General features: G+C 40.5%; 8 protein-coding genes, 1 long non-coding RNA gene, 1 other non-coding gene and 1 pseudogene across 22 annotated transcripts; 6 read left to right on the top strand and 5 right to left on the bottom strand.

The window, feature by feature from the left end:
• Positions 1–523: 523 nt before the first annotated feature.
• On the top strand, positions 524–42,706 carry SMCO2 (single-pass membrane protein with coiled-coil domains 2). The gene is made up of 9 exons (XM_025282429.3): positions 524–705; positions 10,618–10,732; positions 17,890–18,026; positions 18,696–18,845; positions 27,876–27,966; positions 33,717–33,773; positions 35,420–35,476; positions 36,421–36,593; positions 42,444–42,706. Exons 2-9 carry the CDS (start codon positions 10,640–10,642, stop codon positions 42,640–42,642), a joined length of 957 nt encoding a protein of 318 aa, XP_025138214.3. The 5' UTR covers positions 524–705; positions 10,618–10,639; the 3' UTR covers positions 42,643–42,706.
• LOC112584769 lies at positions 12,822–12,925 on the bottom strand. Its single transcript, XR_003109175.1, has one exon. It is a non-coding gene; the product is annotated as a U6 spliceosomal RNA (small nuclear RNA).
• Positions 42,707–45,707: 3,001 nt separating the features above from the next.
• LOC123333368 lies at positions 45,708–52,536 on the top strand. The gene is made up of 2 exons (XR_006640926.1): positions 45,708–46,046; positions 51,513–52,536. It is a non-coding gene; the product is annotated as an uncharacterized LOC123333368 (long non-coding RNA).
• A 21,010-nt stretch (positions 52,537–73,546) lies between these two features.
• On the top strand, positions 73,547–279,323 carry PPFIBP1 (PPFIA binding protein 1). Of its 10 annotated transcripts, none has more exons than XM_025283426.3 (32): positions 73,547–73,739; positions 79,729–79,792; positions 148,609–148,705; positions 211,024–211,122; positions 216,572–216,777; positions 230,743–230,829; positions 232,965–233,078; positions 234,918–235,049; positions 239,528–239,620; positions 240,418–240,510; positions 241,858–241,972; positions 243,571–243,603; positions 245,251–245,312; positions 248,538–248,622; positions 251,538–251,692; positions 257,550–257,665; positions 258,235–258,282; positions 259,663–259,723; positions 260,046–260,075; positions 262,600–262,771; positions 263,245–263,277; positions 265,400–265,550; positions 265,803–265,931; positions 267,967–268,117; positions 269,041–269,152; positions 269,299–269,387; positions 272,953–273,075; positions 274,128–274,253; positions 274,979–275,167; positions 276,369–276,548; positions 277,259–277,324; positions 277,451–279,323. In XM_025283426.3, the coding sequence occupies exons 4-32, from the start codon at positions 211,059–211,061 to the stop codon at positions 277,535–277,537; spliced, it is 3,102 nt and encodes a 1,033-aa protein (XP_025139211.2). In that variant the 5' UTR covers positions 73,547–73,739; positions 79,729–79,792; positions 148,609–148,705; positions 211,024–211,058; the 3' UTR covers positions 277,538–279,323. The 10 variants fall into 10 exon arrangements, with proteins under 10 accessions (XP_025139211.2, XP_044797215.2, XP_025139210.2 ...); XM_044941280.2 differs by having other exon boundaries at positions 79,757–79,792; XM_025283425.3 differs by lacking the exon at positions 79,729–79,792.
• Positions 146,895–151,359, bottom strand: LOC102397525 (GTP-binding nuclear protein Ran). The gene is given in 3 exon segments (XM_006079542.4): positions 146,895–147,102; positions 147,105–147,545; positions 151,224–151,359. Coding segments are annotated over 3 exon segments (771 nt in total). The 3' UTR covers positions 146,895–146,908.
• Positions 166,456–170,818, bottom strand: C4H12orf71 (chromosome 4 C12orf71 homolog). Its single transcript, XM_006079549.4, has 3 exons — positions 170,704–170,818; positions 167,426–167,970; positions 166,456–166,761 (listed from the first exon to the last, which is right to left on the bottom strand). Exons 1-3 carry the CDS (start codon positions 170,816–170,818, stop codon positions 166,456–166,458), a joined length of 966 nt encoding a protein of 321 aa, XP_006079611.4.
• A 138-nt stretch (positions 279,324–279,461) lies between the features above and the next one.
• REP15 (RAB15 effector protein) lies at positions 279,462–281,678 on the top strand. Its single transcript, XM_006079541.4, has one exon. It carries the CDS (start codon positions 280,038–280,040, stop codon positions 280,929–280,931), a length of 894 nt encoding a protein of 297 aa, XP_006079603.1. The 5' UTR covers positions 279,462–280,037; the 3' UTR covers positions 280,932–281,678.
• A 7,809-nt stretch (positions 281,679–289,487) lies between these two features.
• On the top strand, positions 289,488–334,450 carry MRPS35 (mitochondrial ribosomal protein S35). Of its 2 annotated transcripts, XM_006079538.4 has the most exons (8): positions 289,488–289,673; positions 293,789–293,835; positions 296,317–296,484; positions 298,605–298,665; positions 307,776–307,915; positions 315,336–315,445; positions 317,178–317,247; positions 332,851–334,450. In XM_006079538.4, exons 1-8 carry the CDS (start codon positions 289,562–289,564, stop codon positions 333,118–333,120), a joined length of 978 nt encoding a protein of 325 aa, XP_006079600.1. In that variant the 5' UTR covers positions 289,488–289,561; the 3' UTR covers positions 333,121–334,450. The 2 variants fall into 2 exon arrangements, with proteins under 2 accessions (XP_006079600.1, XP_006079602.1); XM_006079540.4 differs by lacking the exon at positions 293,789–293,835 and having other exon boundaries at positions 289,537–289,673.
• LOC102396165 lies at positions 306,751–307,273 on the bottom strand (annotated as a pseudogene).
• On the bottom strand, positions 331,829–346,414 carry MANSC4 (MANSC domain containing 4). Of its 3 annotated transcripts, XM_044941287.2 has the most exons (6): positions 346,010–346,414; positions 344,497–344,609; positions 344,060–344,196; positions 341,070–341,204; positions 337,421–338,106; positions 331,829–331,965 (listed from the first exon to the last, which is right to left on the bottom strand). In XM_044941287.2, exons 1-5 carry the CDS (start codon positions 346,202–346,204, stop codon positions 337,427–337,429), a joined length of 1,260 nt encoding a protein of 419 aa, XP_044797222.2. In that variant the 5' UTR covers positions 346,205–346,414; the 3' UTR covers positions 331,829–331,965; positions 337,421–337,426. The 3 variants fall into 3 exon arrangements, with proteins under 3 accessions (XP_044797222.2, XP_045021263.1, XP_045021264.1); XM_045165328.1 differs by lacking the exon at positions 331,829–331,965 and having other exon boundaries at positions 336,651–338,106; positions 346,010–346,413; XM_045165329.1 differs by lacking the exons at positions 331,829–331,965; positions 344,497–344,609; positions 346,010–346,414 and having other exon boundaries at positions 336,651–338,106; positions 344,060–344,288.
• Positions 346,415–351,268: 4,854 nt separating this feature from the next.
• On the top strand, positions 351,269–372,899 carry KLHL42 (kelch like family member 42). Its single transcript, XM_006079536.4, has 3 exons — positions 351,269–352,230; positions 362,109–362,302; positions 367,446–372,899. The coding sequence occupies exons 1-3, from the start codon at positions 351,356–351,358 to the stop codon at positions 367,895–367,897; spliced, it is 1,521 nt and encodes a 506-aa protein (XP_006079598.4). The 5' UTR covers positions 351,269–351,355; the 3' UTR covers positions 367,898–372,899.
• Positions 372,900–546,521: the final 173,622 nt, after the last annotated feature.

Genomic DNA, 546,521 nt, shown 5'->3' on the forward strand with positions numbered 1-546,521 from the left:
GGAAGAAGATGAGATGTGGGAGGAAATGTGAACCTGGCATCAAATTCCTAGAGGAAGTGAAAGTGGGTTGTGGAGGGCAGTAAGAGGAAATGTGGACCTCAAAGGCAAATAGGTGACCGAGCCATAGAGTAGGGGCAGCCCTGGTTTGCAAGTTGATAAACTGCTTCCTCATTTCTGCTGAAGTGGGGAAGGAGTAGGTGAAGTTCTGTCCTCCATCATAGAAGGTCTTGGATGCCTTGTTTAGGCAAGGAGATGAAAGGGCAGACGTGGGAGAAGCTGTGGTTGGAAGATCCTCCCAGAGCCTCCTGTTGGACCCCAGTGGATGGATGGACAGAGGGTTGAGGCCAGGGCAGGATTTCATTTCCAAAGAGTTGGCAAGAGAAGCAAGGAAGCTTGGAGACAGGCTGGAGACACAAGTAAAAGAAAAGCAGGAGAGCACTATGTCCCTGGAACCTTGTGAGAGGGGGTTGAAGGGTCACATGTGCTGCATTCTAAGCGGAATGTCAAAGAGGGCAAGTCCAACTGCAAACTCACCTGCCTGGGTGTGCACCCTCATCAATGGCCTCCTCTCTGCCTTTGCTGTTGGGGAAAGGAGGACCCAGCATCACCAGAACTCTCCAGGGAAACTTGACTGTTTCTAGCCTATCCCACTGAACTTAGAGGTATCTGTGATCATCAGATTGGAAGGAGCAAGGATATTACCAGGTATATACAATTTCACAGCCATACCGGCTCATTATAACCGTGCCAGGGCCAAGATGACACCAAATCCCTGATTCTTAATATCATGCTATAAATTTTTTGAGATCCCAAACTGACCAGCTAGCAGGTAGGTGGTCTGGCCTGGAGAAAATGTCCAAAAAATGTAAATTATAGATTTCATCAGCTGTTTTTTGAAACAGTTGTTCTGTTCCTTTTGACTAACACTTCTCCAAATTTGTAACTTTAAAGGTTTTGATGAAGTGTAGAGGGGGAAGGAGGAGGGATTCACTCAGTTGTACCCAAAATTCCTAGAGGCCCATAGTGTAAACATATAGGAATGAAGAGCCAAGGTGGAGGAGGGAGAAGACAGATTCTAGCTGATGAGGCCTAGAGTGCAGACACTTCCAAACTTTAACAGGATTAGGAATCCCCTGGGATCTTGTGAAAATGCAGAAGCTGATTCAGTGAATCTAGGGTGAGATCTGAGATTCAAGCTCCCATTTGATACTGCTGCTGCTGATCTGCAGACCATACTTTGAGTAGCAAGGACCCACACTACATAACTATAAGGTGCTTCAAAAGATGGTTTTATTTTGAGGTAAGAAGGCTGCTGACTGACCCATGAAAATATTATTTTGCTGTTTAGTCACTAAGTCGTGTTTGACTCTTTTGCAACCCCATGGATTGTAGCCCACTAGACTCCTCTCTCCATGGGATTTTCCAGGTAAGGATACAGGAATGGGTTACCATTTCCTTCTCCAGGGGATCTTCCAGATGCAGGGATTGAACCCTGTCTCCTGCATGCAGGTGAATTCTTTAGCCTGAAAACATAGTGGGCATCAAATTTACATTTAATAGTAAGATGATTGCAAAACTTGTAGCCAAAATTTACAGGTTAAAATCCTGTTTCTACCATTTTCTAGCAATAAAGTTTTGGATAGATCATGGATCATTTCTCTCAGTTTCTACATCTAAAAAAGTAATAAAATCTGCTTTGGTTGACTGACTATATAGGGTGGAGATGAGGATTAGAGAAATGCCTTAGTGAAAGCGCCTTATAAACTGAAGGTGCCGCACATGTGTAAGCATATTATTATTGTTGTTATAATTATTGTAATATTTGAGGCCAAAGATACCTTACAATAGCTCCCATTTCTATTTTAATTATAAATAGATAGAAATCATCGCCAAGTGTTTGCATCTATCTGACACTGTTAAGCCCCATTCCACAGATGAGGAAAGTAAGACCTAGAACCTAAAGATTATGTCCAGCTGCTATGTATTGATGCTGTGATATGAACTCAGCCTGACTCTCTAAAATCCAAAATCTTTTCTTTTTATTTATTTAGTTTATTTTATTTTTGGCTGTGCTGAGTCTTGTTGCTCCACACAGGCTTTCTGTAGTTGTGGCAAGCAGGGGATACTCTCTAGTGGCAGCGTGTGGGCTTCTCACTGCAGTGACTTCACTTGTTGCAGAGCATGGGCTCTAAAACACAAGCTCAGTAGTTATGGTTCATGGCATGTGGAATGTTCCTGGGCTAGTGATCAGACTTGTCCCCTGCATTGGCAGGCGGATTCTTAACCACTGATCACCAGGGAAGTCGTGAAGTTGTAATTTACTGCAATCACTTGATTCATTGTAGGAAACACCCACTATCATAGAAAAAGATGGTCTGGAACAGGGGTTGGCAATTTTTTTTTTCCTATAGGGCCAGAAAGTGAATATTTGGCTCTACATGCCAAATTTAGGTCCCTCTTGCAACCATTCCACTCTGTCATAGCAGCACCAAAGCACTCACAGACAATATGTGAAGGAATGGGTGTGGCTGTGTTTTAAAAAAAAAAATGTTATTTACAGAAACAGAAAGCAGGATAGATTTGCCCTGCAAAAGATAGCTTGTGGATCCCTGGTCCAGAAAATTCTGGACCATGTTGTCCAATATGGTAGCCCCTTGCTCCATCCCTGTTCCTCGTGTCGTTGCCCAGTCGTGTCTGACTCTTTGTGAACCATGGACTGTAGCCTACGAGGCTCCTACATCCATGGGATTTTCGAGGCAAGAGTACTGGAGTGGGTTGCCATTTCCTTCTCCAGGGGATCTTCCTGACCCAGGTATCGAACCCAGGTCTCCTGCATTGCAGGCAGATGCTTTACCCTATAAGCTACCAGGGAAGCCCATATGACTGTTTAAATTTAAGTGTATTTCAGTTAAATCAAAAATTCATTCCTCGGTTGCATTAGTCACATCTCAGTTGCTCATAGGTAGACATAGATGGCTGGTACTATTGAACTGAACAGTGTAGAGAACATTTCTACCCTCACAGAAAGTTTTATTGGAGAGCACGGTCTAGATTATCTTTAGTGTGTGGGAGAAATCTCTTACAAGTAGCTGTGAGGACATGGACGTTCTGGGTCCTGGCTTTGCTATACAATTCTAAATACATTACACCATCTCCCAGAGTCACAGAAAATGGGGCTAATACCTTTGAATCCTCCTGCCAATGCAGGAGCTGAAGGAGACATGAGTTTGATTCTTGGGTTGTGAAAGATCCCCTGGAGGATGAAATGGCAACCCACTCCAATATTCTTGCCTGGGAAATCCCACAGACAAAGGTGCTCAGTGGGCTACAGCCCATGGGGTCACAAAAGAGTCAGACACAACTTAGCAACCAGACAACAGCAACAAAAACTTTTTCACTGTGCTGTTGTGGGAACTGGATAAGAAGGGCTTCCCTGGAGGCTCAGACAGTAAAGAATCTGCCTGCAATGCAGGAGACCCAGGTTCAATCCCTGGGTCGGAAAGATCCCTTGGAGAAAGGAATGGCTACCCACTCTAAAATTTTTGCCTGGAGAATCCCATGAACAGAGGAGGCTGGTGGGCTACAGTCCATGGGATGACAAAAGGTCAAACACGACTAAGTGACTAAGCGTGCACACAGATAAAGAAATGTGTGAGAGGTACTTCGTAATTTATTAGGAGCTGCACAAACATAAGCCATCATTAGGACTCTGACTGTTGTTGTTTGAAATGTGAGAAAATGTTTGGGGACAGAATTTGTGAAGCTACTTGATTTTAGAGGAAGAGATTTTCCTTTAAATCAACCAATGGAAGCCATTAGGATGCCAAAGAGTTACCAAAATAAGGAAATCTTATTATTTGTAGCATATTTTAGTTTTGGACAGGAAAGAGGCACAAAACTCAGCAGAACTAAGTGATCATTCATCTTTCAGAGTTTGGAGTTGCCTTGGTAATGTTTACCATCTTCAGGACACAAGACAAACTGTCCAGATGGGAGCTATATGAGATGGGGCAGGTCACAGAGTCCTTCCTGAAAGAGATGAAAGATTTATTCTTCTTTGTCACACTCTAGGTTCTGGCATCTTCCTGTAGCTTCTCCTTCACAGGAGTCCCCTTTGCCCCACATCCACTGTGGGTCCCCACATAGGTCAAAGATGAAGCTCAGGACTTCCCTGGTGGTCCGGTGGTTAAGAATTTGTCTGCCAATGCAGGGAACATGGGCTTGATCTCTGGTCCAGTAAGATCCCACATGGCGCGGGGCAACTAAGCCCATGCACCGCAACTACGGGAGCCTATGTGCCTAGAGCCTGTGCTCTGCAATGAGAGAAACCACTGCAATGGGAAGCCTACACAACAACAGTAGCCCTTGTTTCCTGCAACTAGAGAAAATCTGTGTGCAGCAAGGAAGACTCAGTACAACAAAAAAAATTTTTTTAAAGATAAAGCTTAGTTTTGCCACAGACTGATTGGCCAGCCCTTGGTTGCCCAGATGATTCCAGTATCTCTATGGTTCCCAGTGTTTTTCCCTCCATCTGTTCCTAATCATAGCCATAAATCACTCTTCCAGAAAAATGCTTGCCAATCACTTCCTGTTTTGTCAGTCTACAGTCCCGTCTGTCCCTTAGGAATTCTGTCTCTCAAGGTCCTGAGGTCCAGACCACCCTCTGTGACAATTTATTACAGTCACCCATTTGAGTGCCCAGAGGAGAAGATTTCTTGCTGTTTAGGGCTGGGTACAGTCCTCTGATCTCTGCTTGTTCTGGCGGCTCAGATGGTAAAGAATATGCCTGAAATGCAGGAGACCCAGATTTGATCCCTGGGTTGGGAAGAACAGAATGGCAGAAGAAAAGAGAATTGTAACCCAACTCCACTCCAGAATTCTTGCCTGGAGAATCACCATGAACAGAGGAGGCTGGCTGGCTACAGTCCATGGGGTCACAAAGAGCCAGATACAACTGAGGGCTAACACACAACCCTCTGATCTCTGCTCATTACTACCAGTTGCTGCTGCTGCTGCTGCTAAGTCACTTCAGTCATGTCCGACTCTGTGTGACCCCAGAGACGACAGCGCTCCCCCGTCCCTGGGATTCTCCAGGCAAGAACACTGGAGTGGGTTGCCATTTCCTTCTCCAATGCATGAAAGTGAAAAGTGAAAGTGAAGTCGCTCAGTCGTGTCCGACTCCTAGAGACCCCATGGACTGCAGCCAACCAGGCTCCTCAGTCCATGGGATTTTCCAGGCAAGAGTACTGGGGTGGGTTGCCATTGCCTTCTCCGATTACTACCAGTTACATTTCACTTAAATACTTTCTTGTGGCTTTTCATATGAGCTTTCCAGAATCTGTCTCACCCTTTCTACCTTCTTTCCTATTTCCTTTCACTATGATTTTTCTCACTACGTACATAGTCTTAACAATTCAGTTCTCTGCTCTCCAGCTAACACTTGCCTGTCAGGCAGGCAGGAAGTTTCTTGTTCTCATACACAGCTACCGGACATATATTGTATAATGGTTGAACCTTTAAGAAAGAAATTTGGGAATATTTTTCTAAATCCTTAAAAAAATCAGTATATAATATTACCAGGAGTTCCAATTCTAAGGAAGTATTCTAAGTAACTAATAGAGATGCACTGAAAATTCCCAAACAGGGATATTCATTACTATATTGATTGTGTGTTAGTTGCTCAGTCATGTCTGACTCTTTGCAACCCCATGAACTGGAGCCTGCCAGGCTCCTCTGTCCATGGGATTTTCCAGGCAAAATACTGGAGTGGGTTGCCATTTCCTTCTCCAGGGGATTTTTCCAACCCAGGGACTGAACCTGGGTCTCCTGCATTGCAGGTAGATGCTTTACTGTCTAAGCCACCAGAGAAGCCCACTATATTGTTTATAGTAGTGAAAAATGAGAAATAACTGACTTGTCCACAATATGAAAAGAATAAAACAAACATCAGCTTTACAGTACAAAGAAATATACCATCACCCCTGCTGTGCTGAAGAGATGGCTCTCACGAAGCTAAATGATGAGATGCCTCTGCAGATGAAGCTGGTTGGGAAGGAGCAAGAGTTGACAGAGAAAAACAATGGCTTTCTTCAAAACATCGATGTGGCTGAAGGCACAGTGCAGAAGCAAGTCAGGGCTGAGCTCCTGGAGTCCTTTGTCTTGGTCTTTGGTCCTTGGTCCTTCGTCTTGTCTGGAGACTTCCTCAGGCTGGTAGGACCAAAGGATGAGATTTCCAAGTTCAGGGTTTGGGTTAACATCCTTCTCTACAATTCTTCTAGTTTTGACCTAATGAATATCTAGTGTGGTAGTTCCAATGAGACAGTAAAGGGACACACAGTCAGAAACTAGGCAGATATGTCAATCAGATCAGATCAGATCAGTCGCTTAGTCATGTCCGACTCTTTGCGACCCCATTAATCGCAGCATGCCAGGCCTCCCTGTCCATCACCAACTCCCGGAGTTCACTCAGACTCACGTCCATTGAGTCAGTGATGCCATCCAGCCATCTCATCCTCTGTCGTCCTCTGTTGTCCCCTTCTCCTTCTGCCCCCAATCACTCCCAGCATCAGAGCCTTTTCCAATGAGTCAACTCTTCACATGAGGTGGCCAAAGTACTGGAGTTTCAGCTTTAGCATCATTCCTTCCAAAGAAATCCCAGGGCTGATCTCCTTCAGAATGGACTGGTTGCATCTCCTTGCAGTCCAAGGGACTCTCAAGAGTCTTCTCCAACACCACACTTCAAAAGCATCAATTCTTCGGCACTCAGCCTTCTTCACAGTCCAACTCTCATATCCATACATGACCACAGGAAAAACCATAGCCTTGACTAGACGAACCTTTGTTGGCAAAGTAATGTCTCTGCTTTTTAATATGCTATCTAGGGTGGTCATAACTTTCCTTCCAAGGAGTAAGCGTCTTTTAATTTCATGGCTGCAGTCACCATCTGTAGTGATTTTGGAGCCCAGAAAAATAAATTCAGTCACTGTTTCCACTGTTTCCCCATCTATTTCCCATGAAGTGGTGGGACCGGATGCCATGATCTTCGTTTTCTGAATGTTGAGCTTTAAGCCAACTTTTTCACTCTCCACTTTCACTTTCATCAAGAGGCTTTTGAGTTCCTCTTCACTTTCTGCCATAAGGGTGGTGTCATCTGCATATCTGAGGTTATTGATATTTCTCCCAGCAATCTTGATTCCAGCTTGTGTTTCTTCCAGTCCACCGTTTCTCATGATGTACTCTGCATCTAAGTTAAATAAACAGGGTGACAATATACAGCCTTGACGAACTCCTTTTCCTATTTGGAACCAGTCTGTTGTTCCATGTCCAGTTCTAACTGTTGCTTCCTGACCTGCATACAAATTTCTCAAGAGGCAGGTCAGGCGGTCTGGTATTCCCATCTCTTTCAGAATTCTCCACAGTTGATTGTGATCCACACAGTCAAAGGCTTTGGCATAGTCAATAAAGCAGAAATAGATGTTTTTCTGGAACTCTCTTGCTTTTTCCATGATCCAGCGGATGTTGGCAATTTGATCTCTGGTTCCTCTGCCTTTTCTAAAACCAGCTTGAACATCAGGAAGTTCATGGTTTACATATTGCTAAAGCCTGGCTTGGAGAATTTTGAGCATTACTTTACTAGCATGTGAGATGAGTGCAATTGTGTGGTAGTTTGAGCATTCTTTGGCATTGCCTTTCTTTGGGATTGGAATGAATACTGACCTTTTCCAGTCCTGTGGCCACTGCTGAGTTTTCCAAATTTGCTGGCATATTGAGTGCAGCACTTTCACAGCATCATCTTTCAGGATTTGGAATAGCTCAACTGGAATTCCATCACCTCCACTAGCTTTGTTCGTAGTGATGCTTTCTAAGGCCCATTTGACTTCACATTCCAGGATGGCTGGCTCTAGGTCAGTGATCACACCATCATGATTATCTAGGTCATGAAGATCTTTTTTGTACAGTTCTTCTGTGTATTCTTGCCATCTCTTCTTAATATCTTTTGCTTCTGTTAGGTCCATACCATTTCTGTCCTTTATCGAGCTCATCTTTGCATGAAATGTTCCTTTGGTATCTCTGATTTTCTTGAAGAGATCCCTAGTCTTTCCCATTCTGTTGTTTTCCTCTATTTCTTTGCATTGGTCGATGAAGAAGGCTTTCTTATCTCTTCTTGCTATTCTTTGGAACTCTGCATTCAGATGTTTATATCTTTCCTTTTCTCCTTTGCTTTTCGCTTCTCTTCTTTTCACAGCTATTAGTAAGGCCTCCACAGATAGCCATTTTGCTTTTTTGCATTTCTTTTCTATGGGATAGGAATGGTCAAAATTCTAGTCTCAGTTTGTGGAAAAATGTTGATGTATTGTACTTTCATTATCTTCACCTGCTAAAGATATCAACCATTTAAAATGGTTTCTAGAGTAGAGGAAGTACAAATATTCATATAAATACATACATGCATTTGTCAATATATGATAAAATTGTTTACAACCTTTTATACTATAAAAATGGTTTACAACCTTTTTAAATCAAAAGCAATTTTTTAAAGGAAAAGATTTCTCAGAACCTCTCATATGTCAAAAAAGCTACTACATCAAAGATGTTTTAAAATTCATTTATAACTTATTAATAACAGTAGCATATACATTTGGAGACAGTATATGTTTCTGTTATGTTATGTTTATATGTCAGCAGTATTTTTTGATTCTATAGAAATGTCTATTGATTCCAGGACCACTTTCTCTGAAGGATAGGTAGAGAAGGCCCCGCACCTCAAGGTTCAAGACCCATATATAAGAAACTACTGCCATAGGCCTTTATCACTTGTATATTGTGATCATTCAAAAGTATATGTGAGTACGTGTGTGTGTGTGTGTGTACACATCTACACACATATATGCAGTCCAGCAAAATAACAATAGTCCAATAGATAATAGGCAAGGGATTATCAACACAATTACCACAACAAAGGAAACACAAATGAGTTTTATACACACAGGTAAAGATGTTCAAACTCTCATAAAAAGAGATTAAAACTACAGTGATAAACCAGTTTAAATTTACCAGATTGACAAAGATCAAAAACGTTTCTAATACATGATTTTAGAAAAGAATGGGAAAACAGGAACTTTCATCATTTTTTTTTCTGGAATTTTAAATGGATTTAGCCTCTTTAAAACATAATTTGGTAAACTCTATCAAAATTTTGGGCTTCCCAGGTAGCATAGTAGTAAAGAATCTACCTGCCAATGCAGGAGACGCCAGAGATTCGGGTTTGATCCCTGGGTTGGGAAAATCCCCTAGAGGAGGAAATGGCAACCCACTCCAGTATTCTTGCCTGGAAAAATCCCTGGACAGAGGAGCCTGGCAGACTACAGTCCATGAGGTAGCAAAGAGTCAGACATGACTGAGCTACTGAGTGTACACACACACACACATTTTTAAAGTATATGTGTCTACTGACCCAGAAATTCTATTGTAGAGCTTATTCAATAGATATTCTTGCACATATACACATAGATGTGTAGGGATATTCATTGCAGCATTGTTTCTAGTGGTAATTGATTAGAAACAATGCATATAAACATAAATAGAGAATTGATTAGCAAATTATGATATAGCCTCAGGAGGGAATACCATATAACAATGTTTAAAATGAGGCAGCTCTATAAGTACTAATATGAAATGGACTCCAAAAGAAGTCATTAAAAAAGAAATATAAAGTACAGCATATGTGTATTAGTCACTTAGTTATGTCCAACTCTTTGCCACTCTGTGGACTGTAGCCCTCCAGGCTCCTCTGTCCATAGAATTCTCCAGGCAAGAATACTGGAGTGGGTGGCCATCTCCTTCTCCAGGGGATTTTTCTGACCCAGGGATTGAACCCTGGTCTCCTGCATTGCAGGTGGGTGCTTTACTGTCTGAACTTCTACAGAAGCCCTATAAAGTACAGTCAGTGTATGTAATATCCTCTAATTTGTATTTTTAAAAGCATATATATATTTACATAAACATAGCTGCTTATTTATGCATAGAATCTCTGTGGAAGAATAAATAAACTAGTGAATGTTGGGAGGAGGACATCTCTGGGTCTAGAGATCATGACGGTAGCACAGACTTACTCCTTTCCTATGAACCATAGGACACTCTTCTTTGGGGGTGGGGGAGGTGCCATGCTGCATGGCCTATAGGGTCTTAGTTCCCCAAGCAGGGGTCAATCCCAGGCCTTCAGCAGTGAAATCGTGGATTCCTAACTGCTGAACTACCAGGGTTTTACCATATGATACTTTTTAATTATACTTTTAAAAGAAGAACATTTATTATTTGTTTATTTTACACATACATTTGCACACACACAGTATGTTTGTGCAGTGGCTTTAGAATTCAGAATCTCACTGTTAAATCGTTTATTAAGTCAGTCAACAAATATTTATCCAGCCTCTCTATTTCTGTCTCGAGTAATACACTGTACTAGACATTACTCACACAGAATAAAATCAGTACAAGAGTAGCAGGTGCTTTTTGGGGCCAGAAAGATCCAGGTGTTCTTCCTCTAGAAATGTTTGGGGAAGGCCTAAACTGTAGACTGAAGATGTAATAACAACCTCTCCATCGTGTGACCTACAGTTTGCTAAGGGAATTTACCAAAATGGACCACAACTTGGACAGAACAGATGATGAAGACATTTTCTCTGAAAACCTTCAAACTGATTTCCTTCAAGATTTGGAGACTAAAACATGGGTAAGAGACAGATTTAAACATCACAGTGGGTGAAGAAAGAAACTTCACATTTCATATCCTAAAATGGTAAGGATGTATCTTAAGGTTTCCTCCTAACAGGTACAAGATGTTCAGAGCTTGAAAAAGAGGGAGGTACTCTTTCTTCTGAAGGCAGCTGTTATTACACAACGGACTTCCTAGTGTTCCCATACAGAGAATTGTGCTACATTATTTTTGTTCTTGTAATTTACAAAATAACTGTGACATGTTTCACCTCAGAGAAAATTACTCTATGTAGGTTTGTTCTTGAATTGTAAATTGTCTCCCAATAGGATGCATTACAGAGATCCATTACTCATCTTTTAATTTCATGGCTGCAGTCACCATTCACAGTGATTTTGGAACCCAAGAAAATAAATAAATGTATTAGATTCCACGTATAAGTGATATCATCTGATATTTGTCTTTCTCTGCCCTGCTTACTTCACTTAGAATGATAATCTCTAGGTTCATCCATATTGCTACAAATGGGATTATTTCATTCTTCTTTGTGGATGAGTAATATTCTATTATCTATTCCTTTATCTAAATTCATCTGTCACTGGACATCTAGGCTGCTTCCATGTCTTGGCTATTGGAAATAGTGCTACCGTAGGTGCATGTATCCTTTTGACTTATGATTTTCTCCAGATATTCTTTGAAAGTCTGCATTCAGATGGATATATCTTTCCTTTTCTCCTTTGCCTTTCATTTCTCTTCTTTTCTCAGCTATTTGTAAGACCTCCTCAGACAACCATTTTGCCTTTTAGCATTTCTTTTTCTGGGAGATGGTTTTGATCACCGCTTCCTGTACAATGTCACAAACCTCTGTCCATAGTTCTTCAGGCACTCTGTCTATCAGATTGAATCCCTTGAATGTATTTGTCACTTCCACAGTATAATCACAAGGGATTTGATTTAGGTCATCATAAAGGATTCGATTTCTCCAGGTATGTGCCCGGAAGTGGGATTGCAGGCTCATATGGTAACTTCATTTTTAGTTTTTTAAGGAATATCCGTGGACTTTCCGAGTAGCTCAAACAATAAAGAATCTGTCTGCGTTTCAGGAGACCTGGGTTTGATCCCTGGGTCAGGAAGATCCCCTGGAAAAGCGCATGGCAACCCACTCCAGTATTCTTACCTGGAGAATTCCATGGATAGAGGAGCCTGGGAGGCTATGGTCCATGGGGTCTCAAACAATTTACAGTGCCACCAACACTGTAAGGAGGGGTCCGTTTTCCCCACACCCTCTCCAGTGTTTGTTACTTGCAGACTTTTTGATGATGGCCATTCTGATTGGTGTGAGGTGATACCACTTTTCTGTTTATGTCCCATTTGTTTATTTTTGCTTTTATTTTATTTTTTGCCTTAGGCAGATCACAAAAAAATATTGCTGCAATTTATGTCAAAGTGTGTTCTGCCTATGTTCTCTTCTAACAATTTACCATTTTGAGTTTATTTTTGTTACGGTGTAAGGAAATGTTCTAATCTCATTGTTTTATATGTGATTGTCCAGATTTTCCAGCACCACTTATTGAAGGGACTGTCTTTTCTCCATTGTATATTCTTGTCTTCTTTGTTAAAGACTAATTAACCATAGATGTGTGGGTTTATTTCTGGGCTCTCTATTCTGTTCCATTGATCTATGTGCTAGTACCATGCTGTTTCAATTACTGTAGTCTTGTTGTATAGTTTAAAGTCTGGAAGGGTGATACCTTCAGCTTTTTTCTTTTTTCTCAGGATTGTTCTGGTAATTTAGGGTCTTTTTGTGGTTCCATATAAATTTTATTATTATTTGTTTTAGTTCTATGAAAAATGTCCTGGGTATTTTAATAGAGATTGCATTAAATCTGTAGACTGTTTTGGGTAGTATGATCATTTTAATAATATTAATTCTTCCAATCCAAGAGCACAGAATATCATTCCATTTCTTGTATCATCTTCAATTTCCTTCATTAATTTTTTTATACTTTTCAGAGTATAGGTCTTTATTCTCTTTGGTTATTTATTCCTAGGTGTTTTATTCCTTTTGAAGCAATTTTAAATGAGTTTTTTTTTTTTAACTTTCTCAAAAAATATGGAACACTTCATGAATTTGCATGTCATCCTTGTTCAGGGGCCATGTTAATCTCTGTGTCATTCAAATATTAGTATATATGCTATTGAAATGAGCACTAATTTACTCTTAATTCAGTCTGAACCTCTCTCAGTCTTTGAAATTCAGTCATGTAGCTGACATGAATGGAGAAACTTGATGCTGGAGTTTGTCATGGAAAGAGTTTATGCTTTCATTTAGTTCAAAGCAAATGCATGGCTAAGATTCCTTTTATTACTGATTTGCAAATCTCCCCCATAGATTTCCCAGGTTACTGGCTATAGAGGAAGGTGCTTTCCAATCTGTGGAGTGGGTATTTCCTATTCTGAGGCTTATTCAACCCTCAAAGGAAGTCCAGGATTCATCTTTTTGTCTACTTCTCTTTTGAATACTTTTTGGGCTTGGGGATAGCCAGCCAACTCTACAATCCTTAGAAGGAAGAGTCCTCAAAGAACATCCTAATCTGGACTTTACTTTCAAGGACTCTGCAGTAAGGGAAAAAAGAAAAAGAAACAAAAGAAATAGAAGTGGGACTTCCCTGGTGGTCCAGTGGCTAAGACTCTGAGCTCCCAGTGCAGGACGATCGGGTTTGATCCCTGGTCAGGGAACTAGATCCCACATGCTACAGCTAAGAGTCCACATGCTGCAACTGAAAGATGTCACAGGCTGCAACAACAGAAGATCGTGAGTGCTGTAACTAGACCTGGTACAGCAAAACAAATACATAAAAATAAATATACAGAAAAAAGAAAGAGAAGGGGATAGAAGGCGTGAAGGGATAGAGTTAGATGTGTGGAGTATAGATAATAATGAGACAGTCAAAAAGTGGAAAGAGACAGATACCCATTTGCTTGGGGCTGGTGCACTGGGACGACCCAGAGGGATGGAATGGGGAGGGAGGAGGGAGGAGGGTTCAGGATGGGGAACACATGTATACCTGTGGTGGATTCATTTTGATATTTGGCAAATCTAATACAGTTATGTAAAGTTTAAAAATAAAATAAAATTAAAAAAAAAAGAAAAAAAAAGAAAATAAAATACGGTAGTATATTCCAACTTTAAAAAAAAAAAAAAAGTGGAAAGAGACAGATACCCATTACAAAAAAAAAAAAAAAAACCAACAAACAAACAAAACAAAAAACTCCTCTTCTAAATTAGAAGAGGAGTCTTAAAGAGGGGAAAGAAAAGGGAAAACGAGATGTGGGAGCCATGAACTTAGTGAACACATAAATTGAAGGTAAAACTCTATAAAGACTGTTATCTGCTTCTTTGTGGGGTCCTTGTCAGTGGACTCCAGGAAAATGTTCCTACCATTAGTCAGTGAACAATTATGCTACCACTTGTTGGCCTGGAATAGAACAAGTCTAGTTAGATAATAAAATTATTCACTCCATAAGATTTATCACATAGTCTACACTCGCAGGCTATATGAAGGGTATAATGCCTTCATTATTATAGACTGTTTCTTACAAACTTCAAGTCAGGGCATAAAGGTTTAAGAAAATATTTTTTAAAATTTATGATTGTATTTCTTTATGTTCATTTATTTATATGGAAAAACCTTTAATTACAGAAAAATAAATCACATGCAGTCACATAATTAACAAATAATTATTGATAAATTTAGCTCTGTGCTGAAAAAAGGACAAACATATGACTTCTTGAGGAAGAAATCTTTTCCTTTTATTCTCTGAAAGCAAACCAGAAGGTCTCTACTTTGCATAATCTTACATTTGTCTTTTATAAGACAAAGATTTAAAGGACAATTTCAGGAAATGGACAAAGAGTTAAGAGGAGCAAAATAAGGTCAACTGTTTTTTTAATTAACAAAATAGGCTTTTTAGCTAGACTGCCAAAGCTGCCATGTCTAACCATCAAAGCCCCCTAAAACACTTGGAAATGAAGATTTTGCACTGGTTTCCCATTTTCAGTCCCTGGCACTGCTATATATAGTGCCGATTTCAGATGCTAGGTCAGTGAACAGGCTTTCCTATTTCCTGCTTTTGTTTGCATCTCTCACAAACAGAATGTATTTCTATAACCACTTAGCATCCACTATGTGCTAGGAGACAGGGACAACAGAGGATGAGATGGTTGGATGGCATCATCGATTCACTGGACATGAGTTTGAGCAAGCTCCAGAAGATGGTGAAGGACAGGGAAGCCTGGCATGCTGCAGTCCATGGGCTCGCAAAGAGTTGGACAGGACTGAGTGACTGAACAACAACAAATGTGCTAGGATATTATATATATAATTCTTTCCCTTCAGTGAGCTCACACACTAGGAGGGACTCAGGCAAAAACAAGGGTGTGTACAAAAAATCCACCCTAGAAGGAGCAGATGTACTAATGAAGTATACAGGAGGGAGAGCTTAAGACTGGGGATATGACAACTGAGTTTTGAAAGATGGTCTAGATAGAAGAAAAGCATTTCAGAAAGAAGGCATAGCACATGCAAAGATAAAGGAGTCAAAGAGAAACAGTGTTGTGAGAGAGGAAGGGTGCAGGAAAAGGCATGACCGGCAAGCAGGCAGGCAGGATGCTGAGGCCAGGATAGAGCAGGATGCAGGCAGGAAGCCAGGACACCAGTAGGAGGCAGGAACTGATGAGGACTTGAGATAGGGCCCCGACTGGGATGCCATGAGCAGAGATGGACACTGACTGAAAAGATAAGCAGTATTAGTGGATACTATACTAAGCGGATATGAAATGGATAACGAGGAGGGAAAAGAATGTCTCCCATGACAATTCAAGGACTTCTTCCAGTCTTCAGACGGAGACATTTGGATGAATGGGGGGCCATATACAAGAGTGGGAACTAGACTAGTTGAGGGAAAATATGAGTTCCATTTTTCACTTTCTGAGGAATATGAGCTCTTCCAAAAGCTGCACATAAATGGAAAGTAATGTTTTTAGCTTCCCTTGTGGCTCAGATGGTAAAGAATCAGCCTGCAAAGCAGGAGACCTGGGTTTGATCCCTGTATTGGGAAGATCCCCTGCAGAAGGGAAAGGCTACCCACTCCAGTATTCTGGCCTGGAGAATTCAATGGACCATATAGTCTTCAGAGTCACAAAGAGTCAAACACGACTGAGCAACTTTCACTTTCAATGCCCTTGGTTTGGTCGCTAAGTCGTGTCCAACTCCTGTGACCCCATGAATTGTAGCCAACCAGGTTCCTCTCTCCATGGGATTTTCCAAACAAGAATACTGGAGTGGATTGCCGTTTCCTTCTCCAGGGCATCTTCACAACCCAGGGATCAAACCTGGGTTTCCTGCATTGCAGGCAGATTCTTTACCGACTGAGCTATGAGGGAAACCCTTAGGCTGTGTATTTTATGCAACATTTAGTCTGCTATTTTAAAAACACACACATTTCTTTATGCGTTTAGTCCTGTAGGTTTTATTTAGTCCTATAGGTTTTATTAACTTATTTTTAAAGTCCTTACTGAATGTGTTACAATATTGCCCCTGTTTTATGCTTTGGGCTTTTTTTGGCCATGAGGCCTGTGGGATCCTAACTCCCTCACCAGGGACTGAACTCATACTCTCTGCATTAGAAGGGAAAGTCCTAACCACAGGACCATCAGGGAAGTCCTAGTCCTGTAGATTTTTTTTAAAAAACTCTTTTTATTTCTATTTCTTGCCTTTTGACTCTTCTGTGATATATTAACCACTACAGTACAATGACTGATGAAGATATGAAATGTCATCAGAGATTATTGGACATAGAACTCTAGAGATGGTCTGGCTCAATTTTCTTACTAGCCTAGGAAGCTGAGCTTTATGGTGGTTAAGTGACTTGTTCAACACTCACAGCAGTAGAACAAGCCTTAGACCTCTGGTTCTCTGCTTCCCAATGTGGTTGTCTTTCTCTACATCACAGTGTTTCTGCTGCTTTTAAATATCCTGGCCAAAGATTTAGTGGAAAGAAATTGAAATTGTGGAAGCCTTTTATTTACAAAGCGGTAGCTAAGAGATAGTGGAGTCACATCATACTTCGAAAATCTAGCCTTGGTTTCTTCATCTGTAAATGTAATAAACCTTCATCTCTGGTGAGACGCCACTGGGTTGTGAAAGCACTAGAGGTAGGAACTAGGTATTCCTTAATCTGAACCCAAGTCCTAGGTACAATGAAAAGAGTCATGGTTTGGGAATCAGAAAACCTAGTTCAAATTCTAGTCCATATATTTACCAGCCATATGGGTTGATTTCTTGTGGTAGCTATAACAAATTAGACTTTGTGGTTTAAAGCCACAAAAAAAAAATGTATTCTGTCATAGTTCTGGAGGCCAACAATCCAAAATCAAGGGGTCAGCGAGACCACACTTCCTCTGAAGGCTTTTGGGGAGAATTTTTCCATTCCTTTTCCAGATTTTGGTGACTCTGGGCATTCCTTAGTTTGTGGCTGCAAAAACTACAATGTGCCTCCATCTCCACATGAGTTTCTCTGTCTATGTCTTCTCCTCTTCTGTTTCTAATTAGGACACTCATCATAGGATTTAGGATCCACCCAGGTCATCCAAGGTAATCTCATCTCAAGATCATTATTAACTTCATTACATCTGCAAAGACCCTTTTTTCCAAACAAGGTCACATTCTCAGGGGGCCTAGTATTAGGACATGGACATATCTTTTGGGGGGTCATCACTGAACTCACTGCATCATGTGACCTTGGCCAAATCACTAAATATGAATGAATGGCCTAGGGAATTTCAGTACCTACATTTATCCATGTCAGGGCTGTCATTTAAAGGATGATGTGCTCGAAAGCAATTTGTAGAGATAGGTGAATGCTGTTCCTATTGACTTGGCCAATGATCTGTAGAGGTATATCAATAAGAGGCTGATCTGTTCTCCCTACTCTCCACATTCCTGCCCCAGCCTTCCTCTGTCACAGAGCAGAGGAGATGTCAGCCTACCTCACAAATGCATCAGACGACTCCAGCCTCGGAAAGGGTAATGAGGGCAGGGGTACCATAGAGGGGTCACCATCTCTTGTGATAAACCTTCTGTTCTGCTTTTGTCCTTCATGATCTTTATCAGGATAAGTTGGAGCTGAAGGCTGGGCATGGCCAGGACCTGCAGAGTGAACAGGATGAGCAAGAAAGAGATCACATTCAACATGAAGATCCCCAAGGATCCACATCTTTGCAGTTTTCAGAGGAGAACATCCTTGAACAGTAAGCCTTGGTGAATGCAAGAGGGAACACTGAGTAGTGTTTTGTGGAGGGGAGAATGAAACTTAGCAGAGTGCTTATAGAAAGCTTAGAAGATTTTAAATCAGTACATGTCTTGAACCACAAAGCAATCACATGCACAAGTAACTACCTACCCATTCCAGCAAGAAAGATGAAGCGGGACATAGGGAGACCGTGGAGTTCTCTTTCCATGCTTTTCTTTGGATCCTGGACTTATTACACATCTCATCACTCTTAGGTAATTTTCTAGAGATGAAAAATATTTTAATTATAATTAAAAATGTATGGTTGAATCCTTATGGACCCTTTCCCTATGTATTAATATAATTTCTTCTCCTTCACCAAGATGCAACCACCTTCCTGAAATCAACACTTAACATTCATTCCATGCAGGAAAATTAAAAATATATCTACATTGTTTACTGAATATAAAACATACTTTATTTTCTCCAGCCTTAAAAAAGTCTGTTAAAATGGGTATTAAATAAGTGTTCAAACTCATTTCTTAAAGCCTAAGTTCCTATCTGGCCTATTTTGGTGACAGAAAATGAATAAGCAGACCTATTTGCCACCCATAGAAAGGGGGTTTTAGGATTTGTGAAATGTTTCCCATTTTCTACCTTAAAACTGATCATAATCATATCTCTGTAGGAGTCAGGAGAACATGTTCTTTCAGCTTAACCACTGGAATACACGGATGGGTCTACAAGTGAAAGAACTTGGAGCTGATCACATAGGCTGGATGGAGAAAATTAAAAATATTATACAAAAAATAAGCCTAACAGAAAACACAGTGAAGAGGTAATTGTGGGGTGTTGGGGTGGGTCAGAAAATAATGAAAAGTTTCATAGCTTCAGAAATTTATGAAACTACAGGTTTAAGGTGGGTAAAATCTTTAGGATAAGAAGTTTATGTGCTAAGTCACTTCAGTCGTGTCCGACTCTTTGCAACCCTATGGACTGTAGCCCACCAGGCTCCTCTGTCCATGGGATTCTCCAGGCAAGAATCCTGGAGTGGGTTGCCATTTCCTTCTCCAGGGCATCTTCCCAGCCCAGGGACTGAACCTGCACCTCTTATGTCTCCTGAATTGACAGGTGTATTCTTTACCACTAGTGCCACCTGGGAAGACCTGGGAAGCATAAAGCCTTAGATTTAAAAGTCATGCCACAGAATCTTGAAGCCTACATCAAAGTTATCTGCATCTTTGCTCTCTCTTCTCTCAAGGGAAGACTGCCCTCAGAGATTCTCTCCTTGAAGCCACATTAAGAGTTATCAAAAGGACATACTGAGGTTTCCAGTGATCCCTGAGTTTTATCCAGTTTTGTCCAAAGGAATCCAACCAGTATGACATGAAAAAACTGTCAAAGTGTGCTTGAAAATGCATATCTGAATTCAGGTTAAAAGTTTCAAGATGAAACAGAAATGACAAAGTTGTTATTTATGCAGTCACTGGCATAGAGACTGGGCTTTGGAGTCAGAGGAACCCGGGTTTGAATCTTGATATTGACCTTTCTTGGACAGGTTAATAAACTGTTTTTTTAAGCCTTGACTTTCCTCATCTATAAAGAAATAATGATAGCCACCTCATTGGTTTATTGTGGGTATTAAACAAAATGCCATATGTAAAGCATTTAGTACAGTGCCTGATATATAATAGCAATTGATAAATGGAAGCTATTTAAAAAAATAAATCACTCTGGCCTTCTGAATCTTCCTACCACATTCCAAACTCTTTCCTACTGCAAGGCTACTTTTCTACATGTTTATTTGCCTTTCAGTTAAACATCTTCTTTATATTCAGTTAAACATCACCATACCTTTAGCTAAATATCTCTGTATCAGTTTTCTGACTATCCTATTCAAGGTACCCCCCTTTTTCTTCCAGAGCATGAATAATATTTGGATTTTAAAAGATTCTGTGTTTTTATTAATTTATTTTATTTTTAAACTTTACATAATTGTATTAGTTTTGCCAAACTCAGTACATTAAAGTTTCTTTCCATGGGAATTCCCTGCTGGTCCAGTGGTTAGGACTCCACGCTTTCACTGCAGAGGACATGGGTTCAATCCCTAGTTGGAAAACGAAGATCTCACAAACTGTGTGGTATGGCCCAAAACTTTTTTTTTCCATTTTTAAAACTAAGTTATAATTTACGTACTGTAAAATTATATCTTTTATTGTACAGTTCTGCAAGTTGTGAAAAATGCATACTATTGCTTAGCCAGCACAGTGAAGATAAAGAACACTTTGATCACTCCCCACATCCCTCATACTCTTTTATAGTTAACATCTCTCCCCAGGCTGCTAGTGACCACTCATCTACGCTCTGTCTGTACAGCTCTGCCTATTCTAGAATGTCACAGAAGTGGAATTACATAGCATGCAGCCTTTTGAGTCAACCATCTTTCCTTAGTATAAAGAATGTAATTTGAGATTCATCCATGTTGTACACATCAATAATTTGTTTCTTTTTGTTGCTGAACAGTATTCCCTTATATAAATATGCTACAATTGATTCTTTCACTAACTGAGACATATTTAGATTTTTTTAACAATCATTCATAAAGACACTGTAAACATTCACTTGGGTCTACCGTGGTGGCTCCGTAGTGAAGAATCTGCCTGCCAGTGCAGGAGATGTGGTTTCAATCTCTGGGTAGGGAGATCCCCTTTAGATGGAACTGGCAACCCACTCCAGAAGCTTGCCTGGGTAATCCCAAGGACAGAGGAGCCTGTCCTCTAGTGGGCTATGGTTTATGGGCTCTCAAAAGAGTTGGACGTGACTTAGCAACTAAAACAGCAACAATACCACAGTACCATGATAACTGTAGCTTTATATTAAGTCTTTAAATTAGGTAAGGAGTGTTATTCGGTTTTGTTCTAATTTTTTTCTAAGTCAAATATAATTTTTATTAGACTTTATTCCTTTTCTTTTTTTTTCAGCAGATACATGCTTGACTTTATCTTGTAATCTATAGACAATACATTAGAATATGTAATGAATCCATATACCTTTTCCAAAGGAATACCCAAAACAGAAGTAGCAATAAAGTTACAAATGATAATCATCAGATGAAATAATTTAGATGAAGCTTTTCTCTCTCGAAGAGATGGGGAAACTAAAATTTTATTTTATGTTGGAGTAGAGTTGATTAACAACATTGTCTTAGTTTCAGTTCAATTCACTTCAGTCACTCAATCGTGTCCAACTCCTTATGACCGCATGGACTGCAGCACGCCAGGCTTCCCTGTCCATCACCAACTCCCACAGCTTGCTCAAATTCATGTCCATCGAGTCACTGATGCCATCCAACAATCTTATCCTCTGTTGTCCCCTTCTCCTCCTGCCTTCAGTCTTCCTCAGCATTGGGGTCTTTACCAGGAGTCAGTTCTTCCCATCAGGTGGCCAAAGTATTGGACATTCAGCTTCAGCATCAGTCCTACCAATAACTATCTAGGACTGATTTCCTTTAGGATTGACTGGTTGGATCTCCTTGCAGTCCAAGGGACTCTCAAGAGTCTTTTCCAACACTACAGTTCAAAAGCATCAATTCTTCGGGGCTCAGCTTTCTTTAGAGTCCAACTCTCACATCCATACATGACTACAGGAAAAACCATAGCTTTGACTAGACAGACCTTTGTCAGCAAAGTAATGTCTCTGCTTTTTAATATGCTGTCTAGTTTGGTCATACATTTTCTTCCAAGGAGCAAGCTTCTTTTAATGTCATGCCTACAGTCACCACCTGCAGTGATTTTGTCACTATTTCCATTGTTTCCTCATGTATTTGCCAGGAAATGATGGGACCAGATGCCATGATCTTCATTTTTTGAATGTTGAGTTTTAAGCCATTTTTTTCACTCTCCTCTTTCACTTTCATCAAGAAGCTCTTTAGTTCCTCTTCACTTTCTGCCATAAGGGTGGTATCAACTGCATATCTGAGGGTACTGATATTTCTCCTGGCAATCTTGATTCCAGTTTGTGCTTCATCCAGCCTGGCATTTTGCATGATGTACTCTGCATTTAAGTTAAATAAGCAAGGTGGCAATATACAGCCTTGACGTACTCCTTTCCCAATTTGGAACCAGTTCATTGCTCTGGGTCCAGTTCTAACTCTTGCTTCTTGACCTGTATACAGATTTCTCAAGAGGCAGGTAAGGTGGTCTGGTATTCCCATCTCTTGAAGAAATTTCCACAGTTCGTTATGATCCACACAGTCAAAGGCTTTGGCACAATCAGTAAAGCAGAAGTACATGATTTTCTGGAACTCTCTTGCTTTTTTGATGATCCAACGGATGTTGGCAATTTGATCTCTGGCTGCTCTGCCTTTTCTAAATCCAGCTTGAACATCTGAAAGGTTACAATTCACATACTGTTGAAGCCTGGCTTGGCAACTTTTAAGTACAACTTTGCTAGCATGTGAGAGGAGTGCAATTGTGCAGTAGTTTGAACATTCTTTGACATTGCCCTTCTTTGGGATTGGAATGAAAACTGACCTTTTCCAGTCCTGTGGCCACTGCTGACTTTTCCAAATTTTCTGGCATATTGAGTGCAGCACTTTCACAGCATCATCTTTTAGGATTTGAACTAGCTCAACTAGAATTCTATCACCTCCACTAGCTTTGTTTGTAGTGATGCTTCCTAAGGCCCACTTGACTTCACATTTCAGGATGTCTGGCTCTAGGTGAATGATCACACCATTGTGGTTATCTGGGTCATGAAGATCTTTTTTGTGTTGTTCTTCTGTGTATTCTTGCTGCTTGTTAATATCTTCTGCTTCTGTTAGGTCTATACCATTTATTGTACCCATCTTTGTATGAAATGTCCCCTTGGTATCTCTAGTTGTCTTGAAGAGATCTTTAGTCTTTCGCATTCAATTTTTTCCTCTATCTTTTGCATTGATCACTGAGGAAGGCTTTCATATCTCTCCTTGCCTTTATTTGGAACTATGCATTCAGATGAGCATTATCTTTCCTTTTCTCCTTTGCCTTTTGTTTCTCTTCTTTTCTCTGCTATTTGGAAGGCCTCGACAGACAACCATTTTTCCTTTTTGCATTTCCTTTTCTTGGGTAGGGTCTTGATCACTGCCTCCTGTACAATGTCACGAACCTCTATCCATAGTTCTTCAGGCACTCTATCAGACCTAATCCCTTGAATCTATTTGTCACTTCCACTGTATAATCATCAGGAATTTGATTTAGGTCATACCTTAATGGTGTACTGGTTTTCCCTACTTTCTTCAATATAAGTCTAAATTTGGCAATAAGGAGTTCAAGATCTGATCCATAGATCTTGTTTGCTGACTGTATAGAGCTTTTCCATCTTTGGCTGCAAAGAATATAATCAATCTTATTTCAGTATTGACCATCTGGTGATGTCCATGTGTAGAGTCTTCTCTTGTGTTGTTGCTATGACCAGTGCATTTTCTTGGCAAAACTCTGTTAGCCTTTGCCCTGCTTCATTTTGGACTCCAAGGCCAAACTTGCCTGTTACTCCAAATATTTCTTGACTTCCTACATTTCCATTCCTATGATGAACAGGATATCTTTTTTGAGTGGTAGTTGTAGGTCTTGTAGGTCTTCATAGAACTGTTCAACTTCAGCTTCTTCAGCATTAGTGGTTGGGGCATAGACTTGGATTATTGTGATATTGAATGGTTGGCCTTGGAAACAAACAGATCATTCTGTCATTTTTGAGATTGCTCCCAAGTACTACATTTTGGACTCTTTTGTCAACTATGGGGGCTACTCCATTTCTTCTAAGGAAATGGAGTATTAGTTGGCTATTAACTATTTGTTCTTAGTTAATAACTAACTATTGGCTAATTATTATTAGTTAGGAGTATTAGTGTGTGTCATGAGAAACGCTGGACTGGAAGAAACACAAGCTGGAATCAAGATTGCCGGGAGAAATATCAATAACCTCAGATATGCAGATGACATCACCCCTATGGCAGAAAGTGAAGAAGAACTAAAAAGCCTCTTGATGAAAATGAAAGTGGAGAGTGAAAAAGTTGGCTTAAAGCTCAACATTCAGAAAACGAAGATCATGGCATCCGGTCCCAACACTTCATGGGAAATAGATGGGGAAACAGTGGAAACAGTGTCAGACTTTATTTTTCTGGGCTCCAAAATCACTACAGATGGTGACTGCAGCCATGAAATTAAAAGATGCTTACTCCTTGGAAGGAAAGTTATGACTAACCTAGATAGCACATTCAAAAGCAGAGACATTACTTTGCCAACAAAGGTTCGTCTAGTCAAGGCTACGGTTTTCCTGTGGTCATGTATGGATGTGAGAGTTGGACTGTGAAGAAGGCTGAGCACTGAAGAATAGATGCTTTTGAACTGTGGTGTTGGAGAAGACTCTTGAGAGTCCCTTGGACTGCAAGGAGATGCAACCAGTCCATTCTGAAGGAGATCAGCCCTGGGATTCCTTTGGAAGGAATGATGCTAAAGCTGAAACTCCAGTACTTTGGCCACCTCATGCGAAGAGTTGACTCATCGGAAAAGACTCTGATGCTGGGAGGGTTTGGGGGCAGGAGGAGAAGGGGATGACAGAGGATAAGATGGCTGGATGGCATCACTGACTCGATGGACGTGAGTCTCAGTGAACTCCGGGAGTTGGTGATGGACAGGGAGGCCTGGCGTGCTGCGATTCATGAGGTTGCAAAGAGTCGGACAACGACTGAGCGACTGATTTGATCTGATCTTATTAGTGTGTGTTAGTTTCAGGTGTGCAGCAAAGTGATTTAGTTATACATATACATGTAACTAGGGGGCTACCTCAGTGGCTCAGTGGTAAAGAATCCACCTGCAATGCAGGAGGCGTGGATTTGATCCCCGGGTTGGGAAGATCCCCTGGAGGCAGAAATGGCAACCCATTCCAGTGCTCTTGCCAGGAGAATCCCATGGACAGAGGAAACTAGCCAGCTACAGCCCATAGGGTCACAAAGAGTCGGACAGGACTAAAACAACTTGGCATGCAGGCACACATACATGTATCTATTCTTTTTCAAATTCTTTCCCCATTTAGGTTATTACAGAATACTGAGCAGAGTTCCCTGTTATAGTAGGTCATTAATTTTTCTTTTAATTTTTCAAAATTGTTTTAGCTCTTCTATTTTTCTTGTCTGCTTTTCCATGTAGATTTTACAATCAACCTGTCAATCTTTCTGTGATTTTGATTGGAACTACCATTAATTCATAGATACATTTGGGAATAATTAATATTTTAGCAATAGCAACTCTTCTGATTCATGGATACAGTATTTCTCTCTATTTAGGTCTTTGATTTCTTCCATCAGGGTTGTGTAGTGTTCAGTGTACAGATAGTTCACATATTTTTAGGTTTATATCTATTTCATGCTTTTGGTTCTGTTATAAATGGTACTTTAAAATTTTCAGCTTCTTATTGTTCAGTTTAGTTCAGTTCAGGTGCTCAGTTGTGTCCGACTCTTTGTGACCCCATGAATTGCAGCACACCAGCCCTCCCTGTCTATCACCAACTCCCGGAGGTTACCCAAATATCATGTCCATCGAGTTGGTGATGACATCAGCCATCTTATCCTCTGTTGTCCCCTTCTCCTCCTGCACCCATTCTCTCCCAGCATCAGGGTCTTTTCCAGTGAGTCGACTCTTTGCATGAGGTGGCCAAAGTATTGGAGTTTCAGCTTCAGCATCAGTCCTTCCAATGAACACCCAGGACTGATCTCCTTTAGGATGGACTGGTTGCATCTCCTTGCAGTTCAAGGGACTCTCAAGAGTCTTATCCAACACCACAGTTCAAAAGCATCAATTCTTCAGTGCTCAGCTTTCTTCACAGTCCAACTCCCACCTCCATACATGACCATTGGAAAAACCATAGCCTTGACTAGATGGACCTTTGTTGGCAAAGTAATGTCTCTGCTTTTTAATATGCTATCTAGGTTGGTCATAACTTTCTTTTCAAGGAGTAAGTGTCTTTTAATTTCATGGCTGCAATCACCATCTGCAGTGATTTTGGAGCCCCCCAAAATTATTGTTAATAGCTAGTATATAGAAATACAGCTAACATTTTGTATATGACTTTCCACTGTGACCTTGCTAAGCTCATTTATTAATTTTAATAGTCTTTACATATTTTTTGAAATTTTTCACATAGATAATTATGTCATCAGCCAAATAGAGACAGCTTTCTATCTTCCTTTCCAATCTGTGTTCCTTTCACTTTCTTTTGTTGCCTTATTATATTGGCTAGAACTTCTAGTGTGATGTTGAATAGGAGGAGTGACAGCAGATAGCAGACATACTTACTTAGTTCTCAGTCTTACAGGAAGAGCAAGAGCATTAAGTGTGATATTATCTGGGCTTTTGTTTGTTTTTAAATTGCTCTTTCTCAGATTGAGAAGATTTCTTCTATTCCTAGTTTACTGAGTTGTTTTTAAAATCAGAAATGATACTGAATTTTTAAAATAGCTTTTGCTGCAGCTGTGAATGATCATGTTTTTTGTTCGTTTATAAATATCTTGATATGGTGAATTATAATGATTGATTTTTGAATGCTGAACCAGCCTTGAATTTCCAGAATAAATACCACCTGGTCATATTATCCTTTTTATTTGTTGTTAGATTCAGCTTACTAAAATGGATCTTTAACGTTTATGCTAATGAGAGGCTTTTTAGTTCCTCTTCACTTTCTGCCATAAGAGTGGTGTCATCTGCATATCTGAGGTTATTGATATTTCTCCCCGCAATCTTGATTCCAGCTTGTGCTTCTTCCAGCCCAACATTTCCCATGATGTACTCTGCATAGAAGTTAAATAAGCAGGGTGACAATATACAGCCTTGATGTACTCCTTTTCCTATTTGGAACCAGTCTGTTGTTCCATGTCCAGTTCTAACTGTTGCATCCTGACCTGCATATAGGTTTCTCAAGAGGCAGATCAGGTGGTCTGGTATTCCCATCTCTTTCAGAATTTTCCACAGTTTATTGTGATCCACACAGACAAAGGCTTTGGCATAGTCAATGTAAAAAAAAAACATATTTAGTATCAAGGAAAAAATTGGGATGTTTTTGTACAGTTCTCTATTTTCTGGATGAGTTTGTGTAAAACTGGCATAACTTCTTTCTTAACTGTTTGGTTGAATTCACCAGTGAAGCCATATTGCCTGGAGATTTCACTATGGCAAGATTTTAACTACAAATTTAATTTTTTTAAATGATATATTATAGGATCAAAGGGCTGCACAGCCTACCTAGCTCTTGAGTATATTTCAGTAGTAGAATGTATCTTTTAAGGAACTTTCCCTTTTCATCTAAATTAATTTATTGGCTTAAAATTATTAATAATATTTTCTTATTATATTTTTTATTTTGAAATAATTGCAAATTCACAGGAATTTTCAAAGAAATATATAGCATAACCCCATGCACCCTTCCCTCAACCTTCCAAATGGTAGTATCCTGTCCAACTCAAAACCAATGAGTTGGTACTTTATCAATGATACTAATGGTATCCTTAAAACCAAGAAATGGATATTGGTATTAATATTAATGACAGAGCTCATTCAGACCTTACCAGTTATAAGTGCATTTTACATTTCTGCTTCTATATCCAGTTAGGACTACACTTCTTTACAATTATCTAGATAACTTAGAATGTTTTTTACTTTCTTGAATTGCATTTATGACTTCCCATGCCAACACAATTACCACCCAAGAGTCCCCCTTATATAGGAATAGGATTTCATTTTTGAAAAGTCAGAAACAATCTTTCAAGATCAAAAAAGATTATCCATTGGAGATTTTTCTTAAGCCACAGGACTAAGTCCCTCTCTTGGTCTGTTTGCAGCTTATTAAGTGAGGTTATATCCCTGGAGGGCCAAATTGAAAAGCTGGAATCACACCAGGACCTTGATTCTGATCAGGGGATAAACATGGAGGTAAGCAGAAGGCTTGGGAAAAAAACGGGGAGGTTGTGGGGACTCTGTAACCTCTTCCCACCCCATCTGTTGTTTAACATGTCATAATAAGAATTATTTCAAATCCTGAAAGATGATGCTGTGAAAGTGCTTCACTCAATATGCCAGCAAATTTGGAAAACTCAGCAGTGGCCACAGGACTGGAAAAGGTCAGTTTTCATTCCAATCCCAAAGAAAGGCAATGCCAAAGAATGCTCAAACTACTGCACAACTGCACTCATCTCACATGCTAATAAAGTAATGCTCAAAATTTTCCAAGTCAGGCTTCAGCAATATGTGAACCGTGAACTTCCAGATGTTCAAGCTGGTTTTAGAAAAGGCAGAGGAACCAGAGATCAAATTGCCAACATCCGCTGGATCATCAAAAGAGCAAGAGAGTCCCAGAAAAACATCTATTTTTGCTTTATTGACTATGCCAAAGCCTTTGACTGTGTGGATCACAATAAACTGTGGGAAATTCTGAAAGAGATGGGAATACCAGACCACCTGACCTGCCTCTTGAGAAACCTATATGCATGTCAGGAAGCAACAGTTAGAACTGGACATGGAACAATAGACTGGTTCCAAATAGGAAAAGGAGTACATCAAGGCTGTATATTGTCACCCTGCTTATTTAACTTCTATGCAGAGTACATCATGGGAAATGTTGGGCTGGAAGAAGCACAAGCTGGAATCAAGATTGCGGGGAGAAATATCAATAACCTCAGATATGCAGATGACACCACCCTTATGGCAGAAAGTGAAGAGGAACTCAAAAGCCTCTTGAGGAAAGTACAAGAGGAGAGTGAAAAAGTTGGCTTAAAGCTCAACATTCAGAAAACTTAGATCATGGCATCCGGTCCCATCACTTCATGGCAAATAGATGGGGAAACAGTGGAAACAGTGGCTGACTTTATTTTTGGGAGCTCCAAAATCACTGCAGATGGTGATTGCAGCCATGAAATTAAAAGACGCTTACTCCTTGAAAGGAAAGTCATGACCAACCTAGATAGCATATTGAAAAGCAGAGACATTACTTTGCCAACAAAGGTCCATCTAGTCAAGGCTATGGTTTTTCCAGTGGTCATGTATGGATGTGAGTTGGACTGTGAAGAAAGCTGAGCACCGAAGAATTGATGCTTTTGAACTGTGGTGTTGGAGAAGACTCTTGAGAGTCCCTTGGACTGCAAGGAGATGCAACCAGTCCATCCTAAAGGAGATCAGTCCTGGGTGTTCATTGGAAGGACTGATGCTGAAGCTGAAACTCCAATACTTTGGCAACCTCATGCGAAGAGTCGACTCTGGAAAAGACCCTGATGCTGGGAGAGATTGGGGGCAGGAGGAGAAGGGGACGACAGAGGATGAGATGGCTGATGTCATCACCAACTCGATGGACATGAGTTTGGGTAACCTCTGGGAGTTGGTGATGGACAGGGAGGCCTGGCGTGCTGCGATTCATAGGGTCGCAAAGAGTCAGACATGACTGAGCAACTGAAATGAACTGAACTGAACAAGAATTAAAGGGATTTCCCTGTCAGTCCAGTGATTAAGACTCCAAGCCTCTACTGTAGAGGACACAGGTTTGATCCCTGGTATGCTGGATCTGGTGGTCAGTTCTGAGAGCATTTTGCCTGGGTACCACCACTTCTATTCTGTAACAACACGTAAAAAAGCTAGACTTTTCTGTTCTACCTAGAAACTCAGTCAAATTTGGCAGGTTTTCATCAATGCCACTTAAAATAATGAAGAGTTCTTTAAGAGAAAAGTTCTCATCTTAATATCTGTATCCTGACACCTACCAGTACAGAAAAAAACGTGCAGGAAATATATATTTGTGAAGAACTGCATTCCTAGAACATAAGAGAGAGATTTGTGTTTGTCTTTGATGTCTTCATGAAGAGTTCTTATGTTGGTTTTCACAGTATCCAAAGCTTTCTTATTGTTTTTGTCTCCTTGTATTTCTTAGAGATTCTTTTCTTAGAAAGATTTACTTTTCCCTTTTTAAGAGTCGTAGAATATTAGAAAAGTAGTGACCAACTTTGGATAATAATTAACTTTCAGAGCCCTGGCTGGTAGTTTTTCTTCTCTAATAAACTTCAGTCATTTGAAGAACAGTCTATAAAAATGGAAAAAATCTGTGTCTAACTACATTTTTTTTTTACTGAAATTGCCAGCTTCTGCTTTAGTTCAAGCCAAATTTAAATTAAGTAGGATTTCGAAAGAAAGAGAAAAATGCCTCTTTTATAGTAGAAAGTAATATTTGTTTAGACCTCTCACATATTAAAAGCCATGCACAGATTTTTCAACAAGGAAAAAACTGCTTAAACTATGGCTTAGTGCAACATTTTGATGTAGCAACTTCATTTTGTGCTAGTTGGAAAGTCAGCTTTTTTTTTTTTTTTTCAGTATCTAGGGCTTTGGAAATTGAAAACTATGAAGAAAGGGAAGAGGACAAAGGCCAAGAAACATTTTTCCCCTTAAAAAAATTTCCTCCAAAAGTCAGAAAATACAGAAATGTGGGTTCACCGGAGGAAAGGACAGGGAGGGATGGATATCAAAAGAATGAAGAGAGAAAAAAAGCACAGAGACAAATGATAGTGAGATTAAAAAAACAAATCAACATGGGCTTGGGATAATGTGAAAAGGAAAAAGAATCCAAAAAGGAATAGATATGTGAATCATTTTGCTGTATACCTGAAACTAACACAACATTGTAAATCAACTATACTCTAGTATAAATTTTTTTAAATAACTTAGAAATATAAATAAATGAATAAAATTAAACAGACATATTTTGCAAATGTAAAAAAAATATGAAAAAGGAAGGCATCATGAATATGTTAAGGGGATTCTCTATCCTGGAAATATATAGCTTTGTATACACTCTAAAAAAATGGGCACAGACTTGAAAACTAGAAACAGCCCAAATATGCACCAACTGGTGAGTGGATAAACTGTGGTATGTACTAAATGATGGAATGTTATTCAGAGATTAAAAAGAGATTTCTTAATCATTCAACAACATATCTAAATCTCAAGTGCATGGTGCTAAGTGAAATAAGCCAGACTTGGAAGATTACGTACTTCATGATCCCTTTTCTGAAAAAGGCAAAACCATAGGAATGAAAAATAGACTAGTGGTCACTGGCTGCAGTGGGGAAAGGCTGGAGAAAGGAACACAGAGAAGTTTCCGGTGTGATGGAAATATTCCATATCTTGCTGTAGTGGTGATTGCATACCAGTGACATACAGTGCATACATGACGCTTTTAAAAGATCAGTTTTACGCTATGTAAATTATACCTCAATAAACGTGACTTTAAAAATTGACACAACTCTGTCCTAAGACTAAAGACTGACAGAAAAGGCTGTGTAAAAACAAATACAGTAATACAATAAGTAAGGGACTTTAAATACAGTTGTTACAGAAGCAAAGTCCTAAGAATGGCTTTAGGTTTACTCTGGTGGAGGAAAAAGTGAAAGTGAAGTGCAAGTCGCTCAGTTGTGTCCAACTGTTTGGGACCCATGGGATTCTCCAGGCCAGAATACTGGAATGGGTAGCCTTTCCATTCTCCAGGGGATCTGGCCAACCCAGGGATCGAACCCAGGTCTCCCACATTGCAGGCAGATTCTTTACCAGCTAAGCCACAAGGGAAGCCCAAGCATACTGGAGTGGGTAGCCTATCCCTTCTCCAGGGGATCTTCATGACCCAGGAATTGGACTGGGGTCTCCTGCATTGCAGGCGGATTCTCTACCAAGTGAGCTATTGTTAGAAAAAACTATAGGAAAAGCAATGTGTGGGAAAGTTCAAGGAGAAGTAAATTAATAAGTAATATCATCTGTATGCAGGTCAGGAAGCAACAGTTAGAACTGGACATGGAACAACAGACTGGTTCAAAATAGGAAAAGGAGTTCGTCAAGGCTGTATATTGTCACCCTGTTTATTTAACTTCTATGCAGAGTACATCATGAGAAATGCTGGACTGGAAGAAACACAAGCTGGAATCAAGATTGCCAGGAGAAATATCAATAACCTCAGATATGCAGATGACACCACCCTTAAGGCAGAAGTAAAGAGGAACTAAAAAGCCTCTTGATGAAAGTGAAAGAGGAGAGTGAAAAAGTTGGCTTAAAGCTCAACATTCAGAAAACGAAGATCATGGCATCCAGCCCCACCACTTCATGGGAAATAGATGGGGAAACAGTGTCAGACTTTATTTTTCTGGGCTCCAAAATCACTGCACATGGTGACTGCAGCCATGAAATTAAAAGACACTTACTCCTTGGAAGGGAAGTTATGACCAACCTAGATAGTATATTCAAAAGCAGAGAGATTACTTTGCCAACAACGTTCGTCTAGTCAAGGCTATGGTTTTTCCTGTGGTCATGTATGGATGTGAGAGTTGGACTGTGAAGAAGGCTGAGCGCCGAAGAATTGATGCTTTTGAAGTGTGGTGTTGGAGAAGACTCTTGAGAGTCCCTTGGACTGCAAGGAGATCCAACCAGTCCCTTCTGAAGGAGATCAGCCCTGGGATTTCTTTGGAAGGAATGATGCTAAAGCTGAAACTCCAGTACTTTGGCCACCTCATGCGAAGAGTTGACTCATTGGAAAAGACTCTGATGCTGGGAGGGATTGAGGGCAGGAGGAGAAGGGGACGACAGAGGATGAGATGGCTGGATGGCATCACTGACTCGATGGACGTGAGTCTCAGTGAACTCCGGGAGTTGGTGATGGACTGGGAGGCCTGGCATGCTGCGATTCATGGGGTGGCAAAGAGTCGGACACGACTGAGCAACTGATCTGATCTGATCTGATCACATGTATTGAACTTGCCTGTTGCTCAAGTGGTAAAGAATCTGCCTGTGATGCAGGAGACCAAGGTTCAATCCTGGGTTGGGAAGATCCTCTGGAGAAGGGAATGGCAATTCACTCCAGTATTCTTGCCTGGAGAATTCCACGGACAGAGAAACCTGGTGGGCTACAGTTCACAGGATCGCAAAGAGTCGGACACAATTGAGTGACTAACACACACACATCACACATATTGGCTCATTTACTTCTCATGAGTAAATAAAATGACTCAAAGCATGAAAGGGGGAGGAGGGGGAAATTGGTGAAAGTATTTAAACACACACCCATCAGAAACAAATTTATGAGAGCTTTAAGCTGAAGAAAGGACTTTGAAGTAGCCTGATATTGAGTCCACAAAGCTTTCTGAAATATCTGTATGAAAATAACTTTCATCCTGAAACTGACTCCTATCTCAGTTACCTTTGGTGCAATAATCTTTGATAATTACCATGTAAAGATATTTACTAGGGCACTGCGTAAACTGTGATTATTATCTCACAGCTCCTTTTTAAATAATTAAATCACACAACTCAGGGGTTGGTGATGAATGAACTTGGAAAAAAAAAAAAAGAGGGTGTAGATTATCCATTTTCTATAGGCAGTTTGAGGGTAAACACTGTTATTGCTTGTATCCAACAAGCACAATGCCTAACTCCATGGCCACTTACATAGGATGTGGCTAATGACATATTTTTGATTTGACTTAATGTTGATTTTGCAGATCAGCATCCAGAACAGGATGCAAGAAAACCCAGCTTCTATTAAATCTCAGACTATTTGATCATGAATGAGCATTCTTCTAAAAAAATTGTCATTTGTTCTTTTTCAGTTTCACACATCATTCATTACAACTTTTGTTCTATACTCTTTTGTTTTAAAGGAGAAGATCATGGAGATTAAAAAGCAAATAGGAGAAATGGATAACAATTTTGTCAAGGTAATGATAAAATGTCTTTAAGGAAGAAAAATAGTTCTGCAAATAAATCTCAAATTTTAGTGAATGGAATCCAAAATTCAACAAAAGAGACTCAGAATTTTAGACCTAGAAGGGAACTTATTATTATTTATGCCCATATTTCTACATGAAAAGAATCTTGTGCTTGCTGTTTAATTAAAAAAATATTACAGTACTGATGAACTTATTTTCAGGGCAGGAATAGAGACACAGCCATAGAGAACAACAGACTTTTGGACACAGCAGGGGAAGAAGGAGTGAAGAATTGAGAGAGTAACACTGAAACATACACATTACCATGTGTATAACAGATGCTAGTGGGAAGTTGCTGTGTAATAAGGGAGCTCAACTCCTTGGTGCTCTGTGACAGATTGGGGGTGGAATGATGGGGTGGGAGGGAAGTTCAAGAGGGAGGGGACATATGTATACTTATGTCTGATTCACATTGTTGTACTACAGAAACCAATACAACATTGTAAAGTAATTATCCTCTAATTAAATGTAAATCTAAAAGAGAATATAAAAAATATTTTTTCTTCTAACAAAAGTAATGCATGCTTATTTTAATAATTAAAAAATTATAAAAATATTGCATATAAAAAGAAAAATAAAACTGCTCTCAAAAATAAACACAGTGAACATTTTAGTGTATTTATATTCTTCTAAATGTTTTAATACATATAGTATTATTATTTTAATGAGTTACCATTATATATATTATTTTCAAACTTGCTTTTTCATTTAGCATTTTTCTTTAACAACCTTCTATGCCACTAGATGTCCTTTTACTTTTTCACTGTTTATATGAGGCAGAGTTTGATTTGGGGATTTATTAAACTTATTTTGTTAGATATTTGTGGTTTTATAATCAATTATAAACTACACCTCAAAAATCCATATCTTTCCTTGCTTTTGCAAGTAATTTTTAAGGATTAGTTTCCAGAAATGGCACCTCCTTGAATCACAGGACACTCTTTTTTAAGTTAAGGCTCTGCTTTTCAACATATCCTGCAAGTCTATTATGGGATGATTAATTAAAAACCTTTCTAAGCATTATTTACTTAGGACATATGTGCAATTGACATTTGCATCTTAGAAGAGGATGATTTGCTTTCAGCCCGTGTCTTGATCTTTCTGAGATACATGGAAAGAAAAGAGGAATAAGACACTTTTTGTGGATAGCACTTTTACTAAACTCAAAGGCCCAAGTATCCAAACATAATGAAGACTTACATTTATATATTGTAAATTTTAAAATATTTAGAAAAAATATAGTTTTATTATTTTCTCAGAAACATATTATGTTTTTCCAACTAGTGTCCTGGTAAAAGTTTAAGAAGCAAGGAGAGGGTAGTGGATAGAGAAGAAAATTATTTGTAATATGCTGCTATTGTGCAAATTTATATCTTTGAAGTATTGAAAATAATTTATTGATCTTGTGGTGATACCTTCTGCAATTTATTGTGATTGCATGATGAACTTTTTCTAAGAGGAAGGGTTTTACTGAATAAAAGTAAGTTTCAGTGAAGCCTCCCTACAACTTAGTGATATCAGAATGAGTATGGTTTTATTGTATAAACCAGAAAATGCAGTTTCTATTTTACCCAAAATTGTGGGTGTCTTTTCAGGAAGATGCTTGTGATGAAGCTCATAAATTAAAGGAAAAACTTGCTGCAAGAATAGAGGTAAGATTTCACAGTTACACAAGTTCAAATAATGATCAAATGAAATTATTTAAATCTACACACAGAGGTCATTCTTTCCCTGGAAGTTGAGTGTATACCACACACTGGTCTCTTTCTACCCCTTTCTCCCCTCCTGAACTGCTTTGGGGTGCCAGAATGTCTCACAGGTGTGGTGTACTTCCAAGCTCTCATACCCTGGGGCTGCTCCTACAGCTCCTCCATCTGCAGCTTATCCTCCATGTCTACATATTACCCACTCTTCAAAGCTCAATTCAAATGTCCTCTCATCTCCCAGACCTCCCCTAATCTCCCCTAGCCAGAAAAATGACTCCATCTGAACTTCTCGCGCAAGAGTTTATATACTGAGGTAAATGTGAATGCGTGAGTCAAACAGTGAATTAATGAATGAATGAACCTGTCACCAGTTCAGAGGTGCTTAATCATCCCACCTATCCTAGAGGAGAAGTCCCAAAACCAAGCCTCAGCTACTGTGTCCTCACATTTTTTACTTTCTCTTTAGCATGTCTATAGTATCTAATGAATATATGCATTTAGTTGTTTATTGCTTACCACCCAACCCTTATAGACACACATAAAATTCTTTGTCCCTTTTGTTAAAAAACACATGCATAATGGAATGCCCATGTCTTGTCTATTTTGTTACCTGCCACATCCTAGAATAGTGCCTGGTGGAGTCAGTCAAATAAATATGTTTTGCATAGATGAAAAAATTGAATAGTTGAATTCAATAAAAGAAGAACTATATTTCTATCTGAATACTCTGTGAATGTGTAAGTTTCTTTCCTTAGGTGAGTACACACAACTCACGTGTGATTTGCAACACTCTTTACGTGTTCTGGAGGAAAGATACTTGGCATCATCTCCAATAAGAAGGGCAGACAATGAGAATCTTTTTTTAAAATGATTGCTCTTTTTGTTCCCAGAACTTTTGCAAGGACATGGCTCTGCTGGATACAAAGTTGGGGATGTATCAAATGCAAGGGAATCCAGACTCTCAGAGTCCTGAAGAAATGGGCATGGATGAAAAGGAGCCCCTGCTTCTTCAGGCTTCATCACCATCCTTGGAGGAGAGCTCCCCTCCCCACATTACAATGTGGTGAGTTAGAGACAGGGACCTCTGGAGGCTGACAGAGTCCCCAAAATGAATGGACTATAGTAAGATTGAATTTCGTCAAGGAATTTATTTTATTTTTTTAATAAATGATTTATTATTCTTCTTTAAAACTTTAAGTTGTAATTTCTTTTTCATATTTTTAAAATTTTCAATCAGTATTTTCTTTCATTTACTGGCCACGTTGCATGGCTGGTGGGATCTTAGTTCCCCTACCGGGGATGGAACCCAGGCTATAGTCGTAAAAGCACCAAATCCTAACCACTGGACCACCAGGGAATTCCCAAGACATATACCTATTGCAATAGATATAGATATAGACATAGATACAGATATTTCTTTCTTAGCATTTTAGATAACTACATATATATGTATTCTTGCTTAGTCACCAAGTCATGTCTGACTCCTGACAACTCAGTGGAGTGTAGCCTGCCAGTCTCCTCTGCCCATGGAATTTTCCAGGCAAGAATACTGGAGTGGGTTGCCATTTCCTTCTCCAGGGGATCTTCCCAATCCCGGGAATGAAACTGCATCTCAAGCATTGGCAGGTGGATTCTTTACCAATGAGAAACATGGGAGGCCCCAGAAAACTATATATACATAAATTTTAAAGGATGGTGTCTGCAAGCTATGATGCAGCCACCTCTACTGAAAGAACATACCTGCTAAGCAGATTTGAAAACCTTTGTTTGCTAGACAGGGTGGCTCTCCCTTGTATGATATTGAAGACACACATACTGGCAAATTCTGACTCTGGATCTCTTTTTCTGGAGATGCCATACCATCATATATGCCTTGAGTAGTACTTTCCTCTAAGAAAGCTATTTTTTTAATCTTTTTATTTTGTTTTATTATTTTGTTAGAGAAAATGTGAAAATTAAGTAAACTCTGGCTATGTTTTCACACACAAACACATACATGCACAAATACTGTTAACTCAATTTTATAAAAATATAATGAAAATGGCATAAAACCATTTTATCTCTTTTGCTTAAGAAAGCTCTTTTGATTCTTTATCCCCAAGCACTAACCCAAGTAGAATCTTCAGCTCTCTCTTTTGTGTATGCACATTGTACTTAGCTCATAATCCTGACATAGTGTCCACAGCATACTATTGCAGTTAAATTATTTCCAATCTGTCTTATCATAATAATCCATAGGCTACTTGAAGGCAGGAGTCTTGATCATTTGCAGATATTAAATATAAAATATGTTCATCATGCTCAACAAATATTTAACTTATTTATTAATTAAAGTAACAGGTGAAGAGTGATGTTGATGGTGAAGTAAGGACCATCAAAGAAAACTTCCTCCTCCATAAAACTCAATGAGAGAGCTGGAAAAAATTGTCAGAATCAACTTTTTCACAATTCTGCAAAGTAAATATTTAGTATTCAGAAAAGATAAAGAACTCTTGAAACTCAACAGCAAAAGACAAACAGCCTAATTTTCAATATAAGCAAAAAACTTGAATAGACATTTCTTCAAAGAAAATATACAAGTGGCCAAAAATCACTTGAAAATATTTTCAGTGAAAAAGCACAATGAAAGCATTATTGATCTTTGGGGAAATGCAAATCAAAATCATGAGATATTGGGAATTCCCTGGCGATCCAGTGATTAGGACTTGGTGTTTTCATGGCCAGGGCCCAGTTCTGATCCCTGGTCAGGAAACTAAGATCCCATAAGCCAAAATAAATAAAAAAAGAAATAATGAGGTATCACTTTACATCTCTAGATCAGTTCAGTTCAGTTCAGTTGCTCAGTCATGTCCAACTCTTTGTGACCCCATGGACTACAGCATACCAGGCCTCCCTGTCCACCACCAACTCCTGGAGTTTACTTTATACCACTAAGATAACTATAATTAAAAAGACAGATGATGACAAGCATTGGAGAGGATGTGGAGAAATTAGGATCCTCAGACAGTGTTAGTGGGATTGTAAAATGGTGCAAACACTTTGGAAAACAGTTTGACAGTTTCTGAAAATGTCAAGCTATCATATGATCCACTTGTAAGTATGCACCCAAAGAACTGAACATATATGTCCACATAAAAACCTGTATATGAGTATTCACAGTAGCTAAAAAGTGGAAACAATACAAATACTCATCAACGGATTAAATAGGTGAACAAAATGTGGTATATCCACATGATAGAATATTATTCAGCCATGAAAAACAATAAAGTACCTATACATGCCATAACATGAATGACCCTTGAAAACATTATGCTAAGTGAAAGAAGTCAGACCCAAAAGGCTACATATTATATCATTTTGTTCATATAAAGTATTAAAAATGGGAAAATCCAGGTATGCAGAAACTAGATTAGTGGCTGCCAGGCCTAGGGATAGTGGAAAATAGGGAATGACTGTTTTGGGGAGGAATTTTGATGAAAATTTTCTGGAATTAGTGGTGATGGTTGTACAATCTTGTGAAGAAACTAAAAGCCACTGAATTGTACAATTTAAAGAGTAAGTTTTATGGCATGTGAATTATATCTCAACAACAGACAAATAAGTGAGTAAGTGAATGCCATTTGGTGATCACTTAATTGTGTTATGGGCTTCCCGGATAGCTCAGTTGGTAAAGAATCTGCCTGCAAGGCAGGAAACCCCAGTTCGATTCCTGGTTGGGAAGATCTCCTGGACAAGGGATAGGCTGCCCACTCCAGTATTCTTGGGTTTCCCTTGTGGATTAGCTGGTAAAGAATCCGCCTGCAATGAGGAGACCTAGATTCGATCCCTGGGTTGGGAAGATCCCCTGGAGAATGGAAAGGCTACCCACTCCAGTATTCTGGCCTAGAGAAGTCCATGGATAGTCCATGGGGTTGCAAGGTGTTGGACATAACTGAGTGACTTTCACTGTCACTTAATTGTGTTATACAGGCAGATAATCCAGGTTAGTTGGTCATCTTTCATCACATAATTGGCTTCAGAGATGGCTCAAGTGGTAAAGAATCTGCCTGCCAATGCATGAGGCCCAGGAGACATGGATTCAATCCCTGGGTCAGAAAGATCCTCTGGAAGAGGAAATGGCAACCCATTCCACTATTCTTGCCTGGAGAATCCAATAGACAGATTTGCCTGGTGGGTTACAGTCCGTGGGGTCACAAAGCATCAGACACAACTGAGCACACACACACATCACAGAATTACATCCTAGTTAAGACTGTCTAAGACTTTTACCAGTCTCCTGTCAGAGAACTGGAAACATTCTGATTCCATTTAAACATAGTTATACATTATCTCTTTTCAGGAAGTTTATCTTACAATGTCAATTATTCTGTACCAATTTTGCTGTTTTTAGCTTCAGAGGGTGGCCTCTTCCTGGTATTATCCCCAATCCCTCAGTTCTCTTATAGTTTTCTTCTATGTATTGACCACATATAATGTGAACATTTGGAAAAGATTAAAGATTTTATGCAAGGAAAGTTCTTTTTTTTTTTTAAATTGATGCTAGGGCTTCCTTGGTGGCTCAGACAGTGAAGATATCTGCCTGCAATGCAGGAGAAACTGGTTCAATCCCTGGGTCAGGAAGATCCCCTGGAGGAGAAACCTCACTCCAGTATTCTTGCCTAGAGAATTCCGTGGACAGAGGAGCCTGGTGGTGATGTGAAAAGTCATATATGACTTAGAAACTAGGCAGCAATAGCTGATTATATTGAAGTTATAGGATTATAGTTTTTAATTTCTCTGTTTTCCAAGTTATCTGTAATTTAGAAAAAAAAACTATTTTCTCTTTAAATATTAATGTTAAAATGTGGTGTTTTTGTGGGAAATGTCCCAGCTTAGTATTTCCAAATATGATTAATTTTGGAATTTAGGAAGATAGTGCTTATTTACTAGGTATGTTTTGGTAGTGAGTCATTTTTCTTTGCATAAGAAGGAACAAATCTAGATTTAGTGCTCCTGGAGGACAGGACATTTCTGCTTCACCTTGCTAGCCATCAAAGCCTCTTTCAAATAGAGTATTTTAAGATCATTGGCTCTTTAATAACTATGTGAAGTAGAAGCAATTATTTGTGTACCTGCCAATAGATAGCCAGTGGCAGTAATGCCAAGAAACTTGGCTCAGTTTCATGGAATCCAAACAGTTGGGTCACAAAATATATGCATAACTAGCTTTAACTGTGCCCTAGACTTTCTCTTCTGAAATGTATTATAGAAGGTAATTATCTCCAGGTAACTGGATTATCTGTGACATTTCTTTTGTTCTTTCTGTCTTTCTGGATTTTCCAGATCTTCTACCCTAATCGTGTATTGCATTTATAAGTAGATAATAATGCAAGAACTTCAAAGCAAATAAATACAATGCAAAAAGGGCATGTCTGGTAGTGGGATAAAACTGCTGATGAAGAGAGCTGAATTCACTTGTCGCATGGTATTTTGTACCCTGAGGAAAATCTAGCTAGCTGGCTGTGCCCTTATTTCTCCCCAGATAGACTTCCCGTACCTCATAAGTGAAGTAAGGGTGGCAATAACCACGAAAATGTGAGACTAGCATTTCAAAAAAAGAGCTCCACAGTAATCAGGGTTTCACTGTCTCATGGCTATAGAATATTAGAACTCCAGTGCCAACTCTAGGATGGACTTATGTCTATCTACTCCAAGTTCCTTCTTTTGCAGACGTCAACAGCAGTTAGGAGAAGTTCAATTACTTACTTGAAGTTGTAAAGCTATACAGATGGAGGAACCAAGAGTCACATCAGTGTGTTTTTCTTCAGAATGTTCTTTTGTTTGTTTATTTACTTATTTATCTATTGATTAATTGGTTGATGTGTAGCTGATTTATAATATCATATTGGTTTCAGGTAAAGGGGCTTACAAGGTGACTCAGTGGTAAAGAATCCACCTGTGATTGCAGGAGATGCAGGTTCAATCCCTGGGTCGGGAAGATTCCCTGGAGGAGGAAATGGCAACCCACTCCAGTATTCTTGCCTAGGAAATCCCATAAACAGAGGTGCCTGATAGACTGCAGTCTGTGGGGTTGCAAAAGAGTCAGACACAATTGAACGCTCTTGGACAGACTTATACAACATAGTGATTTAATATTTTTATAGATTATACTGCATTTACATTTATTATGAAATAATACTTAAAAGATGCTTATTCCTTGGAAGAAAAGTTATGACCAACCTAGATAGCATATTGAAAAGCAGAGACATTACTTTGCCAACAAATGTCCATTCAGTCAAGGCTATGGTTTTTCCAGTGGTCATGTATGGATGCAAGAGTTGGACTGTGAAGAAAGCTGACCGCCGAAGAATTGATGCTTTTGAACTGTGGTGTTGGAGAAGACTCTTGAGAGTCCCTTGGACTGCAAGGAGATCCAACCAGTCCATTCTGAAGGAGATCAGCCCTGGGTGTTCTTTGGAAGGAATGATGCTAAAGCTGAAACTCCAATACTCTGGCCACCTCATGCGAAAAGTTGACTCATTGGAAAAGACTCTGATGCTGGGAGGGATTGGGGGCAGGAGAAAAAGGGGATGACAGAGGATGAGATGGCCAGATGGCATCACTGACTCGATGGACATGAGTTTGAGTGAACTCCAGGAGATGGTGATGGACAGGGAGGCCTGGCGTGCTGCGATTCATGGGGTCGCAAAGAGTCGGACATGACTGAGAGACTTAACTGAACTGAATAGCTATACTTCCCTGTACTATACAATATATCCTTGTTGCTTATTCATTTTGTACATAATAGCTTGTGTCTCTTAATTTCTAGCCCTATCTTGCCCCTCCCCTCTGCCCTCTCCCCACTGGTAGCCACCAGTTTGTTCTCTACATCCTTCAGATGTTCTTAACCACAAATGTGTTTCTTTCCTTCTAGGAAACGTGCACTGAGGATTTTCATCATGTTTTATGTCCTCACCTTGACTGGACTTTCATGTTACATACTGTTTTTTGATGCTACATTTATCTTCGAAAAGGTGCTCCCTACAATTCTTGGGCGCCGCAGGATGTGGGAACTGCGGGAGATTCTTGCACCTTTCTTGAATTTGGAAGTGGAAGACTTACTACCCTCTTAAAGATACAGAAGTTACTGTTACCCTACTGAATTTCTTCTCAATAAAATTCTGGCTGTTCTTGTATTATGATGGTTAACTTACTTTTTTTTTTAATTTTATTTTATTTTTAAAATTTACATAATTGTATTAGTTTTGCCAAATATCAAAATGAATCCACCACAGGTATACATGTGTTCCCCATCCTGAACCCTCCTCCCTCCTCCCTCCCCATTCCATCCCTCTGGGTCGTCCCAGTGCACCAGCCCCAAGCATCCAGTATCGTGCATCGAACCTGGACTGACTTTTTAAAAAACACTATAGAGTGGAATATTACCCAGCTATGAAAAAAGAATGCATCTGAGTCAGTTCTACTAAGGCGGATGAACCTAGAGCCTATTATACAAAGTGAAGTAAATCAGAAAGAGAAAGATATAGTATACTGACATATACATGGAGTCTAAAAAGATGGTACTGATGATCTGTTTTCGAGGCAGTTTCAAAGGAGATGCAGATGTAAGCAACAGACTTACAGTCACAGTGGAGGAGGGAGAAAGTAGGATGACTTGAGAGAGTAGTATTGAAACATATACATTACCATATGTAAAGTAGATAGTGGGAATTTGCTCTTTAATGCAGGGAACCCAAAGCTGGTGCTGTATGATAACCTAGAGGAGTGGAACAGGGAGGAGATAGGACGGAGGTTTAAGAGAGAGGGGACATATGTATACCCATGGCTGATTCATGCTGATATATGGCAGAAACCATCACAATGTTGTAGAGTAATTGTCTTCCAATTAAAAATAAAATTAAGAAACAAAACACTAGGGTGTGTTTTGTGAAGGACATTATAGTTATGCAGAGAGTGGCTGATAAGATAGAAAAAAATGAAAGCAGTTATCTTTACCCTCATGACTCACAATGAATCTTCGCACACATTTTTAAAAACATTTCTTTCAAACTACTAGCCTCTCTTCTCCCCCAACTGTGTGGACATTGAGACTACTAAGTATTACTTTCATGGGTGGTTGTTCCCCCCATTTTGACCTCTGATATCTCAGAAAGGAAAGAACAGAATTCTCTCCAGTTTTACTTCAGTTGAATTGGGGCCTTACAATGGTTGTCTAGGGAGGCCTTATAAATAGCTGAGAAAAGAATAGAAGCTAAAAGCAAAGGAGAAAAGGAAAGATATACCATTTGAATGCAGAGTGCCAAAGGAGAGATAAGAAAGCCTTCCTCAGTGATCAATGCAAAGAAATAGAGGAAAACAATAGAATGGGAAAGGCTAAAGATATCTTCAAGAAAATTAGAGATACCACGGGAAAATTTCATGCAAAGATGGGCTCAATAAAGGACAAATGGTATGCACCTAATAGAAGCAGAAGGTACTAAGAAGAGGTGGCAAGAATACACAGAACTATACAAAAAAGATCTTCATGACCCAGATAATCACAATGGTGTGGTCACTCACCTAGAACCAGACATCCTGAAATGCAAAGTCAAGTGGGCCTTAGGAAGCATCACTACAAACAAAGCTAGGGGAGGTGATAGAATTCCAGTTGAGTTAGTTCAAATCCTAAAAGATGATGCTTTAAAAATGCTGCACTCAATATGCCAGCAAATTTGGAAAACTCAGCAGTGGCCACAGGACTGGAAAAGATCAGTTTCATTCCAATCCCAAATAAAGGCAATGCCAAAGAATGTCCAAATTACCACACAATTGTATTCGTCTCAAACACTAGCAAAGTTATGCTCAAGTTTCCAAGCTAGGCTTCAATAGTACATGAACCTAGAACTTCCAGATGTTTCAAGCTGGATTTAGAAAAGGCAGAGGAACCAGAGATTAAATTGCCAACATCCGTTGGATCATCGAGAAAGCAAGGGAGTTCCAGAAAAACATCTACCTACTTCTGCTTTACTGACTACGTCAAAGCTTTTGACTGTGTGGATCGTAACGAACTGTGGAAATTTCTTAAAGAAATGAGAATACCAGACCACCTTACCTGCCTCCTGAAAAATCTGTATTCAGATCAAGAAGCAGCAATTATAATAGACATGGAACAACGGACTGCTTCTAAATTGGGAAAGGAGTACAACAACGGACTGGTTCCAAATTGGGAAAGGAGTACATTGTCACCCTGCTTATCTAACTTTTTTGCAGAGTGAAAGTGAAAAGTGAAAGTGAAAGTCACTCATTTGTGTCCAACTCTTTGCTACCGCATGGACTATAGTCCATGGAATTCTCTAGGCCAGAATACTGAAGTGGGTAGCCTTTTCCTTCTCCAGGGGATCTTCCCAAACCAGGAATCGAACCCAGGTCTCCTGCATTGCAGGCAGATTCTTTACCAACTGAGCCACAATTATGTGAAATGTCGGGCTGGATGAAGCACAAATTGAAATCAAGATAGCCAGGAGAAATATCAATAACCTAAGATATGAAGATGACACCACCCTTATGGCAGAAAGTGAAGAACTAAAGAGCCTCTTGATGAAAGTGAAAAAGGAGATTGAAAAAGCCGGCTTAAAACTGAACATTCAAAAAACGAAGATCAGGCATCTGGTCCCATCATTTCATGGCAAGTAGATGGGGAGAAGTAGAAGCAGTAAAATAAAAGCAGATTTTATTTTCTTGGGCTCCAAAATCACTGCAGATGGTGACTGCAGCCAGGAAATTAAAAGACGCTTGCTCCTTAGAAGGAAAGCTATGACAAGCCTAGACAGCATAGTCAAAAACAGAGATAACACTTTACCAACAAAGGTCTGTCTAGTCAAAGCTATGATTTTTCCATTAGTCATGTACGGCATGTGAAGTTGGACCATACAGAAGGCTGAGCGCTGAAGAATTGGTGTTTTTGAATTGTGGTGCTAGACAGGACTCACTCTTGAGAGTCCCTTGGACTGCAATGATATCAAACCAGTCAATCTTAAAGGAAATCAATTCTGAATATGCATTGGAAGGATTGATGCTGAAGCTGAAGCTCTAATACTTTGGTCACCCGATGTGAAGAGACGACTCACTGGAAAAGACCCTGATGCTGGGAAAGATTGAGGATGAAAGGGGAAATGGGCAGCAGAGGATGGTTGGTTGGATGGTATCACCGACTCAATGGATCAAACTCTGGGAGAGAGTGGAGGACAGAAAAGCCTGGCATGCCGCAGTCCATGGGATCACAAAGAATCGGACACAACTTAGTGACTGAACAGCAACAACAATTTGATAGAACAGTTTTGAAAGCCAGACTGGGACATTTTTATCCCAAGTTTTGTAGGTAATGTTGAAAAAGTGAACATTATTTGCAATATGAAAAATAGCTATAATGAATTGTGCAAGATTAATAGAACCATGAAGAATAAATTGGAGTGTGTGGGCAGATGGAGTGTGAGAGATTTGTTAAAAGGTCATTCAGTGGTTCAGCTGAGCTAAAGAGGTGAGAATGGGGGTGAAAAGGAGATGGTGGGTGAGGTAGATATATAAGGGTGGGTTTTATGATATTTGTTTGGGTAACAGATGCGGGGTTGGAAGAGTGGTGACAGGGAGGTATGGAATGCAGCCCAGTTCTCTTCACATTTGAATTGGTCTTGAAGGATGGTTAGTATTTTCATGACAAAGATGATGAAAAGATATTTCAGAGAAAAAAAACATTATGAGTAAAACTTAGGAGCCATAAATGGAAGGCAGAGTCAGGAACAGACTTTGTATGCTTGTATGTTCTTTTTTTATTTAAAGAATTTAAAGAATTTTTTTAAATGTAATTTTTGAAAGTTACTTTCCATTAATTGCATTCCCTGTGCTATATAATACATCCTTGAGACTATCTTATACCCTATAGTTTGTGCCTCACATTTTCCTACCATATTACTCCCGTCTTGCCATTGGTAACCACTAGTTTATTCTCTATATTTGTGAGTCTGCTTCTTTTTTGTTGTATTTTTAAGATTCTACATACACATGATATCATACAGTATATTGTCTTTCTCTGTCTGACTTACTTCACTTAGCATAATGCCCTCGCAGTCCATCCATGTTGTTGCAAATGGCAAATTTTCATTCTTTTTTATGGCTGAGTAATTCCACTCTGTATGTGTGTGCGTGTGTGTGTGTGTGTGTGTGTGTGTGTATCACATCTTCTTTATCTTTTCATCTGTTGATGGACAGTTTAGGTTGCTTCCATATCATATCCAGTGTAAATAATGCTGCTATGTACATTGTGATGCATATATCAGTAGCTTGAAATGTGAAGTTCGCTTGTGAGTAGTTCTCAAGCTGTGATGTTTAATAGGATTCTACAAAGAGACTTTTAATTGCACATTTGTCTGGGGCTTCCCAGGTAGCTCAGCTAGTAAAGAATCTGCCTGCAATGCAGGAGGCCCCCATATGATTCCTGGGTAGAGAAGATCCCCTGGAGAAGGGAAAGGCTACCCACTCCAGTGTTCTTGGGCTTCCCTGTTTGCTGAGACAGTGAAGAATCTGCCTGCAATGTGGGAAACGGGTTCGATCCCTGAGTTGGGAAGATCCCCTGGAGGAGGGCATGGCAACCAACTCCAGTATTCTTGCCTGGAGAATCCCATGGAAAGAGCAGCCTAGCAGGCTGCAGTTGTGTTGCAAAGAGTAGGACATGAATGAGCAACTAAGTACACACAGAGCAGCACTTCCAGAAATTCTGAATCTTTAGGTCTAGTGTGACTCTTTAATATTTTCCATGTTAATCATTTCCCCTAGTAATTCTTGGGGCTCAGAGTTTAAGAACTACCATGCTATGCCACGGGCAATAGTTACCTGGAATTTTAATTTGACTGAGATCTCATATGAGGTTAAACAAGAGGTGAATAAATTTACGGGGCAGGCTAGGAGTCAGGGGGATGAATGAGGGAATTTCCAGGACATACAGAAAGGGAAAGAGCTAAAAGCTCTGGGAACAATGAGTAATGTATTCAAAAGGTCTTGTGATAGTGAGAATATGCTGACAGAATAAAAAAACAGTCACAGACTTGTTTATAGATAAAAAGACTGTTCAGACCAATTTGTAGACAGAACTTGAAGTGTGTGTTTTATAAGCTCCAGGTTAACTCTCACTGCCGGGAACAGTATCAGCTGATTTATTTGTAATACCAAAATAGAAGCATTGAGTTTAGCTCAAATAAAGCTACTTATTGAAATAAGTATATAACACAAATAAAGAAGAAGGTAGAGAAACTAGATTCTTTTAAAGAATAAATTAATATTTTACTAACTTCCAAGATATTTTTTATTAGGATTTTCACTAAGATGGAATCATTTTCTCTGTAGGATGAAGATCCTGAAAGTAAAAATGGTGCTATTTCACATCAATTTATTTCCCATTTGTCAGCATCTCAAGCTGAAAAGTTGGATATCACAGTGTTCTCTACTGAGAGAGGGAAACATTTTGTAGAGCAATGTAATATTAAGGTGATATAAATGTCTCTGTGTGGTAATTCCTTTTGCTGCTTTGGTTGGTGTTTTATTTCAGATCTTTAAAATGCCATATTCAATTGAGTCAACTGCTATGCTCAAGGTCACTTATAAAAAATGTTGGAATCACCTTACAAATATGGCCTTGGTTTTGGATTAGGAGAAAAGAAAATGAGTGGTCTCAGACTCTCCATTTGTCATGTTTTTTTGGAGTGAACAGAGCTATGCTGCAGCGAAAGGAGCTTTAAACTTGGATTCCAAGTGGAGTTCAAGTCACAATCTGCTGCCAACTGTATGCCAATCTCCACCTGTCCCCCCACCCCCACATCCTCACTCAAATAGAACCCAAGGACATTCCCCAGCTGCTCAGAGTGTTGGCTGCTAAGAGCTCACAGCAAGCATCTTCCCTGGGATTTGCCTTTCGTCAGAGAGACCTGTTTCACACCTAAGTTTCCTCTACCTTTCTTATATCCAATGACTGATCCAGGCCAGGGTACATTTCTGAAGGGCCATTCCAGACTCAGAGTTCCCATGGGATCGCTGAAGGTCTCTAATGCAAATGTATTGCAGTCCAACTTCTCCCTCTTTTCAGTCCTGTTCCCACCACTCTCTTTAAATGTGATGATCTTGAGAATATTCTCTTATAAACATAAACTGGGTCTTCCGTTGTGGCTCAGCTGGTAAAGAATCTGCCTGCAATGTGGGAAACCTGGGTTTTATCTCTGGGTTGGGAAGATACCCTGGAGAAGGAAAAGGCTACCCATTCCAGTATTCTGGCCTGGAGAATTCCAAAAACTGTATAGTCCATGGGACTTCAAAGAGTCGGACACGACTAAATGACTTTCACTTTCATTTTCAAATCTAAACTGAGGCCTTCATTTCAAGCTCCACTTCAGGAAACTTGACTCAAGACACCTGTGGAAAAGAATACTAACCAAATGAGAGCAAACAAAGGCTTGTTTATTTGCAGCTTGCTACTTGGACTGCAAGGAGATCCAACCAGTCCATTCTGAACAAGATCAGCCCTGGGTGTTCTTTGGAAGGAATGATGCTAAAGCTGAAACTCCAGTACTTTGGCCACCTCATGCAAAGAGTTGACTCACTGGAAAAGACTCTGATGCTGGGAGGGATTGGGGGCAGGAGGAGAAGGGGACGACAGAGGATGAGATGGCTGGATGGCATCGCCGACTCGATGGACGTGAGTCTGAGTGAACTCCGGGAGTTGGTGATGAACAGGGAGGCCTGGCGTGCTGCGATTCATGGGTTAGCAAAGAGTCGGACACGACTGAGCGACTGAACTGAACTGAACTGAAGGCAAGGAAGTCAATCACCATTACATGTGTTTTAGTAGAGACTCTTCATGAAAGTGAAAGAGGAGAGTGAAAAAGTTGGCTTAAAGCTCAACATTCAGAAAATGAAGATCATGGCTTCTGGTCCCATCACTTCATGGCAAATAGATGGGGAAACAGTGGAAACAGTGTCAGACTTTATTTTTTTGGGCTCCAAAATCACTGAAGATGGTGACTGCAGCCATGAAATTAAAAGACACTTACTCCTTGGAAGGAAAGTTATGACCAACCTAGATAGCATATTGAAAAGCAGAGACATTACTTTGCCAACAAAGGTCCATCTAGTCAAGGCTATGGTTTTTCCAGTGGTCATGTATGGATGTGAGAGTTGGACTGTGAAGAAAGCTGAGCGCTGAAGAATTGATGCTTTTGAACTGTGGTGTTGGAGAAGACTCTTGAGAGTCTCTTGAACTGCAAGGAGATCCAACCAGTCCATTCTGAAGGAGATCAGCCCTGGGTGTTCTTTGAAGGAATGATGCTAAAGCTGAAACTCCAGTACTTAGGCCACCTCATGGGAAGAGTTGACTCATTGGAAAAGACTCTGTTGCTGGGAGGGATTGGGGGCAGGAGGAGAAGGGGACAACAGAGGATGAGATGGCTGGATGGCATCACTGACTTGATGGACGTGAGTCTGGGTGAACTCTGGGAGTTGGTGATGGACAGGGAGGCCTGGCGTGCTGCAATTCATGGGGTTGCCAAGAGTCGGACACGACTGAGCGACTGAACTGAACTGAAAACAAGGGTGTCAATCACCATTACATGTGTTTCAGCAGGGACTCAAGAAGGCAGAGGAGTGGGAAAGCTTTATAGGGGAAAAAGAAGAAGGCTTTGATTATGCCCTAATTGAAGATTATTGGCCTGGGGAAGATGTTGGTGGACTAACCAGAAGCAGGGCATCCTATGTAGTGGTTGGCGGGTACATGTTTGACTTTTTCTGGTTGGTCCGAAGTTTAAAAGGGGAACAAAAATTAGGGAAGATGTTAACCATATCTTTGTTTACACATTAATTAATCGAGGAAAATATTATCTGCCTCATGAGATAGTTGGATTAAAAGATCTAATGTTTAATAGGTTGTAGGGTGTTATTGTTATTATTGTTATTATCATGGACAATATTTTTAAACATGTTATATTATCTAATTAAGAATTTGGGGTCTGAAGTAAAAGAGAAGAAATGATTTTGACATACTATTTCCTGCAGTAAGAATGAATGAACCACAAATTTTGACTTTTGTTTTATATTTTGCTCACAGTCTGGCAGAAAATCTTGTTTATTGTATCTTAAAGACATATGCAGAGTTCAGCCACTTCTTGCCACCTCCCTGATACCAACTACCTTGCAAGCTGCCATTACTGCAAATATCCACCAATTCTCTCTTTGATTCTCTGTGATTCCACCCTTGCCCACATATAATTTAGCAGTCAGAGTGATATGGTAGGTCAAATCACATCACCCCTCTGCTCCAAAGACCTTCAGTGGCTTCCCATTTCAGTTCAGGTCAGTTGTTCAGATGTGTCCAACTCTTTGCATCCCCATTGACTGCAGCAAACAAGGCTTCCCTGCCCATCACCAACTCCCAGAGCTTGCTCAAACTCATGTCCATCAAGTCGGTTATGCAATCCAACCATCTCATCCTCTGTAGTCCCCTTCTCCTCCTGTGTTCAGTCTTTCCCTGCATCAGGTCTTTTTCAAACCACTTCATTATTCTTGCCTTGAGAACCGCATGAACAGTATGCAAAGGCTTCCCACTTCTTTCAGAATAAAAGCCCAAATCTTTACAGTGGCCTTCAATGACCTATAACCCAAAAGAAAAGAATTGAAAATTTACATACACACAAAAACCTGTATGCGAATGTTCATAGCAGCATTTAAGAACAACTGAAAAACAGAAACAATTCAACCATCCATCAACTGATGAACAGGTAAGCAAAATGTGATATTTAGGTTGGTGCAAAAGTAATTGCAGTTTTACGTAGTTGAAATTTGACATTTGATAATAGAATACATTCTTAAATAAACATGGTTATATTATACACCATTTTTAAATGCATATTTCTCACTTTATTTTTTTTGCTAATGACATTACTTACTCTTTATTTTATATTTATTTTAGACTAGGGAAATGATGTTAGACAAAAAAGCAAATTCAAGCAATTTTCTTATTTAAGTTCAAAATGGATGGTAAAGCAGCAGAGACGACTCGAAACATCAACAACACATTTGGCCCAGAAACTGCTAACAAATGTACAAGGCTGTGGTGGTTCAAGGAGTTTTGCAAAGGAGATGAGAGCCTTGAAGGTGAGGAGCACAGTGACCGGCCATTGGACGGTGACAACGACTAACTGAGAGCCGTCATCACAGCTGATTATGTGAAAAGTTGCCCCAGGACTCACCGTCGACCATCCTATGGTTGTTCAGCATTTGAAGCAAATTGTAAAGGTGAGAAAGCTCAATAAGTGGGTGCCTCATGGGCTGACCCAAAATTGAAAAAGTTGTCGTTCTGAAGTGTCTTCTCTTATTCTACACAACAATGAGCCATTTCTCAATCGGATTATGAGGTGTGACAAAAAGTGGATTGTATACAACAACCAGTGATGACCAGTTCAGAGGTTGGACCGAGAAGTTCCAAAGCACTTTCCAAAGCCACACTTGCACCAAAAAATGTAACTTGGTGGTCTTCTGCCAGTCTGATCCGCTACAGTTTTCTGAATCCCGGTGAAACCATGACATCTGGGAAGTATGCTCAGCAAATTGATGAGATGCACCAAAAACTGCAGCCCCTGCAGCCGGCATTGGTCAACAGAAGGGGCCAAAATATTCTCCACGACAACACCTGACCACGTGCGGTACAGCCAACGCTTCAAAAGTTGAATGAACTGGGCTGTGAAGGTTTGCCTCATCTGCCATATTCACCTGATCTCACCCACCGACTGCCACTTGTTCAACCACCTTGACAACTTTTTGCAGGGAAAATGCTTCCACAGCCAGCAGAATGCAGAAAATGCTGTCCAAGAGTTCACTGAATCCTGAAATATGGATTTTTAAGTTAAAAGAATAAACAAACTTATTTCTCATTGGCAAAAATGTGTTGATTGTAATAGTTCTTATGCTAATTAATAAACATGTGTTTGAACCTAGTTATAATGATTTAAAATTTACAGTCTGAAACCGCAATTACTTTTTAACCAACTTTTAATGTATCTGTACAATGGAGTACTATTCAACTACAAAAATATTGAAGTAGGGATACACATTATAACATGGATGACTCTAAAAATTATGAGAAGCAAAAGAAGTCAGACACAAAAGGTCACCTATTGCACAATTCTGTTGATGTGAAATGTCCTGAACAGGCAGATTCATAGACAAGGTAGATGAATGGCTGAGGTTGAGGAGTGACTGCTAATGAGCACAGGATTTCTTCTAAAGAAATGCTTTGGAATTCGATAATGATGATAGTTGCACAATCTTATGAATCTATTAAATAATCACTGAATTTTACACTTTAACATGGTGGATTTTATGTTATATGAATTATATCTCATTTTTTAAAAATGTCATTTTCTTAATGAGACCTCTTAGGACTGTCATGTTTAAAATTGCAGTCCTCTCATCCCCTCCTTGTCCCTCCCAATTGTTCTCCTCTATTCTATTTTTTGCCATGACTTCTAACATAATATATAAATTAAAAAAACAAAAACAAAAACAAAATATATATATATATATATAAATTACTCATGTATCAGGTTTATTGTTTATCTGTCTCTTCCCACAGAAATGTAACTTCCACAAAAGCAAGAATCTAAACTGGGACTATATAGACACCACATTATCTATATGTATAATAACAGAAATTATTTGCCCATAAGACCATGGCAATACTAGCAGAGTAATCACTAAGAAATATTTCCTCAGAATGATTCAGTTCAGTTCAGTTCAGTTGCTCAGTGCTGTTCAACTGTTTGCGACCCCATGGACTGCAGCACGCCAGGCTTCCCCGTCGGTCAACTCCCGGAGCTTGCTCAAACTCATGTCCATTGAGTTGGTGATGCCATCCAACTATCTCATCCTCTGTCATCCCCTTCTCTTCCTGCCTTCAATCTTTCCCAGCATCAGGGTTTTTTCTAATAAGTTGGCTGTTTGCATCAGGTGGCCAGAGTGTTGGAGCTTCATTTTCAGTACCAGTCCTTCCAATGCATATTCAGGTCTGATTTCCTTTAGGATTGACTGGTTTGATCTCCTTGCAGTCCAATGATCTTTAGCACCACAGTTCAAAAGCATCAATTCTTCGGTTCTCAGCTTTCTTTATGGTCCAACTCTCACATCCATACATGACTACTGGAAAAACCATAGCTTTGACTAGATGGACCTTTGTTGGCAAAGTAATATCTCTGTTTTTTAATATGCTATCTAGGTTGATCATAGCTTTTCTTCCAAGGAGCAAGCATCTTTGAATTTCATGGCTTTAGTCATGATCTGCAGTGATTTTGAAGCCCAAGAAAATAAAGTCTGTCATTGTTTCATTGTTTCCCTATCTATTTGCCATGAAGGGATGGGACCGGACGCCATGATCTTAGTTTTCTGAATGTTGAGCTTTAAGCCAGCTTTTTCACTCTCGTCTTTCACTTTCATCAAGAGGCTCTTTGGTTCTTCTTCACTTTTTGCCATAAGGGTGGTGTCATCTGCGTCTCTGAGGTTATTGATATTTCTCCTGGCAATCTTGATTCCAGCTTGTGCTTCATCCAGCCCAGCATTTTGCATGATGTACTCAGCATATAAGTTAAATAGGCAGGGTAACAATATACAGCCTTAACATACTCCTTTCCCAATTTGCAATCAGTCTCTTCCATGTTTGGTTCTAACTGTTGCTTCAGAATATTTTAAAGCTGAAGGGTAATAAGCTGTGGATATCTGTGTGAGAAATCTGTGCTGGAGAAGACTCTTGAGAGTTCCTTGGACAGCAAGGAGATCAAACCAGTCAATCATAAAGGAAATCAACCCTGGAAATTCACTGGAAGGACTAATGCTGAAGCTCCAATACTTTGGCCACCTGATGCAAAGAGCTGACTCATTGGAAATGACCCTGATACTGAGAAAGACTGAGGCCAAGAAAGGGGTGACAGAGGAAGAGATGGTTGGATGGCATCACCAACTCAACAGACATGAGTTTAAGCAAGCTCCAGGAGTTGATGAAGGACAGGGAAACTTGACGTGCTGCAGTCCATGGGGTCGCAAAGAGCCGGACAGGATTAAGTAACTGAACAACAGCAACAACAAGGGAGAGATGGTCAAAGTTTAAAATAAGGTGTAGGGCATCATGAGGGAGGGAAAAGATCTGTGAGAGGTTTGCACCTGAATAAAAGATTAAAGGGAAAAGAGGAAAACATGTTCTGTGTATGGCAGGTGAGTTTCCCAGTTATGCTAGCTAAAGTCATTCTTACAGACCCTGAAACCATCCTAGGCTAGAGAGGAGAGAACAGATTGAGCCAACAAATGTAGTAAGATGTCCAGTTCTTACTGGGTCCCAAGGAAGCAAAATTAAATCAATTGGCCAGCGAAATTTCACCTAACATTGTACTACTCACCTTGGTTTAGGGCTGAATGAGACAGTATCTTCAAATCAAGGGTTCCCAGGTTTATGGCCAAGCAGAACTGGAGAAAGTTAGAAATTGCCCACAAGACGCTTAGTTTGAAATGGGGGATGGTGTGTGTGAAGGTGGACCTGTTAGTTACCTAGGAGGTTAGTTTCAATTTTCATATAACTTCATGAAGTGTAAATCAATTAAGTTTTTGGTTTTATGTGTTTTATTTTTTAATTTCAGTTTTTGGATCTCTTTTTCTATCAATCATGGTTTTTAGGAGACTGGTTAATATTCAGTGTCACAGAACAGTTACTAACCATGTGTTACATGGTTTTTGTCTCAATTTGACTGCTTAGGATGATGGTTTTTCTTTATTTCTTTTAATTTGTAACTGATATTTTATTTTTGGCCATGTCACACAGCTTGTGGGATCTTAGTTCCCTGAACAAGGACTGAACCCAGCCCTTGGCAGTGAGACCATGGAGTCCTAACTACTGGGCCGCCAAGGAATTCCTGACTGCTTTTATTGATACAGACTAATTTCTGAGTGATGTTGCTTAACAAACAGGGCAAAGCACAAAATACTCTAGCAGAACCTCTCTAGTCACCATTTCCCACTTCCTCCTCTTATTGCTCAGGTATCTACCCTCGTTTGATGTGACTCTGGATTAGATCCTGATTGACCAAGGCAATCATAGTGGCCCCAATCCCCTTGCCAGTGATTGCTTTAGATGTAAATATGTGATTCAATTCTTACCAATGAGATTTGAGGGTTTATTTACTGAGGGAGATAGCACAGGTGGCTGCGATGGGCGTGCCTTAGCGCGGCCGAGAGGAGCCACCCCACGTCCGAGGTCAGGGGCAGAAGCCGGAAGGACCCCATGCCCAAAGGCCGGCAGCCAAGAGGAGTGCTGCAATTCATGGGGTTGCAAAGAGTCGGACACGACTGAGCGACTGATCAGATCTGATCTGATTACTGAGGGAAGGAATGTTTCTGAGCAAAAGTTTTCTTTACCTTAGAAAAAGGTGCTAAGTCACTTCAGTCATGTCAGATTCTTTGTGACCCTATGAAATGTAGCCCACCAAGCTCCTCTGTCCATGGGATTCTCCAGGCAAGAATACTGAAGTGGGCTGCTGTGCCCTTCTCCAGGGGATCTTCCCTGGAGGGACGAACCCACTGTCTTACATCTCCTGCATTGGTAGGTGGGTTCTTTACAACTAGCACCACCTGGGAAGCCTGAAGGAAGAAAAGTGTGGTTTCTTTTGTCGATATTGTTTTAGGTGTCACTGTGTGTAAGTGAAATTTGGGTCTAGGTAAAGGATGAGACTAAGGGTACTTGAGTTAAGGGAGTTCTTGTAGTGATTGAACTACTGCTTTACCAAATGCCTGTGTTGTCTCTGTGGTTGTTTTGTTTTCCAGAATAAGAATAAGCAGTAGTGTCTATGGTGACATTTGAGTTTACTAAATGAAGAGCATTTGACTAATAAGCAGTCCCATACAAGGCCAAATGCCCTACTGATGTCACTTGATGAGATCCAGGCATTTTCAAAACAATGCCAAATGTGATATTCTGACCACACTACACAGTTAAAGTTCCTTTGTGTGGATACAGAAAGAATTTGTTTCTTATTTTCATGATTTCTTCCTTGAGATATAGTCTGTGAGGCACTAAGGGGAAAGTGAAAAGTCTTTTCTGAAAGACCTCTGTCTTGGGGGTACTTTTAATGATACAAATTGCTTCCAAAGTGAGTGATGTTTTCTGTGCATTTGGAAAAGTGCATTGTTACTTCTCAGGCTGAGGTAATCTTTCCAGGAGAGATTATGGCTGATTGCAGAGAGAATACTCATGTGACTCCTGAGACCTTCACAGCCTGTGACACTCAAGCTTTCAGGGGCTTATGTGAAAGGTGTTGAGGAAGAGAGCAATGAATGCTTTCTGACTCCAGTATTAGGAGCACATGAACTCAACCCAACCTCCTTTGGTGGTCTTGCAGAAATGGCTACATTCAGTTTTAGGGTAGATTGTTACTGCTAAGTCACTTCAGTTGTGTCCGACTCTGTGCAACCCCATAGATGGCAGCCCACCAGGCTCCCCCGTCCCTGGGATTCTCCAGGCAAGAACACTGGAGTGGGTTGCCAGTTCCTTCTCCAATGCATGAAAGTGAAAAGTGAAAGTGAAGTCGCTCAGTCATGTCCGACTCTCCGCAACCCCATGGACTGCAACCTACCAGGCTCTTCTGCCCATGGGGTTTTCCAGGCAAGAGTACTGGAGTGGGGTGCCATTGCCTTCTCCCTAGGGTAGATTAATTTCAGCAAAATTCTATCCTCTGTAGTGGTGGTGGTGGTGATGGTTTAGTTGCTAAGTGTGTCCAACTCTTTCAATCACATGGACTGTAGCCCACCAGGTTCCTCTGTCCATGGGGTTTCCCAGGCAAGAATATTGGAGTGGGTTGCCATTTCCTTCTCCAGGGGATCTTCCCAACCCAGGGATCAAACTTGCGTCTCTTGCAATGGCAGGCAGATTCTTTACCACTGAGCCACCAGGGAAGCACATCCTCTTTAATACAAGAGCACAAATGTGGATAATTATAATATGAATAACAACAGTAACAATTATTGTTATTAATTAATAATATAGCATGAAATGCTTAGACAGCATCACTGACTCCTTGGACATAAATTTGGGCAAACTCCAGGAGATAGTAAAGGACAGGGAAGCCTGGCGTGCTGCAACCTTGGGGTCACAGAGTCGGACACGACTTAGCAACTGAACAACAACAACAATATAACAACACATTAAAAAGATGACAGTAAGAACAAGAGCCATGTTGTTTGGGAAATGGTTGCTATGATCAATGTACTGTGTTAAACACTTCACATACATTTTATTATTTAATCCTTACAAGTATTTTGTGGCCAGGTATTGTTATCATTCTCATTTTTATACAGGAGGTAACTGAGGCACAGAGAGGATAAGTAGTGTGATCACAGTCCCATGATAAAGGGTAGAGTCAGGATTTGAATCTAGATCTGTCTGGCTACAATAATCCTTTTCATGTGACACACAGCCCCTCAAAACTAGATTGTAAGCTCTGTGAGAGCTTAATGAATCAATGAATTAACATTTGTTGTGTCAAGCACAGTTTCCACCAGTACTAAAGCTTCCATATACCACCTGCCGTGTTTCAGCCTCTCCAGCATCATCTCCACCATTGATCACTACTCCCAGGAGTCATGTCAATGCAAAGATCATTGACATAGTCTTGGAATGGCCAGTGGTCCACTCTTCACCCAGCCTGTCTGTTGGCCAAAGATACTGAGCCACTCCAGGGACTACAAACTTTTCTGCTTCCTTCGCTGTCTACTGCCCACCCTGAATCTTCTTCAGGAAGCCAAAGCAAGTCCAGTGACTTTGTCTAGTACTTAGGGCCTCTCTGCACCAGAGAGTAAGATTGGACCTTCCTTTCTCACTTTCTGGGCATGAAGCTACTCAGTTTCTGTCTTAATCTGGAAACTTGTGTTCTCTAGGTGAACTGGCCACATGCTCAAAATTCAGATTTGGTCTCACGACTTCTTTTCCTTTGGAAGAGCTTTTGCTACATGTGATTGATAGATGAGCAAAGCAAATGGTTGACTGTCTTTTTTAATAGTAGAGGTTTAACAGGTGGAGGCAATAGTATACCTAGATAATATTGGCTTAAAGAATAAAGATTTTTTTTTATAATTTTATTTATTGGCTATCATCAAGGTCTTTGTTGTTGTGCAGGCTTTTCTCTAGTTGTGGTGGGAAGGCTTCTCATTTTGGTGGCTTCTCTTATTGTGTAGCACAGGTTCTAGGGCATTTGGGCTTCAGTAGTTGCAGCTCCTGGGCTCCAGAGCACAGGCTCAGTAGTTGTGGTGCACTGGTTTAGTTGCTCTGCAGCATGTGGAATCTGCCTCGACCAGGGATTGAACCCGTTTCTCCTGCACTGGCAGATGGATTCTTCACCACTGAGCCACTAGGGAAGTCCAGTCAGGGCATTTATTACCTCGTGTGATGAGTTATCTGCAGCTAGGGTGATTAATTAAGCAGCTCAATAATGTCCGTGTTTCCAATCACCTTATCTTACATTTTCTTGACTTTCCCCTTTTGGTCTCAAGGTGGCTACTTCAAACATGTCCCCATGATACAATGCGGAACAGAAGAAAACAACAGAGGGAGAAAACATCTTTCCCAGAAATTCCCAGCAGACTTCGTCTTGGGAACCCTTGGCCAGACTAGATCACAGGCTCCAACAAACCAGTTACTGGTCCTGATCTGCCACCATCCACACTCCCCTGTACTTGTGACAACAACAAATACTCATCCCGTGCAGCTCTCACCAGGGAGTTTCCTCCAAAGAAACACCAGATACACAAAAGGTTGATGTTTATCTCTGGCTAGAGGGATTGCAAGTGATTTTCCTTCTTCAGAAACTTTTATGCAGTGAACATGCACTACTTTTAAAAAAGATTTCATCTTAAAATAATTTTAAACTTATTGAAAATTTGCTAAATGAGTAATCCTACATATCATTTACCCAATTCACCAATATTTAACATTTTGCCACTATTTGCTTTATTCATTTCTTTCTCAATAAATTTTCCGAACCATTTGAAAGCCTGTCCATATCATTCTTTTTACTCTATAATAATTGAATCAGATCAGATCAGATCAGTTGCTCAGTCGTGTCCGACTCTTTGCGACCCCGTGAATTGCAGCACGCCAGGCCTCCCTGTCCATCACCAACTCGCAGCGTTCACTCAGAATCATGTCCATCGAGTCAGTGATGCCATCTAGTCATCTCATCCTCTGTCGTCCCCTTCTCCTCTTGCCCCCAATCCCTCCCAGCATCAGAGTCTTTTCCAATGAGTCAACTCTTCGCATGAGGTGGCCAAAGTACTGGAGTTTCAGCTTTAGCATCATTCCTTCCAAAGAAATCCCAGGGCTGATCTCCTTCAGAATGGACTGGTTGGATCTCCTTGCAGTCCAAGGGACTCTCAAGAGTCTTCTCCAACACCACAGTTCAAAAGCATCAATTCTTCAGCGCTCAGCCTTCTTCACAGTCCAACTCTCACATTCATACATGACCACAGGAAAAACCATAGCCTTGACTAGATGGACCTTTGTTGGCAAAGTAATGTCTCTGCTATTGAATATGCTATGGTCATAACTTTCCTTCCAAGGAGTAAGCGTCTTTTAATTTCATGGCTGCAGTCACCATCTGCAGTGATTTTGGAGCCCAGAAAAATAAAGTCTGACACTGTTTCCACTGTTTCCCCATCTATTTCCCATGAAGTGAATACATATATCCTAAAAACAAAAATGCTCTGTTCCAGAGCAACAGTATGGTTATAAAATTTAGGAAATCTAACATCGATGCGTTACTTTAATCTACTATCCATATTCTAATCCTGTCAGCTGTCCTTTATAGAAATTCTTCTCTAGCAGGATCTAGTTCAGGCTCATATATAACTTGTCTTATTTGTTCATCTGGATGGCTTTCTCAGGTTTCTTTGTTTTCCACGCCATGGACATTTTTTAAGAGTAGGCAAATTATTTTGCATTATGTCCTCAGTTTAGGTTTGTTTAATGCTTCCTCGTGATTAGATTCAGATTTATGCATTGGAGGCCAGGATATTACCTAACTGATACTGTGTGCATCTTATCTTTAAGCAAAACAAGTCCACTGGTCCTCATTGGTGATGCTAATTTTAATCAGTTGGTTAAGATGTTGTCTGGTTTACCCATAGATATAAGGATTTCTTCATATTTTCATAATTTAATAAAAATAATATATCATGCTCTTGGTTGTACAAAGAACATTCAGTATACCCTATCAACGATTGCAGAGTTTGAGAAATAGAATGGGGCTTTAAAGCATCAAGTTGCAGAAAAGAGATTAAGGTGTGAGGGGGTAAAATAACTTGCCCAATGTTAGTCTCTAAGACCAGAGAATACGCTTGTCTGAGGTCTGCCACCCTTCCCATCCCACTATACCTGGAAGCAAAGCACAACAAAAGCTTTCCTGGCCCACCTGTCACCAAAGAACCTTTCCTTGGAAAGAAGAAATCTGGTGGCTCCCCTCCTTGCCACTCTGTACTATAATACTCCCAGGTCTTCTGCCCAGACTCCAGATCTGTTCACATTAAAACACTATCCATGTCCAAACTAGAAATGGATTTCCTGTTCTATCATTTAAATGAGTTACCTTACTCGCTGGTTATCTCAGCAAACTTCTCACTGCTTACTGCTTACAGCTTGGAGCTGGTAAAAGAATGAGATAAAGAGGCCACACTCTGGTATGCTGGTTGCGCTCCAAAGAGGTGCCTTTGTGTGAGTAGAAGAGTAATGATTTTTTTTTTTTTCCTGGCTAGAATCAGAGTTAACTGTGCTATTTTGAAACCTACCAACGGCAGAGACCGTCCAAGAACCTATAATTGTAGAGAGGGACTGTCTTTTCTGGCAGTGGTGTCTGGGTGTGCAGGTTGTAAAAGGCAGGAGGGGCCAGCAGTAGATTCAGTGCCAGGAGAGCTGAGGTTTGGACCCAGTGCTGTCATTATACTAATATAGCTCCTGTGTAGCCATGTTGTTCAACCAGAGCAAGTACTGACCTTTCAATACGTCTGATTTTCCTCCTGGTGGTAAGAAGAATCAATCTTACAGATTTATATGGGTGTAAATATTCATATGGGGCCTTCTGGTGGCTCAGGCAGTAAAGAATCTGCCTTCAATGTAGGAGAACCTGGTTCAACCCCTGAACTGGAAGATCCCCTGGAGAAAGTCATGGCAATCCACTCTAGTATTATTGCCTGGAAAATCCCATGGACAGAAGAACCTGATGGGTTACAGTCCATGAGGTCTCAAAGAGTCGGGCATGACTGAGTGATTGAGCGCAGGCGTGCACGTATACACCACACACACACACACACACACACTTATACAGGTATTTGTGAAGACAAGTAGAGCAGAGTGAATGAAACGAATTGTATGCCCTTCTGCAGTTTAGATGCAGCAGTCCTAGTCATACCTCAGAATATGAGGAAATTTGCAGATAGAGTATTTAGAGAGATAATTAAGTTAAAATGAGGTCATTGTGTGTGTGTGTGTGTGACTCAGTTGTATCTGACTCTTTGTGACCCCATGGACCGTAGTCCACCAGGCTCCTCTGTCCATGGGATACTCCAGGCAAAAATACTGGAGTGGATTGTCATTCCCTTCTCCAGGGGATCTTCCCCACTCATGAATAGAACCTGGGTCTTCTGCATTGTAGAAAGATTCTTTACTATCTGAGCCACCAAGGAAGCCCAAAATGAGATCATTAGGGTGGGCCTTAATCCCAAGACCAAGTGATGATACAGAAGGCAGCCATCTACAAAACAAAAAGAAACGCTTCAGAAGAAACCAGCGCTGTCGATACCTTGATCTTAGACGTCTAGCCTCCAGAATTGTGAGAATTCTAGGACTAAAGCTCTCAGTGAACATGAACGGTGATCAATAAAGGTGTTCAAAGTTTAACATTAAATGTCTTGCCTGAAAAAAAAAAATGTCTTGCCTGAGATGAGCTCCAGGATCAAAAGAATGGTTTGTTTTCTTTATTTATGGCCAAGGAACCATCAGTCGGGGGAGCGGAGAGTGTGTATGTGTGTTTTGGGGTGGGGACAGTGGGAGGGGAAAGGGACAGGGATTCAGAGCTGAGAGACTCTGCTAGGGTGAACAGTGCAGACTGTCTGATAATTTGCTTATTTATGGTCTTAGGATCTCTGCTGCAGGGCATGAAATTTCTTTCTCCTCCCCTCTCTCTCTTCCTGCTCCCGAGGAAGTATGCTCCACTGAGAGTGGCATTTGGATCCCCAGAGCTTCTGTATTGCTGCCTGACTTTCTGACAAAAGTGTTATTATTTCCACACATATGACTCTTTTACTCTATAAATAAATAAAGCTTTAGAAGGCAACTGAACACAACCCTGATGCCTAAAATAGGGCAAGACAAATAAAGCTGATCCTTATAAATTTAATCCTCATTAGGAGGTAAAGAAAGTCACAGGATTCTGAGTGGCACTTTGGAAAGGGGCAGATAATTTCTTTGACATATTTATTACCTTTTGAAAGCCAGCCAGTTTGAATGGATTAGAATAAAATGCTCAACACTAATATTTTTTCAAGCAATAATATCATATAGAAATAATTTCTGGTGCAAGACATAAAATTCTTAATCTTCTGAAGTATTTCAGTGGATTTCAATTTTTGGTAAAATAACCTTTCTTAAAGCAGGGTCAAATCTAGGTTCCAATACTTTTTCTTCTTAACATGATGCTGGAATCACTGATTCATAATACGCATTGATTGCCTTTTGGTAGCAAACCTTAGACCCTTTCAGAGGAATCCTACTAGAAAACTGAGTCTGTTCTTGGACCAGTGGTCACTCTCACAAAGATACTCAATGAAAGTAAATTGGGGTTGATTGAGAGAGGCTTTATTTTTAAGGAAACCAGAAGATGGTAGTAAGATATGTCCTGACTTTGTTCTCATTGTAATTAGGATACATCTAAAACTCCTTTAAGGCCCTAAGTGAGCTGGCCGCTGCTATGAGAGGTGGTAGAAAGATAAAGCAATATTTAAGCTCCTTTTCCTTTGGCCTTTTTTCATTGCCCCTGTAATCACAGGCTCTTCATTCTAGTTGCTTAGAGAAGGAATGAGGTAGAACAGGGTCATGTAATTAATATAATCATATTTAATTAATATGTAATGATAATTACACGTTGAAAACAAATACGTTCTGAAATTCCCACAGCATGTGGCAAAATATACCTCCAAGACAGACAGAGGTTGGCCCACCATGGTATCAAAAAGGAACAGGATTTAGAGACAAACAGTGATCAGTCTTGATCACTAGACCACTTCTTCAGAACTTTTATCTCATTTCAGAATAAAAACACTTCACTTGTCCCATTTATTTCAGGGAAGGTAAATGCTCTCATTTATTCTCTCATTTGAAGTCATGGTATTAGTTAGCCTCTTTCAAGTGGGAAGGCATTAGAGCATGTTCAGTTTACCTCGGGTGACAGAGATTTAGCGTGAGTTCCTGGGGAATGAAGGAAAAGCCAGGGAATCATTGGACCACCAAGGCTGCCCATGGTTAAGGATTCAAAAGGATCTCTATGTGTCTATCATCCTTGTAACTCTGCTTTTCTCTCAGCATAGACTCTAATGCCAAACTGGGTTGAGTCATACTACTTCCTACTATGTGACCTCTGGTGTGCATGCATGTTAGGTCACTTCAGTCATGTCCAAGTCTTTGCGACCCTGTGGACTGTAGCCCAACGGGCTCCCTTGTCCATGGGATTATCCGGGCAAGAATAACAGAGGGGGGTGCCATGCCCTTCTCCAGGGATTTTCACAACCCAGGAGGTTGAACTCGAGTGTCCCGCATCTCTTGCATTGGCAGGCAGGTTCTTCACCACCAATGCCACTGGGGAAGCCTGTGACCTTGGGGAAGCTATTTAAACTCGCTGGCTTAGTTTCCACACCTGTGAAATGGAAACAGACTTCACAGGGTTGAAGTTAATATATTTAAAGCATTAAAAATAGTACCAGGCACACAGAAATTGGAATTTCCTATTATCATTATCATTTTTTAAAATTTTATTTTATTTTTAAACTTTACAATATTGTATTGGTTTTGCCAAATATCGAAATGAATCCGCCACAGGTATACACGTGTTCCCCATCCTGAACCCTCCTCCCTCCTCCCATTATCATTTTTATTATTGTTATATTTTTTATTACTTCTGCAACTACTGTCCACTGCCCTCACGGTGTCTACCACTTCATCTGATTGCTACCTTTTCTGTGTGAGACTCTTTTACCAACTTTTTTGTGTGACTCTCAGCATCCATCCCTTTCTGCTTTATGTTTTACTTGAGTGATTTTCTTCTGACCTCATTTTCTTTACATCATGTTTCTAGTTATTCATGCTTCTGTTTATTGCCTTCATTCTGCAGGCCCCTTTGCTCTTTCTCTGCTCTACTCTATCATCTGGTTTTGTTTTCTTTTTAAAGATTTATTTACTTATTTTATTTTTGGCTGCATTGGATCTTTGTTGTTGCATGTGGGCTTTCTCTAGTTGCCAGGGTGAGTGGGAACTACTCTTTGTTGGGTGGAGTGGGCTTCTCATTGCGGTGGCTTCTCTTGCTGCGGAGCATGGGCTCTAGGGTGCGCTGGCTCAGTAGTTGTGGCACACAGCTTAGTTGCCCTGGAGCATGTGAGATCTTCCCAGAAGTGAAGTGAAGTGAAGTGAAAGTCGCTCAGTCATCTCTGACTCTTTGTGACCCCATGGACTGTAGCCTGCTAGGCTCCTCTATCCATGGAATTCTCCAGGCAATAATATTGGAGTGGACTGATATTCCTTTGATCAAACCCGTGTCCCCTGCACTGGCAGGCAGATTCCTAACCACTGGACGACCAGGAAGGCCCCTATCATCTGGTTTTCTATGTGTCTCACATGCAATGTCTTGAGAGAGGATTTGATAGGGCCCCCCTAGGAAATATTCAGTACAGAGCTCTGCAGAAGAGTCCTATGCTTGTTTGTCCCAGGCTGCTGCCAAGTTTATACTGGATTGTTTTGATTTGAGTGGGCGTCTATGGTCCAACCTGTACTGTTCAAGGTGGCGAGGGTCTCAGGATATTCACTGAGAATCCCGTGTGTAGGGAAACATTTTAGACTCCTCCAGAAGAAGGGTAGTCTCATTCAGAGTGTCATGGCACCACCCTGAATGCATTTTTTCTTTAGAATTATTGCTATCCCATTTATAGATGAAAAACTGAAACTCAAAAATGTCAAGTGGTCCTAGGTCTTATAACTCAGTGTACATGAAGTGCTTTATTTAATTTTGCCAAATAAGAGGTGCTATTTTTTACACTTCCTTTTATCCAAGAATGGGTGATGATCTTTTTCAGAGATGGCATCTTGTAATGTAAAAGGTAGTTTTTCTATGGCTATTCTGTTATATCTAATTCGGAATTTAAACAATGTAGGGTCACATGGAGATTATATAAGGTAAAATAAGAGGGAAGAGATTTAAAGTATTTTAAAGACAGACACACAGAAGTGATAGCTGTCATAATTCCTCTTTGGTTCATTCATACCTTAACTAGTTTAACAAACCACAGTACTAATCATCTGGCAATTCAGATGTTACACAATCAGCATTCATCAGTGGAAAGGCTCTTCTGGAGATAGAATCTGGAAGAGCAAGGGAAAGTAGCAGAGAAACATATTTTTTTATAGGATTTGAGCAATAAGATGCTCCAGCCTGAAGATTAGTTTATCAGCAACTTGTTTCAACTTGCAAGAAAGTTCCTTTAATGAAAACATTTGTCTAAACCAGTTGTCCCATCCTCATCTTATATCTGTTTTAGCTAAAACTCATTCCTCTTAATCCTTGTAGACAGAGGCTTCTGGATTGAAGTCTGACATACCATTTTAAAATATAAATTCTAGTTATGTAGAAGAATTCTAGTTAAAGATTAGGAGAGACTGAATAAAGCAACAGTAACTTAATGATGATCCAGGTGAAAAGGTGAGTGAGGAGGAATTAATGGGTCAGTTGGAGGCCTGGGCTTCCCTTGTGGCTCAGCTAGTAAAAAATCCTCCTGCACTGCAGGAGACCTGGGATCGATCCTTGGGTTGGGAAGATCCCCTGGAGGAGGGAAAGGCTACCCACTCCAGTATTCCGGCCTAGAGAATTCCACGGACTGCATAGTCCCTGGGGTCGCAAAGAGTCGGACACAACTGAGCAACTTTCACTTTCGCTTGCAGGCACGGTCCAGAGAATGGGGCACACCACTATGTCACACTAGATACATTTTGATTAGTAGTGAGCTATGATGTATTATTTGAAAAATGAGCCTTAGTTATGTTGTAGCAGGTGAAAAATCTAGGTGGGCGTTACTGGTTATGAGTAACGCCCTACTGTTGATCGAGCATGTTCCCAGGACCTCTAAAGAGGTCTGTGCACAGTGCCTGTTGGTAGGAAGAAATGGCAGTGACCTGTCACCCCAGGAAAGTCCTGACAGCCTGCAAAAAGGCTTGACTTGCTTGGGAAGAATGCTATGCAGACCATCTGCCTGGAATGGAAAATAAGAATTACTATTATATACTGAACGGTCCAACTCTCCATCCTGTTGACCTCTCTTTGAGTAGAGGAATCAGACACACTTTTATGAAACTGAATTAACTGTATTTATAAATGGGATGGATTGTTTAAAGGAGTTTTAATTTGTTCAACTGAACCATTAATTGAACATTAATCAAATACCATGAGAACAAATAGTTTCTATTTTTAGTTTAAAATTTTCCTTTTATAAATAGAATAATACAATGGAAACGTTGAATGTAACTAGGTATTTGGATTTCTCTGGTGGGTAGCCAAAGAAAAGCCACCAGAACCTGGGTTGCAAGGAAAGAGTGATTAAAATAAGACTGCTGGGACTTCCTGGCCAGCCAGTGGTTAAGACTTGGCCTTCCAATGCAGAGGCTGTGGCTTCAATCTCTTGTCAGGGAGCTAAGCTCCCACATGACTCATGGCCAAAAAGCAAAACATAAAATAGAAACAATATTGTAACAAAGTCAATAAAGACTTAAACAATGGTCCACACAAAAATGTTTAAAATAAAATAAGACTCTGCTTGGAATGAGATGTTGGGCCTATTTCTAACCTGTCCTCCATGGGCAGGCAGGGAATGGGAAGGAGAACTGGGTTCACAAACAATGCCAGTGTTGACAGCTGAGCAGTAACTCAGTATTCAGCTGAAGAATATTAAAATGGTATCTAGGTTATCACCAACACCGTGCATAGAATCAGACAGAATAAGCGGCAATTTCCTCTAAGAAGGAATTCTAAAGCTAAGCTTGTTTCATCTGAATTTGGGTTCATGATTTATACCCTGTGTTCAACCCCCTCTGTGTTTGGCAATGTGACTAGGATGAGAGCAATTTGAGGTACCCAGGTCCTCTAGGATCGTGCTAGTGGGGGTTTTTCTTGAACTTCTAAAGACACAGCCTACAGTAGGTTAGAAGTCTTAATCAAAAGGCAGCCTCTTTCACTCATTTGGTGAATTTTTGTTGAATGTCCATAGGATGATGAGTGGTTCTAAATTCTGTAAAGAACATAAAGATGAAGCAAATTGGCATCTTGCCCTTAAGAACTGTAAGGAACTTACAGTCAATGAGAGCCATAAGCCATATATAAAAATAATAGTACAATTGTTTTCTGTCCTAAGATAAAGGAAGATGTTTACTAATGACTCATTATGTGTCAGGCGACGTGTTCTGTTATCTTGCATATGACATCAGATCATCACAACCACCCTGGGAGGTGGACTTTAGCAGAAATGGGCAAGGATCTTTCTTAACTGAGGAAAGATTCTTAGAGAATATGGGTGCAAAGTCAATCATTTGCATTGTGTGTGAGTATAAAGCAGAGAAGACGATACACTCAGAAAGGCAGGTTGGCGGACACAATGTAAGGATCTCTGGATGCCAGAGAGGGGTTTGGGCGATGTTCACTTGTTCTGAAAGTACCAAGAGTGGTCATGACTGTGTTTTGGAGAGCCGAAGATGGAAGCCTATAAAGACCAGTCAGCGAAGGACACAACTTTTATGAGTGGGGTCAGCCTCTACTGGTGTCTGTTTCTAAATAAACTTTGGGCCTGTACAGGCTTGGGGGTGGGAGGAACAGAAAAAGCCAGGCTGCTCTCTGCTACTCCAGAGCACAGAGCTGAAAGAGAGCAGATTGTGGACAATCAGTGCTTTGGAGAGATAAAGAAAAGATGGCTTGCAGTCAAGGAGACCTTGGTTTTCATCTCAGTTCTGGATGTCCTAGAGCAATTTACTTATGTAACCATGTTGAACCTTTGATTCCTTATGTTAAAATGGGGCTAATGACACTCACCTTACAGGATGGTTGTGAGGATTAAAAGAGACACAAGACAGAGGGTTTTGGGAAAATAGTCAGAAAAGCAGGATATGGGTTTCCAGGAGAAGAATTTCAGTGGAGGTATGTTCTCTCAGCTCGTGTGCCCTTGTTGCCAGATAAATTCAGAAGGCCACTTGTCAGGACCACAGTAGAAAGGGATCTGGCATCCAATAGGTGGTTTTATCAGATGACCTTTAGGGTCCATTTTAAGTTCTAGTGTTGTTATTCTCTGCAGGTTTCCCCCCCTGCTTTCACAGTGTCCCCTTCCCGACCCCAGAGTCATTATTATCTGACAAAACTCATAGGTACTATAGGTCAGGCTGATCATAGGAATAATTTGACAGAAAATACATATCTAGACCCTCAGAGTTAATTGGTGTTGAAGCCACAGGAGCTGTAAATGGACTTTTTCATTAAATAAGTTAAGATCCAGGATAATGGGTAGACACTGGGTATCCTATTTTGCTCCCCTCAATATCCTGATTCTTTGGGGCTTCCCCAGTACTCTTGCCTGGCAAATCCCATGGACAGAGAAGCCTGGTAGGCTGCAGTCCATAGGGTCACTAGAAGTCGGATACAACTGAGCGACTTCACTTTCACTTTTCACTTTCAGGCATTGGAGAAGGAAATGGCAACCCACTCAAGTGTTCTTGCCTGGAGAATCCCAGGGACGGGGGAGCCTGGTGGGCTTCCGTCTATAGGGTCGCACAGAGTTGGACACAACTGAAGCGACTTAGCAGCAGCAGCAGCAGCAAGATACCCAGGGGCCATTGGTTTCAATCTATTTATTGAAGAATTAGATCTCTTTGCAAAATGAAGCGCTAGAGTGAAGCCTAAATGAATGGATGGGCTTCCCAGGTGATGCTAGTGGGAAAAAACCTTCCTGTAAGTGACATAGGTTCCACCCCTGGGTCGGGAAGATTCCCTGGAGGAGGGCATGGCAATCCACTCCAGTATTCTTGCCTGGAGAATCCCATCCCATGGACAGAGGAGCCTGGTGGGTTACAATCCATATAGGGTCTCAAAGAGTCAGAGAAGACTGAAGTGACTTTGCATGCTTGCAAATGTATTGATACAATAGCTAAGAGCTCTAACTCTAATTAAGGGGGAGGGGAGGGAGAGGTGGGGAGAAGGAAGCTGAATCTCACCCACTGGGTTCCTTTCTCACCCACTCTGGAACCCCTGGTCGGACACTACTGCTCCAGCCCGGGCCTGTTTGCTGTTTTCCTCTTGAGTCTTCTGTTTTCTGGACACAGATGACAGCTGTTATCACTCCAGCTGCAGAGGGGATGGGAGGCAACTTCCTGTTATTCTATCCTGCCATCCCTGTGGGGGTGGGACAGTCCCTCCCCCCATCTCCTGCTGCTGGAATGTGAGCCAGGCAGGCTTCCTATGACTGGGACTGGAAGAATGACTGGTAGCCATCCAGCCGCTGTTGGAGAGCATCTGGGAGAGCAAGGCAGAGCAGGCTCCGGACAAGTGTGTCCCTGACTGAGGGACAAGGAGGAATGGGTGGCTAAGAGGCAGGTTAAGTGGTTGGTGCAGAAAATGCCTGAGGCCGTGAAGGGTTGCTGCATGAATAGTGGGAGAGTAAGAAGAGGGGATTGTTGCCAGGGCATTAAGATTGAGAGAGGGAAATGGGGAGAGATAGTTAAGGTAGCTCAGCTGGTAAAGAATCCACCTGGAATGCAGGAGAGTCCTGTTTGATTCCTGACTCAGGAAGATCCCCTGGAGAAGAGATAGGCTACCCACTCCAGTATTCTTGGGCTTCCCTGGTGGCTCAGACGGTAAAGAATTGCCCTGCAATGCAGGAGACCTGGGTTCAGCTCCTGGGTTGGGAAGATCCCCTGGAGGAGGGCATGGCAACCCACTCAAGTATTCTTTCCTGGAGAATCCCCGTGGACAGAGGAGCCTGGCAGGCTACTGTCCATAGGGTTGCAAAGTCGGACATGACTAAGTACAGCACAGTTAAGTAGTTATGGTTTCTAGCTATGAGATTGTTTGGGGTTGGGTGCATTTAAGGAAGGGAGCAGGGTTAGAGGTGATCTGCTAATCCATTTTCCATCCTATATTTTTATTGAATGTTTTTCTTGAATTGGGGGTAAGGAATACAGAGGTATTAGGCATGGGCAGCCTCCTCAGAGTCTGGGAAGATAGGAAATGAATATAACTAGACATAGATAACCATATGTTAACACATCTATACAATTTCAGTAAGGATTGTAATAACCTTTGAAGTGAGTATATTAGTCCCATTTTATAAAAGAGGTGATTAGGTTTCTGATGGATATTTTAATGACTAGGTCTTCCCAGGTGGCGCTAGTGTTAAAGAACTTGCCTGCCCATGCAGGAGATGTGAAAGATGCAGTTTCCATTTCTGGGTCAGGAAGATCTCCTAGAGTAGGAAATCACAACCCAGTCCAATATTCTTGCCTGGAGAATCCCAAGGACAGAGGAGCCTGGAGAGCTCCAGTCCATGGGGTTGCAAAGAGTTGAACATGACTGAAGCAACCTAGCACAGCACAGCACAAAATTACACAGCAAGCAAGTGCAGAACTAGACAATGGACCCCTTTTTCTGTCTACTGTAGGGCACAGCAAGGACAAGGACTTAAGGCTTTGAGAGAAGGGTAGGACTTAGCACACAGAAGGGGATTAAAAGGTAAAAATTTCCACTTACAAAATAAGTAAGCCATAGGGATGTAATGTACAACATGGTGACTATAGTTAATGATACAGTATTACATTCTTTGAAAGTTACTAGGAGAACGTATCTTAAAAACTCTCAAAAACAAAACAAAACACCCCACAAAGCTCTCCCAAACAGAAGAGTAGGTAGGATTGGATTCCAGGTAGGCCAGTAGGTGAGATGCAATCAAGAATCTGGGAGTAGACCAGTTTGCAGTGAAATGTTTCCCAGGAGTGAAGGGGGAGACAAGGTGGGAAAGGTGCATAGAGCCCAGATCAGAGAGTTTTAAATGGCCAGCAAAGAATTGCATGGCAAGAGGGACCTGATTTAGAAGGGGAAGATGCTGACAGCAAAACCAAACAGTGTTTTAGCAAACTCATTTGGAAGTAGTGCATAGAAGGGCTTAGAGCTGGGGGAAAATGGATTCAGTAAAGTTAGGAGCTTGGAACAGTGTAGGTTTGACAAACAGCATAATGTTGATAATATAGAAATTGGTCTGTGAGAGCAGTTGCTGGGGTCGGTGGATTTTTTTTTTCTGCATTGTAATATGTGTGTAGATTGTGGGCAATCACTGCTCTAGAGAGAAGAAATAGCTTCAGAATCCAATAAACCTTGGTTTCAACTGCAGTTCTGGAGCAATTTACTTATGTAACCTTGCTGAGCCTTTGTTTCCTTTATGTTGAAACGGGGCTAATGACACTCACTTTACAGGATGGTTGTGGGAATTAATTCAGACACACTGGTGGACTCTGTGCATCCCTTCTACAATTTGTGGCAGAATGGCAAAATAAGCACGTCCTCATTCATCAGAAAACAAACAATAAAAATGAAGAGAAAGTCAGTAGTCAATTCATTGTAATTCCAGAAGATGACGGATAATCTATCTTTATCTCATATAAAGAGGGCCACGTTTCACAATTCAGTCCTGCCTTGGGGCAGTTATTAGTCAAACCGAAAGACCCATTTCCTGAGAATCTCTGTGTTCTGTTAGCCAGGGTATAGCCTGATAGCTGCCAGGGTAAATGTTAGTTACTTCTTAATTGATAGCTCAGCCACTGCAATTGATTCCATTCAACAATAATTATTCTCCTGTGGCTTGCTGAACTCAATTGTGAGATTTCCACCCCTTTTCAGTTGTGTATAAAAACAGCAGCCCTGCGGTCTTTAAAAAAAGGTAAAACAGTAATTTTTCTTACTTCAGAGGTTCAATTTTATTTGCCTGGAAGCTCGCGTGCTGTGCTTTTCGTCACTAAAAGCAAAAGCAAACCGCATGGTCGATAACGCCCCAGGGTTAACAATCTAGAGCTGGGTCGCAGTTTCTAGGATTGTCCTCCCTATCTTCTCTAAGAGCTTTTGAAGTTCTAAATTTCCCGTTCTAAGGGAACGCCCAGCAACCCCAAGATAAAAGGGGAGCTGAGCGAGCTGGCGGTTTCCTTTATTTGTCTGACTTCAAGCTAGCCATTTTCTGCTGCACGCGCCGCCGGACTCGGACTTGCCCGTGACACACAGGCGACTGTTTTTCCTTCAAAGCGGGGCTTGGATAGGTTAGTTTCGTTTCTGACCTGGGGGATTGGGAAATGCGCCAAGAAAAGTTTAAAACACCACCTGCAAGGATGTTCTTCGTACCATGATTCTCCTTCCCTTACAGATAGCAGGAAAGGCAGCATTTTTTTCCATCAACACCCACTTCCAGCCCAGAGCCGGGCTCAGAGAGGAATGTGTAAAATTAGTGGGCTCCTCTGAGTGACAGTCCGAGAGTCCAATCAGCGTGAACCGCGGCGCGCCGACACCCCTCCCACGCGCTCTCTTTGGCTCTTTCCCTCGGGGAGGGAGGTGGGAGGGCACGAGGGAGGGGAGGTACCTGGGACTGGGAGTGATGTCAGCTCCCAGCTCGGTGCCTGCCCGGATTCCTGACATGGTGTAGGGCCGAGAGGGTGGGGAAGGCGGGAGTGGGGCGAGAGAGGACTCGGGGCAGCCAGCCTGCGGCGGGGCCGGAATGCCGGCGCTTTGAACTCCGGGCGAAGGTGAAGCACAACTTTTGCAACTCGTGCTGGCGGCTCTCCTCCCCCCAGGTAAGGGCGTTAGGCTCCTCTCGGGGACCGGAGTGTAGTGGCACCGTTGTGCGGTTGCAGCTGCTCCTCCTTTTCACCGCTCGATTTCCTTTTCCAGCTCACTCCAGTTTCCCAGTGGGAGCGGGCACTTTTTGGTGGGTGGGGTAGGGCTTAACTCCTGGGGCTCCCAACTAGCTTTTAGGTGAAAAATACCTCCAGGACTGGACGTGTGAGATCTTGTCTGTGTCCTTAAACACCGCCCCCTCCCCAGTCTGCTAATAATACTTGAGAACCCCCAATCAGAGAAGTGTGGTGTGTGTGTGTGTGTGTGTGTGTGTGTGTGTGTGTGTGTGTGTGTAGAGGGGGGGTGTTATTTTAAAATGTCACAAAAAGTTTATGAAATATCGACTCAAAAATTATGATGAGAGAGAACAAAAGTTTTTGTTTTATTGGCTTCCCTGTGGTCTATTACATTTAAATGAAAGTCTGTCATTGTTATTCATATTTTTTATATCATAATATAAGAAATCCTTTTTTATAGTTCCGTCAGAACGTGAGAAATTCACTTGGAGTGTATTAATTATGAGCTTGTGGGAAAACCGGTCTCTTGGGGGCATGCTTCAACGCTGGTTCTTTTTCTCTCTCATCTTAACGGAGGATCCCTTTGGTTGCCTACGTTGTGATCTGGAAAGATTAGAAAGGCTGTTGAGAACCTTCATATCCGTTTTCTATGGCTGTTTCAGAGAAGGATGAGGGCTGGTAGTTGTTTTCATGGATCCTTTTTAGAGAAGGGAGTTTTAACTGGGAAATGTGGCTGAAGGCGTGGCAAACAAACTCTTAATTATAGGAACATGAATTTTTCAACATGTGGGGCCAAAACAAATCCTGCCTTTCAATAAGAATTGCAGGGAGCAATAGAAGAAGAACTTGATCTCATGTCCCAATTCGGTATGTAGGGAAAGGAACTGCAAAAGGATATTTAGATAAGCAGAAACACAAAATTCTGTTTTTTTGCTTATTTCCGGTTTCAAACCCTTTAGCTGTTTCTTGCTTCGTGATTTTGTGTGCCCAGGTCACTAACTGGGTATGATTGACTTTCTGGGGAAAAAATTGACCCCATACACTGATTGAGAACCCTCACTTATCAGTGCTGAAGGCTCTTTCTTTTGGGGAAGCAAAGAAAGTATTTGGGCTGGGACTCCTGAGTCAAGTTTCCCTTTTCTTTCACCAGAGTGCCTCAGCAGTGAGGATCCTTCTGTTGCCAGGTCGGGAGGAGACGGGCGTGGGCTTCTTTGTGAGTCAAAAGCTGCATCCCAGGTGCCTGTACGTCAGGGCATTTCCGGGAGAGGAGGAAAGAAAGAAGCCACAAATATTGCATCTAATAAACCCAGGTCGGGAAGTGTGGAGACATGGGACTTTGTTGATGGGGTTCTCTGTCTTTCTAGCCAGATACCAGTTAGGTTGCAGGGCAAAAAAGAGGTGTTTTGTTTTGCTGTTGTTTATAAAACACCTAAGGGCTTCCCTGGTGGTTCAGTGGTAAAGAATCCACCTGCAGGGCAGGAACCACCAGAGACATGGGTTCAGTCCCTGGATGGGGAAGATCACCTTGAGGAGGAAATGGCAAATTGATCCCAGTATTCTTGCCCGGGAAGTCCCATGGACAGAGGAGCTTGGCGGGTTACAGTCCAAAGGGTCGCAAAAGAGTTGGACACGACTGAAGTGATTGAGCACACACTCATGCATGCATGCATAAGACACCTGGATCTGTATTGTTCTTAAAATTTTTAATTTGCACAGGATGGATTAAGAGTAGATTTTTTTGCAAAGAGGAGGTGTGCTTCACTGAAAAAGCCTATATATTTTAATTTTCGTCTGTGTTTTGGACTGAGAAACAGAAATTGGCTAATGTCACTGAAATAATGGTGACCGAGTCTTTGCTATTTATGTTCTGTGAAAGTGAAAGAGTTATTTGTTCAGTCCAGTCTGACCCTTTGCGACCCCATGGACTGTAGCCTGCCAGACTCCTCTGTCCATGGGATTCTCCAGGCAAGAATACTGGAGTGGATAGCCATTCCCTTCTTCAGGGGATCTTCCCAACCCAGGGATCAAACCCAGGTCTCCTGCATTACAGACAGATTCTTTACCATCTGAGTAGAAGTACAAAAAACACATTGTATTTTCCAATGCACTTTTTCAGCAGGAAAGTCCAGGAGGTGAGGTGGAATTCCTGTGGGCTGGTGAGAGCTCTCTGAAGCCTTGACTGATGGAGTATTCAGACTGCTGTTTGTAATACCGAAAGAAAGCTGCAAAAACCAGTCAAGTAGTATCTTTAGGATGTTATCTTGTTTTCCAAATTCAGATTTATAATTCTTTCCAAGAAATGAGTCCTTGCTTACTGACTTGAATATAACAAAGCTTTAAATTGCATTCGCAGTTTGAGTAGCAACTTTAAATTTACATACTTATTTTTAACCAACATTTCTCTTTCTCCATCTGTGTAGGAGGCAGATGTGGTATACTAAAACACAGTATGTTCAAAGGACAAAACTTGAAAGATGTTTGAGTTGTTGAGAAAGGTAGAATCAGGTTTTGGTTAAATTCTTTGACCAGCTAGGATAGCTCCTTTAAAAAATGGGATAATCTGGCCTTTGTGGACAGATGTTGACTTGAAATTCAGGGCACACTGTTGTTACATATCAATAGTGCCTAATTTCAGGGGCATTCTAGTCATTTTTTGAAAACAAGTTCAGTAAAAGAGCGTTCATTAACTGCTTAGGTAGTCTTTTTGTTGCTCACTGTGCTTGCAGGAGATAAATCAGAACAAGGTCAATTCCCTCCCCACCCCCTCCTCAGTTACTGACTGCTGCAGCTGCTAAGTCGCTTCAGTCGTGTCCGACTCTGTGCGACCCCATAGACGGAAGCCCACCAGGCTCCCCCGTCCCTGGGATTCTCCAGGCAAGAAGAACACTGGAATGGGTTGCCATTTCCTTCTCCAATGCATGAAAGTGAAAAGTGAAAGGGAAGTCGCTCAGTCGTGTCGGACTCTTAGCGACCCCATGGACTACAGCCTACCAGGCTCCTTCATCCATGGGATTTTCCAGGCAAGAGTACTGGAGTGGGGTGCCATTGCCTTCTCTGAGTTACTGACTAGCTGACTTCTTTTTAAAACCTTTCATATTCATGAACTACTTGTACTTTTGTAGTTAATTTAGATTATGTTGGTAATTTGTCACATTAAAAGTAACTTTTTGAGGTTCTCATCTCCCATTTTAAAAAATACCTATATCCTCAAAAGCACATCTTTCAAACTGTTAACTAAGAGACCTCATTCATTACTCTTGTCTTTTCAGAGATATTACTACATGTTTCTGATCTGATTTGAATTACCTTTTCAAAACAGTGAATGAATGAGTGAATGAATGTATGAATATCCATTCACATTTGGGTCTGTGTCTTGATTCTTTACTAAAGAAATGTTCCTTTAAGGTGCACACATAGGCAAGAGATAGTATTAGGTTGGCCAAAAAGTTTGAGTTTTTATGTAACATGGAAAAAACCTAAACATACTGTTTGGCCAACCCAATACATAATTATGACATTTTTTTATTCCCAAAGATTTCCTTAGAAAGTCATATTAGTTTTGAAAGTAAGAGAAAAATCCCAGTTGAGCATCCGATTGTGAAATCTTTTAGGAAACCATGATTTTATTGTTGTTTTTTAACCATGGTGGAACAGATGTGTTTAAGTATGGGATCCAAAGCTGTTAAGGTTACTGACACTGGGTGTTGTTTTAGGACAAATGAAACAAAGTGTCTGTCCTCTGGCCAGCATTTCCCTTCAACTAAAAGTTGATAATTTCACAATTAAATCAGTCATCCAGCTGCCCCCATGTTGACACTATCCAATAACTGCTCTGGGCTTATGTAGTTCCTTGAATCTGTAGTGTATTATGTCATCACTTTCTCAAATTCATCTCTGTGCATGTCAGAATGATTTTCCTAGCCAAAAGCCTATAGCTTTGTCACATGTATCACCACCATAAAGACTGATGCTTCATTAAATGGAGCTAATGGATTAAAAAAGAAAGCTGAACTAACCCACCCTAGAAAATACAAAGACTTTTCTATTTTTTACACTCTTTATTTAAACAGTAATTATTGATGCCCGTTTGGCACTGATTGCTGTTTCAAAAAGCCAAGTGGTGAGGGTTTCTTTTACATCAATACTTTGCCCCATGTTTAAGGATTTAAGACACCAAACAACTGGATTTTAGATGAAACAGTGGGCCCTTCCAGGAGTTTTAAGTTTACACACTCATTAGGCAGCTTTTGAAGAAGAAGAGGGTTTGAGTGAAACCTCTACCACTTCTCTTTGGAGAGCTTCTATTTCTGAAATGTGGGTTTGGACTCTGAGGGATCCAGGTGGGTGTGTTGTCTTAGTTTGTGACTGAACTTTGGTTGCGTGTCTCCCTGGAACTTGGTGTGACTCACAGTTTGACTGGCCCACATTCACATCCTTGTTTTTCTTGGCAAACGTAAGGAGTTCAGAATAGAAACATCAGGTGGCGGTTTCCGTGTGGTGGTGCACCTAAAAATGCCCATGACCGAAGGAATTGTGCGAACTCGGATTGCACTGAATATCAGTCATTCTGGTTAAGACTCGTTTCACTGACATGGACCATGAAGGAAGAAGATCAAATACCATAACTTTGGGGACTGGCTGTAGATTTTGTGGACATCCTTTGAACTCCAGAGTAAGGCAAGGTCTTTTCACCTCTCCTTTAACTTAGAGAAATTAAGCATTTGACAGAAAAACAAATGCAAGTTTGAGAGCCGATACGCTGATTCCTAGTGTTGCGTGTGGGGTAGCAAAGGAAAACTTAATTTTACCTATGAGAGAGAGAGACTAAAAATGGTGTTTTCAGTGACAAGTCCATTCATAAGTAAGTGGCCAAATTCTTTAGGCACACAAGGTAGTTCTTGGGAAGAAGTAGGTAGGCCCATTGGGAACTCTTACCATTTCCTTTGCATGCATGTTACTCTGAACTGTATTATTGAATATGGTTTCATGTCATCTTGTATTTCCTGTGAGCCTAGGATATAGCTCACAGAAGTCCTTTTGCTGGCTTTCTGTCACCCTCTGTCCATATATATCTTTTCACAAATATAATCTTCTCATCATAGAATTGTATGAGGTTTTTATGAGAAAAGTTTGAACTTAGAAAATGTAAAGCTCTATGGCCTACTTTCTTAATACAATAACTTGAGAGTGTGGCTGTGGTTGCATAAATAATATCCCTGGAACCCATATCTTTTTGTAAAGATAATGCTTCTCATAACAACACATGGTCGAGGATTTTATTTTGCTTGAACTGAAATTTGAACACACTCTACGTTTTATTATGAATGATGGAAGAGTCAGAGGAGCCTGTAAGCTCTCATCTAAAGTAACTGGACAGCGAGTGAGTGGGAGGAAGGAAAACAGTGAGGACTCACAGGAAACACTGATTGAACCTGTGAGTCGGCCAGGACAGTTTGTGTGAAGTCACCTGGGTCTCAGTGTTTTTCCTCTGGATCAGCTGCTTGGATGCGTCTGTAAAACTTTTTTCCGACCTCCACCCCCATCAGTGGGTGACTTTGCCCAACCAAGAGGGCTTTTAAACATAGACTTCAAGTTCTTTTATTGCTTTCTTCTCAAGGTACCTTGATTCTCTAGGATGGCTTGCACTCTACATTACCCTCTGGAGCAGACACAGCTAGGTGTGCAATCGTTTCCATCCTTCCCACTTTTTACTGGTGGTCAGTTAAAAACAAAACAACACACACATACATACACACACACACCCCCCCCCCCCCCCCACCAACTTGATTTCCCAGAATCCCTTGCAGCTGGGCGGTGAGTAAGTGACATCGTCCTGGCCAATAAGATGCAGGTAGCTGGGAGGGGCTCTCCCACAGACTCTCTTGCCTGTTAGGCTATTGGCCTTTGTGCTTCTCGTTCTCTCTTCCAGGATAATGGATGCTGTTTTCTAATCGCAGAAGCTGTCTTGTGACCAAATTCAAGAAGCTTGAGGGGTAAGTGGGCTGGGAAGCTGATGGCCTTCTGGAACGCTGTACCAGACTTGGTCTGCCCACCTCTTGATTTATTTTGAGAAAAATAAATCTTCATTTGATTCAACCACAGAAGTTGGATCTGTTACTTGAAGCCAGATGGGATCCTGACTGAGTACATTTTAAAGAAGTCATAGTTCTTTTCGCTCAGAATTAAAAGGCATCATCCTGGATGATTAAAAAATGGGTTGGACTTTGGAACCCTGCATACTCTCAATTTGAATCTTGGCTTTGCTATTCATTACAGACTAATCTTGACAAAAAATTTAATGGTTTTGGGTCTCCATTTTCCTATGTGTGAATGGTGGTACTGGTGTTTGTCTTATGGAATTTTTGTCAGTATTGAAGTGAAGTCGCTCAGTTGTGTCTGACTCTTTGCAACCCCATGGACAGGCTCCTCCGTCCATGGGATTTTCCAGGCAAGAGTACTGGAGTGGGTTGCCATTTCCTTCTCCAGAGGATCTTCCCGACCCAGGGATCAAACCTGGGTCTCCTGCATTGTAGGCAGACGCTTTACTGTCTAAGCCACCAGGGAAGTTTGTCAGTATTAGAAAATGTTAATAGAAATAAGAATGATACATTTGGTCCATAAATTTTTAATAAATGATGGCAGCTATTACTAAAGAATACCACAGTGAGTAGCCTGAAGAAGGGGAGGTAAGTAATTTACCTTTTAGTAGGTTCTCAGTAAACATGGTTTGAACAACTGAATGGTGGGTTAGCTTTATGGCTGCAGCCACTTGCCTCCATCTACTTACCATTCATTCCAAGGCCCATCTATTTATCTTCAGCCCCATCTGCCTACACTGGAATACTCGGAACTCTTATGTTCTCCCAACTTTGGTTGAAAAAGCAAAAGATGTTCTTATGACAGTTTTATTACCTATAACCAAAGAGATGAAGTGGATGTGCTCCAGAGTCAGAGAAATGTAAATTAGACTCTTCTGTCCTTAACTATGTGATTTTTGTCTTCTGTGAAATGGGAATAATTGGGTGGGTTATGAGAATTACATATGATAATATATGTGAAACATTAACAGTGGTTTTCCTGGCATACAGTGAACACTGGATTAATGACATATTATTACTATTTTGTTAAACAGTTCTTGGCCTTGGTACAAGATCATCTTGGAGATATAAGGGCAAATAAAACATGGTCTTTACCCTTAAGGATATTCATATAGAGAAGATAGGGGAAGAAATGGAATGATCTTCCTTACACATAATCATAATGAAAAACAGATTTAGAAAGCTACTTAGCTGTTAGAAAGTTGGAGGAAAATATACGGATTTAAACGTTTATTATATGTATTTTAAGGAAAAAAGTCACCAAACATGCATATAAAAGTTATATTTGTCAGTGCAGGAAAAAGTTGCTAAATGGAGTGATTTGTGGGGGATAGGATGAAGATGATGGGAAAGATGAGGGGCCTTTAATTTTTTTATGTCTATTTTACAGCCTCATGGATTACTCTTGAAATATAAAGAGTATTAAAGTTTAAAGAATCAGTTTGTGGGGCTTCTTGGAGGTAAGTGGTAGAAAATGGTGCTATGAATTAGTAAAGGATTGGGTTTAGAGGGGTCCTACTAGAGAAGGTGGGATTTGAATGGGATGAGTAGGAAATGTTGAGACATTGGGGGGGACACGAACATCCTTGGGTTTGGAACAAAGCATAGAATATGGTTTTAGAGAAAGATAGGAAGATCAGTATTGTTAATAGAGGTAAGATATTCTAAAGCCAGATCTTAGACGGATTTAAAAAGTGACAAGACTATGCTTTAAAATGAGTTGTGGGTTTTTTGTAAGGTAGGGAGGGATCTAAGAACTATTACTATTTTATAAAAATGACTCTTGAAATAATATGTTGAATGTTAGGAGGGGTATATGTGGTGAACAGAGTGAGGACAGATAGAACAAGAAGGGCACACAGCAAAAGTTGAATTTAAATAGGAAATATGATGAATTAAGATTTAAGCATCTGAAAAAGAAGATTTAAACATCTAGAGTTTGCAATTCATCTGGACCCATGATAACTTACCTTCATTTTCTCATTGTCTAAATGGGTTAAATCATAGAACCTGTTTCATTAGGTTTTTAGGAGAATAACAACAACAGTATTAATAATAGCTAATGCCTACTCAGTGTGTACTAAGCACTATTCTAACTGTCTGACATATTTCAACTTAGATTTAATCCCTACATCATCCCTAAGAAAAGGTAATGTTCTTATTCTTACAAATGAGAAATCCGAGGCACAGAGAGGCTAATTGAGTTTCCCAAGGTCACACAGAATGTGTGTCGGACAGGGATTTAAATGCAGGTAGATACAGTCTCCAGGGTCAGTAGCCTCAACCACTTCATATTACTGCCTCTGGCTTAGTTCTATACTTGACATGTTAAAAGCTGCTAAGAATTGTTAGTTATTCATGCTATTCACATCATGATGTTAAGCACCAATTAAGACATTTAGGTTTGGAGTGTAGGCAAAACCCTTGAGTGATAGACCATCTCTGTAGGGTTGCTACCTAAAGAGCAAGAGTAGGTGAACTTGCTGAAGAAGAGAATGTAGAATAAAAAGAGAAGAAAGTACACAACCCACAGGGAACTCTTGACATGTAGACATAGTCAGGCCAAAGAAAAGAAGTTATTAAAGGTGATAGAGCAAGAATAACCAGGGAGGTTGGAAGGGAAGAGGTTGCCGGTGGCAAGGGAATGAAGCACGCCCAACACAAGTGGACCATCCCCACCATCCAGTGCTGCAGACCTCTTACAGGACGAGCCTGAGAAATGGCCCCGAGTCCAGCTGCCAGGTCATCTGTGGGCTAGGAGAGCAGTTTCAGCACAGTAGCCATGGAATCCAGAGGACAGAAGATTGAGGAAGACATGGGAGGTAATGAACCCGAGGCTGTCCTGTTAGCCCAGCCTTTCAAGGAATTGAACAGGGAGAGATGTGCTCTGACAGTATGGGTTTGATGATGGTCCAGGCAGAAAGGGTAATATGAAAGCAGCAAACAAGAAGGGGGAAGGAAAGGGATAGACTGAAATTAGGTGGAGAATGTGGGTTAGCTTTGAAATCCGTAAGAATGCTTCTTCAGATAGAATGAAAGAAAGGATGCGGGAAATTGAGGAAAGAAATGTGATTGGAAGAGATAAGAGCTGAGTGAGTTCACCCCAGGCAGTCTGCCTTTTTTTTCCCCCACAGTCTAATAGGAGGCAGTGAGAGGAAATTCATAGACAAGTAACTCAGGCTCCCCAGAGCTCTCAGGATTATTGAGACAGAGGAAACATTTGAAAGAATGACAGAAGTCTCTCATCTAAACAATGCAAGCTGACACATTTGCCAGGATGTATCTCCAGGCAGGAGATTAATTTATTGAAGTGGAAAATAGTGGTACAAAAAAAGAAGAGGGGAATGAAATGAGACAAAGGGATACCTGACTGTATGTGAAGGAGGAATTTTTAGACACCAGACTGAATGGTTTGCAGAACAACTTCCCAGGGGAAATCCGAGAGCTCTGAGTGACAGGGAAACAGCCTGGGTCTGGAACCACAGGCTGGGTTTGGTTAACACTGAACCACAGAGCACCAGGGAGTACTCTGAAAGAGGGAGGTGTCCAGCAGAGAGACTTCCGCATCATTACATGCTCTGGTTTAACTGGCTCTGTGCATCCTCGAAGAGGGAGAGAGGGGTCTGCCTAGCCCGCCCATCCCGGGACTCTTCCCCAGAGTGTTGAAGTTAGAGATGACATAGGAAAGATGAGGATGCCAATGTTGGTTGCCTTTAGAATGTAACTAACGTGTAAACCGAACACAAGAGGTCATGAGAGGAACTCAGAAAGATCTTTGGCTGAAAGACATTGGGTTGCATTGTTTCAGCAGATTTGTTGTTGCAATGATGTGAGTGGTATAAGAAAAGGACTGAAGCAATCTGATAGTTAAGAGTGTGGGACTAAAACTCAGCACCACTCCCATCAGCCCATAGGTGGGTCCTTTGCGGGGTTGCTTTGACTGATGTCAGTATAAATGTATCCAAGTGTGGGCAGCATACTTAGATCTGGGCATAATGTCCTTGAGTTCAGTGATTCTCAGTGGGGCCAGCTACATACTTGTGGAGCCTCTTGGTCAAATGTGTGACCCTCTTGGTCAAAAAGCAGGAAAAAGTGCTGTAAAAGGTACTAACAGGAAAAGCTTTTCTTTTTCTTCCGTCGTCTCTCTTTACTTGTCATGGTGTTTATTTGCTTTAATGTTATTCTGAGTGAAGTGAAAATAAAAATCATCAGCGTGAATTTCATTGTTCATCTTTCTATTATGCAATGCCAGTGTGAAATGCAAATATAAGAGCATTTAACAACTACGCAGAATTACTGATATCACGTTTCTTAGTGTTTCGTGGTTTGTAAATGCATTTGTATATTCTTTTTATCAGAACAGAGGAAACCCTGCACAAACCTGGCTACCGTTATTTCACATCTCAATTTGCACAGTCTATTAGTCTTGGCTTATGGAAGGAAAGACTGAAAGGAAAAAGAACCATGGAGTTGCTCTGTCTTTCCTTCTCCTGTGCTGTCATCATCAGCTCAAGTGGTTGGTTGATACAGGGGAGTGACAGGAGTAAGAGAGGATATGAAAGGAGTGTTTGGTTGTTTTTGTTTCTTGGAAACACGCTGCCTTGTTTCTGCATGTACAGCGGATTCTGGATGGAAAGGAAAGCATGGCCTCTTGTGGCTGTCAGCACCCACCCACCTGCTCGCTCAGTTGTTTGTAGCACATTTACCTTGAACTCGCTTTGAGTCCTGCTGAACTCGATGCATCGTGAGCCTGCCCAAGTTCTGTGCATATGGGGCATTGCAAACACTGTATGAATAGGGCGGCAAGGAATGGTGGCCACTCTTATTAAACAGATCTCCTCTGCTTACGTGCACGCTCCATTGTGCCATCTGACCTTGTTTATAGAACACAAGTTTAAATTATGAGGAATTTCGACCTCATTTATGAAAAAAAATTCAAAGTAAATTATTAGGAATCTTGATGATGACAGCAGAGTGTTAAGCCAGATATGGGGTCTTTCTGAGCATGGGGTTCTGTATGTGACTACAGGTTACAAGTTCATGAAGACTGCCCTGGTTCTGGGAAGTTAAAGAACTCACTTTTAAACTCGAGCTACCCTCTGATCTTGAGGTCTCAGCTTCATTATCACAGTTTACAATGGGTCAGGTTTGTGTGGAGTGACCTAGAGACCCTTCTCCTGGCCATCAGCCCTGTCATTTTTGCCTTTCAAGTGTTTTCTGAATGACTTTTCCTTCTGCCAATCCTTTAGTTTACATCCTCATCATCTCTGATACAGACCGTGCAGTTAGTCTCTTCCCTATATTCTGCACCTTGTGGCTAGACAGATCTTCCAAATAAACCTTTGGTACAAGGCCTGCCTGGTCCTTTTTCTGATCTCCTGTGGGCTCAGCCTTACAGCAGAATTCTCAGACTCGTGGATCTGGGATGGAGACTGCCTGCAGACAGGTATGGTTTGAAATACACAGTATTTTAAGAAATTTGCGCCAGTACTTAATTTTTTTGGTGACTTCACCAATGGAAATTTACATTTAACAAAGAGAAGATCTGGCTGCTCTGGGCTCCAGTTTTCAAACAGGAGGACCACCTGTGGACTTGAGGAGGGAGATTGACTTTTTAAAAAAATATTTATTTATTTGGCCATGTTGGGTCTCAGTTGAGGCACGTGGGACCTTCATTGTGGCTCATGGACTCTCTAGTCGTGGAGCGTGGGTTCCAGAGGGCGCAGACTCTGTAGTTATGCTGCACAGGCTTAGTTACCCCAAGAACTGAACCCACATCCTGCATTGCAAGGAGGATTCTTAACCACCGGGCCACCAGAGAAGTCCCAAGACTGACTCTTTATTCTGGCAAAGCCTTCACTTTCATGGATCTAGAGCATGCATTTGCCTGCTGTCCTGAAGGAATGCTGTGAAGGAATTAGAATGCTGATACTTTAACTTGAGAAATTAAGTTCTCCAACCTCATAGTGTAAGTTGGGTGTATGCTTTGTAGCAGCCCTTATTTTCTTTTTTGCTTTGTATTTTAGCTCTTGATTGCTTTTTTTAGGAGAAATACTTCCCAGGTCTCACCTGATCAGTGTCACCACTGTGTCACTTGTGACCTCATCTGATCTCGATTCTTTCTCTAAGCTTCTCTCCTGTGCTCACACCCAGGCTCTGCCCCCCTGGCAATGCCTTAAGGCTGCTCAGCTCTTCTACTTTTCCTACTGTTTGTCCCTGCTTAAACCCTCATCTTTCCTCTAGCGCCCCTTAAAGCAGTTCATCAGGAGACCCTTGCTGAGAGCCTCAGTCTGAGCTCAGCCTCCAAACTCTTGCTGGAAGCAGGTAATAAAATCTGTAGAATTTTAAATGCTAAAGGTAATGGCAACCCACTCCAGTATTCTTGCCTGGAGAAACCCATGGACAGAGGAGCTGGTGGACTACAGTCCATAGGGTCACAAAGAGTCAGACACAACTGAAGTGACTCAGCACTAAGTGGACAGGGAGTTGAAGTTGTTTGTGAAGGTTCCTCCCAGCCCAGTGATTTTGAGAAGCCGTGATTCTTGCAGTGCTTGTGCCTATATGTTACTATGTGTTTGGTTATCTAGTTGTTTTTTGAACTTGTGCTTTGTGATAGGAACTTTGCTTATGTCATCTCAGTTAATTATAGAGTGTGGCATTAGCATTATCTTCCTCTTACTGATGAGGAAACAGAGTTTCCTCCAAAACTGGTGCTGCAAATGGCTGAGCTCTAGTTATATCTTATTTCTTCAAATAGATTATATACTTGTTGAAGGCCATGACTCTGCCTTTGTTGCCAGGCCCTACTACCCAATCAGGAATCAGTAAATGTTTTAGTGATGAGAGTAATGATTTTTTTGGCTAGTGCGCATTGAGGCCTAGACAAGCCTCCATGGGAATGCCGAGGAGACTTGAGTAGTATCTTATACTCTAAGATAGACCTCCTACTGTGCACAAAGACAGGATAGGGTTTTGATCTTGGGCTGTGGATTTAGATGGACCTATGGCTGTGTCTCAAGATGGACCTATGGCTGTGTCTCAGTTTCTTCATTTGTAAAATGGGGTCAATAATAGTATTTTGTAGCAGTGGTTTTAAACTGGGGTGATTTGGGCCTGTAGGACTCATTTGGCAATGTCAGAAAACACTTCTTGTGTTACAGCTGCGGGTGGAGGCAAGATTGGCTTTTAGTAAGTAAAATCCAGAGATGATGCTGAACATCCCTGCAATTCACGGGCGCTTCTCCCCACATCAGCAACAGAGAAATACCCGGCCCCAAATGTCAGTAGGGCCGAGGATGAGAGACCCTTCCTTGCAGGTTCCTGAAGATGAAACAAGATAATGAATGCGATGAGTTTGGCATAGTTAACTGTCACTCTAAGAAAACCATCTCAAAGACTGAGAAACCAGTGTTTGTGGGTGGGGGGCAAACCCTAAAACGCCTCACTTCAGAACAGCTGTGATTCTTGCGTTATGCTAAGGATTTCACGCTTTCCTGTTTAGAAGTGACAGATTCACTGGAGATTGTGTCTGCTACACTGTGTACTAACATGAGCTGGCATGGATTTATCAAAGCTGTAAAAACAATTATTAATTTTTAGGGGGTTCCTGGTAAACTTCCTGCTTGCTTAACTAGAGATAATTTTGGTGTGTGAGTTTAAATCCTCTGATGGAAAATGTTTTGATTAGTGAATTTCCAAACTATGTTTTGATAAGTGGGACATGAGAAGTTTTTGTTTTCACATCAAGAAGCCTATTGTTTTCATAACCCTAAGTTTAAAATGAAGCCGCTTTCTCCGTTTACTGCCTTACCTGCTTGCTGCACAGTTTTGGCATTTGTAGGAGTAGCTTGAAGAACTGTTGGATTTCTATCTATTGTTTTTTTTTTTTAACTTGAAGTTGAGACTATTATTTAATATTTTTATAGTTACAAAAATAATATATGCACCTTCTAGAAGATTTGGATGATATGGAAAAAAACATAAAGATGATACAGTTAAAAAAAATAGTCCTCAGTATTCTGGCGCACGAAAATACAACTACTGTTGCTGTGTTTCCTTCCTTTTTTTCCATTCATATATATTTTTTCATATTTGAAGTATTCTGAATGTGTATTTTTGTGTCCTGTTTTTACTTACATTGTTTTATTTGTTTGCTGCTGCTGCTGCTAAGTCGCTTCAGTCGTGTCCGACTCTATGCGACCCCATAGATGGCAGCCCACCAGGCTCCCCCGTCCCTGGGATTCTCCAGGCAAGAACACTGGAGTGGGTTGCCATTGCCTTCTCCAATGCATGAAAGTGAAAAGTGAAAGTGAAGCCGCTAAGTCATGTCCGACTCTTCGTGACCCCATGGACTGCAGCCTACCAGGCTCCTCCGTCCATGGGATTTTCCAGGCAAGAGTACTGGAGTGGGGTGCCATCGCCTTGTTTATTTAATTTTATTAAAAAATTTTTTTCCATTGTACTGCTCAGCTTATGGGTTCTTAGTTCCCCGACCAGGAAATGAACCCTGAGCCCACGGCAGTGAAAGCACCGAGTTCTAATCACTGGACCGCCAAGGAATTCCTCTTAATGTTGTTTTATTTACGTGTCCTCACTCAACTACAGCACCTCTAAATATTATTTCTAAGGACTCTAATGTCTTCCATCTTGGTGTTTCATGGTTTATTTAACCCTATCACAGCACACACAGCCTGTTTTCAGTGTTTGCTGAGCATCTTTCGGCAGTCAGCATTTTCTCCCTTTCAGACTCGTCCCATCTTTACAAGAGATGACAAGAAGCAGCATCAAAGGGTGTGGGTCACCATGCATGGATGTCTTGGTCCGTGTTGATATCAGTTACCAAAAAATAGCAGAGTGATATTCTCATTTTAATAATGTTTGTTAACTTTCTAGGAGAAAAGACATTTTGTTTTTCTTTTTTATTTATTTGATATTTATGAGGTCAACCATGTATATAACTGTTGGCTCTATTTCTGGTTTAACTGTTCATATACTTTCCCCATTTTATCTATTGGGAATTAGTAGTATTCTCATTTGTCATGAACTCTATGTATTTCACTTATTAACCCTTTCTGGTAGTTATTGCAAATATTTTCACCTAGTTTTCTACCCTAATTTTTCTGATAAAAATTTTTTTGTTTTTAGTGATGTAAAAGTTTAAAAATTTTGTGTAGTCAAATCTGTTGATTATTGTTTTCTGCCTGGGGTCTTCAACCTTCCTTCACCTCTACTCAGATGAACCCTTTCTGCTCTTAAAGTCACCGTGCTGAGTTATCAGTGTTTAAAATTCTATCCCAAAGTAGATTGCTATCAAGTTTCCTAATGAGGATAAAAGTGCTTAATCTAATATGGACACCCATTGTGTACCATGGAAAACCCTTCACACCAGCATGTGTGTGCATGTGTGTGGGTGAGAGAGGTGGGTGGAGAGGGAGAGAATAAGGAAAATTGATGAGAAAGGATGAGGCTCTTGTTAGGCCCCTGATCATTTGGTTTTGTTTTAAATTTGCTTTCCCTCAGGATGGGAGTGATCTTGTTGCAGGCAGCGGGGCTCCTAGAGGTTCCCAAATGGCTGAGTGCCAGGGACCAGCAGCTGGCTGAGCAAACGGTGTTTGTACCTGGGCACAGAATTGGCCCACAACAATTTGTTTATTTAGTGCAGGAGAAGGTGGACTGAGCAGAGACAGGCCCCTCCACACCTCACCATCACGTTCCACTCTCTCAGGCTCCAAGCTGTGTGCCGCTCGGCCTTGTGGAAGTGATTCCCTGCCCTGCAGATGGACTCATATGAGCCCACAGCCCTGCTCATCTGCGGGTCACCGGCTGTATTAGCCGAAGCCTGAAGAGGGAGGTAGCGATAACAACCAGTGCTCACTCGGTTGTTCTTTCTGCAAAGCCCTTTTACTCAGGCTTTTTAATGTGCTTCTCACCTCAACTTTATGAGGTTAAACACTATTTTCCTCTCCATTAACTTGGAGGAAACCACCAATCAATGGAAGCATAATTAAAATCTGGAGCTCCTGACTGCAGAGCCGATCCTCTGCTTATGAAACAATTCCTTCGTTGTAATTTCTGGGTGTAATTTCTCGGTGATGCCATTGCACAGAGGGTAGCAGCAACTGTTTTAGATCTTCGAGTCAGACATGTGTTGGATGGAATACCAAGAGTCATGTCATAACACTGTGACTTGGTTGTCTCATCTCTAAAATGGAAACAGCAGTGTCTGCCTTGTAGGAATGTTAGATTAAGTGGAGATAGGACATGCAAGCCACCCAGCACAGCACCTGGCCCTTTTATTGTGGGAGCTCAGATGTAATGATTGTTTCCTAGTCTCAAAGCTGAAAATGCTCTTTTTTTGTTTAAAAATTTCAGAATAGCTGGTAAATCTGCTCAGACTTGTGAAATTTTAGTAAATGTTATTTATATTTAAATGCAAGAAACATTTCTTTATCTGCCCTACTTACTTTCCTGTTCAGTAGATTTTTCTCTTCTGGTGTGGCTAAGTCACTTCTCTGAAATCCCTTTGCTTGGAGAATTTTGTGATGAACCCCCAGTTTAAGAACTATACTCGCAGCCAAAATAAAACCTACTTTGTCTATGTGTTTATGTAAAAAGCACAGACAGTTCTTTAGAGGAGCAATAACCCAGGCATTTCTTTACACATAGTTGAGAATTTTGGCATTATTCATGGAGTTGTTACTTGTCCATGAATCGTTAAACATTCAGGTAACAGAGCAGCCTTAAAAAAAGTTACAGAAAATCATAAGAAAAGACAAAGTTATTAAATAACTCAGAAAAGTTGTTAAATAAATCTTTATTTTTTTCATACCATATAAAAGTTGGGTTAGATCTCGTCCTTAGGCTAGACCTTGTGAACCACTTAAAAAAAGAAAAAAAACTTTGCTAATATTATTGTTACTTCTGCCTAAAGAATTTCAACATGAGAGTTGTCTTGCCATTTGACTTCTATCGTATGTTTATTCTGACTTTTCCATTTTAATAAATTGAGTCAAGTAATTACAAGAGTTATTATTGTAGAATTATATTATAACTCAACACAGTTTTGTCTCTGTGGAGTTAAAGATAACACTCTTCAGGAATCTTCTTTAGGATATGTGTTGGGTCTTCTTGTTTTTTTCTGTTCCTGAAGCCATGGTTGCATTTTCAACAATACATCAACCTAGTATTGGAATACGGAAAAGTGAATGAGAATGGGGCTTTATTGGATTAATAGCTGATACTCTTATTCCTTCTCTGAGAAATTTACATCTGCAGCCATGTGATTTTCCCATTCCCTGCCCTTGCTTTGGTAGCAATGGAGAGACAAGGATGGGAAAGTGTTTTTAAAATTTAATTTATATAAATTCATAAATTAGAATTGTACTTTTGTATAATTAATACCATATGTATATGCTTTACAGGAAACATGGTTAAAGTTAAGTATCAGTGATTAAGTGAAATTTTCATGATTTCTCAGTTCCCTTTTATGTCTCAAGTTAAGGATCAAAGTGAGGCCAAATCTTTTGACTGTTGCAAACTGAGTGCAGTACATTGTAGAACGCCACACCCCATTTTAATGATCAGTAGGCGTTTGTTTTCCTAAAATTCCAGGTCCATTGTTTGATTTCTTAATAATCAGAGAAAGTGGACATTTGGGGGCAGAGGGGTTAGCGGTATTACTGGTAAAGAGAGTAGGTTAAGTCTGGAAGAATAAAATTGGTGCTGATCTGAGGACTGATTTACAGGATACAGAGAACTTAAGACGAGGCTTTGTGATCTTGAGATAACAATCCAGTTCAGCCTTGTGTCAATCACTTCAGCCAAATCACTGTGGCACCAGCCCTTTGATCAAAGCCTGAGAACCCAGCAAGTTTTACCAGGCAATTCTTGTTGCTGCTGCTTGGCTTGTGGAGTAGGAAGAGTAATAAGTGCTCATTAGCATGCTCACCTCTGTAATGCATCCACCTGCAGCACAGAGATGCTTGCCTCTGGTCCTGAAACCGTAGCATCCCCACCTGATCTCTTCAGCCCCGGCATTTTTGTACTGCAGAAACAGAATGTCGACTTGGCAAGAGTAGAATCCACCAAGTGCCTCAAATAACAGTTGCAAAACCTATTGACCAGGATAGGAAGGGTTTCCTAGAAAGAATTACTGTGTCCAAGAAATTAGTGAACTGTTTAAAGCTTTTTCTTCTCTTCCCTCCTCTTGTATATGTGACTGACATGAACCTGGATAGTCAGAGACACTGAATACTGGTCATCTTATAACTTGATCCCTTATCCTCTTGTTAGCCATACTCCAGAGGCTGTGGTCTGTATCAACAAAGAGTTTGGAGTGTTTGGAGTCACTGAGAGAGAAAGCTTTGATGGTGATTTGTGACCCTGTTCAGGACTCATGTCATCGGTAGCCTTTGTTCCCATGAAATAGAGATGTGTATATGAGGGTGGAGGCTGTAAAGGCAGGAGAAGGGAGACAAGGTTTGGGGGCTTTGTACACAAGCCTGGAGAAATATGTAGACATGCTGCAAATTGGCAGAGTTTTATATGAAAGGACCCTGGGACCAAGAATCTGCCAGTCTGATCCCAACATTGATCAACAGTGTCATCCTGGGCAAGTCATCTGTGGTGATGGTGGTTTAGTCACTGAGTCGTGTCCGACTCTTTTGCGATCCCATGGACGGTAGCCTGCCATGCTCCTCTGTCAGTGGGATTTTTCAGGCAAGAATACTGGGGTGGTTTGCCCTCCCCTCACCACAGAATCTTCCTGACCCAGAGATTGAACCCAGGTCTCATGCATTGCAGGCAGATTCTTTACTAACTTCCCTGAGCCACCAGGGAAGCCACACGTAAATCACTTAACCCGACATAAAGTTGAGATTATAACAGCCCAGGCCTCATAGGAAGAGTTGTGAGGGTCAGATGAGACAGTGCATGAACAGGAAACAGTTCATATAAATGTAACAGAAATATAAAACATGAAGCAGTAGTATGGTTTAATTTTTTTTTTTTTTTTGGCTGAACTGTGTGGCATGCCAGATCTTAGTTTCCCGACCAGGGATCAAACCCCTATCCCCTGCACTGGGAGCGTGGAGTCTTAACTACCGGACCACCAGGGAAGTTCCTGCAGTAGTTTTAAGCTGAGTGTTTCATAGGGAGTACATTATCTACATTTTTAACATTCTGAACCCACCCCTCGGGTGATGAAATACACTGTGTAGGCACCTGCTTCTCCTCTGACTTCTACTCCTGAGACATCTCTAACCTCATCCCCGGACCCTGAGCTGCACTAGAGCCTGGATGACGACAAGGTAGTTCCTTGAGGTTTTCTGGGAGATGGTGCTATGCCCCCTCGGCAACATGGTAGCAGTAGCTCTTGCTGCCTGCCCGGGCCTGTCTGCCATCTGTTTTCTTGGGGATACAGTAAAGCGTACAAAGTCATCAGTAATCAGTCAGCTCTAGGAATTGTTTCTTGTTCCTAAAAGTTTGGAGTTTTGGGGATAAAGTGTTCAGATCTCACTGTCATACTTACATGTAGGCCCTTTCAGGTAGCTTTAAAGATTTCCTCAGATGTGAAGTTATCAGACAAGCATGTCAGATGTGGGGAGGGGTACACTCCAATGGTCAAGGGTGACGACTGCAGCCCGGCACCCCGTGCTTTGGTGTCAGCGTCCAGGGTCATGTGATGTTGTGATACACAGATCATTCACCTGGCGATGTTTCACCTCCTTGACTTTTGAAGCTGTGATGTTCCTGGGCTATTTAAACTCCTGTCCCTGTTGACTGCATTGGGCTGGTATTCAGAAAGCGGCCTGAGCTGGTTATGAAAAATGTATAATTTTTAAACAGAATCACAGGTATTTTTCAGCAACTGTTCAGCCTTCACAGGACCTCTGATAGAAAATGTCTTTCTGGGACCTGTAACTTCCTTGACATGATTTAAGAAATAACTTTCTACACTTAGAAAGCAGCTTGTTTTGGCTGGGTTGGCTGGAAGCACACCAGAAGGTGGGTGCTGAAGGAATTTAGGGGCCAGGAAAAGCAGGTGGCAGGACTGGGCAGAGGACAAGCTGACTGGCAGTACGGGAATGACTGAAGCCCTGAGCGCCCTTATGGGGAGCTCTGGAGCCGGGGGGCCTGCCCAGTTGTTTTTAGTTGAGGCAGAGGGCTGGACCTGTGTATTCTTGAATCAGCCAGTGGTTGGCAGCTGGCTGCCCCTTCCAGGGGCATTACCTGAGGACCTTCCCTGTGAGCCAGCAGCAGCCAGGGATGGATACACTTGCCCTAAAAGTGAAATCTGGCTGGAGCACAGTAGTGACCACTACCCTGTCCCAAAGAATCTAACCAACCCCTTAAAAGAGAAACAAAGTACATAGCACCAAATTCCCAGTAGTATGGCAAGTCCTTTTATCTGCAAAGTTAGAAAGTTTGATCCCTTAGCAAAACTGAAGGAAGAGGTCATACCCCTTTGTTACTGATAAATCAAACAGATCTCTAGCCTCTCCGAAGTTTGAGACACTTGGATAATATTTATACCTGGTTACGGTGCCAGGGCCAGCTTCTGTACTTGTGAAATGGCTGACCCGTAATTGAGTAATTTTTCCCAAGTGTGAATTATTTTGCATATTTGGAATATTAATCGTATATGTACATGAATGCAGTTGTTTCTGGGATCTTTAATTCATGGTAAATTTATAGGATCGTTGGGTCACCACCACAAAAAGCAGGTAAGGCACACAGACAGTGAAACTCAGAACATTCCAGGGGACCCTTGGGATGGAGGGTAGACATGGGAGAGCTTCTGTTGAAATCACCTGATACAGCACTTTAGTCATGGCTGAGGATAATGATTTAGGAGTCATGTTGCCAAAGGATAAGTTAATGTGAAAAAATGAATCAGTTTTCTGGCATTTCCAAAAGCCAGTTGTGCTCAGCAAGCGTCTGAGACTGTCTGGCATGGCTTGTGGTGTGAGTGGGATGAGTAAACAAGGCCAGAGTCAGTCAGTCATAATATCTTTCCAACTGCAGATCAAGTCATCTGCAAAACTGAACACTGCATTTTCTTTAAGCAAGTGAAGGTGGTGGTGGTTTCTGCCCATTCATCATCTCAGTAGTTTGAGTGTGTGGGGATGATCTGGGCCTGGCACCAGCAGAAGTGGTAGAGTTTATGTATCTTGACCCATGGACCTTACTTCCAGTGAATCCCTCTCAGTTCTGGAGTGACCCTTGTATTCTTTACTTCAATCTGCATTATCACCTGTGCTGTGCTAAGTCATTTCAGTCATGTCTGACTCTGTGCAACCTTGTGGACTGTAGCCTGCCACACTTCTTTGTCTGTGGGATTCTCCAGGCAAGAATACTGGAGTGGGTTGCTACGCTCTCCTCCAGGGGAATCTTCCCAACCCGAGGATTGAACCCATGTCTCTTAAGTCTCCTGCATTGGCAGGCAGGTTCTTTACCACTGTTGCCATCTGGGAGGCTCAGTATTATCACCTGGGAACTCTGTAATGCCTAGTCATGGGAAATGTTACCAACCTGTTTCCATTATGGATGGAGTGGAGAGAGAAATAGGTCAGTGTCCCTTATTCAGAAACTGAGCAGTTCAGCTGCCTTGGCCTTAGCGTCTGTATTAAAAACACACATCTCTGAACCTCTTGGAGGAATGCAATGATTTGATGGCTGTGTGATTTACCATCTGGCTAACTTTATTGCATAGAAATGGTAGATGACATGAAATAAAAAGCTCTCTGGGTTTCCTCAGCTGAGAAGGAAATTAATGCAACATAGCTGGATTCCAGGTAGCTCACGTGGTAAAAGAATCCACTTGCCAATGAAGGAGATGCAGGCAGGAGATGCAGGTTTGATCCCTGGGTTGGAAAGAGCCCCTGGAGGGGGAAATGGCAACCCGCTCCAGGATTCTTGCCTGGAGAATTTCACGGACAGAGGAACCTGGTGCACTACGGTCCATGGCGTCACACAGAGTTGGACGCGACTTAGTGACTGAGCACACACACAGGGATCGCTGTAGAGGAAGGGCTGAAGGAGAGATTGTGGAACACGGGCACTCGAGGTGTATCTTCCTGAAACCTCCACTGGGAATGATCTTTTACCCTGTGGTCCTTGGTGTGGAGATTTGATAGTGCAGACATCCTACCTGGGGCCAAGGAAAGTTATATGTCTTCCTCTGGCTTCTCCATTTTTCTAAACATGCCTGCACATGTGCATTTATCATCGACTTTCTGGAAAGTTCAGAAAAGGAATCTCCAGCTGTGGCTTTTCATTGTGACTCACATCTGCAAAGGATGAATAAAGAAGAATTTCTTGACCAAGAAGTGCAGTCTTGCTGAGAGAGAAATAATTGCTGTTTGGAGAGAAACTCTCAAAGAACCAGAAGTTTAAAAAAAACCAGAAAAGAGGACTTCCCTGGTGGCACAGTGGATAAGAATCTGCCTGTCAGTGCAGGGACACAGGTTCGATCCCTGGTCCGGGAGAATTCCACTTACCGAGGAGCAACTAAGCCTGTGTGCCAACTGCTAAGCCCAAACTCTGGGGCCCACGTGCCACAAATACTGAAGCCCATGTACCTAGAGCCTGTGCTCTGCAACAAGAGAAGACACCGCAGTGAGAAGCCTGCACACCACAATGAAGAGTAGCCCCTGCTCACCACAACTGGAGAAAGCCCACATGTAGAAACAAAGACCCAGTGCAACCAAAAGTAATAATAAATAAAACTTAGAGAGAGAAAAGAAAAAGATAGAGGAAACCTATTGAAGAAAGGAAGGACCAGAGGTGAGCTACAGGGTGCTGCTTGGAGCTATGGGAAATAAATCTCGAACAAGTGAAATGGAAAAAGTCAAATGTAAAACATTGCCTGTTAGGGCTGGCTAGAGTCCAGGGCAGAGGCAGCACCACTGGGCTTGGAAACCCACTGAAACTCATTCCACACAGAACTGCCCCACCCACATCTACCCCATCTGCCTCCATCCACCTGGAGCAGGAGGTCTGACATGTTCCTGGGAAGAATACTCTTGGGTTGTTTGGAAAGTGAGACCTTTAGGAGAGTCTTGCCTCCTTCTGCAGCCAGTGTTCATAATCTCCTCCAGAGAAGGCGTGGTGGTTAAGGACACAGGCTTGGGGACCAGGCGGATTTCTGCCCCTTATTAAGTTGTGACTTAAACACTGGGCCTCAGAAAGCAGGAATGCTGATGAAGTCAGTTATGTTTCATAGAGTTATTGTGAAGAGTTTAGTGGAGCTTAATGAAGTAAGTGCTCCAACCTGTGTAACTGTTACTACTGAAAGAATTATAACTGGATTTGGAAAAAGCACCTTCCTGAACTCTGTCCCTACCATACGAACTTTGAACCTGACCTTGGCATCTGCAGGAATTTAAACACTAGCAGAGGCCCTGTGTGGAGCTGAACAGTAATCCGAGGCCCTGGGTGGGTTGTTGAAAGCACCTGCATGTCCTTGCACAGGGCTCTGGGTGTCCATCCATGGCCCCTCCTGAGGGCTCTTGTTCTTAAAGCCCCTGACCTTTTCTGTAGGCAGTTCCAGCAGGGACATCCAAACACATTAGTTTGGAATGGGTCTGGGTCCTATTTTTAAATTTTCATGGATAATGGGTTGTTCCACTAAATATATGTGAATATTGATTCACCTCCTAAGCATTTCCTTTGTACAGGTCACTGAACCCATAAAGGTGCAGAGCAAAATGTATGTCAGGGCTGCCTGTTGTATGTTAGGAGGTTGCATGATTATGTTATTTGTGCCTTACTGCAACTCTAAGAGAGGAAGGTAATATCAATAGTTTTACAGAGATTAAATAGCTTGCTTAAGATTGGAGATAATGCCCGCTTTCACTGCATGTAAGGCACATTTCAGTTTCAGTGAGGTTAAAATGAGGAAAAGTATATCTGTTTAATTAATGAAATGTAGTAAATAGCAGAGTCTGGATGCTACCCCATTCCTGTCTGATTTCAAATCTTGTGGATTTTTTTTTCCCCATCACAGGTAAGAGCTTATCTTATTTGACTGGTAAAGATTTAAAGAAGCACAGAGAAGACAACTAATGTGTTAGTTAGGACTTACAGGGGCAGCAGTACCATAAGAGTTGGTGTTTATTGACTACTTATGATGTTGCAATGCTTTTCTGTGCTATAATTCACAAGAGCATTTTAATCTTTACAGTCACTTTGAGGTGGATACTGTTATATTCTTTTTTATAAACAAGGAAACTGAGATAAGTACTCTTATCCCCATTTTCACATGAGAAAACTGACACAGAAAACTTCCCGAGGTCACATACCTCACACTAAAGGTGAATTCTGTAACGTGGTAGTTAAAAGTTCAAATTTACTTACAATCATGACAGATCTGACTAAGTTTCCAGAAGAGTGTGATCTAATGGAGGAGTGCTCATTGTCCTCTGGGAACACCTACCCCAGCCCTGGGTCAGGAAGAATTCTCAAGGGTGTGGCACCACAGCCAGGATGGGAATGTCCATCTCTCCATTCGTTGCCACTGTGTTGCCAAAAATAACTGTGGTTCCCCTAGGTTACAGACCTCAGCTAGTCCCATCTTTCCAAACCTGGCATCGACCAGAAGGAACTGACTTTATTTATAATTTATATCCTCTCCATGTCCAAAGAGCAAGTGACGTAGTTTAAAAGGAACACTGTAAATTAGGAAGTTGTTTGAGAACTAGAAGACTGGCTGCATGGAAGTTCTTGGAGTTCCCCAAACAGGAAAATAAAACCAAAACATTTGATGACATTGTGTAATTTAAGTTACCTGCAGATGACCGGCCAAGTCATCATTTGACAGCTTACATGTTGAGTCCTGCCTTTTCATGCCCCGGGAGAACCCTGTCTGTGCTTACCCACCACCAACTGGCCAAAGTCTCTGTAGCAACTCAACTAGTACTTGGCTTTTCATTTTTCTCCTATTCCTTTTATGGAATTAGTGATTTTTATCTCAAGTTGATGTGTTGCTAAAGAATGTGAAGATTGTGTGCCAAGCTGCCATCTAGAAATAAAGCAGAATATATTTAAATGGATAGATTTTTCTGTCATTTAAAAATACATTTTGACAGATTCCAGTGCATAAGTAGACAGATATTTAAAGACATTGAAAGTGCCTGTAGAACATGGAGTCCTGAATTCTGGTTAGCAAACTGTATTCCAGGTTTGTTTTTTCTCCTCAGGAACCCCGGACCTCAGTTTCCTTATCTTTAAAACAAGGGAGGTACGTTAGACATCCCCAAACTTCTCAGGCTCTAAAACCTTTTGGTTCAAACATTTCTAATAAGTTCTAATGTGGCTTTTGTTTTGATTGACCAGCGTGCCTGCCTAAAGCCAATGTTGAATTTGTTCCTTTGTGAATTGTATTGTCAGTGAATTGAAACAGGTACTATGTTTTAAATTCTTTTTTTTTTAATTTTATTTTATTTTTAAACTTTACATAATTGTATTAGTTTTGCCAAATATCAAAATGAATTCTGATCACCTGTAGACTGCCTTTCAAAGGGAAAGTTTTGTGGACATTTTTCTTCCACATCTTTTGAATAGAGCGACTCATTGTTAATGAAGATGATTGAGCTGCAGTAGGTTTGGGGGGGTCAAGATGCTCCTTTGCTTCAGTAATCCCTGACAGTTGACCCCAGAGCCAGTGTCTCGCTGGGCTGCCTTGAACTGTGGTCAGGAACACTGATGCTGTGGATCGGCTTCAGGGAGGGGCAGGAACGGAGAACAACTGTTTGGGTAGCTTTGCCTGAGGTCCAGCTGGACAATACTACCTTTAAGTTGGGATGAAGGGATAGATGGTGCTGAGGATGGGAGAGGAAAATGCATTCATATTCAGCTCACTGGACCAGAGTGTGATTCCAAGTCCATGTCTCACCGGGGAAAGGTTCTCCTTTCCTCCGGTTCAAGGCTGTTGGGTGACACTGAGCTAACATACTGCGGCATGACCCTGGTCACTGCCCTGGGTGGGGGCAGGGCAGGGGGGGCGATTGAAAATAGAGATGAACTCAGGCGATGCTTCTTCACATTGGTGACTGACAAGTGTGATGGCTCCTGCGGGCCCTCAACAATGCTGCCTCTATCGTGGCTTGGCCCAGCTGGGTTGGGGATTGTGCTCACCAGGGCGCTGTTTGAATGCTGTTTTGTGCCCTGCTATGTTGCGTTTTCCTGTGCCCTTCCTGGCTTACAGATAGCACGCCCCTACTGTTCTCTTAGCTGTCTGGAGGCTGGAGGCCTTTGGCTGCCCTGCTGGATAACCAGCCCATCTGCCATGTTTGAGCAGACTTCATAAATTGCCCTGCAGAAGCCAAAGCACCCAGCATATTATGGGACATGTTGCATGATGTGTGATGGGAAAGTCCCCGTGGTTGGTGAATTCTCAGTCAGCAGCCTTTGTATTATATGGCTAACTCTCTAGGGGTCATGATTACCTATCGATTGGTGATCTGTGAATTGAATAGAAAACAATTGTTGTCTGTAGAGTTTATCTGCAATGATATGATAAAGAAAAGATCCTTAAGAATGCTCCTTGATCACTTTGGGCCTTATGCTCAGGGACTCAGCATGCACTGGGGGAGCCATTCACATCACTTATATCACTCATCTGATTTCCCTAGTAATTCTGCATACCTTTGAGACCGTTTTTGAGTGTCCTCTGTTAGAACAGGGAGATGGAACTGGCTGTGCGTGCTCAGTCACTCAGTCATGTCCGACTCTTTGCAACCCCATAAACTGTAGCCCGCCAGGCTCTTCTGTCCGTGGAATTTTTCAGGCAAGAATACTGGAGCGGGTTCCCATGCCCTCCTCCAGGGGATCTTCCGGACCCAGGGATCAAACCTGCATCTCTTGCATCTCCTGCATTGGCAGGCGGATTCTTTCCCACTGCACTACCTGGGAAGCCAACATCAAATGGTTCTGATCTCTGGTGGCCTCGGCCTGCAGCTGTTTGAAGCAGGGTTTCAGTTCCCACCCAGAGACTGAGGTCAGGCTGAGGCAGGGAGAGGGCTGAATCGTAACCACTAGACCACCAGGGACCAGCGGTCAGTGACAAGGCCCTGGCCCGTCACTGTGTAGAAATGAATTTCCACCTAGAGACAGATTGTAGTGAAACAAGTAAAGTGTTTATTAGGAGGAAAATGAGCACAGTAGGTGTGGATAGACCTCAGAGAGTCGTGCCCTCGTGGTGGTTTGAATCACTTTTAGGGGACATTTCTTCTGGGTTTCCTTTGGCCAGTCATCTCACTTCGCCTGGTTCTGAGTCCGTATTTGGTATATCTCAGGGTGCTCCCATGTGTGCACGTATCTCTCAGCCAAGATGGATTCCAGCCAAGAGATCTATGGGTAGGTTGACATCACTTACTATGAGGTAACGCCCCCTCCCTTTTGACCTCCAGGGAGCCTTTCTGTGCATGTGTAGTCAGAAAGATCTCTATAACTTCAAGAATGAGAAGTACGTGGCCTCTATCTCTTCTTTGGGCAGTCCCCAGCCTCCTCCATCATCCTACTTCTATGGAGTTTCTGATGTTACGGGGTTTCTGTCCACAGGAAACAGTTTAGCCTGGGGCCCTTCTATCTCCTGCCTCAGTTCCTACTGTTTTTCTCTTCTCCAGGTCTCCCAAACTGAATAGTTAGGATGCTTTCTGAATTATATGCATTATTTAAATAACTGGAAAGGCAGTTTATAAGTGCCTTGCTAGGTGCGCTGGATAAACCTGCTGTCTTACAAATGAAGGAGGACACAAAAAGGCCACTGTGGGGAATGCCAGTGTTTCAACAAAGTTTAACTTGATACCAGGGCTGCTGAACAATCCCCATCTGGTTAACACTGAGTGCTTAGATGCGTGTTATGGTAAATGCATTAAAACTGGCAACTTGTAGACATTAGCTGGCCGTCCTGTTGAGACTCCGGTTAAGTTCTGGAGATAATGCTTAGCCAAGGGAAGACATTGCCTGGGACTTCCCTGGTGGTCCAGTGGTTAGGAATCTGTCTGCTAATGCGGGGGACTCAGGTTTAATCCCTGTTCAGGGAAACTAAGATCCCATGTGCCTTGGAGCCACAAAGCCCTTACGCCTCAACTACTGAACCCCTGTGCCACAACTAGAGAGTCCTTGTGCCGCAACAAACATGATGCAACAGAGATCCCGAGTTCCACAACTAAGACACAATGCAACTTTTTTTTAAAAAAAGTCAGAGCTGGTGCTGGTGAGAGAGCTCCACACTGGGACCAACAAAATTGTTTTTAATCAACTATTCCTTACATGTTGCCATTCACCAGTTCTCTCAGCCTTGTGAAGCTGATTGTTGTATTTAAAATGATTGCTTAATGAAAATTTGTATTTTCTTCGGTTGAAAAAAAAAAGATGTGCATTAGGAGGAAATGACTTGGAGGTTAGCTCACCACAGTGTTCTTATTCAGCATTTTCATCAGTGTTGGGAATTGTGGTTGAAACATAGCTGGGAGAGACAACTGATGACAGAATCCAGAAGATAATCTGTACATGACACAGTAAAGTGAAGCTGGTAATATTTTATTTTTTGAGCTGGTAATATTTTAATTAGCAGGGTTATATGTCATGTTGTGATTTTACATTTTAAAAAGTTAAAAGTGGTTTAACTTGGTTTGACAAGCTTCCTGGGGGTTGTTTTCAAGTGCAAAGATGGTGATGCTATGCTAACAGAAAGTTAAAGGAAGGGGACCTCACCACGTTCAGCAGGTTTCATGTCCAGTTTCTTGGAGACAATGGTCCGTTTGTGCTCCAGGTCAGAGATCCTAGTGGTGGACTCCATACATCCCATTGTAAGAGGAATGTTGCCAGATCGGAAGGTTTGCCATGGTGGGATATAGAGACAGTGTGACCAGGGGTCTGGAAATCATGCTCTGTTAGGAGTGGTTTGGAGAACTGGGACTTAATGTCCTAGGAAGTTAAGGGAGACAGGGCTGTTATTATAAAACTTGTCTGCTTGCCAAACAGGAGAGGGAATAGGCTTGTATTGTTTGATCCCCAAGGACAGTCCTAAACTGTCAATGAGGCTGGGTGGGGCAGGCAGGCTGACTCAGGGAAGGCAGGCCCTTCCAGTAACTGAGTAAATCTAGCCCTTTAGAGGAGGTGGTAGGATTCATCCAGATGTAATAGAAAACATTCAGGCTTTGAGTGGGAGCCTGAATGTAGATGTTGGCTCAGGTCCCCTCAACAATAAGGTTCTATGATTTTTGTAAAATGGCCAGCTCCTCCTGGTTCTTTTCCAAAATTATTTTATTTGGAGAGCTAGCATGGTGGAAGAAAGGCATGGTGGAAGAAAGGCATCGCTTTCCTGTGGCACCGGTTATGGAAAGTACAACTGCTTGTTTCTGATGAGAGCTGAAAAAGCTCTGGAAATTTCTCTAAACATGACTTTTCTTGTTTCTTATTTTCTGAAGATCCTGTTAAGACTATATGTTCCTTATTCCTTTCTTTGGTTTTATGTTTCACTTGGGCGGGCTAAATAATAGTGATTATTATATGCAAAAAGCTACCGGTTTGTTTGTTTGTTTTCCTTCCTGATGTAAAAGCTAAGCCTTGTTTTCCTCTTCTTGGCAGAAAATTGTGCTTTTCTTTAGAGGAAATCATAAATCAGGGTTGAAGGCAAAAAAAAATTTTAACCCAACTTTCCCCCTTTCTCTAAGGAGTGACAGTCACTTGGCTATGATACAGCAGTACAAAACAGAATTAAAGCTTTAAAGCCTTTTACCTCTTAGCAAGCTTGTATTTTCATTGGCTCAAATCCTTTTAAGGAATATTGTTTTGGGGGGAAAAAGCCCCTGTTTTATGTTAATGGTCATGATTCTTTTATCAAATATATTTACTTTTTTAAGCATGCTGGGAACCATTTTACATAATATTATGAATAGCTTAAATCATGGTCTTATGGTTGAAAGAGGCTATGCATTGGAAAGAAATTCCAATTATTCATTTGTCAATGTTACTCTTTCATTCACTGTTTAAAACTTAAATTGTGAGACATACTGAATTATGAGAAATGAATATAGGATATTTTGAAATTAACAACTATCCTACTGAAATAAAACTACTTCCTGAGTACATCTGTTGCTTTTGGAGTATATTTTGGTATAATAACATACCAGTTTTGAGTCATCTTCTTGTGGTTGATATGCTGGTTCCAAGATCTGCTTGGAGAAATTAAAAGTTTGATGTAAGATTGTGGTTTTCTACATGCCTAAATGTAAGAATTCTGACATACAGGTGACTTCACTTTCACTTTTCACTTGCATGCATTGGAGAAGGAAATGGCAACCCACTCCGGTGTTCTTGCCTGGAGAATCCCAGGGACGGGGAAGCCTGGTGGGCTGCCGTCTGTGGGGTTGCACAGAGTCGGACACGACTGAAGCGACTTAGCAGCAGCAGCAGCATGGCCATTAACATTCATTTCTGTATTTAGATGAAAAAGATATTGAAAGAAAGAGACTTGAGTCTTTATGAAGGTTTCCATTCTTTGCCGGTGATAACATTATCACAGAATGAAAAACCTGTTTGGGGATATCCTCGCACAGCAGCTATCACAGTAATACCCCTAACTGATAAAAGGCTAGGTGCTGTGGGCTTAGCTTACATTACTAGTTACACAGATTTGTGAAAGCTTTGATTTCAGGTTAAGTTTACAGGAGGTAGGAATTCAAAATGGAATCTAATGTTTATTGTTTCTTTCTCCTGCGAATCTGGAATGTTGTCCGCATTAGGACTGTTGTCCTTTACTGAAGGAACAGGAAATGTCTGTTGTGCTTTGCTGTTGGCAGTCTGGATTTGTCTTGATTCAGAAGAGTGCACTGACCAGGAGAGGGCACATTGCAAGAATGGCTCGCAGAATTGCTCACAAATTATCTAACTTGGAATTGTTGGAGGCTAATAAATTAATCTACTTAGGCCTGCAGTTCTAAGATTATTTTACATTTGCTCAGGCATAATATTTGGAGGAAGGGGGGAAAGGGATTAAGAATCTCGAAATTTCAAAGACCTCCCTTTTACGAGTCCCCCTGAACAACAACAACCAAAAAAACCACTTTGAGACAAGGCTTACTGACTTGTCCAGGTGACCTTAGATTTTAATTTCAAAATCTGAATTTGCATTAAGTTCTCTCATTTGATAACCCCCCACTTTGGGCTGCATATATATTTTGGGGGGAAAAAAGAGGGAGTCTGCTTTATAATCGCTTAATAGCTTGAGTTATTTTTAAATTAATGAAGGAAAAAAATATTCTCCTCCTGCTGAACTTTTTGTATCAAACTAAAGTTTTTAGAAGTAACATCATGGTGATAATACTTACTTTTCCATAAGGAGAGGGAATAATCTGAAAAAACTGAAATGTGTACGTGTTTATCAAGTACCTAAAAAGTCTGTAGAATGATAGTCCATATCGACATTTACATGGCTACATTTACCACCTACAAGAGCTCTGTCTTTTCCATATCAGTTTCTATACTCATGTTATTTTTACAGATTGGTCAGTTCATAAAAAATTTTTGAAACTGTAGATATATTTTGTCTAAGTGCTAAATACCCCCATAATAGTTTTGTATGCGAAATGAGTGATGTAGATTTATTGGGGACAAACCTGAAACTACTAGAATGTGACCTGCTTTCTTATATTTTCAAGTATTCAGAGAAGTTACAGATTTCTTATAGATTTCTAAATAGTTTCTCTAAATTAGTTTGTTTTCTGATAATTCTGGATGCTAAGAATCACTCAGTTGTTTAAAGGATCTCATCTTACTTGAAGTTCTATTTCTTTATTTCTTGGAGTCACTTTGTTGCTTCAACAAAGCCCCACCATTCTTCACGTGACTTTGAGCAGTTGTGTACACTTCATACAGTAGTAATGAGTGAGTATGTTTGAGTGGAAGTTGGCTCTCAACTTATTTGGGGATAAAATTATTAGGCATTTTATATTTTACAAATGCTTTATTAGCATGTTCACATATGCTGTTTCTCATACTTTTACCCTTTCCCTAAAGAATTTCCCAGTCTTTCCAAGGTTATTTGGTGTTTAGAGTCTATAATTGATTTTAAATGAAAAGGGCTACTTCCAGTAATAAGATCATCCACCCAAGAATTGAGAGTGCTTATTTTTGTTTTATCTTTCTCCTTCTAGAATGGAAGCAGTACAGAAAAGTAGGAATATGTGTAATTATATAAGATATTTTATATTGTATATCACACACACTATCCTATGTGAGTCAAGAAATGTTAGGTTGGTGCAAAAGTAATTGTAGTTTTGCATTGTTGAACTTTGCTATTTGATATTGGAATACATTCTTAAATGTGGTTATGTTATGCATCATTTTAATGCACATTTCTTGCTTTATATTTTTTTTGGTAATGAATTTATTTTAGACTATAGAAATTCTGATGTTAGACAAAAAGCAAATTCGAGTGATTTTTTTTACCTGAGTTCAAATGGGTTGTAAAGCAGCAGAGACAACTCGCAACATCAACAACACATTTGGCCCAGGAACTGCTAATGAATGTACAGTGCAGTGGTGGGTCAAGTTTTGCAAAGGAGACAAGAGCCTTAAAGATGAGGACCCGGTGGCTGACCATTGGAGGTTGACAGTGACCAATGGAGAGCCATCACTGAAGCTGATCTTAAAACTGATGAGAAGTTGCCTAAGAGCTCAGTGGTGACCGTTCTGTGGTCATTCAGCATTTGAAGCCGGTTGGAAAGGTGAAAAATCTCCATAAGTAGGTGCCTCATGAGCTGACCGAAAATAAAAAAAATAATTGTCATTTTGAAGTGTCGTCTTTTATGCTATGCAACCACAAACCATTTCTCAATTGTGTTGTGACCCGAGATGAAACATGGATTTTATACAACAGTGACAATCAGCAACAACCAGCTCAGTCATTGGACCAAGAAGAAGCTCCAAAGCACTTCCCAAACCCAAACTTGCACTAAAAAAAAAAGTCATGTCATTGTTTGGTGTCTGATCCACTGTGGGTTTCTGAATCCCAGTGAAACCATTACATCTGAGAAGTATGCTCAGCAAATCAATGAGATGCACTGAAAACTGCATCTCCAGCAGCTGGCATTGATCAACAGAAAAGACCCAATTCTTCTCCACAACGCCTGACCACATGTCACACAACCAATGCTTCAAAAGTTGAATGAATTGGGCTACGAAGTTTTGCCTCATTGGCCACATTCACCTAATCTCTCCACAACCGACTACCACTTCTTCAAGCATATTGACAACTTTTTGTGGGGAAAATGCTTCTACAACCAGCAGGAGACAGAAAATGCTTTCCAAGAGTTCATCGAATCCTAAAGCATGGATTTTTACACTACAGGAATAAACAAACATTTCTCATTGGCAAAAATGTGTTGATTGTAATGGTCCCTATTTTGACTAATAAAGATGTGTTTGAGCCAACCAGTCCATCCTAAAGGAAATCAGTCTTGAATATTCATTGAAAGGACTGATGCTGAAGCTGAAACTCCAATACTTTTTGGCCACCTGATGCGAAGAACTGACTCCTTGGAAAAGACCCTGATGCTGGGAATGCTTGAAGGCAGGAGGAAAAGGGGACGACAGAGGATGAGATGGTTGGATGGCATCACTGACTCAATGGACGTGAGTTTGAGTAGGCTCCGGGAGTTGGTGATGGACAGAGAGGCCTGGTGTGCTGCAGTCCATGGGGTCACAGAGTCAGACACGACTGAGCGATTGAACTGAACTGAGCCTAGTTATAATGATTTAAAATTCATGACATGAAACTACAATTACTTTTCCATCAACCTAATATCTTATTCATTTCTTGAGGGCATTTGGGGAAAATAGTTTCAGTATATACTGTTCCTCCTGCGTCTCACTTCCACACACAAAAACCACCTACACATAAACACAAACGTGGTGCTTAAGCTTGAGTATGACCTTTAAATTGTATGTGTGTCTCTTCTCAAAATAATCATAAAGGACCATGTGTAGAGGGCACTGTACTATCTCAACTAGGAAGTTACGTTATTGCCAAGTCTTATTAGCATCACTGGAGGTAACAAGGTTAAATGTACTTACCTTACATAAACTTGCCATTGACCTGTTTTGCAGAATATAACTCATAGCCACCATAATGATTTTTTAAGCACCACAAGTATATATGAAAGTCTCATCAGTGCTGAGTAATAGTAATGGCATTGTATTAGCTTATTATTATTATTTTTTTAATCTTTAAAGAAAAAAAAAAACCTTTTCAACCATAAGATTTTCTCCTTCTTCCTGAGGTTAGAGGAATGTGATGGTTCAAGGGGGAAAAAAAGCCAAGCCAGTAACACAGTACCAGAACTCTCTGTTATTTCACAATTGGATCATAGGGATACCTATGGTATTTGAGAACCTAATTATAGTTATACCTCATGGTGTAATTATAAGCTCCTTTCCTTCCAGACATGAAAATTAAATGGTGAAATTTCTGTGCACATACCCAGCACCCATGTGGAACAAACCCTGCTATTTCCCTACATGAAAAATGAATGTAATTGGGCCAAGTTGACATTTAGAGAAGACACACAGACTACGAGATGGTAAAGTTGTTTATTCCTCCCCCTCAGAAAACAAAACACTATAATTGTCATTTAAACTAGAATGTTGAATGCAAGTAGCTGAGACTTTTCTTAATGATAAAGTCTTTGTAATAATGTTCATCTGTGGAGAGAATTTGTGTTGACAGCTAAAAATTACACATGGGAAACTTGACACATCTGAATGTTTTCAAAATTTGCACCCAGAAATTTGTCCTCTTGTAAAAATATATTACTGCATTTTATTATTTGAAAATTAAAGCTTTTTCTTTTCTTCTCAAGCTGCCTCAGTAATCCTGCATTTTAAATATAAATTTTAAATGTAAATATGAATTATTGGCTGTCTCAGATCTTGACAGAAAAATAAAGACTAAAGGAATAAAGGATTACAGATTTGCCTGAGAGCTGAGTTTACCAAACCTCAGGGACGAATTAAATGTGAAATAAGTTCATTTGTTTCTGTGGTTTAGATTTGGCCTCCTTTGCCACAGAGCCTCATGGATTCTCTCAGTTTGGGTTTTGGAAATTTAAGTTGAGCTGGACTTGTGTTATCTCTTGGATTGCACTGGTGTTCAGAGGGAGACGCAGGGAGGAAGCCCAAGTTAGGTTGACACATTGCCTGCATCCCACGCACGCTACAGATGACAGGCGCATTTTAGCTGTTCCATACATAAAACAGACCTGGCTGAATCTGTGCTGGGCGGTGATACTAACAGATATAGGGCCCCAGGGACTCTAACTATGTGCTCAGTACTGTGCAAGTGCTTTGTTTCCATCAGAACAGCCAGAAGAGGTGGGTATTATTACTTAAATTTTAAGCTAAGTGGACTAAGGTTTAATGTACATTGAGTAAATCTGCTGCTGCTGCTGCTGCTGCTGAGTCACTTCAGTCGTGTCCGACTCTGTGTGACCCCATAGACAGTAGCCCACCAGTCTCCCCCGTCCCTGGGATTCTCCAGCCAAGAACACTGGAGTGGGTTGCCATTTCCTTCTCCAATGCATGAAAGGGAAAAGTGAAAGTGAAGTCGCTCAGTCGTGTCCGACTCTTAGCGACCCCATGGACTGCAGCCCACCAGGCTCCTCCATCCATGGGATTTTCCAGGCAAGAGTACTGGAGTGGGGTGCCATTGCCTTCTCCGGGAGTAAATCTAATGGACTCCAAAGTGAGGAAACCAAATTCAGCTCTCCTGATCCAGAACCCGGGAGCCTAACCACTGTCCCCAGAGCACCGCTGGTCATTCACTTCTGTCCACTTGAAAACTAATTTGACATTCTACATACCAAACCTTTTCTTTTGAATAATAAGTAAAACGGGAAAACAAAAGTTCCTAAGTTGTCATCCCATTATGAAGAGGTAATTATTTCTATATTGAGGCTTCCCTGGTGGCTTGGATGGTAAAGAAAAAATCTACCTGTAATGCAGAAGACCTGGATTTGATCCCTGGGTCTGCAAGATCCCCTGGACAGGGAATGGCTGCCCACACCAGTATTCTTGCCTAGGAAATCCTATGGACAGAGGAGCCTGGTGAGCTATATTATATAGTCCATGGTGTCACAAAGAGTAGGAGATGCCTGAGTGACTAACACTTTCACACCTAGTATTTTTGAATTTCAGCTCTTTTAAAATGGTATTTATATATTTTATTTATTTGGCTGTACCAAGTCTTAGTTGTGGCATGCTGGATCTTTAGTTTCAGCTTGGAACCTCTTAGTTGCTACATGTGGGATCTAGTTCCCTGATCAGGGATTGAACCTGGGCCCACTGCATTGGGAACAGGGAGTCTTGCCACTGAACCACCAGGGGAGTCCCTTCAGTTCTGGATAAACTATATCTTTTTTCTTGTATGCAGAATCCTCTGATGCCTTCTCATTTCCAAAGTATTTAAAATGGCACAGAAGTCCTGACCTTCTCTGACCTCTTCCCCTTCTCCTTCCCTCCTGGTTTACTTGGTTGCAGCCACAATTGCTTCCTCTCTGTGTCTCTAGTTCTCCTGCCCCAGGACACTTGGACTTGCTGTTCCCTCAGCTTACTGCAAGCTTGCCCCCAGAGAACCACATGGCTCACTCATTTCCTTCAGAGCTGTGTTCTGATGTCACCATATCAGAGTCACCTTCCCTGACCAGCTCACACAGAATAACATCCCTCCTCTGTTAGTTCCCAGTTTCCTTACGCTGCTTTCCTCTCTCCATGGTATTATCACTATCTCTTATATTTTCACTTGTTTATTTGTATATTTGCTGTTTCTAGGCAGGGACTTTGTTTTGTTTATTGCTATATCCATAGCAACTAGACACATGTTTAGCACACAAGTGATGCTGCATAAATATTTATTGAGTAAGATAAATGGAAAGTGTGTGAGTATGCTCACATGTGTGTGCACACACGTATGTGCAGAGTCTTATACATGGTGTTTTGTACCCTCCTTAGTATGTTAGGGCTCGTATTCATTGTATGACTATTTTGTAATTTTCAAAATTATTAGGACTTTTGGTAATGTAAATGTCTTACTCATCCTCTGGGTAGAAATTACTCAAGTTTCTTTGGACTTACATGATTTGTTAACCTCAGTTTGTCCTTCAGATAGTAGTTGGCTTTGATTTTATTTTTTCTTTCACTTTTAATTCACAGAACTGATTAGTTGCTGCTAACTCCTATTGGATTTCCTCCCTCTCCATTTTACACATCATTATTCCTTATTCTCTTTACTATTAAACTAGCCATTCTTTTGTTTGAAGTCATAATTGTGCCATGTTTTCAGAAATATTAGAGGAAGTGGGCTCTTTAGATGCTAGCGTTGGGCTTAATTCTGATTTGTCTAACTTGCAGTTCTCACTGAGGCATCAGTTCAGTTCAGTTCAGTCACTCAGTCGTGTCCGACTCTTTGTGACCCCGTGAACCTCAGCACTCGAGGCCTCCCTGTCCATCACCAACTCCCGGAGTCACACAAACCCATGTCCATGGAGTCGGTGATGCCATCCAACCATCTCATCCTCTGTCGTCCCCTTCTCCCCCTGCCCTCAATCTTTCCCAGCATCCGGGTCTTTTCAAATGAGTCAGCTCTTCGCATCAGGTGGCCAAAGTATTGGAGTTTCAGTATTTCTTAACGTCAGTCCTACCACTGAACATCCAGGACTGATCTCCTTTAGGATGGACTGGTTGGACCTCCTTGCAGTCCAAGGGACTCTCAGGAGTCTTCTCCAACACCACAGTTCAAAAGCATCAATTCTTTGGCACTCAGCTTTCTTTATAGTCCAAACTGTCACATCCATACATGACCATTGGAAAAACCATAGCCTTGACTAGATAGACCTTTGTTGACAAAGTAATGTCTCTGCTTTTTACTATGCTGTCTAGGTTGGTCATAACTTTCCTTCCAAGGAGTAAGCATCTTTTAATTTCATGGCTGCAGTCACCATCTGCAGTGATTTGGGAGCCCAGAAAAATAAAGTCAGCCACTGTTTCCCCATCTATTTGCCATGAAGTGATGGGACCAGATGCCATGATCCTCATTTTCTGAATGTTGAGCTTTAAGCCAACTTTTTCACTCTCCTCTTTCACTTTCATCAATAGGCTCTTTAGTTCCTCTTCATTTTCTGCCATAAGGGTGGTGTCATCTGCATATCTGAGGTTATTGATATTTCTCCTGGCAGTCTTGATTCTGGCTTGCATAGTTTTGTTGATTATAAAGATGGTTATGATAATAATTTATTTAGCAGAGTTATTTTCAGGTTTAATTGAAATAACTCAAGAGCAGTGCCAGTTTATTTTTATACACTGATAAATCCAGGTAGATTGGATTACTTGTGTCATCATCTTTTTTTTTTAACCTCAGAATATAAATGAGTATGGTAGGCATAATCCTAAAGATGTCCTCCCAGGATTCCTGTCATTTGGTTGTTCAGTCGGCACTAATCCAAGTACAACTGTGAAGGAATAGCATGCTTTAAGGTACAGAGAGTAGCCTCAATTGTCCAGGTGTCAGAATTCAGCATTTAATAATTTTTTGTTCAAGTATATTTATTTTACAATGTTGTGTTAGTTTCAGATGTATAGCAAAGTGATGCAGTTATACATATGTTAAGATATATTCTTCTTCAGATTCTTTTCCATAATAGGTTATTATAAGATATTGAATTTCTTTCTCTGCTATTTCTTTTTGTAAAGAAGTTCTTTTGTTTCATTTTTTTTTAAAGATTCCACTTACAACTGCTATTAAATGATAGTTTACCTTTCTCTGACTTACTTCACTTAGTGTCCATCTCTAGGTGTTCATCTCTAGGTCCATACATGTTGCAAATAACATTATGTCATTCTTTTCTATGGCTCAGTAGTATTCCATTTGTATATGTCCCATGTCTTCTTTATCCATCATATGTCAGTGGACATTTATGTTGCTTCCATGTCTTGACTGTTGTAACTAGTGCAGCTGTGAACATGGGGTGTATGTATCTTTTTGAATTAGAGTTTTTGTCTTTTCTGAATATATACTCAGGAGTGGGATTGCTGGATCACATGGTAGCTCTGTTTTTAGTTTTTTATGAAATCTTCATACTGTTTTACATAGTAGCGACAGCAGTTTACATTCCAGGTGGGCAAACTTTAAGTAATTACTTAAGCCTTTAAAAACGCAAGACTCAGAGAGATGGGGCAGAAGGGAGGGAGGCAGGAGGAGAGGCGAGGCAGGAGGGTAGCTGAGAGGGACTTGACCCGCCATTGCTGACTTTGTATGAGGCACTGAGCCAAGTGGTCTCTAGAAGTTGAGAACAATCCCTGGCCCATAGCCAGGAAGGAAATGGGGATCTCACTCCTACAACCACAGAATGAATTCTACCCACAATCTGAATGAGCTCATCCACAGAGATTCCAGAGAGGAGCACAGCCCTGCCGCTATCATGATTTCTGCCTGTGAATCCTGGGGTAGACACCCAGCTGAGCCACGCTGTGCCCCGACTTCTGATCCACAGAAACTGTGAGATGACAGATAGGTGGTGTTTCAGGCTGCTGAATTTGTGGTCATTTGTTGTGGCAGCAATAGAAAACTAGCATTGTGAGTTTGAGAAATAAGGCCAGTATTGGAAGGAGGTTTGGCCACAGCTGCTATAATCTTTAGCTGTAGCATTTCTGAATGAACATTGCCTCAGCGTTTTCTCCTTCCAGAGGTTTTCCTGCTGGAAAGGCTGGGAAACTTCCATGGAATCAGTGAGTGCATCCTTTCTCATGATCAGTGCTGGAGATAGAAGGACACGCCATGCGTTCTGATCATCTGTGCTTTTTTATCCGCTTTTTCATCATATTACTTTCTCATGACCAGTGTACTGGGTGTTCTTGGATTAAAGTTTAAATTCTACAGTTGATGCCCAACTTTTCAGAAAGAAACTTTTGGCTTCTGGCTGAAATTTAGAAAGTGGACCTTAGGATTATTCCTGAAGATCATCTGAAATTCCTGGATTTTGTATTATCTTTATTTACTTAGCTCTCCTTCTTTCCATGTCCATTACCTTTCTCTGTCCACCCTCAATATTTTCAGTCACTTTTTGAAAGTTACTGAGTTTGGGTCTAAAAGAAGAGGAAAGAACTTGCATTTTGTGGATGACTGGGCCCTTCTGACTTCACTCCGCAGCTTTGGGACTCTGTGTCTGGCAGCCCTTAGAAAGCATGATTCTTATTCATCCTGCAGTATAATCATGTGTTATGTTAGTTCATGCCTGGGCCTTAGGGGCGGCTCTTGGCAGTTAAATCCTTACCTGTCATATCTTAGTCTTTTTAATAACATGCGTGCAAAAATATTTTTACGGATGATTATTTTCATCCATGTAATACTGATTTCTGTCAGCTTTATTTTTTTACCTTAATTCTTAAAACTCTTAAGTTACAAAAGTGTTATGCGCTCATTGTAACGCAAATATCATAGTATTAAAAAATGGAAACCATTCCCTATTCTTTTTTGTACTCTTTTCCTCTTCCCACGGAGAAGGCAATGGCACCCCACTCCAGTACTCTTGCCTGGAAAATCCCATGGACGGAGGAGCCTGGTGGGCTGCAATCCATGGGGTCGCTAAGATTTGGGCACGACTGAGCGACTTCACTTTCACTTTTCCCTTTCATGCATTGGAGAAGGAAATGGCAACCCACTCCAGTGTTCTTGGCTAGAGAATCCCAGGGATGGGGGAGCCTGGTGGGCTGCCGTCTCTGGGGTCGGACAGAGTCGGACACGACTGAAGTGACTCAGCAACAGCAGCAGCCCCTTCCAAATCCTCTGTAATTAACACAATTAAAGATTGTCTGAATATCCTCCTAGACATATGCAACATTCATACACACAGATAATGCAAATCCAGAATTTTTTATTATAGAAACACTGTCATACTGTCGGTTTTCTTGGAAGCTCCCTTTTTTTCCTTCTCCACTGTGTCATGAAACATCTTTCCATGTTTGTATACAGTTGACTGTTGAACAACATGGGTTTGAACTGCACAGTGTCCACGTACACAGGAACCACAGGAACTTTTTTCACTAAACATGTACCACACTGTTTACATGACCCCCTGTTGACTGAATCCTTGGATGCAGAACCACAGATCCCAAGGGCTGAATGTGAGTTATATGCAGATTTTTAAATGTACAGGGAATTGGTGCCCCTAACCTTCCCACCTCCATGTTGCTCAAGAGTCAGCTGTATATAGAGCTCTCTCAGGTCTGATAATGACTGTACAGTGTCCTGTTGGAGAAGGAAATGGCATCCCACTCCAGTATTCTTCCCTGGGGAATCCCAGGGACAGAGGAGCCTTGTGGGCTACAGTCTGTGGGGTCACAGAGTCAGACATAATTGAGTGCGCACGTGTGTGTGTGTACACGCACACACACACACACACAGTGTTCTATTGGACATGTGTGTGTGAGTCGCTCAGTCACGTCCGACTCTTTGCTACCCCATGGACTGTAGCCCGCCAGGCTCCTCTGTCCATGGGATTCTTCTCCAGCTATTGGACATATATGCTGTATTTTTTATATTTATGTGGTTTCTAATTATTCATTACCTCTGAAATGTTGCCATGGACGTTTAGGTACATAGATCATTTTTTTGTAGAGTCTTATGGGTAGAGTTGAAAGCTAGTAAGGTATGTGTATTTAAAGAGTTGATAGATACTGCTAAGCTCTCTTTCAGTAAGGTGTATTGATTTACACTCCTACCCATGATTTAGTAGACTCTTTGAAGGATACCTAAGAAACTTGGTAATAGTAGATTTTAAGAGGAGGAACTTGTGTCAAGGGTCTAGGAGAAGGATGAAAACTTAATTTTTTTAAAAAGTTTTATTTATTTATTTTTGGGTGTGTTGGGTCTTAGTTGCAGCACACAGGCTTAGTTGCTCCACAGCATGTGGGATCTTAGTTCACCAACCAGGAACTGAACTCACGTCCTCTACATTGGAAGGTAGATTCTTAACCATTGGTCACCAGGGAAGTCCTGAGACTTAATTTTTAGAACAGGTTTTTTTGTACCTTTTAAATGTTGTGCTTTGGGCATGCATTATCTCTTCAGAGAAAAACAGCAGTGGCCACACCATTGCATTTCCTCTGGTCCCACACCTTACAGGTATTCTGCCTCACCAGTCTCTTTAGTAATATTTGAAATAAAAGATCTCATTTAAATGTATATTTCTTGGATGATTAGAAAGGTAGATTTAGTTTCATTTTATTGAATTTTAATGAAAATTGTTTTAAGTAAGGAATGCATTCTCACCATAAGAGCAAATAACCCAAACATTGAAGATAAAGCCTTAATCGCCCATCCCTGCTCCTTGGTGGTGCTGCCATGCTTGCTGTTCCCGGCAGAGCTGCTAGGCTGCCGGTTGGCGTGTAACTTTGTAGGATTAGTCTCTGCATTTAATATGTCATTTTGTTTTGTGTGTGTTTCTTTTCAACATGAAGGTACTTAGGGAATATGTAGACTCCACAGGCTGAGGCACTGGGCCAGCAGGCGTGAGCACTGGGTCCCTCCCCTCTATACGTGCATGTGCTGTGGGAGACACCGAGAACTTACTGAACTTCAAACTTTTGATCTTTCTTCTCTAAAACTTGAGATAATGTATACAGTCTTTTGCATATAAGAACAAAGAATGAGTGTATTTTTATCTCCAAAATCATATTTGAAAGGAAGTTAAGTGTGTAGTTGAAAAGCCTTTGACATTCACATGGCTCATTTCACAAACATGTAATTCTTTGAACTTAATTTATCACTGGTTACCAAGCTTGGTTATATTTTCACTTTTTCTAGGAGTTGAATAGCTGGGAGAAGATGTACTAATAAGTTTTTGCAGAACTAACTTTTCCCTTTTGTACTAATCATACTAGCTTTACTTTCCTCCCAAAGTCTCCCAGTTCTTCCACTTAACCTTTGATGTATGGTCTGTCCTCTAATATTTTTATACAGATGATACTTTCAAGTTCCTGCCAGAAAAGTTCCAGGAAGTCTCTTTTTATCTTACCTTCCAGGTCTCCTCCATCCCACCTCCCTCCTCCTAATCCACTCTTTGTTCCCACAATGTCTCCTCTTCACTCTCCCAGGACACCAACCCCTTTGGACTCTCCATCAAGGGCAGGTCTTCTCACTGAGGTCCCCCATCACCCCAGGACCCTTTGTCCTCCTGTCTTCTGCCACAACTGTCCTGAGGTCTCTGCTTTCAGGCTGTAGGGCACTGCCAGGCAACATGATTGAATCCCTGCTCTCTTTGGTGGACCAATAGACAACAACTCTTTGGTTATTCATCTCCTGTTTGACTTCCTAAGCCATTTCCTTCCATGACTATTACAATGGCTTTTCACAGTTTTCAAGTCTCAGTCTAGCGTCCTCACGCTCTAAGGGTGACATCATCTCCTTTTTTTAATTGAAAGGATATAGGTCAGGGATCACAGACTCAACTGCCCAGAGAGGCCTTCTGAATTACTGAAATGAAAGAGGAGATGGGCAGGCGACAGCCACATTAGTTGTCCTGTGGAAGCCTGGCCTGGTGTTGCCCATCTTTCTCTTTTCTCTAGAAAAGTCAAGAGTCTGGTTTTCTAGGTGAAATCTCTACAATTTAAATCATATTTTTTTGAAGCTCTTTGGAGGCTGACAAAGCACATCTGACAGCTGGTCGTCTTTACTTTCAAGCTTCATTTTCTTTTTCTGCCTTAGCATATTTCTGTCTTTTCATTTGCCTCTCTCTCTCTTTTTTTTTTTTGTCTCCAGGGTCACTTGTTTTCTTTCTTGAGTATTCAGTTGTTTCCTCACCATTACTTTTTTTTTTTTTCAATAAAAGCTTTTAATATTATATTAGAATATAGCCTATTAACAATGTTGTGATAGTTTCAGGTGGACATCCAAAGGGACTCAGCCATATATATACATGTATCTATTCTCCCCCGAGCTCCCCTCCCATCCAGGCTGGCACATAACATTGAGCAGAATTCCATGTGCTATACAGTCTGTCTTTGTTGGTTATCTCTTTTAAATATAGCCGTGTGCACATGATCATCCCAAACTCCCTAACTATCCCTTTCCCCCATCCTTCCCCCGGCAGCTGTAAGTTCATTCTCCAAGTCTGAGTCTGTTTCTGTTTTGTCTGTAAGTTCATTTGTGTCATTTCTTATTTGATTCCACGTATAACTCCGTATCACCTCTGATCTGCATTAGGACCTTCAGAAGGCCCCCCTTCCGGAAGAACAAATAATTCTTCAGTGCTCTTGTCTATATCCCATCTTTTCTTTCTTCTTTTTGAGTTTGTTGAACAAGTGGTGACATTCATTGCTTTTACCTCCTCACTCACTCCTTTAACCTCTCCTATCTGTCTGTTGTCTTCACGACTCCTCTGGAGCTCTTTCATTCTTTGAGTTCAACCATCTGTACTAACCTGAGTATTCTCTAAACAATACTTCTTCATCTGTTTTCACTAGCCCACCTTGCTGCTGCTGCTGCTAAGTCACTTCAGTCGTATCTGATTCTGTGTGACCCCATAGACGGCAGCCCACCAGGCTCCCCCGTCTCTGAGATTCTCAAGGCAAGAACACTGGAGTGGGTTGCCATTTCCTTCTCCAATGCATAAGAGTGAGAAGTGAAAGTGAAGTCGCTCAGTCGTGTCTGACTCCCAGAGACCCCATGGACTGCAGCCCACCAGGCTCCTCCATCTGTGGGATTTTCCAGGCAAGAGTACTAGAGTGGGGTGCCACTGCCTTCTCCAGCCCACCTTGCTATACCTAAACATATTACCTCTCTCAGGTTTTCTCACTGGCCCACTCTCGACAGTTCTCCTGTTGGTTCTGGTAGCCCACAGTTTGTAATGAGCCAGTCCATCAGACTCAACACATTCCAATAGGATTTATTATATCACTTCTCTCCCACCCCCAGCTCTTTGAACTGATTTCTATCAGTATTAATGGCACCACTGTTTTTCCCAGACATCTGGGTTCAAAACTTTGCTGCTATGTTTGAGTTCTCCTCCATCTCTTCTCTCATGTTATATTAATATTTTCTCCATACAGAATATAACTGATATTTGTGTCTTCTTTCCTTTTACTTGACTAAATTAGGATAGAGGTATTCTCCTCCTGCCTTGGCACATCCATGTTAATTTATATAAAATGAAACTCTGACCATGCCACTCCCTGGCTCAGAAAACCTGTTTTTTGCCAAATCTTGTCCAGGCTTTTGACTACCACTTGTCAAAGGCTTTTAGAATCTAGCCACCTCTCTCACTGTCCTTTCACTCCATCCACTCCATCCAAACACTGCCATTCTCTAACCACCCCCATGCTCTTGTTTTCTCTGAAATTCTGTCTCTGTTTCTTCTACTCCTTTCTGGGGTCTATTAAACTTCTACACATTGTGTAAACTTTCATCCTACCGATCATCTCTTTTTTTAAAAGTGCCCCCATAACTACCCTTAACTCTAAGTTACTTGCCCCACCTAATTTTTTCCCTACCATTTTATCTGCCCCTCTCATGTTATATTACATTACGGATAACTAGTATACTTCTCTTCCCTCCTGCTGCTGCTGCTGCTGCTGCGTCGCTTCAGTTGTGTCCGACTCTTGGCGACCCCATGGACTGCAGCCTACTGCTCCTCCATCCATGGGATTTTCTAGGCAACAGTACTGGAGTGGGGTGCCATTGCCTTCTCTGCTTCCCTCCTAATGGAATATAAACTTCTTTTAAAGACTGTGCTTTACTGCTAAGTTTTGACTCCCTGCAGCACGTAGCCCAGTGGTAGGTACTGAATATATATTTTAAATGAGAACTTTGAGGTTATTACTAATTAAAACATAGACCATTGAATGCCCCCCTCCCCACTGAAATTCAGCAGATAATTCGTAAAGTGTCTGTGCTAAATAAACATCATGCTTGACACATGATAGGCTCTTTGTGAAAGTAAACAGAAGTTTCTGCGCCTCACCTGAATGCTTCCTAGATGGGCAAGTAGATTAGTTCTGTGGCTGTTCAAGGAGAGCTGATTCTGCATACTGTTTGCAAAATATGGAAGATACGTTATCACACAGCAGGGGTAGTTTTTGTTCAGAAGTGCTGTTTAAACAAATTGGCAAGAACTCAACAATTTAGAGTAGTCACTTAGTTGGCGAAGAAAAGAGGGGGCACTTTAAGGTTGAGCTTTAATTTTGAGGAGGAGACATTCACTTTAATTAGAGGTAATCATGATTTAAAAAGGATAATAATGACAGCTTTGTTTGTTTGTTTGAGAGCTTACTATGTGCTGGCTTCTTTTTCTCAATGAACTCAAAGAATCTCCCACAGTAGTTGTGAAGTTGTGCATACGTGCGTGCTCAGTCGTGTTTGACTCTTTAGTGACCCCATGGCCTGCAGCCCACTAGCCTCCTCTGTCCATGGGATTTTTCCAGGCAAGGATACTGGAGTGCCTTGCCATTTCCTCCTCCAGGGAATCTTTCCCTCGCAGGGATCAAACCCGCATGTCCCACGTCGGCAGGCAGATTCTTTACTACTGAGTCACCTGGGAAGCCCAGTTGTAAAGCATTATCTCCATTTCACAGATAGGACCCTGAAGCACAGAGAAGTAAGCTGGTTAAAGGCCATATAGCTGGAGAGGGGTGGAGCTGGGATTCGGCCCCACCGCCTGTTCTAGAGCCCTGCAATCCCAGCCCCCTCCCACTTCATGCTGGTTTTCTTCATTGTACCATGTGATACCTGTATCTACCTAATTATCAACAAAGGGCAGGAAAAAATTAACCAGCTTGAATATTTAAAGTGAACTGGATCGTGTTAAAATTGAACTTGGGACTGCACTGAGACTGTGGGACACTCTACAGGATGAATAACCCAGTTTCTTCAATAAATAACTTATCAGGAGAAAGAACAGAGATGAAGGAGGAAACCTATAGATTAAAAATTCTTAGGATAGCTTCATAGGAAATGTCTGTACGTACCTTCCCTCAGTTTTGTTATAAAACCTACAATGGCTCTTAAAGAGTAGTCTTTAAAAAAATGCACGCCTCCCCAAGTTCTTAACAAACCTATCAACTAACCACCATGGTGGACTCGGAGGAGTTCCTAATGCAAATAAACAAATCGTCTTTTAAAATATGACTTCTTTGAGACAGTTGGAAATATGATTAACTGGAAATGTGGTGGTATTGAAATAGAAATTCCTCTTCCTAACAATAAAAATATCACTAATTTTGGGGGATATGATAATAGTTTTATAGTTATATTATCTATAATATATAGATATAATCTATAATATATATATGCAATAATACCCATGGATGAAATGTTAGAATTTCCAGGATTTGAAAACCACTAGACCATTCAGGTATGACCTAAATCAAATCCCTTAATGATTATACAGTGGAAGTGAGAAATAGATTTAAGGGCCTATATCTGATAGATAGAGTGCCTGATGAACCATGGAATGAGGTTCGTGACATTGTACAGGAGACAGGGATCAAGACCATCCGCATGGAAAAGAAATGAAAAAAAGCAAAATGGCTGTCAAATAGCTGTGCAAATAGCTGTGAAAAGAAGAGAAGTGAAAAGCAAAGGAGAAAAGGAAAGATATGAGTGCAGAGTTCCAAAGAATAGCAAGAAGAGATGAGAAAGCCTTCCTCAGCGATCAATGCAAAGAAATAGAGGAAAACAACAGAATGGGAAAGACTAGAGATCTCTTCAAGAAGATTAAAGATACCAAGGGAACATTTCATGCAGAGATGGGCTCGATAAAGGACAGAAATGGTATGGACCTAACAGAAGCAGAAGATATTAAGAAGAGGTGGCAAGAATACACAGAACTGTACAAAAAGATCTCCACGACCCAGATAATCACGATGATGTGATCACTGACCTGGAGCCAGACATCCTGGAATGTGAAGTCAAGTGGGCCTTAGAAAGCATTACTATGAACAAAGCTAGTGGAGGTGATAGAATTCCAGTTGAGCTATTTCAAATCCTGAATGATAATGCTGTGAAAGTGCTACACTCAATATGCCAGCACATTTGGAAAACTCAGCAGTGGCCACAGGACTGGAAAAGGTCCGTTTTCATTCCAATCCCAAAGAAAGGCAATGCCAAAGAATGCTCAAACTACCACACAATTGCACTCATTTCACATGCTAGTAAAGTAATGCTCAAAATTCTCCAAGCCAGGCTTCAGCAATACGTGAACCATGAACTTCCAGATGTTCAAGCTGGTTTTAGAAAAGGCAGAGGAACCAGAGATCAAATTGCCAACATCCACTGGATCATGGAAAAAAGCAAGAGTGTTCCAGAAAAACATCTATTTCTGCTTTATTGACTATGCCAAAGCCTTTGACTGTGTGGATCACAATAAACTGTGGAAAATTCTGAAAGAGATGAGAATACCAGACCGCCTGACCTGCCTCTTGAAAAATCTGTATGCAGGTCAGGAAGCAACAATTAGAACTGGACATGGAACAACAGACTAGTTCCAAATAGGAAAAGGAGTACGTCAAGGCTGTATATTGTCACCCTGCTTATTCAACTTCTGTGCAGAGTACATCATGAGAAACACTGGACTGGAAGAAGCACAAGCTGGAATCAAGATTGCCGGGAGAAATATCAATCACTTCAGATATGCAGAGGACACCACCCTAATGGCAGAAAGTGAAGAGGAACTATAAAGCCTCTTGAGGAAAGTGAAAGAGGAGAGTGAAAAAGTTGGCTTAAAGCTCAACATTCAGAAAACGAAGATCATGGCATCCGGGTCCCATCACTTCATGGGAAATAGATGGGGAAACAGTGGAAACGGTGTCAGACTTTATTTTATTGGGCTCCAAAATCACTGCAGATGGTGACTGCAGCCATGAAATTAAAAGACGCTTGCTCCATGGAAGGAAAGTTATGACCAACCTAGATAGCATATTGAAAAGCAGAGACATTACTTTGCCAACAAAGGTCTGTCTAGTCAAGGCTATGGTTTTTCCTGTGGTCATGTATGGATGTGAGAGTTGGACTGTGAAGAAAACTGAGTGCCGAAGAATTGATGCTTTTGAACTGTGGTGTTGGAGAAGACTCTTGAGAGTCCTTGGACTGCAAGGAGATCCAACCAGTCCCTTCTGAAGGAGATCAGCCCTGGGATTTCTTTGGAAGGAATGATGCTAAAGCTGAAACTCCAGTATTTTGGCCACCTCTTGCGAAGAGTGACTCATTGGAAAAGACTCTGATGGTGGGAGGGATTGGGGGCAGGAGGAGAAGGGGACAACAGAGGATGAGGTGGCTAGATGGCATCACCAACTCGATGGACGTGAATCTGAGTGAACTCTGGGAGTTGGTGATGGACAGGGAGGCCTGGCGTGCTGCAATTCATGGGGTCACAAAGAGTCGGACATGACTGAGCGACTGAACTGAATATGGGATTACATTGGCACTCAATATGCTAGCTAATTTGGAAAACTCAGCAGTGGCCACAGGACTGGAAAAGGTCTGTTTCATTCCAATCCCAAAGAAAGACAATGCCAAAGAATGCTCAAACTGCTACACAATTGCACTCATTTCACACGCTAGTAAAGTAATGCTCAAAATTCTCTGAGCCAGGCTTCAGCAAATAAGTGAACCATGAACTTCCTGATGTTCAAGCTGATTTTAGAAAAGGCAGAGCAACCAGAGATCAAACTGCCAACATCCGCTGAATCATGGAAAAAGCAAGAGTGTTCCAGAAAAACATCTATTTCTGCTTTATTGACTATGCCAAAGCCTTTGACTGTGTGGATCACAATGAACTGTGGAAAATTCTGAAAGAGATGGGAATACCAGACCGCCTGACCTGCCTCTTGAGAAATTTGTATGCAGGTCAGGAAGCAACAGTTAGAACTGGACATGGAACAACAGACTGGTTCCAAATAGGAAAAGGAGTACGCCAAGGCTGTATATTGACACCCTGCTTATTTAACTTCTGTGCAGAGTACATCATGAGAAACGCTGGACTGGAAGAAACACAAGCTGGAATCAAGATTGCCAGGAGAAATATCAATCACCTCAGATATGCAGAGGACACCACCCTAATGTCAAAAAGTGAAGAGAAACTCAAAAGCCCCTTGATGAAAGTGAAAGTGGAGAGTGAAAAAGTTGGCTTAAAGCTCAACATTCAGAAAACGAATATCATGGCATCTGGTCCCATCACTTCATGGGAAATAGATGGGGAAACAGTGGAAACAGTTTCAGACTTTATTTTTTTGGGCTGCAAAATCACTGCAGATGGTGACTGCAGCCATGAAATTAAAAGACGCTTGCTCCATGGAAGGAAAGTTATGACCAACCTAGATAGCATATTCAAAAGCAGAGACATTACTTTGCCAACAAAGGTCTGTCTAGTCAAGGCTATGGTTTTTCCTGTGGTCATGTATGGATGTGAGAGTTGGACTCTGAAGAAAACTGAGCACCGAAGAATTGATGCTTTTGAACTGTGGTGTTGGAGAAGACTCTTGAGAGTCCCTTGGACTGCAAGGAGATGCAACCAGTCCATCCTACAGGAGATCAGTCCTGGGTGTTCATTGGAAGGACTGATGCTAAAGCTGAAACTCCAGTACTTTGGCCACCTCATGCGAAGAGTTGACTCATTGGAAAAGGCCCTGATGCTGGGAGGGATTGAGGGCAGGAGGAGAAGGGGACAACAAAGGATTAGATGGCTGGATGGTATCACCGACTCAATGGACATGAGTTTGAGTGAACTCCGGGCATTGGTGATGGACAGGGAGGCCTGGTATGCTGCGATTCATGGGGTCGCAAAGAGTCGGACACGGCTGAGTGACTGAACTGAACTGAATATGGGTTTATGGGTGGAAGAGAGTGTAGATAGAATGGGATTGGCTGTGGGTTGTGATTGTTGAAGCTGATAATAGGCACCTGTCACTCATTGGATTAATCTGCTTGTTTTTATATCTTTGAAAATTTCCATAATAAAAGCTCGGGGGGAAGTGAGCAGGTAAATTCAACTTATGGTACTGTTTCTAAGTCCAAGGAGTTCTTTAGCCTTCTTCTGGTTTTATCCTGACTCAGTATTCAGACCAAGTAGAATCAGACACTGATTCAAACCCAAGATAAAGTTTATATCTCTTGATCATTATGGAGAAACTCCAAATTAAAAAAAAAAATTAAGGGCATTGGGAAAACAGTAAAATTTGCCTTTAATTTGACTTCTGTTTCTTCTTGAGAGAGGACACTGAACGGACTCACAGTTGTTTGAAAAGCTGAAGCCTATCCTCACATCATGAAGTAGAGTTGTTAGGGTCTGATGGGAAAGAGGAATCAGTTATGGCTGGTCAGGCAGCTGAGCATATGTAACAACAGTAGGATCAGAAGTTTTTTTTTTTTTTCCCTTCATGTTTCTGGGTCTTTGGGCTTGCCTCATAGCTCAGTTGGTAAAGAATCCGCCTGCAATGCAGGAGAAAGAAAGAAAAGAAAGTGCAGTTACTCAGTCGTGTCTGACTGTTTGTGACCCCGTGGACTGTAGCCCACCAGGCTCCTCCATCCATGGAATTTTCCAGGCAAGAGTGCTGGAGTGGATTGCCATTTCGTTATCCAGGGGATCTTCCTGACCCAGGGATCGAACCCCGGTCTCCTGCATTGCAGGCAGACGCTTTACCATCTGAGCCACCCTTTTCTCCACAGGAGACCTTGGTTCAATTCCTGGATTGGGACGCTCTGCTGGAGAAGGGATAGGCTACCCACTCTAGTATTCTTGGGCTTCCTTCATAGCTCAGTTCGGAGAAGCCAATGGCACCCCACTCCAGTACTCTTGCCTGGAAAATCCCATGGACTGTGGAGCCTGGTGGGCTGCAGTCCATGGGGTCGCTAGAGTCGGACACGACTGAGCGACTTCACTTTCACTTTCATGCATTGGAGAAGGAAAGGCAACCCACTCCAGTGTTCTTGCCTGGAGAATCCCAGGGACAGGGGAGCCTGATGGGCTGCCATCTATGGGGTCACACAGAGTCGGACATGACTGAAGTGACGCAGCAGCAGCAGCAGCAGCAGCATAGCTTAGTTGGTAAAGAATCAGCCTGCAGTGCAGGAGACCCTGGTTCGATTCCTGGATTGGGAAGATCCGCTAAAGAAGGGATAGGCTTCCCACTTTAGTATTCTTCCCTTGTGGCTCAGCTGGTAAAGAATCCGCCTGCAATGTGGGAGACCTGGGTGACCTGGATTTGATCCTGGGGTTGGGAAGATCCCCTGGAGAAGGGAAAGGCTACCCACTCCAGTATTCTGGCCTGCAGAATTCCATGGACTATACAGTCCATGGGGTCGCAAAGAGTTGAACACCACTGAGCTACTTTCACTTTCTGGGTCTTGGGCAAGTTTCATTCTTTCTCTCAGAAAGCATTTCTGTATTTTTTATCACTGACTGTTGAAAATCAAGTTTTTTAAGGAAAATGATCTTTTTCTAATAATGACATATTGCTCAAAGTGGTTTCTGACAGCTTGATTCTGACTGTGAATTATGCTTCCTCATGCATTTCTGTAGAATATCAAGCTGCCAGGATCATGCCTTTCTTCACTGAGCTCCTCTCGTTCAGCTTTCTAAAGATGTTAAGGGTGAGGAGTGGTGGCTGAGGGGCCTTAGTTTGCTCTGGAAGCAGGTGTGATGCCAGGATGTTCTCTGCTCACTGATGGTGTGTGAGTGTGGTGGGTCACACAGCCACACAGCCTTTTCCCAGCAGCCTTCAGCATCCTTTGGTTCCTAGCCTCTCATTCTCATGCCTCCCTCTCCAGGACCCCTTCCTTCTCCCAGGCCCTTCCTTCCTTCCTACGGTCTTTTTTAAAGTGTTTATTGGAGTATAGTTGCTTTACAGTGTTGTGTTTCTGTTGTACAGCAAAGTAAATCAGCTGTATGTTTGCATATGGTGGTGGTGGTTTAGCTGCTAAGTCATGTCTGACTCTTTGAGACCTCATGGACTGTGGCCTGCCAGGCTCCTCTGTCCATGGGATTATCTCATGCAAGAATACTCGAGTCGGTTGCCATGCCCTCCTCCAGGGGATCTTCTTAACCCAGGGATCAAACCAAGGTCTCCTGCTTTCAGGCAGATTCTTTACCAACTGACCCATACCCCCATTTTTTTGAATTTCCTTCCCATTTAATCCTCACAGAGCACTGAGTAGGGTTCCCTGAGCTATGAAGTTGGTTCTCTTTAGTTATCTATTTTATGCATAGTATTAATAGTGTATATATGTTAATCCCAATCTCCCAATTTATTCTGTCCCTCCTTTCCACCTTGGTATCCATACATATTGTTCTCTACTGTCTGTGTCTATATTTTTGTTTGCAAATAAAATTCTTCAGTGGCTTTGTTATCGCAACTGGTTTTTTCAGTGCTGGCACCCTTTTGTCTTTAGATATTCTCCCTGGCACTTTGCAAAAGCTATCTTGTCAGTGACCACTTACAAACTGATGGAGCCCAATCAGAAATGAACCCAGGCTTCTTTCTTGAACTCCACACCTGTTCTCCCAACTCCATTGTATGTGTTTACCCTGTGGCTCGATGGGCATTGCAGTTGCAGTATGATCAGCATTTAATCGTCACCCCCCATATGATACACACACATGCACGCACTTTGTTTTCCATTCTCTTCTGCGTTCTGCCTCCGTACATCACAAACCATAGAGCCATCGTTGACCCCTGCTCCTTCATCCCTTGTTAACTCTCCTAAAGCTTTTCTCAGCCTCCTTCTCCCCTCCATTTTCTCCGATAGTTCACACCTTTGGAAGCCAGTTGTTGCATCCTTGCTTCCAAATTTGATATTGTTTCCAGAATGATCTTTTAAAAATGAAATTTGATTATGTTTTTCTCCTGCTTTAATGCCTTCTGCTGTTGCTGCTGCTGCTAAGTTGCTTCAGTTGTGTCTGACTCTGTGTGACCCTATAGACAGCAGCCCACCAGGCTCCCCAGTACCTGAGATTCTCCAGGCAAGAATGCTGGAGTGGGTTGCCATTTCGTTCTCCAATGCATGAAAGTGAAAAGTGAAAGTGAAGTCTCTCAGTCGTGTCCGACTCCTAGTGACCTCCTGGACTGCAGCCTACCAGGCTCCTCCATCCATGGGATTTTCCAAGCAAGAGTACTGGGGTGGCCTTCTGCAGTTGTCTCTAAAACTTTGTTAGGAAACTGCTGTCACTAAATTTGTGAGCATCTCTTCCAGTCTGTGTATATTTATTATAATTAATATATACATTATTGCATGAATATATTAGATATTATAAACACATAGCAGTAGGAATTAATAGGATATAATGTTTTAAAATAAACACTTTTTAAAGTTGTTGGCTATTTTTTCTCCCTCTCAATCAATAATAATTGTTTCTTTTTAAAAAAAAATCTATTTCTACTTTGTTGTACAGTAATTTTAATGTCTGTTTCAAAGATCAGTTTATTTATATAATTATAAATTTTTAAGTTGTCATTATTGAAAAAGTTAATTTAGAAGATAAATATAGATCCAAATGGGCGACATGCACTGACTACTTCTTGTTCATTTTTAATCCATCAGCTCCAGAAAAGTTTGGTTGAAATCAGCCAGTCAGTTGCAGTCTAGTGTAGTATTCTGAGGGATTAAGACTAGCATCCTGACTTGGCTGGTTACTAAATTAGGTACTTTGCTTAATCTGTGTCTTAGTTTTTGTATCTGTGAAATGAGGAAATAACATTCTCTCCATCAGGGATCGATTGAGTGATTAACACACATGAAGCACTGATGCGTGCTCCATAAACAGTAAGCCATCAGTAAGTGGTAGCCATTATTTTCTTCTTTAATGTTAATGAATTATTTTAAAAAAGAATGGGAATATGCCACAGTTTCCTACTTTTAATAGGGCTTTAAAAAGTAAAACTCTTAATTTTGTACTTTAAGACAAGATTAGACAGATTGTTTCTTTTGATATGTGTAAAATGGTAACTCAAGGCTGCTTAATATACATTTTTGGTTACCATTTTGGATGAAAATTTCCCCATGTTTTAATTTATATTTTTCTCGTATGAGATTGGGGCTTAAAATTTTTTTCCTTAGAAGTATAAACACTTAAAGTTGTATTTTATATCATCTATAATAGTCATTTCTTTTATCCGATATGGCATTTCTATTAGCATCTGTGATAAGAGGATGCCTGTAATGTTATCCTTCCCATTTGATGGATGAGGAAACTTGAGGCTTACTTAGGTTAAGTAACTTGACCAAAATCATATAGATAAAAAGTCATGGATATGAAATATTAAAACCCAGGCTGATCTATTCCAAAGTCTACACTTTCAGTCATCATGCTCTGCTCCCTTTGACAGAAATCATATATGATCTTCATTGTAAAATTATACAGATAACCAAGAAGGAAAATGAAATTATGTGCATCCGATACTCCACCACTGTCAGCACATTAGGCTGTGATGGCGGATCACAGAGGAAGAGAGAAGACCTACCACAGGCAGACTCTGGGAGTAGGAGAGGGTTTTTTTGAAAAAGTATTTATTAGTTTTTTATTCAACTGTGGCAGGTCTTAGTTGTGGCATGTGGGATCTTCAGTCTCCGTTGCAGCATGCGGGCTCTTTAGTTGTGGCACACAAACTCCTAGTTGCGGCATGTGGGATCTAGTTTCCTGACCAGGGATCGAACCCGGGTTTCCTGCATTGGAAGCTTGAAGTCTTAGCCACTGAACCACTAACGAGGTCCCATAAAAAACCATGTGGACACCTGTCCCTTCATTTGCCATTGTGTGTGTATGTGTGTGCATGCGCACATGCGTGCGTGAGCTCAGTCACGTCTGACTCTTGACAAGCCCAAGTATTGTAGCCTGCCAGGCTCCTCTGTCCATGGAATTTCCCAGGCAAGAATACTGGAGTGAGTTGCAATTTTCCTCCTCCAGGCAATCTTTCCTACCCAGGGGTCAAACTTGCGTCTCCTACATTGGCAGGTGGATTCTTTACCACTGTACTACCTGGGAAGCCCTTGCCGCTATACCCCCTTCCCATTTCTCTCCGGTGAAAGATAGGTGACTGGTAGTAGACTTTTGCAGGGTCAGTGATGAAGAGGAAGAGCAAAGTGTTGAAAACCATAGATGATTATCCTTCCTGATTGTTTACCCTGTGTACCTGTATATTTACAAAAATCAGTTAATGTATCATGAAGGTCCTTGGTGTCATTAACCCTTGGTAACCATAGCCCTCTAACCTTGGCTTGCTTAGTGTTCTGTCTAATGGATGTACTTCAGTGAAGCTATTGCTAGACACAGTTAAATTGTTGCTATTTTTCTTATTAAGATTATAAATAATATTGTGAAAGTTAGATACAAACATTTTTGCTCACTTGTTGAAACATTTAGTTTAGCTTAGTTAGTATGGAGTGCTGGATCAAAAACTTTTATTACATTTTTAAGGCTTATGATAACCATTGCCAGTTGCCAATGTTCCCTAGAAAAAACCATCTTCCAATTTGGCTCCCATTAAAATGAGACAGAGGAAAGGAGAGGAAAAGAAAGGGAACAATATTTTAATGGCATGAAGAAGATGGAAAAGTCAGGGTGTCAGCCTTGGATGTTGTGATTTGAAAGAAGTGGGGTTGCCTTTTTGTGGACTGAAACCTCTCATGCTAGAGGTGACCTGCATATTGTCCCTTGTATTTGTTTTCTTTTTTATTGAATGTTAGGGGTACATGAGGACTGGAGCACTAAATGTTTCTCCTATGTCCTTTTTTAGAATTGCTCTGGATTCTCTTTTGAGATTTAGAAAATTTATGGGTTATTGTGTCTTTCTGATTATGGAAGCTGAAAATCAACTAGGTATTTTAACTCGTGTTTTTCTAAAATAATACTAAGCTCCAAGGTGTTATCTTGGTTGACAGGAGTTTTAACAGGAGGTAGCAGAGTTGGACTTATCTTAGGTAAAAAACCCTTGGCTTTGGATATACATGGACAGTTTTAATTGAAGGGTAATTGCTTTACAGAATTTTGTTGTTTTCTATCAAACCTCAATATGAATCAGCCATAGGTATACATATATCCCCTCCCTCTTGAACCTCCTTCCTATCCCCCTCCCCATCCCATCTCTCTAGGTTGATACAGAGCCCCTGTTTCAGTTGCCTAAGCCATACAGCAAATTCCTGTTGACTGTCTATTTTACATATGATAATGTAAGTTTCCATGTTAAGCTTTCCATACATCTCACCATCTCCTCCCCTTGCCCCATGTCCATAAGTCTATTCTCTATGTCTGTTTCTCCACTGCTGCCCTGCAAGTAAGTTCTTCAGTACTATCTTTCTAGATTCCATATATATATGTGTTATTATATGATATTTATCTTTCTCTTTCTGACTTACTTTACTCTGTATAATAGGCTGTAGGTTCATCTACCTCATTAGAACTGACTCAGATGCTTTCCTTTTTATGGCTGAGTAATATTCCATTGTGTGTGTGTGTATATATATATATATATATATATATATATATATATATGTACCACAACTTCTTTATCCATTCATCTGTGAATGGACATCTAGGTTGCTTCCACGTTCAAGCTGTTGTAAATAGTGCTGCAGTGAACAATGGGATACATATGTCTTTTTCAATTTTGGTTTCCTGAGGGTATATGCCTAAGAGTGGGATTGCTGGGTCATATGGTGGTTTTATTCCTAGTTTTTTAAGGAATCTCCATACTGTCTTCCATAGTGGCTGAATCAACTTACATTCCCACCAACAGTGCAAGAGCATTCCCTTTTGCTCCACACCCTCTCCAGCATTAATTGTTTGTAGACTTTTTGATGATGGCCATTCTGACCCGTGTGAGGTGATATCTCATTGTAGTTTTGATTTGCATTTCTCTAATAATGAGCGATGTTGAGCATCTTTCATGTGTTTGTTAGCCGTCTGTATGTCTTCTTTGGAGAAATGTCTGTTTAGGTCTTTTTTCCACTTTTTGATTGGGTTGTTTGTTTTTCTGGTATTGAGTTGTATGAGCTGCCTTGTATATTTTGGAAATTAATCCTTTGTCAGTTGTTTCATTTGCTATTTTCTCCCATTCTGAGGGTTGTCTTTTCACCTTGCTTATAGTTTTCTTTGCTGTGAAAAAGCTTTTAAGTTTAATCAGGTCCCTCTTGTTTACTTTTGTTTTTATTTCCATTACTCTAGGAGATGGATCATAGAGGATCTTGCTTTGATTTATGTCATTGAGTGTTCTGCCTATGTTTTCCTCTAAGAGTTTTATAGTTTCTGGTCTTACATTTAGATCTTTAATCCATTTTGAGTTTATCTTTGTGTATAGTGTTAGGAAGTGTTCTAATTTCATTTTTTTTTTACATGTAGCTGTTCAGTTTTCCCAGTACCACTTATTGAAGAGGCTGTCTTTGCCTCATTGTATATTCTTGCCTCCTTTGTCAAAAATAAGGTACCCATAGGTGCATGGGTTTATTTCTGGACTTTCTATCTTGTTCCATTGGCCTATATTTCTGTTTTTGTGCCAGTACCATGCTATCTTGATGACTGTAGCTTTGTAGTGTAATCTGAAGTCAGGAAGGTTGATTCCTCCAGCTCCATTCATCTTTCTCAATACTGCTTTGACTATTCAGGGTTTTATGTCTTTCCATATGAATTATGAAATTTTTTGTTCTAGTTCTGTAAAAAAAATGCCATTGGTAATTTGATAGGGATTGCATTGAATCTGTAAATTGCATCTGGTATCATAGTCATTTTCACAATATTGATTTTTCCTAACCAGGAACATGGAATATCTCTCCATCTGTTTATGTCATCTTTGATTTCTTTCATCAGTGTCTTATAATTTTCTGTATAGAGTTCTTTTGTCTCTTTAGGTAAGTTTATTCCTAGATATTTAATTCTTTTTGTTACAGTGGTGAATGGGATTGATTGCTTAATTTCTCTTTCTGATTTTCATTGCTAGTATATAGGAATGCAAGTGATTTCTGTGTATTGATTAGTATCCTGCAACTTTGCTAAAGTGATTAGCTCTAGTAATTTTCTGATACTATCTTTAGGGTTTTCTGTGTACAATTTCATGTCATCTATGAACCACACTGAGAGCTTTACATCTTCTTTTCTGATCTGGATTCCTTTTTTTTTTTTTTTTTTCTCTTGATTGCTGTAACCAGGGCTTCCAGAACTATGGTGAATAATACTGGTGAAAATGGACAGCCTTGTCTTGTTCCTGATCTTAGGGGGAATTGTAAAAAAAAAACTAAAAGTTTTTCACCATTGAGAATAATGTTTTTGTGGGCTGATCATATATGGCCTTTACTATGTTGAGGTAGGTTCCTTCTATGCCCATTTTTTGAAGAGTTTTAATCATAAATGGGTGCTGAATTTTGTCAAAGGCTTTTTTGCATCTATTATCCTATGATTTTTACACTTTGCTTTGTTAATATGGTGTATCACAGTGGTTGATTTGCATATATTGAAGAATCCTTGCTTCCCTGGAATAAACCCAACTTGGTCATGGTGTATGAGCTTTTTGATGTGTTGTTGAATTCTGTTTGCTCAAATTTTGTTGAGGATTTTTGCATCTATGTTCATCAGTGATATTGGCCTGTAGTTTTCTTTTTTTGTTTTGTCTTTGTCTGGTTTTGGTATCAGGGTGGTGGTGGCCTCATAGAATGAGTTTGGAAGTGTTCCTTCCTCTGCAATTTTTTGAAAGAGTTTTGGAAGGATAGGCATTAGCTCTTTAAATGTTTGATAGAATTCTCCTGTGAAGCCTCCTGGTCCTGAGCTTTTGTTTTTTTGGGAGATTTTTGATCACAGCTTTGATTTCAGTGCTTGTAATTGGGATGTTCATTAATTTCTGTTTCTTCCTGGTTCAGTCTTAGAAGGTTGAACTTTTTCTAAGAATCTATCCTTTTCTTCCAGGTTATCTGTTTTATTGCCATATAGTTGTTCATAATAGTCTCTTATAATCCTTGGTATTTCTGCATTGTCTGTTGTAACCTCTCCTCTTTCATTTCTAATTTTGTTGATTTGATTCTTCTCTTTTTCTTGATGTGTCTGGCTAAAGGTCTGTCAATTTTGTCTATCTTCTCAAAGAACCAGCTTTTAGTTTTATTAATCTTTATTGTTGTTTCTTTCATTTCTTTTTCATTTATTTCTGCTCAGATCTTTATGATTTCCTTCCTTCTGCTAATTTTGGGGTTTTTTTGGTTCTTTTTCCAGTTGTTTTAGGTGTAAAGTTAGGTTGTCTATTTGATATTTTTTGTTGTTGTTCCTTGAGATAGGATTGTTATCGCTATAAACTTCCCTCTTAGAACTGCTTTTGCTGCATCTCATAGGTTTTGAGTTGTCATTTTTTCATTGTCATTTGTTTCTAGGAATTTTTTTATTTCCCTTTTGATTTCTGCAATAACCTGTTCATTATTTAGAAATGTATAATGTAATCTCCATGTGTTTGTGTTTTTTTTTTAATTTTATTTTATTTTTAAACTTTACATAATTGTATTAGTTTTGCCAAATATCAAAATGAATCCGCCACGGGTATACATGTGTTCCCCATCCTGAACCCTCCACCCTCCTCCCTCCCCATTCCATCCCTCTGGGTCGTCCCAGTGCACCAGCCCCAGTTTTTTTCTTGTAATTGATATCTAGTCTCATAGTGCTGTGGTCAGAAAGATGCTTGATACAATTTCAGTGTTCTTAATATACTGAGGTTTGATTTGTGACCCAAAATGTGGTCTATCCTGGAGAATGTTCCATGTACACTTGAGAAGAAGGTGTATTCTTCTGCATTTGGATAGAATGTCCTGAAGATATCAATGAGATACATCTTGTCTAATGTATCATTTAAGGCTTGTGTTTCCTTATTAATTTACTGTCTTGATAATCTGTCCATTGGTGTGAGTGGGGTGTTAACGTCTCCTACTATTATTGTGTTACTGTCAATTTCTCCTTTTATGTCTGTTAGTGTTTATCTTATGTATTGAGGTGCTCCTATGTTGGGTGCATAGATATTTACAATTGTTGTCTTCCTCTTGGATTGATCCCTTGATCATTACGTAGTGTCCTTCCTTATCTCTTGTAATCTTCTTTATTTTAAGGTCTACTTTGTCTGATATGAGGATTACTACTCCAGCTTTCTATTGCTTCCCATTTGCATGGAATATATTTTTCCATCCTGTCACTTTCAGTTTTTAGGTCTGAGTGGGTTTCTTGTAGACAGCATATATATGGGTTTTGTTTTTGTATCCATTCAGCCAGTCTGTGTCTTTTGGTTGGAGCATTTAATCCACTTACATTTATAGTAACTATTGATATATATGTTCCTATTGCCATTTTCTTAATTGTTTGGGGTTGGTTTTTGTAGATCTTTTTCTTCTCTTGTATTTCCTGACTATGTAAGCTCCTTTAACATTTGTTGTAAAGCTGATTTAGTGATACTGAATGCTCCAAACTTCTGTGTGTCTGAAAAGCTTTTGATTTCTCTATCAATTTTGAATTTTTAAATTATATATATATTTAATATATATATTTTATAGAAGTAGAGTTGATTTACAGTGTTTCAGGTGCACAGCAAGGTGATTTAGTTATACAAATATACATATATTATTTTTGAAATTATTTTCCATCATAGGTTATTATGAAATATTGACTATATTTCCCTGTGCTATACAGTAAATTTTTATTGCTTGTTGCATATCTGTTTTTAATTTGAAATCTAGCATTCTATTCATACTAAATCAAACAAATGGAATCAAAATGTCATAATTTTTTTAGGCAAAAATTAATAAGATTTCTAAAATATATGTTATACATATTTATATATATATATATATATATATACACAAAGCTTTTCTCAACTTGATAAAGGCTTGAGAAAGAACAAGCAAAAAAAAGAGATGGCGAAATTGGAGAATATATATATATATATATATTCCGTAACTTATATTTCAGGAGCGTAATTCTCAGGGAGTAGGTCAGTGAAGTCACCAATCCATTTCTTTCTAAACACAGATGATGCAGAGATCATGGTCCTAGTCTGGTAAAGCAAACACATCTATTCCTTGTGGGGCAGTTTAATGGGAAGAGCCCCTACTGCTGGGTCAGCAATGATAGAGTTCATAATGGGCCAACCCACTTTTTAGAGCTATAATTACCTCACTGTGGTATGTTGGTTCACAGAGTTCTACTGGTGTGATAAAGTGTTATATACCACTGAGCTGCTTATTGTTTTTATTCAAACAATCACTATACACATTTAACACTAGTTCAGAATATTCTTTCAGAATGTGATGGGATCGAAGTGGTTTGACTTTATATTTTTTTAGTGATATTTGCAGTAGTACATTAAATAAAGATAGAAGTGGAAGGACTTGATTCTACAGGATTTCTTGGGTATGGAGGCTAGCCTTGTAGAGGTAGTATAGTTGTTTTTCCTTCATTTTTATAAAAGATAGAACATATTTCAGAATATTTATAAAATCTTTTCCCTCTGAAGACATGGCTGACTACAGTCAGCAGTCTGATTTCTACCAGACTACCACTCAAGAAGTGTGCAAATACAACGAAACAAACTAAAAGCAAGGTGAAAAGACAGCCTTCAGAATGGGAGAAAATAATAGCAAATGAAACAACTGACAAAGAATTAATCTCTAAAATATACAAGAAGCTCATGTAGTTCAATGCCAGAAAAATAAACAACCCAATCAAAAAGTGGGCCAAAGAACTAAACAGACGTTTCTCCAAAGAAGCTATCAGATGGCTAACAAACACAGGAAAAGATGCTCAACATCACTCATTATCAGAGAAATGCATGTCAGAATCACGAGGTACCATCTCACACCGGTCAGAATGGCTGCCATCAAAAAGTCTACAAACAATAAATGCTGGAAAGGGTGTAGAGCAAAGGGAACCCTCTTATACTGTTGGTGGGAATGCAAACTAGCATAGCCACAGAACAGTGTGGAGATTTTTTAAAAAAAACTGGAAATAGAACTGCCATATGATCCAGCAGTCCCACTGCTGGGCATACACACCAAGGAAATCAGAATTGAAAGAGACACATGTACCCCAATGTTCATTATAGCACTGTTTACATTACCTAGGACATGGAAGCATCCTAGATGTCCATCAGCAGACAAATGGATAAGGAAATTGTGGTACATATACTGGGCTTCCCTGGTGGATCAGAGGTTAAAGCATCTGCCTGCAATGTGGGAGACCTGGGTTCAATCCCTCGGTTGGGAAGATCCCCTGAAGAAGGAAATGGCAACCCACTCCAGTATTCTTGCCTGTAGAATCCCATGGACGGAGGACCTTGGTGGGCTACAGTCTATGGGTCGCAAAGAGTTGGACACGACTGAAAAAGAATGCTTTTGAATCAGCTCTAATGAGGTGGATGAAACTGGAGCGTATTATACAGAGTGAAGTAGGTCAGAAAGAGAAACGCCAATACAGTATATTAATGCATATATATGGAATTTAGAAAGATGGTAACAATGACCCTATATGCAAGACAGAAAAAGAGACACAGATGTAAAGCACAGACTTTTGGACTATGTGGAGAAGGCAAGGGTGGGATGATTTGAGAGCATAGCATTGAAACATGTATATCACCATATGTAAAATAGATGACCAGTAGAAGTTCGATGCATGAAGCAGGGTGCTCAAAGCTGGTGCTCTGGGACAACCCAGGGGAATGGGGTGAGGAGGAAGGTAGGAGGGGGCTTCAGGATGGAGGGACATATGTACACCCTTGGCTGATTCATGTTGACATATGGCAAAGAGCAACACAATATTGTCAATAATTAGCCTCCAATTAGAATAAATTAATTTAAAAATAAAAGAATTGTGCAAATAATCAGAACATCTACTCTAAAATTTTTGCCCCCAATTGAATTGGAACCCACTGTTTAAATATATTAGGTACATTTTACATTATAGTTCATAATGTTTTTCACATGGAATTTTAATATATAAGATTTTCACTGTGGTCCATGATATTTGTTACTAAAAAAATGAAATTTAAATATTTGTCACAAAGGAAAATTGGTGTGTTTGGAAGCTGAGCTGTGTTCATTCTCTCATCCCCACCCTCTGCCTCATAACACATGCAATTGTACATAGATTTATTTTTATATAAAACTTCATGGTGGACTTCCATCACTTCAATCAGTTCAGTAAAAGTGTTCAAAGAATAACAACTTTTGAATTCCAAAATTGCTTAGAATCTTAGAATTAGAATCTTTCTGTGGGAAGTAAAAAAATTTTGCCAATATTGGAAAAGCTGGGCATAAAACTTTAGAATGAGATAAACAGCAAGCCATTACTAAACACTGCAAATATGATTGTGAAGCAACATGTTAATTTAAAAACGTGGCCCTTATTTGCTGTAACATGTCAGTAGACATTGTCTCTACTACAGTTTTCAAGCCTCAAGGGAAATTTGAGTGTATTAAATTTGATTTTGGCATGGAAAGTGAGTTCATTGAGGACTTTGGGACATCAGAGATTATCAGATTATTCATTCACCTGGTATTTACAGCATAATGCTTAGTACTGTGAGAAGGCACAAAAAATTGTACACTTAATCTTTGTAACACTGAAAAGATTAGTTTGAAGCTTTTTGTCCAACTTCAGATTTGTGAATCAACTGTAACATATAATTTCTTCAACTCTTTAATATCTGTTTATTTTTTGGCCAACAGTCATCACTTTGTTGTACTGTTTCACTTGATCTTGACTTCTACTAGTAGCCCTAAGCCATGAGCTTTTTGACCATCCCACAAAGAAATGTTTTCAGTCTGTTCATCTGAGTTACTGGATAGACTGGAAACAAAACCATGTTGGAATACAGATGTTTATGGTTGGCTGGGCCCCATGTAACTAGCCAAACAGCCCGAGCTTGTAATTTACATTTGCTTCTCAGCTCAACTAGCCTTACTCATCAGGGACCTTGCACCTAAAATTTGAAAATGCCAAGGGTCTCTTTGAAAGAGTCTATTCTTTGACAACAAAGTCTTACTGAGGAGGCAAAACATACTTCAGGGATATTTAAACAGTGGAAATCAATGTATCATTAGATGCCCAAATGAATGCATGGGTTGAAACATGAAATGCTATTGGCAGTGAGAGATGGGAAGATGATGTGGGGGCATAACATGAAAGCCTTTATTATTTGAACAAGACATGAGGAATGGGTACAAATATGATTTTGAGCATGGTTAGGCATCCACCTGATTTATTTGATTGTAATCCCTGCACACCCTATTTCTGGTCAAAGGAAGCCAGGATTTTAGACCCAGGGCTCTCTGACTTTAAAGTTTATGATGTAAGTTCAGTTCAGTTCAGTCACTCAGTCATGTCTGACTCTTTGCCATCCCATGAATTGCAGCACGCCAGGCCTCCCTGTCCATCACCAACGCCCGGAGTTCACTCAAACTCAAGTCCATTGAGTCGGTGATGCCATCTAGTCATCTCATCCTCAGTCGTCCCCTTTTCCTCCTGCCCCCAATACCTCCCAGCATCAGAGTCTTTTCCAATGAGTCAACTCTTCACATGAGGTGGCCAAAGTACTGGAGTTTCAGCTTTAGCATCATTCCTTCCAAAGGAATCCCAGGGCTGATCTCCTTCAGAATGGACTGGTTGGATCTCCTTGCAGTCCAAGGGACTCCCAAGAGTCTTCTCCAACACCACAGTTCAAAAGCATCAATTCTTCGGCACTCAGCTTTCTTCACAGTCCAACTCTCACATCCATACATGACCACTGGAAAAACCATAGCCTTGACTAGATGGACCTTTGTTGGCAAAGTAATGTCTCTGCTTTTGAATATGCTATCTAGGTTGGTCATAACTTTCCTTCCAAGGAGTAAGTGTCTTTTAATTTCATGGCTGCAATCACCATCTGCAGTGATTTTGGAGCCCAGAAAAATAAAGTCTGACACTGTTTCCACTGTTTGCCCATCTATTTCCCATGAAGTGATGGTACCAGATGCCATGATCTTAGTTTTCTGAACGTTGAGCTTTAAGCCAACTTTTTCACTCGCCTCTTTCACTTTCATCAAGAGGCTTTTGAGTTCCTCGTCACTTTCTGCCATAAGGGTGGTATCATCTGCATATCTGAAGTGATTGATATTTCTCCCGGCAATCTTGATTCCAGCTTGTGCTTCTTCCAGCCCAGCGTTTCTCATGATGTACTCTGCATAGAAGTTAAATAAGCAGGGTGACAATATACAGCCTTGATGTACTCCTTTTCCTATTTGGAACCAGTCTGTTGTTCCATGTCCACTTCTAACTGTTGCTTCCTGACCTGCATATAGGTTTCTCAAGAGGCAGGTCAGGTGGTCTGGTATTCCCATCTCTTTCAGAATTTTCCGCAGTTGATTGTGATCCACACAGTCAAAGGCTTTGGCATAGTCAATAAAGCAAAAATAGATGTTTTTCTGGAACTCTCTTGCTTTTTTGATGATCCTGCAGATGTTGGCAATTTGATCTCTGGTTCCTCTGCCTTTTCTAAAACCAGCTTGAACATATGGAAGTTCATGGTTTACGTATTGCTGAAGCCTGGCTCAGAGAATTTTGAGCATTACTTTACTAGCGTGTGAAATGAGTGCAATTGTGTGGTAGTTTGAGCATTCTTTGGCATTGCCTTTCTTTGGGATTGGAATGAAAACGGACCTTTTCCAGTCCTGTGGCCACTGCTGAGTTTTCCAAATTTGCTGGCATATTGAGTGCAGCACTTCCACACTATCAACATTTATCCTATATGGTGACTCCTACAACTTTATATACTTAACCAGTCTATGATGAAGGACTGAAGCTGAAGCTCCGATACTTAGGCCACTGATGGAAAGAGCCTACTTTTCGTATATCAGGAAAAGACCCTGATGCTGGGAAAGATTGAAGGCAGGAGGAGAAGGGGGAGACAGAGGATGAAGATGGTTGGATGGAATCATCAACCCAATGGACATGAGTTTGAGCAAACTCCAGGAGATACTGAAGGACAGAGAAAACTGACATGCTGCAGTCCATGAGGTTGTAGAGTTGGACACAAGTGAGCGACTGAACAGCAGAGCTTCCTTCAAGGTCCACACAGTGATGGCCTCTCCCTAAAGTGTTCTTAGATCGCCTGATCTGGGTCCTGTACCACTTTGAACCTTTAATATACAGCTTTAGTTTAGTCTTTTATGTGCTTGTTTCCCCTCCTGGATTGTGAAGATCCAACCTTCATGGGAAATACAAATTATATCCCATAATATTTAGTACAGAGATTTGGCCTGTACCCTGGTTGTGAGAATTGGCAGTAGAAGAGAAAAAAAGGTAGTATGAAGTGAGTATTGCCTCAGAAGCAGGAGTAGGTAGGATGAAGCAGGAGTTGACATGAAAGAGAGAAAAGACCGTCCAGTTTACACAAAAGACCAAAAACAGAGTGAGATTGGAAAAGTAGGTAAGGCATAAAATGAAGATTTGGACTTTACTCTGCAGATGTGGGAACCAATCAAAAACTAGCTTAAGAAGATGACTAAGACCATCTCTAAGTGTGAAATTGATGATGAGTGATTTAGTAGTATATTTTCCCCTTATTTTATTTGGATCATGTCAACCTATCATTCAGTACAAAAGAGCACTGGGTCACATTTTAGGTGACACATTTCCCCTAGATTTCCTAGGGATTTTCCGAAAGTGGTAGGTAACTCATGAAGGGAACATCTTCCTGAGTCATGTGATGGTGGATATCTGGATAGCGCTGTCTTGCTGCCAGTGTGAAAAGTAGTCATACCAAAGTTCCTGCTAATGCTCCCTCAGCCTTTTCCCAAATGGAAAAGAGGTGGAGGATAAGATGGTATGGGAACAAATTTGGAAGATTTAGGATCCCCTCTGAAAGTGAAAGTGTTAGTCGCTTAGTCCTATCAACTCTCTGCAACCCCATGGACTGTAACCCACCATGCTCCTCTGTCCTTGGAATTTTCCAGGCAAGAATACTGGAGTGGGTTGCCATTTCCTTTGCCAGGGCATCTTCTGGACCCAGGGGTTCAAACCCGGCCTCCTGCATTGGCAGGCAGATTCTTTACAATTTGAGCCACCAGGGAAGCCCTAGGATCCCCCTGGTAAGTCTATCCTGAAGGCTTTCTAAAGGGCCTGACCTACCTGGAGAGGCCTTGTTTACCAGGGGAAAGATAAGACGTTTGTCAGTTCATTTGATTCCTTCATTACTCATGGTATAAAATAAAGAGTATTGTAACTTTTGTATTCCCAATATGCCAAGGTTAGCAAATCAGAAAGGTCTTTAAGTGTCTATGGCTGTGCATTTATATTGTTTTAGGTATCTTATCCTAAACCATACGGGGTATACTTCATTGTACTTGCCTAATATTTCTAACTAACAAACAATTTGAGATTTCTTTTTATTATCTGTGACTTTGATGAAATTAAATTATTATCAGTAGAGCACAGAGATTAATTATACCAGCTCAGGACCCATGTTGCCTGAGTTGTGATCCCAGTTTCTCCACTTAACCACAATGTGATCTTTTGTAAGTTATTTAACCCCTCTCCCTCAGTTTCCTCATCTGTTTGATGGGGATAATAATTTACTTCTGGCTTTCCCAGAATTAAATGAATGAATTTATTGTTCATTTACTAAAAGTAAAATTGTTAGAATAGTATCTGGTACACAAGTTATCAGTACATATGACTTCTTATTGTGTTGTAAATGAGGGAAAGCAGCTAAAGGTGAAGTGACTCAGGTAGTTACCCAATAAGATTACTACACTAGATTGTTGTTGTTTAGTCACTCAGTTGTGTCCAACTCTTTGCAACCCCATGGGCTGTAGCCTGCCAGGCTCCTCTGTGATGGAGTTTGACCCAGTGATTGAACTGATAGAACTGATCCTCTGTAATATGTTTGACCCAGTGATTGAACCCCAGTCTCCTACATTGCAGGCAGACTCTTTACTATCTGAACCAGCTGGGAAGCCCCACTCTAGGATTAGTGTTTCTCATTTCAGGATTTAGTCCACAGAAATAGCTGTTTCCTAGACCAAAGGTCTGGAAACTTTTCTTCAAAGGGCCAGATCAGATAGCAAATGTTTTATACTCTGTAGACCTTCTGTCTCTGTTGCATCTTCTCAACACTGTCATTGTGTTCTGCAAAAGCAGCCATAGACAATATGTAAATTAATGGGCTTGACTGTGTTCCAATAAAATTTTATAAAAACAGGTGGCAGACCACATTGCCCTGCATACAGACTCCTGCTTTAGATGCTTGTCTAACATGAATAGAGCTTCAAATTCCATTTAAAGTATGAAATATGGCATTATTGTAATAAGCAGTAACTTTCCTTCCTAACTCCTGGAGAATTCCATGGACCGTACAGTCCGTGGGGTCACAAAGAGTTGGACGCGACTGAGTGACTTTTCACACTTTCACTTCCCTTCCTAACAATTATTAGTCTGACGTGTTACTTTCCGTTATGATGGTCATGCTTTACAACATCAAAGGGGTCTAGAAGATAAGCAGTAGTGATAAATGTGTTTTCCATCTCAAAGGGATATACTGAAGTCATTTATTTAGTGGTGTGGAGAATTTTCTTGGTATTTGAAATCTGAGATTTGGGTAGATGTTAAGGGTTCGTGTTATTAAATGGATGCAAGTATACTGGGTTTTGCTTTTTTTTTTGTAATCTCTGAAAAGGAAAGGTTTGTGAGTCATATAAAAAGTTGTTTGTAATTATCCTTGTCATTACACTAAGGGTTTTTCTGCTAGGAATGTAGTTTGCATGGGTTTCGATTTTTTGATGGCTTAACTTTTCAGTTTAATAATGTGTTCTTGTTTTTAAATTAAACTTGTCAGTCAGCCTCTTTGTGAGCGGCTGACTGTGTTGGTTAGTTTGTATTTATAGTTATGTCTGTTTCTGAGGAAATGACTAAAGTCTCTTGAATTTGATCAAAACTGCATCACAAAGGGTACCTTTGACTTACTTAAACAAGGCTCATGATGGAAACTCAAAAAATCTCATAGTTCATGTTTATAAATGTTATTATGTATTCAGTCCTGGTTGGGCCAATAATCAGAGTTCTGTGCTGAGGGCAGGCTTGAATGTTCCCAGTGCTTCTTATTAATAGTTAACATGAATTCCTCTGGAGCAGGTTCAGGCAGCACTTTCTTATATAATACTCTTGTAAAAAATAGTTTTCTAATTTTACATGTGACTTTAAGGTAAGTCTTATAGAACATAGCTATGTCTTCTTCTCCTTAAATTGTTTCACTACTTTTTCTTCTTTATTCCTGTTCAGGTAGTCCCGACATGGAAAGCATCTAGACCTTGTACACGTAATTTCTAACAAGGACCACCCCCCCACCGCCGGTCTCCCCACCTCTGCAATATCCACGAGTCCTCCCCAGCCTAGCTTCGTTCCCTCACTGTGAATCAGTCCTCATAGTAGTGGAGGGGGCCCTCATTCTGCTCTTTGTTCAGGGCACCGGGTGGGAAGGAAGGGCAGGCCTGGCTTCGGTCGGCTCAGACACAGGCTGACCTGTGCTCTGGGACCCAGGCTGGAACCCACATTTTCCCATAAGGGGCTCTGTTAGAGATGGTGGTTGGGATTTGGTGTGATTATGCTTCTAGACCAGCAGTGTTATGAGCTCATTGGGATTTCTGCCCTAGCTTTTAATGCAATCCCTGTTTAGTTTGAACCCTTCTGTAAGCAGCTTAAGGAACCAATTCTCCAACTTAAATCTTGGATCAAAGTATAAAACAGTTAAAAGTGCAATTACTCTGCCTGCTACCACACATCTATTCATCTCTGCCTCTGTTCTTAGAAACACCTATTGGGTAGGGTTCCCAGACACTCACTTTAAAAACTGCTGATGAAGATTCCTGTTTACTTTTGGAGCACACAGTTGTCTTAAAATCAGGTTTGCTTATGTATGCATCATTAATTTCTTAAAATTTACCTGGATTGGTGTGTATGTGTGGGTCATATATGAAGTCAGCTTTTGGGGAGGTTGAATGGACAGAAGCTGACCTAAGCTGAGAAATTCCTTCAAGACAGCCTCTGTCCACCATTCATGCCTAAATTCCATTGCATTTTATTTCAGTGTGAAGCACCTGCCTCTTCTGAAGCTCTTTGTTTGTTTAATGAAAATGTTCTCAAGATCCATATCCATTAAGTTGTTGGAATCTTTGAGCTGATCCTATTGCTTCTGTGTTTAATTAAGTATGTGAGGTCACTGGCTCTTTAAAAGGACAGAGCAAAGGACACAGCTAAACTCCTACTTCATAATTTTGTCTAGAACTTGTCCTGATCATATGTACATTTTTTTTTTCCAGGCAAAGTATAAGCAATATATTTTGTAATTTTCTTCCAAGAATGACTCAAATTCTCTCCCACCTCCAAGTAGCTCTCAAAATTTTACTGTTACATTTAGGCTTCAGAGTATTAGTCATACTGGCATTCTACATAAGGTTACAAATACATATCCCTCATGTATCTCAATGAAAGATTTCATCTGATCATGGGAAACTTCATTATCTGTTGAAGTCTGGTTCTGAACTGAATATAGCATAGCGTATACATCAATTCAAATCTGTAAGTGAATCTATTAATATTTATTCAATACTTTAACAAATTAAAATGTACCCAATTTTACCCTTTATAGTCCATTTTTCCATATACTTAAAAGGGATCCTTCCCTACTTTTAGGTAGGAAAGTAATCATTTAAGGATAATTGGACATCTGAAGAACTTTGGTAAACTGACCTATAGTACAGTAGTACTTACAAGAGGAAAATAGCTCATCTTGATTTCTGATTGCTACAGTATGGTGTCAGTGAGATCAAACTCAGGCAAGACAGACCCAATTCATGTTTACATGTGGAAACCATACAACGTTAAGTGGTTAATCTACTGAAAGTTTGGCAGTCTGTTCACATCACTGAGAGGCTTACCTAAGACCTACTTTTATGCTGCAGCATCCTGAGGTGTTCTTGCACCACCCAGAAAAATTCTTTGGGGAGAGAAAAATCATCAAAGCTGTGATATATCCATTGAAATCCTTAATCTTTGATAACCTTTAGAGCTTGGGAGTACTTAACAGCAGGTAAACATGGAACATCTTCCTAGAATGCCAACTTTACATTAAACATGTAACATCAAAAAACAAAAAAGTAAATGCACAATTATATTCATATTTAACAGATGAGATGTCCCTCAAGTTCCTGCAACCGTTTGTATGATTTCACTGGACTTTGACAAGCTCTACATTAGAAAATGGTTACTTCTGCCATAAAATGCAAATATAATTAAGGTATCTGTTTGAAACATCTGAAACAGGTACCACCTTTCACAGGTCACATAAATCTCATCTCTAGGTGACACTACCTAAGCCCAAAGGCAGGTGGGGTAGATGTTATTTTAGCCTAACTATTGATAGTATTTACACCTCTTATCAAATACAATACTGTTGACTTCTCATTACGTTTGTGTGAAATGATTCAAGTATACAGAAAATTAGAAGCTTTTAACCTAACTGACTTCAAGTTAAGTGGTAATAGCAAAGGCAATTCAAATAGTAACATGGTGCAACTTTCCCTGTTAGCAGTTTTAAATGCTCATTTAAACAAGGGCTGAGTTCACTTGCTTAGATATTTGAAATACAACTTTATTCTGATTCTAAACGTAAAGGAATGGGAATGACAGTAACAAACAAGATTCCACCTCTCAATATTGTCATGTGACTATAGCAGTCTTATATTTGAAACTCAAGGAGGAAACAACTGTGTTCCAAAACACCTAAATATGCAGGTCCAAAAAAATGAAGGTTTTTTTTTTTAAACTGCCACATTCACTCCAAAGCCCATCCATCTCCTTCAGCATCCAAAGATTAAGCACATGTTCTGCTTAGCTATATAATAAAGTGGCAAACACGCCACACCACTGACATCACAGGACAGTTGCCTATAAAACTCGACTTCCGACCTTGGGCCCCAGCTTCACTTTCTCACAGGTCATCATCTTCATCCGGGAGAGCAGTTGTCTGAGCAACCTATAAGTCGTGCTCATACTGTGCTGCCAAGGCTGGGTCCATGACCACCTCTGGTGGGGCCAGAGCAGGCATGGCGACAAACTCCAAGTTAGGGTCTCCAATCAGTTTTCTAGCAAGCCAGAGGAAGGGCTTTTCAAAGTTGTAGTTATTTTGGCAGAAATGTCATAGTACTGAAGTTTCTTCTTTCGGTGGAAGACAATTGACTTTGCCTTAACCTTTCTGTCCTTAATATCCACTTTGTTGCCACACAACACAATTGGGATGTTCTCACACACTCGTACCAGATCTCTATGCCAGTTAGGCACATTCTTGTAAGTAACTCTTGATGTTACATCAAACATTATAATGGCACGCTGAGCTTGTATATAATAGCCATCTCTCAGTCCACCAAATTTCTCCTGACCAGCTGTATCCCATACATTGAACTTAATAGGTCCTCTGTTGGTATGGAACACAAGAGGATGGACCTCAACACCCAAGGTAGCTACATACTTCTTCTCAAATTCACCAGTCAGATGACGCTTCACGAATGTCGTTTTTCCAGTACCACCATCACCAACCAAAACAAGTTTGAACTGAACTTGGGGTTCTCCTTGGCAGCCATCGCGATGTTACTTCCAGAAGCGTCTCCGCGCCCGTCTGACTGAGCCATATGTACATTTGAAAAGCACATGTGAGATCACGCCTCTAGCATTTGACATGGAGACGCTCAACTTTCTCATTTGGATGGAAGTAGTTATGAGATATTGGGACATTTACTATTCGTCAGTATTCCTTCACGAACAATATATGATACTATAGTAATGGTGAGGGTATTCATGCCCAAGTATATAGTACTGGGAATTTTTTTCTAAGTATATGCTATTTAAAAGAATTATGGGAATCAGAATCACAAGTCTAAAAAACAGTGTATATGTTTCTACATACTGTTTATGTATTATTCTTGTTGGATAAGAAAATAATAAGTTTCTTCCTTTTTTTAAACCTTAGCAACTAAGCATTGGTAAACTATGATTAATTCATTTACTCTGGAAACATAAAGCACCTACCCTATTCCGGGTACTTTGTGATAAAAAAATTAATGATGGTTGTTTTCTGCTGAAATTCAGGTTTCAAGGAATATATGAAGTTGTGGCCAGTAACTGAGGAAGTAAGGAAGAAGGAATGCTGGAAGGGGGGAAAGACGAACAGGAAGGGAGAGGAAGGAACAGTGGAAGGATAGGTGGAAGGAAATTCGTTAAATCTGTTGGTCCTTAACACATTTTATTGTTTTTATTCATTTTTAATTTTTATTTAATTAAAAATGTATCGATTTGACTGCACTGGGTCTTAGTTGTAGCACACGGATTCTTTGATCCCCATAGTGGGATGCAGGATCTTCAGTTGCAGCATGAGAACTCTTGTTTGCAGCGTGTGGAATCTAGTTCTCTGATCAGGGATCAAGCCCAGATCCCCTGCATTGGGAACACAGAGTCTTAGCCACTGGACCACCAGGGAAGTCCCACATTTTATTGTTTTTTTTTAATTGCACACATGTTATCTAGTTTGATGTTCTTTGCTTATATAATAATTCACCATCTATAGGGTCTTTTTTATGGTGTGTCATAGTTTGAAGTTGGTTTTAATTTATCTCCTTTGTATTTGTTTCTTTTCAGTATAAAAAGAACTTCATGGATCAGACTGCTAACAAGTACATGGAAGATTTGAAGAGCTGAAGAAAAAAAACTCACTGTTAAACTTGTTTTTTAAAATGTAAGTGAACTCTCTCCTCACTATTGTTCATTTGTGTATCTTCATAGCCTGCAATTACCTTTCTATACACTCAGTGTGTAAATTTTTTCCCCAGTAGTAAAGCTGCTTGTCTGCATAGTCTGCTCATAAAGTCTATGATAATTTATGACCCATTCTTCTCCTTAAAATTTTTTAAATTCTAAAAGTAATATGACTAACATAGGTGGTTGTAGAACTTAGACATGTTGTGACAGTCAGTGAGTAAATCTTTCTTTGGCATCAAGAGAGAAAATAGACCTGGTAGCATGTAAAAAGCAGCACCCTTTTCGCTAATCCTTTGTTGCTCCTTACCCTACAGGTTCTTTTAGTGCACCATGTGAGTCAGTGAGAATTGTTGGTCAACCTGTTAATGACTCCATAGACTTAGAGAACTGAGGTGTTTTCAGTGTAAACTTATTTATCTTTTCCTCCTTGTTTCTTTTGCTCTGTAATAGTAGTGATACTTAGCTATGTATTGAACTTCTATTAAAAGACAAGCACTCGACTGATTGAATTCAATCAATATTCATTCAGCAAATGCTTTTTCTGAGTGCTTGTCATGTGCCAGGCACGGCTCTGACACCGTCATCTTGTGCTGCACGTGCGGCAGCCTTGCAAAGTAGGAGCCCATATTTTAGTGATGGTGATCCAGGTGAGTATACTGAGGTTCAGAGAGAGATAAAGAGGCTGCAGACGATCACACAGCTAGGAAGGGGAGGAACCTAGAGTGAACACCATGCTGTCTGACTTTTCTCATTTGCCATTTTCTAAATAATGTTGAAATCCTCATCCTGGCTCAGTTGTTGTTGAGTTGAGTTCCAGGTTCAGACTGCAACCTTCTGGGTTGTGTTCTTAATAGGAATGTGGTCCTGATTCTTCTAAACCTTGGCTGTAGTCACAACAGGAAAGGGAGTTAGAGAAACATCTTCCCAAGTTTGAGAGGTACTTTTGGTATCTGGAGGGGGAGTTAAGAGATCTAATGTCTAGACTGACCTTTCCACGAATCTCTGTGTGTCTCTGGGATACTTAACATCTACAGGAAACAGTTACTATTATGCCTGTTAAGGAGAGCAGACCAGATGTTCTCCAGGGGCTCTTTCAGTAGGCTTTTTATTGAAGTATCTTATACACAGAACAAAGTACACAGATTGTAAGTGGATGGCTTGATGGAATGATTGTTACAAAGTGCACACATGTGTGTAACCAGTGCAAGAAAACAGAAAATTGCCAGCCCCTCCAACTCTCCTCCCCTAATGCTCCCATGAGTAACCAATTTCCTGATTTCTAATGCCATTGATACAATTTTGCCTATTTTTATCATTTATATAAATGGAATCATATAGTTTATATTCTTTTGTGTCTGGCTTATTTTGCTTATTATGTTTGTGAAATTCCTGTAGGATATTGTATACAGTTAATTTATTTCATTCTCCTTAACTATCATGCTATTCAGTTGTACATGTATTTTATAGTTGCTGGCCATTTCGGTAGTTTCCAGTTTGGATGTATTACAAATAGTGCTCCAGGGAATGTTTTTGTGCACATCTTTTGGTGATGATTTTATTTTGGTCAGGGACTAAGTTCAAGTAATTTGAATTCAGCAGCCCTGTGGAGTGATGTTGAGGTAAGTGTCTTTGAAAGCAGACAAGTGGATTTTAGGAAGGCAGGTGATGTGTCTGCTTCAGCATGATGTTCTGAATGTTGCTGGTCAGGAATGTGAAATCCTCTTGATGTGGCTGGGCAGAAGCCCTGTATGATAAGCGTGTGATGTGGTAAGGTTTGCTCTCCTGGCAGAGGAGGGCTTTGATTCGTTTCAGGAAGGGGCAATAGAAGAGAGAAGTCAGATCCAGAAGACAAATGTGTATGGGCTACCCTAGAAATGGTTAGGATATGTCACCCGCCAGATCAAGAATCTGGAAAAGTGATAACCCAGGGGAAGAACCAGCTTACAAGACCTGAAGAGTCTAGGAAATGAACAGAGGAATAAAAATTGATTTCAGCAGGCAGGCGGGAGCTCTCAAAGCATTTTTAGACAAATTTATTAAGTCTGATGAAACTGTTGGTCTCTCAGTTGTGTCCGACTCTTTGCAACCCCATGGACTGTAGTCCACCAGGCTCCTCTGTTCATAGGATTCTCCAGGCAAGAATACTGAAGTGAGTAGCCACCCCTTTCTCCAGGGAATCTTCCTGACCCAGGGATTGAACCTGAGTCTCCTGCATTGCAGGCAGATTCTTTACTATCTGAGCCACCAGGGAAGCCCTTGTTAAGTCTAACTCCTATTTTAAGGAAACTTTGAAAAACCAGTCCCTAAAGTATGAGTCAAGAATGAACTTAATGAAATTACCAAACTAAGAACAAATGTATATTTCAAGTAAATACAGGATGTGAGTATGTGGGCTTTGCCAGGAGACTGTTCTGTGTCAGATCACAGCTTCACTTTCCCTGGAATCTTTGCCACCAGCTTCCCGATCTGTAAAATGGGGATATTGACACACCTACCTTGTAGACTTCCTGTGACAGGGTACTTCCATAGCGCCAGGAGTGTGCTGGGTGCGTTGCACTGGCACCAAAAGTGATAGCCATTATTCTTACTATTTTTCTGATTTTTACTGTGACTGATATTATGTGTTTGCATCGGATACTTGGTAGAAGTTTTCAGATTATTTTTTTAAAGTATGAGATTAACATAGTTTTGTTTAAAGTGTGGAGAACACTAACAAATGTATTTTCCGACTTGCCTCGCCTTAAACTGAAACTCAGAGGAAAGCTGAAAGGAAACATTTGCCTGTGTGTCCTTGGCAGGTCCCTCCCCAGCGTGAGTCAGTAAAGACACTTCTGGTTGTTGCAACTGCTTTACTTGGTTGTTTCAAGAAGGGCCCAGACAAGCTAAGAGTCACAAGAGAGCTGGGTCATTTTGCATAAAGGAAAATCATGATTTTATTTATTTCACTCTCAACTCATATCAGGCATTTTGCAAATAAGTGTGTGTATGTAACAGGGAGCTTTAGCGAGAGGCTCTGTGGGTGATTCACTACAGACCGCAGCTGGTATAGGGTGTCCATTCCAACTGACTGTGGCTAGTGACATCTTTCCACCTGTTGGTAAATTCTGGACTAACTTTTGGGGCGTCTGTTGTAGATTAATTTTGCCCTTGGTGAGATTATGATCTCTCAAATGAATATTTGTTCTACGAAGGAAACTTTTAGAGTGAGTTGAGTCTAAGACAACATTTGACCCAAGACTCTGAAATTCGAGTTCTGACTTCTCTGCAAATGATCTGTGGGACTTAAGGTATAGCATTAATCCTGAGTCTCAGTTTTCTCATCTGTAAAATTAGAAAGTTAGACTTTGAGGCAAAGGAAGATTCTGTGAATCTCTAAATTTAATAGTGTCTAGTTTGGGGTGTAGTTTTATTTTTCTAAAAGCTGTATTCTTTCATGGGTTTCCCCAAGTCAGAAGGTCTTATGACAGCAGATTTCAGCACTTAACGATAGTAAGTTTTTATATATAAATCTACTTTCACACTGGCATTTACTTTAAGCAGCTTTCATACACTTGCTTTATTCATTAAAGGATGTTTATGTTAAACAACATAAATAAATATTCAAGGCATTGTATATGGCATAACTGGATTATGGAAACTGCGTTGGCTTTATCTCACGTACATATGTAAATTCTCAGTTCTCACATTACATTCCCACAGTTGGGTGTGTCACTAATTTGAGTTTGTTTTGTTGTTCCACATGTTGAAGAAATTATATGGTAAAAATGATATTTGAAAATGAAATACTGGATTCAGTTGAATTAATAATCCTAAATAGTGATACCACTATTACTTTTAAGTAATACTCAAAATAACTGCTTTTAGGTTTTGAGCTCTATGTTCTTATACCCCGGGGTTCTTGTTGTTCAGTCCCTAAGTCGTGTCTGACTCTCTGTGACCCCAGGGACTGCAGCATGTGAGGCTTCCCTATCCTTCACTATCTCCTGGTGTTTACTCAAACTCATATCCATTGAGTTGGTGATGCCATCCAACCATCTCATCCTCTGTCACCACCTTCTCTTCCTGCCTTCAGTCTTGCCAGCATCAGGGTCTTTTCCAATGAGTCAGCTCTTTGCATCAGGTGGCCAAGTATTGGAGCTTCAGCTTCAGCATCTGTCCTTCCAGTGAATATTCAGGGTTGATTTCCTATAGGATTAACTGGTTTGATCTCCTTGTAGCCCAAGCGACTCTCAAGAGTTCTCCAGCACCACAATTTGAAAGCATCAATTTTAGGGAACTCAACCGTCTTTATGGTCCAACTCTCACATCCGTACCCAGGCATATGCTAATAGCTGATGCAGGAGGGCATATAGGAAATATTTAAAGTAAACTGAGAACTTTGGAATATTTATGCTTTGACCCATTTAGTTATTCTGGCAACGGGCAAACAGAATTTGCCTAGTGTGCAGGCAACACCCTGGTCTCTCTGATGTAATCATGGGTGATGGTGGTGAAAGCTCTCTGGTTATACTAGCCTTGAGGCTGAATGGACCAAGTACAGGAATGAGGTGGGGGCTCATCAAAGTCTCTTTATCAAGCGGAGGAAGCCTGTGGGAATGTGCAGGTCATTCCTCAGGCTTCCCATGGGATCATTCTACCTGCTCGTGCAGTGGTTTTGAAGAGGCAATTTGTAGCCACTGAGACAGTGTCCTTTCCCAGAGAACTTCCCCTTTTGTGCTGTCTGTCTGTACCCTTCTTCCAGTCTCTTTCATTTTATCTATTTATTTTTCTTTTGCCTGTGCTGGGTCTTTGTGGCTTGTGGCAAGTGGGGGCTACTCTACACTGCGGTGCACAGGCTTCTCATTGTAGTGGCTTATCTTGTGGAACACAGACTCGAGGCGTGCAGGCTTCAGGAGTTGTGGTACATGGGCTTAGTTGCCCCAAGGCATGTCGAATCCTCCCGGACCAGGGATCAAATCTGTGTTCCCTGCTTTGGCAAGTGAACTCTTAACCTCTGGACCACCAGGGAAGGTCCCTATCACTTTAATTATTACGTGGGATTTGAAGTTTTTTAACTCCTGACTACGTATTTTGGACCAAATAGTCCTTATTCTAGACAACTTGTACTAAACATTCTGAAAATACTACTTGGAGATGGCTATCTTGTTTGGAGTCATGTGTCACATATGTGGTTTTGTCTTGCGCTTCTTTGATTCATCATACCCTGAGATAATACATAAATAAATTTATTCATTAAATTTACAGAAGCTTTTCCTTTCCATTTTTCTTCCCTCTAGTAATCTCTCCCTGTCTCATGAAGTATCTAAGATCACCTTTGCAATCAAATGGAAATTTAGCTGGGCTGTTAGAATCCCTTAAGCATCCCTGAGTGTGAGCATGAGTAGATGGAGTTCAAGGGCTGCTTGAAGTTCTTGTCTCAACTGGCTGAAGTCATAGTCATCTATTTATTCTTGGTTGTTCCTTTTCCCCTCACCTCTTGGGAAACTGGTGGTCAGTGCCTTTGACTTTTTCTCTCCTTAATCCAGATATGCAAGAGGGTAACTGTTGACAGAGAGAAGGAAATGTTTACATATTTAAATAACCAATATGTAGGGGGCGTGTGTGTGCAGGCTTGTGCATGCACAGGCTCTGTAACTGCAAGGTGGTTTCTCTTAAGTCTCCATGCATATCCATAGTTAACGAGGAGGCCCTAGCATCTGTGATGGCACTCAGGTATGTATTTTCATCAGTGTTTTAAGGAGGAAGTAGGTTGGTGGGAGTTCTGACTCCTATTTTAGTGGATCTATGGTTTAAAATGATGATATTTTCACTGATATATTTAAAATGGATAACCAACAAGGACCATGGAACTCTGCTCAATTTTATGTGGCAGTCTGGATGGAAGTGGAATTTGGGGGAAATAGATACAAGTTTATGTATTGGCTGAGTCCCTTTGCTGTTCACCTGAAACTACCACAACATTGCTAGTGGGCTATACCCCAGTACAAAATAAAAATAAATAAAATTGTGATGTTTTGGGGAAACCTGGGTTCTGGCACCAGAATTTCAGTTAGCCAGGATCTCCATAGCTTTGAGAGTGAAGAAGTGAGGTAAGTATTTTCAGTCATTCTTAAATCCATTACTTAGTAGTAGCTCAGGGCTTTGTGCTGAAGTTAAAGCTCCAATACTTTGGCTACCTGATGTGATGAGCCGACTCATTGGAAAAGACCCTGATTCTGGGAAAGACTGAAGGAAAAGGAGAAGAGTGCGGCAGAGAATGAGATGGTTGGACAGCATCACTGACTCAATGGATGAGTTTGAGCAAGCTCCAGGAGATAGTGAAGGACTGGGAAGCCTGGCATGCTGCAGTCCCTGGGCTTGCAAAGAGTCAGGTATGACTTAGGGACTAAACAACAACAAACACAGGACTTTGTGCATCAGAATCACAGAACTGAAGTTGGGTCCTCAGGATGTGTTCAGTGTTCCTTACACACTGTAATGCTGGCCTCTCCCAGAGATGCCCCAACCAAGAGGCGACTTAAATTAGGGGTGTGGCAGTTCACAGCCACTGTAGCAGGATCCATCTAGTCTTCAGGCAAAAAGAAAGTGTTCTATCTCCTTTTAAATATTACATTGCATTCAGAGTTTGAAATAGCCTTGACAGTTTCCTGTGGCCATTACCTTGAACTGAGGTGTAATGCCTTGCCGAGAACTGACTCCTGTGTTCGGTACAATAATTGTGTTTGTTGTCTGTGTTTTAAGTTTGTATTTCAAAATACATGTTGTTGTTGTACCGTCATCTTTTCTTGTTTGTTTGTTCATCTTTATTTTATTCTCTTACCTTTGTAGTAGTAATTATGCTTGGCTTTGGGTACTTGTGCCATTTGATACTGAGATTAAGAGATTTTAAAAGAAAAGGTCATCAGCTGTCTTTCTGGGCTATTCTGGGCATTTTGTACTATATTTATTTTGGGCCCAGCTTTTCTTGCCCTTGGTTTCTGATTAGCTGTTCCTCTTCCTTGCCTTGGCCTCTCATCTTGCCTGGAAGCATTTCAAGAGATCTGTTTGGATGACTGTTTTGTTTAACAGATAAACACTACCTCAACCTTGGGAGAGAGTCAAGATGACAGGATGGAACTCTCCATTAATGCTTCTGGATCTAAGGCATGAAATCCCTGGAGCAGAGAGTCTGGCCTCTTAGTATAGTATACTCATGTCGGGAAATTGTTTCATGCTTTGAGATTAGCTTTTATAAGGGAAATGTGGGATTCTGGGGCATTCTCAAAAGTTTTGCATAATTTGGTGGGACTTAAATAGTCTTACTGTTCATAAATTTTTATAAATTAAAGAATGATTATTTGACTAAAAAAGTGGGCTTTTTGGTTCTTCAGGGTCTAAATTGATCTTAGCTGAGGTCTGGCACAGACTACTCCTTTCAGGGAGCTTTCACTCAGATTATTGGGGTTCTCAAAAAACCCAAGTATTGTATAAAGCAGAAAATAAGTGGTCTTCAAGGAGTATCAGGCCTTGAAGCATAAGACATCTCCCAAGAGAAAACGGTAATGCCCCCAGTACCCATTTACTTCGACCTTCTTTAAGAGACTGTGTCTGAGTGACTCTTCAGGGACAGAAAAAACCAACCAATTCTACTGAAGTGTTACAATACCCAGAAGGTGTTTTCTTTTTTCTTTTTTGTCATTTCTTTTAAAAAAATTGAAATACAGTTGACATACAATAATGTTAGTTTTGGATATACTTACAAGATGGTTTGACATGTGCATACATTGTGAAATGATCAATGGACATGAACTTGGGCAAACTCTGGGAGATAGTGAAGGATGGGGAAGCCTGGTGTGCTGCAGTCCATGGGGTTGCAAAGAATCAGACACAACTGAGCAGATGAACAACAGCAGCAACAGTGAAATGCTCACCATGATGAGTCTGGGAACCATCTGTCCCCACGGTTCTTATAACACCATTGACCATATTTCCTTATGCTGTGTGTCACATCCCCATGACTTGTTGTATAACTGGAGGTTTGTACCTCTCAATCCCCTTCACCTATTCCACCCACCTCCACATCCTCCTTGCTCTGACAGCCAGCCATTCATTCTCTTTATCTCTGAGTCTGTTTTCATTTTGTTTGTTTGTTTGTTTTTTAGGTTCAACATATAAGTGAGATTATGTGATATTTGACTTTTTTCACTCGGCAGAAAGTGAGTTCTGCGTCCTCGCTTTGTGGTCTTACTGAATCCTCAGGAGGTAGAGCTGGAAAAAAAAAAAAAATCAGTGTGTTATGGCTGGCTCTTTGCACTGAAAATCCAGTGGATTCTTGTTATTTGTAGTAGTTACTGTCTGTAAAGTTGCCAGAACTCTGAATTAGAGCTTACTGAGCCATTGCTCCTAGGGGATACACAGGCTTAGGTTCATGTGAGCGTCTGTCACAGTGTTTTCCCAACTGACCAACGCATAACCTTCTTTCTGTTAAAAGGGACCTTATTTCATGTTGTTGATACATTAACATTGAACTCATGATGAACAGCACTGTAACTCATGCTTGAACTAGGCTTATCTGACACATGGATTTTCTCTACCAGGCTCATCACAGCTTTTCTTGCACTTAGAAATGCTGAAGTGCTTGGGAACCATCTTAAACACTGAAATCGCCAACCAAAAAAACATGTGAGTGTGAAACATGACACAGGATAGATCATGGAAAGGACACTTAGTTAATTTTTTTTGGCCGCACCATGTGGTATGTGGGATCCTAGTGCCCTGACCAGGGGTCAAACCTGTGTCCCCATCAGTGGAAGCCTGGAGTCTTAACCACTGAACTGCCAGGGAAGTCCCTGGGACACTTGTTTGTAGTAGGAGAGCTGAGCTGAAACAAGAAGGCAGAGCATTGCCTTGTTCAGCCTCAGCTGGGACTGTGCACGCGGGCACTCAGATTTTTTGCTGCTCTGTATATGGCCATGAACAACAGCAGAAGCACCATTGATAATGGTTTGGGGGTTACAAATAAATTTTAGCTAGTGGGAAAATTCATAAACATCTACTGTATAATATAAGCAAAATAATCCCAGATATTGTAGCAGGAATCTCCCTCAGCTCAGCTTTATAACTCATGTAGAAAGCCAGTCATTCAAGGTAAAAATGTATTTCAAGTTGGTACTCTAACCAATATCCAGAACACATTTTTTAAATAGCTTCATATAAAAGTGAAAAAGTGAAAGTGTTAGTTGCTCAGCCGTGTCCAGCTCTGCTTACCCCATGGACAGTAGCTCACCTGGCGCCTCTGTCCATGGAAATCTCCAGGCAAGAATACTGGAGTGGGTTGCCATTTCCTTTTCCAGGGGATATTCCTGACTCAAGGGTCAAACCTAGGTCTCTTGCATTGCCGGCAGATTCTTTACCATCTGAGCCACCAGGTAATCCCAACTTCAAGTAAAATGAAGGCTAATTAATGACTCCTTTTGTTGAATATAAACGACAGTTAATGCCTCTGATGCGCTTTGAACATCCTGTAGAATAGGAACAACGTCTTGTGTATCCTCCTGTCCCTGGCATGAAGGGTAATAATGACCAGCACATAGTGGGACCTCAGTAAGTGAATGAATACTAAATAAATGAATACTAAATAAACTCAGTAAGTGAATGAATACTAAATAAAAGAAAGAGCCGGGAGAAATCTGTTCCATGGTGCCTGAGGGCACAATAGGAATCTAGTGCATTATTTCAACTTAGATAATTTCCTGTCCATTGTGTTCATTAACTCATGTAAATGCTTATTAACCATCAGAGAGAGTAGTGTCTTGGATCTGGTGTAGCATGGAGGGCATCATAGCTGGGCCTGAGGATGGAACAGGAATACCACCAACCATTTTGAGAAAACTACTAAAAAGAGCTGGAACTGCATTGGACTTCTTCCATCGCACCATGGAGCTAGGCTGGCAGCATTTTTTTCTCTAATATTCCTGATACCGACTTCTCTCCACCTTAACCTCACTCCCACACTGCTGTTATTAAAAACCTCTCTCTAGGACATGGATTTGATCATGTCAGTCTGTTGCTTCAAGAACTCCATTCTCCCCTAAGAACCAATTCAAAGCTCCTTAGTGACCTGGCTCCATCCCTCTACCTCAGACTTCAGTCTCTTACCATTGCACCCATGCTCAAGCTAAACTGGACCCATCACTGGAACTCAGCCATGCCTTTAGGAGTTACAGTCGTTGCATAGTGTTGCCTGCTCCTTCACCCAGCTCTTCCTTTCAGCCCTAGCTCAAACACAGCCCCTGTGCTATGTCTGGCAAGATACCAATCTCTCCCTAAGTAGACTCACATGTTAATGTTCAGTAAACATATTTGAATGAGTCAGTGTATCTAAATATTATGTAGAACAGTGCTCTTGTTCTACAGGACTTTCTCGAACCAGGGACTGATTTGGTGAAAGAGAACTTTTCCAGGGAGCAGGGGGTGGGGTAAGGGTTGGTTTGGGGATGATTCAAGTGTATAACTTTTATTGTGTACTTGATTTCTAATCTAATGCTTCTGCTGATCTGAAGAGAGATACCGGTCCTCAGGCTAGAGGTTGAGAACCCCTGATCTAGAGTAAATAGGAAGCTTTGGAATGTCTTTAAAATAAAAAGGAGAGGCTAGACCTCAGTTTCTACTAAGGCAAGTAAAAAGCTGTGGCTGCCTTTTTATTAAGTAGCTTTGTCTGTTGTACAGAACTTAGCTTTTCCACTCAGGAAACACCTACACTCCGCCACACTCCACCGCCCCCAGTATAAACATCCAGGGACTAGGCTTGATTAAAGTAGAAGCAAGTGAAATTTTATGTGTGTGGAAATTACATTCAATTTCAGATATTATCTGTTTCAATTATTTCCTGCAGATTAACCATTTCAAATATTCCAAATATTTATCGTGGAGCTACTATGTATTAGAAACTGGGCCAGGGGCTTTGACGCATGAACAAGATAAGCAGAACGCAGGGACTTTGTCTAGTGGGATGAAAAACATGGAAGCACATTTCTGTAAAACAGGATAAATGATACACTTACTTTACTGCAGGTTGTGATGGTCGCACAAAAGAAGGTGAGACTTATTTTCAACCTGCTCAGTTCCATAGAAGAGCTTGGATTTAATGTGAGCCTTAAAGGGTGCATTTGGGAGTAGGTAGGTGGCAGGGTAGACTGAAGGAAGAGCATGGTTAGAGCGGTTCCAAGGGGAGGGAACCTTGTGAACAAAGGCACTGAGGCAGGAAAGTACAGGGAGCAACAGCAGGGATAAGTACAGGGACAAGTAGTGCGGGAACGCAGGGCTGAGGGAGGAGCATTGTTAACTAAGACTGGGAAAGCCCAGCATAATCTGCTGGAAAGAAACGTAATGGCATGGACTTCATGCTGTAGTCATTAGGAGCCATGCACAGTTTTAAAACAAAGGAAATACAAGACAGCAAGAGCAGCTGCTAAAATTTGTCAGCATTTATTAGGTGTCAGGCACTTTTACTTAATCCTTACTGCAGCACTTTGAGATGAGTACTATTAGTATCTCATTTTATAGATCAAATGGAAAGCCCAGAGATTTAAGTAACTTTCCCAGGATCTACCACAAATAAGTGGGGGACCTGGGACTTGAAGCCAGCAAGTTTTATTTAACAACTTGGTTGTGAACCTGAATGTGTAGGGTTTAGGGAGTCTCTGAACTTTCTCAGTTGTTTGCAAAGTGTTTATATATGAATATGTGCATTTGTTTAAGAGACCATCTAAAGCTTTAATCATATGAAAAGTATGTTCCATAAAAGGTTAATTAAGAAAGCAAAAGAGACACTGATGTATAGAACAGTCTTATGGACTCTGAGAGAGAGGGAGAGGGTGGGAAGATTTGGGAGAATGGCATTGAAACATGTAAAATATCATGTATGAAACGAGTTGCCGGTCCAGGTTCGATGCACGATACTGGATGCTTGGGGCTGGTGCACTGGGACGACCCAGAGGGATGGAATGGGGAGGGAGGAGGGAGGAGGGTTCAGGATGGGGAACACATGTATACCTGTGGCGGATTCATTTTGATATTTGGCAAAACTAATACAATTATGTAAAGTTTAAAAAATAAAATAAAATTAAAAAAAAAAAAAAAAAAAGAAAGACTATGGTAGCCCTCTCTTTTGCTCTCTAAAGTCCCTCAGGATGTTCAATGCATTATACAGTGACTTTAGGCTTATGTTGCTTCTTAACGTTGGAAGCAGAAGAATATAGCACCACTCAAAATGAAATGTCACAGCGGTTTGTAGGAATTGTTATTATAGTATTATAAGTGGCAAGCTCTTCTTGATCTGTGAGAAACATGGAAAATGCTCAAGAAGTTCTTTGGAGAGTAAACATGAGCTATCCAGACCTTAAAATTTAAGATAATTTTTAAAAGATTTTTTTGATGTGGACCATTTCTTAAAATCTTTATTGAATTTGTTACAGTATTGCTTCTGCTTTATGTTGGTCTTTTTGCCATGAGGCATGTGGGATCTTAGCTCGCCAACCAGAGATAGAACACACACCCCCAGCTTTGGAAGGTGAAGTCTTAACCACTGGACTGCCAGGGAAGCCCCCAAATTTGTGATAATTTGAAGGCAGAAAGCCTGGGTCTACACTGGACAGACATCATTCTTACAAAAGCTAAATAAACTCCTGAAATTTGCAATGTTTTTGAAAAATGCCTAGATGCTAATCTTCTTTAACTGTTCCAGTTTGTCTTTTTACAGTTAGAGGGACTAAGGGGATGAATATTTATTAGCCTATGAGACTGTAAATTCCTTGTGGCCAGTAGTGAATTCAAAGGCAGGTGTCCAGATGAATGAATCCACATTAAAGAATTGCCCAGTTTATATCACTAGAGAAATTAGACTAATACCTAAGTTTTGCTTAGAATGAAAAATATTAATGACTTAAATATGTACATCTTTAAGATGTTACTATCACTGATAACTCAGATGATAAAGAATCTGCCTGTAATGCAGGAGACCTGGGGTTCGATCCCTGGGTTAGGAAGATTGTCTGGAGAAGGAAATGGAAACCCACTCCAGTATTCTTGCCTGGAGAATCCCATGGACAGAGGAGCCTGGTGGTCTACAGTCCATGGGGTTGCAAAGAGTCGGACATGATGAGCAATTAACACATCACACAGGCCCAGCAAATATGATAGTTTAATAACAGAGATCTGGATTCCCTACTTACTGGAGTTTTTTTTTTTAACTCCATCTTTGTTTTCACATTCTCTATTTTATATATTTTTTTCCTGAACTGCTTGAAAGCAGTTCATAATATATAGCTCCCATTCAGATTTCTCCAATGATTAAAAATATATTTTATCATGGTTTTATAGCTTTGGAGGATTCAATAAGGACGGTAAATAGCAATTGGTTGTCAGACCTCTTTTTGTCTTTTTTGAATTATCTTGTCTCCCTCCCTTTTTTGTTTGTTCTTGTTTTGTATTTCATGACATTAACATGTTTGAAAAGTCTAAAACATTTGTCTCAAAGTGTGTCTTTCAATCCGGGTTCATCTGAGTGTTGGTTTCCTAATGACTAGATTCAGATTCAACAGTGCTAGGAAGAATACACCGCTTTTCTTTAGAAAGTATGTGAGAGTTAATCACTGGATTAATTTGGTGTTCACTGGACCTCTCATTGTACAGGTACCCAATCCCCTTAATAAGTGACCTGTGGGGTAGTTCTTCAGGAGCATGTGCATATCTTGTTCCCTGACACTCAGTCATTCATCCAGTGTTTTTAACATTCATCTTGGATCGTTATGTGAATCAGTGACCAGGTTGGTGGTTGCAATATGGTAGTAACTGAATTTTTGAAAGTTACTTTACTAAAGAAAATTTCTCCTTTTTACCCCCATCCCTGTTTGGAAAAAATCTAGACCCCAAAGACAGGTGGTGGAGGAGCTGACAAAAGTGAAATTCAAAAAAAACCATCCAAACACGTTTTATTACTTTCAGTGTCAGAAGTGGTTTATTTTGTGAGTAGATGTATAGGAAGAAAGTTCTAGGAAAGAGAGAGAGGTGTGTCTTTTAGTTTGGGGGATTTGCCCTTAAAATAATAAATCTTTGTTGGTACAGATGAAGAACAGCAAAACAAATCACCTTTCTGATTTCCTTCTAGACTGAGAGCATTCAATTAATAATGAGATGAATTTTCATTCAACGGCCACAATCTGAAAAGATAGTTCATCTCTGCCCTCCTATCTGAAAATATTCTTTATAAATAGTTCTTTAAAGGCACGTTAGTTGAAATCAAATGGGCATCTCAACCATGAAATTCCTGTGAAAGGTAGATAGTAAACAGAAATTGTTTAGGAGGGGGGATTCCTTTATCTAGACTTAGAATTCTTTCAAGAATTATCCTAAAACTTTTATACCTACCCTGCTCATGACCAGCTCACTCAGTGACTTGGTGTTATCTGATGAGGATCTCATTTCACTTCTGAAAGCAAAGTGTTGTTCTCTTTGTTGAGGTAGTAAGAGGAGGCAGGAAAAGATTGACTCTGGACATTGCAATTGAAACCCCCCCTCCGTCCATCTTGAGATTAGCGAGTACCCTGAATGCAGCATCAGTTCTCTTGTTTGCAGTTCATGATGAAAAGACCTATTTTTGAAGCTTGTTAACTATCCCTCCTGCCTAAACAAAACTATTCTTGAATACTGGGGTCATTACCAAGAACTCTATGAATTCATTTATAATTTGCTTTGTTTTTCTTTTCATTGTCTTGTAAGAGGATTTTGTATATTATTTTTGTGATCAGGTAGACCTTGGACCCCTTGCTCCTTTTGAACATTTTCATGTTATGTTCTTGAAGTTTGGAAAAGTGATTTGCCCCTATTTTGCTGGTATGGTATGATCACATACTTTTTTCTCTTGTTGAGATCTTGCTAAGTGAGAAATTGGTGTGGCATGAGGTGGTCTGTGAAATTTACTTTAACCAATCCTAATTCTGTGTTTGGAGACAGCTGAATACTCCTTACATTTGTTTGATAATTTCTTACCCTGCATGCTGGATTGTGTTACAGAGTCTAGAATATGAATAAGGCAAAACCTTGCTAATTCAAGCATCTGAGCTTTATCACAAGACTGAGAAGTTTACTTGAAGAAAGTAGATTAGCACATTGCCTGGCAAGCACAGTCATTCTCCTAGAGTCTTGAGGTTTCTGCATGGAGTCTCTCCATGACTATAGGAGTCTCTCCATGACCATGCCAGATTTGCTAGCCTTGTAGTAGTCTCCTCCAGCCCCAGTCCCTTGGATACAACACAGAGCAGAGAACCTGGTCCTGGTTTGGCATGCAACTAAGAGCTTCATAGCATATTTGACACTATAATAAATGAGGAGGTACTGAAATATTTCCTGTTTTTAAACACTTTGACTCACTTTCTAAGATGTAGCAGAAAAATCTCAAAGAATATTTGGAATTGCAATTTTTTATAAAGAATATTTATTATAAAGGCTTGTAAAGTACATTGAGTCATAGAGGTGGGTTCATACTTGTCAAACAGGTTTATACAACACTAATTATTGGAATAAACACTAATATATTGAGAATAAACACTAATATGTTGGAAATCTTACGAATGAACAGGGCTTCTTATTAATGTGGGCAATCTTACAGTAGTTCACTTGGGGTGAGTTTTTCTTAGAGGTTGACTTATTTAATAAAGAATTGAGCAGACAGTAAGACTGGTTACAAGTTCCATGATGGTAGGAGTTGTCATCTTTCTTTTAGGTGTATTCTAGTGTCTCATCTAAAGCAACAATGAGGCTCCATGTATATTTGTTGAATTAAATTTTGAAATTAATGTTGCTAAGTCACTTCAGTCATGTCCAACTCTGTGTGATCCCATAAACGGCAGCCCACCAGGCTCCCCCATCCTTGGGATCCTCCAGGCAAGAACACTGGAGTGGGTTGCCATTTCCTTCTCCAATGCATGAAAGCGAAAAGTGAAAGTGAAGTTGCTCAATTATGTCCGACTTAGCGACCCTATGGACTGCAGCGCACCAGGCTCCTCCGTCCATAGGATTTTCCAGGCAAGAGTACTGGAGTGGGGTGCCATTGCCTTCTCCATCAAATTAATAATAGTTGCTAAATTCTTCTGGCTTTAGTTTTTTCAGTCTGTAGGTCACCACCTCCCCTGACCTTCTGCAGATGGCTATTTTCTCTTCTTCCTATCTCCCTGAACCCTCTTTTTCTACTCTTAACCCTGCTGACCAGTAACTTTTTTAACTTAAGGAATAGCAAGTCTAAGCTATTGTGTTTCATTTTTAAAAAACATTATGATTGTATAGGAAAAAAGAGAAATAGAATATATTCAGATCTTAAAATGATTATATAGAGATACAGCACTCTATAGCAGACTCTGTTAAGATCTTGCAGAAGAATCAAAACCTGGTGCTTGTCTTCAAGAGGTCAGTCTATAGGTAAAATAATCATATCAAGAGAGCTGAAACATACAAGTCATGGTGTGAAGGTGGAAACTGGGGGACAGTTTAAGTAAAGTTGACCATGTCAACTGGAAGAATCACTTTTGGCCTCTTAGCAACCCTGGAGCAGCGTCTCTAAGGATGAGTGCCTCAGGCAATGGGGGACTTGAGAAGGCATTGTGGGAATCCTCCAGAAAGTGGAGAAGGTAATTCTGTGTTTGTGTGTTGGCTCTTGTGAGAGAAGGAAGACTGCTGTTCTATTGGGGAATTTGGAGAGTGTAGATTAAAAGATCTGGGAAAAGAAAAGGGCAGTCATTGTCAGTGCCCGTGGATGTGGTGGATGTGCCATGGCTTGAGAAGGAGGGGCAAAGTCTGCTCCTGGAAGGAAGTGAATGAAATTCATGGGGTAATGAGCTCAAAGTCTTGGTGAAGTCAGGGAGCAGCTGAAGGTGAAGGAGGGCATTCAGGTGAGCTAGTTGAATGGGAAATTTTCTCAGAGGTAGATAAAGTGAGGAGTCGGCTGTGCAGAGACTCAAGGTGTAACCATGGGCATAGATTGCTAAAAATGCACTATTTTTTGATTTCTTCGTTCCCATGGTACTCTCTTTCCTGGGACAACATCCTAGCCAGTGTCTGTCATGTATAACCTGACAGGATTGCACACTTTAACTCCATGCCAATTTGTAAAGTCCTCCATTTTAGACTAACCGTATCTGTGACTCAACGAACCTCATATATGAAACCTTTTAAAATCAACCTACTCTTGTTGAATTGGTTATTTAGTATTCAATATGGACCATGTGCATACTCTTACTTGCCATAACCCTTTATATTCATGTGTTTACATGGCTTTATCTCTTAAATAATAAGTCAGCTGGAGGGCTTCCCTGGTACCCTAGTGGTTAAGAATCCACTTTGCAATACAAGGGACATTGGTTTGATTCCTGGCCTGGGAAAACCCCACATGCTGCTGGGCAACTAAACCTGTGTGCCACAGCTACTGAGACTGTGCCCTTAGACTCCATGAAGCACAACTACTGAGCCTACACGCAGCAATTACTGAAGCCTGTGTTCCCTAGAGCCCATGCTCTGAAACAAGAGAAGCCACCGCAGTGAAAAGCCCCCACTCACCACAACTATAGAAAGCCCTTGTAAAGCAATGAAGACTCAGGGCAGCCAAAAATACATAAATAAATTCTTTAAAAGAATATATATTTTGTTTATTGGGAAAAACAACTTGTGGGGATTATAGAATAGGGACTATCAAAAAGTTTAAAAATCTGGTGGTATGGGGTGTCCTAATTCGAAGGATTCTTGAGGTTGGATTCTCTTGCTTCTGTAAGAGAATCTTTTCTTTTGTGCCAGTTCACGGGGGCGCTCAGTGGCCTCCTTGGGATCCTCTCTCCCCAAAAGTGAGGAGTGGACTTGGGGCCTTAGCCAGCGGAAGACCCACCCGAAGTTCAGACACGAGAGGGCTCCTGTGCTGGAGTGAGTGTCCTCCTTCTCTGGTGGACCTGATAAGACTGAGGAGATCTCTGCAATATCTGTGCCTTGGCTGCCAGTTGCCTCGCTTATTATCTGCCAAGAAGACAAGTGTTAGATATTGTGTAACCTGGATGACACTGGGATCAGTATTTGTCCATGTAGGGAGCTCAGATCCTTTAACTGGCTTCCCTAGTAGATCAGATGGTAAAGAACCTGCCTGCAGTGCAGGAGACCTGGGTTTGATCCCTGGGTCAGGAAGATCCCCTGTTGAAGGGAATGGCTACCCACTACTCCAGTATTCTTACCTAAAAAATCCCGTGGACAGAGGAGCCTGGCAGGCTACAGTCCATGGGGGTCACAAAGAGTCAGATGTGACTGAATGACTAATACACAACCCAGCTACATATGCTCAATTTCAGTACTCATTAATATTTACACACACACACATACACACTCGTATTTTGGTCATAATCGTTGTCTTTACATTCCTACCCTCTTTTCTCTCAGGGCTCCTCGGTATTTTGCCTTCACCTCTGCTCTGTCCCTTCTATAGCAGGAAGTAATGCTCCATGCGTTCCCACCTGGACCCTCCACCAGGCCCGTCCTGTGCTTGCCTGTGAGGCACTTCTCTGCTCACCTTAGCAAGCTCCTGGTTCTGAAGCCTTGGATGAATCTGTGGAAACTGGTTGACATCTTCATTTTCTAGTGGGTTGAACTTGGCCAAGTCTTGACAGCTACCATATTCTTGATGACTAACCTGAGCCATACCTGGAAGGGAGCTGCTAGGCAGCTGGGAGTCTTCCTCCTGAGCAGATTCAGGGAACACAGAGTCATCATCTTTGTCATCTTTCTGGTTCTCTAGAAATTTCTCAAGCTTTTGCACAAGACCATCCAGTTTGCTGAGAGTCAACTGTGTCTTCTCTTTGGGGTGCTTGTCTTTGTTGTCTCCACTTAGGTCACAGTTAGTGGTCAAGTCTGAATTGTTAGAGGCCACGTCAACATCCCAGGCCAGGGTAATGCTGAGTTTGCAGAACTGCTCTGGGCCATCTTGTATTTGGTCTCGTCTCGCTAGGAGCCTCCCTGTGTTTTCAGTCCGCCATGACCCTTGGATAGGAGGGACAAAGTGCACTGAAGGACCTTCAGAAGACGAATCTTCACAGGAGAGGGTGTCCTCACAGGAGGGGGTGTCCTCACAGGGGAAATAGCCCACAGAGAGACTCAGGTTTGATTCAGAGCTGCTGGAGAATGAGTGCACCATGGAGTTCGAAGGCTCAAATCTCAGGTCTCCCTCATCCCAGGGATCTTCAAAAGAGAAAATCTAAGTGGGATTGGGGAGAAGTGGAGGGTAATATGGTACTTACCCAATAACATTCTCCGTTCTTTTTTCTATTTGGAACTATCCCACTCTGAGAGAAGTTCATCTGTTTTACAATCTCCAATGAAGAACAAAAGAGGCAGCCCTCTCCCTTTAAAAACCTGCTCAATACAACCCTCTCCATTAAGCATCTTCACTGGATGCCTCCTATCATCTATTACTACAGTTGAAAAAACTTGTATCAAAAAGAAAAATGATCATGCTGTAAAATTTGAAAAATATAGAAAAGTATGAAGATGAAAACAAATATGCTTGTGATTCCCCTGTCCAGAGATAATGATAATCATCATGAAAACATTTTGGTGGATTTCCTTATAATCTTTTCTTTTCATTTATATGTACTTATGTGTATACAATTATATATATATACACATATATATATATGTATGTGTGTGTGTGTGTGTGTACCATCATGTGTATATGTAGATATGAAAGTCATATCAGTTGAAACTGAGATTATTATATTTTATGGCACAACCTGAAAGTGACAATGAAAGTAGCTCAGTCCTGTTCGACTCTTTGCGACCCTGAGGACTATACAGTCCAGGGAATTTTCCAGGCCAGAATACTGGAGTAGGTAGCCTTTCCCCTTTCAAGGGAATCTTCCCAACCCAGGGATTGAACCCAGGTCTCCTGCACTGCAGGCAGACTGGACTGCAAGGAGATTAAACCAGTCTCTCCTAAAGGAAATCAGTCCTGACTATTCATTGGAAGGACTGATGCTGAAGCTCCAGTACTTTGGCCACATGATGCAAAGAACTGACTCACTGGAAAACTGACTCACCCTGATACTGGGAAAAATTGAAGGCAGGAGGAGAAGGGGACGACAGAGGATGGGATGATTGGATGGCATCACCGACTTGATAGACACGAATATGAGCAAGCTCTGGGAGTTGGTAATGGACAGGGATGCCTGGCGTGCTGCAGTCCATGGGGTTGCCAAGAGTCGGACACGACTGGGCAACTGAACTGACTGAACTGATGGCACAACCTACATTAAATGTGTATATGGCTATTCTGTCTATTTTAACCACTTTCTTATTAATGACTTAGTTATTGTCTTTAATAGACACATCTGCAGTAAAACCCTTTGTTAATAAATCTTTGTGTCTCCCTTTATGTTTTTATAGGTGGGTTTAATCGATCAAAGACCACAAATGTATTAAAGGCTCCTAATAGTTGATACCAAGTTGCTACCCAGAAAGGTTATAGGCATTTAGTTGCGCATCCTTCCACCATCTGATGGCACTTTGTCTATGATGTCCCATAGAAACCGGGGGAGAGGGTAGGAATACACATGCGCACATGCATGCACCTGTTGTAGTCTCTGTAATGTTCTGCCCTGGTGGCTGCCCACATGAGAGGGGTGCTGCCAACTCCTGAGCCATAAACTGGGGACTTGAAAAATCCTTCAGGTCCTGAGTCTCAGTAGCTAAAAGTCCAACTGCCAGAAGTCTGTGTTCTGGGACTGTTGGTTACCATGGTAACAGAAGGACCCGAGTTGTAGTCAGAAGTGTGGGAAGAGAGAAGGAAGGAATTGGAAGCTATAGGAACCAGTGCCTTGCTCCCAAAATATCCCATCCCCTCATCAGCTCCGCTGATGAGACTCCCTCTCGATGGCAGAAGGACAAATGCCATGACAGTTCCTTTCCTCTTGTCATGTCAGTGCCCAGGATGGTTCCTGTCTTGAGGGAATTTAGAACCTGTTAGGTGAAATGGACATAAACAGCGTTTTATAGGACAGAATGGTAACTGCAGCAGCAGAACTTAAAACTAATGTCATGGAGAACAGAAGGAGGTACCTTGTGCTGCCAGTGTGGAGATCCAGGAGGGGCTATCAGAAGCCTCTCAGAGGAGATTCCCTCTGATCTCAGTACTTAGTGGGGTGTGGAAGTTAGCTGAAAAGGAGGGAGTGATTGGGGTAGAGGACCTTACAAGCAGATGGGACACGTGAGCAAGGACTCCTAGGTGAGAAACAGCCAGGTGTGGGGTGGAGCTCAAGCATGAAGTGGTAAATAGGGTCACTAAGATCATGGAAAGCCTTCCACCCCTGTTAGGGAACTTGGTTTTTATTTTGTGAGCACATACTCAGGTAGTGGTTTCATTTATTAGGCATTTTTCTGGTTAACTCAAAGTATATTGAATGCTCAACATGATGAAAACAAGCAAACAAAACAAAACTTCCAGTGCATTTGGCACAGCATGAATGTTACTGGTTGGCTTTCATGAGAATAGAAGCAGTAGGTTTGCCCTGGGTTGAGAAATGGATGGGAGGAGACGAGGTGGTAACAGTGGGCCTAGACTCTACTTCATCTGTGTCTGAGTGAGAAAGGGAGGAGGCAGGGGTCAGCTTAGTTTCTGCACCCACTCCCCAAATACAGAAGAGGGGCACAGTCAGTACTGGGGGACAGTTTCAAAACTTAAAAGGTTGGCTGCTGCTTTCGGAGAGTAAGGGTGGGATACGTGGCATGGGCAGGGGGCTTAATTGTAATAATACTTGTTTATTTCCCGATGTTAGAAGGAAAAAAACGTGAAGATGGATGTGGACACGTATGGAGGAAGGCATTGTTGAGGACCTTTGTATTCTTCTTTGAGCTTCCCAGCTAGGCTTCGGCCTTATTCCTGAGGTTGTCTGTATTATTTTACACCAGTTCTCTTACCTGGATCTCTGTCCTTGTTGTCCTTGTTCTCTATATTATCTCCTTTGACAGTCTCTTCAATAACATGAGGTGCCTTGATTTTTTCTAGACTTGGAGCTTTGCTTTTCCTTGTCATCGTCCTCTGCTGATACCCCTGCTGACCTCACTAGGTCCTTGCACTTCCTGGTCTGCCCTCCCCTTCCCAATGGCATCGTGGAATTATGAGGGGATTGGTGAAATCTCTGGGGGCACTTTCTGGGTGGAGGCAGTAAGTCTTTCATTGTCTGCTTCCCAAATGTGCAAATTCTGAGGACAACTGTGAGTCATGTAGGATTGAAGGCAGTCAGTCGGTTGCAGAGGCTAAACAAAAACTAACCTTTCCAACAGTAGAATCATCTTAACAAATGTAGTTACAGCAACTGCCAGCCTGGACTAAACTGTGGGGCTGTGGAGTACTGTTTCTGCGTCAATCAGTGATTCTCAGGAAGGGAGTAGGGCTTCCACCCAGAGTTTCCAAGGAATGGAGTGCGTATGTACTTGGAAAAAGTACATGTTATGTTTTAAAAAAAATTTTTTTTCACTTAAGTATAGTTGATTTACAATGTTGAAAAAGCATGTTCCTAAATTAATATTGCTTAGAACTTTTTTTGGTCACTTTTAAAAAAAATTTCAAGTTACAAACAGCATTAAAAGAAACCATACGGTTTTTATATTTATCCAAAAAGAAGCATAGGTTTCAACACACACACACACACACACACACAAAGGAAAAAAGCCAAGAAACACTGGTCTGACTTAAAGAACTTGAGCTCATTGGAATCTATTAGTTGCTAAAAGATCTTTTTCAAACATTTTTCTCTTTATTTCCATTTAACAAGATTATGCTTATCGTTTGCTATGTCTGCTCAGTATCAGTACAGTGCTTTTGCTGTTGTACTGGTTAAATTTCTCATGCTCTTGCTTAGTCGCTGTCCGACTCTGCAACCCATAGACTGTAGCCTGCTGGGCTCCTCTGTCCATGGGATTCTCCAGGCAAAAATGCTGGAGCGGGTAGCCATGCCCTCCTCCAGGGGATCTTTCCGACCCAGGGATTGAACCCAGGTCTCCTGCATTGCCAGGTGAATTCTTTATCACTGAGCCACCTGGTTAGTCCCACTGGTTAAATTTCTAGGTTTTGTTAGATTGTTTTTGGTCAGTCTGTTTCAGGAGTTATGATGTCCTGGTGTGAAAAATAGGCAGAATTGGAATTGGGGAGACACCATCTATACTTTACAGAGGCTACATGGCAGGTGACCACAGATGCCACACATTCCATGAGTGTTTGGGGTCCTAGGTTAATTCTGGGGAGCTCAGGTCAGGAGCAGCCTCCTCTGTAGCATTTACTGGCCACTTACTGTATGCCAGGTCCTATTCTAAGCACTTTGTATGTGCTTATTGTTTAATCTTCACAGCTCCCCAATCAGTTAAGCATCGTTAGTTGCCCTGTTTTACAAAGTACCCTGGAAAAGGTAATGGCAACCCACTCCAGTGTTCTTGCCAGGGAAATCCCATGGACAGAGGAGCCTGGTGGGCTTCAGTCCATGGGGTCCCAAGAGTCAGACATGACTTAGCAACTAAACCACCACCACCCACAGACAAAGGAACCAAGGCCTGAGCAGTTACATACCCTTCCCACATCTCCAAACCATAAACCCTAGAACCTGGGTTCAGACATAAACAGTCTGGCTCCAGAGCTCGTACTCTTACCCTCTACACATGCCTGTCTCTCGGGAGGCTGACCACCTGTCTCCTCCCTGAAAGATTCCTGGGACTTAGGCCAAAATTAAACCTGTGTTCTGGTGCCTTGTAAGAAACTCCTTTGAGTGAAACTGTGTATTCTAAGTACGTAGACCACAGGACTGGCCCCAAGCAGTGGCATCCACATTTGGAGCAGGCTAAAATGAGATTTAAAATAAATATTCAGCTTCCTCTTTGGCATGATGAGATCTGGATTCCTCTGCTCTGGCTTTTCATAAAAACTCTATGACTGCCTCCCAGGGCACTGGGAGCCTAGAAAAGGATTCGTGAGTTCCTTTCTTTCCATGCAGCTGGAGTGAAGTTCTGGGAGAAGCTGTGTGCTATACCATTACCCATGTAGATGGAATGCTTTGAACTAAACATAAAAATTTAAGTGGAAAAAAATTATTTCTCAGCCTAAACTACTAAAGTATAGAATCATCCTGAAGAGAAAAGAGCTTCACACAGGGGAAGCGTCAGAGAAAACTTGAAATCTTATATATTTGTACATGCTGCCATTTCTTGGTATACTCTTTCTCTCTCTCAGTATATATATGTGTGTTTGTATATATATATGTATACATATAGATTTCATTTTAAATGCATATATGTACATATATATTTCATATACAGCTCAAAGTCCTTGAAACTTGCCTTCTCACCTACCCCAGAAAAAGGATAAGCACTGTTAATTGCTTGTTATTTATTCTTCAGGCCAGAGTACTTGAGTGGGTAGCCATTCCCTTCTCAAGGAGATCTTCCTGACCCAGGAATCAAACCTGGGTCTCCTGCATTGCAAGCAAATTCTTTACTGTCTGAGCTACCAGGGTACCCCTATATATTACATAATTTATTCTGATATTTTTTCCTAAGGCATCATTGAAGTAACAACACATTTTTAGGATGCCATGCTGAGGAGTGTAATCAATTCTAAAAGGTGACTTAGCTTTTACTTCTGATAACAAATCAGAGGATTCAGGGTCCTCATTAGCAATACCACTTATGTTCATTTCTTTCCTAGGGCCTTATTTTGACTTGGTGACCTACCTTTCCTTGGATCACAGGTATATTATCTAAATAGTATAGCTGGCTCATTACCTTTTCTCTTGAAGCAGAGTCATCTATAATAAAGTTCTTGAGGTTTTAAAAATGATAGTATGTGGTGAATTTACAATGTTTTAGAACTGAAGCTAATAATAATAACAAGTTTAAAAATTGGAATGCTTCCTCAAATCTATTTGACTTGATGGGATTTAGAGCCTAAATATATAAAGTGGAAAGTTTCTGACTTAGAAATTAAGCTACTATTGTGGTTAATTTTATGTGTTGACTTGACTTGGCCACAGGGCACCCAGATATTTGGTTCAGCATTATCCTGGGTGTGTCTGTGAGGGTGCTTCCAGATGAGATTAACATTGGGATCAGTAGACTCAGTAAGGCAGATGGCCCCTGCCTAGTGTGGGTTGGCCTCCAATCCTTTGAAACCTGAATAGAACAGAAAACTGAGGAAGGGAGAATTTGCTCTCTCTGCCTGACTGTCTTTGAGCTAGGACATTGGTTTTCTCCTACCTTTGGACTCCCAACTGGAACCTACATCATCAGTTCTCCTGATCCTCAGGCCGCTGGACTTGGACTGCAACTGCACCATTGTCTCTTCTGGGTCGCCAGCTTGCAGAGGGCACACCTTGGGACTTTTCAACTTCCCTAACTTGCATGAGCCAATTCCTTATAATAAGCCTCTTTTGTCATTCATGTGTGTGTGTGTGTATGTGTGTGTTGCTATACATACACATTCATATGTATACTATTGGTTCTGTTTCTCTGGAGAACCGAGACTAATATAGCTGCTGATTTTTCATCTTTTGAAATTATGAAATATTTTGACAGTATAAAAAGATACCACAAACCTGTGATATGGTACACTAAAGACACAGCGTCATTTTTGTGGTAGTCTTGCCCATAATGTGTAATCACAGCCAAACAATGAGACAATATCAGACACACTCCATTTTTGAGATACTCAACAAAACAACGAGTGTCAAGGCCATAAAAGGCAAGGAAAGACTGAGAAACTGTAGAAGACTAGAGAGAAATAACTAGATGCAATTATCAGAATGGGAAAAGGACATGAGTGGGAAACCTGGGGAGACTTGATTGTGTTTTTAATTTTAGTTAATGGTGTTGTCCCAAAGTTAAATTTCTGGTCTGATTATTGTACTATGGATGCCTACGATGTTAACATTAAGGGAAGTATGGTGAAGATACATGGATACTGTATTTGCAGCTTCTCTGTACATCTAAAATTAGGTCAAAATAAATTTTTGAAAAATAATAGATAATACTATAGTCAATGATTTAATACCTATAATACTTACAACTAAGTTTGGTCAAGTCAACATTTTGGCATATTTGACCCATTGTTTTTGTGAAAAGGAATGAAATGTTGGAGATGAAACTTAAGTCCCTTTGTATTCCTTCCCTGATCCTCATCTTTCCCCACATCTCCCAGGATCACTGTCCTGAATTTGTTTTATTTATCTTGTGCTGCTATAATGTGGTTTTACATATTAATGTATTGTTTTACCTTCAGAAACAAAAACCAACATATAGATTTACTTGGACTACATAAATATAACTTAAATGGACTGCAGTTCATTCTCTTTAGAAAAGAGGAAGTCCCCATGGTTTATTTTGCTTGTAAGAACTATTGTGACAAGGATATCCTTTTTCCAGATTGAATTCTTAGCTGAAATTACATGAGGGATTAGGGAGAGGATGGGTATAATTTCCTACGTTCTATTTATATGCCCATTCCCAAACAGATAAAGCCTTATTAAAGCTCATGTACTTAATTAAAGAAGGATGGTGGTGAAAATAGCATTTTGGTGTTAGCAAAGTTCAGTGGTGCTTTCGCAGGTGTGGTCATTTAATTTTCAAGACAGTCCTCTGAGTTGTGTATTTTCACCCCAGTCTTAGCTTTTGCAGTTTATATTGCCCAGGTCTGCCTCCGAAGTCCAGAGGCCCCCTAGAGCCAGGCTGCTGCTACTGGGTACCAACTTCAAGGAATCTGTTTATACATCATAAATATTGAATATTGTTAGTCGACAATAACAGTGGTGAGAACTATAGGTCTCCTCTCACTTCACCAACCAATATTGCTATGAAAGCAACCCTTAGATTGAATTTCTGCCACAGATGCAAGTGTTTAATGGCAGGCACAAAAACATCATACAGTCTTGTTTTTAAGCCCCGGAATTGTGCTGTGCAACAGGGAGCCACATGCGACCATTAAAATTAAACTTATAAAAATGCTTCTTCGGTCATTCTCATCACATTTCAAGTGCTCGGTGACTACCTGTAACTAACAATAGCGATGAGAACTGTAGGTCTCCTTATTGCTACCTTATAGCAAGCTCACATGCTAGCAAAGTAATGCTCAAAATTCTCCAAGTGAGGCTTCAACAGTATGTGAACCGAGAAGTCTCAGATATTCAGGCTGGATTTAGAAAATGCAGAGGAACCAGAGATCAAATTGCCAACATCCTGTTGAATCATAGAAAAAGCAAGAGAATTCCAGAAAAAAACATCTACTTCTGTTTCATTGACTATACTAAAGCTTTTGACTGTGTGGATCAAAACAAACTGTGGAAAATTCTTAAAGAGATAGGAATACCAGACCACCTTACTTGCCTCCTGAGAAATCTATGCAGGTAAAGAAGCAATAGTTAGAACCAACATGGAACAACAGACGGGTTCAAAATTGGGAAAGGAGTACGTCAAGACTTTATATTGTCACCTTGCTTATTTAACTTATATGCAGAGTACATCATTTGAAATGCTGGGCTGAATGAAGCACAAGCCAGAATCAAGATTGCCAGGAGAAATATCAGTAACCTCAGATATTCAGATGACACCGCCCTTATGGCAGAAAGTGAAGAGGAACTAAAGACCCTCTTGATGATAGTGAAAGAGGAGAGTGAAAAAGCTGGCTTAAAATTCAACATTCAGAAAATGAAGATCATGGCATCTGGTCCCATCACTTCCTAGCAAATAGATGGGGAAACAATGGAAACAGTGACAGACTATTTTCTTGGGCTCCAAAATCACTGCAGATGGTCACTGCAACCATGAAATTAAAAGACACTACCTCCTTTGGGAGAAAACCTATGACGAACCTACACAGCATATTGAAAAGTAGAGACAATACTTTGCCAACAAAGGTCCGTCTAGTCAAGGCTGTGGTTTTTCCAGTAGTCATATGTGGATGTGAGAGTTGGACCATGAGGAAAGGTGAGCGCCAAAGAATTGATGCTTTTGAACTGTGATGTTGGAGAAGACTGTTGAGAGTCCTTTGAACGAGGAGATCAAATCAGTCAATCCTAAAGGAAATCAGTCCTGAATATTTATTGGAAGGGCTGATGCTGAAACTGAAACTCCAATACTTTGGCCACCTGATGCAAATAACTGACTCATTGGAAAAGACCCTGTTGCTGGGAAAGATTGAAGGCAAGAGGAGAAGGGGAGAACAGATGATGAAGTGATTGGATGGCATCACCGACTTGATGGATATGAGTTTGAGCAAGTTCCGGGAGTTGGTGAGGGACAGGGAAGCCTGATGTGCTGCAGTCCATGGGGTCACAAAGAGACACAACTGAGTGGCTGAACTGAAATGAATCTTAGTAGCTTGTGGGCTACCTTATTGTGCTGGGCAAAAAAAAAAAAAAAAAAAAAAAATTCTGACATTGTACAAAGTTCTTTTGGACAGAGCTACTCTGGAAGATCCTGTGGTCTGTCCTCTTGTTCATTTGGATAACACTCTGAAAGAAAGTTTTGTTAGAGCCAGATGGAACAATACTCTAGCTAATCTATTGGGATTTAGTTAACTTTCTTGTTAGGATTGAGTGGCAAAATTTCCTTCAAAGTGTCTAGAAACAGAACTAGTGGGAATCTTTAGATGAGGACACTGTTTTGCTTTTTAAAAAAAAAATAATTGATGTATTTAGGCTGTGCTGGGTCTTAATTGCTGTGTGGGCTTTTCTCTAGTTGCAGTGCGTGGGCTTCTCACTGGTGTGGCTTTTTTTGTTTTGGAGCACGGACTCTAGGGCACTTGGCCTTCAGTAGTTGTGGCAAGGGTGCTCAGTAGTTGTGGTTCCTGGGTTCTAGAGCAGAGGCTCAGTTTTTGTGATGCATGGGCTTAATTGCTCTGAGACATTTGGCACCTTCCCAGACCAGGGGTTGAACCGGTGTCCCATTGGCAGGCAGATTCTTTACTAGTGAACCACCAGGGAAGCCCACCCAGGCCACTGTTTTGAAAGATTTAGACAGCTGGTTCACATAGAGTCTTAAATTCAGTTTATGCAAGAATGGGAATGTCTGTACAGTACTAACAGTCCATCATGAAGATCATTGATTGATGGAAAAATCATGTGCGACAGCCATTATGGTAAATAAAAACCCTATAGTTTTCATCAAAGAGAACTGTAGTTGACTTTATAGTCAACTATATGAGCTTTTGATTAGTTCTTCAAATGCCAACTGCCCTAGAGTACAGGTTTAAAATAATCATCAGCTTTTCTAGCTTGTTCACGTTGAAGTATTTTGAAACATTGTAGACAGTATGAACAGTTTGTGTACAGATTGTCTCATTCAGCCTTTACAGCATCCCTTTCTAGTAGGCATTGCAGTTATTAACCCCATTTGTGGCTTGAATTCCCCAACGTCCTGTGGCCAGGCTTTTATATGATAGCATCAGCTTTTTTACTTCTTAAGTGAGAACTCAGTGCAAATCATTTGTACAGTTGCCAAACATAAATGTATAACTTTTCTTGTTTTATTCCTTAACATCAAGGCTCACACCTACTTCGGGCCAAGACTGATAGTGCCTTGTGTAACACCAAATACAGAGAACCTATAGTCCTTTCCTACCTCTCTGTTAAAATATGTCCTCTGTTTTTCAATATTTTGAAAATAAACAACTGTGTACATTTCCAGTTGAGAGCCTACCAAGTTCCAGGCCACTTCTAGCAGCATCTAAGTCTTTTTTAACCTAGCTTTGCTTCATCCATAAACTAGAGATAATAATATCTTCCTTGCAGAGTTTTTATAATGATTAGAGATATATGTAATGGGATGCATGGCAGATGGTTGTTTTCATTCCATAATTGAGCAACCTGAAACATCTTCCTCTTTCATTGGCATTGTCCCTATGGGCAAAATGTTTCAGTTTTGTTTTAAAATTTCAAAAATAAAACCATTGCCCATTCATGTGTGCATTGAATAGCCATACTTGGTTTTCTAAATGTCTCCCCCAAGTGAACTGGAGCCTCCAGGAGAACAAGGCAGGTCCCTGTCTGTCATTCTGGGTATTGTCTGCATCTGCCAGCGTGGTGGCAGATCTGTGAACCCCTCTGGGATTCTGGTGGTCATGGGTAACCCTCCTTTCCCAGGGTGTCACTAACATGGGATCCACCCTGAAGACTTTTCCATTTCTAGTGCATTCTCCAGTTGGGATGGAAATAATGCAGAAGGATCTTTTGAGGCTAAGCACTGGTAAAATGAGTGTCATCCGCTCTGGACGGGTAGAGTCCCTTTGGTGGAAATTTCCACAAGAAATCTATGGGGGAAAGGTGGGAAGATATAATCTCTGCAGGTGCTCTTATTTATTTTTTTTTGACCACACCACACAGCTTGTGGGATCTTAGTTCTCCAACCAGGGATTGAACCTGGTCCATTGGTAAAGAACCTGCCAGCAAAGCAGAAGACCTGGGTTCGATCCCTGGGTTGGAGATTGAAGGAAATGGCAATCCAATCCAGTATTCTTGCCTGGAGAACTCCATGGGCAGAGGAGCCTGACGGGCTACAGTCCTTAGCAACTGAACAACATCAACAACATGGCAGTGAAAGCAGAGTCTAACCACTGGACCACCAGGGAATTCCCCACAGGTGCTTTTAATTATCTCAGAGGAAAAAGAAAGGCCAGCTCAGGGAACCTAGTTAGCATTTGACCACCTTTCCTTAAAGGACTAGCAGTAAAATGTTCAGCATGCAGAGACCTTTGTTCACATTCTCTAGAAGATTGCAAAGGAAAGGAGTAGAGGTGGGAGCCAGGGGTGGAAGTCTAAGGAGATGTGCCTAAGGTCGATTATTCAGAAGAACCCGAAGAGTTCAGAGGCAGATAGACTGGCACTCTAAGTAACTCAGTGGGAGAAAACATGGATAGGAGCTCATCTACAGTGTTGTTCTTATATTCTGGAAAATCAGAAAGATGGTGTACAGTGTCTGAAGAAGGAATGAATCATGAATGTGCATAGGAGCAGGAAATGTGAAAGCCTGCTATAAATACTAATTGACTGCAGTTTAATTTGAAGGGAATCAGAAGAAAAGCAGAATGGCAACAGTTGAGAATGGGAACAGTGGGGTCTGGGGTGGGTTGTGGACTGGATGTCTCTCTACATCTCTTGGGCCATTATCATCAGCCACTGCAGAGTTCCCACCGGTAGATACTCCCTGTAGCCCCCACTTCCTGTCTCTCTTCCTCCTCCCACCTTTAAATGATTTACCCGTTCAGTGCCTTACATTTTTGTGCAGTCTTTTCTTAGCATAGACAAGGCTTTCTCTCCACTTCCCTGAGGCTGAATCCAATCATGCTATGGGAGGTTCTTCACCTCTGGCTCAGATCTCCGGCAGCATCTGTGAATGGATGCTGTTGTGTGTCTGCACAATGGTCTCCATTCAGTTACGAACCACTTGTGCACATCTCCTTCTGGAAGACGGTTTGTTAACAAAACCCAGAATGCATTTGTGGTGGCCTACTGGCTTTGGAACTGGTTAATGAAAAGGATATTGGTTAATGAAAATTATAGGAAATTATCAGGTAAGACTTCTTCAAATCTTTTAATGTTAAAAGTAGTTTTTTTTTTTTTTAAGCTCTAAAAACAGCATGAGATAATTATGGAGAAACACAAAAAGGAAACTTGGCATTGGCCAAAAAGTTCATTCTGATTTTTCCATTAGGTATTAGGGAAAAACATGAATAAGCTTTTTGACCAACGCATTGGTTTTAAAAGCAAAACTTTAGGGATGGAAATCAGTCATTATTAGGAGCCAGGAAAGTAGAAATGGTATGTGTTGTAAGGAGACTGAGGGCATTCTTTGGGGAACAGAAATAATATATTACTGTATCGGCATTGTCCGACAAAAATGTGATTTGAGCCACAAATGCTAGCCAGTTACTTTTAACTTTTAATTTTCTTATAAGTACTTTAAAAAAGGGGAAAAAAGGTAGAATTAAACCGTACTATATTTAACCCAGTATATGAAAAATATTATAATTTCACCATATATTAATAAGATATATGCATTTGCATTTTTAAAAACCAAGTCTTTGAAGTCTTATATTTTACATCTTTGATTTTGCACCAGCTATGTTTCAAGGGCTCACTAGCTACCTGTGGCAACTGTACCGGGCAACACAGCTCAATACTGTTTTGGTCATAGTTACACAACTGCGTGCATTTATCAAAACTCATTGAATTGCAAAAAGATTCACGCACCCCAGTGTTCATAGTAGCACTGTGTACAGGAGCCAAGGCATGGAAACAACCTAAAAGTCCACGGACAGATGATTGGCTAAAGAAGATGTGGTACATATGCAATGGAATAGTATTTAACCATAAAAGAGAATGAAAATTCCATTTGCAGCAACAGAATAGACCTAAAGATTATCATATGAAGTGAAGTAAGTCAGAGAAAGACAAATAATCATATGATGTCACTTATATGTGGAATCTTAAAAAAAAGATACAAAGGAGCTTATTTACAAAACAGAAATAGACTCATCAACATAGAAAACCAATTTACAATTACCAAAGGGGAAAGAGGGTGGGGGAGGGATAAATTAAGAGGGATTAACAGATACACACTACTATATATAAAATAAATAAACAAGAAAAGACCTGTTTAGCATAGGAAACTATATTCAATATCTTGTAATAACCTATAATGGAAAAGAATCTGAAAAAGAAAACATATATGTATAACAGTCACTTTGCTGTATATCTGAAACATTGTAAGTCAACTATATTTCAATAAAAATTAAAAAATTAATGATTATGAACATTTAAAATAACTCATTGAGTTGTGTACCTAAAAAGGATTGCTGCTGCTGCTAAGTTGCTTCAGTCATGTCCGACTCTGTGCGACCCCATAGACAGCAGCCCACCAGGCTCCCCCATCCCTGGGATTTGCCAGGCAAGAACACTGGAGTGGGTTACTTTTCCTTTATTTAAATTGTGTATCAATTAAAAAAAGAAACATTTTCCTGCTAGCCAGAATGAGCCAAAATAGGTTCCGTCCATGAACAACTATTAAAATTCTTTTAAAATACATCTCAGAAATGGAATTTGGCAATTTTCTAAAAATAAAAGTTAACATACATCAGAACCCCCAAGGCTATTAATTTTTGTAGATTTCAGATGTGTATGTGTCTGTTTTCCGCTTCATACCTCAGTTTAGAAAGGGATAGTGAAAATTGAATTAGTACAGTTTAAAAGCAAAGGATTTGCATGTGTTTGCCAAAATAAAGATGAACACAAATTGTTTTAAGAAAGACCCAGCGCGAATTCTAGAAAAGAGCTTATCATTTTCTGTTTCATAGCTACTTCTCTTACAATGCTGTTAAAAATCACACGTCTTTTCCTTCTGCTTCTGTTATATAACGTGCTCTGTAGCAACTGTTTTGACCGTGGATTTGTCAGTCTGCAGGCATTTTGGGGGTGTTGGGGAGATCAAGGGTGAAGCTTATGTACCCACTTGATAGGAGGGAGTGGTGGGGCAGTTGGTTGTGGGGAACTAAATTTGAATTTCATAACTAAAGCCAGGAAATATTTTTGGCTATGGGAAGATGTGTCACTAGTTATAAATAATGTCATTTGCCTTTTGACAGCTATTTTGGTATTTTCTTTTTACACTTAAAATTCCATGTTTACATTCTGTTGAAGCTTACATTAACAATTTACAAATGAACACTTCTAAGAGAAATAGATGAAAAAGATATTTTCTAAGTGGTCTTAAAGCCCTGGTATCTGGACCAACAATTAAAAAATAAAATTCATTAGGACTGGAAAGTCAGTTCCATAAGTGTAGGCTGGGGAAGAGACCCTGGTAAGAAATTATTCCACAGTATTTGTTGAGGATAAAGTGTGATTATCACTGTTTTATTTTTTTTTTAATTTTATTTTATTTAACTTTACAATATTGTATTGGTTTTGCCATATAGCAAAATGAATCTGCCACAGGTATACATGTGTTCCCCATCCTGAACCCTCCTCCCTCCCCATATCATTGTTTTAAAACTTCACAGTTTGAAGAATACATTTACGGTGTAGACCACAGGATAGGAACAAGATAAGCTCTCGTCATTTCGTTTCATTTTAGTTCAGGGATTCATTAAGTGTTCTGTACTCAAGAAGCAGTTCTTCTAAGCTTGTAGTTAACAAGTTGAATCTCATCTACAGCAGGAGTGATGGAATTTCAGCGTGCACTGAAGGGGCAGACCCTAGTGTGTAGAAGTTGCTAGTTTAATAGACTAGAAATGGGGCTGAGACCCTGTCCTCTCCAGTAGACTCCACCTTGAGAAACACTGATCCGTAACAACCGTTTAGATTTGATTAGGTTTTCTCTTTATATCAGACACTATGCTGAGTTCAAATAAAAGGCAGGATCCCAGTAGGAAGGTGCTAACGTAGTGTGTAATACAAAGCAACATTCTGAGTGGTCCAGCTGGAGTGATGTGAGAGAGCTCAGAGCAGGAGGGCAGCGCCACCAACAGTGGACTTGAAGATGTAGGTAGGGTTCAGGTTAGTGGAGGCAAAACTGGGCGTCTGGACACCTTGAGGGAGATAATGTGGGACGGGAAAGAGAGATGGCCTCACCTGGAGAAGGAGTCTTACTTAGATATTGACTATAGTTTTGGAGGACCGAGGAAATTGTAGCATGAAATAGAATTATGAAACTTAGGAAGCAAACAGTTGTAGAAAATCTGATTGGTTTTTGTCAGTGGTTCTTAAACTTGAATGTGCATTAGAATCACCTGGAGGACTGGTTAAAGTATAGATTGTTCAGGTCCACCTTCAGTGTTTCTGATTTCGTGGGTCAGGGCTGGGGCATGAGAACTTCATTTCTGTTCCCAAGTTTTGCTGATGCTGCCTGGACTGGGAACCACACCCTGAGACTCACTGTTCTTCATGAATTTGGTGTCTTGATTTATCAGTAATCTACAGATGAGGACTGGAACAAGTTGTGGAGGCAAGACAGAGAAGGGGATGGCCGTCAGCATGTTACGTGACCTAGAATGCCTAAAAGTGGGCTGTCTTTCCCTCTTTTTCTTCAGATATTTCTTTACCCTCAGAGCAAGTGGTCAAACCAAAAATACCCTGGGGTGGGGTCAGGAATGTGGTCATAAGACAAGAATTTGAGAACTATAGCCTTATATTCAGCCCGGAATACTTCCAAATCCCTGGTTTGCACTGTATTTCTCAGATTTTATTTTAAACACATGTAAGTATCTTACTTGAAGACTAGGATTTACTAGAATATTCACCCAGTGCTTTATGGAAATCTCTTAAAACTGAACCTATGACCGTAACCTCTCAAACTTACTCCTTCTACAGTGTTCTTTACATATGACATCCATCATCTGCCCAGTTTTTTGTACATCATCCAGGACATTATTCCTTCTTTCTCATACTTTCAGCCTCCATCTAATCATTCCCAGAGTCCCATCAATTCAGTCTCCCAATATAGTTTGTCCAGTTCTCTGTCATCACTTGATCCATCCACCAGTTCTCACCTGGACCTTCCCACATCCTCTCTGGCTCCCTGTGGAGCAGGAGAGATATGTTTTAGAAACACAAATCATATCAGGTCACCCCCATGCTTAAGACCATTTAGTATCATCCCTCTGGATGTAGGATAATCTTTAAATTCTAAAAATGGCCCACGTGACTTGCAGGTCATGGCCCAGGGCAACACCTCCTCATTTTGCACGTGTGCATGCTAAGTTGCTTCAGTCACGTCCGACTCTTTGTAACTCTGTGGACCATAACCCACCAGGCTCCTCTGTCCCTGGGATTCTCTGGACAAGAATACTAGAGTGGGTTGCCATGCCCTCCTCCAGGGGATCTTCCCAACCCAGGGATGGAACCCGAGTCTCCTGCATCGGCAGGCAGGTTCTTTACCACTAGTGCTACCTGCCACTGCTTTTTATTCTCTAAATTCCAGGCACACTGACTACGTCACTTCCTGAACTAAATGTGTTTAAAACCACTGCTTTTCACTGCACTGATTCTAGACTTATACCCAAGGGTACCCATGCAGAAGGAATGTGGCACTGATCTTAGAGAGCTTGTGTGCAGTTAGAAAATGGCTGTCCTCCAGGCGGATGTAGCACCTGGGCTGGAGCAGGCTGGGGTTCAGCCTCCACTCACTGGGGCAGGGAACCCTGTACAGGACACAACCTGCACAGCCGGAAGGGTGACCCTGACTTGAAGATGTCAGTTGGTTTATCTCCAAATTAAAATAAGTCTCTTTGTCCTATATAGAAGCAGAAAATTGGACAACTTCTGGAAATCCCTGATAGCCCAATGACTTAGTAATAATTTTAAATATTAAAAGGCTTTTTACCACAAAGCTGTAGAAATTGTTCTTTGCATAATCAGGATGACATGTATGTGTCTTTTCAAGCCAACATGGTTCTATCTGTGCTGCCTAATTGGAGCCTTGTCTCATAGTTGAAGCTCAGGAGGGACTTTCAATCTAGAATGTAGCTATCTGCTAGCATCTAAGTTTGGAAGTGAACCTGTGATGCCCGCAGACTACTGTGGTTTTCCTATTTGGAGGAAGGCCTCCAACCTGGTGGAGAGGCACAGCATTCCTTCATACGACGTGTTGCCTCTTGTGAAAGTGACTTGAAGTAATTGAGAGCTGGCAGCAGAAGAGATGGGAGGGGACCTAATTCTTGCTGGGCATGAGTCATCTTATTATACCTTTGAATTGATGATTTTATTAAACAGTTTCATTGTTGTTACAAAACTATTCCTCAATCCTAGATTGCTTTGATGTACGTGTTATGTATCCACATGTCCTCTGTCAGGATCCTAGCATAGACCTCTCCCTGAGCAAACACCGAAAACATACTGTTACCATAATTTTGCCTTTGATTTGGGGGACAGTTTTGTTTCTTGTGTTTAAAGTCAGTGTCGAATATTCAGGGGAGGTGGTTGTGCGCCTTTTTTCAGATTTATGGGAATGCCTAAATCTTACTTGGGGAGGAGTATAAGAAAGTATAAGAAAAACAACCATGTGTACTTGATACTTTTGTAATTTCAAAAGACTTATGGACGTTCCCTGCAGATTGTTGCTGGGTCTCTCAGGAGGAATAGAATTTGAATCTAAGAGCAAGTGATTGCTCTGTAAATGTTTGTTATGATACTGCGATTGCTGGGTATGCTGAATCTAACTGAATTTGTGTATCATGCTCATTACTGGGTCATAAAGACTGTTGTTGAATGCTGTCACAGAAAAGAGCAGAACGTGGCTGGCACCTCGTGGCCTTAGAAAACTCACTCATATACAGAGCTGTAGCTGGATTTTTCAGGCCAGCTGCTTTCTAAACTCTGCCTCCTAGGAAGCCCTGTACCTTTGTAATCCTGTGTCTGCTTACGCTGGCCGTTGGTCAGGCGCTACTGCCACAGTCCAGCATCTCATGCTAGCCCTCACCACTTGAGACAGTTGGCTAAGACTGCTGTGATAGAGTAAGCCAACCAAACTGGGTGGCTTCAGCAACAGAAATTCATTTTCACAGTTCTGCAGGCTGAAAGTCCAAAATGAGAATGTGGGCAGTGAGGGAGTCCTCTGAACACGGGGTCTGTTCCAGGCTTCTGTCCTTGACCTATAGATGACTGTCTTCTCCTTGTGTTTTCACATCACCTGCCATTATGCATGTTTCTCTGTCCAAATTGCCCCTTTTTATGAAGATGCCAGTCAGAATGGAATAGGACCCACCTGAATGATCAAGAATATGCAGACGAACTGGAAAAAAAAGATCTTCACAACCAAGATAATCGCGATGGTGTAGTCACTCACCTAGAGCCAGACATCCTGGAATATGAAGTCAAGTGGGTCTTAGAAAGCATCACTACAAACAAAGCTAGTGGAGGTGATGGAATTCCAGCTGAGCTATTTCAAATCCTGAAAGATGATGCTGTGAAAGTGCTGCACACAATATGCCAGCAAATTTGGAAAACTCAGCAGTGGCCTCAGGACTGGAAAAGGTCAGTTTTCATTCCAGTCCCAAAGAAAAGCAATGCCAAAGAATGCTCAAACTACTGCACAATTGCACTTATCTCACATGCTAGCAAAGTAATGCTCAGGTCCATCTAGTCAAGGCTATGGTTTTTCCAGTAGTCATTTATGGATGTGAGAGTTGGACTGTGAAGAAAGCTGAGCATCGAAGAATTGACGCTTTTGAACTGTGGTGTTGGAGAAGACTCTCGAGAGTCCTTGGACTGCAAGGAGATCCAACCAGTCCATTCTAAAGGAGATCAGTCCTGGGTGTTCTTTGGAAGGAATGATGCTAAAGCTGAAACTCCAGTACTCTGGCCACCTCATGCAAAGAGTTGACTCATTGGAAAAGACTCTGATGCTGGGAGGGATTGGGGGCAGGAGGAAAAGGGACGACAGAGGTTGAGATGGCTGGATGGCATCACCAACTCGATGGGCGTGAGTCTGAGTGAACTCCGGGAGTTGGTGATGGACAGGGAGGCCTGGAGTGCTGCAATTCATGGGGTCGCAAAAAGTCGGACACAACTGAGCGACTGAACTGAACTGAAAGATCCCATTTACCTTCATTATCTCCATAAAGACCTTCTCTCCGAATGAGGTCAGATTCGAACTTCAACATAGGAATTTGGGGTAGAAACACTTCAACCCATCCCACCAATTATAGCTGAGCTTTGATACAGATGAGCCTCAAAAATCAAGCTAAACTTACTTTGGAATCTTCCTTAAATCACCAAAGGAAATCTGTAAATTAGCTGAATTAGTGTCGGTGGTGTTGCTTCTGCAGTTAACAATTTTATCAGTCATTTCATGAGTCATGAGGTCAAAAAGTGTTGGATAAATTAAATATGAGAGCAGCGCTTTTTAGGGGGGGATTTCTGACACACCGTTTTCACCCAAGTCCATCACCTGTAAACTGTCTAACCCATTCCGCATTTGGAAAATTTAAAGTCCTGTAATATGTTGACCTGTAGTGTGTTTTTACCTGACACTTTTGCCTTGGCTACACTGCTCATGCATAGCCTTTATTTCCCCATAAGTCTTGTTTAGCTGAGTGGTTTTGACACTCAAAGCTCTCCAGTCCTCCAGACTGACTGTGTATTCCAGGAATTTATGGCAGAATTTTCTGGCAGATCATTGTGATACTCTGTGATACATTGTGCAGTCTGCTAATAAAACTACCCATCCATGCAGGAAGCGGAATTTAGAGCTGGTTAGGGACGGAGAAGCCTGGCTGCAGTCCACGGGGCCACTAGGAGTCGGACGCGATTGAGCGACTTCACTTTCACTTTTCACTTTTATGCATTGGAGAAGGAAATGGCAACCCACTCCAGTGTTCTTGCCTGGAGAATCCCAGGGACAGGGGAGCCTGGTGGGCTGCCGTCTATGGGGTTGCACAGAGTCGGCCACGACTGAAGCGACTTAGCAGCAGCAGGGCTTCCCTGGTAGTTCAGTTGGGAAAGTATCCGTCTGCAATGCAGGAGACCCCAGTTCGATTCCTGGATCAGGAAGATCCCGTGGAGAAGGGATAGGTTACCCACTCCAGTATGCTTGGGCTTCTCTGGTGGCTCAGATGGTAAAGAATCCACCTGCAATGCAGGAGACCTGGGTTCGATCCCTGGGTTGGGAAGATCCCCTGGAGGAGGACATGGCAACCTGTTCCAGTATTCTTGCCTGGAGAATCCCCATGGACAGAGGTGTCTGGGCGGCTATACTCCAGTTTAGTTCAGTTCAGTTGCTCAGTCATATCTGACTCTTTGTGACCCCATTTACTGCAGCATGCCAGGCCTCCCTGTCCATCACCAACTCCTGGAGGTTACTCAAACTCATGTCCATTGAGTCGGTGATGCCATCCAGCCATCTCATTCTCTGTCATCCCCTTCTCCTCCCACCTTCAATCTTTGCCAGCATCAGGGTCTTTTCCAGTGAGTCAGTTCTTTGCATCAGGTAGCCAAAGTATTAGAGTTTCAGCTTCAACATCAGTCCTTCCAGTGAATATTCAGGACTGATTTCCTTTAGGATGGACTGGTTGGATCTCCTTGCAGTCCAAGGGACTCTCAAAAGTCTTTTCCACACTTCAGTTCAAAAGCATCAATTCTTCGTCACTCAGCTTTCTTTATAGTCCACCTCTCACATCCATACCTGACTACTGGAAAAACCATAGCCTTGACTATACTGACCTTTGTTGGCAGAGTAATGTCTTTGCTCTTTAATATGCTGTCTGCTGCTGCTAAGTCGCTTCAGTCGTGTCCGACTCTGTGCGACCCCAGAGACGGCAGCCCACCAGGCTCCGCCATCCCTGGGATTCCCCAGGCAAGAACACTGGAGTGGGTTGCCATTTCCTTCTCCAATGCATGAAAGTGAAAAGTGAAAGTGAAGTCACTCAGTCGTGTCCGACTCTTAACGATCCCATGGACTTCAGCCCACCAGGCTCCTCCATCCATGGGATTTTCCAGGCAAGAGTACTGGAGTGGGGTGCCATTGCCTTCTCCGAATATGCTGTCTAGGTTGGTCATAGCTTTTGTTCCAAGGAGGAAGCGTCTTTTAATTTCATGGCTGCAGTCACCATCTGCAGTGATTTTGGAGCCCCAAAAAATAAAGTCAGCCACTGTTTCCACTGTTTCCCCATCTATTTGCCATAAAGTGATGGGACCAGATGCCATGATCTTAGTTTTCTGAATGTTGAGCTTTAAGCCAGCTTTTTCACTCTCCTCTTTCACTTTCATCAAGAGGCTTTTTAGTTCTTCTTTGCTTTCTGCCATTAGGGTGGTGTCATCTGCATATCTGAGGTTATTGATATTTCTCCCGGCAATCTTGATTCCAGCCTGTGCTTCATCCAGCCCAGCATTTCTCATGATGTACTCTGCCTAGAAGTTAAATAAGCAGGGTGACAGTATACAGCCCTGAAGTACACCTTTTCCCCTTTGGAACCAGTCTGTTGTTCCATGTCCAGTTCTAACTATTGCTTCCTGACCTGCATACAGATTTCTCAAGAGGTAGGTCAGGTGGTCTGGTGTTCCTATCTCTTTCAGAATTTTCCACAGTTTGTGGTGATCCATGCAGTCAAAGGCTTTGGCATAGTCAACAGAGCAGAAATAGATGTTTTTCTGGAACTCTCTTGCTTTTTGGATGATCCAGTGGATGTTGGCAATTTGATCTCTGGTTCCTCTGCCATTTCTAAAACCAGCTTGAACATCTGGAAGTTCACGGTTCACGTATTGCTGAAGCCTGGCTTGGAGAATTTTGAGCATTACTTTACTAGTGTGTGAGATGAGTGCAGTTGTGCAGAAGAGAAGTGAAAAGCAAAGGAGAAAAGGAAAGATACACCCATATGAATGCAGAGTTCCAAAGAATAGCAAGGAGAAATAAGAAAGCCTTCCTCAGTGGTTAATGCAAAGAAAAGGAGGAAAACAAAAGAATGGGAAAGACTAGAGATCTCTTCAAGAAAATTAGAGATACCAAGGGAACATTTCATGCAAGGATGGACTCAATAAAGGACAGAAATGGTATGGACCTAACAGAAGCAGAAGATATTAAGAAGAGGTGGCAATAATACACAGAAGAACTATACAAAAAAGATCTTCACACCCAGATAATCACAATGGTATGATCACTGACCTAGAGCCAGACTTCCTGGAATGTGAAGTCAAGTGGGCCTTAGGCAGCATCACTACGAACAAGGCTAGTGGAGGTGATAGAATTCCAGTTGAGCTAGTCCAAATCCTGAAAGATGATGCTGTGAAAGTGCTGCACTCAATATGCCAGCAAATTCCGAAAATGCAGCAGTGGCCACAGGACTGGAAAAGGTCAGCTTTCATTCTAGTCCCTAAAAAAGGCTACAGTCCATGGGGTTACAAAGAATCAGACACAACTGAGTGACAAAGCACAGCAAAGCACAGACACTGCATGGAATCATCATCATCTCTAGCAACGTGGAAGGAGACCAGGGTCAGCAGTCTCCTGTTGTGTGAAAGGCCCAAGTAATCTTTACTACTAGAATGAAGTAGAATATTATAAAATTTCTACTAAATAAGAAATATGTATATATTAATAAAGATATCAGCCATCTTAGTTCTCATTTACAGTGGCCCCCAACCGCTTTGGCATCAGGATCAGGTGTTGTGGAAGACAATTCTTCCACGGACTGGGGGAGGTGGGGGATGGTTTCAGGATGATGCATGTGCATTGCATTTATTAAGCACTTTATTTCTATTTTATTATTACATCAGCTCCACTTCAGATCATCAGGCAGTAGATCCTGGAGGTTTGGGATCCCTGCTTTAAAAACAGGTTTCTACCCCAGAAGTTCTGTATCTGGCTGGTTTCTTTTTATTTACAGAAACTTGGGCTATTGACTTATCCCCAAGTAGAGAAAGGCCTGGGACAATGGTAAAGAGTCACAGCTAGATCTGTAGCTTCTGAAGGGTAGGGAGGAACTTGAGAGTTCTTTTTTGAGTGCTATTTTTAGGTCTAGAAGGTTCTTAAAGTGTTTATTGGTTGAGCAGAAGGAAACAGATGAATGCAAAAGACTGAAGATATGAGGGAATGAGGGAGTGAATGTGAAAAGTTTGGAATGTCATTGAGAACACGGTGGAGAGTTTCCCCATGACAGAAGGAAACAAGCAAATGAGAGTATATAGAAAAATTAGATAGAGGAGAGTGTCCTGGGACTCTCAGCAAGGTAGGATATGAGGGAATCTACTGAGATTAAGGGCAGAGAGGAATAGGAATAGATTAGGGAGAGTTTGGTAGGAATTTTGAGAGACAGCCATTATGAGAAACGTGATAGGGCAGGAAATAGTGATGAATAAAGGATTCTTGGGTAACATTAAGTGCCCTGCCGAGATTAGATAGCAGGCGTTTGAAGTGGAGCCAACCTAGCTTCCTCTAACAGATCTGTAGAATGAAATCAAGACACAGCTGGGCATTTCATAAGGAGAAATACATTTTTAATGCTCTATCGCTGTTTGGCAGAAGGCAGGACTTGAAGGTATCCTGAGATTAAGACATTCAATACACATGGTTTAAACAGCAAAAATGTAAAAAGTATACTTTTACATATTAAAAATTAAAAAAAGTTTAATACTTAATCAAATATACAAACACTATATATTTTGTATTATGTAAAAATAGTATATTTTGTTGAATACATAGTAAAAAAGTATATTTTTATATTTATAAAAGTATATTATTCCTTTGCTTTGTTTTTAAGCTCAGGCAATCACTATGTTAAGTAGAATGCCCTAGTTTGGGATTGCGTCTTGAAAATAAGATCAGTGCTGTAGTTGGCTAAGGAAAATGTATGTGTCTGGCAGGTGGGCTCACCTAACCAGGTGCATGAGATGGACTTTATTGGAAAGCAGAGGTAGCAGCTGGGGATGGTCACTGGAATGAAAGTTCCTCAGTGCCTAGAACAATCCCTGGTACATGATGGATGAATGACCAGTATCCTTTGAATAAGTGTATATATGTGTGTATGAATGAATGGATGGATTAGCCGTGTCATTTTAAAGCAGTAGTTCTACCAGATAAAGTATGGAGAATCTTGATTATATTGCTTATTTGGTAGCCCTACTCTAGGGATTCAATTTACATCTATACTGAAAGCAAGCTTTCAGATTCCTGTTGAGACAGTTCAACATATTTTATTTGTTCTACTTTTCTTCTCTGTCTCCTCATTCCCTCTCTCCTGAAAGCTGTTGGATTGCCAGAACTTTTATTAAAATTAAAACAAAAATCTGGGTTGACTGTGATAATCTCAAGGGGTGAGATGGGTAGGGGGGGTTCAGGAGAGAGGGAACGTAAGTATAGTCATGGCTGATTCATGTTGTGGTATGGCAGAAACCAACACGATATTGTAAAGCAATTATCCTCCAGTTAAAAGTAAATTAAAAAAAAACTGTGCTGATGATCTAAAACATATTGCAGGCCAATTCCTTACAATGAGCCACCAGGGAAGCCAAGAAGAGCTCATCAAATCCTAAAAGCCCTAAGCTTGTCCTGAAAGCCATAGGGAGCTGCTGCAAGCCTCTGAGCTGTTTATCATATAGTCCCACCCATGTTAGTGGTTGGCCAAACAAGTCCATTAATGTACTGTTCTTTAATATGCAATACTGTATAGCACATTTGGTGGTTTTGTGTTGATGGATGTTTGATAGCGAATGGTTGTTCGTCTATTTATCAAACCTTTATTGAATACAGGGCTTCCCTGTGGCTCAACTAGTAAAGAATCTGCCTGTAGTGCCGGGACCTGGGTTCAATCCCTGGGTTGGGAAGATCCCCTGGAGAAGGGGAAGACTACCCACTCCAGTATTCTGGTCTGGAGAATTCCATGGACTGTATAGTCCATGAGGTTGCAAAGAGTCAGACACAACTGAGTGACTTTCACTCACTTCACTTTCACTTTTATTGAATACATGATCCGAGCTAAGCTTGGCATAGAAGCTTATTATTAAGAGCAGGACCTTAATTCTTTTTAAAATGGCATTTTATTTATTTATTGGCCATACTGTGCAGCATGCAGGATCTTAATTCCCTGGTCAGGGATCAGACCCATGTAAGATCAGAATCTTAATTCCCTGGTCAGGGATCAGACCCTGCAAGAAGAAGCATGAAGTCTTAACACCTGGACCTCCAAGTAAGTCCCAGGACCTTAATTTTTAAAAAACTCAGTCTGGCAGAAACCGCATTTCATGGACCTAATCAAGTGAGCCCAACTATCAGAGACATCTTTTTTTTTTTTAGCCAAGTGCAGTGTCTGTCAAGATAACCAGTGGTCCATATGGCACCTGGTTATAGAGGTTTGAAAACAGAAGAGTGTTATGGGAGTGCTTGATGCTGAGGTGTGGGTTTTCCTTGGGTAATCTGCCGAGATGCACAGCTTTCATATACAAGATCTGGCTATTTCATTAGGCTTTAGTGTAAAGGATGGTGGGGATGACTCTCCATGGATGATCATTTTATAGTTCTTGCTTCCTTCCTTTAGTAGATGGAAGGACTACTTGTCATGCTCAGTGTGGGGGCAAGTGGTTCACCTCAGTAAATGGCCATCCATCTCTCTATGGATTAGGCCACCGACTTGGGTCCTTTATTTTCCCTAAACACTCATCAAATTCTATTAGCCTTTCCATCAAAATAAACACAAGCCGTTAGGAAAGTTGTCACCTTGTTAGAGTGTGTGTCACCTAGGTGTGTACACTCCTTAGAATTCACCAAACTATGTAGTTAAGCCCTGTGCCTTTCACTCTGTAAATTGCCCTTTGGGCTTCCCTAGTGGCTCGGTGGTGAAGAACCTGCCTGCCAATGAAGGAGACACAGGTTTGATCCCTAGGTTGGGAACATTCCCTGGAGAAGGAAATGCCAGCCCACTCCAGTACTCTTGTCTTGGAAATCTCATGGACAGAGGAGCCTGGGGGGCTACCGTCCATGGGGTCACACAAGAGTTGGACATGACTTAGTGACTAAACAACAACAACAAAATTCCCCTTCTTGGTTCCCCTTTCCTCACCTGGGCCTCAAATACCAAATACATGAAACTCTCCTTCCTCAGGGCCTTCACACTGGCTGTTGTTGCAACTAGAAGTTCTTCCTGTATATTCACATGAATGTCTTCTTTCACGTCTTCAGGGCTTGGTTCAACATCATTCTGTCAGTGGGGTCTTCCCTGATTATCATATTAAAGTGGTAGCTTCCTCTCAGTCTCTTTCTTTACAAAGAGCCAGCAGAATGTACAATTAAGATCATGGGCTCTGGTTCCAAATCTGTTTTCTAGCTGTATGACTCAGGTACCCTTTCTGTGCCTCAGTTTTACCACCTATTACATAGAGATGAGGGACCTCCCTGGTTGTCCAGAGGTTAAGAATCTGCGTCTAAGTGCAGGGGATGGAGGTTCAATCCCTGATCGGGGAACTAAGATCCCACATGCCACAGTGCAACTAAGTCCACATACCACAACTGCTGCTAAGTCGCTTCAGTCATGTCCGACTCTGTGTGACCCCATAGACAGCGGCCCACCAGGCTCCCCCGTCCCTGGGATTCTCCAGGCAAGAACACTGGAGTGGGTTGCCATTTCCTTTTCCAGTGCATGAAAGGGAAAAGTGAAAGTGAAGTCACTCAGTCGTGTCCGACTCTTCTTGACCCCATGGTCTGCAGCCTACCAGGCTCCTCCGTCCATGGGATTTTCCAGGCAAGAGTACTGGAGTGGGGTGCCATTGCCTTCTCCAATACCACAACTAGAGAAGCCTATATGCTGCAGCTACAAAAAGCCCTCATATTGCAGTGAAGACCCAGCACAGCCAAACAAAAAAAAGAGAGATGAATATCATGTCAGTGGGGTTGTGAAAGATTAATGTATTCATACATTAAAAGCATGTAAAACAGTTCCTGATATGTTGTAAGCTAATGTGATCTTACCTGCTTTGTTTTACCCATATTTTTTTTATCATCATCTGAGTTACTGAGGGTTCAGCCACTTATTTATTAATGGTTTCTTGCCATTAGAATGTATGCCTCATCAGAGCACCAACCTTATGTTTACTTTTTTTCTTTTTCCATTTTCTTTCTTTTTCTTTACTGCTGTACCCTCCTCCCTTAGAATAGTGCCTGATATATTATGTGTGAGTGCACAGTCGTGTTTGACTCTTTGCGACCCCTGAACTGTAACCCACCAGACTGCTCTGTCCATGGGATTCTCCAAGGCAAGAATGGTATGATTGGTTGCCATTTCCTACTCCAAGGGATCTTCCTGACTCAGGGATCAAACCCTCATCTCCTGTGTCTCCTGCATTGGCAGGTAGATTCTTTACCACTGAGCCACCTGGAAAGTCCTCTGATATGTTATACGTTGTCAGTAAATGTTGTTCTGTCAATGAGAAAATGTGCAAATAGGAAATGGGTTGGGGCAGAGGTCTGCTAACTTTTCCTGTAAAAAGGCCAAATGGTAAATATTTTAGGCTTTGTGTTTATAGCTGTTCAAATCTGCTGTTGTAGCATGAAAGCAGCCTAGAGGATTACAGAAATGAATGAGTGCGACTGTGCTCAGGGAAACTTTATTTACAAAAGCAGGCAGAGGGCCAGATTTGGCTTATGGGCTATAGTTTGCTAACCCATGGGCTGGGAAATAAATTTTGGCTTTGCTTTTATTTATTTATTTGTTATCTATCTGTCTGCCCTGGGTCTTAGTCACAGCACGTGCGATCTTTATTTGTGGCATGTGGAGTCTAGTGCCCCGACCAGAGATCAAACCTGGGCCCCCTGCACTGGAAGTGTTGCTTTCCTCATTATCATCATCCCTCCCTTTAGCAAATCTCCCACTGCAGCAATTAGTGCTAGTCACACAAACCTGAAGTATTAGTAATTTGAAAAGCATTATATTACCTCTTATTACTTGGCTCAGTTCAGTTCAGTTGCTCAGTCATGTCCAGCTCTTTGTGACCCCATGTACTGCAGCACACCAGGCTTCCCTGTCCATCACCAATTCCTGGAGCTGGCTCAAACTCATGCCCATCGAGTCGGTGATGCCATTCAACCGTTTCATCCTCTGTCATCCCCTTCTTGTGCCTTCAGTCTTTGATCAGTTACTTGGCTCAGTCTTCATTAATTGTACACAGTTTCCATATGTCTTATTTTTTTAAAACTTTTGATTTTGTATTGGGGTAATCTCTTAACAGTGAGTAACAGTGTTAAGAATATATTTTATACTTTCAACTGTACAATTTCAGGGCTCTGGTTTTCAGTTTTTTTTCCTGCAACAGCTGGAGACATATCTGTACTGCTGATTATGGCTAGAGGCGTGTATGCTATAAAGGGAAAAAATGGCGACATTCTATTTATCATACAGCTAAGAATGTAACTGCCACTCAGTTGAAATAGAAAAGCAATAGAAATTACCTATTAGACAAACAGTTTAGTTTTTTAAATTATTACAGTCTTGTTTCTGTATGAAACTATTCCCTAGCCCACAATTTTTACCGCTCTTCCTGGTATGCTGGCAAGATTCTTCCACTTTAAAATTAAAAAAAATTTTTTTTGAGCTGTATTGTATGAAATGACAGTCTGTGAAATTTTAGTGAAAAATATAATAGCTTTTATTGCTTTATTAAAACAGAGATGATCGGGATGCATTCTTTGTGGCTGTGATGTTTTGTAATTAGACATGTAAGGGGTTCCTTACAGGTGTACATTGGAGATACTGTGAGTTCAGTTCCAAACCACTGCATTAGAGCAAATACTGAAATAAAGTGAGTCACAGGAATTTTTTTGTCTCCCAGTACATATGAAAATTATGTTTACACTATACTGTTGTGTAGTAGACTATAGTCTAAATGTGCAGGAGCATTTTGTCTAAAAACAAAATGTGCATACATTAAGAAGCACTTTATTGCTAACAGTGCTGTCTTCTGAGCCTTCCAGCGAATCATCGTGTTTGTACTGGTGGAGGGTCTTGCCCCAGTGAGATGTTGGTGCGTGCTGACTGATCAGGTGGTGGATGGTAAAGGTCGGGGTGGCTGCAGCAATTTCTTAAAATAAGACAACAGCGAAGTTTGCCCCATCAATTGTCTCTTCCTTCCATAAATGGTTTCTCTGTACCATGCGCTGCTGTTTGATAGCATGTTAACCTCAGTAGAACCCTTTTTGAAATTGAAGTCAATCCTCTCAAACCCTGCCACTGCCTTATCAACTCAGTTTATGTAATATTCTCAATACTTTCTTGTCACTTCAACAATATCCACAGCATCTTCACCAGGAGCAGATTCTATCTCAAAAAGCCACTTATTTGCTCATCTGTAAGAAGCAGCTCCTAATCACTTCATGTTTTATCATGAGATTGCAGCAATTTAATCATATCTTCAGGTTCCACTTCTGATTCTAGTTCTCTTGCAGTTTCCACCACATCTGCAGTGACTTCCTGCACTAAGTTTGAATCCCTCAAAGTCATCCAGGAGGATTAGAATCAGCTTCTTCCAAACTCTTCTGAATGTTGATGTTTTGACCTCTTTCCATGAATTACGAGTATTCTTAATGGCATCTAGAATGGTGAATATCTCGAGGTTTTCAATTTAATTTGCCCAGATCCGTCCCAGAAATCACTGTCTGTGGCAGCTTTAATCTTGTGAAATGTGTTTCTTAAATAATATGACTTGAAAGTCAGAATGACTCCTTGATGCATGGGCTGCAGAATGGATGCTGTGTTATGGAAGCAACATTAATCTCATTGTACATCTCCATCAGAATTGTTGGGTGACCAGATGCACTGTCAATGAATAGTAATATTTTGAAAGAAATCTTTTTCTCGAGAATGGGCTGAAGAATGGATCTCAAGAATGGGGTTAGAATATTCGGTGCAACATGCTGTAAATAAATGTACTGTCATCTAGACTTTGTTGTTCTATTGATAAAGCACAAGCAGAGCTGATTTAGCATAATTCTGAAGGACCCTAGGATTTTCAGAATGGTAAATGAACATTAGCCTCCACTTACAGTCACCAGCTGCTTTACTCCTAGAAAGAAAGTCTCTCATCTGACGCTTTGAAGCCAGGCGTTGGCTGCTTTTCTCTATGAAAATCTTAAATGCCATCTTTTTCTAATGGAAAGTTGTTTCATCTTCATTAGTGTTGTGTAGTGTAGCCACTTTCATTAATGATCAGAGCTGGATCTTCTGGATAAAACTTGCTGCGGCTTCTACATCAGCTCTTCCTGCTTCACCGGTATGTTATAAGGAGGGCATCTTTCCTTCAACCTCTGCTAGCTTCAGACTGAAATTCTGCAGCTTCCTCACCTCTCTCAGCCTTTGTAGAACTGAAGAGTTAGGACCTTGCTCTGGATCAGGCTTTGGCTTAAGGAAAGGTTGTGGCTGGTTTGATCTTCTACCCAGACCACTGCAGCTTCCTCCATATCCGTCAGCAATAGGGCTCTTTCACTTTCTTATCATTCGGGTGTATACTGAAGTAGCACTTTTCATTTCCTTCAGGAAGTTTTCCTTTGCATTCACAACTTGGCTGTTTGTCACAAGAGGCCTCGCTTCCAGCTTATCTTGGCTCTCAACATGCCTTCCTCACTGAGCTTAATCATTTCTTGCCTTTGATTTAAAGTGAGAAACATGCGACTCTTCTTTTTGTGAACGTTTAGAGGTCACTGTAGTTATTAACTGGCCTGATTCCAATATTGTTGTGTCTTAGGAAATAGGGAGGCTCAAGGAGGAGAGAGAGATGGGGGAAAGGCCAGTCGGTGGAGCAGTCAGAATACACACAACATGTGTCAGTTAAGTTTTCCATGTTACATGGATGCAGTTCACGGTGCCCCAGAGCAAGTCTGATAGTAATGTCGCAGGCCACAGTGAAAAGATTTGAAATATTGCTAGAATTACCAGAATGTTACACAGAGTCATGAAATGAGCAAATGCTGTTGGAAAAATGGTGCTGATAGACTTGCTCTTCGCAGAGGTGCCACAGACCTTCAGTTGGTAAAAAACAAAACAAAACCACAAAGCTGTTGCTATCTGTGAAGCAAATTAAAGAGGCATGCCTGTGTATGACTGCCGTTGATGTTACTTTAACACAAATGTGTTTCTGTTTCACTTCTTCTGAATTTAGCCATATAGCATCATTGTCAGTGCTAACACTTTTCTACTTTGCATTTAGTTATTTTAACCATTTGACGTATGTGGAACGAGAACAAACCTGAACTATTCTCCCTGCTTGTTGGAGTCCTCTTGCAAATGCGTCACTCCTGTCTGTGCTCTGCCACGGCAGTTCTTGTTTAAAGTCCTGTGTGCACACCTGTTCCCCAGACCCCCACCCAGCGTGTCCTTCATAGCAGTGCTTCTCCAGCCGTCTCTGGTGAAGATGAAGGTTGGGTTTTTTTTTTCCCTTATTTCCAATCTATCATGGATTGATTTTTTTTAATTCAATTTGAAAATAATTGGGCAGCAAAATTATCATGAAATTGGATATCACAGCAAGATCACGTTCCTATAAAAATTTCTGAATACTTTGAATTTCTGTACTTATAATAGACCAGTAACAGTTGGTGAATTAGCACCAGTTCATCAGATGAGATCAGATCAGTCGCTCAGTCGTGTCCAACTCTTTGTGACCCCATGAATCGCAGCATGCCAGGCCTCCCTGTCCATTACCAACTCCCAGAGTTCACTGAGACTCACGTCCATCGAGTCAGTGATGCCATCCAGCCATCTCATCCTCTGTCGTCCCCTTCTCCTCCCGCCCCCAATCCCTCCCAGCATCAGAGTCTTTTCCAATGAGTCAACTCTTCGCTTGAGGTGGCCAAAGTACTGGAGTTTCAAAGAAATCCCAGGGCTGATCTCCTTCAGAATGGACTGGTTGGATCTCCTTGTAGTCCAAGGGACTCTCAAGAGTCTTCTCCAACACCACAGTTCAAAAGCATCAATTCTTCGGCGCTCAGCCTTCTCCACAGTCCAACTCTCACATCCATACATGACCACAGGAAAAACCATAGCCTTGACTAGACGAACCTTTGTTGGCAAAGTAATGTCTCTGCTTTTTAATATGCTATCTAGGTTGGTCATAACTTTCCTTCCATGGAGCAAGCGTCTTTTAATTTCATGGCTGCAGTCACCATCTGCAGTGATTTTGGAGCCCAGAAAAATAAAGTCAGCCACTGTTTCCACTGTTGCCCCATCTATTTCCCATGAAGTGATGGGACCAGATGCCATGATCTTCGTTTTCTGAATGTTGAGCTTTAAGCCAACTTTTTCACTCTCCACTTTCACTTTCATCAAGAGGCTTTTAGAGTTCCTCTTCACTTTCTGCCATAAGGGTGGTGTCATCTGCATATCTGAGGTTATTGTTATTTCTCCTGGCAATCTTGATTCCAGCTTGTGTTTCTTCCAGTCCAGCGTTTCTCATGATGTACTCTGCATAGAAATTAAATAAGCAGGGTGACAATACACAGCCTTGACGTACTCCTTTTCCTATTTGGAACCAGTCTGTTGTTCCATGTCCAGTTCTAACTGTTGCTTCCTGACCTGCATACAGGTAGACCATGTTTTAAATACCACCACTTAGGAGAAAGAGGGGCTTCACTGGTGGCTCAGAAGGTAAAGAATCTGCCTGCAAAGAGAAGTAATTTTCAAATGTTTTTGACCCAGTGTAAGATATACTGTCTTATCTCATGATGCGGTACATATACATGTATGTCCACATACACACACACACACACACCCCACTGGAATGTCAGTTCCCTAAAGGCAGAGTGACTTTTCTTTTTGCTTCTCTTTCCCACTATTCTGTTACTAGGCCATGTCGGCCTTCCATCATTTGATTACGTTTGCATTTGTTACAGGCAGGTATATATATAAAATGAAATCAAAAGTTTCACAAAATTATACTTTTACTTCTTGTGAGACATTTTGATGTCTTCTATTTTATTAAAATAAGTGATGATAAGACTAAACTTTTTCACTACCTTTTAATCTGAGGGTTTATAACACACTTCTTCAGCGGCTGCTCACATATAGGCACCTTGTCCATTCCCTCCCTGTCGGAGCTTTGAGTAGCTGTTACCCATCCCTACCCTCCTCAGGAGTATGAGTCTGGGTCTCATGTACCCCAAAGCTGCTTTCCTCTGAGCCAGCTGAGGCTAGGTTGGTAGACCTGGGTGGGAAAATAGGAGAGAGATGAGTCACCAGGTTATAAGACCTAAAATGAAGAGATCAGAGTGGGTGAAAAAATTAGAAGTTGAAACTTGCTCAGGCCCCAAATAGTTCTCCATCATATGGGGGACGAAGTTTAAAGACATAAAGGAATAACATCATTCCACAGTAGCACAGTAAACTTGGTTCATCTACCTCCTAAAAAGCATGAACGTTCATTTTGTGAGATTGTAGTTAACAAGGGTGATAGTAGTGATCAAATATATCAACATTTATCTTAAAAGTTAAAGTGAGAAGATAGTTTTCTGGCCTGTGCAGCTCAGAAGACGCTCACGCTATTCCCCAAACCAGGGAGCATAGGAGCAAGACTAGTTATGACAGGACAGTGTGCATGTTTGAGGGGCCCCTGGGCACGAGCATTTGTGCTGCAAGCATTTGATGTCCATCACTTGAGACACTGGGGATGCAGAGATCAGGAATACAGTCTCTGTATTCAGGGAGCTCACAGTGCAGTCACGGAGACAGATACTGTAAAATTAGGGCTTTTGTGAAGTCATCCTGGTAGGATGTTCCTGGTGGGCTCAAGAAGGCCTTGGAGGAAAGGGTGCATGAGCTGTCTTGAAAGTACGTGTCCCAGGGTTTAGAAGGGGTGGTGTAAGGAGAGAGGTGACAATACAGAGGTAAGAGATCAGGTTGTGTCCAGAGTAGGGTATGTTGTGCAGAGAGGCGGGCAGAGGTGGTATATAATGTGAACCAGAAGCAAATGAGAGGTCAAGGTTGCTGATCCTGATCAAAGCTGGTGGTCCTAGTCAGGGCATAAGAGCTATTTGATAAGCACCTGTTGAATGAATGAGAAGTATACTTGGGTTTTAGGTTTAAATCTTTCTTCTTGAGTGACACTGGGCAAATCCATAATTTTGTGCAGTCATCATATAATGGTAGAGTGATGAGATGGTTGGATAGCACCGTCAACTCAATGGACACAAATTTGAGCAAACTCCAGAAGATAGTGGAGGACAGAGGAGTCTGGCGGGCTACAGTCCTCGGGGTGGAAAGAGTCAGACATGACTGAGTGACTGAACAACAATAGCAGCAGCAGAGAGAAATGGGGCATTCTTTCAGTTGATCACAAGATCTTCAGATTTACTGACATCTAATACACATTTGTCTTTCAAATAGCAGCAACATCCTTTTATGCAAGAAGTAAAAGATCTTGGCTTATTGTAATGAACTTTTGAAATCATCTGCCTTCTTGTTATCATTCCTAAATATTGATAGCAAAGAGCCAAAACATTCGTTTCCTTTTATTTTGTCCTGTTTTCCTTGCTGCTTTGTTTATTTGAATACTTAACCATTTTTTATGGCTCTTCATTTTAGTGAGCACGAGAGTTATTTTTTTCTAACACACAGTCGTGAACACGCCCTCTTTTGTGCTTTGCCTACATCTCTCTGTGAGAGGCTATTCCATTTTCTGAGTGTGTGTTTGTGTTTATGCAGGTGGTTAACATAACATGTACTTTCTTATTTGATTTGTAAATATTTGGTGAGCTCTTGGTATGCTTGAGGTTATGCTAGAAAAATAAAATATTTAAGCCAATTATATCAGGGTCAAGGGTGTTTGAAAATCCTATTGTCTGAAGACATGGGTGAGAAAGTTTAAATATTTTATTATGGAAAATCTCAAATATATGAAAATGTAGATAAAATAGTATAGTGTTACCCTATGTACTTACCGCCCATCTTCAACAATTATCAAATCATAACTAATCTTGTGTCATGTATATCTCTACCCTTTATTCCCTTCTTTTAATTTTATTTATTTATTTTAGTTTTATCTTAATTTTTGGTTGTGCTGTGCAGCATATGGGATCTTAGTTCCCCAACGAGGGATCAAACCCATACCTCCTACATTGGGAGTACAGAGTCTTATCATTGGACCACCCAGGAAGTGTCCTCTTTCGTTATTTTAAAGCAAATTCCAGATGTTGTATCATTTAATCCATGAATATTTGGTCATCCCTAATATGCCATAAATACTAAAATAATTCCTTAATATCACCAAATACACAATGTTCATATTTCCAGTTCTGCCATTAATATTATACTTATTTTTACAGTTTGACCAGACTTTTTACATGTGTGTTGTAACATTGACATCAGCCCCACTGCCAACATCTCGGCTGTTTTTAGCACTTTTCCTGCCTCTCAACCCCCAGTTCCTACCTTGCTGCCATTTTCAGTTGATTCTGAATTCATTTTCTAGGGATGTTAGAGCAGATTGGAGGTGAAGGGATTTGGATTAATAATACAGTGTGGAGGAGGAAATATGTGATAATGTATACATAGCAGAGAACCAGAACACGAGGATTCTGTAAGAATCTTAAAAAGGCATAACAACTTAGTAGTTGAAGTTTAAAGGGAGAGATTTTACTGGTTAAAACCTGAATTGCCTCTTCAGAGCTGTTATTTTTTAAATCAAAAGTAGAAGCAGGAGGTGGGGAGAGGAGCTCTGCCCTTGTTTACCTTGGTAGCCTGTTCCCAACCCCTCTGGGTGGGGCTTGGTGTCCCAGGAGGAAAGAGGACTGCTTGTGCTCTAGCACAGTGACGGAGTGGGCATCAGAATCACGTGGCAGCTCAGACAAACCGTGCTCCTAGAATTCGGATTCAGTAGATCTTGGCCAAGGATTTACATCGGAACCAGCTCACCGGTGATGCTGTGCCACTGCTGGGCAGTCCCCACACCTTGAGAACCACTCAGCAGTCCTTCCTAGTCCAGTTTTTAAGACATTTCTTTGCTAAGATTGTATTGCTGCCTGCATGGGAAATCGTCTTGTAATTGATTGACATCCCCAGTGAGCATCTTGGGGGGGAAAAATTGATGAGAGATCTTGGGTAATTTACATGAAACTATATTGTTTTCATAATGGCCACATAATAACATGGTGCTCCACCAGCCTAGTTGAATGTATGTAAACATTCTCTCATTCACTGAAGGGATTTCTTCTTTTACGTGTCCTTAGTATCTGTCTCTGGGCACGGAATTCAAAGTTCTCTTTCAAACGTAAAACATTTTACCTAAGGAAAGCTGAGAAAGTTAGGACAAATGTCATTCTCACCAAAGTTTAGAAACAGATTCTGTAGTTGTTCTTACAGTCTTTCTTTCCTACTTCACGGAGAGACTGGGCAGCTCTTCCGACCTAAACCATCAGTTAGTCAACAACCCTGTAAAAGTTGTGGTTTTCTGCCAACCTTTTAGGCCACCACACCCATTGCTGGAACTTTCCCTGATATTTTACCCTATTCACATCTGCTCTAAATGGGTCCTGACCAAGCTTAAAATACGCTCAAAATATTTCTTCATTGGTATTCCTTTACCATTACGGTAAAATATGAATGTTACCTCCAGGCGCTTACTTTTCCAAGACTTTTCTGAACTTCTTTTCATTAAACCATTAGAATAGGAAACCACTAGACTGAGGTCTTCTTAAAGCAGAACTAATCTCTGTTTACATCACCCAATAGTAAGGGCTTTCTCCAGTTTGAACCCAAACCACACTCTTTTGTTGTTGGTAGTTGTATTTTCTGGTGCCTTTTCCTTCAACAAGTCATTCAAATAAGTGTATATTAGCTATTTAGAATCCAGAAATAATTTTGGTATTGTGTGGGAATTATTAGATGATAAAGTTTTTATTTTCTAAGTCGTTTTGTGCATCCAAAAGATGAAGTTGTAATCAACAGGTTTTTGGGTAAGGAAAGAGTCCGAACATAGGAAGCTGGATATTCTGAGTTTAATTTTAGACCTCAGGTGTATATAATTAGATTATTCATTATTCTTTATTCATGATATATTATCATATAAAGCCTGCATATCCTACTTACATTCATTCATTTGTTTGGTTCATTTAGAAATACTGTTTCAAAAAAATAAAAAATAAAAATAGTTTAATTTCTAATTTCTAACAGCCATCTTCAACCCTAATTTTAAAAATTTGAGGTGAAGCTTACATACAGTGAAATGAACATATCTTAAATGTACAGTTTGATGAGTTTTGACAAATGTATAAGCTTGTATGTATCCATCAAAATATTGAACAGAAAGTCCCCAGAGTTTCCTTGAATCATTCACCACTTCCTGAAAATAATTATTGTTCTACTTTCTTTCACCATAGATTACCTATTTTTTAATTTTACATAAAAGGAATCACATAATACATAGTCATTTATATCTGACTTCTTTTGCTCCAGGTAATGTTATATTTATTAGTCTTTTCCACTGTGGAGGAATATTCCATTGTACTGGAGTAATATTCCATTGTATTAAGTATGTGAAGATGCCCAGGGGAATCTTCCTCTCAGAAATGTTTCTGAGAATATAGGAAAATCTTGATATAGCGTGAGATTTTCTGAGGCCTTTTATTTAAGTTTTCTATTTTTAAAAATACTTTGACTCAGGCATAAAATTTTTATTTTATTTTATTTTATTTTTAAACTTTACATAATTGTATTAGGAGGGTTCAGGATGGGGAACACATGTATACCTGTGGCGGATTCATTTTGATATCAGGCATAAAAATTGACATAACCTTATTAACACAGATGCTCATGAATTTAGTGGCCACTAAAATAGCTCAAGCGTGGACAAGTCAGACTTTTAATAAATAAGGAAGCTCTGTTCTTAACATTAGTACTTTACCACTTTCGGTTGCTGTTCGTAGTCTTCTGTATAATCCTTTAATGCCCATTTGGAATTTATTGAGACTTATTTTGTGGCCATGCATACACGCATGGCCTGGCCTAGTGTGTATAACCTGTGGGTTGAAAAGAATATGTTCTGCATTTGGTTGTTTTGTTCTATAAATTGAGTTAGGTCAAGATGGGTGATAGTATCACTAAAGTCTGTATTATTACCTGATTTGTTTTCCTACCTGGTCTGTCATTCCAGAAGAAGGTTGAAAAGGAGGAAGAAATGAAAGATGGGATAAACAGAAAAAAATGGCAGGACAAAAGAGTTAAATCCAACTATATCGACTATTAAATATAAATGGAGTGAATTTGTGTAATTCTCCCTTAATTGTGTCAGTTTTTGCCTCATTTTATTTGAAGCTCTGTTATTAGTTGCAGAAACATTTATGATGAATTGACTCTTACCATTATAAAATATTCCTCTTTCTAGTAATACTTGATTGAAAGCCACTTTTCACATATTAATATGGCCAGTCCTCCTTCCCCAGGCTTACTTACTGTGTGCATAATGTCTTATTTTTCATTCTTATATTTTATATGTCTTTACGTTTAACCAGTCTGACAATCTTGGGCTTTTATTAAAAGTTTATTCCATTTACATTTAATGTAATGGTAAATAATATGATTGAGTTTAAGTTTATCATATGCCATTTGATTTCTTTGTCTCCCATCAGTTCATTGTTTCACCTTTACTTCCTTCTTTTGGATTAATTGAGGATTTTATTAGTATTCTATCTCATCAACTCAACTGGCTTTTTACTCTGTCTTTGTACAGTTTGATGGATTATATTATATATTCTTATCACAGCCTGCTGTCAATTTGGTATTGAACATCTTTGTGCATAATGTAAGAACTTTACCCTGTTCTAATCATTGAGCCAGTAAGATTTGATTTCCTTCATAAGCTCTAATCACTTTGCATCATGTGGATGGGGGAGTGCCCACAAGTGAAAAGATGTATGAATGTGAACCTCACTCATTATGTATGGTTACCTTTACTCAAGAGCTAAATTCCCCATAGTTTCTACCTGTTTTTATTTTCATTTTAGCCCATTTTGCATTCCCATTACCATTCTGTAAGAGAGTCTGTGAATTCACATCCTTGTACAGTACTTAGTAGTGTCCATTTTTTTGCCAACTGACTGAATATAAAATGATATCACATTGCTGTCTTAAATTCTTTGAGTATTAATAACATTAGGCATCTCTTCATATTTTATATTGGTAAAAGTGTTTCCCTTTTGTTATAATGTCTGTTCATGTCTTTACCTCTCCCATTTTTTAAATCAATTTGTAGTAATTTTTTACTTGGAAACCACTGAACTACCACTATATTTAACTAAATTTAAAGCAGTGTTTGATCTTTGAATCTGTCATTCTTCCTGACAACTCTATTTAATTTGTGTGCGTGTGTGTCTGCTCAGTCATTCAGTCATGTTGGATTCTTTGAGACTCCGTGGACTGTAGCCTGCCAGGCTCCTTTGTCCATGGAATTTTCCAGACAAGAATACTAGGGTGGGTTGCCATTTCCTCCTCCAGGGAATCTTCCCCACCCAGGGATAGAACCTGTATCTCTTGTGTCTCCTGCATTGGCAGGCGGTTCCTTTACCACTGAGCCATCAGGGACCTCTCCAAATTCCTGACCCCTTGACTCCCTGAGGATAACTGCTCAAATTTTCTCCCTTAGCACCTACCACCTTTGCCATATTATGTACATATTTATTAATTGTGTTTACTGTCTTGTCTTCTCCGTATTATTACATGTAGGCTGCTATGTGATAGGTATAGAGATTGAGAGTAAGCGTCTATAAACTTCTATAACACTTTAATGTTTACATCATATTATATTAAACAAAGACTTGGTCTCTAATAAAGTGGAAATTTTTTAAAAAAATTGGTTCTTCACCATTTTGAAAAGCATCACCTAGGTTCTTGTACCTCCGTGTCTTAGCATTTGAAAGGTTTGGAACAGAGAAGAAATAGATAACTACCTGTCTTTCTTGAAAAAGTGTTCTTGCTGTACACAAATTAGAGTTACCTGCAAAGATTTAGTGGGGTGATGAGAGCTTTTCTAATGTGAGCATTATTTTATTTTATTGGTATTCCCCATGATTATAGCTGAGCCTGGCATGTATCTGTCTCTCTTATTTATAAACACACACACATGCACACACACACAAATATAGAGAGATAGATAGCATCTATCTAGAGCTCTTTGAAGTTCAATGTTAAAATAAAAGGAAATGTAGGCCACTTAATTATGTGAAATTCAAGGACCATACACTCTTTGGCTTAATCCTTCGTGTTTCTAGAGTATTTAAGCCTGAAGTGTGATCATTCAATTTCTGCCCTACCTCTCTGGACTGTGCACTAGCTAAAGGTGCTAGTAGATTTTTGAGAATGCCTAGGTTTATAACCTATTAGCCCCTTGATTTCTGGGTGACTGTAAATGCATGCCTTGGGTGTTTTTGTGCTGTAGTGTTTCTACATAAAATGGTAGTGATATTTTATACCTTCTGAAGGGAGTAAATTCTGGGAAATTCTTTGTTATTGTTCAGTCACCAAGTCACGTCCAACTCTTTGCAAACGCATGGATCGTACCACACCAGGCACCTCTGTCCTCCACTATTTCCTGGAGTTTGCTCAAATTCATGTCCATTGAGTTGATGATGCTAGCTAACCATCTCATCCTCTGCCACCCTCTTCTCCTTTTGCCTTCAATCTTTCCTAGCCTCAGAGTCTTTTCCAGTGTGTTGACTCTTTGCATCAGGTGGCCAAAGTATTGGAGCTTCAGTATCAGTCCTTCCAATGAATATTCAGAGTTGATTTCCTTTAGGAGTGACTGGTTTGATCTTCTTGCTGTCCAAGAGACTCTCAAGAGTCTTCTCCAGGAACACAGTTTGAAAGCATTGGTTCTTCAGTGCTCAGCCGTCTTTATGGTCCAACTCTCAGATCCATACATGACTACTGGAAAAACCATAGCTTTGACTATGTGAAATTTTGTCAGCAAGGTGATGTCTCTGCTTTTTAATACTCTGTCTAGGTTTGCCATAGCTTTTCTTCCAAGGAGCAAGCATCTTTTAATTTCAAGGCTGCAGTCACTGTCCACAGCAAGTTTGGAACCTAAAAAAATGAAATCTCCCACTGTTTGTACTTTTTGCCCTTCTATTTGTCATGAAGTGATGGGACCGGATGTCATGATCTTCGTTTTTTTTAAATGTTGAGTTTCAAGTCAGCTTTTAACTTTCCTCTTTCACTCTCATAAAGAGACTCTTGAGTCCCTCTTTAATTTCTGCCATTAACGTGGTATTATCTGCATATCTGAGGTTGTTAATATTTCTTTCACCAGTCTTGATTCCAGCTTGTGAATCATTCACCCCAGCATTTCAGATGATGTACTCTGCATAGAAGTTAAATAAGCAGAGTGACAATGTACAACCTTGTCATACTCCTTTCCCAATTTTGCACCAGTCAGTTCTTTCATGTCCAGTTCTAACTGTTGCTGCTTGATCCACATACAGTTTTCTCAGGAGACAAGTAAGGTGGTCTGGTAGTCCCATTTCTTTAAGAATTTTCCAGTTTGTTGTGATCCACATAGCCAGAGACTTTAACCTTTGAAATTCTTAGATGAAATATATGAAAACTATCCAATCAGAGTAAGATTTCACAATGATTAATGGCATTTTATGAGAGTGAATGCATAATAGAGAATTGATCTAAGCAGCTGTTTATCAGAACTGTAAATATGTTTGTAAAAATAAAGTGGTAAGACCTAGGTTGCTTGGAAACAGAGGGCAAAGTTTTCTGTTAAGCAGCATATGCTTTATTTCCCAGGTGTTTGCTCCACCACAGTAACTGCCAAATAGCAGGCGCTGTATATGTTGGGAGAATTTATTTGGATGATTAGCTGGTACCTGAAGTGCATTAATTAATATTGAAAATCACATAATTTGCCTTTTTTTCCTGTTAATGGCCAAATTTTTTGCAAGAATAATTTTAATTTTTTTTTAGCTGGTAAAAGAGTGAGTTGATTGTGATACAATTTCAACCTAACTTGATTTCTCAAATAGGATCAAAGAAACAAAAATTTAATATTACAGTGGAAATCAGATAGACCTAGTTCAAAAACTGGTCTTTGTAAACTTGTTTTTGTTATATTTACTTGCAGTCTTTATAGGCAAAGATCATTATAAAATGAAGAGGGATTTATGCATTTAATAGGGTTTCTCTCGTGACTAAGGATTATGGGTAATTTATATTAATGTGTGGGACTCAATACAGGATATGCACTCATAGGCACTCAATACAGGATAGCCATGGTCACAGTGCAAAATGCCAGTAGGTGTGTGTGTGCTTGTTATGTATGTTCCTGAATCATTTTCTTAGACAAATCTCATGGTAATCCCTTATTGAGGAAAAAAATAAAAATAAAGGCAAAATTGACAGAACAGAGATTGGGTGGAGCCAGTGCAGATAGAACCAAGTCTCATCTATCTAGCATCCCTCGTGGCCCGGAGCAGGGTTCCACAGCCACCTCTGTTGCCCTCACAGAGACCTGGAGCTCTCCAGAGTACAGCATGGAAACCGTCCTACTGGAGTTTAAACACTGTGGGAGCAAGAACTGAATCATACTTACTTTATTAACTGATCGGGCATAGCATGAGATCCAGCGGTAGAGTAGGCACACAATGACTGGTCATAGTTTATTAAATGATTCATTTAATTCAGCTCTGATACTTCACAAATTCTCTGTATGTCTCTGCTAGGTGGAGTTATAGTTTGTGTTGAATTATCAAACCTGCCAGGAAGCATATATCATTTGAAGGATGTAATGATAAACATCATTATTGTTTCAGATCTAGGTTGGAATTTGCCCTTGACAAATACCAAGATGATGAGTGATGCAAGTGACATGTTGGCTGCCGCGCTGGAGCAGATGGATGGGATTATAGCAGGTAATCTGCATCCTCTAAAAGACGCAGTCATGGTATTTACTGGGCTGTCTTGGCTTTTTTTATTGCAACTCTTTTATAACCTCTCCACTTGGATATTTTCATTTATTGGCTTTCTCCAGTGCCTTTAGGTTCCCCGTGGTTTCAGTCTTTGTCCTTCTTCCCCAATTTCTGCCAGAATTATTCTTAAATTTTGTTTTAAAATGTCAAAAAATTCTGGTACCTTCCTGGGCTTCTGATCCAGAGTAAAAGTGACTCTGGTCCGGGTGGTCTGTGGACTGCACTTGGAGGGAGGGATTACTGCTCTACCCAATAATCAGGAATGTTCTCATCATTTCCCTTAAATTCAGTATTCACTTTCCCATCAATGACTCTGACATCTATTTATTTTTCCAATTCTTTGCTAAGCTTCAGGACCTTATCTCTACCAGCCAACCAGATAGCCTCCCTGCAGTGTCTTACTATAGATGCATCAGTGTCATCATCTAAAACATTGAGCTCACCATCTTTTCTCAGAAGCCCCTCTAGTTGGTTTTTTTTTTTTTAATTTATTTATTTTAATTGGAGGCTAATTACTTTACAATATTGTAGTGGTTTTTGCCATACATTGACATGAATCAGCCGTGGGTGTACATGTGTTCCCCATCCTGAGCCTCCCTCCCACCTCCCTTCCCATCCCATCCCTAAGGGTCATCCCAGTGCACCAGTCCTGAGCACCCTGTCTCATGCATTGAACCTGGACGGGTGATCTGTTTCACATATGGTGTCTTTATCTTGGCTAATCTCATAGTCCTCCCTCTATACACTTTCATAAAGCAGTTTAAGTCATTCTAGACACGACCCATATGTTCCTACTTAGTCAAATTCTGTCAGCTCTGCCTCCTACCAAATTCTCCCAGTCCCTTTCTTCCTCTCTAAAATCTGCTGTGTCTGTGCTACCGTTGTCCTGCTCTACCTAAATAACCCTCCCACTTGATGTCCTTGGCACACTTGCTTTCCTGCTCTAATCCACTCTTTTTTCCAGACCACCAGAATCTTTTTTTCTGAAATGCCAGTCTCGGCAATGGAGACACAGACATAAAGAACGGACTTGTGAACACAAGGAGGGAAGGAGAGGGTGGGATGAACTGAGAGAGTAGCACTGAAACATATACGTTATCATATGTAAAATAGATAGCCAGTGGGAATTTGCTGAATGGCTAATTCATTCAATTTGGTGTTCAAATCTGGTGAGCTCAAATCTGGTGCTCTGTGACCACCTAGAGGGGTGGGAGGTGGGAAGGAGGTTCAAGAGGGAGAGGACATATGAATGCCTGTGATTCATGTTGGTGTATGGCAGAAACCAGCACAGTATTGTTAAGTAATTATCCTCCAATAAATTTAAAAATCCCAGCTGATCATCCTCCTTAAGAATCTTCAGCAGTTCTCTGTTACAGAAGCTGAGCAAAAGAAGTAGACTATAATCTCCTTGTTTTCTCATCATGGTGAGGGGACTGACTAGTAGATGAGCCCATTCATCCCCTGGCACATCCCCCAGGAGTAGTGCTACCTAAGCTCTTCTGTCTTCCATGGGCTTCCCCAGTAGCTCATTGCTTACAATGCAGGATATCCGGGTTCGATCCCTGGGTTGGGAAGATCCTCTGGAGAAGGAAATGACAACCCACTCCAGTATTCTTGCCTGGAAAATCCCATGGACAGAGGAGCCTGGCAGGCTACAGTCCATGGGGTCGCAAGAGTCGGACACGACTTAGTGACTGAAACCACCAAAACCAAGCCCTTCTGTCACATTTTGTGTCTTGTCTCAAGAGAAGGACTTTCATGTATTTGGGAAGGAACCAGTTACAATGAGGAGGTGTCTGAATGGGTTGGCCTGCACGCACCTGGTGGTCAGGGTCATGTTACAGTTGGCCTTGACCAGTGACCAGGGTCAGGATATAGTTGTCCTGGCCCTGACGCTACTCGACTTTGGTGGTTTGGAGAAACCAAAGGTCTTTTCCTCTTCAGAAGGTTCTTCTCTTCAAGGAAGTGACCTGCATGGTCTCTTTATTATACTTCTGTGTCTTGGAGACCTTCTTTCAATTTGACCTCCTTTGTAGATTAGACCACATTTTGAATACTGTATTCAGTTCTTAGAATATTGTTTTCACAGTGTTGTTGGCAAAGTAAAACTTATCTAGAGAAGGTAAGCATAAAGGTGAAGAGTTAAACAGAGTAAGGAACTGGTTACGTTTAATCTAGCAGAGTGTATTCTTGCTTGGGGAATGATACACACTTTTTTTTTTAATTTTTTAAAAAAATTGTCTAATACAATTATGTAAAGTTTAAAAAAAAAAATCCCCAAACAATTTTCACAGAGGACACACTAATTTTAAAATTTGTAAGAAAATGTCCAAGACAAGACAATTTTGAAAAAGAGCACTGGAAGAGGATTTGCCATACTAATTGTCAAATGTATCCTGTGAAATGGAGCATTTTCTGCCATATGAAATAACAAGGATGTCACGGCCATCAGCGATTCCAGCCCTCCAAATGTGAATTTCTGAGCCCAGGAAGAACAATGCCTGCTATTTGTCAGCCACCCAGCTGCAGTCACTCCCTATGGTGAGCAAGGAGCCAAGGATGTGAATAATCAAATCGCAGGATGCTGGCCCCAGACAGATGGGGTGCATACGAAAGGAACGAATCAGTGAGCCCAGACTCCTGCATCTTCCCATACAGAGGAAAGTGCTAAATTCTTAACTTGAGACATCTGGTTTTCCTTAATCAACAATAATGATGTTGATGTTCAGGCTACCTGCCCCTTGCTGCAAGCTTCTATATAACCTGACTCCTCCCTCTGCCTCCTCAGAACAGTTTTCTCAGAATCACTTGAGATGCTGTCTCCCAGACTTAAAAGTCCTAAAAATTCCCATCAAATAAAGCATCACTCTCAAAAAAAAAAAAAAATTTCTGTTTTAACTGCCTTTTTGAAAATTGAAATATAGCTGATATACAGTGGTATGTTAGTTTCAGGTATACAATGAAGTAATTCAGTTACGTGTACATACACTTTCTTTTTCAGATTTGTTTCCATTATAGGTTTTTATAAGATATTGAATATAGTTCCCTGTGCTCTACAGTGGGTCCTTGTTGTGATTGTTTTCTATGATGTGTGTGTGCTCACTCAGTTGTGTGCGATTCTTTGGGGCACCAGGGACTGTAGCCCTCCAGTCTCCTTGTCCATGGAATTTTCCAAGCAAGAATACTGGAGTGGGTTGCCATTTCCTTCTCCAGGGGATCTTCCCAACCCAGGGATTGAACCCACGTCTCTTGCATCTCCTGCATTGCAGGCGGATTCTTAACCACTGCGCCATCAGGGAAGCCCCATTTTCTATGATATATGCTTTTAAATAGTTTAAGGACTGTTATATGGAAAGAGAATGGATTTACTCCATCACAATTTCAGAACATATAACAACTAGAGGGTTGTTATATATATAACAGTTGTTATATATAACAACTTTAGGTTCTTCCGAGGGATTATATACAACCTTACCACTCATCAGGGAAGTGATATTTCTGAGGGATTACATGTCACACATTCCACTAGATTGTGTCCTTAATCCCTCAGTCCCAGCAGGGCCTCGGGAACAATACTAGAGTCATTAAGACAACAAGATCCCCCAGCTCTCACCTCACACTAAGTCAGTCAGAGCTTTGTGGGTAGGATCTGGATTCATATTTTCAAATTACCATCAGTATTTCTCCAACTGAGGTAAGAGGGAGAAGAGAACTGACAGCAAACATTTGGGAGTTTTTCTGAATACATACTTCTCCCCTCTTCCCACTTTGTTTTGTGTTGAAGACTGAACAGAACAGAGGGTTACCATGGGCTCACATGTTTTTTAAATCACTGTATTGTATGATCCTAATACTTAAAACTGCTGGAATATAGGACATTATAATGTCTGGGTTTTGCTGCTTTTCTGTTCTTCCCTCCTCCTGACTTGCTCACCTGTTTTTTTTTCTGAGTTCTCATCTCAACTGTGCAGGGTTTCCTGAGGGGGCTGATTTAGATGGTTATGTGGCTCCATTAGCATTCATCACTATACATATCAGTGGTTACCATTATCACAGCTTGGTAGATGTTTGATCCAAATCTTGTGGTCCACTAATCAGGGACATCAGTGGAATGAAACAGCTGAAAGAGAATTCCTTTCCCCATTGTTAGAACTGATCAAGCCCCGTGGCCAACTGGAGAGAGAACTTACACATTGGCTCACAGGTCTCATCCAGCTGTAAGACCTTTGGATTTGTGAGAAATGAAGTGAAAGTCGCTCAGTCATGTCCAAAACTCTTTATGACCCCATGGACTACATAGTCCATAGAATTCTCCAGGCCAGAATACTGGAGTGGGTAGCCTTTCCCTTCTCCAGAAGATCTTTACAAACAAGGGATCGAACCCAGGTCTCCTGCATTGCAGGCAGATTCTTTACCAGCTGAGCCACAAGGGAAGCCCAGATTTGTGAGGTGATGGCCTAAATATCATAGTTGTTGAAATTTAAAGTGTAAAGTTAATATGTATATTTGATGGTATGTTTGATAGACCAGAAAATAAAAATTGAAGTGTCTATGGGTGCTTTCAGAATGCACTGTGAGTCAGTGTATGTATTTAAGTAGTAGAGTGCTCTGTAAAAGTAATAGAAAACAAAAATGGCTTTAAAACTATGTTTTGAAGCTAACATTAGCAAGAGCATTTGATGCTAGGCTGCAAACAAAATTGTGGGGGAAAGTGTTTATCCACACATGCTCCCTTGTATGTATACAACGTACACGTGTAAGTTACTGAACTTCAGACATTAAATTCTAGGCAGTTAACTGAGAGCTGGCTCTCTTACCTTTGAAGTTATGCTATGCAATTTCCACCTCAATATGCAACTTCTTTCTAGGGGGGTTTTAAAATAAATAAATTTATATTTAAAAAAACAAACTTTATGCTTTCTAAAATTTTTATTTTGGGGAATACATGGCTTCACACAAACTGATCTGCTCTCTTCTTAACCTGTGTTTCTTGAGGTCAGCACATCTTATACCAAGACCCATCCTACTCTTACTATGCCACACAGCTGGCCTCCCTGTTAGGTGTTCGACCACTGATATTTAGGAAATGGCAACCCACTCCAGTTTTCTTGGCTGGAAGATCCCTTGACGAGAGGAGCTTGGCGGGCTGCAATGCACAGGGTCGCAAAGAGTTGGACACAATGACTAAACAACAACAATCGCTCATCAGTTACGTTTTTTATTTTTTCACCAAATGACTATCCCTTGGAGAGATTTACGTGATTGAATTCTCTTTTCCCTGTTCCTTGTTTGGTCCTTCCTCACTGTGACTAGACTTGCTTGCCACCTTCAGCTTTGGTATATTATCCAGCATAAATACCATTGCTCTCTCTCTGATTTTTTTTAAACCTAGGTTCTAAGGCCCTGGAATATTCCAATGGGATTTTCGATTGCCAGTCCCCCACCTCCCCATTCATGGGAAGCTTGCGAGCCCTGCACCTTGTGGAAGACCTGCGTGGGTTGCTGGAGATGATGGAAGCTGATGAGAAGGAAGGCTTGAGGTGCCAGATCCCGGACTCTACAGCGGAAACGCTCATCGAGTGGCTCCAGAGTCAAATGGTAGATATCCGCCTGTTACCAGCCCCACACCGTGAATCTTCCATTGCTTAGTCCAAAATTTAGAACATAAAGTAGCTGATTAGAACAGGCAAAAACAGCTACAGGGCGACAGGTTTGCCCCAACTTTATCCATTAAGAGATTCTGATTTCCTTTTGACTCTAAAGATCCTTTTTTAAAAAATTGCTGTTAGTATATATTTCCTGTGTGCCAGCTGGTCACCTGATTTTGCCCATAAAGGTGGACTTAGCATTTGAACTGTGCTTGAGTGACCTGCTATGGCTCAAAACAAATAGTCCTGTGAGGGAAAGAGTTTTGCACTTAATAGATGCTTTACTGGTAATACTGGGAAGTCTATTTGAAAAGGGCCAATAGTGATTCAAAATAGGGAGTACAGTGAATGTTGCTGTTCAGTTGCTCAGTCGTGTCCGACTCTGCTACCCCATGGACTGCGGCAGGAACAGTTCTAATAGCAAGGGACGTTGGAAGCAGTATGTGGGGTCAAGTGCCATCTAGTGGTTGTTACAGTCATTTCGATTCCAGTACATTAGTTAATCTGTGGATTGGGCTCTGAATGGTGTTCTTAGTCACTGAACAATGAGCCTCTTTCTAGGCATCCTTCTCGAAAACTGATGGCATGGCAGATCTGCCCTTTCCCTGAAAACAATGGTAAATGCTATGTTTTAGTATGTGTTAAACACAGAAAATCCACAGAATGTCACAAAAATATGCAAAAGAGAAGCTAGAAAAAGTGTTTATTTTGTAAGTATTTAATGGATATTCAGTTTTTCAGGAAAATGCATGAATAAGCTTCCAAGTTAATAGTTTTGATGTAAAAGTTAATGAAAATGGTCTGAAAGAATGACAGTCTATTTTTGGTCTGTGGTGCCAATGTCAGCTGTTTGCGTTGGGAACCTTAATGGTATCAGTACATCCTGCACCTGAAGCGTTTTCCTGTGATGTGCCGCAAACGCCAACTCTCCCACCCTGTCCCAGCCAGTGTACCTCCCCATTTCCAGTGCAAGTGCTACGGTTCATCTTTAGCGCATCTCTGCCACCTTGAGTAGGGTAAAATGCGCATAAATATTTTACTTTGTATATCTTACTTTGAGCTAGTTTACTTTGTATAATAGTATTTTAGATATTTTATTTTGTATATTTTACTTTGTATAATAGATATATTACTTTCCATACCTAGTTATTGCACTTTTAGTTTTTCTGCAAGTTTCTCCTCTAGAGATTTAAGTATCCAGGTCTGCTGATTTCTTTGCAGAATTGCTTCATGCTCTGAAACCAGCGATTTCCTGGCATATTTCTCAGGCTGTTTCTACCTCCTCCCTTGCCCCTTCTTTACTGCTTGTTTTCGGCACACTTTGGGAAGGGAACTTAGAGGAACCCATTCCCACCCTGCATGTAGAGGCAGCCAATGCAGCCATAACATGAGGGCACGGTGGTTAAGCGTTTCACTTGTGTCCAAAATATCTCCATTAATAGGTGCTCAGTCTGTTAAAGTGTTTCTGGAAAAGACTGAAAGTGATGTGATGGTTCCTGAAACATAAATTGTGTCATCCATGCCTTTTTGAGAAACCTACAGTGGTAGTCACATGTGATTTAGAGACAGGAACCACAGTGCTTGCTGGACTGCAAGGCCTTTAGTTTCGTACTTGCTTCTTGTTGACTTCTGACCTCAGGTCTCATTGGCCTTTTGCTCAGCTTCAGGCACGTGGGATTCCTCACTGATTCTCAAACATGTTGGTGAAACTGGACCTCAGGGCCTTTGCCCTGGCTGTTTACTCTGCTTAGAAAGTTCTTTTCTCAGATTATCTGGATGACTAGCTTCATTGCATTTACTTAAAAGTTGTGCTCTCCGCGAGGCCTTTCCTGCCCACCTGATCTAAAATTTCACATAGATATTCTCTATAGTACATATCTCTACTTTTATTTTTTTTTACTAAGAATGCACCGCTTTCTTATGTACTCTGTATTTGCCATATTTATGTGTATTTTTTTTCTCTCTCCAACTGGAATGGAAGTATCATTGAGACTTTTAACTGTATTTAAAACTAATCAAAACAAAACCACTGCATCGATGGTCCCTAGAACAATGCTTGGCATGCAGTAGGTGGTCAGTAATTATATTTGTGATGAATGTTGCTCCATGAGTTAATGAACTGGATTTAACATTTATTAAAATAGCATTTATTTATTGTGTTAAATTTATTCATTTGATGGATAATGGCTTGTTAATTTGTGGTTTTGGTTGCTCTTTGTGTTAATATCTAACATTTTAAAGTTAAGTATCCACAAAATGGACAAATACTTTACACACCTTACAAAGATTCAGGTTTTATCCAAAAAAAATGACACTTAAAAAACTAACTAAATGTTAACTCCAGAGAGGTAAGTTTTCTTGTGTTAAACTTATTTATATCTGTATAACCTGATTTATATCTGTCCCCTCATGTGGAATCTAGTCCTTCCAAATTACATGTATTTTTGCAAGCACATAGATAATGAAATAAAAAAAAAAAGATTGATGACAAAGGGCAAAGCCCAAAGCAAGAAGGGGAGAGTGGGAGTGAGTGTTTGGAATAATGAAGGCGTAGGCGTGCGACCTTGTTTATCCTTCTGTATATACCAGTTTACATCTGCTAATCCCAGCAACAGTCCCAGCTACCATAAGCACAGGGAGCTATATTCAGTATCCTGTGATTATCAATAATGGAAAAGAATATAAAAAAGAATTTGTGTGTATATATGTGTATAGCTGAGTTACCTTGCTATACTGTAGCAATTAACACTGCATTGTAATTCAACTATGCTTCAATAAAAAATAAACTAAACAAAAAGGCATAGGTATGACATGAATAGTCAGCTTAGCCTATCATAGACTTTAATTTTAGAACCAAAGGGAATTGAGGCAGTATTAAGAATCCAACAGGTAGAAGGTCTTATGCTTGCAATTTAATGGTTTGCTGAGAGTATAGCCTTCTCCCATTTGGTATCTCAGAAGCTGTGATGTGTTTTATGATCTTAAAAGTGGTATCTGTACATGTTTTGGGCTTCCCTGGTGGCTCAGAAGGTAAATAACGTGCCTTCAGTGCAGGATACCTGAGTTTGATCCCCGGGTTAGGAAGATCCCCTGGAGAAGGGAATGGCAACAAACTCCTGTATTCTTCCCCGGGAAATCCCATGTCAGAGAAGTTCCTGGCAGGCTGTAGTCCATAGGGGTCACAAAGAGTCAGACGTGACTGAGCATGCATGCAGATACCTAGAGTAGTCAAATAAATTCATAGAGAGAGAAAATAAAATAGTGGTTGCCATTGGCAGGGGAAAGGGTGGGATGTGGAGTTAATATTTAATAGATACAGAGCTTGAGTTTTACAATATGAAAAGAGTTCTGTAGATGGATGATGGTAATGATTCCACAGACCTGTGAATGTACTTATTGCCACTGAACTGTACATATAAAAATGGTAAATTTTTATGTGTATTCTACCCTAATAAAAAAATTTTAAATTAGTAATTTGATAAAATTTGGTGGCATCTTAGAATTGAAGGAACACAGAATTCTCCCAATTGTGTCTTAAGCTGTCTCAGTTTCCTCATCTGTAAAATGGGAATGGTGGTTTCTGCCATACAGGATTGTGAAGATCCTATTAGCTAATGTATGTTGAGTGTGTGTCAGTGAGCCTGGCAGAGGATTAGTCAAAAAGGTCATAGTGAAGAGTGGATTGTAGAGAACAGAGGGAAACATTTAGCAGGACCTTTTGCAATGAAGGAAAGAAAGGGTTGAGACTGGTTATGGGGCGGGGTGATGGTTACCAATTATTTATACAGTTTACTTCTTTGACAGAAGAGTGCAGACATTTCTCTGACTATGGGGAAACTTCCACAATGTTTTAGAAAAACTTATTAATGATACAAATTACATAATTAATATTTCATTCATGCTTAATGATGGCCAACCTGAAAGTCCATTTACATAAGGACTGACTGATGCTAAGCTTCTCTTTAGTGCAACTGGGCCTTTGCATTTCTAATATTATTTTACCCAGGCCAGGAAGATGCCCTGGTTTCCTGTAGGGTACAGGTTATTCCTTCGCTACTAATTTCTGCTGCCCTCTTAATTGTTTTAGATGATCAGAAGCTGGATAAGAAAATGGAAAATAGTAAGACTGTTACAGTGAAGTGAAGTTAAATCTACAAAAATGAATTTGTTTTAATTGGGTAGCTAAACATGTAGCCTTCTAGGAATGAGTAAGTTTCTTTTAAGACGTGAAAGTTTGTCTCCTGTGGTAAAACAACAGCAGCAACAAATCAATTGAATATGACATATTTGTTCAACTACTGAGGTATAATTCTCTGTTTTAATTGTGAAATGTATGTTAACACAAATATTAATAACAGAGAATTATGTACTTTATCAAGCTCAAAGTTTAAGAGGGCAAATAGAAAAAAAGTCTTAATTTTTTGAGACTAGCAAGTAGTTTTTGTTTACTTTAGATCTAACTTGATGCACTGCCCTAGAACATTCTTACAATGCTTTCTTCAGTAGATGGAGGCAAGGTTCATGACCTTGACTGGATCCTGAAATCCCAAAGTGTCTGGTTGTTTGGCAGCTTTAATTATGACACAGTCTCAAAGTCAGCAGAAATTACAGAAAAAGACAGTTTGGGGGACTTGCCTGGCAGTCCAGTGGTTAATAATCCACCTTGCAATGCAGGGGACGCAGGTTCAATCCCTGGTCGGGGAACTGAGATCCCACGTGCTGTGGAGTAACTAAACCCACGTGCCACAGCTAGAGAATCCGTGCACACAGCACAAGATCCCGCATGTTGCAACTAAGACCTGACACAGTCAAATAAATTAATTTTAAAAAGAAAACAAAGTGGATGAAAATACTCATGGTAAAAACTGCAAATCAGGCATGATAACCCAGTAGTCTATCAGTGGGGGAAATGAAGTGCTCTTGACTGACTTCTGATCTGTTAAATCATTATAATGTATTTCTATCTTTTCTCTATGTTGAAAAAGATAATATTAATCCTAAGTGTCCCTTGGGTTAAATGTTTCATAAAAATAACAATACTCATAATTTATTTAAAGAGTTCAGACACAGGGCATGTTCTCTCCAGGGCTTCTAGCTGTTCTCCCCGAGTCCTTGACCCCCAGCAGCACACTCCATCCCCAACCCGCCACCCTCTGATCCCTGCTGGTCTCTGGCCAGCTTCTTTCTCTTTTCCTGTGTGCCTCCAGGGAATGTTTTTCCAAGCTTTGGCAAACAAGATACATCTGAAGGTTGTATCCTGTATGTGGTCACAATAATACGAGCTGTGCCTCATCTCTCACTGAGACATCCTAGCTGAAGTTAAACCTGTTTTTCCCTTATGCTTCTGGAAACTCCCAGGAAAGCACGTGGACCAAGTCAGCAGAGTTCTCCATCAAAAGATGCCAGTGTGTGAACAGTGAGAGGGGTGCTTTCAGTGGAATCCCAGGCTGCCGGTAGTTGTTGGGGTTGAATAGAAAGATTCCTCTATTCTTTTACAAAAGTAAGTTAAAAAAGAATAGTGTTGGTCACTCAGTTGTGTCTGACTCTTTCCACCCCATGGACTGTAGCCCACCAGGCTCTTCCATCCATAGAATTCTCTAGGCAAAAATACTGGAGTGGGTTGCCATCCCTTCCTCCAGGGGATCCCTGAAAGAGTAAGTGGCAAGAAAAGTAGACACAGCATTTTTCCTTGATCTCAGATTCTCCTTTGCAAAGTAAAAAAGAGTCTTCTGCTAGCTCTGCAGCCTGTCACATAGCTGGGTTTTAAAAAAATAAGCTTTCACTGGAGTATGGTTGCTTTACAGAGTAGTGTTAGATTCTGCTATACAGCAAAATGGATCAGCCATACATATACACATATTATCTCCCTTTTGGATTTTTTCAGGTCACCACAGTGCATTAAGTAGAGTTCCCTGTGCTATATAATAGGTTCTCATTAGTTATCTATTTTATATATAGTATCAATAGTGTTTATATGTTAATCCCAGTCTCCCAATTTATCCCACCCTCCCTTAACCCCTTGATACCCATATATTTGTTCTCTATGTCTGTGTCTTGGATTTTTATAAATGTTGAATACAGGAATGAACAATACATGAATGAATGAATATGTTTTACTCCTAGAATAGGAGCTGGCTTTATTTAGCTTTTGTTTTCCATCCATCTGGAACTCAGGGAACTTTGGAGCATACCTGTGACTGGGATAATGTTGCAGTCTCAGTGTGTACTCCTCTCCCCACTCCAGAAGCTTCGGGAGCATCATGATATGCCTGAAAATAAGGTGAGGAAGGGGTAGAGCCCGTCTTCCCTTCTCAAGGATCTAAAAGAACTCTTTGGGAGACACTGTAGCAGTCTGTCTCTTCTCCCGGGGCTGGCTGTGGATGCATAGACAAGGAGATGCAGGTGTGCCCTGGCCGTGTAACAGGACAGCCACTGCTCGTGGCTGTGAACAGTTTAATGTGGCACAGACGCTCCGAGGGAAGCGCTCTCATGATACTTCTAAAAAGACTGGCAGATGAAAGCCCTTGACATCTGCTGTTCTCATCAGCATTTCAGATATAGTTACATTTTTGGAGTAGTGAGTCTTAGAGGCTGACCCACTACTGTGGTTTTTCTTGCTCCAGAGCACTTGTTTTTGCTCGACTGTTTAGTTAAGAAGATGCCTTCTGTCTCTGGGAAATAAGTACCGTGAAAATTAAAACCCAGAAAAACAAAACCCTAAAGCCATAGTCTGATTCTGACCATGTCTGTAATCTTGACTTGGAAACTACAGCATATATTCAGGATCATTCTGAGTTTCAGTCTTTGATGTACTTTCTGACAACATTGAATAAACATATATTTCTAGGAGAGGGTTGTGATTGAGTTTTGGGGGTATGATAAAATGCATGTGAAATTTAGTTCCCCTTTTGGGTTTCTTAGCAAATGATGAGATGATGAGATATTGGAATAAGTAGAGGGCTTCCTGAAGAGGCTGTTCTTTTGAACTTGAGTAGAAATTTAGGAGGAAAATATAAGTGGAGTGTTTGCAAGATGGACCTAGAGTCAGAGGTACCATAGTACCAAGGGGCACTGGCCAGGTTGAGGGGATGCTCTAGTGGCCCTGAATGGTAGCGGTGTTGCCCTGAGATGATTGTTTACAGCCCAGGAGCAGGCCTCTCCATCCTAATCACACTACATCGAATGTGAGGACCAGACAGCAGAGCACTCCTCCTGCCTGGTGGATTGATTTCCAACATTGTTGGTGCTGTGTTCTTTGACTCTTTGTACAAAAGAATGTGAGATTCTGTCTTGTGTGTTGGACCCAAATGAAATGTAACTGTGATATTTGTGGCTGAAAGTTCAGTTCAGTCGTTGAGTCGTGTCCAACTCTTTGCGACCCCATGAACTACAGCACGCTAGGCCTCCCTGTCCATCACCAACTCCTGGACTCCACCCAAACTCATGTCCATCGAGTTAGTGATACCATCCAACTATCTCATCCCCTGTCATCCCCTTCTGCTCCTGCCCTCAATCTTTCCCAGCATCAGGGTCTTTTCAAATGAGTCAGCTCTTCACATCAGGTGGCCAAAGTACTGGAGTTTCAGCCTCAGCATCAGTACTTCCAATGAACACCCAGGACTGATCTCCTTTAGGATGGACTGTTGGGATCTCCTTGCAGTCTAAGGGACTCTCAAGAGTCTTCTCCAACACCACAGTTCAAAAGCATCAGTTCTTCTGCACTCAGCTTTCTTTATAGTCCAACTCTCACATCCATACATGACTACTGGAAAAACCATAGCCTTGACTAGACTGAAAGATTCAAGTCTTATTTCAGTCTTTCCTCTAGTGGAAAGCAGGCAATGGATGTTTGCATGCAGTGGTAGAAATATTAATACTGTGATTAGGACATGAAAGACCCTGTATGAGATATATCATTTGGTAGCTAAAGATAACATTTAATTAAATGAGCTTTAGTTTAACACACCTTCGTTTTTATTTCTTTCTTTTGGGGGGGCCATACCATGTGGCTTGTGGGAAGGTTAGGGTTTAGGGTTAGGGCTAGGGTTAGGGTTAGGGCTAGGGCTAGGGCTAGGGTTAGGGTTAGGGTTAGGGCTAGGGCTAGGGTTAGGGTTAGGGCTAGGGCTAGGGTTAGGGTTAGGGATCTCACGTCCCTGACCAGGGACTGAACCTGAGCCACGGCAATGCAAGTTGAGAGTCCTAACCACTAGGCCACAGGTAACTCCCCACTTTCCTTTTTTGGTTTTGAATTTTAAGAAATAGAATCATGAAATCATAAGTGTATGGCAGTTTTAAAAACTAGTATATTAATGGGATTTCCCTGGCAGTCCAGTGGTTAAGACTCCACCTTCCATGCAGCGGGGGTGCAGGTTCAATCCCTGGTCAAGGAACTAAGGGTCCACATGCCACATAGTGTGGCCAAAAGATTAGACAGTAAAAAAAAATGGCTAGTATATTTACTGAGTGTGGGGGAAAGCAAAAATGAGAAGAGTATGAGAGTGTGTGTGTTGGGGGGGGGGGTGCTTCTCCAACTCTTTTAAAATATTTGTTGTCTATAAAATTGGACTGATTTTCTTTTCCCCATTTTAATTCTGTTACCATTCTGATATGGGAATGCTATGTTCAAAAGGAGTTCTATATTATAAGATAAATAAGTTTAATCATAGCAAATCACTACTGGTATATTGATTTTGGATTTTTACAGGATGACAGAACTCAGCAAAGAACACCAAACCAAAACTGAAGGTTGAGGAGAAAAGAGAGCCAGGTGTAGGCCAATGCAAACCAATAAAACTAAGAAAATCAGAGGAAAACACAGCATGGTACTTTCCACAAAAATAACAGACAGAAGTCTCCTACCTGTCATGAAACTGAAACTGGGTGATGAGTACAAAGGGTCCCGTCATTGTAGTCTTTATTTTTATATATATTTGAAGCTTTCTGTATTAAAACATTTTAAAGAAGAGACTCATATAATGCAAAATGCTAACATTTGTAACATCTTTTTACTTGATTGTGTATTTATATTTGATGATTACAGGGAAACTAATATAAAAAGAAGAGCTTCTGTTTAGATGGTGAAGGGTAGAGTAGATGGTGTGTGTAGCACCTGCCATGTGAGTTCAGGCAGTTCTTGGGTGTGGTTTCTGCCTAGCCTTAGGATTCTATAATTCGATGAGGAATAAAGCTTTTTAGACATATCCCTCCACACCCATTATGTCAGAAAAATCTGGCAAACTCCGTAAGTCCCTTAATTAAAGTATCACTGTTACAGTCCAGCTGCCTCTTGTGCCCTGCCCTCCCCGGTGTATTCCTGTCCTGTCCCTCCACACCCCCTGTTAGTTGAAGACTGCATTGTTAAATCCTCACGTTGATTCCAGTTTTGACCTAAACTCTCAGCTGGATTTAATATGGTCAATAAAAGTTTGCATCATGAGTGGTGCCAGAAAGAGTTCTTTTGAAGGCATCTCTGGGATTTTGAGTAAAATAATTTGGGCTGGCTGGTCTTCAATGCATTGGATGTTAAATTCACCCAACAAGAGTTTATACCAAATGTGTTTTTAATTATAGGCTTAGAATTTCATAAGCATTTTGGGAGAATCAAAATAAATGTAATAAAGTTTCTATTAGCACTGAAAGACTATTAGGAAGAGTAAATGACTGATGCATAAAATCACTTGTAAGCCCTCCCTCGCAGAATATTAGCTTTTCAGCAGAAGCTAATCATGAAGTTCAAGGCAAGATGTGGAGGAGAATTCAGTAGAGGAGAAGAGAATGACATGGTGTAAGAAAGAGGAGGTTGGGAGCAGCTGTGAAAGGTAGATTTCTATAGTCAGAGAGAAGTGGGAGCTGGTACAGAGGTGGGCACAGAGCCATAGAATTAGATCTTGGAAAGGAGAATGAAAGTTCATTGAGAGAAAGAAATTGATGAGATAAGGATGCAGGCGATAAGTGTAGGTCAATTCACAGGGGAAACAGGAAGTCAGGGTTCCAAAGTAGAAGAATGGTGAGCTTGTAAGAAGGAGTTAAGACTCAGTTCTCCCGAGACTGGCAGGAAGAAAGACAGGGAAGATGTAGGAAGCGATGTGTAATACTGTGTGTTGAAGAAGGAAGTACATGAGGGAGTTCGTGCAAGAGGGCCTCAATTACTGACCATTGAAAAGGTTCTGGAGGAAATTCTCTGGAGGGCCAATGGTTACGGCTCTGCACTCTGACTGCCAAGGGCCCAGCTTCAATCCCTGGTCAGGAAACAGATCCTATGAGCCATGCGGCATGAACAGAAAAAAAAAAAAAAAAAAAAGGCTATGAAGTCACCTCTTAAATGTGGTAGGAAGAGAAGATATGGCTTGAGGGGAAAGGAGCCAGTGATCATGGTGTGTGCATACCAGGTAGTAGAGGAAATGTGAGTAAAGAAGGAAGAAGGCCAGGATAAAACCAAACATTCATTCATCTTTTATTTGCCTGATGTTTATTTAACATCTATCAGTGTTCGTTCATTCAGCAGTCGGTTAGCACCCACTGTGCATCAGATTGAAAGAGGACTGTACAAAGAATTCAGAGTCTATTGGTAGAGCGAGTTCTGTATGTAGTCAAGTCTAGCCTAGTCCATTCAGTGTGATGCCTGCTGCAACAAAGGGACATCTGGGTGTGGTTAACTAGCATATGAGTGAACAGGCAACTCATGGAAGACATTCCAGACCAAGCCCCAGTTGAAGTGGATCCTAAGGAATGAGGTGGAACAAGGAGGGAAAGAGTTGGAGATACAGTCCATGCCGAAGGAATAGCATTAGTGTTTGAGAGAGCATGCTGGGTTTGGGGAGGCATGGAGTGATCTGGGAGGTAGGGTACAGGAGATGGAGGGAGAATAGAGACAGTAGGGTATTTGCCTAATGGAATGTACCTCTTGCTAGCATTTTTGAGGCGAAGGTAACAAAAATTAGCAGAAACTAACGTGTGAACAGAACAGACCTTTATCTACTTAAATATACCAACAGAATATTTCAAAAGTACATAATTATTCCAGCAGTGGTTCATTTGTCTTTTATTCCTAAAGTTATTTTAGTGTTTAAAAATAAACTACTCACAAGCGTTACGACTGCTTGTAAATATCAATACAGTGTTGAGAAACATGAGCATGCTCATTGTGGTCAATTTTTAGTATTTTTTGAATGGATCATTTTGTAGAACTGGTTTGGGGACAGCTTATTTCCATGTCATAGGCAGTAGCTTCAAAAAACACTTCTAGAACTTGCTCTAGAAACAGTTCTGATCTTGCTACAGTCTCCTTCAGTCAGGAGAAAGAGGACTTTTGCTTTTTTGTCCTCACTAAGGAGAAAGCTTTTTTTTTTCCCTACCCAGGAAAACGTATATGTTTATAAAACATTGCTTGTGTAATTTTAAAAGCAGGTGCCTGCTAATGTTCATGATCAAAATGAGAGATTTAAAGGGTTCAGGATGGGGAACACATGTATACTTGTGGCGGATTCATTTTGACATTTGGCGAAACTAATACAATTATGTAAAGTTTAAAAATAAAATAAAATTAAAAAAAAATAAAAAATAAAGTCATGTAGGGCGAGTCTCAGCACTTTTCTCAGATTGAGAACATGCATTCATTACACATCCTACTTCCTTCCCCAAAAACAGTTCTCAAGAGGTTAAGGTAGATTTCATTTTCATGTTAGTCCTCAGGGATGGAAATCATCCTAGCCACTCCATCAGACTCCTTCTAATACTGGTAATTTAATTCTGGCTGTGATTATGCTGTGATAATTGTGCAGGTATGTGGTCAAGCAGCTGATGTTAAAAATTGTACCCACACAGTGTGTGCTTCGGAGAAGGCAATGGCACCCCACTCCAGTACTCTTGCCTGGAAAATCCCATGGACGGAGGAGCCTGTTGGGCTGCAGTCCATGGGGTTGCTGAGAGTCAGACACGACTGAGTGACTTCACTTTCACTTTTCACTTGCATGCATTGGAGAAGGAAATGGCAACCCACTCCAGTGTTCTTGCCTGGAGAATCCCAGGGATGGGGGAGCCTGGTGGGCTGCCGTCTATGGGGTCGCACAGAGTCAGACACGACTGAAGCGACTTAGCAGCAGCAGCAGCAGCAGTGCGTGCTTACTAACTAGTTTCAGATTTTCCTGTGGCCTTATGGGATGTATATATTTTTAGAAGAAACACCCTGCAATTTTCTTTTTCATTAGTTCTCTGTTTTTGTTTGTTTTTGTTTTCTTCCCAATACATAGCTTTTGGTATTTCCAGAACTAATACTAGAAAATGCATTAATTGGAAAGGTAGAATGATAAAAGCAGTTGATTCTGGAAAAATAACAGCTGTCACATCAGCTACGTCCTGGGCAGTAAGGATATACAGTGTGTGTTTTCTCTGATTCTAAGTCTGGGGTGGTTTATTTGCTTTTTCAGTTGAACTCTGGTTGGCCCCGTCTAACCATTTTGGACTCCACTGGTTTGTATTTCTGTTGTATTTGAATGAGTAATCAGAAAACTCTATTGTGATTACACATTATGTGATTATGAGCTATTTAAATGAGATACCAAGGGACACATCACATATACTACTGTGTTTCAAAATGACATTTTTATGTTGTCTGCACTCTGTAAGCCTTTTCAATGTGTCTCCTTAATCACTTGCACATATAAGATGGCTGAGAAAAAAAAAATCTACACTTCCACCCCCAATCTGTATTTCCTTTGGCATTTGTACCATCTGTAAACATACAGAAATATGATTTAAAAAAAAAAAAAGTGGGGGTAGGCAAAAGGGAGGAGGAAAAAAGAGTGAGCACTAGTCTAAGTAGAGCTCTGGGCTGGAAGCTGTGGAGGTTACAAGATAACACGAGTTTACAGACTGCCTGGAAGCTTAGTGTAATAGTAGGTGAACAAGCAAATGCAGTTGTTGTTGATGAATTCAGCACAGAACATGATAAATCGCCAGCGAACTTGGCTCATGCTGCCAGTGGAGGACATTATGGACTCAGTGCTTAAGGTCTTGAAAAGAAAAACAGAGAAAGGCTTCAGGGAGAAAGGAAACATTTGTTTTGTGATTTGGAGACTGGAGTAGTGGGAAGAAGCCTGCAGTCTCGCATTTAAAGGCCAGCATTGAACCTGGACTGGCAATGCCATTCTCCCAAATCTTCCCACCCTCTCCCTCTCCCACAGAGTCCATAAGACTGTTCTATACATCAGTGTCTCTTTTGCTGTCTCGTACACAGGGTTATTGTTACCATCTTTCTAAATTCCATATATATGCGTTAGTATACTGTATTGGTATTTTTCTTTCTGGCTTACTTCACTCTGATACTGGATGCTTGGGGCTGGTGCACTGGGACGACCCAGAGGGATGGTATGGGGAGGGAGGAGGGAGGAGGGTTCAGGATGGGGAACACATGTATACCTGTGGCGGATTCATTTTGATGTTTGGCAAAACTAATACAATTATGTAAAGTTTAAAAATAAAATAAAATTAAAAAAATAAATAAATAAAGGCCAGCATTTGCAGCCCTGGATTTGGGACTGTGAGAGGAGAGGGGAGGATTGGAAGGCCCTCTCAGTATATTCCCACTGATCATGGCATTCAGGAGAAAGAGGGATTTTGTGCCCAACCACACACTCAACAAAGCTTTGCATGTCTCAGGTGGGTACTCGCTGTCAGTGACTCTCAGTAGTCACTGTCCCTTTTGGGTCATGATTTTCTGCTTGATGAGAATTGCTTTTTTGTTGTTGTTGCTGTTTTTATATGAACTGTGTTGCATTCCAATATTTTGTATTAATAGTAACAGCTGTGCTGAATTCTATTCAGGTTCCTTGGATTAAAAACATATGCAATTTTTATTTTCCCACAGTAGTTCAGTGTTAAAGAGGGTCAGGCTTACACATACCACTTCCTTTTTCAGACAAATGGACACGTCCCTGGGAACGGAGATGTGTATCAAGAAAGACTGGCCCGTTTAGAAAATGATAAAGAATCCCTGGTTCTTCAGGCAAGTGATTTTTAAATGCTTTTTTCCCCTCATGACTTAACTTACAAAGTCCATTGTAAATTGGGATGGCAAATTCAGTTGCTTACAGGAGCCAGACTGCTAACAGAAATAAGTATAGGGCCATCTATACACGTTAGGGACCAGTGAGGACTGTGATGGAACAAGGGTATGCATACCCAGTCTAGAGTGAGCAGCCCTTAGCCTCTGCTCTTCAAGGGCCAGCTGGGTGATAGGCACAATATCATCTGATTTTCTGATAAATGATCTTTAAAAAAAAAAAAAAATATATATATATATATATATATATAGCAGAAATTCTGACTTTGTAACTATATGTGTATATATATGTGTGTCTACATATTCATATATCTATTTCATAAATATGAATAAGAATTTCTGAATCTGAATATATATTTAATTTTTTCAATTTGAAAAATGATGCCATGGACCAAACAACACAAAGTGGGTAGTGGGGTCCTGTTTGTAGGTTAAATCAGAGTTTTCCTGTCTTTCACAGTCTTTTAAATCCTTGACAAATAGTTTTACTTTGGTATTTTGAGCTAAAAGAACTGAAGCGTAGGTAATCCCTTGGTGGTCCAGTGGTTAGGATTCGATGCTTTCACTGCTGTGGCTGGGTTTGATCTCTGGTCAGGGAACTAAGATCCCACAAGCTGCGTGGTAGGGGGGAAAAAAAAAACACAAGCATATTTACTAGGCTGGTGATCCTTGGAAGGAAGGCTCAGAGATTTGCAATAAACACTGAGGATGAAAGACCAACCCAGTGGCTCCTCTTGGACCTTTGAGCTATATCATGGCTTTTGAACACATTTGTGGACAGTGGGATCATGAAAGATCTCATAGAATTTGGATTCCCAGGATTCTTTTCTGTATTCTTTGTCAAGTATCAAAACTGAATAATCCTTGTTGTGTGGCAGCCCTGAATGAGAAGGGAGTTTGCAAGAGAATGTATACATGTATTAATATATGTATGGCTGGGTTCCTCTGCTGTTCACCTGAAACTGTCACAGTGTTGTTAATACGCTATACCCCAATATAAAACAAAAAGTTTAGACTAAAAAGAAGAAAAAGGAGAATGTGGTATATAGTATATATATTTACAGTGGAATACTACTCTGTCATAAATAAAAGGAAATCTTCCCATTTGTGACAATGTTACTGGACCTTGAGGGTATTATGCTAAATGAAATGTCAAGACAGAGAAAGGCAGATACCACTTGTTTTCACTTATAAGTGGAATCTAAAAGACAAAACAAATGAAAAAAACAAAACTCATAGATACAGAGAACAGATTGATGGTTACCAGAGAAGAAAGGTACTAGCGGATAGTTGGAATGAGTGCAGGGAGTCATCTGTATGGTGGCGGATGGCGACTAAACTTGTTATGATCACTTTGTATTGTGTACAAGTATCAAATCATTGCATTGAATACCTAAAACTAATATAATGTTATAATATTTTACTTCAGTAAATAAATGATACAGACCACTTTCAGTCAGTAGTGAAAGTTGCTCAGTCACATCCGACTCTTTGTAACCCCATGTCCATGGACATCTCTAGGCCAGAATACTGGAGTGGATAGCTTTTCCCTTCTTCAGGGTATCTTCCCAAACCAGGAATCGAACGCAGGCCTCCTGCATTGCAGGCGGATTCTTTACCAACTGAGCTATCAGGGGAGCCCTCCACAGACCACTTTGGGGGGAAAAAAAAAACAAAAAACTAAATAGTCCTTGAGGACTTCTGTTTCTAATATTAACTCCGTTTCCTCTCTTAATCTCTAATACTGTCTCCCATCCTCACCAGACCCTCCAAAAAAGATAATTTGTCTACATGCTCTTTCTCATAAAGAGTTGCAATGTTTTTATCCTATAAAGTGTTGCACATCCCCAATTCAGCCCTAACTTTCTTAAAAATTGAAGAGGAATCCTCAAACCAACACGCATGATGTGAATAAGTGTGTGAAGGGCTGGTTTCTTATTAATTCTTAGATTTTTTTTTTTTTAAACAACCAAATGATTGGTAACATCATCCCAGTTTGTGTTCTCCATAGACAAATAAAGTTGGCAGTGGGACCCAAATTCTTCCTAATCCATAACGGTATTTTGCGCTGTATACAGGTGAGTGTGTTGACAGACCAGGTAGAGGCTCAGGGAGAGAAGATTCGCGATTTGGAATTTTGCCTTGAAGAGCACAGAGAGAAGTTGAATGCCACAGAAGAAATGCTGCAGCAGGTATGTTCAGAGGCGGGGCTTCCCTGCTGAACTGCTTGAGATGCTACATTTGTATGTTGTGTTTGCTCTGATACAGTGGTGAATTGTATGATTCACTTAGACTGGCTTATTTTAAGCAAAAACTTAGAGTTGTGGGTCTCCAAACAAATACACACAATAGAAAGTGTTCATTGCAATTAGTGTCTGGAATAAAATATTATGATTTCTGTTTTCTTCTTTATGCTTTCATATGGTTGCCTCATTTCCAACCATGAGTGTATATTTTAGGACTAGGAAAAAGGGCTTCCCTGGTGGTTCAGATGGTCAAGAATCTGCCTGCATTGCAGGAGACCCAGGTTCGATCCTTGGCTTGGGAAGATTCCCCTGGAGAAGGGAAAGGCTACTCACTCCAGTAGTCTTGCCTGGAAAATCCCATGGACAGCGGAACCTGGGGGACTACAGTCCATAGCGTTGCAAAGAGTCCGACACAACTGAGTGACTAACACACAAGTACCTTATATGACTCTTAGTGGAAAAAATGTATAGCATATGTGGGCACACACACATGTATGATGCTTGTCTGCTAGAGGACCTGTCATACAGTGGGTAGACTACACACTGGAGTAGGACTGTTTAGGTTGGGTCCATGCTTTGCCATTTCTTTGCTGTAATGACTTTCTGCAAGTTCTTAACCTCTCTGCCCCTTAGCTTCCTCAGCTGTTCAATTGCTCGGTTGTGTCCGACTCTCTGTGACCCATGGACTGCAGCATGCCAGGCTTCCCTGTCCTTCGCTATCTCCCGGAGTTTGTTCAAACTCATGTCCATTGAGTCAGTGATGCCATCCATCCATCTCATCCTCTGTCGACCCCTTCTCCTCCTGCCTTCAATCTTTCCCAGCATCAGGGTCTTTTCCAGTGAGTCAGTTCTTTGCATCAGGTGGCCAAAGTATTGGAGTTTCAGCTTCAACATCAGTCCTTCCAATGAATATTTTCCTTTAGGATTGACTGATTGAATCTCCTTGCAGTCCAAGGGACTCTCGAGTCTTCTTCAATACCACAGTTCAAAAGCATAAATTCTTCAGTGCTCAGCTTTCTTTATAGTCCAACTCTCACATCCGTATGTGACAACTGGAAAAACCATAGCTTTGACTAGACAGACCTTTGTTGGCAAAGTAATGTTTCTGCTTTTTAATATGCTGTCTAGGTTGGTCATAGCTTTTCTTCCAAGGAGCAAGTGTCTTTTGATTTCATGGCTGCAGTCAGCATCTGCAGTGATTTTGGAGCCCAAGAAAATAAAAGTCTCTCACTGTTTCTATTGTTTTCCCATCTATTTGCCATGAAGTGATGGGACCAGATGCTGTGATCTTAGTTTTTGAATGTTGAGTTTTAAGCCAACTTTTTCGCTTTCCTCTTTGACCTTCATCAAGAGGCTCAACCTTTGAACAAGGATAATTCATGGGTTATCCTAATGAGTTTCTATATCATAAGGTTATTTTGAAGATTGAACCACTTAGTACATGTGAAAACAGTACCTTTCACATAGCAAATATAATATCATCATCAGTGTTATCACAGGCTTAAGAATATATAAGTTAAAAAAAAAAAGAATATGTAAGTTTATATATGTGTTTGTCAATAAAACATATATCTCGCAAAAAAGCAGACATGTGCTGCTTATTGAACACTAGTTTGGCTCAATGAAGGTTAACTAAAGCAAATAATTTTTCCAGATGTATCTGTTTAGAATTAATCTTCACATCCTCTACTTAATAATACTGTTTTACAATCGTAAGAAAGACACATCCATATGTGACTGTTTATAATAAAGCAACTTTTGCATGTATCTCTTCAATTCTAATAGGAGCTTCTGAGTAGGACATCCTTAGAAACTCAGAAGTTGGACCTGATGGCTGAAATATCTAACTTAAAGTTAAAACTGACAGCTGTAGAGAAGGACAGATTGGATTATGAAGATAGATTCAGAGACACGGAGGTAAGTGGTGCCCTTTCTCTCGCTTTCTATACATATACATATACACACACATACCCCTGGAGAAGGAAATGGCAACCCACTCCACTATTCTTGCCTGGAGAATTCCATTGACAGAGAAGCCTGTTGGGCTACAGTCCATGGGGTCACAAAGGGTTAGACACGACTGAAGTGACTTAACCACATATATATGTACACATACATATATATATATAGATATAGGGGCTTCCCTGGTGACTCAGACAGCTTAAAAATCTGCCTGCAATTCAGGAGACCCAGATTCAATCCCCAGCTTGGGAAAATCCTTTGAGAAGGGAATGGCTACTCACTCTAATATTCTTGCCTGGAAAATCCCATGGACAGAGAAACCTGGTGGGTTACAATCCTTAGGGAGATCTCCTGCAAAGCAGGAGACCATCGCTCAGTCAGCAAGATCCCCTGCAGAAGAGAATGGCCACCCACTCCAGTATTATTGCCTGGAGAATTCCATAGACAAGAGGAGCCTGGTGGACTATAGTCCATGGGGTCACAAAGAGTCAGACATGACTGAGCAACTAACACTTTCATTTTAATTTATATATATGCATACTTATATATCTCACACACATATATTTCTAGAACAAGTTGAAATTCCTTGGAGTTGTGAAGGAGAGGCAGTTAATTACTATATGCCCTCATTATCCATACTTCTTTTTAAGAATGAGCTTACATTGACTTTTTAATCACTAAATGATAGTAGTAACTTTTATTTTGAGACTTTTGATATGAAATATTAATCCTTTCACTCACCTTTAAAAATACTTTTGACTTTAGGACATTTGGAGCTTCTGTCTATCTGTCTGCCATTCATGTATCCATCTGTCTGTCCATTCATCTGTTCATCCACACTGATTCTCTTCATTGTGGAAATAATGGATTCAAGTGCATGACTTTACTAATAGTTCTTATTTAGGCACAAAATTATTCACTATATAATAAGTAGATTTTTAAATAGGTATAGCAAACATGCTTTCGCTGCTGCTGCTAAGTCAAGCTTCAGTCGTGTCCGACTCTGTGCGACCCCATAGATGGCAGCCCACCAGGCTCCCCTGTCCCTGGGATTCTCCAGGCAAGATCAGTGGAGTGGATTGTCATTTCCTTCTCCAATGCATACAAGTGAAAAGTGAAAGTGAAGTCGCTCAGTCATGTCCAACTCTCAGCGACCCCTTGGACTGCAGCCTACCAGGCTCCTCTGTCCATGGGATTTTCCAGGCAAGAGTACTGGAGTGGGGTGCCATTGCCTTCTCCAGGAGAAGTGTCATACTTAGCTACAAAATGGGCACCAAGAAGGAGAATAAAGAAATCATTTACTTACTCTTCCCCTCTGTTTTCATTTCAAATATTTATTTTATGCTGACTGCATGCCATCATGATATGAGCTATATTACATGGTTTCCACTGTATGAAAGTCCTTCCTAGATCTGAATTTAATAAGGTTTATACTCTTAAGTTGCAAAGAGTCAGACATGACTTAGTGGCTGAACAACAACAACAAATACTCCATTGCTATTTTTAAAGTTAAATTTTCTGTCAAATATATAACTATACTGGGAAGTCTTGGTATATGTATTATTTCCAAAGTAGCAAAAGGAAATCCCAACCTAGCTCACGTTTTAATCTTAAAGCTCTTTATCAGTCGCCTATGTTAGTCTTTTTTCGTTTAACTGAGACTGGAGCTCTTAAAACTTAGAAAACTACTTAGTTTCTTTAAAATTCTTGCTTTTGTGCTTTCTTTAAAAATCTGTTTGGATATTTCCTCTTTTCCCTTTTTGTCCTTCGCTGACTCCACAGCTGCTGTATAAAATGGTGGTAGAATTCAGTCAACAGGTAGCTAAGGCGGCAGTAGAGCTAACTCTGGTGTCAGGAAAGAAGTTCGCAGTTTTGAAGCCTTAAGGGGTGGGCTTACTATACATACAAACTTTAGGGAAAGTCTTAACCCATTCAACTGTGCCTAATTTGGATACGAGATGTTAACCAACCGTTAGGACTAAGTTGAAGTAGCTAGCTGTTTTATGATTTTTTCTTGTAAGATCCCAGAGCAATATTTATATCTCTAGAGTTTGCATTTTTTGTAAAACCCTTTTTTTGTGTTTTCTTGCTTCACATATGCATTGCCTCAATCATATGCAAGGTGTTCTTGTCACCAAACCTCTAGTAAACTTCAGTCTCTAATAACTTTCTAATAAACATTCAGCACTATTGGTTAGATGTAGCATGCCTTTTAGAGATTAGAGACTATGGGATATTATAAACTGCTTTTATATATGAAAATAATTGAAGTAGTCTTTAAGATTAAAACTAAAAAAGTTAAAATGAATATGCTCATTTTCCTACCTTTTCCCCTTAATTGAAATGTTTCTCTGGCTGTTTCATGAATCCAAAATTCTTTGTCTTAAGATTTTAGGTTATCTGGAGATTAATTTCTAAGGAAACAGTGGAGTGTGGGGAAGAAGTAGAAATGTAGGCACTTCCAAAAGATTAGGGGTAGAGAAGTCTTGAAACCTTGGAAGACAGGGCTTGCCTATCCCAGGAATTGTTGATAGGTGGTTAGCATCATTCAACAGTGCCCCCTTCTGGTAAGAATACAGATAACAGAAATGAGTTTCTGTGGAGCCCTAGTTTTCTGCAAAGGAAAAGGGAAAGATAACGGATTTTCACTTTCAAAAGTACTGAACTTCTGATAAGAAATTACTTGGAAATAATTTGTATTACATTTTTAAAAGTTTCATATTTAGGAGCTACTTCCAGATTTTCTAGCTTGAGTTATCATGGAAAGATAGGGCTTCTTTCAGATTAAAAATTTATGTTCATACTTACAGTATTGTCTCAAGGGATAATTGGGTAGTTCTTTTTTAATAGAAAAATGACCTCAATTTTTAATTCTGTTTTCTTCATTTGTTTCTTCTTTACAAATTGCCACCATTTCTAAAGGAAGTGGTAAAATACAACAATCTAAATAGAATTCAAAGCTGAGGAATTCCAGCAATCAACAATTCAACAACAGAAGTGAAACAATCTAAATAGAATTCCAATCCAAATAGAATTCACTTATAGCAATAAGTGGGAAAATATATCTGTGGAAGACCAGATTAATTAAAGAAGATTACTAAGAACTCGTATTATGCAAGAGTGCTTAATAAATGGTAGATAAATGAATAGGAGAAACTGACTTTTTCCTTTTACTTGAATTTTGAACTTACAGATAAACTAAATCACAACTTAATCACAATTAAAATGTTATTAAATGATGTCAAACAGTTATTTATGGCATTCATAAACAGAAGATAGCTTTTTATTGAAACACTGTATTAATAGTTATAATATTCAAAAGTATTATGTAATACTAGGTAATACTTTGCCCCATTTTACAAGAAACTACAATTTAAAAACCTGTAGGTTTTCTGAGAAGTATATTTCACTAGAGCATCCTTTACCTGACCTCTGTGAGGTTGAATCATTACACTTTAATAGCATTGTTCTGTTTGTTTTTTATAGCGTTCTTGTGTAATTCTTTTCTGTTACCTGTGAATCTGTGGCTCAGGAATAAATATCTTGAGAGGAACAAAAACACATTAACCATCGGTGGAAGCTTCATACCTTGTTGTTAGAGAAGAGGCGTCTTCACAGACTATTTGAGCCCTTCTTCTGGATGACATAGTATTGTTTTGCATTCTAATTTCTTTTTCCTACTCTCTGGCCCGTGGACAAAAATATGTCACTATTGCTCAGAATATTTAGGCAATGTTTACAAACAAATTAGATTTTCTAAAATAAAAGTAGAAAAGGTGTATGATTGTATTATGAAAACATTAAGGTTGCTTTCTTTTGCTTTTTTCCAAACATAAAATTATATTATGATGCTGAATATATTTGTAAATGACAGGGCTCTCATCTAACCTCAAATTTGGAATCCTTGGTTTAAAGTGTTTGAATTTCATTCGTTTCTCCCAGATTGGGTTGAGGAACAATATGTATCTTTTGTAGACAAATTAAGAAGTTAGAAAAATATTTTTATAAATATCCATATATCACTGAAAAGGCCCTAAAAGTAAATGACTTTACTAAAGAAAATTTCTCTGGATTATTTTAAAAAGATGGAGTTCATATAGTGATTTTTAATCTAGAAATATTTGCTTAATGATAACAAGTGATCAGTTACCTTTCTTAAAAATTACTGTCACTTTTCATTTCCATAATCAGTCCCATCATTTTAGGGCAGAGACAGTGTTTTCAGGGGAAAGATTCAATGGATCTTTCAGTGGATCCATGGAAAGATTCAATGGAAAGATTCTCAAGGAGACACATTCATTCCCATTTGTCTAATCTCATTCATCCAGCTCTAACCCAAAAGCCATTGACTGAGGATTTCCAAACTGCTATTTTGGTAGGTAAAATGGTGTTTACTGCTTTCCTAATGTATTTCCTTGTTTCTTTTTGGACAGGGGCTAATGCAGGAGATCAATGATTTGAGGTTAAGAGTCAGTGAAATGGAAAATGAAAGACTTCAGTATGAGAAAAAGCTGAAATCTACCAAGGTAAGTTTTCACAATGGCGAAAAATTTTACATAAGTGGCTCCACTACTTATCCATGATCAGTAATATAGATAAAATACATTTTCCACCTAGAATGTGATAAAGAAGACATTTTAAGGCATTTTACAAGTGAACAAAGTTTTTCCCCAAGCTGGAGACCATCTAGAATTTAAACACTATTGTTCTGAATAAGGGCTTCCCTGGTGGCTCAGTTGGTAAAGAATCCACCTGCAATGCAGAAGACCCTGGTTCAATTCCTGGGTCGGGAAGATCTGCTGGAGAAGGGATGGGCTACCCACTCCAGTATTCTTGGGCTTCCCTTGTGGCTCAGCTGGTGAAGAATCCGCCCGCAGTGCGGGAGACCTGGGTTCAATCCCTGGGTTGGGAAGATCCCCTGGAGAAGGGAAAGGCTACCTACTTCAGTATTCTGGCCTGGAGAATTCCATGGAGTGTATAGTCCATGGAGTCGCAAAGAGGTGGACACGACTGAGCAACTTTCACATTCTGAATAAGTAGAGAAGGGAATGGCACCCCACTCCAGTATTCTTGCCTGGAAAGTTCCATGGACAGAGGACCCTGGCAGGCTGCAGGTCCATGGGGTCCCAAAAGAGTTGGACACAACTTAGTGACTGAACAGCAACAATTTTGAATAAGAACCAGGGTTTAACTAATTTGATAGAACATAACCTGTCATTTCTCTCAGTTATCTAATCTCCTTTATAAACCGGTACTGTGTTCTTGGTTACTTAGCTTGTCTTTTTCTATCTGTAGTTTTCTTTCACTCCTGTCTCTCTACCAGTCTTTAATGGCCAAACTTTCTAGCATGAAAATCAAGGTGGGTCAGATGCAGTATGAAAAGCAGCGGATGGAACAAAAGTGGGAATCACTGAAGGTGTAGTAGACCTTGGGTAATGGGTCCATGGCCTGTTGCTTTCTGGCTTGTGTTGTTTTGCTGTGATGGTGTTTTTAGTGGTGTGTGCATTCATTTTTTTGTGTGTGTCCCCTTCCTTTTTTTTTTTAATATGTGTAAAGCTACTTAAAGGGACATTGCGATCCTTAATATTGTTTTCAGAAGCATATGAAATAGTGAAAAGTAATAAACTTGTAAAATGAAAGTATTTGTTTATAAATTAAATCTCATTGTCTTAGAATGAGATCCAAGCATGGTAAAATAATTGCAAAAGTTCACCTGGGAAAGACTTCTCTTTGGTATCAGTAATAAATGGTCTTATTCTTTCAAGACTTTCTCAAAGGTAAATGCATGCATCAGCTAATGCTACCATGGCAGTGAGTAGATGTTACTGTTTAGTAAGCATAGTAGAACTATAAAGAAGCATAGTAAGCTCATGGCAGCACTTCTTGACAGGGCTACTGAAAATTCCTTATATTTGGTGTCGATTCCCACCATAAGTAAAAACTATAATAGGCCAACTTCTTAGCTGCTTTGGAGAGCTACATCTTCTCATAATGCTAAACGTAATAGGTATCTTTACCAACTGAAAATAAAATGTTATATTGAAAATAAAGGCACACTTATTAGCATTGCATAGCTTTATTTCCTGTGTTAAATATAACCAGCTGAAACAAACTTCAGTAAATAGAACATTGGATTTAAGGTCTTAAATAGTTGTGTAGTTTTTTTTTTTTTTTAAGATTAAAGAATCTCTTTTTTTCCCATTGTTGTAGGAGATTCTTTTCTTTTACCTTAGTGATGAGAAGGAATTATTTAGTCCCATGACTTAAAGTTGTTTATTGCCTGCTGCTTTATCCACTAATTAAGTTCTATCTTGTCTAGGGAATATGAGTACCATCTTGAAATGCTGAATAAATGTCAAGCAAGTCTAATATATTTTTTCAAATTTGTATTTTGTTTTGTTTTGATGACACTAAGCATCTAATTTGATTATCTTCTTTGATTAACTTGGTCAGATGTTTTATTTAACATAAGATTTAAACCTTAGGGCTGCCCTAGTCCTAATTACATTCAAAAGATTCATTTTTAATTTGGTCACAGAGAAACTTGAAATAATTATACCACAGTTATTATAAATTGGACTTTTATTAATTGTCTTGCTTCCTGCTTATCATTGCCACTGATTTCTGAAGTTTGTGTCTAAATTCTTATAGTTTTTTTTGTTTCATTCATGAGAACTAATTATTGACTCAAGAGTTAACAGACTCTCTGAATATTCCCTTTTGGTCATAATCTACTGTTTTTGAATGAATTTATCATTTGTAGGAGGAGCTGACATCTCTGAAAGAACAACTGGAAGAGAAGGAATCTGAAGTGAGAAGACTACAAGAAAAATTGGTTTGCCAGATGAAAGGAGAAGGGATTGAAATTCTTGATCGAGGTAAGAATATGTATTAAACATTTGTTTTCTTTTGTTAAAACCGTCACAATCTATAAAAGAAGTTGATGTTAGATGATGTATAACATTAGCATCAAAGAGAGAGGAGCAGCAGAAGCCATCTGAGCCCGGGACCCCAGGGACTTCTCTGAGACTTCACTGTGCTTGGGCACCTGTTAACTTCCTCTTGAGCAGCCAGAGGAGGGCACCGCTGTACTTTTGCGGATGTTTATTTTAGATTAAGCCTAATCATTGGTCTTTGTGTTAGTTGCTCAGTTGTGGCAACTCTTTTGCAACCCCATGGACTGTAGCCCACCAGTCTCCTTTGTCTGTGAGATTTTCCAGGCAAGAATACTGGAGTGGGTAGCCATTCTCTTCTCAAGGGGATTGTCCTGACCCAGGGATCAAACCCAGGTCTCCTACATTGCAGGCAGATTCTTTACTGTCTGAACCACCAGGGAAGCCTACGTGGTTAATTATTACATGGTAAATTCTCATCATGAGAAAGTTCTTGTCCAAATTGCAATTTTCTGTGCAATGAGGGGCTTGAATGAGATTACCTCCATAGTCTTCTTGGCTTTAGATTGCCCTGGCTTTATTTATCTGCAGGTATCACAACTCCCTATCCATCTGAAAATTCAGTTCGTCCAACATTGAGGGAAATGGATCTTTTGTCTCTGTTTTCACATATATAGAATGTACTTTCTTTGGGGACATTCACAAGCAGGTTATGCTTTCAAGAGTCTTAAGAGAAAAATGGATTCATAGGACTTGTGAGCTATAGAGGCTACGTTAGAGTAATGCTACCCAAAATCAGATTTGAGGACTAGCACTGGTCTATGATTAGGATAAGACAGAGGATGAGATGGTTGGATGGCATCACTGACTCGATGGACGTTAGTTTGGGCAAGCTCGGGGAGTTGGTGATGGACAGGGAAGCCTGATGAGCTGCAGTCCATGGGATCGCAAAGAGTCAGACACAACTGAGTGACTGGACTGAACTGAACTGGTCTGTGGACCACTTGTTAGCAGTACCTGGCCAGACAGGTATAGGCATTAAGAGCTGGTGTTTAGAAACTCATGGAATCTGATGCTGACATAACATCTAACTGCATGATCAGTGGACTCATCTTGTTGAACAGGAAATGGATCATTTCAGTGCTGTTGAAATTGAATGGTGAGATGGAGATGACATAAGCAGTGTCCTCATCATGTTCAGGAGGGTCATAGATCAGACTACAATGGAAATATAAAAAGCAACTGATGTAACATTAGCTGGTTTTTCATCACAGTGTTTAAGAAGCACTTGTACATGGAAGGCCCAATTTTAATATAAGAAAATCAAGTCTCAGAAAGATGAAGTAACAGAGGTAGTAACTCAGATTTACGTCTTCTGATTAATTACATGAGGTTCTAACCTCACAGAAAGCATTATGGTATTATAGTGCCAGTCCTGAAGTCATAAAATAATGCTTCCTATTCAGTCTTTATGAGATTAAAGTCTCTTTACTTTAGGTAAAAAGAGACCAAATTATAGTGCTTTTGAAATATTATTGTTGTAATATATGCTAACTTCCAATTCAATGGGTTTTCCTGCACAGATGAAAATTTTAAAAAGAAGCTCAAAGACAAAAGTAAGGTTTTTGGTGTATTTCCATGAGCCTTCACATTCACCCAAAGTACTACTTGGACTGTTCTTTGCATGTGTTTTTAAAACATTTCTCTCACCAAAAATGTAAAATTGCTTCATCAATAAGCTCCTCATTTCTTCAGAATTTACAAAATAGAGGATAACTAACAGACGATAGAAGCAGGAGTAAAAGACCATTTTGCAGATTGTACCTGAGTCAGCCCCTTTGCTTTGCAGGATTCAGCAGAGCCCCCCAGACTGGTGGAGGCGAGGAAGCATTTTCTCTGTGGCCTGAGATACAGGGTCAGAGGAGAAAACAATGTTTGTACTCCAATGAAAATCTGCTTTTAAAAAAATAAATTTATTTATTTATTTTTTACTGTACTGGGTCTTTGTTACTACATGCAGGCTTTCTCTGTTGCAGCGTGTGGGCTTGAGGGCATAGGCTCAGTAGTTGTACACAGAGTTAGTTGTCCCTCAGCAGGTAGGATCTTGCCAGATCAGGGATCAAACCCATGTCCCCTGCATTGGCAGGTGGGTTCTTCACCACTGGACCACCAGGAAAGTCAAAACCTGCTGTTTTTAAAATTTGCCACAGTTAACAATCATTTTGAACTTGCTTTTGCTTTCCAGTGTTTTGTAGCCCACTTTTTCACTGAGATCTATATTAGGGGGTTCTATAAACATACCCTCTTGTGTTACAAAAGAAATTGTACCCAGGCTGACTAACAGAGCCTAGATTATATAATGCAGGATAAAGATAAACCCTTAGTGGTCTTTCCTTCAGATGTTAAATTCTTCAGGAAATTTGCCATAAAAAATAATAATAAAAGCAGTTCCTAGAGTATACCGTAATTGAAAATGTTATCTCTCTGCTGGATGATGCATCATTGTGTTAAAATTCACCTTCAGTAGTATTTTTTCTCTTGGAAGCAGACAATTTTAGCTAAACTTTTTTCTGTTTTAATTTTTTTAATTTGTGATCTCATTTTGGATTGACTTTTCATATTTAAAATATTTGTTTTTATGATTAAAGTAGCATGCTTTTCTATTTGAATATCAAGTTTTAAGGAGAATCACTTACTTTGGCCCATATATTTTAAGATAGTATTGGAAATGAAGTTTATAGATGAAGCAACGTACTTATTATCCTTCTGTATGGAATCTACAGCTAGCTTCTTAGCATGACACTCATGTAAATATCACATTCCATCAGGCTGTTACCATTTGTGTCTCTGTCTTGGTTATAACTGAACATTTTCTCTGCTTTTGTCATATATATGCCATTCATCACTTTCACCTGCTTTATTATAAGTTTCTTCTTTTAAAACTCCATGTTTTTATTGTTATGGCACTGAAATTTCATCTTCAACATTCTTATCAGGATTTTGTTCTTGCTTTGAAAGAGGGCAGTTGTTTTTTTTTTCTAGAATGATGATTGTTAAGGTGAGCTATAATAGAAAATGTTCATTTTCAGCTTTTCCCTAAAAGAGAATATAAATGGTAAATGTGCCTTTAAAAAAAAAACAAGCAGAATAAATTATTAACATTTTTACCTTAAAACATTTCAACATGAAGAGTCAGTAGTTTCTTATTATTTTCACACATGTTTAAAAAAACACATTTCTGACTTGATGTTGTGATATTTCAGATATTGAAGTACAAAAAATGAAAAAGGCTGTGGAGTCTTTGATGGCAGCAAATGAAGAAAAGGTATGTAGGTGAAATTTAACTGTTTATTTGGATATGTTACATCATCATTTTGATCATTCCATGCATTTTCATCAGATACCCTAGTTTGAAAGAACATCCCCTAAACAACTGACTTTAAGGGGAAGCATTCTCCCTTCCTGCCCAAGTGGACCTGCTCTCAGTGGGTCAGTGGATAGCACAAGTAGAGCCAGCAGAGAATCCATCCCCCCAGCCCACCATCTTGAATTTAGAAAGTGTTGAAGCTATCAGATCAGCTTTTTACATTCAGGTGACAAATGAGAGAAAGGACATAGTCCATAGTACCTCCTTTCTGTGGTCCCTGGAAATTCCGGGCCACCATATGAACTCTGAAGGAGGTAGCCATGGCAGTTTTAGCTTCACCATCATGTGGACTTTAATCTCTATGAACACATTGCTTCCTTCACACTGCTGGCCTCTTTCCCATCTGGGATCATCTCTGCTCTTCTGCGTGGTGAGATGCCAGGAAACAGGCACAGGCACCGTAATCAAGATGGCACTAGGCTTTGTTTGAGATGCACTGGCCTAATGCCAACATCTCCAGGAGGGCTTCTCCTCCAGCCATTGCTTCTTCTCACTGCATTCTGCTCAGAGCAGGGACGCAGGCCCTTAATAAAGTAACGTGTCTCTTCGGCTTCCCTGACCAACCACATACCCAGCAGGCAGGTTCAGATCCTGTCACCAGAACTGTCCCCCCCTTCTGTCTCTTAATGAGTAGAACAAGGAGACATTTTCCCACAAAAAGAGTTAACTTCAAGGAAATAAAAACCAAGCCAATGCTAAAGAACTTTGTCTTGATCTTTTTCTCATCATAAGCTTCCTTCTCTTTCTTGCCTAACTCTGTTTATTGCCTTTCAGTAAACTCATTCTACCCACCCACCCATATATAGGTTTATTTGTGGTAGTTCTCCCCACATCAAATAAAAAAGTTATTAGCAAGCTGTCCACATAGATTGAGTTTGAAAAAAAAAAACAACACTAAAATTCGTTTTGTTTTCATTTCTCTCCCTCAAAAAGCAACAATAGCAAGCAAAACTCCCAATGTTGTATGAGGGCTTATTAGATGCTCAGACTTCTCTAAGAGCACCAAGAGTGACCTAACTTCTTGGTGGTTCCAAGAAGCCTTCAAAGAGGACATATTTGTGCAAATCCTGAGTGAGAGCAAGAGTCATTCATCAGGAAAATGAAGTGTTCTGGGCAAAAGATCCATGAGCAAAAACACAAGTCAAAACCAAGTCTTGAAACAGCCACGGCATACTGGGAGAGTTCTGGAGCCATGAGATACAGGTGGAGGACATGAGTGTATGAGGGGGTGCTATAGTGAAGCTGATGATTTAACGATTTGGGGTCTCAGCTTTAGACCTCGAACAGTGACATAATTAAATTGCTGTGTTAAAAAGCCAATTCTGGTGGCAGAATAGAAGCAAGAATAAAAGAAAGAAAATGAAGACAACAATTAAGAGGCTGTTGAAATAGGTGAGAAATGAAGATGTGGAAACAAGGCAGTGGCAGTGAAGTGATAAGGAGGGGGGGGAGTTTTAGAGAAATTCACTGGTTAGCAAGATTTTTAAATCTTTGGATTTGGGAAAGATTTTCTGGTTTGGGCAGTGGGTTGAATGAGGGTACCCATAAAAGAGTTAAGGGAATCCAAGCAGAGACTCAAGTACTCGGGGCGAATAATGAGCTTCATTTTAGATGTATTCAATTTGTGATGTGTTTGTGGGACATTACAGAGATTTCTCATAGAAAGTTGGAGAATGAATCTACATTTTAGGATTAATGTAGGATTATAAGTTGGTGGGCAGTGAACCCTGTCAATTTTAGGAGAAATATGTAGTTGAATTATGTAGATTGGTGGGGACAAAACTATAGTTGATGTATCAGTTTGCTTTTGCTCTGTAATAAATCACATTTGTTGATTCTCATACTTCTGTAGATTGGCTAGATTGTTCTAGTCCGGGCTGACTTTGCTGATCCTCGACCATTTGCTGGTGGCTGGGATGGGGCTGGATAGTTTAAGATGGTGTAATTCACATGTCTGGTGATTGACAAGACTGGGCTGTGTCTTCTCCAAATGATCCCCCTACCTCCATTAGGCTAACCTACGCTTCTTCACATAGTGGCCTCAGAGTTCCTAGGGCAGCAAGAGAGGACACGCCCCAGTGTGCAACTACTTTTCAAGCCTTTGCTTTGAACCACATTTGTTATATATCATTAGCCTAAGTAGGTCATATGGTCATGCCCCAAATACATGTTGCAGGGAGCTAGGGGACCCATGTTCATCATCTACCAAACTGAGGGCCTGGGAGAAGAGAATAGGGTAAGGGAGAAAACCCTGAAGCTCTAACATTTCATATTCTGGGTTGGGACGATAGCTTGGGGTGGAGTTGGGGGTAATGAAAGTAGAATATTCATCTGCTCAAGGATTAATAAATCAAGACAGAAGAAAAGAAAGAGTGGAGAGGAAAATGAAAGAAGGAAAGTGGGGGCCAATCAAGTGCCACCTGGAGATCAGATTCGGAAAAGGATGAAAAGTGTCCATTGTTTTTAGTAAAGAGAAGGTCGTGCGTGTGTGCTGTGTGTCCGACACTTTGCAACCCCATGGACTGTAGCCCGCCAGCCTCCTCTGTCCATGAGATTTCCCAGGGAAGAATACCAGAGTGGGTTGCCATTTCCTACTCCAGGGAATCTTCCCAACGCAGGGACTGAACCTGTGTCTCCTGTGGCTCCTGCATTGGCAGGAGGATTCTTTACCACTGCGCCACCTGAGAAGCCCCGAAGAGAAAGGTCCCTGATGACTAATTGAAGCAACTTTGACAGAGTGTTTTGAGAAGGGGAAAACCAGATGGAGATTGATGGTGGCTGATGAAGATAACAAGTATAGATCTTTCTTTCCAGCTCTGACTTATGTTAGAGAGGAGAGTAATTAAAGTTGATTTTTTTCTTGGCTTTTTTTTGTATCTTATTACCTTGTTTTGTTTTTGTTTTTTAAAGATGGCAGCTGAAGGATAGGATCTCTAAATTTAGAGGTACTTTTTCTATATCTCTGATGTATGTAGGAAAAATATTCTAGACATTAGCAGTTTTATTAAAGTTTAGAACTATTCTTTGAATAATGTAAATAATTCACGTCTGCTCATTCTTTGTGTCACAATTACTTTTATTGTTTTAAAACCACAATATTACAAATTATTATTTTATTAATAGGATCGGAAAATAGAAGATCTTCGACAGTGTCTGAACAGGTATAAGAAAATGCAAGAAACAGTGGTTTTGGCTCCAGGTAAAAAAGGTATGTAGCTCTAAGAGCTTTTCTACTTGAGTTGATTTTACCTGGCTGTAAACTTTTTACATTTGGCCTCAATTGCTATTATTTCAAATTAGGTGGGTCATCCATTCATTCAACAAAGTTATTAGGCATCTCTTCTCTGCCAGAAAAAGTGTATGCTGCTGAGTGCGGTCTTGTTTGGTTGCTCAGACAGAGCCATCCCCACGTATAGGGGACATTCCAGAGAGAGAATCACAGCATGTGCGAGAACCTCGGTGGAAAAGGACCTCAGTGTGTGTACATAGAGCATTCATTGTACAGCAAACTAGCATAACATTGTAAAGCAATTATACTCCAATTAAAAAAAAGGAGACGCATGTGCCTGAAAGGTCGTGGGCAGAGGGGAGAGTGAGACAGATAAGATAATAGAAGCGACACAGCCAGATCATGCAAGTGAGGAGTTCAGCTCTCATTTCAGCCCAGAGGATCCACTGAAGGGTCTTAACAAGTCAGTGACATGACAGATGGAGCATCATGGACTATGGACCACTGGGACTATTCCAGCAGTGTTGGAAGGAAGGGAAACCAGTCAAGAGAACCTTGCAGTATTACAGTGGGAAGATTTGATAGTGCTGATTGGAAATCTGTTTTGCTGTTCAGTTCAGTTCAGTCGCTCAGTCGTGTCCGACTCTTTGCGACCCCATGAATTGCAGCACACCAGGCCTCCCTGTCCATCACCAACTCCCAGAGTTCACCCAAACTCATGTGCATCGAGTCAGTGATGCCATCCAGCCATCTCATCCTCTGTTGTCCCCTTCTCCTCCTGCCCCCAATTTCTCCCAGCATCAGAGTCTTTTCCAATGAGTCAACTCTTCGCATGAGGTGGCCAAAGTATTGGAGTTTCAGCCTCAGCATCAGTCTTTTCAATAAACACCCAGGACTGGTCCCTTTAGAATGGACTGGTTGGATCTCCTTGCAATCCAAGGGACTCTCAAGAGTCTTCTCCAACACCACAGTTCAAAAGCATCAATTTTGGTGTTACCCTTGACTTAATAGTGTGATGAGTTAGATGAGCAAAGTGAAAAAGAAGAAAGCGTCAGGAAAGATGAACATTTCTGGCTAAAGCAACTAGCAGAGGATGGCTCCACTTACCAAGAGGGGGAAACCTAGAGGAGGAGCATTGCAGGGCTTGAGGGGGATTGTGTTCAGCTTTGAATACTTTTTTTAAAAGTCTGTAAAACATCTAAGTAAAAATAGCTTGTATTTTGTTGTACTTATTATTATTTTATCTGCTGATGGGCCAATTGGCCATCTTCAAGTATGGCAAAGCTTTGGGGGTCATTCAAAATAAGCAAAAATGTTAAGAGCTTTGAAGTTCTCTTGTTCATTCACACTGCATAGGTGGGGCTATTTACTTTAAAAGTAAGTGGTGAAAATAAGTCTTTGGGAAGGTACTTGTAGAACACTTGGGATTTTGAAATTTTAATTTTGATGGGTTCACAAAGAAAGAAAATCCTTTGGACCAGGATCTTTGAACAAAATGGATCTTCATCTTTTTGTCCATGAGGCCTGGCATGTATTAAGACTTTATAGTTATCTGAATGAGCAAGTAAACCTGTAATTATCATGACAGTTCTCATCACAGCATTTTCTATGCCTTCACAAGAGTCTCTTTTAAGGAATATTACAGATTCTGTAATTAATTTTTACATAAAATTATTATGTAAATATTTTACATAGTAGTTTTGCATAGTCACAGTATTTGTAACATTGTTTGACTTTATAGAATCTCAATACTATAATCTAACGTTTCAAAATGAAAGAAGAGCAGATTGATTTCTGCAATTAGACTATATTGTAAAACTTTTAGAAAATAGAGAAAAGGGGTAAAAATCACTCATAATTGCACTGGCATGATCACTACTGGCATTTTCATGTAATTCTTTCTGTCTTTTTAATCTATGCATATAAAAATAGTCTAGTTGAAAGAGAGAGTTTTTAACCCTGTACAGAAGGATTTTTATAAACCATTAGAAATTATGTCCTGTTCTAATGAGTTTCATCAACAGTGCTTTCTTAGTAGGATTTATATTTACTTTGAAAATCCTCAGGCAATTCTAAGAATACCTCAATTCTAATAAAATTAGAGTAAAAATCTAATAAAATCTAAATTAAAAAGCTATGTCTAGTTAGTATCTGTAAACAAGTAAATGATTTGCCATTCTGTGTTAAAGACTAGTTGGAAGGACCATTCTGTTTTTTAAAAAAGAATGTCTGGCACTGTTGTTCAGCACTTAATCCTTTTCATTTCTAGACACATTAAAAAAAAATTCTCAGAGTTGCTACTTTGCTGGTTATGTGATTGCTTTTTTCCATTAAGTCATTATTCTTTCTGCTTTAAAATTAAATGAATGGTGTAAAGAACCCTCTTAAGAGGGACCAAGAGTCATCATCTTTTCTCTTTTCCCTTTTTGCTTTGCACATTTTTTTTCAAGAGCATAGTCGTGATGGAAATGGAGTTGTGTGTGACTTTGTTGTTGTTTAGAATCACTTTTGTTGTACTACTGGAATTCCTCCACAGGTTATTTCTGAAGTGAAATATTTAAAGCTCCAAATGCTGCCACAAAATTATAGAAGGGTTGTCAGACTAAGTTAGCTTTAATGCCAATGCTGTGAATCCATAGTTATGTCTGTTAAATCACTATTGATTAATTGATTACCTCCATTAATACCAGTGCTGGATACTCACTGGACCTTAGGTGCTCCCAGTTTAAGATGTTGTTCCTAGGGCCCATGTTGTTGTTCTTAGGGATGCCAGAAGTTGACTCTTTGATTTTTAAGGATCAGAAAACTCTTTATGTTCAAGATCATTGGGATTCTTATCTTCTTCCAAAAGTGAGAAGCTGCTGGTGTCCACTCTGCGCTTTGTTGTTTCCTAGGCCAAGATGGCGACTTTGAAGACCTGCTTCCATCCAGCTCTTTTTCCACCCTGCTGGATGCTCAGGGCTTTAGTGATCTGGAGAAAAACCTGTCGCCGACGCCAGTAAGGGGATCTCCCAGTCATGACCCATTTAACACAAGTGCTCCAGAAGAGGTATTTACAGACTTATTGTTTCTTCATGTTAAAGAGACTCTGTCACTGAAAGTTAAAGTGTGATTGATAGCATCAAAGACATGGATTCTTTTCTTAGTTGGATCACGGACTTGCTTTGTCTTGGCAGTCATTATGACCTCTGGGTCTTTATTTGAAACATCTTTTTTTCCCCCCTCTCTTTAATAAATAAAGGTTTGGGCCATTTGCAGCAACATGGATGGACCTAGAGAGTGTTATTTTGAGTGAAGTAAGTCAGACAGAGAAGGAAAAAATATCACATGACATCCCTTATATGTAGAATCCGAAAAGATATGATACAAATGATCTTACTTACAAAACAGAAACAGACTCACAGACTTGGAAAACAAGCTTATGGTTGCCAGGGGAAAGGATCAGGGAGAGGATAATTAGGGAGTTTGAAATGGACATGTACACACTGCTGTACTTAAAATGGATAACCAACAAAAACCTACAGTATAGCACATGGAACTCTGCTCAGTGTTATGTGGCAGCCTGGATGGGAGGGGAGTTTGGGGGAGAATGGATACATGTATATGTATGGTTGAGTCCCTTTGCTGTTCACTGGAAACTATCAAAATTGTTTGTTAATTGGGTATACCCCAATACAAAATAAAAAGCTTAAAAAGGAAAAAAATAAAGACTTGGGCAATGTCAAAATCAGTTATATAATTCAGGAAAGACATATGAATCCTTTGGAGATAGATGTCTTCAATATGAGATTATAATCTACTTACTAAAAAATAAGTAGGCAATGAATAAAGTGGGGGCAATGTGAGATTGTGTAAGTTTTAGTCACTTGTGATGGTAACACGGAAAGGTGATGGACTTCGGTTAACAAGCTGGGTATTGTGGAGCCATGTATTGCGTGGAGGTACCCAAACTGGAAGTCAGCAAATGAATTATCTACTAGCATAGTTATGGCAAAACAAGATGAAACAAATTGCCTTGACAGACTACACATTGGTTGCTTGATCGCTTGGTAAATATGGTATCATCTGCATGGAGGATCTGCTTCATGGGATCTGTAGCATTGGAAAATGCTTTAAAGCAGCAAACACCTTCCTACGGCCCTACAAATTATCTTCACAAGGTGGAATGAAGAGAAAGACCACATATTTTATAGAAGGTGGAGATGCTGGTGGAGATGCAAGGTGGAGTAGACCAGATCAACAGGTCTTTTGAACTAGGGTGTCTACCATGATTATTTTTGTAATCTCATCAGTTAATAAATAGTGACTACTTTCAAATTTAAAAAAAGAGAAGAAAATTTCCCCTTCAATTTGTTAAACTTGAACAAAGCAGCTAGAGGGAAATAAACAGCCTTAAACTCACTTATATTACTTTCACTTCAAAGTGGCACCAAAATCTATTATTGTTCTCTGCTGCACACCATCCCCAAAACTTTGTGGCTTGAACCACAACCTTGGTTTTGCTGATGAATCTGCAGTTTGGGCAGGGTTTGGCAGGAGCATCATGTCTTTGCTCCCCTGGACATCAGCTGGAATGGTGAGAAACCTAGGGGCTTGAGTCATCTGAAGGCTACTCTATTCACGTGTCTGGTGGGTGAGGCAGACTGTTGACTAGGACTTCAGCTGAGACTCAGACTGGAACAACTACATGTGATGGCTTAGCTTCCTCTCAGTGTGGTGGTGGGTCTTAAGGATGAGCGTCCCAAGGAGAAGACTGGGCAGATTTTACCACCTTTTGTGACTTATCTCAGAAGTCGTGTAGAATCTCTTCTCCTATAGTCACAGGTCCATCCAGATTCAAAGAGTGGGAACATAGACTCTACCTGTTGATGAACAAGTGCCAATATCATAAAAATACATGGGATGGGATATATCGGGGCAACCATATTTGGCTGTCTGACTCCAACAATTTATATCCCTCTCCCATGGAAAATAACATTCATTCCCTCTTCAAAGACCCCTCAGCCTCATTCCAGTTTGGCATCAGTATCCCTGGATCTTGTCATAAAGATCAGGTCAAGTTATAGATGAAGCTCTTGGGGTACATTTTCTTGGGCACAGCTTTGTGAATACCATTCCATTCTATTTAAGGAACCTGGAACTTAAAGGACAAGCTGTCTGTCCGCCACACATCCAGTGTACAGTAGTGGGATAGACATAACGTAGCTGCTGTAGGCACTCCTATTGAAAAATAGAGAAATACAAGGCACACCTGTGTCACTAGTCCATAGCAATTCCATGGAGCCTAGTCCTCTAGGCTCTTGGTTTCCTTTTGAGCCATCCTTTTTAATGAGAAGAAGCCTGTATTTGCAGATGAGTAGTTTTCTGTTGCAGAGAAGGCAATGGTACCCCACTGCAGTACTCTCACCTGGAAAATCCCATGGATGTAGGAGCCTGGTAGACTGCCGTCTATGGGGTCGCAGAGTCGGACACGACTGAAGTGACTTAGCAGCAGCAGCAGTTTTTTGTTGAGTGTCCATTTAGGTCACAAAGCCTTCATTTCTTCTCATTTTCTACTAGCTATATTCCTTTCAGTCTAAACATTTAGAATTTCTTATGAATCAATGTATAATTCACTCCATTAGATAAAATCATATCCACAAATATCTTCACCAAAAAAACCTTCATAACCTTAGGTTCCCTGTGAGGCCACTGAGATATCCCTTTATCTTTAAAGTTTTTTGACCTTTTTGAAAGGTTCAAGGAGAGCACCACCTCAAATTTTCCTCTCTTAACAAAGCCACACCTGTGGCTTCATCTTAAGGCTGTTTTCCTGACAACACCTGTGCTTGATCTCTGCCTTGAAACCATTTCTTAATTTTAATATGTAGTGTTCGATCTAGGGAAACTAGGAATGAGAAACAGTTTGATTTTTCAATTAAATCTTGGCTCCTTTATATTTAACAGATCCTTCTTTGTCCATCTCTCTTCTAACATTTTATTATAGGAAATTGTGAGAAGTAATCAAATAGCATCTTTACTTAAAATATGAAATTTCAATTGAATGAGAAAACTACATTTCTCTTAGCTGAAATGTGTCATTAAAAAGGTATTGATGAGAAGGGGAATTGCATGAAGGTAGTCAAAAGGTACAAAGGCTATTAGTAAGTACTAGGAAAGTGATGTACAACGTGAGGACTACAGTTAACACTGTATTGTGTATTTGAAAGTTGATAAGAGAGTATATCCTAGAAGTCCTCATCATAAGGGAAAAACTTTTTCTTCACCTATCTATATGAGGTAATAAATGCTAATTAAACTTAACTATGCAATCATATAAAGTGGCTAAACTTTCACAGTGGCTATATGTCAGTTGTTGTTGTTCAGTTGCCAAGTCGTGTCCAGGACTTTTCAATCCTGTGACTTGCAGCGCGCCAGGCTTCCCTGTCCTTCACTATCTCCCAGAGTTTGTTCAAACTCATGTCCATTGAGTCGATGATGCCATCCAACTATCTAATCCTCTGCTGCCCCCTTCCCCTCCCACCCTCAATCTTTCCCAGCATCAGGGTCTTTTCCAGTGAGTTGGCTCTTCACATCAGGTAGCCAAAGTATTGGAGCATCAGCTTCAGCATCAGTCCTTCCAGTGAATATTCAGGGTTGATTTCATTTAGGATTTACTGGTTTGGTCTCCTTGCCATCCAAGGGACTCTCAAGAGACTTCTCCAGCACCACAATTCGAAAACATCAATTCTTTGGCGCTCAGCCTTTTTTCTGGTCCAGCTCTCACATCTGTACATGACTACTGGAAAAACCATAGCTTTGACTATCTAGACCTTTGTTGGTGAAGTGATATCTCTGCTTTTTAATACACTGTCTAGGTTTGTCATAGATTTTTTTCAATAAAACTGATAGGAAAAAAACCTAAGGAGTTAGTTAAGGAATAAGAATTATTTTAGAGGGAAAAATTCTCTAGTTGTTAAATATTTACACTAAAAGATAAAATACTGTATGATGGCCACGGCATGTGCTCCATTTGTTGAAAGCAGCTGCTGTTCCATATGGTACATACCCGGATAACCTCATATCTTTACAAAAAACAAAAGTCTTCACTATGTGAATTGCAGTTTAATGACAGATACTAAGTTTGGAACAAAAATGACTTTAGGATGACTGAAGATGTTCAGCCACATCTTTAAAGAAAAGTCAGGAGGGCAATTTGAGGTTGGAGTGAAAGCCCTAAATTTTTAAAGGAAATCTAGAAAATGGGTTGGTTTGCTAGTGCAGCTATTTTACCCAAGGAGGAAAACCAAGGAAGTGAGTGCACATCAGCAAATGGGTATGGTGGTTAAATAAATTGCCTGGAATGAATCATAAAGATTCCAACTGAAAAAAGTGATAATGAAGTAATCTATTTTATAATAATATGACTTGTTAAGGAACAAAATTCAGCTGGGTAAATTTTAAAGATCTGTTGGTTTTATTCAGTGATTCATGAATCCAGCAGCATTCCATCAACTGTTATAGTCAAAGTGGAGCAGAAAAGGGAAGTCTTACTTGGCCTGTGCTGATTGGTATAACACAGGGTTATTCCCTTACATAGAATAGAGGTCTTGGGCCCCAGCCAGGTAACTTGTGCTGAACAGGAAGTGCTGACTGGTTGACCTAGTCCTTCCTTGTCTTGGAAAGCTGAGCATAGGAAATGTAGTTATGTACAGGCTTGCTAATATAGGGCTTAGCATGAGTGACTCCATCTTGTGCCCAATCTTTAACAGACTTCACATTTTATAACTTTTTCTAGTATCACAGGATGGGACTGCCACTCAGTAACTGAAACAAATCTCACAAAACTGTTTTTATTGCTTATTTAAGTAAGTGAATTTGTTGGTGGGTCAAGGTCATTGGGCTTTCAAGTGGCAGGAGTGAGCTGGCATCAGTTGTGAGTGGTTGTGAAGGTGAGGCTGTTGTTGACTGGTTGGCACTCAGAAGTGTGTTCCTGGTGTGGGTCCTTACCTGACTAACTTACTCCCAGAAGCCAAGAGCTGTCTTGGATTGGTTGACTTTCAAAAGTGAGTTCATTGAGGCAAGTTTTTTTCATTTTATACTGGAATTTTTTTTTTAAGTGCTTCATTTATTTCTTCATGGTGTGGCTCACAATCTAACTGCTCTCTGGTTGTCAGAAATTACTGAAAACCAGTGTTTAGCAAGCCTTTCACAAAATCCATCCTTAGAATATACAAAGCATACATTTTTGGGGGAGAAAATGTATTATGCTTTTTTGTTGTTTTTGCTATGATATTGTTACTACTAAGTTTTGTGTTTTAAGTAGTGTAGCCACAAAAATCTATTATAATTTGTTTTAATGACACTTTTCATCAGTTCTGTTAACTGAAGTTAGTTAACCTGTGCACATATAGAATAATTAACTACCATATTAGACTAATGGTAGAAATTAAAGTGAAAATAGTGCTTTGTTTACAAAACTCTTTAACCAAATTTCATCTACAATTATTGCAACCCTGTAAGGTAGGCATTGACATTATCATTTTACAGAGGAGAAAATGAATGCACAGTTATGTGACTTGCCTAAGGTCAAGTTCGCTTAGTCAAGTGTGTCAGGGCCAAGATGTCAATCAGGGCTTAATGTGGTTAGGATTTACTATTAACTTTCTTAATGGTATTTATTATGCCTTCTTCTCAATATTCAGTGTCTTCTTCAAATGTGCCTTCAAAAATTACCTTCTTCTGAATGTTTCCTCTGGATGTTTATGTCCTAAAACCATTTTATCAATATAAGGATAGAGTTCTAAACACAGGTGTATGAAATTTTAGCAATAGACGACTTGTCTTATTTATCTCTTTGTTACTCTGTGGCTTATGTTCTGTTTGTTTGATGGATTGATTTGGGGTTTTTTATTATTACATTACAGTTCCACACCAGCATCTTGCAAGTTTCAATCCCTTCATTATTGCCAGCATCTAAAGGCTTGGAAACTTCTGAAAAAGCAAAATTGCCTTCTAAGCCAGAGACTCCATTTGAGGAGAGGTATGTCATTTATGACCTAACACTGCAATATGAATACTCAGAAAAGTAGATCCACCAAAAGCAGGAGTGGGCTGCATTTATTTATAGACATAATCTTTTACCCAGAGAAGCAAGAAACAGCAAGACACAGGCCAGGGAGCCCCATAGCAGTTCTGTATTATTAAAACAAGAGGTGTGAAGCAGGAAGTAACTGGAGGTTCGGCCGGGGAAGTATGCTGATCAGGTTAGAGAGGGAACTTGGCTTGTATATCCTAGGTCCCAGGTGGTCATCAAAGGGCTGCAAGGAGAATAGCAACAGTCATGTTCCTGAGGCTATTTGAAAGATGTTGTCAAGGAGCCAAGACAAGGATCCGATAGTCTCTCCCTAGGCAAATGGAATGTGGGGGGAACGTGTTCCCAAATTAATTGCCTAATCTTCCAATTAGACTAAATAAAATTAAGTAGAATATCAAAAGAGAGAGAAGTAACTGTTTTTGCACAATTTTTTTTATTGACAGTTTTGTTCACTTGGAATAGTCTTTTTTTTTTTCATGAAACTCATCAATTTTTTTTTTTAAACAATATTTTAGTGATGAAATTGGTTCTGCTGCTGAAACTCAACTGTGTGATAGTCTTGCGTAAGTTCTGTTTTATCAAATGTGAAAAATATGATTGCTGCTTGGGACACAAAAGGGTCTGTAACACTAACAATGACTAGTATTAGAAGCAGGTGACCCTGAGGCCTGCATGAGTGAATGCAGCCGTAATGACCAGAGAGGGTGGGGGTCGGGGTTGTGAAGAAACAAATAAATCCTTCTCTTTTACCATTATTTCGTGCCAGCTTTCTGCTGATCTTGAGCCTTCCTTCATCAGTTTCCATGTGAAGTTCAGTGCTTTAAATTTCATTTTTGTACTGACCTATATTTTGAGTTGGAGAAGGAAATGGCAACCCACTCCAGTGTTCTTGCCTGGAGAATCCCAGGGTTGGGAGCCTGGTGGGTTGCCGTCTATGGGGTCGCACAGAGTCGAACATGACTGAAGCGACTTAGCAGCAGCATATTTTGAGTATGTCTGTCAGAAAAGCATCACAGCAGCTGGTAAGGCTGCCATGGTATTTCATACTTTCAGCTTAATAAGCTGACCTAATGGCTACATTTATCCAAGTTAAAGTCTGGATGAAATTAGGAAAATATTTTCAGAGCTATACTCAAAGATGAGATCTTTTTTCTCCATTATCTTTTTATTTATTTGGTAGTTGACATTTCTAGCAACTTATTTACACATAAATACATGAGAAATACCTTTTAAAAGTTTGTTAGTATATTCCATTATTCTGTATCTTAGAGCAAAGTTATTTATTCTCTCTTGTTTTTAAACTGGTCAGATATTCCTGCCTTCACTTTCTGAGTAACAACAGCTGCGTATAATTGAATGCAACTTATGAGAAGAGCAAGACTTTCCCAGGTGTTCACACTGTCACTGTGCCTGGGTTTTAAACGAGTTATTATCGCAACAGGGATTCCTCTATTATGCTTGATTAGGACTGTAAAATAAAGTGCTTTGCCAGACTCAGAAAACTGATTCCTTTGTGAACTGAAAAGTAATACTTTTTCATCCTTTATTTTCATTAGAAGGATTAATATAAAAAGTACACAACCATTTTAAAAGTTCCTGGTATAAATGTGTATGTGCAAAGCATGCACCACTAGCCTGTGGAAAACACTGGTTTATTTTCGAATATTGACATCACAGGATAGTCCTAAGTGTTTTTCCAGCCATTCTAACGCGCGCGGGACAGTTAGAGTTATTGGCGGGACAGTTAACCACCCCTGCTTTTAAAAGAACTAAACATTATAATTTAGTTAAGCACATAAATGACTGTCTGAATCCAGATTTTCTTTTATTACCAGGATTCCATTCACATGCAATTTTAGTTTCTTTCCAAGGCATTTTACTTAGAAGCAGTGGCACCAGAGCCACTTACTATTAATCATCATTATTATTGTTGTTATTTTTAGAACTTCAAGTTTGCAGAAGTCTAGCAGCCTGGGCAATCTGAAGAAAGAGTCATCAGACGGGGTTGGTCCTGTGTTTTTTCTGTCTGTTACCCTGAGGCAAAATATTTAGGGATCTTCATCTTGTCCCATTTGTGGTTTCAATAATGGAAAAGTATTAGATACTGCAGTTAATGATAAATATTAAGGAATATGAGTGTAAAGGGTTGAAAGTAGTACATAAAGTCAAATGTGGAGACATTAATATTGTAGAAAGTAAGTAAAGATGAGATTTTGTAGCCCTGAAATAGATGTAAATTTATTTTAATTTGTTGAATTATATATGAGAAATTCTAAATCGATTAATTCCTATAACAATGTTTAACTACTGTTGTTGTTTTGAACAGGAAAAGGAGTCTATTCCAAAGCCTTCAGAAGTAAGTTTTATGTCCAGATTACAATGTAGAAATGTTCGAGAGTTCTAATACATGCATCAGACTTCTTAATACATAATGCATAAGATTGCTTAATACATAAGACTACATAAATGTCTCCAATAAAGCAAAATTCTCAGAACCTGAAAAACATGCCAAATGAATGAAGTTCAACACAAAAGGTCACATATTATATGATCCCATTTATGTAAAATACCAGAATAAGTAAATCCATTGAGATAGAACCCAAATTGGTGGTTGCCAGGGTGGAGGAGAGAGGATGGGGAGAAACTGCATAGTGAATAAGGGGTTTTACTTTAGAATGATGGAAATGTTTTAGAACTAGGTAGAGGTGTTGGTTGCACAACACTATGAATGTGCTAAATGCCACTGCATTGCTCACTTTAAAATAGTTACTTTTGACTTCGCTGGTCCAGTGATTGAGACTCCACACTTCCAATGCAGGAGTCATGGGGTTTGATCCCTGGTTGGGAAATCAAGATCCCACAAGCCATGTGGCGCAGCCAAAAATTAAAATAGTTACTTTTATGTTATATGACTTTCATGTCAGTAATAACAAAATAAAGGCGAAGCTCCGAACTCTTGGTTATGCTACTTGATGACAGTAACAACCAAACCTGGGTCTCCTTACACTTCACAAAAAGCCCCTCTTAGAAAGATCACCAGCTGTTTATATTATATAACCAGTGTCTATCCACAGCAGACATTCTGGTATTTTTAAGGCATCGTCAACATGGGTTCTGGCTCTTCTTTCTTCTGTTTTTCAAATGTTAACCTTGCACAGGTCACAGTCTGGTAAGCACACTCTCTCCAGATGCAGTCTCTCGACTGTTGGCTCTTACTGCCTTGAGTCATGAGTAGGTGTAACTGACAAAGCACAGAAAGTAGATCAGTCACAATTCAAGTCATTGTTCTTTTTGTCTTGCTAATTCAGTAAATGGTGTGACATAGAGCATTGAGACGTAGATAACAGAATCACTGAATTGTGTCATCTGTACATGTTTAGTTACTATGAATGGTAGAAATGTAGAGAAAAATATCCACCTTAAAAGCTTGTTTCTCTCTGTTGCCCTTCTCTCTTGCCTTTCTCTTGTCCTTCTCTCTATTTCTGCAGAAAAGAGAGAGAGGACGAGAGATGTTCAAGAAATGAGAACATGCAGACAAAAGAATCTTTGGATAATACTAAAACAGTATAATTACCAATTTAAATAAGCAGAAAGCTCAAAATTAAGTTACAGGCAGACCTCGGAGATATTATAGGTTCAGGCCCAGGCCGCCACAATAAAGCAAATATTGCAGTAAAGTGAGTCACACAACCGTTTTGGTTTCCCAGTGCATATAAAAGCTATATTTACACTGTACTACCATAATCTATTACATCTGCAGTAGCATGATATGAACAAAAACCACGTACATACCTTCATTAAAAGGTGCTGGAAAATGCTAACCATGATCTGAACCTTCAGCAGGCTGTCACCTTTTACAATAGTAACATCAAAGGTCACTGATCACAGATTTCCCTAACAAATATAATATTAATGGAAAAGTTTGAAAGATTGTGAGAATTACCAAAATGTGTCATGGGAACATAAAGTGAGCACATGCTGTTGGAAAAATAGCACTAATGCAAGGCTGCCACACACTTGCAGTTTGTTAAAAACGCAATATCGGCAAGGCACAATAAAGGGAGATGCAATAAAATGAGGTATACCTATATTTAAAGTCACAGTTAAAATTCTTGATAAGGATTTTGAAATATTGTGAGGATCTGAAGTGGCTTCTGAATCAATCGAGATAAATTTAATTTCAGTGTATTTAGTTTTAATGGTTAATCATATTTGAATGTATCACAATCATTGAAAACTGGTAATCCATGTTTGGTAACTTGCAGGTGAGATATGAATATAACCCAGAATCCCATTTCAAAATTAGATATCTTAAATAGTTGCTGATTGTGCTTCATTTTATCATTAATTCTTTGAGAGGAAATATTTAAACTAACTGGAGTAGAAAGTTCTTATACTGCTGGTATAGAAGTTAAGGACTAATGCCTACTTTATAGAATAATTACATTATATTGGGATTTTATTGTTGTAATTATAAAGACTGTGAACTATGTCATAACCAGGTCTTTGTCATGATTGTTAGGAAAGTAGGAAATCTACTGCTACTCCAGTGATGTAATGTATTATCTCTGTGTCTTTGAGGGAATGAGGCAAATAAAATTAAAATAAAATTTGAGAATGTCTATATCTATCCTAAATACTTAAAGCCCTAAACACATGGATTAAGATTGGTGATGACCATGTTTTTGTTGTTGTTCCTTAAGTAAAAATCAGAATTGACTTTTTAAACTTCTAACAGGACATTTGACATTCATAATGAATGTGTTAGTTCAGTAGTCCTTTTTTAACTAAAGTCACGTGTGTCACGTATTTGGTACTGCCATGTACCAGTAATTATGCATGTTCATGCTGTGTTACATTCATCGCTATTTCTCTCTCAGGATAAAGCTCCGGTAGAGAGCAGTCCCTTTGGGACCCTCCCTCCCAAAGCTCCAGGACATGATGCCTCCGGGGATGACAATCCCTTTGGCACTCGGAAAGCCAGATCTTCCTTTGGTCGTGGTTTTTTTAAAATCAAAAGTAACAAGAGGACAGCAAGTGCGCCAAACTTGGGTATGTGTGGCCAAAATGCCATTTCCTAATTCTTCCAGAGTCAGGAAAAGATCAGTCTCTTCCCTTATTCATCTATCTGTACATTTCTTTTTCTCAGAAATGAAGGTGAATGACTTGGGGGGAAAAGTTAACAAAAAATGCTTCCACAGGCTTAATTCAGAGGTAAAGATAGCTTGGTGTGGACTCTCTCACTCTGCTCCCTGTTCTGGGTGTAAACTTAGAGGAAAAACCAAAACGCGTGGCTCTCTCTGACATCATTACAAACAGCTTCCCATCTACTCTGAAAGCGGATAAATTCACCCCATATTGACGCTGCTAATAGAGTCTGTGTGTAACATCGGAAGCACAGTGTGGCACCCCCTCTCCCTGTGCATTTTGTGAGTAGGAGTTTGATCTGTGTTTCATTTTGTCATTCCCCTGTGTTTTCTCCATTGGGCTGCGTGTGATTGTGTGCGTTGTTGGGATTTCTGAAGATCGTAAACGAAGTGCCAGTGCACCCACCTTAGGTACCGTACCCCTGCATGCCTGCCTTTGCCAGCGCTGTGCTCCCAACCCAGCTAATCCCTGCTCTTGGCATCTTGATCTCTAGACAGCGAGCTGGCAGCATCAGAAAATGGAGTCCTCTACTCCAGAGGATTCCTTCCACCTTCTGCTCACCAGGACTCTCTGTAGAGCCTCCTCTTCTAAGCCTAAATGCTGCTGTAACCCATGCTAATGGCACCTTGCAAGCAGCTCTGTGAGGACCTAGATGTGCCCAGCGGCCGGCAAAGTGCAGGGCAGGAGTTTCCTGGCGTCATAAGTCCAGCTCCTTCACCCCAAAGTACATCACATCACACTAACTCCCAGGGCCTTGCAGCTCCTCCTCGATGGTAACATTTCCCCAGACTCCAGAAAGAAATGTTTTTAGCTGAATAGGTCTGTGGAAGACACCAAAAACGATCATTTTAGACTTACTTCTCTTAGAGGAACATCCTTCTGACATATTACTTTGAAGATGGAGGTGACATTTAGTTACAACAATATCTGAGGAATCACCCCCAAAGCGATTTTAGGAGAGGGAAAGCTCAGTTTTCCTTTTTAAAGAATACAGTGGTAGGGAGGTTATCCTCAAAATAAATAAAAACAGGATGCTTTTAAAATGAGGGAGAGCTGGGCAGCATTTTCAGAGACCCCAGTACCTCTATCATGGCTGTAGGGTTTGAATGGATAGATTCCTTTGGATTTTCCCAGTAGGCCCTATTATCTTGTATAGGATCCACATATTAATATGGGTCAACAAAAGTGACTTCTCTCTCTTCATAGCCTTAAATGTCCAGCATATACACAGGATGAATGAAAACGATCTATCCAGACAACTGTTCTCAAATGTGTTTGCATCTTTCTTAGGAGAAATGTATTGTTGATATTGAGAGGCCAATCAATGCTGCTTACCATAACCTGTAATCACAGCTCTGCTTCATAGACAAGTCAGCCTCTGCAACTTTTAGATCTTGCTGAAACACTGTCCCTGTGATTTTTGTATAACTTTTACTTTGCTCTGTAAAAGTGCATATTCTCACATCGAGGAATCAGCATCCTTGTGTTTGCTAGTGTGAGATCGACAGCTAAACAAATGGGGAGAGTTGATGCTGGGAAGTCTGAGGATAGAGATTTGGGTGTTATTCTATTAAAGCAAAATCAACAGGCACTAGTTTCATATCAAAAGGAAAAAATTTTTAATAAGAAAAATTTATGACTATCCAATTCATTCTTTTCTTAGTTCTTGGAACATAACAGGTTATAATTAAGAATAAATTTCTTAAGAATTCCCAGAATTTGGTAACCAATTTGATTTAAATGCCAAAGGGGAGAAGGGAATGAAAAGAAAATGACAAAGAGGTTAGACTGGAGTAACAGGGAGAAAGTTGCCTGGTATTAATGAAATATGAAATAAGAAAATGTAAAAGAAGACTCTCAGGAAAATTGGGTGGATTTGTTAAGTCCCAGGTACTCTTGGCACATCAAATTGGGAATATCCACTGACATTCAGATACTGAAGCTGGGGAGAGAGATTATTAGGCTCAGAGATTCTGATACCAGTTGCTCTGTTCATGAAATGAGCAAAGCCATCATTTCATGCTGAGCATAGAGTGAGTGAATCTGTCAAAAGATCCTGCAGAAGGAACCCAGGAGAGAATCTTGGAGTGAAAGAGGAAGAGAAAACAGCGCTACAGCAAGGAAACTTTCAGATGACAGATCTAGGAGCGTGTCATGTCAGGAAGCTAAAGGAGATGATGGCTTTGTAGGAAGTAGTCAACAGTACCAAGTGCTGCAGTAATTTCGAGAATGATTTCATTATGGATTCAAATCAGTTAAGGAAAGAGTATGGTAATGCTATTTTACCTTTGATCTCAAAGAAGATGTAATCCCCATGTTAATAAACTTGATACACAACAAAGTAGATGGTAGAGTAGGATGTAGATTTGTGTTCCATTTTTAATATTTGCAGGGTGCTCTTTCTAAGTCACTGGTTTATAGATCAACAGAAGAAGAATTCTTAACGGTTGCTTAAACCGAGGAGGTTAACATCTAGGCGTGTTCATCCCATATATTAAAATTCATCAAGTGTGTATTCTGTTCTTGGAATAGCTGAAACGGAGAAGGAGACACCAGAGCACCTAGATCTGGCTGGTGTATCTTCTCAGCCGAAAAATTCACAGGGAAGTAGTCCCTTCCAGATGTCTCCACCATCTCCAGATTCCAAAAAGAAATCCCGGGGTATTATGAGACTCTTCGGAAAGTAAGTAACAGAGCTTTGTCCTATATGTGGCTCAAATGTAGGGATGATTGGGAAACTGGCTAAAAATGGTTATAGGGCTTTTGTGATCCTTTTACAGAGGGAAGATTGTGACTTGGGATTCATTAACTCATTGAGTCTCAACGTTTAAATCCAAATGTCTTTTCTAACCATACATACATAAGCATCAGTTTAAAATGTTCAAATTAAAGTCAAAGGTGTCTTCAGGTCTAATGTGCTATGTCTTCTTTACAGACTTAGGAGAAGTCAGTCCACTACATTCAACCCAGATGACATGTCTGAGTCTGAATTCAAAAGAGGAGGGACAAGGGCAACTGCGGGGCCCCGATTGGGTTGGTCTCGTGATTTGGGACAGTCTAACAGGTAGGAGCAGCCACATGAATGGACATTTGCATCACCTCCCAAGCATCAAGTCTTGTGAGCATCTGCAGTGTTGTTATTGACCCTGGGTTAGACAGCTGAATCCATTGCTTACTGCTGCACCTTTGGAAGCCTCTGTCATCTTTAGAGCAGTGCTGTTTGGCTGTGGTTAATGAGGAACTATACAGAAGGTGAGGGCTCTGTGAGCTAGGTGAGTAACCTGAGCTGAAATGTCAGCAACATCTGTACTAGAATGGCTCTTGGATTTAAATTTTACATAAAAAATAAGTATAGGAACTCTAAAGCGTAGCTCTGGAAAGATGGGAAAGTGTAGTGGTTAAGAATAGCTTCTGCAGACTTGTGGTTGCCAAGGGGAAGAGGAGATGGGGGAGGGATGGAGTGGAAGTTTAGGATTAGTGGATGCAAACTATTATATATATGATAAACAACAAGGTCCTACGGTATAGCACAGGGAACCATATTCGAAAGCCTATAATAAACTGTAATGGAAATTAATATGAAAAAGAATATATATATATATATTTATGTATCTGAATTACTTCACACCAGAAACTAACACAGCATTGTAACTCAACTATAATTAAGGGGGGGAAAAAAAGAGAATAGGTTCTAGAGATAGACTGCTTAGACCTGATTTCTGACTTCACCACTTCTTATAAGCTGAGTGACCTTAACCAATTACTTTCATGCTCTCTGCCTCTGTTTCCCATAGTATGAATTAGTACTCACCCCAAAAAGATGATTGTGATGATTGAATGAGTTAATATGCTTTAAGTATCTGGCAAAAAAATAACTGTTCAGTATACATTAACAGGGCTTCCCTGGTAGCTTAGTCGGTAAAGAATCTGCCTGCAGCACAGGAGACATGGGTTTGATCCCTGGGTCAGGAAGATCCCGTGGAGAAGGAAATGACAACCCACTCCAATATTCTTACCTGGGAATTCATGGATAGAGGAGCCTGACGGGCTACAGTCCGTGGGGTTGCAAGAGTTGGGAACGACTTAGCAACTAAACCACCAAACGTTAACAGTTAATAGATTCTGTGAAAGCACTTAAAAGACATACATTCTATCAGAATTCAGTTTATCAGGACTGTGTAATATTTTATCTGTTAAGACTCTTAAGAACTTTTCCTACACCTTTATCCCAGTTTAGGGCTGGTTTGGAACTGCTGCACATTCTTGCTAAACATCAAAGGGTGTGGTTGGCAAACATATAGCACAAGTCATGATACTAAATCTTTAAAAAGAGAATAGGCTTAAAACCTTTCACACATGGTCCCTCCCACCCAGGCAGAACAGTGGGCACCGGTTTCATCAAGGAGGAGACTCGTTGGCCCTCTTCAAACACGGAACAGTCTCGTTTGCCATATGTTCTCTTGTACACAGTAGAGGAGCTCTTTGTGCTGTTCTGAAAAGAAATTTTCTTGTTCATTGCCCCACTGTTTTTTTCCAAACAAGAATGCTATTTGTAAAAATAGCATAAGAAGCTAATACAATATTGTAAATCAACTAGATTCCAGATTAAAAATTAACTTAAAAATAACAAAAGAAAGCAAACATTTACTTTGATTGCACTATCTCATGCTCAGGAATGGCATATTGCCCTCTTCTCATTGAATACCACGTGGAGAGAAATTGTAGTTCTAAAGTTAATTCAAGTTAGACTTGAGTTTCCTTCAGTCTGATCTAGTGTTCTCTGAAGACTCAACCTCTAAACAACACTGGTTGATACTAGTATAATACCTTGATCAGTGCGTTTAACTCAGTCTCCTTCCATAGAACATGGTCTTGTTAAATCATGTTGAATCTTCTGTGGCTTTGTTTGACACAAGGGAGCATGCATCTCCCTTATGAGGAAGTATCATTTCCTTCACCAAATACATCCTAAAAATTAGACTTTTCATAATCAGATGGGAATCTCTGTATCTATTAAACATGCAGTTGTTCCACCTTCGTGATAAATTACAGGATTGGCTTTGAACTGTTTTTTCATATAATCGTTCATTTTCCCGTAGTGACTTGGATATGCCATTTGCCAAGTGGACCAAGGATCAGGTTTGCAGTTGGCTGGTGGAACAGGGTTTGGGGTCCTACCTGAATTCTGGCAAGCACTGGATTGCATCTGGCCAGACACTTTTGCAGGCTTCTCAACAAGACCTAGAGAAGGTGAATGCCTCTATTTTGTTTATGCAGTGGAGACAGAAAATGTGAACATAGGCTTGTTTTATTTTCCAGAAAGGGAAGTGAGTAGGGCTAGTAAGTACTCTGCAAAAAGCTTGAGTTCCTGCTTTGTGCTTAGTTTATCTCATGGACTTAAAAAGGGAGGACCTGGTCTTAATGATTCCTTTAAGACACTTAAGCCACTGGGCATTTTAATGAAAGAATAATTATAGAGCCATAATCATAAAGTTTCAGTTCATATTCTCAAAACCATTCTGTGGCTTTATCATTGGTCCATCTTCTCAATGTAATATGTGCAATTCAATTGTACTTTGCACAAGGGAGAAAAGCCCTACATTTTATGCCTAGTTATTTAACATTTCTTCCCAATTATTTAACATCTGGTGCAAAATAAGAGTGGGCTTCCCAGGTGGCGTTAGTGGTAAAGAACCCGTCTGCTAATGCATGTTAGATATAAGAGATGTGGGTTTGATCCCTGGATTGGGAAGATGCCCTGGAGGAGGGCATGGCAACCCACTCCAGTGTTCTTCCCTGGAGAATCCCCTGGACAGAGGACCTGGTGGGCAGTAGTCCATAGGATCGCAAAGAGTCGGACACAACTGAAGCGGCTTAGCACACAAGCACGAAATGAGAGTAGAATTGGTGTTATGCATCCTACAGTTCCAATCTTGCAAAGGAAGGAGCCTAGTGGGACTATCTAACATACCACTAAATCAACTGCAGTGGTCTTGGCTTTCCAGGAGCCTTTTGTTCAGGAACATTTTATAGCCGGGGTTAGTATTCTGATTTAATGTAATTACTGAGTCTTCAATACTAGCTTGATTTTGGAGGTATTGGCATCCTTTGCCAATGGCCGCCAGCCTATGTTGACAGAGCTGTAATGCCAGTGTTTCTGTTTACTATTTCAGGAGCTTGGAATCAAGCATTCCCTTCATCGAAAGAAACTCCAACTGGCACTGCAAGCCCTGGGATCTGAAGAAGAAACCAATCATGGAAAGCTGGATTTCAACTGGGTCACTAGTAAGAGGTTTTCAGTTCATGAATGAGTGTGTATAAAATTATACACACACCCCCCCACACACACACACATACATAGCTGCTCTTTCTTTTTCATCACAAGAACCGATGTTCTGTGGCTCCTTAACGGAACTCATTTCTATCCGTAGGATGGTTGGATGATATTGGCCTCCCCCAGTACAAGACCCAGTTTGATGAAGGACGGGTAGATGGTCGAATGCTTCATTACATGACTGTTGTAAGTGACTCAGTCCTGGGGTTTGGGGAGGCTAAATTTACCTTTCTCTGAAAAACACAGAAATCGAGTAAGCAAAATACAGTGTTTTCACAATGGTTCCACCAGATTTTGAAGGTATTGCTTTAACTTGAGGAGAGGGGCAGGCAGAGTTTTCTAAGTTGATGTTATGGGATTTGGTGATTGTAATAGGCTTGGGAAATTCTGAAACCCTGACTTAAGCTACATAAAACTTTATATATATTCAACAATGTAGACATTGGTGTGTACACTTCTGAATGGGTGCATTTTATGATATAGAATAACATCTCATAAAAAGATTTAAAACTGAAAGTAGAGTTTTGCAACCCTGGCAGTTTCTAAGTGGTACACTTCTATTAGTAGTGACCACTAGAAAGGCTGCCCTTCTGACAGTACCGTGGGAACTGTCTTTTCCCTTCCTTCCCCTTTTGAGAACTATTTCCTGAAACCCCCTAGACCTTCTCACTTCAGCCCAGTTCTGCTGGAGTGAAGAGGAGACAGGTAAAGGTAGGGCTTCACTCAGATTCCTTCCTTACTGTTGTAAGGCTATTTCTAGCCTTCTGTCCAATGCATAGAAAAACTTTTCCCCATTTTACAACAGCAGGGAGAGATGGGTTGCAGGAGAACTTGTTCTAGACTTCATGGTACTAGGAGTGTCCTGCCTAAGATACTTTTTTTTAAATGGCTTTTTTGTGGTCTAGGATACGGATCCAACTACCACAAGTATCTTTTTTTTTTAAGACAGTGGAAACTGTTAAATTAATTATATTGACTTGGACCTTGCTGTTTATCTGGTGAAAGCTGTTAAAAATTGCTCTAATTACTTTTGAACAAAATTTTTAAATTAAATATGAAAGTCTTGTAGTATATTTTTCTCTTAATTTGTATAAGAATCATATACCCATATTAACTTTCCTTTATTTTTATATAATAGCTTTATTTTTTAATTGGAATATAATTGCTTTACAATGTTGCACAGTTTCTACTGTGTAACACTGTGAATCAGCTGTAAGTATACAGGTATCCCCTCTGTCCAAACCTCCCTCTCCCACCTGCATCCTACCCCTCTAGGTCATCACAGAGCACTGAGCTGAGCTCCCTGTATTATATAGCAGCTTCCTGCTAGCTTTCTATTTTACACATTGCAGTGTACATATATCAATGATATTCTCTCAATTCAGACAAGTACCTTTTTAAAATAAGTGGAAAGTTTCAAAGAGCTGATTTATTTAGGAATTTTTCAGTATCGAAGAAAGTTGGGTTCCAGCTCATTTTCTTCTCCATCACTGAAACAGAAGTTTGAACCACGGTGGGTACATCATGTAAAATAACACCAGCGTGTGGCTTGTTGCACACTTACTTTGTGCCAGGCACTCTGTTAAACTCTTTACTCATAATTAATGCTCAGGTCTCAGCAGTACTCGAGGTAGCACCCTGTTATCCCAGCTTTTAGATGAGGAAACAAAAGAACTGAGAAATTGGGTAACAACCATGTTGCCACTGTTAGAAAGTAGTAGAAAGAGTGCATTTGTGGCTGTTGGCCTGCCTATTTAGGTATGAGGATGTTCATACTGAGAACAGTGGGAATGTGAGCTGTGAGAATTTGCTCACCGGAGAATGTGACCAAATTCAGACTGAAAATCACAAAAGGCAAACATAATTTTTATGTCTATGAAAGAATAAATTACCTTAGAAGATTTGACCACAGAAATCCTAAGTCATAAAAAAATCTGTTTGTCTGTAGTGTCCTGTATTGAATCCTGGATCAGAAAAAGGGACAAGTAGAAAAACCGGATAAGTCTGAGTGAAGCCTGGGTTTAATTGAATTTCATTATTGTCTGTGTTAATTTCCTAGTTTTGCTGACTATCATGGTTATATAGAGAATGACATATAGAGTTAACATTAGAGCAAGCTGAGCAAAGGGTGTGTGGGACTCTGTACTATCTTTGGCAACTTTTCTGTAAATCTAAAATCACTTAAAAATAAAGGATTTTTTTTAAATCCTCCCCTCAAAAAAGTGTGTTTTGATTTAAAAGAAAATGGTCCCTACTTTTAAAATCCCTTAAACTAAAATAATTAACGTTTTATTTACATTGTAAACATTATGCATTTTGATTTTTCTCTTCAATCTGACAGACTTCAGTTGGTTGAGAATAGCCCATGTGGAAATGTTTTGAATAGGTGTCTCAATCTTAGATTAAAATATGGTAAATGCCCTTTCTAACTTACCATCAAGCACTGCTTTTAAGAAGTCAGTCTAATAACACTAAGATATAAATCAACTATACTCCAATATAAAATAAAAGTTACATTTGAAAAAAAAGAACTTAATCTAGAAAAAAGCTCAGGAAATTATTTTTGCTTGGATCTAAGCTGTCTTATTATTTTATTTTAAAAATATCTCTGTAATAGGTTATTTTTCCTATATAGGAAATGTGTTCTTGAAGTTATGGTTGCCGGGGGGAAGGATGAGGGGAAGGGACAGGGAGTTTGGGATGGACATGTACACACTGCTGTACTTAAAATGGATAACCAACAAAGACCTACTATAAAGCACATGGAATTCTGCTCAATGTTATGGTGGCTGGGATAGGAGAGGAGTTCGGGGAAGAATGGATACATGCATATGTATGGCTGAGTCCCTTTGCTGTCCAACTGAAATTATCACAACATTTTAATTGGCTATACCCCAATACAAAAAAAAGGTTTTCTTAAAAAAAGAAAAGAAATGTGTTTTCTGTAAGGTATGCTAAAGTGGATATTTTCCTTATTTATTTTCTGGGTGTGTTTGGAAGTAGACTGGTACTTACCTTGACATTGCCTCCCCGTATCACCTTCTTGTAAAATACTTTGTTTTGGCGTGTTTGAGAAGTACCCTATAGCCACAGACTGGTGAAAATTATTCCTTAAAGGAATTGCTTGGCAATATATGTTGGTACTTACAATGTCTTCATTTCTCTTCTCTCTCTACCTCTCACCAAAAGCTTTGCATTGATTAAGATAGCTTTTCCCAAACTGTTCACATTGTCTGCTGGATAAGGCACAGTAATCTAGAACCAGAGATTTCTTGATGCTGGGGGATGGTATAACAGGAACAGTCTTCTGGTTTCCCTCCAAACTGCGATGTGCCTCAGCTCAGAGAACCAGCCCTCAGTCATCAGTGAAGATCACTTGGACTCAGTTATTTGCTTTATCAAATCATGTCAAAGCGGGTCACTTTTCAGAGTGGCTTAGCTACTGCTTTTCACACTGTGTGTTTCAGAGCTGTTTGGGCCTAACATCTTCCCTCAGTAGACGAGAGATAAACAGGTAGAAATCAGCTTCAGTTGGAACAATGTGAATTTTGGTTCTCTTCTATTAATATATTGGGGTCCTGGAGAAAATTTTGTTCAGAACAGGAAAAAGGGTTCTGTTACCAAATAAAAACTGAAAAACCTGACAGGCCTTCGAGGCCTATTGGAAGGGCCCTTCTCCTTTTACTTGAGTTTTCTGAGATCCTCCTGAGAAGGTGCTCCTGCCATCTCAGTTTTTTGTTTTGTTTTGCAGGATGACTTACTGTCTTTGAAGGTCGTGAGTGTGCTCCACCATCTCAGTATCAAAAGGGCCATCCAGGTCCTAAGGATCAATAACTTTGAGCCAAACTGTCTACGGAGGCGACCCTCTGACGAGGTAGCACCTGAGGCTGAGGTTTCTGCAGCCCGTCCTTTCCATATGTGTGACAGTCTGAGTGGAGAAACTAAGACCTATTTTTTTCTTCTCGGCACCTACATAGAAGGGAAACTTCTGGCTCCCTCAGAGCCTCAAATCCAGCCTCATTTACTTCTTAGGCTTTGTGTTTCTGTATTCCTTCCTTTGGCCTTCTCTGGTGGCTCAGTCAGTAAAGAATCTTCCTGCGGTGCAGGAGACCCAGGTTCAATCCCTGGGTTGGGAAGATCCCCTAGAGGAGGAAATGGCAACCCACTCCAGTATTCTTGCCTGGAGAATTCCATGGACAGAGGGGCCTGGTGGGCTACGGTTCATGGGGTCGCAAAGAGTTGGACACAACTGAGTACACACGCATTCCTTCCTTTCCCCCACGACGGGTCTACCTGTGTAACTGAGCTGTGTTTTAGTTGTACTTCCTCCTTTCTTGGGTACATTTTATATTTCTAACTCCTTAAGCCACAGAGTTAAGTATCACTGCTTTACTAGTATGTAAAAAACTTAAAACTCTGGGACATACATTCATTAAAAGAGAGTTCAAGTTAGCAAACAACCTTTTCACCTTTACGCTAAACTCTTCTCCATGAGGCAGATTCTTTACTTTTTACTTTATTAAAATACTGAGTTTATTTCACATTATACTCTTATCTCCCCACCATTTCCATTTGTCTGACCATCAGTACTACCATATCCTATCATAACATGGCATACATACTTAAAACCTGGAGTTCCATCTTTACAAACTAAATTGGCATTTTAGATGACACATTGTTGGCAATGGAACCTAGACAACATTTATCAGATACGACAGAGAAAGTTCTCACCCTTATAAAAAGGACAGCTAGATACCAGCTGTTGCAGACATGAAATAAGATGGAAAATTTTAACAAAATGTTTAAACTATGTTCTTAAAGAGACTTCCTCCCCTGAGGTAGGCTCTTTAGAATTGGCAGGCAGGTTTAATATTTGGAACCCCGTAGTCAGTGACTAAAGCTCTGGGTGGTTGTTTGTCCCCATAGAACAGCATCACCCCATCAGAAGTTCAGCAGTGGACCAATCACCGAGTGATGGAGTGGCTGCGCTCCGTGGACCTAGCGGAATATGCCCCCAACCTCAGAGGCAGTGGTGTCCATGGTGGGCTCATGGTAAAACTCTGCTTTCATTTAAAATTGACTCCTTATCATTTTGTTTCCATTAGTCTAATGAGTAGGAGATTATCAGTTGCTTGTCATAATCCTGAAGTCATCTAACTGAACCTTTCTGCACCATTTCTAGTGAATCTTTACTTTCGGAGTATTCTTCCCCATATTTTAAAATTAATATCACCATATAATCTAGATTGAATTTAAACTGATTTCTCTTTTACTGTCTTCACTAATGTTGGATAACATCTGGCCATCAGCTTGCATACGATCATGTTTTAAAACCCTTGGAGGGATACTGCATTGCTGCATCTTGATGTTACCCACTCCAGTGTTCTTGCCTGGAGAATCCCATGGACCGGGGGAGCCTGGTGGGTTGCCATCTTATGGGGTCGCACAGAGTCGGACACGACTGAAGCGACTTAGCAGCAGCAGCAGCAGCACCTTGATATTGCATAAGGAGTCGATTCCCAAAGGTGCCACTTCATAGGTAGAAGCCCCAACTTTGTAATGCTTGGGTGTCAGGACCAGCCCTGCTTCTCACTAGCTTAGGCAAAACAAAGAAAAGATACTTGAATTGAAGATCAAAGTCCACAGTTTGTCTATCCTCACCAGGCTGTCGAGAGAGTCATTGGAGATAACTAAATGAAAGAGCTTTACAGACTATAAAGCACGATCCAGGCATGTGTGATCCATGGTGCCTTCAACAATCTTAATTTTTCCTGTAGGTTCTAGAACCTCGTTTTAACGTAGAAACAATGGCTCAGTTACTGAACATCCCACCAAGTAAGACCCTGTTGCGAAGACATCTGGCCACTCACTTCAACCTTCTGATTGGTGCAGAAGCCCAGCACCAGAAGCGGGACGCCATGGAGTTACCAGATTATGTGCTTCTAACCGCGACAGCCAAAGTGAAGGTTGGTTCAAGCTCCTACCATTTTATAATTGCCTATAGCAAAGACTCAGTCTTGGCTGTTACCTGGCTATCCCATTTTCTTAGGTTTTCTAAGTTTTGTGAATGGGTTGAAGGTAAATGATTCTTTAAGAGTAGTTAGGAAAATGCATTTTTGAAGGCTTCCTTCTGGAGGGATCTTTGCTCAAATCATTTATTTTATTAGAGTTAACAGGAGTGAAGAACATGATGCTGGCATCTACCATTGATTTTTTTGCCAATGCGGAAAGTCCATGTCTTGGGCCCAATATTGATTGCTGTTATCCTATGGATAAATCAAGCATAAGAGGAGGATTTTTTTTTTCTCATAAATAACCAGACTTGCAAGTTAGGAAAGGATACTCAAGCAATGATTCAAGGTAGACCAGCACAGAGTAGATATCTTCAGATTTACCTGGATTCATGGATCATACCAAGTTTAGATCACTTTTTATTTTTTAAATCACTCTTCTGTGAACTCTTCTGAGTCTGTTGTATCAATTAAATTAATGTGAAGATAGGGTTTATCAGTTTCTCCACAAACATGGCTCCTCCACAAACCCCTTTTAAAAGAAAAAAAAAAAAAAAAAAAAACACTCCCCCTAGCCACTCAATACTTTCTCTTTAGCTCCCTTTCTCCCTTAAAAAAATGTGTCAGATTTGAAACCTCTGAAAGAGTCTGTTCTATATAAATTCTCAACATCAGCATCTCCTTTAAATACAGTCTCAGGTACTATCCAGTGAAAAGATGGATTTTTTTCTTCTCTCAAAGTTTTCTCCCTGAAAATGAGGGCTGCTTTTAGCAGTTACTGGTATGGATAATCATAGCCTCACTCAAAAAGAAAATACAGTAATGGGTCTTTCCTCTTTTTGACCTTGCAAAATTGGATTCAGCCCTGAGAAATCTCATTGCATTAAGGTCAGTCACAATTAAGGCTCTTGGCTTTTCACAGTGACTACCCAGCTAGTGATGATAACAAGCTTAATTTTCAGAGATTCATAATGAGGATCATTTGTCATATTTGGGTGTTAACCATATGCCTGAGATGTCTTTGTTTTTCTTATACCCAGTCATCGAATTGCTTTTCTTGGTAGTGTGAATACTTAAAATTATATGTGTTACTGGTCCTTTGTCATGTGAATTTTATCAAGTCCCTGGTTGTTTTTGTTTGTGTTTCTTTTTAAAGCCAAAGAAGCTTACCTTCAGCAATTTTGGGAACCTGAGAAAGAAGAAACAGGAAGATGGGGAGGAATATGTTTGTCCGATGGAGTTGGGACAGGCATCAGGAGGGACATCTAAGAAAGGATTTAAGCCTGGTTTGGATGTACGCCTGTATGATGAGGATGACCTGGACCGATTAGAGCAGGTAAACATGACACCATTGGCGTGTTTCAAAGTTTTTTCACTATTTGAAAACTTTGTGTGCTCTCTACTAACTAAAGATGTTTTCTTCAAATACCTAATAATAAAGATAATAGTCTATTAAGATAATAACAAGCACTTACAGATTGTTTGCTACATCCCAGGTACTATCCTAAGCACATTACATGTATTAATATTCAGGGTATCCTAAAACGTAGGGAGCATTGTTATTCCCATTTTAGAGATAAGGACACTGAAGCACAAAATGGTTAAGTAACTTAAGACAGAAGAGCTGGTAGAACTGCTGGGATTCCAGCCTGCCAGGCTGGCTTCAAAGCTTGTACTATTTACCTATGTTATGCCTATCTCAGTATTAAGGAAATCTACGTACCAAAACAAGTCAGGAATGGGCACCTCTTACTCCTTAGCCTTTTCAGTATCAGGTCATGGATCTGAGTATTGCTTTCAAATGAATATTCTTTGGTGCCATTGTCAACATCAGAGCTTTGGGCTCAATGTGCCAGCAAAGTGTTTTTCTTCTCGTTTTTAATGTCCAGTTGCGGTCGTAGGAGGAGATGGCTTTGGAAATATTCTGTTGCTCCCACCCCATTCCGTGCCACTTGCACTGTTTCTTCTTAGACTTGTATTCATTTTGCTGCATTGTTTTTGAAATTGTGCAAATGAGTCTGTCATGTCGTGGTGTGTTCATTGCAGATGGAAGACTCAGAAGGGACAGTGAGACAGATAGGTGCATTCTCTGAGGGCATCAACAACCTAACTGTAAGTTGTAAAACGAATTTCAAATATTCTAAAAATAAGCTTGACAATCACCCGAAAGGGGACTGCCTGTGTAGTGGAAAGCTCAAGGTGCCTGGTGTGTATGACCCCCACCTCCTTGTCTTCCAGCACATGTTAAAGGAAGATGACATGTTTAAAGATTTTGCTGCCCGTTCCCCCAGTGCCAGCATCACCGATGAAGACTCGAACGTCTGACCATAGCACCTGGATGAGAGCAGGGAGCCCTTCATCTTTGTTCCACTCTATTCCTCGGACACTCACAGTATCTACAGCAAGCCACAGGCTGTGTGTTGTTTATCGTTCCCACTTCTCATGTGGAAGTGGAGGTGGAAAGCAGGGATTAGGTGCTGATTCTAAAGTTGCCATGACAATTGAGACACTGGTGAATGAGAGTATAATTGTTTCTCCTCTATTTAATGTAAAAAAAAAAAAAATCTGTGATATATTATATTTAAAGTGTTGCATTTAATATGAGTATTTTACCATAGTCTTTCCATCCACATTCACAGCATGGGGGATTTGGGAAGCAGTGACTAGTATGTGAATGATTTTTTGTCACGTCAATGTGATAGCACTGCGGCCCTGGAAGCAGGATGTTACATGCTTTCGAAATCAAATGGTGGAATTTCTTAGGCGTTCAGTGTGCCCACTATATGCCAGCCACACCTCCACTTGCCTCTTTTTGTCCTATTTTTATATATTTTTCTAAATATATGTATATACTTAGTACATAGAAAATAGAACTTTTATTTTGTAACATAAGGAAGATGGTAAAAGGATCACGTTAAAAAAATACAGTGATCAAAATTTTTGTATACCAGCTGTTTCTTGGAGAGGTCCAAAGGATATTTCTGTCCTCCAACTGAACTCTAATGATGTTGATCATTCAGACTAAATTAACATATGTGAAATACCCCTTCTTTGATGACACCTCACAAAATTATTGACTAGCTTTTTAAAAATTTCAGCCTTAGTCTTGGATCCTCTTAACTCATAAGGAAGAACCTGAGGGACATTTTAAGTGCTATTAACCTGAGTGTATTCAAGAAACTCCCCCCAAATTTGTAGAAATTATTCCTGAAGAAACCAAAACAAAACCCTTTACAGTATTAAGCCTCTTATCTTCCTCTTTGCTAAACATATCATTGCATCAAAATACTAACAGTCTGCCTAATGTTAATAATTGCACATTTCTCAGACTATCAGCAAATGGATTTTTTTTTTAAAGCTGATTACTTGTCTGAACATTTTGTCTCAGACTTCAGTAACTCAAAGACTGCAAAATTAGTTTCATAATGGCTATAGTGTGATGATAAAATGCAGTTCATGTTTTTCTGTAGCACAGGGCCCAAATATTCTTTATCAAGAAAATTGAAAGCTGCAATAAAAACTGTTATTGTGTTTATTATTTTCTAGAGGTATCAGAAAAATATCCAATTTTTTGTTCACTACTATCTCATTACTTATGATAGTCAGTGGTGGTAAAGACAGGTTTTCAAAAATTAGCGTAGGGTGGGCAGTTCAATATATGTCTGAAGACTTGCCTAATAAACTATATTTGAATGTCAGTGGCATGACCTTTCAAGTTAGCCAGTTTCCAAGTTTCTTATCAAGGAACCCTGTGATACTAAATTACTATTTATTCATAATTAAAACGACTCAATGCTAATAATATTTTTGGTTCCTGTACTATTGGTTCATGTACTATTTGGTAACTGTATTGGACTCTTTGTGTATTTGTGTTTTATTTTAATGTGAACATATGCCACCATTTGAAAAACCATTTGTTATTCAATCCTGGTTAAAAATACTAGGAGACTGTTACAGATGCCAAATATTCCTTATTCAGGACAGTGTAACATCACTGATGATATGTGATAAGGTTAAATTTTTTTGATGATATATATTCTTTTTACAAGATATTTACACTGCTGGTATTACCATATGAAAAGAAATAAAGTCAATTGATAACTGCCTCATATTTTTATTGTGGGTTACTTTGTTTTCCTTTACTGGGAATAACCAAGTCGCCTTTATTTTGGATCTAAAGAGTAGTAACACCAACTCTTTACAGCTCACAAGCTCTCAGAAATTTGTTTGAGGGGGGTCTATAACCTGTATCAGGGCTTCCCCAGTGGCTCAGCAGTAAAGAACTACTTGCAAAGCAGGAGAGGTACGAGACATGGGTTCAATCCCTGAGTCAGGTAGATCCCCTGGAGGAGGGCACAGCAACTCACTCCAGTACTGTTGCCTGGAGAATCGATGGACAGAGGAGCCTGGAAGGCTACAGTCCATAGGGTTGAAAAGAGTCAGACACTACTGAAGCCACTGAGCATGCATAGCCTGTATCAACAGATGAAAATTTAAGGCCTTTACTTCAGAAACTTTCTCATGAAAGGAAACACAGGCAGCTGAGCTTGGGGGATGAGGAATCATGGCAAAGGGGTATCGGAAAAGCAAACCGAAATAACTTGCCTACAAGTTTGAAGAAGTTAGTTGTAGAAAGAAGTTAGTTATATACATATGTTTCTTTCTTTAAAGAATTAAATAGTATTTTTTAATAAAACTAAAACTTGAAAAAAGGAAACTTGTCTCAGAAGAGGTTACCGAATATTTGAAGTTAGGTGAATATAACTAGAAGACAGATGATTTTTTGTGTAAGTATCTCTGACTTAATAAACCAGCAGGACTCGATATGAGTACAACACACCCAGTTGGCAAACAGGAAGACCTAACATGTTTGTTTAGCTGTGTGTATATATGCTTACTTATAGAGTTCGAAAACTGGGACCACATTCACAGATGTGACTTCACTGCAGAATTTTTACTCTGGAAAAAAAACAGTTCACGTGCTCAATATCTAGAAGTAGTGTTCAGCGTGTGCAGGGAAATGGGGCAGAAACCATCACAACAGCTGGCTCCAAAGGACAAAGAGGTTCTCAGCGTCTGCGAGGTGGTCAGTGGAGCAATCATCCACGCAGCTCAGAAACTGAAGGCCTATCTTGGATTTGAAGACACACTGAGCAATCTGTGCCCAGATCCAAACACTCTCAATGAGATCTTCTTAATCCACTTTGTCACTTTCTGCCAAGAGAAAGGAGCTGACAAGTGGCTCACCACCACCAAGATGACCAAGCACCAAGCCTTCCTGTTTGGGGCAGATTGGGTTTGGACCTTCTGGGGATCCGATAAGCAAATACAGCTTCAGCTGGCTGTGCAGACACTGCAGATGGCTTCTCTTCCTCCTGTGGAATCTGACCCCTCCAACCAAGATTCCAAGGCAGAGCAGTCTTTCAGCAAGAAAAGTAGGTTTGACAAGCTGGAAGAATTCTGTAACCTGATAGGAGAGGACTGTCTTGGCCTGTGTATCATCTTTGGTGTGCCAGGAAACCCTAAAGACATCCGAGGAGTTGTCCTGGACAGTGTCAAGAGAGAGACGATGAAGGGTCATCTGCCAGGAGGGACAGCTGTGGCACGATTCATCCTGGAAACGGAAGATTGTATCTCCGTCAGGGAGCTGCTTGGAAACTGTCTGAGTAAGAAAGAGGGGCTGAGAGAGGTGGGCAAGGTTTATATTAGCATCCTCTGAACTGGCCGTGTGGGATGAGACTGACCTGTAAGATAAAAAGAAAACAAAAATATGTTCTTCTAATAAGTTTATCCTCTCATGGGATTTTTTTCTCCCCTCGTTCCACCCCACATTGAATGAAAACCATCTCCTGGGTCAAAACCTCCTAGTGTGATTATGGACAGAAAAAAAGCCTACCTGTATTTCAGGGAAAATGGAAATTTTTAGCTTAATCTTTTGTTTATTATTCAACAATAAAAGTGGGAGGAAAGGATAATAGAGTCACCCTTAAAGTTCAACTTGAAAACAAATTGTGTTTGATAAGAGTAAGTCTAGCATTTAAAGGTGTAAAATGGGTTTTGACTGCTATGGGTGGGAGTTGGGGAGGGCAAGGGGGTGCATAAGACTACAGAACAGTTTTAGTTGTATTTATTAATACAAAACCAGTTTCATTTCAGGACACAAAAAAAACTGAGCCTGGTTCTCTTCCTCTCTACCCAGGCTCTCACCTCATCCCAAGCTGCCTGCTCTCTGCAGAGAGGACCTTGGTGGGATCCCTCGGGGACTGTTCGAGTGTTAGCTTTACCTATAATTTTTACCCATATCACAATCCATTATGATAATGATTAACATCTATTTAGCATTTGCAGTGGAAAATCCCATGGACGGAGGAGCCTGGAAGGCTGTAGTCCATGGGGTCACTGAGGGTCAGACACGACTGAGTGACTTCACTTTCACTTTTCACTTTCATGCATTGGAGAAGGAAATGGCAACCTACTCCAGTGTTCTTGCCTGGAGAATCCCAGGGACGGGGGAGCCTGGTGGGCTGCCATCTATAGGGTCGCACAGAGTCGGACACAACTGAAGTAACTTAGCAGCAGCAGCAGCAGCAGCAGCATTTGCAGTAAGGAAAGCATATTCATATATAAAAACTACCTTAAAAGCTGGGGTGAATTAAAACAGCACTCTAGGGAAGGAAAAATAATTTTTCCTGTATGCTTCTAGAGGACAGAAGCAAAAAGAATGCTTAAAAGTGTAAAGGGAAGCTTGGTTCATTTACACATGATTGTTAAATGCCTGTTACTTGAAAGGCCCTGTTCTATGCCTTGCCAGTCCAGCGGTAAAAAGAACAAGGTCCCTACTCTCAGGGAGTTTCCCTCTTAATGGTGGAAAATGGACAATAAATAAATACCTGCATACATTTTAAATGCATATTTAAATAAATGTCAGGGGTGGTATAAAGGAAAAGGAGATACTATTTTATATGAGGTGATTAAGGAAGGCCTCAGAGAGAAGGGGCAATTTACCAGAAATGTGAATGGAGAGAGATCATTAATGCAGGTATCTGGGAAAGAGTGTTCTAGACCTAGGAATCTGCAGATGCCTAGGGCCTGACTTGGGAATGGAGTTGGTGTGTTTGAGACATAGTAACAGAGGCAGAGTGAGCAGGGAGAAGACTGATAGGAGACAGTCAGGGAAGGAGTCAGCAAACAGGAGAAGCAGATCACACTTGTAAGGACTCTGGATTTTATTCTGAGTGATATGGGGACAGACATGCCTTGATCTGACTTAAACACTAAAACCCTCACTCAGTTGCTGGGTGGAGACTAGACTGTAGGGAGGAAAGAGTAGCAGCAGAGCCCAGGGGTCAGCTAGGAAACTTATAATAACTCAGGTGGGAAAAAAAGACTTGGGGCTTCCCAAGTGGCTCAGTGGTAAAGAATCCTCCCAATGCAGGAGACGTAGGTTCAATCCCTGGATCAGGAAGATCCCCTGGAGAAGGAAATGGCAACCCACTCCAGTATTCTTGCCTGGGAAATCCCATGGACAGAGGAGCCTGGTCAGCTACAGTCCATGGGGTCGCAAAGAGCTGACGTGACTGAGCATGCACGCATGCTCACACACACAGTCACATACACACATGAGAGAAAAGAGTAGCCTCAAGCAAAGTGGCAGAAGAGAAGGGGCGAAGAGGTCAAATTAGGAACAGTTGATGGTAAAGCATACATCATTTGCTGATGACTGCATGCAATATATCACAATTAGAACATTTATTTCCAAACTTCTTAAATATGACATTCCTTCATTCCAGGAAACCAAAAGTTCAAGGAAAACATTTTAGCCTTCTGTCTTCCATAAGTAGGTACAAGTAGGCATGAGAGGCATCTCTTCATGTTGTTAAGCAATAATTATTCCTACTTGGAATATGCCTGGAAGGTTATACTACTCAGTCAATTTCTGTTTCCTTGTATAGAGTGACCCCTGTCTGCATCAATGCTGTGTAGGGCAAGCTATCAAGGAGGTGGTATGATAAGAGTAAAAAAGAGTATGCAACTTGGAATCAGATGTGGGTTTGAGTCTCAGTTCTTTTAAAAAGTAGAATCTAGAGGTTTAACTGTTTTCTTATCTGTGAAAGGGGAATGACTTCAGCTAATTCAAAGGAGACAATGCTTGTAACAACACTTCTCTATTTTATTGAAGGGTAAGCTTACCAAAGTTTTGATGTGTCCAGTACAAATTGTAAGTATGCATGTGATAAAGAGCAAAAAGATATAAATCAAAGACTCACCATGTTTTTCTTAATGAAAATAAAGATGTGAAGCTTTTACTGATTTTAAAAATACTGTATTCTCATGCTTTTTTTAATCAGCATTTTTATGTAAAGATTTAAGTACAGAAGAATACAAAGTTACTTCTTCATGAGTCCTACACTGACCCCTGTTCCAGTTTACTGTTTGCCATTCCAGAACGTGTATTGTGTATTAAACATATTTTACACAAGTGTAATCATATGATCTACAAATGCCTTATAACCTGCATTAAAAAAAAAAAACTTCACTGAATATTGTGGACAACTTTCCATGTTAATACATTTATATTCATTTTCCTCTTTTCTGGGCTGATATCAATGGTTCTGTTCCCAAGCCTGCATACATATTAGATTCACTTGGGAAACTTAAAAGCAAAAAAAAAAAAAAGACCAAGGCTACAAACACACCTAGATCAACTGATCACTATCTCAGAGAGAGGGAACTGAGGGTTTTTTGTTTTTTTAATCTTCTAAAGTAATTATAATGTTCAACTAGGATTAAGATGTGTCTAAGTAGTCCTCTCTGTTGTATGTATACACCATGATATATTTAATGTGTAATGTCTGGATGGATATTTGGGTTCCAAAGTCCATCCACATACCTGGATATATTTACATATTGTTTCTTTAACATGCTTGTAAATCAACATACTTTGCTCACTTTTTTTCATAAGCATGTATTTATTTTTGAGTTCATTTTTCCAGCTTTACTGAGATATAGTTGGCATGCAACACAGGATAAGTTTAAGTGTACATCATCATAATTTGACTTAATACATTATGAAATGATTATCACAATAAGTTTAGTTAATGTCCATCTCATACAGATATAAGAAAAAAGAAAGAAAAATTTTTTCCACATGACAAGAACTCTTAGGATCTATTCTCTTCACAACTTTGAATTTTACCATACAGCAGTGTGAATTATAGTCATCATGTTGTGCATTACATCATTAGTACTTTATTTATCCTATAACTGGAAATTTGGTTCACTCACTTTTTATGTTATTTTTTAAATTAAAAACAGCTCCCTGACAGTCATTGGATTAATGCAGATTTCAAATATAGCAAAAACCAATTGTAAAAAAAAATTCTTAATATTTAAAATTGATCTACATATGTAGACTTGGCTACGTAATTTGTGGGACCAAATGCAAACTGAAAATACAGAGTGTAAAAAATTGTGTAAAAAATTGTAAAATGTTTCAAGACAGAGACAACAAATATTAAGCCAAGCACAGGGCTCTTTTACGTGTAAGTCACAAGCCCATGAAACTGACCTGACTTCTACATTTTGTTGGATTATTTGGTCATGAAGGCTTAAAAAACGATTTTTATCATGATTGAGTGTATATACTTCTAATATCTTTTCTAACTGAAAAATTATGTTATTCTTACTAACTTCTATGTACATGATAGTACATGCTTTACTTTTTATACTGCATGAAACAGCATTATTGCCCATTTATAGCATTACAAGTGACATTTTAACTTTTAATATAGAACAAATTTCATAGTATTTGATATCAGAGAAAACAATAAGAATTTTCTGGCTCTTCTAACTTCAGAAGAATTGATCTACTTTAGTCTTAGGGAGAGACTAAAACAAAAGGAAGAAATCATAAGCAGTTTGAACGAGGAACTGAATCTCTCAACATGTTGCTCAGAAATTGAGAAGTCTCTGGATATGAACTAATTCTCTAAAGATTCATTCTCATTTGTCCCTAAATGTCTATGAGATAGGCCTTGCACTTTATTCTACTGAAATATGCAAAACTGAGAGAAAAAGTGGTTGCTGCATTGACCCTAAGCTTAATTTGAATGGCCACCTTTTATATTATGGCTTTGAAAACATTACTCACCTAATCATAGTTGTTTTCAGGAAGATGATACTGTTCCCATTTTCTCTGAAACTGAAGCTCAGAGAGTTTAGATGGACTTGCCCAAGATCACAAAGAAACAGAACCTGGATTCAAATCCCACATCCATCTGACTTAAAGGCCATGCTTTAAATCTTAAAAATGGAGGACGGGAGAATTCCATGTGCAGATGGAGACAGAGATTAGAGTCCTGTGTCTACAAACCAAGGAATGCCAGAAATTGCCAGCAACCATCAGAAACTAGGGGAGAGAGAGAGAGAGGCATAAACAGATTCTCTGTCAGACTCTCCAGAAGGAACCATCTCTTGTCAACACCTGGATTTTGGACTTCTAGTTTCAGAACTGTGAGAGAATAAATGCCTGTTGTAAGTCACCCAGTTTCTGGTTCTTTGTTATAGCAGCCCTAGGAAACAAACACATCTAACATCTATTGTTCCACTTTGGAACAATAATGGGATGATAAAGAGGGCAGAAAAGATTGAGGAAGGTGATTACTACAAATACTGGTTATTATCATGCTGCATGCTTATTGATGCCCATAGCACACTGAATGTTCACAGGTAGAATACTCTAGGACACCTGCACACCTGCTCTACCTGGTATGCTTAACAAGGCTCAGTTCTGTTTGTTTCCAGTTGTTCTTATTATAATCATCTACTTTAAGTATTATACATATTGATTGAAAAAAATAGAGGATAATTTTTATTAAGGGTTGTATGTTAATCCATCCTAGGGTAGAAAATAAGAGAGTTCCTCTAAGGAGTACCAGCATTTTCTAGGTCCTAATGAGTTCTGCCTTTTTGTAATTTTAACCTGATATACAAACAAGCTAACAGAATCACTGATTATAGTTAAAGCCTATAGGAGCTTTCTTAGTGGTTCAGACCATAAAGAATCTGCCTTCAATGAAGGAGACCCAGGTTCAATCCCTGGGTTCAGAAGATCCCCTGAAGAAGAGAAGGGTCACCCACTCCAGTATTCTTGCCTAGAGAATTCCATTGGCAGAGGTGCCTGGCAGGCTACAGTCCATGGGGGTCTCAAAGAGTTGGACAGGAATGAGGGACTAACTTTTCCACTTTATAATTTTCAAAGCCTAAATGGCACAGAGGATCAATATGCTAATATTATACCCAGATATATGATGGATTAGGATCACACATTCTAAAGATGGTGAGGTCAAGTTTTAAACTCAACCCTCTTCCAACAACACAAGAGAAGACTACACACGGACATCACCAGATGGTCAATACTGAAATCAGACTGATTATATTCTTTGCAGCCAAAGATGGAGAAGCCCTATACAGTCAGGAAAAACAAGACTGGGATCTGACTGTGACTCAGATCATGAACTCCTTATTGCCAAATTCAGACTTATATTGAAGAAAGTAGGGAAAACCATGAGACCATTCAGGGTATGACCTAAATCAATTCCCTTATGATTATACAGTGGAAGTGACAAATAGATTCAAGGGATTAGATCTGATAGAGTGCCTGAAGAACTATGGATGGAGTTCTGTGACATTGTACAGAAGGCAGTGATCAAGACCATCCCCAAGAAAAACAAATGCAAAAAGGCAAAACAGTTGTCTGAGGAGGCCTTACACATAGATATGAAAAAAAGAGAAGTGAAACGAAAAGGAGAAAAGGAAAGATATACCCATTTGAATGCAGAGTTCCAAGGAATAGCAAAGAGAGATAAGAAAGCCTTCCTCAGTGACCAATGCAAAAAATAGAGGAAAACAATGGAATGGGAAAGACTACAGATCTCTTCAAGAAAATTGGAGATACCAAGGGAACTTTTCATGCAAAGATGAGCACAATGAAGGACAGAAATGGTATGGACCTAACAAGCAGAAGATATTAAGAGGTGACAAGAAATACACAGAACTATACAGAAAAGATCTTCATGACCCAGATAATCACAATGGTGTGAACACTAGAGCCAGACATCCTGGAATGCAAAATCAAGTGGGCCTTAGGAAGCATCACTACGAACTAAGCTAGTGGAGGCGATGGAATTCCAGTAGAGCTATTTCGAATCCTAAAAGATGATGCTGTGAAAGCACTGCACTGAATATGCCAGCTAATTTGGAAAACTCAGCGGTGACCACAGGACTGAAAGAGGTCAGTTTTCATTCCAATCCCAAAGAAAGGCAATGCCAAAGAATGCTCAAACTGCCAAACAATTCCACTCATCTCAAACGCTAGCAAAGTAATGCTCAAAATTCTTCAAGCCAGGCTTCAACAGTACGTGAACTGTGAACTTCCAGATGTTCAAGCTGGTTTTAGAAAAGGCAGAGGAACCAGAGATCAAATTGCCAACATCTGTTGGATCATCGAAAAAGCAAGAGAGTTCCAGAAAAGCATCTATTTCTGCTTTATTGACTATGCCAAAGCCTTTGACTGTGTGGATCACAATAAACTGTGGAAAAATTCTGGAAGAGATAGGAATACCAGACCCCTTGACCTACTTCCTGAGAAATCTGTATGCAGGTCAAGAAGCAACAGTTAGAACAGGACATGGAACAACAGACTGGTTCCAAGTCTGGAAAGGAGCACGTCAAGGTTGTATATTTTCACCCTGCTTATTTAACTTATATGCAGAGTACATCATGAAAAATGCTGGACTGGATGAAGCACAAGCTGGAATCAAGACTGCTGGGAGAAATATCAATAACCTCAGGTATGCAGGTGATACCACCCTTATGACAGAAAGTGAAGAAGAACTTAAGAGCCTCTTGATGATAGTGTAAGAGGAGAGTGAAAAAGTTGGGTTAAAACTCAACATTCAGAAAACTAAGATCCTGGCATCTGGTCCCATCACTTCATGGCAAATAGACGGGGAAACAGGGAGAGACTTTATTTTTCTGGGCTCCAAAATCACTGCAGATGGTGACTGCAACCATGAAATTAAAAGAGCCTTGTTCCTTGGAAGAAAAGTTATGACCAACATAGACAGCATATTAAAAAGCAGAGACATTTCTTTGCCAACAAAGGTCCGTCTAGTCAAAGCTATGGTTTTTCCAGTAGTCATGTGTGGATGTAAGAGCTGGACTATAAAGAAAGGTGAGCACTGAAGAACTGATGCTTTTGAACTGTGGTGTTGGAGAAGACTCTTGAGAATCCCTTGGACAGCAAGGTGATCCAACCAGTCCATCCTAAAGGAAATCAGTCCTGAATATGCATTGGAAGGACTGACACTGCAATACTTTGGCCACCTGATGCAAAGAACTGACTCATTTGAAAAGACCCTGATGGTGGGAAAGATTGAAGACAGGAGGAGAAGGGGAGGACAGTGGATGAGATGGTTGGATGGCATCACCAACTCAATAGACATGAGTTTGAGTAAACTCCGGGAGCTGGTGATGAACAGGGAAGCCTGGCATGCAGCCCATGGGTTCGCAAAGAATTGGACACGAGGAAGAGACTGAACTGAACTCAACTAGTCTGGCTCAAGAGGCCATCCTTTTACTTATTATTGGACACTGCCTCTCTACTTAAAGCACATCACTTGCACTAGCTGAAGACTTCCTTTAATTCAAGAAAGTGCAGGAAAGCAGCAACTGCAAAGAAGCAAGGCCTTAGGGTAGGCTGCCAGACTCCCCGACCATTTGAGATCCCGCTCTCACCTGCCCTCCAATAAAGCCACATTTCTTCTTTGCACCTGTCTCTGGACTGACAGCTTCGATTTTTTACAAAATCTTTTTGTTTTCTTTCCATTCCTTTTTCTACGTGGAGAGTATTTTCTTGCACAGTTAATTGACTGTGGCTCTGCTGGCACCCCACTCCAGTACTTTTGCCTGGAAAATCCCATGGACGGAGGAGCCTGGTGGGCTGCAGTCCATGGGGTCGCTAGTGTCGGACACGACTGAGCGACTTCACTTTGAATTTTCACTTTCCTGCACTGGAGAAGGAAATGGCAACCCACTCCAGTGTTCTTGCCTGGAGAATCCCAGGGACGGGGAAGCCTGGTGGGCTGCCGTCTCTGGGGTCGCACAGAGTCGGACACGACTGAAGCGACTTGGCAAGCAGTAGTAGCAGCTGCTTTCCGAGGCCCACGTGCTTCCTGTTTCTCCCTCCCAGGGGTGGGGCCAGGCTCGCCAGCCTGCGCAGTAGGGCCTTAAGCCCGCCCCTTGACCCGGAGCCGCACTCGTCCCCTCCCGCTTGCCGTCTTGGCCGACATGGCGGCCCCCTCGCTCCCTGCGTGGTTGGCGCTGCAGACGCGAGCCAGGACCCTTCGTGCCTTTTCCACCGCTGTGTCTCCTGTCACTGGCGCTCCGAGACTAAGCCCGCGTGAGTGTCTGCCGCGTCGCCTCCGGGCTTTGGGGGCTGTAAGCGAGCGGAATACGGGCGCATGATGGCGGCTGCGGTGGCGGAGCCAGAGCCACCCTGGGGATTCCAGTACGTCCTCCGTAGCCGGTCACTGGTCCGTCTAGAAGTAGGAACCCGCGGACCTAGGTGTGCCCCCTGCGCGGACTGTCGCCTAGTTCCTGGCAGTTAGTTTCTCTTTCTAGTCCTCGGGGCACCGCGGTCTTGCTTCCCCACCTTCTCAGTGACCTGCGCCTTCTGGTAGTCTCTCCCAGGGCCAGCGCAAAATTCTCTCTCTGGTTGCTGGTTCTCGTAATATTTGTTAGGTGATGCTGAACCACCGATTTTCCCGAAATTTAAGAGAAGCCCACAAATGGCCTGGAACATGGTACAGCTCTGAATTCCAGGGCTAGCTATGTCACCAAAGGGGGTTGACCTTCATTCAGTAGGCGTACTGAGGTGACCTTGATTCAAGAGAGATTTTAGGGCTGTCCGATACCGTTCTTGCCTTGGAGGAATATCGTGGAAAAGTCTAGTTGTGGGTAGACTAGGTGGGAGTACTGCGCAGTGTTGCTGCTGCTGCTGCTAAGTCGCTTCAGTCGTGTCTGACTCTGTGCGACCCCATAGACGGCAGCCCACCAGGCTTCGCCATCCCTGGGATTCTTCAGGCAAGAACACTGGAGTGGGTTGCCATTTCCTTCTCCATGTGCAGTGTTAGGTGTTGTTAATAGAATCGTGAATACAGTAAGGGGGTGGGAACACCGAGCAGGAACCCTCAAGAGTCAAAAAAGCTCTGTCGAGGGAGCGTTGCCAGTCATTCGTCTTGTCTTATCCGTGCTATTTTCTGTAATATTTCTAATATTGATACTGTCCAGTTTAGGCCACCATATCTCCCGTTTACCATAGTTTCTTTGCTGGTCTCTATTTCTACTTTTGCTCTCCTACATTGGATTTTCACATCAGCCAGAGTGAAGTGTGCAAAAAGCGAATCTTAACTTGCCACTCCCATGTTCAAAATATACAAAAGATTTTTCATTGCTGTGAGATAAACGGTAAATTCCTTAATGCATCATCATAGCACATAATAGTCTTAACACTTTTTAATCAGTCGTTCATCTATTCATTCTGCAAATACTTAACTCCTACTGTGTGCTAGGTAGCGTTCTAGATACTGGAATATAGCAGGGCCCTTCAGACTTCCCTGGTGGTCCATTGGTCAAGAATCCACCTACCAATGCAGGACAAAAGGGTTTGATCCCTTATCAGGGAAGCTTGCACATGCAGCAGAGCAAGTAAACCAGCGCACCAGTGCACAACTACTGAGCCTGTACTCTAGACTCCGGGAGTCGCAATTACTATGCCCAGGTGCTGCAAAGACTGAAGCCCGAAGACCGTGGAGCCTGTGCTCCACAACAGGAGAAGCCACCGCAATGAGAAGCCTTCTTTGGCTGCGGCTAGAGAAAAGCCTGCCCAACACGGAAGACCCAGTGCAGCCAAAGATAAATAAAGAAATGAATAATAATAAAAGCAGGTCCTTCATCTCATGAAGTTTACATTCTTGGTAGGAAATCAGATTATAAATAGGTAAACAATGTCAGATGCTATGAAAAAAAAATAGGGTCTTGAGAATAATAGATTGGGGGAATAGAGGCTGTAGGGCAAGACAAGATCAGATAGTCAGGAAAGAACTCCCTAAGGAAGTGGTGTTTGAGTATCTGTGGGAAGACCCTTGTTGGTATAGGGAGCTTAAAGTACAGAAGCTCAAAGGTAGAATGGGGTTATGGGTGTGACCAAGAAACAGAAAGAAGACCAATGTGGCTGGAGCTAAAGTGAGTAAAAAGGAGAAGTAAAAGATGTCAGAAAGATACATAATGACCTGATCTGGTAAAGGCTTGTAGGCATTTGGCTTGGATTTTATTATAAGTTTGGGATCACATTGGTAGGTTTTGAACAGGAAGTGATATAATGTGATTTATACTTTTGAAAGATCACTGACTGCTGTTTGGCAAGCTTGGTGTAAGAGTGGGAACCAGGAGACCAGTTTGAAAGCTGTTGTAGTGCTCCAAATGAGATGGTAGTGACTTGGATTGACCTAACAGTGGAGATGCTGGTGTGGTTGGATTTGGGATATATTTTGAAGGTAGTGCTAACAAGACTCCCTAATGGATTTGATATGGGGCCTTGAGCAGAAGTCTCAAGGAAGCATGTTAGATTTTTGAGCAATTGGATGAATGGTGATACTGTTTACAGGAACTGAGGAGACTGAAGAAAGAAATCAAGAGCTCTGTCAATGATGTGTTTTAGTTGAGATGCCTATTAAATATGTCTCTGACCTTTTATTAAAAATTTTTTTTTATTTATTTATCTAGCTGCGCTGGGTCTTAGTTGAGGCATGGGAGATCTAGTTCCCTGATGAGGGCTAGAACACAGGCCCCCTGCGTTGGAAGTGCAGAATCTTAGCGACTGGACCATCAGGAAAGTCCTTGTCTCTGACCTATTAAATACCACTTTTCTGGGTGCTCTTTATGCCCTTTTCTTACATTTCAGCCATTTTGAACTTGTTTACTTTGATTTTCCATCTTCTCTTTCACTCTAGAACACTTTTTCTCACTTGCCTGTTCCCATGGCTACCTCCTGCTCATCTTTAAGGTTTTTTCCCCAATTAACTGACTAAGTTGGGTCCCCTGCTATATGTTTACATTAATATTTATCACTGTTTATTGAAATTTCTTGCTAGATAGTTGCCTTATTTACTGACTGTATTCAGTAAGAGCAAGGACTATGAGTCTGTTATTCATTGCTGCCTTTTGAGTTGCTGTATCACTCAAACAATTTTTGTTTGATACTCAAACAGTATCACTCAAACAATTTTTTAATGAGTCAGTGAATTACTGTTGAGGGGTGAATAAGAATTTATCAGATCAAGGAATGAGGCGGAGAGGGAGTAGAGGACAGAAGCCAGGCAGATGAAAGGGAGACACATTCCAGGCAGAGAGAACAGGAAGCTCAGAGAAAAACTCAGGGGCCCGGTACTGAAAGTCCAGTGTAGCCTAGGGCTTTGTGAAAGGAAGTGAGGCTGGAGATGGTAGTTGAGAGTGTCGGGGCTTGTGCTGAGCTGTCATCATCCTGACGCCTTGTCTTTAGTTTTCTTGGCTAAATGACCTCTAAATAAGGATAATATATTTAGTGCTTATAGTTACTGTGAAGAATAAGATTAAATAAGATAATGAGAAGTATTTAGCTCAGTGTCTGGATGTGTGAAAGTACTGAATATAGTTATTTCATATTATTTTAGTATAGCAAAACATTAATTTAGAGAGACATAAGTTAATATTTTAAAAGATAGTATATGTAAATCATTTATCTTGTACAGTTATGTGATTTATTAGGAATAACTGATTTTTTGTTATTGTTGATGCTATTGTAGCATTGGCAGTTCTAATTAACAAGAGAGACAGAAAACTGAAGGTTATTTTGTGTATGTGCGTAAAGAACAGAATAATAACAGATACGAGCAAATATATGTTAGAACATTTCAAACCAGTTGTCTTTAAAGATGCAAAATACTTATTTCTAACTAGATATTTCAACTTGGGGAAGTGAGTTTATTTGACAACCTTAAAAGTTATTAAAAATACATCTTTAGTTGATGAGCTAACTATATCTTATCATGCTGGTGGCTCAGTCTGTAAAGAATCCACCTACAATGTGGGAGACCTGGGTTCAGTCCTTGGATTGGGAATATCCCCTGGAGAAGGGAATGGCAGCCCTCTCCAGTGTTCTTGCCTGGAGAATCTCCATGGACAGAGGAGCCTGGAGGGCTGCAGTCCATGGGGTCGCAGAGTTGGACACGACTGAGCAACTAAGCACATGTATTGTCAGTCACAGAATATTTTCAAGTAACTCTTAAATTTTCTTACCTATTTCTGACTTTTCATTTGCATTAAAATGATTTAGTCTCTGAACTTACAGAAAATGGATTATTGTCTCATTTTTGTATTACTAAATACTTTAAATTATGTGAGAATTGTGGGATCATGAACAATGTGGAACGACTCCGTACTAATAAAATTCTCTGCAACTGTTGTGTTGTCTTTTAGCCACAACAGAAAAAACCTCCAAACATGAAAGGGCGCCGAGAAGAAAGGTAAGCAGTTGATGTGCTCTGGTGTAGACTGTTGTGTGGGTTTCTGATGTAAAGTAAGGCAGATCCTCATTATGAGGTAGAGAGGGTGCCACATGAGCAGGCTTCAAAAGGGCATGTGCACTGGGTGACCCTGGAAGCTCTGGCTCTATCTAGTCTTTGATTGGTTTCGTCAATTCCCTGAGAATGGATCATCTTTTGAGAGGCAGACTCACTCACTTACTCCCAGGAAATAGGTATATAAACCAGAATAAAAAATTGTTTTTGACGATGCCTTGAACAGTCAGGCAGCCTGGAATGTATTCATTCATCTAACCAGTTCGGTCTCACCCTATGGGCATCTTCATGGAGGAATCCAGATTATAAGGTCCCTTCATAAGTGTGGATTCAGAACAAAGGCACATTAGTTGGAAGTTAAGTGGCACAAAATTCGGAAAACTCAGCAGTGGCCACAGGACTGGAAAAGGCCAGTTTTCATTCCAATACCAAAGAAAGGCAATGCCAAAGAATGCTCAAACTACCGAACTCTCACACACTAATAAAGTAATGCTCAAAATTCTCCAAGCCAAGCTTCAGCAATACATGAACCATGAACTTCCAGATGTTCAAGCTGGTTTTAGAAAAGACAGGAACCAGAGATCAAATTGCCAACATCTGCTGGGTCATCGCAAAAGCAAAAGAGTTCCAGAAAAACATCTATTTCTGCTTTATTGACTATGCCAAAGCCTTTGACTGTGTGGATCACAACAAACTGTGGAAAATTCTGAAAGAGATGGGAATACCAGACCACCTGACCTGCCTCTTGAGAAATCTGTGGCAGGTCAGGTAGCAACAGTTAGAACTGGACATGGAACAATGGAGTGGTTCCAAATAGGGAAAGGAGTATGTCAAGACTGTGTATTGTCACCCTGCTTATTTAACTTACTTGCAGAGTACATCATGAGAAACGCTGGGCTGGAGGAAGCACAAGCTGGAATCAAGATTGCCGGGAGAAATATCAATAACCTCAGATATGCAGATGACACCACCCTTACGGCAGAAAGTGAGGAGGAACTAAAGAGCCTCTTGATGAACGTGAAAGAGGAGAGTAAGAGTTGGCTTAAAACTCAGCATTCAGAAACCTAAGATTGTGGCACCTGGTCCCATCACTTCATGGCAGATAGATGTGGAAACAGTGGCTGACTTTATTTTTCTGGGCTCCAAAATCACTGCAGACGGTGACTGCAGTCATGAAATTAAAAGACGCTTACTGCTTGGAAGGAAAGTTATGGCCAACCTAGACAGCATATTAAAAAGCAGAGACATTTCTTTGCCAACAAAGGTCCGTCTAGTCAAGGCTGTGGTTTTTCCAGTAGTCATGTATGGATGTGAGAGTTGGACTGTAAAGAAAGCTGAGTGCTGAAGAATTGATGCTTTTGAACTGTGGTGTTGGAGAAGACTCTTGAGAGTCCCTGGACAGCAAGGAGATCTAACCAGTCCATCCTAAAGGAGATTGGTCCTGAGTGTTCATTGGAAGGACTGATGTTGAAGCTGAAACTCCAATACTTTTGCTACCTGATACGAAGAGCTGACTCATTTGAAAAGACCCTGATGCTGGGAAAGATTGAGGGCAGGAGGAGATGGGGACGACAGAGGATGAGATGGTTGGATGGCACAGCACTGACTCAATGAAGATGAGTTTGAGTAAACTCCACGAGTTGGTGATGGACAGGGAGGCCTGGCATGCTGCAGTCCGTGGGGTCGCAAAGAGTCAGACACGACTGAGCTATTGAACTGAACTGAAGTGGCACCATTTATAATCATATAGAGTACTCATTTTCACAGGAGTACTAACTGCTTCCAGGACATATGCTACACTGGTCTGTTGCTTAGAAGGATGTTGCCTAGTTTTGCATCTTCGAACCTTCCTTTTGAGTTTAAATGGAATGCTGGCCATCCCTATCTGTCAAATACAGTTTAAACAATAAATGTTAATGTGATTGACTAAGTTATCGTGTAGCTATTCTCTGGGCGTGGAAGACATTTCTTATTATGTGTCTATTCAGTTAGTTTAATCTTAATTTATTTCTGAATTCTTATTCTTTATTTTTCTTATTTCTTCTTTTCCTTATTTCAAATTCTCATTGTCATCTCATGTACTGACTTTCATTGAAGTTTTAAAAATTATTCAAAATATACTGTTACTGACCCCTTCATAAACAATATGCAGAAAGTTTGCTAAAAGACTCAGTAAGTAAGAGAAAATTTTTTGTAAAGCAAATGTGCTATTAAAGGGTTCCTTTCCACAGGGTTTGAGGAAACTGCCAAGGATGTCTAGGTAGGTTTGTTTTTTTTTGTTTTTTTTTATTTCAACAGCAGCAGTTAGGGGACGTCAGATTTTATATAGGTTGCAAGTCCTTGTGTTTCTCTTAATTGTACTTTTTTTCCTTTAAAATTAAAGTTCATGTTTATATTTAAAATATTAAACTGTTTTACATTCTTCAGGCACTACCTCCCAGGACAGAGAAAATGTCTGTTGACCAGGACTGGCCTAGTGTTTACCCTGTTGCAGCTCCATTTAAACCCTCCGCAGTACCTCTTCCGGTTCGAATGGGTTATCCAGTAAAAAGGGGAGTGCCCATGGCTAAGGAGGGAAATCTGGAACTTCTAAAGGTAGGATAAGTTGCTGGTTCATTGGCTGAAATTTACATTTCAAGAAATGTTGATTTCCCTCAGACACCTACCCTCCCCCTGCCCTCACCACTCCCCGCCCCTCCCCGCAGCGCTTCAAGGTTCAGCGCATCGCAGCTTACTGCATTTTAATTGAGTTGTTTTGCAGGTAATAATGGATACTATGTTTTACTTATCCCTGGTAAAGATGGCTCAAAGAATTCTAGGCATTTAAGAATGGGTAATTAATTGGTCCTTTGGCTTCCTTTTGACTTTTTCTTTTCTATTGTATATTTTCTATATTGTGTTTTTCAAACAGAACTAAATGAAATAACCTAATTTGAGAGTGAGAATTGGGGACGGAGTGAAGTTTTTACTTTTAAAAAAGAAATTTAAAAACTTCCCAGAAAATTAATTTAGTATTATTGTTATAGTCCTTAAACGTCTTTATTTCATGAAGCAAAATAGGTCATGTTAAATGCTTCAGTTAAATGCATCTATAATGAGTTGATAGCACCTTTTGTGATATATGAAAAGTAGACTTCTTAAAATATAAATGTCCATCACCAGGGAATGCATGTCTTAGATGGTTTCCTTTTACCTACAATGAAATTATCATCAAGGAATTGTATTTTCTACTAAATGAGAGAAACTGTATTTTCTACTGAATGAAAAACAAAAATTTGCTAAAAGTTGATGGTAAAAAAATGAGATAGTAAATAAAAATTTTTTTTAAATGAGATAATAACATGGAGAGGGGATCATCTTTTGCTGGGGACAGGTAGATGAAATTTGGACAAGGGAACAAAATCTATTGCTTTATCAAGAGATAAAGCAAACACTTGTAAAACTAATCTTTTCTTCAAATGGAAGAGAAGAATTCAACTTAGTTTAAAGAAAAAAAAAAACTTTGGAAAATATCACTGTGAGAGAGAGTAACGATATGTTTATAATGTTGTAATGGTGGTCATGAATGGAATTTTAATAAATATAAAAATCCAAACATTTAATGCATGCTGTCCCTTTGAAGAGTCACCTATATGCTTAGTCCAGTGATATGATCTGTTCCCAGTAAGTGCCATATGGATAAAAGCTTGTAAACTGAGGTAATGTATGCAGAGTTCATAAAGCAGTGCCAATATAAATCCTATGTAAGCATTCACTATTGTTTTTTCCTTTTATGACTTTGAGTCACGTTTCAAAAATAGAAGTATAGAAAATGAAGTCACTCACCCCCATAATCCCACTATTTGGTGTCTGTTTTCTCTTGTTTAAAATAACCATTTTCTGATTGGTACTTAAGACTCCAGACATAATGTTTGGAGGAACTTTCTGCTTATTCAGATTTTCTTTCAAAATAAGTTTCTTTAAACTAAATTTTCTCTTTAAATGCTTAACATTATTTTAAAAATATCCCAGGAAGTGTTAATTATTTATTTGAAGGAATCAAATTGCTGACCTTACCTAAGTTTTCATTGGCCCTGTAAATAGAGAACCTTTCAATGTATTATAAACATATTCCCAAGTTCATTTAACTATTCATTTAAGATTTCCTTGCTTTGTTTATTCATTCCATTGAATTCATAAAATGTCTGTTAAGGATAAAACAGAAAATTTCTTGCAGTGGTGTGTGTTCCAGGGGGATTAAGATTATTAAACAATGGTCTGTGTCTTTAAGTGTTTTCAGTTTTATAAGGGAAATATGTACACCTGTAGATTTGTGGCAGGAATAATACTATAAAAATAATGTTTTTTTCTCTACCATTATTCTTATAAGATACTTGGTACGGAATCTTTATTTCAGGAAATTCATTTCTTAAATTTACAACATCTGTGACATGGAATCAGTATTGTTAAAAAAAATAGATTTTATTTAATAAATTCCTCACAAGGTTTGTGAGGCTTATGATTTAATTTTATGAGAAAATTGTGTTTCATATTTTTAAGAGACTTAGTCAGAATTCCCTGGCCATCCAGTGATTAGGGCCTGGTATTATCACTGCTGTGGCCTTGTTCAGTCTTTGGTTGGGGAACTAAGATCCCACTCTGCATGGCATGGCCAAAAAAACAAACAAAAAACAAAGACACTTAGCTAATTTATCCTTTAAAATTCTCTCTTTTAGATTCCCAATTTTCTGCATTTGACTCCTGTAGCAATTAAAAAGCACTGTGAGGCTCTTAAAGGTATGTGGTTGTTTTATAATATGAACTTAATATTTTATTAATTTAACAGGAATCTCATTTCCAATGATAAAGGCGTCAGTTTATCAAAAGAATACAGTATTTGTAAATATTTGGGCACCAAAAATTGGAGCACTTAATATACAGAAAATATTTACAGAATTGAAGGAAGAAATAGAAAGCAATACAGTTATAGTAGGGAGCTTCAGTACTCCACCTTCAACAATGGGTAGATCATCCAGATGGAAAATCAGTAAGGAGACATTGGATTTAAGCTTACACATTAGACCAAATGAATTTAACATTTACATAACATTCTATCCAACAGCAGTAGAATACACATTCTTCTAAAGTACAAATGAAACATGATTTCAGGATAGATCATATGTTAGACCATAAAATAAGTCTTAATAAAATTTAAGAAGATTGAAATCACATCAAACATTTTTTCCAGCCACAATGATTTGAAACTAGAAATCTATTGAAAATTCACGAACAGCTGGAGATTAAATAATGCCCCAAAACACATACTGATTCAAAGAAGCAATCAAAGAGACATCAGAAAATACCTTGAGATATGGGATGTCTCAAAAGCAGTTCCAGGAAGTAATTTTATAGCAATAACAGCCTACGTAAGAATAAAGAAAAATATCGACTAAGCCACCTAACTTGGAATTAGAAAAAGAAGAACAAACTTAGCCCAGAGTTAGTAGAAGGAAGGAAGTATAATGGTTGGAATGGGAATAAATTAAGACAGGACAACAGAAAAGATAAATAAGAGCTTATTTTTTGAAAAGATAAACAATATAGACAAACCTTTATCTAGCAAGAAAAAGAGAGGCTTGAAAATTAAAAATGAAATAGGAGATGTTACAACTGATATCACAGAAATGCAAAGGATCTAAGAGACTACTGTTAACATTTTTATGCCAACAAATTGGACAATCTAGAAGAAATGGATACAGTCCTACAAATATATAATGTACCAAGACTGAAGCAAGCATAGAAAATCTGAATGGACCAGTTACTAGTAAGGAGATTGAGTCACTCCAGATGGCTTCATTGGTGATTTTTTTTTAATTGAATCATAGTTGATTTACAGCGTTTGCTTAATTTCAGCAGTACATCAAAGTGATTCAATTAAACATATGTATAAATCTATGTATACTTTTATAGATTATTTTCCCTTATAGGTTATTTTAAAATACTGAGTATAGTTCTCTGTGCTATACAGTAGGTCTTTGTTAGTTATTTATATATAATCATGTGTATATGTTAATCCCAAATTCCAAATTCACTGGTTTGTTCTACTAAACATTTAAAGAATTAATATCAATCCTTCTCAAACTTCCAAAAAAGTAAAAGAGAAGAGACGACCCAAAGTCATAAACTTAGCATTATCCTGATTCCAAAACCGGACTAAGTCACATCAGTCGTGTCCGACTCTGTGCGATCCCATAGACGGCAGCCCACCAGGCTCCCCCGTCCCTGGGATTCTCCAGGCAAGAACACTGGAGTAGGTCGCCATTTCCTTCTCCAATGCAGGAAAGTGAAAAGTGAAAGTGAAGTTGCTCAGTTGTGTCCGACTCTTAGCGACCCCATGGACTACAGCCCACCAGGCTCCTCTGTCCATGGGATTTTTCCAGGCAAGAGTACTAGAGTGGGGTGCCATTGCCTTCTCCTACAAAGGCAAATAACACAGGCTAATATCCCTGATGAACGTAGATGCAAAACTCCTCAACAAAATACTAGCAAACCAAATTCAACAGTACATTAAAAGGGTCATACACCATGATCAAGAAGGATTTATTTCAGGGATGCCAGGTGGTGCAGCACCTGCAAGTAAATCAGTGTGACATATCACATTAACAAATGGAAGATAAAAATCATATGATCTTCTCAATAGATGCAGAAAAGGCATTTGATAGAATTCAGCATCCTTTCATGAGAAAACTCAACACAGTGTGTATAGAGGGAATAAACTTCAACATAATAAAGGCCACATATAATAAGCTCAAAGCTGATATCATAGTACAGCAATGAAAAGCTAAAAGCTTTTCTGCTAGGATCAGGACAAGACAGGGATGCCACTTTCACCACTTTTATTCAACATAGTAGTGTCAGTTCTAGCCAGAGCAGCTAGGCAAGAAGAAACAGAAGGCATAGGAAAGGAGGAAGGAAAATTGTCGTTACTTGCTGATGACATTATTTTATGCATATAAAATCCTAATGACTCAAAAAAAACTTAATAAATGGATTCAGTAAAGTTGCAGGATACAGTTAGTATACAAAAATCAGTTGCATTTTCTGCAGTGAAGTTGGGAGTTCAGAAGGAGATGAAGAAAGAGAAGTTAAGAAAATCGTTTACAATAGCACCAAAAAGAATAAAGTACTGGGTGAGGGGAGGAAGAATTGAATGAAGGCAGTCAGAAGATACAGACTTCCAGTTACAAGGTAACTGAATACTAAGGATGTAATGTATGATATGATGAATATAATTAATACTACTACATGTTATCTATGAAAGTTTTTAAGAGAAGAAATCCTAAGAGTTCTTATCACAAGGGAGAAGTTTTTTTTTCTATTTATTTTATTTTGTATTTATAGACGGATAGTCATTAAATTTATTATGATAATCATTCATAATTTATGTAATTCAAATTATTATGCCCTGTACCTTAAATTGCACAGTTGTTGTTCAGTCCCTCAGCCGTATCTGACTCTTTGTGACCCCATGGGCTACAGCACACCAGGTCTCCCTGTCCCTCACTATCTCCCGAGGTTTCCCCAAGTTCTTGTCCATTGAGTTAGTAATGCTATCCAACCATCTCATCATCTTCCACCCCCTTCTCCTTTTGCCTTTTATCTTTCCCAGTGTCTTTTCTATTGAGTCACATGTTCACATTGGGTGGCCAAAGTGTTGGAGCTTCAGCTTCAGCATCAGTCCTTCCAGTGAGTAATCAGGGTTGATTTCCTTTACAACTGACTGGTTTGATCTTCTTGCTGTCCAAGGGACTCTCAAGAGTCTTCTCCAGCACTACAATTCGAAAGCGTCAATTCTTTGGTGCTCAGCCTTCCTTATGGTTCAATTCTGAAAGACCATTGCTTTGACTCTAGGGACCTTTGTCAACAAAGTGATGTCTTTGCTTTTTAATACACTGTCTAGGTTTGTCATAAGTTTCCTTCCAAGAAGCAAAATGTCTTCTGATTTTCATGGCTGCAGTCACCATCCACAGTGATTTTGGAGCCCTAAAAGAGGAAATCTATCACTGCTTCCACCTTTTCCCCTCCTATTTGCCATAAAGTGATGAGACCAGATGCCATGATCTTAGTTTTTTTAATGTTGGGTTTTAAGCCAGCTTTTTAAAAAGCGCTTAAAACTTATACAGTGCTATATACCAATTAGGTCTCAAAACTGGAAGAAATAAAAGTAAAATATATATGAACACATAATAAAAATAAGAATAAAGTACTTAGGAATATATTTAACCAAGGGTGAAAGATCTGTATACTGAATACTAGTATTGATGAAAGAAATTGAAGAAGACACCAATAAGTGTTAAGATATGGATTGAAAGAATTAATAATGTTAAAACACCCATAAAACTCAAACCAATATACAGATTCAATGCAGTCTCTGTCAAAATTCCAAAGGTATTTTTCCCAGACATGGAACAAACTGTAAAAGACCTCAAATAGCCAAAGCAGTTTTGAGAAAGAAGAGCAAAGCTGGAGCCATCACACATCCTGATTTCAAACTGTATTACAAAGCAATAGTAGTAGTCAGAAAACAGTGTGGTTTCGTCATAAAAACAGACACATAGATCAGTGGAACAGAACAGAATTCCAAAATAAAGTCGTGTATTTGTTTACTTAATTTGTGACAAAAGAACCAAAAACACTTAATCAGGAAAGGATAGTTCTTCAGTAAATGTTGTTGGGAGAACCACATTCTTACACTATACACAAAAATGAATATGAATTAAAAACTTGAACATAAGACCTGAAACCATAAAACTCCTGGAGAAAAACATTGCGTGTAAGCTCCTTGACATTGGTCTTGGCAATGATTTTTAGGAATTTGACACCTAAAGGAAAGGCAAGAAAAGCAAAAATAAACAAGTGGGACTACATCAAACTAAAAAGCTTCTGCACAGCAAAGGAAACCATCAGTGAAGTGAAAAGGCAATCTGTGGAATGGTAGAAAACATTTGCAAGTCATGTATCTGTTAAGAGGTTAATAGCCAAGATATGTAAAGAACTCATACAACTCAATATTAAAAAAAAAAAAAAAAAAAAACTGATTTTAAATGTGCAGAGCTAAATAGACACCATTTTTCCAAAGAAGATTTACAAATGCCCGATAAGTACATGAAAAGATGCTCAACTTCACTAATTATCAGGGGGAAAAAATTTCAAAATCACTGCACCAAAGTGACTATTGTCAGGAAGGTAACCTGTTGATGAAGATGTGGAGAAGAGGACCCTTGTGCCCAGTTGGTGGGAATGCAAATTGGTGCAGCCACTGTGGAAAACACCATGGAGAGTCCTCAAAAAAGTGAAAATTAGAACACTATATAATCCAGCAATCCTATTTCTTGATATATATCCAAAGGAAATGAAGATGGAGTATTGAGATACATGGACTCCCATGTTCATCTGAAGGTGATGTCTACTTGCTCAGTATAGTTATCAAGGCTTTTCAGAAAAGGAAATGAAACCAGAAACTTCATAGGTGGCCTGATTATGCTAATAGGAGAAATAAAGTAGTAAAATGATTATGATGAAATTTGAGCTTCTGTAAGGGCCTTCCAGTTGAAAATTAAAAGGAAGAAAAAAAAATGAAAAGATCGTAAAAAGAGGTCTAAAAAGCAGGAATAATAACCTTACACTTGAAATGAGGGAAGAAAAATCTCTCTTATTTTCATTAAGTTATGTTGTCTTCTGAGACATTAGGATGAACTTCTGTCCCTTTAGATTGTATGTTTCTTTATTTGTTGGCGCCTAATGTTAGACTGCGGAGAAGGCAATGGCACCCCACTCCAGTACTCTTGCCTGGAAAATCCCATGGATGGAGGAGCCTGGTGGGCTGCAGTCCATGGGGTCGCTAAGAGTCGGACACGACTGAGAGACTTCACTTTCATTTTTCATTTTCATGCATTGGAGAAGGAAATGGCAACCCACTCCAGTGTTCTTGCCTGGAGAATCCCAGGGATGGGGGAGCCTGGTGGGCTGCCATCTGTGGGGTCGCACAGAGTCAGACACAACTGAAGTGACTTAGCAGCAGCAGCAGCAGCAATGTTAGACTGACAGAGATCACTGGTGCACATTTGTGCCCCATATGATACAAATCATATGTAATTTTTTGATCCTTTGCAAAGCCGGTTAACAAATGGATTGTTGTTCAGTCGCCCAGTCGTGTCCAACTCTTTGTGACCCTATGGATTGCAGCACACCAGGCCTCCCTGTCCCTCACCATCTCCCAAAGTTTGCCCAAGTTCATGTCCATTGCATCAGTAATGCCACCCAGCCATCTCATCCTCTGATACTCTCTTTTTCTTCTACTCTCAGTCTTTCCCATCATCGAGGACTTTTCCAGTGAGTCGGCTTTTCACATCAGACCAAAATGCTGGAGCTTTCATCATCAGTCCTCCCAATGGTTTTCAGAGTTGATTTCCCTTAAGATTGACTGGTTTGATCTCCTTGCTGTCCAAGGGACTTTCAGGAGTCTTCTCTAGCACCACAGTTCAAAGGCATCAATTCTTTGGCACTCTGCCTTCTTTACACCCAAAAGTGAAAAAGTGAAAGTCACTCAGTCGTGTCCAACTCTCTGTGACCCCGTGAACTGCAACCTGTCAGGCTCCTCTGTCCATGGATTTCTCCAGGCCAGAATACTGGAGGAGATTGCCATTCTCTTCTCCAGAAGATCTTCCCAACCCAGGGATCGAACCCAGGTCTCCTGCATTGCAGGCAGATTCCTTACTGTCTGAGCCACCAGGGAAGCCCTCTTTACACACAAAGATGAGCACAATAAAGGACAGAAACAGTAGAGACCTAGTAGATGCTGAAGAGACCAAGACGAAATGGAAAGAACACACAGAAGACCAAATATATTACCCTGTGATAAATTCCACTTTTTTTGTTTTTTAAACATTATTTTTTAATGTGCATTTATAATTTAGAAACTGGTAATGAGATAGTTCGAAAATACTTAATAGTTTTTAAATGAAAGGGTTCTATACAGTACATTTACAAGAGTAGCATTATATTTTACAATATTTAAGTGAATGTTTTAATCTTTCCTTAATTTTGCCTTTATACTTTTGCCAGCTTCTAGATTTAGATCATATCTTCCAAATAACTCACAGGCTTTTCAAGTATTTCTTCTCAGTTTTCTTTCAGAGTAGGTCAGTTCAGATTTTGTATCTGACTTGCAGATGGAAAATTTGAAGCACAGGAAAGTTAGGTAATTTACCAAAACTTTAATAATCAGTGGCAGAAGTTAAGTAAAAACCAAGGTCTTCCAAATTCTAGTCTATTGCTCTACCTATCAGATGAACAAAAGGTTGAGAGGGGTCTATTATGTACTTTCCAGTTGGCTGGGGTTTTTTGAACATATAATCGGGCAATTTAATTCAAAAACTGTAATTATCATCTGGTGATTGAAATGACTTATCCAAAGTTTTTTTTTTTTTTTTTTTTTTAAAAAGGTCAGTACAAACTCAGTAACTCATAAAATTCCCCACACTAGTCTGTCTTACAAAGTGCCTGGCACTGCTGCATCTTATAGTACAGGATACTGGGATTAGTCCATAATGGGAATGCAGTTTAACCCCAGGAATTTTGCTCCTTTCATTTTATTTAAATGTCAAAATGTTCTTAATGGCAAAGCTATTTCTTCCCCTCAGAGTGTCTGGGTATTGATCTCTTAAACACAGTATTTAGGGAATGGTGTGAGCTATACTTAATTTGCTAACATATATTTAGTCCCAGGTCTTGGAAAGTCTCTGTAATCTGGAGTGACATTTTGCTGACTGATTTTAAAGTCTAAACAGGAGCTAAATATAGTGTCTACTATAAGAAAGTCGTTAGCTTGGGGAAAATGTTGTTGGAGAAAGCATGGATCCATGGGGTCTCATGCGCTTGATCTAAGAAACCTATTACTTTTAGCTCTTCTTAGGAAAAGGTTGTTTAGGAAATGGGATTTCTGTTAAGGGGAACCTGATAATCTTAGAAGTTTTCATCCCAGACTGGGAGCCCTGTACTGTACTAACTTGATAGACTAGGGCAAAATGAAATCAGTTGCCCACCTAGGGAGTGCCTCGGTATTGTACTGATAGCTACAGGAGGCTGGGAGCTCTCTCGTTTCCTTGAAAGATTTTTCTTTTCCCATTTGAGGCCTGAGTTTGTACCTCTGCTATGAGCAGTGTTCTCCGGGCTTAGAACTTCTGCTTGTAGCCCAGATCTCAGACGTAGACCCACTCTCTCCAGACTGGCTGTCTTGCATGAATATGCAGACAAGTCTGTTCTTTCCATTTAGTGCCAGGAGCTCAGAAGTCAAAAGAAACATGAATTAAGGATCATTTAAAGGTGACTCTGAAAGCTGAAACTCCAGTACTTTGGCTACCTCATGCGAAGAGTTGACTCATTGGAAAAGACTCTGATGCTGGGAGGGATTGGGGGCAGGAGAAGGGGACGACAGAGGATGAGATGGCTGGATGGCATCACTGACTGGATGGACGTGAGTCTGAGTGAACTCCGGGAGTTGGTGATGGACAGGGAGGCCTGGTGTGCTGTGATTCATGGGGTTGCAAAGAGTCGGACACAACTGAGCAACTGAACTGAACTGAAAGGTAACTCAGGCTTTACAGTTAGAGGCCCTGTTGACAAAGAAGATTGACAACATCTCAGTTCTCTGGTAGAGCTTGTACCACATGGCTTGGTGGATGTTAGTTCCCTGACCAGGAATTGAACCTGGGCCACGACAGTGAGAGCACTGAGTCCTACCCACTGGACCACCTGGGAATCCCCTCTTAAAGCCTCTTCAGAGCTTCTTTCACTTCCCTTCAACTGATTTTTTTTTTTTTAATGTGTCAGTACTTTTAATGTCGTACACATCAAATTATAGGAAAAAGACAACTGTAAACAAGACGCAGCCCCTCTACTTCCATGAACAGCACACAGCATTACAGTAAGCCAAGTTTATATTCAACCATCAAATGCGGTTCTCCTATTAGTTCACTTTTTGATGGGTCATTTAGAATGTCTTCAAATCCAATAGTCTCGTCGTTACCCCTCAAAATATCCAGTGAAAGGTTTGAGCTTGGAAGAAATGGAAGACACTTAACCTGCTGCCCTGCTTTGAATTCCATCTGCAGTTTTAGTGACGCAAATAGACCCTGGATGTTTCTCAGTGTGGAGAAGTTCATCTTATCTTGGTTGAGCTGGTAATTTTTTTCTGATAATTCAAGAGGATGACTGGGCAGAAGTTCATTTTTCACACAAGAAACCTTTTCGAAGAAGATCATGACTTTCAAAAGGTCCACTTGCTGACAAGCTCAGTAACTGGAATACTGTCCTTTAGCTGAGATCCAAGTCCTCTCACATTCATGTTCAACTTGTTTGGCGCACAAACTCTCACTGTTATGGTCAGCTGGCCCTGCCGCTCACTTCCGTTTCCCCGTCATCTGATTTTTAATAACCTTCATTTGGATGTGAATTCATATTACCTATTGCCGTTTCAAAAACAATAATGCTCCAGGCTCTATGAAATTTTTTGCTTTCAGTTGGTCAGGAATTAACACTGTCTCATAACAGATATGTGCAAAGCTATAATAAGCTTCCATCAGGTCATAGTTCCCTTTTAACTTACTGCTCCCCACAAAACCTGAACTAGCCAAATCATTCCCTTAATTAAATCCCCTAATTAGGATTCACCTAGGAAGAAAAGTGATGCATGTGGGATGATGATGTATATAAAGTGCAAAAGAGAATCTGTTCTTTCATTTCATGTATCCTAAAAAGTGATCTCCCTCATTAATTTGATTTTGTCTGGTAATATGTATTACAATGAGAATTATAAAACTACAATTGAAAATTTTTTTAATTCTCAGATTTTTGCACTGAGTGGCCAGCTGCATTAGACAGTGATGAGAAATGTGAGAAGCATTTTCCAATTGAAATTGACACAGCTGATTATATTTCATCAGGACCATCTATTCGAAACCCCAAAGCACGAGTAGTGACCTTACGGGTAAGAGTTATTTTTTAAAAAATAAGAATTATTATAACACTTTATTTTATAATAGTATTTTGTATGTGTGACTATAAAACTGATACATTTAGGCTTTCTAACAGTTTTCTTTATTAGAAACATATAATGAATATTCTTAGAAATTAATATTTATATATATTTCTGATTATGTTCCTCAGATAACTTACTAAAATGAGAAGTCAGGTCAAAGGATATAGATCTTTTAAGGATTTTTTATATATATTGTGATAGTTATTTGATTATATAAAATTCCTCCAAATACAAACCAGCAGATAGTGAGAAAGCCTGTATTTTTCTGTACTCTTACCAGATTAGATATTATTATTACCTATTAGCTTGATAGGTAAAAATTTTATTTGAAATATGTATGTCTTTGAATTCAAATGAGGGTGAAAGTTTATTCCTTTGTAGAATACTTTTTTTTGCTCCTTTGCCCATTTTGATGCTGTATTGATTTCTTACAAACTTATTTTTTCTTTTTAATCGCAGCTTTATTGAGATAATTCACATACTGTAGAATGCATCCTTTTAAAGTTTACAGCTCAGTGGTTTTTAGCGTAGTCACAGAAATGTGCAACCGTCACCACTACTTAACTCCAGAAATTTTCATCACCATAGAAAGGAAATCCCATACCCATTATCAATCACTCCCTTTTCACCAATGTTCTCCTATCAACTACTAATCTTACTTTCTTTCTTTGTGGATCTGCCTATTCTTGACATTTCATGTAAATGAATAATATAACATGTATGCTTTTCCTTAGTATAATGCTTTCAGTGTTTCATCTGTTATAGCATGTATCAGTTCTTCATTTCTTTTTATTGCCAAATAATATTTCATTTTATGGATACACCACATTTTTTTTTTTTTATCCACTTGGGCTTCACTGGTGGCTCAGATAAAGATTCCACCTGCAATACTAGGAGAACTGGATTCGATCCCTGGGTCAGGAAGATCCCGTGGAGAAGGAAATGGCAACCCACTCCAGTGTTCTTGCATGGAGAATTCCATGGACAGAGGAGTCTGGGGGGCGGCTACAGTCCATGGGGTTGCAAAGAATCAGACATAACTGAGCAATTAAAACTTTCACTTCACTTTTATTTATCCACTTAAAAGTCAGTAGACATTTGAGTTGTTTAAACCAGGATCCAGTCAAACACAGTTGCATTTGCCTGTGATGTTACTTATGTCTTTTTAAATCTAGACCAGCAAAGGATCCCACTACTCCTTTTCCCACTCCCCGGCCTGCCACCCCCACCTTTACTAGACAAGTTAAAGAGACAGGCATTTTATTCTGCAGCATCCCCTACCTTCTGCATTTGTCAATGCATCCTGATGTCATTTACCTTATTTTTCTGTATTTCATATAAACTGGAAGCTAGATTTAAGGGGCTGATTACGTTAGAGTTAACTGTGACAACAGTATTTGAGAGATGTTGCTATGTATTTTATATTTCATTCCATGAGAAGGCACGTAAAGTCGGGTTACTATATTTTTAGTATGCTGAGATTGATCATGTGGTTAAGAGACTGACAACACAATCTCTCTCTAACGTGAGGTTATATATTTTCCATTTCCCTTGAACAGGTATGTGTAGATAGGTATGTTCAGCAAATTTTAATCAAATAAAATCGTATTCTTTTTGATATTCTCAAGTGTGTCCAAACTTTGGCCAGTAGGAGTCTAAGCTGATTCCTGTATCCTTTTTTTTCTTTTTACAATCCCATTATCATTCGAAAATTTCCTTGCCTTCTGACACAAGATGGCCCAGCCTCCTTTTATAGTGTATTTCGTATCTCAGACCTGGAATTAGCTGTTTCTCTAGGAGCTCTGATGCATTTTAGTGAACATTGATGTTTAGAGACCAAAATCTGAATGCTAGGACTTTTCAGTTGATTCTTTGGGTCATTTCTCAAGAAATAAATGATAATTAATGGTAGTTTTCATTTTTAACATCTTGTTTTTTGTTTTCCTTTGAATTAGTTTCTAAAATGTTTATGTAGTCCCTTGTGCTGCTCTAAAATGTGTGTGCCTCTAGTGTTTAGCCTTTAACTCTGAAATGGACCCCAATTTGAGACAGTAGTCCCTATTATGTTAACGACGTATCCTGTTCTTGCTGCTACTACTGCTAAGTCGCTTCAGTTGTGTCCGACTCTGTGCAGCCCCATAGACGGCAGCCCACTAGGCTCCTCTGTCCCTGAGATTCTCCAGGCACGAACACTGGAGTGGGTTGCCATTTCCTTCTCCAATGCATGAAAGTGAAAAGTGAAAGTGACGTCGCTCAGTCGTGTCCCACCTTTAGCGACCCATGGACTGCAGCCTACCAGGCTCCTCCATCCGTGGGAGTTTCCAGGCAAGAGTACTGGAGTGGGTTGCCATTTCTTGTTCCTAGTTTACTAGTGTTTTTGGAATGATCTCCTTTGAATTTTTTAAAGTAACGAGTTAATTTCTAGATTTTCAATTACTGAATCATTTCTGAGTCCTGATCAGTTTATGGTACATTATTCTTTTACTTTACCACTGACTGATTTTCTATTTTAATATTTTATTTAGCACCATTTGTCTTTATCTCATATTGCTAAGCCCTGCTTCACTCACCAGGAACATGCCACATGCCAGTACAGTTCCACGTGTGGCCTAGTAACTCCTAAGTTAGTACTGGAAACTCTTGTTTCCAGTACCCTGGTTTCTTGATGCACATGATGTATCTTTCTCACACAGCAGTCACGGACAGTTTTTTTTTAATTAAACTTTTACTTTTAGAATAGATTTACAGAGAGGTTTCAAGGATAGTACAGAGTTTGCTGTATGTCTCACCAAATATCTCCTGTTGTTAATGTCTTATGCTACTTTGGTACATTTGTTACAACTAATGAATGAATCACTATTGATACACTTTTAATTAAAAGTTCATACTTTATTCAGATTCCCTTAGTTTTTATCTAATGTTCTCTTTTTTTTCTTTAGAATCCCATCCAGGGTACCACATTGCATTAGTCATCTTGTCTCCTTAGGCTCTTCTTGACTGATTATTTCTCAGAATTTCCTTGTTTTTGGTGACTTTGACAGTTTTGAGAAGTACCAGTTACGTATTTTGTGGAACGTCCTTCAGTTTCGATTTGTTTGAATTAGTTTGATGTTTTTCTCACGGTTAGACTGTTCTGTGTTTTGGGGAAAAAAGCCTCAAGCAAAGTGGCATTCTCATAGCATCAGAGCAAGGGTGTAGGTTGCTCACTTGATTTATCATTGGTGATGCAGCTTAGATCTTTCTCCACTTTAAAATTACTCTTTTTTTTCTTCCTTTCCATAGGATACCCTTTAGAAGGAAGTCACTCTGCATAGCCCACATTTATGGAAGTTATACTCCACCACCTTGAGGGAGAAAGATCACATAGATTATTTGGAATTCTTCTATGTGGGGAATTTGTATGTTCTCCTCCATTTGTTTATTTATTCAATCATGTATTTATATCAGTGTGGACTCAGGGATATTTGTTTTATCCCTTGGATTTTGGTCCAGTAATACTTCGTTGTGTTGCTCAGATTGTTTTGGTTTTGGCAGTTTGACACTTATTCACTTGGCCCCTCTGTTCCTTGGCCATGCCCCATCATTTGTGTTTTAAACACATCTTCATTTTTTGACACCACAAAATGCTCCTAGTTCATTTTAGATACTCCTGTCCCATTCCTAGAATCAGCCCTTTGTCCAGAGATCCCTTACTAATGTACTTTTGATTCACCTGTTCTGGAGGGTGACAGCCCACCTTTTTGAGGGGCTTTCCAGTACAAAAAGTTCGTTTTTGTACTCCATGTAATCTGTATTTTAAATTGAAAGGCTCCAATTGACTGCAAAAATACGCTGAAAATCTGTGCAGCCATCTTTGCATTGTATGCTAACAAATAGACAAAATTTAATTTTTAGAAATTTTTTTCAGTGTTATAGCCATAACTAACTCGTAATTTTCTTTCTTTGAGTTTCAGTGTCAGGGTTATGAAATGAATTTTTGAAGCTTTTCAGCATTTTTTTTAAATTCCCAGGATAGTTTAAGTGTCCAGCAATATAATTATGTATTTAGAGATACTGAAAATATAAAAATTACAAAAGATTTATTATATACATTTTATGAAACATAGATCGACAAAAGAAAACGGGAGAAGAACTTAAAATTCTGCTTTACTGATACCATTCCATGGGTTAACAGAGTGTCTATTATAGACTAATAATACCTCATACATTTTAAAAATTTAATAAATGTTACTTCTTTTAATAATAATGATAATAACAAAATACTGAGTTCTGTGTTTTATGGTAAAATCTCTGAACCCAGAGAAACCTAGATTCTTTTTTTCTGGCCGTACCATGGGGCTTATGGGGTCTTAGTTCCCCAACCAGAGATTGAACCTGGACCCACAGCAATCATTGGAGTCCTCACCTCTGGACCGCTGGGGAATTTCTAGGAAACTTAGACTCTAATTCATGTTTTGGGGTTTAATTTTTGTGGGCCTTAGTCTTAAGTACTAGAGTAAACATACAAGGTCCCTACTGGTTCTAAATCTGCTGAATTTGTTTCACATAAAAATAATCAGTGCTTGATTTAAAGTATGCCCGCAGGCACCACTCACTGTATCCCATGGCCATCCCTGCCGATCTGCTCCTTGTCTCATGCCACCACACCACATCTTCCTCCGTCCCTTACACCCCCCTGCCTGACTCCTGGCTGCCCTTCGGAACTATTTTCACTCCATCTGCTGATAGTTGAGGTTCAGAGGTAGTGTCCAGACTGGTACTGTGGTCCAAGGGTAGAAGCAGGTGAAACGGTGAGACTAAAATGTGTAGACCAGCATGATTTAACGTAATATTGTGAAGATAATCAACTATTGTAAAATATTATTTAGAGATACTCAGATTTTTAAATTCAGGGAAGTAAAAGTTGGTATCATGTTTTGTGATAAGTCATAGAAGTAGTTCAGAATTTAAAGTAACATATTTGTGTAGGATTTTACTTTAAAAGTGCTTTCTTCTATTTAATCTCACTTACTCCTGACAAAACTTCTGTAAATTCTTTCTGTTTTATAAATGAGGAAACAGACAGGAAGATCACCTGATTTGTTTAAAGTCACTTATCTGTTAAGTAGAATTATCTAGACATGAAGTCCAGTTCTCGGGTTATGTGTTAATGCCATTGTTCTTTAACTAATTGCATATTCTTGTAAATAGAGAAAATATTTCACACATTTAGACCTCTTTCAATTTATGTCATTCTAAGTGGACTTTTGAAGATACACACCTATTACTGCAACCACCTCTGATTTGAAATGTCAACATTGTTTGGAGCATAATGTTAATAGTTTAATACTGACCCTTTAAAATATAGTAACTTGTAAAAAAAAGGTCTAAGGATTCTTTTGAATTTTGGAAAAAGAATGACAAATAAATGTCAGTCAACTTCAAAGTAAGAGTTTTAGTCCAGGTTAAAGACTACAATTTTGCAGTGCCTTTGAGTGCTAGTAGGTGGCGGGAGTGTACCACACAGCTGCTTCTGCAGTATTTATGAGTTTCTGGCATAAGACCCTATATAACTTTTGACCATTAAAATGTTAATGTGAACATGAGTTTTAAAGCAGTTGTCACAGTAATGATCAGCATTGCTGCCAATTTTTGTTTTTGACTTTCTCACATTAGAAACTAGAAACACAAATTTTTTATTGGTAAATTTTTTAAATTATTGTTAAATATCTTGAATTTTATTGAATGAGTTTTAAAAGTGAAAAATCACTACGTTCTCAGTAGCTGACTGTAAAAGCTGTTTCTTTCTCTGTACTATATCTGTATGGATGCATATATTTTCATAATAACAATCAAAATGTAGGTATATTTTTGCTTTTCTTATAGGTAATTCTCCATAATGCTAGCGATCAGAGTCATCATAAAACTAACATTTTATCCCTCAGACTAATAACCTGATTGTTGACATAAATTCTTTTCAGAAGACTAGTAATTTTGCATTGCCTATACCATATGATCATCCTCTGGGATTAATATTTAATTGTCATTGTTCTTACTAACGGTCTTTGCATTCATATTTATTTATTTCCTATTTTCTCTAATCCAAATAAAAAAAATTCACTGTGCTTAAAAAAGAAACAACATATCCTCCCTTTTTAAAATGTATGATTTCGTTTAGCTGATATATATTATGTGCTTTTTAGGTGCTAGGTCATTGCCAGGAACAAGACAGATACTGTTCTTACGCTCAGGAGTTTGTGGACTAGTGGGAAAAATGGGAAAATAAGTAAGCTCTTATGCTACAGTTGTCTTGAGAGAAATGCTGGGTTATTGAAGCTAGAAAGAAGAAATATGTGGGATTTCAAAATCTTATTTAGCCTTTTACTTCATATAGTTTTAATTCTTGCATGTGCTTAATGCTCTCCATGGAAAGATAATCTTTAGTTTACCTCACTTGACTGTATTCTAGCCTGTAACCTGTTTTCCTGGATCAAGCCTGTTTATCTCTGGATAATACCTTTCAGCCAAGGCCATAATTCTCTGCAAATTAAAAAGTATGCTCATTTAGCCCAGCATTTCCCAAAATATGTTTTAAGAAAGACTAAGTTCATGAATTATCCCTTGAAAAGTGGAATCACGAGTTGAATAAATTTGAAAATTATTGCATCACCATCCTGCATCTTGAAATTTCAGAATGCTCTTTAACATTTTGCTTTGTCTAAGAAATCCTGCCGTGAAGAACCCAATTTAATTCAGCATTTCCTAAATAGATTCAATAGAGAGAGCCTTTTTAATGAAGTAAATTCTTTTAAAATTCTTTTTAGCAGCTTGCGGGGCTAGCATTTTGAGAGATGTTGAACTGAATCATTTCAAATATTTTGACCCCTCATGGTGCTTTATTCTGGTTTCCTTGAGATATCTGCAGCTCTTAGAATAAATGCCCCTAAACTGTTGCAGTGATATGGGTCTCATACTTGCATGGTAGGAGTCCTTAAAGCCTGTATGTTTCATCCATGTATTTTTATTAAAAAAATTTTTTTTCATCTATTTATTTTTAAAAACAGCTTTACTAACACTTATTGAGTTGAATTCTACTAGTTACTACTACTCATAAGCACTGTAATTTCATCCAAGAGACATGTCATTAATTCTTTTAGGAAAGATGTTTATGCCCAGAACGTTCAAAGAACTCCCAGTTTGCTCCCTTTTTTTTTTTTTTTTTTCTGTGAATAAGATCGGGCTTCATGATACTTGTGAATTGATAACTCTGTATACAAAGGCGTTTGAAAAGGTTTCTTTTTTAATGTTAGTATAGATAATATTGCCACTGTTTTTTTTTTTTCATTTAAAGTATATAATTTTTTTCAAAATATTTTCATGTATTTTTAAGGTTAAACTTTCCAGTTTGAATTTAGATGATCATGCAAAGAAGAAACTTATTAAACTAGTGGGAGATCGATACTGCAAGAGCACAGATGTGCTTACCATCAAGACAGACAGGTAAAGAATAGTTCAGTGTATCATCACATGTGTTGCTTTATTGTCCTCCAGTCCCCTGGCAGGCCTGATATTAACCTCTTAGGTCAGAGAAGCTGTCTCATTCATTTTTTAATATCCTCACACTAGCCTCCTATTGATGTGATCTTTGTGTTCAAGGAGAGGCTTGTGTAGCTGAGTTAAATTATTGTTATTTTTAGTATATTTGTGCATGTAAAACTCAGGGAAGATGTTAGAAGGAAACAAAGTATAATTTGCCAGTGATTAATGCTTAAACAGCTTTCTGCAAAATCAAAGTATAGAAATCTTACATTTTAAAATCAAGATTATTAAATGTAGAAATTTAATGTATCAGGGCACTTTTGTAAATAAGCACAATTTCAGTGCTATCATAGAAGTTTGTAAAAGCAGTATTAAATTTATTGTATATGAATTTATAAATTAGATCATTTGAGGTAAAGCAAGGCTGTTGGTATGTTTTTGCTAAATGATTATTTTATTTCTAGAATTATACTTTGGTTGTTTCTAAATTAGGTCAAAATATAAAGAAAAGCAAATGGCAGATATCCTCTCTCTCTCCTTATCCTAGTTTGAAAGTATTGGGAAGTGTCAGTATCAATTAGTTTTTTTTTAATTTATTTTTAATTGAATGATAATTGTTTTACAATATTATATTGGTTTCTATCATATATCAGCATGAACCAGCCATATCAGTTAGGTTTTATGTCTTGCTTCTTAGTGGTATAGAGAAGTGGCCTGACATTCAGAGGTAGCAACTATGGGGGTGGAAAAAGCTCAGGGAGAAATAGATTTGAAATATTAATACATTAATAATGTGTTCTTGCTAGCTTCAGAGAACATAAAATAGCACTGTGTTTTTAGTCTTTGCAATTTTAAAAAATACCTTTAAAATGTTACTGTTAAATAAATAAATTTATATTTAAAAAAAAGTTACTGTTAGAAATTCTTAAAAGTTTCTGATAATGTTGCTTTTTTCCCCTACGTTTACAAGTGTCAGAGTATAAACATGTTTTACCGTAACAACTGTGTAGAAAACTATTAAACCAAATACAGAATAAACAGGGTACAATTGAAGTTAACTGTCATATGATAGTTTTATTTTATGTTGAAAGAAATTAGAATTAATTACTTCCATTTCTCTATTACATTTGTAGCCTAAAAGCTAGTGCCAGCTCATATTCATGTAGATGTTTATCTAATATTGGGCCATTAGTTCCATTTTAAATATGACAGCATAAAAATACAGCATTGTAAAAAAAAAAAAAACATTGTGTAGTGTAGCTCATTTTCAAAAGAATCAGCTCTGGGGAGATCAGGATGAACTTCTAGATTACCATCTGTCTCTGTATTCTTTAAAGAAACACAGCAGATATGTTCCTATAATTGCAGACTTGTAGCCCTGAGATCATGAAAGGCTCTTGGGTTTGACACAGTCATATTAAAAATAGTGTAAAGCTATTATCATATGTAAATAACTTTGTTAGTAATGAAAGCGAAGAGATCCTCTAAATAAAAGTAAAAATAGCATCAGTTTTCAGTGTCCTCAAGACATAAAGTGCATAGATAATTCTTATTCCAAGGACAGAATTTTCTTAAGGCAGATAGGGAATTCCTGAATATAAGTTATCCTTTGTATTTAGTATTTGTGTACTTTGCAAATTATTCTGTATACTGAAAGTTTACCATTTTGACTTCTGTCCTCTCTCTTTTAAAGGTGCCCTTTAAAGAGACAGAATTATGATTATGCAATGTATCTACTAACAGTTTTATACCATGAGTCTTGGGTAAGTGACTGTAGAATGAGTGTTTAATAATTTTGTCATTGTAATTTGAGAGATGTTAGCCTTTCAAAACAGTCTGTGTATCCAGCATTCAGTTGAGAGTTTAATGAACTGCTATTTAAGGTAAGGACATGTTAAATGTTTTAAGGTAACGTCTACTGATATTGAAAGTGAGGATCTTGAAATATATTATGCAGTCCATCTCAGGACCTTCAGAAATCAGATGACTAAAATGCCTTAAGTTCAGGTTCTGGCTTAGGCTAAAAAAATGAAAAATTTTTTATTTATTTTTTTTATTTGTTTGACTTTGGGTGAAAGTTGTCAAAGTTATGGAAGGGAGATCACATCTATATTACTTGAAACTACATAATTCATCCTGTTATTCAAGTAAACTACAAAACAAATCTCTAAAACTTTATAGAAAGTACATTAAATGTTTATTAAAATTTTAGGTAACATGTAGTCTTTCATGTGAACTTCTCACTGGTATACATTGGGGCGGTTAGGGCAATTAATTATTGAAACAGTGTAAAAACAGTCTGGTATCTGATTTTGTTGAGTTGTATAAGTATGCACATAAGGAAGATTTTGCTATGTGTGAGCATCAACTCATTTAAAGTTGGTAACTAATATATTTAGGTAACTCACAGTTTTATATGTTTTTAAATTAAAATAATTTTAGATATGCACATAAATTTAACTTTTTGAAGCTTGCCCAGCATAGACATGGGACTTATTGCATTTCATGTTAGGAACTCATGAAAGAATGGAAGTAGGTGGAGAAAGTCACTGTCTTTAGATGTTCAAAGGACTTCATATGAAAAAAGAGATCTGTTTTTCATGACTTTTACAGATAGAACAAAGTAGAAACGATAATGATTTATTTACTGAGTGAAAGCTCTATACAGGATTCATCTGAAGATGGAGTGGGCTGCTTTCATAGGTAGAAAATGTTTCATCCACTGGTTGCTTATTGCGTGTGTGGGTGTAGGGGTGTGTGTATCACTCAGTCGTGTCGAACTCTGCAAACTGTAGCCCACCAGGCTCTGTCTGTGGGACTTTTCAGTCAAGAATACTGGAGTGGGTTGCCCCCTTCTCTAGGAGTGGTTGCTTAGTGGGGATATAGTAAAAGAACATACTCTTCAGATGTTAGTTGCATTAGATGGTCTTTGGAGTCTCTTTTCATCTCTGTGTAATTCTGTGAACACATACAGCTACTCTTATTGCAGAGTTCATTGATGTTAATCATAAAATAGCACAAGAGGGTGAGTGAAAAACAAAAAATAAAATAAAACTTTGTTGCAAATTTAGTAAAAGGACAAAAAGTAGCTGATAGCTCTTTGCTTTTGAGCTATTCTAATTACAGTTCATCTTTTTTTCTAGTTCCTGGCTTCAGGAACATTATAATAGCCGTTAATCTGTTTCCTGTCAACTGATTATATAAATACCTTTGGCTTGAGGTAATTAAGTTCCCTTTTGAACCAACAACATGGCTGAATTAGCTTCAGCTCTATGGCCACCACTTAAAGAGTTAATACCAAACAATAAAAGCTGACCAGTTTTGAGTCTCTTACTTTGCCAGCAGTCTGTAAAATGAATTTGCCCCAAAGGAAATGACAGGCATAAATAAATTCAGTTAAAGTTGACTTACTGGATTCTTTCTGTGGTTCCATGACATAAAATCCAAACAAATTTGTATTCTGGATTCACGCAAGGAGCTTTTGATCTTAATGCTAATTACTTTGATGGCAGAATAACTACCCACATACAACTGTCCTAAACAGATATAATTAAATAAATCCTATATTAAACTTGGCTCTTGATCCTTTCTAAACAAGTACCATCAGTGAAGAAGCTTTAAGAGAATGCAGATGAGCCGTGAAATTTTGCAGAGCTGGTGGAACAGAATTTTTATTGAATTGAAACTTTTTTTTCCTTCACCAGCATGGAATTCATACTTGAAATTGATGTTACCACCTGGTATTTAATCAAATATTTAGAGAGCCCCTTTTAATCCATTCCTTTATTTTTAAGGCTAGTTTCAGAGCATTTAATACCTAAAAGCTAAGCTCCATGGAGGTTACCTCTAAGTAGCATTGAGAGAAAGTAGTTGGTATTTTTATGTAACATGGTACTGAAACTTCTCCAAAAAGGTATTTGTCTAGACTTCAGTAAAAGGAAGTTACTGTTGTGTGCTATTCAAAACAGTTAACTGTATAGAAGTATCAAAGTAGAACTTGTTGATCTAAAACAATAAAATGGGTTTATTCAGGAACAGCACAGAATTACAGTTTGGGAAGTGTAATCTATGGTGAACCATAGGTAAGTCCAAGGGGCTTCCCAGGTGGTGCTAGTGATAAAGAACCCGCCTGCCAGGGCAGGAGACTTAAAAGACACGAATTCAATCCTTAGGTTGGGAAAATCCCCTGGAGAAGGACATGGCAACCCATTCCAGTAATCTTGCCTGGAGAATTCCATGGACAGAGGAGCCTGGTGGTCTATAGGGTCACAAAGAGTTGGACATGACTGAAGTGACTTCACACACATACACACACATAAGTCCAAAGACAAAGGGAGCATGCTTTTATAGGGAAAAGGAGAGAGTTGAGAGGGGCTGTTCTAAATGAAAGTCCTAGGGAGGAAAGTAGGAGTTTAGGGTGATGGTAACTTTTTTCATTTATGGAGCTGAGAGGTTTCTCATTGCCTGGGCTCTTGCTGTGCAGAGTTCTGCTTCCAGTGAGGCATGTCGGTGAAGGTCACTGCATGCAAATAATGGAGTGTGAGAATATGTGAGAACTCCCTCTACAAGCCATTCCCTACTCTAATTTTAATTGAGGTTTTCTGTATTAATTTTTGTATTCAAAAAGCATAGACTTCAGGCACAGAGTCTTAGTAATGCTTCAAAGAATGATTATTGCATGCTAAGAAGGTGATGAGAAACAGAAATACATTAAATCATTTATCCTTAAGCAGTTCAAAGAAAGAAAGAGACTTGTAGAAATTTGGGTTAATATTTCAGTATTACACATTGTTAGCATAGAAGTGAATTAACTTTTAATCTTTAGAACCATTCAAATTTGAATTCGAATCTCATTTCTTGTTACTTGACTCAGTGGGTAAAGAATCCATCTGTGATGCAGGAGACTTGAGTTCAGGTCCTGAGTTGGGAAGATCCCCTGGAGGTGGGCAGGGCAACCCACTCTAGTAGTCTTGCCAGGAGAATCCCATGGACAAGAGGAGCCTGGCAGGTTACTGTTCATGGGGTTAAAAAGAGACAGACACAGCTGAAGCAACTGAGCACACGCTCACGAACCTGCTACCTGTGTAGCCTTGGCCAGCCATGTAATGTCTGAGGCTCAGATTTCTCTGAGGGGCTTTTGGATGGATCAGGGAGAATTTACGTGAAATGTCTGGTAAATAGTGGGTGGCTATTATTATTGCTGTTAACTACTAGAATGAAGGAAGATGTATCTTAGAATTTCAAATTCATTTATTCCCAGTTTCTGTGTATAGCTCACATTTAACTTGACAAAGACTTTATACAGATGAAGTCAGATCTATGTCCTATTGTATTTGAATTTTTAGAACTTGTATCTGACTCAGGTTCTGACACAACTGATAAAAACAAAAGCTTCCTAAATGTTAACTTTGTTGCATGTTATTCTTAAAACCTTCCACAAGTGATTTGGTTAAGAAATGATTGAATGAAGCATTTTACAAAGTGACTTGCACAAAAGATAGACTTGCTTCAGAAAATGTAGATATCTAAAACTAGATTGAAAGGGTTCTTGAATGATTTTGATACTTAATTACTCAAGGTTGCCTTTTAAAATTTGGATTTTGGACTGTCTTATTTGGACTGCATGATCGTCTTGTTGCCAGTCAGGAATACATCTAGGTTTGTAACAAAGTGGTTCTGAAAAGTCACATAACAAAATGGATAAAAGGGATAATTTTACAAAGAGTTTATTTTTAAAGGGGACTTTATTATAAGTATTTCTGGGAAAAGGGCTTCCCTGGTGGCTTAGAGGTTAAAGCGTCTGTCTGCAATGCGGAGACCCCAGTTCGATCCCTGCATCGGGAACATCCCCTGGAGAAGGAAATGGCTACCCACTCCAGTATTCTTGCCTGGAGAGTCCCATGGAGGAAGGAGCCTGGTAGGCTATAGTCCACAGGGTTGCAAAGAGTCGGACACAGCTGAGCTACTTCACTTTCACTTTCTGGTAAAAATAATGAATCCTTTTGCAGAGCGATAATCGCCATTTAATCTGGTGGTTGATGAATTCATTGTGATCTTTCATGTGTTTTCACGTACATATACATTTCCAGGTTATATTAGAGAGAATGCTTGAACAATATCTGTTTGCTTTTCTTAGCATTCATCAATGATTTTGTTCTTGTTTAAAAGTGGTGGGTATCAGTCAGATGATCAAAATGAATGAGCCTCTACTTTTAAGTAGCTTTATTTCTGGAAGGATTTGGTGGTTAGTATAGTCTGTTCCACCAGGTAAGGGAGGTTGACACATAGCGCTGTGAGAGGTGCAGACAAAAATCAACTCTCCCTTGAAGCTTCACAGAAGTGGTGACTGGTCTTAGAAGATGAGTAGGAGTGTGCCGTGGAGAAGTGGGTGAAGGACTCTCTAGGTCTGGTGGGTTTAGAGAGCAGGCAGAAGTTTGGTGTGGCCAGGGTGTATGACCAACAGGCAGTCGTAGGAGATGAGACTGAAAAATCATTCTGAGCCCGGCTGTGAGCAGGCCATAGGGCTTATTGAATGAGTGTAGATTTGTATCCAGAGGGCAGCAATGACTGATGTAGTAGCATTGGTAGGGATGGGGGTGGGGGGAATCCTTCCCAGGTAACCCAGTGGTAAAGAATCCACTTGCCAAGCAGGAGACGTGGGTTTGATCCCTGGGTCAGGAAGTTCCCCTGCAGGAGGGCATGGCAGCCGACCCCAGTAGTCTTGCCTGGAGAATTCCATGGGCAGAGGAACCTGGTGGGTTATAGTCCATGGGGTCAGAAAGAATCGGACACAACTGAGTGTGAGCATGCACCGTAGCATTTTACTTGATGTTTGAAAAGGCACCTCTTTCACTGTTGTAGTGTTTATGAAAGAGTAAACCACTTTCACAGCAACTATCAAGTGTGCTTTCAATAAAATGAACTGTTTATTAATTGATGGGCACATGTTTAGTTGCCTGTATGCTTGGTGTTGTTGGATATGGAGATTAATACCTAAGGAGAAAACACTATCCTTTGAGGAATACTAGTGGAAGCAAGTCGGTTTAGTAATAAATACTATAATATTTAACAATAAAATAAAAGTGTTATAAAGGTTATATAATTTACTGTTCAGTTTTTTATTTTTCTCTACTTATTTATTGTATATCCTTCAGGGCTTTGATAGGCGCTCCAACAATATGTCAACTTCCACCATCATACATAGTTAATAAACATTGTTTTTCTTGTGATGAGGAACTTCTAAGATCTACTCTCCTAGCAACTTTCAAGTTTTAACTGGTCACCAGCAGGCTGTACATTATATTCCTGTGGCGTATTTATTTTATAACTAAAAGTTTGTACTTTTTGATCACCTTCAATCATTTTGCCACCCTAAGCCTCTGGCAACCAGCAATTATTCTCTGCTTCTGTGAGGTTTTTTGTTGTTTTTCTTTTAGATTCCCACACATAAGTGAGATCTTACAGTATTTGTCTATCTCTGACTTATTTCACTTAGCATAATGCCCACAGGGTTCATCCATGTTGTCGAAAATGGCAGAATTCCCTTTTTTATGGCTAAATGATAGTCCATCGCATATGTACACACCACTTACAGCTCAGATAGTAAAGAATCTGCCTGTAATGTAGGAGACCCAAGTTCGATTCAAGAAGAAGGAAATGGCAACTCACTCCAGTATTCTTGCCTGGAGAATCCCACGGACAGAGGAGCCTGGTGGGCTACAGTCCTTGGGATTGCAAAGAGTCGGACACGACTGAGCGACTGTGACTGACTATTCTTTATCCTTTCATCCATTCACGGACACTTAGGTTGTTTCCATGCCTTGGCTATTATAAATAATCCTGCAGTGAACAGGTGCAAATATCTTTTTGAGTTCGAGTTTTCATTTCCTTCAGCTAAATACCCAGAAGTGGAACTGTTAGATCATATGATAGTTCTGTTTTTAGTTTTTTGAGGAATCTTCATACTGTTTTCCATAGTGGCCACACCAGTTTACATTCTCAGCTACACTTGATAATGTCTCTTTGGTAATAGCCATTCTAACAGGTTTGTGAGGTTGTACCATTGATTAGTGATGTTAAACACCTTTTCAGGTGGCTCTTGGCCATCTGTATGTCTCTCTTGGAAAAATGTCTGTTCAGATCCTCTGCCTATTTTTTAATTAGATTGTTTCTTTTTTTTGCTGTTGGGTTGCATGAGTTCTTTATATATTTTGGAAATTAATTCTTTTCAGATATATTTGTGCCTCTTATTTGTCTGACTACATTGCATAGACAGCAAGTTATACTATCTTACTATCTTGAGTACAAAAGTTGCCTTAGTCCATGTTCCATGAATTGACAGCTATTGAAACATTGTGTATTCTTTTGGATATCCAAAAACAGATATTTGAAGTAGTTTTTCATCTTAAAAAAGTAAAGTGACAGAGTTACAAACAAATTCATTTTTCAGTAATATAAAATGTAGCCTACTTGTTAAATGTTAGCAATAATTTTTTACTGGTATAGCTTTTTAATGATCTATTAATAAGATTACTAATAATCAACAATCAATAATTATGCCCAAAGTTTAAGAAATGTCTTTGCAACAGTTTGAGGTACTTAATTTTCATGGATGTATGATTTGGGCTATATGTTGATCAGGTTTGTTTTTCATTTGACTATGTGGTTTTTTTCCAAATATTTAAAGAAAATGTGTTGTAATTCTATATTATTTTAGAAGTTATCTACAAAATTTATCTATTACAACCTCTTCGTTATATAACCTTTATACCTTCTTCATTCCCTTGAGAAATTAAGACTTAAAGGAGAGATCAAGTATTTTGCCCAAGGCCACAGAGTTTGTGAACCCAAGAAACTCAGACTTGAACTGCAGCTTCAGAGTTTCACATTCTTTTCATGGTATCATATTACTTAGTTTTATTCAACTTCCATGGTAAAATATTAGGAAACAAAAGAGATGAAATCAAACCTGAACTTTAGCTGCTAGTTCTTAAAACTTAACTTTGAGTTGAAAATTTATCTGTCTCCATAACTGATTTTCAGCTGGGGCTTTCATCAAACTTCTGTCAAGCTTTTCTAAGTTACAGATACTTAGATCTTGCAGAGTCAAAATCTCCAGAGGAGAGACCCAGATGTATTTTATTCTAAAGGCTCTGTTGCTGAGCTCTTGATTGGGAATAACTTCCCCAGTCTGAATTTTGTTAGTAAAGAAACTTATTAGAAGGTTTGATATATCTCTTCCAAGACAGTTTTTAGGGACTTCCAGGTGGTCCAGTGTTAAGACTTTGCCTTCCAATGGAGGAGGTATGGTTCAGTCCCTGGTCAGGAAGCTAAGCTCACAGGTGCCTTGTGGCCAAAAAACCAAAACAAGAAATAGAAGCAATATTGTAACAAACTCAATAGAGATTTTTAAAGTGGTCCACATAAAAAAAAAAAATCTTTAAACAAGAAAAAAAAAAACAGTTTTTGTACACGTATCTAGTGTTAGCCCTGGGGGTGTGATATGGGCATTAAAATGAAAGGGGCAAGAAAAAAGAAGGATTTGTGTATCATACATACATAGAATGTTTTTTTTCACTTAATGTGGTAGGCAGTAGGCAGCTGTTCTTGAGTAGGATGATGATACAGTAAAGTGATACGTCTCATACCTCTTTGCCTTCAGGCAATACTTAATTTTATATCTGATGCTCAGGAGCCTATCATATACTTAAAGGCCATTAAGAAAAATTTCCATCCAGTGGCTGAAGTCATGAACCTTGAAAATTACACTTTTTTCTTCCCTGCCTATCTCCCCTGATAAGTCACCAGATCTTTTAAGTTCTAGCTTTTAAACATCTGTTAAAACTGTTTTCTCTTCTTTATTCCTACTGCTATTGTCCTGTATGGGTCTTTGTCATTTTTTATCAGAATAACTATAATAGCCTTATTGATTTTCCTGTCTTATCCATCTTCCATATTGCTATTAAGTAATTGTTCTAAAAAACAAATCTGTTATATCATATCCCTTTATAAAATCCTTCAGTGGTTTCCCATTATGTGGGATAAAATCTAAACTCCATAAATAGTATGTCTGTTTACAGCAATTTACCACTTCATTTCATCAAGAGCCTCTTGATGAAAGTGAAAGAGGAGAGTGAAAAAGTTGGCTTAAAACTCAACATTCCGAAAACTAAGATCATGGCATCTGGTCCCATCATTTCATGGCAAATAGATGGGGAAACATGAGAGACTTTATTTTGGGGGGTCCAAAATCACTGCAGATGGTGACTGAAGCCATGAAATTAAAAGACGCTTTCTCCTTGGAAGAAAAGTTATGACCAACCTAGACAGCATATTAGAAAGCAGAGATATTACTTTGCTAACAAAGGTCCGTCTAGTCAAAGCTATGGTTTTTTCAATGGTCATGTATGGATGTGAGAGTTGGACTATAAAGAAAGCTAAGTGCCAAAGAAGTGATGCTTTTGAACTGTGGTGCTGAAGAAAACTCTTGAGAGTCCCTTGGACAGCAAGGAGATCCAACCAGTCCATCCTAAAGGAAATCAGTCCTGAATATGCGTTGAAAGGACTGATGCTGAAGCTGAAACTCTGATACTCTGACCACCTGATGGTGAAGACCTGACTCATTTGAAAAGACCCTGATGCTGGGAAAGATTGAAGGCGGGAGAAGGGGACAATAGAGGATGAGATGGTTGGATGACATCACTGACTCAATGGACATGAGTTTGAGTAAATTCTGGGAGTTGGTGATGGACAGGGAAGCCTGGCATGCTGCAATCCATGGGGTCGCAAAGAGTCGAGCACTACTCAGCGACTAAACTGAACTGAACTGAACCACTTCATTGGGCTTCCCTTGTGGCTCAAATGGTAAAGAATCTGGCCTGCAATTCAGGAGACCTGAGTTCAATCCCTGAGTGGGGAAGATCCCCTGGAGAAGGGAATGGCAACCCACTCCAGTATTCTTGCCTGAAGAATTCCATGGACAGAGGTGCCTAGTAGGCTACAGTCCTTGGGGTTACAGAGAGTCAGAAACAGACTAAGCGACTAACCATGCATGCACCACCTCATTACCAGCTGCTCAGGAAATGTAGGTTATATACCCTGTAACTTAATGAACAGAATATGTTCTTCCATAACTTTGCATGCATGTACTGTTCTCTTTGCTTATAATACCTTTTCACATTGATCAGCCTTGCAACTTCATATGAATCCTCTAATAAACCTCACATGTGACCTCTCTTAGATGTCTCCTCGCTTCCTTTTCCCTTCCTCCTTCTACCAGTTAACCTTCCTCTTATTGTGTTTATGGTTATTGCCTGTATGCATGTCTGCCAAGCTCGATTAGACTGTGCGGTCACTGAGGACAGGACAGTGTATTTCATTCATCTTTATATTCCCAGCATCTAATACAGTGTCTGTCTGGCATATTAGCTTTCAGTACATTTTTAAAAAACTGATCTGATTTGAATTGAATTGTTTGACATAACTCAGTTAAAAGAAAGTTTAGGTTTGGTAACTAATATAGTTGTCAGTAACTTTTTAATCCATTACAGATATTTAACCTCTTCCTATTTTTTATGATTTTTGAGTAACTTGGATTTTTTTTAATAGTAAAACTGTTTTCCGTTCTCTAGCACAATGCCTTACTTGTAATCATGAGAAGTGGAATATTACAGTGATTCATGTCCTAGGCAAAGGGAGTTATAAATAAGATGGTAGAAGGTGACATATTTGTGTGTTTAGTGAAACAGATGCTTCATTGCCTTCTGTTACATTGAAATTCACTGACCATTGCGTGAAGTAGCTATTGTGTTTTTCTTTGTATTGAATTCATGCTTACAATGAGAAGAAACGTGATAGATTGAAATAAATTATTATTTTGTGTTTTTTTTTTTTTTTTACCATGTTTCTATGTTCCTTGCAACATGTTCTACCACTGAGAAGCAGTATGATTTGAGACAGATTATTTAATTGCTCTGGGTTTCAATTTCCCTTTCTGTAAAACAGATATGAATAGTACTACCTCATAGGGTTGCTGTGGAAGTTAAATGAACCAATATATGTAAGGTGCTTTCTCATCCCATGCCACTTTCCTCACCTTGGCCTTCATTCAGCCCTGAACGTACTAAGCTCGTTCTGCCTCCAGCCTTTATGGATACTCTTTCCTCTGCTGGGATCACAGCCTTCATCTGACAGCTCCCACTCAGCTCAACATTCCATATACTAGGCTGGCAGTTCCAGGAGAGCACAGTGCCTGGGACAGTAGTTGTATAACAAATATGTACTGAGTGAGTGAATAATAGAGCTGATGTGTGGACAAGAGAACAGGATCACGTGGAATAGAAGGTTGCTTCCTCTAGGAGTGTAATCAGAGCAGGTTCCCTTATGGTAGGCAAGGAAGAAAAAAAAGACCGTATATACGTATATGTATTGTATACATACCTAAGTCAGATGGTGAAATGGTAAATGTTTAGTACTTGAGGTATTAAAATTGAAGTCTACAAACTAATCAGACTCTGCCTAAATGATGATCAGTTTGAGCTTACATTGGTTATTTTTAAGTGCCCTCCTCCAACAATTTCAATATCTATTGTTTACACTTTAAAATTAATACATGCCAACTACTCTTCGAAAAAAAAGAAATTCTTTACAGTTGCCCACTTCAATCCTGGGTGTAATTTCAGAAGCAATAAAAATTTGGCAGTGATTTACAGCTCAGGGTACAAAATTATATATGAAAGGTAATCACAGCTTTGCTTTTAAAAAATGAATTTAGAAGGACATGCACCGGCTATCAACAGTATTGATTGATTTTCTTCAAATGTCTGAAGTGTCTAGCAATTTGCATGACAGATATTATGTGTGAAAGACCTGTGCTGTGCTTAGTTGCTCAGTTGTGTCCCACTCTTTGAGACCCCATGGACTCTAGCCCACCAGGCTCCTCAGTCCCTAGGGATTCTCCAGAATCCCTAGATTCTGGAATACTGGAGTGGGTTACCATGCCTTCCTCCAGAGAGTCTTCCCAACCCAGGAATCAAATCCATGTCTCCCGCATTGCATGTGGATTCTTTTACTATATGATGTGATCCATCAGAAAGAATTGCCTCTTTTTTTCTCTTAGGCAGAGATGATCACTGGCTTATCATTTTAATCCAATCATAATTGAGCTGGAGCAGGGCTGGGTTACAGTTTTTTAAGATTTTGTTCACCTTTGTCTCTTTCTCAGGCATTTTATTTAGGAACTTGGTGAGTCTGCTTCCACATCTCAAAGCCTGCTTAAGAGTCACTTGTGCCTTTGAGAAGTTTTGAGCTTAACTTGATAACCTCTAGCCCTTGCAGCAGAATCTAGCAGATAGATGTCTTGAGAGGGAGACTGGTTGTGTGTTTGAAACAGGGCTTCCCTCTACTAGGACTTTGCCTCCTAACCACTACGGGATACAAGAGATTTGCTTTTTAGAAGCTTGATAGCCTCCCCAGTTTTCCAGAAGTAGTCCCAGAACTAAAACCAGTCATGTTTGGGACTCTTCAATTCCAGTCTGTCACACAAACCCTGGGTGACAGCTCAAAACCTCATCTCTTTTCTCTTTTCCCAAGTAGAGTCCTTCCACATGGGCCAGGTGCCAGTCTCGTACAGAATTGGAAAATGGCCTCAGGGAAGAAAACGGGTAGGGGTTTTCAGAAGGGCTTCCCATATCCTTGCAGCCTGGAATTCACATTCATCTAGTCCTTATTGATTCTGGAACTCTCTGATATTTTTACTGCCTGGCTTTTTTTCCAGTTGAAGCCAAAGCAGAGGCAGGCTGTGACCTGTTACATCCTATTTGAAAGTGGAAATCATAATGTAAATTAAAAAATAAAATTTGGAGTTTTCTTTCCCCTCAAAGATTTTATATTTATATCTATACCTCTTTAAGTGAAAAATATTCTGAAGTGAAAACATTATGTAAAATATTATTGCTTTTTTACCGTTTACAAAGACTAGAAGATTATTTTGCAATTGCTTTTTTGTTTTTCTTCATTTTCGGATATTTTATTAAGGAGACATTTTACAAAGGTTCAATAACAGAAACAAGTAAGGGTGCCGTTCTTAAGGGTGGTGAGAGTAGGGTGCCATCACACCCCGTATATGAAGGGGGAAGAGGGAAGTGCTGAGAGCTGTGGCGGGGTGGGCCACCTGACGGGGCTATGGGGCGTGGTCTCTGTAAGGGAGCGAGTTGGGAAGAGAGCAGTGACCTCACTCTCCATCATTCTCTAGGTCATTCTCTAGGTCTCCTGCTCGTTCCTCCCATTAGCCAAACCCAGCCAGGAGCCAGAATTCAAGGGATTCCAGGCAGGGGTCCATTAAGATTACTTTTTTTTTTTAAACTTAGTTATTTTTGGCTGTGCTGGATCTTCATTGCTGTGTGTGGGCATTCTCTAGTTGCGATGTACGGGCTTCTCATTGTCGTGGCTTCTCTTGTTGCCAGAGCACACCTCTAGAGTGTGAGCTCAGTAATTGTGGCTCACAAGCTTAGTTGTACCATGGCATGTAGGGTTTTTCCAGAAGCTTTGGAAATCACTAGTCTTTTCGTGACTTCTAAATGGATGAGAAACTATTTATAGCCTTTGTTTATCGCGTTTAGTGTGAATATTCATGCCTGTTGCTAGAAAAGTAGTAATCTGTTTGATTAGGGGTTGCCACGGTCACCTTTGGAGAGGTTACATAATTTATGGTATATGTGCCACTCTGAACCGATCCCAGGTGACTGTGACCCTATGTTTAACGTCTGTAATATTTAGTTTCTTATCTGTAGATGTTAAAATCTAATCCAGTAGGTCTTAATACAAATTCTATTAATTACTATACACATGTAAGTATTGAAGTACCAAGTACATAGTAAGTATTCAAATTTAGGAGATTGTTACTATTATTATCTTGGAAGTTATATTGAGCTGGGCAGAGTTTGGATCCTAAAGCTAGAATATATGGAAAAACAAGAGTTTTGTTAAGCTTGCAGCTGACAGTGACCATTTAGAACAGTAGTAAGTGTACATGTGTGCGTGCTGAGTTGCTTCAGTTGTGCCCAACTCTCTGCGAGCCTGTGGACTGTAGCCCGCCAGGCTCCTCTTTCCGTGAGATTCTCCAAGCAAGAATACTGGAGCAGGTTGCCATTTCCTTCTTCAGGGGATCTTCCTATCCCAGAGATCGAACCCAGGTCTCTCAGGTCTCCTGCGTTGACAGGCTGGTTCTTTATCACTAGAGCCACCTGGGAGTTGCAGTGTTTTTCATGTCACTGCACACGTAGAAAATTCTCTCCTGAGATAAATGAAGGAGGGGGTACTTGGCGTCCCTGCTCCTCCAGGCTCACTGGGCACCTCGAGTGCCTAGGAATTAGTATCACGGCACAACTGTAAACACATCTTAGAGACCAATGTAGAATTGTATACTCCAAATATAAGGGGAAGATTGAAAATGTTGGAAATTGTTAGTGGATTTAATGTGGTTAGCTCCTCTGTTTAAGCACCTATTTCAAGTCAATTAAGAAAATCCAGATAAACCTAGGTGAAACAATTTTTTAAACAGTTAAGCTTCTTAATTGCTTACTTCCTAATAGTTCAGAATGAGATGGAGTGACTGTTTTACTTAATGCTTTATAAAATATGTTCGTTGAGCTCAGTTTATTTCACTTGTAGAATTATAAAGAAACTCTGACACTGTCTTGAACACTTAAAGCATTGGCAAGAGTAGATAGGCCCAGTAACGTATTTAATTTAGGGGATTTACTTTGTTAAGGGGATGACATTTATTCCTGCCTCATATATTACAGTGAAAGCTTGGCAGGTAGCGTCATTTTGTCAGTTATTTTTTTTTTTAATGTACAGACTTAGAGTTTGGCTGTTAGAAGTTTATTTGCAACAAGGTTGTGGGGACAGGGCACAAGAAGAAGTTATTTCATATTCTCCCTGCCCCTCTGCCAAGCCTAAAACCTCCCTTACCAGGGAAAAGGGGGCAAGAGTTGATTCTCAGCTGGATAAGATGTTTCTAGAACTTAAGTTGGAACATTGTCCTCAGCCATAAACTCAGCATACGGAGGTGGGGCAGACACAGGGGAGCTGCGAGCACAGAGACCCCGCTTCGGCTGAGGAATTTGGGAGCTGAGGAAACTCTATGTCTGTTTGTTTCTCTTGAAGAAGAGAGTCCACAGTTTGAAGGATTAAAGGAGGGTTTCTTCTTCTTGTGGGTCTCTGTGGTGGGGGAGCTTCTTCCCGGGGCTTTAGTGATCCAAGTGGGGTTTGTTGAGTCAGTGGCATCCCCGGTGGCTTGTTTGCCTTTGGCGGGGCTCCTGTGCATCCTTTGAGGGACGACAGATTGCTCCTGCTTTTCTCTTCTCAGGAGCTCTTGGGGCGGGAGTGGGGATGGGAGAGTGGCATGGCTGGAAACTGCCTCCTTGCTAACTCATTTGGTTCCGAGGCGCCTTGGAGCTCTTGTCTGCTCAAGCTGTGGTCTGTTTCAAGAGGAGTTTTCAAAGTTAGAATGTGATTTCTGACAGCCTTACAAACCTGCCTTTGCTTTTAATACTTTAAAAACTTTATAATTTGGGGGGTGTACCACCTTCAAATGTTGTAAGACTAGTGGCTCGTTCCATAATAGCCTATGGCTCACAATACTGTTATGTGTTAATTTGGAAAGAATGTGGCTGGTATTCAGCACTTCTCTGAACGAGAGTGTATTTATTACATATGAGCTGTGTTGCTTGATTTTTTTTTCACAGAATGTTACATCTTCATTTAAATCATAAATCTGAATTATATTAATCTAAAATCTACCAGTGTTCCCTAAAATAACATGGTAATACTTTCTGTAAGAAAAAATAAGTAGGATTGAAAATTATTTCCATTTTAGGAACAGAAAGTAACGATAATAACAAAACAAAATTCCAGAATATATAGTCATTAAAAATCACTAAAAGTCACTAAAAATCACACAAACTTTATATTTTAATTTTTATTATAATAATTGGTCTTCCCCTTGTCATCCCCACAGGCATTTACAAAGATAAATACAGTCTCCTTTCAGCTCTCATAGCTTTAACCTCAGAAATGTTTGCTGTGTTAGAGTTCAGCATCTAGAAAGCTGCAAGGAGTGAGTTTTCTGGGTCTTTTGGGAAATAGTCTTGCTTTGTAAGTGCCATTTATAGGGCAGATAAAGTATAAATTCTGTGGATAGAATTGGTGAGTGGTAATGAGGTATTCATGTAATAAGAGTGTGCAGCCCACAGCTGTTGCTGCAGGTAGGCAGCTGTGCTGGATAAGGGAGGTGAATCAAGGTGAACATGCAGGGTTGACCAAATAATTCTCAAAATCAGATATTGTTTTTTTTGTCTTTTCAGAAAACTGAAGAGTGGGAGAAAAAGAAGACTGAAGCAGATATGGAAGAGTATGTATGGAAAGACAGCGCCTCAGAAAAAAACATTCTGGAAACCCTTTTCCAAATTAAAGCTGCTGAGAAAAATACAGAATTAAGTAAAGAAGAGCTCCTTAGTACTAAAGAAGTTGAAGATTACAAAAATTCTGTTGTTAGTCTTAAGAATGAGGGGGACAATGAGAATACCCTTTCTCAATACAAAGAATCAGTGAAGAGACTATTACATTTGATGTGAATTATACAGAAAAATTTCCTTGATTTACAAATTTTATGATACATATGTAATCATTAATTTGACATAAAATTGAAAAATTTTTTTAAAAAAGCTGTTTTATTACATTAGAGTTAAAATTATTCCTTTCATTCTAAGATACAAGGGCAATGATTATTCAAAGGTTTTCTTATATACTGGGGCAGTCAGACTAATTTGATTCTGATTTCTTCTGGTCCTAAAGTGTTTGAATTTTATTTCTACCATAACCCTTTAGTATTCATATATACGTATATACACACACACACACAATATTGTTCTTTTATCACCTGCTCTATTTCTTTCTCTACAAATCAGTACTTATCGGTTGCATTTTGGTTATTTAGGAAGTTTGGCTCAGAACCCAGTCCCCTGACTGCAGTTTAGTGTTTTGTCTACATAACTGCTACCTGCCTAGTGAGGTTTTTGCAGATGCTGATTCTGATTAGAAACAGGTTCTTGGCAGTATTTTCTAACCTAAGAAGTTTGTTCCATCCCTCTGTTCTGGGATCACTTTATGTTGATTCAGTTCTGTTTAGCATCCTGTTTCCATTTTCTTTGGCTCGTTTCTCCAAGCCCAAACTTGCGGAAAAGTGGAAGTGGAGGTTGACCGATATTCACCTCTCTGGAAGCCCCAGCTAGAACTTCCACAGCTCAGGAAAGAGATAAGATATAAAGACCTTTAATTGGAATAAATGACAGTGATCACTGCCCTAAGAAACATTTCATTCCATTTAGCTGTCAATTGAATACTTTTAAATATATCTGTGAGTCATTTCTTACCACTTTTAAAGTTGTCAACAAGTAATTTAAAATTGAAATAAAGAAATTATGGAGGCTGTTATTTGCTTAAAACTTAAATTGCTTAACAGAATTTGAGAATATAACATGCTAAAAGGAATTTCAGAACAGTTTCTCAAAAGATGTAGGTAAATTGAAGGTATGATTTGGTATTAGCAAGACCAAGAGTCCATAGGTTATGAAGGATAACAGTAGAGCTTCCAGTTCCATCCTCCATTGGATGGAGATAGTGAACAAAAAAGTAGATACAACTGAACTTCTCGATCTGATTTAAAGCATATGTAAATGTATCGAAATGTTACATTTCTTAGAGACTCAAGGAGTTAAGGAAGACTCAGGTGCTGAAACAGGATTGAAGAAGGAAACATGAGAACAGTAGAAGCTGAGGAGAGGTGGTTATTCGGAAACATGTGAAGAGGTGGTGATTAGGGTCCTCAGTCCTGGAGGAATAGTACAGTGCAGATCAAAGCAGACAGAGTAATGATGTGTAATAAAGAATTTGACTTTGCCCAAAGAGAGTCTGGCCTCTTCTGTCACCTTCTGGGAGGTAATCTGTTATACCTCATGGAAGTGTCTTTGTTTAGGGCAGGAATTGGTCACAATGGATTTTAGGGTGGGGCTAGCTACACCTGATAAGTCTTAAGCATGCTGGAAAAACCAACCATGTGTTTTAGGGTTGGGGGGGTGCTTTGAGTCTATCAGTAAATCAGTCCACCTACCAGCTGAGATCAGCTGCTCAGGTAATTGATCAGTCAGGCATATCTGTGTAACAGAGCTTCGACACAAATGTAGAACACTGAGGCTCCGGTAAGCTTCACTGGTTGACAGTACTCTGGACATATCGTCACACACTGGTGCTGGGAGTCATGCATCCTGCTTCCACAGGGAGAAGACTGTCTTACAAAGTTGTGAGTGTGAAACCCCCCTGAAATTCATCCTAGGTACTTCTTACCTTGGCTGATTTTAATCTGTATCCTTTCCCTATAATAAACTGTGGCTTCCCTGGTGGCTCAGGTGGTAAAGAATCTGCCTGTAATGCAGGAGACCTGGGTTTGATCCCTGGGTTGGAAGGATCCTCAGGAGAAGGAAATGGCAACCCATTCCAGCATTCTAGCCTGGAGAGTCCCATGCACAGAGGAAGCTGGCAGGATACAGTCCATGGGGTTGCAAAGAGACATGACTGAGCACCTAACACTTTTGCACTTTCATAATAAACCGTAAGTATAACAGCTTTCATTGAGTTCTGTAAATTCCTCTAGTGAAGTAGTACGGACCCTGAGAGTGGTTTTGGGACTTGCCATCCCCCAGACTTAGAGTTGGTGTCACAAGTAAGGGAGATCTTGTAGAAGACTGTGCCCTTAACCTTTGCAGTTTGACTAACTGAGCAACTGACTTGAAGACTCTTAGGCCGTGGCATTGACACCTAATGGCAGTATCTTAGGGCTGTAAGATTAACACTACAAAACTGCTGTCATTATTTTGTTAGCAATTATTAAACAGCACTATTTGTCATTATTTAGATTCTTGATCTTTAAGCTATTAATTTATCTAATATCACAGTGAACATAATGAATATCCTTTTAATGAGGTTTCTGAGGGACACTTTTTGCTATATTGATACGTGATCACTTCTGACTTCATACGTAAATTCCATGGCTCAGAAGTTGCTTATGCACATAGGCAACTAAGAAATGGAACAAGCCTGTTTTCCTAATTGTAGGGAGCTTTAGTTTTTTCTTTGCATATTTTCTTTCCAAATTGCTAAATATATCACACAATATTGGACTTACTATAGACTTTTCCCCAAAAGGTTTTGGCCAGTTTCAGTGTCAGAAAGATTTTGATAATCATGGTTATTTCTTAAATGTGTGTTAACAACCTTAGCCTTTGTTGTTGACTAAGCCCTGAAATCTTTGTTTCTTGAAAGTTTTAAATTCTATTCAGAAGTTCTCTTCAGTCTCTCTGATTTCCATTAAGGACATGATTTCAGGTCTATTTGTTTTTGCTTCTTGGCCAAACTTTTGGGTCACCTTTACAGTTTAAGTTTACTCTGTTTATCTGATGGTCAAAGATAGAGACTGAAGAAGAGGGGTAAGAATTTGTTTTCTTACAAAGCAAGTATGTTTTCCCCAAATTGTGATCCTTTTTATAAAAACTGCAATTTTATGGAACAAATAAAATTCTGAAGGAATCTCAAGGAAGAAAAAAAAAAGTTTTTTAGTAACCCTAGTTTGTTGGGAAACCTTCAGACAATTTGTATATATTTGAAAGAAAAGTAACCCTTTAAAAGAATGTGTATACAAATCATAGCTTCCCAGATAACTTAAATATCTTTTTAGAGTAAATCTTGATATTCCCTCTAAATTGCATGTTTTTTGTTTTTTTTTTTTACTAGTGTATTAAGAAACATATGGGGAGGAAACGGCAGCCCACTCCAACCCATTTTCTTGCCTGGAAAATCCCACGGACAGAGGAGAGTGGCAGGCTATAGTCTATGGGGTTGCAAAGAGTGGACACAACTGAGCGACTGAACACGCACACACATACTTACTACAAATAGCTGTTTAATGTCTGTGCTCCCATTAAAAAATATTTTTAAGGATGAGACTAAGGGTCTAAAGTTTAAGATCATTAGAGACAGTAATTCAGATTTCTACACTTAAAGAGTTGGAGTTTAAAATCTAGGGGGTGAGTCTGGTGTAAGGAGTGGACAGAGCTTGAAATACCTAGAGCTAATATTTGCCCTGGGGAAACAATGTATACAACTGAGGAACATAAACTAAAACTCCCAACATTTATTCAACAGAAAACTCAGAAATCTCTGCCATAATCATTGAGAGACATGTTTTAGAAAATGAAGAGGATGGATTAGGATTGAGAAAGATAAATAAATTGAACATTGAAAACTATATAAAAGATCAAGAAGCTTTTTTGCTCAAACCACTAAAAGATTTCATTAACATATGTGATGGTAATATGACCTTAATGGGAGAAAAATATGGTGTTTTTCTTCTGTATCTTTTTTCCATACTCACTGGGGAAGTGGAGGCTTGTAGTCCAACATGGATTTCAAGCGTGGACCTTTGAACCATATTGCCTATGAAATCTGGCTTTGCTACATACTAGCTGTGTGACTTTCAGCAATATACTTAGCCTTTTTTCTCCTGTTTCCTCATCTGTAAAATATCAGTATGATGGTTAATGAAAACCCACAGAGTTCTAAATATTCAACAAGTCGATACACATACAGCACTTAGAACTGTCTCTCTTACGTTGTGCTGAATAACTGCAGGGGTCAGAATTTTGAAGCTTGGCAAAGGGTACACTATTCAATAAATGGATATAATCACAAAAAGCAGTTATGTTTATCAAACATTGGCCTTCTTTAGAGATTGGTATGAATGGGCATCTGTGCTTTATTTTTTTCCTTTTTTTAAACCAAATTGCTTAAGAAAACTAAAAATGATACTCAAAATGCTCTCACCTTTCATTAGTAAGAGAACTCCTTCTGATGGGCACATTTTTTAATTTGCCTGGGTCCTGACTTTCTCTGCCCTGGTTTATACTGGCCGTACTGCTTTCGACAGCAACCAGATGCCAGGATGACTACACAAGAGCAAAGAAAGATGACAGGGGTGCAGAGGGCCACAGGAACCACCCATGCCTTTGCACCAGTCACAGGTGCCCCACCAGGTGTTGAGTCTTCATTCTTAGATGTATGGTTTCTGCTGTTGGACCCTTTGGTTTTGTTTAGCAATTGTTTACTGCTGTTGAGTTGGGAGGGACTAGGCATATGAGAAAGTTTTGTGTCTCTGGGCACAAAGAAAGGAGAAACAGTCTTGTTATCTGGATTGTTGATGAAGTCAGTACTGGCTGACACCGTATTTATCTTTGTGGTAATGGAGTCATTCAGGGCAATGAATCTTGCCCAAGAGTCTGTGGTCAATTCCTTGGAATACCTAGTATTATTTGTGGTTGCCAACAAATCTTGATGTGTGGTTGGTGACGGAGCCTCTATTGATGGTAGCATTTGGTTTATCATGGTGGTTTGTTGTTTATCTAAATACATAGCTTTTAGAATCCTTAGTCTCTCCCATGTATCAGATGAAGAACGGGTATTTAGATATGTAGGCAGTGATTGTTCAAAAACCAGCAAATCAGGATCTATACCTGAAAAATAAGTAAGGCATCATTTAGTTTTAGTTTAGCAGAGAGGGCCCTAAAGTAGTTTACTGAAGTCCTAGATTTTGCCTCTCTGAGTTATGAACTAAGCTAATTGCAAGTTCCACTAGTGCACATTTCTCAAAGGCTTTGAGACATGCTGACCACATTTGAATTCTTAACTTTCTAAGACATCTTCTGTTGCAAACAAACTTGGCTACATCATAGAGAAAACTTTGTATCTGCCAGGGCTTTTAGGCAACAATAGCAGTGTGAGGGCAAGAACTTCAGAAACAGTAACCATTTGATATGAGTAACATTTTAGAGTTAAACAAAATGAGGCCTGAGATGTGTAGCTATTCAAAATTATTAGCAGAGCCCTACATCGCATCCCTGCTCAGTGCCTCCGGTCTCCAGTGTTTGTTCTCTCTCCTCTTATAAACTCCTTTCCGGCTGGCTTCAGAAACTGTTTCCCTTTCAGTCTCTCTTGTTCCCTCTCTCTCACCACACCAACATCCATTTCCTTCATTTCCTTTCTGACTTTGTTTTGTGCTTTCTGTCATGTTGTTTCCATCCTCTATTATGCCAAAATTCTGCTTCTAGAGTGGTCAGTACCTTCCCTTTTTCCTGATTGCTGGGTGTCACTGCTTTGACTTTTCTCTTGTCCTTGACACTGAGGGCCAACTCTCCTTGAATTCTTCCCTGACTCCCTGCACTGAGAGGAAAGTTAAGACCAACCTAGACAGTGTATTAAAAAGCAGAGACATTACTTGGCCAACAAAGGTCTGTCTAGTCAAAGCGATGGTTTTTCCGGTAGTCATGTATGGATGTGAGAGTTGGACTATAAAGAAAGCTGAGCACCAAAGAATGAATGCTTTTGAACTGTGGTATTGGAGAAGACTCTTGAGAGTCCCTTGGGCTGCAAGGAGATCAAACCAGTCCATCCTAAGGGAAATCAGTCCTGAATATTCATGGGAAGGACTGATGCTGAAGCTGAAACTCCAATACTTTGGCCACCTGATGCAAAGAACTGACTCGTTTGAAAAGACCCTGATGCTGGGAAACACTGAAGGCGGGAGGAGAAGGAGACGACAGAGGAAGAGATGGTTGGATGGCACCACTGACTCAATGGCCATAACTCTGGGAGTTGGTGATGGACAGGGAGGCCTGGCGTGCTGCAGGCCATGGGGTCGCAAAGAGTTGGACACGACTGAGCGACTGAACTGAACTGAACTGACTCCCTGCACCACAGATTGCTTTGGCATTTTATCTCAGGCTGCCTGCGTCCCTTATTTTCCTTCCTCTGTTGGTTCTCTCCTTGGTCCTAACTGGGCTTCGTGATTTCTACAGTCTTTAGTCCTTGGTTTTCTAAGGTATTTCTCTGCATTCCATATAACCTCTGCCCTGACCACAGCCCCCCAGCTCCCCACCCCGCCGCCACTGCCAAAAATACTATCCTCATTGTCCCTACTACATCGATGACCCTGAAATCCATGTGCCCAATTTTTTCCCCTTTCTTGAGCTCTGATCTCATTTCTCTGTGCACCACTGTTTCCCACCTAAACATCTCACATCACCACTGACATTTTCAGAACCATCATCCTATCTACCTCCTTGTCTTGTTCAGAGGCATCATTCTTCCATCACCAATGACAGACTGCACTGCTAAGGAATTCTTGACTCCTCTGTTCTCTCTCTCTCTCTTTTTTTTTTTTTTTTTTTGCCTGCAGGGATCTTACTTCCCAGAGCAGGGATCAAACCTGTGTCCCTGCAGCAGAAGCACAGAGTCAACCACTGGACGGCAGGGTTAAGACTTCTCTTCTTCTCTACCCAAAAACTAAGTGCTATCCAATCCCTTCCCAATATACTGGTAACTATCCCTGTCCTTCGTTGCAAGTAAAATCACCTTGTTCTAGCCTGCATCCTGCTTATAATTTTCCTGGACTAAGATAACCAGACACATCACTCTAATGATAGCGTTTTCTCATTAAACACCTTTGTTGTTTCCATATTTCTGACAGTCAAACCAACACTCCACTCTGTTCTTTTGTTACCTGGCCTACCCTATCCTACCCATATTTCCATTGCAGCCGCAAATGTGCCCATATTGTAGCGACATCAGTGTTCTCTCTTTCCTAGGGAGTGACATAGACTCCTTACCTCTACCTGCCATCTTCCATGAAGCCTCCCCTGAATAATTGAGCTTTCTTTAGCTCTCCGCCCCCCAACCTTTTGAACCTTTGTACTCGAGGCAGTATCACCTATTTTTAATTGAATTGTATGTCTTTAACTGTGAGACTTCTTTCCTCAGGTAGATTAGAAGGAACTTGAGGGCAGAGATACAGCTGCAGTGATAAACACAGCTTGTGGTCAACAAGCACAGATCAATAAAGAAATTTACCTCCTTTGTATTGTGATGGCAAAAGTCGATCTTTGATATTTACTAATCTGTACCCTGAGATTATATACATGGGCAAAGCACACTTAAATAATTTGTTTTTCTAAAGTAAAACATACTGGTTATCTTGGGACCAGAAATTAATATGTGGCAGTAAGTGTATTTCCTGTCCCCGAATCAATCTTTGTAGAATCCTTGTATATAATGTCAGCAAGCCTCAACAGTGACATTTAGCATATTACTTACTTCTTAGTTGTATTCTTAACGACTATAGTAGAAATACCTATTTTGGCTCTTGTTGAAGGCTCTTGGGATAAATGAAATACATTGTTCTTGTTCAGTCACATATGATTTGTTATCTGGGACAAAGTCATTCTTGCTGAACATACCAAATTAATGTGAATTTCCTTTTACTTTCTGCCTTGGAAGCCCCAAACTTTTCCAGACAGAGTTCCCTGGAAAATAATTATTTAGAAATGCATACATGGCTTCTTCCAGCCAATTTCTAGGTTATTTGCCTCTACTAAAATATTAGACATTCTTAGAAATACATACAAAGTACATAAATCATTACCATCTGTTATGTTATATAAAATGGCACTGGCTCCAGGCTCCAGTATGCAGCTCTCCAGGGCTGGGCAGTGAACATGGAGGCAGTTGACATTGTCATGAATAGGGTCGTGGAAGAAGACAGCCAGGTTACAGGACACTGAAAGGGAAGCAGGCAAAGTACGTCTGCTTATTTTCTGCAGCTTGATAAGCTCTGAGTAGCTTGTGTTTCTTTCACAAACACTGGATTAACAGTTCCTTGCAGGGCTGTTCAGACATCTAACTATGAACTGAGAACAGCTATTTCTGTGAAGATGGGGAAATGCCTCTTCAAAAGAAAATACTGATTTGTCTTTCAGTAATGGTTCATACATTCCCATGCTACATAGGATTACCTGGAATTATTTTGCAATCCCAGTATTTCATGTTCAGGAAAACTCAATTGACTACAAAAACCTCTCCCCAGAGGGGAGATTTATAATATCATAATATTCGAATCTGATGTTTATAATATGAGATTTCCAGGTGCAATACCCTCTTGGAATGCTAAGGAGTTCACCAGAGAAAGAAATAGGACAATAAATGGACAAATGCTATAACAGAAAGGGGAGTGATGGGAAGAGCAAAAGCAGCACTGACTGTTGCTGGAGAGGCCCGGGTGGTATAGAGGCACCAGTGTGGGTGAACCTGGCCTTGACCCTGACTGCGGGTGTGCAACCAGCCCTATGCTGCTAAGCGACGTCCACGGAAACGCTAATCAGTGTCAGAGGAAGGGAGTGGACCGACGGTGGCTAGCGTTTGGAATTGTAGGGGGCATTGCTCTCCCCAGCTCCTCTTTTCTAAGGAGATTTGCTCCTTAAAAGATATCGTATTATTTCTGGATAACTTTTAAGTCAGATTTGTTGAGTGCAGATCTTCAGTCTTGTCATCCCTGCAGTGCAGCACAGATTTTCCTCCTGCTGCTGTATAGTAGGAACCATGCGATGAGAAACATTCATTGACCCAAAGGTATCAGCTTCTTTAATAAAATGAGATTACAGAGGGATAGTGTATTGTTACCAGACTTCAGAGTGTACCTGCAGCTGTTGTGGAACTGTTGGTAGAACCTGCTCTGCTTCTGTGTAAAGCTAACTGGGGGGGTTACCTCTCCCCCATTACTTTTGGGGCACCCCATGTTTCTGCTCTCTTTATTTTTCCAGAATGAGAGAAAAGTAAATTAGTAATTCATTGCTAATACATTATAGATTACCAAGACATTTTCCCTGAGGATTGTGCTGTAAAGTTCAAGGAAAATGAAGAAAGAACATCATTCTAATTTAGACATCTGAATTTCTAATAAGAAAGCAGTGGATCCTGTAGGGACTAATTTTTTAAGATCTTTTACATTCTTCATGTGTATTTCAGAGTCCCAGCTCTGAGTAGGTTAGCTACTGCAGGATGGTAGCATTTTGAAGTTCTGGCTTCCAGGTAAAAAGGGATGTGCGTTCGTGCCTTTTCTTCTAGAGAAGGAAAGCCACAACCCCGCAAGACTCTAAAATCCTGGAATTCCAAATGGATGCTTTTAGTATCTCTAAAAGTCCATAGTCCATAGTTTCCCTGGTGTGGAGAATAAGGTAAATTCATGGTGTGGGAAAATGGGGAAAAGTTATCATCCCTCCCTCATCTGCTCTCAGTGAATGATTCTGGGGGTTATAAACATCTGGAAGCTGAATATTTGCTACCTTTTTCAAAATTTCCCTTTAATAAATTAATTGCTCTCTTCTGTGCCTGATTAAATTTGAGGGCTTAGTCTGTGACAGCTTCTTACACTGTGGTCTCTTGACAGACAGATTCTCCAAGGAGCTCCAATCTGCATCCTAGAAATCTTAGATGGATAATTGGGTAAGAGGCAATTAATGTCAGTATGAGACCACAGGAGAAGAAGGCAATGGCACCCCACTCTAGTACTCTTGCCTGGAAAATCCCATGGATGGAGGAGCCTGGTAGGCTGCAGTCCATGGGATCGCTACAAGTCGGACACGACTGAGCGACTTCACTTTCACTTTTCACTTTCAGGCATTGGAGAAGGAAATGACAACCCACTCCAGTATTCTTGCCTGGAGAATCCCAGGGACGGGGGAGCCTGGTGGGCTGCTGTCTATGGGGTCGCACAGAGTCGGACACGACTGAAGCAACTTATCAGCATCAGCATGATCCCACAAGAAGAAAGTGTAGAACAAGAGAATTATTTTAAAGTGCTGTGTCACTTTTGTTCTTTCCAAGTAGCTTTCAAATCTTAGAAAAATGAAATGAATGAAGTCAAATGTAACTTGAAATTCTGCAACAATGAAGCATTTTTCTAATTACAGGCCTTGATTATATTATATGAATGATATTTAACCCTGATTCCACATCTCATACCCAAAAAAATTATGTCAGGGTATTTTGTAGATTTCTTTCTTCCTTCCTCCCTCCCCCACTTCTTCTTTCTCCCGTCCTTCCTTCCTTTCTTTTCTCTTCTTTGCCTTTCTTCCTTTTTCTAGTTGATATAAATCTCCCTATTTCTTTCAAAACATGAATCACAATCTAAATCCTATTCAATACATTCCCACATTTGGTCAGCCCAAGCAAGCTCATTTCAAAAGTGTGATATGATACTAATGTCACCAAAAGAACTTTGAAAAGGAAATTATTATAAATACTTTTGGAATTATATATGCTATATTCTGGGCTATAGAAATATTGTTAGCCCTCAAGGAAATTTTTTCATTCAGCACTTTAGTGGAGAGAAGAGGTTCTCTGTTACCAGCAGGTTCACAGCCTCCTGGGTCATTGCTAGATTTATAAACCAAGCTGGCACTGACCTCACCTGCAAAGTCAGTCTCAGTGTCTCGCCCTCTGTGCCCACTCCCTCCTTCAGGGCATCTTCCCTAGTCTGGGTCAATTGTTCACTGGACCCTCTACCAAGGGCTCTTTCCTCAGGTCCTCATTTTAGAAGTTTGCCCTGATTTTGTCAGGTCTATCACGGACACTTACCATCCTTCCTAAGACAGCAGTTCCGACTGCACTTCTGACCAGTGTTTTCGGAATAATACCTCAGGAACTGGGCCCCCAGCTTCTGAGACTCCTCCAGGTCAATCAGAAGACCTGGGAAGCGACGGATCCAGCATTCTCTGTAAAACACGGTGGGTGAGCAAAGAGAGTTTGAGGTCCCCCCCATGCTCAGGAGCAGTATCACATTTGCTGCTACCACCACCGCATGCATTTCCCTGGAATGAAGACTCGGCAATAAGTCTGGTGACCAGACAGATGCTGGAGCTGACCATCAGGGTTCAGAACAGCTGGGATTTCAGGGCTGTTGTGAAGGAAGAGCTTCCTTGGAACTTTGAGAAGGGTCACTTTCTAGAAAAATGAAGCGGCTCTTTGACTGCACGTTGATTTTTCTTTTGTTTCTTCCCAGTTGCACCCTACACCTGGGACTTGATGACTTGCTGATGTTAATTCTGAACACTTTCCAGGCCATTTCAGTACTCTGTCCTTTAGCCTCCGGTAGACGTAGATTCTCTCCTCTGCTTTTCTTCTTTCTCTGAAAGGGAAGTCACAGACACCTTTTACCAAGTCAATATAAAGACAATTCGAAATCCTAGCCAAGAGTCTTTCTGAGTAAAACAACAGTTCAGTCACTTGACATCAGATAAAGGAAGGATCAATTTCACCAGGAAACAAGACATCATTTTGTCAGGATACTTCTGTCAGTTTCTTTAAGAAACTTGTGACTGCAGATTTTTTTTTTCAATGATCTTTGTTCTTTGAATTAAAGTTCTAATATTCAGAATCACTGGAAAAAAAATAAAAAGTAAATACAAAGTGAAAATGAAATAAAAATGAAAAAAAATTTTAACTTTGCAGTGATTTTGAAAACACTGAATATGAATCCTGGTCACTTCTGGGGTCAGGCATTTTTTTGCAAAGGCCAGCCACATGCTTTTTGAAAAGATAAAAGATCCAGCCAAGAATATTCTAATAACATAGATGGAATACAACACCCATCAAAGTGTATTTTGTTCAATCAAGAGTTTAAAGCATAATAGAAAATTGTGAAGAACTTTTTGGGGGTTTGGGGGTTTTCTGCTATTTGTTTTCAAGTTACAAAGAAAACTTTGTGAAGCACATACATAAAGGCATCTCTGAAGCAGATGTAATGACAGGAAATGTGCATTAGGGAAATAGTTTTAAATTTCTAAATATTAATAAAGTTACTTCCATTGCAATGCTAAAACATTTGAAAAAATATTAAAGGCCGTGAAAATGGTCTCCTTTGTGAAGATTGTGTTCCATATTCCACAATATCCAAGATGAAATTGGTTCAATGCATAGAACTGTTGCTCTTTTATATCCATTTTTATACAAAGCACTAGTGGTAATTAGTTTGGGTTATAAAGTACTGTGTGTGCTTAGTTGCTTCAGTCGTGTCTGACTCTTTGCAATGCCATGGACTGTAGCCTGCTAAGCTCCTCTGTCCATGGCATTCTCCAGGCAAGAATACTAGAGTGGATTGCCTTTCCTTTTCCAGGGGATCTTCTCGACCTAGGGACGGAACCCACATCTCCTGCATCTCCTGCATTGCATGCGGATTCTTTACCACTGAGCCACTGGGGAAGCACAAAAAGTACTGTACTGCTTTTTAAAAAATGAAAAAAGGTGAAAATTTTCCCTCCTGTGATCTGTTTATCATACACTTTGAACTTTCATCTCTCCATCTGTCTACTAATAATAGTGTAATTATATCTTTTGATTTTTAGAAACATATAATATTAGTAATAATAAAGAGGATGACAGTCAAAAGGCTGATTAACTTAAAAAAAATTCCTTCTGAGCAAAAATTAGAATAAGTCTTAACTTGAATAAGCCACATAAAATACACTAAAAATAATAAATATTTTATTCTAATAAACTTCTTTTAGAAAACAAATTTCAGTTGCTTACCTGCGAACAGGCTTTCATCTGTTCAGAGGAAAGAGGGAAGAAAGGCTTCCTAAAGGCAAAAACAGGAGACAGATGAGGAACAAAAGAGTGCTTCCTGTTTTCCCCTGAGATTCCAGGAGCTATTTGGATTAGTCCAAACCTTGGGGCCGTAAACCGGAAAGTCAACTTTCTAACCTCCACATCTTTCAGTCGCATTAAATGTGGCTTCTTTTGTGTGATGTATAATTCCTTGAAGTGCTCGTGTTTCTGGCAGGGGTAAGGGAACAATCCACGGTTGTTTAATGCTTTTGCTTTCAGATGATGTTCACAGGGAGATCAAGGTTGCATTTTAAAGAATCTACAAGTTCCAATGTAAAAGCAGACTTTCAATTTTTTAAAACAAATTTTGGGGTGATTGTTAAACACTGAATCTGGAAACAGGTAACTTCTTGGAGCCGGCTATTTTGAAAAGGAGAAATTAAAAGCAGGAGAGTGGGGGTGGGGGGGGGGAGAGGGAGGAAACTACAATGATCTGAGATAGAGACCGGAACCATCCTCCCAAGAGCCTGATTCAGTAGCTCTGATGTGGGAACCAGAGTTCTTATCTTTATATGAAGTGTCTCCGGTGATTTCCTAAGATGTCTGGAAAACACTGAAATAAGTGAGTTTCAGCTACATGAAGATGCTCAGCCTGAATTAAATAGAGCCATTTTAAGAACTGTTCTAGTTTAAACATTTAAATTGCCCCCATGCTTTAATGAAAGCAAGAAATTTCAGTCTTGCTTATTAAAAAACAAAGAGGAAACAACTGTTTTAGAAATACTGGAGGGACTAAAAAATAAGATATAAACAATTTTTAAGTGGCAGTGAGGTAACAGCAGACACTAAATTCAAAGATGTTTGAAAAACAGTCAATATTTCATCTTTTTTAAAAGATAGTAATTGTAGTATTTACTTAACACTTTCATTTCACCAGTTCATAAAATTGATGGAAATCATTTTTTAAAATGGGGCCTGAGAAATTGGAATATACCATTAATTTTTCTTAAAATGTTTTGTTTTTATTAAATGGATATACAAATGGCAATCCACTCCAGTGTTCTTACTGGGATGATTATCCCAGTGGACAGAGGAGCCTGGTGGGCTACAGTCCATGGGGTCACAGAGAATCAGATACAACTGAGTGACTGAGCATGAGCATGCACTTTAAAAACCCAAATCATACAGAAAAGTACAAAAAGAAAGAATAACCATTCAAGGTCTTACAATCTTAAATCTTTTGGTAAACATCCTTCCAGACATCGCCATAAAAAATATACACATGTACAATTTTACAAAAAATGGATTCATATTGTTTCAGAAACTTTTTTAAAAATCCAATGTAAAATCATATGTTCAGTGTCTCTAAAGAAAACTCTGCATCCAAAGTTGTAACAGTTCTACGGTATTCATTCTACTCATATACCAAAATTTACTTTGCACCTCAACTTCCTCAGCTGTAGAAGAGTATTAAAATAGATTGCAATCCATGTAAAGCACTTACAACATATAATAAACATTCAGTAAATGTCAGCTACTGCTACTGTTATATGTTGTTTTTCAATCTTTTATTATTCAAAGCAACACTGTGATAAACATCTTTTACTTTGATTTTTCCCTATTCTAGGTCAAAAGGTATATTTTCCATAAATCCTTTATTTTTCTTTTAAAATCTTTTTCTTATTTTTGGCTGTGCCAAGCAAATTAGTTCCCTGAAGAGAGAAAAAGTGAAAGTTGCTTAGTCGTGTCTGACTCTTTGCAACCCCATGGACTGTAGCCCACCAGGTTCCTCTCTCCATGAAATTCTCCAGGCAAGAATACTGGAGTAGGTAGTCATTCTCTTCTCCAGGGGATCTTCCCAACGCAGATCAAACCCAGTCTCCTGAATTGAAGGCAGATTCTTTACTGTCTGAGCAACCAGGGAAGTCCATTAGTTCCCTGACCAGGGATCAAACATGTGTCCCCTGCAGTGGAAGCCTGGAGACTTAACCACTGGACCATCAGGAAAGTCTATCCATAAATTCCTAAGGAAATAGTCTAGCTTTGTGTTTGACCCTTACTTTAGATTTTAGTAAAACAAATTGTTAGGTGTTTGAAGTGAATCATGTTGCCACAAAGGTCAGTCAATAACAGATCTATAAAAGTGTATCTCCAGTTATAGACAAGCAACATTTTCATGAAGCTTAATAGTAATTTTAGGTCTTTGGTAAATAAAGTTTATAATGTTTTGACTGCATTTCTAGCTTAACAGAAAACTTACTTCGTGAGTTATTAAAATGATTCGATCTTTAAGAGACTTTCAATTCTAAATGGCGTTACTATCATGTCAGGGGCCAATACAGGATCAGCACCTAGTTCTGTCAAACTGACACCTTACATTACCTGCCTAAGATCTGCTCTGATAATATTATTGGGCGTGAATTACTTTCTAATGCATGTGCTTCTTTGAGTGTGATTTGTTTTTCCTTTGGTCCATTTTTAAAAAGCAAAGAAACACCAGTCTAAGGCCTGGGGAACAAAAGCCTCCACTGGTGAAAGATTATAAAGGGACTGAGGAGAGACTAAGAGCCTGTTCTTAGCTAACCCACTGAATCTGACATTGTTGCTGATGGAGGCACAAATTCCAGGTTCAAGACTCTTTGACACAAGGGGCACCTCCTGGCCAAAGTTTCCCAGCCTAACACTGGAAGTGAATCATTGCCTTTCCAAACAGGATGCTACTCTCATGATCACACACCCACAAAGAACCTTAGATGTCTCCACTACTTGCTCATTGAGAACAGAAGTGTGAGAGGTCCCACGTGAGACTGGAGCTTTATCAGAAATGATGTAAAGGCCGCGTGAAACAAAGGGAACGCTAAAAGTTTTCCCCAGAATCCAAGAAAATACCTTTAAAGAGACAAGTCATGGGTCCATCTTTGTTTCCTTCAGTTTTCCCAGGGAGCCCAGAATCTACGAGAATTTTCTTCCCTGTCTTTAAATGTTTAGTTCCTTCTTCATAGTGTAGTATAATGAAAATAAGGGATGACAATGCCTCATGATGAAGCAGCTAAATTACACAGTGTGTGTGCTCAGTCATGTCCGATTTTGCGACCCCATGGATTGTAGGCCTCCAGGCTCCTCTCTGTCCATGGGATTTTCAAAGCAAGAATACTGGAATGGGTTGCCATTTCCTTCTCCAGGGGATCATCCTGACCCAAGGATCGAACCCATGTCTCCTGCATTGGTAGGTGGATCCTTTACCACTGCTCCAGGTGCGCCACCTAGGAAGCCCTAAATCACACAGAAAGAAGCACCATGTAACTGAACAATGTGTTGAAATGATGTCATGTTTTAGGACATGACTTCCTTCTCTGGTTTTTAACCTTTCCCCTCCTTAACATAATCCCTTCCCTGGTGGCTCTGTGGTAAAGAATCCACCTGCCAATGGAGGAGATGCGGGAGATCCCTGGGTTGGGAAGATCCCCTAGAGAAGGAAATGTCAACCCACTCCAGTATTCCTGTGGAAAAACCCCATGGACGGAGCAACAGTCTGTGGGGTCGCAAAGAGTCTGAAATGATACAGCAGCCGAACAAACAACAACTTCCTAACAGAAAATGTTAATCAGCACTGTAGGAGGTTATCTTTTGTTTGAAATATGGGGCATTGTACTCATGAAGAAGTTACTATTTAACACTTTGTCATTCATAAAGAAAGATGAAACTTGTTAAAAAAATCCAAGGACGTATTTTCCTCAGGTTGAGGACTACTATATTTGGCTCTCAATCTCTGGTCAAAGAAAGTTTGCAAGGGGCTTTTGTTAAGATAAGAGTGAACACACACACACACATACACTATTCCCTCCCAATCCTAACCCTTCTTCTACTCAAAGGTAACCTAATAAGTACCACCACCTACTCTCCCTTTCTAGAGTTCTCTGGTAGCTCAGACGGTAAAGCGTCTGTCTCCAATGCGGGACACCTGGGTTCGATCCCTAGGCCGGGAAGATCCCCTGGAGAAGGAAATAGGAATCCACTCCAGTACTATTGCCTGGAAAATCCCATGGACAGAGAAGCCTGCTAGGCTATACAGTACATGGGGTCGCAAAGAGTTGGACACGACTGAGCGATTTCACTTTCACTTTCCCCCTTTCTAGGATTAATTCTCCTCTTATGAGCAACACAAGATCCTTATTTGAGGTGTGCTTTCTACTTGCAGTGTTCAGTGGAGAAGATGGGGAAGCAGTAGCCTTGCTTAAGTGGTCCTCAGTTGGCGGGGGTCAGGGGTCAGGGAGGGGTAAAAGGGTGTCCAGAAAAGCCACCTCTGTAGGAAAATACGAGCAAAAACCGCCAGACCTTTTGCCCAGAAGTAACATTCCAGGGTGGCTAGTCCCACCAAAATGAAACCGGGAATGCAATGGCTGTTAGAAAATATTTTGAAAGAAGGCAGCTGATTTACGTTTATTGAGTCGTACTTCTTTCTTTTAATAGCACAAAGAGCACAGGCCCTAGCAGTGCGCACACGCTCCTCTGCTTCGCAGCCCTGCACAACCTGCGGCCATCCAGCAGGCCCTTCTTCCTACAAGATGGCTCCTCCACGATGACCCTTCCGAGGAATCAGCCCGAGGTGCCACCTACGCGTCCAGAGACGGCCCGCGGGCCTCGGTCCCCATCCCAGACCCGAGGCCGAACTCGGTCGGATGCGCGACCCCACGCGTGATGTCTTTTTGACTCCCTAGACCTCGACTCATTTCATGCTCTTCCTTCCACGCCCCTTTCTCTTGCGTTTCCTTCCCCCTGGTAAGGCGCGGTGGAAGGAAAGACTTCCTCCCATACCCCGCGCGCGCGGAGCGGCGCTGCAGCCCCGGCGGGCAGCAGGGTCACAGCGCCCGGCGTGCGGGGGAGGACGCGGGGAGGCGCCTTCCCGGCTCCCGAGACCCGCCGCCTCCTGCCCTCCCGGAAAGCCGGAGCGCGGCGGCGGCGGCGGCGGCAGGGGTCCCGCGGGCGGAAGTGAGAAGCCGGGCGTGGGAGGAGGCTGCGACTGGAGGCTGGGATCCCCTCCCGGCTGACGGCCCGGGACGACCCGAGCGGGCAGCGCGCGCCGCCCCGGCCTTTTTTGGCGCGGACCGAGGCCGGAGGGGCGGGGGGGCGAGGCCGAGCCACCGCCCCCGGGACCGGGAGGAGGGGCCGCCTCGGCCCGGAGAGGCTGGGCGGGGGCGGGCGGCCCCGCACCGCCGCCGCCTCCTCCCCGCGCTCCGCGGCCACCCCGGAACCCGGCGAGCGCGCGCGGGGGCGGGAGGCGAGCGCGCAGAGCTGGCGGGAGCCCCCGCCGCCCCCGGTCCCCCGGCCATGTCGGCCGACGAGATGGTGCAGATTCGCCTGGAGGACCGCTGCTACCCGGTGAGCAAGCGAAAGCTCATCGAGCAGAGCGACTACTTCCGCGCCCTCTACCGCTCCGGCATGCGCGAGGCCCTGAGCCCGGAGGCCGGGGGCCCCGAGGTGCAGCAGCTGCGCGGCCTCAGCGCCCCGGGCCTGCGCCTGGTGCTGGACTTCATCAACGCGGGCGGCGCCCGCGAGGGCTGGCTGCTGGGCCGGCGCGGGGAGCCGGGTGGCGGGGCCGAGGAGGAGGAGGAGGACATGGACGAGGCGAGCCTGCTATCTGAGCTGGTGGAGGCGGCCTCCTTCCTGCAGGTCACGTCTCTGCTGCAGCTGCTGCTGTCCCAGGTGCGGCTCACCAACTGCCTGGAGCTGTACCGCCTGGCGCAGGTGTACGGGCTCCCGGACCTGCAGGAGGCCTGCCTGCGCTTCATGGCTGTCCACTTCCACGAGGTGCTGTGCAAGCCCCAGTTCCACCTCCTGGGCTCTTCTCCTCCGGCCCCCGGGGATGTCAGCCTGAAGCAGAGGCTGAGAGAGGCCCGGATGACCGGGACTCCCGTCCTCGTGGCCCTAGGGGACTTCTTGGGGGGACCCCTGGCCCCTCACCCCTACCAAGGGGAGCCCCCGTCCATGCTCAGGTACGAGGAGATGACGGAGCGCTGGTTCCCGCTGGCCAACAACCTTCCTCCCGACCTGGTGAATGTCAGGGGGTACGGGGCTGCCATCCTGGACAACTACCTCTTCATCGTGGGCGGGTACAGGATCACCAGCCAGGAGATCTCTGCCGCGCATTCCTACAACCCCAGCACCAACGAGTGGCTCCAGGTGGCCTCCATGAACCAGAAGAGGTAAGCACCCAGCCAGCTACTGCGTTCCCGCGCATCCACCTGTTCCGGAAGCCATACCCCTCAGGTTGACTCCACTGGAGTCAACAGCAGTCACTGGAGGTTGTTCTGAGATGGGAATGGCTTGCTCGGGAATGTGGTTGGCCTTGACTCTGGCAAAGTTCCCGATGAACTAAGAAATTGCGGGGAAGCAGAAGCCCCCAAGGAGGTCAGCTCGCTGCGTGGTTTTCTTAGCCAGTATTTTGCCTTCAGACGAATTGCCTTTTTTGGGTTTTCCTAGAAGGATACTTCCAAAGAAAACTTTATTTAATTTTGCTTTTATTTTTATTTTCTTTTAGGAACTAATCCTGATTATAATGACACACGGTAACCTGTAACACTGACTTTGGATGTTCTTGTTGATGACTTTGGAGCTTACCAGTCTGTGATCAGAAAATAATCATTAGGCTTCTACTAATATTAGCTATCCAGGATTACCTTCCTTGTTTTTTATTCTCTTTTGCATCTCACTTTTCTTCCCAGACAGTCTTCATCATGGACCCAAGACTTGAGCCTGGCATTGGTCACCTGCAGAATTAGAACATGATCATCCACCCCAACCTTTCCCTTCCCATCCTGCAAATCCCTCTCAACATGCACTTGGGTGACTTGAAGAAAGGAAAAGGAAGAAATCAGGGGCAGGAAGAGGGAACAGAGTCAGGGATGGAATAGAAAAACAAGGGCAAAGAGCATTACAGGAAGAAGTGGTAGAAAAAAAAAAAACAACAAACCGATGGCAGAGCCCAGGATGGCCCAGAGCCATTCAGAAGTGGGGAGAAGAATCAATGTAACTCAAGAAAGGACAGGCATGCCCTTTCTTCTGGCCCATCTGTGTCCATCTCAAGCCCCCCCACCCCCACCCCACCCAACCTCCACCGTGGTTCCTGCCCTGAAGTGTGGAACAAGGAGTTGGGGGACTCACAACAGCGCAAAGAAAGTCTTAACAAGAATGAGAAGGTCATTACACAGATTTACTTGACTTAAGATGCCCCTCTAGGCTGAGTGGGGGAGGGTACACTGGCTTTATTTCTACTATAATATAAAATTCAATTTGGAACGTGTTGTTTGTTTTTTCATGGTAAAAAATGCGTAGTTGTTCTAGAAAACATGTTAAAAGGGCAAAGAATGAAGAAGCAGAAAGACTGTCACTTTTCTCATCCGAGTACTAACCAGGCCTGACCCTGCTTAGCTTTCAAGATAGGACATGTTCAGGGTAGTATGGCCATAGAAAGATCATTACTACTACTTCCTCCTTGAGGGAGGTGATAACCATCTACAGGTTGGCGTATTTTTTTCTATCCCCTCTCTAGTGCATTATTTACACGCTGTATTGAAAATCTGATATCACAGTGTTACTTTTAAATGGATTCTAAGAGTTTTTGTTGAAGCAAGGAACATGCAGTGGTGATAGAAGATGCCAAGATCAGGATACAAGAGCCAGCAGGCTGGCACCTCTGCTCCCATGTCTCCTGCTGTGCATTTGGTGCTCAGCACACAAACCCAGCTCCACAACTCTTAACACAGCACCTCACATGATTCTTTTTTCTCTCCAAATCTCTGGTAGTCCTTCCCTGCCACCCCTGCAGGAACTCCTTACTGCCCTCTTTAGGGAGGGAAAAAAAAAGTATTCCAGTAATGCATAAATACATGCTTAGAAAAATTGCACCTGACATTGAAAAACTTTGGAGTAAAACATATGTGTATCTATAGACATATTAATGTAAATATATAAATACATAATATACATCACAAATGTATATTTATAAATACAGTAATGGTTTACAGGGGAAAATATATATGTATGCATTTACATGTTGGAGTATATATGCATCTTATACATATTTTTACTGCAAAATTGTTTAGCTTATGCTGATTATTATGGCCCTTGGTATTTCCACTCTGAGAGTGTTTTTCTGTGTCAGCAAATGTAGACCCACCTCACTCTTGTTAATGGCTGTGTAGTATTCCAGCCTATGGATGCGCAGTACTGTAATCAGTTCTTCCCTATCATGAGCATTTAGGTCACTTCCGTTTGCCATTATAAAAATCCCATATTGAACATCTTTGAATATGTGTGCCTATCTTAGTTGGTATACGTTAGCTCTATATGGCAAATGCCTGGAATCCCTGGATGGATGGAACAAAGTATACATGCATTTTAAAGTTTGGTAGCTCCTGCCAAATTTCTCAACAAAAATTGATCTAATTGCCTCTCTTAGCAACAGTGTTTCAGCTTGCCAGTTTCCTAAATTCTTGCCAAGATAAGACATTATGAACATTTTTTATCTTTATCATTATAATGGACAAAAACACTGGTGTGAATGTCTCTGCTTGGAGGAGAGATTGTTTGTTTCATATGTTGATTGGCCATGTGTATACCTTTTATCGGAGAAGGCAATGGCACCCCACTCCAGTACTCTTGCCTGGAAAATCCCATAGATGGAGGAGCTTGGTAGGCTGCAGTCCATGGGGTCGCTAAGAGTTGGACTCGACTGAGTGACTTCACTTTCACTTTTCACTTTCCTGCACTGGAGAAGGAAATGGCAACCCACTCCAGTGTTCTTGCCTGGAGAATCCCAGGGACGGGGGAGCCTGGTGGGCTGCCGTCTATGGAGTCGCCCAGAGTCAGCCACGACTGAAGTGACTTAGCATATCTTTTATAAATGGCCTTTCCCAGTTTTTAAAAAACTGGCTTATCTTTTTTGTATTAATTTTAGAAATTCTCTTCTTGTATATAGGTAATAACTCTTATCTATTAGGTAGTGTTGCACATGTTTTTCATCTGCCTTTTTTTTTTATCATAAAGGTCAAAAATGAAATGCCAGAAGTGACCAGGCAGGTAGAGCCAGTGAATAGAGGGGTTTGGAAGGGTCATGATGAACTGGTGAGTTACTAATCCACCGCAAGAGGGCGCCACATCGCGACCACAGCTGTTATTGTCATAGACGTGAGGAATGGTGTCGCCAGATATCTCAATTTTTAAATGTTGGCACCGTACTCCATTTAAAAAACAAGCAAATAGACAACAACAAGAACTGGCCTTGTGAGCCTCCAGTTTGGGGCTTCATGTTTATAGGGCATTTTTATAGGAAAGGGGACTTCCCTGGAGGCTCAGATGGTAAAGCATCTGCCTACAGTGTGGGAGACCCAGGTTCAATCCCTGGGTCGGGAAGATCTGGAGAAGGAAATGGCAACCCACTCCAGTGTTCTTGCTTGGAAAATCCTATGGACGGAGGAGCCTGGTAGGTTATAGTCCATGGGGTCACAAAGAGTCGGACACGACTGAGCAACTTCACTTGCTTTTATAGGAAAAGCGTTTCAATATTTCGTAGTCGGTTTTGTCGTCTGCTTCCTATGAGCTTTTTATCTTGCATAGGAAAGGCTTTCTACAGGAAGGCTTCTACCAGGAGAGCCCGCATCTGTCTCGTGCTGTTACTTTTATAGTTTTGCCATTTTACACTTACATCTGAATCTTTTGGGGATTTTAGATTATAACATGTTTCCTGAATGTTCAGTAGTCTTGGTTCTTCACTGTGATTTGCTAAACCAGTTATCCTATGCTAATTTCCCTGTTTCCCAGTGGGCAGTTTAGCCATTCCTATATTAATAACACATTTTTAAATTTTTGTAGCTTGGGAACCTATTTTATTGTCTTATAGCACAGAGACCCATTTGTTCTGTTTTAATTCTCTTGGTTATTCTTGATACATTTTCTCCTTCAGATATACTTTAGAATCTTCTTGTCAAGTCCTGTTAGAATTTTGACTGGAATTACATTGTATCATAGGTTAATTTGAAGGAGGATTCACAGTTCTCTGATACTTTGCAGATGGAAAAATGGTTTGTTTTTCCATGTATTTGGGGGGGTTTTTGGTCCTTCAGGAAAGGTTTCTTTTATTACCTTTGTCTGGTCTGGTTTTTTTTTTTCTTTTTTTTGGTTGTTGTTGTTATAATTATTCTTATGTATTTTCAAGTTATTATTATTCTTTCTACACAGATACCTTTTTTCATTATATTTTTAGAATTGGGTGCCATATTGGAATTTTAACCTTCTTTTCTCCTTCATACTTTGACTCAGATCTGACATAATCTCAACCAGGATTCCGTCCCCAAACCCTCAACTGGACTAAATGATGAAACGCCATGCTTTCTTTTATAGCACACTCCTCACCCTGAATTGAAATTTTCTGTTTTTGTTTTTTTCTTTCTCTTCTGATTGGGACCTACTGCTTATTCAATGCTTATGTATATTAATACTGCTAACATGGTAAGCAATAAATGCTTTAAATGCATGGCTTTTTTGAACTGTGGAATATATTTTACATTATTGTAATAAAGGTGAATGTATCTTTTTGTTCTTTTAAAATGTAACATTACAGTGAATATTTTTATTTTGTAAGTCATTATAGTCATTTTAGTTACTTAGAATCACTGAAAAATAATAGTAAGTAACATTTAATTGCGAAGAAGGCAATGGCACCCCACTCCAGTACTCTTGCCTGGAAAATCCCATGGATGGAGGAGCCTGCTGGGCTACAGTCCATGGGGTCGCTAAGAGTCGGACACGACTGAGTGACTTCACTTTCACTTTTCACTTTCAGGCATTGGAGAAGGAAATGGCAACCCACTCCAGTGTTCTTGCCTTGAGAATCCCAGGGACGGGGAAGCCTGGTGGGCTGCCGTCTCTGGGGTCGCACAGAGTCGGGCATGACTGAAGCGACTTAGCAGCAGCAGCAGCAACATTTAATTGAACATTTACTCTGTACTAGGTACTGTCTAGTACCTGGTACTCTGTACTACTGCTTTGCATGTATCATCTCACTTATTCTTCTCAAGGATTATATTAGGTCCCCGTTTTACGGAGGCAGAGACTGAGGCACAGAAAGTAAATTGCTCAAGGTGTGTAAAAAGTGGAGTAGTGAAAGTGTTAGTGCTCAGTCATGCCTGACTCCTTGTGACCCCATGGACTGTAGCCCTCCAGGCTTCTCTGAGCATGGGATTTTCCAGGCAAGAATACTGGAGTGAGTCACCATTTCCTTCTTCATGGAGTCTTCCCAACCCAGGGATTGAACCTGGGTCTCCTACTTTGCAGGTGGATTCTTTACTATCTGAGCCACCAGGGAAGCCCTACTTGGAGCTTGGTTACTCTATGTTTTAAAAAATTGGTCAAGGTGTGTAAAAAGTAGAGTAACCAAAATTTAAATATTCATTGACTCAGTATAACCCTTTGGAGCATTTACAAGTTTTGGCTTAATGACTGATGGTGACTGTCTTCATGAAAACCTTTAACTTTTCCTTTTAAAGATTATTTTCTTCCAAGAAGTCGAGCTCAGATATTTCATGATCCTGGGTTGCTTCTCAGAATTTCCTTGCGTGCGTCTCAGCCCTCACCACAGCCTCTGTGCCAGCCTCATTCTGGTCACTGTTGAATAAACCACACGATGATATGGCTCTGCCCTGAAGGAGTTTATAGTTGAATTTAGATGATGAGACAAATAGAAGTGAAACCTGAAATGGAATTATTGCTGGATAATGTGTCCCACACAGGCTCCGAAAGCACTGGAAGAAACTTAGGAGACTGGAAGAAAGACTGGAAGAAACCTTGAGTAGAAAGGGCAGATTTTGACCCCTGGTTACACAGCGTTTCACATCCACCCCATTCACTTGCCTTTGCTGAGGTAACTGGACCATTGACAAAGGGATCAAAGACAGAGCAGCCTACTTTCCACAGGGACTGAACAGTAAAATGATCCCATAATCTTAAATAACAAGGGACAGGTGGGAACTTAGACTCCCCTGGGATGGAGAGATTTATAAAGCCCTTGATTCATGGGGTCGCAAAGAGTTGGACACGACTGAGTGACTGAACTGAACTGAACTGAACTTACAACCTAGAGAAAATGATGCTAAACGACCAGTGGTGAACCAAAAAAGAAAAGAAGAAAAAAGAAACATTTAGGGTTGTGCCTTCTACTTAAAAACGGCAGTGAGTACACAACGCTGCTGGAGAGGCTGCTTTGAAGTCCAAGCACACAGTACCGCCTAGTGGTCTGCACGTGGATTTGATCTCTGGAGTTGTCAGGATGCAACTCTGCCTGTGTAGAAACTTGTGTGCCCACAAACTTGCTTGCTTCCCTTCCTCGCTTTAATTTGGGATAACTTGCAGGAACTGGCACCGCTGCAGTCATCAGTTCGTTAACTTCTCTGTTTCTAGAGTTGTCTCTAGTCTCTTGTGTTGCCCTGTACCCTTGCTCTGAAATCAGAGTAGGGTTGTTCTGCATGTGAGTACAGCAAGACTAGGAGAGAAACCTACCAAACAAGTCCTTGGCCTGGAAGGAATTACACTTGTCAGCTTTGGCTGTCCTCTTTCCTCTGAGCCAAAGTTTCTTTTAGAACTTTTCTAGAGTGATGGAACCTTTGAGAAATGTTGTCCTCTATGGTGAATTGCAGTGGAGTCTCAGGATAGCATGAAGTGAAGTGTGTTAGTCACTCAGTCTTGTCCAACTCTGAGGCGCCATGGACTTCTCCAGGCAACAGTACTGGAGTGGGTTGCCATTCCCTTCTCCAGAGGATTATCCTGACCCAGGGATTGAATTCAGGTCTCCCGCATTGCAGGCAGATTCTTCACTATCTGAGTCACCAGGAAAGCCCCATGAAGTAAAGAAAACCATATGTCTATTCACCTCCTCCCCGCACCCAATGTAATTTTGACCAACAGTTTAAATTGTTTTGTGGGTTAGGTTTTCTCAGAGATGGTTGGTAGTAGGGAGCAGGCATGACTACTTCTGTCTCCTAACCTTTCCTTCTCCCCTTACTGGTCCCCAGGGCACCCTACTATGTGGGGAAGTAGCATAGGGGAAGGAGGAGACAGAAGGCCCTAGTGGTCCACAGACTGCACCATCTTTCTCAGAGAGCTTGGGAAAGGACGGGAGAAAGGAGCGAGCTTTGCACTCCAAGTTTTACCCTAATGGTAACAACTTTTCTAAGCAGCAAGACCTGCTGGTGGTTTACGGTTCTTGAGCTCTTACTCAGGGCTGCATGTTGTGGTCACTGCTTTAGATGTCCTCCAGGGCCTCTGTAAGGTGGGCCTTTCTGTGGGCTCCATTTTCCCCAAAAGGAAACTGAGGCACAGTGAGTTTCATTGAGTGGCACTCCCAGCCTGTCAGACCCCAGTCATCCTATGTAGCTACTACAGCTACTGGGGTTGTGCAGCTCTTGTTCGTCTTTGGTACTGTGTGCTGGTGGTTAGCGTGGTTCATGTTACTTAGCTTTGAAGGATTTCAAGAGCTTTTGATTTCTTCTAAGTGAAAGAAACTAGATCATCATCTAATGTTTCTCACTTTCATTTCTATCCACTGTTTAAGTCAAGTATGTAGCTACAGCAAATAATTATTTGATTTAAAAATCCTTTTTCCTTTCTGAATGGAGGATATCAGGGATCAGTATTAGGAAAAACCCTATAAAAGTGATAATTAAAATAATTGCTATGTTGGATTCATACCTTTACCCTGCAGGATGTGAAGAACGGAAGACTTACTTTCAGAAAATGGGAAAAGGCAAGAATTTATGGACATGAGAGTGCTTTGTACAGAAATCCAGCACTTGGTACTTTGCAGCCAGTGACGGCTGCAGTTGCCCGACGAGAAACTAATCCTCCTGAGGTTAAGAAACATAGGCAGGGACATGCAGGCAGTGATCTCTTTCTGTAGATTACCCTTCTTAACTCTTAACAACGTGGTTTTCTTTTCCCCCCTTCACAAGTGGGGAAACTGAGACTCAGATCAGCTGAGATTCAATGCCTTGTTCAAGGTCACAGAGCTGTTTAGCAGGGGAGCTGAGACTTCCCCATGCAAGCCTGGGTTCATAGTCCTTGGCCGTCTGCCTCTTCATCAAGTGGCCTGTGTTTGGGTGGCAATTTCATCATAAATTCAATATTGAAAACTGTTTCTCTTTTCAAGTGAATTTGAGCATATTGGGGTCTGGAGAGATGGAGCTGTTTACTTTTAGCTGCCTGTTCGTTCAGCCTCAGAAAGAAGTCCCTTACATATTGCACAGGACAAATGATTATGCTGGAGGAATATCAAACACTGTTTTGATCTTACAAAATTTACTATCTGTGTACCTTTGGGGAACAAAAACAAATTGTGGGCTAGTAAAATTTAGTGCTTATTTACAAGCTTTATTTCCTTTGGTTCCCCAAATTTGCACACACAGAGAGGGCATCACGGTCAGATTTTAAGGACCACTGGCAGCAGGAAAGGTAAGCACCGTGAACCAGGGACCCCCCAGTAACTGCCACCCCGGTGAAGTCTATTGGCATGAAAAACTGAATGGCCAATTGGGTTTAATGGACAGTGTGGGGTTCTTGATGAAGAGTACTCTTTTCACTGTCTAATTTGAAAAACACAACTAAGCTAAAACTCATTTAAATGTAAACATTACAGGAACCATTGAAAAAATCCTAGTTTTTTAGTAGGTGGCTATTACGAACATACGTTCTATATCATAATGTATCATTGTTCATTAAACATCTGTCCAGCATGGCTACTTGTTTATTACTGCTTTTTAATCTACCCTCTTACATGCTTTTTTCCATTTGAACATTTAGAGCCTCTGTACCCCCATTCTTTAGTAGGACATTGTTACTTTCGACAAAATCATTGTGTTGGTACTTTCTGATATGCTGTGTGCTCTGGTTGTCTCCACTGCCCTGGGATGGGTGTGGTTTACACACTTGAGACGGAGGTCAGATAGCTGGTTATCGCCAGAGCAGGTCCAGAACCAGGTCTGCAGCTCTGTGCTGCTGCTCGTATGAGTGTGAAGTTGAGATCGTTGCATGTATCACAGTCAACTCACCCAGCGCTTCCAAGTGCTTATCCTTCCTGGCCTTTAAGGAGTCCATTAATCCCTGTACTACAGTGAAAGAAATTAATTTTTTCTTTTCTATCCAAAAGTCATGAGACTTTTATTTAGTATCTGAAGCCAATAAGCAATTTAATTGTATTACTGAATATGAATCTTAAAAGCAATACATTTCTCTTTTTAAAATTGTTTACTCTTGTGATAGGTGAGCATTTGTTGATATCTGTTATTTGTTGAGTTAACATGTATGAATACTCTTACAATGCCAGATCAAAATATTTCTATTTAGTTCAGTGCTTACCTCCCTCTACTTTGTATGTTGCCAAGCAATGTAGAAGATGCCCTCACATGAGGAGGATGGGTGAGCCATCTGCTTGAGTGAACTCATGGTAAATGGGTGTTTGGACCACCCTGTAGAAAACATATTGCATGTGCTTGTCTGTGTAGGCAATGCTGATGTATACCTAGGATGGAGCCTACCGCCTGTGAGTAGAGACGGGCAAGGGAGTCGAGTGGGTAATTGCTCCCATTCTTGAGAGAGTATTGAGTTTATTTTTTAAACAATCTACTTATTATAGAAGTATAGTTGATTTACAGTGTTGTGAGTTTTTTCTTTCTGAGTGAATTATTTTTTACAACTATATTATTTTTTGATTGGATACAGAGGTCTTGAGTTTAGCATATACAAAGTGTCTTTGATTCTTGGTTTAAACTAAGCAAGATTAGTCCTTGTTACATTGAATTGCTTACCTTCAACAGCTGAAGTGTAGAGAATGCACCATTTTTGTGGTTTCTTGGGGATGGGTGAAATCTCGGATGCTATTTCATCATTCCTCTGTCCCCAGGCATAACAGCACCCTGTTTGGAGAGCTCATTTCCTTCAAATACCAAGCAGATTCCACACACAGCTTTAGCAGATTGTGCCGTGGTCTTTTGAGTAATCAGAACTGACTTTGTGGGCCTTTGTGTCTCTCTTGCAGGTCTAACTTCAAGCTCGTGGCTGTTAATTTCAAACTCTATGCCATTGGTGGGCAGGCCGTTTCTAATGTTGAGTGTTACAACCCTGAGCAGGATGCCTGGAATTTTGTGGCACCCTTACCAAACCCTCTGGCTGAGTTCTCTGCGTGTGAGTGTAAGGGGAAAATTTATGTCATTGGAGGATACACTACCCGAGGTAAGTGAAGGCCTGGAAAGTGGTCCTCCTCCATGTGAGCTTTGGCAGCCTGGGGGAGGACGGGAGGGGCTAGAGGAAGCCCTCTAGTGCACACCAGCTTGATGTTATGTATTGCTTACTGTATATTTACATATCTGGAAAAAAGAGCATCCTGTGGGACATCAAAGAGGGGTCTTTGATACCTTTGTTTGAGCATGAAAATTGCATGGTGTGGGGGGAGCTGTGAAGAAAACATGTATTTTCTTCCTGCTCTGGAAATTCCACCCTGTAGTCAACCATCCTGTGACTTGGCTGGATGACTCCTACCTTTATCTCAAGTACACTGAACCCGCCTTGTCTAACACTGGGATTTAGTGCCAATGCATCCTTGCAGGTCTTTCTTTTCACTTTCTCCCTTGTGTTTGGGTACAAACATATGGGGTACAGATTCCAGAAATTCAGCTCCAGGCTGTTCACATATCATAGGAGGAACAAGAGCATGAAGAGCATTCTTTCTTGACCAGCAGTGGGAGGTGGCTGTGCTATTTATTAAACCATACATATGTGTTTTCTGGGCTTTTCTGGTGGCTCAGGTGGTAAAGAATCTGCCTGCAATGATCCCTGTGTTGGGAAGACTCCTGGAGAAGGGAATGGCAAGCCACTCCAGTATTCTTGCCTGGAGAATTCCATGGACAGAGAAGCCTGGCAGGCTACAGTCCATGGGGCTGCAAAGAGTTGGACACAACTCAGTGACTAATGGGCTTCCCAGGTGGTTCTAGTAGTAAAGAACCCACCTGCAAATGCAAGAGACTTAAGAGATGTAGGTTTGATCCCTGGACCAGGAAGATCCCCTGGAGGAGGGCATGGCAATCCATGCCAGTATTCTCCTCACCTGGAGAATCCCATGGATCGAGAACCTGGCGGGCTACAGTCCATACGATTGTAAAGAGTCAGACACAACTGAAGTGACTGAGCATTCAGTACGCATATGTGTTTTCTACTTTGTTTGGTGGACATTTTATAGTTAATGATTTGAAAATAACAAGCTTCTCCATAGGTTTTATACTCCTGGTCTTGGTAGGGAGCATCTCACAGCTTGTAAAAAATTTTTTTATTGGAGTATAATTGCCTGAAAGCTCAGTTGGTAAAGAATCCACCTACAATGCAGGAGACCCCGGTTCGATTCCTGGGTCAGAAGATCTGTTGGAGAAGGGATAGGCTACCCACTCCAGTATTCTCGGGCTTCCCTGGTGGCTCAGCTGGTAAAGAATCAGCCTGCAATGCAGGAGACCTGGGTTCGATCCCTGGGTTGGGAAGATCCCCTGGAGAAGGAAACAACTACCCACTCCAGTATTCTGGCCTGGAGAATTGCATGGACTGTATAGTCCATGGAGTCGGACACGACTGAGCGACTTCTGCTTTCTTTAGCTGCCTTACATCGTTGTGTTAGTTTCTCCTGTATACAAAATGAATCAGCTGTATGTTCACATATATTCCCTCTTTCTCAGATTTCCTTCCCATTTAGGTCACCACAGAGCACAGAGTAGAGTTCCCTGTACAATACAGTATGTGCTCAGTAGTTAAGTATTTTATACATAGTATCAATAGTGTATATATGTCAATCTCAATCTCCCAGTTCATCCCAGCCCTTCTTCCCCCTTGGTGTCCACATGTTCCTTTTTTATGTCTATGTCTGAACTTCTGTTTTGCAGAGAGGTTCATCTGTACCATCTTTTCTAGATCCCCTATATGTTAGTATATGATATTTTCCTCTTTCTGACTTACTTCACTCTGTATGACAGTCTCTAGGTCCATCCTCATCTCTGCAAATGGCACGATTCCATTGCCTTTTACGGCTGAGTAATATTCCATTGTGTATATGTACCACATCTTCTTTATCCATTCATCTACTGATGGATATTTAGGTTGCGTCCATGTCTTGGCTGTTGCAAGCTGCAACAAACTGCAGTACTAAATACTGCTGCAATAAACATAGGGGTGCATGTATCTTTTGGAATTATGGTTTTCTCTGGGTATACACCTAGAAGTGGGATTTCTTGGTCATATGGTAGTTCTATTTTTAGTTTTTTCAGAAAACTCCATACTGTTCTCCATAGTGGCTGTATCAATTTACATTCCCACCAACAGTATAAGAGGGTTTCCTTTTCTCCACACCCTCTCCAGCATTTATTTTTCATAGATTTTTTTTGATGATGGTCATTCTGACCCATGTGAGGTGATATTATATTGTAGTTTTGATTGGCATTTCTCTAACAGAGAAGTTGAGTGTCTTTGCATGTGCCTCTTGGCCAACTGTTTGTCTTCTTTGGATCCTCTTCTGTCTCTGACAAGGACATACTTCTTGGATTTAGAGCTGCCTGGGTTATCTAGAGGATGGTCTCTTCTTTAGATCCTTAACTAAAATTACATCTGCAGAGATCCTTTTCCCAAAAAAAGTGGCATTCAAAGGTTCTGGGGGTTAGAAGATGAACATATCTATCCAGGGGCCACCATTCAACCTTCTGTAGGTGGTGTTTTCATTTATACATTTAAGGACGGTGACGTGGGAAGAGAAGTGCATGGGGAGCAGTGAGGTTTTTCTTTTTCACACCAAGTTTTCATCACTTATCCCTTGTGACTCTCCACTGATGATAAGATATCTGTCCACTCTTCCTTTACAAATAATTGAAAGAAAATGAGACCTAGCAGTCACTTCTTTCACTTCAGCATTGGTGTTCAGGTTACAGTGGTCAACTTTATAGACTTAACTAAACCATGGACCCCAGAGAATTCCTGTGTATGCATATGTACCTCTGTGTGTATCTGTGTGTCTTCTCTCCTAGGAAAGTAAATACAGTTATTTACTTTTGCACATTTCTAAGAATTCTGATTCCTCCCTAGGTTTTGTGACACAGAATGTGCCCTGTGGGCTGACCCAGTGCACACACAGCCCTTGGTTTCTCTTCTACCCCAGAGTCGGGAAGCCCTGACAGGCAGCACTGTAACCCAAAGACAACTCTACTGGTAGATTTCCTAGTTTTTCCATGACCCTGGCTGAGCAAATGTTCTTTAGATTTGACCTGGAAAACCCTTGCTTGTGTGTTTTCTAGTTTCACAGGCCACTACTAATGTGCCTTCTTCACTTGGGCCACCCACTGTGATCCCTGACCCGGCTTCCCTGAGCCAAATCCCCATGACAGGATGGTTAGGTGACGTGGATGGATGGCTGTTTGTGCAAGGGCTGAAAATGAGTTTTCTACTATGAGAGGGCAGGCAGCTCCTTGTCCTCTGAAGCCCCCTCCTCCTCTGCTTGGGCTTGTCCCGGCACTTCCTAATAGTTCCTTGTCTTTAAAATAAGACATCATAATTGCCATGAAAAAAAAAAAAAATCAGGAATTGAAGTTGGGTTTTTAACCTACTCACTTAAGTCAGGTGATACTTTTAAAATTTAGTAAGGGATAATTCATCATTTTTATGATAACTGATTGATTATTTTAATTCTTTGGCCAGCACTGAAGAAATGAAATTCAATAGAAAGTAGTAGTAACCACTAAAGGGAAGAGGGGTGATTTGTTAAATGTCGGAGTCAACTCTCAGTGTAAATGCAAAAAGATCATTCCACCAACTCAAACCTCATCATGGCCTGAGCCCTTGTTGGGTGAGGAGAGAAAACATTTACAGAAGACCTGGAAGGACCTTCAAACCTGGACCTGAGAAATAAATACACTGACGCTTGGCCAGAATAGGTCCTTTATTTGTAGGATGGGGAACCAGGTTACTCAGGAGTACTTGTTGGTAGATTAGTAACCAGACTCCTTAGTGCTGTCTCCTAGAATGTCCGCTTTATCCCCTGTGCCCTCTCAAGGCACTTGACTTGTAGCAGAGAGCACGGTGTAGCTTTAATTACAGCCCTCTGTGGGTGGGTCCTTCTGTCTCAGGAGGAAGTACTGCTCCCAGTTTCTGCAGCGATCAAAAGGCTGCGGCTTTCGTTGAACGTCAGTTCCCAAGCTGACCTGTCTCTTTACACTGATGCTGTTGTTTAAAAAACAACAAACAGAAAGTTCATTCTTTCGGATAATTCAGAGCATTTTTAATTTTTTTTTTTTTTTTTTGCTGAGGCTAAAATATTCCATTTATTCTTCCCTTGAGGAAAGAAAGAATAAAAGAACAATTAAAAAAAAAAAAAAACGAAAAAGGAAACTAGATATTTTCAATTTCACAAGCATTTTTCAAAGAGACTAGGCAACATTTTTCCTTGAAACAGGTATTAATTGAAAATGATGTTAGGGTGGTCTTTCATCTACCATCCGATTATATCCACACAATAATTAAGCATCTCAGGACTTCCTGGTGGTCCAGTAATTAAGACTTCACATTCCAGCATAGGGGGTGTGGGTGCGATCCCATATGCCTCAGGGCCAAAAAGTTACAAAACATAAAATAAAAATAATATTGTAATGAGTTCAATAAAGACTTTAAAAAATGGTCCATGTTAAAAACAAAACAAAAATATATATATGTGTGTGTGTATATATATATGTATATACGTAACCATCTCGTGAAATGGGCAAGGGGAGGGGAAAGAGCCGTTGTCAGCGCATCTCCAGTGTTACAGTTGGGAAACAGAATTGCCAAGCGATTCTGGCTTAAAGGCCAGAGGTCAGAGTTTTTTTCTTGCATCTCTTTGACTTGCAGCTCTGCCTCCTTTCCGTTACACGGCTCCAGAGATCCCGCTCAGCTCACTTGTCTTGTTTCATAGAATCTGTTGTCAAGAAGAGATCCTCTTGGGGCTCAGCCTGTCATTTGCGTTAGGCAGCGCCTCGTTCTGTTAGGTACTGATGAGGACTCTCTGAGGCCTGGATTCTTCCTACGCTGGCCTGGTGGTTCTCCAAGGTGCAGGGGTCCCAGGGAGGAGCGGTTGCTCTGTCACAGAGGCTCATCTCCCTGGTCCGACCGGCTCTGAGAGCCAGCCCAGTGGGGAGGATTCTACACGGATCTCCTCCCAGCCATTTCCCAAACTCTTTTCCCAACTTCCGCTTTCCGGAAGCAGTTTGGCCTCTGTGTGAGGCAATCATTCAGTCTCAGGCAGGCGTGCAGGTCCAGCCGGGCGGCTGGTGGCGCTCCCCCTGGTGGTGTCCTCACGCGGCTCCTCTCTGCCTTTCAGACCGGAACCTGAACATCTTGCAGTACTGCCCCTCCGCCGACCTCTGGACTCTTTTCGAAACGTGCGACGTCCACATCCGCAAGCAGCAGATGGTGTCGGTGGAGGAGACCATCTACATCGTGGGGGGCTGTCTGCACGAGCTGGGGCCCACACGAAGGGGCAGCCAGAGTGAGGACATGCTCACCGTGCAGTCCTACAATACCGCCACCCGCCAGTGGCTCTACCTCAAGGAGAACACATCGAAGTCGGGCCTTAACCTGACGTGCGCACTGCACAACGATGGCATCTACATCATGAGCAGAGACGTGACCCTGTCCACCAGCCTGGAGCACCGAGTTTTCCTCAAGTACAATATCTTTTCAGATAGTTGGGAAGCCTTTAGGCGTTTCCCAGCTTTTGGACACAATTTGCTGGTCTCTTCTCTTTATCTGCCCAATAAAACAGAAACCTGACTGAATTGACCTAGAACTGAAAAAGAAACCTGGTTCAAGACCAAAAAACACAACTGTCCAATTTCCAGAGAGACTGATTTTCAAAGGGAAAATGTGAGTTTTAGGTCATTTATACAGAAGCTGTAAATAAGCTTACTTGAACTAATTTACTTGAAAACTTGTGGGAAAAAAGAGAGACCAACTTTATTATTTTTTTAATTATTGATTTTTAAATTATGGGAGCAAATCCATGATAATGTTTTTTGTACAAATGTGATACCCTTGGGCCAATGTCTGAAACTGATCTTCAAAAAGAAGATTCATTGTGCCTGTTTAGTAAAGGGCCAAAGTCAAAATTGGTAAGAATGCTAAAGATGATTTTTAAATCTGTTTTATTTAGATCACTTGAAATATCATTGATACCTTAAGTGAGAGGTTTTTTTGTTTGTTTTTGTTATTAATTTACTTGACAAACATGAATATTAACGCTGTCTTTCTCCCCTGGTCACACCCACATGTGTTGCAGTGTGTTTAAACTAGGGTTCTGTGTTCATTTATTTTATTTGCACATGACTTTCCAGAAAACTTACACCAGTGGAACCCAACACCCAGTCCTCCCCCAAACCTGTGTAACAATGTTCTCAGCTATTTTTCAAGTCTTTTTTTTTTTTAACAGTTATGAATGCTGAGTAAATAGGCCGGTATAACCTCTTATTTCATTCATGTAGCAGATTGCAGATTTGTGTGGTCAGGTTATATTGCTAGGCATTCTGTATTTCTTAAAAAAGAGGATATATTGTTTAAAAGAATGAATCTCTATATTTTTTAAATTGAGTCTTAAATGGGAAGGGAAGGAAGCACCAAATAAGAGAAAAAAAAAAATGCCTTTGAAAGTTACTTTTATCGAATGTATTTGACCTAGTTCTTTAAGTTTGAAAGTGTAACTTTATACTTAAGTCAGACACCTTTCAGATTTAATCTTGGCTTTTTAATTCATGCTTTGCTTTTGTGGGGTAAAGTGAGGACAGCTTTGAAACATTTGTGCTAGAGAGAGGGAAAGAAGCCCCTAGAGATGGAGTAGCATCTGCTAGGACTTCGGAAATTTGGTAAGGTGCTCTATTTGCCTTGGTTGGTAAATCAAGTGGAACCCAGCTTAAGAGTTGTTTGTTTACAGTAAATAGTTAACAATGAATAAAATCTTCTGCCAGTCATAGATCAGCATTTCTTTAAAAATATACAGGCATCTCTTGGATATGCTGTAGTTCAGTGCCAGACCACTGCAATAAAGCAAATTGAAAGGATTTTCAGGTTTCCCAGTGCATGTAATGGTTATGTTTGCACTATACTATATAGTCCATTAAGTGTTCAGTAGTATTATGTCTTAAAAAAATGTCCATACCTTAATTTTAAAAATACTATTATTATTAAATACTGCTAACCATTATACCTGACAAAGTGGGGTTGCCACAAATCTTCAATTTGTAAACAGTGTATTAATCTGCAAAGTATAGTAAAGTGAAGCACCATGAAATGAGTTATGCCTGTATATACACATGTAAAGCAATTTTATTTCCATTGAAAAACATTTTTTGAAGCCCTCTGATTTTTTGCAGTGGAATAACTAAATTGTGAGCTGGATCCTGTCGTTCTGTCCTAACATTCCAGTTTCAGCGTGCCTCACTTTAAAAAGGTCCTGTAGAAAAACAAAAACTGTTAGGGCAAATTCATGCATTCAGCACGCTTACTGATGCCTCCAGTATGCATTCACTGGGCAGGTGGACACAGAGGAGTCGATGACCTTAACAGGCTTCAGTTTATACAAGGACTCACTACAGGGTTTCTTCACAACTATGACCTCCTAGTATATTTAAAATAAGGGTCTGGTTGTAAAAAATTCTAGTTGCACAACTTTTCAGGAATACTTCTATTAGGTAAAATGTGGTAAGTCTTTATTGTGGACATGGAGATAGATTTTTGTGTCTTGTTACCAAATAATCTTATCAACAACAATATTGAAGGGTTTCTAAGCCATATCCATTTATTCTCAAATACTTAGCCTTCTTTTTCTTTTTCTTTTTTTTAAAGAACTCTGACTTAAATTTTATTGGGAATAGTACTTTAATAATAGATTTATATTAATTTATATTCATTATAGAATTGAATTTCTGGTGACCAGTAATTTCATTACATATATTTAAAAATCTAATTTATTTTAGATAGTGTTAACTTGTGTTACTATAGATCTTAGCGTTTTTAAGGCTTAACCTTATATATTCCTACGATTATAGCCAGTTGAATTAATTCTGGACAAACAGTTGGAGATTAGCTCGTAAATACCCACATTATAAGAAATACAAAATTTCCTGCCAACCAGTTCTCTTCTTGATTACATTCTTTGGATCTATTTTCCTCGTGCCAACAATTAGATTCTTTGACCAAGTGAAGGCATACTCTTATCCACAAAGCTCTTTTTATAAACCAAGTTTAATGTGTGTGTATGTGCATCTGTGTGTGTGTGTAACGAGTGTGCATGCGCACACATAGGCATCTGGCATATTAAGCTCTAAGATACGCAGACTCTAACAAGACTTCCTTGGGGGTGCCAGCAGTACTTAGGCAAAACAGAAAGTGCGGTAGGAGAGATCTGTGGATTTGAGACTTCCTTCTTGCTGTACACATTAGCTGTGTTGATGTTTTGAGAGTAGTTTTAATTTAGCCTCATGCTCTCACTGGTGCCAATGTTGTACTGAAGACTCTACCTATGATGAAGGCAATGTTGCTTGAAAGTCTCCCTTTGTTTCTTCTCTTTCTCCAACTGCTGTCTCATTTTCAGAGAAGCTTTTGAGGGCTGCTGCCCTCCCACTGTGGAGAGGGGAGTTACTGGGAAGACCTGAATGCTGGCCACCTTGCCAGAAGCACCCTATTTCACTGAGCATGGTCTAAGTGTGAATTGTTAGATGGAGGTTATTGGTTCTCCAGTCATTCCTTCTGGCTTTCTTTTCTGCATCCTTAGTTTCTGAGGCCCCTCCCTTTAAACATTTGTCTGATGAATGTATAGGAGTTGATTATTTCAACTATATTTGTTAAATCTTAACAGTGAAGTACTGAGAAGGTTATGGATACTAGTAAGAAACAAGTAGATTAGGATTAAGCATGAATACCAAAGAGAATTTAACTCTGCCATTTTTTTTAAAAAACCAAAATCCTAAGTAATTCCAAATGCCTTAGATATCAATTAAAATTGTTCTGAGATGGACAAAACTCTCTACCGGGAGAGTAATCAAGTAAATGCCTGTTCTCTTTCGATAAACCATTACTCTTTGAGTGTTGTGAATGCCATGTTTTCAGATTTCTAGGTAAAGTCATGACCCTATGTGTTTGGCTGCACAGGTAAATCGAGTGTGAAGGCTTTGCTGTCCTGGTCGACCAGCACTTAATAAGCAGTGGCTTAATGCAGAGCACTTGAGAGACAACATAGCAACAGAGAGGGAATATGGGTGAGTCCTTCACTGGATGCCTTTCTCCTAGACTAGGGCTGGGGAAGATGAAACACTATGCCACCATTCTTTCAAGGTGGCGTTACGAGTGAGCAGCACTTTTTGCCTCTGTGGCAGAAATTGGTCTTAAAAATCCATGTCATTAATGCTTCCAGGCATCTATTACCAGCCCATCAGAGTGAGATGAGGTCTCTTTGTCATCCCTGCCTTAGGCAGAGGAGTGAATGAATGACATGAGTAGACACCACCCAGAATGTCTGTGAAAGCAGTGAGCTGATTGAGCTGTTTTCTGGTTTCCCAAAATACATATTAAATCTCTATCATGTGCAAGAAAGTGCTAAGAAGTGGGGAGACAGACATAAGTAAGCCACCATCCCTAGCCTTGAAGACCTTGCAGCCTTGTGGAAATGTTTGCCGTGACCGTCTTAGACTGTCTGGAGGATGCCCGCTTTCGTCAGGTGCACTGGGGCGTGTTGCATTCCTGCATCTTCAGTCCTGGCCCCAGTCTGGCCCCTACCTTACATGGTTGACTAACGATCATCATACTAGCTGATTCATACTGGCTATACACTCAATTTAAACATCACATGCTGTGTTTTTTTTTTTTCTTTTTCACCGTATGCTCTTTTCTCACTACTTTCCATAGTCTTCTCTGTACTTCATTTTCCTGAGAAGGATGATATGAGATTGGCTTTATTTAAAAATACTTAGTAGGCACCATGGCTTATGGAGCTGAGAGCTCAACAGCTTGATCCCATGAGAATGATGAACAAATCCAGGGAGGCAGGTATTGGGAGAGAAGCCAGCTGTTCACGTGTGTGTTTATACCTATGCCTTTAACACACTTCGATCAAAAATATTAATAAAGAAATGGACATCTATATACTAGTCCTGACTGAGAGTCAGTTGATTTCTGCCTTTGTGATAACTATTAAAGGGTATATTTCATTCACATAAGCATATTTTTTTTTCCATTTTCTGGTGTTAACTTAGGAACACAATATAAAATACACACCAATTGACACAGACTGAGTTTAGCACTTAACATAACCAGTTTTACCCATTCATTCCTGTAGGAGACAGATTAAATGTAAAAGATGGTCAATTTTGAGTTGCAAAAGTGTGCTGAAATGACTTTGATGGGGTTGGCTGGTGCTTTGTCAAGTGGATGTCAGAGTTTATTACTAGTAAAGAAAAGGAAAATGTAATTTGCATTATTATGCCGTTTTTCTAAAAAAAACTTAATAGGGACTCTTTAGATGTCTCTACAATGTTTTCATATCTAGTGGTCATTTTAGAAAAAAAAGATAATCTATAGAATGAATAGTTATGTTTTGTTATGATTGATACTTTCTTGGTTAAAATGGTTGTATTGTGTCTTCAGTTTCCAGTGTGGCTTAAAATGTAAACATTCACATGATTCATTTAAATACAATGATGCCTATGAAGCACTCACTCAGACAGCATTCCTTTTATGTTTAGAACTACAGAAGAAAATCTCTTCAAATAAAATAGTTCTAAATCTGTGTTCGTTGTCCGTTAAGTATCCGCTGTGTACTCAGGGCTGAGAAGGGCTGGGGGAGGGGAGACAGCTGTCTGTCGGTGGGAGCTCCTGATTGGCTGGAAGGCCAGATTAACCTATGAGCCAGTTAGCGGAGGAAGAACCACGTGGAGTGTCTTATGAAAACTGTTAATGTTTGAAGAAGATGGATCTTGGAGGAGGAGCTCTGAATCCTTGCAATTCTGAATAAAAGAATGAAGTCAAAATTCCATAGCTTACCAATTATGGCCCCTCACGATCTGTTCCTCCCTGTGTTTTCTACCATTCCCACTGTTTTAAACACCTCTTGCTCTAGGAAAACTAAGACACATAGTTCTGTTTCTATTGTGTTAGCTATGACACTCACGGTCTGTGAGGCTTAGAAAGCACTGGGGGTAAGTGTCCAAAAATAGAGTTCAGTTACTAGATGATATCCATCCATGGCTGTCCATCTTCTTTTTATTCTTTTGGCTGCACTGCAAGGCAGGTGAGATGTTAATTCTCTGACAAGGGATTGAACTATGGGAGCCCTGCAGTGGAATCATGGAGTCCGAACCACTAGACCACCAGGGATGGGCCTTGTGTCCATCTTCTTCTATCCTTTGGTTGCTTGACCTGTGAGAACAGGTCTTCTCATACAGTTTTAAGAGTGATCCAACTTGAAATATACTACTACCCCCATTAAAAACCAAAGACACACCCATCTTTTCCCTAACAGAAACAAAGATCAGATCTAGCTATTGTATCCAAGGTGACATCCCAGTTCATGGAGTCCCAAGTCCAGGGTCGTCAGGGGTTATCCTTCTCTCCAAAGCCCATGGGTGACCACCCAGCTCTGACAGCCTATCAGCTAATGAACTTATTTCATACACACCCAACACTAATAGAGCACTTACTCTAGGAACTCTAGGCATTTTAAAAATTTAACTTATTTAGGCCTCACAGCTGACAAAGGTCCATATAGTCAAAACTATGGTTTTCCCGGTAGTAATGTACGGATGTGAGAGATGGACCGTAAAGAAGACTGAGCACCAAAGAATTGATGGTTTCGAATTTTGGTGCTGGAGGAGAACTGAGAGACTCTTGGACAGTAAGGAGATCAAACCAGTCAATCCTAAAGGAAATCAATCCTGAATATTCATTGGAAGGACTGATGCTAAAGCTGAAGCTGTAATACTTTGGTCACCTGATGCAAAGAGCTGACTCATTGGAAAAGACCCTGATGCTGGGAAAGATTGAAAGCAGGAGGAGAAGGGGACGACAGAAGATGAGATGGTTGGATGGCATCACTGACTCAATGGACACGAGTTTGAGCAAACTCCAGGAGATAATGGAGGACAGGGAAGCCTGGCACGATGCAGTCCATGGGGTTGCAAAGAGTTGGACATAACTTAGGGACTGAACAAAACAAAAGGCCTCACAGCAATCCAAGGTGATAAATATAAGTCCCCCTTTAGTTGAAGAAACTGAGGCAATGCAGGTCACAAACTGCCATTTGGGAAAAGGGAGAAGGGGAAATCGTACGCAGAAATCAGAAGTCAAATGGTGTACATTTTCCTGCTGGTAGAGACTGGCAAGGGCTTCCTACCCTGATGGTAGAGTGGGTCTAGCCAGTCAATCTGAGAGCTCTTGGTTCTGCTCTGCAGCAGATGTCCATGGCCATTCCTGGTTGTGTGCGCCAGATGGCGGCCGTCTTCCTGTTGACCGGGTTAGGGGGAGTGGTGGGAGGAAAGCCTAAGATTCTATAGACACCATGGAATCCCAGGCCCCTGTGTGAGGACCATAAACATTTCCTTGGCAACAAAACCCTTAAAAAACCCCAGTTAGATGCTGGTAGATCTGATCTATGGTAACTCTGTGGGCCAGTTCCTTGAACTTGGAACCCATCTTTGTGATGTCTGTCTCTTGGCTTCAGAGTTCCTGCCTTCACCCTTCATCCTCAGCGTGATGGCTCCAATCTCTTCATCAACTTTAAGACAACCTGAAACAGTAGTGTTCTGTCCTTGCCAGACTACCTCCCAGGGAACGCTGCTTTAGTAGACACGATTGCCTCTATGTGTTGGGAGGGGTTTGGGGATGAAATTCCCACCTGATTTCTTTGCTTCCTTCAAGAACCCAGTCCTACTGTATTTTCCAGACGGTTCACGCACCTTTGGTTGAAACAGACTCTGGCTCGTGCAACTCTGCAAGGCATGTATTATCTGACCCTCTGCCGTTGCTGGGTTGCAGGCAGAAAGGTTGAAAGTGTGGGCTGCAGACCAAGACTGATGGAGTCTGCTTTCTAGTCCTGCCACTTTCTAGCTGTATAGCCTTCGTCAGATTACCGTACCTTGCTGAGTGTCTGTCTGTGAAGTAAGGGAAAGAAAGTGGTATCCACTCTATGGGATTATTGTGGGAACTGAATAAGGAAATCCATTACTCAAAAACAGCTCATACCAAAGAATTGGGGAAGCGGGGTGGAATATCCACATCTACATATATTTGGAAGGCATACTAGAATGACGGGAACCAGAGTAGATGAGACTGTCCTATGTTTCCTGGGATTGTCGGTCTGTGCCATTGTTGAGTGAAGTTTCAGATATGGACACCAAGCTGTCCTGTAATGGAGTTGCCATGCCCCTGGTGCAAATTCCAGTTGTGGACAGGAGATGCTAGCCACCGGCTCTCAGCTGGTGGTCACCGACCAGCCTCTGCACTGGGGTTGATTCATGCAGAGTGATTCTGTGCCACTGAAACCTAAAGAAAAGGCATGTCTGTGTCTTTTCCCAGCTCTGTTTTCTGAGAGGTGAATAGGTGTTTTCTAGTAGTGCTGATGTTTATTTGTTCTGAAGTCTTTTCTGCTCTGTTGTGGGTCTTGAAAGTCACCAGTCTTCAAAGACAGCTTTGTCAAGTGGGGTTTCAGTGTCACATACTCGTGGATTTGTTGCATGGCTTCAAAATATTTCCCATCATGGTGCCTGCCCAGGGGTCTGTGTCAAGCATCGTGATTGTTTCTTCGATACAATTACCCTCCTGTTTCCTTCTGAGCTTTGAAGTTATTCAAGCTCTACTGTATAAGGAGTGGGGTCAATGTTACTAAGAGGAGGCTGGAATGAAACAGCAGCTGCTGTGAATACTACATGAAGTAGATCCTGGGCCCAAACACCCACTGTCCGGCTTAGAGATGGAAACATCGATATAGAGAAAATTCCAAGTGAAAAACATTTCAAAGTTGAAAGAAAGCTGGAGAAAATTACCATGGGATTAGGTGTATTTACATGGGACAGAGAACCCTAATGTTACAGTACCTTCAATACAATAGAAGTTAATTTTCTCTGATGAAACAGAAGCCTGGTGGCAGGCAGCTTGGAGCTGGTACAGCTGGCGGGGTGCTGGGTTGGCTTGTTCCAGCTCCTGAGAACCAGCTATAAACATCTCTTCCCAACTCTATGTTCAGTAATGTCACATTGATAACTCAAAACTGGCCATGGTGGAGTATTTACATCACAGCAATTGGCAAATGCTACAAGTCAAGGTTTTGCTTTCCATAGAGCCTATTTTTTAACACTTAATAGCATACCTCTGGGTATAGGTTTCTACAGAATTAGGGACCTAGGCTTTTTCTTTCATCCTGCTCTATCATTCTTGTATGTGGCCCCCATTCCTGTGTTCATTTATGTCCAAAATTGCTGCAAAAGTTCCAGACATTGAATTATACATTCCAGGTGGCAAGAAAAAAATCCAAAAAGAGGGGACAAGTATAGGGCACCAGCAGTATCTTACAGAGGTTTCTGGGAAGCTGCTCTACATTCCTTTGGCCAGCATGGAGAGACATGGCTGTACATAGCTGTAAGGGAGCCTGGCAGATGTAGTCTGTATTTGGGGATACATTTGTCAAGTTAAAAGGTGAGGGGCTGTGGTAGACAGAGCTCTAAGGTGTTCCTCTGCTCTTTGTTGTTCAGTCACTAAGTCATGTCTGACTCTTACCCTTGTATAATCACCTCCCCTTGAATATTAACTTGCAAATATGATGAGATATCACTCCTGTGATTATTTGTTGTTGTTGTTCAGTCTCTATATCATGTCAGACTCTTTTGTGACTTCATGGAGTGCAGCATACCAGTCTTTCCTGTCCTTCACCATCTCGTGGAGTGTGTTCAGATTCATGTCCATTGAGTCAGTAATGCTGTCTATCACATCCTTTGCCACCCACTTCTGCCTTTGCCTTTGGTCTTTCCCAGCATCAGGATCTTTTCCAATGAGTTGGCTCTTCCCATCAGGTGGCCAAAGTGTTGGAGCTTCAAGGTTCAGCATCAGTCCTTTCAGTTAATATTCAGAGTTGATTTCCTTTAGGATGGACTGGTTTGATCTCTTTGCAGTCCAAAGGACTCTCAGAGTGTTCTTCAGCATCACAATTTGAAAGCATCATTTCTTTGGTGTTCAGCTTTCTTTATGGACAAACTCTCACATCCGTACATGACTGTTGGAAAAACCATAGCTTTGACTATATGGACCTTTGTCAGCAAAGTGATGTCTCTGCTTTTTAAAACACTGTCTAGGATTGTCATAGCTTTTCTTCCAAGGAGCAAGTGTCTTTGAATTTCAAGCCTGAAGTCACCATCCACAGTGATTTTGGAGCCCAAGAAAGTAAAATCTGTCACTGTTTCCACTTTTTCCCCATCTATTTGCCATGAAGTGATGGGACTGGATGCCTTGATCTTCATTTATTGAATGTTGAGTTTCAAGCCAGCTTTTCAACTCTCATCTCTCGCCATCATCAAGAGGCTCTTTAGTTCCTCTTCACTTTCTACCATTAGAGTGGTATCATATGCATATCTGAGGTTGTTGATATTTCTCCCAGCAATCTTGGTTCCAGTCTGTGATTCATCTATCTTGGCATTTTGCATGATGTACTCTGCATAGAAGTTAAATAAGCAGAGTAACAATATACAACCTAGTTGTACTCCTTTCCTAATCTTGAATCAATCTATTGTTCCTTCAGTTCAGTTCAGTTGCTCAGGTGTCCAACTCTTTGTGACCTCATGAACTGCAACACACCAGGCTTCCATGTCTATCACCAACTCCTGGAACTTGCTCAAACTCATGTCTATCTAGTTGGTGATGCCATCCAACCAGCTCATCCTCTGTCGTCCCCTTCTCCCACCTTCAGTCTTTCCCAGCATCAGGGTCTTTTTCAGTGAGTCAGTTCTTTGCATCAAGTGGCCAAAGTATTAGAGCTTCAGCTTCAGCATCAGTCCTTCCAATGAATTTTCAGGACTGATTTCTTTTAGGGTTGACTGATTTGATCTTCTTGCTGTCCAAGGGACTCTCAAGTGTCTTCTCCAACACCACTGTTCAAAAGCATCAATTCTTCGGCACTCAGCCTTCTTCATGGTCCAACTCTCATATCCATACATGACTACTGGAAAAACCATAGCTTTGACTATAATATGGACCTTTATTGCCAAAGTAATTTTAATATGCTGTTTAGGTTTGTCATAGCTTTTCTTCCAAGGAACACACGTCTTTTAATTTCATGTTCCATGTCTTTTAATATTGTTGTTCCATGTCCAGTTCCAACTGTTGCTTCTTGACCCTCATACAGGTCTCTCAGGAGACAGGGAAGGTGGTCTGGTAGTCCCATTTCTTTAAGAATTTTCCACAGTTTGTTGTGATTCACACAGCCAAAGGCTTCCATGTAGTCAATGAAGCAGAAGTAGATATTTTTCTGGAATTTCCTTGCTTTCTCTATGATCCCACGAATGTTGACAATTTGATGTCTGGTTCTTCTGCCTTTTCTAAACCCAGGTTTGTACATCTGTAAATTCTCAGTTCAAGTACTGCTGAAGACTAGCCTGTGATTATGCTGTGTCCCAATTGATTTTAAGATAGATTTTCTCTGTTGTTGTTGTTCAGTTGCTCAGTCATGTCTGACTCTTTACGACCCCATGGACCAGGGGGCTTCCCTGGTCCAGGCTTCCCTGTCCTTTACCATTTCCTGGAGCTTGCTCAAACTCATGTCCATTGAGTCAGTGATGCCATCCAACCATCTCACCCTCTGTCATCCCCTTCTTCTCCTGCCTTCAAGCTTTCCCAGCATCAGGGTCATTTCTAATGAGTTGGTTCTTCGCATCAGATGGCCAAAGTATTAGAGTTTCAGCATCAATCCTTCCAATGCATATTCAGGATTGATTTCCTTTAGGATTGTCTGCTTTGATCTCCTTGCAGTCCAAGGGACTCTCAAGAGTCTTCTCCAACACCACACTTCAAAAGCATCAATTCTTCAGCACTTAGCCTTCATTATGGTCCAACTCTCACATCCATACATGATCACTGGAAAAACCATAGCTTTGACTATACAGACTTTTGTTGGCAAAGTAATGTCTCTGCTTTTTAATATGCTGTCTAGTTTGGCTATAGCTTTTTTCCAAGGAGCAAGTGTCTTTTACTTTCATGGCTGCAGTCACCATCTGCAGCGATTTTGGAGCCCAAGAAAATAAAGTCTGTCACTGTTTCCATTGTTTCCCCATCTATTTGCCATGAAGTGATGGGACCAGATGCCATGATCTTGCTTTTTTGAATGCTGAGTTTTAAGCCAGCTTTTTCACTCTCTGCTTTCACCTTCATCAAGAGGCTCTTTAATTCCTCTTTGCTTTCTAACCAAACTGATCACATGGATCACAGCCTTGTCTAACAGTGAAACTATAAGCCATGCCATGTAGGGCCACCCAAGAGGGACAGGTCATGGTAGAGAGTTCTGATAAAACGTGGTCCACTGGAGAAGGGAATAGCAAACCACTTCAGCATTCTTGCCTTGAGAACCCCATGATAAGTGTGAAATGGCAAAAAAAAATTTTCTGTGTATGCCTGACCTAATCACAAAGTGCTTTAATCCAAGTCTAAAGGTCAGAGATGGAGAAAGGTAGAGAATAGAAGCATGAGAAAGATTCAACGTACCATTGCTGGCTTGAAGATGGAGGTGGCCCTGTGGCAAGGAACGCAGGAAACCTCCAGGAGCTGAAGATGAGCCCCTGCTGACACCCAGCAAGAAAAAGAGGATCTCAGTCCTACAGCCTCAAGGAACTGAATTCTGTCAATGTGGTGAAGAAATGGGGCTTCCCATGTGGCACTAATGGTAAACAATCTGCCTGCCAATGCAGGAAACACAGGAGACACAGGATTGACAGGAAGATCTCCCTGGAGGTGGGCGTGGCAACCCACCTGGTATTCTTGCCTGGAGAATCCCATGGACAGAGGAACCTGGAAGGCTATAGTCCATAGGGTCACAAAGAGTCAGACATGACTGAAGTGACTTAGCATACACACATGGTGAAGAAATTGGCTCTTTTCCCCTTTTTCACGTATGTGTTCTAAATCTGTCAGTGTCCTAGATTTTAGCATAGTTTGTGCTAACTTGAACTTGGTAAATCCTTAACAGATGTTTATTAAGCAATGATACAAGTATGGATACCACTGGAATACAAAATAAGTAAAACTTTATGTTCTAACAGCAGGTTGACATCTATCTAGTTCAGGGATAGACATGAACATCAGTTCAGTTACAGAAAAGAGAGTACTCATACAGTCTCATTGTATACTGACCCACAAATGAATGCAGTAGAACATAGAACAGTCTGTTAGTTGTGGGTTGCTGGCTGAATTTACCAGGATGGTTTGGACTGTGAATAGGAGAAAATTCCAAATGATCTGGCCTAAAAAAATAAAGGAAATTATTACACAGAAGATATAAGAGAAATTAAAGGATATTAATTTTGACAGACTTTAGTCAAGATTTTATCCAGCAGGTTGACTATATCACCAAGTATGAGGTTTCCTCATTGTCCTCATGAGTTTGAATGAACCACTCTTGTGGTTTCAAGAGCATCCAGTGAGGAAAAGATCATCTTTGTCACAGCATTTCCTGTATTAGTTCTGAGATTCACTCTTATTGGACTGGCTTAAGTAATACTGAAATGACACTGTGTTTGGGGGAACTGAGTATGGAGTGAGACAATTGCTGTAGCAAAGGTCACTGCTCTCCTCATGAAGGCTAGAGTGGAAATCGGCTTTCCTGGATCCCCATATGAGAGAGAGAATATACAGATGAGTGTGTGTGTGCTTGTGTGTGTCTGTGTAGCTGGGGGACAGGGACAGGAAGAGTACTTGTTGGGAAGACAAAAGGAACTACAAAGTGGGTGTTACCTACAAAGGACCACTACACTACATCAGCAGTAAATGTGAAATAGTTAAGGAAAGATGTTATTGAAGATGATACAATTATTTTTCATTTTCCCAGTGGAGTGGTATGTGTAATTGATTAATGTGTAGCGAAGTGGAGACAGGAAGATCAATTAGCAGTCAATTGAAGTGAAATACACAGGGGGTTCTGAAGTCCTGAAACAGGGTGTTAACCGTGGAAATGGATGATTCTTGGAGACATTATGGGAGAAGATTTCCAGCATTTGATGCGGGGTGAAAGTTAGGAAAATCAATTATTATTTCATGATTTTGATTCTCAAAGATTGAAAGTATTACAGTGTAACTGACAGAAAAGGAGGGTCTGAGGGGGGAAACTGGTTTGTGGGACAGGGAGAAAAGGAATAGTGAGTTTCAGCCATTTCAAGTGTAGAGTAGCTATGGAAGATAAAAAAGAACTGGGTAAATGTAGCTAGAGAAAAAGCATTAGGTCAAGGAGTAAACCTCAGGCACACATCGAGAAGAGGAGAAGTTGAAAGAAACAAGGACAGTGCGATGTTAACAAAGTTAAGAAAGGAATTTATGAGGGGAGTGGTATGGAAGAAGATGGAACTTCACAGAAGATCTCTGTGAATCTAAGTTGCAGGCCTACAGATTAGGCATAAGAAAAATAATAAAACATGGAAGAAGGCAAAAAATGTGGTTTCTACACAAAAGAAATGAAATTTAAATACTTGATTGATATAGCATAAACTCTTGGTTACCTCACCATATACATATCTTAGTTCTCCATTGATATGTTAGTTATCTATTGCTGTATAACAAATTGCCACAAACATTGTGGCTTTAATAAGTAAATAATGGAGTTTCCCTGGTGGTTCAGATGGTGAAAAATCTGCCTGCAATGCACGAGACCCAGGTTTGACCCCTGTGTCAGGAAGATCCCCTGGAGGAAGACATGGCAACCCACTCCAGTATTCTTGCCTGGGAAATTCCATTGTAGATCAAGAGTCTGGATATAACTTAGCTGGATCTTTTGTTTAGGGTCTCACAAAGCTCCAGTCAAGGGGTTATCTGAGCTACATTCTTATCTGGAGACCTGAGTGGGAAAGGACTTGCTTCTACGGTTACTCAAGTTGCTAACAGAATTCATTTCCTTATGGTTGTAGGACTGAGACTCCTGGCTTCTTGCTAGCTCAGCTCTTAGAGGCCATCCATCCACAGCTCCTTGTCATGTGGACCTCACAACATGGCCACATGTTTTTTCAAAGCCAGCTAGGGATATTAGAGTCTGTAGAATGAGTCTTAGTAAGCAAGAATTGTAACATAATCATGGAAATGGCATTCCATTTTTGCCATCTTCTGTTGGCTAGAAGTAAGTCACAGGTCCCACCCACACTGAAGGAAAATGAATTTTTAAAAAATATTTATTTATTTTTGAGTCTTCATAGGCATGTAGGCTTTCTCTAGTTGTGGCAGGCAGGGGCTACTCTTCATTGTGGTTGGGCTTCTCATTGTGGTGGCTTCTCTTGTTGCAGAGCATGGGCTCTAAGTGCTCAGGCTGTGGTGCACAGGTTTACTTTCTCTGCTGCATGTGAGATCTTGGACCAGGGATTGAACCCATGTCCCCTGCATTAGCAGGTAGATTCTTATCCACTGGACCACCAGGGAAGTCCCAGGAGAATGAATTAAACAAGAGTGTGAAAACCAGAAAGTGGGGTCAGCCTAGAGTCTGTCATACTTGATGTCAATTTTGTTTGGGAGTCTCCATGTAGTTAGTTCTAGATCACAGTTCTAAGCTAACTGTGATTCTGTTTCCTGCTTTTCTGATCTCCCTTCCTGTTAGGAGTGGTCATGAATCAGGTGTGGCAGTAGCAACTAAGCAAAAGTCTCCTGGGAGATTCTGGGAAATCTTTCGGGCTCCCCTGATAAATGGGAATGATTATAGATGGCACCACACTTTTTCCTTTTTCATATCTCAAATGAGTATATGAAAACTGGAACTATAGCAGCACAGGGCTTTGATGGGGAGGCCAAGTGACTCATAGAACTATCAGTAAAGTTAGTTTGACCACTCCTCACTCTGATTACATTATATTTCTTTGTTGTTAGCCAATAGTGAAAACATCAGTGGGAGACTAAGTTTAGGGGAAAAAGATGATAAATGTGATTTGCCACATGAATTTGGGGTATAACACAACATAGATGTGTCTCATCCTAAAGTAAAATTGATGCCTGTATTAGATGCTCAGATCTATCTGACCTGGTGTGTAGATTTGGAATCAGCTGTATAGAGATTCTGACTGAAGCGTAATCAGTGGATACATTTACCAAGGATGAGATCAGAGTGAGAAAATAGGGTGACAGAGGGGACATTTGGAACACCTAGATTCAAGAAGAAGACAGGAGAAGAGGGCATGTGAAGGGAAATCTGAGCAGTCAAGAGCCATCAGTCCTTAGAACAGAAACACCTACTAATTTTCAAATCCTCAGTCTAGCATTTCTGCAGGACATTTATTTGATCTTCTGCTCTCCTTTTGGCTCTTAGGTTCCAAAAAATTTTGCTCTATCAATGTCTCAACCCTATTACACTCAACACTCTCTTTTTATTGTATTTTATTTTTTAAAACTATTTTTTTTTTTTTTTGGCTGCACTGGGTCTTACTTGCAGCATGCAGGATCTTTGCTTGTGGCATGTGGGGTCTTTACTTGAGTCATGCAGACTTTTAGTTGCAGCATGTAGAACCGAGTTCCCTGGCCAGGGATCGAACCCAGGCCCCCTGCGTTGGAGTCTTTTAACCACTAGACCACCAAGGAAGTCCCTTATTGTATTTTTTAGTATTCCCTCTTCTATTTTGATATATAGTTTATAAATAAATGTAGCTTCCCTACACCCTTCATTACAAATCAATATGATGTGCTGGTGATGAGATAATGGAGAAATAAAAGAAAAACAATCTATAAATAAATAATATGTTTACCAATATGTACATGTTTGGCCACAATTATACTAAAAGAGACAATGAAGAAGACAGACACCTGTACCTTGATGGAATGAATCATTGTGCATTTAAAAGTTATAGATGAAGACTTATGAAGGTATGTTTTGCCAGGGACTCAAGTACCTGTCATGGCCTTGCCACTGGTGATGTGGATTTCCACAATAGTAAGCAACCCTTTGCAAAATTTGGAGTACAAAAAAAGACAAGCATCTCTTGATTTAAATAGTAGTTGTTTTTCTGGAAAATTCAATGTATAGTCATACTATGCAAAAAATATTTGATGCTTGTATATAAAATGGACTTTGGTTCTAGGTAAAAAAATTATAAGCAGACATTTTTAACCTATGAATGTCCTTGGGCCACATGAAAGTTGCGTGGGATGTTGGATAATTCATAGCATAGGACTGTTCCATTTATTGCAGACTATATAACACCAAAATCACTGCAGATGGTGACTGCAGCCATGAAATTAAAAGATGCTTACTCCTTGGAAGGAAAGTTATGACCAACCTAGATAGCATAGTAAAAAGCAGAGACATTACTTTGCCAACAAAGGTTCATCTAGTCAAGGCTATGGTTTTTCCTGTAGTCATGTATGGATGTGAGAGTTGGACTGTGAAGAAGGCTGAGTGCCAAAGAATTGATGCTTTTAAACTGTGGTGTTGGAGAAGACTCTTGAGAGTCCCTTGGACTGCAAGGAGATCCAACCAGTCCATTCTGAAGGAGATCAACCCTGCGATTTCTTTGGAAGGAATGATGCTAAAGCTGAAACTCCAGTACTTTGGCCACCCATGCGAAGAGTTGACTCATTGGAAAAGACTCTGATGCTGGGAGGGATTGGGGGCAGGAGGAGAAGGGGATGACAGAGGATGAGATGGCTGGATGGCATCACTGACTCGATGGATGTGAGTCTGAGTGAACTCTGGGAGTTGGTGATGGACAGGGAGGCCTGGCGTACTGCGATTCATGGGGTCGCAGAGTCGGAAACGACTGAACGACTGATCTGATCTGATCTGATCTAACATTAGAAATACTGTACACTGAATGCAGGAAATATAACCACCAAAATGCCAGGTCAGTTTCCAAATTGCCCCACAGGGGGCAGTTCTAACTCCAGGAGGAACTCCAGTTCTACTTGGTCATCAGTGGTTTTGTGGTAAAAAGGCAGTGGAACTAGGATTGGATGGCATTAACCATGGTGTTTAGACACCTCCCAATTTCTAGGGAACTTGGGGCACATGGATCTGCAGGTCAACTGGATAAGAAGAATGGGCAAAGGATTGTAGCTTGGAAGGTGGTTTGCTCCTTCAAAAGTTGAGTCTTTGGTGGCAACCTCGAGGACTTGATTTAAAAGACATTCTTTAAAACATTTAAGATAATAAGATTATTAAAAAGAAGAGACATTACTTTGCCAACAAAGGTTCATCTAGTCAAAGCTATGGTTTCTCCAGTAGTCATGTATGGATGTGAGAGTTGGATTATAAAGAAAGCTGAACGCCAAAGAATTGATGCTTTTGAACTGTGTTGTTGGAGAAGACTCTTGAGAGTCCCCTGGACAGCAAGAAGATCCAACTAGTCTCCTAAATCAGCCCTGAATATTCTTTGGAAGGACTGATATTGAAGCTGAAACTCCAATACTTTGGGCACCTGATGCGAAGAACTGACTCATTTGAAAAGACCCTGATGCTGGGAAAGATTGAAGGGAGGAGGAGAAGGGGACAACAGAGGATGAGATGGTTGGATGGCATCAGCGATTCAATGGACATGAGTTTGAGTAAGCTCCGGGAGTTGGTGATGGACAGGGAGGCCTGATGTGCTGCAGTCCATGGGGTCACAAAGAGTTGTACACGACTGAGCAACTGAACTGAACTGAAGATAATAACAATGCAAGCTTTTTGTTTAAAATCCAACCACATACACACACAATCAAGATGTCTGTCATCCACTTAATTTCTTTTCCTTCCTTGAGCAAGAATTGAGAATATCAAAAACATGTATCTCATTCCTGTCATTAACTTTCCTATGTATATTAAAAAAATTTCAAGACAGAGCATCAGACAGGAATTCCAGAGAGATGCTCCCTCAACAAGGTGTTCAAGACCCCCAGGCTGCTTATCCTTAACCTAAGGAGGGGCTGGAATTAGCTTCAGATTCCCTTTCTCTTCACCCCATTTCAGTCGTGTCCAGCTCCCTGGCCCCATGGACTGTAGCCCTCCAGGCTCCCCTGTCCAGGGGATTCTCCAGGCAAGAATACTGGAGTGGGTTGTCATGTCCTCCTCCAGATGATCTTCCCAACTCAGAGATTGAACCCATATCTCGTACATTGGAAGGCAGATTCTTTACCACTAGCACCACCTGGGAAGCCCACCCCCCTTCTTTCTTACTATTTAATTCCCTGTGATTGCTTCCTATCTCCTGAAGTTTAAAACTGTCAGCCCCGGAACTTCCCTAGTCATCCAGTGAGGAAGACTTCCACTCCCAGTGCAGGGGGCCCAGGTTACTAGATTCCACATGCCGCGACTAAGAGTTCACCTGTTGTCACTAAAGATCCTGTATGTCACAACTAAGACCTGGCATAACCACATAAACAAATGCATAAAGATTAAAAACAGAAAACTGTCAGGCACAACTTCGCAGCAGCTTTGGAGAGAGGGCAGCAGGAGCTGGCATCGCAGCAGCTGTAACTTCTTGCGAATCACCCCCTTCTCACAAACACATCGTTCCACAGCTGCTAGAAACACTCATTGCTTCTTGGTGTCTAAAGAATGCTTTTGTGTGCTCCTCAGTTTCAATTAGCTCTCAAATATTAAAGCAGTTTGCAGAGGATACTGATGAGAAAGAACCTGGAGCCTAGGTGACTTTCTCCAATGCCCATCCTCACATGTCACATTTTCAGATTTAAGCATGGGGTGCCTAGGAGAGACCTTCATAGAAACAAATGCCACTCATGGTACATGATTAGTTATGGATGGCTCCTGCTTCATGCAATGGATCTAAAAAGGGGAGACAGTTGAATAACTCTGACTAGAAGTCTTTAAAGAGAGATGAACTGCTAACATGTAGTATTCTGTCCATAGGATCAAATATTTGAGGAAATATTTCTTGTCTTCTTCTTCTTTTTAAATATTTACTCTTTATTTGACTGCACCAAATCTCAGTAGCTGCATGCAGGATCTAGTTCCCTGATGAGAGATGGAGCTCAGTCCCCTGCATTGGGAGAGTGGAGTCTTAGCCTCTGGACCACATGGAATTCCAACACTTTTTGCTTTCTGGTATAAATATTATGCCTTCAGGAATTCCCTATAGTGGTCCAGTGGTTAGGACTCCATACTTCCACTGCTGAGGGCGTGGGTTCAATCCCTGGTAGGGGAACTAAGATCTCACAAACTGCATGGCACAGCCAAAAAGAATTATGCTTTTATTTGCATTGGCGCAAGGATGCAGGTTTGATCCCTAGGTCAAAAAGATCCCCTGGAGAAGAAAAGGGCAACCCACTCCAGTATTCTTGCCCAGGAAATCCCATGGAGAGAGGAGCCTGGTGGGCTACAGTCCATGGGGTTGCAAAAACTACTAAAAACAATAAACAACAAGGAGGTTTGCCTTATCCCCAAGACCTGGAGGGGAGAAAACAGCCTTACCTTCATTACTTAATACTCTCTGTGGAGAAATGTGATTCCTTTTTAGTGCACTAGGAACATTTCATTAGTGACGCTTTTTAGATTCCTAAATTGGCATTCCTGTGTCCTTTATTAACTTCTGGCCTTGTCCCCACACAGTCACTTCCAATGTCTAACTCCATCATGTGATTATCTTCCTATTCAGATGCATTGTGAAGGGTTGCACTTCTAAAAGGTGACGTGTGTACAGTTCACCTGGGCATCTTACAAAAATGCAGACTCTCAACAAGGACCTACTGTATAGCACAGGGAACTCTGCTCAACATTCTGTAATCGCCTACATGGAAAAGAATCTGAAAAAGAGAATATATATGTTTAGTTGAATCACTTTGCCGTACACCTGAAACTGACCCAACATTGTAAGCCACCTTTTTATGCGCGCTAAGTTGCTTCAGTCACCTCCGACTGATGCTGTGGACCACAGCCCGCCAGGCTCCTCTGTCCATGGGATTCTCCAGGCAAGAATGCTGGAGTGGGTTGTCATGCCCTCCTCCAGGGAAGTCAACTATAGTATGAAATAAAAAATTTTTTTAAAGTAAAATAAAATGCAGATTTGCCTTTCAATCCACCCAGGCAGCTTTGAAAAATGCAGATACTGACCCAATAAGTTGAGATTGAGTCCAAGGTTCTACTTTTTCCACAAGTTCCTAGTAAATGCAGATGTTGCTGATCAGAGAACCATGCTCTTGAGTAGAAAGACAGAATGAAGGAATGACAGGTGAGGCCTAAAGGGAACGTTACTTTTCAGAGACCCACAAACCACCTGGGAAAGTAAGCTACAGGAAGTGGTGAGAAGAGATGTGTGTATGTGATTACATGTTTATGTATATGAATATATAAGATTTATACAAACATATAAACTGTTTAAAAATGGCATCATTCAAACACCAAGTGGGAGAGGAGAGGTGGGATGAATTGGGAGTTTGGGATTGACATATATATACTACTACGCATAAAACAGATCACAAAAGAGCACCTACTGTATAACACAGGGAACTTTATTCAGTGCTCTGTGGTAACCTAAATGGGAAGAAAATCCCAAAAGAGGGGAAATATATATATATATACACACACACACACACACACACACATACACACATACAGGTGATATACACACACGCACACATACAGGTGATTCATCTTGCTGTAAAATAAATTCATGTTATTTACTCTAATAAAAATTAAAAAAAAATAGACATTTGTCAAAAACTTCTTAAAAGGAGGTATGGAGCTATTTAGAAGAGTTTTATCAGATCAGATCAGATCAGTCGCTCAGTCGTATCCGACTCTTTGCGACCCCATGAATCCCAGCATGCCAGGCCTCCCTGTCCATCACCAACTCCCGGAGTTCACTCAGACTCACGTCCATTGAGTCAGTGACGCCATCCAGCCATCTCATCCTCTGTCGTCCCCTTCTCCTCCTGCCCGCAATCCCTCATAGCATCAGAGTCTTTTCCAATGAGTCAACTCTTCACATGGGTGGCCAAAGTATTGGAGTTTCAGCTTTAGCATCATTCCTTCCAAAGAAATCCCAGGGCTGATCTCCTTCAGGATGGACTGGTTGAATCTCCTTGCATTCCAAGGGACTTTCAAGAGTCTTCTCCAACACCACAGTTCAAAAGCATCAATTCTTCAGCACTCAGCTTTCTTCACAGTCCAACTCTCACATCCATACATGACCACAGGAAAAACCATGGCCTTGACTAGACGAACCTTTGTTGGCAAAGTAATGTCTCTGCTTTTGAATATGCTATCTAGGTTGGTCATAACTTTCCTTCCAAGGAGTAAGCGTCTTTTAATTTCATGGCTGCAGTCACCATCTGTAGTGATTTTGGAGCCCAGAAAAATAAAGTCTGACACTGTTTCCACTGTTTCCCCAACTATTTCCCATGAAGTGGTGGGACCGGATGCCATGATCTTCATTTTCTGAATGTTGAGCTTTAAGCCCAGTTTTTCGCTCTCCACTTTCACTTTCATCAAGAGGCTTTTTAGTTCCTCTTCACTTTCTGCCATAAGGGTGGTGTCATCTGCATATCTGAGATTATTGATATTTCTCCCAGCAATCTTGATTCCAGCTTGTGTTTCTTCCAGTCCAGCGTTTCTCATGATGTACTCTGCATATAAGTTAAATAAACAGGGTGACAATATACAACCTTGACGAACTCCTTTTCCTATTTGGAACCAGTCTGTTGTTCCATGTCCAGTTCTAACTGTTGCTTATAGATAATCTTTAATATTTAACGTGTCAGCTTACAATAAGTTAAAATGTATAAAATACTTATACAGTGATTGGTATATTTTAAGAACAATATAAGCATTAACTATGATATTTAATATTAGTATTATAAACATCTGAATGCAGAGTTCCAAAGAATAGCAAGAAGAGATAAGAAAGCCTTCTTCAGCAATCAATGCAAAGAAATAGAGGAAAACAACAGAATGGGAAAGACTAGGGATCTCTTCAAGAAAATCAGAGATACCAAAGGAACATTTCATGCAAAGATGGGCTCAATAAAGGACAGAAATGGTATGGACTTAACAGAAGCAGAAGATATTAAAAAGAGATGGCAAGTATACACAGAAGAACTGTACAAAAAAGATCTTCACGACCCAGATAATCATGATGGTGTGATCACTGACCTAGAGCCAGACATCCTGGAATGTGAAGTCAAGTGGGCCTTAGAGAGCATCACTACGAACAAAGCTAGTGGAGGTGATGGAATTCCAGTTGAGCTGTTTCAAATCCTGAAAGATGATGCTGTGAAAGTGCTGCACTCAATATGCCAGCAAATTTGGAAAACTCAGCAGTGGCCACAGGACTGGAAAAGGTCAGTTTTCATTCCAATCCCAAAGAAAGGCAATGCCAAAGAATGCTCAAACTACCACACAACTGCACTCATCTCACACTCTAGTAAAGTCATGCTCAAAATTCTCGAAGCCAGGCTTCAGCAATATGTGAACCGTGAACTTCCTGATGTTCAAGCTGGTTTTAGAAAAGGCAGAGGAACCAGAGATCAAATTGCCAACATCCGCTGGATCATTGAAAAAGCAAGAGAGTTCCAGAAAAACATCTATTTCTGCTTTATTGACTATGCTAAAGCCTTTGACTGTGTGGATCACAATAAACTGTGGAAAATTCTTCAAGAGATGGGAATACCAGAACACCTGATCTGCCTCTTGAGAAATTTGTATGCAGGTCAGGAAGCAACAGTTAGAACTGGACATAAAACAACAGACTGGTTCCAAATAGGAAAAGGAGTACATCAAGGCTGTATATTGTCACCCTGTTTATTTAACTTATATGCAGAGTAAGTCATGAGAAACGCTGGACTGGAAGAAACACAAGCTGGAATCAAGATTGCTGGGAGAAATATCAATAACCTCAGATATACAGATGACACCACCCTTATGGCAGAAAGTGAAGAGGAACTAAAAAGCCTCTTGATGAAAGTGAAAGTGGAGAGCAAAAAACTGGGCTTAAAGCTCAACATTCAGAAAATGAAGGTCATGGCATCCGGTCCCACCACTTCATGGGTAATAGATGGGGAAACAGTGGAAACAGTGTCAGACTTTATTTTTCTGGGCTTCAAAATCACTGCAGATGGTGACTGCAGCCATGAAATTAAAAGACGCTTACTCCTTGGAAGGAAAGTTATGATCAATCTAGATAGCATATTCAAAAGCAGAGACATTACTTTGCCAACAAAGGTTCATCTACTGAAGGCTATGGTTTTTCCTGTGGTCATGTATGGATGTGAGAGTTGGACTGTGAAGAAGGCTGAGCGCCGAAGAATTGATGCTTTTGAACTGTGGTGTTGGAGAAGACTCTTGAAAGTCCTTTGGAATGCAAGGAGATCCAAACCAGTCCATTCTGAAGGAGATCAGCCCTGGGATTTCTTTGGAAGGAATGATGCTAAAGCTGAAACTCCAGTATTTTGGCCACCTCATGTGAAGAGTTGACTCATTGGAAAAGACTCTGATGCTGGGAGGGATTGGGGGCAGGAGGAGAAGGGGACGACAGAGGATGAGATGGCTGGATGGCATCACTGACTCGATGGACATGAGTCTGAGTGAACTCGGGGAGTTGGTGATGGACAGGGAGGCCTGGCGTGCTGCGATTCATGGGGTCGCAAAGAGTCGGACATGACTGAGCGACTGATCTGATCTGATCTGATGCTGATTTTAGGATTCAAAGTTCTGGGAATTAGAATAGAAAGGATTTGCTTGAAGAAATAAATCATTCCTATAAAGAACAGTGATGGAAGTGGTCACCAGGAAATGGGACAAATCACCTACATCTTCCTCAAGTCTTGTGTGAAAACTGTAAGACTGAGGAGGGTATGGGAAGTAAGATCCTCTGAGGAGTTTTTACAATATGGATTAGCTGCAACATGAGAAGTTATATTAACTTCTAACTTAAGTTGTATTTGCACACAGAGTCTCCTGACAACTGAGGCTCCACATAGGAAAAAAAAGTTAAAGCTCTCTTCTTAAAAACAGAAAAAGTAAAGCTGAAATTAGATTCAGCAATAATCAACAGTAATTGAATTTTAGTGAGAAAAGCCTCAAATTATAGCAATTTGAAGAAGACGTATTTTCCCCCCAAATCATGTTAACTAGATTCTCAGGCTTATTTAAGAGAGAGGTTATTTTTATAAAATGACGTAATTAAGTGGGATTTGGTATTAAACATGAGTTTTTTTTTTTATCCTACGTGGTTTTGTTGTTCTCTCGCCAGTTTAAAATATTGTTTTTCAGTGGAGCTCATTGTCTTTAATTAAAGCTGGTATAACTAACTTTATAAAGTTAATGTTTACGAGGTTCCAGGGAAAGCTTACCAGTTACTCCGTAAAGCCATTAATAAGTTAATACACAAAGCATTCCCGTCCACCTAGTGGTAAAAGTCTGAATTGCAAGCATCGTGCTTACGTTGAGAGGCTTCAAACTGCTTTTGAGGGGCTAACCATATAAACCCCAACCTCTGTAACCACAGGGCCCTGTGTGGTCAGCTGTGACTCTGTCTTTCCTGGGGGTTCAGTGGACCCTCAAAAGTGTGGAGGACGTATGCACTGCCTTTGAGGCTGGAGCTAATACCTCCTGAAAATTTTCACTGCTTATTTTCTTCTTAAGAATTTACTATACATGTTAGACCACTTGGTATACAAGAGAAAAATAGGTAATGCTCTAATTATCATGATTGTAAGCAAAGTTGAGTAGTACTTTTCCAAGTTGGTTAATAGAATTAAAGAAATGAAATAAGCATATAAAAGCTATGTTACTACTGATAGAGCTTATTGAATTGGAAGTGACAAAGATCATGGTCAAAATTATTAGTAAAGAGGCTTACAGAATGTTTTATACCATTTAAATTCTTGCTTATCATTTATTATTGTGAGGCAGTGTAATATAATAGAAAGTGCACTGGTAAGGCACAAACTTGGTTGGGGGGCATTGGCAAGCTCTTGGAGCCTCAGTTTCTCCATCCTTAAAATGGGATGTACTTTGGACCATACACTGTTATGAGATTAAATAACTCATGTATAATGTGATCTTAGAGCCTAGTTTAGAGAGTACTTGAGAGGTCATTATGTTTTTCCTTGGTTTTCAGATGTTTGAGAGGAATTCAGCACCTCCAGGAACACAGAACCCCCATCACCACCTGGGCTCATGAGCTCAGCATTGAGTCAGAGGAAAGGAGGTAGCTTTCTGATTCATGGTTCCACTTCCTGAGGTTCCTTAGTCATCTGAACTGGTCCAGACGAGGCTGCCCCTACTGAGAAATGTTCATGCCCTGTTTTGAGTCAAATGACATTATTTACTGATAGTCTTGGCTAGATGGGTAGGGTGTTTGTGTATTGGAGCATGATGTGGCCAAGGTAACACATATGTTCTTCCAAAGTTGGCTTTTATTTCTTTGGAGAAAGTTATGAATAGCCACAGAGAACTGGAAACTGTCTTCCAGCTCAGAGGCGCAGCGGAAGTTGGCCTGAGGTGGAGCAGGCGTTGACTAACTTGCCGGGTGACCTCTGGGGAGGCTTTCCAGAACCTCTGGGTTGGCCACCTGTACGTGAAAGCCATGATCATGGGGTTGCTGCCCTGCTGCTGGGAACGGCTCTCTTTCAGAGATGGTTCCAAGCCCTTTGATTAAATATTAGCATTGCAATCATAATGATTGTCACACCGATGGCTGTCAGCACTCTGGGACTGTGGTGGTGAATAATTTGAATTATGCAAGCTTTGACTTGTGATTCCAAGGAAAAAAATGTATATCCACAACAGTCAGAACTAGGAGTGTCTTTGTTTAAAAAAATGATGCACAGCAGAGGCATCTACTTATAAACATACTCCTGGCTCAGGATAGAACATTTGTATGTGTAGAGCTTAATGAAAGCTTAATGTCACCCCAATTAGGGCATACGCCCCCATGAGTACTAGTGCACCCAGGACAGACCCAGTCCAACCAGTACCTCCTTTCATTCTCAAAAATGTTCCACTGGGACAATAGCTGAAGTAGTCACTCTATTCTACTGCCTTCTCCCAGAAACCAAATACCATGCACAAGTTGGTTTGTATCTTTATTTTTTTATTTTTGGCTCTCCTGGGTCTTTGAAGTGATGTGTAGTCTCCTGTAGTTGCCTCACAGCATTAATTCTCCAACCAGGGATCGAACCTGTGTCCCTGCATTAGAAGACAGATTACTAACCACTGTACCACCGGGGAAGTCCCTAGTTGGTGTCTTTAGAATCTTTTGTCCAACAGTGAAGAAAGCTGAGTGCTGAAGAATTGATGCTTTTGAACTGTGGTGTTGGAGAAGACTCTTGAGAGTCCCTTGGACTGCAAGGAGATCCAACCAGTCCATTCTAAAGGGGATCAGTCCTGGATGTTCTTTGGAAGGACTGATGCTAAAGCTGAAACTCCAATACTTTGGCCACCTCATGCGAAGAGTTGACTCATTGGAAAAGACTCTGATGCTGGGAGGGATTGGGGGCAGGAGGAGAAAGGGACGACAGAGGATGAGATGGCTGGATGGCATCACCAACTCGATGGACGTGAGTCTGAGTGAACTCCGGGAGTTGGTGATGGACAGGGAGGCCTGGCGTGCTGCAGTTCATGAGGTCACAAAGAGTTGGACACGACTGAGCAACTGAACTGAACTAAACTGAGGATCACAGCAGAGTGACGAAGAGCCTGTGTGCCGGGGGGCCTGATAAACTGGCTCTGGATTTCCTGAGTAGCCTCCCAACTCTGTGAGTTTAAGCAAATGTTGTTTTTTACCCCCCCACCCCCGGCACCCGGCATACTCAGTCATGTCTGACTCTTTGGGACCCCATGGACTATAGCCTACCAGGATCCACTTTCCATGGGATTTCCCAGGCAAGAATACTGGAGTTGGGTTACCACTGCCTCTTCCAGGGGATCTTCCTAACCCAGGGATTGTCACTTAAAATGCATCAAATAATAAAAGTGGTAGATAATTTCTAAGAGTAGAAAAGAGTACAAGATTCCTTCCACCTCACCTCTACCTTCCTCCCCAGAGGCAGTCCTCTTCAGTGGGATCGGTTCCTCCACTTTTTTACACCTCAGTCTCTCATCTGTGAAATGGGCATGATGAATTCATCTCATGTCCATTCATCTTTATGGACCTGATGTGCCCAGCACAGGTCCAGATGTATAATAAATGCTCACAAATGATTACTAATATTATGTTTCCTGGCCTGCTTTTTTGTAGGCTGCTCATTTTCACTTAGCAAGTATACAGAATATGGTTTCTGAACCTCATTGGTAATAAACAAAAATCCCCCAGTAAATATGGAAATGTGAGTTTTCTGAGGAGTCTCTATTCAAATGTTGTTCTTAAGCAAATATTACCAGGCTCAATAAGCATAGAAATGGAACCATCATCTCTCTGCTTGAAGCTGGTCCTTCCAGGTGGGGCTTGGGGCAGTCTGGGTGTGTGGGAGGCAGCGGGCTGGAACATTTACACTGCTGTTTGTGGTGTACCTGTTCAGTCATAAACAGAGAGCTTCAGTTTCCATCTGGCTTCTCTCACTGGCACTCAACTCACATGAAAAAGAAAGAGAGAGAGAGGGTAATGAAAGAGAAAGACATCTGAACGGCTCCACGGAGAGGATCAAAAACAAATTTGGTCCGACGATCCGAGGGCCTCATGTGGTCAGAAGGAGGCAGAGATGGAGGTTTGGGAAATAAGAGAACCCGAGGAGGTGTGTTTTGACATGTAGAAGATTAGCTGCTGTCAGTTCTCAGTGACGAGTGCTACTCTGTAGTCAAAACATGCCGCTGAAACTGGGGACGGCTGTCAAGAATGTCCTCCCTTTCCTGTTGCTTTATTTAGTGACAGCCAGTTCCAGCTGGTTTTGTCACAGTCAGGCGCTAGGGAGATGCCTCAGTTATCCTCAATAGGATGGAAACTTTGGTTACCGGGACTGACTCTTTTTAGGCTCTTCCAGCCCCCTGTCTCTCCTCTCCCAGGCTCCACCCGGACTGTCTGTCACACTGGCTTTGAAAACCCTTTCCCGAGGGTGGATGGGGATCCAGGGTTTTTACTGTGGGAATTAGAATACCCAGCCCCTGTTTTCACCCACGCCTATGTCTTCTGGAGCCCTTTCAGTGGATTAAAATCCAACCCCTTTCATCCCTCCATGTTGAGGGCATGCAGAATGATAAACACTAGCATTTTTTCCAATAATTGAGCTGTTCTGACACCAAATATCTATCAATAGGAGTTTATTCAGAAGACATTCTTCGCACATCGGTAAGAGCAAAGGGTTTTACTGACCTGAAGACTCGCGGGTTACAGGTCTGTGCTCCTATCTCCAGAGATGACACCTTGACTCTAGAAAGCATTTTGGTATGTTCACGTTCTTTCCATATGTAGTGACGTATATGTTGCAACTGCGTCCTATTACAGTCCATGTCTTTTAGCAACATGCATCTTTAAGTAATTACTTTTTAACCATACAGACATTGTACTTTTTTATGCAATAATTAAAAAATTATTTTATGGAAGTATAGTTGATGTACAATGTTGTCTTAATTTCTGCCATATAACAAGGTGATTTGATTACATATATATGCAAAGAAATAGAGGAAAGCAACAGAATGGGAAAGACTAGAGATCTCTTCAAGAAAATTAGAGATACCAAAGGAACATTTCATGCAAAGATGGGCTCAATAAAGGACAGAAATGGTATGGACCTAACAGAAGCGGAAGATATTAAGAAGAGGTGGCAAGAATACACAGAAGAACTGTACAAAAAAGATCTTCACGACTCAGATAATCACAATGGCGTGATCACTGACCTAGAGCCAGACATCCTGGAATGTGAAGTCAAGTGGGCCTTAGAAAGCATCACTACGAACAAAGCTAGTGGAGGTGATAGAATTCCAGTTGAGCTGTTTCAAATCCTGAAAGATGATGCTGTGAAAGTGCTGCACTCAATATGCCAGCAAATTTGGAAAACTCAGCAGTGGCCACAGGACTGGAAAAGGTCAGTTTTCATTCCAACCCCAAAGAAAGGCAATGCCAAAGAATGCTCAAACTACCGCACAATTGCACTCCTCTCACACGCTAGTAAAGTCATGCTCAAAATTCTCCAAGCCAGGCTTCAGCAATATGTGAACCGTGAACTTCCTGATGTTCAAGCTGGTTTTAGAAAAGGCAGAGGAACCAGAGATCAAATTGCCAACATCCGCTGGATCATGGAAAAAGCAAGAGAGTTCCAGAAAAACATCTATTTCTGCTTTATTGACTATGCCAAAGCCTTTGACTGTGTGGATCACAATAAACTGTGGAAAATTCTGAAAGAGATGGGAATACCAGAACACCTGATCTGCCTCTTGAGAAACTTGTATTCAGGTCAGGAAGCAACAGTTAGAACTGGACATGGAACAACAGACTGGTTCCAAATAGGAAAAGGAGTACATCAAGGCTGTATATTGTCACCCTGTTTATTTAACTTATATGCAGAGTACGTCATGAGAAATGCTGGACTGGAAGAAACACAAGCTGGAATCAAGATTGCCGGGAGAAATATCAATAACCTCAGATGTGTGGATGACACCACCCTTATGGCAGAAAGTGAAGAGGAACTCAAAAGCCTCTTGATGAAGGTGGAAGTCGAGAGTGAAAAAGTTGGCTTAAAGCTCAACATTCAGAAAACGAAGATCATGGCATCCGGTCCCATCGCTTCATGGGAAATAGATGGGGAAATAGTGGAAACAGTGTCAGACTTTATTTTTCTGGGCTCCAAAATCACTACAGATGGTGACTGCAGCCATGAAATTAAAAGACGCTTACTCCTTGGAAGGAAAGTTATGACCAACCTAGATAGCATATTCAAAAGCAGAGACATTACTTTGCCAACAAAGGTTCGTCTACTGAAGGCTATGGTTTTTCCTGTGGTCATTTTGGATGTGAGAGTTGGACTGTGAAGAAGGCTGAGCGCCGAAGAATTGATGCTTTTGAACTGTGGTGTTGGGGAAGACTCTTGAAAGTCCCTTGGACCGCAAGGAGATCCAACCAGTCCATTCTGAAGGAGATCAGCCCTGGGATTTCTTTGGAAGGAATGATGCTAAAGCTGAAACTCCAGTACTTTGGCCACCTCATGCGAAGAGTTGACTCATTGGAAAAGACTCTGATGCTGGGAGGGATTGGGGGCAGGAGGAGAAGGGGATGACAGAGGATGAGATGTCTGGATGGCATCACTGACTCAATGGACGTGAGTCTGAGTGAACTCCGGGAGTTGGTGATGTACAGGGAGGCCTGGCGTGCTGCGATTCATGGGGTCGCAAAGAGTCGGAGACGACTGAGCGACTGATCTGATCTGATCTGATATATATGGCTTCCCAGGTGGTGCTAGTGGTAAAGAACCTGCCTGCCAATGCAGGAGACCTAAGAGATGAGGATTTGATCCCCAGGTTGGGAAAATACCTTGGAAATGGGCATGGCAAGTCACTCCAGAATTTTTGCCTGGAGAATCCCATGGCCAGAGAAGCCTGGCTGGCTACAGTTCATAGGGTTGCAAAGAGTCGGGACACAATTTAGCATGCACACACACATGCAGGGTAACAGAACATGTTCTTTTGGGGGGTTCTCCAGGTAGCATTAGTGGTAAAGAATCCACCTGCCAATGCAGGAGATGCAAGAGATGCCAGTTCAATCCCTGGGTTGGGAAGATTCCTTGGAGGAGGAAATGGCACCCCACTCTAGTCTTCTTGCCTGAAAAATTCCATGGTGGGCTGCAGTCCATGGGGCTTCAAAGAGTAGGACATGACAGAGAGACTGAGCACATACATATATATGGTGGTTTAGTTGCTGAGTCGTGTCCGACTCTTTTAACCTACCAGGCTCCTCTATCCACAGGATTTTCCAGGTAAGAATACTGGAGTGGGTTGCTATTTCCTTCTCTAGGAGATCTTCCTGACCCAGGTTCAATTCCTACATTGCAGGCAGATTCTTTACCAACTGAGCTACAAGGGAAGCCTCACACACACACACACACACATATCCTTTTGCATGGTCTTTTCCATTATGGTTTATCACAGAGTACTGACTATAGTTCCCTGTGCTATACAGTGTTATTTCTATGTACATTCTGTATATAATAGTTTCCATCTGCTAATCCCAAACTCCCAATCCATCCCTCCTCCACTTGTCCTCTGTCTGCACAACCACAAGTCTGTCCTCTATGTCTAGGAGTCTGTTTCTATTTTGTAGATGAGTTTATTTTTTTCATATTTTAGATTTCACATATAAGCAATACCATATAATAGTTGTCTTTCTATGACTTCACTTAGTATGATAATCTCTAGGTCCATCCACGTTGCTGCAAATGGCATTATTTCCTTCTTTGTTTATGGCTGAGTAGTGTTCCATTGTACATATGCACCACATCTTTATCTATTTATTTGTTGATGGATATTTAGGTTTCCACCTTTGTTGGCTTTAATCACATTTAATACAGAAATTTTTCTGTATTCACTTTCTATGAAAGTGAAAGCGATTCGTTATCTATTGCTGGGTAACAGTTACTCCAAAATGGTTTAGATGTTTATTATTCACATACCTTCTGAGGTTCAGGAATCCAGGAGCAACTTAGCTGAGTAATTTTAACTCAGAATTTCTCATGTGGTTTCCATCATGATGTTGTCTGGGGCTGCAGCGTCTTTGAGAACTTGACTGGGACTCCCAAGCTCATTCACATGGCTGTTGCCTGGAGGCTTCAGTTTTTTACCATGTGGGCATCTCCACAGAGCTGCTCACAACAGGGTAGTTGGCTTTCCCTGGAGTGAGGTATCCGAGGGAGAGAGAGAGAACAAGACAGAGGCCACAGTGTCCTTTATAACCTAATTTCAGAAGTAATCTAACACCATTTCTGTGCTGTGCTGTGCTTAGTTGCTCAGTCGTGTCCGACTCTGCGACTGTGGACTGTAGCCCGCCAGGCTCCTCTGTCTATGGGGATTCTCCAGGCAAGCATACTGCAGTGGGTTGCCCTGCCCTCTTCCAGGGGATCTTCCCAGCCCAGGTCTTCCAGGTCTCCCACATTGCAGGCAGATTCTTTACCATCTGAGCCACCACAGTCTATAACACAAGCCAATTTTGGTGCAATGTAGAAGGGGACTATACATGGGATCGTGAAAGATAGGGTACCATCTTGGAAGCTGGCCACTGCAGTTCATTCTCTGGGTCCTAATGATACATCTCCCTTCCATCTGCAAGATACAGTCGTCCCTTTCTCAAGGTACCCCAAATCTTATCCCCTTAGACCATCATCTCAAAGGCAAATACTGTGCTCTAAATCAGGTCGAGGTGCAGATCACACTTGGCAGGCGTAGTTTCCTAGAGTATGGCTCCTCTCTGTGTGTAGACCTGTTGACAATAAAAACAAAAAATAAAATACAAAAAACACTGACACTCAACAGGCAATGTTTAGACAGGCATGAGATATCATCATAGAGACTTCTGCTCAAAAATGGGGAAAGTGAGAGGCACACAGGAATCATTAGCTGTTTGGAACTCCAACTAGTCAAACGTAGAAGTTCCTTGATTAGGACTCAGTCACACTCCTGACCAGGAGTTACTCTGCATCATTCTTGGCTGTGGACTCTTGCTTCTGTGCTCTGAGTCATCCTTCTGTCATGAAGATTAGCATGTGTTTGCTAATGGACTTTCCAGGTGATGCTAGTGATAAAGAATCTGCCTGCCAGTGCCGGAGACACAAAGGATGTGGGTTCAATCCCTGGGTTGGGAAGATCCCCTGGAGCAGGAAATGGCAACCCACTCCAGTATTCTTGCTTGGGAACTCCCATGGACAAAGAAATCTGGCAGGCCTCAGTCCACAGGGTCGCAAAGAGTCGGACACAATGAGCATAGCATGTGTTCACAGCTGAGTATTTTTCTTGATCTGCTTCTTGTCAGTAGAATTTGGGGGCCCCAAAACTCTATGGTCTATTTTCATTTTATCCTTTTCTCTGTAACTTTCAATCAAAACTGAAATAATTCTTTAAAAGTGTTATGGGCTTTCTGTGAATTCTCTTGGAGTTTATTAGGTAAAGCCCCATAAATCTCTTTGAGAAAGGCCTTCCTAAAGGCCTAAGATTCTACTGAGGAACAGTGTCCCTAATCATCTTAAAACTCCTGTTGTTTGGATGTGAATCAAACTCTTAAATAAATCTTGACAGGGCCTTAATCTGAATGAATAGTACTCTGAGGGGCACTGTTTTCCTGGAAGCAGCCTCCATTTGATCTTTGCTTGAAAGCCCTTTTTAAAATTTGTCGTTGTTTGTCATCTGAAAGGGCTGAGAATGTTCAAACCCATTGTTTATTGTGGTTTTAATGGTTTCCTAGCATGCTCATTTTAACAGTTTTTCATGTGACAGTCTGACTTTCTATAAGCCGAGAAGAAACCGGGTACCACTTTAATAGTCTGGCTAGAAACATCATCAGCTGGATGACCGAGTCCATTGGACGCATTTTCTACTTTCCCCTATAGCTCCAGGTGACGGCATTGTTAAACTCTCTGCCACTTCATAACAAGGATATCCTTTCCTCTAGTTTCCAGTGTGATTTTCCTCAATTTCCTTTAAATCCTCACTATCAGTTTCCTCAAAGTCCAAAATTATATAAATAATGTATTCAAGGCACTTAAAAATTTCACTAATACTCTCCTCAAAATCCTTACAGCTTTTATACTTTCTACTCATTACTTGGTTCCAAAGCTGTTCTCACATTTTGAGTTTTTGCTACAAGTACTCTACTTCTAGGTAACAAAATCTTTACAAGAATTATTCCAGATGAACAGATTATTCCTAATTCCAGACTGGGATATGAAAACTCATGGTTATGACTAGCTCAAGGTCACACAGCCAGTATGTGGATGAATTATGACTCAAATTTAAGAATAATCAAAGTGTATCAGCCTTCCTCACCCCTCACACACAATACCACACTCTCTCTGGAGGAAAGAAAGGCAAGCAGAATTTATAAATAATTTGGAATTGTTGAAGTCTTGACAGGAACTTCAAATTATACAGTTCTAGGTGGCCCTGTTTTAACTGTATTCTATTGTTTTTTACTGTTCGGTACAGAGACCCTGAGCCCCTAGATGGTCCCATTTTATAAGTGAGGAACCTGGGAATTATTTGAATCAAGATTTAAACAAGGGCCAATTGACTTCAAAATACCATATTTTCTAAGTGTCCAACCATGCATATCACGCCATACTCATTCATGTTTGAATGATGTTGAAGGCATTATGTTCACAAAGGAGGGACAGAATGGGACTAACTATATGCTCCTACATCTATGTACTTGGGGTTCCCAACCGCAAGAAATGGGAGATAGTGGGTTTCCCATAGGAATATTGCCGTGATTGAATGAGGCAATGCATGTAAAGCTTAGCAGTACCTGGCCTACTGTAAGCTTTCAATGCCTGGGTGCTCAGTTGTGTCCGACTTTTTTGTGACCCCATAGACTGTAGCCTGCCAGGCTCCACTGTCCATGGGATTCTTCAGGCAAGAATACTGGAGTGGGTCTCCATTTCCTCTTCCAGAAGCTTTACATGAGCATCCTCATATGGTCAGTACTCAAGAGGTTGCATTCTAGCCCTTGTATGCCTGGTCACCTCAACTTCTCAAGGCCCTGCTTCAGGTCTGCTTCAAAACAAAGGTAGAAATGACCCATTCAGGATGCTACTACAACTTGATGAGGAAAAATGAAATGAATTACATGACCAGCACTGAGATCCATAGCAGAAAGTTATTCCAGAAGTCTGGCCTTCTGTACCACCATCTCCAAGGATATGAAAGAACCTCATTCTGAGTTGGTAATGCCCCTTTGGCTCCAGCCTGGAGCTGGCGCTTCATTAAAAACTGTGAGCTGTGCCAATTTGTCTGGGGCTTTATGAGGCAGATGAAAGGGGGCCTCGGAAGAGACTATCAATTCCACCGTGGCTCAGGCTGGGTGTTCGCCCCCAGGCTCATGTGGTGAGATGAAGGCCGCCCTCAAGGGCCAGGGCATTGATCTTGTCCCCAGGGGTTGGAATGTGGCTCCAGCCTTCTCCCCAGGCCTCTTGAGGTTCCGCAGTGGGCCCCACACTTTCCCAGGTTTATTCCTAGTGGCAACTGGTCTCACGAGGTAGGAAAGTATGAATTTGGAGCTCTGCAGTCATTTTTATGTAACAATGTTTTAATACATAAGATGTTAGAGTCAAGCTTTCTATGCTTTCCAAACGGTGTCTGTATTTTGATTTTTTTAATGTGCTCCTGAACAAGGCTGTCTGCCAGCACAGGCCAAATCTGGTTAAGAAGGGCTCCCGTACCTGGAAAGGGTCCCTTGAGAAAGCACTTCAAGTCATTTATCCAGTGTTGGCTGGTTTTGCTCGTCTTGGCTTGAAGACTGTCAACTTTCCACCAGACCTGCCGCATAGTAGGGCACATCCTCTCTGAGAGGACGAGAGAGCCAGGAGAGAGCAGGTTGCAGGAACGACGGCTATAAAGCAGATGTTATTAGTGGGCACTGGGTGAGGTTGGGAGGCTGAGTACAGTAGCTTTATTTCAGCCTCCAAGGTGGGCCGCAAGACTGTGGTCTAGAAGGAAAGCTGCTCCCATTTGGCCGAGCCTGGCATCCTGAGAATCCCCAGGCGAAGAAACACTTCTGCCCGGTGTGTAAATTCAGAGCTCGGGTCTGGAAGGAGCGATGTTGATGAAATACAACATTTGGGGCACAGGCTTGAGCGCTCTAAAAAAGACGCCAATTGAGAACTCGGAGCAAGGAGTTTAAATATCTCATGACCACCCAGTTTTTATTTTGTTTTGATTATTCTTAAAGTAATAAGCCTGATGAACAATAATTTTTAAAAAAGAAAGAAAGAAAAGAAAAGAGGAAAAAAAGACAAGTGAAAATCAGATTTCGTGGAGACTGGTTTTCTGTCATGAAATGGGGCTCAGTTGTCTGAATCATGCATGTAGCTGGATCGGGGGCCGAGAGGCTGATATATAATCTAGGTTAGGATACATGCGCCACATTTGGTATATGGGACTCTAGGTTTTCTTCCTGCCACTCTGATGTCTTCATCCTGAAAGGGAATCTGGGTAATTCCGTGTCCCCAGGCCCCCTTCAGGGTCTAGAGAGACTCCCTTGGCAGATGGTGATAGCATTGAACTTCCTATAGGATAGCTCAACACTTGCCTAGTTGCTAGTGTTTGGATTTCTTTTTTTTTCTCTCCCAGAGCATTGAAATAAGGATAATTCTTTGATTCTGAATTTGCCCAGCTTTAGATAAGTGTACCCCATACTATCAGGGATTCTGCAGTTCTTCTGAGTGTTTCCTGACCAAGCCCCTGGGTTAAATGCCTTTCCTGATGCTTCACCTTGTCATGGTCTCCCTCTCAACCCTCTTATTCACATATTCCCTTAGAAAGATTTTAGTAAAATGTTCTGGTGATCATCTCTAGAACTGGAGATAATAAAAGAGAATGATTTAAGTAGAGGCCAGATTTATCTCACTGAGTTGTGTTTGAGCATTTCAAAGTGTGAAAGTCAAAGTGTCAGTCGCTCAGTCGTGTCGGACTCTTTGTGACCCCATGGACTGTAGCCTGCCAGGCTCCTCTGTCCATGGGATTCTCCAGACAGGAATACTGGAGTGGGTTGCCATTCCCTTCTCCATTTGAGCATTTCAAGTTCAAGTTATATGACTGTGTGTGTATAACGAACAACCACCCAGATGATCCCCAGAGGGATGTAGGTGCATCACAGATAGAGATGCTGTTCCTCACAGATTTGTCTGCTATACAAAATTACCTTTACAAAAATTAATCATACTTACGATTTTTTTGCCACTCTTTGACCTAATGGAAATTACAACCACTTCATGAGGCTCTTTTCTGTCTTTAAGGCCAGTGCATAGATGTGAACTCTTTGCTGTGGTGTAACTTATTTGGTTGGACTGCATGTTTTAACTGGAGAGGGTTAAAAGGAAACACTGCCCAATTTCCATAGCTCTTCAAGGAGGAGTACAGCTATTGTGTGCCAAAGCCTAAATATTTAAAACAGAAAGCACTGAGACAGACTGGAAGCTTGGGCACATCCAGGAAAAGTATTTTTAACTTCCCAAGTTTCAAGCATGTAGTCAAACTGTTAATTCATTGCTCTGCGCATTCATTCATTCTGTAGTCCTTTCCTTTCCTACTCAGCCTTGTCAGTTTCTGTATTCAGAGTGGTTTTGCTTTCCTGTTGTGATTTGTAAAGCAATCTCATTAACTTCAGGGTTTGGTTGGTTCAGTATTAGGAATGGCTAGTGGATCCTTCCAAATACAGACTGGAGAGCAATCTAGAACTGAGAATTAATACAGAGAAAAGCACTGAACTAAGAAAGTTAGAGATAAAGTTGGGCCCACAACAAAACCTGAGAGGCAGGAGAGATGATCTTTGGTCTCTTGATCCCTGCTCTGTACATTGTTTTTCTCACATTGAGAGCAGTGCTGTGCTCCATCTTTGTCTTGCTATCATCTGAAACAAAAGTGCATACTAACACGATGGTGATTGGAGGTGCCTTTTTCTCCAGGGGCTTCAGAGGTAGAAATAGTATTGAGCACAGAGGACGGTGCTTAAGTCCAGAAGTGAGTGTCTAATGGTGGACTTTGATTTTTGTGTCATTTGATGAACATAGGTTGTCTGAAAGCAGACTTCTACAGTGATCCGTACAATCCACTAGAGAATTGTCCACTCAAATCATTCTTCTGCCAGCCCACTCAAAGAACTTCATAGATGTTAATCTTCAGTATGACATACAGGTAGAGAATAGGCTGACAGGTTCTTGACTGTTTAGCATAAAGAAAACTGAGAAACAGAGAGGTTAGGGAGACTGAGGGGAGAGACTAGAAACCATCAGTAGTTTTTAAGCTAATCTCTTTTTGCTCTGTAACCTTGTCATATACTTGATGATTTTCAGGAAATAGGCCTCAGACCCTCTTGGATGAAAATTTTTAGCGATACAATGGCAAATTAATACAGAGTGATTGCTAGTAAAACCACGTCTCTGCACTTCTTCGTGGTTACAAAAATTTTGAATTACTGAATTACTGCTTTCCCTAAGTAATTTTGATCAGGTAGTAACCATACATTCCTTTCCCCAAAATGTATATTTATTCAGAGAATTTCTAATTGCATTGGATATTTATATCTGATACAAACTGATATAACTTGGCAGTTGAAAAAAGGACTGTTTTATTGATGAAGGGAAATAGTTCAACATTCTTTTATAAACTGAAAATCAGTGTATAGAACAATTTGAATTTTCCTCCTACTAGGGATAGTATTATCAATTTTCAGTATTCCAGTAGTCTGGCATACTGTTTTATTTTTAACTACCAAATCATCACATTTTACTTGGTATAGTACTGTTATTATTTTAAATGTCTGAAACCTGAGTCAATTATGTCTCAAGATTAAGAGCAATAACTCAAATTTTCAACTGGAATGAAAAGACAATGTGATGTGCAGGCTATAAGTCTAGACAGATCTACAATGTGTAAGATACAAAATTAAGCAACTGGATTGTGCTATGCCAAGCTTCTAATGCAAAAATTGGGCTTCCCAGGTGACACAGTGGTAAAGAATCTGCTAGTGCAGGAGATGCAAGAGATGAGGGTTTGATCTCAGAAAGAAAGATCCCCTGGAGGAGGAAATGGCAACCTGCTCCAGTATTCTTGCCTGGAAAATTCCATAGACAGAGAAGCCTGGCAGGCTACAGTCCATGGGGTCGCATAGAGTTGGACATGACTAAGCTACTAAGTGCATACATATTGCAAGAATATTTCTTAATTTTGTTCAAAGATTTTTCAAACCAGAAGAATATGAACACAATAGTATTGAACTCTAAATATGGTAAAGAAGATGAAACAAGTCATAAATGCATTCTTTGAAACAAAAACTACAGGGTTCTATCAATAAAAGAGAGCTTTTGAAATAAAAAGTTCACAAAAGCCTCCTTAAAATTATTAACAAAGAGATGATATTATTTGACAATACAAGAACCAAAGGGAAATATTTGAAGTTGGCTCATAAGTATCTCCTCAGTAGTCTTCAGACTGCTAGAGTCAGAAAAAGCTTTTGTCCACAGCTGGAAAATTTCTCATGAAAAATTTATGCGTTATTTAAAAATGACACACTGCTTTTTTTTAAAGGCAGCATTTTAAAATATTAAGTAATATTTCTTATTAACCTATTTCCATTCCTTACATATTTTCCCTTTCATGTCAGTGACTTGATTTTTTAAATATTTATTTTTATTAAAATTATTTGCAAGTACGTTATTTTAGAATGACAATGTGTATTTAATATTTACATTTATATAAATCAATTTTTCCTGGAGATGATTTTAGTTTGTAAATGTTGTATTGGAATGTATGACAATCTTATTTGCACTGACATTTCATATGAAATAAATTTAAAAATTCAAAATACTTTTGTTAGGTGAAATACATAGAAATATGGCATTGTCATTTTGTACTATATTGCAGCTGGAGAAGGGCACAGCAACTCACTCCAGAATTCTTGCCCAGAGAATCCCATGGACAGAGAAGCCTGGCCAGCTACAGTCCATGGGGTTGCAAAGAGTCAGATACAACTGAAGCGACTTAGCATGCTTGCATGTGCTGTATTGCAATAATCAATAGTTTCTACTCAGAAATATGCTAATTTTAGTTTTTAAAGGGCTTTGGACTCGTAAAGTATTTCATGCCTAATTCACTACTCAATTTAAATTCAAAGTTTAAAAAGATATATGTTAGTACAATATTTTCAAAGATTTTTTACAATCACCATATTACAGACATGCAAACTGAGAGATGTGGGCTATGTCTCTGATACTGACAGCCACATTTATATAGTTATTGGTATAGTTTAACAATTACAGTTGCAGCTTTGTAAAAATTCATTAGTGTTAATGACACTAGTAATCTTCCAACTAGTTCTAGTGGATTGAAAAAGTTAAATTGTTTATCAAAGTATCACCTACAAATAATTTAAAAATCAAGTAATGTTGAATGGCTTGTGACAAAACAGTAATTACCTGTTTTTCATCTCTTTTTCTGTCCTGATTCCCAGAAGTAGTAATTTTGAACACTTTTATATGTATTTTTTGGTATTTACCTCCTAATACTTTGATTTATCAAATTTTTATGTTATATTTATTGACTTCTTCCAGTACTGTCTTCAATTTCTGCTCAAATACAATATTGAATCTTTTCATTGTTACGACTATGTCAATAGTTGTTCACTACCAAGTAGTATGCTATTGTATATTTTTCTTTCTGTACTATATTTTTCTTCTACCTGGAGGTAATGTTACTGTAGTGACTTCAGGGCTTCCCAGTTGGTGCTAGTGGTAAAGAACCCACATACCAACGCAAGTGGACGTAAGAAACGCAGGTTCAATCCCTGGGTTGGAAAGAGCCCCTGAAGGAGGGCATGGCAACACGCTCTTCTTGCCTGGAGAATTCCATGGACAGAGGAGCCTGGTGGGCTATAGGTCATAGGGTTGCAAACAGTCCGACATGACTGAAGCAACTTAGCACAGCACACAGTGACTTCATTTTTTCATCTGTTTAGTTCTCTGATGGAACCTGTGGTGGCTCAGTTGATAAAGAATCTGCCTACAAAGCAAGAAACCCAGGTTCAGTCCCCGGGTTGGGAAGATCCGCTGGAGAAGGAAATGGCAACCCACCCCAGTATTCTTGCCTGGAGAATTCTATGGATAGAGGAGCCTAGTGGGCTACAGACCATGGGGTTGCAAAGAATTGGACATGACTGAGCAACTAACAGATTTCTAAGAAAGTGTGATGAAGCCTCCCCACACCTTCCAACAGCTTCATATCAGGTTTACTAATACATTGGGCGGCACAGTTAATGCTGTTAGGTAGTTTCTTCCTTCCATTCTGCCCACCTCCACCTTTGGGGAAGGGAAAGATCTGAAGCATCGTTTGCTTACAGTGTGGAGCGTCACCGTTGCCTTTCACTGTGCTTCGTGTCTAGAGTCTCCCTGACTCAATTTCTCCAGGGGAAACATTGCCAGAGCAAAAACCTTTGTCTCCTATGGTGGGGGTGGAGAGGGAGTGACAGTGTAGGGTGGGCCTGGGACTCAGAGCCCAAGAATTCCTCCTACAGACTTTCAGACAGGTCTTCTCTTTTCAGTGCCTTGGCCTCATCTCTAACAGGCACCGTGAATTCTGGAGTTTTCCAGGGTTTGCTTCTCAAAGTGGTATCTCCCTTCAAGTCCTCCCACTACCCCTTAACTTATCAGACCACTGAATTTAGCTTTATTCCTCTCAGCTAAGTAATTCACAGTTCTACTGTTAACCTTTGCCATTTTGATTCAGGGCTGTAGATGATTTGATTTTCATCAAAAATATATAAAATGGTTTGTTTCCTATTTTTATTGTCTTGAGAAGATTTTTGAGAGGGGATTGGACCTATCTTTGCTCTTCCAACTTAAAACTGGATGTCTTTTATGGATTTTTTAAGAAGGCTTTCTTTTTATCTTCTGGCTAGCAGTCTGTGGTATAATGGTCCAGTGGTCTTAAAAATCCATAGGGATTCATAGAGTTCCTTTATATTCAGGAGATGTTTTGGTTCAGGGCTCTTTGGTAGCAAACAACAGAGTCCACGTGTGGTTAACTTAAACTCACAAAATCCAAGGACAGGCTGAGTGGCTAGGTCGTGGCCAGGATAGAGCCCGGGAAGCACTAAGCATGTAAATTAACAGGAACTAAAGGGCAGTCTCTCCACTGGGCTGTTTTGAGAGGATTGCACCTCACCATTCCTGTTCTTTCATCACTTCACTCAAGAGTCAAATTCCAAGAAGAAAAATATGATTGTCCGAACTGGGATCACATGCCCACTTTTTAAGAATTCTTAGCCAAAAGAAAGGGGAAGGGATGTTGGCAGGCAAAACAAAGCAAATAAATAAATAGATGTCCACCCAGGCGATAATTTTATAGGGTTGGAGAGGTTAATGGAAGCTGGCTCTGCTTTTCTGAGATCTTTCAGGCAAAATTCTCCTTGGGATGTGCCAGTAGTACTGGCAGGTCACTTTTTATTACATTGTGTCTGGCTGGTACAAGCTGTCCACTTAGGAGAGACCGAGTGCACTTGCCACCTAGAACCCACTTGAATTCTCTTCAGGAGGACTCCCTTGAAATGCTTTCTATAGGATGTTTTGGGTTAGAATTCTTTGGCGTGGAATTCAGGAATCTTTCTAGGAAGTGAGTGATTTATTTGTTTTTTTCACTCTAAGTCCAGTTTCTCTCTAGGAAGAGTCCCTGATGTAACCATGCAGTTCTCAGTGGGGAGAAAGTTTAGTTCTTTACTTTAGTTTCCTATGAGGACATAAGGTCATACATCTCAGATTTGCAGGGCAGTCAACAGAGTGATTTATGACCCATAGTTTCACGAGTCAGCTTCGCTCAAGCATTTGAGAAAGAAAGAACAATCAAGTATGTTCTCCTATGTTCTTGTCTTTACAGATCAAATGGTAATCTTTGTAGCCAAGCACCCATCTAAAATAACATCAATATTTCAGTCTCAAGGGGCAAGCCACTCTCAAAAGTTTGTGAATTGTCAGCATAATTAAACCAAGACTCTGGCATAGCCCGAAGACATTTCCCAGAAACTTTAGGCCCCAGAGAAGAGTTATGTCAAACAGATAGAATAGTTTCAGATTTCTTGAGAAAAGGAAAATTACAGTAATATTTATAAGGGGAATCTGTACAAATCCAATGTTTTCCTAAAGTCATCAGTTCTCAGACTTCAGGATGAGAGTGCTTTTGAATAAATAATCTGGAGTTAGTGTGAATTTTTGGAGTTTGGAAAATTTAATAGCAAAGTTAACCTCAGGAACATTGCCCTCTTCTGGAAGTACTCTTAAATATCTTTTCTGCAGGGAAGTGTAATAATACAATACGAATTTAATGAGGAACATATTGGTAACAGGTCTTTTTTCTAAACTTTTGCCCATCAGATGAACATGTTTCAGCTAACCAGAAGTTGTGATATGAACAGATACATCACATAATATTGAAATGCTAACAAAGTTAGAGCCTGAGAACTGTGATACACATTGGCTAGTTTAGCTAGTTTAGTTTCAAGACTTGGCTGTTAGCAAATGAATGTAAAACATCATTTATCTTAGTGCAAGTCATCTATGTATTCATCCTGATTTTCCAGAAAAAGAAACTGAACACTCAAGGGAGAGTGAGAGACAAGTATTGACTCTAAGGAAGGGATGAGACAGACACTCAAATAACTCCTGTTTGTTGCTTCAGTGAGCGTGCAAGTGGGGCCTTACAAGACAGAGATGGCTAAAGTTAATGTGGCCTGGAAGCAGCGGACTGAATTTAGCAAAGCCCGAAAGTAAGTTGATCATTGGGGAGATGACTCAGCAAATTTTAAGCCTCACAGTTATAACAAAGATAAGAAGTGATTTTGGGGGGACTTCTCTGGTGGTCCAGTGGCTAAGACTCTGCTCTCCAGTGCAGGGGCCCTGGGTTCAATCCCTGATTGGAGAAGTAGATCCCACATACCACGACTGAGAGTTTGCGTGCTGCAACTACAGATCCCGCATGCCATAGCAAAGATCGAAGACCCCGTGTGCTGCAACTAAGACCCGGTGTAGCCAAATAAATAAACATATATTTCAAAAAGTGATTTTTTTTTTTCTTGCTGGACTTAAAGAGACAATGACATTGAAAGAGGGTTTGGCCAATCTTGTCAGCTAATGGCCCAAAAGAGAGGAGATAATGCCTGTGGGTTATAACCAGCTGGAACAAAGTACCATGCCCTGCTGCTGCTGCTGCTACGTCGCTTTAATCGTGTCCGACTCTGTGCGACCCCATAGACGGCAGCCCACCAGGCTTCCCGTCCCTGGGATTCTCTAGGCAAGAACACTGGAGTGGGTTACCATTTCCTTCTCCTTCATGAGAAGTACTCCTACTCCTGCATGAAAGTAAAAAGTGAAAGTGAAGTCGCTCAGTTGTGTCCGACTCTAGCAACCCCATGGACTGCAGCCTACCAGGCTCCTCTGTCCATGGGATTTTCTAGGCAAAAGTACTGGAGTGGGGTGCCATTGCCTTGCCCTAGGAACTAACAAATACCTAAGCACGGTATTTGTTCTTTTCTGATGGTAGCCTCAACAATTCCATGATAATAGGATGAAGCCTGAAAACTTCTGGATTAAAAACAAATTCAAATGAAATTTCACCCCAACAGTTTTGTGTTTGTATGTTTAACATGCCCCAAATCAGTTCAATGGATATTTTTTGAGCACCTCCAGTTTTTTATTTTATTTTTTACTAACCCTAGTGTTAATATCAATGCTTCTAGAATATTTATAAGAATGAATTTCTTGTGAAACATAGCAAGCTGGTCATTAATCCCTTTAAAGTACAATTTAATGCAATGCTTCATGACAGGAAGTGAGAAGGATAATAAAAACCTTTACTACCTAAAACCACGTTTAATATTTTTATGGCCTAGTTGGCCTGACAAAATAATTCTCTGTGAGTCATCACTTCAAAGTGAGGTCCTGGGGACTTATTAAAGATACAACAGCAGGCTTCATGTCCATTGTATAAGGCCTCCCAAATTTGAACTGCTTAGGCAAGAGCATTTAAGTTAAGAGGGACCCTGCAGAATGTCTTTGTGTACCCCATGAACTAGGAGACCATGGGCCCAGGTGCCCTTCTTTTAAATCTTCAATTCAGATTCCCGACAACTTAGCCTTGTATAGTTTTACATTTACTTAACATGGGTCAATTTCAACTACTAAAGAGTCATTAAGTCTTACATGGTCCTATCTAGCTCATTTAGTGTTGAAATAGCTCTGTCAAGCTTATTAAGGTAAAGATTTAACTTGGAGCCATTTGCAAAGTATAGGCTGAGGAGAGGAGCAATTTGCAATTTGCCAGTGATTGTACCAGTCTTGGGCTTCCCAGGTGGTGCAGTGGTAAAGAATCTGCCTGCTAATGCAGGAGGTACAAGGGACGTGGGTTCGATCCCTGGGTTGGGAAGACCCCTGGAGTAGGAAATGGCAACCTGCTCCAGTATTCTTGCCTAGAAAATTCCACGGAGAAAAGTGCTTGGTAAGCTGCAGTCCATGGGGTCGCAAAGAATCAGACATGATTGAGCGTGAGTGAGCATGCTCCAGTCTTGGTCGATAGTCAGGAAGCCCTAGCATCACTTTTAAACCAAGTAAGAGCCAAGAAGGGAATATAGAAGTCTCTTTGGGTAGTATGTAGAACTTTCTAACCTTACTACCACTCTCATTAACACTAATATTTTATTTTTTTTAATTTTTTTTTTAACTTTGGCTTTGCTGGGTCTTCATTGTGATACCTGGGCTTTCTCAAGCTGTGGCATCTCTTGCTGCAGGACATAAGCTCTAGAGCATGTGGGTTCAGTAGCTGCCGTGTGTGGGCCTCTCTAGTTGCAGTGTGTGGGCTTTGTTGCCCTGTGGCATGTCGGATCTTAGTTCCCTGACCAGGTAATAAGCCCACAACCCCGGCATTGGAAGGCAGATTCTCAATCACTGGACCACCAGGGAAGTCCCATTTGTAATATTTCAGATAGTCTTTTTTCTTACAAAGTTCTAGGAATTAGAAATCCCCCAGCCTAACCCTCAATAATGTTTCAAAGTGTTCATAGTCAGAAATATTTTCTATATCTTACAATTTGAAAACCATTTGCCCCTTTCTTTAGGTTTCAAAGGAAATGGATTCACTCATAAAACTTGTTTATTTTTTGAGCATGCTTCATCCACCAGACACTGCTTTAGACTCAGAGAATTCAGGGATGAATAGGTCCTGCCCTCATTACCGTCTGGTGAGTGCTATCTGATGTGGTGTCTTCTTTCTCTCCCATCAATATGACCAGCTGGCAGCCTCTATTGTCCATCTGCAACCTTCCAAGCTCCTCAGAGGAAGTAACTCATTAAACCTGAATGATTATCACCTGGCTTTCATCTCTGCTATCCTAATGTGTACACTGCCTCTTATTTTTCATTTTTCAAATACCCTAAAAAAGAAAAGAAAGTAGAAGGAAAACAAATACAAAAAGTATACAGAATAGATGCTGAGGAATGTTGTGATCCATCCTATCTCTTTAGGAACAGAAGCAGTTTGAAAACAGGAACTAGGCCTACTTTCAAGTAGACCTTTCTGGGTTCATTTCTTCATTCACTCATTCATTCATCCAGTAAGCATTTAAACTTTATTGTTTGTAGAAATTTCTAAGCTAGAAGGAATTTTCTAATTTCCTAGAAAAAATTTTTCTAAAAATTTTCAAGAAAAAAATTTTCTAGAAAAATACAAGGAGCAAATACCACTCACTCATACTCTCACCTCTCAGAATTAGCCACAGTTAACATTTTGGCATGACTGCTTCCAATCTTGTGAGGATTTAAAGTGGAGTATAAGAACAACCCTAAACCTAATAGTAAGTGCTAACCCTGTTCTACAGACCTTCACTCAAGAACAGTAACATTTAGGTACTTAATCATATTCATTTACTAAGAAGCAGAAGGAATGGTTTCCGTGGAGGTTTCTAAACCCATTTCTTGAGATGCAGTGGAATGACTTGCTGCAGCTCTTACTGCATAGTCCTCACAGCCTGAGTCCCACTTCAGGGTCCTCACCATAAGGCCACAAAGCTTGTCTGTGTACATACAAGCATCACCAGCAATGGTTCTTCTGTTATCTACAAAATATTTGGGTGTGGGTTTGGCGGTTGGACTCTACTGAACTCAAAGGCTCTTGTGAACACAGACTTAACCGCAAATGATCAAACACACACACACACACATACACACTCCATTGGCTAAAATAATTACAAAATGTTTAAAATAAATCGTCTTTGACAGTGATTGCTCCTGGGGGAGGGGTAGCAAGTTACACTGGGAACTGCCCCAATTCATGTATCCACTGGCTGGAAGGAATTTCCCAGCAAGCCTCACCCACCCGTTTGATTCCCTGGCAGCATTTTCTCAGGGATTGAGTGTGTCTGAGTTTAGTCCTGATAAGTGACACAGAGGGAAAGGATTTCAGTGCTGGGAAAGGATCTCTTTCTGTCTGGGTTGGGGTGGCAGTGGGTGTTAAGAAGAGTAGATTAACCCCGACTCCCTGCTTTTCCTTCTCTCCTCAGCCCTGACCCAAGGATGAGACCAGACATGTTGGTTGGGCTGGCCCCTGCTCTAGTGGGAGACGGTGCTGGTGGGGCTGATGGGCGGATGGCAGTGGGAATCCTGATCCCAAGCCCTCATTTGACTGCAGGCCAAGCATTTCAAACAGCAGGCCTTTCATAGCTGGGAAAACCCCTGCTAGACCTGCTGGACATGCCACACAACCACATACAGCTCAGCTCATGTCAACAGAACTGATAACCAAAGGGGGCTCCTTGGCGTCCTGTCCCAGGCAGCTTTGCCAACCCACTTACCCTCCAGGTCCCAATTAACACGCGGCTGCACTAGAACCCGAGGTAGGAGCTGAGGGTTTGTTTACCACATAGTTAACAGGCAAACACAAGTTAATCACAAGGAAAACAGCTTTTATGAAAAGCATCTTGAAGTCCTTCGTCGGCCCTAGTAAACCATCTAGGAAGCCAAAACCTAGAGTTCCCTCCGATTTCGTTACTGTTGGAGACGAGGCCAGTATGGTCTTGCCTTTTGACCATTTACAGCTGCCAGGCTAAGCTATGTCTCTCCTGATTCTGAAGGCCTCTCTGAGTCATCACCCTAGGTGATCCTTCTGTGATCTGCTGCACTTGGGAAAGAAATGGACTTTAGAAAGAGATACAAGGTCAGGAAAAAAAATCTGTCTTTTAATCAGAGCCTCTCAAACACCAGACTGTTTCCACACACTTCTCCATTCTCATTCCATCACTGGGTAGAGGACCCCTCCCCTTACAGAGAAAACCAAGGTTCTAGAGATAAGTCACTTCTAAAGGTTGCACAGTGTAAATTCCAAACTGGGATTTGCACTCAGCTCTGATGGACTCCAAACCCCATTTCTTTCCATTCTATCTCTTATTTCGTCAGAAGATCTGGATTCTAGATTTGGACCTGGTAGTTATTAGTCATGGAATACTAGGCAGATCTCCCAACAGTGTGGTGTCAATTTCTTTTTCAGTAACTTTTAGAAACAGAAATAGATTTGATAATGTAAACTTACTTAGATAGCATTGAGGTAGGAGACTGTGGGCCTCTGGGCCAGACACCTGGTATTTGTTAGTTCAGTTCAGTTCTGTTGTTCAGTCGTGTCTGACTCTTTGTGACCCCATGAACCGCAGCAGGCCAGGCCTCCCTGTCTATCACCAACTCCCAGAGTCTGCTCAAACCCATGTCCATTGAGTTAGTAATGCCATCCAGCCATCTCATCCTCTGTCGTCCCCTTCTCCTCCTGCCCTCAATCTTTCCCAGCATGAGGGTCTTTTCAAATGAGTCAGCTCTTCATATCAGGTGGCCAAAGTACTGGAGTTTCAGCTTTAACATCAGTCCTTCCAACGAACACCCAGGACTGATCTCCTTTAGGATGGACTGGTTGGATCTCCTTGCAGTCAAGGGACTCTCAAGAGTCTTCTCCAACACCACAGTTCAAAAGCATCAATTCTTTGGTGCTCAGCTTTCTTTATATTCCAACTCTCACATCCATACATGACCACTGGAAAAACCATAACCTTGACTAGACGGACCTTTGTTGACAAAGTAATGTCTCTGCTTTTTAATATGCTATCTAGGTTGGTCATAACTTTCCTTCCAAGGAGTAAGTGTCTTTTAATTTCTTGGTTGCAATCACCATCTGCAGTGATTTTGTAGCCACCCAAAATAAAGTCAGCCACTGTTTCCACTGTTTCCCCATCTCTTTGCCATGAAGTGATGGGACTGGATGCCATGATCTTAGTTTTCTGAATGTTGAGCTTTAAGCCAACTTTTTCACTCTCTCACTTTCATCAAGAGGCTCTTTAGTTCTTCTTCACTTTCTGCCATAAGGGTGGTGTCATCTGCATATTGGAGCCTGGTAAGCTACAGTCCATGGGGTCACGAAGAGTCGGATATGACTGAGCAACTTCACTTTCACTTTTCACTTTCATGCATTGGAGAAGGAAATGGCAACCCACTCCAGCATTCTTGCCTGGAGAATCCCAGGGACAAAGGAGCCGGTGGGCTGCCGCCTCTGGGGTCGTACAGAGTCGGACACGACTGAAGCGACTTAGCAGCAGCAGCATCTGCATATCTGAGGTTATTGATATTTCTCCGGGCAATCTTGATTCCAGCTTGTGCTTCCTCCAGCCCAACGTTTCCCATGATGTACTCTGCATATAAGTTAAATAAGCAGGGTGACAACATACAGCCTTGACGTACTCCTTTTCCTATTTGGAACCAGTCTGTTGTTCCATGTCCAGTTCTAACTGTTGCTTCCTGACCTGTATACAGGTTTCTCAAGAGGCAGATCAGGTGGTCTGGTATTCCTATCTCTTTCAGAGTTTTCCACAGTTTATTGTGATCCACACAGTCAAAGGCTTTGGCATAGTCAATAAAGCAGAAATAGATGTTTTTCTGGAACTCTTGCTTTTTCAATGATCCAGCGGATGTTGGCAATTTGATCTCTGGTTCCTCTGTCTTTTCTAAAACCAGCTTGACCATCTGGAAGTTCACAGTTCACGTATTGCTGAAGCCTGGCTTGGAGAATTTTGAGCATTACTTTACTAGCGTGTGAGATGAGTGCAATTGTGTGGTAGTTTGAGCATTCTTTGGCATTGCCTTTCTTTGGGATTGGAATGAAAACTGACCTTCTCCAGTCCTGTGGCCACTGCTGAGTTTTCCAAATTGTTGGAGTAAAATTGAAGCTTTGTTCTTACACAGACTTTCCAAGGACAAAGCTAGGGGTAAAAGCTGGGCTCTACTAAAGCAAAGAGATAAGGTGCCTGCTCCTGAGGTCAAGGAAGACTTCCCTGTCAGCACATGCACAGGAAGGTTTCTTGGGAGTCAAAAAGGGAGGGAGCTCCACTCCGTAATAAGCGTGGATATGCACCCATAGGCCTCTACAGTGAAATCCATCTTAGGAAAACGTTGCACATGCATCTTGGGGAGGATCCATGGACCAGTCAGGGGTGAAGAAAGAAACAAGATAATTGGCTAAAAATAAACAAAGACCTGGAAGGACTGTCCCATATAGTGGTTTACGTCACATCTGTACTGTGCTCCTCCTCACTCAGGACACCCGCACTCTTCTCCGTGTGTGTATCTCTGCCTAGTGTCTGACTTACTGCCCCCCTCATTAGAGAGGACGCCATACCCTTTCTCTCTGGGTGTGTACCTCTGCCCTGCTTCTGAGTTGAAGAAAGAAACTGTTTTCCTGTGTGCTCTCCCATACATTGTGCTGTGTCTCTAATAACAAACTTTGTACCTGTGTTTTTCAGTTTTTACCTCCTTGAAACATTCTTGCTTTCAAACAGGGGCAAGAGTCAGGACCACTGTGCTTCTAGCCTCTAACCCCTTGTGATCTAATGGCTAGGACTCGGTTTTCATCCAGGTTACCCAGGTTTAATTCCTGGGCAGGGAACTAAGATCTCTCTTCAGGACTGCTCACTGCTCTCCCTCCGAGATCGGCATGACCAAGAGTATCACTAACATTAAAGAAAGGAGCACTCCATCACTGGGCAGTGGCCTCTCAGAGTCACAATTTATTACTGCAAAGCTTGTTGGTTATGGGGGTGTAGTGTATAGCATAGGAAATATGGTCAATAATATTGTGATAACTTTGTGGTGACAGAGGGAACTAACTAAACTTATGGTGGTGATTATTTCATAATGTATAGAAATATTGAATCACCATAGTGTTCACTGGAAACTAACATAATACTGTAAAGTGAAAAGGGCTTTTGACTGTAAAAAATCTGCCTGTAATATAGAAGATCCATGTTTAACCCCCTGGGTTGGGAAGATCTCCTGGAGAAGGGAATGGCAACCCACTCCAGTATTCTTGCCTGGAGAATTCCATGGACAGAGGAGCCTGGTGGGCTACAGTCCATGGGGATCTCAAAGAGTCAGACATGACTGAGGAACTAACACTTTCACTTTTTTTTCCCACTTCTGGTGGTAATTGTTTCATAATGTATAGAAATATTAAATTACTATGTTGTCTACTGGAAACTAACACAATACTGTATGTCTATTATAATTCAATAAAAAATAAGGAATAGATTTTTATTTGAAATTCTGATTTTAAAAAAATTGTAAGCCTTTCATTAAACATTAAGAATGTTTTAAGACGTAGACTACTTTTGAATGGAAATAATGTCTTTTTAAAAATCTTATTTATTTATTTGGCTGTCCAGGTTTTAGTTGCAGTCCTCAGGATCTTCTGTCTTCATTGTGGCATGTGAGATCTTTAGTTGTGCATGAAGACTCCTAATTATGTCATGTGGGATCTAGTTCCATGACCAAGGATCAAACCTGGGCCCCCTGCATTGGGAGCTCAGAGTGTTAGCCACTGGACCACCAGGGAAGTCCCAAAATAATGTATATATTTTGGATTTGTATTCTAATCTATAGAAACTCAAACTGTGTTCAAAAGAATCAATCATATTGGTGGGGTGGGGAGGGTTTGCAGACATTCTTAGTTATTCACTCAGTATCCATCCCCCTCTTTCTCTTTTCAAATAGGACCTAAATATTGTTCCTTTATCATCTCACCTGTATACTGACCCCATCCTTAGGTTCAGATGCAAAGGTAATGTGAAGGGATGTTTGCTGAGGCTTCTGGGAAACTCCTTCTGGGAGAACTGGAAAGTCAGCCCAGGCAGGAAGACTCCATCATCTCCTAAAGTGTGTGATCTATAACTACTGATGTTTTGCATATAGATTTAAATCATCTTCCCATGTGAATAATTTTCTCTCTCCTTTCCATGTTTATGAAAAGAATGGTATTAATGCTGTCATTTATTTAAGCTAATTTTTAACATTGTCGACACATGGGAAAACCAAGAGGTCACAATCTGGCAATTCAATTTTTTTCTCCTTAATGTGATGGTAACATGCTGAATAACCCTACAGCGCTGAGGGTCTATGCGATTCAGGGGGATGGGTGGTACTAGAGTTTATTACTGCAGTTCTAAAATGAGAAAGGGTGGCAAGAGTTGGGGGAAAAGAAATGAAGTCTTAATTGCAATATTGAACGATGATTAGATTTGTATAGGTGAAGAAGGAAGGAAGGTCTTTTCAGAAAGGGGAAAGAAAACAGCTTAAGTAACAGGAACACAGATAGATATAAGAACAAGGAAGGCATTTCTGGACAAGAGAGTTGACTCTTTATTTGGGAAGATTGGTTCCATAGCACCTTGAATACTGCATTAAGGACTGTGGTTTTTAATCTCTGACAATGCGGAGCCTTTGAAAGTTACTGTGTGAGGAGTTACATAATGAAACTATTGCTTTAGGGAAAATAATCTGAGGATATGGGGCATTAATAGTCCCCCTAAGTATATCAGTGCTATGGGCTGTGATGGATTACCTATATAATAATTTCTCTCAGGTTCGAGGTAATTTTTCCAGGTCACTTGGGCTTTTGGAGCTGTGTTAATACACTGTGCGCTGGCTGAGTCTAGTGCTCATTTGCAGGTTTCAGTTTCTTACTTTCTCTTATTTTATTTGTCTCTTCTTCTGTCCATATTTATGGCACACCCACCTAATATCTACACATACACATACATACACACACATGTATCCCTCTCCCCTATCTTCTGAGTGTCCACTGAACACATTTGCTTCTTTCTGTTACCATTCATACCCTGCATCCTTGATTCATCATTTTCCTGGTCAGTTCTTTTTTAAAAGATTATAAGAAAACCCTGCAATAAATTTACCTTTTTAATATTTCATTTACTGAGCGCCTACTATGTGCCAGGTCCTGTGGTAGCTTCTGGGAACACCAGGTTAGGATGTGGTACCTGTCCTTTAGTGTCAGTCTAGTGGAGAAGATGAATATCTATGTTATTAAAGTACAATATGATGAGAGCTCCATTTAACAGTATGAAGAAGTACAAATACTTCATCATGTTGATGATCCCAAGGGGGCAGGATCCTTGCCTGTCTAATTATTTCAAGGAACCAGGATACAAGGATGGGCTTAGGTTTATCTAGTTGGAAGCCTCTTTTCAGGACCTGAGATCTTGATCTTGTAAAGCAAAGGAACTAGGAAGGAAGAGATTCATTCTGGGCAAAATCATTGCAATGTTAAGAGCGTCAGTGGCGCATCCAGTGGCCAGTGCTGGGGTGGCTACTGTACCACTGTCTTCATTATCAGACTGGTCCTGTCCGGTAATTTTAGCTGATTCTGGCTTTCTTGGTTACTGGGTTACTTGGTTCCTGGGTTACTGAATTGGTCCTCAAGACCCTCCAGCAATTCTGGGAGCAACCTTGTATTGCTAAATACATTCTATTTTTGGCTGTAGTCAGAGTTGCTTTCTGCTGCTTACAATGAAGCACCCTGGCTAACAGTGCAAAGAAAGCCCACACAGGTGTGAAGGAAATTACACTGTGAGGGGGATTTGGGTCTTGTTGGACTAAAAACACTGAAAAATCCAGCAATATTTAAGAGACGGTAAGCTGTGGCTCATAAAATACAACAAGGAAATAACTCAGTGATGGTTTACAGAAGTGTGCATGGAAGGTCACTGCCATAGACCAGGATAAAGGGCACGAGAAATTCAACAGCTATGGGGTTAGAGGGCCACTTATAGCATCCTTGAACAGCCTCAAGAATGTAGGTCTTGAAGTTCAAGACCCTACATTATTGGCTTTAAGTCAGGGAGTTTCAGGGAATTTCTATGATTATATTAAAATAATCCAGGCCTAAAATTCAGGGAATTTCTAAGATTGTGTTAAAATAATTCATCATCTCTTTCAGCCACAGAGCTGAGATCACTACAGACTAAACAGAGTTGAATCTGGGCATTGCCAAATTAAAACAACAGCTGAATTTGCAACTTTACCAGGTCTTTTATTTAATAATAAAGATATACTTTGGGAAAGAATGGGATCCAGAGAATTGAAAGAAGAATTCAGGGAGCATTGAATATTCAACCCCAAATAAATTCCATTTGCTCATTGTGATAGATAGAATAATTCCAAATTTCCATGTCCTCATCTCTGGAACATGTGAACACGTTACTTCACAGAGCAAAAAAGATTTTGCAGATGTGATTAAGGTTAATGACCTTGAAATGGAGGGATTATTGTGGATTATCTGGGTGTGTCCAATCAAATCACAGGAACCCTTAAAAGTGAAGAACCTTTCCCAGTGGTCAGAGGAAGGCATGACTGTGAAAGAAAGGTAAAAAACAGAGATGCAACAGAGCTGACCTTGAACATGAAAGAAGGGGACCACAAACTAAAGAATGCAGGTAACCTCTAGAAACTGAAAAAAGCAAGAAAACAATTTTCCCCCTAGAGTCACCAGAGGAAAATTCCACCCTGCTGACACCTTGATTTTAGCTCAGTGAGACCTATGTCAAACTTCTGGCCTACAGAACTATGAGATAATACATTTGTCTTGTATTAAGTCACTAAGTTTTTGATGATTTGTTATAGTGACAATAGAAACTGTACCACACAAAGAAGTGCCTTCTCCATTTTCTGATAAGACTGCTGTTTTTAGATCACATGACTCTTTCACTTAAGGGATTAACATGCAAGGAGACACTGTTCATTCTTGTGTACCTCTCACCCACCACTCTTTTGCTTTAGACATATGAACAAAGTTAGATCCCAATCTGGCAAAATATAAGCTCACATTTGGGAGGAGAGTGTTACACACCAATAAAGTAAGATTGAAAAATTATACTAGCAAAAATCTGTAGAGTATGTGTGGGCATGAATTCTAAAGGGGCTACATCAAGAAGAAAAGGCATAATTTTAAACTGGCCTAAAATTTTGAAGATGATGCAATTCCCAAGGAGTCAAAATTCAATTGGCCAGCTTGAAGAGCTGGGTAAATTCTTATTCACTATTTACTTGGGTGACTAAAAGTCAATGTCCTATTTTGGATAAAAATGGAGATGTCATAAATTCTTTGGTATAACAAAGTGGAAGGAATCCTAGGATTTAGGAAGAGAGGGAAAGTTGGATTGGGTTTATCATACATGACTGATCTCTTACAAGAGAACCCAGAGGTGCTTTCTTGGCCAAGGCCTTAGTAAATACAGTATCCTTTTTGCTTTGAAAGGTGCCTTAGGACTTCCTTGGTGGTCCAGTAGTTAAGAATCCTCCTGCCAATGCAAGGGACATGGGTTTGATCCCTGCGCCAGGACAACCCCAAGTGCCGTGGGGCAAGTAAGCCTGTGCGCTGCAACTGCTGAGCCCGTGTGCAGCAACTACTGAAGCCCGCATGCCTAGAGTTACTCAGCAAGTAGAGAAGCCACCACAACGAGAAGCCCACACACCGTGCCTAGAGAGTAGCCCCCACTTGCTGCAACTAGAAAAAGGCTGCTCGCAGCAACAAAAAATTCATGTGCCACAACAAGACCCAGTGCAGCCAAAACTAAATAAATAAATAAAAATAGAATGAGCTCCCCGGTTTCATTGAGAATGCGGGGAGCTCAGGATGGCAGAGGCCAAGTCAAAGCACTTACCACAGATGGTGTGGTCTCCAGAGTGCTCCTCAGGCCCTAGTGGTCAGATAGTCCTTAGGCCTGAGATAGATGGGCTGCTTGATTTGTATGACAGAGAACGCAACTCTTCTTGGGGAGCATGGGCCCTGGGACACGTGGGCTGCAGTAGCTGCGGCAGGCAAGCTCGACGGTGTGAGCTTGGTGGTTGTGGTGCATGGACCCAGTTGGCTTGCAGCATGTGGAATCTTCCTGGACCGGTGATCGAATCCATCCTCCCTGTATTGACAGGTGGATTCCCAATCCCTGGACCATTAGGGAAGTCCTGAGGATGGATTTTTGATGAAAGACAGAGGGATATCACAAGCCTATGGAGATAGTGACTTCAGTTATGGTTGCTGTAACAGGTGATGTCTCTCTTCTGGATAATGCAGTCCTTAACACCTGTCACACCATTATTAAGAGGTTCAGTGCTTACTTCTGGATTCCAATAAGGAGACAACATCAGAGAGAACTTGCTTTCCTCTGGTTGCTTCCAGGGTACAACAGCTCTGGCTTTGGGGCACAGTTTAATCCTCAGGGATCTTCAGCACCTCAGCAACCTTCAACATCCATTGGTTTGCTATTGGATTGGCCAAAAAGTTCGTTCGGGTTTTCCCCACACCAGCTTATGAAAAACCCGAACGAACTTTTTGGCCAACCCAATACACTAATTACACCACTTGGATTCGGATTTACTTTCACTGCCTATCGTGTTTCTGGTACCATCCCTGAATTTACTGAATGCCTTAGACACTTTCTTGGTACCCATCCATGAGCACATATCCAAAAGCACATGACATTGCTTTTCAGCAAGAAAAGCAACCAAGAAACCTGCTTTTCAGTGAGAGAGGGAAGACTGGGATCACTTATCTTATTATGGAGCCAGTCACCCACAGAGCAGCTTGGACACAATGTCTTGTGGGTTTGGTGGCTCAGTCAGTAAAGAATTGCCTGCAATGTAGGAGACCACCTGCAGGGATGCAGGCGGGGATGTAGTTTTGATCCCTGGGTTGGGAAGATCCCCTGGAGAAGGAAATGGCAACCACTCCTATTTTCTTGCCTGGAAAACTCCATGAACAGAGGATCCTGGCGGGCTACAGTCCATTGAGTTGCTAGAGTCAGACATGACTTAGTGACTAAACTGCCACCACCATTCACAAGCTGTAGTATATGTCTTGAGCCGGCTGGGTCAGTCTTGGAGTTCAAAACATGACAAGAGTGACAACTGAAACTCATTCTGAGGGAATGTTCACTTTGGCTCACCATGGTACCAGCTAATAAGCAATGGACTCAAAGGTTATGAATAAAATCAAGTGCATGGGTGAATGAAGCAGCTCCTTGAGGAAGGGGCCACATCAGCACTCCAAAGAGACAGCCGTGCTACCAGGTATGAATTCCTTGCTGCTCCATGGTCACCACTGTCCATGTTTGAATTCGTGTAGCCCCAGCAGGTCTTCTGCAGGCTTAGCCACACAGTAACCTATGGCATGAGCTGTTTACCCCATAGCTTGAAGACACACAGGTCAGAACACAGATGGAATTGGTTTGGTGCTTTCCATTCTTATACCTAATGGCCAACTTCTCACCCTTGAATCTGTTGATTTTGCTGGTTTAGTTTTGTCCTATGAGGAAGGAATGTGTCTATCAAGGTTAGGCAGATTGAACATGGCACACTCAATGGACCATCTCTCTTTCTCTCTGTCTATCTATATTTAATTTTGGCTAAGCTGGGTCTTCATTGAGGCACACAGGCTTTCTCTGGCATCACATGGGGCTTCTCTAGTTGTGGAGTATGGGCCCTAGAGCTCTGGGGCTCAGTAGCTGCTACATGTGGGCTCTCTAATTGTGATCCATGGGCTCTAGAGTGCACAGCTCAGTAGTTGCAGCACAAGGGTTTCTCTAGTTGTGCTATGGGCTTAGTTGCTTTGTGGCATATGAGATCTTATTTCTTTGACCAAGGATTGAATTCATGTCCCCTGCGTTGAAAGGTGGATTCTTAACCACTGGCCACCAGGGAAGTCCCTGATGTATCAATATTAGCTTCAATACTAATGTGGCTTTGGGTTGTCTCCCTTTGCAGAGAGCCTGAATATATACATGGAAATGGTTGAATTATGTTAAGTAGAAATATTATTTTTGTTTAAAACTGGAAAGAAAGGCCTATTTCATGAACAGTTGTCACTTTTTAGCACCTGCCTATCTTATATCTCTATTTTTTTCCCCATGAACTTGATGGGGAGCTCGGTCTGTCCCTCCTTATAAGGTGGAGAAAGCCCTACTTGTTGCTGTGGTCCCTCCAGAACTCAAGGCCCTGCAATGTGACCTCACATGGCAGCCAATCAATCACACTCACTCACAGGATATTAAAACTGGACCAAGTGATGCAAGTGAAAAAGGTGGTGGAGAATGTATTCTGGAGGCATGGCAATGCAGTAACATCCAGCTGCTGGGAGAGACAGTGTAGAGGAACCAGTAGGGCCTACTGCCCGCAGTCGTCTTGGTACTGGTTACAGTGTCTAAGCTGGCAGAGGCAGTTGTTCTCCCTGGACTGGCATGGGAGGATGGCTTTGGCTGTGGTTCTCATTGATTGGCCTCCTTTTGTTCCTGCTTGCCTTCTAAGCCGGGTTCTCCAACCTTCCCAGAGATACGGTGAGCTCCCCTCCGTTTTCTGAGTAAATTATTTTGCTTCTTAAATCATCTAGTGCTGGTTTATGTTATGTGTATTTAAGAACATGTATTTTGAATGGAGTGCAGAGAGAAAAAGATGAAACTAGAGAGGTAGATTAGAATCAGATTGTCAGGTGCTTTGCATGATTATTAAGAAGTTTGGGCTTTGTCCTGAAGGCAAAGAAAACTCACTGAAAGATTTTAAAGAGAGATAAATGTAATCAGATGAGGTTTTTAAAATTATCTTTTTGATAGATTGTAGAGAGGGAGAAAATGACAGTGGGGGCAGTGATGAGAGTGTTGTAATAATTCAGGTGACGAACGCTGGTGACGGGCAACCACCACAGTAGCACAGGAGCTGGAGAGAGTAGGATGGACTAAGAGACACTTTAAAAACTGTTTAGGGCTTGATGCCTTGATCTGTAGGGACCAAGAGGATGAAGATTCAAGGTGACTTCAAAGTTTCTAACTGAATAGATGGATAGTGGTGCCTTAGACTGAGTTAGAAGGACAAGAAGAGAAATGGGTCTTTGGGAGAAGAGAATTTAAGGCATGTTGAGTTTGAGATGCTCTTCTCCAGGTGGAGATGCTCATTAAACAGCTAGAAACCTGGAACAAGAATTCAGCAGAGCCATATAGACGGTAGAAGCAGACTCGGGAGTCACTGCTGTGGTGTTGCCCAGGTGGTGCTAATGGTAAAGAACCTGCATGCTAATGCAGGAGACATAAGGGACATGGGTTCAATCCCTGGGTCAGGAAGATCCCCTGGAGGAGGGCATGGCAACCTACTCCAGTATTCTTATCTGAAGAATCCCATGGACAGAGGAGCCTGGCGGGCTACAGTCCATAGGATTGCACTGAGTTGTGCACGACTGAAGCAACTGAGCATGCACACACATTTGCAGTGTTAGTTGAAGCCAAGTAAATAGAGGAGAATCTTAAGAAGAGAGAAAAAATATGAACTTCTAAATGAATTTGAAAATCCTAAATTGATAAGAACCACTTTTTGGTTACAGGCTTCCCAGGTGGCACAGTGGTTAAAAAAAAAAAAAAAAAAAAATCCGCCTGCTGATGTAGGAGACACAGGAAACATGGGCTTGATCCCTGGGTCAGGAAGGTCCCCTGGAGAAGGAAATGGCAACCTATTCCAGTATTCCATGGACAGAGGAGCCTGGCGGGCTATAGTCCATGTGGTTGCAAAGTTGGACACAAGTGAATCCATGTACATATCCTACATCCATTTTGGTTACGACTTTGTACATGATGATGTAAGTGCCCACAGGGCCTTATCACGACTTTGGTGGCAATCCTAGCTGCCTCTGGATGCCCGTCCCCTCACCTGTCCCTGGCACTCACTAGTCCAGTGCTCCCCACCCACAAGCACCCGTGCCTCTGCCTCCCACTCCATAACAAGGAGGCCCAGAAGCGGCAGAGGGTTACTGTCTCCAAGAGCAGCCTCATGAAGGATGACCGTTGGAAGACAAACATCCCAGGTTCCTCACACCTTCTGCAGAGAAAGACTGGGTGGCATATTCCAGCCCATGTCCCAGCGTTACCCAGCAGGGCTGACCCCCAGCTGCCCACAGATGGTAAACGACTTGATTATGAACTGACTATTGACTTTGGGTCCTTCCCTGGCCTCTTCCTATTCCCCACGGGTACTTTTTAGGATCACCTCCAAAATAAACTACTTGCCTTCAAATCCCTGTCTCAGGATCTGCTTCTGGGAGAATCTAAACGGAGACAGCTTTCTGTTCTTTCTGGTCTTCTGAGCAGGAACCATTACATTTGAACCATATAAGCTGCTTCTTTCCTTCATCTGCTGCCATATTTTTCATCTTATCCTCCACTATCTTCCCCCAGTGCTATACTCTCTCAAAACACAGGGAGCTCAACCCAGTGCTGTGTGACAACCTAGAGGGATGGGATGGGGTATGGAATGGGAAGGGAGTTCAGGAGGGAGAAGACATATATACACCCATGGCTGATTCATGTTGATGTATGGCAGAGGCCAACACAATATTGTAAAGCAATTGTGTGCATGTGCTAAGTTGCTTCAGTCGTATTCAACTCTTTATGGCCCTATGGACTGTAGCCCACCAGGCTCCTCTGTCCATGGGATTCTCCAGGCAAGAATACTGGAGTGGATTGCCATGTGCTCCTCCAGGGGATCTTCCCAACCCAGGGATTGAACCCACATCTCCTGTACTGCAGGCAAATTTTTTACTGGTGCACCACCTGAGAAGCCCTGTAAAGCAATTATTCTCCAATTAAAAAAAAAATGAAGAGATTAAAAAGAAAAAGACATGGATTATAAACGAACCTCCTTGACCCAGAAAACGCAAAGGGATAATAGACACCTGGCTAGAAAGTCCCTCATCTATTCTAGGAAACAGGTGCAATGATAAACCTACTTTGTATTTACCGAAACCTTTCCTTCCAAGGAGTTCAAAGTGTTCCTTGTGTATTCCCCGTGGGTAGGAGTGGGACTGGCTTTTCACACAGCTGTAAATTATGTGAAGTGTAAATGATATGAAATTGGACTTGAGAAACTGTACTACGGCCCCTTCCAGCAGCTTTCTCTTTCCTCCTCCCCATGCTGGCACCTGGGCCCCTTCCACCTCTCCTGTTTCTGTTTTCTCCTGCACCTCATTCCTCACCATGGTGGCTGACTCTTAACCATCTTTCAATCAATCTTGGCTTAAGGGGTGATTATTAATATGGCATTATTTTCCCCATAAATATTTGCATTTTAATAGGACACATTTACACACTGGAAAATCTAAAGAAATAAACTTGAATAGCAGGGTAATAAGCAAGTAAGAGCTTTTGGTGAAGGTATTAATCCATTTGGTAATCTATATGATTTCAAACTGATTGGTGGGTAACTTTTAAGAGGAAAAGTATCAGTTCATGGAGCTCCAGTCATTTCTGATGCAAAGACAGTTTTTTTTTTTTTTTTTTTTAAAGGGAACCTAAAGCAATGACAAGACTCTTGGTAAAATGTTCTGCACCTTTGATTACCCAGAGTGAGCTAAACATGTATTTTAGGCTAAGCTTTAGTGAATATTTCCTGTGTGCCAGGCATGCATGGAAGCAGAGGGAGGAGAATGTACAAGAGTTAACCTGTTTGCTGTCTCCATGGAGCTTACCTGTGACACCTCTTTAGTTTGGGGTTGAAGATGAAGATTTCAGCTCTCAAAATGGACTCCAAAAGTGGCCTGCAGAACATGGGAGACCTCAAATCTGATTGGAATCCAGAACATCTGCCTGAGTTCAAGAAAATATTGTATTTTCAATTAGGAGGGTTTTCAAAGCATCTCCTTTTCCCTAAGCCCCACACTCAGGAAGAAAGAGTACTTATAGAGCATAAAAAAACCACTTCCTTCTGCAACTTCTTTTCAAAACTAATGGGGCTTCCCTGGTGGCTCAGACAGTAAAGAATCTGCCTGTAGTGCAGGAGACCTGGGTTCGATCCCTAGGTTGGGAAGATCCCCTGGAGAAGGAAGTGGGTACTCACTCTAGTATCCTTGCCTGGAAATCCCATGGACAGAAGAGCTCAGCGTGCACCACTGAGCGACTAACAGTTTTCCACAACTTCTTTTCAAAACTAATGGGGTGAAAAGATAGAGCATCTACCTTAAAAAAACATACTCCACCAAAGAAAGATACTGATTGAAAAATAAGGCAAATACATTGTTCTTCTCTCCCACCTCCCAGAAATGAAACATTATCTCCAGGAAAAGAAAATATTATGCCAGCAATTTAGCAACACTAACAACTAACTTCAAATCCAAGAGGAATTTCCCTGCCTAGGGGAGGAGAGCTCCCTCTCTGCTGGGGAGAGGAGGTCTTCCATTTCAAGACAACTCTTAAATGCTGCCTCTCAGGACTGTGGCACAAATGTCCTTGAATGTACTCAGAAGAAGTTTCTTTTCTTTATTTTTTAAAAATTACTTTTTATTGGAGTATAGTTGCTGTACTATGTTGTAGAAAGTTTCTTTTCAAAGTGTTTAAGACTGGAGGAGCAGCCATCCTGTGTTTGGGCTTCCTACACCACCCCCAGACCTTCCCTGACCAAATCTATTCAAACTCTGTGAAAAAGATATATAATTTTTTCCTGGTGACCATAACAACTATTTCCATAAAGAAGTCCAGATGTTTAATTTTTCCAAAAGAAATTTTAACAAAAACAAAATAAAAGTAACTCAGGAAGGATCATTTTTCCATTGACTTCTTAACTCCAATGGGACTAGTTATGCCAGTCAAAACCACAGATTCAGTTCCCCCAAGCCCTCGCCCTTCCTTGCTGCTCTGGGTCTCGGCACAGGTGCCTTCTCAGAATGCCTCTGGTCAGGCGATTGCAGCCACTGTATTTAATTTCAAGAAGCTATTTTTCAAAGGCCAGCTGTGGACAGCGTAGGTTGTCACACTTTCTCTCCAACGCCCTGGGCCTAATAATAAGTAGAACATGGTTTCATCAGCTTGAGCTACATTTTCCTAAGTCAGTTAGGAAATCCCCTCATCTGATGGCCTGCAAAAACAAATACTGATTCAGAAAGAATTGGTTTTTCTAATAGGCCTTGACCCATCCGTATCTCCCGTCAGCAAGAAGAGTTGGTTTGGGGAGTTGAGAATTAACTGGGTTAACTGGCCCAAGTGGGAAGCAGTCATTTGAAATAGCATCAACCCAACCATAAAAGTCATGCTTTGGGAATTTCTCTCTCTCTCCCCAATGGTTTTAATGTCTGAATCTAGTAGGAGTTTCTCCTCCTGAAGATTCTAAACCTTCTTTAGTTTTTTGTTAAGATCAGTTTCTGTGGAGACACTGAAGGATGCTGGCCTCTCTGAGCAGTAGGATACCTGGAAATCTACCTGGACCTTCCTGCCATCCAGCACCATAAAAATAAGAGATGCTTGTGGGAGTCCCATAGCTTGTTTGGTTAATGCAATGGTTCATAACTAAAATGCCAGTTTAACCACCAGTTTGTTTTGCTGGTGTTTGGTTTATACATAAACATGAGTGGGAAGGGACCAACTTTTTTTTTAAGCATGAATTTTATTTTTATTACTGCTGCTTTGTTTTTTGTTTCAAAGGGATGGCATAGACTCAGGGTACAGCAGCTGTACTCAGCCCAGCTGGAAGGCCCCAGATTTTAAACTTCTATTTCTTAAAAAGGGGTTATGTGTTGAACATTCAAGTGCTGCTAACCATCTCTATTTTATTTGCCCTCTAGCTCTTATAGGGCAGAATCCAAGACCACCTCCAGCTCAGACAGATGGAAAGGGTTGGGGCTGAGGAACCAGGAAAGGCAATTTAGACCACAAAATCCCAAGAGGAGCTGGGCTGCTACTTTCCAAGCCCTTCTTTCAGGCCTTTCTCGCAGGCCCTTATTATTCAAGGGCGCATTGAAGTTTTCGGTCTTTGGGTCTCTCCTGTCTTCCCTGAGGAATATAGTTCTAGCCCACTTTGGCTCATTGTCTTAATATCCATCAGAGGTTAACATAAAGCAATCTGGAACTATAATCCACATACAGTAGATGCCGAAGAATTGATGCTTTTGAATTGTGATGCTAGAGAAGACTCTTGAGAGTACCATGGATGGCAAGGAGATAAAACCAGTCAATCCGAAAGGAAGTCAACCCTGAATATTCACTGGAAGGACTGATGCTGAAACTGAAGTTTCAATACTTTGGCCACCTGATACGAAGAGCCGACTGATTGGAAAAGACTTTGATGCTGGGAAAGATTGAGGGCATGAGGAGAAAGGGATGACAGAGGATAAGATGATTGGATGGCATCACTGATTCAGTGAACACGAATGAGCAGACTCTGGGAGATAGTGAAGGACAAGGAAGCCTGGTGTGCTGCGGTTCCTGGGGTTGCAAAGAGTTGGACATAACTTAGCGACTGAACAACAAAGACAACAACAAAGACTGACTTATATGTTGAATCACAAAGTGATTTGAATGATGGATGAGTCTTCCCAGGGGAAAAAACCCAACTTAATTTTTCTGCTATTTCCCAAGGCCATTCAATATTTCTTAGAAAATCAGACACCCTGATCAAAATCTAATCTCCAAGGTAGACCTGGGACAAGATGGGTTTGGGGGGCATTGAATTCTCTTCCTTGTTCCATATTCACTTAAAATTTTTTTTCTAATTGTAAGTACTCTTTCATCTAATTAAAATCCTGAATGTGGTGACAGTGGTGATTCAATGATAAAACATGGTTTATGAGGATAAGTTTGAACATAAATGAAATAATTTAGTGGTTTTTAGAAGATTAATTTTTCCAAATGATCTGATCATTCCTCCTAGATAAGAGGGAATCAAGGTTCCTGTGGTTCAGGACGGGTTCCTACAGAGGATTCTACTGAGCCCAGAATATTTCTGGACCATAGGGCATCCCAGGTTGTGTTAGTGGTAAAGAACCTGCCTGCCAATGTAGGAGACATAAGAGACACAGTTCAGTCTCTGGGTCGGAAAGATCTCCTAGAAGAGGTCATGGCAACCCACTCCAGTATTCTTGCCTGGAGAATCCCATGGACAGAGGAGCCTGGCGGGCTATAATCCGTAGGGTCACAAAGAGTCAGACATGACTGCATGCAAGCATGCATAGGGTGTATACATGGGGCCAAGGGGGTTAGTCCAAGATGCAGAATCTAAGACTTTCCAAATGAATTGTCCATTTGAAGGGTCTTGGAAGTCGGGGAAAAATCTGTGCCCACATTAATAATGGATGGCATCATCAACTCAATGGACATGAATTTCGGTAAACTCCAGGAGTTGGTGATGGACAGGGAGGCCTGGTTGTGGTTCATGGGGTTGCAAAGAGTTAGACATGACTGAGCGACTGAACTGAACTGAACTGAATGTTAATAATGAGATGAATCCCAGGGAGATTAAACTAGAATGAAAGTCTAAAGCAAAGACTAAGTGGCAAAGTTAAGAAATAGCCTGAATGGTGAAAAGGTAATGGCAGCAATTTTTATGGATTTTGTGTGTGTGTGTGTGTGTATGGTTTGGAGTGGGCTCAGGAGAGTCATTAAACACTGTTACTTGGTGTGAACACTCCTTAAATTGGTTTCTAGGAAAAGCAGGTTGGAAAATCAATTAACTAAGAATTATGGGGAAATGAAAACAACGGGCAGGATCAAAAGAGCAAAGAAAATAAAAGACGGTACAGTTGAAAGGTGGCTCATCCCACTGCAATAACGACATCTCATAGTATGTGAGTGATTTTGTCTGAGTACAATCAAGCTTCCAGAATAAGTAATTTCTGATCTCCTACTAGTGTGGACAGATGCAAGGCATGAAAGCAGTGTTAGTGACTCAGTCGTGTCCAACTCTTTGCGATCCTGTGGACTGTAGCCCACCAGGCTTCTCTGTCCATGGAATTCTTTAGGCAAGAATACTGGAATGGGTTGCCATGACCTCTTCTAGGAGATCTTTCCAATCCAGAGACTGAACTGTGTCTCTTATGTCTCCTACATTGGCAGGCAGGTTCTTTACCACTAACACAACCTGGGATGCCCTATGGTCCAGAAATATTCTGGGCTCAGTAGAATCCTCTGTAGGAACCTTCTCCAGGGGATCATTCTGACCCAGAAACTGAACCTGTGTCTCCTGCATTTAGGCAGATTCTTCACCATTTGAGCCACCAGAGATGCAAGGTATAACCTTAGGCTATTTGTAAGAAGTAGCAGTATCAGCAGCCAGAAGATAAATCATTGGCCTAGAGGGAAAAGACTTCAATTTTTATTTTTATCTTTATGGAGCTCTTTACTAAGTTACTAAGGAAAAACTCTACTCAACACACTGACCACACCGGGTGTAGATCTAAATGTCATGTGACCTGATTTGAGGACCTAGAAATTTGTTGCTTCATGGTTGTTATGATATAAATTTTTATATTTATAGTGTTTTTTCATTCTGTTATAAACAGTTTATTAATTTAAAATGATCCTATTCACCAGTACTTTAAAAAATTAATAAGTAATTAAAAAGTTTTTATGCATTTGGAAGAAAGAAAAGGGTATTATGATAGACAATAATTTAGGTGTAGGAATCAGAGAACATCTCCCTGAGGACATGACATTTAAGTTAAGAGTTATGATAGATCTTACAGAGGCAAAGCGTGAAGGGAGGGCAGTGGGGCAGTCCCCAGTACATTTAATATGAGTGTAATTCTCTTCCTTAAAAACACTATTTTACCTTACTCTGTTTCAATAGATATTTATTTAAAATTGAATGAAGATCTATTTATTTTTTCTGATTCAAAAAGAAATATACAAGCGCATTAAGAAATAATACAAAGGTGTATACATTTAAGGGTTTCCCAGGTGGCATTAGTGGTAAAGAATCCTCCTGTGAATGCAGGAGACATCAGAGATATGGGTTTGATCCCTGGGTCAGGAAGATCCCCTCGAAGAGGGCATGGAAACTCACTCCAGTGTTCTTGCCTGGTGAATCCCATGGACAGAAGAGCCCAATGGGCTACAATCCATAGGGTCGCAAAGAGTCAGACACAACTGAAGCGACTTAGCATGCATGCATATACGTATACATTTAAAAGTTTTCACTAATCACCGCCACCCCAGATGATAGCTGTTACCATTTAGATCAGTAAATACCCATTTACTCCTACTACCTGTTAGACTCTGGGTTAAGGTGGGATAAAACAATGACCAGGAAATAGCTGTTGCCCTTAAGAAGTCACCACGCAGGGGCTTCCCTGGTGGTCCAGTGGTTAAGAATCTGCCTTGCAATGCAGGGGACGTGGGTTTGATCCCTGGTCCAGGAAGATCCCACATACAGCGGGCCAACTCAGCCTGTATGCCACAACTCCTGGGCCTGTGCTTTAGAGCCTGTGCTCCGCAACAAGAGAAACCACTGCAATGGGAATCATGAGCACCATAGCTAGTGAAAGCCCATTGCAACAATGAAGACCCAGCATAGCTGGGAAAAAAAATAAGTCACCACTCAGAACTAGTTTTCTGAATGGGGATTCATGCTGGAGTCACTTAGGGTCTGTTTAAAAATGCAGATAACTTTGTCCCCTGAGAAATACTGATAAGAATTCTCAGTGAGTGCACCAGGTTAAGAATTATTCAGCTCTGAAGTGCCAAGAACCATTAAGTAAGAGATCACTTTTCCTTTCTTGTCAAATTTCACTTATGTGAGTGGTTTCTAGTACCCTAGGAAGTTTGCAACTCTTATACCAATGGCTGTTAAAAAGGCTTGGGGTGATATTATTCGGCCTGTGCAAATGGGAAGGAGTCAAAAATGGTAACATCATGATTCTAGGTAGGTTGCAATGTCTCCATGTCTTATTGTTGATGTATGCAGGCAGTAATCAGCAAGGGTGTTATGTATAGGAAGAAAAATTTGTCAGATTATAGCTGTATACACGTTAAAGTGCTTAATGATGATTATAATGAACTGCTTTGAATATTTTACCAACTAATTGGGCTACATAATAAACTATAATATGTTTAAAGACTAAATTATTCATCTTTACTGGGAATATTTACTTTATGGCTTCCCAGGTGGCACAGTGGTAGAGAATATGCCTGCCAATGCAGGAGACAGAAGAGACTCAGGTTCGGTCCCTGGGTGGGGAAGACCCCCTGGAAAAGGGAACTGCAACCCACTCCAGTATTCTTTACTGGAAAATTCCATAGACAGAGGAGGGTGGCAGGCTACAGTCCATGGGGTTGCAGAGTCGGACACAGACTGATCGACTGAGCACACACATTTACTTTATAGGTTATTAACTATCTATACTATTATAGAATAGCTTGGAACATTTTACTATGCTACTTTAGATTCTCACTTATTTATTTATCCACTCATTCAACATGCTTTTGCATGCACCATGTCCCAGGTACTGTCTGAGCTGCTGAAAAAACAGTGGCATAAAAGATAGTGCTTTCTACCTCCCAAAGGAGCAAATAGACAGTGAAACAGACAATGAAACAAGGTATACTGGCAAAGTGTGATGAAAGAGCAAGGTGCAAGAGACCATTCAGCAGGAATCCCTGTCTGGTCTAGGATGGTGGGCAGAAAATATCCATGAGAGAATGACTTTTAAGAGGTCTTAAAAGGACAAAGGTCCAGTGATCCCATTCCTCAGCATATATCCAGAGAAAACTATAATTGGAAAAGACACATGCACTCCAGTGTTCATAGCAGCACTATTCACAGTAGCCAAGATATGGAAACAGCCTAAATGTCCATCAACAGATAAATAGATAAAAAACATGTGGTACATATATACAATGGACTATTACTCAGCCATGAAAAAGAATGAAATAATACCATTTGCATCAATGTGGCTGGACCTAGAGATTATCATTCTAAGTTAAGTAAGCCAGACAGAGAAAGACAAATATATGATATGGCTTATATGTGAAATCTAAAAAAATAATCTAGACTAGATCTGATAGACAGAGTGCCTGATGAACTATGGATGGAGGTTCATGACATTGTACAAGAGACAGGAATCAAGACCATCCCCAAGAAAAAGAAATACAAAAAAAGCAAAATGGCTGTCTGAGGAGGCCTTACAAATAGCTGTGAAAAGAAGAGAAGCGAAAAGCAAAGGAGAAAAGGAAAGATATACCCATTTGAATGCAGAGTTCCAAAGAATAACAAGGAGAGATAAGAAAGCCTTCTTCAGCGATCAGTGCAAAGAAATAGAGGGAAACAACAGAATGAGAAAGACTAGAGATCTCTTCAAGAAAATTAGAGATACCAGGGGAACATTTCATGCAAAGATGGGCTCAATAAAGGACAGAAATGGTAGGAACCTAACAGAAGCAGAAGATATTAAGAAGAGGTGGCAAGAATACACAGAAGAACTGTACAAAAAAGATCTTCACAACCCAGATAATCACGATGGTGTGATCACTGACCTAGAGCCAGACATCCTGGAATGTGAAGTCAAGTGGGCCTTAGAGAGCATCACTACGAACAGAGCTAGTGGAGGTGATGGAATTCCAGTTGAGCTATTTCAAATCCTGAAAGATGATGCTGTGAAAGTGCTGCACGCAATATGCCAGCAAATTTGGGAAACTCAGCAGTGGCCACAGGACTGGAAAAGGTCAGTCTTCATTCCAATCCCAAAGAAAGGCAATGCCAAAGAATGCTCAAACTACCGCACAATTGCACTCCTCTCACATGCTAGTAAAGTAATGCTCAAAATTCTCCAAGCCAGGCTTCAGCAATACGTGAATGGTGAACTTCTAGATGTTCAAGCTGGTTTTAGAAAAGGCAGTGGAACCAGAAATCAAATTGCCAACATCCGCTGGATCATGGAAAAAGCAAGAGAGTTCCAGAAAAACATCTACTTCTGCTTTTTGACTATGCCAAAGCCTTTGACTGTGTGGATCACAATAAACTGTGGAAAATTCTTCAAGAGATGGGAACACTGGACCACCTGACCTGCCTCTTGAGAAACCTGTATGCAGGTCAGGAAGCAACAGTTAGAATTGGACATGGAACAATAGACTGGTTCCAAATAGGAAAAGGAGTATGTCAAGGCTGTATATTGTCACCCTGCTTATGTAACTTATATGCAGAGTACATCATGAGAAATGCTGGGCTGGTGGAAGCACAAGCTGGAATCAAGATTGCTGGGAGAAATATCAATAACCTCAGATATGCAGATGACACCACCCTTATGGCAGAAAGTGAAGAAGAAGTAAAGAGCCTCTTGATGAAGGTGAAAGAGGAGAGTGAAAAAGTTGGCTTAAAAAAAAAAAAAGTTGGCTTAAAGTTCAACATTTAGAAACCTAAGATCATGGCATCCAGTCCCATCACTTCATGGCAAAGAGATGGGGAAACAGTGGAAACAGTGGCTGACTTTATTTTTCTGGGCTCCAAAATCACCACAGATGGTGATTGCAGCCATGAAACTAAAAGATGCTTACTCCTTGGAAGGAAAGTTATGACCAACCTTGACAGCATATTGAAAAGCAGAGACATTACCTTGCCAACAAAGGTCCATCTAGTCAAGGCTATGGTTTTTCCAGTGGTCATGTATGGATGTGAGAGTTGGACTGTGAAGAAGGCTGAGTGCCTAAGAATTGATGCTTTTGAACTGTGGTGTTGGAGAAGACTCTTGAGAGTCCCTTGGACTGCAAGGAGATGCAACCAGTCCATCTTAAAGGAGATCAGTCCTGGGTGCTCATTGGAAGGACTGATGTTGGAGCTGAAACTGCAATACTTTGGCCACCTGATGTGAAGAGCTGACTCATTTGAAAAGACCCTGATGATGGGAAAGATTGAGGGCAGGAGGAGAAGGGGACGACAGAGGATGAGATGGTTGGATGGCATCACCGACTCAATGAACATGGGTTTGGGTGGACTCCGGGAGTTGGTGATGGACAGCGAGGCCTGGCGTGCTGCAGTTCATGGGGTTGTAAAGAGTCGGACGTGACTGAGCGACTGAACTGAACTGAAAAAAAATAATACAAATGAACTTATTTACAGAATAGAAGTAGACACAGAGACATAGGAAACAAACTTATAGTTACCCAAGGGAAAGGGGGGGAGGGATAAATTAGGAGTTTGGGACTAAAATATACATATTACTGTATATAAAATAGATAACTAACAAGAGCTTACTATATAGCACAGGGAACTCTGTCAATATCTTGTAATAACCTACCATGGAAAAGAATCTAAAAAAGAAAATAAATGTATCCCTTTGCTAAACACCTGAAACTAACACAATATTGTAAATTAACTGTATTCAATAAAAATTTTAAAAAAGGACAAAGGACGCAACGAGTGTTCCACTCAGAAAGGAAACAGCCTGCATGCGGACCCAGAGGCAAGAGCAGCTTGATGTGTGTTTCAGGCACAGAAAGAAGTACAGAGGTTCAGTGGGCTTGGAGCACGGGGTGTGAAGAGGTGAAGAGGGGCCTTGTTCTGTTGTGCTCACTGGGCATGTTAAAGACTTTCACTTATATCTTAAAGAAAATAGGAAGCTGAGAGTTTAACAGTTCAGTGACTCACTCATATTTATGTTTTTGAAAGATCTTTGACTTCAGGGTAGAAAATGGGTCAGAGGAGAGTGAAACTGGGCATGAGAGACCAGTTAGAAGTGTTGTCACGGTAATTTAGATGAGAGATGTCACAGCCTGTGGGCCACCTCTGGCTCACCGCCTGTTCATTTGCCTAGTTCTATAGCTCAGTCTGCTCTACAGCAGTTAAGTTGAGTAGTTGCAGCAGAGGGAGCTTGGCTCACAAAGCCTCAAATATTTACTATCTGGCCCTTTAGAGAAAGAGTTTGAACACCCCTGAAATATCCAAGGGCAGTGGCAACACAGAGGGTCTCGAGAAATGATGGCTGTTGAGCAGGTACACTCAGCAGAAGGTGATGAGCGAGTGGGTGTGACTTGCACAGTTGGATGGATGACAGTGATACTTTCTGCAGTGGGTGTTGTGTTGTGGGATTGGAGTGGTGTGTCCCTGCATTTGATTGTGTGTGCACATGCTTGTGTGTGCATGTGTGTGTGTGTGTGTGTGGCAGCTCCATCTTGATGAAGCAAATTAGGCTCACTATGTACATTTCTTGAAAGACGCCATTAGTGAGCCCCTGTGTGTGACTCCTATGACCCCAAACACCTGGAGGTCATGTTCAGCATTTCTTCATAGCTTTAGAAAGCATAAAGCTTACATTTTGTACCCATATCTATGAAGTAAGGAACGTATAGGGAAGAGGGTTTTGATTCCGCTTATACGAGCTCAGTCTGAATATCCAATCTGTCTAGCGTACTTCCTATTTGGTCCCAGAGGACTTGTTAGAGGAAGAGGACATTTAAATAAAACCAAAGCTCTGTTCCTCTATCTCCTCTGAAACCAACTGAGAGATGATTTCCTGTACTGGGAAGAATCTCACTCTCCAACTTGGTGATTTATGATTCTCTTAGTTGCATCTGTTTATTTTGCTTGTAGCCAATTCATGTTGGTTTTAAAAGAAATATAAGTGCAGCAAGAGAGGAAACATTGAAAAGACAGAGGAAGGAAGACTTTGGGATATGGTAAGGGTGAGAAGAATTTAGGAAAACAGAAGCTCATCTGGATCCGAGGGCTGGGAGTAGGGGTGGGGAGTATGGGGTAGGATGCGCAAAATATAGAGACCAGAAAGGTAAAGAAATACGAGGAGAGGGACAAGCTGTGTACAATCTTGTTGAACCAGGCCTGAATCCAGTCCAAATGGACCCCTGGTCTCATCCAAGTTCTGTCCAGCCCCTTTACAGTTTGTAAGACGTGATGCAACCGCAGGCCAGAGTGGTGTGGCTGGAGGCCATGGACCTGGGGAAGCGTCTTGCCAGTGGGCTGATGTGGGAAGATGAGTGCCAAGCTGGCCAGACGCTGGTCTCTAATGCTGTGTGATGAAGGTTAAGTGACAGACGGATATCCACTTAACTGCTGATTCCGTCTCTCCACACCCTGTTATCATCCTTTGATCGCTTTGTAGGAGGCACATTTTGCCAGAAAAGATGTTTTAGGTTACTTGATTTCTTTGGGGGGGGGGTGGTGGTTATCCATCATTAAACAACTTCCTTTTCCCCCCCGGCTGATGTCAAGGGAAAAGTGTGAGATGATGCCATTCTGTAGCTGTCAGTCTAGTCATCCCCCCAGAGGGTTCAGATGGCTTGCAGGGTGACTGCCAATACAGGGTACTGACTCTGAAGACAAGGAGGCAATTTCTGCCTAGTGAGCCCTCTGAAGCCCAATGGCTTTTGTGGACTCTGTGTGTGTGTGTGTGACATTGCAGAGGCATTGGACTCCAATGCCTTATCTGTATAATCACTTGTCTCTACTTGTGAGTAAGCTAACATTGCACTGGTTGCCCTCAGTTTGGCTTCTGTGTTTTTGCTTGTGGGAGCTCAGTAAATCCTCAGCCCTTGGGGTTTAGGATTAGAGGGTTCCAAGAAATACAGGGAGCAATTATTAACCAAGAGGCTAAAAATTAGAGATAAGTGCCTTCTCATGAACTCTCACTCATATAGAAATAAGGATCTCTCATTCTGAAAAACAAAACAGAAAGCTTCCCCTTTGGGTTATTTATTCCTTATTTATGACCATTAAGAACTTTGTCTAACCAGGTAAACACAATCAAACTCAGAGAGGACTCTAGAAATTAAAAGCCAAGATGTGCATAGTCTACAGACAATTGCAAATAAATAAATGGGAGGTGACTTGATGCTGTGCAGGAAGAAATAGACCTAGACAACACCCTGAGAGCAAGAGCCTGAATGGATGGTGGGTGCTCCCAAAGGCCCACAGGCTTATTTACCATTATAGTGAAATATGACACACATTTCAGTAAGGAGGGTGTGGATCCCTCTTCAAGTGGAGGTAAGTGATGAAGGTACTTTTCTAATGAATAAAGAAGCTTCATTTGCCACCATGTTGAGCTCAGTCCCCTAGCATCCTTTGTTCTTTGCCCTTTCCTCTGCTCCACTGTCCCATTCTCTTTATTCTTTCAGGAAATGTTTATTGAGTTTCTATCCTGAGTTCAACCTGAATGCGTACAAGGAATACAGCTGTGAATCAGGCAGACATACCTTTATGGAACTATCTACACTCTTTGGAAATTTTTCTTACATTCTTAGTCCTTAAAAATGTACTATGTATAAGCTGTCCTAATTAGATTACTAGTTCTTTTTTTTTTTAAATTGGGGTATAGTTGCTGTACAATGTTATGTTACTTTCTTCTGTATAGCAAAATGAATCAGCTATACATGTACATATATTCCCCATTTTAGGATTTTTTCCCCCATTTAAGTCATCACAGAGCATTGAGTAGAATTCCCTGTGCTATACAGGAAGTTCTTATTAGTTATCTCTTTTATAAATGTTAGTGTATATATTTCAAGGACTATTATTCTTTTGGTGCAGTGTACCCAAAATAAATGTTACCGAAAACAATAACTGCCATAATAATGTCGATACTTCTTAACTTATGCAAATTTAAGCTCTATGGGAAGTTCATAAAAATGTGAGTTGCTTTCATGTCAAGTCAAAAAGGAAATTTTTACTTAGTAGTATACCCAAAATTGCCTTCCTTTTCAGCAGACATGCTTTGAGTAGTTTCCAATATCCCTGGAAGGCTGTCCAAGGTGTTTTGTTTATTTGAGTTTATCTTTGAGGGGTTCTAACAACAAAGGTTGTTATCTTGAAGGGAAGCTTTCCAAGAAGAATCTTCCATCTTGGAGAAAGGAACGCATAATTCTTGGGTGACACCCTGTCTATTTTAAATCACTGGAGAGGGGAAAAATATTTGTCTCCAAGACTGTAATTTTCCAGATGACGCCATATTGTTGCACAGTTGCCATACCATGAGAAAGAGCATTCTTGTGGTTTCTGTACTGAAAATCCTGTAGGAATGCTGTTTCTGGCATCTCTTCATCATGAAGCCAGGGGAGTATGGGGAACAGACAGGCCAACCAGATTCAGTTTGTGGTCTTTTGGCATTTTAGAAAAGTCCCTTCATCATAGCATTTTTCATGGGATTTCTCAGTGTATGAGGTGTTGAGTGGGATGCATGATGAGGGGTAGGGGGTGGAAATATTAGTCCAGGTCAAATCCCAAAGCAGCAGTCTGGTCAGACATCTGGACTTTCATGTGATTATTGTCTTATAAAAATAATCTTGACCCTTCAATTTTGTCTCTTAGTAAAGGGTATAAATATCTCTTTCCAAAATTAAATTATGATAGCTAGGCATCACAACTAAGTATGCATTCTAATAAAACTAAAGTAACTAAAGTAAAAGACGAATACATGGATAGCCCATGGTAGTTTTTCAGATGGAATTTGGTTCCTGTGAAAAGCTAATTTCTGAGTCTGAGCTGAATGTCATATTTAAGGTGAAAAAATTGTATAGAATTCTTTTTTTGAAATGTGAAAATCAGAATAACTTTTAAAACTCTGGCAACATATTGCCCAGGTAACATTTTTTTCTTTAACTTAGAAAGTTACCTTTTCATACCACCTTTGAATAGCAGCTTGCATAAAAACTTCCAAATTGTCTGCAGTCTTTCTCCTTTGAGGTAAAGATGATAATAAAGAAAATGTAAGACTCTTAAAAAACTATTTAACACCTATGTGTATAAATTAGTTTGAGGATACTATTAGAATGAGGACATATTTCCTGGGCACATCTGACATCAGCTTGTGGAACTGAATTGATCTAACCCAATAACTGAATTACAGAAAAGTTAACAGTCATTCATATTCCTTTTTGCCAAGTGAAAAAGCTGGCTTAAAACTCAACATTCAAAGGACTAAGATCATGGCATCTTGCTCCATCACTTCATGGCAAATAGGTATTGAAAAGTGGAAACAGTGGAAGATTTTATTTTCTTGGGCTCCAAAGTCACTGTGGACAGTGACTGCAGCCACAAAATTAAAAGATGCTTGCTCCTTGGAAGAAGAGCTATGACAAACCTAGAGTGTTTTGAAAAGCAGAGACATCACTTTGATGACAAAGATATGTACAGTCAAAGTGAAAGTTGTTCAGTTGTGTCCAACTCTTTGCAACCCCATGGACTATACAGTCCATGGAATTCTCTAGGCCAGAATACTGGGGCGGGTAGCCATTCTTTTCTCCAGGGGATCTTCCCAACCCAGGGATAAAACCTAGGTCTCCCGTATTGCAGGCAGATTCTTTATTAGCTGAGCCACAAGGGAAGCCCAAAAATACTGGAGTAGGTAGCCTATCCCTTCTCCAGCAGATCTTCCTGACCCAGGAATTGAATCAGGGTCTCCTAAATTGCAGGTAGATTCTTTACCAACTGAGCTATGATGAAAGCCCTGGTATTCCTGGTATAGTCAAAGCTATGGTTTTTTCAGTAGTCATGTACTGGATGTGAGAGTTGGACCATAAAGAAGGCTGAGGGCCAAAGAATTGATGCTTTCAAATTGTGGTGCTCTCAAGAGTCAATAAGACTCTTGAGAGTCCCTTGGACAGCAAGAAGATCAAACCAGTCAATCCTAAAAGAAATCAACTCTGAATACTCATTGGAAGGATTGATGAGGAAGCTGAAACTTCAATACTTTGGCCACCCGATGTGAAAAGCTGACTCATTAGAAAAGACCTTGGTACTGGGAAAGATTGAAGGCAGGAAGAGAAGGGGCGACAGAGGATGAGATGGCTGGAATGACATCATCAACTCAGTGGACATGAGTTTAAGCAAACTCTGGGAGGTAATGAAGGACAGGGAAGCTTGTCATGCTGCTGTTCATGGGGTTGCAAAGAGTTGGACATGACCTAGTGACTGAACCATAATTTCAAATACAACTTCTCTCTCTCTTCTCTTTCTCTCTTCTCTCTGTGTGATCTCTTCCCCCCCCTTCTCCCCCCGCTTCCTCTTTTTTCTCCTCCCCTCCTCCCCCACTTCTAGATGGTGACTCAATAGTAGAAAAGTAGGAGCAGCTCAAGCTCAGGGCCCTGGCTTACTCTTCCTCTCCTTCCTTCTTTGTGCTGCTGTGGGTAGGTTGGGGAGATAATAGGTTTGTCCCCAAGGGGAGGGTATGGAGGTACCATATGGTTTCTCTGGCAGTTACTGGGAGCAGTGCTGACAGGCTTGGGAGGAAGCCAAGGTTCAAGTCTTGTGAGCCAGCAGGAGGACAGCAGTGACTGACACATAGCTCTGGACGGCAGGAGGGAAGGAGGGAGCTTTGAGAGGTCCAAGGCTCTGGAAGTTCTTGGTCTAATGCCTAGTTAAGATACTCAAGAAAATAACCTTTAAATGGAAAAATCCCTCTCTTCTTCTAGGGAAGGTGGTCTCTATTTTTAGGCTATTATTTGCAAAAAACAAAACTGTTCATTAGTAGCATGAATGTAAAACTAAGGAATTTTAAGTGGTAGATGACGAGGAGATCCTTGTTGAATCATAGCTTTTATTAGGTTGTTGGAAGAGAAAGGATGTGTACAGCTGGATTCTGGTTGTCGTTTGAAAAAACTGGACTTTTAAAAGAGAAGTGGAAAGTATTTCTGAAAATCTCTATACCTATGGAAAGAAAGATGGTAAATGAAATATAGGTGTTAAGAAAGTTGGGGAGATGTAGCTTGGGGCTGTCCTTTCCAGTTTTCTTTAATACACTATGAAAGAAGCAACTGTTTTTGAGAAGTGGTTAGTGGCTGTGCATGCAGGAAGAGGGATCTTCTAGTCACGTTCCACCCTGAGGATCCTGGCTCAGCTTCTGGTCTGCTATATGCCAACTGGAGAAGAGTCTGTCAGCATCTGAGTTTCCTTCAGAAAGAAAGTGGCTCTTAGGGTGTCCCTAAGTAAGTTATAAGACTGTCCTTTGGTGCAGCCATTGTTGCTGAACCAAAATTGGGTCTGCTCACTGCATGCAGTAAAGCCAATCTACTGATACCGGGTTGTGGTGAAGGAAAGTGCAGCATTTATCACAGGGTGCCAAGCAAGGAGTTCAGGCAGTTAGTGTTCAAAAGACGCAGACTCCCTGATGGGTTTCAGGAAAGCATTTTTTAAAGGCCAAAGAGGGAGGGAGTGTCCCAGGATACTTGGTCAACTTGTGCACAATTCTCTGACTGGTTGATGGTGAAGTAACAGGGCAGTGTCATAGGGGTTAGCATCATCAATCTTTAGTCTCCAGTAGGTCTGGGGGCTGAATGCTCATGGTCATCAAGTACTTCATTTCTTCCATTTGGTGGGGGTTTTAGCATCTGTAAAACAACATGAGATATGTGCCCCAGATACTATTATCTAGATATTTACTGTGCCGTGCTTAGTCACTCAGTTGTGTCTGACTCTTTGAGACACTATGGATGCTGTCCATGCAGATTCTCCAGGCAAGAATACTGGAGTGAGTTGACATGCTCTCCTCCAGGGGATCTTCCCAACCCAGGGATCGAATCTAGGTCTCCCTCATTGCAGGTGGATTCTTTACCATCTGAGCCACCAGGGAAACCCAAGAATACTGGAGTGGGTAGTCTACCCCTTCTCCAGGGGATCTTCTTGACCCAGGAATAAAACTAGGGTGTCCTGAATTGCAGGTGGATTCTTTACCTGCTGAGCTACCAGAGAAGTCATCTAGGTGCTTCAGAGAGGAGCTAAATCAGAGGTTATGGGGAAGGGGTCTGTCCTAGAAAGTCCCCATAAGGTCCTGTTCCATGACACCATCATGCTGCAGCCTAGCTCCTGGCACTAGAGAGCCAGTGGAAGAAGAGATAGAACCAAGGGGATTTGCATGGGGAAATTTTGGCCTCCTTAAGGGCCAATCAGGGTCACATACCACAGTCTATTAGCTCCATGGGCCACCAAAGATAATTTGCTCTGTTCTGTTTTCACTGTGTCACATACTCTGCCTGTTCTGCTTCTTTCTTGAGTTCTAATAAACCTGGAAGACAGATTCTTGCAGAAACCTGAGAGAAAGACAGCAAGAACAGAGACAGACATTATTGTGTTTAGAATCCTGGTCAGATTCCTTTAAGCCTCTGCCTGATTTCCTTTTGGGTTGGCCTGTTTCCTTTAATATCCTGGACAATATAATTATTTGCGTGTCTGGTCAGGAAGAAATGGCAGACTTCAACAGAAGTATCATTTCAATTAAAATCACAGGAAGAAATAAGAGGCTATCACAATTCTCTCATCTATTTGCCAGCTGGGAGTGTATACTGTGCTATATCTGGCCATCCGAAGGGTTTTCAAGGATTAACAAGAAGAGTTAGTGAGGAGATCTGTGGTCACACAGGAATTTGCTACATATCTTGTGGGCATTTCTGGAACTAGATTTGTTTTAGGGGGAAATGTGAGACTGGATTAATGCCCACTTGTGGAATCTTGATACCTTGATCTCAACTACATCTACAGGCCTGAGTTTAAACCTATGCTGGATTGGAAGGCACTTCTGATGACAGCTAGACCAAAATGTTATGAAATAATGGAAGAAAAGGTACAATTTAATGATAGAGAATTAGCCTCTGAATTTCTGGTTCACCCCTCAAAATGGAAAAACTAAGTACAATAGTTAATGATCTTTTTGTAGCTTGTGGGAGCAAAATTGCAAATGCGTTTTCACTCACTGCAATCCTTGAGGCAAAAATTTTAAAAGTTTTAAAACTGTTGAGATTTACAACAGTTTTAAAATATATATATATATAATATATATATATTTTATATAAAATAAAATATATACAGAAAACTGTATAGATTTACAGACAGCCTTTCGTTCCTAGAATTATATAACATTTTCTGGAAACTGCTAAATAACCTTCCAGGTAAGAATCATCTCTTTCTGGGAAGGTCTTTTTCTACACAATGTGGGTTTTGACAAGGATAGATCAGTCTGTTAAGGCTTAATAACTTCTGCTCCTTCAATAAGTTGGGGCAAACAAGAAAGAGCAAATTATGGAGAGTTTTCACTATGACAAATTATGAGAGTTAAAAAACAGTCCCCTTTTTATAGCTATTATCTGCGTTTAATGAATTCTTGTTGGATATAAGGACTATTTTGCACTTTGTGGTTATGTTCACTATTTACAGATTCCCTATCACTGTCTCTGATCTTAAGTTTCAGAGACTAATTTTTCCCCTGTATCAAAGAATGAAAATGGTTAATATTACTAGCTTGATTGATATCATATATTTTCTATGTTTTCTTGAAAATTATTTTTCCAATTGCTAATATCAAATTTCTGGATCAGATCAGATCGGATCAGATCAGTCACTCAGTCATGTCCAACTCTTTGCGACCCCATGAATCGCAGCACACCAGGCCTCCCTGTCCATCACTAACCCCCGGAGTTCACTCAGACTCACGTCCATCGAGTCAGTGATGCCATCCAGCCATCTCATCCTCTGTTGTCCCCTTCTCCTCCTGCCCCCAATCCCTCCCAGCATCAGGGTCTTTTCCAATGAGCCAACTCTTCGCATGAGGTGGCCAAAGTACTAGAGTTTCAGCTTTAACATCATTCCTTCCAAAGAAATCCCAGGGCTGATCTCCTTCAGAATGGACTAGTTGGATCTCCTTGCAGTCCAAGGGACTCTCAAGAGTCTTCCCCAACACCACAGTTCAAAAGCATCAATTCTTAGGCGCTCAGCCTTCTTCACAGTCCAACTCTCACATCCATACATGACCACAGGAAAAACCATAGCCTTGACTAGACAAACCTTTGTTGGCAAAGTAATGTCTCTGCTTTTGAATATGCTATCTAGATTGGTCATAACTTTCCTTCCAAGGAGTAAGCGTCTTTTAATTTCATGGCTGCAGTCACCATCTGCAGTGATTTTGGAGCCCCCAAAAATAAAGTCTGACACTGTTTCCACTGTTTCCCCATCTATTTCCCATGAAGTGATGGGACCGGATGCCATGATCTTCATTTTCTGAATGTTGAGCTTTAAGCCCACTTTTTCACTCTCCACTTTCACTTTCATCAAGAGGCTTTTGAGTTCCTCTTCACTTTCTGCCATAAGGGTGGTGTCATCTGCATATCTGAGGTTATTGATATTTCTCCTGGCAATCTTGATTCCAGCTTGTGTTTCTTCCAGTCCAGCGTTTCTCATGATGTACTCTGCATCTAAGTTAAATAAGCAGGGTGACAATATACAGCCTTGACGTACTCCTTTTCCTATTTGGAACCAGTCTGTTGTTCCATGTCCAGTTCTAACTGTTGCTTCCTGACCTGCATACAAATTTCTCAAGAGGCAGATCAGGTGGTCTGGTATTCCCATCTCTTTCAGAATTTTCCACAGTTTATTGTGATCCACACAGTCAAAGGCTTTGGCATAGTCAATAAAGCAGAAATAGATGTTTTTCTGGAACTCTCTTGCTTTTTCCATGATCCAGCGGAGGTTGGCAATTTGATCTCTGGTTCCTCTGCCTTTTCTAAAACCAGCTTGAACATCAGGAAGTTCACGGTTCACATATTGCTGAAGCCTGGCTTCGAGAATTTTGAGCATTACTTTATTAGCGTGTGAGGTGAGTACAATTGTGCGGTAGTTTGAGCATTCTTTGGCATTGCCTTTCTTTGGGATTGGAATGAAAACTGACCTTTTCCAGTCCTGTGGCCACTGCTGAGTTTTCCAAATTTTCTGGCATATTGAGTGCAGCACTTTCAGAGCATCATCCTTCAGGATTTGGAATAGCTCAACTGGAATTCTATCACCTCCACTAGCTTTGTTTGTGGTGATGCTTTCTAAGGTCCACTTGACTTCACATTCCAGGATGTCTGGCTCTAGGTCAGTGATCACACCATCGTGATTATCTGGGTCGTGAAGATCTTTTTTGTACAGTTCTTCTGTGTATTCTTGCCATCTCTTCTTAATACCTTCTACTTTTGTTAGGTTCCTACCATTTCTGTCCTTTATCGAGCCCATCTTTGCATGAAATATTCCTTCGGTATCTCTGGTTTTCTTGAAGAGATCTCTAGTCTTTCCCATTCTGTTGTTTTCCTCTATTTCTTTACATTGATCTCTGAAGAAGGCTTTCTTATCTCTCCTTGTTATTCTTTGGAACTCTGCATTCAGATGTTTATATCTTTCCTTTTCTCCTTTGCTTTTCACTTCTCTTCTTTTCACAGCTATTTGTAAGGCCTCCCCAGACAGCCATTTTGCTTTTTTGCATTTCTTTTCCATGGGGATGATCTTGATCTCTGTCTCCTGTACAATGTCATGAACCTCAGTCCATAGTTCATCAGGCACTCTATCTATCAGATCTAGGCCCTTAAATCTATTTCTCACTTCCACTGTATAATCATAAGGGATTTGATTTAGGTCATACCTGAATAGTCTAGTGGTTTTCCCTACTTTCTTCAATTTAAGTCTGAATTTGGCAATAAGGAGTTCATGGTCTGAGCCACAGTCAGCTCCTGGTCTTGTTTTTGCTGACTGTATAGAGCTTCTCCATCTTTGGCTGCAAAGAATATAATCAGTCTGATTTCGGTGTTGACCATTTGGTGATGTCCATGTATAGAGTCTTCTCTTGTGTTCTTGGAAGAGGGTGTTTGTTATGACCAGTGCATTTTCTTGGCAAAACTCTATTAGTCTTTGCCCTGCTTCAGTCTGTATTCCAAGGAGCTGTGGCTGCGCGGGTGCAGGAGGGCCTAGAGGAGCTATCCCACGTTGAAGATCAGGAAAGGCGGCAGTGAGGAGATACCCCTCGTCCAAGGTAAGGAGCAATGGCTGCACTTTGCTGGAGCAGCCGTGAAGAGATACCCACGCCCAAGGTAAGAGAAACCCAAGTAAGATGGTAGGTGTTGCAAGAGGGCATCAGAGGGCAGACACACTGAAACCATACTCACAGAAAACTAGTCAATCTAATCACATTAGGACCACAGCCTTGTCTAACTCAATGAAACTAAGCCATGCCCGTGGGGCAACCCAAGATGGGAGGGTCATGGTGGAGAGATCTGACAGAATGTGGTCCACTGGAGAAGGGAATGGCAAACCACTTCAGTATTCTTGCGTTGAGAACCCCATGAACAGTATGAAAAGGCAAAATGATATGATACTGAAAGAGAAACTCCCCAGGTCAGTAGGTGCCCAATATGCTACTGGAGATCAGTGGAGAAATAATTCCAGATAGAATGAAGGGATGGAGCCAAAACAAAAACATTACCCAGCTGTGGATGTGACTGGTGATAGAAGCAAGGTCCGATGCTGTAAAGAGCAATATTGCATAGGAACCTGGAATGTCAGGTCCATGAATCAAGGCAAATTGGAAGTGGTCAAACAGGAGATGGCAAGAGTGAATGTCGACATTCTAGGAATCAGCGAACTGAAATGGACTGGAATGGGTGAATTTAACTCAGATGACCATTATATCTACTACTGTGGGCAAGAATCCCTCAGAAGAAATGGAGTAGCCATCATGGTCAACAAAAGAGTCCAAAATGCAGTACTTGGATGCAATCTCAAAAACGACAGAATGATCTCTGTTCATTTCCAAGGCAAACCATTCAATATCACAGTAATCCAAGTCTATGCCCCAACCAGTAATGCTGAAGAAGCTGAAGTTGAATGGTTCTATGAAGACCTACAAGACGTTTTAGAACTAACACCCAAAAAAGATGTCCTTTTCATTATAGGGGACTGGAATGCAAAAGTAGGAAGTCAAGAAACACCTGGAGTAACAGGCAAATTTGGCCTTGGAATACGGAATGAAGCAGGGCATTAACTAATAGAGTTTTGCCAATCAAATGCACTGGTCATAGCAAACACCCTCTTCCAACAAATTTCTGGATAGAAATAGAATATTTCATAAATTATTTTCATATTTGTATGCTGCTGCTGCTGCTAAGTCGCTTCAGTTGTGTCCGACTCTGTGCGACCCCATAGACAGCAGCCCACCAGGCTCCCCTGTCCCTGGGATTTTCCAGGCAAGAATACTGGAGTGGGTTGCCATTTCCTTCTCCAATGCATGAAAGTGAAAAGTGAAAGTGAAGTCGCCCAGTCATGTCCGACTCTTCGCAACCCCATGGACTGCAGCCTACCAGGCTCCTCTGTCCATGGGATTCCCCAGGCAAGAGTACTGGAGTGGGGTGCCACTGCCTTCTCCATATTTGTATATCACTTACTTATTTGTATATCACTTTAAAAGAATCACAAAATTTGAAGAAAAAAAAGCAGTTCCCTTTTGTACCAGGGCATTGATTTTTCTCTTTGTGGGACTGAAATTTGATTCATTTCCTTAATTAAATTAAAAAAAAGAAAAAGAAAAATCCTCCAGCACTCAAAATTCAGCTTCCTCATGTGGTCTTTCACAAACTGAAGAATATGCAAGGACTTAATTATAATGAACTAGGGGAAATCAAACCCTTTCTCTGTTATGGTATAATTAAGTACCTGTCAAACTCAGGCAACCCTTAATTTTCCTTGAGTGAAAGCGGTTGATGAACTTAAAAACTAATCCTCCCCTTAAGGCTTGCTTTATGAAAGCCCTGTAATTAGAAATAGAGGTTTGTCCAAACTTAAAAGGTCTTTTTTTTTTTTTTTTTTTTTTCCTTTTTCTTGAAACATTTTTACTTTGGCCAAAGCTATAAAAGTTTGTTCTTGGTGTTGGGTAGAGCATCACCAATTATAACTAGCATCGAAGAGCAGATATGTGTGGAGCTGTGATTGCAGAGATGGGAAGGGTTGCGTGTCATGGGCAGTTGTTATCCATGATCTTGATGCTCAAAGTGTGGTCCAGGGACTGGCATTATCTGCCTCACCTGGGTGCTTGTCAGGAAAGCAGAACAGGTCCTGCTGTGGATCCACTGAATCAGCAAATTATAAGAACCCCAGATGCACTGAATATACATGTATGCTAAAGATATACTGGTTTATCATGCTGACTAGTTCGTTGTAGGAAAGGTAAACTTTAAAGTAAATGGACTGTTTTTAGGGGAAGAAAAGTTGAAAAGTTAAAGAGCAGTCCGTTTTATTTGTTGAATCTTAAAATCTAGACAGTCAACGTTGCCAAAAGAATTTTTTGAAACTCGTGCTTACCTCTAGGGGATCCTATAAGAAATGGCTTTTGGAGGAGGAGCTAAGATGGCGGAGGAGTAGGACGGGGAGAACACTTTCTCCCCCACAAATTCATCAAAAGAACATTTAAACGCCGAGTAAAGTCCACAAAACAACTTCTGAATGCCGGCAGAGGACATCAGGCACCCAGAAAAGAAATGGCTTTTGCCTTAGAATCTGGAATATCTCTTATTGTTTCCATAGCCTGGCATGGAATGAACTCTCTGGTCCACAGGGTAGATCTGGCTCTTGGTTACTTTTCTCACAGGAAATGTAATTTCCGTGCAAGAGCATCTGACTGAAAGTAGTTGCTCAGTAAGTATTTTTTTAATGAATCAGTGATATATTTTTCATTCAATATGCTTAGGTTAATTTAGTCCCCAGGTGGTGTAGTGGTAAAGAATCTTCCTGCCAATGCAGGAGACACAAGAGATGTGGGTTCAATCCCTGAATCAGGAAGATGCCCTGGAGTAGGAAATGGCAACCCACTTCAATACTCTTGCCTGGGAAATTCTATGGACATAGCAGCCTGGTGGGCTACAGTCCATTGGATTGAGGGGAGTCGGACACGACTGAGTGACTAAACTCACACAGATGGGAATTTTAATTTTTTGAGGAATCTTCACCCTGTTTTCCATAGCAGCTTAACTGTTTTACATTTTCACTAGCTGTGTACAAATGTTTCAATTTTTCTACGTTCTTCCGATTGCTGTCATTTTCTATTTTGATATTAGTTGTCCTAGTGGGTATGAGGTGGTATCTCACTGTGGTTTCGATTTGCATTTCCTTAATGACTATTTATCTTGACCATCTTTTCATGTGCTTATTGGCCATTTAGGGTCTCCCTGATGGCTCAGTTAGTAAAGAATCTGCCTGCAATGCAGGAGACCCAGGTTTGATCTCTGGGTCAGGAAGATCTATGGAGAAGGGAATAGCAACCCACTCCTGTATTCTTGCCTGCAGAATTCTGTGGACAAAGGAGGCTACTGGTGGGATCACACCATGGTGGGCTACTTCCATGGGGTCACAAAGAGTTAGACACGACTGAGCAACTAACACATACTATAACTTCTTTGAAGTCATGTCTGTTCAAGTCTTTTGCTCAATTTATTTTATTTTTTGACTGTACTGGGTCTTCGATGAGGTGTGCAGGGGTCTTTATTGTGGTGTGTGGGCTTTCTCTAGTTGTGGTGTGTGGGCTTATTTGCCCCACAGCATGTGGGATCTTAGTTCCTTGACTAGTGATGGAACCTGTGTCCTCTTTAGTGGAAGGCAGATTCTTGACCACTGGACCCCCAGGAAGATCCCAGTTTGCTTGTTTTAAAATCAGGTTATTTATTCTTTGTGTCATTGAGTTATAGGCATTTAAAAAATATATTCTGGGTATTAATCCCTTTTGAGATACATGATTTTTACATATTTTCTCTTATTCCATAGGTTGCCTTTACACTCTGTTGTTAGTGTTATTTGATGCACATAAGTTTTTATTCTGATGTATTCCAATTTAATTTTTCTTTTTTGCCTGAGTATTTGGTGTCATATCCAAGATATCATCATCAAATCCAATATCCTGAAGCTTTTCCTTTATGTTTTCTTCTGAGAGTTTTGTGTCTTATGTGTCTTTGATCCATTTTGATTTACTTTTCAGAGTATATATTTTAGCTTAATTTTTGGTATAAGATGTCAGGTAAGGGTCCAGTTTTATTCTTTTGCATGTACATATCCAGGTTTCCTAGCACAATTTGTTGGAAAGATTATCTTTCCCAGTTGAATGGTCTTTGTAAACTTCCTTGTCAAAAATCATCCTACCATATATGTGAGGGTTTATTTTAGGGAATCTCTATTTTATTTCTTTGGTTTATTTATCTATTTGGATGCCAGTACCATACTGTTTTGATTGCTATAGCTTTGTAGTAAGTTTTGAAAACAGGAAGCATGAGATCTCTAATTCTGTTCTTTTTTAAGATTGTTTTGGCTATTTGGAATCCCTTGAGATTACAGAGGAATTTTATGATAGACTTTTTTCCATTTCTTCAAGAAAACAGTGGAATTTTGATAGGTCAACAATGTTTTGTTAAATCCATGCATGAATAAACAAATGAAAGAATGAATTTTGTTTATTTTTATTTTGAAAATCACTTATTAACATTTAATGAATTTATGAATTTATAACATTTAATGTGGCTTCAAGCTACCAGGACACAAACTGCACCCTGATGAAGAATTTGGACTTCGTGATGACAGGCTTGCTTTGGGAGCGTTCTCTCCCTCAGAACTTTGTAGTAGACCAATCATACCACTTCAACAAGCTCCAGTCTTGTTCTTGGCAGCATATACCTATGTCTCCAGCATTCAGTCAAAACTCCAATACTTTGGCCACCTGATGCAAAGAGCTGACTCATTGGAAAAGACCCTGATGCTGGGAAAGATTGAAAGCAGAAGGAGAAGAGGGTTGCAAAGGACTGGATGGTTGGATGGCATCAATGATTCAATGGACATGAACTTAGGTGAACTCCAGGAGATAGTGAGGGACTGGACGGCCTGGCTGCAGTCCATGGGGTCACAGAGTCTGACACAACTTGGTGACTAAACAACTACAACATACCTGTGTCTGTTCACTGACATAGGTCCACAAAATTTATTAAGGTTGACATTTGGGCAGAAGCTCTGGCTCATCTTAAGTGGAAATGCCTCACATCAACTTTCCCAAATTATCCTGAGCTGATGCATGTTACCAGCATTACCTCCACTTCTTAGATGCTTCCAGTGTTTGCTGGTGTGGCTGTGGCTGTGGCTTATATGGCCCCTCGGCTTCTTGGCCTTCCTTAGTCTGGATGGCATGTTGGCAGCTGAAACAAAAGAGCAAGAGTGAATTTTAAAAGACAGTTTATGACTATAGTTAATGGAAAGCATGTTAGTTATAAAAATCTTTTGCAACAATGCCTTAAATATGGGATATTTCTCCATGAAAGAGATACATTTTTCTTTACAAGTAAAATTTTATTTGAATTTACCCATTTATCTTCCTATTTCTATTTTTCAAAAGGAGTTTATATGAGTCGCAATAAAAAGAATTTCCAAAGGAATAAAAGTCAAGCAATTAAAAAAGTGGTAGAATAAAGACTAAGAATTTAGGTGGGAAGGGACAGTCTCTCTCTTTTATGCATTAAGCTTGGCTTTAAGTTTTCTAGCAACTGAGCAAAGGGGGAAACATAAGAAGGCAATGGTATCTCAACACCAAGAAGAGCAAATAGTCTGTCTTATATCAAGAGGGAAACTGAGAATCTGCCATGCACCTCTGCCTCCTCCTATGCCAGCTCCGGTGGTCAGGTCTGTTGAACTCCTTGTAGGCTTGATTTGTTACCAATACTGAGAAAAGGCCCCCTCTTCCTAGAGCAATGGGATTTCAGAATGGGAACACGTGAGTAATCTGAAACCACACTCTGATAATTACTACTGTTTAAAAGTAAATATTTTTTTCAGTGTTTACCACGGCCCCAGCACTTTCCTCCTTACAACATCTCTGTTGGTTGGGTATTGAATCACGTGTTTTATGTTTCCAACCAAGGATGTGGCACCTAGTACTGAGCATGGGGCTTCTGAGTCCCCATCCACTTTGTGGTGGTCTCTCTCAGTACTCGAATTGCCATGTTGAGTTCCTATTTTGGTACCCTAGATACTCTTTAAATTCAAGTCTATCTTCAGGCCAGGCCCTGCCTTGTTTCTGCTGTCTCTTACTCTGAGCCTGCAACCCAGTCCCAGAATTCTCACACTTGGTGGACCCTACTAGTTTTGGGCTGATATTGCCTTTGGATTTCTGCTCCATATTTGTCACCAGTGTGACATATCATTTCACAGGTATCTTTCTATTCTTGGCCCTTATGTTGACCATTTGTCTGAACCGTGAGAGGTACTAGGTCTCTTTCCAGGAACACTCCTGCCAGAGCTGGTCCTCTGCCTTGCCCCTGTCTGTCTTGCCTTACCTTGAGAAGATTCTCATGGTTTGTCAGTGAGTTACAAAAAATGATGAGTGTTGGCCCTTTCATACACCGGGCATTGATGAAAACTAAGGGGAAAAAGCTGAGTTGATTTCTGGTGACACAGTTTGAGATCTCAAGGATGCTGACTCTGAAGACAGCATATGGTATTTTGTTGCTATTGTTGTTTTAATTAATTAGTTTATCTCCCTCTTCTATCAGTCATGGGTTGTGGGCCGCTCCTGTAAAAATGTGATGATCAGCCAGTCTGGAGCTGAGGCAGTCACTCAAATAGTTGATAACTGGATGCTCTCTGCTGATGGTATTCCCAGAAGCTGAATAGCAAGACCTTCCTTGAAGGAGTAGTTAGTGGTGCATCTCTGTGTCTACCTTGCTTTGGAAGTAACTGGGACCATATTTTCTAGGTAAGATAATGTCTACTGATTAAACTGACTCAGGGATGGAGTTTAGAATGTCCTTTAATCCTCCAGAAAATAATCTCAGAGAAGCTCTTGACTGAAGCTAGACAATGAAAAATTAAAGATTGAACTTGTCATGGAGTACCAAAAAAGAGATTTATCATGATGAATACAAAGGTGTTTCATATGCTTACGTATCAGGCATATGGGTGAAGGAGTTAACAGTTAGCTATACACTTCAGAATTTTGGTTTTATGCAGACTTGCACTTGTTGCCCAGGTTTGGAAACAATTCAACTTTTGCAAGGTGTGCTTGTATCAATATTTGAGGCCAAGAATGCTTTTGTTTTGGTTTTTAAATCACAAAGTATCTATATGTCTACATTTGGACAAGTACTTCATTGAGCCCAGAGTATCAGATTGTTACACAAGGAAAATTAAATGTTGGTGAGAAAAACAGTGAATATAGGAATTACTTATTATTGCCTTGGAGAAGGCAATGGCAACCCACTCCAGTACTCTTGCCTGGAAAACCCCATGGACGGAGGAGCCTGGTAGGCTGCAGTCTATGGGGTCGCAAAGAGTCGGACACAAGTGAGCGACTTCACTTTGACTTTTCACTTTCATGCATTGGAGAAGGAAATGGCAACCCATTCCAGTGTTCTTGTCTGGAGAATCCCAGGGACGGCAGAACCTGGTGGCCTGCTGTCTATGGGGTTGCACAGAGTCGGACACGACTTAAGTGACTTAGCAGCAGCAGCAGCCTTGCTCGTGAATTAGCCAAAAATGGCTCATGTGGAGTTTTTGCATCACAATGAATGTCAAGATGATTTAGTGGCAACATATAAATGCTAAACAACAACAAGAAAATCCTTAAATAAGTTAACCCATTCAATGAATTTTTAGTATTATTTATCTTAAAGCTGAAACATACCTGAAAACAATGATGATTATGAATGCAAGGGACATTCAGTGTTCTTTTGTTGCAAAGTTAGATCCTGCAAAAAAAAATGTAAGATCCGCTTCTTTTCTTCATAGATTTAACAACAGATTCACAGAAGATAAGTGGTAGAAAGAACAACTGGCACAGAAGGGTAAAGGTAGAACACTACTTTCCCCTCTTGATTTCAACACATTTCTGTAGTAGTTATTCTTAACATTTTTGATGTATCCTTTCAGAAATTTTTTTTGTGAATGTAAAAGTATCTATATGTACATATATATATATGCATATATATATATATACACACACACATCCAGGTGGTGCTAGTGGTAAAGAACCTACCTGCCAATGTAGGTTCACATCTAAGAGATGTGGTTCGATTCTGGGGTCAGAAAGATTCCCCTGGAGGAAGGCATGGCAACCCACTCCAGTATTCCTGCCTAGAGAATCCCATGGACAGAGAAGGCTGGTGGGATAACAGTCCATAGGGTCATACAGAGTCGGACATGACTGAAGTGACTTAGCATGCAAGCAAGCATGCATATTCATTCACGATGGATAATACTATGTACATTATTCTCTGTTTATGCAGTTAATGCATAATTGGACATCTTTGTATAACCATATATATAGGTATACTTAAAATTTTAAAAGTTATAAAATGTTTTATTTTATGGGCATATTATTTAACCAGTAATATTCATTTTGAGTTTTTGTTCTTACAGTTTCTCTATGAACATCTTTGCACATATATTTTTAAGCTTTTGTGCAATACTTGCCTTAAGGTAAATTCCTAGAATTAAGATTGCTGAATCATAGAATATATATATATATATATATATATATATATATATAATATTTTAATCTATATTGCCAAATCACCCTCCAAAACAATGTACCACTTATACCTAATCAGTAGTGCAATGAAAATGTCAGTTTTTCCAATCTGTTGCCAACATTGGGTATTATCAAATGTTCAATCTTTGCCAATCTGTTGTATAAAAAAAGCACTTAATTATTTTAATTTTTATCTTGCAATTGTGATTATGGTTGGGCATTTTTTGCTGTCTTTTTTGGTCCTTTTATTTATTTCCTAGTGAACTGTCTGGCCATTTATTTGCCCATTTTTCTATTAGGTTGTTTGCCTTCTGATTTTTGGTTCAGAAGGGATATTGATACATAAAGGATACAATTATCAATCTTGTCATAAATGAATGCAACTATTTCCTCCAGTTAATAATTTACTTTTGGTTATATTTACCATGTTTTTTATATGATATGGTAAATTTAAAATTTTTAAGCAGTAAAATTTATCACTCTTTTTTTCTTTTTTTAACTAAAAAAAATTTGAAGTGTAGTTAATTTACAGTAACATGTTAGCTTCGAGTGTATAGCAAAGTGATTCAGATATATATATACACACACACACATATATATATTCTTTTTAGGATTCTTTTCCATTATAGGTGATTACAGGACATTCAATATGTTACACAGTAAATCCTTGTTTATCTATTTTCTGCATAGCAGTGTAGATATGTTACTCTCAAACTCCTAATTTACCACTCTTTTTTAATGGCTTTTGAAATTTGTTACGTGCTTATTTTATTGAAGACCGATTTAGTCATGTTTTTATCTAAAACTTTATGGCTTTAATATTTATATTTAAATCATTATCTATAAAATGGGGATTGTATTAGAATCTGGATGCTTTTGAATTGTGGTGTTGGAGATGACTCTTGAGAGTCCCTTGGATTGCAAGGAGATCAAACCAGTCATTCCTAAAGGAAATCAACACTGAATATTCATTGGAAGGACTGATGCTAAAGCTGAAGCTCTAGTACTTCAGCCACCTGATGCAAAGAGCAGACTCATTGGAAAAAACCCTGATGCTGGAAAAGATTGAAGGCAAAAGGAGAAGAGGGCAACAGAAGATGAGATGGTTAGATACGATTAGCGACTCAATGAGCATAAATTTGAGCAAACTTGGGGAGATAGTAGAGGACAGATGAGCCTGGCATACTGTAGTCCATTGGATCTCAAAGAGTTGGACATGACTTTGTGACTGAACAACAACAACAATTGGAATCTAGGTTATAAGATTGCAGGAGAATCAGTGGAACAGGGAGAAGAACATTTTTATCTGATACATTCTGATTTATTTAAACAGAGAATGTATTAATTATGTAAAATAAGTAGATAGAAAATATATTAATAAATTTACATATTACTATGACCTAAATCAAATCCCTTATGATTATACAGTGGAAGTGAGAAATACATTTAAGGGCCTAGATCTGATAGATAGAGTGCCTGATGAACTATGGAATGACATTGTACAGGAGACAGGGATCAAGACCATCCCCATGGAAAAGAAATGCAAAAAAGCAAAATGGCTGTCTGGGGAGGCCTTATGAATAGCTGTGAAAAGAAGAGAAGCGAAAAGCAAAGGAGAAAAGGAAAGATATAAGCATCTGAATGCAGAGTTCCAAAGAATAGCAAGAAGAGATAAGAAAGCCTTCCTCAGTGATCAATGCAAAGAAATAGAGGAAAACAACAGAATGGGAAAGACTAGAGATCTCTTCAAGAAAATCAGAGATACCAAAGGAACATTTCATGCAAAGATGGGCTTGATAAAGGACAGAAATGGGATGGACCTAACAGAAGCAGAAGATATTAAGAAGAGGTGGCAAGAATACACAGAAGAACTATACAAAAAATATCTTCAGGACTCAGATAATCACGATGGTGTGATCACTGACCTAGAGCCAGACATCCTGGAATGTGAAGTCAAGTGGGCCTTAGAAAGCGTCACTACGAACAAAGCTAGTGGAGGTGATGGAATTCCAGTTGAGCTATTCCAAATCCTGAAAGATGATGCTGTGAAAGTGCTGCACTCAATATGCCAGCAAATTTGGAAAACTCAGCAGTGGCCACAGGGCTGGAAAAGGTCAGTTTTCATTCCAATCCCTAAGAAAGACAATGCCAAAGAATGCTCAAACTCCTGCACAATTGCACTCATCTCACACGCTAGTAAAGTAATGCTCAAAATTCTCCAAGCCAGGCTTTAGCAATATGTGAACTGTGAACTTCCTGATGTTCAAGATGGTTTTAGAACAGACAGAGGAAACAGAGATCAAATTGCCAACATCTGCTGGATCATAGAAAAAGCAAGAGAGTTCCAGAAAAACATCTATTTCTGCTTTATTGACTATGCCAAAGCCTTTGACTGTGTGGATCACAATAAACTGTGGAAAATTCTGAAAGAGATGGGAATACCAGACCACCTGATCTGCCTCTTGAGAAATTTGTATGCAGGTCAGGAAGCAACAGTTAGAACTGGACATGGAACAACAGAGTGGTTCCAAATTGGAAAAGGAGTACGTCGAGGCTGTATATTGTCACCCTGCTTATTTAACTTATATGCAGAGTACATCATGAGAAATGCTGGACTGGAAGAAACACAAGCTGGAATCAAGATTGCCAGGAGAAATATCAATAACCTCAGATATGCAGATGACACCACCCTTATGGCAGAAAGTGAAGAGGAACTCAAAAGCCTCTTGATGAAAGTGAAAGTGGAGAGTGAAAAAGTGGGCTTAAAACTCAACATTTAGAAAACGAAGATCATGGCATCCGGTCCCATCACTTCATGGGAAATAGATGGGGAAACAGTGGAAACAGTGTCAGACTTTATTTTTCTGGGCTCCAAAATCACTGCAGATGCTGATTGCAGCCATGAAATTAAAAGATGCTTATTCCTTGGAAGGAAAGTTATGACCAACCTAGACAGCATATTGAAAAGCAGAGACATTACTTTGCCAACAAAGGTCCGTCTAGTCAAGGCTATGGTTTTTCCAGTAGTCCTGTATGGATGTGAGAGTTGGACTGTGAAGAAAGCTGAGTGCTGAAGAATTGATGCTTTTGAACTGTGGTGTTGGGGAAGACTCTTGAGAGTCCCTTGGACTGCAAGGAGATTCAACCAGTCCATTCTGAAGGAGATCAGCCCTGGGATTTCTTTGGAAGGAATGATGCTAAAGCTGAAACTTCAGTACTTTGGCCACCTCATGCGAAGAGCTGACTCATTGGAAAAGACTCTGATGCTGGGAGGGATTGGGGGCAGGAGGAGAAGGGGACGACAGAGGATGAGATGGCAGGATGGCATCACTGACTCGATGGACGTGAGTCTGTGTGAACTCCGGGAGTTGGTGATGGACAGGGAGGCCTGGTGTGCTGCGATTCATGGTGTCGCAAAGAGTCGGACACGACTGAGCGACTGATCTGATCTGATCTGATACATTACATTTATAGTTGGCACAAAAATCTTACTAAATTATGTCTTACTTTCTAATAAAATTTGAATTCTTCTTTTGTTTTTTTGGGACGATCCTCTGGGGAAGGAAATGGCAACCCACTCCAGTACTCTTGCCTGGAAAATCCCATGGACAGAGAAGTGTGGTAGGCTACAGTCCATGGGGTTGCAAAGAGTCGGACATGACTGAGCGACTTCACTTTATCTCTAAATAATGGTAATTTATCCCTCTTATCTTTTAAGTTGAATGGTTAATACTATTTAGTAAACAGTAGTAAATGCTAAGAGTCGGGCATGACTGAGTGACTTCACTTTCACTTTTCACTTTCATGCCTTGGAGAAGGAAATGGCAACCCACACCAGTGTTCTTCCCTGGAGAATCCCAGGGATGGAGAGCCTGGTGGGCTGCTGTCTATGGGGTCGCATAGAGTGGACACGACTGAAGCAACTTGGCGGCAGCAGCAGCAGTAAATAATAATTATGATAGGCATGATTTCCTTTGATTTGTTGTTGTTGTTCAGTTGCTAAGTCAACTGCAGTACGCCAGGCTTCCCTGTCCTTCAGTATCTCCTGGAGTTTGCTCAAACTCATGTCTGTTGAGTCAATGATGCCATCCAACCATCTCATCCTCTGTCACCCTCTTCTACTCTTGCCCCTCAGTCTTTCCCAGCATCAGGATCTTTCCCAATGAGTGGGCTCTTTGCATCAGGTCAAAGTATTGAAGCTTCAGCTTCAACATCAGTCCTTCCAATGAATATTCAGGACTAATTTCCATTAGAATTAACTGGTTTGATCTCCTTGCTGTCCAAGGGACTCTCAAGAATCTTCTCCAATACCACTGTTCAAAAGCATCAATTCTTCAGTCCTCAGTCTTTTTTATGGTCCAACTCTCACATCCATACATGACTACTGGAAAAACCATAGCTCTGACTATATGGACCTTTGTTGGAAAAGTGATGTCTCTGTTTTTTAATATACTATCTAGGTTTATCATAGCATTTCTTCCAAGGAGCAAGTGTCTTTTAATTTCATGGCTGCAGTCACCATCTGCAGTGATTTTGGAACCTAAATAAAATAAAGTCTGTCACTGCTTCTACTTTTCCCCATCTATTTGCCATGAAATGATGGTACCAGTTGCCATGATCTTAATTTTTTGAATGTTGAGTTTTAAGCCAAATTTTTCACTCTCCTCTTTCACCTTCATTAAGAGGCTCTTTAGTTCCTGTTTGCTTTCTGCAATTGGGATGGTGTCATCTTCATATCTGAGGTTGCTGATATTTCTCCTGGCAATCTAGATTCCAGCTTGTGATTCATCCAGCCTGGCATTTCTTATGATGTACTCTACATATAAGTTAAATAAGCAGGGTGACAATATACAGCCTTGATGCACTCCTTTCCCAATTTTGAACCAGTGTGTTCCATGTCCAGTTCTAACTGTTGCTTCTTGACCTGCATACAGATTTCTCAGGTTTCACTTGATAGTAAAGCAAAATTCTGACTCTTGATTTGAAGCACACCTATATGCATACAATCTTTCCTGTAAGAGTTTTTGAAAAGTTAACACACATGACAATGGTGCGGAAAAACAAAAGGGTAAATAGTGAAAAGTAATGCTTTTTCATACTTCTTTCCTTTATCCATGTAGTTTTCCTTTCGGAGGCAGCCATTGTTAGAGAGAGACAGAGTTTCCCTATTGCCTCAGAGTCATGATAGACATCTATAAATACATATATAAATATGTATCTAAATATAGTAGAATTTCTTTTTGGCCACCTCATGGGGCTTGTGGGCTCTTAGTTCCCCAACCAGGAATTATACCCAGGTTCATGCCAGTGAAAGCACTTAGTCTTAATCACTGGACCACCAGGGAATTCCCCATATATTAGAGTTCTTATTCAAACAGATCTGTTCTTTCTGCTACACTGTGGTGTACAGAGATGATAAGGCATTTATTCAACTGTCAATTAAAAGAAAGATATGATATTCTTTCTGTGTAATCATTTTTTAGAACATAATTCTTTGGTATTTTATCAATTGGTCTCAGTCATGTGGTTGTCATTGTACCATCAACATTCACTTTTTTTTTTTCCAGTCTGGCAGAGACTGTAGCCACACATGTGTGCCCTTTCCTTGGTCACATATATTCCAGCCTAATGTGTCCTGGTTTTTTGCTGTGCCTGCTATACAACATTCACTTTGGGATTTACCTTCACCATCATTCAAGAGGTTTCCTTTGCCATTTCAGAATGGGTTCTTCTGTTTCTATGCTTCATGTATTTCTTTTCTTTGTTAATTTTGGTAACATACAATTCCTAAGACCATCCTGAAAAAGTTTATGAGAAAAAGTAAAATTTTTGAGTTCTGGCATCTGAAAATATTCTTTATTCCATGCTTCCATTTGATTGATAGTTCAACTGGGTATAGTGGTATGATAATTCAACTGGGTATAGTGGTATAGGCTAAGATTATTTTTCTTCAGAATTTTGGAGGTCTTACTCCAATGTCTTATGGTATCAGTGTTGTTAGAAATTCAAAGCCATTTTGATTTTTTATTCATTGTAGGTGATCTTTATTTTTTTTAATCTATGAATCTTTTAGAAATTTCTTTTTGTCCTCAATATTCAGAAAGTTTACCACACTATACCTTGAAGTCAATCTATTTTGCCCACTCTGTTGGGCATTTAATAAATTCATTTAATCTGCAAATGTCCACCTCATCTGGGAAATTTTCTCTATTTTATTGTATTTTCATCTCACCTAATTTCTCTGTTTATTTACCTTCTGAATATTCTTTTTTAAAAATTATCCTGTTCATTCATTATGGATGCAAAATCATTTATTTCTCTGGTAATATAATGATAGATTTTTGAATATTAAAAAAATCTTGGTCTCTTTTTTCCAACTTATCATTTTTTTCTTTTCTTGGTTTTTATCTTCAAAGTTAGAAGTCCGGTGTATTTCACAATAGGCCTGTCTACTCATGATTAAGAGTGAGGGATTAAAAAGGTGGAGTTTATTGACACTGAGTTTTACTATTAGGGTAGTCAGGCCATTGTTGAGGAACTTGGGTGTTATCTTGGACTATTCAGGTTTGCCAGGGAAGAATCTTTTAATCTCCTGCCTGGAAGGTAGAGGAGTGGCTGCAAACCTCCTGGAAACCATATTAATACTAGGCTAGGGGGCAGCAAGAGGCTGAAGTTGAAGGGTTCTATGAAGACCTACAAGACCTTTTAGAATTAACACCCAAAAAAGATGTCCTTTTCATTATAGGGGACTGAAATGCAAAAGTAGGAAGTCAAGAAACACCTGGAGTAATAGGCAAATTTGGCCTTGGAGTACGGAATGAAGCAGGGCAAAGGCTAATAGAGTTTTGCCAAGAGAACGCACTGGTCATAGTACACACCCTCTTCCAACAACACAAGAGAAGACTCTACACATGGACATCACCAGATGGTCAACACCGAAATCAGACTGATTATATTCTTTGCAGCCAAAGATGGAGAAGCTCTATACAGTCAGCAAAAACAAGACCAGGAGCTGACTGTGGCTCATATCATGAATTCCTTATTGCCAAATTCAGACTTAAATTGAAGAAAGTGGGGAAAACCACTAGGCCATTCAGGTATGACCTAAATCAAATCCCTTATGATTATAGAGTGGAAGTGAGAAATAGATTTAAGGGCCTAGATCTGATAGATAGAGTGCCTGATGAACTATGGACTGAGGTTCGTGACATTGTACAGGAGACAGGGATCAAGACCATCCCCATGGAAAAGAAATGCAAAAAAGCAAAATGGCTGTCTGGGGAGGCCTTATAAATAGCGGTGAAAAGAAGGGAAGTGAAAAGCAAAGGAGAAAAGGAAAGATATAAGCATCTGAATGCAGAGTTCCAAAGAATAGCAAGGAGAGATAAGAAAGCCTTCCTCAGTGATCAATGTAAAGAAATAGAGGAAAACAACAGAATGGGAAAGACCAGAGATCTCTTCAAGAAAATTAGAGATACCAGGGGAACATTTCATGCAAAGATGGGCTCGACAAAGGACAGAAATGGTATGGACCTAACAGAAGCGGAAGATATTAAGAAGAGGTGGCAAGAATACACAGAAGAACTGTACAAAAAAGATCTTCACGACCAAGATAATCATGATGGTGTGATCACTCACCTAGAGCCAGACATCCCTGAATGTGAAGTCAAGTGGGCCTTAGGAAGCATCGCTATGAACAAAGCTAGTGGAGGTGATGGAATTTCAGTTGAGTTCTTTCAAATCTTGAAAGATGATGCTGTGAATGCAGTCCTGGGTGCTGCACTCAATATACCAGCAAATTTGGAAAACTCAGCAGTGGCCACAGGACTGGAGGAGGTCAGTTTTCATTCCAATCCCTAAGAAAGGCAATGCCAAAGAATACTCAAACGACTGCACAATTGCACTCATTTCACATGCTAGTAAAGTCATGCTCAAAATTCTCCAAGCCAGGCTTCAGCAATACGTGAACCGTGAACTTCCTGATGTTCAAGCTGGTTTTAGAAAAGGCAGAGGAACCAGAGATCAAATTGCCAACATCCACTGGATCATGGAAAAAGCAAGAGAGTTCCAGAAAAACATCTACTTCTGCTTTTTGACTATGCCAAAGCCTTTGACTGTGTGGATCACAATAAACTGTGGAGAATTCTGAAAGAGATGGGAATACCAGACCACCTGACCTGCCTCTTGAGAAACCTATATGCAGGTCAGGAAGCAACAGTTAGAACCAGACATGGAACAACAGACTAGTTCCAAATAGGAAAAGGAGTACATCAAGGCTGTATATTGTCACCCTGCTTATTTAACTTATATGCAGAGTACCTCATGAGAAACACTGGGCTGGATGAAGCACAAGCTGGAATCAAGATTGCCAGGAGAAATATCAATAACCTCAGATATTCAGATGACACCACCCTTATGGCAGAAAGTGAAGAGGAACTCAAAAGCCTCTTGATGAAAGTGAAAGTGGAGAGTGAAAAAGTGGGATTAAAGCTCAACATTCAGAAAACGAAGATCATGGCATCTAGTCCCCTCTCTTCTTGGGAAATAGATGGGGAAACAGTGGAAACAGTGTCAGACTTTATTTGGGGGGAGGATCCAAAATCACTGCAGATGGTGACTGCAGCCATGAAATTAAAAGACGCTTACTCCTTGGAAGGAAAGTTATGACCAACCTAGATAGTGTATTCAAAAGCAGAGATATTATTTTGCCAAGAAAGGTCTGTCTAGTCAAGGTTATCGTTTTTCCAATAGTCATGTATGGATGTGAGAGTTGGACTGTGAAGAAAGCTGAGTGCCGAAGAATTGATGCTTTTGAACTGTGGTGTTGGAGAAGACTCTTGAGAGTCCCTTGGACTGCAAGGAGATCCAACCAGTCCATCCTAAAGGAGATTAGTCCTGGGTGCTCTTTGGAAAGAATGATGCTGAAGCTGAAACTCCAGTACTTTGGCCGCCTCATGTGAAGAGCTGACTCATTGGAAAAGACTCTGATGCTGGGAGGGATTGGGGGCAGGAGGAGAAGGGGACGACAGAGGATGAGATGGCTGGATGGCATCACCGACTTGATGGATGTGAGTTTGATTGATCTCTGGGAGTTGGTGATGGACAGGGAGGCCTGGTGTGCTGCAATTCATGGTGTCACAAAGAGCTGGACACGACTGAGGGACTGAGCTGAACTGAACTAAAGTGAGGGTCCAGCAGTGTCAGTATTTTGCATTCAATATACTTATAGTATATATATATATATATATATATATATATATACACACACACACTATATACAATGTAGTCCCCAGGTGGCAGAATGATAAAGAATCCACTTGCCAATGCAGGAGACACAGGAGACTTGGGCTCAGTGCCTGGGTTGGAAAGTTCCCTGGAGAAGGAAATGGCAACCTGCTCCTATATCCTTGCCTGGTGAATCCCATGGACAGAGGAACCTGGTGGGCTAAAGTCCATGGGGTTGCAGAGTCAGACACAGTTGAGTACGTAGCATTTTAAGTATAGTTGCCCGTTGTTCAACTGTTCTCCCCAACTAAGAAACCCTTTCTTTTACCCTCTTCAGAGATTAAATCTCAAGACTTCTTTTAAGGATGGGACGCTCACCTAGAAGCTTAGAATGGAAGAGACAATTTAAGAATTTAATTGCTTTTCAAAGAAAGAATTTTCACTCAATTCTCCTTGCTGCTCCAGCTTTCCCATCATTAACTTTCAATCCAGTTCCAAGGGGGAATGGGCAATATTAGTTTGAGCTTTTAAAGAACCAGCTGTGTTGTAAATAAAACTATTTCTCAGACAGTTTCTCCCTTGATGACAGCAAGGAAGGTGATGGGGTGGCCAGGAAAATCACTCTGGGAAGGAGGTGGACTTTGCCTATGACTGTCCTATGTGTCTCAGGGTATCAATTTGTCCCAGTGGTTTGGTTATTCAGCTTCCCATACTTCCCACTAAGGGTTTGGCTATCTTTAGTCTGTTAAGTGAGATATCATTATTAATCTATTTGGTTTCCAAATTCTAACTTATTTTTATGCTTTTAAAATTTTCCCTATTGTACCAATTTATGTATCTCCTTAGGGCTGTTCATCTCTACCTACCTCCTGGTCTTCATCCATTGCTCAGCAGGCGCCCTTGTGGCTGTCACTGCCACCTTGTCTCCTAGCATGCCATCTGTCTAAGGCTGCCCTGGGATGAAGACTGGTTTTGACACAATCACCGTTGTCTCTGCTGATGTTGAGCCACAGTAGTTCTTATTCCTCCTGATTTGGAAGAGACATAGTGCTGCACTGAAGGATCTCACTCCATCAGCTGCTGTTCCACCAATGCTGGGTAACAGAGCCTAGAAACGTGGGTGGGGGTGGGGGTGGGAGAGGGAACAGTAACACATTACTGCTCTTGTGACTAACTTGGACCGAGTGAGAGACATAAGATGAAAGAGAGGGGCTCTTCCCAGGAACAATAGTGCCCTCAGGCTTCTCTGGATATGTTCTATGTGGTGATGCAATGGGTTGTGCTTTCTTGTGAAGCTGTCAAGTTTGGCAATGCACCATCTTGTATTTACTTGCCCATTCCCTACCTTGCTTACTCCTGTGACTTAAGAATTATATCCCTCAAAAAAAAAAAAAAAAAAAAAAAAAGAATTATATCCCTCAATAATGTGCTAGTAAGCTTTGCCTTGGGCTCTGTTTTCTAAAGATCACTGATTCAGACATCATATTGATGGTTTATGTAAAACACAAAGCAAGAACAAGAAAACTTTTCATGAAGGAGCAAAATGAAGTATGCTAATTCTGCAATCTTAAAATTAATGCTCTGAGACATATATATATTTGTGTGTGTGTGTGTGTGTGTGTGTGTGTATATATATATATATTTGGTTCACTTGAGTTATTTTTAAAAATATTTTAAAAGTTATTTTTCAGTGAATTTTGAATTTTATTAAATATTGTTATGGCAGATTATAGGAGTAATTTTTTCTCTACTGAATTATAGAAATAGATTACTTGACACTCATCTATCTTTGTAGTCCTGGGATAAAGCTTTCTTGGTTGTAACATATAGCACTTTATTTAGGATTTGTAACAATATTTTTAAATGGTACTGTGCTAAATTTTTCTTTTTTATGAATATTATTTTGTGAAGATTTAGTATTATTTTATGTTACTTTTCTTTCAGTTTTTAATTAATAAAAATATAATAAACATCTATGAATCCACTCTCAATATGAGATAAAGAACATTAAGAATAACTTACATCTTCCTATGAAGTTACAATCTACTTGTTCCCATGCTTATTCTGCCTCTGGTAACAACCATATGAACTTTGTTTTATTCATCCCTTCTGTGTGCATTGCAATGTGCCCACAGACATGCATATGGTTTTTCACACACACACACACACATATATTTATTTTTAGTTGTTTTAGCTCTATAAAATGATTTATTTAGGAACTTGCTTTTCTTTAAGTATTATTTTTGCCGGGATTCATCTATGTTCACTCAATATTCAACAAATATTTACTAGGGACCTAATAAAAGCTGGGAATCATTTAGGTAGACCAATCAAAAATTTACTGTCCTACATTCTAGTTTGGGGAATAGACAATAAAGAAGATAAATAAAGTAAAAAGAATATGACATAATGATAAATGCTGAGGAGAAAAAATAAAGGAAGGAAGATACAAACTGTTGACAATGGAAAGGGAGGTTTGCATTTGTATCTGGGGAGATGGGGAGGGTTTTTGGAGAAGCTGACTTTGAGAAAAGTCCTTGAAGCCACGAGGGAGGTAGCCACAGTGATCTCTAGCAGGAGAATTTCTGGCAACTGCAACAGCAAATGTAGGGGTGTTGAACTGGAAGTGTACTTGAGTTTCCTCCTGTCTGAGGAGCAGCAAGAAGCCCAGAGTGGTTGGAGCAAAACAAAAGAACACTGTCGATAACTGTTTATTATTTTCTATAATTATTTTTTATAGTTTGTTAATATGAGGATTGAAATAAGGTTCATATCTTATAATTAGCTGATATGATCTTAAGTCTCTAAATAAATAGATCTCTTTTAGTAAGTAGGTTTCCTTCCATCTTTTTTTTGGAGATTTATTTTCTAAAAAAAATAGATAGAGAGGCTTTATCAGAATCAATTTTATTGGCAAGAATACTTCATAGGTAGCTGTATCTTTCTTCCATGAGGAGATACGTGTCTGATCATAACTCTTTATGAAGTTTGTTGCTTTGATGCTGAGTAATTAGACCCATGAATTCATCAGGGGTTATGAGATGGTGATTACTAATGTTTCCTTTTCTCTTCATTCATTTGCTAGAATACTCCATTAAGAAGAATCCTACTTTCATCAACTATTTCATTATCTAGTAGTATAATTCTTAGAGGAAAAAGGGGATAAATGCTTAGTTATTTTGCCTTATTTACCAGTTTCCAAAATTAGTGTGGACTCCCTAGAATTTTCCAAAAGTGACTGATAAAAATATAGCAGATCCTGTGGATCCTCTACCCAGCTCTCTTTCCTGAGCTGGTGCACCCAACTCTGGCTTCTGGGAGTTGTGCTAACTGGACACACCTTCTTTTTCTGGATAATTGCCCTTCTGCCTGGCCTGAAAGTTTATACTTCTTCCACACCAGAGGCAGCCTTCCGATAATGGCTATGGGTGCTATAGATGGAATGGTTGTGTCTCCCTCAAATTCAAATGTTAAATCCTAAGACCCAGTGTGACAGTATTTGGAGGCAGGTTGATCATGAGGGCAGAGTTCCTACAAATGGGATTGATTAGTGCCCTTTAAAGAAGACACCTGAGAGCTTTTTCACTCCCTTCTGCCACATGGTAGGGTAATCACTAAGTTGTGTCTGACTCTTGCAACCCCATAGACTGTAGCCCGCCAGGATTTCCCAGGCAAGAATACTGGAGTGGGTTGTCGTTTCTGCCATGTGAGGACACAGCAAAAAGATGGCTGGAGATGGACTCTCATCAGAATACAGACCATGCTGGTGTCTTGATCATGGATTTCCTAGCCTGTGAGAAATAAGTTTATGTTGTTTATAAGTCATCCAGTTAGTGGTATTCCATTATAGCAGCTTGAATAGAGTAAGACTGACTTAAGTGAGGTTTCATAAGGCTTTCACCCAAACCTTGATGTTGCAGGGAGGAAGGTGGCACTCTTCACGTTCAAAGGCTTTCCAATGGGAAGGCTGACATTAACTTCTATTTGAGGGGCACTGGCATTGTTGAGAAGCTTAGTGGTCACTGAACTCCGAGGGTTGGGCTGATGATAAGAGATGCTATCTTCTACTAACAATGGGGTGATAGGATCTCAACAGAAGGCAAGTGGCCGCACTTAATTTTCAGAAAGAAATGGGAGTGAAGAGGGGAGGAATAAATTAGGAGTTTGGGATTGATGTATACACCTACTATATCTAAAATAGAAAACCAAGGATCTACTGTATAGCTTAGGGAACTCTGCTTAGTAATCTATAATAACCTAAATGGGAAAAGCATTTTAAAAAGAATAGATTGCTCCTTGGAAGAAAAGCTATGACAAACTTAGACAGCATATTAAAAAACAGAGACTTTACTTTGCCAACAAAGGTCTGTATAGTCAAAGCTATGGTTTTTCCAGTAGTCATGTATGGATATGAGAGTTGGACCTTAAAGAAGGCTGAGTGCTGAAGAATTGATGCTTTTGAACTGTGATATTGGAGAAGACTCTTGAGAGTCCCTTGGACAGCAAGGAGATCAAACCAGTCAATTCTAAAGGCGATCAATTCTGAATATTCATTGGAAGGACTGATGCAGTAGCTGAAACTCCAGTACTCTGGCCACCTGATGTGAAGAGCTGACTCATTAGAAAAGACCCCGATGCTGGGAAAGATTGAAGGCAGGAGAAGAAGGAGACGACAGAGGATGAGATGGTTGGATGGCATCACCGACTCAATGGACATGAGTTGAGCAAACTCCGTGAGATTGTAAAAGACAGAGAAGCCTGGTGTGCTGCAAGTCCATGGGGTCACAAAGAGTCGGACATGACTGAGTGACTGAACAACAACAACAATATGTATAACTGAATCACTTTGCTGTACACTTCAAGCTAACACAGCAGTATAAATCAAATATACTCCAATATTAAATGAAAATTTAAAAAGTAAAGGTTAACAAAAGAGAAAGAAATGGGAGTGATAGCCATAATGAGCAGCAAGCATTGAATGACAACCAAGAGGGCTGTTTTGAAAGGATCTTAGGTATCATAAGGATAGCAATATGGTATTTCTTATTGTGTAGCCAAGAAGGGTGTTGCTTACTATACATGCATAATCAAAAGAAATCAAGAAATGATGAACAGAAAGCTGAAGCCTTCCTCTCCAATGGACAGCTATGATTCTTTGTCTCATTTCTATACCTAGTCAGTACGCAAACCCAAAGGGCTTCCCAAGTGGCTCAGTTGCAAAGAATCTGCCTGCCAATGCAGGAGACACAGATGTGGGTTAATAAGAAGATCCCTTGGAGGAGGAAATGGCTCCTATTCTTGTCTGGAGAATCCCACGGACAGAGGAGCCTGGCAGGCTACTGTCCATGGGGTCACAAAGAGTCTGACACAACTGAGCAACTGAGCATGCACACACACGTGCATGCAAACCAAAAATCCATTGGCAAAAGGAGGGGCTGGATTACTATGAGGAAGGTCCAATGCAATTACTTCAGTGATTCACAGCACTGACTCCTAAAGTGGGAAAGAAGAACACCTACCCACATCTTTCAAGAGCTATAGAGTTCAAGTTGATGTGGATAGCTGGGTACCATCTCCATCATGGGAACCCCCTACTCCCCCACCATAAAACAGTGAAAACCAGAGTGCAGTTTCAATGACATGGCCCACTGAGGAGACGACAGGCCAGTGAATCAGAAGACCATGGGTGGGTCAAAGCTGAAACCTCTCAGCAGTGTAATATTGGGAAGTGACCTCTTTTTGCCTCAGTTTTTTAATCTATAGAATGAAGTTAATGATTCCTGCCTGGCCCATCTTACAGAATTTTTGAAAATATCAAATGACACAATTGAAGTGAAAGTGTAACTGGCAAGTGCAACCCAAATAAAAGTTGTTTTTATCACAACCTCCCATTATGGTATCTGTCCTGGATATACAACTGAAGACTTTCTTGTTGTTGTTCTATCTAGTTAATGTTATTTAATCTGACAGTTTTAGGAGTGGTCAAGAAATAGTTAAGTCAAACCTTACACTCCATTCTCAATTTTAAAGCACCAACAATCTAATGCACTTTTAAAGAAAATTTGTAAGTGGCTGTTGGCTGAATTCTTCTCCAGTGTTTAAACTGGTATAAGCTTTCTAATAAGCCCCTTTGGAAATATGTACCAAAATTGAAAATGTGTGTAACATTTGGCCTAGGAATCTGTCTTCTAGGAAATTGTATGCCAAAAGATGCTCGTGTAAAGATGTTAATTGGAACATTATTTTAATAGCAAAAAAATCGAAAAGAAACTAAAAATTCTGCAATAAAAACAAACTGATTCTTATAAATTATATAAAATAGCTACAGTGAAATACTCTACAGTGTTAAATATTAAAGATCTCTATTTATTGACCTCAAAAAATGTCCCAAACATATTACATGGAAATCGCAAGTTATAAAGAGTGTGATATCCTATATGTATTTAGAGAGAACTATCTAGAAAGATGTTTACTAAGAGGTAGCTCTGGGTGTTAATATTTCAGATGTTGATTCTTTTTTGTATCTTTCTGTATGGTTTAATTTTTTTGAAATGAGAAACATTTAAACAACATTTTCTTATTCATTGTTTAGGTTGTCTACATTTTATCCTTTACTTTTGACCATTTCAAAACTCCTTATCATTTAAAATGTGGTGTTCCTATTAGTTATTTTTGTTGCTTTATTAAAAAGTTTATTTGGGGAGATTTTACAAAAGGAAAACCTTCAGAATGTCTCCAGTTTCCAATATTTTATGCTATCTCATCCCTTCTCTATGAAAAATTGATTGCTGGTTAAATTCTTGTTCTTCTTGAAGTTATTTTTAAAACCTGAGGACCTCAGGTATAGGGTTTCAACACAGAATTTATTTACTTTGCAATTGTTTATTTGCAAATTCTATTGTATATGTTAAATAATAATTATAATTAGATGAAGCATTTAGCATTTGTTTCAAAGTTGGACCTTGTTTCTAGAGGAAACTTTATTTTTTCATATTTCACATTAGTTATAACTTAATTTAAAAAAATTAACTGTAGTTAATTTATATTATTGTGTTTTAGGTGTACAGCTTCAGATTCATTTCCATTATAGGTTATTGCAAGATACTGAATATAGTTCCCTGTACTATACACTAAATCCTTGTTGTTTATCCATTTTATATATAATGGTGTGTATCTGTTAATTCCATACTCCTAATTTATCCCTTCCCTTCCCTTTCCCTTATGGTAATCAGGAGCTTGTTTTCTATGTCTGTGAGTCTGTTTCTGTTTTATAAATAAGTTCATTTGTGTCATATTTTAGATTCCACCTGAGTGATATCATATGACATTTGTTTTTCTCTGACTTGCTTCACTTAGTGTGATAATCTCTACATTCATCCACGCTGCTGCAAACGGCATCATTTCATTCTTTTTCATGGCTGAGTAATATTCCATTGTATATATGCACCACATCTTCTTTATCCATTCCTCTGTTGATGGTCATTTATGTTGCCTCCATGTCTTGGCAACTGTGACTAGTGCTGCTATGAACACTGGGGTGAACGTATCTTTTGAAATTAGAGTAGAGGAAACTTCTTTTTAAAAGTAAGTTTTGATGCTATATTGAGATATAGTTGTGAATTCGTTGTTTTTCTTCTAAGAGTTTTCTGTGGAGCACTCACTGCTAAACATGAAGATAAACAGTAGTAAAGAGGGATAGATAGGCATTCCATGAGGCCTGAGAGATAGTCAGCCCAATTTTGCCAGTGTTTGCATTAGAAATGGTGAATATGAAAGCTACAAAAATGTAATGAAAACTTAGAGTACTCTGCCAGGCATTTGACATGATTGTATTCAGCTTTTATAGCAATCACGTGAGAGATTTATTGTCTGCATTTTTTAGATAAAATTCAATATCCAGTATTATACAACTGTAAATAATGTGGCCTAGATGTTTCCCAAAATAAAACCTTTTGTTTTTACTCAGAGGCCCTCCCAGATGCTAAAGCTGTAAAATTGAAAAATATTAAAAAAGAAAAAAAAGACTATATGGTTATTGACTTCCCTGATAGCTTAGTTCGTAAAGAATCCGCCTGCAATGCGGGAGACCTGGATTTGATCCCTGAGTTGGGAAGATCCCCTGGAGAAAGGTATGGCTACCCACTCCAGTATTCTGGCCTGGAGAATTCCATGGACCACAGTCATGGGGTCACAAATAGTCAGACATGACTGAGTGACTTTGACTTTCACTTTCATATGGCTATTACTGGACTCTTAAAAAAATGTTCTTTGTGTCTTGTTCACTGAACTTGCCTCCAGGGTTGGGGCTAAATTAAGTAGTACATCCCGATTTGGCTGTACTGTCAAGTTAGGAACACATTTGAGTGTATTCATGAGCAAAAGTTACATATATATATATATATATATATATATATATGTAACTTTATATATATATATAAAGTTTCCCAGGTGGGTTTCCCAGGGTGGCTCAGTGTGAAAGAATCCGCCTGCCAATGCAGGAAACACAAGAGACATGGGTTCAACCCTTGTGTTGCGCAGATCCCCTGGAGGGGGAAATGGTAACTTGCTCCAGTATTCTTGCCAGGAAAATTCCATGGACAGAGGAGCTGGTGGGCTACAGTCCATGGGGTTGCAAAGAGTTGGACACAACTGAGCACACACGCACACACTTACATATGTGTACAGTTGACCCTTGAACAACAGGGTGTTAGAAGCATCAGTCCCCACTTCCTGTATTCAGCCAACCACAAAAAAACCACATATAAGTGAACTTGTGCAGTTAAAACTCATGTTGTCCTTGTTGTTTAAGGGTCAAGAGTATATATATATATAGTTATTTTAATTTTCTTTTGAGGAGGGGTATGCTTCAAGATATCACTCAAAGTAAAAGTGTTTTTGTTTCTGCAGCCAGTGACTGCCACTTGTTCAGTCGCTAAGTTGTATCCAACTCTTTGTGACCCCATGGACTGCAGCACACCAGGCTCCTCTGTCCTTCACCATCTCCCAGAGTTTGCTCAAACTCATGTACATTGAGTCGATGATGCCATCCAACCGTCTCATCCCCTGTTGCTCCCTTCTCCTTCTGCCTTCAGTCTTTCCTAGCATCAGGGTCTTTTCCAGTGAGTTGGCTCTTTGCATCAGGTGGCCAAAGTATTGGAGCTTGAGCTTGAGCATCAGTTCTTCCAATGAATATTCAGGATTGATTTCCTTTAGGATTGACTGGTTTGATCTCCTTGCTGTCCAAGGGACTCGCAAGAGTCTTTTCTAGCACCACAATTCAAAATCATCAATTCTTTGGTGCTCAGCCTTCTTTATGGTCCAACTCTCATATCCGTACATGACTACTTAGAGTTTTGCAAATGTGTAATTTCCCTTAAGGGCAAAAGGAAAGGCCTTGGAAGAGCCGGGGATTTTCCCTTTCAATTGTCAGCAAGCCCTTTTTCTTGGACCATGAAATTATGTTCTTCCTATGTAATCATTATTTCCATAAATGTGCTCATTTGATTTTTTATGAAAACAAGTACATGCTTTCTTTTCTTCAAATTAGTGAACATGTTATTTCTCCTTTTTTCTTATGAGTTTTCTAGTGTTGGAACAACTGAAGCTGGTGACTTAAAAAAAATTCATTCGTGCTATGTCTTTTTAAAATAACATTTCTTCACTTTTAAATCAGTAAGACAATATTTTGTCTACAGTTCAGTTCAGTTGCTCAGTCATGTCCAATTCTTTGCAACCCCATGGACTGCAGCACGTCAGGCCTCCCTGACCATCACCAACTCTTGGAGTTTACTCAAACTCATGTCCATTGAGTCTACTGTGGGGCATTAAAAAGTTGACTTTTATATTATTAGTAAAATTCTGATGTGATATTTTAGCAGTATTTCATCCATGCTGAAAAATTTTAACTACTAACCTGTTTACTGGAATGTACAGTCTACTCTTCTATTTTAAAGGAAAAGAAAATTATATCTCTTTACATTACGTTATTACTCATAACTTAATGGGTAAGTTATAACAAGGAATGAAGTGATGTGAAATGAGAATGGGACAATATCTGAACCAACACTGAATGAGAGTTCCTAGTATTTTGTGCTATCAGCTAATTTCCTGATATTGTAGATTTTATAAGTTTTAGCCACGTTTTGCAAGCAAAGATATTTATGCACGGAGGCTTCTTAACAGACCTGTTGGTACTACTAGCCTAAGGGCAAATTTAGAAATTGAAAAATATAAAAACTAGTTTAAAAGTTGGTTAAAAAGTCAGAGTTATAATCCTCCAACCCTAAATTTTGAATCTTTGCCATGAAAACATTAAATGTTTTCAAGTGTTTCAAAATCACAGGATTTCAAGTCAGAAGAAGTTTAAGAGATCACTCAGTGCAATGTCTTCATGTTGTAATAGAATTTAGGCTCAAAGAATGTTTGAGTGGTTTTTCTAAGGCAGAGCAAAGTTAAGGCTGAAATACATTTTTCCGTGAACACATTTCTCCAGATGCGTGTTCTGTCCTCTGGTTCACTGTCCCTGAGATATTCTAAATTAGTAGTAAAATGCATCGGATAAAATGAACAATTGAGGTAAAAATCCATACATGTTAGTGTGAAATAATTTCCCCCAGAGTTTAATACGCTATTTCTAGTGGGAAAATTTCTTTTAAAAAAATTTCTTAAAATCCAATTAAAGCATGGACTTCAGTTAATATGTCAGCATCTGTTCATAAGTTGTGACAAAGGAATCATATATAAGATCTCAACAACAGGGCAACTAGGCACAGAATCTAAGGAAATCCTCTGTACTGTCTGCAACTTTTCTGTAAATCTAAAACTATTTTAAAATTAAGAGTTTATTTAAATACATTTTATACTTTATTGAAGTCTTTATTTTTTTCTTTAGGAGCTTTCTGAGGAAGCACTTTAGATGAGTGTGAAGATGACCAGTAATGGGAGGCTAAGTAAGCAAATATTGAAAGTGTTTATTTTTCTTTTCTCCTCTCAAAATGTGCTGTCACATGAGGTCTAGGCAATAATGTCAGAAATGATTAAAAAATATTACAGCAAGAGAGAGCCTTTAAAACCTACATCAAATAGGTTTTATGCTGTAAACACAGTGTTGACCTTTTTTTAACTTTCTTTTTTTTTTTTAAATTGAAGTATAGTTGATTTGCTCCTTACCTTGGACGAGGGGTATCTCCTCACCACCGCCCCTCCTGACCTTGAACGTGGAAGGGGATGACAGAGGATGAGATGGCTGGATGGCATCACTGACTCGATGGACGTGAGTCTGAGTGAACTCCGGGAGTTGGTGATGGACAGGGAGGCCTGGCGTGCTGCGATTCATGGGGTTGCAAAGAGTCGGACACGACTGAGCGACTGAACTGAACTGATAGTTGATTTGCAATGTTATATCATTTCAGGCATACAATATAGTGATTCAATATTTTTATAGATTATACTGCACTTAGACTTGTTATAAAACATTGGCTGTACTGCCTGTGCTGTACAATATATCCTTTCAGATTATTTATTTTATACATAGTAGTTTGTACCTCTTAATGTTGACCATTTTTAATCTTTTCATAGCGTGTGTTAGTCGTTCAGTTGTGTTCGACTCTTTGCAAGCCCATGGACTGTAGCCCGCCAGACTCCTCTCCGTGGAATTCTCCAGGCAAGAATACTGGAGTGGGTAGCCATTCCCTTCTCCAGAGGATCTTCCCAATTCAGGGACTGAACCCAGGTCTTCCATATTGCATCACTGACTCAATGGACTTGAGTTTGAGCAAACTCCCAGAGACAGTGAAGGACAGGGAAGCCTGGCGTGCTGCAGTCCATGAGGTCACAAAGAGTCAGAGACACAACTTAGCAAATGAACAACAATTCTGACATGGCAAGCAGATTCTTTACCATATGAGCCACGAGAGAAGTCCTGTTGACATTAAATTGACATTATTTTCCGATGGACAACATGATTTAATATTTGTGTGTGCATGAGTGCTAAGTCACTTCAGTTGTGTCTGACTCTTTGTAACTGTATGGCATGTAGCCTGTCAGGCTCCTCTGTCCATGTGATTCTCCAAGAATACTGGAGTGGTTTGCTGTGTATATATTGAGAAATGATCACCACAATAAGTCTAGTTAACATGCTAACTATGTGTGGATCACAATAAACTGTGGAAAATTCTGAAAGAGATGGGAATACCAGACCAACTGACCTGCCTCTTGAGAAACCTATATGCAGGTCAGGAAGCAATAGTTAGAACTGGACATGGAACAACAGACTGGTTCCAAATAGGAAAAGGAGAACGTCAAGGCCGTATATTGTCACCCTGCTTATGTACATGATGTGCTTATGCAGAGTACATCATGAGAAACGCTGGGCTGGAAGAAGCACAAGCTGGAATCATGATTGCCGGGAGAAATATCGATAACCTCAGATATGCAGATGACACCACCCTTATGGCAGAAAGTGAAGAGGAACTCAAAAGCCTCTTGATGAAGGTGAAAGTGGAGAGTGAAAAAGTTGGCTTAAAGCTCAACATTCAGAAAACTAAGATCATGGCATCTAGTCCCATCACTTCATGGGAAATAGATGGGGAAACAGTGGAAACAGTGTCAGACTTTGTTTTTTGGGGCTCCAACATCACTGTAGATGGTGATTGCAGCCATGAAATTAAAAAGATGCTTACTCCTTGGAAGGAAAGTTATGACCAACCTAGATGGCATATTAAAAAGCAGAGACATTAGTTTGCCAACAAAGGTCCATCTAGTCAAGGCTATGGTTTTTCCAGAAGTCATATATGGATGTGAGAGTTGGACTGTGAAGAAAGCTGAGCGCAGAAGAATTGATGCTTTTGAGCTGTGGTGTTGGAGATGACTCTTGAGAGTCCCTTGGACTGCAAGGAGATCCAACCAGTCCATTCTAAAGGAGATCAGTCCTGGGTGTTCTTTGGAAGGAGCTGAAACTCCAATACTTTGGCCACCTCATGTGAAGAGTTGACCCATTGGAAAAGACTCTGATGCTGGGAGTGCTGGGAGGGATTGGGGTCAGGAGGAGAAGGGGATGACAGAGGATGAGATGGCTGGATGGCATCACCAACTCGATGGATGTGGGTTTGGGTGAACTCTGGGAGTTGGTGATGGACAGGGAGGCCTGGCGTGCTGCAATTCATGGGGTGGCAAAGAGTCGGACACGACTGAGTGACTGAACTGAACTGAACATGCTAACTATAGTCACCATTCCATCCCCAGGGCTTATTTATTTTATAACTAGAAGTTTGTACATTTTGATCCTCTTCATGCATTTTGCCCACTCCCACCCCTTCCTCTGCCCCCAGGCCCCATTTACCCCTTTGGCAACTACCAATCTGTTTTCTGAATCTATGAGTTTGGGTTTTGTTAGTTTAGCTGGTTGGTTTTTTGTTTTGTTTTCTTTTTTTCTGAATCCATGTATAAGGGAGATAATGCAGCATTTGTATTTCTCTGTCCAATTTCACTTAGCATAATGCTCTCAAGGTCCATTCATACTGTCACAAATGACAAGATTTCTGTCTTTTTTTGGCTAAATAATATCCCTTTGTGTGTGCTTATATGTGTGTATTTCACATTTTCTTTATCCATTCATCTGCTGATGACCACTTGTAGCTTCCATGCTTTGGCTATTGTAAATAATGCTATAACGAACATAGGGGTGCATCTAACTTTTTGATTTGGTGTTTTCATTTCCTATGGATAAATACTCAGAAGTGGGATTGTTGGATCATATAGTAGTTCTAATTTTAATTTTTTGAGCAACCTGCATACCATTTTCCACTATGGCTGCACTAATTTGCATTGCCACTAACAGCGCACAGGGTTTGCTTTTTCTCCACATCCTCGCCAACATTTGTTACTTGTAGACGTTTTGATGATAGCCATTCTAACGGATGTGAATTGATAGCTCATTTTGGTTTTGATTTGCATTTGCCAGATGATAAGTGATGTTGACAAAATTTGCAGGTGCTCGTTGGCCATCTGTATGTCTTCCTTGGAAAAATCCTGTTTGTATCCTCTCTCCATTTTTAAGTTGATTCGTTTATTTTTGTTATTACATTGTGTGAGTTTTTTAAAATATATTTTGGATGTTAGCTTCTTTAGATATATGATTTGAATGGGTTACTTTTTCATTCTGTTTATTTAATATTATTTCCATTGCCATGAAGAAGCTTTTTAGTTTAACGATGTTCTACTTATTTGCTGCCTTGGCTTTAGGTGTCAAATCCAAAAAAAAAATGATCAAGACCTTTGTCAAGGAGATACTGCCTATGTTTCCTTCTAGGAGTTCTATGGTTTCAGGTCTTATGTTCAAGGATTTTTATCCATTTGTAGTAAATTTTTGTTGTGTATGGTGTCAGATAGTGATCCAGTTTCATTCTTTTGCATTTATTATGTCTTATCTTTAAAGCATAGAAAGTGGGAATATTCAAAGATATGATTTCTCCTGTAACAGTTGTTTGCTTGCAGAGGTTACATCAATGAAGATTATGGTAGTTGATTTATAGTTGATTTATATTATAAAATCTAAAATTTTATTTTTTCAATTTTCCTCCCTGTAAAATTTAGAAAGAGTCCTTCTTGTACTTTGAGACTTTCTGATGGCTCTGGTGATGCGAGGAAGTGGTTAGGATGACAGAGACAGTGCCCCCTCCCAGAGTTGCTGATGTCTGGGCTACGGACATTACCAGGAAGCATGATCCACTTACAAGATCAGTTGTCATGCTCTTCACATTTCTCTCCACCCTTGCTTCTTCTTTTACTCTATGTAAAACTTTAAAAACATGTTAAGTCTTGGATTAACGGATATGTAGAATTCAAATACATTTCAAAGTCAGCATAGATTCCTTTGTGTAGGGCTTTGCTTTTAACTGTTTCAGGTCCCTGACTGTGCCAAGTAGTAAAACTAGCCCCACTGGGTATCTTCTTGGGTGATGTTTTCACTCCATGACCGCAAAGCGAGCTATAGCATTACACGGTGTTGTTTTTTCATGGGAAACCGTCTGTCAGTGTTGACTCCGAAGTCAGCAGCGAATTCCCCCTTCATGTTCTAGCAAAGGAAAATGTGAGCTGAGTGGGCTTGAATTTTCAGCCGCTTGCTCAGATGTCGTAACCATGATGACTCTTCATCCACACATGTTATGGCTTGAGAGACTGAAAACACAGCCCGGGCATTGTCCACATTGTCAGCCAAGTGTGTGTATGTGTGATGTTTGAAGGATTCATCATCTGCCTCTTGATACAACCCTGGATCCAAACACTGCTTCCTAATTTCAGTTACCTGACTCTCAGAATTACTAGAATGGACCTTATTTTCAGACCAAAGCTTAAACTTAAGTTAAATAAGAAATGATAAATAATTTACCTACCATATGTATTGTGGAAAAGGTAGGGTTTGGATCTAAAGGGACCAGAATCTGATCACAGAATAATTTATTTAACCATTTAAAAATATTTCTTGAGCAGTCGCCAAATGCTAGATACTGTCATAAGCACTAAATTAATGACTGAGCTTGCTCATTTAACAATGTAGTTTCACAGATATGAATTTATGCTGATATGTCCTATATGCTCCTCCACCTCCTTACGCTGGCCTGAGCCCTGGGAGGCTGAATACTATAGGGCTTTTTCATCCTCTGGCCTTCCATTGTGCTAGTCAATGAAATAAACTGACTGGAGGCTGGGGAGATGCAAGAGTAGAGTGAGGGTGCTCAGTCGCTCAGTCATGTCTGACTCTTTGTGACCCCATGGACTGCAGCCCACCAGGCTCCTCTGTCCATGGAATTTTCCAGGCAAGAATTTTGGAAAGATTTGACAATTTCCCCAAGTCCATCCAGTGGGTAAAAGACAGACTCGAGTTCATGCTGTGAACTGTCTCTTTCATGCCTCTGTCTTTGCGCTGCGGCTTTTCCATCGTGCCCCAGACCAACAGCTAGAGCCGCGCTGCTGGCATTAGGAACTCTCTTATCTTCCATTCCATTGTGATATGGAAGTAAAAACATAATGCAGTTACTTTTGTTAAGTATCATGGTTTCTGGATTTTAAGCCCTGGGACAAGACTATAGAAGACATTGTAGGTCATTATGATAAATTCAATTACATAACAAATCAGTAGATATAAGGGCTTGTCCTCCCAGTAAATCAGCAATGCCAGAAGAAGAGGTGACCTAACAATAACCACTTTGGTAAACAGCATGGGGATGTTCCTTTGTGTCTTTTGTGCTAGTGGGCATGGCCTCCAGGGACAATCTGTGACCACAGCAAAGGACACAGTCCCCTCCCTCAGTAGAGAATCCTCCAGTGTCAATTTTCTCATTTAACCTTTCCCAGTATTATTCTGTTTGGTTTCTATATAGATATTATAGATGCTCATAGCAGATAAACAAATTGAACTCCTTGTGGAAATACAAACACACTAAGAAAGAAAGTAAAGGTCATTTGTCACGTGTTGGTGAGGCTTTGGCTCTTACTAGAACATTCACAGAATTTGAAATGGTTCCGTATTGAGAGCTGAAATCATGTAACCACATGTACCTCTAATTTTTACCCTTACAAGTGTGCATTCCAGTTGTTTTTTTCCTCTAATTTCTCCTTTCTCCTTCCCTTCATCTCCTGTTTTGTGCTTCAGCCCAGGGCTAAAATTTCCTGAGAAAGGTCTTCATTGCATTTCAGGAGTCTAGGGGTGTGAGCTCAGAGACTTGACTTTCCACATCTTTCAAATAGTTCTCTCTGTGTTTAATGAGTCACCAGTCATCTTTTAAGTCTCTACTGCAGGCATGAGGGAAAATGGAAAACAAAAGAATAAAGAAGTCAGACCTTAACTTAAAAAAAATGGATTTCATCTATGAAGGAGTACAGGTGATGTTTATTGAAAATGAATGCTCTCTGGGGACCCAGGGGAATCTGTCAGCTTTCTATATTTTCTTTTTTTAAGTTTCTTTTTACGATTTAATTGGCTGTGCCTGGTCTTAGTTGTGGCATGCGAGATCTTTTAGCTGTGGCATGTGGAATCTAGCTCTCTGACCCGGGATTAAAAGTGGGCCCCCTGTATTGGGAGGATGGAGTCTTAACCACTGGACCACCAGGGAAGTCCCTCTTGACTTGGTTAAAAGGCTGATACCTTCTATGAGGTTGATGCTAGTGGAAATTTCAAACAGTGAGTTTGGTAGGAGAGGGAGAAGTACGTGGGAAGGTGGGCCATTCACAGAAAAGGTGGGAATATCTCTCTCTTCCTTTGCAGAGCCCACCTTCATCTTTCTTCTTTGAAAGATAATGATAGTCATCGACAGCCTTCTATCTCTGGTTAAGAGCCCCTTCTATAGGATCTTACTCTTTCCCCACTTCTATTCATTATGTTTCTCCATGTGTCTGATTGATAGCTCAATTTTCCTTCCTCATATCTTAATGAAGAATGAGAGAAAAATACTATAGCAACTGGCTATTCTTGACTTCTTTGTACTCTTTTTTTTTTTTTCTTCTTACTGTTTGCTCCTTTTGAGTGTTACAGCCCCCAAGTTTATAAACCCATTTCACAGTAGGAGGCAATTACTAAATAAAACCAACATTAGATCTTTGACTTTGCAGTTAGTTATTTTCCATATTTGCTGGTGCTTTCCCCTTTGCCTGCCTGTCTTCATGTACAGTGTAGGTTTGATTTCTAAGGTTCATATTGGAAGTTAATCCTTTGGTTTTTACCCTTGGCATTTTCAAAGGCAGGAAAGAATTTCTCACCTCTGAAGTTCTACTCTGCTGCAGGTAAAGAATTTAACAGCTGTGGGAGTGATAATTAGGGCCAGTAATAATTTGACTGACCTATTCTAGGCACTAAATTGTACAGTAGATCTCTCTTCCATGTTGTAAGATGCTTTATTGACTCTCTACATATACAGTTTAAGAGATCTACACTACCTCAGAATCACTGATCAGGTAATTTAGCAAAGGGCACAACAAGAGAATGTTGCCCATAGGGATTTATGAAGGCGAGCTTCAAAAATCATTTTGAAATAATTTTAAAGTATTTTTCCTGGACTTCCCTGCTGATCCAGTGATTAAGAGACTGCTTGCCGATGCCGGGGATGTGGATTCGATCCCTGGTCCGGGAAGATTCCATGTGTTGTGGCTCAGTAGTTGGGGCGCACAGATACAGTTGCCCTGCAACATGGGGACTCTCCAGACAAATCTCCTCAAAGATACCTTCCTAAGAATTTGAAAAAGAATATCTCTCCCTCTATCTATATCTGAATTACTTTGCCATACACCAGAAATTAGCACAACATTGTAAATCAACTATGCTTCAATAAAAAAAAAAGAATTTTTTATGTGTAAATTAAAGTACATAAATAGATGGTAACTTGTAAAACTAACAAAACTTTTTATCCATTTATGTGAATTATTTAATTAAATTAATCATTTACTCATTTCATAGTGGAGAACTAAAATTCATAAAAATATTAATCATTTTTATGGTCAGAGCACAAATCTTTGGAAGAATACCACAGTTGACATCATAAGATCTGTTTTAAAGTATGATCATAGTTGTTTTGTTTTTTTTTAATAGTTGTTTTCCCAAATTAAAAAAGAAAAACAGATCCCTTCCTAAGTACCAAGGAGCCAATGAAAACTCTTCAGTCCTGACAGGGCCCATCTTTCCTCTGTCCAGTGATGCGTATCTCACAACCCTGTCTCTAGCTTCTCACTCTTCTCTCTCCTGTGCTCCTGGCTTTCCCATTTTTTCTGGACTCCTGGAATGCTCTTTCCTCTTTCTGGCTAATTCTCCTTCAGCCTTCCAGTCTGGGTGGGTGCCACACCCCTCAACACCTACCACACTGTGGCGATGGCCCCATGGCCTGTCGCTCCCCGGAACATCTGTCTTCCTTATGGTGGCCTCCAGCATTCAGCCCACAGCCTGGTCCACACCGGGGGCTCAGCACCTCTTTATTATATGAAAGAACAAGGAGAACAGTAAGAAGTAAACAAGGATAATATAGGCAATGTGACACTCCCCAAACGGTCCTCTCCCAGCTGCTTTTCTCACAAGATCCTTGGGCTCTGACTCTGTGTCTTGTCTTCGTTGTTACACACCAGTCCCTGAGGGCTTGTCTGATTCTGAAGGCAGCTTGTGTCTGCTTCCTGGTTCTTCTTTCACTTCTATGTGAGAGGCACTGTTTCACTTCTCTGGCATTCAGGAATGAATCTCCTAGATGTTTTACTTCGTCTACGATCAAAAGCTTCCTCTTTCTCAGGAGGTTTGGTTTTCCCTCTTGTACTCCTGGGAGCTGCGACAAGAAGAGCGTGATCCCTGTGCTGCTGCCCTTTCAGCTGGGCCTCAACATGAAGTCAGCCTAAAGAGACCAGACCCCAACCACAACCTGAATCAGACCACCCCACTGACCTAAGACCAGAGAGTAAGGTAGATGTCTGGTATTAGGCCACTGGGGTATTTGGGGCTGTTTGTTACCTGGCATTATTACAGCAAAGGATGACTAATGTAACATCTGTAATATAGGGAGCAATGGGCTGCCTTTGATCCCAAAGTAACACATCCTTAGGAAATAAAAGCTGTGAACTGCCTCACTCAGAGTCCATTCCAATCTTATTCTAGTATTGTAGAGGCTAGGGAATCTATCAATTACATTTTCCAGATTCTCTTGCAGTTAAGGTTTCAAATGCTCTTTGGCTTCTGTCAACCAGATGAAGTTATGTGAAACTTGAATTTAGATCTGAGTTCAGCAAGGTATCCATTTTTGTTGGCACAAATCGTGGTAGACCATATTAGAAACTTCCTGACTTGGTGACTCTTTGCATAGGAGATGGCAGTATTGCCTGTTATGGTAGAGGTCTTGTGATTCTGGGAGTTTTACCCAAATTCTCTGTCCAGGCTACTCCTCTACCCCTTCCAATGTTTTTGTGAACTGCTTGATATCGTAGTATAAATTCCTTTCTACTTACATGAGTTAGAGTGTGTTTCTGTTTCAGCTACCAAAATGAATAAAAACCATACAGTAGGAATCTCAAAGTATAAACTCATAAAAACCATACATTAAGAATTTCAAACTAAAAAGTGGAGGCTGGGACTTCCTGGTGGTCCAGTGGTTAAGAATTTGCCTGCCAGTGCAGGGGCCACAGGTTCAGTTCCTGCTTCAGGAAGATCCCACAGCTGTGGAGCAACTAAGCCCATGTACCATGACTACTGAAGCCTGTGTGCCCCAGAGCCTGCACACAGCAAGAGAAGCCACCACAAGGAGAAGCCTGTACACCACAATAAAGAGTAGCCCCTGCTTGCTGCAACTAGAGAAAGTCTGTGGGCAGCAATGAAGACCCAGTACAACCAAAAATAAAATAAATAAATTTAAAAAGACTCTACAAAATAAATAAAAACCAGAGGCTAATCCATTACAGGCTCTTAATCACTGATGGGAGAAAGTCCAAACTGAGCCTGATATACGAGTTCCTTCACAATTACACCTCAAACTACTTTTCCGAACTCTTTCTTGTTTCAGCTGTCATAAACACCAATCATATTGAGCCCCAGCTGCTGCTGTTGCTGCTGCTGCTAAGTCGCTTCAGTGGTGTCCGACTCTGTGTGACCCCACAGACGGCAGCCCACCAGGCTCCCCCATCCCTGGGATTCTCCAGGCAAAAATACTGGAGTGGGTTGCCATTTCCTTCTCCAATGCATGAAAGTGAAAAGTCAAAGTGAAGTCGCTCACTTGTGTCTGATTCTTAGCGATCTCATGGACTGTAGCTTACCAGGCTCCTCTGTCCATGGGATTTTCCAGGCAAGAGTACTGGAGTGGGGTGCCATTGAGCCCCTAGATGTTCCCAAACCACAACATACCTTTTCTGTGCTTTGGACATGCTGTTCTCTCTACCTTCAATTACTTTTTTTTAACATATTGGTTCATTTATTCAGCAAATGCTTACTGACCATTTACAATGTGCCAGGCCCTATGTTAAGGAAAACCAGTGCATAAGTAAACCAGGCCCCTGTATGTAGGAGCTCATGCTACTGTAGAAGAGATTAACATATAGATAACTAACTATGACAAATCCTGCTAAGTGCTAGAGTGTGAGCTTTAAAAAGTTCCAGGACAGTGGAAGAAAAGAGAAACTTGTTTATTTGAAGACTTGGTGAACTCTTTCCAGAAAAGGCGATCTGAAGCTGAATGTCATAATGTGAATAGTGTGGAAAACTGACCCATTGCAGAGCATTCTAGAAAATGATGAGGAGCAATTCAGGCTTCTAGAGCAGGAGAATAAAACAAAATGAGGTTGGATTCCAGTGGCAAGTCCCTTTTAAAGCAGTACTATAGATTCCAATCTATTTGATTACTATAGATTACAACCGAGAGTCTGTGGAGGTTTTTCTATAAGGAAGTAATGTGATTAAGTTACACTCTCAGTCTAAGTCTGGTCCATGCAACATGGACCAGAATGGAAGAGAAGAATGAGCAGGCTACAATTTAGGAGGTGATTGCAACACAATGAGACTTTGAACTAATTCAGTAGTGGTAGGGGGTAGAGTAAAAGGGGTCAGTTGTTAGAATTGTGCTTCTGGGAGAGAATGGGAGGACCTGATGAAGAGTTGGATCTGGGGAATAAGAGGAGAGAGGAGCTGGGATGCCTAAAGTTTTTGGCTTTGATTATAAGGACTTGGTAGCTCTCAATGCAGATTCATTAATGAAATGACTGCAATTGATTCCACTCACCAAGATGGAGAAGATGAAGAAAGGATCAAGGAGGATTGTGTGTGTGTGTGTGTGTGTGTGTGTTGGAGTTGGGAAGGAAAAGTTGATGTTTTAAAGTGTTTCCAATAGGAAGAGCTCCGGGGAGAGAACAGAACTACACATGTGTATTGTATTTGGGATATGAGAGTTGATAAAGTTGCCCATAGATAGAGTAGAGTAGAGTAGAGTAGGAAGGAAAATAATCTGGGGATGAATGGGAATACCAAGAGACAGAAGGAGAGCAAAGCACTCAAAGAATATCCACTGTATATTCTTGCCTTCTTTGTCATAGATTAGGTGTTCACAGGTGTGTGGGTTTATCTCTGGGCCTTCTATCCTGTACCATCGATCTATATTTCTGTTTTTGTGCCAGTACCATACAGTGTTGATCACAGTAGCTTTATAGTATAGTTTCAATTTAAGTCTGAATTTGGCAATAAGGATTTCATGATCTAAACCACAGTCAGCTCCCAGTCTTGTTTTTGCTGATTGTATAGAGCTTCTCCATCTTTGGCTGCAAACAATATAATAAATCTGATTTCAGTATTGACCATCTGGTGATGTCCATGTGTAGAGTCATCTCTTGTGTTGTTGGAAGAGGGTGTTTGTTATTACCAGCACATTCTCTTGGCAAAACTCTATTAGCCTTTGCCCTACTTCATTCTGTACTCCAAGGCCAAATTTGCCTGTTACTCCAGGTATTTCTTGACTTCCTACTTTTGCATTCCAGTCCCCTATAAGGAAAAGGACATTTTTTGGGGGTGTTAATTCTAGAAGGTCTTGTAGATATTCATAGAACTGTTCAACTTCAGCTTCTTCAGCATTACTGGTTGGGGCATAGACTTGAATTACTGTGATATTGAATGGCTTGCCTTGGAAACAAACAGAGATCATTTTGGTATTTTTGAGATTGCATCCAAGTACTGCATTTTGGACTCTTTGGTTGACTATAATGGCTACTCTATTTCTTCTAAGGGATTTTTGCCCACGGTAGTAGATATAATGGTCATCTGAGTTAAATTCACCCATTCCAGTACACTTTAGTTTGCTGATTCCTAAAATGTCAATGTTCACTCTTGCCATCTCCTATTTGACCACTTCCAATTTATCTTGATTCATGGACCTAACATTCTGGGTTCCTATGCAATATTGCTCTTTACAGTATCAGACTTTGCTTCTATCACCAGTCACATCCACAACTGGGTGTTGTTTTTGCTTTGGTTCTGTCTCTTTATTCTTTCTGGAGTTATTTCTCCACTGATCTCCAGTAGCATATTGGGCACATACCAACCTGGGGAGTTCATCTTCCAGTGTCCTATCTTTGCTTTTTCATACTGTTCATGGGCATGAACAACTGGACATGGAACAACAGCCTGGTTCCAAATAGGGAAAGAAGTATATCAAGGTTGTATATTGTCACCCTGCTTATTTAACTTACATGCAGAGTACATCATGAGAAACACTGGGCTGGATGAACACAAGCTGGAATCATGATTGCCAGGAGAAATATCAATAACCTCAGATATGCAGATGACACCACCCTTATGGCAGAAAGTGAAGAAGAACTAAAGAGCCTCTTGATGAAAGTGAAAGAGGAGAGTGAAAAAGTTGGCTTAAAACACAACATTCAGAAAATGAAGATCTTGGCATCTGGTCCCATCACTTCGTGGGAAATAGATGGGGAAACAGTGGAAACAGTGTAAGACTTTATTTTTGGGGGCTCCAAAATCACTGCAGATGGTGATTGCAGCCATGAAATTAAAAGATGCTTACTCCTTAGAAGGAAAGTTATGACCAACCTAGACAGCATATTAAAAAGCAGAGACATTGCTTTGCCAACAAAGGTCCGTCTAGTCAAAGCTATGGTTTTTCCAGTAGACATGTGTGGATGTGAGAGTTGGAGGGAGAGGGTGGGAAGATTTGGGAGAATGGCATTGAAACATTTAAAATATCATGTATGAAACAAGTTGCCAGTCCAGGTTCGATGCACGATACTGGATGCTTGGAGCTGGTGCACTGGGACGACCCAGAGGGATGGTATGGGGAGGGAGGAGGGAAGAGGGTTCAGGATGGGGAACACATGTATACCTGTGGCGGATTCATTTTGATATTTGGCAAAACTAATACAATTATGTAAAGTTTAAAAATAAAATAAAATTAAAAAAAAGAAATGAATAGAAAAAAAAACACACAAAAACAAAACAAACAAAAAAAATAAAATTAAAGATGTTTATACTCAAAAAAAAAAAAAAAAAAAGAAAGGTGAATACCAAAGAACTGATGTTTTTGAAGTGTGGTGTTGGCGAAGACTCATGAGAGTCCCTTAGACAGCAAGGAGATCCAACCAGTCCATCCTAAAGGAAATCAGTCCTGACTATTCATTGGAAGAACTGATGCTGAAGCTGAATCTCCAATACTTTGGCCACCTGATGCGAAGAACTGTCTCATTTGAAAAGACCCTGATGTTGGGAAAGATTGCAGGGGGGAGGAGAAGGGGACAACAGAAGATGAGATGGTTGAATGGCATCACCAACTCATGGACATGAGTTTGAGTAAACTCTGGGAGTTGGTGATGGACAGGGAGGCCTGGAGTGCTGCGGTTCATGGGGTTGCAAAGAGTCAGACACGACTGAGCGACTGAACTGATAGTGTAGTTTGAAGTCAGGGAGCCTGATTCCTCCTGCTCTATTTTTTTTCTCAAGATTACTTTGGCTATTCTGGGTCTTTGGTGTTTCCACATTTGTTTTTAGACACAATAGAATAATATGTCTTTAAAAAATTCTTTTATTTTGATGTATAGTTGATTTACAATGTTGTGTTAGTCTTAGGTGTACAGCTAAATGATTCAGCAATATATATATAGACATATACCTATTGTTTTCATATTCTTCTATACAGGTTATTATAGAATATTGAATAGAGTTCTCTGTGCTATACAGTAAGTCCTTGTTGATTATCTATTTTAGACATCGCAAACTCCTAATTTATCCCTCCCCCTGAAGTTTTTCCCTTTGGTAACCATAAGTTTGTTTTCTATGTCTGTGAGTCTGTTTCATTTTGTAAATAAGTTCATTTGTATCACTTTTTTAAGATTCCACATATAAGTGATATGATATTTTTCTTTGTCTGATTTACTTCACTTGGTATGATATTCTCTAGGTCAATCCATGTTGCTGTTTATAAGACATTTCTGAGAATTGATTGATTAGTTTGTAGCATTTCACAATAGTATTTTGGAGGTATTCAATTGTAGCTCCCAGTTATGAAAATGAATATTGGTCTTTTTTTAAGTAATAAATATTTTTATAATAGGTATTATAATCTTAAAGATAATTATAACTTTAATCTTCAATTGGCTCAGCTGATAGAGAATCCCCTGGGATGTGGGAGACCTAGGTTCAATCCCAGGGTTAGGAAGATCCCCTGGAGAAGGGGTATGGCTACCCACTCCAGTATTCTGGCCTGGAGAATTCCATGGACTGTATAGTACATGGGGTGGTGAAAAGTCGGACACAACTGAGCGACTTTCACTTTCATAATACAGTAATTTTCAGAGTCTCCCACTTTTATTATAGTCTTAATGTTCTCACCATCTGACTTTGCTGGAGTGACTTTCCTATAACATCCATGTAAACTGTACTGTGGGAAGATCAGTGCCTTTCCAGAGGTTCCTCAGAATGCCCCAGGTAGCGAGTTGGGTGGTATGGTACCCAATCCCATCTCTAAGGGAATCCAGTTCCAGTTCAGTGGCTCAGTCGTGCTCAGTCATGTCCGACTCTTTGCGACCCTATGAATCGCAGCACGCCAGGCCTCTCTGTCCATCATCAACTCCTGGAGTTCACTCAAACTCATGTCCATCTAGTTGGTGATGCCATCCAGCCATCTCATCCTCTGTCGTCCCCTTCTCCTCCTGCCCCCAACCCCTCCCAGCATCAGGGTCTTTTCCAATGAGTCAGCTCTTCGCATGAGGTGGCCAAAGTATTGGAGTTTCAGCTTCAGCATCAGTCCTTCCAGTGAACACCCAGGACTGATCTCTGTTAGAATGGACTGGTTGGATCTCCTTGAGGTCCAAGGGACTCTCAAGAGTCTTCTCCAATGCCACAGTTCAAAAGCATCAATTCTTTGGCTCTCAGCTTTCTTCACAGTCCAACTCTCACATCCATACATGACCACTGGAAAAACCATAACCTTGACTAGACAGACCTTTGTTGGCAAAGTAATGTCTCTGCTTTTCAATATGCTATCTAGGTTGGTCATAACTTTTCTTCCAAGGAGTAAGCGTCTTTTCATTTCATGGCTGCAGTCACCATCTGCAGTGATTTTGGAGCCCCAAAAAATAAAGTCTGACACTGTTTCCACTGTTTCCCCATCTATTTGCCATGAAGTGATGGGACCAGATGCTGTGAACTTCGTTTTCTGAATGTTGAGCTTTAAGCCAACATTTTCACTCTCTTCTTTCACTTTCATCAAGAGGCTCTTTAGTTCCTCTTCACTTTCTGCCATAAGGATGGTTGAGTGGCCCCTAATCCCTACTCCATGTGAATATTCAACCTCTGCTTGTGGCTTTGCCACTGTGATGGCTTTTGTCTGCCCACACAGTTTTACCTCTAGCCCCTCCCTTTCATTTCCAAAGCACAGTGTAGCAATGCTGCTGAGAACTGTGGAACACGGACAGGGATCACTGCAGAGCATTTGTGTGTTGACTTTTACTTGGACCTCTTTGACTCCATTTCAGTCAGGCACACTTACTCTAGCCAGATCATCGTCCAGGGTCTTCATCCACTCTCCCTGAGGTGCCATCTGAAAACGTTAAGTCCCTCTTACCTTACAACAGGGAATTTAGCCATGGCCCTCTCACTTGGCTCTAGGCCAAACTTTGTGTATATCTTAAAAGGTCTGTTAACAAGCTCCTCTAAAGATAAATACATAGAATTAATAGATTTGGAAAATTTTTTGGCAGTATTCCTCTAATGGAGGTCAAACCTAATTCATATGCAGGGTTACCCATACCCACTGCACCCACCCTCCTTCTTGTTGCTGCCAAGAATTTCTCCAGGGAGAAGTCTTGGTTTATTTTTCTTTTATGTTAAAATGACACTGATGATATTATCATCATGGTATCATCAGTAACCTGAAAAATAGAAAGATCTTGGGAAAAATCACTGACTTCAAATGTTGAAATTAAAAATAGAAAATAATTTTCTTCCATCATAAGAATAATTATTAATATAACTAATTAGAATTAATAATGTTATTTAAAATAATAATGTGGGGTCTTGCTGACTCAGATGGTAAAGAATCTGCCTGCAATGCAGGAGATCTGAGTTCGATCCCTGGGTTGGGAAGATCCCCTGGAGAAGGAAATGGAAACCCATTCCAGTATTCTTGCCTAAAGAATTTCATGGACAGAGGAGCCTGGCGGGCTACAATCCACGGGGTGACAAAAAGTCGGACAAGACCGAGTGACTAACATTTTTATTTCACTTTTCCATCTTGAGTCTGCAAGTTTCTGCTGGAGGGCATGGTACTTCTGACAGATGTGTCTGCTGACAGATGGTAGCAGGGCTTCTCAAATCTTTTTGGTATTATATCTCTGTTTTTTATTAATAAAAAATTTTGCAATAAGTTAAACTATAAACCATAAGCATGGAAATACAAATGAAATGCACGCTGTCACAGGACACTTACAGTGAGGAAGGAGAAAAGGAGAGAATATAAATACTAAAGCTTTTCTTTAGCCTTCAGGGGAGAAAGCTAAGTTAAGGGACATTAGAGAGAGAGTGTATTTGATCAACCATGTCCTTTGAGTGAAAAAGATTTGGGCTCCAATATCAGATCCATGTTCTTTTATAAAATAGGGATTAGAATGCTTCCACCTAAGATTTATAGTGAATATTAAATATACTAGGAATGTGTCTGGTATGTGGTATGTGACGATAAATGCCATAAATGCCAGTGTTCTTCTGTTCTCACTCCCTCTCTTCTTCCATCTAAGATGGGGGTTGCAGCAGGGCAAAGCCATAAAATTCTGTAAATTAGAAATTCTTATAATTAGGATGAGCAAATTTTTTATAAAAAGAAGTATATATATATATACATATAAATATATAAACAGAGAGGATAAACAAATTAAAATCTTTTTACCTGTAAGGAATGGAAGAAAATATAATGGAGGAAAAAGGAATGGAAACCAGGCTTCTTCGAATATCTTTGTTTATTTGACTTTGAAATATTTGTAAAAATATTTTATATAATTATAAAACAAAATTAAGTTTAAAAGAAATCCCAGGACAGTGAGGAGTAAATGAAACAAAATTCATCTCACTGTGTATTCAGTTGTTGGCAGAAAATAACTTTGCTAAGCCTAGTAATTGTATGGTACATCCCTAGTAGTATATATGATAAGCACTGTGCTGTGCTAAGTTGCTCAATCATGTCTGACTCTTTGTGACTCCATGGACTGTAGCCCACCAGGCTCCTCTGTCCATGGGATTCTCCAGGCAAGAATACTGGAGTGGGTTGCCATGCCCTCCCCCAGGGGATCTTCCCAACCCATGGATTGAACCCAGGTCTCCTGCATTGCAGGCAGCTTCTTTACTGAGCCAATCATAAGTACAGGGGAGAACAAAAACTTTTTTATAAAGAATTTTCAGGAGTCACATGTTTACCTGAGACTGTTATATGTGTATTGTGAGACAAAGCAAATGCGTAATTATATGACATTCTAAATCAAATTCTAGGATTCTCAGCTTGAGAAATACAAGAAGGTAAATAAAAATACTCCCAAATTTGAATTAGAAATGTCAGTTGAATTCCTGAGGAATTTTATCTTAAAAATTTCCCCAAGTTTTGTCCACCTAAAAGGTCCAGTATCAGTAGCTAACTCATTAGCAATGAACCGTCTTCATGTCCAGAGAGTGGTTTCTAAATACCATTTCCCACCAAAAGGAATTTCAGACTCTTTTAAAAATGTCTGAATCCAAGTCTGGGGTAGGTAATGTGTGAACCTAGACCATCTCGTCATAAAAGAGAGAAAGTAAGAAGCCATAGTATAAATTATATGTTTCTACTTATGTGTATTTGGCCTTTGTCCCCAGTTTCTGGCACAGATCTTTGCAATTTCCTGAGTGATCAGAGTGTGTTTTGTTTTTCATATAAACTCCTTTCAATGATAATCTGAGTTTATGCTAATAAGGTGATTCTTGGTGGCCCCTAAATAGAATTAGGATGGGGACTGGTTACAGAGGAGTGAAGCACATGATTTGAGGGTTTGAACTTTCAGCTTCACTTTCTTCTAAACTCCAGGGAGAGAAAGGTGGCTGGAGATCAAGTTCATTCACCAACACCTAATGACTTAATCATGCTCAGTTAATGAAACTTAGATAGCAACTGAGAAAGAATGAGGCCCAGGAAGCTTCCAGGTTGGGAGGATGGCAAGCCCCAAGAGGGCATGGAGATTCTCCCCTCTTGCCCTGTGCACTTCTGATTGTTCATTTGTGTCCTTAATGACATTAGGAAACGAACAGAAATTTGAATGCTCTAGCAGGTGTGGTTCTCTGGAAAGTAGACTCTGAGACAAAGCCTAGCTGCAGGGGATTGGTTGGGGAGTGCTCCTGGGATCAAAACCCACAGAGAAGGGAAAGCTGCAGGGTTGAACAGAGGGAGAAGCTGGGCTCAGAAATAGTTACAGCAAAACCTCTGCCAAGCCCACAGGGAGCATTACAGGCGATGGCTCCTTAGAGCAGGAACGGTTGGGGCACGTGTGTGGGCCTTTAACCCTGCATTGATCCAATGACGGGTGTTGGCCGCCCCAGGGAAATGTGTGCAACTTTGAGGGAAAAGAGTAAAAAGCCGAGTGCTGTCAGCTGGCAGCATGCCAAAGCAGCAGGAGGAATAAAGCCTTTGATCCTGAAGGAAGAGCTGGGTAGCACGTTACAGTGTCCACTACAGATACCGTCTAGAGGGTTTTTTGTTTGTTTGTTTTTGGCTGAGCTGAGCAGCATGTGGGATCTTAGTTCTCTGACCAGGGATCAAACCTGTGGCCCCTGAAGTGGAAGTGTGGAGTCACCACTGGACAGCCAGGGATGTCCCCTGGCTGGAGTTTTGATAAAATTAAAAAATGATTTTTAATCTTCTTTTAGGTGTGATTATTTTTATTATGATTATGTTTTTAAAATAAGTTCTTATCTTTTAGAAATGAAATTGAAATATTTTCTAATGAAAAAATATCACAGGATTTACTCCAAAATAATACTGGGGAGTGGGATGAGGGGTTGTGGGAGTATAAATGAACCATGAGATGATACTTGTTGAAGCCAGTGTTGGGTCTTTGGACATCATTATACTCTTCTCTCCATTTTTGTCTATTTTGACTTTTTCCATAATTAAAAAAAAAAAGAAAAAAGTAATAAAATTAAAAAGTCATTTGTAAAACAAATAAGTCAGTTCATATGGCATAACAGATGATATTTCTGTGAACATGATTACTGTTTACCTTAATGCATTCTTCCTTTATACATGAAATGTTCATAAGTAGATGGAGATCTCTATTATGTGTGGGCTTTTGTTTGTTTTTTATAAACCACAAACATTTAATTCTCACAGTTCTAGAGGCTGTAAATCCAGGATCAGGCTGCCAGCAGCCTTCTTCCGGGTTGCAGATTACTGACTTCTCACTCTTAACACACAGCAAAAAGGGTGAAGTCTCCCTCTTGGGTCTCCTGCATAAGGACGCTTATGCAGGTGAGGGCTCCACCTTCATGACTTAATCACCTCCAGAAGGCCCACATCTCCTAATGCCACTCCCGTTGGGGATTACAATTTCAATATACGGGTTTGGGAGCTTGGGGTCTATTATGTTTTAATTTCATAGAGAAGATAGTAAGAAAAAATAATAGAAGGATGAATTTATGTTTGAATGAAGAAAAAATGCCCTAAGAAATAAAAAGTTATTAAATATCAGATTACTGGGAAAGCGTGGGCATCTTAAGAGCAGAGCAGACATGCATCTTTCTCAGAAGTGCCATGTGACATCTGACTGAAAGCATCAGGGGCATTGCCGCCCTCTGACCATCTTTCATGCTGTAGAATGTAGCTGTATATTTTTTTCCCCTTTCAACACATGGTAATTATTTCTCCCCTTCAAAAAGAAAATTGGCCTTTATGTGTGTCATGAACACAAGATAATTTTTGTTCTTGGTAATGAAACATTTGTACATCTAGTTTAAGAACTCATGATAAATAAAACTAGGTTAAAAATAACAAAGTGAATGTTATTTTTTTTTTAATGAAAATTCTTTCATATAACACATTTCCTGACTGGGCTGTTTCTAATTTCTGTTTTAGTTCCTGCATTCATTGTTAGAAGAAGTGGGTCAGACTAGCTGCAGATAATGTTATCTTGAGCTCTGTTCTATAATTATGATTCAGCAGGAAGACTTTGCATGTGTGTGTGTGTGTGTGTGTGTGTGTGTGAGAGAGAGAGAGAGAGAGAGAGACTGAAAAGCATTTGGGGGAACAAAGCTTAAATTACACTTATAACCTACATGGCTATTTCAATGGCATGATAAGGTGGGTTTGTGAATACATGTGCATCATTAACAACTGGAAAATATACTGTATTGCCCATGCTTCATGCCATTCCATTTGGGGGACTTGTCCTTACACTAAAAGGATAAAAGAACATCTGTTCCTTGGCAGCTTCGGCCTCCCTGGGGCCCAATTTGGCCCTCTCTATTTGGACCAGATTCCCAGCAAAATGGGATGTGGGCCCTGCATCCTCTAATTAATCTTGCTATATTTCTTGCTCTTTGCATGGCTACTCTTCTTCTAACCTTCACTTTGGACACTTGTCTCAGGTGTTTTGCCAAGATAAGTTGAGAGAAGCTATTGGTGGGCCAGGAGAAAATCCAAAGTTCTCCTGGGTTTTCTGAAACATTAAGGTTTTAGACAGTGCTAAGTAGAGTAAAAGCAGAATATTAATGCTCATGCTCTAGAAATCTCCACTGAATCCAGCATCACTAATGTTTCACTGCCATTATTACAAATACCTGGGTCATTCATTAATGGGGAGATCTGTTCTCCCCATGGCACAGATATGAACGAGTCCGAACTCCCAAAAGGAGCTCCTCACCCAGACACTGGCTGAGAGGTTCTGAGTGAGCAGGTGCTGTCTGGTTCTTGCTGGTGATTGTGCTGTTCCCATCTGTCTTTTTTTTTTTTTCCCAATTTAGTTCTTTGCTCCTCTTTCTGCCATTTTGCTCTTTCACAATTCTTCCTGTACCCACTCTCTCGTTAAGTGATTCTTTTCCCCACATGACTCACCTACAAGGCTGCCCAGAGCTGAAGCATGAAGTCAGAGAATTCGTCTTGGGGTCCCATTCTTTCTTTGTTTCTTTCATCCATACCCCTCCTCACTGTCAACAACACCTTCCTTACCCTCCCTCTGATCACAGATTCCTGGCAGGGGAGAAGCTGCTGGACTCTAGGAAATACTGAGCACCCCTCTCCCCCAGTGAGACTTGTATTTGAATAGTTGCCCCATCTTCACACTTCACATCTCCTTAATGTTTTCTTCTCATTTTTGTTTACAACATGGTGAAGTGAAATGAAGTGATGGCATGGGACCAGCCATTCCCCATCTTGGATTTCTCTCTGCTCAAGATGCAAATGCTAGAAAAAGAGGATGGTGGGCCAAGCCGGGTCACAGGCCCTCCCTGCCACTGGTGAGAGGTCGGGTAGGTGGAAAGGGGGTGTTTAAGTTCCTGAAGAAAACCCAAGCTGTAGGTATTCAGAAGCAGCCTGGAGTTCAAGGCAAGACTATGGTGCCAAGTTCAAAAGAAGAGGATGCTAAGTGCACACTACCCACCGTGGCCACCAGAGTTGAGAAATAAATAGATTCAAGTGGGAACAAGTCGATTCAATCTTTTTTTATTAAAGAATCATTATCTGTCTGTTAAGAGTAGCAACCCCCCCCCCCTTTTTAAATACAGAAAGCCAAGATAGTCATTAGAGTTCAAGGTCAGGCTATCAAGAGGATTCATCAAGAATAGTAAACATTATATATCCCTACTAGTCAGTATGGGGCTTCCCTGGTGGCTCAGTCAGTAAAGAATCTGCCTGCAATGCAGGAGACCTGGGTTTGATCCCTGGGTTGGGAAGATCCCCTGGAGAAGGAAATGGCAACCCACTCCAGTATTCTTGCTTGGAGAATCCCATAAACAGAGGAGCCTGGTGGATTACAGTCCATGGGGTTGCAAAGAGTCGGACATGATTTAGCGACTAAACCACCACCACCACCACGAGTCAGTATATGCTAAGTACTTTCCATATAGTAACTAATTCAGTTCCCACAACAGCCCAAAGAGGGGGGCATTCTTATCAATCCCATTTTATGAAGGAGGAAACTGAGGCCCAGAGAAGTTAAGTAACTTACACAAGATTACACAGCTGGTACCATTTGCAGCAGAGTAAGGATTCAAGTCCAGGCAGCGGGGGTCAGTCTGTGCTCTTATCCACCATTCTGTCTACCTCAGAATCTTCCTATAACTATATATAGTTTCATAACAAAATACTTCAAGAAAATGTGCAGCTCTGATCATCTTCCCTGTGTTGGACGGAAGGAGAAACAGGGACAGAGACATTTTAAGTGACAGTTAATAATCCCTCCCACATGGGGCCAAGTTGGGGATTTTATTAATAAACACCTGTTTCCATTCAAATATAACACACCAGGACAGAAGTCACTGGCACGGAAGACACACACACACACACACACACATAGACACACACATCCTGGGAAGCCGGCTACATGGTTTTCTTTCCTCAGGGCAGTTATTCGAAAGTACGGGTCATTTTATTTTTAGTTTCTTTCAGACTCGACCCCAAAGCACATCTTTTCACTGTCTCTCCCAGACACTCCTCTGCTTTTCAAAAAGAGAAACACTGAACCTTCTCTCCTCTACACTAAAAGGCCTTTGTCTGAAACCACACATGTCGATTTTAAACAGAAAATAATATTACAGCACAGTGCTTCCTTTATGTGCCTCATGCAGCTTTCTGAGTCCCTGTGTCCCTGGATTTATGATGTGCTCTACACTTTCCACATTCTCAGTGCTGTTTTCCCACATTTGAAGGAGAAATGATCAAGAGATTTGTGCTGGAGTAAATTTATTCTGTCTTGAGCTGGGGGAAGGTTCCAAGTTCACCACAGCATGGAAAATATAAATGCTGTAAGCATCGCACTTCCTTCCCAGACGCTGCCGGCGGCAAATACTGGGCCCGGGGCAGCAATGAACGTGGCATTCTTGTCATCACGCCTCTGCTCAGAGCTGTTTGGCTTTTCTGAATTGAGTGACAGAAACCTGACCAGATTTCATGACCCTACCAGTTGGTTTTGTATGGAGGGAGAAAAGTCTCCAGGGCCCTTTTCAGCTCCCTCGCTCTTGAGAGAGAGGAGGGGGCTGTGAGCTTTGGGGGATGTGTGCTGAGTTGAGGATGTGCCCTTGGTCTCAGGACAAGACACTGGGGAGAGCAACAGAAGGACATGTAAAATGGAAGCCCATTCTCACCTTTCAAGAAACGACACCGTTGACTCTCAGTCATCATCCTGGAGGTGTATGTCCTTCTACTGAAGAATAAGAAGCCTAGGCAGGGAGCAGAAACTTGGAAATAATAGTTTGCTGGGTGGGATTTTCTCCCGGTGGCTCAGGATGCTTCAGCCTCCATTTCTGTTTCCTCCGCTATGGAACCTGCTGTCCACCTGCTCCTGCCCGGTCACATCGAGACGACTTCCTTCGGTAGTTTGCTTAGCCCCTCAGTGAGAGGTGGTCAGTCACAGTCAAGGGGTTGTGGGGGGACATCAGCAGACAGAACCATCTGCAAGGCTGGCGAAGGGACTGGCCACCTCCTCGCTGATGGCTAAGTCAGGCAGCGTGCTGTCGTTAAGCTTCTTTACCGTGTGAATTTGGTTTGGTCACACACTCCCTGTTTTCAGCCCTTCATGCTGTGCTGCTTTTCTTCTTGCCCCCTTACCCTTAAAAAATCACTTATTCCATAGTTTCTTTCAGTGTCCTCATTGGTAAGATGGCAGGGCAAGAGCAGACAATGTTTTGCCTTTTGGTGACCAGCTGGGTAAGACCAAGGATATCTTTCATCTAAAAGTAGAGATAAACAGGGGCTTCCCTGGTGGCTCAATAGTAAAGAACCTGCCTACCAATGCAGGGGACATGGGTTCAATCCCTGGTTCAGGAAGATTCCACATGCCCCAATACAACAAAGCCCGGGCACCTAGAACCTGTGCTCTGCAACAGGAGAAGCCACCGCAATGAGAAGCCCAAGCACCACAATTAGAGAGCAGGTCTTGTTCATCACAACAGGAGAGGGCCTGCCTGCAGCAACAAAGATCCAATGCAGCCATAAATAAATAAATAAATTAGAGACAAACAGAATTATTGGCATGGAGAACAGACCAGTGGTTGCCAAGGGGGAGGAGGATGGGGTGGAATAGAGTGGGAGATTGGGTTGGCAGATGTAAGCTTTTATATATATATTGGATAAACAACAAGGTCCTATGGTATAGTGCAGAGAACTATATTCAATATCTGATTATAAACCATGATGGAAAAAGATACAAAAAAGAATGTACATATATGCATAACTGAATCACTCTGGTGAACAGCAGAAATTAATACAATACTGTAAACCACCTATACTTCAAATAAAAAAAAGAATGGAAAGAAAAAAAGTAGAGACAAAAGATAGGATAGCATTAACAGTCAATGATAGGAAGACATGGACTAATCAGTAAGGGAAGCTTCTGGAAAAAGTAACATTAGACCTTTGCTTATTATCATGTTAGAAATCTCAATTTAAGGTTTACCAAGACTTAAATGAGAAAAACCAAAACTTTAAACCTTTTAAATAAAATAAACCATTCTGTTCAGAAGACTTTTTTTTAAAAGGGATACACACACACAAAACTGCACACCCAAATGGAAAAGTTGATAAATCTGACTATATTAAACTTAAAATTTCTGTCAAACAAAGACACAAAACTAATGGAAAAGATAAGCGATAGACTGGGAAAGATCTTTGCAATAAACACACATACACACACAAATAGATGAAAAATAAATGCAGAGACATTTCCTTTCCTCCCTGGCCTGGATCCTGTGTCCCACCCCCCAGGTTCTTGTTTCCAGCCAGAGTAGCCTCCTTGCTGTTTCTAGAAGCCCCATCAGCACTTCCTACCTCAGGACCTCTGCTCTGGCTGTTTCCACTCTCTGGGATACTCCTGCCGCACTTGGCACGCACTTGGCTGATATCCTCACTCTGGTCAAGTATCTGTCCACTTTCTCACTGAGGGTCACCCTTAAGCTCCTATTTCACTCAGCAACTGCCCTGTCTGTCCCCCTCCCAGGCCTCTCGCCCTGTTCTTTTATTCTCTTTATGCCACTTCACAGCTATAGAACCTATTCATTTATTATGCTTGCATGCGTGCTAAGTTGCTTCAGTCCTGTCCAACTCTGTGCGACTCTATGGACTGTAGCCTGCCAGGCTACCCTGTCCCGGGATTCCCTAGATATGAATACTGGAGTGGGTTGTCATGCCCTTCTCCGGGGGTCTTCCTGACCCAGGGATTGAACCCGTGTCTCTTATGTCTCCTGCACTGGCGCCACCTGGGAAGCTTTTATTATGCTTAATGCATGTTTATTATTGTTCCCTTCCAGTGGAATCGAAGCTCATGGGGCCAGGGATCTTTGGTTCACTGACATATCCCAAGCTCCTCTAACAGCAACTGGTACAATCATGTAAAACAGTCATAGGAACTCAAAAATCTTAAATGAGTGAATGAATGACCCTCATTGGAAGGCAGTGTTTACCAATGTACCACCAATGGGTTATAGATGTGTTGCAATACTGACGCCTCACCCCTGAGGCAGCTGGCCAGGGCCTGGGACAGCAGAGGACCTGGGCAATTATGTTCAGTTGTGCTGTAACTAGCCTTCTCCCTTTACCCGGGGGTCCTTTATAGTATTGCCACTCTCTAGGTGTGCCAGGAAATTAACACTGCAGTAACTACGCTGTGCATTGTCATGTAAAAATGGATGTAGTGTGCACTTTTCATCTTGCTGTGTGTCCATCCCTGGAAGCGCCCCTGTATTCTCCAAACTCAATCAAACATTGATTCAGTAACAATTTCTGTTGTTGATCCATGAACTGCTCTTTTAAACAAATGATTTTGTGACATAAATTGCATGTTTTAGAACAGAAAGAATGTATGTTAAATGAATCAAAATTAATGAATATGTAACAAGAGAGAGGGAGAAATAGTTAAAATGTTAAAATTCTTGGCAGTGGCTGTGGAGAGTGGTGGTGAGAAAATTGGGAGGTCTGCAAGATGGTGCTAATGAATTTAGTCCTAAATTTTTCTTCCTGATTGCTCTAAAATGGAAGTTTCTTTAAGAGGGAGGTTTGGTAGGAAGCCTTCCCTGCAAAGATCCTAAAGTCTGGGGATCTGCTCACCAAATATTTCTCCTGGGCCCTTTCTTTAACACAAAGAAAGCTCTTAGCATTGCCTCTAGTTTAATCCTCACCTGGGTATGTATAATAAGGAAGGGCATTACATCTATTTGTACTAGATTTCTTGAACAAGATTTCTTAAAAATTATCATTGTAGGGCATATGCAAGGTCTCACTGCTGGGTGAGCAGGGACTAAACCAGGGCTATACAGGACTGAGATGCAGTGAGCCAGATATCGAGGATCAAGACCAGAAAAGCCAGAGGAAGCCTGGAAGGAAAGCTCAGGGCCAGACAAGGCAGTTGGCTGGATTTGGGAGTGCCCGGAATCTGGCAAGCATGAGAGATCCTGGTGCCAGGAGTTAGGCAGAAGCCAGGAAACTCCGGGTTCATGAGGTGAAGGCTGAGTGCTGTTGGGAGAGAGAGTGAGGAACAAGGCAGCAGAAACCAGCATCATGGATGTCTTTAAACCAAGACAACTGGCTCTGCCAAGAGGCCTCCTATGTACCTCTTGCCAGGACGAAATGCTGCATGTGGCACAGTGTGCCCAAGCATGCAGGTGGGAGCAGGGTGAAGAGGCTGACATGGTTCAATGGCTAGGATGGAGTTACAGCCAAGGGAAGGTCCTGGCATTCAGCCTCTCTCTCTGAGAAGGCAATCTTACCCATCCCCTCTTTCTAGATCTTATGCAGTATCAAAGGACGAGAGTGTTTGCTGAAACCTCCTTCAACTTTGGGGTTACGGCCAGAGGAACCACAACTGTCCACTTTGAGGACTCGGGGAAAGGTTGATAATGTCTGCATGAGGGGAATTCAGGATGGGTTGCATCCAGGCTCTGACCATCACACAAAGCAACAAGGATCCATATTTTATTTTAAGAGTTAGAGCTCATCCATTGATGTAATGAACATGGTTTCTTTCTTCAATTTATCTAATATTTATTGTGCTGCCTGCTCAGTCACTTCAGTCATGTCTGACTCTTTGCAACTCCATGGACTTTAGTGCACCAGGCTCCTCTGTCCATAGGACTGTCCAAGCAAGAATACTGGAGTGGGTTGCCATTTCTTCCTCCAGGGTATCTTCCAAACCCAGGGATCAAATCTGTGTCTCCTGCATCTTCAGCATTGGCAGGAGGGTTCTTTACCACCAAGCCACCTTGGGAAGCCCCATGGGCATCATTACAGCATAGTTATAGGAGAGAACACAGACTTTGAAGTCACAGAGACATGAGTTCAGATACCAGCTCTGACATTGTATGCTGCTGCTGCTGCTAATTCGCTTCAGTCGTGTCCGACTCTGTGCAGCCCCATAGATGGCAGCCCACCAGGCTCCCCCGTCCCTGGGATTCTCCAGGCAAGAACACTGGAGTGGGTTGCCATTTCCTTCTCCAGTGCATGAAAGTGAAAAGTGAAAGTCAAGTCGCTCAGTCGTGTCTGACTCTTCGCAACCCCATGGACTGCAGCCTACCAGGCTCCTCCGCCCATGGGATTTTCCAGGCAAGAGTACTGGAGTGGGGTGCCATTGCCTTCTCCGTGACACTGTATAAGCCCGACCAAATTACTTAACTTTTTGACCCTTAGTTTCTTCATCTCTGATATAAATATAAGAATGCCTACCTCACAGTGAGACTTATTTTGAAGATTAAATTATCAAGGTCATGTGTTTAAAGTGCCCAGAGGACAAGTCCTTTGGTTGTGACACAAAACAGGTGCTTAATAAATGGTAAGTAATAATAAGAGTTAGGGTTGGGCTTCCCTGATGGCTCAGTGGTAAAGAATCTGCTTGCCAATGCAGGAGATGCAGGCTTGATCTCTGATCCAGGAAGATTCCCTGGAGAAGGAAATGGCGACCCACTCCAATATTCTTGCCTGGGAAATCCAATGGGCAGAGGAGCCTGGTGGGCTACAGTCCATGGGGTGGCAGAGGTGGACATGACATAGCAACTGAACAATAACAATAAGAGTAGCTGCATGGATTGAGTGCTTGTAAAATGCTAAACTCTGTAGTTGGGACAGTAATGTTTTCTCATTTAATGTCACCTGAGGCATAAGAATTACCCCCATCTTACACTCACATAATTAATAAGAAAAGTGGCCCTGGTAATAAGAAAAGGGAAGCAAGTGAATATTTATGGAACACTTACTGTGTACCAAGCAATGTACTAATCACAAGCATTAACTCATTGAATTATAATAATTTGAAAAGATAGGTGTTACTATCTCATTTACTAAAAGAAAATAGCAATTTTCTTCAGATCGTACAGATGCCTATAGGTGAAGAATCAGGATTCTAGCCCAGATTCCCAAAGTTTATAATCTTTTTATCTTGAAAGGAGGGAGGGAAATTAGGGTTCTGGTTTTGCTCATCGTGAGTTTTTTTTTTTTTTTTAATGATTGATTTCAGGAATGGAGAACAAATTTTGACCTTGGTTTTAAAACTTCTAAATATTTTGAGATCCAGACATCCTCTGATTGTTTTCTTTGTTCTGCTTCCATTCTCAGTCACCCCAGTTGTACTCCAGTAAAAATAGAAGCTACCTGGTCCCTTTCCTGGGAGATTAAACTTTGTCAACATTCCTGATGCCTGATCATTTAGAGAATCAGTGTCCCTGGCTTGTGTTGTCCAGGCCAATGTATTAAATCAGGGCAGAGGGTCTCCAGACCTGGACACAAGACCAAATTTTAAGAATGACAAAGAAAACACTTATCTTGAGAAACTGAGAATATTGCTTTTTTGAAAAAAAATTTAAAAAGTGAAAGTAAAAAGAGGGAAACTCAAGTTAGATGATGTCACTTGGTTTGCCAAGCTGCCAGATTAGCTCAGGGTTTCTCTGGTGGCTCAGACAGTAAAGAATCTGCCTGCAATGCAGGAGACCTGAGTTCCATCCCTAGGTTGGAATATCCCTGGAAAAGGGAATGGCAACCCACTTTAGTATTCTCATATGGAGAATTCCATGGACAGAGAAGCCTGGTGGGATACAGTCCATGGGGTTACAACGAGTCAGACATGACTGAGTGACTAACACTTTTCTTTTCACTTTCATTCTCAGTATGGTTCAATCCTGATTGAGAATCTTCTAGGCTATGTCCATAGGCATGGAGACATTACTGCTAAGGAAAGCAGGAAGGGAAAGGAATGTCCTCCACCACGTGTGCTGTGACAAAAAAGCAGGAGTGTGAAGAAAATGGAAGAAAAACAAACCCAGTCCTCTTGGAAAGTCTCACAAATTAAATTCCCTTTATCTTCACAATGACAGCAATGGGTTGACTGGTATGCTTGGAGGAAGGGGCTCTTACACACCAGCACTGTGCTGGGACTTTATTTTCACTTATTCAACATTCAATAAATAGTTGAGTTCCTGCTATGGGCTGGATAGGATACAGTGGTGAGCAACCAGCCACTGCCCACTTGGGTCTTAAAGTCTAATCGGAGGGGGCATGTATAGACAACTAACCAAACTAACTAGCTAATATGGAGTATTTTATATGATGATAATTTTCATGGAGAAAAATAAAAGTGAGTTAAAACGTGAGTATTGGGATAGTTTGGGAGTTTGGAATTGACATGTACACACTTCCATATTTAAAATGGATAACCTACTGTATAGCACAGGGAACTCTGCTCAATATTATGTAACAACCTAATTGGAAAAGAATTTGAAAAGGAATAGATACATGTATATGCAAAACTGAAACACTTTGCTGTACACCCAAGACTAACACAACATTATTAATCAGCAATGATCCAATGTGGAATAAAAAGTTAAAGAAAGTGAGGATTGGGAGTGCTGATAATAGTCACTCTGAGAGAAAGGTGCTCTTATTATGTTACTTTTTCAAGTGAGAAAACGGAGGTCAAGAGGAGTTAATTTCCTTAAGTCACACTGCTGAGTGGTAGAGCGTCTGCTATAATCCAGGCTTGTTTGGACAAAGCTCATTCTCCCTCTTTCTTTTTTTAAAGTGCCAACTTTTTATTTTAGAGTAAAGGACAAAATAAACAAACAAACATCTACCATCTGTTCTACCATCGTTCTATAAAGTTAATGATTAGAAATCTTTAATTTTGTATTGCCCATTCTCTTCATTATTGCCTTAGCTGCACATTGAAACAAAGGAAGTTAGGAAAATACAAGACAATCTGTAACTTAGGAGTCTTTTTAAATTGCCCAGTGGGCAGTGACAGAATTCTTTAGCATGTGGTGATGGGGAATTTATGTAGATTATACAGTTAAGAAATGCTCTTTCTCCTGTTAAGAGCAAAGATGTTTTTGAGGTCAGCGTTTCAGCCTTAGAGCGGAAGATGAGCTAGAATGAAAATTCAAAAAAATCAATTTAAGAAAATAATTTGTATTTCCATTGTGTGCAAACCCATGGGAGAGCTTACATTATGTTCTGAATTTTGTCGTTGACAAGTATTGTTACCCATCGGCAGCCCATTTCCAGCATTGTGGTAATCATTTGATCTTTTATTAAAGAACATTTTTCCAAAAATATTAATTTAAAAATTAATGTCAACACTCTCTGACATTCCATCCTTGAATGCTGAAGAAGAAAAAAGTTTTAGAGTTTTTTAATAATCTTGGTAAATATTATTTGAACTTTACTTGAAGCCAAAACAAGTTTCACGGGGAAAAAAAAATCCTTTCTTCAGCCATGGGCAATAAATTTGGCTAGGAGGGCCTGGAAGCAAGAAACTGAACATGTGAAATATTAAGTGAGCATTCATACCCGCGGACTCCATGATTTTCAGAGACATTGATTTTTATTCTCCTAAAACAAGAAATGTTTTCAGGAAAATCCTCGGTTTTTGCCCATCATCACTTTATCTACTGAGTGGGCGTGTGGATACACCTTAATAGCGTCTTCTTCTTTTTTATTTTAATATTCAATGGTTAATAATAATTAAAAAAAAAGAAGGCCACTGACTGGATACATTATACAGTGTTCATTTGGTGGAAAGAAGAAAAAATGGGAGGCTAATGATTCACTCAAAATCCAAACATCTCTCTCCAAGATCAAGGTTTTTTAAGGATTAAGGGATGTGTGTGCGTGTGCGTGTGGGCACATATGTGTGTTTGTAGTGACTGGTGTGTCAGCTAAGCTTTCCCTCCTTTCCTGTAAATGGAGATTTTTGCTTTTAATTTCTTTTCACTGTGGCTTCTTCAGATGATATCTCAAGGGCTTGAAATGGAAGAAAGGAGTCCAAATGGTTCTTTCCCACCAAGAGAGTGTGTTTAATTTCTCTTATTTAGTAGTTGCTTGAGCCAGTGGAGGAGAAGGGACACAGAAAAACAAAAGTTAAGAAAGTGGGAAAGAGAGTGCAAGGGGGAAAGAAAAAGCAGTGCAGTGTCTGGGGGCCTCTGAACTGGCTCAGAAGAGGTGGAGAAGAATGAACACTACTGGTAACTGGACTGTAATCTCTCAACCCCAGGCTCCAGATAAACCTGATCCAAGAGAATAGGGTATAGATGAGGAAATGAATTGAGCCCATTACTTGGTAAAGAGGAGTTTCCTTTGTGGCTCTGCTGGTAAAGAATCTGCCTGCAATGCAGGAGACCTGGGTTCCATCCTTGGGTTGGGAAGATCCCCTGGGGAAGGGAAAGGCTACCCACTCCACTATTCTGGCCTGGAGAATTCCATGGACTCTATAGGCCCTGGGGTGGCAAAGAGTCAGACACGACTTTCACTTACACTTTGGTAAAGAAGAAAACAAGCAACTTTTGTTTTCACATGTTACAGAAGTTAGATCAATTCACGGTAATGATTGGGAGAAGAACCCATTTAACCTGGCTTCATTCTGATTCTACTGTTCTCTAGCTGGTGACCTTGACCACGCCACTAAGAATCCTCCAACTACAGCATGTTGACAGGAATATTCCTTTTTGTTCCTAACTCACAGTGCTGCCTGGAGGATCAGATGAAATAATTTATATATATGCATTCTTTTATGCGACAAGATTTGTTGAGTATCTACTATGAAGAAATGGACAAACTCTTGCCACATGGAGCTTGCACTCTATGTATATTCTAAATATAATTCAGTATATATTGTAATGCTTCCCTGGTGGCTCAGTTGGTAAAGAATCCACCTGCAATGTGGGAGACCCAGATTCGATCCCTGGGTTGGGAAGTTCCCCTGGAGAAGGCATGGGAGCCCACTCCAGTACTCTTGCCTGGCAAATCCCCATGGACAGAGGAGCCCACGGAGCTATAGTCCATGGGGTCGCCAAGAGCTGGACACGACTGAGCAACTAAGCACAGCACATATATTGTAATAGGGCTTCCCTGGTGGCTCAGTTGGTAAAGAATCTGCCTGCAATGCAGGAGACCCAGATTCTATCCCTAGGTGGGAAAGATCATCCGGAGAAGGAAATGGCTATCCACTCCAGTATTCTTGCCTAGAAAATCCCACAGACAGAGGAGCCTGGCAGGCTAGAGTCCATGGGGTCACAAAGAGTTGGACACGACCTAGTGACTAAACCACCATATATTATAATACATGAAATATGCATATACATACACACATACACACACCATTCTGTATATATTATAATATGCAGAAACATATTTACTTTATTTTTTAGAGACAGTTACTGTGTTACTTTCATATGTGGTAGAAGTTCATAAGAGCAACTTCTGGAGGGTCACATGCTATATATGTTTGTGTGTAGATATGTGAATTAAAAATTTAATTGAGCACATTTGTGGATGACTGGCTTGTCTCCTGCCTGACAGTTGGCTGCCTCTACCTTATCTCTATTCATTTAGGTTTTCCAACACTTAACTTGTGCTGCCAGAAAAAGAACACCTTAAAAATAGAGCAGAGACTTCAGCAAGTGACCCAAGCAAAGATACTAACTGCTTCAGTCAGTTTGGATAGAACATTCACACCCACCTAGACTCACTACTCTCAGACTCACAGTGTGAGGCTGTGGACAACTTCTCTTTGGCTGGAATAATACTACACCTTCCTCAAAGGTCGGAAAATCATTGCTGCAATTGTTAATATCTGATTAAATGGTACTCAGATTTACCCTTGGTTAAAATAGCAGAGTTTCTGGAAAAGGATCAAGATTCTTTATCAGCCTTTTTGCCTCCCATCCTTTCCTAGTTCAGTTTTGCTCAGATAGTTTATCACAGGGTAGAGGTAGCCAAGGTCAGGGGTCATAAAAGTTCATCTGTCTCCAGATTAATCACCCTGGACCCTGTTTCCATGTTTCAATTAATCACTAACTGGCCCCAGCTGTTGGGAGTGATGAGCCTGAGAATGGGAGAGATGAGAGTGTCAGGGTTGGAGATTTAGCGAATGGAAAACAGGTCTGTAAATTATTACTTCTTCTATTTTATAAAAAGAAAGATGAAAGTCCTGGTTCAAAATCTTAGAGAGGTGATTGCCAAGAGATAATGGTCTTATAATAATAATTAGCATTTTTTCTGTTCTGTTCCTGGGAGTTGTGGTGTGGCTCCATGGTGCAATACTTGTTGCATGACCTTGTAAGTCTGCTCTCTGAAAGTACTTTTCTACCCATCCCATTTCCACTACCACATCTCTCCCTGGACTCCAAAGAGAGAAAATCAACGTAAAACTGTAGAAATGGAATGAGTAGAATGACATAAGCATTGATTATATTTCATTCCATCTGCTTCACTACTACTAATTGTGATAATAGCTTGTACCATTTAGTGATCACTGTGTACATACTTAACACATGTTATTTTAATTAGTTCACCCAACAACCCCATGAGCTAGATTTGATTATTAGTGCCATTTTACAACTGAGGGAACAAGCCTAAAGAATTGAGTAGCTTGTCCAAGTAACCTAGCTAGAATGCATTGAAAGGCAGGATTTGAAATCATGACTTAATTCCATGTTTCAATCCCTCAGCATTCTGCCTTGCCTTAGACTTTCTCTTTAACCTCTTTCCTGGCTTCCCATGACTCATCATTTTTTACCCTTCTTCCCCATTCCCCACCTCCCATCCTTCACTCTCAACAAGTAATTAAAGAAACAAAACAGTAACATTTTAAAACAACAACTGAAAAAAAAAAGTAAACTCCAAGAACATTACTTACAAACACAGAACATTACTATTTTTCCCTCATTCTCCTGTGTTTGGAAACATGTGCTGGTTTCCTTGTTAATTTTCTGTTTTGATGATCTGTCCATTGGTGTGAGTGGGGTTTTAAAGTCTCCTACTATTATTGTGTTACTGTCAATTTATCTTTTTATGTCTGTTAGTGTTTGTCTTATGTATTGAGGTGCTCCTATGTTGGGTGCATAAATATTTATAATTGTTATGTTTTCCCTTGATCATTATGTAGTGTCCTTCCTTATTTCTTATAATCTTCTTTATTTTAAGGTCTATTTTGTCTGATATGAGGATTGCTACTCCAGCTTTCTTTTGCTTCCCATTTGCTTGGGATATATTTTTCAGTCTATATGTGTCTTGAGGTCTAAAGTGGATTTCTTGTAGACAGCATATATATGGGTTTTGTTTTTGTATCCACTCAGCCAGTCTGTGTCTTTTGGTTGGAGCATTTAATCCACTTACGTTTAAAGTAATTATTGATATATATGTTCCTATTGCCATTTTCTTAATTGTTTGGGGTTGATTTTGTAGATCTTTTTCCTTCTTTTGTATTTCTTGACTATGTAAGTCCATTTAACATTTTTTATAAAGCTGGTTTGGTGGTACTGAATTCTCTTAACTTTTGCTTGCCTGAAAAGCTTTTGATTTCTCCATCAATTTTGAATGAGATCCTTCCTGGGTACAGTAATCTTGTTTGTAGATTTTTCCTTTTCAGTACTTTAACTATATCCTGCCATTCCCTTCTGGCCTCCAGAGTTTCTGCTGAAAGATCAGCTGTTATGCGTATGGGGTTTCCCTTGTATGTTTCTTGTTGCCTCTCTTTTGCTGCTTTTAATATTCTTTCTTTGTGTTTAGCTTTTGTTAGTTTGGTTCATATGTGTCTTGGCATGTTTCTCCTTGGGTTTATCCTGTATGGGACTCTTTGTGCTTCTTGGACTTCATTGACTATTTCCTTTTCCATGTTGGGGAAATTTTCAACTATAATCTCTTAAAAAATTTTCTCATACCCTTTCTTTTTCTCTTCTTCTCATGGGACCCCTATTATTTGAACATTGGTGCATTTGATATTGTCCCAGATGTCTCTGAGATTATCCTCAGTTCTTTTCATTCTTTTTACTTTATTCTGCTCTTCAAAGTTATTTCCACCATTTTATCTTCCATCTTACTGATTCATTCTTCTGCTTCAGATATTCTGCTATTGATTCCTTCTGGAGTATATTTAATTTCAGTGATTGTGTTGTTTGTCTCTGCGTGTTTATTTTTTAATTCTTCTAGGTCTTTGTTAATTGATTTTTGCATTTTCTCCATTTTGCTTTCAAGGTTTTTGATCATCTTTACTATCATTATTCTGAATTCTTTTTCAGGTAGTTTGCCTATTTCCTCTTCATTTATTTGGACTTCTGTGTTTCTAGTTGTTCCCTTCATTTGTGTAGTATATATATGCCTTTTCATTTTTTTTTGACTTATTGTGTTTGAGGTCTTCTATTCCCAGGCTTCAAGGTTGAGTTCTTTCTTCCTTTTGGTTTCTGCCCTCTAAGTTTGGTCCAGTGGTTTGTGTAAGCTTCTTATAGGGTGATATTTGTGCAGAGTGTTTGTTTGTTTGTTTGTTTGTTTTTCCTCTGATGGGCAAGGCTGAGTGAGGTGGTAATCCTGTCTGCTGATGATTTGGTTTGTATTTTTGTTTTGTTTGTTGTTTAGATGAGGCAAACTGCACAGGGTGCTATCAGTGGTTGGATGAGGCTGGGTCTTGTATTACAGTGGTTTTCTTTGTGTGAGTTCTCACTATTTGATACCCTAAACTGAAGAAAGTAGGGAAAACCACTAGACCACTCAGGTATGACCTAAATCAAATCCCTTATGATTATACAGTGGAAGTGAGAAATAGATTTAAGGGACTAGATCTGATAGTTAGAGTGCTGATGAACTATAGACTGAGGTTCATAACATTGTATAGGAGACAGGGATCAAGACCATCCCCATGGAAAAGAAATGCAAAAAAGCAAAATGGCTGTCTGGGGAGGCCTTATAAATAGCTGTGAAAAGAAGAGAAGTGAAAAGCAAAGGAGAAAAGGAAAGATATAAGCATCTGAATGCAGAGTTCCAAAGAATAGCAAGAAGAGATAAGAAAGCCTTCTTCAGCGATCGATGCAAAGAAATAGAGGAAAACAACAGAATGGGAAAGACTAGAGATCTCTTCAAGAAAACTAGAGAGACCAAGGGAACATTTCATGCAAAGATGGGTTCAATAAAGGGCAGAAATGGTAGGAACCTAACAGAAGCAGAAGATATTAAGAAGAGGTGGCAAGAATACACAGAAGAACTGTACAAAAAAGATCTTCACGACCCAGATAATCACGATGGTGTGATCACTCACCTAGAGCCAGACATCCCTGACTGTGAAGTCAAGTGGGCCTTAGAAAGCATCACTAAGAACAAAGCTAGTGGAGGTGATGGAATTCCAGTTGAGCTATTTCAAATCCTGAAAGATGATGCTGTGAAAGTGCTGCACTCAATATGCCAGCAAATTTGGAAAACTCAGCAGTGGCCTCAGGACTGGAAAAGGTCAGTTTTCATTCCAGTGCCAAAGAATGCTCAAACTACCACACAATTGCACTCATCTCACACGCTAGTAAAGTAATGCTCAAAATTCTCCAAGCCAGGCTTCAGCAATATGTGAACCGTGAACTTCCTGATGTTCAAGCTGGTTTTAGAAAAGGAAGAGGAACCAGAGACCAAATTGCCAACATCCACTGGATCATCAAAAAAGCAAGAGAGTTCCAGAAAAACATCTATTTCTGCTTTATTGATTATGCCAAAGCCTTTGACTGTGTGGATCACAATAAACTGTGGAAAATTCTGAAAGAGATGGGAATAGCAGACCACCTGACCTGCCTCTTGAGAAACTTATATGCAGGTCAGGAAGCAACAGTTAGAACTGGACATGGAACAACAGACTGGTTCCAAATAGGAAAAGGAGTTCGTCAAGGCTGTATCTTGTCACCCTGCTTATTTAACTTATATGCAGAGTACATCATGAGAAACACTGGGCTGGAAGAAGCACAAGCTGAAATCAAGATTGCCAGGAGAAATATCAGTAACCTCAGATACGCAGATGACACCTCCCTTATGACAGAAAGTGAAGAGGAACTGAAAAGCCTCTTGATGAAAGTGAAAGAGGAGAGTGAAAAAGTTGGCTTAAAGCTCAACATTCAGAAAATGAGGCTCATGGCATCTGGTCCCATCCCTTCTTGGGAAATAGATGGGGAAACAGTGGAAACAGTGTCATACTTTATTTTTTGGGCTCCAAGATCACTGCAGATGGTGACTGCAGCCATGAAATTAAAAGATGCTTACTCCTTGGAAGGAAAGTTATGACCAACCTAGATAGCATATTAAAAAGCAGAGACATTACTTTGCCAACAAAGGTTCATCTAGTCAAGGCTATGGTTTTTCCTGTGGTCATGTATGGATGTGAGAATTGGACTGTGAAGAAAGCTGAGTGCCAAAGAATTGATGCTTTTGAACTGTGGTGTTGGAGAAGACGCTTGAGAGTCCCTTGGACTGCAAGGAGATCCAACCAGTCCATTCTGAAGGAGATCAGCCCTGGGATTTCTTTGGAAGGACTGATGCTGAAGCTCAAACTCCAGTACTTTGGCCACCTCATGCGAAGAGTTGACTCATTGGAAAATACTCTGATCCTGGGAGGGATTGGGGGCAGGAGGAGAAGGGGACGACAGGGTATGAGATGGCTGGATGGCATCACTGACTTGATGGACGTGAATCTGAATGAACTCCGGGAGTTGGTGATGGACAGGGAGGCCTGGTGTGCTGCAGTCCATGGGGTAGCAAAGAGTCGGACACGACTGAGCAACTGAACTGAACTGAACTGAACTGGACTGATGGTTAATTCTCTGGTAGTCTAGGGTCTTGGAGTCAGTGCTTCCACCCCAAAAGCTCAGTGCTTGATCTCTGGTCAGGAACGAAGATTCCACAAGTGGTTTGTTCTGGCATTAAGTGAGATTAAATCAAATACCCAAAAATGAGAAACCAAAGATGAATCTCAGACAAGCAGCAGTTACAAAATTGGCAAATAATAATTAAAATAATGGAATATACACATGTACATATACACCCATGAGCAAAGTCAAAACAGTCCAATAAAAATAAAGTACAATAGATTGACTTGGTTTACAAAGGAAATAAAAAATTATGTTTACCAGTTAAGAACAAAACTAACTAAAGCACAAACTGGGAAACAAAACTAAAGCAAAGTGCCAAATGGGGAATAAAACAATGAAAACAAAGCTAACAAATATGTTGAGAGGAGAGGAAAGAAAGAAAATATAGATATACAAATTTATATAAAGGTAGATGAAGAAGATTTATATATATTAAAGATTAACTGCATGGGGAAAAGAGCAGTAGGAAAGGCAAACAAAAGAATACATGTAGAAAAAATATAATAGGGTTAAAAAAATTAAAAGTTAAAATTATAAAAAGAGAGAAAAGATTTTAAAAAAAGAAGAAGAAGAAAAAAAAGGAGGAAAAAAGAAAAACTCCAAAGAACTGCAAAAGCCCAACATAGATGCAGAGGTTTATAACAACAATAAAAATTGTGACTGCATACACACACACACATATATATGCACCTGTAAGCAAAATCAAAACAGTCCAACAAAATAAAGTACAATAACTTGACCCGGCAAACAAAGGAAACCTAAAATTATACCTCCCAGAACAAAACTAACTAATGCACAAACTGGAAAACAAAACTAAAGCAAGGTGCCAAATGGGGAATAAAGCAATTAAAATTAAAAATTAAAATTATAAAATAGAGAAAAGAAAAATGGAAGAAGAAAGAAAAGGAAAAAAAGAAAAACTCCACAGAACTGCAAAGGCCCAACATAGAGGCAGATTTATAACAACAATAAAAAGTGTGACTGAATATACACATATACATATACACCCATAAGCAAAATCAAAACCAAAAATTATGTCTACCAGAACAAAACTAACTAAAGCACAAACTGGAAAACAAAACTAAAGCAAGGTGCCAATTGGGGTATAAAGCAATGAAAATAAAACTAACAAATATGTTGAGAGGAAAGAAAAGAAAGAAAGAATAGATATGCAAAGTTAAATAGAAGTAGATGAAGAATATATATATATATGAAGGAAATGGCAACCCACTCCAATGTTCTTGCCTGGAGAATCCCATGGACGGAGAAGCCTGGTAGGCTGCAGTCCATGGGGTCGCACAGAGTCGGACACGACTGAAGCGACTTAGCAGCAGCAGCAGCATATATATATATATGATTTGTTGACTCATTGGAAAAGACTCTGATGCTGGGAGGGATTGGGGGCAGGAGGAGAAGGGGACGACAGAGGATGAGATGGCTGGATGGCATCACTGACTCGATGGACGTGAGTCTGAGTGAACTCTGGGAGTTGGTGATGGACAGGGAGGCCTGGCGTGCTGCGATTCATGGGGTCGCAAAGAGTCAGACACGACTGAGTGACTGATCTGATCTGATCTGAACTGCAAGGGGAAAAGAACAGTAGGAAATGCATAAAAAGGATAAATGTAGAAATAATAATATTTTTAAAAAATTAAAATTAAAGAAAAAGAGGGGAAAAAAAAAAAAACAAAAACCTCTCCAGAACTGCAAAAGCCTGATATAGAGGCAGAGGTTTTTAACAACAATAAAAAATGTGACAAAAAAAAAAAGAAAAAAAGGTCAAAAGTTTAGTTAGATTTCATAGTGCCAATAAAATCAACAACTACAACAGAGGGGGAGAAAAAGGAAAAAAAAAGAAAAAATCCAAAAGAATCTACATAACATGTCAAAACATAAGAATAATAAATGTTTTTCTTGAATCACTGCTGTCAGAGTCCTTTTCCTAGCTGGGAGTCAGTCCACTTCACTTTCCTAGGATGCCCTCTAACACTGTGCTGATCTCTGGACCTACTGTGAAGGCGGTTCAGACGCTAATCTGCTCCTATTCCTCTGTGTTCTTGCCTCCAATGTCCACAGCTATCAGAACTAGTGCATTCTCTCTTGTGGGAGCTCTCAGTGACCATTTATATATTCCACAGAGTCTGCCTAGTTGATTGTGTGGATTTAATCTGCAGCTTATAGAGCTGGTGGGAGGGCTTTGGGTCTTCTTCCTTGGTTACACTGCCCCTGGGTTTCAACTGTGGTTTTATTTCCACCTCTGGATATGGGTCGTATACTGGGGTTTGCTCCTGAGGCTGCCCTGGAGGACTTGGGTTTGCCCCTGTGAGGGCCAGTTGTGGAGGTGGTGCAGTTGCTTGAGTCACAGGGGTACTGGTAGCACCAGGTACTCAGGGGAGTTGGCAGCTAGGGCATCAGGAACTATAGTACTCTAGAAGGGTATGGCAACCAGTATTGGCCAATACGCTCCAGTATTTTTGCCTGGAGAACCGCCCTTCCTGACAGAGAAGCCTAGCAGGCCACAGTCCACAGAGTCTCAACAAGTCGGACACTATCGAAGGGACCCTGTGCACATAGGTGCAAGACTTTTTTTTTGCCTGAGGCAGCTCTGCTCCAGTGAGAGTTGAGCGTGAAGGTACCGCAGCTGCTTGGCTTCAGGGGGCCCTGGCAGCGCCAGGTGTGCAGGGACACGGACTGCCTCCACCGCAGGAGTTATAGCCCTTATCAGAGTCTTTTGTTCAGCCTCTTGTAGCTGGCTATCAAAAGGCTCTTCCGCCAGTCTTTCACTGTAGTTCCATTCACGTGCTTAGAGGGTTTCCTTGGCTGGGGTCCTTCTCTGTTGTTCAGTGCATCAGGCACATAGAGAGGTCACCTTCCTGCTTGTCAGGCACTTGAAGGGCACCCTGGGTGGGGTCCTACTCTGCAGTTCAGTGTATCAGGCTTTTGATGGGCCAGCCTCTCTATTGTTCAGCTGCCAATCATGGCATGGGGGGGTGGGGGGAGAGGCTATGGTGATAGCTCCACCCACTACACATGACTCAGCACTATCGCCTTGCTTCCATGGCTGACTGGCTTTCCTCCACAGGCATTTCCCACCACAATCTCCTCCCTCACATCTCTTTGGTCTGTCTCTCCACAGTCAACAGCAGCCCTTGCCCTGGGATTGCTCCACAATCCCTAAACTCTAGCTCCCAGCCACTGCACCGTCTAGGGTATGCATGGCTGTGGCAAGGACTGTCTGATTCTCATCCTATCTAGGCTGCCACAGATCAGCTGTTTCCCTCTCAGCATTTCTCCTCTGACTCAGATAATTGCCCCATTGTGGGGTTGGGACCCCTGCTTCAGTTCCCTTCCCCCCAGGGCAGGTCCAGTCCTACTAACACTCCTGTTTCCCCCCCTAGTTCCCTCATCCTAGCGAGTTTTGTGTGGGTCTTTATATTCTTTTCTGCTGGTCAGGTACTCCTGTCCACTCTCAGCTGGTGTTCTGCACTCACTTCTGTGTCTGAAGGTGTATCCTTGGTGTGTCCATGGAGAGAAATGTATTCCACGTCCACCTACTCCTCCATCATCTTGTTCTTCCTTGGAAACACATGCTGGTTTCCTGATGGCTTGGAAGCAGAGGCAGTCTTTTCCTTCAGGTAGTCTGCGCCAAGTCTTAGGGTGGTCTACATGATAGCATTTCTTGGGCATCTTCAAAGCAGATTTTGGTCATGGCAGAGAACTTGCATTTTGTTAGACGACTGGCTTTTAAAGGCTTTGCCCTTGCCAAGAACAGCACTCAGAGAACTACAGGCCATCGGTGGTCTGCGGCAATCAATGTGACAGGGTTCCCTTTGCCCCCGAGAAAGAAGGCAGCAGTATCTGAAGACTTCCATGAAAAAAATTCAAACTTGATTAAATGAAGTAGAAAACAAAGAGGTGAGTGATACTTTTAGAAAGGGTTACAAAAACAAAAGGGACAAATACAAATAACTCTGAAAGAAAGGAATAAAGTACCCTAGAGAAAACCCTCTGCACTGATTATGAATAGTAATTTTTAAAGCAGTGGTTCCATTTGGTTGGAGTGCTTCAGCTTGTTTCATTGGGATTGGGGTGGTCCAAGAAAGGGAAGGGCCTCTGCATTTCAAATCTGGAGGGGTGTAAGGAGCATGGCTCCAGTTGAGGGAACAAGCAAAAACAACATGGATTTACAATGCGCTAATCCTACATATAGACCCTACCCAGATGCCATGCCTGAATTAAATTAGGATGGAAATATTTGGTCTGCTCCATTCACTGCAACTCATCTGTGTGGGGCATTTAAAGTATATGTCTGGCAGATGTGTTGGGACTATTATTAAGTTATTTGATGAATATATAAAATCTATTTATAAAATACTAAACTTAATATTTTTGCCAGTAATTCACATATCATCCACTAAACTGGAGTGGAGACATGATATTGTATCCTTTATAAGTTTTCTCCCCTTAGAGGCTCAGCCAGAGGTCTCTGCATATGTTACAAAGGCCTCCAGGCTCCACTGTATGAATCTGCTCCTCCTCACCTGCATAGTGCTTTTGCCAACTTGTTTCAGATCCTTGTCTTACTCTCCACTTGGGTGTTGATGCTATGGATTTTCTCTTGCCTTCTGTACCATCTTCACTTAGAGAAAACATTTCAGTTACCATTTTCTCTGCTCCTTGCAGCTGAAGGTCAGTTTTGTCCTAAGATCAGTCAAAATCCCACAGATCCAGATTTAAAGCAGAAACTTGGCCACTCAAACAGGGGAAGACAATGCATCATTACACATTGCTTAAAATAGGCAGTTTGTATGAAACTTCTGTGTGCTGTTATTTGCCCAGTTTTCATCTTTTTCGCCTACAAATTTGGGGGGGTGGTGGTGCAAGAATCCCCTTACTCCCTGAAATCAGAGTTTTTTCTTGTCCTTCATCTCCCCTTTTTATTCCCATTGCATTGCAATTTCATTAACCTGGATCCCCTCTGAGGAGATGTCTGGTATTGTGTCTTGGTTTTGAGAGGTAGAAAAAGAAGTATGAGAAACAGCTTCTCTCAAATGTAGCCCTCTTGTGGCTTACTTTCCGCACCAAAGGCAGATTCCTCTCCAGGTATGAGCATGTGAACCAGAATAACATCTTCCCACGACTGAGTGTTGAAGTACTTTTGTAACGTACTGAGTCATCATTGGTAATTTCCTATGTGATGTTCTTACTTAAGGACACAGAGATGCTGAGGATCATTGCCAACTAGCTTCTGAGCACTTAGCACTTTTTGTCATACTCAATGGAGGGCACCCTGCAAGTGTTCAAAAAATGTTGACCTCCCCTTTCGTGTCTTCCATTTATGTTTTTCTTATTTTTTCATGTATTTTGCTGCCTGGAAAAGGTATATGGTCTTATAATAACAATTACATTATTGTTATTTTTATTTGCAGAAGTTTTCATCTTTTCTCCTTTCTTTCCCATGCCCCTCCTTCCTCTGGTGTCTCTCTGGCTTGAAGAGATTACTTCTATACAGACCTGTGCTGTTCAGAATGGCAGCCACAGGCACCATGTAACTACAAGCAGTGGACACATGGTGAGTTCACTTTGAGATAAGCTGTCAGTGTGAAATGTGCACTAGATTTCAAAGATTTAGTGGAAAAAGAGTGGTAACTATCTAACTAATAGTTTTTATATTGATTATGCATTGAAATGACAATATTTGAGATGTGTTGGATTAAATAATACATATTAAAATTAATTTTGTCTATTTCTGCTTACTGTTTGGGCTTCCCAGTTGGCTCTAGTGGTAAAGAATTTACCTGCCAGTTCAGGAGACATAAGAGAGGTGGGTTCGATCCCTGGGTCCAGAAGATCCCCTGCAGGAGGGCACAGCAACCCATTCCAGTATTTTTGCCTGGAGAATCCCATGGATGGAGGAGCCTGACAGGCTACATACAGTACATGGGGTTGCAAAGAGTCAGACGTGACTGAAGCAACTTAGCATGCTTCCCGTTTAAAAAATTTCTATATGTGTCTAACATTTCATTTCTACTATAAAGTGCTGATTTAGACAGTGTATAAGTAGTCTTTTTGGTACTAGGAGAAAGATCTACATACGTAGAAGGCAAAAGGTTGTGTTGTGTTGCCCAGCCACTGGCAAATGTCATAAATTTACACAACATTTTGTTTTTGGCTTATATAGACCTAGACCTGAAAAAGATGCAATATTATTCATTAAAATGTGGTCTTCACTATTATTTTCTGAGAGGGGGTAAATATATGTCTACATTCAAAAAATGAATGTTCTTTCTATTCTATCTTTGGTGTGTTCTCCCTTGCCGAAGATTTTGTTGATCTTTGCTAACTGTACTATGTATTAGGAGAACAGTAAAAATACTACTTATCTGAAGCAGCATATGTCTTCTCACCACCTCGAGTCATCGTATTGTCCATTCTTTGGGAACATTGCTCCTGAGGTAAAACTAAAACAGTGACTAGATGCTGTCAACAGCTTACAGCTTTTTGTAAGCTACAGTTACTTTGACAGGTCAAAGAGTATCAAAGTTTAAATCTGTGGGGTGATAAGCTAGTATGGAGAAAAAAGTGCAATTAAATTGGTTGACACAAATTTCAATTTTTCTTAAAAATCCAGATTGCTTTATCAAAACTGTTAAGATTTAAATGGAAAGATTCTCATAAATAAACTTCATAGAGATTGAGGTTTTCAAATATCTTTGCTACCACCTAGTTGGGTGAACTATGTCATCACAGAATTTAACTCCTTTATGTTTTATTATCTGCTTTAAAGCTTCATTTACTTCTTTAACTGGAGGTAATATCTGTTTTATTCAGGAAGAACAATGTATTGAGCAAAATAAGCAAACCATTAATAACAGCAATTCAAGGAGGAAGGACATGGTTGCTAGGTATAAATGGAAGCTATGAACCATAACTTTTGAATTTGTTCTCTGAGAAGCAAGTTTGCAAACTACTGATCTCGAATAAGTGAGTGAGAATCAAAAGAAATATTCTCAGAGTATATATTGGAGGGGGAGAAAAGGTGATGAGGTGGTTAATAAGGGAAGACGGGTTTCCCTTGTAGCTCCGTCAGTAAAGAGTCTGCCTGCAATGCAGGAGACCTGGGTTCAATTTCTGGGTCAGAAAGATCCCCTGGAGAAGGAAACGGCAACCCACTCCAGTATTCTTGCCTGGTGAATCCTATGGACAGAGGAGCCTGGCAGGCTACAGTCTATGGGGTTACAAGAGTCAGACATGACTGAACAACTAAGCATACAAGTGTTAAACAGATTTTAAAACATAGTAATTAAGACATTGTGGACCTTCAAGAACATAGAAATCACTGGAACAAATAAATGGCCCAGAAATTAGGTAGGCAAACAGTTCAGTAGGGGAAAAATGATCTTTTTAGCCAATGGTTCTGACACAGCTGAGTATCAACATGCAAAAGAATGAAGTAGGATCTGTACCAGACACCATATATTAAAATTAACTCAAAATAGAACTTAAATGAAAGAATGAAAACTATAGAACTCTTGGAAGAAAACCTGACATAATTTTTGTTACCTTGGATTAGGCAATAGTTTCTTTAAAATGTCACCAATAGCATAAACAAAGGAAAGATAGATAAATCAGTCTTCATTAAAACAAAACAAAACAAAGCAAAATAACTTTTGTGCTTCAAAGGACACCATTAAGAAGGTGAATCGATAAAGCATTTCCCTAATAAGGACTTGTAGCCAGAATATGTAAGTAAATCTTCTGACTTAAATACAAAAAAATAACTGAACTGAAAAATAAGTAGAAGATTTGCATAGACATTTCCTCAAAGAATATATACAAATAGCCAATAAGCATATGAAAAGATGCTTACCATCATTAGTCATTATAGAAGTACAAATCAAAAGCACAACAAAATACTACTTCATACCCACTTGCATGGATATAATAAAAAAGACAGACAATAACAAATGTTGAGGAAGCTGTGGAGAAACTGGAACTGTTATACATCGCTGGTGGAAATGCAGAATGGTGCAGTTGTTCTGGTTTGCAGTTTGGCAGTTCCTTGAAGAGTTAAACATAGTGTTACCACATGACCCAGACATTCCACTCCTAGATATATATCCAAGAGAAAAAAAAAATATGTCCACACAAAAACTTGCACATTCGTGTTCATAGCTGAATTATTCACAGTAGCCCAAAAGTAGCCCCAAACCCAAATGTTCATAATGTAATAAATGGTTAATGAAAATGTGGTGTGTCCATATATTAGAATATTATTTGATCATAAAATAGAATGTAATACTAGTGCATGTGACAACATAAATGACCACTGAAAATAAATGAAAGAAATCAGTCATAAAAGACCATATATTGTGGTCTATTTATATGAAATGTCCAGAATAAGAAAACTCAGAGACAAAAAGTAAATTAGTGATTACCCAAGGCCAGGGGAGGGAGGATGAGCAGTCTTGCTAACAAGTAGGTGCTTCTTTTTGGGTGATGAAAATATCCTGGAATTAGGTGGCGAGAGTTCACAACTTTGGGAATACAAGAAAACTACTGAATTGTGAATTTTAGTGTGAATTATGTTTCAACAAACTCATTATTAAAAATTAATAATGTTTATAGTTTATATAAATGATATATAATATAGTTTATAATATATAGTTTATATAAATGATATATAATAGTTTATATAAATGACTACCATATAATTGAGACATTATAGAACAGTAAAGAAAGGAAAGATGATTTAATAAATAGTGTGATGGACAGGGAGGCCTGGCATGCTGCGATTCATGGGGTTGCAAAGTGTCGGACACGACTGAGCGACTGAACTGAACTGATTGAGACTATTTACAGTTTTGAAAAAGTACTAAATTTACATCTATACTGTGCTTCAAAGTGAATTTTAGAGGAATTAAGGATTTAAATATTAAGACAATCATAGAGAAGACAAAACAAGAAGGTAGAACTAAATATTTATTAGATATTATATATGGAGGTAAAATAAACTTCTACAGTTAGAAACAACAGAAGAAACCAAATCAGTTGTTTTCAGAAGAAACAACAAATCAAATGCTCAACACAAGTGGCCATATTAAAAATAAATAAGTAAAAATTAAGAACTATATAATATAAATTTTAAAAACACTAATAAAAAGGAAAGTGAATTGGCAAAGAACATACTGCAAAGATATGGCTGACAAAAGTTAATACTTTTATTCTAGAAAAAATTAGTTTTATAAGATAAAATAAAAATACGGCTGAGGAAACAAACAGATAACTCACAAAGGAAAAAATCATTCAATTTAAGGCAGGATAAAAGTTATGGAATAGTGTTTGTTGTAAAAAAATTGTGTATCTGCAGAGAAAGGAAATATCCATTCAGTTTGGAGGAGAAAAATAGTAAGGGGTTCATTGGAAGGACTGATGTTGAAGCTGAAACTCCAATATTTGGCCACCTTATATGAAGAACTGACTCATTTGAAAAGACCCTGATGCTGGGAAAGATTGACGGCAGGAGGAGAAGGGGACTACAGAGGATGAGCTGGTTGGATGGCATCACCGACTCAATGGACATGAGTTTAAGTAAACTCCGGGAGTTGGTGATGGACAGGGAGGCCTGGTGTGCTGCAGTCCATGGGGTCACAAAGAGTCAGACACAACTGAGCCACTGAACTGAAGTGAAACCGAATGTAATTAAAGGGCTTCCCAGGTGGCGCTAGTGGTAAAGAACCCACCTGCCAATGCAGGAGATGTAAGAAGTGCAGGTTTGATCCCTGGAGGAGGGCATGGCAGCCCACTCCAGTATTCTTGCCTGGAGAATCCCATGGACAAAGGATTAAAATTTGGAAGAATACTCATTCATGCATGTAATCAAAGACGTGTACTTTAAATTAATAATTACCCTTTCTCCTTCTATCAAATTAGCAAATATTAAAAATTTTAAAGATGGTATGAAGGAAAAGCAAAAGTAGTATATTCTCAAGCTTGGACAATACAGTGTCATGAAAAATATTGCTTCTGGTTTTGGAGTAAGGCAGAATTAACCTACAAGCTGCGTGATCTTGACTAACTAATACGATCTCTGAGTCTATATTTTAATTATAAAATGGTGATAATCTTCACTTTGTAGCATTGATATGCAGACTAATGATACATGGAAAAAATCTAGCGTAGTGCTTGGCATATAATAACAATAACCACCATTAATCATGTAAATTAATAAGAAAGAAATTTAGCAACAAGTATCAAGATTCATAACATGTTTATATTAATTTATTCATTAATTTTACTTCTGACAACATAAATTCTAGGGAAATAAATACTAAGAAGGGGGAAACAATATGCACAAAACTATTTTTATGGCATTATCTAAAACAAGAAATGATGTTCCATAATAGAAGAATAAGTCAATTATGGTGCTACCAGTCACAGGTTAAAGGGCGATGTGGCTGTCATGAGGAATGACAGATTACATAGCTTTCTTCTTTTTGAAAAAATGATACTTCTGTGCATAAAAGGACACAATCAACAATGAAAAAGCAACCTATGAACTGGGAAAAATATTTAAAATCATATATCTGATAAAGGATTAATATCCATAATATATCAAGAGCTCCTATAACTCAATAACAGAAAGACAAATAATCTGATTTAAAAAATAGGCAGACTGGAATAGCCATTTCTCCAAAGGTGATATACAGATGGTAAACAAACATGTGAAAAGATGCTCTACATTACTAATCATGAGGAAAATGCAAATAAAAACCACAATGATGTATCTGTTTATACCTGTCAGAATGACTATCATCAAAAAGAGAAGAGATAGAAAGTGCTGGCAAGAATGTGGAGAAATTGGAAACTTTATGCACTGTTGCATACAGGAAATGTAAAACGGTACAGCTGCTACGGAAAACAGTATGAAGCTTCCTCAGAAAATTAAAAAAAGAACTAACATGTGATTCAGCAATTCTACTTCTGGGTGTATATTCAAAAGAACAGGAAGTAGGATCTTGACGAAATATTTGTCCCCCCATATTTGTTGCAGCATTATTGACAATAACCAAGACATGGAAACAACTAAATGTTCATCAATGGATGAATGGATAAAGAAAATATTGTACGCACACACACACAGAGTGAAATATTACTCAGCTTTAAAAAGGAAGAAAATCCTGTAACATTCTATAACGTGGATGAAATGTAACGACATTATGGTAAGTGAAAAAAAGCCAGTCACAAAAAGGCAAATACTGTATGATTCTACTTATATAAAGTATCTAAAGTAGTCAAATTCATAGACACAGAGAGGAAAATGGTCACAAGAGCTGAGGGAAGGGATAAATGGAGCCTTGTTTAATGGTCACCCATTGGTGATGTGTGCGTGTTCAGCTGTGTTCCGTTCTTTGTGACTCCATGGACTGTAGCCCTCCAACCTCCTCCATCCATGGAATGTTCCAGGCAAGAATACTGGAGTGGGTTACCTTTTCCTCCTCTAGGGGATCTTCCAGACCCATGGATCCAACCCACGTCTCTTGTGTCTCCTGCATGAGCAGACAGATTCTTTACCACTGAGCCACCTGGGAAGCCTGCTTAGTGGGTACAATTTTCAGTTTTGCAAGATTACAAAGTTCTGGAGCTCTGTGGCACAACAAAGTGAATATACTGAACTGTACACTAAAAATTAGTTGAGATGGTAAATTTTACGCTATATTATTTTTACCACAACTTTAAAAGATCACTTTTGTGAATAATAAGTATGAATCGAGAGCTTTTCATTGTGCTGGTGCTGCAGTCTGAGCGGAGAAGACTCGAAGTAAAGGCCAGATGGACCCTCCAGGGCCATCTGAAAGGATCATTGTTGAAAATTTTAAAGCAAAGATATATATCTACTGCTGTCCTCATTAGCATATTGGTAAGTATCTCTGCCTGTCACACAGGAGACCAGAGTTTGATTCCCCGACAGGGAGGCAAAACACCCTTTGGGCTTCCCCGGTGGCTCAGCAGTAAAGAAACCACCTGCAATGCAGGAGACACAGGAGATGCGGGTTCAATTCCTGGGTCAGGAAGATCCCCTGGAGAAGGAAATGGCAACCCACTCCAGTATCCTTGCCTGGAGAATTCCATGGACAGAGAAGCCTGGTGGGGTTATAGTCGATGGGGTAGCACAGAGTCAGACATGACTGAAGCTACTGAGCATGAGCACATACATCTATTCCCTGTACATTTTGAAAGTATTGATCTGACTGCAGTGTGGAAAATGGATTCAGTTCAGTTCAGTCACTCAGTCGTGTCTGACTCTTTGTGACCCCATAAATCACAGCACGCCAGGCCTCCCTGTCCATCACCAACTCCTGGAGTTCACTCAAACTCATGTCCATCGAGTCAGTGATGCCATCCAGCCATCTCATCCTCTGTCGGCCCCTTCTCCTCCTGCCCCCAATCCCTCCCAGCATCAGAGTCTTTTCCAATGAGTCAACTCTTCGCATAAGGTGGCCAAAGTATTGGAGTTTCAGCTTTAGCATCATTCCTTCCAAAGAAATCCCAGGGCTGATCTCCTTTAGGATGGACTGGTTGGATCTCCTTGCAGTCCAAGGGACTCTCAAGAGTCTTCTCCAACACCACAGTTCAAAAGCACTAATTCTTTGGTGCTCAGCTTTCTTCACAGTCCAACTCTCACATCCATACATGATCACTGGAAAAATCATAGCCTTGACTAGACAGACCTTTGTTGGCAAAGTAATGTCTCTGCTTTTCAATATGCTATCTAGGTTGGTCATAACTTTCCTTCCAAGGAGTAAGCGTCTTTTAATTTCATGGCTGCAGTCACCATCTGCAGTGATTTTGGAGCCCCCAAAAATAAAGTCTGACACTGTTTCCACTGTTTCCCCATCTATTTCCCATGAAGTGATGGGACCAGATGCCATGATCTTCGTTTTCTGAATGTTGAGCTTTAAGCCTATTTTTTCACTCTCCTCTTTCACTTTCATCAAGAGGCTTTTGAGTTCCTCTTCACTTTCTGCCATAAGGGTGGTGTCATCTGCATATCTGAGGTTATTGATATTTCTCCTGGCAATCTTGATTCCAGCTTGTGCTTCTTCCAGCCCAGTGTTTCTCATGATGTACTCTGCATATAAGTTAAATAAGCAGGGTGACAAGATACAGCCTTGACGAACTCCTTTTCCTATTTGGAACCCATCTGTTGTTCCATGAACAGTTCTAACTGTTGCTTCCTGACCTGCATATAGGTTTCTCAAGAGGCAGGTCAGGTGGTCTGCTATTCCCATCTCTTTCAGAATTTTCCACAGTTTCTTGTGAGCCACACAGTCAAAGGCTTTGGCATAGTCAATAAAGCAGAAATAGATGTTTTTCTGGAACTCTCTTGCTTTTTCGATGATCTAGCGGATGTTGGCAATTTGATCTCTGGTTCCTCTACCTTTTATAAAACCAGCTTGAACATCTGGAAGTTCATGGTTCATGTATTGCTGAAGTCTGGCTTGGAGAATTTTGAGCATTACTTTACTAGCGTGTGTAGATGAATATAAAACTGTATGCAAAAACATGCATTTGAAGGAGAAAACCAAAGGGAATAAGCTAATGGCTGTTTTTCTTCCAATAATAGAAAATTTTTGTTTTCCATAATTCTTAAAGTTGGTGAACAGAAAAGCCACACAATTTTGAAATGTATAACAGAGGGAGAGGCTTGTTTAATGTCCTTTTCTTGCCTGGCCCACCTCTCAGGTTATGTCAACTGAAGTTCAGTTCAAAGGCTGAGTGTCTCCTGTGCTGCCACCTAGTGGCAACTCCCAGGCTAACAACAGAATTCAAGATTACACCAATAACATTTGTTTCATGTCGAATAATCACAGCACAATCTAGGAACAGAGTTGAAAGTATTCTAGTAACCTTAAAATATGTCTCTTTGACACTAGTCTTTATTGCAAGTAGTTAGAGAGTGAACATTTTTGTGACTTCTTTAAATCTCTTCTAGATCTCTTTTAGGTGGTTTAAATGGGGCGGGGCATGTTTGAAATTTTATATTAACACAGAAAAATTCGTGATGAAAAATCCTGTTGATCTGGGTTTTTAAAAATGTCAATATTTAATAAAGATCACACTAGAGGTTTTATAAATTAGAGATGACCTTTAGATATAGGTATTTTTAAGTTGGCAAATTTAATATTTTCTTTGCCAGTTTATTATTTTGCAATAAGAAACTTCCTAAAGAAGATGATCAGATAATTCTCAGGGACAAAAAATGGCATATATTGAGATTCAGAAAACATAATATTTTAATGTAAGAAAATGCATGGTTTCTTAATTTATAAACTTTAAATAAAAATGGTATAAAGTATTGTAACCCATAATTTAAAGCTATTTTTAATTAATGGGAAATATTAATTTTTTCAGAAGAAAACAATATTAGTAGACAGCAAATCATTCCAAGCTATTTTAAAATCTTACCTTATGTTTCTGGGTTTTTCTTCTTTCTTATTCCTGTTTATCAGTTGTAAAGACTAAGTAGCAAACTTCTCTGCTATTTAAGTTAGTGTCTCAACTTATAAATGGATCCATATTTTTGTGAAAAACAGAAAGGGGCTTTGGATTTAGATTGCCTGCTCCCAATTCAATGACTTTTCTAGGCACGTGTTTCTTGGACCAATGACTCTAACAGTCCTCATCTGAAGAATGAGATTAAAAACCCCTACCAACTCATAGAGGTTTTGAAGGATTAAATGAAATAACGCATACAAGGTCCTTACAGTGCAGACACTTATCGTTCATAGGAAATGCTCAAGGATCTTAACTACCATTATTACAAATGAAAATAATCTATGCTAATGAAGCAAGTCTATGACTATCAAAACATCATCACTCAAGTATCTCCCACCAGACCAGTGGTGTGATTTAAAAAAAAAATTTGTATGTGTACGTTTGTGTGTGTGTATTGACTGATTGACACCTGCCTCCAGTAACTTGCATTTAGGAATCGTTATTATGAAGAAACAGTGATCATGTATAGACATCAGGGTCTGTTCTTCCTTAGATAGTGATCTGAATACAAAGTACTCTGAATACAAAGCATTCAGAATAGAAATGAGAAAATGAACTTGACCCAGAGTAAGACGTGTTCTAAAATTTTAATGTAAAAGATATAATTCAAATACTACCTAAATTTATTCCTACTCCAAAATATTTGAAACTACTTGTACATTAGAGTTTGTTAAGTAAATTTTAGTAACACTTGAATTAAGCATTTTTGGTTAAAATGTAAAAATTATTTTAATAAACAAGTCTTTAAATGCCATTTAAGGTTTCTTAAACCATTGATTATTGCTCACCCTGTGGTTTAACTGGGGAAACAGAACAATTGAAGAATCTTCGTGTATGGTGTACCAGAAGTCAAAATATGTATGGTACAAATTAAGTACAAAAACCAGAGGGATGCAGAGAGTAGCTCAGAGTCAGAAGTAGAGTGAGGAAGTCATCTATGGAATATTCTGGAAGGCAGAATGTTGGTGAAGTTCTGCATTGTTGGAGAGACAGTTACAGACTGTCAGGAACTGGGTGAGACTGTGACCGAGCCCCAGGCTGGCCAGTGTAGGCTTGATGGAAAGAAAAGCTCTTTATGCTGGACTCTGAAAAAGAGAGAAGGGAGGTCAAGGTACCCATGCAGGGGAGATGGAGTGGGCAGAAATGTAGACCCTGAAATATACACAGCATGGTTTGGCTGAAGAAAGAGTACCTGAATGGTGACTCTGCTAAACATCAAAACTGTCTCATCCAAGTGCTCTGACCTAGCCTCAGTGCTCCTGAAGTCAGGCATGTCTTACACATGGAGAAGGCTCCTGTGTTCCACTCATTGAGTCGACCCATGTTATGCAGCTTTTATGTAGCAGAAATCATTCCACACACTAAGGAACATGACATAGTCTTTGCTTGGGGCATGACAGCTATGGGAACTTGCAATTACATCCCAGTGTGGTAAGTGCTAGATTGGCAGTGTAGCAGAAGACTTAGAGCAAGGCATTACCTGGACCCAGGTTCCTGCTGTGTAACTTCAGGTAAGTTCCTTGATCTTTCTAAGCCTTGGGTTCCTCATCCATAGAATGGAGGCATGACCACAACCACTGCATTTTGATTGTTAACAGGATTTACATGATATGATGCAGGCCAAGATCTTAGCATAATCATGACCTATGGAGAGTAAATGTTAGCTCTTGAGAGAAAAGACACAGAGATATGGGATGTATAGAAAACAGTCCCATATTTATGGAACCAATAATTATGAGAAACCAAAGAAGTAATAGAAGAGGCAACATAAGGCAAGACCCAAAGAAGTTAGTCAGATAAAGACTAGGACTTGGGGTGCGTAGAGAAAGAGGAATTCTAGAGAAGAGCTCTAGAGTTGAGAGAATGAAAGGCATGTGGAAGAAACTAAAAATAATGGATAAATGAAGGTAAAGTGAAGTCTGGGGAGATGGCAGGGCTTTGATTGTGTGGAGTCAGTTCTTCAAACTCACCAAGCACACCTGCCTTAGGGGCAATGACCTGACAATGACATTCCTTCTGGCTGGGGTGCTATTCACCAGTAATGCTGAAGAAGCTGAACGGTTCTATGAAGACCTACAAGACCTTCTAGAACTAACACCCAAAAAGATGTCCTTTTCATTATAGGGAACTGGAGTGCAAATGTAGGAAGTCAAGAGATACCTGGAGTAACAGGCAGATTTGGCTTTGGAGTACAAAATGAAGCAGAGCAAAGGCTAACAGAGTTTTGCCAAGAGAATGCACTGGTGATAGCAAACACCCTTTTCCAACAACACAAGAGAGGCCTCTACACATGGACATCACCAGATAGTAAATAGCAAGATCAGATTGATTATATTCTTTGGCTCTATATAGTCAGCAAAAAGGAGACCGGGAGCTGACTGTGGCTCAGATCATGAACTCCTTATTGCCAAATTCAGACTTATATTGAAGAAAGTAGGGAAAACCACTAGATTATTCAGGTATAACCTAAATCAAATCCCTTACAATTATACAGTGGGAGTGGCAAATAGATTCAATGGATTAGATCTGATAGAGTACCTGATGAACTGTGGATGGAGGTTCGTGACATTGTACAGGAGACAGGGATCAAGACCATTCCCAAGAAAAAGAAATGCAAAAGATAAATGAAAAAAAGCAAAATGGCTGTCTGAGGAAGCCTTACAAATAGCTGTGAAAAGAAGGGATGTAAAAAGCAAAGGAGAAAAGGAAAGATATACCCATTTGAATGCAGAGTTCCAAAGAATACCAAGGAGAGATAAGAAAGCCTTCCTCAGTGATTAGTGCAAAGAAATAGAGGAAAACAATAGAATGGGAAAGACTAGAGATCTCTTACTCCAGTGTTCTTGCCTGAAGAATCCCAGGGACGAAGGAGCCTGGTGGGCTGCCGTCTATGGGGTCGCACAGAGTTGGACACAACTGAGGCGATTTAGCAGCAGCAGCAGCAGCAGAGATCTCTTCAAGAAAATTAGAGATACCAAGGGAACATTTCATGCAAAGATGGGCTCAATAAAGGACAGAAATGGTATGGACCTAACAGAAGCAGAAGATGTTAAGAAGAGGTGGCAAGAAAACACAGAAGATCTATACAAAAAAGGTCTTCACAACCCAGATAATCACGATGGTGTGATCACTGACCTAGAGCCAGACATCCTGGAATGTGAAGTCAAGTGGGCCTTAGAAGCATCACTACGAACAAAGTTAGTGGAGGTGATGGAATACCATCTGAGCTATTTCAAATCCTTAAATATGATGCTGTGAAAGTGCTGCACTCAGTATGCCAGCTAATCTGGAAAATTCAGCAGTGGCCACATGACTGGAAAAGGTCAATTTTTATTCCAGTCCCAAAGAAAGGCAATGCCAAAGAATGCTCAAACTACTGCACAATTGCACTCATCTCACACGCTAGTAAAGTAATGCTCAAAATTCTCCAAGCCAGGCTTCAACAGTACATGAACCGTGAACTTCCAGATGTTCAAACTGGTTTTAGAAGAGGCAGAGGAACCAGGGATCAAATTGCCAACATCCATTGGATCATCAAAAATGCAAGACAGTTCCAGAAAAATATCTATTTCTGCTTTATTGACTATACCAAAGCCTTTGACTCTGTGGATCACAGCAAATTGTGGAAAATTCTTCAAGAGATGGGAATACCAGACCACCTGACCTGCCTCTTGAGAAACCTGTATGCAGGTCAGGAAGCAATAATTAGAACTGGACATGAAACAACAGACTGGTTCCAAATAGGAAAAGGAGTACATCAAGGCTGTATATTGTCACCCTGCTTATTTAACTTACATGCAGAGTACATCATGAGAAACACTGGGCTGGATGAAGCGCAAGCTGGAATCAAGATTGCCAGGAGAAATATCAATAACCTCAGATATGCAGATGATACCACCCTATGACAGAAAGTAAAGAACTAAAGAGCATCTTGATGAAAGTGAAACAGGAGAGTGAAAAAGTTGGCTTAAAACTCAACATTCAGAAAACTAAGATCATGGTACCTGGTCCCATCACTTCATGGCAAATAGATGGGGAAACAGTGGAAACAGTAACAGACTTTATTTTTTGAGCTCCAAATTCACTGCAGATGGTGACTGCAGCCATGAAATTGAAAGATGCTTACTCCTTGGAAGGAAAGTTATGACCAACCTAGACAGCATATTCAAAAGCAGAGACATTACTTTGCCAACAAAGGTCCATCTAGTCAAGGCTATAGTTTTTCCAGTAGTCCTGTACGGATGTGAGAGTTGGACTATAAAGAAAGCTGAGTGCGGAAGAATTGATGCTTTTGAAGTGTGGTGTTGGAGAAGACTCTTGAGAGTCCCTTGGAATGCAAGGAGATCCAACCAGTCTATCCTAAAGGAGATCGGTCCTGAGGGTTCAACATGTTGAAGCTGAAACTTCAATACTTTGGGCACCTGATGCGAAGAACTGACTCATTTGAAAAGACCCTGATGCTGGGAAAGATTGAAGATGGGAGGAGAAGGGGTTGACAGAGGATGAGATGGTTGGAAGGCATCACTGACTCAATGGACATGAGTTTGAGTAGGTTCTGGGAGTTGGTGATGGACAGGGAGGCCTGTTGTGCTTCAGTCCATGGGGTCACAAAGAATCGGACATGACTGAGCTTATGAACTGAACTGACTGGGGTGCTGTTCTTCCAGACATCATCAGGTGTCTCTCTCTTACCTTCAGGCCTTTGCTCAAACATCTCCATAGTGAGGAGGTCTTCCTTGACTATCATGGGTAAACTGGGGCTTATGCAACAGGGCAATGGTGAAAATGGTGAAAACAGGGCATGGATTCAGGAGTAGATTCTGTGATCAGCATCCCAGCTCTGTCTCTTCCCTCGGGCATTCTTCTGTTTCCTTACTTATAAGATGTGAATAATAATAGTTCTGATGCAGAGGGCTGATAGAAGTAGAGCCCTGAAAAGAATGATGGACACATAATCAATCAGTTCAGTTCAGTCACTCAGTCGTGTCTGACTCTTTGCGACCCCATGGACTGCAGCACGCCAGGCTTCCCTGTCCATCACCAACTCCTGGAACCTACTCAAACTCATGTCCATTGAGGTGGTGATGCCATCCAACCATCTCATCCTCTGTTGTCCCCTTCTCCTCCCATCTTCAATCTTTCCCAGCATCAGGGTCTTTTCAAATGAGTCAGTTCTTTGCATCAGGTGGTCAAAGTATTGGAGTTTCAGCTTCAGCATCAGTCCTTCCAGTGAATAATCAGGACTGATTTCCTTTAGGATGGACTGATTTGATCTCTTTGCAGTCCAAGGGACTCTCAAGAGTCTTCTCCAACATCACAGTTCAAAAGCATCAATTCTTTGGCGTTCAGCTTTCTTTATAGATGACACACAATAAGTACTCTATACGGATATGCTGCTGTTATTGTTACTGTCATAATTATTGTTCCAAATAATAATTGAGCTGTTCAGTAGAGGGCATTCCATAGTTAAAGTCAGTGCCCTGGTACTAGTGGTAAATACTTACCTACCAATGCAGGAGACAAAGTTTTGATCCCTGGATGGGGAAGATCCCCTGGAGGAGTAAATGGCAACCTATTCCAGTATTGCTGCCTGGAGAAGCCCCAAGGACAGAGGAGCCTGGCAGGCTACAGTCCATGGGATTGCAAAGAATAGGACACGACTGATCATCTGAGAATCTCTTGCACTCTGCTCACTGCTTTGGTAAAGCTGCTGGAAGCTAGATTTCCACGAGGGGGTAATTTTTTATTTTTCCTTTTGTAATAGGAAATGTATCAAGCACATCAAAAAGTATATAGAATTGTACCACAGATACCTGTATACCCACCACCTGGCTTAAGGACTATAACGTTAGAATTAGAATTGAAGTATCTTAAGGTGATTTAGTCCTGATTTCTTTCTTATTGTTACACTAGCTTTTCCCAAGGGAGCCACTTGCAAGCTGTTTCGGTGGAGCATGATGTGGGGAGAAAGTTGAAAGATCAGGTTCTAATTCGTTCGGGAAGCAGTGGATTTTTACAAAATTAAATAGGGTTATTATTTGTAAGATTTCTCAAACCTTCCCAAATTGAACACAGACCCCCCCCTCCCCCACACCTTTTATGCCATGCCTTTGGGGACTATGTTTCACAAGGAACATTTTTGAAAACACTATAGCATCAATTCCAAAAAGTACTAGCAAATGGATCATTTTCACATCATTCAGAAGATAGATTAATTTTAAATACTAAAAAAAAAACTTGGACTTAAGGATGAATAATCAGAATGCCAAGATCAGAGCTGAATGGAGTTCAGCTTTAATAACCATGGAGAACTCTACAGCCTGATTATTTATGTACAGTTTTCTCTGTAATCTTGCTATTTTATTCTATCCACATTTCCCTGATCTTAATGTTTATTTAATTTTAACTGTCATTGTTTGACATGTGTTGTTGTATCCTCAAATCCTTTAGAGCAAGGCAGGGAACAGATTTATTAAACTCTAATGAAACATTTAATTGTCTTTACCACAAAAGGCTAAATTTTACAAAGTTGATTTAATGACTATTGAACATTTCTTTTGGTTCTTTCCAAATTTAACATTGATTAATCCTGAGATTAAGCCATTAGTATTGACGTAAGCCAGAAGTTGAACTACAGCCACACCATACTTATAAATTCAGTTACTTCAAGGTTAAGCTGTGGTGGAAGTCAGGGTCAGTGATGAGCTGATGGATTGGAAGATGGGTGGGAAAAAACTCCTTGGAGCAGCTGGTCCTTGAGCTGTGATTTAAAGAGGAGAAATTTGTGGTTTGGTTGTTGTTCCATAGATATGGAAAAAGTTGAACAAAGGCTTACAGCCAGGAGAGGAAGAACCAGTGGAAGGAACCACATGACAATAAATTTAGTTAGTCTGGAAGGTGAAGACGAGGTTAGAGCAGGAGATGAAAACAGCCAGAGGGTGGGTTAAGCCAGGAGAAGCCTTTGAAAGAAATACTCGGAAATTTGTGTTTGACTTAAAGGGTAATAGGAAATCAATGTAAGACTGCAGTTCATTAGAGGATACGATCAAATGATGAATAAGGGAAACATAAAGCGAAGAGAAATGACTTTAGAAATTGCTGCCCTATGAACATAATTTACGTACCAGTAAATATTTATTGTACATTCTATAAGCAAGTGAACCATACTTGTTGAATGGTGATTAAACAAATGATTATGCTCATGTGGGTGGGCAATTCAGTTTACAGAACCCAAGCAATAAGATAAGTGCTCATAATCAGGAGGGTGGGTTGTCACAGAATTCCTGGGAGAAAGTCAGGAGGAATAGTAATAACAGTAACAATAATGATAATATAATAAAATATAACACACACATGTATTTCTGTGTTTCAGGCACTGCTGTGACAAATGTGCCATAAAAGAGGTGAGGTAGATATGATTCTCGCCTTTTGGGAGCTTAAAATCTAGAGGTAACACATTCATACCCATTCAACACATTCTTACTAAATACCTAATATTGGTCAAGCTATGTTACATGCTAGTTATGGAACAAGAGATACAGTCACCGTGGAATTTACAGTCTACCAGAATGTAGAGAAGTAGCCAGGCAATTAAAATACAGGGTAAAAAGAATATCTGTTGGAAAAATACAGGAGAGCAGTGCTAGACTGAAAGGGTAGATAGCTGTGCAGGGTGTTAAAACATCACCGAATGTGTACAGAATGGAGCAAGCTGTGTTTTCAAAACTTGGGAGACCATGATTGTGACTGAAGGACTATGTTGATAGACATCTTGTAGTGGGGTCAGTGATACAACCAAGGAGTATGCTTAAATAACAATAAAGAATCACTAAACTGCTTTCTAAGGAGGTTGAGGCTGGTTGTCTTCAGGGCTTTCATTCTCCTAAACTGTAAATTACACATCTGATGTTACAGGGGAGCAGCTGTTCACAGGCAACGTAAGAAAGGCTAATGGCTGGCTACCTGAAGAGTTTTCCCCTCCCTACTCTTGCTTCATGTAGCATATGGCTTCTTCTTCATGTAAATACTTTAAATATCGATTTGAAGAAATACCCCCTGTTGGCTCATTTTCTCAGTATTTATTCTATTCTGCAGTGTGCTATAGGAGCAGGAGAGTGGGCCATTCTGGTGGTTAATTTTCTGTATAAGCATGACTGGGCTCTGGGATGTCCATGGTTGAACATGATTTCTGAGTATGTCTGTGAGGGTATAGATGAGATAAACATTTAAATCAGTAGACTGGGTAAAGCAGATTACTCTCATTATTTGGGTGGGCATTATTCAACCTGTTGAAGGACTGAATGGAATAAAAAGACTAATAAGAATTCTTTCTCTCTGCCTAACTATCTTCCACCTGGGATATTGGTCTTTCCCTTCCTTTGGACTGGAACTTATACCATTGGCTCTTCTGCTTCTTAAGTCTTTGATCTCAGACTGGAACTATACCATCAGTTAACTTTGGTCCCTAGACAGCTGACTGGCAGATCTTGGACTTAGTCTCCATAATTTAATAAGCCTGCTCCTTATAGTAAATCAATCTCTCCCTCTCTCCCTCTCTCCTATTGGTTCTATTTCTCTGGAGAAACCAGACTGTTACAGGTACCCCATATTGTTGGGGAAAGTGGTGGTCAGTGCTTAAAGACATAGGTAGTCTGGAATGATAAAAAAGAACTATGAACTCAGGGGTTGGGTACCAGAGGAAGTTACTGTAGCCTTGAAAGGTGTTTGGCAATAAGAAACTCCAGAAAAGACTGCCTATTGCTCTAAACCTGCCTTAATGTATATAGTGAGTGGTATGCTATTCTTTCTTTATCCCAGTTATCTCTGTGGTCCTACAGTGATCTGTTACTGTAGCTTAGATGCTCAAAGACATTCTCTGCAGTAGACAGGAGGCTGTTGGAAAAGAGAGAAAAATCAGGAAAAGTCAGAAGTCAGGCTTGTTTTTCAGAATCCTTTGTATCTCAGTGACAGAACCTAGGCAGTTAAAGTAAAAAGATATTTCTCCTCCTCCCCCTGGCCCTTGACACATAATTAAGATCTTTAGGAATGGATGGATTCAAGGCACAAGCCTTGGAGTCAGCATTACCTTTTTTGACTTCGTATCTCTGATTTTCTTTATAATTTGGCTTCTTTACCTCCTGTACTGGACAGTTTCCATTATGCATCTGGGGGAAGGTAACGAACACAATAAAAATGTGGATATTTTTCTTTTAACCCAAGAGTGCAAGGGAAGCAAGAACATAATTCCCATAGTGATCAGCAGAAAAGTCCAAGGAAAACTCTGATTGGCTATTTTTGATCATGTGCCAATCCCTAAGTCAATCAGGGATGATGGAGTTCTCTGACCAAGTTTGGGTCCTTTGCCCACTCTATGGACTAGGAGGTTGTGTTAAACCTCCAATTCCCCAAAACACATGGAATGGAGACAGGGTGGATTCCTCAAGTGGAAGATACTGGCGTTACAATATAGTTTTAAAAAGTTAAAAGTCTGGTGTAGATATGTAAATAGCTATGTGCAAAGATTTATTCCACACACTAATCAGGGCTTTCCTGGTGGCTCAGTGGTAAAGAACCCGCCTCCCAGTGCAGGGCACCCCAGTTCAATCCTTCGGTCGGAAAGATCCTCTAGAGAAGGAAATGGCAACCCATTCCAATTTTCTTGGCTGGAATATCCCATGGGCAAAGGAGCTTGGTGGGCTACAGTCCATGGGATTGCAAAAGAGTCAGACATGACTTAGCAACTGAATAACTCACTAATCAGTGATGAGCTAAGGTAAAAGTTATAACACATTCAAAAAAGATGGAAATGAATGTGCATATGGAGTTAAAACTTCCCCCCCCCCCCCAAGGTTGGGAGAGTTGGGAAGAAGTTAATTGAATCTCTACAGGACAAGATTAGAGACAAGCATTATTTTGTCTTACTACCAGTTACCTACAATTCACAGAATTATAAAATAACTCCCACAGAATCAGAATCTGATAACCCAGAGCTTTGTCTAGAATCTATTTGCGTAGTTTTCAAATGGAAGCACAAATATTTTTCCTTCACTGGAAAGACAAACAACATGAGTTCACTAAACAAGGGATGCAGTATTTGAGGCAGAAATATTTCTCCTCTTAATTCCAGGTGGTACCAGCAGAGAGCTTACCAGAGCTCAGTTGTAGTAGGTGATCTATTGGGTCCTTGAAACAAGTCTGTGACTCAGTTGTCTCTGTCCTCTGGACCTAACTCATGAGAAATGTCTGTTAAGTGGGTGGAATGAATATTGAAAAGGGCACCTGCTGTGTGGACTTCCTCTGGAACAATAGGAAAGGCCCCTAGAGCCATCCTAGAGTTCTTACTTTTCAGCTATCAGAAAAGCCTTGTAACTGTACTACTATAAAATAGATCACGTATGGTGATGGTTGCCTACAGAGATGTAGAACAATCGTTGTTTTTCAGTTGCTCTTTGCAACCCCATGAACTGAAGCAGGTTGGGCTTCCCTGTCTATCACAATCTCCCAGAGTTTGCTCAAACTCATGTCCACTGAATCAGCGATGCCATCCAACCTTCTCATCCTCTGTCGTCGCCTTTGGATTATTATTATTGTGCCATTATATTAATAATATATTAATATTAATAACTGCATTTAAAGATGATTACAACTGTTTGGGATTTGTATTAAGACTGTGTTGAATACAAGGAAATGTAACTTCCAAGCCTGATGAAGATGTTTCCAGGGGAATCCCGTCCCCTGCCAACTACTAAGATATGTATTCACTAGGCAATAAGGCTGCTGCTAGGCTCACCCTCAGAAAATGAAGATCATGGCATCCAGTCCCATCACTTCATGGGAAATAGATGGGGAAACAGTGGAAACAATGTCAGACTTTATTTTTGGGGGCTCCGAAATCACTGCAGATGGTGACTGCAGCCATGAAATTAAAAGACGCTTACTCTTTGGAAGGAAAGTTATGACCAACCTAGATAGCATATTGAAAAGCAGAGACATTACTTTGCCAACAAAGGTCCATCTAGTCAAGGCTATGGTTTTTCCAGTGATCATGCATGGATGTGAGAGTTGGACTGTGAAGAAAGCTGAGCGCCGAAGAATTGATGCTTTTGAACTGTGGTGTTGGAGAAGACTCTTGAGAGTCCCTTGGACTGCAAGGAGATCCAACCAGTCCATTCTGAAGGAGATCAGCCCTGGGTGTTCTTTGGAAGGAATTATGCTAAAGCTGAAACTCCAGTACTTTGGCCACCTCATGCGAAGAGTTGATTCATTAGAAAAGACTCTGATGCTGGGAGGGATTGGGGGCAGGCGGAGAAGGGGACGACAGAGGATGAGATGGCTGGATGGCATCACTGACTCGATGGACATGAGTTTGAGTGAGCTCCAGGAGTTGGTGATGGACAGGGAGGCCTGGCGTGCTGTGATTCATGGGGTTGCCAAGAGTCAGACACTACTGAGCGACTGAACTGAACTGAACTGAGGCTCACCCTCAAAGAAAAGCATAAACTCAATAGGAGATAATAGTTAAAAACACATTCAGTACAAGGGAAGATAAACAACTGCAGAGTCAGCATGGCAGCCTGAAAGACCAAGTAGTATATGAACTGCAGGCCAACAGTCAAATCAGTTTCACATAGTTTGTTTTGACATTGACTTTTCAAGCTAATCACCTCTTGATTGTGGCCCCATAGGAACAAGGGATTTTAAGACAGTCAACCAGTATACTAGTTATCCATAGGAGAGGATAGAATTGACTCTGCCTTTAGGTTCACAGAGTAGCTTCATTCTCATCACTCAGGTGTATGAATCAACGTGACTCTTGGAAAATGTGGGATCAGGAGCTCTGTGATGAGAGCTATAGCCAGTTGGAGGGACATGGTCTAATAGCCTAGCACAGTCAAAAGTAAAACAGTGTTATTTCTCTCCACCAGTGAATTAATAAAGTATGTGTAGTTATTACCTTAAACACTTGCTTGTCCTTCTGGGGATAACATATGTATTTAGTTGTATCTCTTTAGAAGATTCACTTAGTATAAAATAAAAAGACAGCTCTGATTAAGGCGGGGTTCTTCACAGTTAGATGCAGAGCTATAAAAGTAGAAGGAAGGGTAAACTTGACTTAAAAAGTTAGGAAATTTCAGACTCTCAGAAGGAAATGTGAGTGAGTGAGTGAAAATTTCTCAGTCATGTCTGACTCTTTGTCACACCAAGCCTGCCAGGTTCCTATGTCCATGAAATTCTTCAGGCAAGAATACTGGAGTGAGTTGCCATTTCTTTCTTCAGGGGAAATACAGGGAGATTTCAAAGGCTGGTGCTTTCGAACCCAAGTCATGCTGACACCTCTAGGAGCTGGTGTGTGACCTTCATCTTCATGGTCAGGCTGATCTCCAAGGGAAAGAAGCTGAAACCCAGATCATGCCTTGCTCTGTCCCTCCACAGTGCCCTCCCGTGACCAACAGCGTTCTTCTTCCTCAAACCAAGGTGACCTCAAAGGAAACCTTTCTTTCCTCTTTTCCAAGTAATTTAAAAAGAAATAAATAAGTAGCCAAGTGCCAACCCAGAGGGGAAAACCCGTTGGAAAGAAAGGATGCTGGCTCATTCATTGTCGCCCTGTGTGGGCAGTAGACGGACGGATGCTGCAACCTGGGCCCACGCATCTGTTAACTGGGGAAAGAATTAACTGTGGTGATGTTTTTGACTCCTAAATGCAACGGCTCTGCAGTGTGCCAAGTGTTCACATAGAAAATCAGCAAACTCCAGGGAGCCGGGGAGGGGGAGGGAGACTTGGAAAAATTGAATATTGGAGTTTTTGGAGCAGGTTGAGAGGTAACAGGAGGGGGAAGATTTCATCTCTGAGGTGGTCCCATTTTAAATATGTTTTAGCCTTCTTACAGAAAGTGGCTCTCTGTATACGTTTACACACCCGCCTGCCAGCCAGGGCTCCCTGGCCTCCTCTGCCACCCTCCTTTTAAAGCAACAGCTGCTCATTCATGGGACTATGCAAACACCTGGGCTCCTTGGCCCTGCTTGTGTGTGTGTGTGTGTGTGTGTGTGTGTGTGTGTGAGAGAGAGAGAGAGAGAGAGAGAAAGAGAGGAAGAGAGAGCAGATTATGAGCTTTGTGGAATAGAGGGTTGTAGTCAGCCTTAAAAGGTGCCAGGAGGAAAGGAGGAGAGAACCTGGTCAATAGTGCCTTCTCGGCAGTAGAGAGTAGACCAAAAAAGGATTGTCTCAAACCCATGATTTCACTGAACTCACTGAAAGCAAGACTAAAATAGGTTTGTCTGGAAGATCCTCAAGCTTTACTGCAACAGTGTAGCAATTGCACACAGAATCCGGACCTAGGAGTCAGATGCCCCTGGCTTTGTCCTGTGACTTCTGTGTGCTCTTGGGTAAATTATCTAATCAGTCTCAGGGAAAACTGCATCACCTGTGACATGGAGACACGGAATCTCTACCTCACGAGATTCTTGGAAGGATTAGAGTGTAAATTAGGAATGCAATCTAGGCTTAGTGAGCTCGTTGAAAACAAGTATTAGCTCTCATATTAGGTAATGTGTTAGGTTAACATATTCTTTATAGCATACCAGTTGTTATAATGTCATGAAATAATGCTATGGAATAGGATTTCTAATTCTTGAGGAATTAAGAATATCTCACTCTGTCATCCGAAGGAAGAAGTTCTCCTTAAGACAATATACCTGTTTTCTAGTTTCTTTCACCTATAGACAGCCATGATACAACACTTCAATGTATTGTTTATATTCTACATTGACTCAAGAGTTACACTAAAGCTCATAGTGAATAAAAGAAAGAGTATTGTGAATACAGAATTACTAAATCCAACATGGTGCAGTTTGTTATTATTTTGCTTTCATTTTGTAGAATACGGGGCGGTCCAACAGAGGTGTTTTGCAGGTGTCTGGTGACAAGCCAGTGAGCTCAAATGGAAGATGGATGGGTTAGTTTGCTTTTCAGACCCCAAAGCAAGGTGGACTTGGCAAAGAGTAGGAGTCACAATTAAAACAATCCATTTTTTCAGAGATGACACGTTGTGTCATTTGTTAATGTCTTCCAGTTTGGAGGAAAATGTAAAGAAATTCTCTGG

The sequence above is a fragment of the Bubalus bubalis genome, chromosome 4 (assembly GCF_019923935.1).
Source record: "Bubalus bubalis isolate 160015118507 breed Murrah chromosome 4, NDDB_SH_1, whole genome shotgun sequence".
NCBI classification, from domain to species: domain Eukaryota; kingdom Metazoa; phylum Chordata; class Mammalia; order Artiodactyla; family Bovidae; genus Bubalus; species Bubalus bubalis.

Excerpts from the sequence above, each read along its gene's own strand:
- MRPS35 (XM_006079538.4), top strand. The coding sequence starts at position 289,562 with ATGGCGGCCCCCTCGCTCCCTGCGTGGTTGGCGCTGCAGACGCGAGCC. Across the intron at positions 289,674-293,788 it reads CGCTCCGAGACTAAGCCCGC|CCACAACAGAAAAAACCTCC; the intron begins GTGAGTGTCTGC and ends GTTGTCTTTTAG. Across the intron at positions 317,248-332,850 it reads TTTTATACCATGAGTCTTGG|AAAACTGAAGAGTGGGAGAA; the intron begins GTAAGTGACTGT and ends TTGTCTTTTCAG.
- PPFIBP1 (XM_025283426.3), top strand. The coding sequence starts at position 211,059 with ATGATGAGTGATGCAAGTGACATGTTGGCTGCCGCGCTGGAGCAGATG. Across the intron at positions 245,313-248,537 it reads TGGCAGCAAATGAAGAAAAG|GATCGGAAAATAGAAGATCT; the intron begins GTATGTAGGTGA and ends TTTTATTAATAG. Across the intron at positions 260,076-262,599 it reads CTATTCCAAAGCCTTCAGAA|GATAAAGCTCCGGTAGAGAG; the intron begins GTAAGTTTTATG and ends TTTCTCTCTCAG.
- C4H12orf71 (XM_006079549.4), bottom strand. The coding sequence starts at position 170,818 with ATGACAAGGAAAAGCAAAGCTCCAAGTCTAGAAAAAATCAAGGCACCT. Across the intron at positions 167,971-170,703 it reads CAACAAGGACAGAGATCCAG|ATCCCTGGGATGAGGGAGAC; the intron begins GTAAGAGAACTG and ends TCTCTTTTGAAG. Across the intron at positions 166,762-167,425 it reads CCCTTCCAGGTATGGCTCAG|ATAATAAGCGAGGCAACTGG; the intron begins GTTAGTCATCAA and ends TCTTCTTGGCAG.
- KLHL42 (XM_006079536.4), top strand. The coding sequence starts at position 351,356 with ATGTCGGCCGACGAGATGGTGCAGATTCGCCTGGAGGACCGCTGCTAC. Across the intron at positions 352,231-362,108 it reads GCCTCCATGAACCAGAAGAG|GTCTAACTTCAAGCTCGTGG; the intron begins GTAAGCACCCAG and ends TCTCTCTTGCAG. Across the intron at positions 362,303-367,445 it reads TGGAGGATACACTACCCGAG|ACCGGAACCTGAACATCTTG; the intron begins GTAAGTGAAGGC and ends TCTGCCTTTCAG.
- MANSC4 (XM_044941287.2), bottom strand. The coding sequence starts at position 346,204 with ATGCGACTGAAAGATGTGGAGGTTAGAAAGTTGACTTTCCGGTTTACG. Across the intron at positions 344,610-346,009 it reads AGATGAAAGCCTGTTCGCAG|AGAAAGAAGAAAAGCAGAGG; the intron begins GTAAGCAACTGA and ends CTTCCCTTTCAG. Across the intron at positions 344,197-344,496 it reads AGCAAGTCATCAAGTCCCAG|AGAATGCTGGATCCGTCGCT; the intron begins GTGTAGGGTGCA and ends CGTGTTTTACAG.
- SMCO2 (XM_025282429.3), top strand. The coding sequence starts at position 10,640 with ATGGACCACAACTTGGACAGAACAGATGATGAAGACATTTTCTCTGAA. Across the intron at positions 33,774-35,419 it reads TGGATAACAATTTTGTCAAG|GAAGATGCTTGTGATGAAGC; the intron begins GTAATGATAAAA and ends GTGTCTTTTCAG. Across the intron at positions 36,594-42,443 it reads CCTCCCCACATTACAATGTG|GAAACGTGCACTGAGGATTT; the intron begins GTGAGTTAGAGA and ends CTTTCCTTCTAG.
- REP15 (XM_006079541.4), top strand. The coding sequence starts at position 280,038 with ATGAGTACAACACACCCAGTTGGCAAACAGGAAGACCTAACATGTTTG.